The sequence below is a fragment of the Antechinus flavipes genome, chromosome 1 (genome assembly GCF_016432865.1).
Source record: "Antechinus flavipes isolate AdamAnt ecotype Samford, QLD, Australia chromosome 1, AdamAnt_v2, whole genome shotgun sequence".
Taxonomy (NCBI): domain Eukaryota; kingdom Metazoa; phylum Chordata; class Mammalia; order Dasyuromorphia; family Dasyuridae; genus Antechinus; species Antechinus flavipes.
In genome coordinates, this window is record NC_067398.1 from 269,375,082 (window position 1) to 269,951,797 (window position 576,716).

General features: G+C 34.6%; 2 protein-coding genes across 6 annotated transcripts in view; both read right to left on the reverse strand.

The window, feature by feature from the left end:
* Positions 1-3,951: 3,951 nt before the first annotated feature.
* On the reverse strand, positions 3,952-287,644 carry SUSD1 (sushi domain containing 1). Its single transcript, XM_051961204.1, is given in 19 exon segments — positions 3,952-5,154; positions 5,157-5,212; positions 27,986-28,079; positions 38,089-38,128; positions 49,720-49,975; positions 56,609-56,705; positions 109,782-109,968; positions 114,957-115,051; positions 123,152-123,341; positions 136,411-136,505; positions 145,430-145,510; positions 145,513-145,615; positions 147,929-148,026; positions 157,098-157,277; positions 223,636-223,815; positions 225,196-225,348; positions 244,289-244,444; positions 245,636-245,749; positions 287,019-287,644. Coding segments are annotated over 19 exon segments (2,421 nt in total). The 5' UTR covers positions 287,176-287,644; the 3' UTR covers positions 3,952-5,065.
* A 58,688-nt stretch (positions 287,645-346,332) lies between these two features.
* Positions 346,333-576,716, reverse strand: part of PTBP3 (polypyrimidine tract binding protein 3) — a 244,874-nt gene continuing 14,490 nt past the window's right edge. For 3 of the 5 annotated variants that reach the window (XM_051961216.1, XM_051961222.1, XM_051961230.1), the window contains 15 exons: positions 570,385-570,476; positions 457,037-457,170; positions 412,429-412,504; positions 382,908-383,077; positions 381,486-381,632; positions 377,993-378,157; positions 374,060-374,170; positions 371,817-371,991; positions 363,236-363,313; positions 360,608-360,747; positions 359,714-359,747; positions 359,067-359,159; positions 356,211-356,427; positions 352,904-352,981; positions 346,333-352,689 (listed from right to left, as the gene is read on the reverse strand). In XM_051961216.1, the coding sequence (XP_051817176.1) occupies positions 352,557-352,689; positions 352,904-352,981; positions 356,211-356,427; positions 359,067-359,159; positions 359,714-359,747; positions 360,608-360,747; positions 363,236-363,313; positions 371,817-371,991; positions 374,060-374,170; positions 377,993-378,157; positions 381,486-381,632; positions 382,908-383,077; positions 412,429-412,504; positions 457,037-457,159 (1,740 nt within the window). In that variant the 5' untranslated portion in view covers positions 457,160-457,170; positions 570,385-570,476 and the 3' untranslated portion in view covers positions 346,333-352,556. Of the gene's footprint in view, positions 352,690-352,903; positions 352,982-356,210; positions 356,428-359,066; positions 359,160-359,713; positions 359,748-360,607; positions 360,748-363,235; positions 363,314-371,816; positions 371,992-374,059; positions 374,171-377,992; positions 378,158-381,485; positions 381,633-382,907; positions 383,078-412,428; positions 412,505-451,796; positions 451,831-455,883; positions 456,214-457,036; positions 457,171-570,384; positions 570,477-576,716 lie in introns of those variants that run through there. The other 2 variants (XM_051961240.1, XM_051961248.1) reach the window with 2 other exon arrangements.

Below are 576,716 nucleotides of genomic sequence, written 5' to 3' on the forward strand. Positions count from 1 at the left end.
AGAAAAACAAACACCCTATTTCGTAGGTAAATGTAAGTATTATGAACCCTAATTTACAGATAAGAAAACTAAGGCTCAAAGGGGCTAAATAAAAATAAGAACATAGAGGCTGGACCTGTGATTTACTTGATATGGAAAACTCCTTGGAGAGGAAAGTGTTTCTACAGGTCAATATATTCTCTGTAATTTAGAGTCTTAGACAATTGACTGGATACTGGTTGGCAATGCCCACTCTCCATTTCCTAATCTACAATACCTGAATTTTTAAAAAATGGATATTTACAGAGAATTCCAAGGTTTCAAATGGTCATGTATACATTTTCTTATTTGATCATACAGAAATTCTGTAAGATACATATTGTAATCCCCATTTAACTCAAACATCTAATTTATCTGGGATTTCCACAGTTTAGATATTTCCTCTAGTGATAAAAGTCACAACATGGGAAATGTTTGTGAATATCCTCCCTTAGGTTTGTCACAGGAAATCTACTACATCTGCAAGGGGCCTTCTTCACTTCCTTCCACAATCATGAGGATACCAGTGCTGCTATTTATCCTCTCCATTTATCACCCTCTGCTCTTATCATACAAACAACTTCTCTTGTGATTTTATCATTCATTTCCTTGACAATTCATCTTTGCGTTTCCTGATGGGTTATATGTTACAGGTTGGTCGTACTCAACACTTTAAAAAAATAATTGTTCGGCAGAGATCCCTACAATACTTATTTTTAATGCTTCAGAAATTGTAGTGTTCTATGTTTCACAATCATAAGACACTTGTAAAATTGTTAGTAGCAAAAAGAGGATCTTTTCCCCACTAGAGACATTTGAGATCATTAAAGAATTTGAAAAGTTCCCTAATGAAGAGGAAATTAGACTAATAATTAGAAGTTATTTTGACCAACTCTATGTCAATAAATTTGATAATCTAAGTGAAATGGAGAAATGCCTACAAAAATACAGGTTGCCCAGATTAACAGAAGAAGAAGTAAATTACTTAAATAGTCCCATTTTAGAAAAAAAAAATAGAACAAGTTATTAATCAACTTGCAAAGAAAAATGTCTTCAGGGCTAGATGGATTTATATTTGAATTCTACTAAACATTTAAAGAACAATTAATTCCAGTACTATGCAAACTATTTGGAAAAAAAAAAAAGGAAAGAAGGAGTCTTATCAAATTCCTTTTATGGCACAGATATGGTGCTGATATCCAAACCAGGAAGGGTAAAAATAGAGAAAGAAAATTATAGACCAATTTCCCTGAGGAATATGTATGTAAAAATCTTAATTAAAATATTAGCAAAGAGATTACAGAAAGTCATCCCCATGACCAAGTAGAATTTATACTAGGAATGCAGCAATGGTTTAATATTAGGAAAACTACTAGCATAATTGATTATATCAATAACCAAATTAACAAAAATCATGTTTATCTCAATAGATGCAGAAAAGTCATTTGATAAAATCCAACACTCATTCCTATTAAAAACACTGGAGAGTATAGGAATAAATGGACTTTTCCTTAAAATGATCAGTAACATTTATCTAAAACCATAAGCAATTATCGTATTTAATGGGGACAAACTAGAACTATTCCCAATAAGATTGGGGTAAAGCAAGGGGACCCATTATCACCATTATTATTCAATATTGTATTAGAAATGCTAGATTTGACAATAATAGAAGAAAAAGAGATTAAAAGAATTAAAGTGGAGAATTACTCTAACAATTAGAGTAATGAGGAAACCAATTATCACTCTTTACAGATGATATGATGATATACTTAAAGAACTCTAAAAAAATCAGCTAAAAAACTATTAGAAACAATTCACAACTTTAGCAAAGTTTCAGGATACAAAATAAATCCACATAAATCATCAGCATTTTATATATTATCAACAAAGTTCAACAGCAAGAGATACAAAGAGAAATCCCACCTAAAAATAACTGTAGATAATATAAAATATTTCGGAGTCTACCTGCCAAGGCAAAGTTAGGAACTATATGAATACATCTATAAAACATTTTCCACACAAATAAAATCACATCTAATCAATTGGAAAAATATCAAATGTTCATGAGTAGGCTGAGAGAATATAATAAAAATGATAATACTATCTAAATTAATCTACTTATTCAGTGTCATATCAATCAAACTCCCAAGAAATTATTTTACAGATTTAGAAAAAAATAAAAACAAAGTTCATCTGGAAGAGCAAAAGATCAAGAATTTCAAGGAAATTAATGAAAAAATTGCAAATGAAGGTGGCCTAATTGTGTCATATCTAAAACCATATTACAAAGCAGCAGTCATCAAAACCATTAGTATTGGCTAAGAAGTAGAGAAATGGATCAGTGTAATAGGTTAGGCTCCCAGGACAAAATAGTCAATGATTATAGTAATCTAGTGTTTGACAACCCTAAAGACCCCAGTTTGGGGGGTAAAAATTCATAATTTGAAAAATACTGCTGGGAAAATTAGAAACTAGTGTGGCAGAAAGTAGACATTGACTCACACCTAACACCATATACCAAGATAAGATCAAATTGGTTTCATGATTTAGCCATAAACAATGATATTATAAACATATTAGAAGAACATAGGATAGTTTACTTTTCAGATCTGTGGAGAATGAAGGAATTTGTGGCCAAAGAAGAACTGGAGTTCATTATTGAACACAAAATAGATAATTTTGATTATATTAAATTAAAAAGGTTTTGTACAAATAAAAACAATGCAGACAAGATTAGCAAGAGAAGCAATAAACTAGGAAAACATTTTTACATTCAAAGGTTCTGATAAAGGCCCTATTTCTAAAATACATAGAAAACTGATTCTAATTTATAAGAATTCAAGCCATTCTTTAATTGATAAATGGTCAAAGGATATGAATAGACAATTTTCAAATGAAGAAACTGAAACCATTTCTAGTCATATGAAAAAGTGCTCTAAATCACTATTGATCAGAGAAATACAAATTAAGACAACTCTGAGATACCACAACATACCTACCAGATTGGCTAAGATGACAAGAAAAGATAATGATGAATGTTGGAAGGGAGGTTTTGCAAAGGTTAATTTTTTAACATAGCATATTTTTTAATTGACGCTTTTTCTTTTCAAAACATATGCAAGGATAAGTTTTCAATACTGACCCTTGCAAAACCTTGTATTCCAATTTTTCCCCTCTTCTCCCCATCCCCTCCCCTAGATGATAAGTAATCCAATATATGTTAAACATGGTAAAAATTTATGTAAATCCAATATAGGTATACATATTTATATAATTATTTTGCTGCATAAGAAAAGTAAGATCAAAAAGGAAAAAAATGAGAAAGAAAATAAAATTCAAGTAAGCAACAATAAAAGAAGCAAAAATGCTACATTGTGATCCACTCTCAGTTCCCACAGTCCTCTCTCTGGGTGTAGATGGCTCTCATCATCACAAGATTATTGGAACTGACCTGAATCATCTCATTGTTGAGAAGAGCCACATCCATCAGAATTGATCATCATATAATCTTGCTGTTGCCATGTACAATGATCTCCTGGTTTTGTTTACCTATCATTTCACCTATCATCAGTTCATGTAAGTCTCTTCAGGCCTCTTGCAATGGTTAATGTTGAAAAATTATCCATGCATATGTTTTGAAAATGAAAAGCTTTAATAAAAAATAATAAATAAATAAAACAAATTTGGAAAGTTCCCTAAGGCTTAGTGATCTCATCAGCTCCCATGGGTTCAATATCATTCCTATGCAGATAATTCTCAAATCTATTTATCCAGTTTTAAATTCTCTCCAGGACAGGTAAGTAACAGTGTTCTAATATGGTCTCAGATGCATATTTGCTGTGTGACCTTGCACAAGTTAAGTTACTTAACCTTGTTTATCTCACTTTTCTCATCTGTAAAATAAGCTAAAGAAGCAAATGGCAAACCATTTCAGTATCTATGCCAAGAAAACCTCAAATGGACTCACAGAGTCAGAACCAACTAAAAAACAATTGAACAAACAACAGATTTATCTCCTAAGCTCCAGTCTGACATTGCCAATTGCCTCTTGAATATCTAGAACTCAACAAATCTAAATAGAACTCATTTTTTTTCTCTTTATTGTTGAAAGCAGGACCATCCTCCCAGCCACCCAGGAAACAATCTCAGGGCCATCCCCCATCCTTGATCATACTCCTCATAGCCAGTATGTTGCCAAGTCTTATTTTATCTCCACAAAATCTTCCATACATATATATCCTTTTTTCTCCATTCTTTCTGCCACTGCTCTCATCCATGCCCTCATGTATTTCCATAGTATTTGCATAGGCTGTCATCCCCTGTGCCTGAAATGAACCCATTTCCCCCCCTGGTCTATTAGAAACCCTAGTTTCCTTCAAGGCTCAATTAAAGCATCACAAAGTCTTTGTGATCTTGTAGTTGTTAGATCTAATTCTCCCAGCCCTACATCTATTAATTTTTTTGTAGTTTTTTTGATGTCTTATACTGATTTTTCTGTGTCCACTTTACTGTCTACATTGTATAAAATTAGTTCTTTGAAAATATGGTCTGTTTTGTTTTTAATTGAATGCTCCACATGTAGCATAGTGCCTTGCTCTTAATCAATGCTTATTGAAGGAATGGATGAATAAGCATGGCTATACCTTTTTTTGGTAACCCTGACAATCAGGCTTAAGTGACTTGCCCAGTGTCACACAACAAGTAAATGTCAAATGTCTAAAGTCAAATTTGAACTCAGGTCCTTGTAACTCCAGAGCTGGTGCTCTATCCACCATATCACCTAGCTGCCCCTAACTTTTTTTGAAAGAAGGGAAAAATTCTTTTTCTTCACGAAATTATTAAAAATTTCACCTTTATTATTAATCAGAATGTAAGCTGCTTCTAAGAAAAATCTACCCTGAAAAACATTATTTTGAGTTTTATTAGAGACATACATTGAGATGAATAGTATGACCCACTGAGTTCACTTATCTATTTCACTGTCAAAAGAAGTCTTCATTCTGACAGAAATGAGAAGGTTCTTGAGGGCTGGTGGTATAAACATTCATGTTGGGGTATAAAAGAAAACCTTCTTTTCTGAAGGAGTTTGTAATTCTTTTTTTTTTTTTTTTTATATTGTACTTCTTTCCCTGAGGCCCCCTGGCTGACTAGAGAACTCTGCCTCTTTCCCTTGTGGTCTTGGAACAGAGACCTATGAGAAAGAAAAGGAGGAGATATGAGGAATTTAAAGCAGCTAGTTTAAGGCTTATATAAGAATCATTTCTGTTGCCTCCATGAAAATACATATGACTTGCTGGGAAAGCACACTGCAGAAGCATTTCCCCTGGGCATTAGCAGATGGCCTTCATTATTGCTCAGCTGCATTACCAGTGGAATTCTGCAACCTATTATTTGGGATTCTGGCTGTCCAAACAATGGCTACATCTCTCTAGCCCATGGTAAAAGATCAAACCAATCACAGAACCTATTGCAGATGGTAAAGACTTTAATTGTAGCATGTAACTAATGAGATGGTTCCCTGGATTCTTGTGGGAGGGTCCACACTATTTTAGTCAGAACACTACATTAGGAATTCAGAGACCAGGGATGTAATCACTAGCAAGGATCTGGAGTTTTGGAAGATTCACCTTGCTCCTTTGCATTTCAGTCACTTCATCTGTAAATTGGAGTGGGACTACTGAGCCTTTAAGGTTCCCTTCAGCTCTAATCATCAGGTCATCTAGTCAAACTTTTAATTCCAAAATATGCCTGCCAGGTTGTCATATAACGTCTATTTAAATGCATTTACTGAATACAGCCTCATAATGTAGCCCATTCTCTTCCAAAATTAATTTTTATTCCACCACAATGTAAATTTTTTTTTTCAGATGAGCACCTGGACTGACCTAATGGCTGTGCAATTCATTAAATAACACTAAACTGAAGGTTTTGCTGCATGCTTAATTTTCTCAATTAAGTCTTCTGTAAGATTGGAAAGATTCCTCTGTTGAATGCTGACATACAGTATGTCATAACAATGGCACTCAGACCAGTTTTTTTGCACATTTTAGAACCACAGAGAGGACATTCAAGATCCCTGAGAACACAATTGAATTACAGTTTGTGCCTACTAAACTAGATGTGTTCCCCTATAGGAGGCTTTCAAAATCTCCAGAAGAGGAAGAGTTTTATGCTACTTTTTTTTTTCTCAGGGGGACAAAAACCAAGTCAAAATAATTTAAAGAGATACCTATCCTAACACTAACAAAGGAAGACACAATTGAACCCTCTTATTTCCCAGTCTCTGGTTCAAATAACAGCAGAATTACATTATAAGAAATTTCCAAGGACAAGTCTTACATTTTACAATCATTCACTATATTACAATTTTTGATGTTTCTAGAGACATGATCTGATCTGTGCCATGAGTGTATTTTAAGTCCCATCTCTTACACATACTGTGTGACATTTATCAAGTCATTTAATGTCTCAGGGCCTCAGAGAACTTTCTAGAAGCCTATATGTTGCTGACTATATGCATTGAAAGAGGGAATTTCCACACCAGAAAATTCCTTTTTCTGCCACCAGTGGCCTGACTGAAGATGGAATGAATGTCTGTCCTTGGTTCTGAGAGCTTGAGCTCCAGCCTGTCTTCTCTGCCCTCTGAAAGCTTCTCTCCTCTGTGGTTCTCAATACCTGTTTATATGCTCCACTCTGAGTATAAACCAATCATTATATCACTAGGAAACAATTATTTGTTGTAAGATGAAATCAACCATACTGAACCATGCTAAATTAGATAACCATTGTCTCTATCAATCCATTGACTTAGCACCTTGTAAGAATCTTTTGTTTCAAGTTCAGAGTTCTGGCCCATAACAGGTGCAGATGGCTCTCTCCATCTATTGGAATTGTTATGAATCACTTTGTTGGTTTTTTTTTCCTATTTTTTTAAAAATAACTTTTTATTGCTAGAACCCATGTCAGGGTAATTTTTTACAGCATTATCCCTTGTTCCGATTTTTCCCCTCCCTCCACCCCCTCTCCCAGATGGCAAGCAGTCCTTTACATGTTGAATAGGTTACAGTATATCCTAGATACAATATATGTGTGCAGAACCGAACAATTTTCTTGTTGCACAGGGAGAATTGAATTCAGAAGGTATAAATAACCCAGGAAGAAAAACAAAAATGCAAGCAGTTTATATTCATTTCCCAGTGTTCTTTCTTTTTTTTTAAAATATTTTATTTTATTTTATTTAATAATAACTTTATATTGACAGAATCCATGCCAGGGCAATTTTTTTTACAACATTATCCTTTGCACTCATTTCTGTTCCGATTTTTCCCCTCCCTCCCTCCACCCCCTCCCCTAGATGGCAAGCAGTCCTATATATGTTAGCTATGTTACAGTATATCCTAGATACAATATATATTTGCAGAACTGAACAGTTCTCTTGTTGCACAGGGAGAATTGGATTCAGAAGGTAAAAATAACCTGGGAAGAAAAACAAAAATGCAGATAGTTCACATTTGTTTCCCAGTGTTCTTTCTTTGGGTGTAGCTGCTTCTGTCCATCATTTATCAATTGAAACTGAGTTAGGTCTCTTTGTCAAAGAAATCCACTTCCATCAGAATACATCCTCATACAATATCATTGTCAAAGTGTATAATGATCTCCTAGTTCTGCTCATTTCACTTAGCATCAGTTCATGTAAGTCTCGCCAGTCCTCTCTGTATTCATCTTGCTGGTCATTTCTTACAGAACTATAATATTCCATAACATTCATATACCATAATTTACCCAGCCATTCTCCAATTGATGGGCATCCATTCATTTTCCAGCTTCTAGCCACTACAAACAGGGCTGCTACAAACATTTTGGCACATACAGGTCCCTTTCCCTTCTTTAGTATTTCTTTGGGATATAAGCCCAATAGAAACACTGCTGGATCAAAGGGTATGCACATTTTGATAACTTTTTGGGCATAATTCCAGATTGCTCTCCAGAATGGTTGGATTTGTTCACAACTCCATCAACAATGCATCAGTGTCCCAGTTTTCCCGCATCCCCTCCAACCCAGTGTTCTTTCTTTGGGTGTAGCTGCTTCTGTCCATTTTTGATCAATTAAAGCTCCCTTTATCGAAGAGATCCACTTCCATCAGAATATATCCTCAAACAGTATCGTTATTGAGGTATATAATGATCTCCTGGTTCTGTTCATTTCACTTAGCATCAGTTCATGTAAGTCTCGCCAGTCCTCTCTGTATTCATCCTGCTGGTCATTCCTTATAGAATAATAATATTCCATAACATTCATATACCACAATTTACTCAACCATTCTCCAATTGATGGGCATCCATTCAATTTCCAGTTTCTAGCCACTACAAACAGGGCTGCCACAAACATTTTGGCACATACAGGTCCCTTTCCCTTCTTTGGTATCTCTTTGGGGTATAAGCCCAGTAGAAACACTGCTGGATCAAAGGGTATGCACATTTTGATAACTTTTTGAGCATAGTTCCAAATTGCTCTCCAGAATGGCTGGATGTGTTCACAATTCCACCAACAATGTATCAGTGTCCCTGTTTTCCCGCATCCCCTCCAACCCAGTGTTCTTTCTCTGGGTGTAGCTGCTTCTGTCCATTTTTGATCAATTAAAGCTCCCTTTATCGAAGAGATCCACTTCCATCAGAATATATCCTCAAACAGTATCGTTATTGAGGTATATAATGATCTCCTGGTTCTGTTCATTTCACTTAGCATCAGTTCATGTAAGTCTCGCCAGTCCTCTCTGTATTCATCCTGCTGGTCATTCCTTATAGAATAATAATATTCCATAACATTCATATACCACAATTTACTCAACCATTCTCCAATTGATGGGCATCCATTCATTTTCCAGTTTCTAGCCACTACAAACAGGGCTGCTACAAACATTTTGGCACATACAGGTCCCTTTCCCTTCTTTGGTATCTCTTTGGGGTATAAGCCCAGTAGAAACACTGCTGGATCAAAGGGTATGCACAGTTTGATAACTTTTTGAGCATAGTTCCAAATTGCTCTCCAGAATGGCTGGATGTGTTCACAATTCCACCAACAATGTATCAGTGTCCCTGTTTTCCCACTGAATCACCTTATTGTTGAAAAGAGAATGCCTGTATTCTTAAAACCATAAGTTTTTCAACGTCAGGGGTCCTGCATCTTAGACAATGATGGAACTTGGATCACCAAAGATTAAAATGTTGGTATACTAAAATATAGGAATGTCTTTTAACAGACACTTTGAGCCTAGAAGATGTGACTCTCCCCACAGATGAATATCAAGGCAAAGAAACTTTGTCTAGTCAGGACTCTGTAAGGCCAAAAGGATGATACCTCTAATACCCAGTTAATTGGATCGCTCTGAGCCACCTCATTATATGTATAGATCCATCAAAGTCTAGAAGGATTATGGTCTTTCACACTGACATGTCTTTTTTCAACTTACTGCCTCTTTGTGTATTAATTGTTTTTACATCTCACACAATAACCAGCACAGTGCTTTAATCATGGTAGCTATTTAGTAAATGTCTATTGGGTTGAATTGGGATTAAGAAAATTTGCATGTCTGCTCTGCAGAAACTATGATAATGAAGTCCCACAACACACAGGATGCAACATAATATAATGATTTCATCTACAATATATCACTATAAGATTACAATCAATTAAAGTTAAAAAGGCATTTCTTGTGTATATAGACATCCTACAACTGACATACTATCATCAGGAAAGCATGAACTCTGTATTGTTTTCTTAAACAAAGGATTAGACTATACTAAAACACCAACCTTTTTCATCTAGGTTCTCAATAGAACAATACCATGAATCTTTCAAGTGGGTAGGAAAAGGTCAAAGGCAAACTTTCTTTGGGACAAAATAAAATTAACTAGTTCCCATGGGGTTGACCTACTCATTCACATAGTGCTCTGACCAACTCAACTCATACCAGAAGTGACATTATTACTGGATTATGAGAGCAAATTGAGGCCTCTTGATCACAGAAACTTTTGAAACTAAAGCTTCTATTATGAGATTCTGAATTGAACATCACCGAATTGAAGCCCCAGAAAAACCATCCAGATATTCCAGACATCAATTATTTCTCTTTCCCTTTACCACCACAATGAAACGAATCAATCAATGAAAAAACACTTTACACTCAATTAGCAAAAATGATAAAAGATAAAAATAGTCAATATTGGAAGGATTATGAAAAGTCAAGAACACTAACACATGATAGATGGACTTAAGAAATGATCCAACCATTCTGGAGGCAATTTGGAATTATTAGTGATGATTAAACTAGTAAATCAAAATATCCAGTAAGACACTGGTTATGTATGGCAAGAAGGTCAAAGAGAGAAAGAAAGATCCCATATTCATTTTTATGTTAGAAAAAATAGGAGACAAAGTAGGTGCTCCATGTGTTGAGGAATGGTAGAATTAATTATGCTATATGAATATAAATGAAAACTATTACATTGATAGGGAACAGAAAAGGAAATCAGAAAATTATAAAAGAGTTGTATGAATTGATGAAGAATGACAAAACTAAACAAAAACTAGTTCAATACATAAAAGTATGATAATATAAATGAAAACTATATTTAAAGGCAATAAAATTTATAATCTGGGTCTCATTGACATGGAAGTAAAGTCTGTCTGTCAGAGGTTGACTCTGTAGAACTATGGTTTCTGGAATTACTTGGTGGAGATTTCTGAGAGGCATTGGGAGAAGAGAAACTGGGCTAAAAGTTAGGGTCCTGAATTTGTACTCCATTTTAGAAACACATGGCCCTCTCTTGAGGGACTATAATGAGATGATTACACTGTTGCTAAACTGGTGATGAGAATATTTGCTGTACTGATCAGATTATGGTTAGTAAGAGACCACAACTGCCCCTCAAATGCAACTTCCTTTTCCTGTGACTCCAAAGCTGGAAAAGGAAAACAGCTGTCATCAATTGCCTTACTCCTCTAGGGTTTCTTCTCAACTCTTCCTAAAGAAAGCATAAAACAGGAAAAGACAATTCTGGCTTGAGGAGTGCTTAGCTGACAGTATCCTCAGTCTTTTTGGTCTCTCTCCTCTTGGCTTTTCCTTAATCTCACTTACCTCTCCTGAAATAAAGGAAGTAATGGCTGCTAATTTGTGTCGCATGTTTGTAATTGAGGCCCACTGCTTTGTTTTTGTGATGGTAGTTGCTGTTTGTTTATTTTGGCTTTTATATCCCTAGCACTTAATACAGTGCCTGGTACATAGCAGGCACTTAATGAATGCTTATTTACTTGACCTGGATAAATATGGATAAAATAGAAGACAGATTCCAGCTTCACTGAGAGGCACAGGAAGGTGTCAGAGTAATGATTACCTTGTCCCTGGGAATTTCAAATCTTATGGTGTCGATTTGAGTTAATCTTTAACCAGAACAAAGTGGATTTACAGGAAAAAGTGTAAGCAGAAAGAAATTAATTATTTAAATTGAATCAAACCTTTTGATGTGTTAGAAGAATATTTTTGATCCAGCCAGAAATGCATTTCCATTTGCACTTTGTAGGCCCTGTCATACTCTACTGGATCCTTTACAAGTAAATACTTCATTTCAGTCAGTCAGTAAATGTTTATTCAGTTCAAACTGTACCAGGCCCTGTGCTAAGTACTGGAGATACAAAGTCCCTTCTCTCAAGGAGCTCACAATCTAATGGGAAAGATAATGTGAAAACAACACATACAAACAATGATTGTACAAACAAGTTATATAGAGCAAATAACTTACAAATAACTTACAAGCATACCCTTCCAATTTACATTAGGTGAAAGAGTTAGCAGCAGCAATGAAATAACTAATATTTATATAGTATTTTGTGCCAAGCACTGTGCTAAGTACTTTACAATAATTATCTGACTTGTTCGACAATTTTCAGATGATGAAATTGAAACTATTTCCCCTCACATGAAAGAGTGTTCCAAATCACTATTGATCAGAGAAATGCAAATTAAGACAACTCTGAGATACCACTACACACCTGTCAGAATGGCTAAGATGACAGGAAAAAATAATAATGAATGCTGGAGGGATTGTGGGAAAACTGGGACATTGATTCATTGTTGGTGGAGTTGTGAACGAATCCAACCATCCTGGAGAGCAATCTGGAATTATGCCCCAAAAGTTATCAAACTGTGCCTACCTTTTGATCCAGTAGTGCTACTACTGGGTTTATACTCTAAGAAATTCTAAAGAAGGGAAAGGGACCTGTATGTGCCAAAATGTTTGTGGCAGCCTTGTTTATACTGGCTAGAAACTGGAAACTGAGTAGGTTCCCCTCAATTGGAGAATGGCTGGGTAAATTGTGGTACGTGAATGTTATGGAATATTATTGTTCTACAAGAAATGACCAGCAGGATGAATATAGAGAGGCTTGGAGAGACTTAAATGAACTGATGCTGAGTGAAACGAGCAGAACCAGGAGATCATTCTATACCTCAACAACGATACTGTATGAGGATGTATTCTGATGGAAGTGGATTTCTTTGATAAAAAGAAGATCTAATTCAGTTCCAGTTGATCAGTGATGGACAGAAGCAGCTACACCCAAAGAAAGAACACTGGGAAATGATGTAAACTATTTGCATTTTTGTTTTTCTTCTCAGGTTATTTTTACCTTCTGAATCCAATTCTTCCTGTGCAACAAGAGAACTATTCGGTTCTGCACACATATATTGTATCTAGGATATACTATAACATATTTAACATGTATAAAACTGCTTGCCATATAGAGAAGGGGTTGGAGGGAGAGAAGGGAAAAGTCGGAACAGAAATGAGTGTAAGGGATAATGTTGTAAAAAAAAAAAATTACCCAGGCATATGTTCAGTCAATAAAAAATTACAATTAAAAAACATTATCTGACTTGTTCCTCACCACAAACTTGAGGTTATCCCTATTTTACAAATGAGGAAACTGAGGCAAACAGAGGTCACACAATTAGTAAACATCTGAGGCCAAATTTGAATTTAGATCTTTCTGACTCTAAGCCTATAGTGCTATCCACTACACCATTTAATTGAGCACACTTCTCACAAATATCTATATTATATGTTGGAACACCCTCACCCAATACACACACACACATACACACACACACACACTTTAAATATATATATATGTATATATATATATATATATATATGTAATCTGCACATATTTAAATACATTTAAATGTAAGTGTAATAATACATTACATGCAGCTAAATATCCTTTATTATATGAGAGCAGAGGATGAAACACATTTTCCTCTTTGAAGAGAAGAAGGAGGTGGCAGGTTTAAAATGTTGCATATACTAGTGTTTGTGGTGACTATGGTCATTGATTTGGGGGTGACAGCTTTTCTTTATTACTGGAAGAGTGTATTGGTTGTGGGTGGTATGTTTCAGGAAGTGACCACAACTTAAAAAAACCCAAGTCTAAATTTTTTTTTTTTAAACAAGAAAGTAAGGGTATTAAAAATTGTAATGAAATGGGAAACAAAAGTCACAGAGTCAACTAAAGACAGTACTTGAAAGATCATTTTTCAAGTGCTTGCGATATCTTAAAGTAAGGCATAAATAAAGATATGGCCCTTTTGCTTGCTTTCTTTAATGTTTCCATTTATTAACAAATACCATTTCAAAGGAAATGTTTACTATGGGTAAAGAAAGAATTAGTATTAAAGACAGTATTAGTAGTAATTAGTATTAAAAGCAGAGGTGGTCCTCAAAGTACTTGGTTCAAAATTTAACAGAAGTCTTTACTAAAATCTTACTAGGTGGAGAGGAAAAAAAAAATAGAGAAATAAATACCTAATGATTTCCTCTCCCGGGTCATATAGTTTTCCTGTTTGTTTTTTTTTTTTTTAAACTCCAAAAACAAATAGTCCTTGTGAATAGAAAACTAGTATGGTGGAAAGAGTAGGAGGGGAATAATTTTTATTCACACTTTTCTTCATCTATTGCAAACTGGCTACTACATTATTCAACTGAAAGGCCATCCCAAAGTTGCCAATAGTCTCTTAATTCTTCAATTAAAGCCTTTGATCAATCCTCACTCTTCTAGTTTTCTCTACTGCCACATTTGACACTGTTAACTATCCCCCCTTCTTTATTGAATTATATTGTATAAAGAAATTTAAAGAATTTTGAAATAGAAAAGGTCATTATAGCCAAAATATGGCGCTTCCAAGTAAAAGAAAAAATTGCAAGTCGGCAGAAAGAATTCAAGTAGTAAGAATCCACAGTTAAACATCACACAAAGCAGCCATCATTATAAAGGAATGGAAAGTTTGGAATATGGTATTTGTGAGGGCAAAATATCTCAGCTTACGCAGAAAAACTGAGTATGATCCTATAGGGATGCCCCTTTAATAAATAGAAAATTTCCAAGCATTCTTGATTTAAAGATTTCATTTACTGAGCTGTGTAGAAATCTTGAAATTCAAAGTCCAAAGTCAAGAGAAAATCAAAAAAGGTAAAAATGAGTGATAAATCATAAAAGTATTAAACAAATGAACACTGTCTAAATTTTAACATGGGAAGATTATATATTTGTTCCTTATAACTCTTATTTTTATCAAAGGTCTCAACAGGAGTCTAAAAAGACAAAGGGCCTGAGAGTGATTTTGAAAGTAAAGATAAGGGGAAATAAATATACTTAGTAGGGGAGAGATTAGAGAGAAATGAAATGTGATGAAAATGTTCTCACATAATCAGGGTGTACAAATAGAAAACTAGACAAATGAAGAGGAAGAGGTGGGGAGTGTGGTTGACAGCTGAACTTAACTTTCTCCTGAATTGGTAAAAGGAGGGAAGAATACATATGCACAGGGAAATGGGAAAGAAGATAACAAAGAGGAGGGGATAAGCGGGAAGGTACCTTAGTCCTAAAAAAAGCAAATTTTAGTTATAAAAGTTGGACTGTAGAAGGGAAAAACCTATGAATGGATTCTAGGTAAGAGAAAAAGAAGAGGGGAGCAGGAAACAAAGAGAAGCTAAAATAAAAGCAAAGTGGATATATGAAAATATACAATCATGAGTGCATACGCAAATAGGATTAACTCATTCACAAAATGGAAAAAGCAGAATGGATTAGAAAAAAGACTCCAACAAAATGTTTTTTAAAACACTTGAAACAAGACAGATGTAGATAATGAAATAATAATAATAATAAACCTATATGAACTAATGACATAAAACCTAAATATTTAAAGAAGTTAAGTTAGTTACAGGGATAAATAGGGCATAATATACGATTTGAGTATCTCAGTTTTCCCCATTTAGAGCTAGATAAATTTAAGTAAAAGATAAATAAAAGCTGAGAACTTACACAGAATTTTAGAGAAGTTAAATTTACTAGATCTTTGACAATTACTGACTGACAAAAGAAAAGAGTATATCTATTCTCAGCTTTGTGTGGCATCTTTACAAAAAATTGATCATATTTTAAGGCATAAAATTTTCATCAACAAATGCAAAAAACAGAATTACTAAACACATCTTTTACAGAACACAATGCAATAAAATTATAGCTAATAAAGAGCTAATAAAACAGAAAGAATGATTAAAAATTAACTGGAAGCTAAGTGATTTAATCTTAAAGAATGAGGGGTTCAAAGAACAAAGCATAGAATTAAATGATAATTTCTATAAAGATAATGACAAAAATGGGACAGATCAATGAAATGGGCATAGAACTAAAAAAAATGAGAAAATCAACACCAATATCAAAGAAGAATTTTGAAAATTGAAAATAAGAAATCTCATTGAATTAATAAATAAAAATAGAAGCTAATTTTTGAAAAAGCCAGCACCATAAATCATTAGTTAGTTTGATGGGATTTTTTTTTAAGAAAAAGGAAGTCAAATGACAAATTATGAACAAATAAAAGAAATCATTAAAATTTTTTTCACCCAATTCTGTTAATATGACTGAAAATCTAAAAAAAACAAAGATAAACACTAACAAAAATATGACTCAAATTAACAACAACAAAAAGAATTAGAGAACTAAATCTCAGAAAAAAAAAAAAAAAAGAAGAAGTTTAATGAGCCATAAGTGAGATTCCACAGGAGGAAAAGGATAAAAAAAAAAAAAAAAAAAAAAAAAAACCTGGGAACATATTGATTTATAAGTGAATTCTAACAATTAATTCAATACTATAAATTGTGTATGAAAAAAATAGGAAAAGAAGGAATTCTAGCAAAATCCCTTCACACAAAAAAATTAACTTACTTTTAAAACCAGAGAGGGTTTAAGCATATAAAAGAAAATGACAGACTAATAATATCTTTAAAAAATGTGTATGCAAATATTATAAAATAAAACAATAGCTTGTTATTTTTCAAAATACATGCAAATATAGTTTTCAACATTTACCCTTGCAAAACTTTGTGTTCCAAATTTTGCCTTCACTCTTCCCTTCTCTCCTCCCTTAGACAATAAGCAATACAATATGTTTAACATGTGCAATTCTTGTAAATATATTTCCACACTTATCATTATGCAAAATTTTAAATAAAATATTAGTAAGGAGACTAGGACAATATATCAAAAATATTACCTACTCTGCCAAGGTTGAATTTTATAAAAAATATAGAGCTAGTTTAATATTTATTAGGAAAACTATTAACAATAACAGCAATAACAATCGTATGATTATATAAATACAGGCAAAAAAGCTTTTAAAAAATACAATACCCATTGATTTAAAAAATGCACACTAAAAAACACAAAAATAGGTATTTCTTCTACATGATAAGAAATATTTAAATACTTTTTTTTTTTTTTTTTTTGCTGAGGCAATTGGGTTAAGTGACTTGCCCAGGGTCACACAGCTAGGAAGTGTTGAGTGTCTGAAACCAGATTTGAACTCAGTCCTCCTGACTTCAGGGCTGGTACTCTATCCATTGTATCACCTAGCTGCCCCAATAAGGAGTATTTAACAAAAAGCAAGAGTCAACATTATCTATTAGGATGATAAACTAAAAGCCTTTCCAGAAACATCAAGAAAAAAACAAGAATGTCATTATTACCATTCAGTATATTTGTTTGAAATGTTAGCAACAATGATAAAACAAAAACAAAAAAAAACAAAACTTAGGGAATAAGTATAATCAAATAGGAAAGAAAATCATTGTGTCTGTGTATGTGTGTGTGTATGTTAACAAATGATATAATGGTTTGCTTAAAGAAAACTAGAGCAATGTATATAATAAACCCATATAAAATATTTTTGTATATTACCACACAATCCAGTAGGAGACAAAAGGGAGATTCCATTTAAAATAACTATATAAAGTATAAAACATTTGGGAATCTATTTGCTGAAACACAAAAACTATATGAAAATAACTACAAAAATTGTTTACACAATTAACACATCTAAATACTTGAAGAAGTATTTATTGTTTATGGGTAGGCTGAGCCAATAAAACAAAAATGACAGAAATTATTTTATTTAGTGCTATATCAATCAAATTACTCATGTATTATTTTATAGAGATAGAAAAAAATGATAAAATTAATCTGGAGAAATGTATTATCAAGAATCTCAAGGGAATTCATGAAAAGAAAGTGGGGAAAAAAAGATCTAACCATACCCAATATCAAACTTCATTCCAAAGCAATTACTATCAAAATAATTTGATAGTGTTTAAGAAACAGAGAAGTTGATCGGTGAAATAGATTGGGTAACAACTGATAGAAGCAAACAAGCTCAGTAATTATAGAAATGAAAATTAAAACTTTTCTGAGATTCTACCTTATACTCATCAGATTGACAAGATTGAAGAAAAAAAAAGGACATGATAAAATGCTGGTGAGGTTGTGGGAACACAGCCATATTGATGTATTATTGGTATCTTGAAAATAGTAGGTACTTAATAAATATAAATTGTTGTTACTATTGGTGAAGTTGCAAACTGTCCAAGTCATTCTAAAAGCAATTTGGAACTCTCCAAAACTTACTGATCTGTGTAAACCTTTTGACCCAGTAATACAATTTCTAGTGCTGTTCCCCAAAGAAATCAAGGAAAGATGAAAGGATCCATGCATGCAATAATATTTCTAGCAACCTTTTTTACAATGACAAAGAATTAGAAACTGAAGGATTGCCTATCAACTAAGGAATGGATAAACAAGTTTTAGTCTTTTAAAGTCTCTTCCCTTTCTACATTTCCAATCTTCTTCTACTTCATTCACCTCCATATACTCTTAGATCCAATGACATTGACCTCTTTGTCAATTTTTGAACATGATACTCTATCTCCCAATCTAAAAGTTTTTACTGGCTGTTCCCCATGCCTGCAAGTCTCTCCTTCATATATGCCTCTTGGCTTCCTTCAAGTCTCAACTAAAGTCCTTTTTCTTGTCCTCCTTAATCTTAGTGTCCTTCCTCTAACACTACCCCAAATCTATCCTATATAGAGGATTTTTTGTACATCGTTCTTTGCATATTTTCTCCCCCATTAGACTGTCAGTTCCTTGAAAGAAGAGATTATCTTTTCCTCTCTTTGTATTTCAGCACTTAGCATTGAACTTGACACATAAGCACCCTTTAATATTTATTAACTGAAACAAAATATCTGCATGTAAAAGATTTAATAGGGAATCTTTTTTTTTTAATAATTTTTTTATTGATAGAACGCATGCCAGGGTAATTTTTTACAGCATTATCCCTTGCATTCATTTCTGTTCCGATTTTTCCCCTCCCTCCCTCCACCCCTTCCCCCAGATGGCAAGAGTCCTTTACATGTTGAATGGGTTGCAGTATATCCTAGATACAATATATGTGTGCAGAACCAAACAGTTTTCTTGTTGCACAGGGAGAATTGAATTCAGAAGGTATAAATAACCCGGGAGGAAAAACATAAATGCAAGCAGTTTATATTCATTTCCCAGTGTTCTTTCTCTGGGTGTAGCTGCTTCTGTCCATCTTTGATCAATTAAGGCTCTCTTTATCAAAGAGGTCCACTTCCATCAGAATACATCCTCAAACAGTATTATTGTTGAGGTATATAATGATCTCCTGGTTCTGCTCATTTCACTCAGCATCAGTTCATGTAAGTCTCGCCAGTCCTCTCTGTATTCATCCTGCTGGTCGTTCCTTACAGAACAATAATATTCCATAACATTCATATACCACAATTTACTCAACCATTCTCTGGGAATCTTTATAGTACCCACAATAACACACAAAATTCCAGACTGCATCAAAAATATTCTACCACATTGCAGAGTTTGATTCATTTTAAGTTATTAATCTCTTTAAACTTACACTCTCTCCTGTAAATCCACTTTGATCTGCTTAAAGATTAACTTAAAGTGACGCCATAAGATGAGAGCAAGGATTTTTTTGTTTTATTTTTATTTTTCCTTTCTTTCTATCTCCAGTGTATAGGACAGTGCCTGAAACATAGTGGTGTTAAATAAATTCCAATTGACTTCTAATAGACTATTGTGCTTTACTATTATTATGCTTTAACAGTGGTCATCAAAACCATTTGGTACTGGTTAAAAAATAGAGTAGTGGATCAGTGTAATAGGTTAGGTTCACAAGATACAATATTCAATGACTATAGTAATCTAGTGTTTGATAAAACCAAAAACTCCAGCTTCTGGAATAAGAACTCACTATTTGACAAAAATTGCTGAGGAAATTGGAAAATACTATGGCAAAAAATAGACATTGACCAATTCCTAACATCTTATACCAAAATGAGGTTGAAATGAGTTCATTATCTGGACATAGAGGATGATACTATAAGCAAACTGGGAGAACAAGGGATAGTCTAGCTTTCAAATCTGTGGAGAAATAAAGGAATTTATGGCCAAAGGAGAACTGGAGAACATTATGAAATGCAAAATGGATAATTTTGATTAAATTAAATTTAAAAGCTTTGGTACTAACAAAACTAATGTAGTCAAGGAAAGGGAAGCAGAAATGTAGGGGAAATTTTTATATCCAAGGTTTCTGATAAAGGCCCCATTTCTAAAATATTGGCTCAAATTTATAAGAATACAAACCACTCTCCACTTGATAAATGGTCAAAGGATAAGAACAGACAATTTTCAGATAATGAAATCATATTTTAAAAAATGCTCCAAATCACTATTGATTAGAGAAATGCAAATTAAGGCAACTGTAAGGTACCCCTACATACCTCTCAGATTGGCTAAGATAGCAGGAAAAAATGATAAATGTTGGAGGGGATGGAGGACACTAATATATTGTGGGTAGAGTTGTGAATTGACCAAACCATTGTGGAGCAATTTGGAGCAATTATAGCCCAAAGGGCTATAAAATTGTGTATACCTGTTGATACAAAAGTGTCTCTACTAGATGTGTATCCCTGTAGAGGGCCGGAACTCTGGAAAAGTGTACTTGAAACAAGGATACTTATAGCAGGGTGTTTACACAGTGTGATTGATGAGATAATGGTTCTCTAGTTCACATATACTTAGTATTTAGTGTGATATGGTGATGTAATGGTTCTACAGTTGGCACATGCTCAGTGTGCTGTAGTAATGTAATTGTATTAAGGTATTTAAGGGTTGAGAAGATTTCAAATAAGCACACTCTAGTGAGAATGTGCTCGAGCTTCAGACTCTATTCCTGACCGTCTCATGGTGACTCTCCTGCTAAGATCAAGGCCCATCCAGAGATCCTCCATAAAGCTAGCCCAGACATTACATATCCAAAAGAGATCATAAAAAAGGGAGTAGAACTCATGTGTGCAAAAATGTTTGTAGCAGCCCTTTTTGTAGTGTCAAGGAATTGGAAACTGAATGGATGCCCATCAGTTGGAATGGCTGAGTAAGTTAAGGTATATGAATGTAATGGAATATTATTATTCTATAAGAAAAGATCAGCAGGCTGATTTCAGAAAGGTCTGGAGAGACTTATGTGAACTAATGCTAAGTAAAATGAACAGAATCAAGAGAACAGTGTACATAGCAATAACAAGATTATGTAGTGATCACTCAACAATGAGGTGATTAAAGGCAATTCTAATAGACTTGTGATGGAAAGAGCTATCTGTATCCAGAGAGAATATCTATTGGGACTGAATGTGGTATTTTCACCTTTTTTGTTGTTGTTTGCTTGCTTATTTTTTTCTTTTTCATTCCCCCCCCCCCCTTTTGATCTGATTTTTCTTGTACAGCATGATAAATGTAGAAATATGTTTAGAAGAATTGCAGATGTTTAACATATTGGATTACTTGCTGTCTAGCAGAGGGAGAAGGTAGGAAAGGAGAAAAAAAAATTGGAACACGAGATTTTTCAAGGATGAATGTTTATAATTATCTTAGCCTGTATTTTGAAAAGTAAGAAGCTATTATAAAAAACTATTATTTTGCTTTCAGAAATACTATTATGCTTTAAGAAATAATGAAGAAAGTTTCAGAAAAATGTAAGGTTTAAATGAACTGATACAAAGGAAAGTAAGCAGAACCAGGAGAACAATTTATGTAATAACAACAGTATTGTAAATAACAATAATGTTGAAAAACTCAGGAAATTCTAACACAAAGTCCAACTATAATTCTAGATAACTCATGATGAAACATGCCACCCATCTTCTAACAGAGGAATCATGGACTCAGAATGCAAAAAGACATTTTTCTGGATATGGCCAATGTGTGAATTTATTTTGGCTGACCACATATGTTTATAACAAGTTTTATTTTTCTTTCCTTGAGAATGGTGGGAGGAAAAAAGGCAGATTTTCATTGAACAGAATAAAATTTAATTTGAAAAAACTAAGCAGCTCATTACCAGACTTTCAAATACTATCTACTAATTGTATGATGTTGGATGAGTTATTTCATAGCTCTGGATCTCACTTTCCCCAATTATAAAATGAAGAGATTGGACTATGATCTATGAAAGATAGCTAAGTACAATAGAAAGAGTATCATTGACTCCAATGTGAAGGTCTGTTTTCAAATCCTGTCAATAAACTACTAGCTATGTGATGTAAGCAAAGTCACTTAATCTCTCTAAGCCTTACCTATTTTCCTCATGTATAAAACGAAGGGATTAGACTAGATGGTCTCTAATGTTTCTTCCATCTCAACATATATCATTCTATATTCTCTAAGTTTCCTTCAGTCACTAAATCTTGTGATTCTGATAGTGACAGAGTGATGTTTTTGTTGTTTTAATGTTTTATGGAAAACTCAGCATTGATATTTCCATGTTCCTGCACCTGTATCTAAAAGCTCTTGGGAAGTGAACTATCTTATGTATATAGATATTGGTATCTATATATAAATGACACAGTGAGTAGACCATTGGCTTGGGAATCAGGAAGATTCATCTTTGTGAGTTCAAATCTGGCCTTAGATACTTAGTAGTTATATGACTCTAAACAAGTCATTTAACCTGGTCTCCTTCAGTTCTTCATCTCTACAATGATATGGAGAATGAAATGGCAAACCACTCCAGTATCTTTGCCAAGAAAATCCCAAAAGGGGTCACAAAGAGTTGGACACAACTCTACTTAACAATATGTGTGTGCATATATGCATGTATGTATGTATATGTGTATGTAGACACGTGTATTTATAAAATCACACAAGTATACATCTAAACAGGTACACATGTATGTTACTTTATGGGCATATACTGTTTTTAAAACAATGTATATTTATATATACATACATATATATAGTATATTAAATGTCACATGTATATCCTATTGAGCAGAAACAACAAAAACTTGATATGGAAATGAAATTTTTTTCCTTTTTTTTTCCTTTTTTTTTTTTTTTTAACTGTATTTCTGTTCCTTTTTTGAACAAAAAAAACAGACTTCAGAGTCTAAATGCAGTCATCTGGGAAAGCTACCATACCTGGGATTATTAATAAATGTACTAATATTTGTGAGAAGGAAGGCTAGATAAATAAATACATTTAGCTTTATTGTGCTGGCAAAAGATCTTCAAATTCTATTTCTACTTTAGACTACTGGCACATGTTACAACCTCCTCCTCTACAGGTCCAGCTTAAGATATGGTTAATGATTTGACCAAGCTCATTGTTACAAAGGTTAGCAACCAAAAGGAGAGACAATTTCTTTGATACAGTCTGTTCTTCCCATTTCCTTAAAAGCACTGGTCTTGAAACAGGAAGCATGATGTGAGGGTAAGTGTTTGATGGTATATAGTCAAGAAAAATCTGAGTTGAAGCCATGGTTGCATAATGAGATCCTAATAAGCTTAGTGGTCCCACTGCTGTTTCTTGGGAAGTTGACATAGAACAAAATTATGACATAAAAGTAGATTGACTTCACTCCTATGGAATCATTTAACCCTTGGGAGCTAAGTTTGAGTATATGCCTGCAACTATTGGAAAAAGCAAGGTTTTTCTCCCCCCCCCCCCCAGAAATTGGTAGAAAGCAGGGGAGACCTATCTGGCCAGTCTTATTACACCTAGTAGATAGAAAAGTTCTTGTGGGCAGGGCCAATGTCTTTTTTTTTTTTTTTTTTGGTCTTTATTCATTTCAATGTATGGTACAGATACTGACATGCAGGCATTTAATACATGCTTGTTGAATTGAATCAAATTGACAATCCACCTTAAATCTAAAGTTCTCTTCCACAAGTGTAATTACAACAAACTAGAAAACAAAATGTTTAAGATATCAGGGAGGGGACAAGGTCACCTATAGTACTCAATGGACTAAAAGATTTTTATCCTGAGGAGAGCAAACAAAAGCCAGTGCAGATGCACACACACACACACACGCATGCACGCACACGCGCACACACACACACATGCATGCACGCAATAGGAAGAGGATTTTCACCATGTCAGTATCAAAAGGAGGACTAACTAGTGTATAAGCTTATGGACTGATCAAGAGGGGGCTGACTCAGACGAAGGCACGGTAGGCAACATCATTTATGAGTGTATTGGCACATTACTGCCAGGAAGAGATAGGAAAGGCCAGCAGCTGCATTAAAAAATTACTAAAAAACTAAACACTGGGAATTAGATCAATTCAGACAGATGGTTAACTTTCCCCACTGCTCTGCATTTTCAATTCCTGATCTGTTCCCAATTTCCAGCATGGAATCCTGGTTTTTACAGCTGATCTTTCCACTCATTTCAACCCCTTTCTTTTAGGGACTATGGATTATTTTAATAAATAAATAAATTTTATATTATATTATAAATATATTATATATTAATAATAATTAATTAATTATAGTAATGCTTTGCTTTCTTGTTCACAGTTGCTGACTTGATATCTCAGATCTATTTCTTCTGTCCCAAGGAGACACTGCTCTCCTCTCCCAACTTCTTTTCTAATCTGCCTATTCACTGATATTTGTCAGTCCTGTCAAGTAGGATGTGGCACCTTTTATAATTCAAGTATCTTGTGAGAGATTCTGTCACAGATATTTACCTATACACCAAAGGCAAGCTCACTGGGCAGAGCCTTAGAACTAAAAAGATATCTTAGTACCATGTCTAATTCAAAATTTCTTAAACTGTGAGTTGCTACTTCATATGGGGTCGCACAACTGAATATGAAGGTTTAAAAAACATTTGGCAACAGTAAAAGATATCAAATATTTCACCGAGATTTAATTCTTTAATCTCATTACTATACATATTTGCTTTTATCAATAAATAGAAAAATTATATGTTGACCAAAATTGTTTTAAAATAAATTTCTTTATAATTTGTTATCTGTAAGTATTTGATTTATAGACCCATTTTATATACCTATATACTTGGGGTTGCATCAAAATTTCTTGGGTGAAAAGGGATCATAACTAGAAAAAGTTTAAGAACCCCTAGTCTAGTCCAAGTCCCTTATTTAACAGATAAAGAGATAATAATAGCCAAAAAATAGTATTTTAATGTTTTGCAAAGTTCTTTGCACATGTTCTCTCATTTGAGCTTCACATCAACCCTGTGATATTGTTGTTGTCATTTTCAGTCATTGCAGTTTTCTTGGCAAAGATCCTGGAATGGTTTGCCATTTCCTTCTCCAGATTATTTTATAGGTGAGGAAACGGAGGTAAATGGGGTTAAGTGACTTGTCCAACGTCACACAGCTAGTTAGCACCTGAGGCCAGATTTGAACTCAGGAAGATGAGTCTTTCTAAGTTCAGGCTCATTACTTTGTTCATTGTGGTACCTGAATGTCCTGTATATTACTAACCCCATTTTGTAGATGAACACACTGTAATTGAAAGCATTTAAGCAAATTTTCAAGGTCATACAACTAGTAAATGTCTGAATTGATCTAGTCTTCCTAACTCTTGATAAAAATGAACGTGCCACATATACTTGGTGAGGCAATATTTACTCACCTGAAAGTTCTCTAAACTCACAAGTCCAATTCCTCTCACTAAGATGGCCACCAAGAGGCACTCTAAATCATTATATTCCATCCACTATGCAACCTATTTGAAATTGAATCTATGAGAGGGAATATAAGGCCTGGAGTCAAGAAGACCATAGTTCAAACCCAATTTCTGATATTAGCTATGTGATCATAACCTCTGATGGAGGTTATGGAGATCAAAGGAGATCAAAGATGGAAGGAACTTTTAAAATCACCTAACCTAACGCTCCCATTTTACAGAGGAATAGACTGAGTCCCAGAAAAGCTATGGGCAAGATTACATAGACTAGTAGAACCAGAATTTCAACTCCAATTGATGCCAAATGTTATCACTCTTTCCATTATACCACATTATGGGCTCACATATGCTGATTTTAAAGCACAGAACATTAGAATCTCTGTTTTTTAGGGCTGACATTCCTGCAAATCTTTTTAAAGGAAAAGCTTAAATGTAGTACTTAAAATGTAGTCTAAGAGTACACTAGAATCCTCCAACAAATCCACTGCAATCTACGTAAACACCTTATCTAGGAAGAGGTCAACTACACCTTTTGGACAAGGGGTGAGTGGAAATGAGAAAGGAAAAAGAGAAAACATTCCCTCCCTGTTACTTTCCCAATGTAACTATCCATACATATTCACATGGGATGAGAGAGCCCCAAAGAGGAAGAATAATTCTAATTTTCTTTATGATCTGTGAGTCCGTTGCATCCTCTGTATTTTCTGTGAGGTAAAATAAAAACAGTCTTGTACCTGACATATGAGAAAATGATGAAGAATATGTATGTAGTATGGATCCAGATTTCTTAGCAAGTCAACAAACATTTATTAAGCACCTACTATGTTCCAAGTGAAGTTTTAAGCCTTAGAAATTAGTTATATTCATGGATTTTTCTAGTGTAAACTTTGTATAGGCAGTGAGGTGACACAGTAGGTAGAAAACTATGCCTAGAGTCAGGAAGACATTTTTCTGAGTCCAAATCTGACCTCAGACATTTATTAGATGGGTGACCGTGGGTAAATTACTCTCTTTGCCTCAGTTTTCTCATCTGTAATATGAGTTAGAGAAGAAAATGGCAAATCTCTCTAATATCTTTGCTGAGAAAAGTCCAGATAAGCTCCAAAGAGGTGAATATGACTGAAAATGAATGAACAACAGGTCTAAAGATGTAAAAAGTACCATTTTTTTGAAGTAATTATTTGAAACTAGTCCTGTACTATTGTGGTGCCTATTGGTTTCACAACTCATTCCACATTCTTTGTGGTAACTACATTATAGTTTCTCTTAATGCTTCATATAACTCTAGTTATTCTACTCTCCTTCCTCAAATTTTCATGTATATACTCATCCATTTATACAAGGTATCCCTCCCTTAACAGAATGTAAGATCTTTATAGGTTGGAATTATTTTTCCATTTTGTTTTCATATTATCATTGCTTAGTATAGCACCTTGTACATAGCAAGTGCTTAATAAATGTATGTTAGTTTTTTATATATATGTACATACACACATACATATATATATATATTTTAAAATAAATGGATATTAGTTTAGATTGGATCAAGACTGTGAAAAGCCATCACTGCTCCCTTCCTTTGTTATACACACCTTCAATTCCTTTGAACAAAAAGTCAGTCTGATAAACTTTTTACCCATTATATATAATGTAAATGCTAGGAATAGGGGGATATGAAGTTTAACAGATTACAGTATTTCTTCTACCAGACACTGTACTAAGCACTTTAAAAATATTATCTAATTTGATCCTCACCACAACCCTGCAGAGTAAATGCTATTATTATCATCTTCATTTTATAGTAGAGGAAGACAAGGTAGACTTATTCAGGGTCATTCAGCTTATTAAAAGTCCAAAGCTGTATTTGAACTTAAATCTTCTTGACTCAGGTTCAGTACTCTATCCATTGAATCACCCAGCTGCCCCAGGGAGCTTCCAGTCTAATAATGTGACATGTACCTAGCATATAAAATAGTGTAAAAGTAAAGGCTGGGTACAAACAAATGCTCTACCAGAGTTCTGAGAAATTAATGATTACTTCTGGTTGGCAATGTAGGAAAATTACAAAGAGATAGAAACTTAGAAAAACTTTGAAGGAAAGATAGTATGTCCAAGAGTAGAGAAGGATGCCAGCCAAATCATAATGGTAAGAAATATAAGGATATATTTGAAGATTATCAAGCAATTATATTGACAAGGATATAGGGTACATGATGTAAAGGAATCTCCTTTTAATTTTTTTTCCATTGGTCATGATTTGGTCCCACCCTTTATTTCCATTAAATTGATTTTATTCTTGTCTCTCCTTCAATTTCTTGGACAAATTTCCCATTAGACTATGAACTCCTTGAGATCAAAGACTGGCTTTTACCTTTCTTGGTATCCAGGGCATTTAGCACAATGCCAGGTAGACAGTAAGAATTTGTTGAATAACTTCCCATATAAGAATTCTCTACTTACTAATACAGAACTTAGTAATCAAACCTATTATACTTTGTTCAGTTCAGATTTGTGTCTCATACATACCATACCATTGAGAAAGAGAGAAGCACTAAAATGACCACAGCAACCACGGATCCCAATCCAACACCCATCATTTGTAGCAAACTGAAAGAGGAATCTGAAAGACAAAAGGCACACATTCAGTTGAACATCAACTAAATATATAAAAATGTAGTATGTTTCTCTAATGACTCAAGAGAAGGAATTCAGTTATTGAAGAGAAAGAAGTACAAGTACTCTCAAGAAACTTATTATGTAACTGAGGACACAACAAATAATGAGATTATTTTTCAAACACAAACATATATATTAAAATAATCTTTCAAAGTTTCATCTTGGGATATAAATGTTCCAATATTGCCAACATAATTAAAATATTTTTGGAGCATTTCTTTGGGAATTGTGCTAAGTATTATAGTCTATATTAATCCCCCTACAAAAAACAAGACTTTTGAGTGCAAAAATAATGCTTTATCTCCCCCAAGAGTGCCTATTATAGCGCTCCATGCAGTGTGTGCTTAATAAAAATTGCATTTTCTTCTCAAAATGGCAAGCAGAAGAAATAGAACATCACAACTCTCTCATAACTCTAGCAAGAATAAAAATAGAAAATGAAAATGAAAAATGACCAAGAAACTACAGTAAATGCATTTGGTTAGTTAAGGTCTGCCTATATATACTATGAAAGATGTTTACCCAAAAAGAGCCCAGCCTGGAAGTCCCTTGACAATATACAAAAGCCTTTTAGCATATGGATCAGGAATAAGCCAAGAACTATACTCTAAAAGTCATGAAACTATCCAAACCCTTTGATTTTGAGATACTAAAAGTCTGTATACCAAAGTGACTGAGAATAGGAAAAAAAAAGGCTCATAAGTACAAATACATTTATAGAAGCTCTTTTTGTTACAGCAAAGAACTGGAAATACATACTAACAGGGAAATAGCTAAATAAAATTATAGTATGTAAATATTTATCAAATGCCTATTATGTGACAGTAAAAGTATTTTTCTACAAAACCATTAGCTATAAGATTGCCTCATCAAGTTGTCTTCAAGGTCTACACCTTTAGTTTGGCAAGATCTCAAGGGTTACTCCAATTATGTAGCTTAAACTTTGTTCTTCTCCCACAGTCACCTGTTAGAATCATACAAGATTTCTTGTAAGTTCAACTACAGAGATGACTGTTTTGTATTTCTTTCTTCAATATCTGGGGCAATGATTTTGTTTATAGCAGGAACTTAAAAAATGTCTGTTCTAACTATCAAACGATACACCAACAGTCATAACCTTAGTAATAACATCAAGTTAAGCATTAAAATGGAAAATTTATGCTCTCCAAAGGTGTTTGCTAATGGTTTGGAGGATGTGCTACATGAGATGCAAATATGTCCTCTAGATGTACTGACTGTATCATGTCTGATGATATCATATGACTTCTTCAATAAGATAAATGAATATTAAAGAGAAAACCGAAGAATCCACACAGAAAAAACCAAATGGATGTACATGACCATGATATGTCTGATGTTAATCCAATAGCATATATATTTGGTAGTGGTGCTAAAAATATTAAATAATCTACAACTGGGTCTAGAAGTGATCTGGAAGAAGAGGATAGAGTGAATTAAATTTGGGAAAATCCCTAATAACTCTTTATTGTTAAAATCCATCTTTTCAATATAAATATTTTTCTGGCAATGTGGTATGCTACCAATCTTGGAACATCACAATCTCCAAAGCAATAGTTCTCAAATTATAGTTCAGGAACTCCTTTGTTTTAATTTTTCATCATTTGGTATATATCTTGCTGTTTTGAGGTGATGAGATTGTGTTTTAACTTAAATAGGTATTAAGTCAGCCAGCATGTTGTTGAGGAAAATACAAGAACATATTTCAGGCTCTGAAATGCATGTAGAAGTGCTAATTCAATGAGAGTAAATGAACATTCTGAGTAGATGTATCAAGAGAAGAGGACAAGGATGAGGACATATGTAGTCTTGGGGAATCCTCATAGTTAAATATTAAATAAAATGGTCAGCAAAAGATCATAGGTTTAAAGCTAAGCAAGCCCAACAGATTATCAAGGCCATCCTCTTCAATCTACAAATGAATTTGAAGACCAGAAAAGTTAGTTGATTTGCCCAATATCATACAAGTAGAACGGGACATAGGAGAGATGCAAACTAAGGACTTCTGATTCCAGAATTAGTGTTTTCTCCATGGTTCCACATTGCCCCAAATGAAAAAAAGAAACAATTAGAAAAGTAAGATGGAGAAAGGATAGATAATATAAAAATCAGAGAGGAGACACATTCAAGAAGCAGAGAGTGGCTAATAGTACATAAACACTAAACAAATGAGATTAGCAAAAGGATGTTTGGGTTTGATTAAAAGGAGTCAGTGACTATGTGAAGAGACTTAATTCTTTTTAAATAGAGAGTAGCAGAATCTTAGAGTTGAGACATCTTTAGAAGCCTGTATAAGAATTGTTCTATAATATATACCTTAATACTTATGTAATCATACAAATTTTCTTTCCCTGGCTTCCTTTAACACTTAGTTCAAATGCTATCTTCTGCAAGAGCCTGTTCTGATTTTCATTCGTGGGGCATCTCCATTCATTGCCAGTTCTTTCCTCTGGAATTGCCTTCTGTTTACATTGTATGTATCTTGTGTGTAGCTATTTATATCTTGTCTCCCTCATTAGGAGATAAGCTTCTTGAGGACAAGGAAAATTTCCTTCTTTTTGTATCCTTCATGTTTAGTAATATGTATACATAGTAGCCACTTAATAAATGCTTATTGACAGACTCAATGATTACAGATCTCCAGTGACTGATAACCTGTAACTTCCCAAGACAACTCATTCCCCTTTTGAATAGTTCTAACTTTTAGGAAGTTTTCCCTTATATCAAATGCAGAATTTCTCTCTTCATAACTTCCATATATGGTTCTTACTTATGTTCTTTGTTGCCAAGCAGAATAAATCTAATCTTTTTTTCATGTAATAGCCTTTTCAGATTACTACCGCAATGTCAAAGGGAAAACTGTACCTTTTTTTGATTGTTATTTCTCTTGCCTCCTATATGCCTGAAGTATATTTGACCCTCTGGTAGGGTAGTAGTTTTGACCCTCTTTTGAAGTAACTACTTTTGAAGTACTTTTGACCCTCTTGTTAGAAATATTTAGAAGTCCTCTATTTCATTAAAGATCTATTTTCCTCTATGTGAATTATACTGTTTTTCTGAATATATATATTGATTTGGTTGTCATACATAAGGATTTAGTCCTTATACCTGCCTGGAATGAAATTCCTAGATTTATCCCAAGTTTGATGCTCCTCTGAGCCTATCTTCTGCCAGTATAGGGTTTCCAGATTTCCTGCAGTGAGTGATACTCTCTAGATCTCTGTCCTGCTATAGGCCATGTTGCTCCATATTTCACCTTCTATCTATCACAACTTGTTTTTGCTCAACACCACAAGATTCTGGCAGTCTTTTGGCATAGTCTTGGACTGAATGAAGGAGTTTATAGCTGATTCCTTTTAATTGTCTTCATCCTTGTTCTTTCTGATATATTTTTGGATCTCTGCTAGGGTATCTTTGGGAGATATGGCTTCTTGTAAATCTAACACAGTACCATCTTCCCATATTTCCCAAATTTAGGAGATTATCAACTACTGGAAATTCATGATCATAAGCTAAACAACTCAGCTTTCAGCCTTTTAATGGCATGACTTATGTTTAAAAAGAAAACTTTAGTAGTCTTACCTAATAGCCCAAACTTTTGGTAACAAAGGTGAATCCCACCATTACCAGCAATATACTAACAAGGCCCATATATTCACAACTCTACTCAAGTATGGGGTTCATGGCAAAAGACTTCTCTGAAATGATTACATTGGTCTCAGGTAATGCTGATGCATTTTGGAAGAAGCAAGGGACCTTTCTTAATGGCACCCCTGAAACATTCTAAGAGCACAAACTGTAACTTGACTATTTATAGTCAAGTGTCTGTTAAAAAGAGAACCTAAAAACTTGAAATCAATAGTCCAGTGACTTAAGGAACCAGCAAAAATCATGATGACGTACCTATATTATTGAGACCTGGTCTTATAACACCTGGGAGAAAACCTATCTTGAATCGAGTTTATTTGCTGTAAATGGCTCAAATCCAATTTAATTTCCAAGCTGCACCTGCATCTCTCATGGGACCTCTACCCCCCTTTCAAGTTGACTTGGCTGAGCTTCTAATATCTTGTCTAAAAGCAATTAAAGTGAGTCTAGAAATGTCAAGGGATTCTTTGCAGTGCCTCTGGAAAAAAAAAAAGCATCTCCAAACTAAACAATTGAATAACAGACATTATGAGAAGTCATTCCTGTTGAAAAGTCCTTGTAAACACCTGGGCCCCAAATAGTACCAAAACAGGAAGAAACTTGTATGACAAGTTCTTTTCATTTAGTGATTTTGATTCTATTTCATTTAGTAATTTTAAAATGTTTAGCATCACAAAGATCTGGTTCTTTTAGAAACCAAGCTGTAAAATCAAGAAATCATTTACTTTATTAAGTGAATAAGTTTGAAATGAGTGACACATTCAGGGATTTTCCATGTATCCATTTGATTGGGGAATTCAGAGAAGCTTGGAGGTCTATACACCTAGGTCATGTGGCAAAGCTCATCAACATTAGTATTTAGAGAATAGTAGGATGTATATTAAGGATGTAATGAGAATCCTGAATCTAAGTGAAGAAAAGTATAAGAGTATAGAGAGACTAGGGACCATGAGAAAACCCTGGAGTATCCTTAAGATTTGAAGAAAGACAATGGCCTTTCTCTAGGCATAAAAGAAAGCAATGTTAACTTAAGTTGAATTAGGAAGTACCAATGAAGTATAATTAGTACACATGAGTTGTAACTTTCATTTACTATTCCAATATATTATTCTGATTGTGAAAATAAAATAGAAATCATTTCTTTTTTTAAAGCAAATTGTTTAATCCCTCTGCTGAGTTTTTGTATTTCCTTAAAAAATTTAACACTCATAAAACATAACTCAGAGTTTTTGTGAGGTTTAACTGAGATAATGTCAAATGTTTTTAAAACCTTTAAAGTCTACATAAATAAAAAAAGTATTACTTTTAAAAATCAATCAATACATGTCCAATGTCTTAAATATAAGGGAATGAAAGTTTATTTAGCCAAGGCATAGGCCTAATTATGAGACAAAACATGTATTGAGTTGTCTATCTTGAGAATCTACATGTCTGGAACCTTGAAGTTACAAGATAAACAGTCATTTAAGATTCACTCCAACTTCTGTTAACAGCAGTTACTAATTGTAAATGTGACAAGTCAGAAAAAACTGGAGTGAATGGGGTGGAGGACATATAATATGCTTCAGTGATTTGGATGTAAATATGGATTTATTAGTCAATAATTGGAGAAATAGGAACACATGAATTTTTCTATGATTATAGGACAAATGTAAGTTACCTGATCAACAAAAGAGAATCTGGTTATTAAGCTTAAGCTAAGGTGAGGACAATTCCTAGAGAGGAACAGTCTAAATTCAAAAAGATAAAAGAAAGATGAAATGGCAGAATTAGTGTTATAGAGAGGTCAAGATATTACTGGGAATAGGTTCAATTGAGGAAAAGAATAGCTTAGAAGCAAAAAATTAGAGATGTTACCCAGCAGATCAACTAGTCTGATCATGCTCAGTGAGCTGTTAGAAAAGCACAGCATGGACCAGTTCAACTTAGCAATGGATGCAAATATTTAACAGAAAGGTTATGTTCATCAAGGACACATTTTATTAGCAGCCAGAGAAGAAAGGCGCCATTGACATTTGAATGCCTCAGTTGGAAATTATTCGTATCACTAACTGTTTCTCATTTTTGTTTTTCCCTGCCAAGTTTATATTAATGTGTACTCACTTTTTCCCCACAGATAGTGCTTTGGTAGGAGATTGTGACCCAGATTTATGTATAGACTATGATGTATTTATTATTCATCTACTTATCATATGAATCTCTATTATATTATTATTATTATTATTATTATTGCTCTCATCTTATTCTTAAGTAAACGGTTATATGTGAGGTCTAAATTATCATCATGATTAGTGGATAAATGGAAGTTGCTGAAATGATCTAAGAAAAATAATGTATGTGGGATTCTGAATTAGTTAAAAGTTTGCAAGTCAGCTTCCAGCTCATTCTCTTCCTTTGACTTTCCTGTAGGGCAAGTAGCATTCTGTTATTAAACTTCCCATATTTTGATGGAGGTAATTCTGAAACTCTCCTTAGAGCAGGACCCAACTAGACAAATCTAGTCCCCTGGCCACCTCTTTCTCTTTGTGGTTCCTTTTCTGAATAAACTGAACATCTTTCTCAAATTATGTATGTTTGAAATTAGAAGAACATAGGATAGTTTGCCTCTCAGATTTGTGGAGGAGGAAGGAATTTGTGACCAAAGAAGAACTAGAGATAATTATTGATCATACAATAGATAATTTTGATTATATTAAGTTAAAAAGTTTTTGTACAAACAAAACTAATGCAGACAAGATTATAAGGGAAGCAATAAACTGGGAAAACATTTTTATATTCAAAGGTTCTGATAAAGACCTCATTTGTAAAATACATAGAGAATTGATTCAAATTTATAAGAATTCAAGCCATTTTTAAATTTGTAAATGGTCAAAGTATATGAACAAATTTCAGATGAAGAAACTGAAACCATTTCTAGTCATATGAAAAGATGCTCTAAATCACTATTGATCAGAGAAATGCAAATTAAGACAATTCTGAGATACCACTACATACCTGTCAGATTGGCTAAGATGACAGGAAAAGATAATGATGAATGTTGGAGGGGATGTAGGAAAACTGGGATACTGATACATTGTTGGTGGAACTGTGAATGGATCCAACCATTCTGGAGAGCAATTTGGAACTATGCTCAAAAAGTTATCAAACTGTGCATACCCTTTGATCCAACAGTGTTTCTACTGGGCTTATATCCCAAAGAGATCTTAAAGAAGGGAAAGGGATCTGTATGTGCAAAAATGTTTGTGGCAGCCCTTTTTGTAGTGGCAAGAAATCAATTGGAGAATGGATGAATAAATTATGTATGTGAATGTTATGGAATATTATTGTTCTGTAAGAAACGATCAGCAGGATGATTTCAGAGAGGTTTGGATAGGCCTACATGAACTGATGCTAAGTGAAATGAGCAGAACCAGGAGATCATTATACATGGCAAGAACAAGAGTATATGATGATCAATTCTGATGGATGTGGCTCTCTTCTACAATGAGAGGATTCAAACCAGTTCCACTTGTTCAGTGATGAAGAGAGCCATCTACACCCAGAGAGAGAACCATGGGAACAGAGTGTAGAACACAACAGCATTCTCACTCTCCATGTTGTTATTTGCTTGCATTTTGTTTTCTTTCTAGTTTTTCTTTTCCTTCCTTCTTGATCTGATTTTTCTTGTACAGCAAGATAACTATATAAATATGTATACATATATTGGATTTAACATATATTTCAACATATTCAACAATATGAGACTACTTGCCAGCTGAGGGCGGGGAAGGAGAGGAAAATTTGGAACAAAAGATTTTGCAAGGCTCAATGTTGGAAAAATTGCCCATTCATATGCTTTGTAAATAAATAAAATAATTTTTAAATAATTATATATTTTTGTTCAAAAGTTTGGAAATCCTGTGAGGAAAATTCTGTCAGCAAGGGAAGTTTCTGTAAGGGGGATGACAACTACAGACCAAGTCCTTAACCTTGAAGTTAAGTAACCTTAACAGAAGACTTGGAATGTTATCCATATATCTTCAAGGTATACCTGTAGATAGGACTAGCACTGTTATCCCCATTTTAGAGATGTGGATTGCATTCCAGATCATCACAATAAAGCTAGTATTGAAATAAAGTAAGTCATAAGAGTTTTTGTTTTTTCCATATATATAAAAGTCATATTTATACTATACAGTTGTCTATTAAGTGTACAATTCTATTATGTCTTTAAAAAATGCATATACCTTAACTAAAAAATACTGCTAAAAATACTAACCATCATCTGAGCCCTCAGCAAGTCATAATCTTTTTGCTGGTTGAGGGTCTTGCCTTGATATTGATATCTACCAATTGATGAAGGTAATGATTGCTAAAGATTGGGATGACTGTGGCATTTTCTCAAAAATAAGGCAGTAATGAAGTTTGCTTGCTTCTTTCTTTCACTTAAACACTTAGAGGTCATTGTAGAGTTATTAATTAAGTTAAGTCATATCTTAGGGATTAGAGAAACCCATGGAGAGGGAGAGAGACAGAGTGGCCAGTAGGTGAAAGAATGAGAACACACACAATATTTAGTCTTATATGAGTACAACTAGGGTTGCCCCCAAACAATTACAATAGTAATAGCAAAGTTCAGTGATAACAGATTATTAAAACAGATAAAATAATAATGAAAAGTCTGAAATATTGTGATGATTATCAAAATTTGACCAAGACATGATATGAGTACATGCTATTGGAGATATAGTGACAACAGACACTGGGTTGCCTTAAATCTTCAATTTAAAAAACACACTATCTATGAAGGGCAAAATTTCACAAGGTGATTGTGGAGAAAGGTTTGATAATCTGCAAAGCACAACACAAGTGTGGATTATTACTGTTATAATACTTGATTTATTATTATCAGACTCCTCACTATTCTTTTTTTTTTCTGGAAACAATCAGGATTAAATGATTTACATAGGGTCACACAGCCACTAAGAGTCTCAGGCAAGATTTGAATTCAAATCTTTCTGATGCCAGAGCTGGTGCTCTACTCAATGTATCACCCAGTTGCCCCAATCTTCACTTTTCTAAAGTTCAGAGCAGTTAGGAACTTGAGTCACATACAGTTAAGTGACAGAGTTATAAACTGAACCCCCATCTTCTGAATCTATATTCAGTGGTTCTTTGCTTCCTTACCCCATACTGCATTATTTTTATCAGAATTCTTTCCAGCATTAGAAAAAAAACAAAAGTTGGGCCAGAACTTGCAAAGGGGATCCATATTAGCCTTGAATTTCTCCAAGTTTGTCTCACAAAACCATTGATCTGCACCATAGATTTAGGACTAGAAGGGATTTTAGAAGTCATTTATCTGATCCACCTTCTTCATTTTATAACTGAGGAAATGAGGCTCAGAGAGGTTAACTTCATAGGTCCATAAAGTTACAGAATTGTAAAAGTAAATTGTAAAGTGAGCACTAGAAGCCTGATTTTCCTATTTTTTCCCCCAAATCTGGCTCTCTTCTTATTGTACCAAGATACTTTCCTAGTAAGAGTGATGTCAAAGAGAAAGAAGTGGACAATGATAATAACAGCAATAGCTAATACGTATATTTAAAATTGACACACAAAACATTTCTTCCCCTAAACAAGAGCATATCATAAGTATATACTCAGTAATTAACTGTGCTTTTTTCGAAGGAGAGAATACCAGGAAGGAAGGAGAGGAGCAAATCATGAAATGTTTCATGCCAGATGTGACATAGGAGCTGTGCTTTGGAGGAAACCAGGGATTCTGAGGCCAAGGTCAGGGGTTGGGGTTGGGAAAGTGTATGTGCCAGGAGTTGGGGAGGGAAGGAGCACTATTTGCACAAAACCCAGGAAATTCTTCTATCCCAGTCTGAACTAGTTTTAAACATGCAGAACAGCTACTACTAAGAAAATCACGTCACAAAGACACAATAAGTGCTCAGAATTGCTTTTTTTTTATTGGCTATGCTATTTCACATCCAACTAGAAAGGCCCAAATGAAATGAAGAAACTCCCTAAAATAATTCTCTACCAATTTCATGCCTGAAAGCCAAAGTCTTTTCAAGGAAATCCTTTGGGTGTAACTAAATTTCCCAGATGAATCAGATTCTGTCCCTCTTCAACCCTTACTGTAAGTACCTCTGTGTAAATGCATAACTTGCAGCAATTAAGCTGGCACTTGTGGCTATAAATGGGCTTGTCCCATTGGCAGGAATATTGGGAGTGGGAGTGGAGGGGAAGATGAGGAAAGAATGAAATGCAGGAAAAGAAGCAGCAAATGGCCTTACCTTTCACTTCAGCCCAAACTACACAGGATTGTCTTCTCACCTGCAAAGGAAAAGGACAATTATTGTCCCCAGAAATAATGACCACATTATACGTGTTTCTCTGGAATTGAGAGGCAAGGCAGATTCAACAAGAGTTAAATAATCCCTCAATGTATGTATGCAATCATGGGTATGTGTGTCTCCATGAAGAGTATAGTCAGATCCAGAGTGGAAATGTATCAGACTTGGAGTCAGAGAACCTGAGTTTAAATCTTAGCACTAAATACCTCAGTGCCTATGTGGCCTTGGACAAAACACTAAACTGCTTAGAGCTTTTTTGTGGCATGAGGGATAGGATGGAGAGGCCCTCAGTTCAAAACCTGATTGCACCTTCCTACTTATATGACTTTAGGGAAACAGCCTCACTTGTGCACTTGCAAAATAAGTGGGTTGAGACTTAGATGAACTAAGCAGTGAATTGAGAAAGAACCAAGAGAACATTGTACACAAAAACAGTAAGATTATGTGATGATAAATTGTGATGGACTTGGCTCTTTTCAACAATGAAATGAGTCAAGAAAATTCCAATAGACTTGTGATGGAAAGTGCCATCCACATTCAGAGAGGCAACTATGGAGACAAAATGTGGATCAAAGGATAGTATTTTCATCTTTTGTTTTTGTTGTTTGCTTATTTTTTTCCTTCTCATATTGTTTTTTTCCTTCTTGATTTGGTTTTTTGTGTGTGCTGCATGATGAATATGGAAATATATTTAGAAATATTACACATGTTTAATTTAGAGCAGATTGTTTGCTGTCTTGGGAAGTGGCAGGGGAGAGAGGGAGAAAAATTTGGAATACAAGGCTTTAAAAAGGTGAATATTGAAAACTATCTTTGCATGTATTTGGAAAAATAAAATACTATTTTTTAAAAGTGGGGGAGGGGGTTGACCTCTAAGGTCCCTTCTGCCTCAAAAATTATGATCCTCTTACTTGTATATGAGATACCAATTTCAGAATGCCCCACCACTGTTGTACTTCTGCCTAGTAGAAATAACTGATACTACTTTTAGATGTTTCTAAAAATCATTAAAGAAAAAGAAAAATAACCTGTATATTCTAAAATATTTATAGCAGCTCTCTTTGTTCAGTTCTCTTTATGGTGGCAAAGAACTAGAAAATGTAAGGATGCCTGTCAATTGGGGATTGGTTGAACAAGTTGTGGTATATGATCATGATGGAATACTACTATGCTATTAGAAATGAAGAGCTTGATGATTTTTGAAAAACATAGAAGATTTGCACAAAATAACAAAGAATGAAATGAACAGAATAAGAGAATCTTTTATACAGTAACAGCAATATTGCTTTAAAAATAATTTTGAGTACTAAATCATTTTGACTATTATTAAACTATAAATTAATCCAAAATAACTATAAAAAACCTATGAAGGAAGATACTATCTGCATCCAAAGAAAGAATTGATAAATAGAAGTATATATATGTATATATATATATAATAATTTTACATATATATGTATTTACACATGTGTATATACACACATACATATATATATATACACAAACACATAATTGTGTCTAAAGATAGACATCTCTAGAATGGGGAAGAAAGGAAGAAAGAAAGGAAAAAAAGTTATATGCTAATTTTATTCTGAATTTTTTCTGATCTTATTCAGTCTTCCACACAGCTGAGGTTCTTAGCTCTTACTTTACTGAGGAAAATTGAGCCCATTAACCATGACTTCTAATTTTTCTCTTTGATTTCTCAAAACCCTTTAATATCAGCTCTACTTTCCTAGCTGACTCTTCTTCTCTCTAAGGCAAAGTCCTCTTATATATACCCCTAATTTCATTCTTTTCTGTCTTTCTCAGAAGATTGATCTTTTAATCTTTCCATATCAATAGGGAATGGCCTTTTACATTTTTCTTTTTTGGAATTTCTAGCACTTTAGCTTAGTGACTGGAACATATAAAGCATTTAATAAATGCTTTTTGACTGATTAACTGAACTATTTATTGCTTCCTTTCTTATTGTTTTCAAATATACCCAAATTTCTTTCATCCTTAAAATATATATATAAAAATAATATATATATATATATATATATATATATATATATATATATATATCCTCCTCATCACTCCTTTTTTTTTTTTGCCTATTTGATTTCTTTTGCTTTCTCAAAATCCACAGAATGCTCTTAACTCCCTTGTGGGAATTCCATAATGTTCCATCCTTGGTCCTCTTCCCTTGTTGACCTCATCAATTCCTTTGGGTTTAATTATCATTTCCATATAGATATATCCTCCAACCCACAAATCCCTCCAGAGTTTTAGTTTTAGAACGCCAATTATCTATTAGACATTTCAGACTGGATGTTCCAGAGACATCTCAAGCCTAACATGTCCAAAGAAATAAAAAAATTTTCTTTTTTTTTTTTTTTTGGTAAAAATAAAACATTAAATTACAAAAAGATCACTCAAATACAAATAAAGTGAGGGGGAAAATGTAACAATCTAGCAGGTAACTTATAACAAAGTTCAATTCAATGAGGATTTGTTGAACATTTTCTATATTCCAGATGTTGATGTTGATGTTGATGATACAAAGACAAAAAAAATGAAAATCAGTTTTTATGCTCAAGGATCAAAGTAAAGTAAATAGAAATAAGAGAACAATAGATACAAGAATTACAATAATGTAAACGAAACTCACTCTCAAAGACAGCATAACAGTTTGTATAATTGTAATGACCAATAATGGATGTAGTTGGTTATCCAAAGAGGAATATGGAATAATGAAAAGAATACTGGATTTGAAATCAAAGACTGTAGATTTGAATTCTGATTCTGTTAATGCTGTGTGATTTTTACCTTTGACCTAACCTTGACCTCAGTTTTCTCATCAGGTCTTTTTTCCCCCAAAGTTTATGCATTTTAATTTACTTATCTTTTTTTTTATTATTATTATAGCTTTTTATTTACAAGATATATGCATGGGTAATTTTCTAGCACTGACAATTGCAAAACCCTTTGTTCCAAAAAAAATTTTCTTTATCTCATTTTCAAAATATCCACCCAAACCTCCCTATTCTGTAGAAAGTCTCTTTTAGTCTCTCAGGTTCATAACTTAAGTTTTATATTCATCTCATTCTCCTTCCTCTTTCATATCCAATTACTTGCCAAATCTTGCAGTTTCTTTCTCTACCATATCTTTTGTATCTGACCCCTTTTCTTTTCTCACCTTCTCAATTCAAGTTCTTCTCTCTTACCTAATTTTCTCATAAATGGCCTCCCCACCACAAATCTCTCCCTATTCAATTCCATTTCCCTTAAGCCCAGACCCTACTCAGTAAACTCCAATGGCAACCTAATTCTTCTAGAATAAAATATAAATGTCTCTTTTAACTTTTAAAACTCATCACAATCTGCCCCAACCTACCTTTCCAAATTCATTGTACATCATCTCTCTGTTGTAATCCAGCCAGATTGACTTTTCTTCTATTTCTCATACACCTTTCCAACTCTAATCACTATGCCTTGTCATTGTCCAGCCCCATGGCTGGAATACATTTTCTCCTTATATTTGCTTCAAAGGATTCTTTTTCTTCAAGATATAGTTCAAACAGCTTTTTCTACAAGATACCTCCTCTAATGTTCCCCTTTCTATCTGGTGTTCCCCTTGTCTTAAATGTCCATATATTTGTTTTTCAATTTCTAAATGTACTTATACATGTACTTGTTAACTCTTGTTTGGAATATAAGATCTTTGAGGGCAGGTCTGTTTCATTCTTTGTATTTGTATCTCCAATACCTATGCCTATGTCCAGTACCTGACATATAATGAGAGCTTAAAAAATGCTTGTTTGACTTTTAATAGAAATTAGTGTTTTATGTCATCAGTTAATACCGTAAATGATACTAGTTTTTTTGTAAATATGATCAATTATGCTTATTATTTTCCTAATATTTAGTCAATCCTATATATCTACTATAAAACTAACATGGTTAAAGTGAATAATTTTTTCAATATGTTTCTGAATCCTCATTACTAATATTTTATCCAACATTTTTGCATGTATACTCATATATATATAACATCTCCTTTCTAAGCTTTATCCTCATCTAGTTCAGGTATCTGAACCAAATTTATCTAATAAAAAGAGTCTGGTAGAATTCTTTCTTTATCTATTTTTTTTTGCAAACTGTATAATATCACAATTAATTATTCTTTGAATATTTAACAAGATTCACTTATAAATGCATCTGGGTGTCTTTTCCTTAGTGAATTTATGGTTTGTCAATTTCCTTTTCTAAGGCTGGGTTGTTTAAATTTTTATTTTTCATTTTCTTAACCTAAATATTTAAAATTTTAAATATTCTTCTAATTCATTTACTATAGCATTTTTGCTGGCATGTTATTATTATTATTTTTGTTTTTGTTTTTGTTGCTAAGGCAACTGGGGTTAAGTGACTTGCCAGGGCCATACAGCTAGGAAGTATTACGTGTCTGAGAACAGATTTGAACTCAGGTCCTCCTTACTTCAGAGCTGGTACTCTATCCACTGTGCCACCTAGCTGCCCCCAAAATGAATTATTTTTAATCCTTGACTATTTATTTGGTATCCTTTATTTTAGGAATTATCAAATGAGCTAAGGATTTTTCTGTTTTATTAGTCTTTTCAAACAACTACCCCTAGTTTATTAATAAAATAAATTTTGTTTGTTTTTCAGCTTTATCTATTTTTATTATCTATATTTTAACTTTGTTTATTTGAATTTTTTAAACTACAACTCCCAAGGCATAAAAAAAATCTCATCCTATACCTATCTTTGCATTAAAGCCATTGGAATAATAAGACATATATTAGTTTGGTTTGGAAGATCTCATTAAGTTCTTCATAGAACTCTATTTTCTGCACACGGCACATAATATTTGATTAGCTGTATGGAGGCTTGTTTTCTTGTTTCAGAAAGAAATTACCCAGGGGTAGATGAAAGGAATGAAAGAAGAGAAAAGAAATCGAAGAGGCACCGGCCCCCAAAACATAGATAGTGAATATATTGTGTACAACATCACCAGAATCACATTTGACTCGTTTGCAGTTCAGAAGAACCTGCAAAAGCTTGTATTTTCTAGAATCATTTTTGAGAAATAAAAACAGTGCAGAAGGACTTTTGTGGGGAACTGAACAATATCATGTGCATGCACATACTCCCCCCCCCCCCAATACATTATACCCTAATAGACAGGAAATGTTTTTGTGTGTTAGACTGGTGAGATCAAAAGTTACAACCATTACCCAATTAGAAAAGGAGATAAAGATGAGGATCTAGGATTTACAATCCATCCTGTCTAAAGCATTCAGAAAAACAGGAAATGTTTGAAAGTTAAGGCAAGGACTCTATCATAATTTCTTAGTCATGTTTAACTGAAACTGCTCTTCGCAGGCCAAAACAGCTCAGAAATGGCCTTGAAAATTCCTGGCAAATTCCTGAACTCTTTTAAAAGTGCCTGATATCTTTGAAAAGTAATGAAACTATGGAAATCAAAGGTAGCACTGTTTCAAAGTATTTGCTTATTTGAAAAACACTACAGAGGAAGTTAAAAGATGATGTGACATTTTGTTTCACAAAATAGTTAAAAGAAGTAAAGGAGAAAACGAGTCTGCTGAGGACTTCATGTGAGACCAGACTAAACCAAAGCATCACAAAAGCAGAAATTGATGATAATCTGTAAACCTTTTGATACTATTCATATAAAGACACAAATAAATATAACAGGTTATGATGTGAATGTTTATTCCCTTCTCTTTCTTTTCCTGAGAGAGGTACAAAGAGATATGGTAGGACTTCTAAAGAAAAAGAGATCATTTGCAGCTGGAATCATTCTGGGCTTCAAATCCCTTGGGGGATTTCTATAAGTAGAGATGAGAAAGGAAAATGAGTTGTGGAGATGAATGAGATCATGGAAAAAGTTAGGAGTTTAGTTAGAGAGAATACTAGGCTGCTAGGTGGCACAGTGGATAGAACACCAGCTCTCATCATCCCAAATTCAAATCTAGCCCCAGAAACTAACTAGCTGTGTGATCCTAGGCAAGTCATTTAATCCTATTTGCTTCAGTTTTCTCATCTGTAAAATGAGATGGAGAAGGAAATGGCAAACCACTTCCAATATCTTTGCCAAGAAAACCCAAATGAAGTCATAAAAAGAAAGACATAACTGAAATGATGACAAATATTTATTAAGCATTTTCTGCCAAGTACAATACTAAGGTAGGGGTAGGAGTAATACAAGAAGTCCTTACTTACAAGGAACTTATATTTTAATATGAAGCAGGAGTAAAGGATGAGAAATAAGGGATGGGGAAGATAACACAGAAAGAATTAGAACAGTTGGAGGAGAAGGATAACTGTGTAAGGCAAAGTAATTGTTGAAGAGGATGAGAAGGCTTCACTCTGCCAATCAAGTCAGGAGGGGAATGAAGTATGACCAGAGTCCTTTCTGAAGTAGCAGATTGAGCCAGTTATCAGGAGAGAAGGCCAAGGATAAAACATTAAACAATACTTGAAGTTCTAAGGCAGATGGAAGAGGAACTCATAAAAGGGACATAGAATGTGCAATCGTGGTGATAAGAGGACAGAGGATAATGCAGCATCACTGAGGATCAGGGACAAGACTGTTTCTGAGAGAAGGAGGAGGAAATGTTTGGCAATGTCAGTTCTGACTGAAGCAGAATGACATGAGCAGAATGCAGGTCACATAATCTACTAGTTAGAAGGGAAAGAAGAGAGCTGAGATAATGATACAGGAAAAATTCTGATGTGGAGAGGAAAGGAGAAGCAGAGTTGCCAGTCAGCTAAGATTTCATAATGGAAGCCAGTTGCTTCTCACTGATGTGTCACATTAGAGCCAGATTTTTTTAGTTTTGATTTTCAGTAATCCTAGCATTGTGAGAACTCATGTTACAGGATGTCATATGTTCAGTACTCTCAGTGAAGTAAGAGTCATTTCCTAAGAATCAAAGGGTAATTTGGTGTAATGGGAGAAAGGGAGCTTCCAGAATATGGGAGAAAGATTCCATAGCATTTCACAATCATTTTTTCATTATTATCCCAACTTATGTCAGTCACTGACTTGTAATTTATCTGATTTTTTTCTTAAAGTTCCAGACATTTAAATATGTGTCTATATCTAACTATTTTTAGTGTCCAACCTCAGTGCTGTGAATCTGAACTGATTAAATAACTTTCTGACACTGAGTTTTGTCTGAAATGACTGACTTATAATAAAATAATGTTTCTCCCTGTCTAAAATCTCATGATCCCATACTCTGAACATTTCTTTTTTTTTTTTTCTGGGTTGTTACTTATTATTTTAAACAAAAAGGAAAGGATTACCTTTCATTTTCCCAGTTCTCTGTCTTCTAATCCTAAAAAATAATATGATCATCTTTTCCATAAAAACAAGCAAATGTTTCCTCCTCCTTCTCTTTCTTTTCCTCCTCCTCCTCCTTTACTTTTAGAGATGAAGAGATGAATTCCCAAGTAATTTAAACAATTTCTGCAGTCTCATAGCTTGGACTAAAGGGAAATTTCACAAAAAAATCACAACTATTAAATCATGAGTTTAGGGAAGAATTTTTAAGATCCTTTCTCTTGAAATTCACTGAACGTATAATGAATTCCTTATTTGTATAATGAGAGGCCTTGCCTTCCCCCTTCCTCATCAGTATGCATATGTATTTTCTATTTCCTGTCAGCTTACCATGTAGTAACAAAAAAGCCTTTTAAATTTGCTGAACATGCAGATGAAAACTTGCTCTCTTCCTTGGTGACAAGCTCTTACTTAAAAGTAAGAGCTGCTTGATATAAGTCTTTATGTAGGAGGAGAGAAAGCAACAACAAAAACGGCAGCTGCTTTATCTCCCCACCTAGAAGCCTTAGTCTCTTGTGTTATTCCTTCACGATTTTAAGTGAATGGATCTCAGAGACAGAATGGATAAAAGAAGTTCCAAAAGCCTGGCAGAACTACCAGAGATCTATCAACAGGAGTTGCTGCCAGAGTCTTCTAGTAAATGCAGTAAGCCAACAGGAAACAAAGCAACCTTTGCATCACATGTTTCTAGGAAGAGGCTTTCCAAGACTCCATGTATCTACACATAGCCAAAAGAGAATAATAAACATGTAAGATGGTTTCAGAGTGGTTCTGCCTGAAAGGAGAAACCAGCTGATCTCTGATGAACCCTTACAAATCAACTGCCAAGATATCTCCAAAGCCCAAATAGAAATTTAAATCCACTCTAGTCTAGAATTGGTGGAAGAAAGAAAAACAGAGATTTATGAAACATTTCTTCCTCTTCATTGCTCTTTCCCAGATTTCAAGATGGCAGGAGTCCTCTACATAAGTGGAGGGTGTAGTGAAATCTCTCCTTTATCCCATGAGCTTTTTATTTGATATCATGGGTAAATGTTGCTAATCTTTGGACTCAATTTCCCCACCTAATAGACTCAGTATCATTGAGAGAAGGGAGAGCATATGTTTATAGATAGAAGAGATTTTACAGATCATCAAGCTCAATCCCATCATTTTATAGGTGAGAAAGATAAGCAACACAGGTGGTAAGTATCATATGGTTAGTAAATATTCAAGATGGAATTTGAACCAGGTCTTCCAGACCCTCAATGCCCTCTCATCTTTTGACTGGAACAATGGAAAGCAGAGCAAAGAAGTCCTCCCAAAGCCTACATTTAAATAGGGCCATAGACCAGCAAATTATTTCCTACTAGCTGCATTTCTTGAACTGGATTTCATTACTTCTCTTTCATCCCCACTTTTTGACTTTCTTTTATGGGTTGTCTTCCCTCTTTAGGTTGTAATCTTCTTGAAAATAGATACTTTTTTTTTTTTTTGGTATCCTCAGCACTTAGCACAGTATTTAACATATAGCAGGCACTTATTAATGCTTATTTTCTGACTCATTCCAGACACTAAGTCCCATGTTCCATCCACTGGTGATAATATGTATATTTACTCATCCATATATTTATCTGTGTATATGCTATATTCTTGAAAGTAAGTCTATGTGTTTTTGCATTCCAAGTATCTAGAAAGGTACCTTGAACATAGTAAGCATTCTTAATAAATACTAGATATGTTGAATTGTTGGACTTCAGAGTTTAACGAATCTGGCTGAATCAGATACTTTCCATCCTTCTCATTTTTCAGCTTAAGGCTCTCTTCAATTAGATCATCCAGATTCCCAAATCCAAGTTCTTCCTGGAAGTACCACATCCTTTGCCAAGCACCCAACATTCTTATATTTACGCAATACTTCAGAAAACCACATATCAAATTTCTCATTTCTCCAATGTAACTTTTCTTCTAAAAGCCCTACATTCCTTTGGTACTGCTGATGTGTGTGCCCACCATTTGTGCCCACCACTCCTCCAGTTTTCTGCTCAACTTTAAACCCTGGAGGTCTGGGGTTTGGATTGTTCCTGTCCCAGACATTTGATGTTGCAAGGCAAAAAGCATTCTGAATATGATATTATAACCAATGGCCACCAAATTCCCTGGGGAAATTTCCTAGGTGCCATATAAAGAGCACTGGACCTAGAGCGAGAGGTCCTGAGCTGGAATTTTGGCTCTGCTACTTACTATCTATGTGACCTTGGATAATTTAATTAGCCTCTGAGTCATAGGTTTCTTATCTGTAAAATGTGGGAGTTGTACTCTGGGGTCATTTTTAATTCTAAATCTAAAATCCTAGGGCATGCCTGACAATTACATTGCCCAGTAAAGTTTCTATAAGAGCTGATGCTATCTGATCCTTCATCATCAGGATAAGCAATGAGACTGACCACAGAGTCATTATGACAAGAACTATTTCCATATTGAACCCAGGCCCCATAAATAGAAAGTGAATAGAAATATTCTGTATTGCGTTCTTGTCTTCATATAACTTTCTGGGTGGGGAACTGGAGTTCACCAGGGTGACAACTTTACCCACAGTCTCAAATGAAAAGGTTATGGTATAAGAGAAAGGTTTCATTGTACTCTATACTTATTGGTACATGTATAACACAGAGAAGCTAAGTGGGTCGGGAAGTTGGGAGGCACAGTGGATAGAGTGCTGGGCTTGGAGTTAGGAAGAGTCATCTTCCTGAATTCAAATCTGGCCTCAGACACTTACTAGCTATGACTCTGGGCAAGTCACTTCATTCTATTTGCTTCAGTTTCCTCGTCTGAAAAATGAGCTAGACAAGGAAAAGGCAAATCCACTCCAATAACTTTGCCAAGAAAATCCCAAATAGGGCCACAAAGAACTAAATACAACTGAAAAACAACTGAACAATAACAATGTTGAAATGTTTTTTGTCCATCTGCTCTTCCTCTGAGCTTCTTTAAGATCTGAATTCATACAATTCATTATTAGTTCTTAATCTGATAAGAGACAAATGATCAAAGAAGGCTTGAAAAGAGGGGAAAGGAAGGAAAAATGGAGACAGTTGTGAGCAGTAAACAGAACAGTTCTCTGGTGCCTTTTTCTTTCCTTGTTCAAGTACATAGAATACAGCTTGGATAGGAGAGCTGGTAACTACAAAATGATGAAGGCAAGGAGTATTTATATGCCTTTCTGTTTTTAATTGCCTCAATAAAAATAGATCAAGATGGGAATGGGAATATTGAGCAGAACTCTTTCATTAGGGATAGAAGAGAACCTCTTTAAATCAATGTTTTCACATAGAATCCTATGAGCTCCTAAGTAATGAAACATGAAATCTCAATTATCATTATAGTTTCTAGGAATTTCAAAGAATATGGCATAGGCATCAGAAGACCTGGATTCAAGCTTTGGACCCTCCACAAAACCTTCATGTTTTGCCTCAAGCAAATAACTCTCCTAAACCTTAGTTTCCTTAACTACAAAAATGAAGGGATTCTAAAACTTCTAAAATTCTCACAGTACAGAAAACATAAAGATACATATAAAAGTCAGGGCCCATATAAAACTCAAAGATTAAACAGATGTTTCAGGAAATTACAGTGGTTATTGCCTAAGATGTCTATCTCAGACAACAGAGAGACAATTTTTTAAAAAATTTATATAACTTTAATAAAGTGATTAAAATAGCCATAACCTGGAAACAAGAAATTCTACTGCAAGGCATAGATTCAAAGAAGTCAAACAAAGACCCTACATATAACAAAATATTTATAGAAACATTTTTGTAATAGTAAATAAATTGGTGAATGGCTGAATGTAAATGGAAAGTGTAAATATGAATAAAAACACAAGCAAAACTTAACACTACAATAATGACCAAATTTATGCCTCAAGAAAACATGAAAAAAAAAGACCTGTTCTTCTTTGAAGAAGTGGTTGACTGTGAATATGAAAGACTGTATACACTGTCAGATTCTGTTGAAATGTTGGTTAATTTTACAAAACTGGCTTTTGCAAGAGATGTTTGCTGAGTAGAGGTGAGGGCTGTATTCAGAAATGAAGGAGATATAAATCAAAAGATAACAATGGAATTTAACCAACCCCAGATGTCCCCCCAAATCTCAAAGAGTTTTGACATCATAGAAATAAAATACATAATTTTCAAGGACTCTAAATGTACCTGATTCCATTCACTAGTGATTCGTAATATAATGCAGTAGTCACTTCTTGGTTTCAAGGGTGCATTGTAAAACTTCCCATAGTACAATCTGTCTCCAAGGGAGATCTCTTGGACGTCAGTAATGTCTTTGGCCAGGAATTCTGCAGCCACATATCCCTTAGTACTTGAGTCATTGGTAAAGAAAGTGGTGTTCTGTATAGAATCACAGAGAAACTTGCTTTGGAGAGCTAAGGGCAGCACCAATACTTGATATGAACTAGAATTAAACAGAAAAGCACACATCAGATCAATTACCCATCTGGTTTTACCAGACCAAACATATTTATGGGGCTTAGAAAGCCAGGCAATGTTTCTGAAAACAGTACATAATGTTCCTACCAGATTGTGAATTGAAAATCAGAGTCGATTCTGATCTCAAATATTGGGCGAGTTTTATGAACTTATCTGTATATTTTTATGCAAAATTTGACTTTTTGCAATCATATCATCCACTATGAACCTTTTTCGTAGTCACTGCTCTGCTCTACAGATGCCAGTAACACTCAAATAAAAAATATATATTGGCCTTCAACAAGTATCCTTTATGTTTTGACATTGATTTAATTAACACATGTCATGTGATCAGAGAGAAAAGTCCTATTTTTAAAAAGGACAGTGTAGTTACTTGAAGACAGGCAATCATAGGAATTAGAGGAGGAGTAGACCTTAGAAACCATCAATTCAATCTTCTTGTTTTACAGATGAAAATACTGAGGGCTAAAGGGTTTAAATGACTTGTTGAAGGACAATTAATTGTTAAAATCTTCAAAAAGAAACTAATCAATCACATGGGCTTTCAAAAGAGAGCTCAGTATGAGTGCTAAATGAGAGACAGAATATTATGGTGACCTTAACCAGGAAGATTTCAGTTCAACTCTTGCCTCTGACTTTGCGTCCATAGACATTTAATCTCTATAACCCAAGCAACTTTCCAAGATGAGTTTTCATAACTAGAATTTCTTCCATTTCTGTAAAAACAGGTTTAGAAACCTCCTCCCCTCACCAGCCATACTTATTTCTGAGTAGCTTTTAAATTCTGTCCAAAATCTTTTCAAAGGAAAGAGTAGGAATGGAGGCAGTACAAAGTCAGATGACATTCTCTTTGATGAAAAAATAAAATCTAGAAATGTAAAATGACATATTTACATAGTTTATATGATTTATGGGATAGTTTCATGCTTTAATTGTAGACATTACAAAATACCCACAAGCAGACACAATGTTTTTAATATCATATTTTGTTATTAAAATTAATTTTTTATACAACTAATCCAAAAACCTACCAGGAGGAAGTACAGATAACATCTCAATATCAATAAAAACGAGAAGCACAAGGTTGAAATCAGCTCCAGATGTGTGGAATGGATTTATTTTTCATATGAATGTGGTGATTCTCAAAACTCATTAAATCTATAATAATTCAAAAATAGCTGAACCCATAAGACATGGATCTTAGTTTTTCATTTAATAGTTGAATGACATGAGATAATTCCCTTTGAACCTCCATTTCCTAAAATTAGGAATAATGATACTTGAGCTATCTGCCTCTTGGTTTTAGTGAAGATGTAAGGAAATTGTTTTGTAACAGTTAAGCACCATATAAATGTACACTATAATAAGAACTGATTGTTACCCTGTATTACAAATTATACAAATTTGTTATACAAAATATAAAAATATAAAACACTTTTACAAAAATTTTATTCACAAACCAATTCTAGAGATTATATTAATAAAATTTGCATTTTTGCACTCATATTGTCCAATTCCAACTCTCTCCACATATATACTAATTTGCTCTGTAATTCTCAATGACACCAAGAAAAGAAAAAATGTTGGCCTTCAGGAAGTATTTACTACCTAATCATAGATCTCTATGAATTCAGATTTCAATTACATTTTTAAAAGAATAGGGACAAGGAAAATAGAAAAGCACAAAAATATTACTGGTATATTGGTTTACAAAGATACATGTATTATGTCCTGGGAGCTTCACAACAACACTGTGAAGTAAGTAATATTGTTATCTCTATTATTATTGTTGTTATTGTTGTTTAATTGCTCAATAATGTATGATTCTTTGTGACTTTGTGGACCACAATATATTAGCCTTTTTATCCTTCACTACTTCTCAAACTCTGTCCAAGTTCATGTTCATTGCTTCTATGACATTTATCTATTCATCTCATCCTCTGTCATCTCTTCCTTTTGCTTTCAATCTTTCCCACCATTGGGATCCCACCAGAGTCCCATCTTCTCATTATGATACCAAAGTTTTTAAGCTTCAACTTCCAGTGAATAGCCTGAATTGAGTTCCTTATGTTTTGACTGATTTGATCTCCTTGCTATCAAAGGAACTGAAAAGTTTTCCCCAGCACCATAATTTGAAAACAGCAATTCTTTAGTGCTCAGCTTTCCTTATAGGCCAACTTTGACAGCCATATATTGCTACTGGGAAAACCATAGCTTTTACAGATGAGGAAACTGAGATCTACAAGGTAAGATTTGATGGGGTCTTCCTGACTTCCAGTCCTAGTTTTTTATTCTTTTTTCAGCCTGGAACTGTATTCATCTCTACTGTGTAAATTACAGGAAATGTATTCATCAACCATGGTGATTTCCATTCTCATGGGGCAAGCAATGCCAGGCCGAGGAGGCTACCTTCTTTATCCTGGCAAAGTGAAGAGCTGGCTTTAGTCATAATAACAGCTAGCATTTATAGAGTGCTTTAAAGTTTGCAAAGCATTAATCTCATTTGATCTTCCAAAAAACTGGGTAAATGCTATTATTATGTCCATTTTAAAATAAGGAAATTTAGGCAGACAGGGATCAAGTGACTTGCTCAGAGTTGGCAGGCACAGCTAGTAAGAGTCTGAGACAAATTTCAAACACAGGTCTTTCTGACCCAAATACAGTACTCCATCTACTATGTCTTAATTCTACATTTCCTTCAGTCTTCCATCTTTATACACATAGCTCTATTTAATCTTAAGAAAATGCCAAAAGAAAAAAGACCAAAGTTTTTTTTATGATAACTGGCATAATCAATCATTTGATTCAAATATCAAATGCAACTTTTTTTCCTTTTTACACTGTAATGTTGCAATTTCCCCCCATACCTTTGTATTCTTCTTGGGCAGCCCATTTAAAATACCTTCCAGAAACATTGCAATTGGGTAATAAATTAAGAACTACTTCAGTCAGAATGATGTCAGAAATCTCTCTTCCTCGGGATAGAATAAGCTGATTTTTTTTTTTTACTTGACAAGTAATTTCAAAAATATAAAAAATTCCTCTACCAAATCAAGCAACTTAGTATTCAGGGATGAGTGGGTAAGTGACTTGCTTAGCATCATAGAGTGGGTATCTCCTTGATTCTGAATCTAGTCTTCAAAACATTACTCTGCAATTCCTTTCATGAAATATATGTTTAACATGGACTTTATTCAAAACACCTCTGGAGAGAAGCTGTCTGCAGACTAATAGAAAATTGGGAGAAAGAAGTGTCTATGTGTCTAAGAGACAATGTGGCATAGAGAAAAAACTGGAATCCTAGGACCTTGGTTCACAATTCCAATCTTCTCCTTATATCTTTTATAAGTGGCTTCTTATATAGCAGCAGACAGTCTGTGAATTTGCAACTTTGGATTGGATGGCCTCCAAGGTCCCCTCTAGCTCTAAATCTATGATTTAATCCTACTTCTATAACCCTGAGCAAGTTACTGCATTTCCCTTGATCTCAATTTGCTAAAAAGCATCTATGCTTCCTTCTATGACAAACTGTGATTTTCTGATTGAACACAATGTTCCTATATACCATTTCATGCTCTCTTTCTTACCTGTCAATGTCATAAGTACTGTCACTTAGAATAATGGTTCTCAGACTTTGTGTAATCAGGATGCTTTTACACTTTTAAAAATTATTGAGGACCCCCAGAAAGCTTTTGTTATGGGTATTATATTTATTGATATTTACTGTATTAGAAATGAAAACTGATAGATTTTAAAAAATATTTGTTAATTACATCAAAATAATAATAACAAATCTACTAATGTTAATATATGAAAAATAACTATATTTTACAAAAAAAAAAAACAGTGATTAGAGTGGTGTTGTCATATTTTTTTTCTTTTTTTGCTGAGGCAATTGGGGTTAAGTGACTTGCCCAGGGTCACACAGCTATAAGTGTTAAGTATCTGAGATCAGATTTGAATTCAGGTCCTCCTGATTTCAGGGCTGGTATGCTATCTACTGCACCACCTGGCTGCCCCCTCTGTCATATATTTTTGCAAATCTTTTTAATGTCTTGCTTAGTAGAAGATAGTTCAATTCTTCAGTATTTTTCTGTATTCAGTCTGGAGTGATATATTGTTTTGGTTGAAGTCTGTGAAGAAAATCTGGCTTCACACATATACATATATGGAATAATAAGGGGTAATTTAATAAGCCAAAAATGCTTTGTATTATTGTGAAAATAGTTTAACCTCAGGAGGCATCTAGATGGTTTATTGATGGTTCCGTAGGTCTGAACTCAGGAAGACCTTTGAGTTCAAATCTGGTCTTAGCAATTACTTACTAGTTGTGTGATTCTAGGTAAATCAACTTCTATTTGCTTTAATCTACTGGTGAAGGAAATGGCAAACCATTGTTGTATCTTTGCCAAGAAAACTTCAGGAACATTATTGGCATGCTACGGTACACAAGTCACAAAGAGTCAGCTATGACTGAACAAGATAAAATTTTTGAGCTTGTGGAACTCCTTGAAGGGGTTCTGTGGACCCTCAGGAGTCTGTAGACCATATATTGAGAAAAGCTAGTTTAGAAGATGCATAAGTTCCAATAGACTTGTGATGGAAAGAGCCATCCATATCTAGAGAAAGAACTATGGAGATTAAATATTGATCAAAGCATAGTATTTTTTACCTTGTTTGTTTGCTTGTTTTTTTCTCTTTTTTTCCCCTTTTGATCTGATTTTTTTATGCAGCATGACAAATATGGAAATATGTTTAGAAGAGCTATACATGGGGTTAGGAAGAAGAAGAAGAAGAAGAAGAAGAAGAAGAAGAAGAAGAAGAAGAAGAAGAAGAAGAAGAAGAAGAAGAAGAAGAAGAAGAAGAAGAAGAAGAAGAAGAATTGCAGGTGTTTAACCTATATAAGATTGCTTGCTCTTAAGGGAGAGGAGAGAATTAAAGAAAAATTCAGGATACAACGTTTTGCAAAGGTGAATGTTGAAAACTATCTTTGCATGTACTTGTAAAAACAAATATTATTATAAAATAAATAAATAAAAATAATATGCATAAAATAACATAACTTGATAGACAAGGATTTGAAATGTATAATTATAGAGTGAGAAATAAGAAAAAATGAGGATTAGAGAAAGGAAGTTACTTTTCCAAGATCATAGAGACAACTGATAGATAGGTTGGCAGGTAGGCAAAGAGATATATAGATGGACAGAACTTTTAAGTTCTTACTATGTGCTAGGTATGGGCTGCTAGATAGCACTGGGCCTTGAGTTAGGAAGACTTCTTTTCTTGAGTTCAAATCTGGCCTCAGATATCTATTAGTTGTGTGATCCTGGACAAGTCATTTCACTCTGTCTCATTTTCCTCATCTATAAAACGAGCTGGAGAAGGAAATGTCAAAGCAGTCCAGTATCTTTAGCAAAAACAACAACAACAACAAAAACACAAATGAAGTCATAAAGAGTAGGGCATAATTGAACAAAAATGTGCCAAGTACTAAATAAAAACAAAAAGAAAGGCAGTTTCTGCCATCAAATAGCGTATATTCTATTTGAGAAAGACAAAACATAAAAGTGAAATGAAAAATCTGGAGAGAGGTGATATAATGATAAAAGTTCTTTTAAGGGAACAAGATAGACAAATAATTTGGGGCAATGGTGAGTTGGAAGAGGACTATCCAGAATTAAAATTCTAGTCTCCTAAATCCAGAGTGCTTTCATTTAAAAAAAAGACTATGGAGAATTCCCTCAGATAAGTGAATTTGATGTGTGGAGAAGAAAGGCAGCTGCTGAGCCTTCAATATTTTAATAGAGTAAAACAGGGGAAATCTTTTAATATAATCTTTTGTAAGTGAATATAATCTTAAGAACAAGAAGTTCTTATTTTCATGATCCCTAGACATTTCTGATAAGTTAAGTGTCATGCATTACAGTGAAGACTCAAAGCTTTTCCTGGACAGTAACACATGATCCAATACAATTTCAGGACCTTGCCTGGGGTGCACAGATGCCTCATCCTAAATATGCAATATATCATCTGCAGCCCTTTCTGGGAGACTCATTATCTAAATGGCTTTTCAGAGCAAATCACTGTATACACCACAGGATAAAGATGAACCATGTTAAAAACATTTTGTAAATCTTAACAGCTACATTTTGTACACTCTTTTTGATATGTGAAATCATGCTGCTAACCCACCAGTCGAGACATTTCAATAGAGATGTTTTGCAATGAATTAGCCACAGGTGTTTTTTTTTTTTTTAAGTGATTTGTTTTATTTATGGCTCATTCCTTTTGACTAAGCATACTTGGGCAAGTATTTCTATCATGGTAGAAGATAACTGAGGTTAAGAGTGAAGTTCAGGGTAATAGGACCTTTTGGGAATTGCTGTATTTAGCAGTACCAATTCTCGAACTGCTTTAGCAATTACTCCAAATAAATATACTCCCCATACCATCTGATAAACATAACAACCATGTATAAGCATGAGTGATCCCTCAGGAAACAAAAACAAAAACAAAAAAATTGAGCTCAACAACAATTGTACTAGCAGATTAACAGTAGTAATTTTGCAACTTTGTAAAAGCCATAATTACTGACCTGATGGGTCCATTTCTGTCCTCTGCTTTCCGTAGACTCAGAGGTGGTAGAGGATCTCCTTCTACTGAAATAAACTCTATGTTTGGAATTGGAGGCTCTAAAATAAACAAGTGAAAGAAATCATATATTTACAAAAAGACTTAAAAGTGAAAAAGAGAGATTAAATTTGGTTGATTAGGCCCAGACCAAATCATATATTTATAAGAGGACTTAAACTGAAAAAAGAGGGATTAAATTTGGTTAATTAGGCCCAGACCACAGAACTAGAAATAGCTGGAAGGTTGCAAAAAGAAAAAATTAAAGAAGCTTTTTTTTTTTTTTTTGCCTTTTTCTATTTTGAAACAGAGAAAAACTTCCCTACTTCCTGGCAAAATAGACTTAAAATACATGAGACACTCATTTTTAGACACAATAAATATTTAAATTTCTTTTTCTTGACAAATTTGATACAATTTTTTTTCTTTTTCAAAAGAAGAGAAGAAGGCAAAGGAAGACTGGGATATGAGAGAGAAAGGCAGAAGAAGGAGGGAAGGAGAGAAGGAGGAAAGGAGGGGAAAGGAAAGAGGGAGAAAGGAAGGGAAAGAAATAGGGAAGGGAAGAGAAGAGAAGGGAAAGGAAAGGAAAGGAAGGAAATGGGCAAGGGAAGGGAATAAGGAAGGGAGAAAGGGAGGGAGAGAGAAAGGAAGGAAGGAAAGAAGGAAGGGAGAAAGAGAATGCAGAGAAAGGTCATTAAAACATTTTTTTTTCTTTTTAATCAAAAAAAGGAACATAAGTCAGAAAGTATAGAAAGCAGGTTAACTTTGAAAGTTGCTTTTATACATTTTACTGACAAATGCAGTTTTGTATACAATCCTTTTTTCCCCTTCTCCTCTGCAAATGCCCATTTTATTTGGTTTTTAAGTTCAAAATAAAAATTTATTAAAACAAATAAACAAAAACAACCTTCCACACAGCTAGAACTATCCTATAATGGAATGGACTGCTTTGGGAGATAATGGCTTTCTCCCTCATTGGAGATATTCAAGTGAAAGCAAAATGACCATTTATCAATTCTGTTGTAGATGAGATTTCTAAGTTTCATCTAAAAAGGGTACTAGGAGCAAGAGGCTATGTTGGCAGTTTAGGATGTCAATGACAAACTCTGTAGTTGCCAGGCGTTAAGAGACCAGAACAGAGGCAGAACTAGTTCCCCTTCCTTTCTTGCTCTCACATAGTTTTCCTCAGAATAATCAGTGCTATATAAGGATATCAGAGATAATGCCTGCTCATGGCCCCAAACCTCCCCCACCCACCCAATCTAGCAGTAAAGATCCTGGTGACAGACTCTAGAGAACTTGAAAATTCTCAAGAGAAAGCCTGTAAGACAAATCTGAAGTGCTTATTATCAACATGACTTGGGTTATCACAAACCTCTAAGTCATAACTGATAGCACCAAATGTGTGAAGGATGAGAGGGTAAAAGATCACTAGGGACAGACTATTTCAAAGTGGTCAGAGAACATGGAAAAAAATTAGGCCAATTACTTTAGCAAATGAACCTAAAAATTCTTCAGAGGAGAAATTGTCCTTTATGTTTAAAAGAGGACCAAAATGACATCACAATATTAGGGTCAATGTGTAATGTGTCCATTTGTGATAATGGAGAAATTTAGAACTTAAAAGAAAGTCTAAAAAACCTAAAAACATAGTCATCAAATTGATTCTGACAAAATGGATCAGACTCAAAAGTAGTGGATCATCAACTTGAAGTTCAGTTTGAAATAGTAAGAGATTAGAAGAAAAAATATAAAAATATATGGAAACCAACTCTTCCCACTCTCCCAGATGGTATATATTCAAAGGGAACACGACCTGACTTAAGGTGAAGTCTAGAACTCCAATAACAATTTGACTACAATATGGATATCCAAAAACTGTTGGCTAAAGATGGAAAAAACACTTTTTGGAGATAGTATTATTTTTTAATTGCAAGTGTGAGCACACAATCCAAAATACATGAATAGCTGTGAAAATATATAAAAGTACCAGGTGTCTGAAAATATGATGCATACTGCTCTGTTAAGAGGAACTGAATCTTGCTCATGTGATATAAGCACTTTGCTAGAGGCTAAAGTGGTTAAAGCATCTTTTCCAAGCCCATAAAGGAAAACAAGCTCAAATATACAAGATGAGACTATCAAAGTGAAATTTCTAGAAGAAAACAGTCAGTTACACATTTATTTACCTCAGTATCTCTGAAAGTTACTTTGCTAGGATTCAAAAGCAGTTTATTTAAACAGTTCAATATCAAACTGAAAATTGGAGTGGGTGCCCCATCCTAGTCTGACAAACCATAATTAGACCTGAATAAAAGTCCATTATCATCTTATAAAACAAAGTGGAGGAGGGGGCAGATAACCCTTCTAGTGATTCTTACACAAACAGTTGCATGGTAGGTAGCTTTAATCTAAAAATGATTATATAAAATCCAAATACAATTTCTTTTCCTTTTGAATTCTAAGGGTTATTGGCTATTTCTGTAGTTTAAAACACCTAATAAGACTTTGCCCTGATAAAATAGAAATTTGTGATCTTTCCAATACTTAACACAGTGCCTGAAAGAGAATAGGTGCTTTAAAATGCATGTTGACTGGGGCAGTTGACAAGCACTGAATAGAGCACCAGCCCTAAATTCAAATCTAATCTCAGATACTTGACACTTCCTAGCTGTGTGACCCAAGGCAAGTCACCCAATTGCCTCAGCAAAAAAAAAAAAAAAAAAAAAAAAAAAAGCTTGTTGACTGATTAGAAAGTCAAAGAAACATGAGCCAATTGTGGTTTTTCCAAAGGGAAGGATTCATATCAATATCTGATATTTGGGTTATGGCTAATATCTAAACATCTTTAAAAGATTTGTTTTCATATATTGTTTTGAAGATTATAGGTTCAGACAGTAAAATTTTAAGGCATTTAAGCAGCATCCAATCAGTGGAATCAGCTGTAATCAATAATGAATTAACTTCTTTGCCTTCTGAACACTGGGAAATGAATGTGGACTCCTTGCATTTTTGTTTTTCTTCCCAGGTTACTTTTACTTTCTGAATCCAATTCTTCTTGTGCAACAAAGTGAATGTTTAACATGTTTAACATGTATGAGACTACCTGCCATCTAGGGGAGGAGGTCGAGAGAGGGAAGGAAAAAGTTGGAACAGAACTGAGTGCAAGGGACAATGGTGTAAAAATTACCCATTCATATGTTCTGTCAATAAAAAGCTATTAAAAAAAAAACTTCTTTGCCTTCTTTAAGAACTCAATATAACTGGAAATTTATTTTTAAAATTTTAAAGGAGGAAGAATCATACTGTCATTGTCACAAATCTTTCAGGTTCATATTTTTAATCATCATTAGTTGAAAGGCTTTTATTAATGATTAAGAAATGTTAGATTTGAGGCAATGAAATGGTGCAGTGGATAAGTCATTGGCCTGGAATCAGAAGGACAGTTCAAATCCAGCTTCAGACACTTTCTAGCTATTGACCCTGGACTAGTCACTTAATTTAAATTGCACGCAAAATTTTTAAAAATTAGATTTAACAAATAGTAATTAGTTTAATGGAAGAAACTACCAGTCATTTTGTTGAATTTCAACTTTTTGATATTTGTTTACAAATATTCCTATTCTGTCACAGCCCTATTTCATTCTTTTGATAGAATTACTTCTTGTGATAATGTATTCTCTAGAATTTGCCTCCAGAGTAAATCTTGTCTTCTCATTAAAAATATCTGCTTTAAAAAGGTGTGTGTGGAGGTGCTCTTTATTCAGATTTAGATTATCTCTGTGGCCCTTTCTATATCAATTCTGTGATTCAAATAAAAAGAACAAAACCTAGAGGTTAGCCTTTCACAGTAAATTTGAAACTATAATTATAACATATCTATAAGGTATCCCCAAAATCTTAGTAGAGTTCACTGCACTCAAATTTTGGGGACACTTTCTACACTGGATTTTGAAGTTTATTCATAAACCATCAAGTACTTACTGACATGGCAGACATTCCTTCAGTCAAGCGCTCTTCCTTTTTTTCTGAATATCTAATTCCAATATTTTAATATGAATCTTTAATCAGTGGATATAGTGTTAGGATTCAACAAATATAAAGGTTTGTAAAATGTTAGAACTTTTAAAATTTTTAAAAATTTGGATCATTACTATCCACATGATTAAAGACTTTGCATTCTTCACTTTAAATCACGTCCTACATCTTTGTGTTTTCTTATTGGTCCTTTCTTTATAACACTGTACATCTCATTGCATTTATAGGCCAAAATGTATTCAGTTATTTCCCCAATCCTCAGTCCTACAAAGAGTAAATATTATTATGTCAATATCATTTTGGAGACTAGGATCTGTCCTTGCACCTATACAATATAATGTTTTCTTTGATGTCTTCAATGAAGGTACAGATGGAATGCTTATCACTTTTCGAGATGACATAAAGCTATGAGAAACAGCTAACAATGGAAGTGACAAAAAAGATGTTGATAAGGTAGAACAATTTCAAAAATTGGGGAGGGAGAAGTAAGGAGAAATAGGGAGGGAAATCAATTTTAAGATATAAAGTGCCACTCCTCAAGTTAAAAAAAAAACTACTTCACACAGCATAGAAAGGGGGTAAAAAACCAATTAACAGTTTGAATGAAAAAGATCTAGAGATTTTAGAGGATTGCAAATTTAACGTGTGCCAACTGTGTGGGGTGGTGATCAAAAAAGGGCTAATGAGACCTTAGATTAAATAGACCTTAGAAAGACAATGTGTCTTAAACAGAAGAGATTATGGAGAGTTCCTCTGGGCTCTGTACCAGTCAGATGATTTTAAAAATGGGTTCTTAACTTGAGGTGTCATGGGCTCATGATCTTAGATGGGGGGAAAGTCCATCTTCATTTTCATTGAGAAACTCAACATTTCCTTCAACTATTTAGAAATATGATTCTGAGGAGGATTCTATAATGGGTTTCATCAGCTGCCAAAGGAATAATTGTCACTTGAAAGGTGAAAAACTTCTACTATAATGTATCATTTTCAAATCTGAGTAACACATTTAAGGAAGAACATTAATAAGCTGGAGAATGTTAAAAATTGGTTGACCATGAAGATGAGGAGACTGTATATCCTGCCTTGAAAGGATCAACTGAATAAATTAGGATAATGTATAGCCTGAAGAACAAAAGGCTGAATAGAGGACATGATGGGTGGATTTTGGTTTTTTTTCAATTTTGTTTTGCTGGTTAGCTCCCAAGAGTAGAAGTCTAGAAATAGGTCAGCATTGTAAAGGTGGGGCAGGGAAAAGGTAAGCATTTAGTATCTGTAAAAAGAAAAAATCCCCATCAACTAGAGCCATCACAACATGACACTACCTGTCTCAGGAAGAAGTAGGTTCCTCTTTATTACAGGGGAAAAACAAACAGAGTCTGCATGCCCACTTGGCAATTTTGTAGAGGAAACTGATGGTCAGGGGCCTTTTGAAATACGAAGAAGAGCACTTTCAACTGTGAAATCCTGTAATTACCATGGTTTTCTCCCTGCCTCCTGTTAACATGTAAAGCTGCTTTGCTGATTTTTTTTTTTTTTAGTATAGATAGGGGTTTTTTAAATCTTTTTCAATTAACAACATTCAATCATATTTCTAGTAGTGAAATTCCCAAGTCAAATAGTACTCAATTGTTGAGTTTTTTTCCCAAATCTTAACTAAACCATACTTCCTTCTCCATAAGACATAAAGGAAGTCAATGGTAAATAGAACAGTAGCCTTATTTAGCAACCTGGAATCATAACTTCAGAACTGGGGGGGGGGGGGGGGGAGGAAGGGGGAAGGAAGGAGGGGAGGGGTCTTGAGAAACCATTTTAGTCTGATTCCCTTATTTTTCAGACATAGAAACCAATAATCAGACAGATATTTCAATTTGATTGTGGGCTAATATGTAGTTGGCGACAACACAAAATGGGCTAGCCAGGGTTAAAATTTCAGTCTCATATAACAAATATGTGTCAGAGTTGGGATGGGAACCCCAGAGCTTAGTTTAAAACCAGATTCCCTAATATTAATCTAATGCTATTTGTACCATACCAATGAATCCATCAATGTAAGTAATCCCATCCTCAGTGTAAATTGCAACTTATTCATACCTTAAATTCTGCAATCCTTTTGAGTAGTCCTTTCTAAATATTACTCAGAACTAGAGATGTTTCTCTATTTGTAATATTCCATGTGTTGCTCTCTAAATCTTATAAATATAAATCTCTGATAAATCTCTAAATCTGTATAGCATCTCCTATTTTAATTATATATTCACTTTAAATGAAATTTTTTTTTAAAAAAGGATTTATTGAGCATTTAACTGTTTACAAGGAATAGTTTTAGGTTCTTTAGAAAAAATAAACAAAATAAAACAAGACAAAACCAAGCCTTTCCCTTAAGAAGTTTATATTCTTCTGCTACCTTTGATGCCACTTCCTAAAAACAAATCCTCAAAGATAATATACTTCAGGTCTCTTATATCCTCATTATGTATTTTTCTACTGAGTTTTTGGGTCCTACTTGCCATTTTGATTCTTTTCAGATAACAATGCTCCATACAACATACCAGTGTTTAAATACCAACTTAAAAATTGGTATTTTTGAAAGATAAATTTTTAGGAAGGTGCCTGAGATAACTGAAAACATTACAGTTTTTCAAATAAAATCTATTCTGCTTTCTACTTTCCATTGAGTTCTGGGCCCAGGTCATTATCCATCTGAACAACCTACCTAAGAGATAGACTCATATAAGGAGAGCAAGAGATCAAGATATAACTGATTACACTGAAGTTCGTGAAATTTAAAAATCCTAGATACATATATATAATATATATTCTCTATATAATTTAATAGTTATATATACATGTGTATATATCCTTTATTGAGAATTTATGAAAGGAGCTGGATATTGGACAAAAATAAGAAGGTATGTTATGCCAAGGGAAATTGTTCCAACATCAGTAAAATCAATGGATCCATATAATAAATCCTTGCTCACAACTACCAACCCCCAAATTGTAGGCGATTCAAGCAATTAACTACTTGTTGGAGATACTAAAAAATGGTTTCTTGCTCAAAGATGAATTGAGTGGATGATTTTCAACAACATTTCTAATGAATGGATAGATATTGAATTAGCAATCAGGAAGGCTTAGGCTTTAATACAGTCTCAAATACTTACTATGTATGCAATGTTAGATAAGTCATTTTTACTTCTTTAGGCCTTAGTATTTTCACTGGTAAAACAAAGGGATTATATTCAAACTCTAAGATCCCCTGGAACTCTAAAAATAGAACCCTATTAGCTTGTGGTTCTTTAAGTATCAAAACATCAAGTAATAAAGAATTTGGGATGCAATCACTTTAAGGATTTTTTTTTTTTTTTTTTTTTTTTGCTTTTTCTTTCCATCCTCAGTACTTAATATAGTGCCTGGAAAATAGAAGGTACTTAATAAACTTGTGTAGATTGATTGGCTGGTTGATTGTAATTCAGTTCTGACCACCTGACATAAACTCCTTCAGATGCTTTCATTCATTGTTCAAAAGTAATGATTATCATCACCCTCTTTTTTACCTCTTGTCCCAGAAAAACGAGGTTACTTAAATCACTAATATTAAACATTTTTTATTTTTAATTCATGGAACAAGCATTTCCATAAAAAATGATTGTACATGAAACTGCAAATCTACTATGTGCAACTTGTTTTACCTTTCAAATATAAAACAAAATTATCATGTAAATTTCTTATTTTTGTTCCCTAGTTATAGAGACAACTACTCTCTAGATCCCTAGTTATAGAGATAACTACTATTAGATATAAATAGGTATATATGTGTATGTATACACATACATATACAAATATATATATATATATATATATATATATATATATACACACACACATATACTTTTGTATATAAATAAAATCATTCTACCATACTTCTACTTATCAGGTTTTTTTTTCTCTAGATGCAAATAGCATTTTCCTTCATATGTCTGTAGTTATTTTGAGTATTTATAATAGTCAAAAATAACTTATTTGCTCAAAGTTCTTTTTAAAATAATATCATTGTTACTATATTCAGTGTTCTCTCGGTTCTGCTCATTTCACACAAATTTTTTCATGATTTTCTAAAATCATTGTGCTTATAGTTTTTTACAGCATAGTAGTTTTCCATCACAATCATATACCACAGCTTGTTCAGCCAGTCCTCAATTGACGGGCATTCTTGAAATGTCCAGTTCTTTGCCACCACAAAGAGAATTGCTATAAACATTTTAGAATATATTGATTATTTTCCTTTGTCCCTAATAAACAGATGAAGTATGAATAATGGTATTGATGGGTCAAAAAGTATTGGCAGTTTAATAACTTTTTGGGTACAATTCCAGATTTCTCTCCAAAATGGCTGGATCATTTTATAATTTCACCACCAAGAAATTTGTATCTCAATTTTCCCATATCCCCTTCCACATTTGTCACCTTCCCTTGTAAAATTACATCTCAAGATTGTTTTAATCTGAATTTCTTTAATCAATAATGATTCAGAATATTTTTATTGCCTATAAATTGTTTTGATTTCTTCATTGGAAAACTGTCTGTTCATATATTCTGACCATTTAATGATTGGAGAATGATTCATATTCTTATAGATTTGACAAAGTTCTTTATATATTTTAGATAGGAGATCTTTATCTGACAAATTATTTATAAAATTCCTCCCCAAGTTTTATGCTTTCCTTTTGATATTGGCTATATTTGTTTAATTTATACAAACCTTTTAAATTTAATATAAGCAAATTATCTATTTTCCACTTAATTTTGCTTTTTCTTGTTTCTTTGTAAATTGCTCACCTAATCATAAGTCTAATAAATAATATGTTCTGAGTTCTTTCAACTTTCTTGTAAAATCTCCCTTTATGTTTAAGTTATGTATCTATTTTGACCTTATCTTAGTAAATGGTATAAGATGTTGGTTCATACGCAGTTGCTGCCATACAGCTCTAAAGTTTTCTCCAGAATTTTTTTTTAACCAAATAATGAATTCTTATTCCAAAATCTTAAGTTTTTAATACTTGCCAAATAAAAAGTTATTGTGTTTATTTACTACTACAATGGTATGTCTATTATATTCCATTGATCTACCTTTCTGTTTCTTAGCCAATATCAGATAGTTTGATAATTACAATCATATAATTATAATACCATTTAAGATATGGTGCTATTAAACCTTCTTTCTTCATACTTTTATTTCCTTTCTATTTCCTATATATTATTTCCTTTTGATATTCCCCCCCCCCCGAGGCAATTGGGGTTAAGTGACTTGCCCAAGGTCACACAGCTAGGAAGTATTTAGTATTCTGAGGTCATATTTAAACTCAGGTCCTCCGAGCTGCCCCTCCTTTGATATTCTTGATTTTTTGTTTTTCCAGTTGAATTTTTTGATTATTTTTTCCTAATTCAGTAATGGGATGAAGGGGAGTATAATTTCATTAGGATGGCATTGAGTATATCCATGAACAATTAATCTCTTCAATTATTTAAATTTGATTTTATTTGTTTAAATTTTTTTTATTATTTTAAAAATATAGTTCTTGTGTTTGTTTTGGCAGCACAATACTGTCTGGAGTTATTTTAAGTAGAGTGTCTTTTACAATCTCTTTTTTTGTGGAGTTTTACTTGTGATTTATAGGAATACTAATGATTTGTGTGGATTTATTTTAATGTCCTATTACTTTGCAAAGTTATTAATTGTTTCAACTAACTTTTTAGTTGAGTCTCTACCTATACTCTTGATTCCATGCCTTTCAACTTTCTCTAGGACTGTGCTTAGCATTCATTTACTTTCCTCAGCATCTTCAATTTTCTCTCTATTGGCTCATCCCCTTGACCTACAAATGTGCCTTCTAATCCATCCAACCATAACCCCATTGCTTTTTCTTTTCACTTCTATATTTCTTGAAAACATTGTTAAAGGGGTATAAATCTGTTAGGAAATGGTTTTATTTAACTATATAATATAAATATATTTAAACTATAGTATATAAATTAAAGGGCTTTGTTCCTGACTATCCAGACTTCTTTCTCCATCATTCTCCAGCACCCTTCTCATACTGGAAGATCCTCCACTTGGTGGAGAAAGGAGAAAGGTCTTCTTCTAATTGATCAGCTCCTCCCAGAACCTCCATTTTAAGGAAGGGCACATGTCAGTCATATTTATTCCGTCATCCCCCTCTGTTCTCTACTGATGACTCTCTAGACTTCTTTTTCCACCAGCATTCTCACCCTGTATGATTTCCCAGCCCCTATAACTTTCTCATCTTATATTATCTCTTTATTCCATGATTTCCCCTCCTCTGATTTGTTGCTTTCTCCTAGGACTTCCATTTTGAGGAAAGAACCAGGCCAGCTATATTCACTCCTTCATTCATCTTCTGACTCTGCTTCTGAGTCTCTGGACTTCTTTCCTCACCATGCTCAAGTGTTATCTTCTTCTATTAAAATGTACACCCCTTGAAAATACGAACAATCTTTCTTTTTGCTTGAATACTAACTCTTGGCAGAGAGCTTCACTGGACCAAAGCCAATATATGAATTTGTTTTGCTTCAATATGTTTATAGCTTATATAAATTGAAAAATGGAATAAGGAGGGGAAATGATGAAAAAGCTAATGTAGTAGTAATGCATAAAAGAGGATAAGAGCATCAACACATTTTTAATAGTATAGAAAAGAACAAAAGTAGGTTCAGATGGAAACATAGAAGTAAGAAAGTTTAAGAGCAATATGTTAAATTTACTATAAACTTCACAAAGTCAAACAGTACATTATGAAGATTTTTGCTTTTCATGTACTTATTTTTCTTTTCTGAATGCAAAATCACTCAAGTTTTCTAATGCTTGTCAAGTTTAGAATGTCAAAAAGATAAAATAAAATGTCAATAGCCTGTTTTACCTCTTTGCTACTTAAACTTTTCTTTAACCCATTGCTATATGGCTTCTGGTTTCAACACCAATGAAAGTGCTCCCTCACCTAATAATTAAATCCAATATAATGTAATTTTTTCTAGGACCTTATGCACTGATCCCTTGGATGCTTTTGACATTTTTTTAAGCTTTTTATTTTCAAAACATATGCCAGATAATTTGACAATATTGACCTTTGCATAACCTTGAGTTTCAGATTTTCCCCTCCTTCTCCCACCCTCTCCCCTAGATGGCAAGCAATCCAATATATGTTATTAATGTTAAAATTCATGTTAAATCCAATATGTGTAAATATATTTATACAATTCTCTTGTCGCACAAGAAAAATCAGATCAAAAAGGAAAGAAAACGAGTAAGAAAACAAAATGTAAGCGAACCACAACAAAAAAAGTGAGAATGTTATATTGTGATCCACGTTCAGTTCCCACAGTCCTCTCTCTGGGTGTAGATAGCTCTCTTCATCACAAGATCATTGGAACTGGCATCAATCATCTCATTGTTGAAGAGAGCCTTATCCATCAGAATTGATTGTCATATAATATTGATGTTGCCTTGTACAATAATCCCCAGGTTCTGCTCATTTCACTTAGCATCAGTTCATGTAAGTCTTTCCAGGCCTCTCTAAAATCATCCTCCTTGTTCACTGTACAACTGTGTCAGGGTTGTCAAGGATCAATGTTGTCAAATTATCCATGCATATGTTTTGAAAATAAAAAGCTTTATTAAAAAAATGGGACTGGTGACTACCTCTCTAGGAGGAGGCATCTGAGCTATGCTTGTAAGAAAAAAAACTAGGAATTCTACACGGAAGAAGTGAGAAGGGAGTGTACTTCAGACAAAGAAGAACATTTGTGCAAATTAATAATAGTGGGAAATAGAATAGTGTGTGTGAGAAGCAACAAATATACTAATTTGGTAGAATGGGAATGAGAGAAAAGTAGTCAAGAATCATATTGTGAAGTACTTTGAATGCCTTTCCATATTTTATTCTCCATTAGAAAGTTGGCTCTTTGAGAAAAAAGGATTATTTAATTCTTTGAAGATGCATTCCCAATGCCTGGCCAGGTGCTTCATTAAAGGAGTGGTAATTGATTGATCCTAGAGGTAATAGAGAACTATTCAAGATCATTGTATAAGGCAGTGATGCAGTCAGATTTATGTTTTAGGAATATCAATTTGACAGCTAGATGGAAAATGGATTGAAGTGGGAAGAGATTAGGCAACAAACAATTAGGATGTTACTGCAATGGTACAGGAATAAGATGAGAAAGCCTGTTTTCTTAGCCCCAGTGTTTGGTACATGTCTGGTATATGACAGACATTTATAAGTGTTTATTGTTTTTGTTAATAGAGACAATAAGGCTCTAGGAGCACAGCATCCCAGCCAGCCCAGAAAAACTGGAGTGCAAGCTATGTCTCCAATACATACTAGCTATAATAACTCTTTGGAGTTTGATTGGTATGGCAATAAATAAGTAGAATAATTTAGGTAGCTCAGCCTACCCATGAGCACTTGACATTTTTCCAACCGATAAGATCTGACTTTATTTGTGTGGAAAGTATTTTGCAGTTGTATTCATATAGTTCCTGATTTTACCTTGGCAGATAGATTCCCAAATATTTTATGCTATCAACAGTTATTTTTAAATGGAATTTGTAATGTTCTCATTTTGGTTTTCTAGAGGTCTTTTGGGGCCGCCTTCTTTTCAGCTGAGTAATCATCACAAGAATAGCCAAGTGTTAAAGTCCAAAAGTCTTTATTGTCTCTTTCACCTGAAGCCCAGTTAGCTTTCTTAAAGGCCTTCCAGAGTCTTGGTTTCAGTGGAGAAAATGCCAGACCACAGAGGTGTGAGATGAAGTGAGTCTGAGTCCAAGGGTTTGTGCTTCAGCACACCACAAAGGTGGACGATGGAATGAATCTGTCTCTGCCTCCTTTGGCTAAGTTTGTCTTAGCTTATATGCTCTACACTGAGTATAAACCAATCATTTTATCACTAGGAAACCATTATTTGTTGTAAGATTAAATCAATCATACTGAACTTAGAGAACTATTAAGCACCATGCCAAACTAGATAACCATTGTATTTATCAATTCCACTGACTTAACACTTATAAAAATCCTTGTTTCAGAGTTTTGGCCCATAACAAGAATTTCTTTTTGTATCTCCTGCTGCTGGACTTTGTTGGTAATATATAAAAATGCTGATGATTTATGTGGATTTATTTTGTATCCTGAAATTTTGCTAAAGTTGTGAATTGTTTCTATTAGTTTTTTAGTTGATTCTCTAAGTATACCATCATAGTATCTGCAAAGAGTAATAATTTGGTTTCCTCATTACCTACTCTAATTTCTTTAATTTTTTTATTCTCTTATTGCCAAAGCTAACATTTCTAATACAATACTGAATAGTAATGGTAATAGTGGGCAACCTTGTTTCACTCCTGATCTTATTGGGAATGATTCTAGCTTGTCTACATATGATGCTTGCTAGTAGTTTTAAATAGATGCTGTTGATCATTTTAAAGAAAAGTCCATTTATTCCTATGCTTTCTAGTATTTTTAATAGGAATGAGTGTTGGATTTTATCAAATGCTTTTTCTACATCATATGGTTTTTGTTAGTTTGGTTACTAATATAGTCAATCATGGTAATAGTTTTACTAAGATGGAACCAGCTTCTAAGTTCCTGGTATAAATCCTACTTGGTCATAATGTGTTATCCTAGGGATGACTTTCTGTAATCTCATTACTAATATTTTACTTCAGATTTTTCGCAGCAATATTCATTAGGGAAATTGGTCTATAATTTTCTTTCTCTGTTTTCACCCTACCTGGTTTAGTTATCATATTTGTGTCATAAAAAGACTTTGGTAGGACTCCTTTCCCTATTTTTTCAAATAGTTTATGTAGCAATGGAATTACTTGTTCTTTAATTGTTTAATAGAATTCATATGTAAATGCATGTGGCCCTGGAGATTTTTTTCTTAGGGAGTTGATTAATAGCTTGTTCTATTTCTTTTTCTAAAATGGGGCTATTTAAATAATTTATTTCTTTTTCTGTTAGCCTGGAAAATCTACATTTTTGTAGATATTCCTCCATTTCATTTAGATTATCAAATTTATTGGTATATAGTTGGGCAAAATAACTCCTAATTATTGCTCTAATTTCTTCTTCATTGGTGGAAAGTTCTCCCTTTTCATTTTTGAGACTAATAATTTGATTTTCTTCTATCCTTTTTCTAATCAAATTAACTAAAGATTTATCAATTTTGTTGGTTTTCTCATAAAACCAACTTTTAGTTTTATTTATTAATTTGATAGTTTTCTTATTTTCAATTTTATTAATCTCTCCTTTATTTTCAGAATTATAAATTTGGTATTTAATTGAAGATTTTTAATTTGTTTCTTTTCTAGCTTTTTTAGTTGTGAGCACAATTTATTGATCTTCTCTTTCTCTATTTTATGCAAGTAAGCATCTAACAATATAAAATTTCCTCTAACAACTGCTTTGGCTGCATTCCACAAATTGTGGTATATTGTTTCATCATTATCATTCTCTTGGATGAAATTGTTGATTGTGTTTATAATTTGTTTTTCACCCATTCATTGTTTAGAATTTTATTGTTTCATTTCAAATTAATTTTTGATCTGTTTTCTCCTGGTCTTATACTACATGTGATTTTTATTGTTTCATGATCTGAAAAAAAATACATTTACTATTTTTACCTTTCTGATTTTGAAGTTTTTATGCCCTAATACATGGTCAATTTTTGTATAGGTTCCATGTACCACCGAGAAAAAAGTAAACTCCTTCTCCATTCAATTTTCTCCAAAGATCTAGCATACCTAATTTTTCTAACATTCTCTTTACCTCCTTAACTTCTTTCTTATTTATTTTATGATTCGATTTATCTAATTATCAAATTATCTATCATTTGCTAAGAGAGCAAAGTTGAGATCTCCTGCTTTTGACACTGTTAATCATCCTCATTTTCTAGATAATTTTTACTCTCTTGTTTTAAGACATTACATTCTTCCCAATATTCTCCTGTCTCTCTACCCATCCTCCTTTGCCAGCTTCTCATCTTCACAACTGTTCAATTCAAATGTTATTCCATATTTCTATCCCTTGGGCCCTATTTTGTTCTCTCTATATTAGACCTCCTCAGATTTTTTTTCCTTCCCTATTTATTTATTCCATTAAAAATGGGACAATTAAATCTTCTGTCTCATATAGTTTTCATTTATGACTTCTTGAAACATAGCTCTGGAAAACCAGTTTCAATAAAGCCCATTGAGATTCAAATGGATGTATATGACTCTGCCTTTAAACCCAAATTACCAGTTCTTACTAATTGGTCAGTAATAGATCCCATTCCAAGTCTCACTTGCTCATTGTTTGGTTTTGATGACTTAGAAGGAGTACAAATAGTAATTGTTTCTGTTCCAATCAGAAATTTTGGAAGTTTTCTCTTCCCAGAATGATTATTTTGTGAAGATAAGGTAGGTCATCTTTTGTCTCAATTCTTACCTAACCTTAATCCCACTGAATGGGTATTGCCTCAGACAAACTGATTACTGGGAAAGACCTTGGCTTAAGATCAAGGACTTTCATTGTACTTGGAGTCATCATAAATTAGTGTAGTCTCTATCTTGCCACTGTTTAGAGGGGTGAGGTATAAGACCCTTCAGCCCAGAGGGAACCCACTAACAATGTCTGGTTTGGCTCCCCATCTCCCATAAGGGTTTTCTGCCTTCCTAAGAAGTCTGGCCGTGACAACCTGTGTTGTAATTGAAGCAGAGTGATACCAGCTGGCAAAGAGTGATACCAGGTGGCAATCTACATATAATAGCAAGTTGTTTATGTGGTCCCACTTGCATATTATATACTTGGTGCATGCCCAAGTGTTGTTTTTGTTACATAAGAGTATAAAAAGGGGAAAGAACTTGTAATAAATGGACTCCCATTTTCCTACCATTCTCAGGAGTCTCACCTCATCACTTCTCCATTAAGATGGTATATTTTAATTACCCCGGCATGGGGGCTCAGGAAAGCAGGACACAATACCACTGTACTCTGGAGGAGAAAGTAAGGCTGATGACTTTACACAGCTCTGCTTTACTTAAGTCCAATTCATTTGCAAGTCAAGATATCCCCCTCCTGATATTACTGGTGTTCTTTGAAGGATAGAACAACAGAGAAAAATATAATAGTCCCCTCAGTTCATTTCCATAGCATTTAAATAATACTTCTATACAAAAAAACTGCCAAATCTATGCCTCCAGTCCCAAACTCTCCATTTATTTATTTTCATGCAAATATGACTCACCATCACTTCCATTAACTTTTCCTTTTTAATATGCATTTATTGCTATATTTTGTTTTGGTATAACAGACACTACCCAATAAGCCCCTTTGCAAAGTATATTCTCCCATTAAAGAAATTATAGAATATGAATGCAATAGAATAGAATTGTAGTGTAAGAAAGGATATGTATGCAGAATTTAAAGAAGCATGGGAAGATATATACACACTGATTCAAAGTTAAGACAACAGAACCACAAAACAAAATAATATACATGAGTATAAAAATATAAAAACCCAACAAGAATAAAAATCTGAGTGCTAAATGACTATAATAATCAAGCTTGATCCAGGAAGAAAGCAGAGAAAATATCATTCTCCATACTCATCATAGGCGACTATAGGGATATTGTTTATACAACCAAATACAGATGACGTATTCATTCATTTTGCTGAACCATTCTTTCCCCTTCTTGTAAAATATTTGTTATTAGTGGAGGATTATTTCCTTGAAGAGGAGGGAAAGGGAGAATATATTGAGAAATGAATGACATAAAAATAAAAAGCATTAATAAATATGATACATTTAAAAAGTATCTCCCTTAAGAAAACAATTTTATTATTAATCTTCACTAACTTTAGCGATGGAGTTTTGGGTTTTTTAAATAAGTGTTATCAGTATATTGCTATATTACCTTCACTTATTAATTTGGCCTTTTACCCAACCCCTCTTAGAAAGCTTTGTAACCAATAAAAAAAGGAGGAAAAGTACAGCAAAACTAGCATATATTCATACTTACAGGGTTCTATATTCATAGCCTCCTATCTCTAAAAAAAAATGAGGGAGATGTCTATTTATTTCTGTTCTTTGGGGCCAAGATTGACCATAATTTCACAGCATTCACTTTGTTCCTACTATTTTTTCTAATTATTTCATTGTGGTCATTGAAAATATTGTTTTTTGGCTTCCAGTTACTTTACTTTGCACATCACTTCATAAAACATTTCCCTGCTTTTTTGACCACAATTTTGTCGCTTCTCCAAGTTAACTTTTGACTTTTATAGTCATTGTATACATTACTCTTTTTTAAATATGTTTTACTGAGGCAGTTGTGATTAAATGATTTGCCCAGGGTCGCACAGCTAAGAAGTATTAAGCGTCTGAGGCCATATTTGAACTGATATAGTGCTGATGCCCCATTCACTGTGCCATTTAGCTGCCCCAGAATGTTATTCTTCAGACTCTTCTTTCTTCATCTTTCATACACATTTTCCCACATTTTTTCTGACTTCATATTTGATATTTCTCAAAGTGCAACAGTATGTCAGCACATTCATTTGCCATAATTTGTTTAACATAGACCAACTATTGGATACATAAAGTTTTTGATTATCTGTTTTCATGATGTTGCTCTGAATATTTTTGTACATATTCATTTGTCCCCCAAGCTTATATAATCTTTCCTACCAAGCCTGACCCTCCTACTATTTTACTATACTATTTGTGACACTAGCATTTATCTAATCACCCACAGAGGCATTGTGGATACAGTGCTGAGTTTGTAGATGTATGATCATGGGCAAATCATTTAATCTCTGTCTGCCTCAGTTTTCTCAATTATAAAATAGAGATAATAAAATCACCTATTTCCCAGGGTCAAATGAGGATGTTATAGCAAAATGCTTAGCACAGTGTCTGGCACATAGAAGCCAAATAGAAGCCAAATCATCATTTTCTTCCTTCCTTCTATTTTTTTTTTTCTTTTCTTCCTTTCTCCCATGTCCAGTCTGTGCAGTTATCATTAATTCTTCTCTCTCATCTCTCATTTACATTCATCTAAACTCTAAACCATATTTTGTCCTTTTTTTTGAATTCCTACCACCTTCTCATAGAAATTCTCATTACTACTATTTGCTTGGACTATTGCAATAAGCTTCTTTGGAGTATTTACAATTCTATTTCCCCCATTCTATTTCTCCCACTTCACCCCAATTCATCTAATACTATTGCCATTTTATTTTTTCTTATATTCAGACATGATCATTGTTCTCCTTTACTCAAAAATCTTCAATGGTTTCCTATTATCTAATGAGTGAAATGAAAATTCTTCTTTTTGGCATTGCAAGTTCCTTATAATCTTATATCATCCTCCTAACTTTCTAGACTTATTTTATACTACTCTCCATGGAATCTATACTCTAGCCAAACTAGATTGTTCTCTTTACCCCAAATGGACATTCTGAGCTCTCATGTATTCCATTCTTTGAATCTGCTCTTCCCTATGTGTGCTTTTTTTCTATTTTTTTTTTTTCTTTTCTTCCTTTCTCCCATGTCCAGTCTGTGCAGTTATCATTAATTCTTCTCTCTCATCTCTCATTTACATTCATCTAAACTCTAAACCATATTTTGTCCTTTTTTTTGAATTCCTACCACCTTCTCATAGAAATTCTCATTACTACTATTTGCTTGGACTATTGCAATAAGCTTCTTTGGAGTATTTACAATTCTATTTCCCCCATTCTATTTCTCCCACTTCACCCCAATTCATCTAATACTATTGCCATTTTATTTTTTCTTATATTCAGACATGATCATTGTTCTCCTTTACTCAAAAATCTTCAATGGTTTCCTATTATCTAATGAGTGAAATGAAAATTCTTCTTTTTGGCATTGTAAGTTCCTTATAATCTTATATCATCCTCCTAACTTTCTAGACTTATTTTATACTACTCTCCATGGAATCTATACTCTAGCCAAACTAGATTGTTCTCTTTACCCCAAATGGACATTCTGAGCTCTCATGTATTCCATTCTTTGAATCTGCTCTTCCCTATGTGTGCTTTTTTTCTATTTTCTTTTTTTTCTCATCCTTTAATATCCAACTTAAAAAGTGATACTTTCAAAAAAGTCTTCTCTGATCTCACCAGGAAATAATCTTTCTGGAGAAGTAGCCATCCAGATCTACACCTGCTGGCCATCTGTCACTAACAAGTCAGGTAAGGCAGTCTAGGTAGCCCAGGAAGTCAGCCCTGAGAAACAGGAGGTAGCATATGCCGAGAAGATCAAAACACTGTTACCATTCAGGAACTGAGCCCTGGAGCATCACTGTTACCACGATCACCAGTCCTGTTTTCAAGCCCAGCCCCTTCCACCATCATTTAAGGGAGTATAAAGAAGCCCAGATCACCTAACATGGAAGCACCATGCTTTCCTCTTTCCCAACCATGTGGGTTGCATTAACTGCAAAGCCAAAATGTCTATGATTTGCTCTTTCTGGCTCACTATTTTTCCTATGTACTCTTTCCTGCTGTTTCTAGAAGATGAGGATCACAATCCATTCATTGTATGAGCTAAAAAAAGAAAAATAAAAAAAGTCTGGCCAGTTTTAAAGAGGCAGCCTGTCTACACAGTCAAGCAAAGGAGACTTTAACCACTTACATGGGAGAGGACACAGAGAGGTAGGCACTCTACCTCTACCTCTCTAACTGCCTCCATGTTAGGCAATTCGGGCATGTCCTTATAGGAGCCAATCCCTATGGAAAAGATACTTCCTCAACTTTACCAACAAGATCTACTGACTGTTACTAACAGGTGGTAACCCAAGAGCTCTCAGTGCCATTGCTTCCCAAACCAATGGTCCTGCTTCTAGCCCAGACACTGAGGCTAATCTAATTACTAAAGTCTTTAACACTGTCAAATGATTCAAATAATGCTTAGGAATTAAAATGGCATTAATTACATATATACACATACATATGTATATACATATATAATACATATACAAAATTAATTAATTAATTAATTAATGTATTACTATATCCTTTGCTATTAAATCCTAAGGACCATGGGGCTTTTCTAATTTGTACCTGAACCTTCCTATAAGTATAGTTTCTCTCCATTAGAAGTGTGGTCTACATCACTATATATATATACATATATATATATATATATATATATATATATATATATATATTTATACACATATACACCTTTTGAGGTACACTGAGTTTACTTACTCTCTGTCAAAAAATGGACAGCAATTTTGATTATTGTCCTTTGGAATTGTGGTTAATCATTGTGTTAATTCTTAAAACCTTCTAATTATTTATTCTACACAAAGGTATTAATATACTCATTCTCACTTCACAAGGAAAAAAAGTATGTCTTCCCAATTTTCATTTAAAACTGTCCTTTTTCACCATTTCTAAACAGGAAAATAGTATACTACTAAATTCATATATCATAATCTATTAAAAAAAAAGTGTGGTCTAAAAAAAAAAAAAAGAATTTGTGGTCTGTCTTAAGTCAGACACAAGAAGAATGTGATCTGTCTTTTTATATTGTATTCCCAAAATGTAGCATAGTGCATTTCACATAACATTTACCGCATCAACATTTAATAAATGCCTTTTCATTTCTTTCTTTTTTTCTCCCCTTTCTCCTTTCCTTCCTTCCTTCCTTCCTTCCTTCCTTCCTTCCTTCCTTCCTTCCTTCCTTCCTTCCTTCCTTCCTTCCTTCCTCTTTCCTTCCTTCCTTCCTTCCTTCCTTCCTTCCTTCCTTCCTTCCTTCCTTCCTTCCTTCCTTCCTTCCTTCCTTCCTTCCTTCCTTCCTTCCTTCCTTCCTCTTTCCTTCCTCTTTCCTTCCTTCCTTCATTCCTTCCTTCCCTCGTTCCCACCTTGCTGCCTTCCTTTTTCCTTCTTTCCTTCCATTTGCTCCTTATCTCTTTTAATTAAGTTTCTTTTGCTTTTACTTTGCTTAAGATCAGTATTATTACCACTGCCTTTTTTTTTTCCCCACTTCAGCTGAAGCATAACAGATTCTGCTCTAGCCTCTTATGTATGGCACTATAAACAAATTAGAAGAGCAAGGAATAGTCTTTTTGTCAGATATATGAGGAAGAGAAGAATTCATGACCAAACGAGATAGCTTTATGAAATGTAAAATTAGATAATTACGATTATATTAAATCAAATTTGATTAGCTTTCCCATGAAGAAGAGTTTCTGAAGGCAATGATGAATTCAAGGTGAGAATCCAGGTGGTTTCAATATTAATCAGAAAGAATAAATTTAAAAAATAATTTCACTTGGTGAAGTCAAAGCTTCTATGGTACTAAATTCAAACAGTAAATTGGGAAGCAAGAAATAGTTCATAACAGTTCCAAAGGTCAAAGTGTACCGTGATAACAAATATTATACAGGGTATATGAGAAAGAAATGATGAGAAGAGAATTTCCCATGAATTTTCCCTGACTGTGATGCATTTCATTTATAATATAGCACAATAATTTTCCTTCCTTACTTCCCTGCATTGGCACTACTTGGGAGCTGAATTCTGGTTTTTCCCCTAGAAAGTCCAGACTTTGGCCTAATGGGTCAGCATTGGAGAAAGGTTTTTATCAGCTCTTGGGCATTTATACTGCACACAGGATTTGATTTCTTCTTCTTGGGCTCACAATCTTTATTATATACAATATTTATTATTATACCAGGAGGTACTAGAGCCAGCCACATCACTTTTGAAACTAAGCTTTAGGGGCTATTTATTTCTCCATCCATCCATAATTATAGGAAATAGAGAAGAACATGGTAGCTATCTTTCAGGGTGAAAATAAGTATGTAGCAACAAGGAACAATATAACATGACAGATGTACAGTGTTGTGGATAATACTTGGCAGCAGTCCACAGAGTTCCTGACCTGAGTTGTGGGGAAGGGCCTGTCACCCTGCCTTTTGTTTTAAGAAGAGTCCAGTAGTCTGCAGACAGATTAGAGGAGATTATGCAAACCTATTCTTGTGCCTATCTCTGGAAGTTAGCCTTTTTTTTTGGGGGGGGGGGGAGGGTAATTCTACTTTGGCTGTCTATAAATTACATTAACCCTATAGGTTAACCTAGAACCCTTTAATCTACCTAAGAGATAGAAACTATAGATCATGTTAAAGTCCATGTTTTGGGTGGGCAACAACCTATATTTATTTATCTGTCATATTGTAGGGAGTGGGGGAAAAGATAGAGTCAATCCATAAGACTTTTCTAATTTTGCTATTCTAATATTCTTCTATAAAAAAAATAATAGACACTCCCAAGATGATATGAATGCCCCCCCCACGAGAATATTATATAATTCCAAATAGGTCTGCTAAGAAGAATTTTATTGGCTTGAGATGACATAGGCAAAAATAGATAAATAAGCAAAATAATTCATGCATCTAATTCAATTCTAACTTTCTTGTGCAGAATATAGCAGTCCATACCCATCAAAGTGAAAGAATAAGAAATCCTGATTTCCATCTATTTATTGAATATAGGAATCTAGGAAAACAAGACTTTGTTATGGACTTTTTTTAGAGAGTTTAAGATTTGTCCAAAATATATCCTCCTCTTTAGGCTTGTGTGGGATCAATGCACATGTAGATATGTACTTGTAAAATTATTCTCTATATATTTCTATTTAATGGTTCTTTCTCTGGGTGCATGTGTCCTTTATAGTTAATTTGGGTATGTATAATAGACAAAATAATTTATTTGCTCAAAGTCATTCTTGATTTTATTTTTAATGGTATATTATTTTTCAATTATAAATAAAGATGCTTTGCAACTTTCATTTCTGTAAGATTTTGAGTTCCAATTTTTTTCTTCCTCCCCTCCTTAGTTCTCCCTTTCCTAAAACAGCAAACATCCTGATATAGGTTACACCAAAGTCATTCTTAAAACAATGTTGCTTTTACAGTATACAATATTCTTTTGGTTCTGCTGATTTCATTCTTCATTATTTCATGCAAATCTTTCCATTTTTTTCTAAAAAATATTTTTTATCATTTCTTATAGCACAATAGTATTCCATCACAGTCATATACCACAACTTATTTAGCTGTTCCCTAATTGATAGGCATTTCCTCAATTTCCAGTTCTTTGCTACCACAAAGAGAACTATTATAAACATCTTACAACATATAGGTTCTTTTCCTTTTTCCATAATCATTTTAGGAAAAAGACCAAATAGTAATATTACTGGGTCAAAGTACCTATTACTAGGTAAATTTAATAAGTTGGGAGAGCATAATTTCATATTGTTCTCCATATGGTTGGATCACTTCATAATTCCACAACAATGAATGATCTTTATTGGGATTGGAATTATTGCTGAATATGTTAGTTCTGATCAGTTGCTGTGCTAATCTCTTGACAGTCAAAGTGTTCTCTGCTACAAACCTGAGCTGCTTCTCTTCAAGATTACCTACTAGCCATGTTAATATTTATTTGCTGGGTGCATCAATCAAAAAGTCTAAACTTTGTAGGGCAGGCTAGCATCTCTTCAGTCTTAATCTATGAACCAACACACCCAGTAAATAAGCAACCAAATAAAAACAAGGCAATGTATCTCCAGGCTGAGATTGTCTTTTCTTTCAAATGTCTATTTCTGGTGTTGAATCTATGGTTGTCCTAAACAGTCATCTGCCTTAGTGCTAAAAAATACTTTATAACTTCTAGTTAGCCCTTCACTGGGAATCTATGCCCCCAAACTTTATTTGGGGGGCTCTAACAAAAGAGGCAACATAGAAACTTTGTGAAGGATGATGGAGCAAGGCCCAGATTGATCCCAAAGTTTTCTTCAGATAAACATACAAATAAACTATATTCAGACAGAAGCTACGCTAAGGGAGCATATGTTCCTGTATTTATTAATTTTATCTGTCAAATGCCAAGAAAACTCTATTTATATTTGGTCAAGGGAAAGAACTTTACTGTCCCCCTTAATTGCATAACTCTGTTGTCCAGTGGAGAAGAAAAAGAATCTGGTAAAATCTCCATATAGGAAAACAGTTCATGCCCAGAGGGACTGGTTATCTGGGGATATCCATTCTGAATCTATATTCCCCTATTGTATGTGTCCCTGGTGAAATTCTAATGTAGTTGGTTTTACTAAAAGTTTCTAGAGTTTTAGATAAAGCCTATATCAAAGAATCAATCAATAATGATGATGAGACACAAGGTCAGCAATATCTGTTTTCTTGACATTTTAAGAGTCTTTTCTTTTAGGGTGAGTAAAACCTATGGCAGAAGTTTTGGTACTAGGACAAAAAAAAAATGTACCTTGTCTGAGCTCCCCAAGCTAGATACTTGAGTTCCCCATTCTCATTCCCCATTCCTCATATCCATTCTTTCTTTGAAATAATTTTGGGACACTGGTACTTTTTCTTTCCATCCCCTCTTCTCCAAGAAATCTAAGTGGTGCATTAGGGTATTGGTTAGAAGTGAAGATAGGAAGACCTGAATTCAAACTCTGCCCTTTACACTTACTAGCTATAAAATGGAGTAACAGCACTCCCCTCACAGAGTTGTTATGAGATCAAATGAGATAACATATTACAGTGTTTTGAAAAACTTGAAGCATTACATAAATGCTAGCTATATCATCATCATCATCATCATCATCATCATCATCATCATTCTACTACTGCAGTTTGGATTCCCTACTATCTTATTCCTGTATTATTCCAATAGTTTCCTAATTGATCTTTCTGATTTCCATGTCTTGGATACATTGTCATAAATATTACCACAGAAGAAGTGGACTGATCAAGAAATAAAAAGAGCTACTAAAGTCCTATATAAAGGCATTGAAAAATTACATCATTATCAATCTAGTATTCAGTCATATGGAGATCTTAGCAGGTTCTCTTTCTTCTCTATGGAACAAGAAAATCCATTATGTAATTAAGGGTCCTATTGGAAAATTTCAATGTCATATTAGGGGCAGCAACAAAGAAAAACATGGAATAAAAGCCAGAAAACAAAAGCATCTCTAAGGTTTTATATTTTTTGATCAGCAAATGAAAACAAAAATTAGAAAGTTAAGATGACAAAGAGTCAAAACAGCACAAACAACAAAAAGAACATTTCAACATTAAACATAAGCTTTTCTATAGATATTTGAGAAGTAAAGAATCAAATGGAAGGGAGAACCTCTAAGAATAATGTTGAAAATGATACCAAGAAGACCAATACAACAAAAATATAAGCTGGTTCAAGAAAAAAACAGCTTGTTTGTACTATATTAATGTAGAGAATGTTATAGCAAGAGAGGTGAGTAAAACTCTTATCTTCTCTGCAAAACTGGAAAGCAGTGAGCCCAAATAAGATCCATAAATGATTGGCTCAAATATCTCACAGTGGGTAACATATTTCTAACAAAGCATTTTACTAGTTTCCTCTCAGATATAAGGCTGATCCTCCTCTTTCTTAATAGAAAGCATCACAAATCTATTACTCTACAAATAGAGGTCAATCACATTTACATGTTTTATGAATAAGCATTCACAGTTTGTATCACTCAAAAAAAATCTATAAACACAAGGGAAAAGATGTAATGGGCTGAGGAACAGAAAAGTTGTTTTCAACATCCCAAAATGTGTAAAGAATAAATTATTATCTATTAAGTAATTCTTGAACAAGCTGCCCTAATGTACTACAATATTTATTTGATCTTTATTGATTAATGCAAAACCTCTGACTCAGTTCCAGGCTTATGGCTTATTAATATGCTAATATGTGTCACAAAAGCAAGAATAATGACAATGTTAGCATATTTGATGTCCACATAGAAAACTGTTCTCTATTTAAAACATTCTACCAACATGATAATGTCAAGAGCAATCAGTGGAAAGGAGGGAAACCATTTTTCAGAGAGATAATTCTAGCCCATTTTGGCTTCACCTCACCTTAAATCCCTTATCATTTCTCCTAAACAGAAGTAAGTGTGACTTGAACCCCAACTTTTTAATTTTTTTCTGCATATTAGTAGTTATTTTTTTTAACTTTTTAACTCTGAGTTATAATGGCTTCAACAAACAAAGCAATCCACACTAAACACTTTGTCCATCTCATGGAATCTCCATGATATCAAAATGCCATTTAGTCTCAATAAGTATAAAATATTTAATGTATACCAAAGAAAGATAGAGACTAAAGACTCTGAACTGAAAACCTGAGTTTATATTGAACCAGTGAATGAAGGCAACACTTATATTTGTAAGTATTTACTTTGTTCGTAGGCAGCTCAATAAAGATGGTATCATCCAGAAGATATGAAAAAGTTTCTCCTAAAGAATTTTTTGTGTTCAAATTACCAAGATATGAGAATCTAATCTCTGCAAATATTGAATATATCTTAACTAATTTATGACATTGCTGAATTGGTACAAATGTTAAGGTATTCACATTCTTAACCCAGTTATTGGTAACTTAATAAAATGGACCTTCTTAAAAAAATAAAACAAAAGAAATGAACAAACCTTGTTCTCCTCCAAGAAAGACATACTGAACAGAAAGCTATCAAAGAGAAGATTGTAGCCAAATAATTTAAGAGATGTAATGGTATCCTGAAATCAAAGATGAATAGCAAGAATATGTTATAAAAATTATATTTGTGCAAGATCAGCATTAATGTACATTTTTTAAATTGTAAAATGGACCATAGCAGATTAGAAAAATATCCTGAAAAATCTTCTAAACAATACTAACAAAACCCATAGTCCATCATCCTGTCAGCTATAAAAAGATGAATACCTTCTGACAAAATGAAGGAAGAAAATTGAAAGCCATTCTAAAAGGGGAGAATAAATGGGTTAAAAACCTATTTATATAAAAACTTTTGAAGTAGATAGATATCACTTCACTGAGTACATAACAGATATCTGTAGAGGGTGGAACTTTAGAGAAGTATACTTAAAAGAAGTATACTTGAAACAAGGTGTTAACTCAGTGGAATTAATGAGATGATTGTTCTCTAGTTCACATATATACTTAGTACTTAGTATCATGATGTAATGATTCTCTAAGTTCACACATATTCAGCATGCTGTAATGATGTAATTACAATAAGGTATGTAAGGGCTAACAAGGACTGGAAAACAGACATTCTATCTTTGACCAGCCTCATGGTGGCTGTCCTGCCTCATGCCTTCTGCACTAAGATTAAGACTGGGACAGAATCAAGACTCTAGACTCAATTCTTGACCATTCTTTTTGTGTCTATCCTGCTGAGACCAAGGCCTGTCCGAAGGACTTCCAGAAAGCCAGCCTGGACATTAGAAAGCCACCATCAGATTTGTCAGATATCTCCTATTTTATATTACTTCTGAATGGTTACTATGAAATAGCTAAGATTCAAAAATGGAATCAAAAGGCTTTCAATTGACAACATCTAATGTTGTTGTTCAGTCATTTTCAGTTATGTCCAACTCTTCATGACCACATTTAGGGTTTTCTTGGCAGAGACACTGGAGTAGCTTGCCTCAATTTTGTTCTTTATAAAATGAGCTGGAGAAGGAAATAGCAAACACTCCAGTATCTTTGCCAAAAACAAAACAAAACAAAACAAAACAAAAAAAAACAAAAAAAAACAAATGGAGAGTCAGATACAAGTGAAAAATTCCTCAACAACAAATTATAAATTGTATATTATGTTATTGTGTTATATTATTATTTCATAATAATACCTATTATTTTATTCAACTATAAAAAGCAAACATTTTATCCCCTTGTGCAATGTCCCAGTACCACTTCAAATGGTGGTAGTAGTAGTAATGACTGCTTCATTGTTTGCACAGTATTTTAGATGTGTACATATATCCATATGTATATGTGTGTGAGCATATGTGTGTGTATGTACATATATGTGTGTATATATGTATATATATAATTCATATGTGTATATAAATATATTTAAAATTCTATTCACAATCCTGAGATTGTTATAAAGTGCTAGTATTATCTACATTTTACAAATGAAGAAACTGAGACATAGACATTCTCAGAGTCATATAGGTAGTAAGTTTCAGAATTGAGATTTGAGCCCAGAACTCCTCTCACTCCAAGTAGGCTACTCTCTCTATTGGATTATTTTTCCCTAGTAAAAGAATGTCATATTTGAATAGTGTTATAAGACTAAGACACTTTTTCAAGAGGTTAAATGATTTGCCCATAATCACACAGTTAATGAATAAAGTGTTTCACAACCTTAAGTACAGAGCTCTATTCTGCACAGCTTCTTCACTTCTGTCTCTAAGGATTCCTATCTTTTTTTCAAGGCTCAGCTCACTACAATATATTGTTGCCTTGTTGACTTAAAGAATACAACTTCTTGGCAAATCTGTCTTAGAGAAGAACAGCTAATTTTTTATTGCTGATGTTTGGAAAGTTCTACTAATTTCTCCTACAGGATTTCTCTATGCCTCCAAATCTTGTGAAAGATCTAGAACCACCCATCAACTGGTAAAGACCACAAAAACAAGGAAAAAAAATTGTAGAGGGATGGTGGAAAGATAAAGACACAAAGCATGATTAGTGGAAATATGATCTGGGACAATGCAATGTTAGGTCATATTAAGAAAACTCTATTTTCCAGGATGGTCTCCCATACTAGCCTGTAACTACACCCTCATCAGCCCACATCTGAGACAGTGGATTCACATCTGGACATCACATTTAGGAAGATGAATAAAAACACATGCAAAATGGCAGCATGCTTTATGAAGACTAATTGATATAAATGGGAATGTTTAGTAAGAAGAAGAAAATATTGAGAGTGAGGAAGAGGGAAGAGAGCTGAAATGATAGCTGTCATTAACTACTTAGAAGGCTGCCAGATAGAAGAAGGAACTGAAGAATTATTCTCTTTGGTCCCAAAGCAGATTTGAGAATAATGAATGGAAATCACAAAAAAAAAAATAAAATAAAATTAGGCTTGAGGTAACAGGAAAAATCCTCATAATTAGAGCAGGGTTTCTTAACCTGGACTCCATAGACCATCTCCCCTCCTAGCAAAGAATCCATAGGCAAATTTCAGGGAAAAGTCCTTTCCTTTGGAAAGGAGGCGGGGGAGGCATCTTTATTTTCACTAATCTCTAATTGAAATTTAGTATTTCCTTTGATAATAAAATTTTTTAAAAATTATAATGTGAAGATTTTGCCAGACTGCCAAAAGGTCTATGACACAAAATATGTTAAGAACCCCTTATTCAGATCTCTCCCAAAATGGAACAGACTACTCTAGAGCCAATGGGCTTTCTTGGAAGTCTTTAAGCAAGTGATGGCTAACCACTTGCTAGAACATATTATAGTGGGGATTTTATTTTTCAGCTCCGGCTGATTAGATAGTTGTTATTTCCTTCCAACTTTGACATTCTGTGATTTCTATCCCTATCCTGCCAGCAATCATCACTGCCACTCAGATGTGGCACTCCAGAGACTCTAGAAACACACTTTATGCCACGTATAACATTAGGCTGTTCTGTCTGACAAAAGGAGGGAATTATGGAATTAGCCCAGAAGACATTTGTTTCCCAATTCACTGTCAGGTCCTTCTTCGTGAGGTTGGGACATCTGTGTTTAAATTATATAAACCTAAGGTACTAAGCTGATCGGTTCATTTGCATCCCAGAAGAGTCCGGGAGAGCAGAGCAGAGGCATTTTCAGCAACTGCACTTTCAGCCTAGGAAAATATAAATAGAAAAATTAAGCTCTGCCAGCCCACAACTGCAATTATAAGGGGAAAACACAAAGGGCAGAAACGAGAATGCCTGCCTATCCTTATGATGATGACAGAAGGTAGAAAGAGCAGCAAAATGATATGGTTAGCTTTAATTGAGCAAAGTAACTTAAAAGCAAGGAAAGGATTGAACTTAAGGTTCCTTCCTTTCCCAGAAAGGAAGCTCCCTTCAAAGATTCAACATAAAGAATGATCTAGCTCATCAGCATTCACAAGGAAACAATACTGTAGTTAGCCAAAATTGAAACTCATGTGCCAGGATCTGCAAAGGCCATCAGTTCACTTTCTATGAATGAAGTGCCACAGAACCTGAGCAATGAAAAGGATGTTAGAAATCATTTTAGCCAACCCACACAATGAGGATCCGGAGTGCTGCAGCCCAAAATGAACTTATTTTACCCCTGTGTGGCATATATATGAATATGCACATGTCCTAGTTTCTCAGGAAGTCTTCCTGTTCTGGAAAAAAAACAAAAAACAAAAAACAATTCCCCTAATATTCTCTACCCATTATCCCTCTACAAGAGCTATAAATAGATTTAAAATAAAGCCTGTATTTGAAATGTGTTGGTCAGACTTCTTACTCTGAGACAACCAAAAAAATTCAAGAGAAAATACAACATGAGAGAGGCAACAAGGTATTTGTCATCTAGAGCAGTGTTCAATTCTATTTCCACAACAAATATTGCATACCTGCCCTTCATTCCACTCATATGTGTATCACCCCTTTGCAGATCATAATAACCTCTTTATTAAAGTACTGCAAAGCCTCCTCTTGGATCAATGGATTCTTTAATCCATTCTCCACAGCTGCCATAACAGTATCCCTAAAAAACAAATGGGGCAGTGAATAGAGTGCCAGAATTAGAATCAGAAAGGCCTGAGTTCAAATCTAGTCTCAGACACTAGCTGTATGACCCTGAATAAGTCATTTAACCTTGTTCGCCTCATTTCCTCATCGTAAAATGACTTGGAGAAGGAAAGGGCAAAACCACTCCAGTATCTCTGTTAAGAAAACCTCAAAAAGGATCATAGAGTGAGATATGACTGAAAATGGCTAAATAACAACAAAATGAAAATCCTATTGCCCATAGGATAATGCCAATTTTTGATATTGGTATCTAAGTCCTTCCCAATCTGCCCACAATTTACCTTTGGATTCAGATAACCTGAGTTTGACCTGAATTTATCACTTACTACATGTCATTTATAAAATGATGAGATTAAATTAAGTAATTCTTGAGGTCTTTTCCAACTCCAAATGTTATGAGCTTGTGTTTCCAATTTGATTATAGAGTGATGCCTTCACACCCTCTATTTCCATCAAATTTTGTTGCCATTTAGTCATTTTAGTTGTGTCTGAGTCTTTGTTATCCCATTTGGGTTTTCTTGGCAGAAATTCTAGAGTACTTTGTCATTTTTTTCTGCAGCTCAGTTTACATTTGAGGAAACTGAAGCAAACAGGGTTTAGTGACTTGTGCAGGATCATCCTGCTAGTATGACATGATGCTAGTCTGAGGCCAAATTTGGACTCATAAAGATGAGTCTTCTTAACTTCAGGCCTGGCATTCTAGTTTATCTACTTAGTATTCCCCAAACTCAATATCATATTTCCCATTTCCATGTTTTTACATAAGCTGTCCTAGAAAGAGCAGCCTATTCATTTTTACTTTTTTAACTCCCTGGCTTCCTTCAAGGCTCATTTTACATGTTAGTTATTACAAGACTGTCATGATTCACCTAGGGTTTATACTATCTCCTTCTCCAAATAATTTTGTTTATGTGTATTTACAAGATAATCTCTTTACTCACACCCATCCTAACCCCTGTTCCCAGGAGAATGTAAACTCTTTGAGATGCTTCTTATTTTGTCTTTGTGTCCCTGCAGTCTAACATGGAGATTTATAGGTACTTAACTAATGCCTATTGAAATAGAATGGATCCAGGATCAGGATCTGATCCTGGTACTACAACTAACTTGTTATATGAAATTCTGGGACTTGGAGTCCCAAGTGCAGAATGGTGAGTTTGGATAAAATAATTTGAGTAATTTTTCTGAGCTCAACATTCTTGATTTTATGAGGGTATCCTGAAATGTAAGTGAACTAAAGTAATCAGTGGCAAGGGAAAAGTATAGATGGCAGGTGAAGAGAAAGAGTCACAGGTAATACCATAATGAAAAGTATTTTCCCATTATTTTTTGTTTTCCCTGTTCATTCAGTTACCTTTTATCCTTTCTTCTCTCCCTTCTTCCTTTCCTTTATTCTTATCTTCCTTTCACAAATATTTATCATCAGAAAGACTTTTGTTCTTGTTGCTTTTGATTGAACCTTGGATTTTACAGACCTTGAGGAGTGTCAATGAGAAATCTCTTTCTACAAAACAGATCAGCTCATAATATGCAATTTATAGACATATGTATGTATGTTTAAAAGTATATATATATACATATATAGTATATGTGAATGGATGTGTATTATGTGTGTATATATATATATATAGTGTGTATGGATATATATGTATATAATATTTATTTAGATTCATTCCCTCCTCCCAGAAGAATTTATTTATACCTCCAGTACTATTCATGTCACACAACAAATACATAATAAATGCTTGTTAAATGAATGATTACCACTTACATCTCACCTGGTATATTTGTATTAGAATATCTTAAATCATCCTTGTTTTCAAAAAGAAGGCAATTACTTTATTGACTCATAATCAGTTCATAAACCATACTACTATATCACTATCTGCTATACTTAATGATAATGGTGATGATATTTTCCTTTCAATTACAAAAAGTAGTCACTTTTATTCATCTATATAATAGCCCACAAAATATCAGATATATAGGATAGAAACTTGTCCTGAGGCTATTTTTATCTAAACCCCATCAAAATTGTAATAGCTAATATTTATATTGTACCTTAAAGTTTACAAAGCACTTAACATTTGTTAACTCATTTGGTTTTAACAACAACCCTGGTAAGGAGATGCTATTATCATCCCCATTTTATACATGTAGAAACTGAGCCATGAAATGGTTAAATGACCTTCCAAGTGTCACTCAGATAAGGAGAATTTGAGGCAGAATTCAAACTCAGATCTTCCAGGCAGAAAGTCCTGTGTTCCATCCACTATACCACCTAGCTGGTGAGATCCAGGTAACAGTAATGGCAATGATGATGATAACAATTCCCTCATAGCCCAACATCAAAATTCATATTATTCATATTGGGATAACAGGAAAGGAAGAAAAAGACAGCCAACTTATTATATGGTTGGAACTCTCTGTGCCCTGTGACTTCTACAGTAACTATGAAACTGTAACAGTGAGGATGCCAGACAAATGGATCCTAGCAATAATCCTGTTGGCTTAGAGCAGCATAGAGTTTTAAGCTAACTTTGTTCAAAACCATCCTAAGATCAGTTTGACATGGAGAAAAGTAGAATGAGTTAGTGGTATTTTGTTTTCTGATGCTACAAACAAAACCCAGGGTACATGTAAAAAACTAATAGGAACCAATAAAATCCTGCTGGAAATGCTTCAGTGCCGACAGTACTGGCCACCAAAGCAGAAAAATCATGAGTCTGCATGAAAAGCACCAAAGATTTGAATATCGGATGATAATGATAATGATGACAATGGACACATATTACAAAACAACAAAACTGGAAACTGATCTTACCAGTTATACACACTGATTTAATCCTCCTTTTTGTTAATAATACAGTTCCAAGTTACACATCAATATACTGTAGGTGACTGCAGGGCAACTATAAGAAATAATTTGGGACCTAAACCCAATCTAGGTGAAGTAAAAGTAGAAATTAAGTAATTTCTTATATCTAAAGAAGAAAAAGTTGAAGACCTTAAAGTTGCTGAAAACCAATACTTCAGCTACAGAAGTGCAACTCAATAAAAAGAAATGAACTGGAAAAAAAAACACTAATATATTGAATAACATTGAAAAAAGAAATAGATATTATTAGAATTTAATTTTTAAAATCCATTTTTAGTTTGATGCATGAATCCAATTAATAAAATCAATTGTACCAAAATAGAATAATTTCCCAAAGCTTGCTATCTGCTATAATAACTATGAATTAATTCTTTTTTTTTTTTTTTGCAATATTTTACAGAGAGTATAAAAAAATTTCAGGATCTGAATACAACAGTAGAGAAATATCTAGTTATTTTCCTAGCAAGTGTCAAATGCCACCTACAGAAAGATACTGAAAGATTTCATCACTACCTGATATGCAACAATTAAATTAAAAAAAAAAAAACTTAAAACAACTAATTGCATGACAAAAGACAGCAACAAAAAAGAACACAGAACAGAATCCAAAACCAAAAACACATCAGTTGATATCCTTAATAAATAATTGAAACTGAAAGCCAAAAGTTTCAACCTAACTGATGTTTATCTATTTTGTTAACAGTTCTTTGCTATGATAAAAGCTGCTGCAATAAATGTTCTTGGGCATATGAGTTTTCCTTTTGTCCTTGATCTTGAACTATTGCCTAATACTAATAACAAAGTATATATACTTTAATAACTTCTGGGGGCAGGGTTCCAAGTTATTTTTCAGAAAGGTTGAACTAATAGGGTTATCTCTCACATCTCCAATAATTACCACACTCTTTTGTCATAATAACTCATTTGATAAGTATGAGATAGAAGTAATTCTTTCAAATGACAATTTTCTTATTATTAGTGATTTAGAGAATTTCTTTTAAAATAAAATGGCAGTTTCATGTGTAATCATCTTTTTTATTATACTATGTTGTGGAAATTCTTATTTTATTCCATAAATTAAAAAATAAATATATTTAAAGTATGTATATATATATGTTTATATATGTACATAATTGTTGATAGCTTGCATTTCTTCATTGGAGAAACCCCCTATTCACATCTACTGAAAACTTATATATTGGGAAATAGTTCATCCTTATATTGTTGCATAGACAGTTTCTATATGTTGAGTTTTTAGTAAATTTAGTACAAATTTACATTGAGAATTTTTCTTCAGGTAATTGTTTCTCTTTGATTTCTAACTTCATTTATTGTATCCACTTTTTAAAAGTTTTCTGCAAAATAAATGTCCACTTTATTTTTTATGATAACTACTATCCTTTATTTAGGTAAAAATTCTACTCCTAATCAGAGATTTTAGAGTATCTCTTCTTCTTGAATTTTCTGAAATATGATCTTTTATATTTAGATCATATATCCATTTGGATATTGCGGCAGATAGCGTAAAATGTTTGTTGAAACTCAGTTTCTGCCAGGTTACTTATCAGTTTTCCTAGTAATTTTTATAAAGTAGGAAGTTCTTACATTAGTAAGAAGTTGGTACCCTTGGGTTTTTTGATCTCTATACTACTATATTCCATTTGCTTTTGGGCCTTATTAATCTTATCTGTTCTAATGATCAACTTTTTTATTTTTTTAATCATTACCAAATAGTTTTAGTGATTCCTACTTTCAAGTAAAATTTGAGAACTGGTGCTTTAGTGTTCCATTAAAAAAAACTTCCTTTAAGATTCTAGACCAGTGGTTCTCAAATTTTGTTCTCAGTATCTTCATGTTGTTAAAAAACTATAGATGATCTGTTCAAAGAGTTTTTGTTCACATAGGTTATATTTATAGCTATTTACTATAATAGAAATAAAAAATGATTTTGAATTTGTAGACTCTCTGAAAGGGTTTCAGAGACCCCAACAATTCTTTGGACTACATTTTGAAGACCACTGTATTCTAGACTATATCTCCAAGTTAATTGTTATAATTTTGTCTGTTTCTATAAAATAATCATTTGGAAGCTTGATTTATATGGCATTAAGTCTACAAATTAGCTTAAATAGTATCATTTTTATTATATTACTACAATTCAGCCTACAAATGATGAGCATTTGGGTATATAACCCATAATTATTTCTCTAATTGTTTCGGTTTTCCTTAATTTCTATTAAAGAATTTTATAGTGTGTGCATACATGTGTGTATATATGTGTATGTGTATGTATTCATACATATATCTATGTCCTAATGTATCACGTTAGGTACACTCTTAGAAACTTTATCTTCTGTAATAATTTTGAATATTTTTTCTATTTCTTTCTGGTAAGTTTTATTAGTGACAAAGAGAAAGGCTAATCATTTTTTGTGTGGTTATTTAAAAAACTGATAACTATAAAATTTATCATTTCAATTGATTTTTTAATTGAATCTTGAGGATTCTCTAAGTAGATCATATCATTGGAAAAGAACATTTTGTTTCTTCTGTGCCTCTGCTTATTGCTTTAGGTTTTTTTAAATTAAAATTATTAAAATTATTTTTTAATTTAAAATTTTAAAGTTATTATTGAAATTAAAAATTTTAGGAATAAAAAATAATTTTAAAAAAATTTTAATTTTTAAAATTAATAAAATTTTAAAAATTTAAATTATTTAAAATTAAAATTTTAAAAATTATTTAAAATTAAAATTTTAAAAATTATTTAAAATTAAATTTAAAATTAAATTTTTAATTTTTTTTTAATTATAAAATTTTAAAATTAAAATTTTTTTTAAATGTAAAATTTTTTAAATTCCTGAATCATATAAATAATAGTGCTAACAATGGAGATCTTTGCTTTACCTTTGACATTACTGGAAAGGCCTCTCATGTACCTTTCTTATAGAGAGTACTAACTCTTAATTGATACTATTTGCTATTTTAAGGAAATGTCTATTTATCTCCATCATTCCAGAGAAAAATAAGATCGAGAATATAAAAGAAATTAATGAAAAAAAAAGAGAAGGAAGTATAACAGTATCAAATATCAAACTATATTACAAAGCAGTAATCTTCAGAACATTTTAGTACTGGATAAGAAAAAGAGTGATTAATGAAACAGGTTAGGTTCACATTATGCAAAAATAATGACCACAGTCATCTAGCATTTGATAAATCCAAAGTTCCAAACTTTGGGGGCAAGAACTCAGTATTTGACAAAAATTGCTGAGAATGGTGGCAATTAGTTTGGCACAAATCAGCATCTCACAGTGTACGCTAAGATAAACTCAAAATGGGTACAAGATTTAAACACAAGGATAATACCATTGCAAAGTAGAAGAGCATAGAAGAAATTATCTATCAGATCTATAGTTGAAGAAAGAATTCATAATCAAAGGAGATAAAGAGATTCATGAGAGATAAAATGAATAAATTTGACTACACAAAATTAAAGCGGTATTGCATAAACAAAACCAAATGCAGCCAAAATTCGAAGGCAAGTAGGAAACTAGATAAAAAATTTAGTAGCAAATTTTTTTGATAAACGTATCATTTCTCAAGTATATAGAGAACTGAAACAAACTTATAAAAATAAGACACATTCTCACTTTATAAATGGCCAAAAGATATGAACAGACAATCTTCAGAAATCAAAACTATTAATATTCATATAAAAATGGTTTCAATCATAAATAGAGAAATGCAAATTAAAACAACTCTAAGATATCAGTTCACATGTATCAGATTGGTTAAGATGTCAAAAAAGGAAAATGACAAATATTGGAGGGGATGTGGAAAAATAGGAACTTTAATGCTCTGCATATAGAGCTAAAAACTAGTCCAATTCTGGAAAGTAATTTGGAACTATGGGCAAAGGGCTATAAAACTATGTATACCCTTTGACTTGGTAATAAGTTTATTAGTTTTATAACCCAAAAACTCAAAGAAAAAAGAAAAGAATTCATATGTAAAAAATATTTATGACAGCTCTTTTTATGGTGGCAAACAGTTGGAGACTATAGAATGTCCATCAATTGGGAAATGGCCAAACAAGTTATATTCATAAAAGTAATGAAATACTATGGTGCTATAAGAAATGATGATGGGGATGATCTGAGGAAAACCCAGGAAGATTTATATGACTTCAACCAAAGTGAAATAAACAGAACCATGAGAAAAATCTATGCAGTAACAATAATAATGCAAAGAAAATCAACTATGAAAGATTTGGTAATTTTAATCAATACAGTAAGCCACCATAACTACAAAGGATTCATGATGCAAAATGCTATCTACTTCCAGAGAGAGAAATTACAGTCTTAAGGTACAGATTGTACAATATTTTTATTTCCTTCTTTCTTCCTGGATCATAGCTAATACAAAAATATGTTTTGCATGATTTTATATGTAAAATGAGCATCTTATTTCTTGCCTTCTCAGTGGATGAGTTGGGGCATAAAGGGAGCAGATAACTTAGAAATGAAACTGAAAATTTTAAAAATATGGGAAAGATCATTTAAGAATTATTGGACTACCTGAAAGTCATGATAAAAAATAGAGTGACAAAGAGAAAGGCTAATCATTTCTGTGTGGTTGAATTGAGCCTTTCTTCTTTTTCAATATTTTTAATTTTCCTAAATACATGTAAAGATAATTTTCAAGATACATTCTTCTTCCCTTCCTTCTCCCTGAGACAGTAAGCAATCTGATAAAGGTTAAATTTGTGCAATCCTTTTAAACATATTTCTATATATTGTCCTTTTATGCAAGAAAAGTCAAACTAAAAGAAAAAAAAAAACATGAGAAATTAAAAAAAAGCAAACAGAAAGCTAAAAATACTAGGCTTTGATGCATATTCAGTCCCCATAGTTCTCTCTCTGGATGTGACTGGCATTTTCTATATGACTGGCATTTTCTATATTATATATATATATATATATATATATATATATATATATATATATGTATTGTCTTGTATCACTGCATTGCTAAGAAGAACCAAGTCCATCACAGTCAATCATCACATAATCTTAATATTGTTTTGTACAATGTTCTCTTGGTTTTGCTCACTTCACTCAGCATCAGTTCATGTAATCTTTCCAGGCCTTTCTAAAATCAGACTGCTCATCATTCTTATAGAACAATAATATTCCATTACATTCATATACCACAACTTATTCAACCATTCTTTCATTGTTGTACATCCATTCAATTTCTAGTTTCTTGCCACTACAAAAAGAGCTGCTACAAACAAGAGCTTTCTGCACATGAGAGCTTTTTCCTTTTTTTATTATTCCTTTGTGATATTGTCTTTTGGGATACTGCTGGATCAAAAGGTATACAGACTTTTGTAGCACTTTGGGCATAGTTCCAAATTGCTTTCTGAATGGTTGGATATTTCACAACTCCATCAGCAATGTATTAGTGTCCCAGTTTTGCCACATTTCCTCCAACATTTGTCATTATCTTTTCATGTGGTGTGTGAAGTGGTACTCCAGAATTGTCTTAATTTGCATTTCTCTAATCAATAGTGATTTGGAGCATTTTTTCATATGACTAGAAATAGCTTTAATTTCTTCATTTGAAAATTTTCTATCAATATTCTTTGACCATTTATCAATTGAGGAATGACTTATATTCTTATAAATCTGTGTCATCTACATAGCTTCTTAAACTAAGGATCAGAATCCCATATGGGATCATGTAACTGTATTGAGGGGGTCATGAAAAATTTGGCAACAATAAAAAGAATCAAATATTCTGCAAAGATTTAATTCTTTATGTAAAAATAAACAGCATACCCATCTCATTAGAATGCAAATATATTTTCATCTTTAATAAAAAATAAAATTATATGCATACCAAAGAATTATTTTAAAATAAATTTGTTTATGAATTATTATCAATAAATGCTTGATTTGTATACTCACTTTATATACCTACATATCTGGGATCATGTAAAAAATTGGGTGAAAAAGGCCTAGGAGTAGAAAAAGTTTAAGAAGTCCTGTTCTAAATCACTATTGATTAGAGAAGTGAAAATTAAAACAACTTTGAAATATATCTCACATCTATCATATTGGTTAATATAACAGAAAAAGAAAATGAGAAATGTTGGTGGAGACATGTGAAAATTAGGGTGCTTATACATTGTTGGGAATTATGGACTGATTCAATCACTCTGGAGAGCAATTTGCAACTATACCCAAAAAGTAACCAAATTGTGCATACCCTTTGAACCAACAATATCACTACTAAGTCTGTATACTAAAAAGATCACAAAAAAGGGGCATGGATCCACAAGTTCAAAAATATTTATAGTTCCTCTTTTTGTGGTAGCAAAGATTTAAAATTTGAGGGGAAGCCCATCAATTGGAGAATGTCTGAATAAGATCTGATATATAAATGTAATGGAATACTATTGTGCTTAAAAAATGATGAGCAGACTGGTTTGAGAAAATCCTAGGAAGACTTGCATGAACTGATGCTGAATGTAGTAAGCAGAAACAGGAAAACAAATGAAAGGTAAAGGGAAAGAGAGAGAAAAAAAATTTGCAACTCAAAATATTTCAAAAATGAATGTTGAAAATTATCTTTATATGTAATTGGAAAAAATAAAATACTATTAAGTAAAACAAATTAAAATAACCAATCTGCACTAAAAGTCTTGCCAACTTAAATATGGCTCATTTCATTGCTTGGGTAAGAGGAGAAAAAAATTAAACTAATGATGAAATAAGCTACCCAAAACTTGAGAGAGAGTAATAGATACAAGGTACAGAATAAGACATGTATTTTTGAATAGAGCTATTGTGTTTTGCTCAAATATACAGATTTGTTGCAAGGGTTTTTATTTATCTTCTCTTTCATTGGGGAGAAATAGAGGAGCTGTGATAGAAAGAAAATGCATTTTTAATCATTAAAAATAAAATTTAATTAAAAAAAGGAAATTGATCCAAGAAGTATAGGGGGAGAAAATGTAGTTTCATTTAACTCTCAGCAAGAATGCTTACTCTCATTTCTAGTCACCATCATCCATTTATCCATAACTTATCGAAAATGAAGAACAAGGGAAGAATTGATTACTATAAGAATAGCATATGCATGATGAAGAGCAGTAAGGACTACATGTAGCAACATAAGAGATCTTGTAAAAGATGGGAAATTACAAAAGATTAGGTCTTTACTTATGTTCACCATCAAAAACCATTGTCTGATTACAATCCTATACTCACCTCAAAGTTAGTTATACTGTACTTCTCAGATGAGGACCTTATATAAAATTGAAAAGATCATTGCTTGTTTTTTGTTTTTAACTTTCACCTTTGCCTTAGTCTCCTAGGCTGCTCATTCGATTGTAGAGAAGATTGTAGAGAAGTTAGGTTGGTTATTACCCAGAACACTATTTTCTCACACATCAGTTTTTCCCCTAGTACTTTCCCAGGGAAAGCACAGTATAGAGGTCTGTAATTTAGAATTCTCTTTCTTTCTTTCTTTTTTTTTTAAATACAAGTATTAAGCCAGCTCTCCAAAATAAGCCTGTTATCCCATAACTGAGGAGATAAAGTAATTGATATGTGGAAAAGGAAGATCCTAGCAATTGCCAATAACTCTGACAAGGGCACCAACATCTTTTTCCTTCTAAGATCACCTATGGTTAGCCTGTGAATGCAGATCTAGCCCAGAAATCTGGGCTAGTATTTCTCAAGTTGCCCTCATTCTAGACAGTTGATTATAGGTTAGAGGGACAGGAAGAGAGGTCAATAAGATCTCTCAGTGGTAAAATGATGTACCTCTAAGTACCAAGGGAATAGGGATAAATTTCTCTATTTATCTGCATTACCCAGTGGCATATTTTTGTGGTATGTGTTCCCAAGAAGATTTTCATTTTTAAAAATCTTTGGGTTTTTAATCACAAAATATACTCAAGTATGGAGCAATGATAATATTGTATAGCCAAGTCAATAATACATGCATTCTGGCAACACCTCTAGAGTTTTTACCTATTTTCTTGGCTATTAATGTGTCAAAAATCAATGGACCTTGGAGATCAGAAAACGTGGGTGCCTGATATTGTAAGCCATTGGGGTCTGAACATTTTAAAACATCTAATCTACTAATATCATTTCCACAGACTTTATTCCAATTCAGCTTGATTTTCTAAGTTATCTATGAGTTACCTTGTTTCTTCTTCATTTTTTTAGGTAGGGATAAACAAAAATTAAAGAATTCTTCTACTTTAATTTCTTTTGGTTTCCCTTAGCTATGTGAACTAACAATTACAAATCACTCTGGAGCCCAAGGGCCAAGGGGACTTATTTCATCTGCTAAAAAAAAAACAAAAATCTTCTTCCTGAAGTTGTTGTGAGGATGCCATGAATTAATATTTGTAAGATGTTTTGTATATCTTAAAGCATTATAGAAATATACAATCATATTAATAAGATAATATTTTATTGTCTGTAATGGTAAAATTCTCCCTTTCCACTAAAGGCCACCTCTGCTCTGGGCCCATAGACATGGCCAGACAGGGTTCAATCCTGGGGGAGCTAGGCCTCTCATAAAGGAGATTAAGCTCCTTTTCTCACAATCTTATGAAATTATGGAATATGAATTCCTTCTCAGTGTCCTGAGAAAACTTACTTAAAGCTTAAGTTTCTAGTGTCTCCCCAAAGTGGAGAAAAGAAAGGTATTCAATGCATGATATAAATAAGGTTTGAGAAAAGTATTTAACACTTACAAAAGAAATGTTTATCATAAATGGTTCTCAAAACACTGATAGAAAAATAAACAACTTAATAAGAACACTGTTTTGGTGGGAGCACCTAAACATCCTTATTCTCTTCCTTAATAAAAATTAGGTTAGTTTTTCTGTTAAAGGAATTGAAATTGGTTCAGGAGACCAAGACTTGGTCTATTGATAAAACCTCCTTACTACCTGAGTACAAAACATCAAGGACACAAGGAACTCCTCCCTGAAACCCCCCTGAAGCATCATTCCATTGATCAGCAGCGTGAGCAACACTAGCAAATAGTTCTCAGCTGAATCTAAACTTAATCCTGGATGAATATCTCTTCACTTCTCTGAATATCCTACTATGACTAAGTAAATCTCTTCTTGTTAAATGTTGGGTGGATTATAAATATCTCATTTCATTCTAATTTCAGACTTAAATTATCAGGAGATTGCTCTGAGTCAAACCCAACCAATTACACACATAATAACTACCATTATGTTCTATCTAGGGGTTGAGACTTAAATCATCAAAACAAAGCATTTGCTGGGACTGTAGAATAGGCACTTTATATGTCCACATTTTCTGCAAGCCTGGGTAGGTAGGTATTAGGATCTAAGGGAGCTGATAGAGACTCCTAAAATGGAGCCAACACTGACTAAGGACCTAGAGTTTTCAGATTTCTCAGATTTACAAGATGTCCTCCAACCCTGGACAATCAATAAGATCAATGTTTGATTGTGATTAAGCAAAGAAACACATGGCAAAAGAGGTGGCCAGAATTCTAATCTGGAGCTCAAGTAGATAAGCCTTAGGTTGAGCTGGGACATGGGAGTAATTGACATGGGATAGAAAATGATCTTCCCACACACATTATGAAAAGTGCCAGTATTACTTGGTGACTATGGAGGGTTGAAGTAAAAGAGAGCCAGGAATGGAGTCACTTCTTTTTTTTTTTTTTTTTTTGTCACTTTTTTAAAGATCTACTGAATCAATGATACCTCCCAGCCATTTAAAGGATGCTTCATCAGCCACCAACCTCTCTGGAGCTGAATCACATACAGCTGGCAAGAAACAGCTGGGGGGGAGGGGGAGTAATGGGCCCTTAAAAATAGGGGCCATTTGGTCTACTGGAAGTAATAAGGAAGTTCTGAGTCTTCTCTGCACAATTCCTACTTACCCTGGCACAATGGACTTTCCCCTTCCCTCTCCCCCATGAATTTAATGCAATTTTTTTCATTCATTCAACAAACATATATTAAACAACATTAAGGGATATTCTAAGAGACTAAAAGAAGGAATAATTTCTCCAATGTATTACTACCTTAATTTTGAAGGAAGAACATAGGAAAGAATACTCTCCATCAAATACTCTTAATGCAATTTGTTTTTCTGTAATAATCCAATCCAATCAAGCTGCCCTAATTGTCTCATCTTTCCCTTTAAATAGGCAGCTACATTATGCAACACTAAACCTGGAGGTAGGAAGACCTGAGTTCAAATCCTGTCTTATAAACTTTACTTGCTGCATAAGCCTGGGCAAATCACTGAGCTTCTACCTGCCTCAATTTTCTCATCTGTAAAAAATGAGGATAATAATAACACCTACTTCCCAGGATTATTGTGAGATTTCTAAGAAATAAAATTTATAAAATGCTTTGTATACCTTAAAACATTATAAATAAATTATAAATGCACGCTAGCTATTATAACATTATACAATCATTGTTAATAAAATAACATTTCATTATTTACAATAATAAAATATTTTGTTTTCGCATGCAAAGACAAGAGAAAGGTATGTGTGCAAAGTGAAGGTGCAGGGAACAGGTGTCAAAGTAAAAGGCCTGCAAGTTTATAAATTTTGTTAGGAAACAATGTAGATACTTTCATAATTAACACAGGAGAATGTCTAATCAGAATTATTGGCTGAGGAGGAGAAAAAAAGGTGTCTATCAGTTAGGGACAGAATAGTCTGATATTCATACTATCTAAAGAAGGGCTCTGAAAGGTGGGGGCATTATAAATCTATGTGGCTCTGTTTTACCCATCCACCTGAGTAAATACATGAGAGAAGAGTCAGACAAGTTAGAACTCAACATACCTCTCTTCCCAGTGAAACATTTGTTTCTGTCTTTCAAAATTCCTCGAACTCTTCCTGTCTTATGAGGTTAGTGATATATCCAAACAACTTGTTTTAACCCAGTTCCTGTCAGCCAGATTGTTATTTAAGGTAATGTACTGGAAAGGGAAATTCAGCTCATTTTTTCTCTGAATTCAGCTGTGGTATTATTCATGCCTCAATTTTTATTTATTTTACCCAACAATTTCAGTAACATAAAAGAATTTAAGACTTCAGAAAAATATGTTTATATTCTGGACAATTATAAACAGATAGATATCTGGTTATGCCCATTTTCAAACATAAATAAAGCCCCAAAGTCCCACATTTTCTGGTAAATGCTAATACTTGGGAATTTTTGTTTTAAAACTTTAAATTATTCCAGATTTAGAAAATACCAAGGATAGTTCTCTACTGCAAGAACTTAACCCATAACAACCCAAGAGCTCCTCCTAGTGGTGGAAAATATAAATATTGAAACTAATGCCTCTAATTTAGGGATGTATTTAGCCACCAAAGGCCACTGGTAGCACAGAACATACCACTGGATCACAGAAAAATATATGTTTTATATCTCGAATCTTGGACACTCTCTAGCCCAAATTCCTAATCTTGCAGATGAGGAAGCTGAGGACTAAAGAGATGACGAAGTGACTTTTCCAGTATCACAGCAAGAGATAAATTAGAACAAAAATCAATTTGATAAGTAAAGGTGTATACATAACTTACAAACACTGGTATGTGTTCATTCAAAGTAATTCTCTAAATGTCCACCCCTATTTTGTCAAATCAAAATTCAAGGGAGAAGTGTTTTTAGTATACTCTCTTTCAGCAAGAATTATCTATTATTTTTCTCATCTCTAAATTGAGCTACCCAAGTTTTATAATGCTTTCCAACTCCTAATAATCCAAGAATAAGTGGATTTCTTTTGACTAATTACCAATTCCATGCCACTAATTATGTCACTGCACTTCTTAAGCACCACTTTCCCTTTCTGATTGTCACAATATTAGTCTTTCTGTAACTAACTAGTTTTTTCATCATCATCAATATCTTACCAGTAAGTCAATTATGCCAAATGAGAGTTATCAAAAAATGTGGTATCTGTTATAATCATCTATGAATGCATTCTTCTGCAGTTTCTGTTAGAAAATATAAAAATATAGCAAAAACCAAAGAAACAAAAGTAGACCTATCAAGGAATAACCATAAGGGCAGATGTCAAATACCATCTTGGCATAAATGGTTTGAAAAAGTTAATGAAGATTACTGGAAAATTACACCCATATCTCACTGGTCCACTCAGGAAGAAACTTGCCCAATTAAAAGTTACAATAAATAAAGATGCAGAATAAAATCCAGAAGCCAAGAGAATAGAAAAGATTCTAGATTTTCTTAATCAGCATCTAAAAGCAGAAGTCAACATATTAATTAAGCAAATGGAAAAATAAGTTGGCAGAGATTAAAACAAGTAGATTGATATCAATAAAAATATTGACTACAGAATCTTGAGAAGGAAACAACCCAAACATGAGAGAGAACTCTTGAAGAAGTATATTGAGGAAAACTGGAAAAAGGGAAAGGGAAGGGAAAAGATTCATAAATATTGGCTCAAATCTGGCACAAAAAAAATACTAGCAAAGAACTTTACAAGTTTCTTCTGAGACTTAAAGCTATTTCTACCTTTACAATAGAGGAATCACATAACTATTACCAAAAGAAGAGGATACAATTGACCTCTCAGTACAGAAGCCAAGTATATGTTTGTGTGTTTTAGACAACATTCATAAACTATAACTTTTTAAAAATCACACACAGAGAAACACAAGAAAACAATATAATGACCAAAGGACAACAGCAAATAGTCTTTCTAAAAGTCCCACAGATATAAAAGGCAACTTATTATTGATTAAATAATTCCTAAAATCAAAAGTGTCACAATATTTATACTCCCTTTATTCATTTTTGCAAGGCTTCTGACAGTTCTATGCTGATGGCTTATTCATGTGCTAAAGATATTAAACACAAAACTTTAATGAGAATGCTAGAATATTTAACGTCCACATAGAAGACTATTCCCTATTTAATTCATACTAATTTCCAGTTAGAAAGAATTTGCACAGGACCCTTATGCTAGTACTAGATGAAGGACTGATGACTATTTGGTGATTCCACTGCCCATTTCCCAGTGCTGAGTGGAAATTCCAGGAGGAAGGGGAACACTAGTGCTTGTGGTTGCAAAGGTAGAGGCTCCCTACCTGGATAAGGACAAAAGTATAGACCAAGAGTATAAAGACCACACATCTCCTCAGGTCACACCACTCTGGGAGCACCAAAAATTCAGAGACCCCCAACCAGCTGTGAAAATAAGGCAAAAAAGCTTCAAGTTTGGGATAGTGCTCCTCACTCTCACCTCAGGTGAGTGGAGCCCAATTCTAGAATAAAGTTCAAGTCAAGAAATAATCTAGAAAAATAAGGAAATGATATAAAAAACTTGCCCCTCAAAAGTTACTATAATGACAGGGAAACTCAAGATACAAACTCAGAAGAAGACAACAACGTGAAAACAGCTACAAGCAAAGTATATTTTTTAAAAGTCTGCAAATTGTACGCAAGCCCAATAAGAATTCTTAAAAGATCTAAAGAAAGAGATTTTCTTAAAGAAGCAAAATTGTTATTAAAAATCAGATAAGAATGGAAGAGAAAAATGGAAAAGGAATGAGAGGAGTGCAAGAAAATTTTTTAAAGATTAATAGCTTGGTAAGAGACAAAAAAAATTAAGAAAAGAATACTTTAAAAACAGAATTGGTAGAATGGAAAGAAAGGTACAAAACTTCAAAAAGGACAGGAATTGTTTAAATATTAGGATTGGGCAAATGGAAGCTAATGACTTCATGAGATATCAAGAAACAATAAAATGAAGTCAAAAGAATAATAAAAATACAAGAAAATGTGAAATGTCTTAGTGGAAAAAGAAATGACCTGGAAAACAGATTTTTTAAAAAAAGATAATTTTACAATTTTTATAACTGCTTGAAAGCCATGATTTTTTTTTTAAAAGAGCCTATATAGCATATTTGAAATTATAAAAGAAACTGCCCTGATATCTTAGAAGCAGAGGACAAAATAGAAATTGGAAAAAAAAAGTGCATTGATCACCTCCTGAAAGAAATCCAAAAAGAAAATTCCCATGAAAATTATAGCCAAATTCCAGGGATTCTAAGTCAAAGAGAAAACACTTCAAATGCCTTGAGAGAAACCATCCAAATACTGTGAAGCTATAGCAAGGACCACAAAATGCTTAGCAATTATAATATTAAAGGAGAAGATGGCTGGGAATATGATATTCTGGAAGACAAAGAAGTTAAGATTACATCCACAAAAATTAATTATAATTGTTAGGGGAAAAAAGTCACTTAATAAAATACAGGACTATCAAGCATTCCTGATGAAGAGCCCAGAGCCAAATAGAAATTTTGACATCCAAACACAAAACTCAAGAGAAGCATAAAAAAGTAAACATGAAAGAGAAATAATAAGGCTCATAATATAATTAAACTGTTTAAATTTCCATATTGGAAGAGAATATCTGTAACTCCTAAGAACTTTATCATTATTAGGACAGTTAGAAGGAAGGAATATAAACAGAAGACACAGATTTTAGTTTATTATATTGGGAAGATTTTTTTAATGAAGTTATGAAAAAGAGGGATGCCCTAAAAGAAGGAGGAAGAGAGAAAAATAATGGTGAAAATCATCTCACATAAGTGAAGTGCACAAGGAATAGTTTTCACAGTAGAAGGGGAAATGGGGAAGTGAGTGGGCAATGCTTGAATCTCATTTTCATCAGAACTGTTTCAGAAGGAAAATATACATCTATATTTATATATACATATCTAATTGGGTATAGAAACACTATTACCCAGTAGTGAAATAAGGGGGAAAGAGGATATGAGAAAGAAGGGTGGTTAATAAGGAGGAAGGTAGATTAAGGGAAGCAGTGAACAGAAGCAAGATGAACTTCTGGGAATAAACAGGATAAAAAGGAGAGAAGGATTAACAAGAAAATAGAAGAGAGGGAAATATAGAGTTGGTCATCAGAACTGAAAATATGAAATAAGATGAGCTCACCCATAAAACAGAAGAGGACAGAAGAATGGATTAGAAATCAAAATCTAACAGCATGTTGTTTACAGGAAACACATTTGAAACAGAAAGACATCCACAAAGTTTAAAAAAAAAAAAAAAAAAAAAAGGGAACTAGAGCAGAATCTATTATACTTCAGCTGAAGTAAAAGGCAAAGGTAGCAATCATGATCTCAGACAAAACAAAAACTAAAATAGACCTAATTAAAAGAGATAAAATGGGTAAATTACATTTTACTAAAAGGTATTACAGACAATGAAGATTAATATCAACACTAAACCTATATGCAACAAATTCTTACTGAAAAAATTAAATGAGATATGGGAGAAAATAGTTAAACTATACTTGTGAGGAACCTCAATTTACCCCCTTTCAGAACAAGATGAATCTTATCATAAAATAAATAATAAAGTTAAGGAAATTAAAAGAAATTTAGATTTAGAAATGTTAGATATGATAAATTTCTGGAGAAAACAATGAGAATAGGAAGGAATATACTTTTTTTTAATCAACTATACACACCTTCACAAAAACTATGTATTAAGGCATAAAACCTCTCAAGCAAATGCAGAAAAGCAGAAATATTACATGTACCTTTTCTGACCATAATGCAATGAAAATTAATTCAATAAATAAATAAGCATAGATAAAAAATTAATTGGAAAGTAAAATAATCTACTCCTAAGGAAAGAACGAGTTAAAGAATAAAGCATAAAAACAACAAAACAATTCATTAAAGAGAATGACAACAATGAGACAAGTTACCAGAATTTGTGGGATGTACTTAAAGCAGTACTTAAGGGAACATTTATATCTCTAAAGGCTTATGTCAACATGAAACTCAATGAATTGGGCATGCAACAACAACACAAAAACCTAGAAAAGAATAAATTAAAATCTCCCAATTAAACATCAAAATAGACATATTAAAAAATTGAAGGAGAGGTTAATAAAATCAGAAGTTAAAAAAACTAGAATTCATGCTGGTTCAATATTAGAAAAACTATAATAATAACTGATTATATCAACAATAAAAGTAACAAAAATCATATATTATGTCAATAGAGAAAAAACTTTTTAGGAAAATATAGTACCATTCCCATTAAAACACTAGACAAAATAGGAATTAAGGTAGACTGTCTTAAAATAAGTAGTAAGCAAGCAAGTAAACATTATCTATAATGGGGATAAACTAAAAGTCTTCAAAATAGGATCAGGAATGAAGCTTTTAATATTGCATTAAAAATGCTATCAATAGAGGTAGTTTGATGGTGCAGTGGAGAGAGCACCAGTCATGGAGTCAGGAGGACCTGACTTCAAATCCAGACTCAAATACTTAATACTTCCTAGCTGTGATCTTGGGCAAGTTACTTAATCCCAATTGCTCCCCTCCCAAAATGCTAGTGATTGAGATAAGATAAGAAAAAGAAATTGAAGGGCTTAGAATAGGCAATGAGGAAACAAAATTATTACTCTTTACTGATATGATGATACACTTAGAGAATCTTAGAGAATCAATGAAAAAAACTAGTTGAAATTATTAACAACTTTAGCAAAACTGAAGGATCTAAAATAAACCCACATAAATCATCAGTATTTCTAAATGTTACCAACAGGAAGAGATAGAAATAGAAATTCCATTTTAAATAACTGCAGCCAGTATAAAGTACTTGGAAACATGACTAATGTGGAAATGTTTTTAATATGATTATATATAATTATATATATATATATGTGTATGTGTATATATATATAATCAGATTGATTGCTGTCTTGGGAGGGATAAAGGGAAGGAGAAAAATGGAAATCAAAATCTTATAAAAGTAAATATCAAAAACTAATAAATAAATTTTTAAAGAAGGAAAAACAATGAAATAAAATTGAATACTTGCACACACAGGAACCATAAGTACATAACTATAAAAAAAATTTCACATAAAAAGACAAATCTAAACAATTGGAAAAATAATTATTATTTATGGGTAGACTGAAGCAATATGATAAAAATGACAGCTCTACCTAAATTATTTATTTAGTACCATACCAAGCATGAATTATTTTATAGAGTTAGAAAAAAATAATAAAATTCATCTGGAAAAAGAAATGATCAAGAATATCAAGGGAACAAATGGGGGGGGGGGGAAAGGAAGGCAGTCTAACAGCATCAGATTTCAAGCTATATAACAAAGTAGTAATCATCAAAATAAGCTGGGACTCGCTAAGAAATAGAGTTGTAGATTAGTGGAATAAATTAAATACACAATATATAATAGTAAATGACCACAATAATCTAATGTTTGGTAAATTCAAAGATACAAGCTCTAGAGACAATAACTGTCTATCTCACAAAAACTCCTGGCAAACATAAAAAGCAGTCTGCCCAAAAACTGGGGCATAGATCAGCATCTCACACTGTATATCAAGATAAGGTCAAAATGAGTACATGTTAGACATAAAGAATGATATCACAATCAAATTAAGCAAGCATGGAAAAATTTACCTGCCAGATGTAAGGGTAAGGGAAGAATACTTAACCAAACAAGAGACAGAGAGGATCATGGTAACTAAAACGGATAATTTTGATTGCATAAAATTTTAAAGTTTCTAGATAAACAAAACCAATGTAGTAAAAATTAGAAGGAAAATACAAAACAAAACCAATATAGCAAAATATTAGAAGGAAAATGCAAAGAGAAATTTTATAACAAATGTCTTTGATAAAGGCCTCATTTCTCATATAAGCCAAATTTTTTTTAAGAGTCATTCTTCAACAGATAAACAATCAAAGAATATGAATAGTTTTCAGAGTAAGAAATCAAAGCTATCAATAGTCACATGAAAAATGCTCTAAATCATTAATATTAGAGAAAGGCAAATTAAAACAACTCTGAGGCACAGATTAGGTAATGTCACAGAAGGGGAGAACAGCATATGCTGGAAGGGATGTGAGAAAAGAAGTACATTAATGTATTGCTGTTTGAATCGTGAACTAGTCCACCCATTCTGTAAAAAAAGTTGCAACTATAGCTAAAGGGCTATAGAATTGTTTATGGCATTTGACTCAGCACTATCTTTACTATGTTTATAAGCCAAAGAAATCAAAGAAAAAGAAAAAGATTCCTATGTGGAAAAATATAGTTGCTCTTTTTATAGTGACAATGAGACTGAGGGAGATGTCCATCAATTAAAAAATGGCTGAACAAGTATCACAGAATTATATGTGGGAATAGGATGAAATAGAACACTTTCCCATCATCCCATTTGCTATTGAAATTGTCTCAAAGATGCTTTTAGTGAGCCTATAACAAGTAAGATTGCATATTAACTCAAATGCGATTACAAAAAGCAGTCATTTTGTCTACCTGGTTACTAAATGGCTCATACATTAAACATAAAAGAATAATAGGAGAATAGCAATTTGTATTCTAACCATTTATATCTGAACTCCTTGACCAAAAGTCCTTCATAACAAGGCTACATCCTACCTTTCCTTACATTATACTCATCCCCATGTAGCCAGACATATAATGACAAAGGCCTCATTGCAATTTCTCATACAAGATACTTCATATACCAGCTCCATAAAATTTCACTGGCTATTCCCCATGTCTGGAATGTTCTTTCTTCTTATCTCAATCTGCTGGCTTCTTTCAAGTCCCAGCTAAAAGCCCACATGCAAAGTCTTTCCCAATCTCCCTTAAGGCTTGTGCTTTCCCCTCCTTGATTATCTCCAATCCAACCTGCTTATATCTTGTTTGTACAGAGATATTTGTATGCTCTCTCTCCCTTTACACTGATCTCCTTCACAGGAAGGATTATTTTCCCACTTTTTTTGTATCCTCAGTGCTTATCACCATGCCTGGTACATAGTAGACAGTTAATAAATGCTTATATTGACTGCTAATTATACAAATCATAGAAAGGCTGGTATTGGTCCAAGGAACTCCAAAGTAAGGAAATTCCTATCTAGAATATTAAGGTGTTAAATAACCCAAGGTTACATAGTATGTGTGAGAAGCAGAGCTTGAAGCAAGGTATTTCTAGTTGTGAGTTAGACTCTCTATGCATTAGGCCGTTCTGTCTTTCATGAGGCTTATATAGTTTTAATTTACAAAGTCCTTTGCATACATTAGCTAATCCCATTTTACTGGGTTGCTGAGAGAATAAGTGATTGGGGTCACACAGCTGTTAAGTCGCCAAACTTGCCTAGAGAACAGATCTTCCAACTCCAAATTCAATGTTCTTTCTGTAACTCCTTCAGGTATACTCATCTAGGATAGACCATGTGATAGGTACTTCCAAAACATTGGAGGTGGAAAAGCCAGTGGCAGCAGACCCATGATGATCATACAAGGAGAATTTAGCTCCTTGGAATAAAAGCAGTACATTGGATACCTCCCTCTCCTTCTTTCCAAGGTCCTTTGAGGTCACCATATTCCTCATCCAAAAAGTGATTAATTATCCAAGACCTACCAGTTATCTGGGTCATAAGCGAGACCACCACAGGAAGTCCAGAGGATGCTGCTGTGATGTTTACAGTGTAATTGGTGCCTGGGTACAGCTCCAGGCAAACCTCAGGAGCCCGACTGCCAGTGGTCAGGTTAAATGATACTTCCTGCTCAAATTCCTTCTGATACCCTCGGCGGCCCCATATATGGAACTGTAACAAAAAGATTCAGGAAGTAAGATGCTAACAATGATTAAAATTCCTTATGTTTATGAAGTTTTTTATAGTGTTCTACATAGACCCAAAACAAGATCAGGGATTCATCATCTGAATGCCTATATGCACACACAGCACTTTTAACTTGCTCAGAGGTTGATAATCAAATCAATATTACCATTGTTTGAAAAACATGACAATTGACTGAATATGGGTCCACACAGAATCCCCACTTTTAACTGTCTAAGGGCAGAAACTCCTTCCCCTGATTGCCATTCTCATATACCCTGTCATATTCATACCATGTCAGCTTTATTCCTTCTCCATTTTTTCATTGGACCTTATTTTTCATTATACTTCTTTCTGGATTTCTCTATCATATTAATAAATTGTCCTTCCTATCAGAAATGTACACACACACACACACACACACACACACACACACATACACACACATATATATATATATATATGATGTACCATCTGTGTGTGTGTCATATCATAAAATTGTATATGTTATTTATTCTCCCTCCCCTAAATATAATCCCCTTGATGACAGGGGTTATTTCATGTTTATCTCTTTCTGAAGTAGCAGTACTACTATTGCTACTATTCATACTCCTACTTCTTCGTCACCTCCTTTTCCTTCTTTTTTCCTCTTCTCCTCCTTCCTTTTTCCCCTCTTCACCTTCTCCTTCTCTTTTTTCTCCTTCCCCTCTTTTTCCTCTCTTTTCCTCCTCCTTTCTTCTTCTTCTTTTTCTTCCTCTTCCTCCTTCTCCTCCTTTCTTTTTCTTCTCTCTCTCTCTCCCCCCCCAAGAGATTATGTCACTTCCCAAAATGTAACAGAGGTGTCAAGTGGCAGTTCTGTATGTCACGATTCCCAATTTGATTTTCTTTCTAATATAACCCACTGCCTCCTTCCTAGTCCACCAATACTTTGAGAAGATAAATACACACATATTTACCTATAAATATATCTATATATATACAAATGTGCATTCACACATACACATACATACATATACATCTTCTTTTATAAAAACTACAGGGAAAAAGCCAAAATCACTCAGAATATAAAATGGAAGAAAGTATACTATATTTGGAGATACCAAGCTTTGGATTCTTGTCACCTGTGGGTGGATTACTTAACTGCTCTGGGCCTCAGGATCGTCATCTGTAAAATGACAGCATCAGACTAGAATCTAGTCTCTAAAGTCCTTTCTAACTCTATGTCCATGATCCTATTAGGTGCCTGGATAGTACAGTGGACAGAATAGTACTGAGCCCAGAGATTATTTACTATAATAATTAGGTAATAGTAGTGGATAGAACACTAGAAGATCCGAGTTCAAATCCAGGTTCAAATGCTTCCTAGCTATATGACTCTGAACAAGCCATTTAATTTTTGCCTGCCCCAGTTTCCCCATCTGCAAAATGGAAACAATATAAAATAGAGATAATGCTAGAACCTACCTTCCAAAGTTGTTATAAGGATCAAGTGAGAAAATATTTATTTAATACCTTCACAAATTTTTACAATACAATATAAACACAAGTTATTATATTATATAATTATAATAATATGTGACAATATAGTATATAGTTTTGTTATAATATGATATGATACAATGTTTAATTATTGTGATGATAATCAACCATCATCATTATCATCATCATCCTGTTTGTGGAAAAGACAGACCAAGAGAGAACATAGAAGAGCATAAAATAAGATTAACCAAGGGAAGTCTACATAAGCACTTCTCTATTTCTCTCCTGTATTCCCATGCTCTGCACACCTAATTGTCAAATAATTGAAAGGCAAATTTAATTGATTTGCAAAAATAATTAGGTATAAAATCAACAATAACAGAAGATTTTAATATTGTACTAATAGAATATAATGAATTATGCACAAAAATAAGAAAAGAAATTCTGATTAGAATATATTCTGAAGAAACTTAACTTGTTAGACATAGAAAGAATTAAATAGAAAACTACACATGAAAAATTTATAAAAATTGATTATATTCAAGGGCACAAAGAAGCTATTAATAAATACAGTAAGGCAAACATACTTTTATGAGTTGCAATAAATAAGAAGACTTGTGGTGTTATGGGATTCATTTAAAAATGTACTCAATAGCAAATTTATATTCTTAAATACTTGTATTAATGATAAAATGAATAAGTTGAGTTTTCAGATCAAGCCCAAGTATTAATAAATTTGTATCAATGATCTATCTTCTAAAGAAAAAAAGGTAATAAAATAAGTTCATCAAAACTACCAAACACATTGAAGAAGCCTGACAGTTATATGATGCTCTGAATCTACAAAGAAAGAGGCTTGGTATAAAGTACATTCTTCTATCTCTTTTGGGGGTCAAAAGTCAGTCATTATACTTTCAGAATATCCAGATTTGATTGTTTCATTACTACTTTTTTCATTTCCACTGTTCTAGTCATGTAGTCAATAATATATAAATATTATTTTTCTCTTCTGCCTAATTAGCTTATCATACTTTTATACATGTATTCCTATGCATCTTTGTAGTCAACATATTCATTGTTTCTTAGAGCAAAGTTATGATGTATTACATTGATGCATCACAATGTTTGTTTAGCCATTTTCTAAATTAATACATATCTACTTTGTTTCTAGTTGTTTACACTTACTACAAACAAATGCTGCTCTTAATATTCTTGTTATATATAGGGTCTTCTTACCAATGACTTCATTGAGGAATATATCTAACAGTGCATCTCTGGGTAAAAAAAAAAAACAAAAAAACTATAGACATTTATTTTAATCTCTTTCTTAGCAAAATTTTAAATTCCTTTCCATCACCAGGTTTCTAAAAAATTTGATCTCACAATGATTTTCTGAGAATGTCATACTCACTTGATTCTTGACTTTACTTTGTGAATTCTTAATGCTTTCATTTATATCTTTGGTTTAATTACTTTATTGTAATTATTATTGATGACAGAGGGTGGGAGGGGGTGAGGGCTGGGGGAAGGGTGTGAGGCAGTTAGATCTCACTGCAGCTAGAATGCCAAACCTGGAGTCAGGAAGATCAGTGTTCAAAGCTTCAGAAATTTACTAGTTATATGACCCAGCACAAGTCATTTAATCCTGTTTGCCTCCATTTCTCATTTGTAAAATGAGCTAGAGAAGAAAATGGCAAACCATTTCAGTATCTTACCCAAAAAAGGAAAACTCCAAATGTGTCAAAGAGCTGAACATGATTGAACAACAACAGACTGAATTTATTGCAATTTTAAAGTTTTAGCTTTGCTTCTGATGCTACTATTCATTTGCTTTCAAAACAGTTTTTCTGCTAGCATTTCTACCACTATTTCTAATATTCTATGTGTTGGGTTGTTTGTTTGTTTCATTTTATTAGAGTTCTTCTGTCTGATCATTTCTTTGGATGGAATTTTAAATTTTTCTTTTTTTTTTTATTTTGAGAGGCAAATAGAGTTGTGACTTGCCCATGTCAGATTTGAAGTCATATCCTCCTGCCTCCAGGGCCTAAACTCTATCTACTGTGCTATCCAGCTGCCCCATGAATTTTAAAATTTCTTTTAGAAATGATGCATAATTTTAATTCTTTGAGTGTTTCTATTCCTTCTTCTTTTTTTGGGGGGGGGGGGAGAGAAATAAGAAGCAGGTTTCTTTGCCACCTTACACTCCTACCTCTTCCTAGAAGTCTCTGCCCATTCTTCCTGTGATGAATGATCTGCCCTTTTCTCCATAAATCCAAACTATCCCCTTCATCCTAAATTCCTTAAGTAATCATTACACTGTTCTCACTTGCCTCCTTGTTACCAACAACTCATCTTCTTCCTTCTCTTCTTATACTTTATACATCTTCAAACAATATTCTCCTATCACTGGACAATTAGTTCAATACTAACCTTGATAGAAGTTTCTAGGATAGACTGAAATATTGTTATGCAGAAAGCAATCCACTCAGTCCTGAGAGTTTTCTCCCCCAGCTTAAACCTTCTTTCCTTTAGCATTTCTTTATGGATATGTGTGGAAAATATTGATTCTCCCATTTCCTCATGTGATTAATTCAATACTGTCCTTTCACATCAAATTATTTATCACAAAGTCTATTGGCTCCCTCTGAGCTTCAGGATCAAATATAAAATCCTGTTTGGCTTTTAAGCCCTTTATAACCAGGCTGATTCTTACCTCTACAGCTTTAGCATACTTTTCTTGATTGCACACACTGTAGTCCAATGACACTGGCTCCCTTGTGATTCCTCACACAAGACACTCCCAGCTCCCAACTCTGAGCATTTTCACTGGTTGGCCCTCATGCTTGTAATTCTATCCCTCCATCTCCACCTCCTGGCTTCCCTTGTTTCCATCATGTCTCAACTTTAGCTAAAATATCACTGTGTACAAGAAGCCACTCCCAATCTCTCAATTCTAGTGTCTTTCTTCTGATGTTGTTGTTCAATCATTTTTTTTTCAGTTATGAAAAACTCTTCATGACCCCATTTGGGGTCACTAGAGTGGTTTGCTCTTTTCTTCTCCAGCTCTTTGACAGATGAGGAAACTGAGGCCGACAGTGTTAAATCACTTATCCAGAGTGACAAGTGTCTGGGGCCATGTTTTAACTCACAAAGAGTAGTCCTCCTGACTCCAAGCTCAGTACTCTGTCCACTGTGCCACCTCCTGTATATATTTTATTTATACATACTAGTTTTCATTTTATCTCCTTCATTAAAATGAGAGCTCCTTGAGAGTTAGAATTATTTTTTACCTTTCTTTGTATGCCCAGCACTAAGCACAGTGTCTGGCACACAGCAGGTTGCTTAAAAAATGCAAAGTGACTTGAATAGTACAATTGCTGAAATGCAATTTATAGGTTATGTCTAAATTTGTTGATATTTTTCCAGGTTTTATTTAATTTTATAAGAAATTCAAACTTCCTACTCAGGGCAAACATTTAGATCAGTTTTGAACTTACTAAATACATCTCCTCTGAATCATCCATCTTCATATTTCTCTTCCATCTCAAGCAGGTTTCATTTAGAACTGAAATGTTACTTATAATCTGCTTTACTGAAAGAACAAAAAAAAAGAGGAAGCAATTTATTCTCCACCAAAATACAAAGAAACAAAAACCCAAACATCACACAACACAACTATTCATAATTTTTTTTTTTGTCAAATAACTTTTCCAATCAGTTCTACAAGAACAAATTCAGATGCAGAGAATCATCTTTTAATTCAGTGTGAGTTTTGTCAGGAGAGATGAGCTGTTTGTTTAATTTTACTTTTGTAAGCTCATCTCACTAAAAGACTTCAAACTAAAAGCTATAGATAGCTTCTCAGGCTCTCTCATCAGTACAAGCTCCCACTAGAGAGAGTAAGAAGGTCCCAAACAATCCCTGATCCCTCAATTGAGAACGGCAATTGTATAGAGCAACATTAAATACAGAGAGGATTAAATTTAATTCAGCAAATACTTAATATATGCCTCCTAAGGGAAACTGTTCCCAAATACATGCTTATGACAGATTTCCTAGTTATTGGCATTGAACTTGAGGAACATTGCAAGATTATCTCTCAAAGCTAGGCCTTTTATTGGACTCATAAAGGCTTGGATATAGCCAAGCTTAGTCAAGAAGACCAGATTCAAATAGCAATCTTTGATACATACTGGTTGTGTAAACCTTGTTGTTTGTTATTCAGTGGTATCCAACTCTTTGTGACCCATACTAAACCAGGTCATTCTGTCCTCCACTATTTCCTGAAATTTTTATTCATTATTTCTATATTCATTACTTCCATAATATTATCTATCCACCTCATCCTTTGGTATCTCCTTTCCCTTTTGCCTTCAATCTTTTTCAACATCAGGGTCTTTTCCAAAGAGTCCCAGCTTTTCATTATATGGCCAAAGTATTTAAACTTCAGCTTCAGATTTAACCTTCCAGTGAAAAGACTGAATTAATTTAAATATCGACTGCAGGAATTTAACTTCTCATGACTACAGGCAAACTATATTATAAATCAAAGAACAACTTCTAATTTACTTTAATAGAGGGAGTTTCCAAACTTGGAATTCCCTGAAACAACAAAGTCACAAGGTTATAGCCAAAAAAGCCCAGGGTTTTTCATAGAACTATAACAATAACAAAGATACTACTGCCCTAAATCTTTTTCTGGCTAGGAGATTCTTCTTAATTATTGAGTAAGCCACCTAAAAGAGGGAACCAGATCTGATGGAGCTAGAAGTCAGAGCCAGTCCCTTAGCAACCTCGCTTCCTAGCTTAGTCATGGTACCATGTATCCTAAGTCCCCATTCCTATTCCACCCTTCTTCTCCTGAAACAGAAAGCTTGATTCATTATGGTATATGAGGCATTCCAGCTTGTCCCTCATTGGGAAACACATCCAATGGGTGGAGCAGTAGGGAACAGATGCACTACAAATAATGTCAAAACCCTTCCCTTCTTTTTTGGAGCAGTTCCAGCACAAACTCCCCAACAACAACTTAAAGGTTCCTGAAAAAACTCTGGGTCTCCCACCTTAACCCACTAGTTACTCCCTTTCCTAAGGAGCTCTGGCCCATGATTCACTTCATTATCTCCTCTCTAGCTACTTCCTCAGTCTCTTCACAAATCACCATCTGAATACCCTTTCTTCTCTAGTTATGGATCTGTGAACCATGATCAAATTAAATCCTCCCTTCTTCCTAAATGGGGTGTGTTAGCATATGCTAACATGGGCCCCCACTCAAAATCCCCAGTAACTTTCTGAACCAAAAAATTCTTTCCAGGGGAACTACTCCCCTGTATATGTTGTCTCTCTCTCTCTCAGAATGAAAGTGCCTGAAGAATGGGACTAGCTCTGCTTTTTAAATGTTTATCTCGAAAGCTTAGTCCTATGCTTGGCACTTAGTAAATGCTTAATAATGTTTTTGCTGTTTATTAATTCATACAGGCATATAGGCATATACATATATGTATATAACTCCCTGACTCTCAAACCAAGCTAAAATGTTCATCTCCTGAAACACTATTCCCTTCAAACTAATTCTCCAAGCATTCTGCCCTCTTTGTTCTCTGATTCCATACCAGCATATGTAACCAAATCTTTCTCTCTTTTTATAATTTTTTTTACCATTTCAATATTTTTTTATATTTTGAGCCCCAAATTCTCTCCCTTTATGATATCAATTATACATGTTAAGAGAGGCAAAACCTATTTCTATATCAGTTAAATTGCAACCAGACCATTCTCTACTGGCAACCATTGAGTCATACTCCAGTCAACTATACCCACCACTCACTAGACAGACCAGGATAGTCTTTAGATCCTTTCACTAAAATAATAATACTTTTCAAATTTGCAGATATTTATCACCCTTTGTGTCTTTGAGTTATACCCATTCTCCCTTTCTCCTTTCAGCTCTATAGCATCTAGACTCAAATTCCACTACAGACAATAGCTATGTGATCCTAGCAAATCATAACCTATCTGAGCTTCAGTTTTCCTTATCTTTAAAAAGCAGCTAATTATTGTACCCAAGCAGCTAAGTGGAGAGAGTGTTGGGCCTGGAGTCAAGAAAACTCATCTTCCTGAGTTCAAATCCAGCCTCAGACATTTATTAGCTGTGTGACCCTTGGCAAGTTATTTAACTTACTGTTTACCTCAGTCTCCTCATCTGCCAAATGAGCTGAAGAAGGAAATGACAAATCACTCCTATATCCTTGCCAAGAAAACCCCAAATGGAGTCACAGAGAATTGGATTCTACTGAAAAATTACTGAACAATCTATGAGGTAAAATGTTGTTAGTCTCATAGGCATTTTAAAGGGGAAAAATGATGCTAAATGAGGAAATCTGTGACCTTAGACTTAGTTTTGTTCCTGTACCTTTCCCCTGCCCTAGTCATTTACAAGGGAAACACATATCATGTTAGGATTGAGAAAAGAGACCCAAGAAAAAACCCAGAAAAGCTATGGCAGTTTCCAAGAAGAGTGACCTCTAAACTTATGTTAACTGATTTCAATTTTACAATCAGGAATTAAGTAGGGAACCAGCAGCTATACAAGATAAACAGGTAGCAAATTTTAGCAGAAACTAGAAACTGTGTCAACTATATATCTGGCAGAGACTGTATGACTGAAAGAAATCAAATTCTGATTGTATGTCTGACAGAGTTCAATTGGGGTTAAGTGACTTGCCCAGAGTCAGACAGCTAAGAAGTACTAAGTGTCTGAAGCCAGATTTGAACTCAGGTTCTCCTGACTTCAGGGCTGGTGCTCTATATATATAGCACCACCTAACAGTGCTATAAATATTAGCTACCTATTATCGTTCATTCCCCAAAGCTGAGATGAAATGCCACTTTCAAAGTTGCCTTCTATGATCATCTCAGTTATCATTTTACTTTTCTCCTCTCAAATTTTGTACCAATTCTAGGATATCATAACATTCTGCTTTGGGCTATTGCATACTAGTATATCATTCACCTCTCCTCTGTGCTCTGGGTCAGAACTGCGCAATGTTTGATTTTGTGTTACCTATAATAACGTCCTGCATACAGTAAGCATTGTAAATGAACAAATGAGCCAATGCAAGGAACAGCTGACAACAGATTGCCTGTACTCTAGTAATATGATACTTTACATAAAACTGGAATACTCTAATAAAGATGTGGGTTCAGTGTTTGAAAGCTAAAAAACCTTTTGTTCTTGACTTCCTTACTTCTGTTATTCACACATGACTGAATCCACTTGGCCAGGATGACATGGATAGACTGCTTCTTCCTCTCCCCACCCTCTCCCAGCAACAGCATTGCCAAACTAATTTCTGATACGGAAGTAGAGAGGAAAGCCCGGGTGTTTAAACTTGTTCTGCTCTTGTTCTGTTAAATTCAGAATGTTTCAAAAATTCATTAGGGAACAGTTTGGGCGCCTTTATGGGGGGGATGTGGGAGAATTAACTTCATGAGAAGCAAGCTTCAAACCTGCTTCTGAAAGCAGATGGGGTTATACAATGGCTAGTTTATTTAAACAATTTTTCCCATGTTAATACTTTATATGTCAAGTTTAAGTGTTTTCATCTGCTATAGGAATATACACTATCATAATCTTCTAAATATCAACACCGTGGGGAAAAGCCCTGATTGCCTTTCTCAAATTATAGCTCTACCTACCTCATAGAGATATTTTAAGAAAAGTATTTTATAAACATTAAAATCCTAATTAAAAATGAAAGGCAGCACCATTTGGTAGATAGGGAACTGGCTTTGGAATCAGAAATATCTATACATCTCTGTGACCAATTTCTTGAGACCCCAGGCAATTTTCTTGAAACTACAAGATGAGGTGATTACTTATGTGCCTGAGTGGAGGATAGATTCCACATGGAAGTTCTCCTACAATAAAAAAATCACATCTTCCCCTTGAAAAAGTTTGCTATTATTTCTCACATTGTCCATATGAACTAGGTCACCCACTCCATTTCCCTTCTTTTTATTTCTGGGTTACAAATGTGCTGATGTTAAACCAATTTGGCAGAGAAAGATGAAGCACTTCCCACAGGAGGTATGTTTGAAAATACAAGGAAAGTTCTGGGAGGTTGGCCTACTTTAGCCAACACATAATCACTTTTGGCAACCTCTCCCCAGTTAATCACTATCTCAGGAACACATAGGTCAAGTGTTTCCTCTCTTTCTTATCTCTGCAAGGTCAGCCATTTTCTAAGTGGCTCCTGGTAGATAATATGGAACACAATCTTATGCTCTGAGAATTTTCAATCCTCCCTGCCTCCAATAGCAATAAGAAATGAGGTCTTTACACAAGTGATTTCCACAACTGACCATCAAGTCATTGACCTTCACTGCAGAGGAAAAAACTGCCCTGGGGTTAGATAGGTAGCTAGTTAGCTCTGTCTTTAGGCTTGTATATAGTGATGCTGTAAATATTCTTAGGGTAATCATATGCTGTCTTTTATAATATCACCCTAAAGAGTGATTTCTTAGGGAAATAAGTTGAGGAAAGTAAAGAGGAATCTCAAGAAATAAAGGGAAATGTACCCAATGAAAGAGAAACCAGGCAAGCAAAATGTTCATACACACACATAGAAAAGTCTGTCTGTCTGTCTGTCTGTCTGTCTGTCTGTCTGTCTCTCTCTCTCTCTCTCTCTCTCTCTCTCTCTCTCTCTCTCTTTGTGTGTGTGTGTGTGTGTGTGTGTGTGTGTGTGTGTGTATGTGTATGTGTGAAAACTGCCCCCAGACTGACCCAGCTTCACTGAAACAACTTCCTGGTCACCTACATGCTTACAATTTCCTAGATATATTAGGGATTGGGTTCCCTTATCTTTATAGGTTTGTGAAAATCATATGAGTCACCATATCTTCACTGTATACTGCCTTATTAAGCAACCTTGTGGCGTCCATGGGGGCTGAATCCAGAGAATCAAAATGTCACTGTATTCTTGTTGCATATTCTTATTGTGGTGGGGGGAATAAACCTCTTTTTGGTTTTAACCACTGAATGACTTGCAAGTGCCCCATTTTTTCACAAAAATCAACCTGAATGAAGGTTATAACTAAGAGAATACAAGAATCAGAGTCATTCTTTTGATACCCAATTTCCTTCCAAATTCAGCCCAAGCTTTGCCTTCTACCATGAGGTCTTTCTTGATCTCTCCAGATATTACTGACTTCCCTAAACTCACCTTGTTTTCTTTTGTATACATATCTTTGAATGTAGTTATCTACATGGTGTCTCCTTGGACAGGATATAAGCTCCATGAAGGAAGGGACTACTTCTATTGTGTATAGTTTCTAGCACATAATAGGAACTTAATAAATACTTACTGAATGAAGAGGATCCAGCTGTTGAACTAACCAAAGGGGCAATTTCTTAGCTACTGTCTGCCAACAAAGTTATGCTCTAGGGAAATCAAGAAAGCAGAGTGTGTTGCTACCGTCTCCTATGCTATTTGATTCAATAAGCATTTATTAAATATCTTCTTGGTGCAAAATACTATGCTAGTCCCTTGGACAGAGGTTGTGGGAGGGAAATAAATATGTAATAACAAATAAAAGAATAATTAATACTTATATACCACCTACTATGTGCCAGGCACTGTGCTAAGCTATTCTCATTTCATCCAGCTAGTAAATCAAGAAGATCTGAGTTTAAATGTGAGTTCATATATTTCCTAGCTGTATAATTCTATGCATATCACTTACCTTCTCTGTCTGCCTCAGACTTTTCATCTATAAAATAGGGATGATAACAGCACCTACCTTTTAGGGTTGTTGTCAGGATCAAATGAAATAATAATTACAAAACACTTAGCATATTAAGGGCACTGCCTATCACATAGTAGACACTACAGAAATGTTAATATTGTTGTTATTATTATTATAGTGTTGCCTATAAGAAATATCTTCCTGATATTAAGTTTACTTATTCTTATAATTGTTTTTGGGAGATCAATCAACCAGTATGTGTCTAGCACTAGGCTATATCCTTGGGACCTAAATAAAAAAAGAATGATACAATGCCTATTCACATTGAGCTTACATTCTAAACAGGATATATGACAAATACATATAAATATAGATGCAGCATAAATATAAGGTGAATGAAATATATACTTGCACATAGATATACAAAGGAGTTAAATACAAAGTAGATTGAGAGAAGGCATTAGTAGTTGAGGGAAATTAGGAAAGTCTTCAGACCTATGATGCCTTAGCTTTGTCTTAAAGGCAAAGGACTATATGAGGCAGATGAAAGGAGAAAGTATGCTCCAGGAATGGGGGATGACCATTCAAAGGCACTGATACAGAAAATCCAATATTGTGACTGAGAACCAGAGAGAAGACTTTGCTGGATTGGTATTCAGGATGAGGAATAATGTTCAATGAGTCTAGAAAGATAGGTCAGCAGAGAGTAAGAGTGCTCATGTATTCATTCATTCAATAAGCAATATCAAGTACTTATGGATGCTATACAAATCTTAGCTATTATTATTATTGATAAATTCTTCTCCCTTCCCTTTCTAAACGACTAGTACAATGCTTTGCATCAATAGGATGTTTAATAAATGTTCAGATTATGTATTTTGCCAGACACTGGAGCAATCAAGACAAAAATTAATACAGTCCTTGTCCATAGAAGCTTATATTTATGATAAGGAATTTAATACTGGTTTGGATTTTTAAAAGATTTCTTCTCAATCCTTCACTGACTTGTTAAAACTGTTAACAGATGCCCTTGACCCTAGAAGGGGTTAAGCCCGAGATTGGGAAACTAAAAGTTAGGCACAGATACATTCAAAAGGGTTCAGGAATATTTCATCAAAGACTATGAGATCAAGTGTGCTCTCTCCTTTAAAGAAATGAAATTGAAGACTAAATTCAAAAGCAAATTCTATTTCCTTATAGAGGTGTCTACCAGATTTCTCATTCCCAACTCTCAAATGATTCCTGGTTAGAAAAATGATCTGAAATTCAGATTTACTTTTAGTTCAGAAAATCTCCATGCTTCTTTAGATATTTCCATGAATTATATGCTCAAGATGTACATTTTTTGTCAAACTGAAATTATGGAAATAACTATCATTTTTCCTATTATTATCAAAATAACTTGTTAACCATCATGTCATCATGTCTGTTCTAACTTCTCTCAGAAGCTCCATTTCAGAATCTCAGCATTTCAGGAAGTACAATTTTGGGAGCAAACAAATGAATCTCTATGTGAATTATAGATATTTCTAAATTATCTCTGTATGAATTATCTCTAAATCATAAAATTTTAGCATACATAAAAACCTCTTGGCAGTCACAGGGTTCCAGTCCTCTCGTTTTACTGATGAAAGGAGTGAGGTCTACAGAGATAAAGTGACTTAACCAATGCCAAACAGCTAGACTGTGTCATATCTGGGATGAATATTGTGTAAAGGATAGGGTGTTGAAAATTTGGATTCAAATCCCACCTCAGATCTTACTAGCTCTGGATACTGAGCAAATTAATCTCTTTGAACCTCAGTTTCTTCATCTTAAAAAATAGCATCTAAGGTCTCTCCCAGGTCTAAATCTATGTGATTCCATACACATTCCACTATACCACTCTGAACAATTTAGCCTCCTGTCATCAAATACACCAAAAAAGAAAGATGGCAACACCTACCTGATCTTGGTGTTGCTATGATGATATGTGCTGAATGTTTTGGAAATGCCATGGTGGTGATATTCACTGTATAATAAGTTCTTGGGTACAGATCTAAACACACCTCTGGAAATTTTTCTCTTGTAGTAAAGTTAAATGATGTCTCATGATAAAAATTACTTTGATACTGTCTTTGTCCCAGGACTTGAAACTGTTGTGAAATTGAAAGAATAAGGCAATGTTAAATTCTGCTTTATTCTAAATATCAAGAACTCAAGAAAAATGAAGATAAAGCAAGAAAAATATTTTTTCTTTTTTTCATACTCATTCAATTTTAGTTTTTTGTTGTTTAGTCATTTTCAGTCATGTCTAACTATTTTTTACCCCATTTGGGGTTTTCTTTTTTTTTTCTTTTAATTTTTTTCCCAATTACATGTAAAGATAGTTTTCAACATTCACTTTATAAGATTTTGATTTTCAATTTTTTTGCTTCTCTCCTTCTCCTCCCCTACCCCAAGACAATAAGCAATCTGATATGGGACCAACACGTACAATCATATTAAACATATTTCCACATTAGTTATATTGTGAAAGAAGAATCAGAACAAAAGCAGAAAATCATGAGAAATAAGAAACAAAAGTGAAAATAGTATGCTTTAATCTGCATTTCAACTCCATGGTTCCTTCTCTGAATATGGATAACATTTTCCATCATGAATCTTTTGGAATTGTCTTAGTGCATTGTATTGTGGAGGAGAGCTAAGCTTATCATAGTTGATCATCACACAGTGTTGCTAATACTGTACACAATGTTCTCCTAGTTCTGCTCACTTCACTCAGCATCTGTTCATGTAAATCTTTGCGGGTTTTTCTAAAATATTGCTGCTCATCAATTTTTGTAGAACAATAGTATTCCATTATATCTATATGCCACAATTTGTTCAGCTAGTCCCCAACTGATGGACATGCCCTCAATTTCCAATTTCCATCACAAAAAGAGCAATTACAAACATTTTTGTACAGGTGGACTTTTTTATGATCTCTTTGGGATACAGACTTAGGTAGTAGTATTGCTGGTTTAATGAACACAGTTTTATAGCTCTTTGGTAATAGTTAAGCATAGTTCTCCAGAATGGTTAATCAGTTCACAAATTTACCTTTTTCCCCCACATCCTCTCTCATTTGGAGTTTTCTTGGCAAAGATGCAAAATGATTTGCCATTTCTTTCTCCAGTTCATTTTAAAAATGAGGAAATTGAGGAAAACAGGATGAAGTAATTTGCCCAATGTCACACATTTAGTAAATATCTCAGACCAGATTTGAACTCAGGAAAATGTCTTCCTGCCTCCAGGCCCAGAATTCTACCCTATAACTACCTAGCAATTTATCTTTATCCTAGGCTTGTTGGGGAAAAAAACATCAGGACCTGAAAATATTTTCACCAACAAACAAGACTGGCTTCAGGACTACCAATAGGAAAACATAAGAAATTTATGAATGTGAATCAATGAAGAAGCATGTATTAAGCATACAGAATGGGCAAAATGATATGTTAAGCATTAGGGGTACAAACAATATAATTAGCATAGTCTTGGCTCTCCCAGAGCACTCATTCTAATGGAGGAGACAAGATAGATAGGAGATATCAGTCATAAAGCAGATGGAAAAGCCTAGTAATCCTTAGGATTTGGCAAAAAGGCAGATGACAATGCATCTTTTTTTATTGTAATTTCCATTAACAAAATTGCATCAGTTTCTGAAGTTGAACTTTTTCATGTAACAAGGCTTTTGGTGTTTAATATCCCACAGTGTTTGCTAATCCTTCCTTCCTCATTACCTGTTCTCTTTGTGCAAGTATAAGACAGAGGAAATCTTAAGAAATTGCTATCCACTCAATTCTCTCACACTTTAGCCTTGACTCCTGGTGATCAGACTGAACTGAGTTTCATCCTAACAAATTAGAAGGACAGCTTAGAAGATATTTTCAATTCTTCTAAAAGGCCCATCCTAAAGTTTAACTATGCTCAGATGCAAAGGATTTTATTCAGATGGCAAAGAAAATATCTTTCTTCTGGGAAGTATGTGGACTGATAGGATGAAAAAAACCGTGGCACTTTATGATACTCCTCAACAATCAATCAACAAATATTTATGAAGGGCTAATGTAAGCCATGCACTATGCTAATCATATACATATAATCTCTGTTTTCAGGAAACTGATGTTCTAACGTAAACCAAAAAAATAAGATAAAACCTTCCAGAAACTCCTACAAGAAATTTAAAATTCACACCAAAAACATGATAAACATGCCAAGGAGAGTTCAAATACAGTATGATATGATAATGATGATATGATAGGATAATTACATTAATAATTAGAGAATCAAAGAGAAAAATACTAAAATCATATTTGAAGTTGCACTAGAAATAATTCAAGAAATCTCAGGATATGAGTTACACAAAAGTAATTAAGTTAAAAGAAAAATTGACTTGAAAATTTTTTTAAATCTTTAAAGATATTAAAGGAAGCAGCCAAGTGATGAAGTACATACAGTCTAGACTTGGAGTTAGGAAGATCTGAGTTCAAAGACCTCAGACATCTACTAGCCTTGACCTTAGGCAAGTCACTTAATGTGCCTCAGTTTCCTTATACATAAAATGAAGAGTTTCAACTTTATGGTCTCCAAGACCATATTATAACATTAAAAAAAAGGTCTTGGTTTGAAATGATGACAAAACCTAATAAGGTGAAAAATAATAGAGAATTTTAAATATTAAAGGCTCTAACTAAAAAACAGGATTAACAATCATAGAAGGTGGGAAAACAATTGAAGGAGGTTGGGCAGGGAAGCCCAGAAAATAAAATCCATTAAGGGAAATAATTATAAACAATGCAAATGAAAATTATAGATGTGAAGGATAAATAAAGGAAAAAACCTCAGAATTGTTGAGCTCCCAGAAAATTTCCAAGAAGAAAAGAATCCAATCACTATATTTCAGGAAACTGCCTTTCCCAAATTCATAAAACTACTTTAAAAGTCATTTTCCTAACAACCCAACAAGGAAAAATGCAAAAGTCAAGTTTATATACAAACTTCAAAACTACAGTAAAGAAAAAAATCATTCAAAAAGCAAATAAAAAGAAAAATATAATAAAAATGTTAGGAAATATATATATATATATTTTTACAAAAATAAGAAGTTGGAACATAAAACATAAGATTTAAAACAAAGATATATGAGGACTGTCAATAAAACAAAGCAAAGCATATACCCACTTTTTCAAATACATATTGAATTGCCACCAAAATAATTATATTCTTGGGAGAAAAATTTAAAAGAATAGAAACTGTATTTATTTGGGGGGAGTTGTGACTTATTTTTTTAAAATAATATTTTAGTTTTCCAAATACATGCAAAGATAGCTTCCATCATTCACCTTTACAAAACCTCGTGTTCCAAATTTTTCTCCCTCCCCAAGACAGCAAGCAATCCATTATAGATTAAATATATGCAATCCTTCTAAATGTATTTCCATATTAGTCATGTTGTGTAAGAAAAATCAAGTCAAAAGGGGGGGAAAAACATGAGAAAGAAAAAAGAAACAAACTAACAACCAAAAGGTGAAAATACTATGATTTGATCCACATTCAGCTTCCACAGTTCTCTCTCCTGATGTGAATGTCACTCTTCATCTCAAGTCTACTGTAATTGCCTCGAATTACCCAATTGATGAAAAGAGCCAAGTTCATCACAGTTGATCATCATAAAACCTTGTTGTTATTATTTACAATAATCTCTTGATTCTGTTCCACTTCACTCAGCATCAGTTCATGAAAGTCTTTCCAGGCTTTTCTGAAATCAGCCTTCCCATCGTTTCTTATAGAACAATAATATTCCATTACATTCATATACCATAACATTCCCCAACTGATGGGCATTTATTGATTTCCAGTTCCTTGCCACTACAAAAATGGCTGCTACAAACATTTAAAAGACAATTTTAAATGCCATATTATCAAACTATAAAAAGACATGTATATAATGATAGTATAATTAAATGGTGATCATATTACTTTTTTGTTTGCTGCTTACTTGAAATTGTGTTCTTTAAAAACTGTAATTGAAATAATAAATTAAAAAGTGGAGATAGACAAAAGATAGTACTTACTCTTAAGGAACTCGCAATCCAATATAATAACATGTAAATGTAACGTTACAACATGTAAATAATTATATACAAAGAAGCTATCTGCAGAATAAATAGGAAATAATCAATTTAGAGAAGGTATCAGACTTAAGAGGAACTGGAACAGCCTTCCTGCAAAAGGTAGGATGGGCATTTGGGTGGCAGGTGGATACACAGCATTGGACCTGCTTTCTGAGCTCAATTCTGGCCCCAGATACTTACTATCTGTGTGACCCTGAACAAGTCACTTTCCCAATTATTTCAATTATCTCATATGTAAAATGAGCTTAAGAAAATGGTAAAGCAAACCAAAAACACAAAAAACAAAACCCAAATGGGGCTATGAAGAGTTAGGCAAGACTGAAAAAAAATTGACAGAACAACAAAAATAAAATCTCATAGATGCCATCAGAGATAAAGAGCTGCTTTTGGAAACAAGAAAGCCTTGGCTCAAGTATTACCTCTGTGCCCTGTGCCCCGGGCACATTTTACTTTTCAGTACTCTTGGGCAACTCTCAGACTATAAATGTACAATCAATGAAATCACCTATCTGGTCCACAAAGAAAAAGATGGAAAAGAGAGACAGAAGACTGTTTCCAAGATAGAGCATTATGGTATGTACCTCCAATCTTTTTATGAGGCTAAAATGGTTTTGAGCAGAGATAAGACCAAAAAAAAAAAAAAAGGATAGTCTCATCATCATTAATAAATATGATAATTATAAGGAACTTTGTATCATTAGTGTTGTCTATAAAATATGTTAATGAAAACATTAGAAAATAGTATGCAGTAATATATTTTAATAAGTATTATGTCCAAATAGGAGTTTTGCCAGAAATGTACAGATGATTCAATATGGGAAAACAATGAATACAATAAATTAAATGCAGGAACTTAAAGAATATGTGATTTCAACATTTTAATTCTCTCCTAATCAATTTTTCCAGGGTTTAGTAAATAAATATTAGAAAAATGTCTGAGGAACTGAAGTTAAGTGACTTGCCTAGTAACTTCTATTAACAGCAGAAGTCCCATTGAAACTCATGTTGTCTACTTTAGGCTGTCTCTCATAATAAAAAAAAAAAAAATTCATCCTATCAACAAGAAAAATCACATGATCAAGAAAAAATTATGCCACTATGCAAAGTAACCAAAAAAAGTGAATTTATGGACTACAGTTACCTATAAATAACAACAGCAGCAAAACTCTATAGAGCACAAAAATTGTCAGACGGGGAAACACAGCAAAAAAGATATTGCTTTGTTAAAGTAGGCATTTTTATTTTATTAAAATATTGTTTGATTTACAGTTTTATTTGGCATTTTATTCATTTTGTTTCTCACATGTTAAAAACAGAATTAAGTTTGTGATTTAAATTTTTTCCTATAAAAAATAAAAAAAATATAAGGATCTATTCTCCAAACAAATTTTCACAAAATTATAGACCAGAGAGAAAAGAAGGCAGAAAAATTTAGTCAGTTTCCATTATTTAGTCAATTTCATAGGATCAAAGATAAAGAATTAGAAGAAATCTTAAAGGTCATCAAATTAATTCCTTTACTTTGTCATTGAGAAGACTGAAACCCAAATAGGAAAAGTGTTAACTTTTTTTTTTTTTAAGTGTCATTCCAGTAGATAAATAGAAGTGGAGAATCAGGATTTGAATTCATAGCCTCTGATTTCAACTTCATTCCACTTCAGTTGTATCAAGCTCTCTCACTAGCTCTGAGCCCTTGGTAAATAATGATTTATATGCTTTATATATGTTATTTCATTTGAGGCAACTTAGTCTTTTTCTCTCCTGTCATCTTAATAACTCATCTTCTCCTCTTTAGGAATGATATTTCTGGGATTACCACAAAAACAACAACAACAACAACAGAAAAGTCTTTATGATTCCAATTTTTTTTGGAGATTTAATACCATAATTTTTGGTGTTTTGTCTAACTCTGATACTGTCAATGAGACATTTAATTTTTTTTAGATGAAAATTATTTCTGTTTTGAGAATATGTGGGAAATGTCATGACAGTGCAATACAATTTAATAGGTGTTTATCACAAAATGCTACATGCTAGGCACTGTGCTAGGAAGAAAGCAAGCATTTATTAAGCAACTACTATATGTCAGATACTATGTGAAGAATTTGGAAAATATTTCATTTGATCCTCATCACAAACCTAGAAGAGAAGTGCTATTATTATCCTCATTTTACATTGAGGAAACTGCGGCAGAGAGAAGTTAAATTCCTTATCCAGACTCACACAGCTACTAAGGCTGTAAGCTATTTCAAATTTAACTCAGGCCTTCCTGACTCCAATATGATGATCTATCTATTATACTATCTAACTGCCTCTGAGCCCTAGGGATACAAAATTAAGAGAACAACTCTGTCCCCAACCAGTTGATTTCCTGTTGACAAACCCTGAGATAATTAATAGGCATCCATATACTAAATTTGTATCAAGTCTTCAGGGGGATCCATTGCATGAAAGAAGGACCTAATCAAAAGACTGAGAATAATCTGATTTTTAACATATAACAGCCTTGCCCTCTAGTGGCCAAACAATGAAAAGTGCTCATCATCATAGCTGAGTTCTTAATGAAGCTATTCTTTAAGATTTGACTATAATACAAATTTAAGGAGAGAAGGAACTTTTAAAAATCATCTCATCTATCCCCCAAATTTTCCCAAACATAGGAACAGTTATGAATAATACACTTAAAGTCTTTCCAAACAAATGAAAATAAAGGTTATACCAGGAGATACCCAGCCAAAAGATTGCCTAGGAGTTATCTTTATGTGTCTGAAGGTCCTTTCCCTGGGGTCCAGTTGCCTCAATCTTATAATCCCCTAGAGGAGGGTTTCTTAATCTGGCTCCATGAAATTTTGAAAAAAAATATTTTGAACTAATATAATTGCTTCCTTTTTTAACCCCATGTATTTAATTTTATTTGTTAGAAAATATTATTCTACAAATGGGTCCATAGACTAAAGACTGCCAAAGGAATCCATGATACACCTCGTATCAAGACAATGTATAGAATAGAGTTTTAAAGACTTGCATTTAAAGTCAGTTCAGACATTTCCTAGCTGTGTTACACTGGATTTTAAGAGACTTGCTCATTTCACATGGCTGATATTTAACAAAGGTAGGACTTTAATCTTCCTGGATGTCCCTGAGTCTAAAGTCAACTTCTTATTTACTATTATTATATTGTCTCTTTCTAAAAAGTACAACTGTCCAAAGGTGAAATGGATAATAGCTTGCCTTTTATTTTGTATTTTAAGGCTTGCAAAATACTAAAATTATTTCATTTAATCCTTATAATAACCCTGTGCTTTTACTATACTACCTATTTTTACAGATGAAGAAAGCAAAAGTCTCAATGCCTCAGACAACCTAAAACTAAATTGTGGAATAATTTGCTAATTTATATCAATGGAGGGACTTTCCAGAACAAGATGTCCCTATATTAATGAAATCACAATTCCCAATCAAATTGTTAAGGAGTCATTCTTCATATTGATTGCAAATGTGTTTCAGTGACTTCAGCACACTGGCCCTAATTCTTGCTTCTGGAGACACATAGGGCAACCTAATCCATCTTCCATGGTAGCTTTTCTAATAGTAAAAGACAGCCATCATGGACCAAATGACCTTTGAGGTCCTTTCCAGCTCTAATGCCATGATCCTATGTCCTTTCTAAGTCTTCCCTTCTACAAGCTCAGGATCTTCCTCAGGTTCTTCAGTACCATAGTATCGAATACCTTCATAAGAGATTGTCCTTTGCTGCAGGTATTCCGGTTTATCAATGTTCTTCCAAATAAATAGGTTTCAGAAAAAAATAAAATAAAATAAAAAATATATGGGTTTCAGAAGTGGACACCATATTTTAATAGTCTCTCCAGTCTGATGCCTCCCTTTTTTTTTTTTTTTAAATTCACTATGCCTTTAGTCAAGCAAACTGATATTGAGCTTAAACTAATATTGACTTAAGCCTTTCAGTTCAACTGTAACTGTTTTCAAGGACTAAGTTACATCCTGCCAACACAACAATATTCTACTTACCATCAATTACCAGTTGCTAGGCAAGTTATATGAACAAATACACAACACTGAGCAAAGGATCCAACAGCTAATGAATAATATTTTTTAGTGAGTAGGGATGTCAGCTGCTTTGAAGTACATTGTACTCCACTCTTTTCAAACCATGGTGCCGTAATGTATCATTTAGATCATTCTGCCTCCTTTGTCAAGCAATTGTATATACCTGATTAATCATCTTCCTACTTCCCAACTCTAGTTTTTAAACTAAGGAATTTCAATATTTAATTTGACACTTCCTCAAACTCTCTAAAATCTTCCAATTTTTGAGTCTTCTTAATTCTCATAATTTACTTCTTCACTTCACACTTCAGCCACATTTTGGGAATAGATGTTACTAGGACCTGCTTACAAGTGTTTTAATTCCTTAATCAAAAATTCTGACTTTTCCCTACCTGGTCATAACCCCCTATTTCTTCTTATGACCTAACATTCCTAAGCTTACTCTTTGCCCTCATTGTGACTTCCAGTTCCTCACCATAATCACTGCTCTGTCTTTACTTTACTCCATTCCTGGAACTCAATGCTAATAGATTCAATTGTCTTTGTGAAATGAGACTTAGCTTCTCAGGTGGGCAGAGGGAGGAGAAAGAACTTCTAGGGACTTGAAGAGAGAAGGCTTAGAATAGCTTCTGTGTACAGTGAGATAAGAAATCAGTGAAAGAGATTTAAATGATTGCCTTACTGCAGTGAGAACTCAGTCAAAATTGGATAAAAAGAATTTACCTAATCAGTATGCTTAATCAATACAATTATGACTTTCTCTAGTTATTATTCAGCATATGAGTAGCAATAGAAGAGGAAGATGTGGCAATCATCTAATCCATGTCTGAGATTTGAAAGGGATGAACATTGAAAATAGAAGGGGTTGGGGAATGGGATTCAAGAGTAGACGACAGGATAAAATTAAATTGGTTAACTATATAGAAAATGGTGTTTGGTCTGTGTTTTGAAGGGGGAGAAAGGATTCTGTAAGGCAGAAATGAGGAAGGAATGCTTTCCCGTTATGGAGAACATCCAGTTCAAAAGTACAGAAATTGATAGGATACTGAATATGAAGAGCAGAAAGGCTAGTTTCATTGGTCTTTCAATTGGGTAAACTGAAGCATGAGAAATACTATCAGATATTTTTTAAAATCCTTTAAAAAGCTAGAAAGATATTTGTAAAATCCTTTAAAACTAGACAAATGTATTTAGATCTTATGCTAGAGGCAATAGGTAGTTATAAGAGTTTATTGAATTGTATGACTAGATCTGTGTAAGGAAATTTATGCCAGAGTCAATGTGTAGACTGCATTGAAGAGAGACCTGAGGGAAGGAGATCAGTTAGGTCTTATGGGTGAGAGATGATGAATACCTGAATTAAAATTGTAGATGTCTGAGTAGAGAAGAAAAGAATGAATGAGAGAGATGTGAAGGTAGAAAAAGTAATATTTGGTAAGTGATTGGTTATATAGGATGAGGGAGAGGAAGAAGTTGAAGAAAAATGGTACCTTTGACAGAAAGAAGTATGAAAGAAAAGTGGGTTTTAGTGAAGTCATGTTGAATTTTAAATGTCTCTGGAACATCCAGTTTAAAATGTTCCATTGGAAATAGGAACAGAACTCAGGAGAGCTTTTGGTTCTAAATGTATAAATCTGGGAGTCAGCGTCACAAAGATGATAATTAAAACTATAGGAATTGCTGAGATTACTGAGAGAAAATACAAAGAAAGAAAATAAGAAACCTCAGCTGATAGAGGATATTGTAAAGATGATGATCTAGCAAAGGTGATTGAGGAGTGATTGTATAGTTAAGTACCAGTACAGACTAACGTCACAAAACCCAGAGTATTTTGGAAAAGAAGATGATCAGTGGTGTTAAATGTAGCAAAGAGATCAAGAAACTGAGGAAAGGCCCTGAGATTTGTCAATTAGGAGATCATTGGGAACTTTAGAGAGAGTAATTTCATTTGATTGATGAAGTCAAAAGTCAGGTTGTAAAAAGCTGAATTTGAGTAAAGAGAAGCTGAGGCAATGCATGTATACAACATTCCTAGGAGACTGAGTTTAAAAGGAAGAGATATTTAGATAAAAATTTGAGGGAATAGTAGAGTCTAATGAAGGATTTTCTTTTAAAAGATAGAGGATTAAAGGTTCTGATAAAGGCCTCATTTCCAAAATATATAGAGAACTGACTCAAATTTATAAGAAATCAAGCCATTCTCCAATTGATAAATGGTCAAAGGATATGAACAGACAATTTTCAGAGGATGAGATTGAAACTATTACCACTCATATGAAAGAGTGTTCCAAATCATTATTGATCAGAGAAATGCAAATTAAGACAACTCTGAGATACCACTACACACCTGTCAGATTGGCTAAGATGACAGGAAAAAATAATGATGAATGTTGGAGGGGATGCGGGAAAACTGGGACACTAATGCATTGTTGGTGGAGTTGTGAACGAATCCAACCATTCTGGAGAGCAATCTGGAATTATGCCCAAAAAATTATCAAAATGTGCATATCCTTTGATCCAGCAGTGTTTCTATTGGGCTTATATCCCAAAGAAATACTAAAGAAGGGAAAGGGACCTGGATGTGCCAAAATGTTTGTAGCAGCCCTGTTTGTAGTGGCTAGAAACTGGAAAATGAATGGATGCCCATCAATTGGAGAATGGCTGGGTAAATTGTGGTATATGAATGTTATGGAATATTATTGTTCTGTAAGAAATGACCAGCAGGATGAATACAGAGAGGCCTGGAGAGACCTACATGAACTGATGCTAAGTGAAATGAGCAGAACCAGGAGATCATTATACACTTCGATAACGATATTGTATGAGGACATATTTTGATGGAAGTGGATTTCTTTGACAAAGAGACCTGAGTTTCAATTGATAAATGACGGACAAAAGCAGCTACACCCAAAGAAAGAACACTGGGAAACGAATGTGAACTATCTGCATTTTTGTTTTTCTTCCCGGATTATTTATACCTTCTGAATCCAATTCTCCCTGTGCAACAAGAGAACTGTTCGGTTCTGCAAACATATATTGTATCTAGGATATACTGCAACATATCCAACATATAAAGGACTGCTTGCCATCTAGGGGAGGGGGTGGAGGGAGGGAGGGGAAAAAAAAATCGGAACAGAAATGAGTGTCAATATAATGTAATTATTAAATAAAAAATTTAAAAAAAAAAATCATAAAAGATAGAGGAGAGCTGAGCATGTTTGAAGGCCTTGTGGGTTTTTTTTTTATAAGAACCTGTCCTGATTCTTATCTTAGTTGTACGACTACTTCTTCTCAATCACCTTTGCCAAAGAGAGGATGAAAAAGAGAGAGAATGATGGAGAAGAAAAAAGGGAAGGGGTGGACAGGCAGAAGGAAGAAAACAACCATTTCTTAAGTATTGGCTATGTGCTAAGCATTGGGTTAAACACTTTACAAAATTATCTCATTTGATCTTCAAAAAAGCTCTGGGAGGCAAGTGCTATTATTATTTCTATTTTACAGTTGAGAGAATTGAAGCAGACCTATTAAATGAATTGTCTAGCTTTATATAGTTAGTAAATATCTGTAGCTGTACTTCAACTCAGATCTTCCTGACTCCAGAACCAGCAATGTACTGCCTAGCTGCCTTGTGGGGTAAGAAGTGCCACCTTATTATTAGAAACGGGTGAAAAAGAAGAGACAGTGAAGAATAGTGACAAGGAGTTTTGAGATGAGAAGAATGAATTGATTCTCTAAATGCAAGTACCCTCACTTTTTATCTTGTATTTACTTATAAAGAGAATGAATATAAGTATATACTTATTTTGTGAATTTATTTTGTATATACATATTATGCATATGCTTGTGTTTATGTATGTATATTACTTATCTCTCCCTTTCAAATGTAAGTCCCTTAAAAATAGAGATTATTTAATTCTTGGTATTTTTATCCTTAGAACCTAGCAAAGTGCCTAAGGAGGACAAAGTAGGTGATAAGTAAACTAGTTTATTGAATGATTGAGTTCAAGAGATCAAAGAAGAATTGGAAGGGTGGAACAAACTTCTCTTTCCTTCCCACCCAAGTTTATCTGGGACTAGAGTTGTAGCATCAAGTCAATGGGGACTAGGAGAATCTTTTTCTTTATATCCAACAAAACTCTAAATGCATGTTTAAGGACTTTACAAACCTACTTTCCAGCATCATCAGAACTCCTCCACCTACCCAACAGACAGGCCAATAAAACTGGCTTCTCTAGTCTCCACATTTAGCATTCTTACCATCTCCATATTCTTTGTATTCTTTGACACCATTTATATTTTGGCTAATTCCTCCAATATTAAAAAAACAAAAGAACCCTTTTTTAAATGAAATGATTCCTGGTTTTTCTCCTCATCATTTCTCTACATGAGGCTTCTGATTTTTTTTATTAAGTCAAACTTTTATGTGAGCTTTTATGTTGAGTCCTTCAACAAAAGTTACTTAAATTCCAAGGTTGTGTCTACTTTATAGGAAAATAAGTTATGACCATTTACTTTAGTATTCAAAGACCCCAAATAAAGAATGTAGGTTTAGAATTATTGAAATACAGGAAGGATCGGGTTTTCTTCTGCAAAACTCCTATCTCCAAGAAAATGGGGAATTCCCTCTGTGGATAAGTTCTAGGGAAATAAGACACACAAAAAAGTTAATTGTCCAGGGACATATAGTCAGAGATAGGATTTAAAAGCAGGTTTTTCTGAAGCCAAATCTATATAGGCATGATGCCACACTATCTCTGAACTTCAAAGTATTATTAGCTATTAATAGACATATGCAGTAATATTTACAAATTAATTTGAGATCCTCAGTTCCAAGATTTTCTCCTTAAGGATAGAGATTGTATCTTATTTACTCATTATCTAGCTGCATGATCTGTGGTAGGCATCTAGTACTGTTTGCTGACTGACTGAATGAATGAATGGCTTATTTTCCAGCTATTTCAAAAGAAGACAATTTTACCTGGTATATTTGCTTTTCTGCAGCATCTCTGGGGTTCCTCTTCCATTTCAAACAGGTTTCATTAAATATTGAAACATTCAAGGATCCATCATCATCTGCAACAGTGAAAAGAGAATATTTTTGACAACCATCATTTTTGCACAAATTGTCAAGGTTAAAACCATGAACCCATTGAGGCAGTGGGACAAGAACTGGGCACAGAAGTCCTGTCTCCTTTGACAGGGAAGTTCCATAAAACAAACCGCCGTCTGTCTCCCTTCCATAGTGTATCCTCTCAGCTTTGACACATAATTCTCTCAAATGTATAATGTTGGAGCAGACTGTGTGTCTTTCTCTGCTTCCATTGAACTGGCATTTCTAACTTGGACTTGATCTGGCATGGCCCCTGGTTTGCTTTCTCATGTTTGAAAGTGGAAACCTGCCTCATTTTCTCAGAAGAGTTCTACTCTTGGGCCCTGATGATTACCCTTAATCATCATAACTTATGGGTCTCATTTTCTCCTATAGTCTAGGACTCTCCACCTATTTAGTTAAATTCTGCATAGAATGGCATATAGGAGGAGGAAAAATTTATCTGCATTATGACCATGTTGAAAACAAATGACCAATAGTCAAAAGTGTATTTATAAGAACCCTTAGAATGGGATAGTTTCAACTCTGTGGAATGATAGAAATTATGACAGATAATTAGGTGAAGTAGATACTGAATCTGGAGTCAAGAAGAGCTGAGTTTGAATCCTGCCTGACCCTTCAATTTAATAAACATTTCAATTCAATAAACATTTATTAAACACCCATTGTGTCATCAGGGCACTGTGCTAAATGCTGGGAATAGAAAAAGAGGGAAATGCCCTGAAGAATCTTGCAATCTAATGGGGGAGACAATATGCAAATAAATATATACAAACAAAATTAAAGAGGAAATAATTAGCCTAAGGAAGGCACTGGAATTAAGAAAGTTTGGGGAAGACTTCCTGTAGCAGGTGGGATTTTAGTTGGAATTTAAAGAAAGCCAGGGAGGTCCTAGGAGGGAGAATGTTCCAGACATGTCAGACAGCTAGGAGCCAAGTGATTCCATTTCTTGTGTAGCATAGCCAGGAGGCCACTGTTACTGGATCAAAGAGTACACGTCAGAGGGTAAGGCAAGAGAAGACTGAAAAAGTGGGAGGAGACTAGATTATAAAGGGTTTGGAATGCCAAACAGAAGATTTTGTATTTGATCCTAGAGGCAATAGGAAGCTATTCGAGTTTATTGAGCTACATGATCAGACCTGCCCTTTAGGAAAATCACTTTAGTAGCTGAATGGAGGATGGATTAGAGTAAGGAAAGACTTGAAGCAGGCAGACCCACCAGCAGGCTATTGCAATAAGGAGCTGAGGACCTATATTGGAATGATGACAGTTTCAGAGGAGAGAATGAGGTGTGTTCTGGAGATGTTGCAAAAGTGAAATGGAGGCCTTTGCAGGCCTTAGCAACAGCTTGGATATAGAGGGTGGGAGGAAGGGGTCCCTTCCATAATGAGGAGTCTGAAGCCTGAGGGATTGGAGGATGGCCTTGCTTTTTATATTAGTAGTAAAGGTGGAAGGAAGAGAGGGTTGGGGAGGGAATGAGTTTTTCCTAAATTTTATTACCCTAGGCAAGTCACTTAACTTGCCTCTATTTCCTAATCTATAAAACAAAAAGGTAATAAAAATTATAATACCTGCCTTTCAGGATTGTTGCAAAGGTCAACTGAGAATGTATGTTAGGTGATTCACAAACTTTAAGATGCAATATCAAATGCGAATTTTTATTATTATTAAAGGGACAATGGAGAAGTCCTTTTCCCAGGCAGAGCATGACTCAGGAACCATTCAGCTATGCACTATGGAAGTAAATTAAGATGAAGACAGCCCTGGATTCAGACACAGCATGGAAAAAGTTATTTTATGCCTCCTACTAGTCTTGTACTCCCTTTGAATGCTCCATTTTATTTTCTTTGAGTAGGCAGAACATGGTGCCCGAGCGATGAATCAGAGCAAGGCTGCTATTAAAAAAATGCTCTGCAGAGCCCAGCAGTCACATAACTAATGCTAATACTGAAGCAAATTTTATAACAAAAGAACATCATATATTCTTCCCCAGGGAGAAAACACTTAAATATCAGCCATAGACAAAAACAATATATTACCCAGCATCCTGTGTTTATAAAAAAATTAAGATAGGATTTTGATCTCTCCATTCTATTCCTTTCATTTATTCTGAGAGAGAGTGCAAGAGAGAATGACAACAGTAAGTCATTCTAGAGGCAGACTTGTCTACAGAATTTTAAATATCACTAATGTGGTGCAAGACATTTGCTTAGCTGAAAAGCAATCATCACAAAGAAAAGTAAAAGAATAATTTTTTTTAAAATAAATAACAAATCACAGAAAGCCCAAGTTTTCACCTGTGTCCTTACAACTTTAACATTTTAAACAGGGGTTTTAAAAATGATAAATAAAATATTTTGAAATCTATACTCAAGAGGAGCAGCTAGGTGGTGCAGTGGATAGAGCATCAGTTCTGAAGTCAAGAGGACTTAAATTCAAATCTGACCTCAGACTCTTAACACTTCCTAGCTGTATGACCCTAGGCAAGTCACTTAATCCCAATTGCCTCAGGAAAAAAAAATTAATAAAATCTATACTCAAGAATCACCCTTATCTATCCCATCATAACTCATTTATTTCAGACATATGGTCTTTTTAACTTCAAAATTTGGACAATGACCAAAATGGCCTAAGCAAAATTAAAATCCATCTTAACCAAGAAAAAACACTTTACTTTTCCATCTATCTACTCAATGCCCTCACTAACATTTTTTATGCTTTTATTCTCCCACTTTTCTTTAAAGAATTTTCTTCTCTCTTTTATTTTTCATGCTGACTAACTACATTTCTTTTCTGGTTACTTCATTTATCATATTTTTTCCCTTTTCAAGAATTGTACTCTTCTGATTGTCCCCACCTACAACCTTAATCCTTTATAACATTTCCATTTTTTTCCCTTCCTGTTTCATAATCCTATACGACTATCAGTCTCTAGAACTACAACCTCTCCAAATTAATGGCTGCAAATATTGTTATCACTGACCTTCCTGAAATAAATTTATGAATCTCTTCTCTCTTTTCATAGCCTGCACTAAACTGTCAGAGGAACAAGACAACCAAAAATCTAATATCTCCAAACTAATTTCCAGACCTTATAACCCTCTAATCTAACAAAGGAAAAAAATAAAGGTATCATGGTATTTTGGTAGATTTTTGAGAACAAATCCCTTCCCCCTCCTACCACCCCCCCCCCAATGACAATTCAATTTCTACAATTTACAGAAGACTAGGGGAAGTACAGAGAGAAGCTCTCTCTATATTAAAATAATTCTAGCAGTATTATTCATAATAGGAGAAACCTGGAAATAATCCAATTTCCAATGATTGGGAAATGGCTGAACAAATTAGGGTACATGATACTAATGAAATGTCATTATACCAAAAGAAATTACAAATTTGATTGTAAGGATGGTGAATAATGGAAGTTCCCATGGAGAATTGAAGAACTCTCCAAACACTCTGATAAAATTATACAACATAGGCTATTGTTAGCTTTGAAGAAATTGAATAAGTTTACTTAAAAGTTATCCTGGTCTCCTCACTATGGGAAGGACCCTCTTTCTCCCCTCTATCTCCATATGAGTGATGAGATTACAGGGTGAGGACAATTATTTTAAATACAATTTATAGTATATGATACTTAGCTAACTGAAGAGTATCTCTTCTCATTCTCTATAAATGAAAGCTGACACAACTCTATGAAGCTTTGATATTTGATTGCACTGTCTCCAGCTATTCTCTTATGTGTTCTTCCAAAGTAAAGCAAAAAAATACAAGTCATTCCCCAATTGATAAATGATCAAAGGATATGGACAATTTCCAGATAAGGGAATTAAAGTAATTTATAATCATATAAAAATGCTCTGAATCATTATTGATTTAAAAAAATGCAAACTAAATCAACTCTGAGGTACCATTTCACACTTATCAGAATGGCTAAGTTGACAAAAAGACAATAATAAATGTTGGAGAGAATGTGGAAAAATTGGGAGATGCCCTGTTGGTGGAGTTGTGAACTTATCCAAACATTCTGGAGAGCAATTTGGAATTGTGCCTAAAGAGCTATAAATCGTGCATATCCTTTGATTCAGCAGTGCCATTCAGGAATGTATGCCAAAGAAGGAAAAGGACACATGTGCAAAAATGTTTGAAGCAGCTCTTTTTGTAGTGTCGAGGATATGAAAATTAAGTGAATGCTCATCAGTTGGGGAATGACTGAATAAATTATGGCACTTGAATGTAATGGAATATTATTGTTCTATAAGAAATGATAAGCAGGTTGATTTCCAGAAAAGCTTGGCAAAGACCTACATGAACTGAGACTAAGTGAAGTGAGCAGAATCAGGAGAACATTGTGCATAGAAATATCAAGAGTGTGTGATGATCAATTATGATAGCTCTCCTCAGCAATTTAGTAGTACTCTAACGCAATTCCAATAAATTTTGGATGGAAAATACCATCTACATCCAGAGAGAAAACTATGAAAACTGAATGTGGATCAAAACATACTATTTTTACCTTTTCATTTGTTTGTTTGTTTTTTCTTTCTCATGTTTTTTCCCTTTTGGCCTGATTTTTCTTTCACAATATGACTAATATGAAAATACATCTAAAATGTATTTACATGTATAATCTCTATCAGACTGCTGGCTGTCTTTGGGAGTGGGAAAGTAAGGGAGAGAGGGAAAAAATGTGGAACTCAAAAATCTTACAAAAATGAATGTTCAAAACTATCTTTATATTTAATTGGAAAAATAAAACATTATTGAAGGGAGAAAAAACAAAGTGAAGAAAAAAAGCAAAAAACCCCAAACAAAAAAATTTTACTCCATCAGAATCAGCACTGGTGACTTACAGCAGAATATATTAATAGGAGACATGTGCTTGCATGAAGCTTAAGAGAGGAGTTCAAAGACACTCCTTCTAAACTTCAATCTCCAGCGTGGGGGTGGGGTATGAGGATGGGAATGAATTCCTTAGGCATTTTTATCTCAGAATCTAGCCTTTGAGGAGGGAGGAGAGATTGCTTGGAAGGCACCAACTTTGATAGTTGTGTGATGAATAACTCCAAGTTCCAAAGTTCCTTAGTTTAAGAATTTGAGCACTGGACCCAAATTCTTTACTGGAGAGATAAAATTTCTTAATTAATCCTACTTCTAGAATAAGAAATAAGACAACATGCGTGTTTCCTATATTACATCCTACTTGGAGAACAAAGCCAGCAAGTGACTTTGTGCAGTTCCAGTGACAAAGGAATCTGCTTGTTCATTAAGCTTCAAAGCATGTTTAACTTCAGTGGGAGTCTAACTACAGAGGGATACTAGCAGTTCTGCCAGCAAAAATAACAAAAGGTTACCCTAATAGCAATTCTAAGTTCAGTTTCCTTTTGAAGGAGGGGAGTTGATGAGCTATATAAATATTTTATGCTTCTATATTTGTTCAACCTTGAGGTTTTATGTATTTCTTTTAGCATGAAATAAAGACCGTCCCATAGCCCATCATTACATTGTATATTGAGTATCTATGCAGGTACCCACCATTGAAACACCCTAGATTTGGCTATATTTAGGTTTATCTTGAAGACTTTCCTGGAATGATCCAGGTAGGAGCAGTAGGCCAAAAAAAAAAAATCTGACCATTGTGGATCAAGCTCCCAGAATGAAGATCAGTCCCTATGAGCCTAAATATAAGTTTCCTTTCTCTAGCCCTCAGTTTCCTCATCTGTAAAATAAGGAAATTAGACCAGATGGCTCTTCAGGCTTTTCAATCTCTAAGTTTAGGATTTTAAAGTATTACCCTGGGAGTAGTCCTAAGGAATTGGGATGGTTTCTTGTAGTAAAGTTCATGAGGCCCTACCAGTGCAGTTTCCCACCATGATTATGAGTTGATAACAATTTGTCAGCTGGAATTAATTAAATTTTGCAAAGCAAAACTATTTATAATGACATTAATAGTTGAAACAAAACATCCCTCCAAAACATTGACAGAATCTCTCCCTAAAACATTTGATCATGGAAAAAGTGCTTGGAGAGCATGGGTGGCAGAGATAACCAGATTTTGGTTATTCCAAATCTTTCCTCTCCTTTGTGTTATACTTACTAACAAAGTCTCCCTTAAGTCTGGTGTAGAAGTTCTATTGGACTCATCAGAGAACCTTGAATCTGTTTTTTTCATCCTAGCCAGTCTGTTCCTACCTCCCAATACAGACACTGCTGCCAGAAACTACTGTCTCAAGGACACTGCTAAGAAGTAAATAAAAAACTACAAACACACCAATCCTCCAAATTTCACAAGGTTTTCCACTAATCAAAAGAGAACAAGGACAAAGCTTTGGCTGAGATACTTTCTTTCTCCCCACCTCTAAGTGATGGTGGAAATGACTGCTACTATTAAACTGATAGATGATTAAATCCCTGGGTTCTGAACAGGCTCATTATATTACAAATAACCCAAAGGCCATGACCAAGTTTTCTCAACCAATTCAAACACTCTTCTTGTGTAATAGCACTCCAGGTTAACCAATGACTTTCAAAGATACCTAAAGTGACCAAGGGCTTTTTCTATAGTTAATCTATAGATTATAAGTAATTGATTCAATAGATATTATGAGTAATTGATTATCACATGATAAATTTATCAGGACACAGACACTTTCAATTCCTTTAAGGGGAGTAGAGGCGATATGATTGAGTCCATTCAAATTCCCCTATTTCCTACATGTGCAAGCATACATGTACCTCTCCCCACACACACACATACACATACACCTGAATTTAAATGTTTATTAATGACTCCAGCTCTAAATCTGTGATAATTTGAAAGGGAAAGAAGGAAGGGAGGGAGGAGGAAGGCTTTTGTTGTTTAATTATTTTTTCAATTGTGTCTGACTCTTTGTGACCCCATTTGGGGTTTTCCTGGCAAAGATTCTGGAGCTTCTACAGCTCATTTTATAGGAGAGAAAACTAAGGCAAATGAGGTTAAATGACTTGCCCAGGGTCATCCAATTAATAAGTTTCTGAGGCCAAATTTGAACTCAGAAAGATGAGTCTTCCTGACCATAGGTCTGGTACTCTATCCACTCTGCTACCTAGTTGCCCAGTGCCACCTGTTTAGAAGACTTTAATTCAAAGACTAGATTCTTCTACCTGGCTTCTGAAGACAACTATGGTATGGTTTTTGTGCTGCTATAGAATTCATGTTGTAGTTGGTCCTTTGTTTTTGAAGAGGATCAATGATATCATAGGGTACCTGAACTGGATCTAAATGAGGCAGAATTGAACAAAATTGTTAGCCTTTCTCACTTTTCCAGAATCAATGAAATCCAGTGACAAGACAAAAGTCAGGACAACTGTTGATGTAATGTATAACTAGTATTTTTTGAAGTCAGACCAAGCTCTAAGTGCTTTAAAGTCTAAGATTGTGGACAGTTCCTGCTTCAGCCACCTTCATGACCATTAGAGCTCAGGACTTGGCACATAGCAAATGTACAATAAATATTTGTTTAATTGAATTAAATATAATACAAAGATATATCTATTCTCAAAAAAAGATAACTTGACATCAATATATGAGATGTTCATCATGAGAATGAACAATCAACAATATATGACAAATGAGGAATTTCAAAGGAGATATAAAATTAATGATGTCACCAAGGATATGCAAGTATTAAAATGAGTGTAGAATAATATGACAGCTGAGATTCTCCACTTGTATCCTGATGATGTCAGGAAATATATAGAAATGGCCTCCAGTAAGATGGGAGATTCTCTATTTATAGAAGCAAATAGCCAATAGTCACCTGGAAGGGCAGGCAAAAATGCACTCCAATTAGCTTCACTGGAAGGATTGTATAAATTGATGAGATTACATATTCATCTGAGTATCCAACTATCAATAAAGTACTATATAATACAATCAGTTTGGGCTTAATTTTACATTTGGTATAAAGGGTAAGTTTCACATGGGATTGGGAAGAATATATAATGTTTTTTGTTGTTGTTGTTTTGTGGTGGGTTTTTTTTGTTATTTTTTTTTTTTTTTTGGTTTTTCCCTGAGGCAATTGGGGTTAAGTGATTTGCCCAGGGTCACACAGCTAAGAAAAATTAAGTGTCTGAGACCAAATTTGAACTCAGGTTCTCCTGACTTTCAGGGCTGGTGAGACTATATTGTTCTAATAGAAAACATGAGGGGAAATATGTATTTGGCCCTTTTACATGTCAGTTTAGAATGTGGCTCTAATTTGTGGGCTAAAGGCAACAATCTTACTATGCCTAAGGAAAAGAAATTATCTTTTTACAAGGAAATGTAAAAGAAACGAACAGTTTCTGTGAGCAAAGAAAAAAGACAGATCCTATTTTCAAGCAGCTCACAGTCTAATGAAGGAGAAAACATGCAAACAATTATATACAAACCAGATATATACAGGATAAATTGGAAAAAATTAGCAGAGGGAAAGCACCAAATTTAAAAGGAATTGGGAGAGAGATTCTACAAAAGAATTTTAAGCTGGGACTTGAAGGAAGTCAGAGAAACTGAGAAGTAGAAATGAGAAGAGAGAGTTTAAATGATTTACTGGCATAGGTGAGATCCTATCCCCCTGAAATCAAAATTATAAAAGGCTTCTGTTGCATCTTTAGTGAACTCCCAAAAGTCTATGTGTTGAGTAAGGTTTACCCATTTCATCTGGATCTCACCTTCATTCTCATTTTTCATCTACTCACCTACATTCCAGGGCAATCTCCTACTTCTGGATGCATTCTGAAACTGGGTCATCTAACCCACTCTTGACACTCTAGGAACTTCCCTACATTATCTCTACTTTCACAGAAGGGAGTAGGCTATGCTTTAAGGGTCATACATGAACATAACTTCGCTACCACCTACCAGCTGTTTGAATCCTGACAGTTACAGGCACAGAGAGTGTAGGAAAGGTAATCCTAATGGTCACAGTATAGTTGGTACCTGATCCAGATGTAAGCAGACCTCAGGTTCCTGACTGTTTGTGGTGAAGTTCAACAAGTCCTCATGAACAAATTCTGTCCGATCTCGTTGCTGTCCTTGAACATGTATCTGTAATGGAAGAAAAGTTAAGTTTTCAGTCAGCTAGATGAAAAAAGATCACAGAAACTCTATTTTTCTTGAACTCTAATTTCTGTACTCTCCACTTCATCCCCCAAAACTTCATTCCACACCAAATTACTTTGCTGAAGGTGATGTCTCAAATGAATTGGCCACCAGGTATCTAAATATCTAAAAATTGGATCCTAGAAATCTAATAGAACCGTTTCCATATAGCTAACTCTCTTCTTCCAGACAAAAGATAGTTTATAGTAAAGACCTTTGGTGTCATTCTGAAACAATCTACCAGCAGTTAAAAAGCAGACTATTCTAACTTCTAGCTCTCAATTAGCCATATGATCTCAGAAATAAATACTAATGAAAAACCAAAATGCAAGCAAATAAATCTCTTCTTTGAGTACATGTCTGAAGAAAAGTAAAACAAAAATAATGTTGTTGGTCAGTTGTTTTTCAGTTGCATTCTACTCTTAATTATGCCATTTGGTTTTTTTGTTCTTGTTTTTGTTTTATTTTGTTTTGACAAAGATACTACAGTGGTTTGGCATTTCCCTCTGCAGTTCATTTTACAGACGAGGAACTGAAGCAAACAGGGTTAAGTCACTTACCCAAAGCCAAGTCACTTACCCAAAGCCAAACACCTAGTAAGGGTTTTAGGCCATATCTGAACTTATGAAGATGAGTCTTCCTGACTCCAAACTCAGCATTCTATCCACTGTAGCTACCTAGCTGTCCAGCAAATATAATACTCATTTTTAAACAGTTAAAATAACATGAACTGAGCAGCAGTTTTAAAAAATCAGTAACAAATACAAAAGTACAGTTTTAAAATTAAAGCTGTTGGTTTAAAAAAATATTTGTAATGGAGGCCTGACATGGTTTCTCATCCCTGAAGTTGGCGAAGGTTAAGGCTATTTTATCACTGAAGCTTGAGTGTTGAACTGCAATATGGCTAAAGTCAATAAAATATCTGCATTAAGTCCAGCACAGATATAGCCCTATCAAGAGCATGGAATCATCAAGTTGCCAAAGGAGGAGAAAAGCAACAGGGTTTTAGAAATGCTGCAGGTCAAAGCTTCTGGGCTGATTTATATTGGGATCAGGCTGCTGTACTTCCAGCCTAACACAGACCAGGAAATCCAGTCTCAAAATAAATAAATGACTCATTCAATAGATAAGTGAATAAATAAACATTTTAATAATTTAATAATATTTAACTTTAATAATATTAAAATAAAAATTTCTATATAAACTGGTACATGAATTTCCTATACTAATGATTCACTTTTAACAGGAGCCCTTTCCTCTTCATCATTTCACAGGATCATAGATTTAGAGCAAAAATCATCATCAAACATATATAAATACATGTACAAGGTGAGGGTAAGAGGGAGGAGCATTCAATTGAGTAAATCAATCAAATAACTTTCATGGTCGCTAAAGTAACTGACAAACTTTTGAGCTTTGATGCATTTATCAGGCAAACTTTACACTTCTCTATTGAACCACAATTCATAAGCATTAGACTAAATGTGGGGAAAAACGTCCTTGATGCAGAGATGTCCTTGAAAGCCTTGTCCCATTCCCTTTTATTGTGTATCTACTTGTTATTCAGTAATTTTTCCAGTCGTCCAGTCTTCATGACCCAACTTGGAGTTTTTTTTGGCAAAGATACTGAAGTAGTTTTGCCATTTTCTTCTCTGGCTCATTTTAGAGACAAGGAAACTCAGGTAAACAGAGTTAAGTGCTTTACCCGGGTTCACACAGTTAATATGTGTCTCAGATTTGATTTGAATTCAGATTTTCCTGACTCCAATCCCTGTGCTATATCCACTGCACCACCTCCTTGCCTATGGATTTACTTATCTTTATGCATGTTTCTCTCCATGGAATAGGAACTTTGTGAAGGAAGGGACTATTTTGGTTTTGCATCCACATTACCTAATACATAGGAGGCATTTAACACATGCTTGCTAAATTGATAGAAATAGGAACTGGACCTGCTAATTCATTAGTACCCAGGTGAGAAAACTCATCAATAACTTCTCTGAAAAACTTTTAGCCCTAGAGAATTATCTAGAGCATTTAGGAATTAAAGTGACAAGACAATCAGTCTCTAGGATTAGATTAAAATTAATTGAAATGGTGCTAGGATTGGAGAGCAAGTGGATTAGGAAACTCCCAAAAGAACAGGATTCTAATAAATATGGTCTTAATCATTGTTACACTTAATTAAGCCTGTAATTAAATTTTGACTCCAATATGCCCTCTTTTCTACAAGGAAGAAAAACCAATTGTTTCCCTTACCAGATATGCCATCTTCAAGTCCTCTCTTCCTAGAGATACTCTCCATTTCACACAGGTATCATTAAAGACAAACACATTAGTAATCGATGTCTTCTTTTCTGGATTAAAAAAAAATAATGCACAATTATCAATGTAGCCTTGAAAAATTCTAATATGGGGCAGCTATATAATTCTGAAGCAAGAGGACCTGAGTTCAGATCCGACCTCAGACACTTAACACTAACTAGCCGACCCTGGTCAATACACTTAACCCCTATTGTCTTGGGGAAAAAAAAAAAAGGAAAGAAAGAAAGAAATAAAAAGAAAAAGAAAAGAAAAATCCTTATAGAGATGGATGAGAGAATGACTAGTTTATTTGCTAATGATCATTGTTAATAATTTGATATCAACACAAACTAATCCAACAACCACTTGAATGCTCATACATAATCCATGAAAGCTGGCACCCCACTCCTTTGAGATGAGGAGTATCAGTCTGTGAGTAATCTGACAGCCCACTGGGGGCCACTGTCGTTCCAATTAGCCTGAAGCTAAAAGGGAATTTAGATTGGGCTCCATGATGAATCAGCAATCCCATGAAAGTATCTCATCCTTTTTTCTACTCACACTAATCAAGTAAGTAAAGGGACACCATGGTATTGAAGATTAATTCCAAGGTCAGTGATAATTCTAAGAAAGGCAGAAATAGATGCACTACCATTCCCCATAAGCTCCACAAGCTATATAGCTGAGCCTTGGAAACTCTGCTAAGGTAAACACTAAACTCTCTACCATATTCCTTGACCCTGTAGGTTTGAGTAGTTTGTTCCAGCTCAGTGAGGAGCTCATTGATTTCTCTGGATTTTCATGTTTGTTTTTAAAGGGAGACTCATGTCAAACAACATTATATCAATATGCAAACTATTCCCTGCTACCACAGGAGGCTGCTCTGAAAACTAAGTTGGTCTCCTATGGCCTAAGTTAAAGCAATATTTTATAAAACATCAGTTCTCTCTCAGGGAGTTAACTTTAAATGTGATTTACAATTTCTTTAAAAATTAGTGAAAAACACTGAAAGAAGTCCTCATTCTATTAAGGAGCAATATTCCAAGTGATGCTTCCCCACTCCCCCCTCTCCCCCACCCTGCCCCCCATCATGTAAGGAGAGGACAGATCTCTAAGCCATAGGTTCTTATCCTGGGGTATGTACATTTTTAAATGTATGTGTGTTTATGTACATGTATGTGTTTACATATATATGTATACATACACAGATATATACACATATATTCCAATGTATATACACATATATTCCAAATAATTGATTTCTTTTATAGTCCTTTGTATTTTATTGTATGCATTTAAAAACAGGTTTTTCAGAAGGGATCCATAGGGCTTTACCAGATTGCTTAAAGTGTCCACATGACACACACACACAAAATAACCTTTTGTGTTATTTTATTTATTTATTATTTTGTGTTATTAACCATAACTCCTAATCTAAAATAAGGTTAAAAAAACCACATTCCCTGATTATTTTTTATCACCTCAAGCAAATATCTTTTCAAGACTTACACCCAAGAGGCCTATTCTGAGATAAGTCCAGTACTTTTATAAATCAACTTAGTTATATTGTGCTCACTAATTGAACTCAAATCTATTCAACTATCTTAGTGTGAGAATCTACTAAACAAGGAGCACTTTGAGGCCCATATTCACAGTGCCATCTAATAACTGATTATAGCACCAGTATCACTGTTTTTCTTTTTCTTTTCTTTTTTAAAATTTTAATAGCTTTTTATTTACAAGTTATATGCATGGGTAATTTTACAGCATTGACAATTGCCAAACCTCTTGTTCCAATTTTTCCCCTCCCTCCATCCCCTCCCCCACATGGCAGGGTGACCAGTAGATGTTAAATATATTAAAATGTAAATTAGATACACAATAAATGTACATGACCAAACCGTTATTTTGCTGTACAAAAAGAATAGGATTCTGAAATATTGTACAATTAGCCTGTGAAGGAAATCCAAAATGCAGGTGTGCAAAAATATAGGGATTGGGAATTCAATGTAATGGTTCTTAGTCGTCTCCCAGAGTTCTTTCGCTGGGTGTAGCTGGTTCAGTTCATTACTGCTCCATTGGAACTGATTTAGTTCATCTCATTGCTGAAGATGGCCAGGTCCATCAGAATTGATCATCATATAGTATTATTGTTGAAGTATATAATGATCTCCTGGCCCTGCTCGTTTCACTCAGCATCAGTTCATGTAAGTCTCTCCAGGCCTTTCTGAAATCCTCCTGTTGGTCATTTCTTACCGAACAATAATATTCCATAATATTCATATACCACAATTTATTCAGCCATTCTCCAATTGATGGGCATCTACTCAGTTTCCAGTTTCTGGTCACTACAAAGAGGGCTGCCACAAACATTTGTGCACATACAGGTCTCTTTCCCTTCTTTATGATCTCTTTGGGATATAAGCCCAGTAGTAACGCTGCTGGGTCAAAGGGTATGCACAGTTTGATAACTTTTTGAGCATAGTTCCAAATTGCTCTCCAGAATGGTTGGATGTATTCACAATTCCACCAATATATTAGTGTCCCTGTTTTCCCACATTCCCTCCAACATTCCGAATTATCTTTCCCTGTCATTCTAGCCGGTTGACAGATGTGTAGTGGTATCTCAAAGTTGTCTTAATTTGCATTTCTCTGATTAATAATGACTTGGAGAATCTTTTCATGTGGCTAGAAATAGTTTCACTTTCTTCATCTGAGAATTGTCTGTTCATATCCTTTGACCATTTAGTATCACTGTTTTTCTAAGATACTTCTCCATTAGCTTCCCATTCCCTACTGAGACCAGGGTATTTTATCTAGAACTGCTTTTTGCTTTTCCCTACACTCTGTACTTTGTATTATATTTATCAGTTTCCATTTGCTTTCCCATCCTGGGTTTCCCCAGAGATTATAAGTTCTCTGGCATTTTTTTCTTTGTATCCTAGTACCTAGCACAATCTCTTAATAAATCAGAAGCATTAATTAAATGAGGCACAGTGGGCAGAATACAAGAAGGCCTGAATTAAAATGATGCTTTTGATACCTACCAGCTGTTTAACCCCAGGAACTGAATCCCTCTGTCTCTGTTTTCTTATTTGTAAAATGAACATTCTATAATTACAATACTTATCTTACAAACTTGTAAGATTCAAATTAAATAGTCAATACATATATAATATATATATGTTTATATGTGTGTATATAACATGTATATATATATACATGTTAGCTATTATTCTTATAAATATTTATTGAATTGATTGTTCAATTATATCTAAGATCTTTTTCAAATTCTAATATCAAATGAATATATAACAGGTGTCCAGAAGTAGCAGCTTATGTCTCTGGGGCTCTGAGTCCCTCTGATCATTCACACAACTCTGTTGCCTCACTGACCATTTCAGAGAACAAAAACATTCCAAACCAAACCACTTCCCTTTTGATGAACCACTGAAAAGAAAAGTCCCAGCATGTTGATTTACACAGGGAGGACATGAATCTTCTGCTAGAGGCCCCTCTCCTGAGTAAAGAAGCCAAAGAAATAAGTGAAACAAATATAAAAGATATTCTCTTTGTCTCTCTCTGTCTCTTTATATGTCTGTCTTTGTCTCTTTCTGTCTCTGTCTCTCTTTCTCTCCCTCTGTGTATGTGTCTGTTTCTGTCTCTGTCTCTATCTCTAACTCTCCATTCTTCCTTTGAGTTTCCCACTAATGACAGCTGCAAATGAACAAATACCACCTGCTCCCATCTGGTGCTGCAAGCTCTATGGAAGTGGGACCAGAATGTTAGAAAAGGTTAGTGTCAAGTATTTCAAAGATCCTTTTTTGGCTCAATCTCAGTCTCAGAGGAAAGAGTAAGTATTATTTTCTCAGAAATCTCTCAGTGCCAACTGCAACACGCTTGCTTCTTTGTGACTATCAAATACAGGCACAAGCAGAAGGGATGCTCAGAGTTCCAAATTTGGGTGACGCTAGGCCCTACTGAGCAGAAAATCCTGTTGGCCCAGCTATGCATTGTTCTGCTCCTACTCTGGCTAAAAGACATCGTTTCCCCCAGAAAGACTGTTTTCAGTTACTGATTTGTGTGCCCACTTCAAGTGTGTTGCTATAAAGGTTCTAGACCTGATTTTTTTTTTAAATCTTCTTATTAACTGGTACTTACTCTCATTCTCTCCTGTTGGTATCATGTATGACAAATGAGGGCTCACTTTGACCATAACCCCTACCCCATACACTAATCTCAAAGAAATTTGGTAATCAAACCTCCTAAACATCAGAATCTGGTAGGTTTGGGATGTTACCATATAGAGAATAATATAATTGATTTTTCTAAGCAAGTGTACCAGATCTCATATATCTAAATGAAGACTTTCTTTCAAAGTAGTCCTCATGAGAAAATTATATACTTGTTCCAATGGTCAATTGGTAACTCAGATGGTGAAGTGCATAGAACCCTGGTCCTGGAGTCAGAAAAACATGAGTTCAAATCTGACCTCAGACATTTAATGCCCATGTGATCCTGACTACAGTTCTTTATTCTCTATTTGATTCAATTTTCTCATCCAAAGATGAGGATAATAATACTTGAGGTATTATTATCAAATGAGATCATTAAATGAGATAATTATAAAGCACTTGCACAGTGTCTGGGATATAGTAAGTGCTATATAGATGTAGTTTTTTTTTTTTCAGTATTCAAATATGAGTTACTATCTGTAAAATGGGGATAATAATTGCACTTATCTCCAAAAGTTATGGGGATCAAATGAGATAATATTCATAAAGCACTTATATGACCTTATATATATTCATAAAGCATAATTACATTTAATATTTGTAAAGCACAATATTTGGCACATAGTAAGGACTAATATAAAATTCTAATTACTTAATTCTGTTTTAGATTTATCTGGAGAGGCCCATGCTTTTACCTAATGTCAGTGGTGAAAAAAATATCTTTTTCAGGACAGACACGATTTTTAGAAATAACCTAAGATCATCCTGGAACGTAACATAAGTGCTAAAATTGAGAAATCCCATTAGAGTCAGGGATGTGCTAGTAAATATTTAACAACCAATTCCCCAAGCCAAAAAAAATTGTACATCTGACATACTTTTAAATCTAATTCACATCAACATTTTCTCCATTACTTTCTTAAGTCTAGACAATCAATAAAGCAATAAATCAAGCTCTGATTTGTAACATTTGTTCATTTGCCAACACTGAGCAAATTTGGACTAGCTTGTTTGATTTTGAACCAAAAATAAAGTCTGAGCAAAGAATTGGAAACAAAATAATGGGAACAGCTAAACAAATTTGATAAATCAATGTAAAGGAATATTAGTATGCTATAAGAAATTATGAATGTGATATACACAATGAAGCTTGGAATGAGCACAAAAAATAGACACATTATAACAATGTAAATTAAACACGCACATATACACACAAGTGGTGAATGGTGCAAAATTATAAAGAAAAAGCATGACTCAGAAACAAAGATATAAGAAGTCCCCTTTGCAGAAGAAGAGGTCCATGAATATATTAGCTAAGTTACCTATATTTTCAGACTTTTGTGATGTATTGTTCAGTTATACTAATTTTTTCATCTTTTTCTTTCTTTGTTTTTAAAAATATTCTTTGTTATCTAGGATGGCAGCCTGGGAGGGGAAAAGAAGATATCGTGATACTAGAAGAAATTATAATGATATTTTAAAAATGGCACCAATAAAAATTTATTTAAAGAAACAGTCTGATTAACTATAACAAAGTACAAGTAACAAAACTAATTTTCTTGAATGGCTCATAATCCGGTTCTTAATTTTTTTTCTTTTTAAATTGTGTTTAATCATCTGGAAATTTATTAAGCAAAGATACTGGAGTGGTTTGCTATTTCCTTCTCCAGCTCATTTTACAGATGAAGAAACTGAAGCAGAAACTGAACCAAACAGTTTTTGTTTGTTTGTTTTTGCCTAAGGTCATACAGTATCTGAAGCCAGATTTGAACTCAGGAAGATGAGGCTTACTGATTGCCTGGTACCCTATCCAATGTATCACCTAATTAATCAATTTGACTTGTAAACCAATTCATAAAAAGCACTCCAAAAAAAAAAAAAAAAAGTCTGAGCAATATCAGCATCATTGGTGCTGGTTACCTTGGAAGTAACTATTTTGATGAACTATGTTCATCTAGATAGAAAAATTGTAGCATATTTGTTACAAAATCAATTTTGTTATTTTATAGTCTGACATCATAAGACAGGCTGTGCAAAGTTTTCATATGCATGGAAACATAACATGCAATGCATATATTTATGTAATTGTATCCATTTATATGGGAGAGAAAGAGAAAGGTTAATAAAACCCCCCAGAAGCATTCTTCTTCTTCTTCCTCCTCCTCCTCCTCCTTCTCTTTCTCCTCCTTCTTCTCCTTTTCCTTTTTTCTCTCTTTCTCTCTCTCTTTTTCTTTCTCTCCCTCCCCCTTCTCTCCTTCCTTCTTCCCTCTTCCCTCTCTCTCTTTTCCTTCCTTCCCTCCTCCCTCCCCTTCTTCTTCCTTCCTTCCTTCCTTCCTCCTTTCCTCCCTCATTCCCTTCCTTCTTTCTCTTCTCTTCCCTTCTCTTTCTTTCCTTTCCTTCCTTCCCTTTCCTCCCTTTCCTTCCTTCCCTTTCCTCCTTCCTTCCCTCCTTTCTTTTCCCTCTTTTTTCCCTTCCATAATCAGGGATCAGGACAAATATTACTGTTGTTAGGGTACAAGGGAAAACTTAATGGTTAAATGATTCCTGTTCTAGCAAAGATGTCATCCTGAAGGGAGCTGCACAGGGTAATCATCAATCTTATAATTATTAACTAAAGTCATAAACATCAAGAACCAAATTAGTCCAATTGGATAAAAGCCAGGCACAGTCTTATCAAAAGAGAATCGAGCCTCTTTGATCTGGATGTACTGTATACTGGCTCACCAAGCACGAAGTCTCCACCTGGGTTTTCCCAGACAACTGATGCTGTTACCCAATTTCCAGGTGTCTGGAGTTTCCAGTTCAAACTGGTCTTTAAACCACCACCACTATTCCCCTGACTTCCCTTCCCCCCCACCAAAAAAACAAAACAAAACAAAACACTGACATGTTAGCTCTTGACTGGAGTTTGAGCCCCAGACAAGGCAAGGATCTTCATTACTGAATCAATGAAAAAGGGTCTGAGTGACATCCACTAAGTAACTAGATACATCTCAAGGTCAGTAGAAATAAATAATTCAACTTAGTCTGGCACTAAAAAATAAAATGTAAAGAGAAAGAGAGAGATGAGTAGAATAGGGTCAAGAAAAGGTTAAAAAGTAAAAGGAATAAAAAGAATAGAAAGAAAAAGGGGAAGAAGGAAAATGTAAACAATAAAAGCGCACATGTGAATAGCTTAGGACAGTTTTTGAAAAATGAAATTTGAAAAATGAAGCAGTACTTAGGATAAAGAGAAGGAATAAAAGAGAAAAGAGGAAGGAAGGGATAAGGATGAGCTCAAAGAAAGAGCCATGAGAATTAATGTGACCACATGTCCAGAAACCGCTCACATCCAGAGAAAATCTGCATTATATCAAGAGGAGGGAAAGGTTTTGATTCATAATTCTGATTCTTACAGCCTGTGTAATTTCCAGACTGTCAATTAAATTTTGAGTTTCAATCTCCTCCTTGGTAAACTGGGTGTGATCTTAATTGTTATATAATCTAGTCACATTACGATCATACTTGTAGTTTGAATTATAAGTTTAAACTACATATGATTTATACATATGCATACAATCTTATTTGACTATATACTCTATGGGGGTTGTTGTGAGAAAAGTACTTTGTAAATTGTAAATCAAAAGTATAACTTTTATCATTATTCTCAATAATGGACTTGGCTAAATTTCAATTTAACTCTGAATCCTGTCTGTCTTCTTAAGGCTCTTCTCAAGAACTATCACTGCAGCCTGTGGAGTGGCTATTTCTTCTTTCTTTCAATGAAACATCTTATATTAATCCATGGAAATTATTGCAGGCACAAATTTTATTCAAGATAGCCAAGCTGATAGGGATAATTATAATTAGCAGTTATATAACATGTTTGTTCGTCAAAGTGCTTTCTAAGCATCATCTAATTAATATGCTACTATCTCCCATGTGGATCCTCTTGTTTTATATAAAGCATGACTAATGCTTGATTCCCAGTGAATTCTGAGAGCACTTAGAGGGACTCAAGCTCTGGAGTGGGAATCAGGAGACTCTTTCTACCTCTGGCCTTGATTTATGATATGATCCTGATATAGAAGAAATGAGGGAGGTTTCAACTACATTCCTAACCTTTTGAAGTCAGTGCCATAGAGGGTGGTTACCATACTCCCTCACAAACTAGCCCTTGATATAGCAGCCCAAATAGGCTGTAGAGACAGTTGGTCTGATCTTACGTGGCCATATGTCCTTCTACAAGTTACTTTTTCTCACTCTCTCCAACTATGAATATTTGTCCTCTTTGCTCATTTCACATCCTTCACTAGACTGTTGTGAGGATAATGTTATATGAGATTTGCATTACTTCTCTACAGAATGACTCAGGCAGAATCTGTATATTTCATGAGTAATTCTATATGTATTAGAGAATATGGTTGTGGGGACAAAATAATGAGTTCTTTTTTGAGATTCAGTTTGAGACATCTATAGGACATCCAGTTTGAGACATAGAATAGGCAATTGGTAGTGCATAAATGAAGCTGAGAACCCAGGACTGGATTTCCATACATAGACATATATGTGTGCTTGTATATGAATGTATATGTGGATCTGGCTGTGAAAGGAGGAGAAGAAGAAGGGGAGAGAGACAGAAAGACAGAGACAGAGAATGAGAATATTTGAACTTGTGCAAGCTAAGTGAGATAGCATAAAAGGAAAAAAGAAAGAAGTAGGTTCAGGAAAAAGTCTTACCCATAATTAGTGGAAGTGACATAGATGAATAGGAAAGGAGCCTGAAAACGAGCAGACAGATAAGAGGAAAACTTAGAAAAAGCAAGGTCTTGACAGCCTAAAGGAGAGAGTTTTGGGGAGGAAGGGATAATTAATAATGCCAAATGCTAAAGAGAGGACACAGTCTATACCTGTGCAATGTAAGGTGTTTTTCTTCCAGATACCTTCTGCTGTGCAAAGTGAGGTAAGGTTCCCTCCAATGCTCTCAAAGCCATCTACACAAGTATAGTATACTATACTTCCTAGATTAGAACTGTAGTTCCCCACAACGATAGCATGTTGGATCACTGGTGGGCTGCCGCATTTTATCTCTGCAATAGAAATAATACATACATATTTTCATATTTAGATATAAGTATAAACATATATGCATATATATATAAATGCATCTATCTTTTAATGAAAAGAGAAAGTGAATAAAAGGAAAACAGGAGAACTGTTGTTTTTTTCATTATTTAAATTAATTTTTTCATTATTTCCCAATTACATGTAAAAAAGTTTTTAAATAATTTGTAAATTTTTTGAGCTCCTCACTCCCACCCTTCCTCCCAACTTGAGAAAGCAAGAAATTTTATATCAATTATATATGTGAAATCATGCAAAACATATTTTCACATAAGCCATGTTGCAAGTGAAGACATAGACAAAAAATAAAAATAGAATAAAAATGTGTGCTTCACTGCATTTAAAATTCACTAGTTCTTGCTCTGATAGCATTTTTCATCATGGATCTTTTGGAATTTTGCCTTGATCTTTGCCTTGATCAGAGTTCACAGTTGTCATCCTTACAGTACTACAATATACTATACACTACAATGTTCTGGTTCTGCTCACTTTATTTTGTATAAGTTTGCATTAAGTCTTCCCAGGTTTTTTCAATCCATTCTACTCACTCCATCAGAATCATATACCACAACTTGTTTAGCCTTTTCACAATTAATGGACCTCCCTTCTATTTCCAATTCTTTCCCACCACAAGAAGAGCTATTATGAATATTTTGATACAAATAGATCCTTTTTTCTCTTTTCTTTCATCTTTTGGAGATACAGACCTAGAGTTGTATTGCTGGGTCAAAAGGTATGATTAGATTTACAGCCAGTCTATAGATCTAGTTCCAAACTGTTCTCCAAATGATTGGATCAGTTCACAACTCTATCAACAATGCATTGGTATCCCAATCCTACATGTTTATATATGTAACAGGGTTTTGGCACATGCCCAGACTCCTGTTTCTTACTTATCTATATACATAACCAAGGTTTAGTGCCTTCCCAGACCACTGTTTTAAATGCACACATACAGAGATTTAATCCAATCCCTTCATTTAATAGATAAGGAAACTGAAACCTAGAGAAGTTGTTCTTACATTTATATAGCTCACAAATAGCTCACACTTATATACGCTTACAAAATTATAGCATCCTAATCAGGGTACGATCTTATTTAATCCTTATAACAACAACTAGTTTAACATAGTGGGAGAGTCCTGGTTACACAGAGAGCTATGGGTTCAGATTTTGCTCACTATACTCTCCAAATCTAGGCTGCTGCCATCTGATCTTTAAATACACCTTGAGGATCACTGGGCTTTCCTCTTCTTCCTGTTTCAGAACCTTGGCACTTCTTTACCTTTCCAAATGCACTAAAGTTAAGCTCATGTATAATGTTGTGTAACTAGAGGCCTTCTGTCTCTAGATTTTCTCAAAATAGGGCTTTGTGAGAGTAAAGCCTGTCTCACTTTTTCTATTTGCATTTCCAGAGCTTAGTACATAGCAAATGCTTATTGAATACTTGTTCATTCATTTATTCTATTTATTGTAAATACCAGGATATGCTGGACCTTGCTCCTGAGTTTCAATGTGAAAATGTACCTTGGAAATCAGTAAATATGACAAATTAGGATGATTTATTATTTAGTTAACTGTCTAGACTTTAAAAAGTGATAGAGAAAATGTTAATACAGATTAAATTTTAAAGTACATATGTCATTTATATATATATATGTGTGTGTGTGAATGTTTACATGTATACATACGTGTGTATATACCAATATACATATATGCAGATGTGTGTATATGTAAATATGTTTTTGTGTTGTATATTTATGCTGATGTTTTAGCATTTCTCTGCATGTCCTTATGCAAATGAGACACTGAACAAGCCTTTAAACCTCCCTTGGTTACCCTGTCCTCATGTGGAAAGTCTGAGGCTTGAAATAGTCTCCAGTCCTCTCTAAGTCTAAATCTAAAAGGAACCCTGGGTGAAACTGCAACCATTTTTACCATTTTGCATGTGAAGAAACTATGGGAGATCCAATGATTTAAGGTCCCCCAAAAGAGGAAATGGCAAAGTCAGGCCTGAAATCCAGCCTTCTAGGGCCCCATGAGTAATTCTACAAAGTGTCAGCTGGAAGAGGCTTTAGGATCACAGTAGTCCCCTTATCTTATAGATGAAGACACTTAAGCCTTTTCTATTACATTGTACTTCCTGGAAGTCACTATATAAGAAATTCAAATTTACTGATTATCTAAATGAAAGGAACAAAACACAAGTTTTATCAGAAACATGTTAGATATTTTTGTTAACTGTTTCCAGTTTTTCTTTGCAAATAAGATTATTAATATCTTGCTTTAAGAAAACACAGGACATAGAAGTCCAAATTGATGAAACAGATCAATTAGAGAATTACCAAAAATTGGTTGAATTGCTTTAAATATATTTTCTCTGATGCATTTACGTCAAAGTAATAGAGTTATTAATCATTTTCAGTTGTGCCTGACTCTTGTGACCTTTTTTTGGGGTTCTCTTGAAAAAGATATTAGAGTGGTTTACCATTTCCTTCTGCAGCTCATTTTAAAGATGAAGAAACTGAGGTAAACAGAATTCAATGGCTTATCTAGGATCATACAGCTAGGATATGTCTGAGGCTGGATTTGAATATTGGTCCTCCTGATTCCAGGTCAGGCCATCTAGCTGCCCACATGGAATTATGAAAAATATAGGATACTTACAGTTAGTCCAATCTCCTTATACAGAGAAAAGAGCAAGTCCACAAGCTAAATAACTTGCAAGGTCACAAAGTCTGTAGTGGCAGAACCATGTTAGGAACCCAGACCTTCTGATTCCAAGTCAAGTACTAATTACATAATATGTATGTGAGTGTATGTGTTTATAGACCAGGAATTTCTGCACAAAGGATAGAAAAACAGAGTGACTGGAACAAATATTTAGCTCCACTGGCAATTAGAAATCAATTGGAATTTAATATAACAAATTTTCTTTTCTTTCTTTTTTTTTTCAACCTTAAGGAAGAAGTGGGAGAGAGAAAAGGATATGCTTAATTGAACAAATTAAAATGTTAAAAAGAAAATACAGTAAATGGGAAATTTAGATTACAACATCTAATGGCCTTTTATAATGAAATCAAAGGGAAAATATAAGTCACATTATAAAACTCAGGTTATACACAACTTTTCATGAACCTAGTTACTATTTGCTGGTGCGGTAGCAGCTAGGTGTTCAGGAACTATGTGATTCTGGGCAAGTCACTTAATCTGTTTGCCTCAGTTTCCTTATCTATAAAATAAGCTAGAGAAGGAAAATGGCAAATCACTGCAGTATCTTTGCCAAAAAAATCCCAGATGGGATACTGAAGTCAGACATGACTAAAATGACTCAACAGCAACAAAAGGTATGTTGACAGCTTTAATTTTGTCTTTCTCAACTTTGCAAATAAAATGTGTATATCTAACTCCCTAAATGGCATCACATGTTAAAATGGTTATATCATTCTCAAAAGACAGGCTCTACTGTTGATAGAGTTGTGAATTGGCAGTTTTGGAATCCAGTTTGGAATTATACTAAGAAAGTTAATTAAAATTACCTAGAGATTCCATTACAGAATATCAAGGATGTCAAAGAAAGTGAAATCTCATATGCACCAAATATTTGTTATATCACTTCTTATAATGTCAAGGACCTGAAACAAGGGAAATGCTCATTGTTTGGGAAATGGTTAAACAAAATGTATATGAATATATTATTGAACCATAAGGAACTATGAATATAAACTACAAGAAGTACAGTATATGGCCTAAATCAAAATGAAGTAAATAGAAACAGGAAAATAATAAATACAATGACTACAAGTATATAAATGGGGAAAAAAAACAAGTGAAATTGAAGAATATGATACTGTAATTGATGAGATTAGATTCAGGGAACCAAAATGATGAAATTAGAGTTCCTGGTGGTTAGGGAGTTAGATGATGAGGTTAGTGGCAGGTTCAGGGTTCAGGGAACCAAATGAAGAAGTTTGGCTCTCCTAAATCCCTTTTAGGATTTGACACAGGATAGGGAGTTGTGGGAACCGCCTTTTGGCGGCTCAGAAGTCCTTCATAAAGGAATTTGCAAGCCTGAAAAGCTAGACTGATAAAAAGAAGTTTATTATTAGCATTGGGAAATCAGCCTTTGCTATGCATGAATAGAAAGACTGAATTCCTTAGTGGCAAGGTCTGACAGAGAAGTAAAGTTTCTAGTAGAGAAATCCTGACAGAGAGGTATAAAGTCTCGTTAGGGAAACAGGTGAGGTAAAGAGAAGGTAACACTGAAATAGACTATCATTTCAGCGGGCAGAGATTGCTGCTATGCCATGGATGGCACATTAGGTCCTTTGCAAGGACTGAGCTTAAAATTGCCATTTTTATAAGGAAATCTGAGACAGAAGTTTCAATCGAATGAGATTCCCTCAAAGCTATCACTCCCCCAGGCCTAGATGAGACCACTTACTGGAAGTGGTTTTGAGCCAACAATAGGGGTCAGTCTAAATCTAGATGTCCAGCTAAATGAGATTATTTCAACTAGTCCCACCAAGATAAACCACTTTATCTCTGAAGAAGAAAGAAGAAAAATATACCTTCCTCCCTTCTTTGCATATACTGTCAGACTCAGCTGAAAAGTTGAGTTGAATTCCTTTTATCCTTTCTTGCTCTAAAAAAAATGTTACAAGAGATAACTATCTGGGGAAGGAAAAGGGAGAAATATACTGAGAAATGAAGGTGATATCAATAATTTTAATTGTTATGCCATATGATTTGTCACAGGAATAAAAAGTCCCTTCTTTGGGAGAGTTAAAGATAATTCCAGAACAAGAAACATTTTTTAGGACCAAGGTTTTTTCATTAGATACACATTTTAATAATTTTGTATTGAAGGTCAATGGGGAAAAAAGTATTTAATTTGCAGGATTCAAGATAATAATATCTATTTTAATATGATACATTAGCATAATTTTCTATGTTTCTCCATTATCCACTAGGAAGTAACTCTAAATTCTGCTGTAAAGATACTTCCTATTGAGTGGATTATTGAAGCAAAAATTATATTTAATTTTTAAAAAATTTTTTACTGAGCTCCACACAGTTTAACCATGCTAGTAAATGCTTTTATGATAAATATATATATGCTTTTGTGGTAATTATATATATATATATCTGGACCTATAATTTCATAGGTATAAGCACCTTCTCAGTAAAGAATTTTCTTTCTTAGTGCAGATTTCTTCGCAATTTATAGTCTCAGAGAGTTATCTATGACCCTGAGAGATTAAGTAACTTGTTTAAGGTCACACACTCAGGATAACCAGAGGAGGAATGTGAGCCAGGTCTTTTCAACTCTAGGTATGGAATATTGCATTTATTGTCCCTTGTATTGATGTAGTGTGTGTGTGTGTGTGTGTGTGTGTGTGTGTGTGTTTTTGGGGGGGGGGGGTAAGGGAAGAAGGAGTTATGTTTCAAGAAATGAAGATGGCATTACAAATGAGGTTTTTTTTTTTTCTTAAGAGACTGAAAATGGTGTCAATCAACAATCGGTCTTGATGGTAATCAACTTTGCAAACAGGTTATCTTCATTCACATTCACATTCACATAAAGAATTAGGTAGAATTTTACACCTGAAAGTCCTACTCATACTTAAAAAGAGTAAGAATGTTCATTTTCTCAAATTTTCTCCAAGGCCAAGTTTAGTTATTAGAGCACAGTGTTCAGTTTTAGGTTTTTGCTGTTTCCATTTCCATTTATACAATATATTTAGCCATTCCCGTATCGATGAAAACCTCTCTGGTTTCTGGGGGTTTTTTTTTGTTTGTTTGTTTGGTTGGTTTTTTTGGGTTACCATAAAAAGTTCTGCTATGGATATTTTAATAAATTCTTTCTTTTTTATTTGATCTCTTTGGGATATATACATAGCAGTAGGATATTTGGATCAAAGGATCTGGCTATTCCAGTCATTTTTAGTTTTTTTGCATAATTCCAAATTGCTTTACAAAATAATTACAATTCATCGTTCCATCAACAATGTCTTACATTGCTTCTCTTCCCAAAGCCCCTCCAACACTGACTACTCCTATCTTTAGTCATCTTTGGCAATTTGCTATGTATAAAGTAAAACTCAGAATTTTTTTCATTTGCATTCTTTTGTTATTAGTGATTTGGAGTATTTTTTCATATGGTTATTAGTAGTCTGCAGTTCTTAAAAGAGGTTACTCTTTTCCTGGGTCTTAAAAGAGATGCCTTATATTCTTTCTCCAATGGATTAAGACAAACACAGGTTAAGTGACTTGCCAGGGTTCACAAGTAGTGTTTGAATTTCAAAGAGAAGGCAATATATTTTATATAATGTAGCTGATATACTACTACATTACTCAATGTATCTTTCCCCTCCCAGAGAGATATCCCTTGTGCCAAAGAATTGAAACCTAGAAATCAATTTGACTTTTTTTTCTCCTTCTCCCCATTCACATCCAATCCTATTTAATTGTTTCTTCAGAATGTCACTTAATTTATTAGCAGCTGGTGATATAGTGGATTGATCTCTGAGCCTTCACTGAGTGAAAATTCTGTCTCAGAAATTTTCTAGCTGTATGACTGAGAAAATCATTTAACCTTTGTCTAACTCAGTCTGGGGATCATAATAGCACCTGTCTTGCAATGTTTTAAGGCTCAAACAAGCAGATATTTATAAAATAAAAAATTTTAAAGCACTTGGCACAATGCCTGCCACAGGGTAGGTGCTCTATAAAGGTTTACTCTCTTTCCTTCCTCTAATTTTTATTTGCATTATCACAACTCTAATTCAAGACTTGATCACTAATGATCTTCCTTTTATCTATCTCTATCTTTTTTGACTACTGCCAGATTATGGGAACATAACTCTAGAGTGGGAGAGAATTCAGAGATTATTTAATCCAATCCCTCATCAATTCAAGATGAGGAAATTGAAGCCCAGTGAGATTGTTTTGCCCAAGCATACACAGTCAGTAAGTCAATGAGTTGGGATTTGAACCCAGGATTTCTGGCTCCAAATACAACTAACACCCTTTTCACTAATTCACCATTTTTATGCCATCATAGAGTTCAAAACATTTGGTATTTCCTTATTGCTTCCTTAGTTTGAAATTCAAGGCCCTATTATACATATTCTAATTTCAACCCACTTTTCCAGTCCTATTTCCTACTACTTCCTACCTTTCTTAACTTTCTCTATCCCTTTCCAATCAAACATGTCTACTATATCCCAACAGTAGTAGGATATGCTTAGTAAATATTTATTATTTGGTTGATTGGAAATGTATCATTTTCCCTGATTCGACAAATAGAGTAATGAGGAAAGCAGCCAACAGTGAAATAAATAAACCATAAGGCTGTGAGCATTTAGTATCAAAGCAGGAGCAACCTCCATATATCAGGTATCTCTGAACATGCAACTAATATTCCATATATGCCAAAAAGATAAAAGCTGCAAGTAGCCTTTCTCAAGAATTACTAAGCATGGCTAATTTGAGCTTGGGGATCTTAACAAATATCTTCCATATTCCAAGTATGTGAGAGATTCATGTGGGCTAGTCATAGAAATTTGAGGATTCCTGTGATAATTCTAGGGAAAATTAAAGGGAGGCCTAAATCACTTTTTAAAAAATTCTACAAGTTTACTGTCCATTAAAAAGCTCCCACCTGATGTTCTCTCCACCTCTTTTATCCTGCCCTTCACTAAGTCTCTCCAGATCAGAAACTAGTCCACATTGAAAAATGAATCTTCTAATAAAGCTGGAGTTTCTTTCTCAAGACTGACAGGGTTTTGACTCTATGATATTCTGTGGACATCCAAGGGTTTGGGTTGAATATTGGAAATTCCTCACAGTTTTGTTCTGCCATGATTGACTCATAATACAAGAATTATCTTCCTGCCAATGCCACCATTTCTTTTTCTGAATGTTTCCAGCTAGCTGTGTATGTTGTCACAGGCATTACTTGGGGGATTGGGATTGTACCAGAAAGCCAATGAAATTCTGTGATTTTGTGCATGAACAAAAAGCAATTTCATTGCTCTTTTTATTACTAAAAGTCATCCACCAAACCATTCAACCAAGAGACATGAGAGGCATTTGACTTACAGACTGTTGTGTCATCTGGCACCTAGTTGGCACAGTGAATGTTAGAAAGTTCAAATCCTCTCTCAGATATCTGCTAGCTTAAGTTAAATGACTTAATCATTTAACTGTTCTCAGTTACAATTTCTTCAATTGTAAAACAGGGATAATAATAGCACCTGCTTCACAGACTTATTAGGAAGATCAAATAAGATAATATAATCTTAAAGTGCTACATATATGCCATCTATCATTATTATTTTAAAAATAATAAACCATTACCAAAAGAAGAAATGCCAAATGACACTATGTATTCCTCCTAACCACATTGGTAAATGCAAAGATCTTGGTTAATCATATTTTAGAGTCAAAGTCTAGAAGTTCAGTCTGTATCATGAACATATCAACCAATCATGGACCTAGATCAGAATTTTTATTAGTTGTCTGAACTATTTTCATGTAAACATCTCTAAAAAACATTACCTTGATGGCTTAAAAACCCAAACATATAATACATTCTTAGCTCACACATTATTGTGAATGCTAATCATCATCTTTGCCAACAATAACTGATAATCCATATATAACAGAAGAGAAATTTAATTGATGATAGGAGAATGGCTGTGACAACTAGTGAAACATTATCAGGTAGCACCAACTTTGAGGGCTCTGGATTGGTTCTACAAACACTAAAATGTTTGCCTTTCATTCATTCTGGTCTAATGAGGCAAGAATTGTCAGTTGTTATAGCCTTAAACTAGCTTATCAGTTTATTCATCCATTCTTCATTCAAATATATTTACCAATTATTACTGAAACACAAATTGAATAATAGAAATGTTTCCCTACTATAAGGATGAACTGCAGAATATTTTAGAAAATAAATACCAAAATAACAATTTTGAAAATAGCTGAAACCTGGGCTCTTGATCTTGACCTTTCTGCCCTGAATAATCTTCCTTTCCAATCATCACAAACTATTCCACTCACACAATCAAGTTTAATGAGATTTTATGTCATCCTATGTAGAGGGTCACAGTCAGTCAGGAAACTCTGGGTGAGGTTCAAGACCCTTCAGCCCCGCGGGAATCTGCTAACAATGTCTGGTTCAGCTCCCCATCTCCCCTAAGGGCTCTTGGCTTTCCTGAGAAGTCAGGGGACAGTGACAACCTGTGTGGAGTTCAATTTCAATCAGAGTTGTTTTTGTTACATTATAAAAAGGGGAAAGCCCTTGAAATAAACAGACTCCATTTTTCCACCATCCTCGGGAGTTCTGCCTCATCACTTCTCTACTAGGAAGGTATATTTTAATCACCCTGGTGTGGGGGCTCTAGAAAGCAATGGTATGTTTTGTCACTCCAACTTGGGGGCTTTAGAAAGCAGGACACAACAATCCTACAAAATCATTCCATCCTTTTCCATTCTTTCCAACCCTTACTCCCTCACAATATTCTGCATTCCTGGAAATTCCTTTTCTTTACCTAGGCTTGTTGATATGTTTGCCATAATTCAGGCCAAGTTCCAATGCTACTTTCTCTATGAACCTACCTGGATATCCCTCCAGTCAGAAGTATTTTGCATTCATACAATTCCATAGCACTTTTTTTACTTCCATAACAATATTCCTGATTTCATTTGGATTCCATTTTGATGTTTTTTATCTCCGCTGTCTCTATTAAATTATAAATCCTTTGAGAACAGAAATAATGCCTACCAGAGTGCTGTCAGCCAGTCAATAAACATTTATTAAACCTACTATGTGCCAGGCAGGAGCAGCTAGACAGTGTAGTAGATAAAACATCAGACCTGTTGTCAAAAAGACCTAAGTTCAAATCCAGCCTCCAACACTTACTAATTGTGTGACTCTGGGCAAGTCACTTAATCCCTATTCAAACCAGTTTCTCAACTGCAAAATGGGGGCACACTGGAGAAGGAAATAGCAAACCATTGCAATGTCTTTGCCAAGAAAACTCCATGGATAAAGTCAATGGGGTTGCTTACAGCCAGATAATACTGGATCACTGAACAATAACAAATGCCAGACACGATTCTAAGCAATAGGAATACAAAGAAATTTAAAAGACAGTTCCAATTCCCAAAGACTTCACAGCCTAATAGAAAAGAAAACATGCAAAAAAAAAAAAACAAAAAAAAAAAAACTCTGTCTAAATATGATTTAGAGAAAAAAGGGAAAATTAAGAGAAGGAAGGCTTTAGCATTAAGGAGAATCTGAAAAATTTTTTTTATTGAAAGTGGGATTTGTAGTTTTCATTCTAGCTTAATAATATGCCATTCAAAACTGTACTGAATGAGTAGGATGAATACAGGACCCATTATTTCATTAGTTCAGGGAACTTCCAGGTGGGATAATCTCATTATTAATGCAGGTAGCCATTTATATATTGTTAGAATTACCTCAAGACCAACAAACACATATAGGATCTTATAACTGATTGTGAGGATTATGAAATTATGACTTATTATTGGTAAATGTTTGATTTGTATACCTATTTTATATAACTGGATCATGTAAATATTTCTCAGGTCAAAAAAGATTGCAAGTAGAAAAAGTTTCTGATATATGCTGATATGTTAAGGGTTTTGGCCAAAGTCACAAAGGCAATATATGTCTAAGGCAGGGCTTGACCTCACATTAGCAATAAAGAATTGAGCAAGTGAAGTGGCACAAAAACTGTTACCCAAAATTTGTAACTGGAAAAGGTGAAAATTCATACAATGTCAAAAGAAGTAGGAGGAAGTTCTTAAAATACTGTTTGGACCCCCCTTATCAAGGATTTAGAGGAGGACATGAACAAAAGTTTCCCAGAATGAGAGAATACAAGTGGATCACAATTTGCATTTTTGGAGAAAATATCTACATCAATGAAATCACAAATCAAGTGAAGTTATTGATATATAAAATAAATCATCTGGAGCTTTTTTTTTTTTAGTAATAGGCTAACTCAAAATTCAATCTAAAGCCTGAATCACACAAATCAATACTCTAACATACATTTGTACTGTCTTTTATTATTATCGAATAATTTTATGGGTATAAATCTTTGTCCATAATTAAATTATACATTTTTTGTGTCCCCTATGTCTTCTGCAGTCACTAGTATAATGTTGGTTGTGCATTGGTTTGTTGTTAATGTTGTTTAGTCATTTTCAATTGTGTCCAACTTTTTGTGACCTTATTTGACGTTTTCTTGGCAAAGATATTGAAGTGGTTTGCCATTTCCTTCTCCAACTCATTTCACATATAAGGAAACTGAGGTAAACAGAATAAATTGATCTGGCTGGGGTTACACAGCTAGAAAATATCTGAAACTAAATTTGAACTCAAGATGAGTCTTCCTGACTCCAGATAGGTACAGTGTTCTATCCATTGAGCCATCTAGCTGTTTAATAACACTGATATTTGATATTCTTTTGTTTGATTCCTATGAGTATTATGGATTAGGATTCAGGAGACCCAGATTCTTATCCTAATCTGTCCTTTCATTGTTGTCTGATCTCTGACAAGTCTCTTTGCCTCTCTCAACATCAGTTTCTTCATTTATAAAGAAGATATAAATTATATTATTTAGTGATATCACTAATAGTGATATTGAATGATAAGTATACTACTTATACTTTTGTATAAGTAGTAGTTACTATTATTGTTATTTATCTCAATCTCATCTTTTTCAAAGGAGTTCAGATAGAAACTTTCCCTGGGACAAATTACTATCATAATTTTATTTTATATATAACATTCTGTGTTGTGTTGCACAGGTAGATAACTCCTTTTAGAACTCAAGACAAAGTATTAGAAATCTAATCTAAATTCATCTTTTATAGACTCAATAAAAGGATCATTCATACTTCAGTAGCAGATAGGATTTTAGAGATGATATGCACCTCATGCTATTCTCTCATGGATTTGACTTCTCTTGCCAAGCCTGTGTATTATGAAATTCTATTCCAAGTATATTATCAGTATTTGGTAAGAAAATATCTACTAAAAACACTGTTCTTCAGCATTTGTTATTATCATGTCTAAGTGCTAATGTGTAGAATTTCCATCAGTTATAATGCTACAGTTTTATTTGTTGAATTCTCAAGGATATTGGGGGGGGGGTTATATTAGTAGTATGAGGATTTGCCATCTATTATTTTATGAAAAATATAAGATTCTAATATATTATTTCAGTCACCAGGTCACAATTTGCTAGATATTTGATAGGAAATAAATTCATGTAATATGTAGTGATGTACTAGACAAGTTCTATTTTTCCTCCCATAATCCCTTTTGATTAATATTTGCACTCTTTAAGGCTAAACTTACTCTAATTTCTGGTGGCAATGACCTGATTTTAGATTGCCATCATATTGCCAATGTTGATGTAAGGAAAAAAATAGAATTGTTCTCCAAGTTCTTTTACATGAAATAACCTAATACTCTTGGTTTCTTAATTTTCTTAATTATTTCTTAATGACAAAAGGAATGGTTTCGGAGAAATTTGGGAAGATTTGTATGAACTAATACAAAATGAAGTTATTGAAGCCAAGGGGAGAATTTATCCAATAATAACAATATTGTGAAGTAAATAACTCTGAAAGACTTAAAAACTCTGATCAGTGAAATGAACAACTATGATTCCAAAGGATTCATGACAAAACATGCTACCCACCTCCTGACAAAGAATATACACATTTATGTGTATGTGTATGTATATATCTCCCCTATCTAATTCCTCTGTGATAATTCTTGCCCTTGTAGTTCATCTGTATAGCATAGTTACTACTTTTGGCTTTTCCTAGATAGTTTTACTTTTTAGTCACAGCATATTCAGCTTTACCCCAATCTTTGTTTTGGACCACCCGATCACTAATGTCAATTTTAGACATATGATTTACATTTCTGTGTATAAAACATAAACAATTTGTCTGTATTGAGTCTCTTAAAAGTATTCTTTGATGTTGGCTATTATGTGTTAAATTTTCTATTGAGCTCAGGTTTGTTTGAGACAAAATCCTGAACGTCTTACAGCTTGTTGAATGTTCTTTTTTTCATTCAATATTTTACTTAATTTTACTGGATACAATATTTTTTGACCGCAACTCTAGTTCTTTTTATTGTTGATTATATAATATTCTAGTCTTTTATTGTAGCTACTGATAAATCCTGTACAATTCTTATTGTAGTTCCAGCACATTTACATTGGGGTATTTTGTTGTCATTGCTGTTGTTGCTTGTACAATTTTCTCTTTGATCTGGAGGTTTTAATATTTAGCAATGATATTTATATGTTTTCTTTCCTAGATTTCTTTGAGGTGATCAGTAGTTTTTTTTTTCCTGTTTCTACTTTCTCCTCTTGTTCTATCACTTCAAGACAATTTTCTTTGATTACTTTTTGCATATGTGTCAAGATTCTTTTTTTGTCACAGTTTTCAGTTAATCCAATTATTCCTATGCTTTCTCTTCTTGATCTGTTCTCCAGATCTGTTGTTTTTCTTATGTTTCACATTCTCTTCTATTTTTTCACTCTTTATATTTAGTTTTGTTATTTCATGGTCTCTTGTAATTTCACTGGCTTCTCCTTGTTCAACTCTAATTTTCATAGTTATTTTCTACTGTAAGATTCTGGATCTCCTTTTCTAATTAATTGATTTTCTTTTCATAATCTTCTTGTTTTTGCTGAATTTATCTTATTTTTTATGTGTTTCCTCAATCTCTCTAATCTGATTTTTAAAAGTCTTTTTTGAATTATTCTATAAATTCTTTTTGAGCCCGTAGCCATTTAACATTGCTCTTTGAGAAAGGTGAGAATTTTTTTGTTTGTTTGTTTTACTTTGATATCCTCCTTTGAGTCTTCTCTGTTTCCATAGTAAATTTCTACAGTTGAGTTCTTTCTTCTTTGCCTACTCATTTTTTAAAATCAGTTTTTAAAACCATCTCTAATCCTAGGGAAGAGGGAGGTATTTTAGGCTTAACTTCAGCTCTTCCCTCTGACCTGGAACCCCATACAAAAAACTCTACCCTCATTCAAGTGCTCAAGTCAGTAGCTTCCCTACTCCACTGCTTCTTGGGTTAGTTCCTTCTTGTCCAGAGCCAGCAGCACAGTCAGGGCCTTATCAGCAATGGTTCTTTAGGTTCTCCTCAACTTAGACCCCCAACTCTCCACACTGTCTAGGAGATGAAAGTTCCTGCAGGTTACCACTGAACCCAACTAGTCCCAGGCTCTCAGTTTGCTGTTTCTGTGGAGTTAGCCTGGAAATATTTACCTCAGTCCTGGGGTCTTTCTTAGGGTTGTCCAAGAAGGAACCCTGCATTGGCCCAAGTCTTCTTTGTTTTTCAAGGGTCTATGTTAGCCCTGAGGTGAAATTTTGATTTCTTTGTGGGGGAAATCTGGAGAGCTTGGAATTTTCTGACCTGACTCACCATCTTCCCAGAATTCTCCCCATTTTTTGTTGATTGAAAGAAAAATTTAATTAAGAAAAAAATCATTGTTCTCATCTTGATCATAGGGAATCTAAACAGAAACAATCATACAGATATATAGATATAGATATAGATATCTTTCTATATATGTATATTATATATATAATATATGTATACATATATGAATAATATCCAGATATAAATATAAATATATATATATTCTTTTACAATTCATTTTCTGCCATCTATTGCACATGTGGACAATTGAAATAACTGTTTTTTGTAACTGAATAAAGATATTGAGATGCAAATTCATCTCAGTGTAGGCTAACTTAAAGCATTTACTATTACTATTCTGTACCTGTGATTCCTGGAGATTCTACTCGAATATATGTTCCTTATTTATTGGGGGAGAGGGGAGTTATTACATAGCCACTAGACAATGGTTTTGAAAAACAGTGAATAACAGTATACCTTGAAAATGGAAGAAATGCAAATGTCATTCTCATTTATGAAGAAGGAAAAAAGATGTCCCTAGAAATTACAAGCAGTACAGCTTAATATTATAATGTGGAAGAAATTTTTTTATAGTGCAGATTTGTGAATTCAAGCATTTTGAGAACTCCTAGATTAGAAACTTGGGCAATTCATTTGTAATTTGTGTTTTAAAGAGTTGCTATGAGGGAGGAGAGAGGGTTGGTTATATAGTCAATAACTTTCATCAGAAGCTAGGCTGAATCCAGATAAATCTCCCTGACTTCACAGCCAGACAGATCTCTAGTCATTGTCATTCTGTCTCATCAAACTCATTATTATTTGTTCCTAATTTTATTTGAGAGAAACTTAAGATGAAAAGATATTATTTTAAAGCTTCTACCATTTTACTGAATGTCTTAGGTTAGGCCATATAGATAAATCTTTACTTTAGAATCACTTTTGCATTTAATTATATCCAACACAAAAGCTAACTTTTTTCTTCATCCAGTATCTCAATAGTTGGCAATAAGAATAAAGGAGATTTTATTGTAATTATCATGAGAAAATAGGGGGAAGGTGGTAATTTGCCAGAAAGCACATCCTCCAGAGTAATTTATTAACCAAGGCAACAGTGCTAATGAGGTTATTAATACAAAAAAAGTCCACTTCCCCTTAAGGCAACAGAAAGGGAAAGAAATTACTTTCTGACTTTTCGCAAATTATTCTCAAGTCTTACATGAATTTTACTCATTTTAATGACTGTTGATTAACGGTATGGTTCCTTCAGATCATATTCATAGGAAAGGCTCAATTAGAGAAGGAAGAAAAAAAATTTCCATTTCAGGCAGGAACATTCATTGTTAACAAATATATATATATCTAAAAATGGAAACAGACAGGATCACAGCATTTCAGATGCCAAGATAGGGGTGATGGAGTGGGGGGGGGGGAATGCTGAGAACATCTAAAATGAGAAAATCAGCATCTCTCTTGCAGTCTTATTTATGGAAGATTTTCTGTTCCATATGGCAGAAAGTTTGTTTATATGGCTTATATTGTAAAAAGGAGAAATGGGCAAAAGAATTTTCTATAATAATAAAAAAGACATGGAAATCAAAATGAAAATAAAATTGTTTAATCATGCATCATGGTATAGTTTAGAAAGTACTGTATTGGGAGGAGAAGACATGGGACCTACTTCCAGATTCACTACTAGCTGTAATGACTCTCTGAATCTATTTTCCCCACACAATTTCTCACCTATAAAACAAAAAGATTTATATTATCCCTCAGTTGCTGGAAAAACAAGAAAAAAGTTTCTGCCTTTTCACTTTTTAAATGCTATTTCCCTTTTTTTTTTCTCTTCTACCGACCTTTCAAATAACTTTCGGAGATCATTCCACCTACTAGTCTTGTTTTTTCTTTAAAGAAAAATCTACCTTTATTATTGTGATTATTTGTTATATATAGATATATAATATATTACTCTTTTAAATTAACTTTGAAAAAATCTTTATACAAAGTAGAAAGTTTTGTGTGGATATTAAATTGCTCAAGAAGTGCCATTATAATAAAGCTAAGAACATAGGTCTATGTTTTAATGCTTCTAAAAGGTAATAAATATACCAATTATGAAATACATAGAGATAATGTTTTGAGAAGAGTCAGGGTCCAACAGTTATTTCAACATAAGCCTATCAAGAGCAAGACATAAATGATGCTTGCTTAAAATATAGCCCAAAGTCACAAAAATGATGGTTGCATTTGAAATAATGGGAATATGGCCCCTTAAAAAGAATGCAAAACAAGAAATCTTGAAAATAATACCTCTAAAATAGTGTCCATAAATGATTTTCTTTCATTTACTAGTTCCATTTACTTTGTAATTAGATATTGGTGCCTCATTCAAAATCATTAGATTTTGTTGCTCTTATATGAAAATAAATACAATTGACAGATCACAATAATTTGTTGCAAGTACTGGAACCATTGCCTAATATCATTACAACTTACGGAACAGCTTACTTAATTCAATAATAAGAGGGAACAAATCACTAGCAGCTGGTGGTTCAGTGGATAGAGCACCAGATCTGGACTCAGGAAGACTCATTTTCCTCAGTTCAAATCTGACCTTATACTAGCTTTGTGACCTTGGACAAGTCACTTATCCTGTTAGCTTCAGTTTCCTCCTCTTTAAAATGAGCCAGAGAAGGAAATGGTCAAACCATTCCAGTATCTTTGTCAAGAAAATTCCAAAAAAAGTCACAAAGGGGTGTACACAACTGAAATGATTGTACACATACAGATACATATGTTAGTTGATGCATTCTCCATGGAGGCATATCATTTATCACTTAGACATGCAACATGTATGTAGTGTGCCTAGGATGGACCACCACAAAGTAAACCCTCACACAGATTGCAAACCACCAACTCTCTGTGGGCTGCCTTACTCACCCTCCATTTGTCCTAACACAAGAAGGTTCAACTTCCCAGAGGGCCACAGCCATGCATGCTACATTCCAACTCTCTCAGGATTCTAGGGATAATACTGTTGTATAACTGTTTCCCTATTTACCACTATGGCTCTTGAGCTCCTTTCAATGAGATTCTGATTTACACAAAATAAGCCACTCACAGTGATGACACCAGAGCTTTATGTAATTGGTTCATTCAGGAATATTCAGGTCATTTAAAGCTGCTGCTTCTAGTCCAGAGTCTACAAACTATGTTCAAGGGCCAAATCCAATTGGCTGAAAAAAAAAAAAAAAAAAAAAAAAAAGGAAGTGAAGTGGCCCTCTGGCCATAGTTGACATCTGCTTTGGTCCTTAATATTCTCCAGCCTACAATTCTTTCTCCCTTCCCCTCCTGAATGAATGAATCAGAGAGAAAGAATAGGAAAAAAAGTTAGGCTAAATTCATTAGGCTGGCACTGTAGGTTGTGATCTGCAAGCAAAGTCCTATCTTCAGGGCAACTTATGGGTAGCAGCAGCAGCAAATGGTTTCTCCATTTTTTTCCATATGCCCTTGACACATGACTCTGGGACTTTTAAATAGTACCTTTGCCAGTATTGTTGCTAGAAATCAAATCAGGTAAAGTGGAAGAGAAAGGAAATCCTCAAAGTCCTTGGGTCTTCCCTCAAAGATTAGTAACTGAGCTTCACTAGACATAAGCAACAGCTTAACTTTCTTTTATTAAATTAATTTTTGTGTCCTCCCCCACTGAAAAAAAGAAAAGCCTTTTAACAAATATGCATTAATAAAGCAAAATATATTCCATATTGGCCAGGCCCACAAATATGTCATTCTGCATAGCCAGTTTTCTTCACCATCAGTTTTCTGGAATCTTGATTGATCAGAGCTCCTAAGTCTTTCAAAACTGTTTATTTTTGCAAGGCTACTGAACCTTACCTAATTCTGTTCACTTCACTCTTAATCAGTTTATACAAGTTTTTCCAAGTTCATCTGAATCCATCTCTTTCATTATTTCTTGCATTACAATAGTACTCCAAAACATTTCTATATCATAATTTCTTCAACTATTCACTCAATTGATGGGTATCCACTTTATTTCTAGTTATTTGTCCCTACTAAAAGATTGGCTATAAACATCTGTGTACTTTTCTACATAAAGGACCCTTTTCTCTTTCTCTGAATAAGGGTACAGATGCAGTAATGGTACAGCAGTATCAAAGAGTAGGTATAATTTAGTAACTTTGGGGGCATGATTCCAAATGATTTTCCAGAATGGTTGGACCATTTCACAACTCCATTAACAATGTATCAAATGTGCCTGGTTTTTCTGCATTATCTGTAATAGACTTTTTTTTGATCTGTAAAATGGGAATAATAATAGTATCTATCCCACAAGTTTGTTTTTGAACTATAGGGAGATAACATACATAATATGTTTTGCAAATCTTAAAGAGTAATATATATGCTAACCATGATTGATATTATTATTAGCTTGTACACTAAATATTTGCACATGTAAAATATTTTTTCTACATCCCTACATTGAGTTGTAAGCTCATTGAAGGAGGGACAGGTTTTCTGTAATTCCAGCTCCCAGGGAAGTATCTGGCACATCAAGTGGATGAGAAATGGTTGTTGAGCAGAATTGAATTGAGGTCTCCACAAATTTCAGATCTGCCGCTGAATTTGCCCTTTACGAGGACCTCATTTCCTCACATGATTGTGATTGTATAGGCAGAAGCAGAAACTAGATCCAAAGTCCGTAAACTGTGTCATCTCCAGCTGGTATCCTTCCGCAAAAGGAACCCAAGAGGTATTCCAGTTTTGTAAGCTGAGGATTCAACCATGCCCATGCTATTTCAATGAATTTCCAAATGATTATGAGAGGAATGAGCTTCAAGGGGGTAAACGTTGCTGTTATTTCCCTTCTGATAATGGAGACTCCAGAGCTTCTTGTCCAGCCCTTAAAAGGAACTTGTAGAGTGGGTCAGACGGAGGACACCATATGTGCCGCAGCTGGCAAGCCCACTGAATCCCCAAGTGGCAGAGTGCTTCCGAGAAGGCAGGCAACACCCTTTGCATGGCCACAGAAGGTTTTATTGTTGGATACAGAAGCTTCTGTCTGAAACATCTGCTCTGCTTGAGATCACTATATTATTACAGTGTCATCCTCAGCAGTCACTAGAACTAGGTTGCATGCCAGTGGTTTTGTTCAGAATTCCCAGTTTGTAGGGCTTTATAGCATGGTGCTAAAAATATATCCCTAGTTGGCAAACAGCAAAGAAATCAGAACCCCTAATGAGGTCTAAAGAAAAAATGGGGTAGACAGACAGGAAAGTTGGAGAGATGCAGAAACTGACTTCAGAAAGTAGAATCAATTACTGAAGTAGAGAACAAATGGTTAAAATACATCATAACTTTGTTCTTCAAGCAGACAAAATTACTATTTCTGTCCTCAATTAAATTGAGAAGTTTTCACTCTATCAAAGTAATATAGAAAATAAATGAATGGTCAATGGAATTGTAAACAGTGAACTAATCCAAGTATTTTTCAAAGCAACCTGATATCTGCCCAGAGTTATAAAACTGTATATACCTTATGACCCAGTCATAGCTCTATTAGGTCTGTTTCCCAAGGTAATTAGGGGAAAAGAAAAAGAATCTATATGTTTTACAATATTTATGGCAGCTTTCTTTGTAATAGCAAAATGGCTAAAGAAGTTGTGATGGAATGCTACTGTACTATAAGAAATGATGAGTTGGTGATTTTGGAAAACCATGTAAAGATTTGCATGAAAAAATGAAAAGTGAAGTGAGGAGAACCAAGAAAATCTGTGTACAGTAACAGCAATATTGTTTGAAGAATAATTGTGAACCAAGTTATTCTGAGTATTTTGAACACTCAAATCAACCATAAAGGGAGATGCTATCTACCTCTAGGGAAAACAAACTGATGAACAGACATATGCATAATATGATTTTTATATTTTTATAAATCTCTATCAAATAGTGGCTTTCTCTAGGACAAAGTTCTGGAAGAGAGAGAAATATATCTGAGAACTTAAAATATAATAAAAATAAATGAATTTAATTTTTTAAAGTAAAGAAAATGAATGAATTCATTAAGTGCCAAATACTGAGCAAGACATTGAAGATACAAATATAAATCTGAGATAAAATGACAAGTGCACTACATTTGAGGTCAAGAGATCTGGATTTTAATTCTAAATCACCCATTCACTAATTAGATAAATTCCTAGATTCCCAGATTATTAGAGTTAGAAGAAAGTTTAAGAGATAATTTATTCTAAATCACTTTTTTCAGAACTGAGGAAACTAAGACTAGGAGAGGGGAAAAGGTCACATGGCTTAATTAGGTGGTCCAAGGTCCAGGTATACCATTCTGGGCTTCAACTTTTTCTATGAAATGAACAAAGGCCTAAATGATGTTAGATTTTCTAGTTTTTATATCTTGTATTAGAAGTTAAATAATTATGTTAATTAATAAAGTAATTTATTTTCCTTTTATACACAGAAATTACACAAGAGTTAGAGATTTGGAGGAGGGGACCATATCTTTTCCATTTAAATTCTACATTTTAAGCAACAGAGATAAAGGAAAATATGGGCTGAAACATATTTTCATCACTATTAGCCCCATGGAAATTATACATCCTTGAAAATCTTTAACTGTGAGAAAAATGAATACTTCAATGAGGTCAGATGTGACAGCTTTTTCTAAGAGAAGCCACAATCACAAGGAAAACTGATTCTTTCTTATGGATGAACATGCTTGAAAATGCCTTCATGCAAAAACAAAGTGGAAAAACCTTGATTGTTTTTCAGGTCTCAAGATTTTTTTTCCCTAATGGATACTTAGGGAGGAAATCATCTAAGTATTAACCCAAGACTTGGCCCAGTTGAGATTAGAGAAGAAGTGCAGCAAAGGAAGCCCCCTAAAATCAAACGCCTATTCAGAAAGGGAAGGAAAAGGAATAAACATTTATTAAACACCTACTATGTGCCAGATACTGTGCTAAGCATTTTACAATTATTATCATTTGATCTTCACAATTATCCTGGGAGGGAATTACTTTTATTATCCCCATTTTACTGTTGAGGAAACTGAGGCAGAGATAAAGTGACTTGTTCAAGGTCATATAGTTAAAAAGTGTCTGGGATCACATTTGAACTCAGATCTTTCTGACTTCAAGCCCATCCATTGTCTTATCCACTCTGGGTAAGCTAGGAAGCTAGGTAGGTTTATGTTAGTAAAGACTCACTCATCAAAATGCAAAAAATAAAAAAAAAAATCTTCAGGGGAGCTAGGAAGATCTTCTCAAAACAACTTGGATTTGGAGTCAATAATTATGTTTGAATCCTGCTTCACATACTTACTAGCTGTGTGACTCTCTGGACTGTGTTTATAAAATGGTCTCTAAAAGTCTCTCCAACTTCTAAATCATTACTACTATGAAGGAAGAAGTCACTGTGATCTATGATTCTATGACTGAGTTGTAGAAGGAACATCATAGAAATTTTAGGCAAGGCACCATTCCTGATTTTTTTTTAGAGATTTCAAATTAGTTTCACAGAAAAGTAAGACTAGAAGACCACTGGCTCTGGAGCTGGAGGATGGAGGAATTGGGTTCAAATCCTCCCTCTGATAATTATTGTGACCTAGACAAGTCACAATCTCCCTAAGCCTTAATTTTTTCATCTGTAAAATGAGAGGGTTTGACCAGAAGGCCCTTGAAGTCCTAGTTGTAGATATATAATCTTATGTTCTCCCCCCTCCCCATTTTTGTGAGGCAATTTGGATTAAGTGACTTTCCTGAGGCTGGATTTGAACTAAGGCCCTCCTGCTCCAGAGCCAGTGCTCTATTCACCACCCCATCTAGTTGCATGTTTTCCCATTGCTTTCTTTTGCCCTTCTAATTCTTCCTTTTTGAAATCAGGAGGTACCAGCTACAGAAACCAGCTATAGGCTCTATAGACCCATAACATTCATACTGGCAGGTACATTCCCATAATTCTTAAAATGCATCTCTCCCCAAATGACTATGGCCTCACTGTGGTGATGCTGAACCAAATTTTAGCATCTATGTTTCCCCTAACTCTAATTGAATTTGTTCTTCTCCTACTCAAAAATTTTGATAGATGCTATTTTTAAAATTTTTTATTTTTTTCATTTTGATGAGTATTAACATGAACTAATTTTTCATCCTCCCATATATCCCAACATTCCCTGATTTTTGTCAATTAATTAGTCAACTATAATTTATTTATGTGCCCAGTAGGGGCCAGGAACTATTCTAATTGTTGGACATACAAAGACAAGCAAAAAACAGTCTGCTCTCATTCACAGTGCTTGGCACAGAAGTGTTTAATAAACATTTTTTATTCATTCATTCAAGACCCAAAAGTACTTGCATTCTTCTGGGAGTGAGGGAAGATAAAACATGTACTCAGATGAGAAACATCCTGGATTAATGGAAAGAGTCAAAGGACTTGAGTTCAAAATCCTGTCTAGGATTCCACAATAAATATAGCACAAAGATAACTGAGGAGGGGCCTGGCAATCCTGATAGTCATCATGAAGAAGAAGGAACCCTTTTGCTGTTGTTGATCAATCATTTCAGTTATGATTCTTCATGACCCCCTTGGGGTTTTCTTGATGAACATATTAGAATATTTTATCCAAATAATTTTAGAGATAGGAAATTGAGGCAAACAGGGTGAAGTAACTTGGCCAGGGTTACACAGCTAGTAAATGTCTGGGGCCAAATTTGAATTCATGAAGATAAATCTTCCTGACTTTAGGCCTGGCACACTATCTACTATGTCACTTTAATAAAGCATAAAAGAAAGAAAAGATGAAGAGGTGAAGATGAGAAAAGATTTCCTTCAAGATATAAGAAATAGGACTTCCGGCCAAGATGGTGGAGAGGAGGCACATAGCTGTGTAAGCTCCGCGTTTTCTCTCACTATCCATTTCATTACAAGCCTCTGAATTAATGCTTGACTGAAAAAAAAAAAAAAAAAACCACAAATAGTTACCAAGAGAAGACATCCTCGAAACTCGCCAAGAAAGGTCTGTTTTTGCTCGAGGGTGGGGACGGTTTTAGATCGGGAGCAGGCAGCAGGCAGCGGCAGCGAGAGCACGGGAGCATAGTGGAGAAGGGGTGGGGGGTGATCGCAGCCATCTCTGCGGGGAGAGCTTTGCTACAGGACTGGATATTTTGCCCTGGCAGCAAGCCAGCAGCCCAGCAAAGAAGCTAAAAACACCAGGGGTGAAGAATACAACCCCAAACAGCTGGAGTCTCTCGGGACCTGGCCACCCCTCCCCCAGAGTGTCTCAGCATGCTCTCAGAGTCTCAGAGCACAGGCGCAGCACAGTCCTGCTAGTGCCTCACTGTGGCCCCCACAGTCTGTAGAGGAAGCTCGGTAACACCACCGAGCCCCTCCCACCAAAAAAGCAGACTCCATTTAGGGGTTCTTTCTTTTTTTTCTTTGCTAGTTTGTCTTTGATTCTTTGACAAAATGAACAAAAAATTAAAAAGGACTTTAACCCTTGACAGCTTCTATAGAGATAGAGAGCAGACTCTAAATCCTGAGGAGACTAAAAACAGATTGTCTCCAGGTGAATCCCCAAAGGAGGAGATCATCTGTTCCTCAACACAGATGAACCTCATAGAAGAAATTAAAAAGGCTCTCACAAGAGAGCTAGAAGAAAAATGGGAAAAGGAGAGGGAGGCTTGGCAAGAGAGTCTGGAGAAGTCATCCCACTCATTTAAAGACAGAGTGGATAAAGAAATAAAATCCTTGAAAAATAGGATTAGTGAACTAGAAACAGAAAATAGCTCTCTAAAAAACAAAATTAGCGAAATGGAAAAAAATTCAATAGAACAAAAGAACTCAATTGAACAATTAGAAAAAGATTTTTAAAAAGTGAGTGAAGAAAATACTTCATTGAAAATCAGGTTCAAACAAATGGAATTGAATGATTCGAGGAGACAAGAAGAATCAGTCAAGCAAATCCAAAAAAATCAAACAATGGAAAAGAATGTGAAATACCTTCTGGGGAAAACAACAGACCTGGAAAACAGATCCAGGAGAGACAATCTGAGAATCATTGGACTCCCAGAAAAGTATGATGAAAAAAAGAGCCTGGACACTATTTTCCAGGAAATTATCAAAGAGAACTGCCCAGAAGTCATAGAAACAGAGGGTAAAATAGACATTGAAAGAATTCATCGATCACCTACTGAAAGGGATCCTAAAATCAAAACACCAAGAAATATAATGGCCAAATGCCAGAACCCTCAGATGAAGAAAAATTATTGCAAGCGGCTAGAGAAACCCAATTCAAGTATCGAGGAGCCACAATAAGGATCTGGCAGCATCCACATTAGAAGATCGAAGGGCCTGGAATATGATATCCCGAAAGGATAAGGAACTTGGTATGCAACCAAAAATAACTTACCCAGCTAGAATGAGCATCTTTTTCCAGGGAAGAAGATGGACATTCAACAAAGTAAGTGAATTTCACCTATTTTTGATGAAAAAGCCAGAACTTAACAAAAAGTTTGATCTACAAATATAGAACTCAAGAGAAATCTAAAAAGGTAAAGATTAATCTTGGGAACTATATTTCTGCTATAAAGATGTATAAAGAATACATGTATACCTTGTTCTAAAAACTAGAGGTGGAAAGGACATTGTACCAGAAAAAGGGTAAAGTGGGGGTAATATATCTCATGAAGAGGCAAAGGAAACCTATTATATCTGAGAGAAAGAATGGAGGGGATAAATATAGTGGGTATCTTACTGCCTTCAGAATTGGCTTTAAGAGAAAAATTTTAGACATATTCAATTTATGGTGAAACTTCTCCCACCTCATTGAAAAGTGAGAAGGGAAAAGTGAAAAGGGAAGGAATAAGCTAAGTGGAAGGGAATACAGAAACTGGGAGGGAAAGGGGTTAGATGGGGGAGGAACTCTAAGGCGGGGGGAGGGATACTAAAAAGGGAGGGCTGTGAGATGCAAGTGGTGCTCACAAGCTTAATACTGGGAAGGGGGGTAAAGGGGAAAGAAGGGAGAAAAGCATAAACAGGGGTTAACAAGATGACAAGTAATACAGAATTGGTCATTTTAACCATAAATGTGAACGGGGTAAACTCGCCCATAAAGAGGAAGCGGTAAGCAGAATGGATTAAAAGCCAGAATCCTATAATATGTTGTTTACAGGAAACACACCTGAAGCGGGGAGATACATGCAGGTTAAAGGTAAAAGGTTGGAGCAAAGTCTACTATGCTTCAGGTGAAGTCAAAAAAGCAGGGGTAGCCATTCTGATCTCAGATCAAGCTAAAGCAAAAATTGATCTAATTAAAAGAGATAAGGAAGGGCACTATATCTTGCTATAGGGTAGCTTGGATAATGAAGCAATATCAGTATTAAACATATATGCACCAAGTGGTGTAGCATCTAAATTCTTAAAAGAGAAATTAAGAGAGCTGCAAGAAGAAATAGACAGCAAAACTATAATAGTGGGAGATCTCAACCTTGCACTCTCAGAATTAGATAAATCAAACCACAAAATAAATAAGAAAGAAGTCAAAGAGGTAAATAGAATACTAGAAAAATTAGATATGACAGATCTCTGGAGAAAATCTAATGGAGACAGAAAGGAGTACACTTTCTTTTCAGCAGTTCATGGAACCTATACAAAAATTGACCATATATTAGAACATAAAAACCTCAAACTCAAATGCAGTCAGGCAGAAATAGTAAATGCATCCTTTTCAGACCATGATGCAATGAAAATTACATTCAATAAAAAGCCAGGGGAAAGTAGACCAAAAAATAATTGGAAACTAAATAATCTCATACTAAAGAATGATTGGGTGAAACAGCAAATCATAGACATAATTAATAACTTCATCCAAGAAAACGATAATAATGAGACATCATACCAAAATGTATGGGATGCAGCCAAAGCGGTAATAAGGGGAAATTTCATATCTCTAGAGGCCTGTTTGTATAAAATAGAGAAAGAGAAGGTCAATGAATTGGGCTTGCAACTAAAAATGCTAGAAAAGGAACAAATTAAAAACCCCCAGTCAAACACTAAACTTGAAATTCTAAAAATAAAAGGAGAGATCAATAAAATTGAAAGTAAAAAAACTATTGAATTAATTAATAAAACTAAGAGTTGGTTCTATGAAAAAACCAACAAAATAGACAAACCCTTAGTAAATCTGATTAAAAAAAGGAAAGAGGAAAATCAAATTGTTAGTCTTAAAAATGAAAAGGGAGAACTTGCCACTAACGAAGAGGAAATTAGAGCAATAATTAGGAGTTACTTTGCCCAACTTTATGCCAATAAAATTCGACATCTTAAATGAAATAGAAGAATACCTCCAAAAATACAGCTTGCCCAAACTAACAGAAGAAGAAGTAAATATCCTAAACAGTCCCATCTCAGAAAGAGAAATAGAACAAACTATCAATCAACTCCCTAAGAAAAAATCCCCAGGACCAGATGGATTTACATGTGAATTCTACCAAACATTTAAAGAACAATTAACTCCAATGCCAAATAAACTATTTGAAAAAATAGGGATTGAAGGAATCCTACCAAACTCCTTTTATGCACAGACATGGTACTGATACCTAAACCAGGTAGGCTGAAAACAGAGAAAGAAAATTATAGACCAATCTCCCTAATGATGCTAAAATCTTAAATAAAATATTAGCAAAAAGATTACAGAAAATCATCCCCAGGAAAATACACTATGACCAAGTAGGATTTATACCAGGAATGCAGGGCTGGTTCAATATTAGGAAAACTATTAGCATAATTGACTATATCAATAACCAAACAAACAAAAACCATGTGATCATCTCAATAGATGCAGAAAAAGCATTTGATAAAATCCAACATCCATTCCTAATAAAAACACTTGAGAGCATAGGAATAAATGGACTTTTCCTTAAAATAGTCAGGAGCACATATTTAAAACCATCAGTAAGCATCATATGCAATGGGGAAAAACTGGAACCTTTCCCAGTAAGATCTGGAGTGAAGCAAAGTTGCCCATTATCACCATTATTATTCAATATCTTATTAGAAACACTAGCCTCTGCAATAAGAGTCGAGAAAGATATTAAAGGAGTTAGAGTAGGCAATGAGGAAACCAAACTATCACTCTTTGCAGATGATAAGATGGTATACCTAGAGAATCCCAGAGATTCTACTAAAAAGCTATTAGAAATAATTCATAATTTTAGCAAAGTAGCTGGCTACAAAATAAATCCCCATAAATCCTCAGCATTTTTATACATCACCAACAAAACCCAACAGCAAGAGATACAAAGAGAAATTCCATTCAGAATAACTGTTGATACCATAAAATATTTGGGAATCTATCTACCAAAGGAAAGTCAGGAATTATATGAGCAAAATTATAAAAAAGTCTCCACACAAATAAAATCAGACTTAAATAATTGGAAAAATATTAAGTGCTCTTGGATAGGCCGAGCGAACATAATAAAGATGACAATACTCCCTAAACTAATCTATTTATTTAGTGCTATACCAATCAGACTTCCAAGAAAATATTTTAATGATCTAGAAAAAATAACAACAAAATTCATATGGAACAACAAAAAGTCAAGAATCTCAAGGGAATTAATGAAAAAAAAATCAAATGAAGGTGGCCTAGCTGTACCTGATCTAAAATTATATTATAAAGCAGCAGTCACCAAAACCATTTGGTATTGGCTAAGAAATAGATTAGTTGATCAGTGGAAAAGGTTAGGTTCACAAGACAGAATAGTCAACTATAGCAATCTAGTGTTTGACAAACCCAAAGATCCTAACTTTTGGGATAAGAATTCATTATTTGATAAAAACTGCTGGGATAATTGGAAATTAGTATGGAAGAAATTAGGCATGGACCCACACTTAACACCCTATATCAAGATAAGATCAAAATGGGTCCATGACATAGGCATAAAGAACGAGATTATAAATAAATTAGAGGAACATAGGATAGTTTATCTCTCAGACTTGTGGAGGGGAAAGAAATTTGTGACCAAAGATGAACTAGAGACCATTACTGATCACAAAATAGAAAATTTTGATTACATCAAATTAAAAAACCTTTGTGCAAACAAAACTAATGCAAACAAGATTAGAAGGGAAGCAACAAACTGGGAAAACATCTTCACAGTTAAAGGTTCTGATAAAGGCTTCATTTCCAAAATATATAGAGAACTGACTCAGATTTATAAGAAATCAAGCCATTCTCTAATTGATAAATGGTCAAAGGATATGAACAGACAATTTTCAGAGGATGAAATTGAAACCATTACCACTCATATGAAAGAGTGTTCCAAATCATTATTGATCAGAGAAATGCAAATTAAGACAACTCTGAGATACCACTACACACCTGTCAGATTGGCTAAGATGACAGGAAAAAATAATGATGAATGTTGAAGGGGATGCGGGAAAACTGGGACACTGATGCATTGTTGGTGGAGTTGTGAACGAATCCAACCATTCTGGAGAGCAATATGGAATTATGCCCAAAAAGTTATCAAATTGTGCATACCCTTTGATCCAGCAGTGTTTCTATTGAAATACTAAAGAAGGGAAAGGGACCTGTATGTGCCAAAATGTTTGTGGCAGCCCTGTTTGTAGTGGCTAGAAACTGGAAATTGAATGGATGCCCATCAATTGGAGAATGGCTGAGTAAATTGTGGTATATGAATGTTATGGAATATTATTGTTCTGTAAGAAATGATCAGCAGGATGAATACAGAGAGGACTGGCGAGACTTACATGAACTGATGCTAAGTGAAATGAGCAGAACTAGGTGATCATTATACACTTCGACAACGATATTGTATGAGGAGGTATTCTGATGGACAAAGAGACCTAACTGTGTTTCAATTGATAAATGATGGACAGAAGCAGCTACACCCAAAGAAAGAACACTAGGAAACGAATGTGAACTATCTGCATCTTTGCTTTTCTTCCCGGGTTATTTTTACCTTCTGAATCCAATTCTCCCTGTGCAACAAGAGAACTGTTTGGTTCTGCAAACATATATTGTATCTAGGATATACTGCAACATATCTAACATATATAGGACTGCTTGCCATCTAGGGGAGGGGGTGGAGGGAGGGAGGGGAAAAATCGAAACAGAAACAAGTGCAAGGGATAATGTTGTAAAAAAAATTACCCTGGCATGAATTCTGTCAATATAAAGTTATTATTAAATAAAAAATTAATTAATTAATTAATTTTTTAAAAAGATATAAGAAATAGTTTTGCCAACGAATAGGAAAGAGAGATGGATCACAAAGTACAGGGAATAATTACCGGTCTAGTTTATGTAGAACAAAAGAGTTTGTGAAATGTGGCTAGAAAGAAAGGGGAAGGCCTTAATGGTAGATTAATGGGTATTTATGACTGCTTATGTATACCTCCTTTTTTTTTCACTAGACAAATAAGCTTTTTAAGAGCAGGAGGGAAGTTTTAAATTTTTTTCTATTTCCCAATGTGCTTATACATAGGTTGCTTCAATAATTCCTTCAATCAGGTCTCATTAGTTGGGTATTCTCTCCACTAATGTAGCTCACGACTCATTCATGTTGATTCATCCTAAGATTTTTGATTACATCTTTCTCTAAATTTCTATAAATTCATCCAACTAACAAGTATTTTCAAATGTCTCCTAGATGCCAAGCACTCTCCTAGGTACTAAGGATATAAAGACAACAATAAACAGCTCCTGCCCTTAAGGAATTTACATTTTACTGGAATGATTTTATTATTCCTTCAGGACCTTCTGGATTCAGTTGAAGATAACCAACATATACATGGATAAGGAAAACAAAATTTTTAAATTTTTAAGCATCATTTCCTAAGTTTAAATGCTTGCTCAGACACTCATGCAATACACCATAGGCCTTCTTCTGGTTCTTATAACACTACATGAGTATCAGTGCAGCAATGGTACTACCTCTCCCTTATCTCATAGTTTGACCATATAACAAGTCCATCTCCTTTTCTAGTCAGTTATGTTCCCCCATGTACTCTATGATATAGTGAGACCAGACTCCTTTCTTTTCCCATACAAAACATTTAGTCTCTGACTGAGCATTTTCACCAGCTGTAGCCCATACCTGGAATTCTCTCTCTTCTCACCTCCACATTTTTACTTTTCTGGCTTCCTTCAAGTCTCAACTAAAATCCTACCTTCTAAAAGAAATCGTTCCTTATCCCCAGCCCCTTAAAGCTAGTGGCTTTCCTCAGAGACTATCTCCAGTTTATCTTGAAGATTGCTTGTTCATAATTTTTTACATGTTGTTCCCAAACATTAAATTGTGACTTCCTTGAAGACAAGGACTATTTTTGCTTTTTTTTGCTTTTTTTTTTTTTTTTTTTTTTTACATCTCCAGCATTTAGCGTAGGGCCTGGCATATATAAGTTGCTTAATAAATGCATCTTGACTTGATTTTATTTTATTTTGATTAACATATTTGTTCCTATATCACCTTAATTTCTGAATATGTTCCTCCCTTCTGCCCTGTCCAGGGAGTTACTTTTTATAAAAGATAAAAAAAAAAGGAAAAAACACATCAATTGTATTAGTCTTTGCAATATTCTATATTCAAAACACTCTTCCTCAACAAAGAGGACTGGAAGGTGCATTTTTTAAACTCTTCACTGAGCTTCAACTTGGTCAACTAAAGATATCTCTTATGGACAAACATTATTAATTGTAACATGCTAAAACATGGGCACACCCACCATGAGTCTTTTCATTGTCCTTTGGGTTACTTGAAAATAAAATGCTGATAAGAGTTTGATATACCTTGATAGACAAAGGTTTTGGTATATAATCAATAAATATTTAGTGATTATTTAAATGATATTCATTTATTGTAAATCTACTTAGAAAGTCAAGTCTACTGTGATTTAAATAAAGACCATCATCTAATATCTGAAACAGAGCTTATACTAGAATGTCTTGTATAATAATATTAATCATATGCCAGATGGAAATTCTTAGGTTTTAAACAAATGAGATCTTCTTGAGAATGGTGATGTCAGTAGGAGTAACATGGTTATATAAATAGTCCTAACACAATATTACATGCTATTCTGATCTCTTGCTCTCCAATCACACAGTAAAGAATTGAGGAATAGAGAAGAAAAGGCCAATGAAAATGACCAAAGAGATTAGAAGTAGCTGCTTTATGAAGTCAGATTTTTAAATGTTCGGACTGCAGACTGAAACATCTGAAAGATGAGCCAGGGGAATTAGATTGAAATTTACAGTCACAATGACTAGAGACAGATTGAATTGGAAAATAATAGGGAGCATTTTTGGAAATTTGAAGCAGATAAATTTACAATAAAGGAGAGGAATTTTCATTTTACATATTGAGTACTCAACTGGCTGGTTACTTCTCCTAAGATATGATACAATCAGAAATTTTATGGCAAGAATTTCAAAAGGTGATTTAAATCTTTACACAAATGACACACCTGCTTTTAAGCCCTCCTCCACTGAGACCAAAATATGACCCTGGATTTTTTTTTTCTTTTCTGAGACAATTGGGGTTAAGCGAGTTGTCCGGGGTCATACAGCTAGGAAGTGTTAAGTGTCTGAGGGCAGATTTGAGCTCATGTCCTCCTGACTACAGGGCTATGCCACCTAGCTGTCCCATGCTCCTGGATTCTTGAAGGATATTCTTATACAACCTAAGATCTTACAGGGACTATCAAGTCAGAAAGACTTCAAGTACAAGCCTGGTAAAACTGTTGGGTGATTGTTCATTTAAAAACCAGTCTATGTTAAAAGAGCTCTTTATAATACTCTGTATAGCAGGAAATTGGCTACCAGCTATTTAGGATTTTTTCCCCATTTTTTTTTCATAGGAGCTCATTACATCATCTCCATTGACAAGTAGCAGGCACCCTCTTTGTTGGTAGAGTCAGGGCTCCAAATCCTTGAAATCATTAGCTTCTTCATTGTTGGGACAACAATATCAGAACCATGATAAGACTCTATAGTAAACCTTTTGAGATTGATCTAAGGAAGAAGAACCATAACTTCCACAAACCACCCAAGCTACATATCCCTTGCTATATATCTCTACCGGAAGCAGAACAATGGGCTGCACTTCTTGGATATGTTATCAATTTCACATATAGGTTGGTCTACATGGACACTGAAGTCCATCAATACCCAACACTTTCAAGTTCTGTGGTTCTATTTCTGATCAAATGAAACAGCTCTTCTGTTCTTATGACTTATGAAAGCCTATGGATAAGAAGAAACACAACTTTTATGGAAAATTTAATAACATTTGGTTTATGCTATTTTTCTCTAAAGTCTTAGAGGCCCTTTGATCCAATCACAGGAAGAAAAAATCAGATCTATCTCTAGGACAGGGTAACTGGCAATATTTCCTGAGGAAACAAAAATTTGAAGGTCCTGAACCTTCTAAAGAGATCTAAGGTCCTTCTGGATCTTGGAAATAATTAAACTTAACAACCAATAAGCAAAAATATAAACATAAATAAACATATATGTAAAATAAATTTTCTATGTATATGTGATATAGAATAATAGATAAAAATAATAAACACATGAATAAATTTAAAACTTTTTTTGTTCAGTCCTGCCAGATACTTTATGATCCCAAGGACTATATTACACTAATACTATCTTAACGACCAAGGTAGGCCCCACATTAAACGATGAGAAAATGTACTTCCATCCTCTTATTTATAGAAGTGTAGACTATGGGAGTGGAACACTGTATATTCTGTCAGACTCTATTGATAAGTCTTGCTGAACTTCTTCCCCCTCCCTTTTTAAAGCAAAATAGGGGGAAGAGACTATTCAGAATGAAAATGATATTAAAACAAATCAACTAAAATATTTTTAAGTAGACTTGGGAATACTCTTCAAATGTTTGGATCCAGGCACATTTTGTAAAGCTTGCTTCCAGGTATTAAAAACATTAATTATAGCTGTGGATCACATTTCCTTCTCATCTTCTCCAACAGATTATCTCTTTTCTCTCTCCCTCCCTTATCTTTCATCTTTTTCTACCTACTAGTTCTTTCCCTACTGCCTACAAACCAGCTCAAGGCTCTTTCTTCCAAAAAAAAAAAAAAAAAAAACCCCACCAGATCCTACCATCTTTGTTAGCTATTAACCTACATTTCTTTTCTACTCTTCCTGGATATGTCCTTTAAGAAATCCATTTACATGTATGTATATATATATATATATATATATATATATATATATATATATATATATATATAGAAAGAGAGAGAGAGAGAGAGAGAGAGAGAGAGAGAGAAAGAGAGAGAGAGAGTATTTAACATATACTTTAACATCTTTAACATGTATGAGACTACTTGCCATCTAGGGGAGGGGGTGAAGGTAAGGAGGGAAAAAGTTGGAACAGAAGTTTTTGCAAGGGTCAATATTGAAAAAATTACCCATGCATATGTTTTGTCAATAAAAAGCTATAATAAAAAAAACTAAATTTGCTTTACAATTGGAAAAAAATCCATTTATACTAGGTGCCTCCATTTCCTTTCCTCTCATTCTCTTCTAATTTCTCTGCAATCTGGCTTTCAACCTCATCAGTCAACTAAAATTGCCCTTTTCAAAATTCTCCCCAATGGTCTCTTAATTGTCTATTCAAATGATTTTTCTCAGTCTTCATCCTCCTTGACTTCTCTGTAGCATTTGACTCTATTGAACATGCTCTCCTCCTAGATATTTTCTCTTTTCTGCTTGTGACACAATTCTAGCCTGGTTCTCCTTCTATATCCCCAGCTATTCTTCCTTTGTCTCCTTTGTTTGTTCTTTGTTTATGTCATTCATGATCACTAACTTTAGATGTTTCTCAAAGGTTCTCTGCTAGGTCCTCTTCCCTTTTCATTCTGAAATATCTCACTCAGACATCTCATCAGCTGCCCTGGCTTCAATGATTATTTCTATGCAAATGATTTCCAGATCTATATATTGAGCCATAGTCTCTCTGCTGAGCTCTAGCCCAGCATGGTCTACTGTTCATCTCAAATTGAATATCCTATAAGCATCTGACCTCAACATGTCCAAAATAGATTTCATTATTTCTCCCATTATCTAAACTCTTCTTCCCAACTTCACTCATCTTCACAATCACCAAGGTTTGCAACTTCATTATTAAATTCTATCATATTCGCTACATATATCCATTCTATTATCAACTATTATTTTTACCTTCATGGCATTTTTCATTCATGATATTTCCCCTTCTTTTCACACACACAAAGATATCACTTTAGCACAGTCTTCATCACCTCTCATTTGGACTGTTGCAATAATTTCTCATTGGTCTTCCTACCTCAAATCTCTTCCCTTTCCAAAAATAAATAAATAAATAAAACTCCCAAAACTATCCTTCACTCATATGCCAAAGTAGTTTTCTTTTTAAGCTTATTTTTCCTTGATAATTCAACTTTAAAATTTTTATTTTCAGTTTCAAATTGTTTTCCTCCTCCCGTCCCTTTTCCCAAAGTGATTTTCTTAAAGCATAATTGGTGAAACCACATCTTCTACACTACCCACTCAACAAACTAAAGTGGAGAGAAAAAGGGTAAAATAATTATATAATAACTACTAGGTGCCAGGCACTGTGCTAAGTGATGTTTACACATATTATCTCATTTGATCCACACCACAATCCTGTGAGATACAAGCTAATATTATCCCCATTCTAGATGAGGAACTTGAAGCAAACAGTGATTAAGTGAGTTGCCCAGGGCCACACAACTAACAAGTGTCTGAGGCCAGATTTGAACTCAGGTATGCTGCTCCAGACCTAGGAGTCTATCCATTGCACCACTGCCTACTCAATGGCAAAGTGTTCCAAAAAACTAATAATTTTAAAAATGCAATTTAAATAACTCTTAGTTTCTATCTCATACCAATCATATTGACATATAAACATCTATATGTATGTGAATGTATATAGATGTACCATATCTATCTATGTACAAGGACAATGGGTGAAGAGATTTCTGGAAAAGATGCATGCAAATAGCACTATGGATGAAATAGCACTATTGATGAATGGATCCAGACATCGTGGAAAGCAATTCAGAGCAATGTCCATTCAAAAGTCCCTTGATTGTGCATGCCCTTTGATTTAGGGATGTCATTGCAAAAAAAAAGAGAAGACAAGAGAGGATAGGACAGGACAGGACAGGAAAGAAGAGGACAGGAGAGGAGAGTTAGAAGGAGAGGAGAAGGAAGGTAGGAGGAGAAAGGAAAAAGGAACAGAGAAAAAGAAGAGAGAAGAGAAAAAAGAAGAAGAGAAGAGAAAGGAAAACAAGCCATTGAAGTTTCTATTTTTAAAAATGCAGAGAAGAGAAGAGAGGAAAGACCAGAACAAAGCACAGACAAACAGGACAGCTTTGAAAGCTACAGATGAACTTACATGCTTTTTTAAGCAAGTTGTACATAAAGAGATTTGCAGTTTCATATACAATCTTCTTACTTTATTCTACTATGTGTACGGATATATCCATTTTATTGGATCTTTGCTAATAAAGCTAAAATTTTAAAAATCAATAAATGTTGACTAACTGCAGAACAAAAGCAATACTACGTTTAGGTGATGGTTTAAATATGAGGGGAGAAATTATCCAGAGACAAGATACAACCCAAGATAATAACTAGCTAGCTTCTATATCATACTTTACAAATATTATTTCATTTTATCCTCAAAGTAATTCTGTGAAGCAGGTGCTAGTACTATCCTTATTTTACAAATAGGAAAACTGAGAAAGACTTTTTAAGCTGAGTGACTTTTTCAAGAGCACATATTCAACAAGCATCTGATGCTGGATCTGATCTCATGACTCCATGTCTCGCAATGTGCTAACAGCTAAATGTTAAAAGTTTAGCCTGGCACTCTTACTAATTCTTAATTTACTCTGAGTTTTTAATTTAACATACTCCTGAAATTCTTGTTAATGATCTGTGTAATAAAAATTTAATTGTAAAGCACAAAATAAATCATAATGATTATAAAAAAAAGAACAACAAAAACAGTTAAAGTATCTGTGCTAGAAAGGCTTAATTCAACCTCATGCCCCCTGAAAATAAGTTCCAAGCAAAGAAATTCCACTCTACAAGCAATGTGTTACCATAGACCTATTCTGCAGGTGGCATTGTATTTCTGGTCTACACTAAACAAGCATGCTTGTGAAACAAAAAACCAATAAAATCTCCTTTTAATGAATTTAGTTTGGGGACAGGATGAAATAAAGATTATAATAGGTTGTGATTGTGTTTTTCCCCCTTTTGTTCTCTATTTCTGCAAAATATGTAGCTAAATATCTGCAGCCACACTCTAGGACAAAAATGCTGGCTGTCCTAATTAGTTTTTGTTATTTTCAATCTGGGAAAACAAGCATAAAATTCTGGAGTGATAAATCTGCTGTATGAGACTATAAAAAATTCAAGGGAAGTTCTCATCTAAACTTATTCAGTCTGAATCATTATTTATACATCTACATGTTATAAAACTTCAACATTGACCTCCCAATAAAGTAGTAACTAGATCTTTCTTCTCTTCTCTTGCCCCTCTATCTAAAAGCCAAGAAAGATAAAATGGACCAAGAAAAAAAAAAAAAAAGACAGATTGGGATTGAATACTCAAATGGCTATGGATTTTCATTGGTATTCTCTTCAGTAATGATGATTGTGACTGATCCATGTCTTTCTATCCCATGTAACACTCACGTACCTATAACTTCATTACAGGGACCAGGAAAACACTATATGTAGTAATATTGTAACAATGATCACCTGTCAAAGACTGAGCTTATTTCAATTAACACACTGTCATCTGCAATTAAAGGAGCATTTGAAAAACCTTACCATCTAGATGTAATTTATCAGTCTTAGACTCTACAATAGATTTCCTCCATCACAGTGATGAATACTTTCAGGGCATATGCTTCTTCCTGTTTTATGCTTTGCCTGATATCTATCTTCAAAAAATCATTGAACAAAAATATTTCTGTTGAGGCTTTAAAGTTTTACTGATGTATCTTATTTTTATATTACAAATAGTTTAACATTACTCCAATTAGCAAGCAGTCTCTTATAACAAAGTAGAATGGCTAAATAAAACAAACACATAGATAGATAGATAGACAGAAAGAAAGAAATATAGATATACACATATACCTATTTGTGTCTAATGAATGGGGGGAGGGAAGAAAAAGAAATTTACATGATAAGTTTATATATAAATGATAATTTTATATATATATATATGTATAATTATTTTATACATCTTTCTATTCATCAGTTCTTTCTCCCCAGTTTAGTTATCAAGACCATATCTACCACAGAGAAGGATTTATTGTTTTTGCAAAAATGTATGTAATAATATTGATACTAGTTGTTCTTTGAATGTTGGGAATCCATCTGGTCCTGAAGATATTTTCTTGGTAAGTTCATTTATGGATTGCTCATTATTTGTTGTTTAAATACTTCTTAATATTTTAAATTGGGGTTCTTTTTGTGTCTATAAATATTCATTTATTCCATAAGAACTGTTGATTTTGTTAACATATAAATAGGCAAAAGGTTTCCAATAACTAGGATTTTTTTTTCATTTTTTATTAGTAATTTGGCTTTCCCCTTTCTTCTCTTTAATGAAATTTGTTAATGGTTTTAACTGTTTTGTTGTTGTTTTTTTCTAAATAGTTTCTAGATTTATTAATTCAATAAATTTTTGTTTTCAATTTTGTTAATTTCTATTTTAAGTAGAGGTTTTTAGTTGACTGTTTTTCTTAGTATGTTGATTTCATTTGAATTCACTGATCTGTTATTTTTTTCAGGTTTCTCAAAATTTATTATGTTTTATTTGTCCTTTTCTACCTATAAATCATTTAGTTTTTCCTTTAAGTACTTACAAGCTATGTCATTGGGTACATATAAAAATTAATTATTAAAATCAATTAATTGTTACCTGTCATCAAAATGTAGTTTCCACATTTATCTCTATTAAGTTTATTTTTGTGGTTGTCTTGTATGAAATCATAATTGCTACCACTTTTTTAATGCAACCGAAGCAAAATAGATTTTACTCCAAGCCCATATTTTACTTTTATGTGAGTCTTGATGTTTCAAGTGTGTTTCTTGTAACATTTTTTGGATATTTTTTCAAATCTATTTTGCTAACCTCTTCCATTTTATGGGTGAATTCATCCAATGGACATTCACAGTTATGATAGTTAAATGTTTCTCTCTTGTTTCTTTTCTTCCCTATAATTTTCTCTCTTTAGTTGTCCTTTATTTTTAACTTTGTTTCACTGTCCTTTCTCTAAGTTTATAGTTTGTTTTGGTTATAACTAATGCCTGCCTTGATACATTCTCCCTCTTATATTTTTCTTTTTCTCTTGTTTTTATTTATATCTTTGTTGAGTTGAATGTATTTTAAAATCAAACTCTTTAATGTGTACATGTGTGTTTCATTATTGCATCTAACAAGGAATCTTGAATGAATTTGAAATATTTATGGAGTACTTGTTGCTGTGGGGAGATTTTTCAGTTGTATCTGACTCTTCATGATGCTGTTTGGGGTTTTCTTGGCAAAGATGCTGGAGTGGTTTGCCAGTCTTTCCCCCAACTTTTTTTTTTTACAGATAAGGAAACTGAGTTAATTCAGGGTTAAGTAACTTTCCTAAGGTTACTCATCTAGTAAGTATGTGAGGCCAGATTTGAACTCAGGAAGATGAATCTTCCTGACTTCAGTCCATGGCTCTCTATCCACAGTGCCACCTAGTTGGGAGTAACTTTTTATAAAAGTGATTGAAAAATAGTTTTTTTTTTCCCTCCCAATTCAAATTCTTTTTTGTTATCAGCAAACAATAAGCACAATGGGATTTTACATTTTCTCAAATCTTTCAAGCAATTGTAAGATGGTATATATGAGATTCATTGTTGGATACTGTTTGCAAAAGCTTTCTTGTTCTCTACTGATGCCCACATCAAGGACATCCTCCATTCAAGCACATTATTTCACGAAAACTTTATATAGATACACAAGTCAGCATATATGTTAGTTCTTAGTCACCTTTTTTAAAAAAAAATCAATATGGTCCAATAATTTTCTCTGCTTTCCCATCTTTGTCTTCTTTAGTGTCATTTCTACTTCCTCTATAAGAATCTCATGGACTGTGAGAATTAGAGCCCAAATATTGTGGTTCCACTATCCTCAAACAGAATGTTGTCATTATTTTTGCAAATCTTTTCCATTTTTCTTCCTTCTATACTCCTTTTTTCCATTTTTATCTTTGTGGTGACAAAGAATTGGAAAATGAGCAGATGCCCATCAATTGGGGAGTGGCTGAATAAGTTATAGTATATGAAAGTAATTGAATATAATTGTTCTATTAAAAAAATGATAAACAAGCTGATTTTAGAAAAACCTGGAAAAATTTATACAAACTGATGCTGAGTAAAATAAGCAGAACCAGAAATACATTGTACATAGTAACAGCAAGATTCTGCATTGATTAACTATGAAAGACTTGGTTCTTCTCAGTGGTTTAGTGATACAAGGTAATCCTAATAAACTTTAGATGGAAAACATCATCTATATCCAGAAAGAGAACTATGGAGACTGAATGTAATTCAACACATATATTTTCATTTTTTTTTCTTTTTCTTCTGTTTTTTTTTTCTTTCATGGTTTTTCACTTTTGTTTTAATTTTTTCTTTCCCAACATGATTCATAAGGCAATGCATTTTATGTACATATATAATCAGAAAAATAAATGAATAGCAAGATTAAAAAAATTTAGGATGGCTTTATTTGGATAGTTTGATTAGCATTCTTTCAACAGGCTGTTATATTCTGCTGCTTCTCCCTGTTTTATGGGTTTTATGTGATGATATCACTCATGACCATCAATCATACTTCATAATACTTTATAGATGAGTTTATATTCTAACTTAGTGCTGCTGATGATAGCCATAATCCTTTATTTATTTATTCCATTTGTTAACTAAAGTGAAATTTATTCCTTTGATATTCTAGCAATTAATTTACATTGTTTTAACACATGGATTAATTACTATTGTTGTTTAATTTTATTCATGTCCAACTCTTCATGAAGCCATTTGTGATTTTTCTTGGCAAAGATATTACAAAGCTTGTCATTTCCTTTTTATTTTACAGATGAGGAACTGAGGAAAGCAGGAGTAAATGACTTAACCAGGGTCATATAGCTAGTAAGTGTCTGGGGCTAGATTTGAACTCATGAAGATAAGTTTTCCTATCTTCAGATCCAGCACTAAATCCAGAGCACCATTTAGCCACCCCATTTGAAATGTTAATATCAGTTCTGTTATCCAATTCCCATTTTTTATTTTCAGTAGTTTATTTAAATGACTCAGGATTAAATCTGATTAAGTGACTATCATATCTTTTCTCTTTACCAAACTTCTTGCTTATGATAGATTATTATGTTAACAGGAGATTGAAACTCAAGGTAAAAGGGAGATATCAGTAAAATACACAGCTACTCTTAATGAGATCAAGTCTTTAGGTTTACATGAACTACATTATTAAAAGAAATGATTATTAAGCCAATGTCAGTGACCTATGAAAAGATTACGAAGAAGGGAAGTAATACCATAGGCATTAGACTAGAGAAGTGTCAATGTTGCCCCAACATTTAAAAAAAGAAGAAAATGCCAGAAGCTAAGAGAGAAAACATAAGGAATTTTCTTGTTCTACTTTAAGGCAAACTGGGACCACTAAGGAAAGTAGAATGGATTTTCCTTGAGTCATCCCATATTTTCCTTTTCCTCCCTTTAAAAAAGAGAGAAAATTTCTCTCATAATTCCCAAAATCTTGATCTATGAGAATCCCAGATCAGGTCCCAGCAATCTGGCTGTAGCAGACCTCCAAAGCAACTACAGAAGGCAAATAGTGAGCCTCTGAACTCCTCTAAATCAAGTCTTCACCTATCACCAAAATTATAGAAGTGATAATATTTTCATATGAACTACTTTCTGATCATGCCTCACCTCTTATTAGAATATACTTGTGAAATAGATTTGTTTTTCAACCCAAGTGTAGGATGTGAAATTTGGATTCAGGCCATTTTTCTTGGTACTTGAGCTCTTTGAGTCTATTGACTTAATCAACTTATGTGGAAGCTAGTCTTTCCAGCTTTGTGTCATCTATAAATTTGATAATTATGCTATGTGCCTAAACCTAAATCATTAAAAAAAGAAGTTAAACAGAACTAGTCCAAGTTCGTATTGCCTTCTATGACAACTCTTTAAAAAGTGATGAGTCAAGCATTCAACTTTTCAGCTATTCAACCACTTACAGATACATTTAATTTGATCTGGTCCAAGTCACTCCATTTTCTTCCCAAGAATAGAATGAATCTACAAATTCCTCTTAGAAACTTTTTTTTTCTTTGTCTTTATAATTTTGGCTTGTACTTATAGTAACTAGCATAGTGCCTTGATTCTATTCTTTCATCTCTCCATAATAGCTCTCCATGGCCAGAGCTCTTTTCACCTTTTTGCTCATTTCTAAAGGTTAAGATCTTCCCCTAGGGCAAAGGGGACATTGTACTGAACTTCCTCTACAAGTGACAGAGGCTTCATGCTGCATTGGAACTGTTGGCGCTGCTGGCTTCCCTTCTGTCCTGGGTGGGCCTGGCCAAATTCTGCCTATTATGTTGAAGTTCAGAGGCTCACTATTTGCCTTCTGTAGTTGCTTTGGAGGTCTCACAGGTAGTCTACTGATCCACTGGCCTTCTGAACTAGGTCAGAATAGCCAATGCTGCCGTATTTTGACTAAAAGCCTCCCATTATATTCCTTGTGTGTGAGGCCTTTCTGCCCTGGGTAACCCCTCACTGCATCTGTGCTGGGTTGCTTTCTCCTGTCCAAATGAGACAGATCTTTCCTGAAGTCCTTCCAAGATATCTTCTGCTGGAAATTTGTTGCATTCTAAATACTTATGGGTTTTGTCACTCTAAAATCCATTCAGAGATTTGATCTAGTGTTAATTCTGAGGGAAGGCAAGAAGAGCTCAGGCAAAATCCTGTTTACTCTTGTCATCTTGGCTCTGCTCCCCAATATAGTGCCTTGAACATATTTGAACCTTAATGAATGTAGCATAACAATTAGAGAACTGATCTCAGAACCAGGATGACCTAGGTTCAATTTTCATCTCTGACATAAAGTGGCTGTTTGCTCTTAGATAAATCACTTAACTTCTTGTAGTTTCCCAGCCACTCATGACTAGCAACACTTCTGCCCAAACCAGATTAAAATGTGATTGGGAAGTATTTAACAAACAAAATAAAAATACAATAAAACATAGAAAACATTACCTTTTAAGACTAAGTCAATATGCAAACCTATTTCTGCGAGTTTGTCACCATTGCTTTAGGCAACTCTCTAAAACTGTAAATTGAAGAAAAGCTGTTGATAGAGAGAGTTTATTCATCCAGAAATTGCCTATACCAATGAAATCACAGATTCAGTCCATATTTTAGTAACATACTAAATAGCTAACTAACATTTAAAAAATACATATGCTATATTGAAAACTAATGAGCTTCCTATCTGTAATACTGTTTAAGTCCTAACTGGATAATCAACCATCGTGATATTGTGGAATGAGTGATGTTGGACTAAATGATTTTTCAGATTCTACTAATTCTACTAGTCTATGACAATATGATTTGCAACTCTTTCCACCAACAAGAAATTTCCAAATGTAGAGTTTTAAGAACATAATAAAAAAACTGCCAAGCAAAATGATTCATGAAGAATTGGGGAGTTAAGCAATAAAGGCACACACACCCACAGTTCTTTCTAAAACCAATTAAACATTTGAAAAAAAGTTTCCCCCTCTCAGAACAAAAGGAACCAACCTGAAGAATATTTTTTTAGTCATAATTTATGTTTATGTCCACAGGAAGCCAAACTAAAACAAAGTTAGTATTTTGTTAGGTGACTGTAAAAGAAACCACAACATTCATGGCATATAAAACAATAATAATAGATGACATTTATATAGTACCTTTAAGGTTTTCAAATGGCTTGATATATACATATATATGTACACATATATGTGTGTAAATATATGTATATATACATGTGTGTACACATACACGCATATATATATATATATACATACCTCAGTTGATCTGGCAAGAACACAGTGAGATTAATACTACACATATTATTAGCCCTTTTACAGATGAAGAAACTGAGATTCAAAAAGGTTAAGTGATGGCCAAGCCCAGAGTTCTTTTCATTACCCCTACACTGCCTCTCAAAAGAAAGAACATTAACCCTCTTCCTCCCTGGAAAAAGAAAAAAAGTTTATTTACTAAAATACAAAACTGCAAACTTTATCTTTAAATATTCCATTTGGCTTCCACAGTTTCCTTTTATGAACTTCTTAATTGCTGAACAATCCCATCGAAGGAACTGAAAGACAAAGTTGTTAATGTGCAATATAATTAAAAATCACCAAGCAGGGAAATAGGAAATGCTTTCTAAGGGAAAAAGTACTCACAAAGTGCATAATTGTGTAATAAATACATTAAGCTGACTACCATTTTTCTCTAAGGAAATTACCATCTTTAGCTTCGAACAAGAACTTTTATTATCAGAAGTCAGTGAGAGAAAATGGTCTTGATACAAGACTGAAATACAGAGCCAATTACCAAGAAATGAAAGGGCTAAGAAACATACATGTTCACCCCTGTGCTTTAAGGTTTGCAGGAGTATAACTGTGTATAACCTTTGATCCAGCAGTTTCACTACTGTATAATAATGAGATCATAAAAAAGGGGAAAGGACCACATACACAAAAATGTTTGTAGCAGCCCTTTTTGTAGTGGCAAGGATCTGGAAACTGAGTAGATGAATGGCTGAATAAGTTATAGTATATGAATGTAATGGATTATTATTCTATACAAATGATGAGCAGGCAGATTTCAGAAAAGCCTGGACTTATATGAATTGATGATAAGTGAAATGAACCAAGAGAACAGTAAATAAATACCCATGCTGAAAATTTAACAATTGGCTTTCTCAAGCCATTTTGAGCTGGCTCCAACACACTCCTGATGGTACTAAAAAGTGAATGTCTACACTTCTTCCATCTAATCCCCACATAATATAGTCTAGAGTTTTTTCTCCATCTTGATTGTCCTCTTCAGGATACTCTCTAGTTTGTCTATATTTGAGAAATCAACTGAATAAATAGTGTACTCTAGCAGTAATCTGACTCATGCAGAGCACAGATGAATTGTCTCCACCCCCTTCCTCCACTGCACCTCTTTTAAAATTGCCTAGGAGTGACATGACACCTCTATCATCTCACACTGTTGACTCAGCCATTAAAACTCCCAGATCTTCCTTATTAAAATTGTTGTCTAGCCATACTGCTCCTTTCTCATGCTTGTAAAGATGATTTTTTGAACTCAGGCAGAGACTTTACATTTACCTCTAATAAATGTCATTTTATCAGATTGGGACAATCACTAGATGATTGACATTTTTTGCTCCTGGCATCCAATTTCTTAGGTATCCTGTCCAACTTTATCCTGTCTCCACATTTGATAAGTATGTCATTTAGATTTAATTTAATTCACTGCCAAAAAATATTTTTTAAATAGCCAATTTCAAGAAATACATATATGGAGCCCTCCAAATTGGCACTGAACAATTAACTTAACTACTGTTTGTGATTGGTGGTATAGTGGACACTTATCAGCTATGTGATCCTGGGCAAATAATTTAATGTCTACCTCAGTTTGCTCATCACTAAAATGGATTTAATAACAGATTGTTGTGAAGATTAAATTAGATATTTGTGAAGTACTTAGCATAGTGTCTGACAACTTAGAGACACTGCTTTTTTTTTTTTTTTAACTGTTTTCTCTACAAAGGAGAATTCCCTTTAAAGTGGAAATGACAGGGCAAAATTGGCTAACAGGGAACTGATTCCTGACTTGAGTAAAAAGACAACTTGAATACCTTTATACCACTGAATTCAATAGTTACCCCAGATAAACTATATCAATGGATCTTGAAAGAATTGATATGTATTACTCTTAGTGAAATTTGAAAGATCATGGAAAACAAAAGATGGATCACAGGTTTAGAAAAAAGTAAATGTTCTGATTTTCAAAAAGAGAGAAAGACAAGAAAACAGAGTCTGTCTGAAAACTATAGACCAGTGAGTTTGACTTCAATTCTCAGGAAAATTCTAGAATGAATGGTCATTCTAGAGAGATGATTAAACCACCTAAAAAAGTAAGCAGTAATTATAAAGAATCATCAAGACATCTTCAAGGATGTCAGGCCTCTCCCTTTTTGAAAGGATTGTTAAATGAAGTTAATGCTATAAACAGTATACCTAAATTTTAGCAAAGATTTTGAGAAATAATTTCATTCTATTCTTACAGAGAAGATGAAGAGAGATGAATTAGACAATTTGTAAAATGGATTCAAAACAAGTTAAATAGTTATGTACAAAGAACAGTTGTTATTTTTTGTATTTCAATATGGCAAGAGGTCTCTTGTATCCTGGGATCTATATTTGGCTCTGTACTGCTTAACATTATCATCAATGACTTCATTAAGACTTAGATACTAGATACTAGAGGAATAGGAACTATGGTGTAGAATACTACAAATGCTTTTGGAAGGGGTACTTTTACCACTGTTATTTGATTCTTTTTTTTATGCAAGGGAAAATTCTATAGTAAAGATATAGAAATCAGGAAATTACAATTGAGTAAATAAAAAAGCATCAATAAAACAAAAACCATGAGGGAAAGCAAAAACAATAAAACAAAAATCTATTTGGGATTGGAGGAAAAATTATTTGTAAGTTCTAGATTCTTTAAATATATTAAAATTATATTTTTTTAAAAATCAAAACAAATAAACATACTTCTTTTCCTAAAAGAAAAGGCAATCATATATAAGAATTTCATACTGATTGAATTCTACAATAGTTATGGGGAATATAAGATGTTAATAACATGATAGGAAATCTCTATCTATGTCTTTAATACTTCCTATTTCAGAGGATATTCCAAATATTCCCAAATAGTTCTGAGCAGTTTTAGTCTGGATGAAAAGGAATTCAAAGAAATAGAGATGATCCACATGCCTCTTCTCACATTTTGGTGTTATAGTAGAAAGAACATTGTGACGGCCTATAAGGTACCCCATATTTTAATCCTCCACTAATTATCTATTTTCACTAAATTTTCACTAAATAAGTTACAACCTCTGGATCTCAGTTTTTATCAATGTAAAATAATGCCATCTACTCTATTTATTTCAAAGTATTCTTGACCCTGCAAAAGTACTTTTGAGTCTTTATCTCACAAAAAGATCAAAGAAAGAGAAAAAAGATCCCTACATACAAAAAAAAAAAAAAAAACCACCTTTTAGTAGTTCTTATTGTAGTATCAAGGAACTGAAAAGTAAGAAGATGCACCCATCAACTAGGGAATGACTGAACAAATTATAATATATAAATTAAAGGAAATACTATTGTTTCACAAGAAATCACGAAGGGGATAGTTCCACAGAAACCTGGGAAGATTTGTATTAACTGATGTAGAGAGAAAGGAACAGAACAAGAGAACAATATACATAATAACAATAATATTATAAGGACAAACAATTGTGAAAGACAGAAATTTCAAACAATATGATGACCCATTATGATTCCAGAAGATTCATAATTAAATATGCTACCCAACAATTAAAGAGGTGATAGAATACAATAATAAGACATATTTTTAGACATCTTTAATGTGGGGTTTTGTTTTGTTTGACTGTATTTTTATAATTGGGTTGTTTTTCTTGCTTCCTCAATAGGGTAGTGAAAGGTGGGAAAAGATAATAAGAATCATAAATTGAAATTGAATTTTTAAAATATTTAAAGTTTATTATGAGATTCTAGAACAACAGTAGAATCACATTTATACAGCAATTTAAGAGAAACTTAATTTAATTTAAGAGGAGTAACTTAGCATAGTGAATACAGAGCCAGTAAGACTTGGGTTAAAGTTCTCCCTCTGACATATAATGAATGTGTGACTCTGTGCAAGTCACTTTAATGCATTAGGCAATTCTCTAAATTATAAAAAGTTGCAGGAGCGACTAGGTTGGGCAGTGGATAGAACTCAGGAAGACATGAGTTCAAATCTGACCTCAGACGGTTAACACTTCCAAGCTGTGTGACTGTGGACATGTCACTTAACCCCAATTGCGGAAAGGGAAGGGAAGGGAAAGGAAAGGGAAAGGGAAAGGGAAAGGGAAAGGGAAAGGGAAAGGGAAAGGGAAAGGGAAAGGGAAAGGGAAAGGGAAAGGGAAAGGGAAAGGAAAAGGAAAGGAAATTGCTAGCTTCCTGTGGTAGATGGAGTTTTTTCACCTGAGAGTTCCCTATACTTGTGAAATCACAAGACAAGTCTTTCTCCTTTTGAGATAGCAAAGTACTTCTTTCTCAACAAATTTGTGAACTAGGTAATGCAGATAATATTCTCATTTTACAGATGAGGAAAATGAGGTTTAACACTTGTTCATGGTCACATAGCTAGTATCAAGCTAAAAGTATCATGCTTCCTTAAATTACAACTATTAAGGATAAAATTATCAGGTCTGGAAAGCTTTAATATGCTTTTTCCTCAGCACCCAATAGGGAGATTTTTCCATTTACAGCCTATGAGTCAATCTGGGAAGCTTCTGTCTCTATTTTGGTGAAACCTGTCTATCCTTAGAGAAGGCATTAAATTCCCTAGGAAGAGAAAGGATTTCAGAGCATGCCAGCATAGGTCCCAATTTTGCAAATGGAAAAAAGAAATAAGAGAAGAAACACCAAGAACTAAATAAGCTAAGACAGACTACAAGGCTGACAAAAGCAACATCAGGTATTTGGAGCAGAGACTCATTTTGTACTCCCTGTCTTGTAAAGCAAATTGCATAGGTTTTTCATCTACAGGAGTCTCATGACAGGAATAAAAAGAAGAAAAAAACAAGAAGAAGCTAAGACACAAGAGAGACTTCATCCAGAAAACTGAACAATGACCCTAAAGCTGTGGAAACAAGAAATGTGATTCCTATGGCAACATAAGAGGGCACAATTAGAATGACTTAGAAGCAAGGCAGTGAAAGGTAGTGTCAGGTTCTGCTAACACATTGGTGGCAATCAAGCACTTCTAAATTACCAGGAGCAACATTTTGTTCTGATACCAGCTCAAAATACTGGTGACTTTTTTTCTTCCCAGCTAACACTGATGAATCAGACCACATCTGCTGGCTCATAAGCTCCAAAGGCATATGGTGAAGAGGAAATCAGAAGAGAGGCACGCTGGAGGAGGAAGCTAACAGATTTATGTGTTAGCAACTTCAAACTCTACTAATTACCATTAACCGCATCAGCTTCTGCCTTTGCAAAATTACCATTAAGAGCATCTAGGTAGTATGTATTCTGAGAAGAAAGGGGCAAGTCACTTAGTTTCCTCATTTGAAGCAGCTAGGAAATATAATGTATTCCAAACTGGACTTGAAATCATTAGGACCTAAACTTGAATCTCGCCTCAAACACTTTTTTTTTTTTGAAAATGTTTTCTTTTTTTTTTAATTTTTATTTAATAATTACTTTATATTGACAGAATCCATGCCAGGGTAATTTTTTTTTTTACAACATTATCCTTTGCACTCGTTTCTGTTCCAATTTTTTTCCCCTCCCTCCCTCCACCCCCTCCCCTAGATGGCAAGCAGTCCTTTATATGTTGGATATGTTGCAGTATATCCTAGATACAATATATGTTTGCAGAACCGAACAGTTCTCTTGTTGCATAGGGAGAATTGGATTCAGAAGGTATAAATAACCCGGGAAGAAAAACAAAAATGCAGATATTTCACATTCGTTTCCCAGTGTTCTTTCTTTGGGTGTAGCTGCTTTTGTCCGTCATTTATCAATTGAAACTCAGTTAGGTCTCTTCGTCAAAGAAATCCACTTCCATCAAAATATGTCCTCATACAATATCGTTGTCGAAGTGTATAATGATCTCCTGGTTCTGCTCATTTCACTTAGCATCAGTTCATGTAAGTCTCGCCAGTCCTCTCTGTATTCATCCTGCTGGTCATTTCTTACAGAACAATAATATTCCATAACATTCATATACCACAATTTACCCAGCCATTCTCCAATTGATGGGCATCCATTCATTTTCCAGTTTCTAGCCACTACAAATGGGGCTGCCACAAACATTTTGGCACATACAGGTCCCTTTCCCTTCTTTAGTATTTCTTTGGGATATAAGCCCAATAGAAACACTGCTGGATCAAAGGGTATGCACAATTTGATAATTTTTTGGGCATAATTCCAGATTGCTCTCCAGAATGGTTGGATTCGTTCACAACTCCACCAACAATACATTAGTATCCCAGTTTTCCCACATCCCCTCCAACATTCATCATTATTTTTTCCTGTCATCTTAGCCAATCTGACAGGTGTGTAGTGGTATCTCAGAGTTGTCTTAATTTGCATTTCTCTGATCAATAATGATTTGGAACACTCTTTCATATGAGTGGTAATAGTTTCAATTTCATCCTCTGAAAATTGTCTGTTCATATCCTTTGACCATTTATCAATTGGAGAATGGCTTGATTTCTTATAAATTTGAGTCAGTTCTCTATATATTTTGGAAATGAGGCCTTTATCAGACCCTTTAACTGTGAAGATGTTTTCCCAGTTTGTTGCTTCCCTTCTAATCTTGTTTGCATTAGTTTTATTTGTACAAAGGTTTTTTTTAATTTGATGTAATCAAAATTTTCTATTTTGTGATCAGTAATGGTCTCTAGTTCATCTTTGGTCACAAATTTCTTTCTCCTCCACAAGTCTGAGAGATAAACTATTCTATGTTCCTCTAATTTATTTATAATCTCGTTCTTTATGCCTATGTCATGGACCCATTTTGATCTTATCTTGGTATATGGTGTTAAGTGTGGGTCCATGCCTAATTTCTGCCATACTAATTTCCAATTATCCCAGCAGTTTTTATCAAATAATGAATTCTTTTCCCAGAAGTTAGGGGCTTTGGGTTTGTCAAACACTAGATTGCTATAGTTGACTATTCTGTCTTGTGAACCTAACCTTTTCCACTGATCCACTAATCTATTTCTTAGCCAATACCAAATGGTTTTGGTGACTGCTGCTTTATAATATAATTTTAGATCAGGTACAGCTAGGCCACCTTCATTTGATTTTTTTTTCATTAATTCCCTTGAGATTCTCGACTTTTTATTGTTCCATATGAATTTTGTTGTTATTTTTTCTAGATCATTAAAATATTTTCTTGGAAGTCTGATTGGTATAGCACTAAATAAATAGATTAGTTTAGGGAGTATTGTCATCTTTATTATGTTCGCTCGGCCGATCCAAGGGCACTTAATATTTTTCCAATTATTTAAGTCTGATTTTATTTGTGTGGAGACTTTTTTATAATTTTGCTCATATAATTCCTGACTTTCCTTTGGTAGATAGATTCCCAAATATTTTATGGTATCAACAGTTATTCTGAATGGAATTTCTCTTTGTATCTCTTGCTGTTGGGTTTTGTTGGTGATGTATAAAAATGCTGAGGATTTATGGGGATTTATTTTGTAGCCAGCTACTTTGCTAAAATTATGAATTATTTCTAATAGCTTTTTAGTAGAATCTCTGGGGTTCTCTAGGTATACCATCATATCATCTGCAAAGAGTGATAGTTTGGTTTCCTCATTGCCTACACTAACTCCTTTAATATCTTTCTCGACTCTTATTGCCAAGGCTAGTGTTTCTAATACGATATTAAATAATAATGGTAATAGTGGGCAACCTTGCTTCACTCCAGATCTTACTGGGAAAGGTTCCAGTTTTTCCTCATTGCATATGATGCTTACTGATGGTTTTAAATATGTGCTCCTGACTATTTTAAGGAAAAGACCATTTATTCCTATGCTCTCAAGTGTTTTATTAGGAATGGATGTTGGATTTTATCAAATGCTTTTTCTGCATCTATTGAGATGATCATATGGTTTTTGTTTGTTTGGTTATTGATATAGTCAATTATGCTAATAGTTTTCCTAATATTGAACCAGCCCTGCATTCCTGGTATAAATCCTACTTGGTCATAGTGTATTTTCCTGGGGATGATTTTCTGTAATCTTTTTGCTAATATTTTATTTAAGATTTTAGCATCAATATTCATTAGGGAGATTGGTCTATAATTTTCTTTCTCTGTTTTCAGCCTACCTGGTTTAGGTATCAGTACCATGTCTGTGTCATAAAAGGAGTTTGGTAGGATTCCTTCAATCCCTATTTTTTCAAATAGTTTATTTAGCATTGGAGTTAATTGTTCTTTAAATGTTTGATAGAATTCACATGTAAATCCATCTGGTCCTGGGGATTTTTTCTTAGGGAGTTGATTGATAGTTTGTTCTATTTCTTTTTCTGAGAGGGACTGTTTAGGATATTTACTTCTTCCTCTGTTAGTTTGGGCAAGCTATATTTTTGGAGGTATTTTTCTATTTCATTTAAGTTGTCGAATTTATTGGCATAAAGTTGGGCAAAGTAACTCCTAATTATTGCTCTAATTTCCTCTTTGTTAGTGGCGAGTTCTCCCTTTTCATTTTTAAGACTAACAATTTGATTTTCCTCTTTCCTTTTTTTAATCAGATTTACTAAGGGTTTGTCTATTTTGTTGGTTTTTTCATAGAATCAACTCTTAGTTTTATTAATCATTTCAATAGTTTTTTTACTTTCAATTTTATTGATCTCTCCTTTTCTTTTTAGAATTTCAAGTTTAGTGTTTGACTGGGGGTTTTTAATTTGTTCCTTTTCTAGCATTTTTAGTTGCAAACCCAATTCATTGACCTTCTCTTTCTCTATTTTATACAAATAGGTCTCTAGAGATATGAAATTTCCCCTTATTACCGCTTTGGCTGCATCCCATACATTTTGGTGTGATGTCTCATTATTATCGTTTTCTTGGGTGAAGTTATTAATTATGTCTATGATTTGCTGTTTCACCCAATCATTCTTTAGTATGAGATTATTTAGTTTCCAATTATTTTTTGGTCTACTTCCCCCTGGTTTTTTGTTGAATGTAATTTTCATTGCATCGTGGTCTGAAAAGAATGCATTTACTATTTCTGCCTTACTGCATTTGAGTTTGAGGTTTTTAGGTCCTAATATATGGTCAATTTTTGTATAGGTTCCATGAACTGCTGAAAAGAAAGTGTATTCCTTTCTGTCTCCATTATATTTTCTCCAGAGATCTATCATATCTAACTTTTCTAGTATTCTATTTACTTCTTTGACTTCTTTCTTATTTATTTTGTGGTTTGATTTATCTAATTCTGAGAGTGCAAGGTTAAGATCTCCCACTATTATAGTTTTACTGTCTATTTCTTCTTGCAGCTTTCTTAATTTCTCTTTTAAGAATTTAGATGCTACACCACTTGGTGCATATATGTTTAATATAGATAGTGCTTCATTATCCATGCTACCCTTTAGCAAGATATAGTGCCCTTCCTTATCTCTTTTAATTAGATCAATTTTTGCTTTAGCTTGATCTGAGATCAGGATGGCTACCCCTGCTTTTCTGACTTCACCTGAAGCATAGTAGATTTTGCTCCAACCTTTTACCTTTAACCTGCATGTATCTCCCCGCTTCAGGTGTGTTTCCTGTAAACAACATATTGTAGGATTCTGGCTTTTAATCCATTCTGCTAACCGCTTCCTCTTTATGGGGGAGTTTACCCCGTTCACATTTATGGTTAGAATGACCAATTCTGTATTACTTGCCATCTTGTTAACCCCGGTTTATGCTTTCCTCCCTTCTTTCCCCTTTCCCCCCTTCCCAGTATTAAGCTTGTGAGCACCACTTGCATCTCACAGCCCTCCCTTTTTAGTATCCCTCCCCCCGCCTTAGAGTTCCTCCCCCTATCTTACCCCTTTCCCTCCCAGTTTCCGTATTCCCTTCCGCTTAGTTTATTCCTTCCCTTTTCACTTTTCCCTTCTCACTTTTCAATGAGATGGGAGAAGTTTCACCATAGATTGAATATGTCTTAAGATTTTTCACTTAAAGCCAATTCTGAAGGCAGTAAGACACCTACTATATTCACCCCCCTCCATTCTTTCTCTCAGGTATAATAGGTTTCCTATGCCTCTTCATGAGATGTACTACCCCCACTTTACCCTTTTTCTGGTACAATGTCCTTTCCACATCAGTTTCTAGAACAAGGTATACATGTATTCTTTATACATCTATATAGTCGAAATATAGTTCCCAAGATTAATCTTTACCTTTTTAGATTTCTCTTGAGTTCTATATTTGTAGATCAAACTTTTTGTTAAGTTCTGGCTTTTTCATCAAAAATAGATGAAATTCGCTTACTTCGTTGAATGTCCATCTTCTTCCCTGGAAAAAGATGCTCATTCTAGCTGGGTAAGTTATTTTTGGTTGCATACCAAGTTCCTTAGCCTTTCAGAATATCATATTCCAGGCCCTTCGATCTTTTAATGTGGATGCTGCCAGATCCTGGGTGATCCTTATTGTGGCTCTTTGATACTTGAATTGGGTTTTTCTAGCCGCTTGCAATATTTTTTCCTTCGTCTGAGGGTTCTGGCATTTGGCCACTATATTCCTTGGTGTTTTGATTTTAGGATCCCTTTCAGTGGGTGATCGATGAATCCTTTCAATGTTTATTTTTTCCTCTCTTCCTATGACTTCTGGGCAGTTCTCTTTGATAATTTCCTGGAAAATAGTGTCCAGGCTCTTTTTTTCATCATGTTTTTCTGGAAGTCCAATGATTCTCAGATTGTCTCTCCTGGATCTGTTTTCCAGGTCTGTTGTCTTCCCCAGAAGGTATCTCACATTCTTTTCCATTGTTTGATTTTTTTGGATTTGCTTGACTGATTCTTCTTGTCTCCTCGAGTCATTCAATTCCAATTGTTCAATTCTGATTTTCAGTGAAGTATTTTCTTCACTCACTTTTTTAAAATCTTTTTCTAATTGTCCCATTGAGTTCTTTTGTTCTGTAGAATTTTTTTCCATTTCGCCAATTTTGTTTTCCAGTTCACCAATCCTATTTTTCAAGGATTTTACTTCTTTATCCACTCTCTCTTTAACTGACTTCTCCAGGCTCTTTTGCCAGGCCTCTCTCTCCTTTTCCCATTTTTCTTCTAGCTCCCTTGTGAGAGCCTTTTTAATTACTTCTATGAGGTTCATCTGTGCTGAGGAACAGATGATCTCTTCCTTTGGGGATTCACCTGGGGACTGTCTGTTTTTAGTCTCCTCAGGATTTAGAGTCTGCTCTCTATCTGTATAGAAGCTGTCAAGGGTTAAAGTCCTCTTCAGTTTCTTGCTCATTCTGTCTAATAATCAAAGACAAACTAGCAAAGAAAAACAGAAAAAACTGGAGTCTTTCTTTGGTGGAGGAGGGCTGGGTGTGTTACCGAGCTTCCTCTACAGACTGTGGGGGGCAGCAGTGAGGCACTAGCCCTACTGTGCTGCGCCTGCGCTCTGAGATCCCAGAGCGTGCTGAGTCACTGTGAGGGGGAAGGGGGGGGCGGCCAGGTCCCGAGAGACTCCAGCTGTTTGGGGTTGTATTCTTCACCCCCGGTGTTTTTAGCTTCTCTGCTGGGCTGCTGACTTGCTGCCGGAGCAGAGTATCTAATCCTGTAGCAAAGCTCTCCCCGCAGAGACGGCTGCGATCACTCCCCACCCCCTCTCCAGTCTGCTCCCCTGCTCTCACTGCCGCTGCCCGCCGCCTGCGCCCGATCTAAAACCGTCCCAGCCCTCCAGTAAAGACAGACCTTTCTTGGCGAATCTCAAGGATGGCTTCTCTTGGTAACTATTGGTGGGTTTTTTTTCAGTCAAGCATTAATTCAGAGGCTTGTAATGAAATGGATAGTGAGAGAAAGCGTGGAGCTACACAATTGTGTGCCTCCTCTCCACCATCTTAACCGGAAGTCTGAGTACCTTTTGCCTCAAACACTTAATAAAGGTGTGGCCCCAGACAAATCATTTAACTTAAGTTTAACAAGTCACTTAACCTCAATTGGTTTGTTTCTCATCTACATAATGGAAATAACTTCGGCATTTACTTCACAGGGACATTATAAGGCTCAAGTGAGATAACAAATCTAGGATGTTTTGCAAACTTTAGAATACCATATAAATACTAGCTATTTCCTAATATTATTAATTATTTGTAAAAGAGAAAGTTGGACTTAATAACCCTTAAGATCCCTTCTAGCTCTAAATGTATGACCCTATGAATGCCAAGGTAGGTTAGAGTTAGGCTATTGGAAGTATTCTTAAATCAAACAATAAGAATGGTATCAAAGAGGCAAAAAAAAAAAAAAAAAAAGTTCAGGACTGGGAAGCCCAGTTTGGACAATAGCTCCCAGTCTAATATGGGAATAAAACAAGAATACAAAAGCTTATAATCTAAAATAACACAAAAACTAACCCTACACACATTAGGTACCTGGGAAGTGTCTGTTGAATGTTGTCTGCTACAGTCACCTCCAAGAATAACTCCCTCTTCATTCACTAGCCCTTCCCTCAACAAATTCAAATCAGACCCCTTCAATTTGTGCATCAAAAAGGTTCAGATACTGTGTGACTCTGGGCACATCATTTAACCCTTTTGTGCCTCAGTCTCATCATCTGTAAAAATGATCTGAGAAAGGAAATAGCTAAAAACTCAAGTATCCTTGCCAAGAAAACTCCAAATAGGATCACAAAGAGTTGGACATAACTGAAAAAAACCTAAATGATAGCACTTAATAAGCAGAGTTGTTTTGAAATTCAAATAAGATAACATGAAAAGTACTTTAATAAAATGTACAGCAGTACAGAAATGCTAGCTCTTATTAGCCATTTTTAAAGGGAGGGAAGTTCAGTTTGAAAGAGCAAAGCTAGTGGCAGCAGATGAACTATAAACTATCCATCCTTCATGTACAATTTCCTCTTGACTCACTGTCCCTAAGGGCAAAAAAAAATCCTCCACTTTTTTTAATTTCATTTATATATGACTGTACTCATTCATTTGTTTCCATGCCTCCATCAGTAATCAAACCATTAGCACTGAAAAAAATCCTAGTAGATAATAAAATTTAGAGTGAATTTAAAGCAAATCCTACCTTGGAAATCATTTAGCCCAAGTCCATCATTTTATGGATGAGAACACTGAAGGTTAAAGAGGTTAAAATAGTTTATCCAAAGTCACAAAGGTATTAAATGACAAATCTGGGATCAGAAGCTAAGTCACAGAATCCACAGAACATAAGAGCTGGAAGGTTCCTATGAGATTATTTAAAACAACTTCCATTTTATTGATGAGACTCAGGAAGACTGACACTGATAACAACAGCTTGTACATAGACAGATAGATGGAGAGATGAATAGATAGAAATAGATAGAAAGAAAAAACAAAGAAAGAGAGAGAGAAAGAGAAAGAAAGAAAGGTCTATATTAAGAGAGAGAGAAGAGAGAAAAAAGAAAGGTATAGAGAGAGAACTTTCTATGTTAATTTATTTGAACCTCAGAACAACCCTGCTTGGTGAGTACTATTGTTTAGTTGTTTTTCAGTCATGTCCAACGCTTCATGACTCCATTTAGAGTTTTCTTAGCAAGGATACTAAAGTGGCTGGCCATTTCCTCTCCCATATCATTTTACAGATGAGGAGATTGAAGCAAAAAAGGGTTTTTTTAAGAGAAAAAAAGAGAGAGAAAGAGACAAATGTAGAGACAGAGAAGGCAATTTAAGTTTAGTCATTTTTTTTTTTTAACAAATATCTCACTTGATTGATCTTCACAATTGAGAAAGTAGGGCCTATTATCCAAATTTTATGGTAAAGAAAATTGAGGCAGACAGAATTTAAGAGACCTGCCAAAAATCCCTTAGCTAAAAAATCTGAGACAGGATTCAAATTCAGATCTTGTTAACTCACCTAGCTGCCTCAGATTAAATGACAAGAAAAAATCCACAGGATGAGTCTGGAAGGGGACTACGTCCTAATTCTCTTAACTTCTAGTTCAGAGGCCTAGGGTACCACACTTCCTTTCTTAGTTTTAAAAAACTCTATTTGAGCACCTGTTTGCATATCCTATTACCTAGGAAATTATATTGCAAAAGAGGGAGGGACCACATTAGACAATGCTTAGAAGAGAGCTTTGGACAGGAAATACTTTGGGATAATGCTGGCTCTTCATTACTACTTCCACTCCTCGCCTCCAAAAGAAAGGAAAAAAAAGTCTGAATTGTCTCTATTCAGAATGGTGCAATAGAAATAATTCCATATTTACAATCAGACTACCTGGATTGAATCTCAGCTCCTCCTGTGACAACCTGCATTTTGCCTCAGTTTCCTCATGAAAAAACTGAATTGGATGATCTCAGAAATCCTTTTCAACTCTAAATCTACAAGCCTATAGACTCCAAGCCACTCATAAAGATATCACTTTAAAGATATTTGTGATTTTCTTCTCTGAATTTTTTTTTTTTTTTTTTGCTAAGGCAATTGGGGTTAAGTGACTTGTCCAGGGTCACATAGCTAGGAAGTGTTAAGTACTGATTGTCTGAGGTCAGGACCTCCTGACTTCAAGGCTGGTGCTCTATGCATTCATTGTGTCACCTAGCTGCCCCTCTGAACTTTTTTTAAAGGAAGATGCACTTTGTTTTTAATAGATGCTCTTAAAACAATGCAAAATTTGAACCATTCCTTTCTAACTTTCATGGCAAGATATGTCAGAACTGAGTAATGCTGAGGGGATAGAACATGTCTAGAACAATAATGCAAGGTATAATCTTAACAATGATACCAATTTCCTAAGCAATTGTCCTTTAACCTCCCAGACAGGAACAAACACAATGAACTGAATCCAGAAGGTGTGGGTAGGGAAAAGGTCCAGGAATCCTGAAATAGGAGTTGGAATAACTTTGAAACCTAAATTTATTAGAAACATCCCTAACTCATATATCTCTTGGGAATCAACACATACAAAGAAATACAGCAGGTTTAAGATAGCAGAGGGGATAAGAGATAGGGATCTAGAGTCAAAAAGTTGCTGTTCAGTCATTTCAGTCATGTGCAACTCTGTAACCTTGTTTGCCAGGGGATTTACTCCTCTAGCTCATTTTACAGATGAGAAAACTGAGGCTGATCTGCACAGGGTCACAAGCTAGTAAGTGTCTGAGAGAAGATTCGAACTCAGGACCAGTACTCTATCCACTATGCTTATCTAGCTGCCTGGAATTTATTAATTTAATCTAATTTAGTCGAACATGGAACTTGGCACACAGTAGGTGCTTAATAAATACTTTTTGATTAACCAGTTAATCCTGAGAAAGTCTCTCTTGTATTTATTCAGAATGGTGGCATGGAAAGAATTCCAGATTGAGTCAGAACTCAACTTGAGTTTTCTCATCTGTAAAATGGATATATTTAGATAGTGGGTTACTGTAACATAAACTTTTAAGTGCCAAAAATTACAAATGTTTCTGGGGGAAAAAATGTTTCTGGTACTGAAAGATGTTTCCAATTGTTACTTGGACACAAAGGATCCATTGAGACAGAGATAGATTGACTCAAGTGAATTATCTGGCTACTATGTCACAGATAAGATTTTCACACCCTGTCCCCAGAAAACTCACTTTTGGTTTTGAAGACTCCCTGTCCTAGCTCTGGAAGTTTTTGTTATTTTGTTATTTAAGGTTATTTTGTATTCTTTTTCTTTTGCCTCTGCACATGAAAGATGTGCCTTCCCATTGTCCTTGGGAATTGCAAAAAAACAACAGGATTGCTGGTCTCTGGCACATATCCGTTCCAGCATTTGTACACATCTTGACTTCCATATGTGGTGTTGTTCAGAAGAGTTGGATAGGCATTTGGGAATGAAGGCAGAATCCCACAGTCCACAGCTGCAGCACAAAGAAAAGAAGAAAGGGAGTGGGAGGGGGACAAGGCCTGGAGTAGGAAGTAGATTTGTGGGGAAAGGGGAATACAAAGTAGCAGGAAGAAAATAAAATAAGAATATTAGAAAAATAAAGGCAAGAGATGAAATAGATTTAATGTTCCCCTCTAGAGAGCTGCTGCCTTTCAAAATCTGGATTTCAACCAATCAGTGGAGCACTTAAGTGCCTACTATGTGCCAGGCGGGTGAGTATTCTTGATACTATAACCAAAACAAAATAGTCCCTGTGCTCCCAACAAACTTTTGTTCTGCTCAAGAAAGCAACATAGAAAGTATAAATATATGCAAAATTAATAAAAGGTCATTTGGGGGAGGGTACTAGAGGGTGTAAAGATGAAGAAAGGCTTGTTAAAGTGTTTGAGCTGCATTTTGAAGGAAAATCAAGATTTAAGCAAAAGAAAGATAAGGAGAAAGTGCATTCATGATCTGGGGGAAGGCTTATGCAAAAGCATAAAGATGGGAGATGAATGTCCCATGTAAGGAATAGCCAATATGACAAGGCTTCAGTGAGTTTAGAGGAGTAATTATTAATTTTTTCACACAAACTTTTTTTAGTATAATTTCTATCATGTACACTTATACCAGAGTTGAACCAACTCAGTGAATTGGAAAAGGGAAAGGATTCTACCCATTATTTTTTTTTTCTTTTCACTGATTTATTTGTTTGTTTGTTTTTTATAATAGCTTTTCATTTTTCAAAATACGTGCAAAGATAGTTTTCAACATTCATCCTTGCAAAACCTTGTGTTCCATATGTTTCTTCCTCCCTTCCTACCTTCCCTCAGCCTTAAACAGCATGTAATCCAATATAGATTAAACATGTGTAATTCTTCTAAACATATTTCTACATTTATCATGCTGCACACACAAAAAATCAAAAAGAAAAAAAATGAGAGGAAAGAAAAAAACAAGCAAGCAAACAACAAAAGTGAAAATTTTTTTTGTGATTTACATTCACTCCCCATAGTCCTCTCTCTAGATGCAGATGGCTTTCTCCATCACAAGTCTATTAGAATTGGCCTAAAACACCTCATTATTGAAAAAAGCCACATCCATCCCAGTTGATCATCACATAATCTTGTTGCTGTGTACAATATTCTTTTGGTTCTACTCACTTTACTTACCATTAGTTCATGTAAGTCTATCCAGATCTTTCTGAAATTATCCTGCTGTTCATTTTCTTATAGAACAATAATATTCCATTATATTCATGTACTTATTCAGTCATTTCCCAATTGATGCTGCCTATTTTCTTTTTTGGCTCTTTAATCAATCTACAAAAAAAGGCTTTCATCAAAGTGGGGAGACCACTTTGTGTTTTATAAGTAATGAAGCTGGTTTTATTTTGATTTTGTATTTTCAACAAACACACCAGAACTTATACACTCAGCAAAGTGTATATCAATTGAAAGTGGTCCATCCATTCATTATAAAAATCATATTTCCAGAATTCTTCTTAAAGGAGCTGCTTTTGAAGCCAACAGCATATTCTTTTGAACATCCCCAGTAGTCATAAATCATCATCCTCTAAAGCCCCTTGAGTCAGGTCTTGTGGATCAGATAGGTCAGCAGGCTATCTAGAATCAAACCTAAGGCCTAACTGAAAAATTAACTTATTAATTTAACTATTAAGATGACTCATGAAATTGAGTTTCTTCTTTGTTACACTGATTCCTTCTTTAGATTCATAGACCTTCTTGATGTGGTTGCTTCTTTCATCTGTACCTGCCCATCCTTTCTTGTCTCTCCACTACTGCAAGTCTACTATAAGGGAATTCCAACTATAAGGAATCCCCACTATAAGGGAATGTGCTAGCATTCCTTTGGTTCTTTTGACATAATATGTATACCAATGGAGCATATGGGTTGTCCATAGATTATCCCTTGTTTTTAACTAGATGAGGGTTTCTTTCTGACTCCATCAAGTCTATGTCACCTTTAAAATTCAAGTCAAATTTAGAGAATGGTATTGATTATGAAGGAGCACATAGGTGGCATATTAGACAGAGTGCCAAGATTTGGGTCAAGAAAACTCACCTTCCTCAGTTCAAATCTAGTCTCAGAAACTTACTAAATATATGACCTTGGGCAAGTCCATTAACCCTGTTTTCCTCAGTTACCTCATCTATAAAATGAGCTAGAAAAGGAAATGGTAAATCACTCCAGTATCTCTGCCAAGAAAATCCTACAAGGAATCGTGGAGTGTTGGACACAACATGAACAACAACAAATTGATTATGAAAAGAACAAAATACTCAAATGATGATCTTATTTATGTAGGATTCTCTTCTTTGTTTTTATTTGATCTTCCCTTTTGGATTTCCCGCTGGAAAAAATCCTCTAGCATGAAGTCTTCAACAGATTTATTAGCTGTTAACTACCTTCTCTTTTGTCTCTAGGACCAAATAAAACTCCACATACAAAAAGAGATGCCCATTTTTCCAGACTCTTTCACAGAAGCAGGCAGTTGCCTTTTCAATTATTTACAACTACAAATTATCCTACTTCACAAATTATAATAGCTCAATGGCCAAAGGCTTCTTATCCCCATGATGTCTTTGTAAGTTTCTTTCCCCCCCTCCAAAAAAAAAAAGCTTCCTCTTCCCTCCATGTTTATGAACAACTGAGACCTTACTGTAATTTCACTTAGGACAAATGCTTCCCATCAGTCACATTATTCATAAAAGCCCAAGGCCTGAAGAAACTGGGCAGCCTCTGACATCAGAGAAAATTTTTAAATGTGTCCATGTACCTCTATAAACTTTAATTAAAATTAAAATGAAAGTCCTGTTCACTTTTAGATAATAATGTCCACTGGAGAAAAGAAAGTGATGTAATATATAGAGTGTTGAAGTTGGAATTCAGGAAGAATTCAAGTTCAAATCCTACCTCAAAAATCTACTAGCTGTGTCACAGTGGGCAAGTCACTTAACCTCTGTAAGTCTTGGCTTCCTCATCTATAAAATGGAAATTATAATAGCACCAACCTCCCAGGATTATTGGGAGAAATAAATAAGGTAACATATCTAAAGCATCTGGAAAACTTTAAAGTGCTATTTAAATGTCAGCTACTATTCACATTATTATTATCATTATTATTATTATTATGTTCCCTGTCATCTGGTGACTTTTGGAAGCATGGATAAGCTTCCAAAGTTGGTGTGGATTGTCATGAACTAGAAAGATTAATAACCTTGCATGCTAATACAATGCTTTACAAAACAGAAAGAACTTAGATGAGATAAGAAGAGTAAGAATCCCCATTTTTTAGAAAGGAAAACTGAAATTCCAATGAGTTGTTTCTGGTACAAAGTTATAAAAATTTTAAGTGGCAGAGCCAGAACTAGGATCTAGAATTTTGTAATCCCAATCACAACTGAGGCAACTAAGTGGCACAGCAGATAGGAGTCAGGAAGACTCATCCTTCTGAGTTTAAATCTGGCTTCAGATACATAGTAAGTCATTTAATCCTGTTTGCCTCAGTTTTCTCATCTTTAAATGAGTTTTTTAAAAATGGCAAACCACTCCAGTGTCTTTGTTAAGAAAACCCCAAATGAGGTCATGGAGAGTTAGACATCACACACACACACACACACACACACACACACACACACACACACCCAAAAAAACTAAACAACTGATTGAATCCCAATCCTATGTTAAAAAGAAGGAACCAAGTCAAAGACAGACACCTATTTACAACACATTGAATCACCTATCAGGCATCATCAATAAGGCAGAGCTATTCCATAAATTCTTGAATGCTTTTTAAAAATCACAGTATAGAACAAGGCTTCTTAAATTTTTTCTACTTATGATCCCTTTTCACCTAAGAATTTTTTATGCAATCCCAGGCATATAAGTTATATAAATTAGGTATACAAATCAAACATTACTGATAATAAATTATAATTTCACCATTCCCACATTCAGCTACACCCCACGTAAGGTGCAACCAACAGTTTAAAAAATTTTGGTATCGAGGAATCTTAGTCCTTGCCCATAAATACAAAATTATGAAAATACAGTTCTGGAATTCATATGAATTATCCCCAGATATTAAGTGCTGAATAACAAATGAATGAATGTAAATAAATAAATAGATGAAATAAAAATAACATACTAATGAGTTTATGATATCTAGCCATAACACTGTGTTGCCTGACCCACCCATACCTTTTTATTTTCCCACCTATTGCATTGGGAACAATAAACAATTCAATATTAATAGTTCTTCTCAGCAATAATGATAAGGTTTTTGTTTTGTTTTTTAATGGCTCTCCCCACCATCACTGTCTCTTGTAGGTAACTTACTAAGCACATGTTGATTGAATGACAAAATATATTCCCCCCACATTTGGCACAAAATAAGCAGGTAGTAAGGGAGCTTTTAAAAGTTATTATTATTCTTTCATGGTAAGTGTTTATTCCAGATGTTGAAACACATTTCCCTATTTTTAGTAAAGAAACAGAATTACAACAGTTACAAAATGTTACATATATCAAACAGCCATTTTGTTGTCTACTTTTGCTTAATTATTCTTCTTTGTTATAAAAAAGGGTTTTCTTGGTAGAGATATATGGGGAAATTGTTGTGATATAAAAAAGATATCAACAAAATGTTTTCTTTAATTAAAACAAAACAAAGTGGCCCATTAGGAAACATATTTTGCAAGCATCTGTTCTGATTGACAAGAAGCCATATACATAAGGGAAATTCATGGTTTTGTTTTTTTTCATAAGCTATATCCAACATGAATGATGTTTATGAGAAGGAGATTCTCCCAGTGAAGTTGGAGAAAGAAATGAGTGCTAAAAGATTCAATTCCTGGTTTGCATCAAATTATGGAAGACAGGATAGTAGAGTGGAAAGAGCACTTGAGATAGGAAAACCTGTTTCAAATACTCCCCACTGCCCTTTATAATAGTCACTGTGGGACTTTACCCTTATGGGCCTCAGCTTCCTCACCTTAAAGTGAGAGACTTTAGACTGATGATATTCTTTAAGGTATCTTCCAACTCTAACATTCTGTCTCCCTGACCTGCAACTGAGGGCAATACAAAAATAATATATAGAGAAAAAACTTAGATCAGAAGAAGTAGATTTGAAATATCAAATTAGCTATTTCGTAGCTGGGGATTCTTGCTCTCAAGCTCACACTCTAATTAAGAAAAGAATATTTAATAACTATGTACCTACAAGGTGGCACAGTGACTAGTGTGCCAGTCAGGAAGAATCATCTTCCTGAGTTCAAATCTGTCCTCAGATATTTACTAGCTGTGTGACTTACAAGCAAATCACTGAACCCCATTTGCCTCAGTTTCCTCATCTGTAAAATGAGATAGAGGAGGAATTGGCAACTGATTCATCTTCCTAAGTTCAAATCCATCCTCAGACACTTGCAAGCTATGTGACCTTGGGCAAGTCAATATGTTACACTATACACAATATAAAGATCAAAGGTAATGTTTGAGAAGTCTGGAGAGTTGAGGAAAGAAAACATAATCACAGTCTTATGTGAAAAAAAAGCACAAAAAAAAGTACAAAAAGAAAATAAAAATTGAAAGGGGTAGGAATGACTTGTGGTTGGGGGAAATCTAGGAAAGTTTCATGGAAAAGGTGGCATCTTAGCTAAGTAGGAAAGATAAGTAGGATTTCACCAATTAGAGATATGAACCAGAGAATAGTAAGCAGAGAACATTGTGAATATAAGCAGAATGTTGGGAAGGTATAGAGTATTTCCAAGGAATATCAAAGTAGTACAGAATAAGAAAGGTAAAGAATGAGTATAAATGATAGAGAGACAGTTTAGAACCAGAAACATTCTAGTTCAAATCTTGCCCCTGACACAAACTGGATGTGAGACTTTGGACAAGTGACTTATAAACATTTAGTGCTCTGCAAAGGCAACTCTAAGCATCATCATAGAAGCTAATAATCTGAATTTGTAAAGGAAGTTTCCATACCCAGGATTCCCTCTACTCATGAAATCACAATAAAGAATGTGTGAAGGACTATCATAAGTTGTAAACTTGGAAAGAACCCAAGTAATGATGTTTTGTTGTTTAGTTATTTTCATCAACGCTCCATGACTCTTTTTGGAGTTTTAATGGTAAAGATATTGGTTAAAAAAAAATGGTAATTGGTATAATAACAATTGGTAAATATACATATATATGTATATATATATATATACATATATATGTAAAAAAAATGGTTAAAACATTTCTTTCTCCAGGTCATTTTACAGATGAGGAAACTGAGGCAAAGAGAGTTCAGTGACTTGCCTGGGGACACAGGTAGTAAATATATGAGGATGGATTTGAACTCTGGTCTCCCTTACTCCAAATCAGGCACTCTAGGTGGTCCAAATAATATAGAACTGCTGGTTCAAATTTCAAAAGCATAGATTTTATGAAATTGGCAATAATAAGCATCTCAAAAAAAGCAAGAGTTATATCTTTGAGTTTTTCTATCATCCTTATTGTGCTTTTTAGAAAGGTGGAACACGTAGTGGTACTCTATATGCTTGTTTGATTCAAGTCAAACTGTGTCAAGAGAGGTATGGAAGAACTGGGGAATCAATCACAGACAATGAATTCTGAGCACCATGACTGACCCCCAGATACAAAATTTGTAAAAATTATCTCCTTTTGACTGAATAACAAAGAGATGTCTTTATCCTATAGTTCCTCTCACCTTGACAGTGTATCTTTGGGGTCTCCCAAGTGCCATCAGCAGTACAAGTTGTCATACTCTCTTTCTGGTCACCATAAAATCCTTCTTTACAAGCATAATGAACTTGGCCACCCAGTCTAGAGGTATATTTTCCGATGATGTAGCCATTTGGAATCTCCGGAGGTGTCCCACAGTCTATTTCTATAGGTAAAATCATGCCAAATATAAGTCATTGTGTAGAGTAGAATCTTCAAAGGCAAAAGCAAACCCCCCTCACAATTTAATGGATTCACTCTGGCTTGACCATTTGGCTCTATTTCAACAATTGTCTGGGAGCTCTTAAATCTGTGTCTACATTCCATTCTAACTTCCCACAAGAACCACATGTATGCATGTGCAACTACCGAGTCAAGTCTGACTAATAAGTATTAATAGGGGCAAGGCCAGCCTGACAATGAAAAGTCAGAATGAGTCAAATTTTTTAAAACTAATACAATTATATTATTTTCAAGATCATATTTAATACATAATCAACTACTAGCTGCTAGAGGTGATACAATGGATAGAGTACTATCCGTCAAGTCAGGAAGGCATGAGTTCAAATATTGTCTCTTATACTTATTGATCAGATAACTCTGAGAAAGTCACTTTTTTGCCTTACTTTCCTCATCTTTGAAATGGCAATAATAATCACATATCTTTCAGGGTTGTTGTCAGAATCAAATGAGATAATATTTGTAAAATGATTACCAGAATGCTTAGCACACAGTAGGTGCTATGAAAATGTTTATTCCTTTCCCCCCCTATTATTCTCTTTCAAAGTATAAGCCTTGCTTAAACTTCTTCAATAAATTAGATAAATTAGTAATTAGAAGTATCCATTTGCAATGAGGATCTATTTTACTGACATTATTTTACTGATGCAGTTAAAGAAAGTTCAGGTATTGGGACCAATTCAGGATGGCACCTTAGTTGTCTTAATTGTCTGAAGCTGAGGTGTCAGCCTTGCAGGAGGTCATGTGTTGTCCACAACACTCCAGAGCAGGACTGAATCAAATTAAAACATAATTGAATAATATTTAACAAAATAAGTAAAAATATAATAAAAATATTTACAATATTAATATGTAGTTTTCTAAGTCAATATATAGCATGTGAGAATCTTTCTACAGAGTTTAGTGACCTCCATCTCTATCTGAATTTGGCAGGACTGCCCTAAAGTAACAAAAGAACAAATGTCTTTCTCAGGATCATACAGCCCTTGTGTATTGAAGGGGGGATTTTAGTTCAGGTCTTTCTGAGTCTGAGGCACTTTCTCTATCCTCTAGGGCTCAATGCCTCTCCCACTTGCAGATACTAATAATTAATATGCTATAGTTTCCTGAAAGCAGTTTATGCTTTGGGGTTGGTTAAACACTCTACCTAATATCTTGGTATAACTGCTTTGTAGATTTTGCAAGGGGACAGAAAAATCACATATGGCCATATAATCAAATGACTCTTTAGGAATTTGAGAGCAGACAGATGTCCCCATGAGTCCATTCTTACCTCCAAATATTACATATCTAAGTAGCGACCTACCTGTGCATAATGTACCATCCCTCGTAGGGTGGAAAGGTTGAATCCCATTTTGGGGAAGGTATCCATTCTTACAATAGCATTCATAGCTTCCAGGAGTATTTATACACTGTCCCCCAGGACCACAGGTATCTGGTACTTCACATTCATTCAAGTCTTGACAATCCATCAAAAGTAAGAGCAGAAAGAGACCAAAAAAGTGAGAAAAAAATTATTCCAGTCTACATTACTTCATAGAGGAATATACTTGTTATTATTTCACCATCATTTAATGGACTTTAGATTTGTCTTTTCAACTAGATAGTAAGCTCCTTTAATAGTGGGCCCTTATTTTATATTTCTCTTGAATCCCTCCATGCAAAAAATATACTGCAGACACTCAACAAATAAGTGGTGGTTAAGTGATATGTTTTGACAAAGTTTAAGTTATCAAGATAGGATTCATAAATTATTGTATTCAAAGCATCCATTGTTGCTATGCATTTATCCCTAAACTCACTCTAGTTCTAGAACCATGAACCATGATTAAATCAACTTTGCCATCATTCCTTCAAGGGATGTATCAATTTACTCCACAAAGTTTCCATTCCTCATCATTATAACTTTCTGGACTAAAGTGATACTTGCTGGGTATCACTGCCCAAAGTTCATTGTGTCCCCCATTAATTCTAATTAATAATCACCATTATTAATAATAAGCTTCTTGAAAGCAAGTTCTTTTGTTTTGATATTTGTTTGCACAGTATTTGGAACCCTTTTAATAAATTCTTTTTTTCGTGTATTCATTTTTCATTCTCTAATAATCAACATTCTAGCTATAAACCTTACAATAATTTGGCTAGGTTAGTTCTAGGTCATCAGACAAAATCTATTACAAGGATCACATCTGAAGCTTTTCACTTTCTAAAAGTCCTAACCCATGATATATAAAAATGTAAAATTGGCCCTTGGTCCTGAAAGACCCATTTACCCAATTATACTGTCAGAATAAAACAAGAAAGAGAAATTTAACAATCTGTAAATAGCAGTATAACTATCGATATTCCACGTAATAAAAATTATCTAAGAGTTCATTGATTAGATACTGCTGCAAATTACCCCACACATCAACACATAAAGATAGTTATCTGTAGATTTTATGTCCAGATTACAAACATCTGTATGAAAAGTCAGAGCTAGAACTCCAACTTCAACAACCTTATATACAATATCTGAGGCTAGATTTGAATTCAAGCCTTCATGACTCTAGGCCCAGCATTCTACGTACTGTGCCACCTGGCTACCTCTAGTAAATAGTGCTGCCTTGGTATACAATGAATAAGCAAAATAATAAAACTAATACAATAAATAAAAAATTTATACAAGAAAGTTTGCTGTTAGCAGCTAAGAAAGCCTTCACGTAGAAAGCAATTCCAAGAGAGGAGATAAAAAGAAAATGCACTCCAGACAGAAAGGCAGTTTTTGCAAAGTTGGAATATGAAGAGTAAGTTGAAATATGGAGAGTTACCTGTATGGAACAAAGAACAGTGCAATTTAGCTATAATGTAGAATGTATTAAGAAAGTAATGAATCAAAAGGTTCTGCATCTGACTCTGGACTTCTTGGTCATGTCCCAATAGCTTTCTCCCCTTGCAAGAAGCTTCTCCCCCTCCTGCTCCCTTTACTCCTCTTTTGGCTCTATTTCTGACTATAGACTAATCCCCCATTCCACCTCTCTGAAACCCTCTCCATTTTCCCCCTTCTACTAAATTTTTTAAATTCCTTATTGACAAAAATTATCTTTTTGCTTCTATTCGTGTTACCCAGGCCATCTGGAGATTTTTTATTTGACTAACATGAAGAGCCAATGGAAGGGTTTTTGGAGAATGACCAGATTAGCTAACTAGAAGCCTCTTCACCCTTTGCCATGGGTGAAACATGAAATCTTTCTTGATTGCCTGTGTATTTTAAACTGGCAAGACTGAGCACCCTTTCTGGTGCTCTCTTTTGTTTTAAATAATATTTTATTTTTCCAAATACATGCAAAAATAGTTTTCAACAGTTAACTTTGCAAAACTTTATGTTCCAAATTTTTCTTCCTCTTCTCCCCTTCCCCACTCCCTAAGACAGCTGCTCTCTTTTCAGCAATTCTTATCTGCCACACTGAGAGAGTGAAGATTTCAAATGACCCCATTTTAATCACAGCAAAGGCACCATGGACTAAACCAATGAGATGAGAAGGTTGTTCCTTGAGAACATGAGAAGGATTCCCTTGCAATCTCTTAATCTGCAGATCCAAAAAATGAACCTAGGAATATTTGTTTCTCTTCTGGTTATTTGTCCTCTTCAGTTTCAGGTGCCGAAGGTGATCCTCACAGGACCCAAGAGTTCAAACCATGGAGACATTAAAGAAAGGCTTGCACCTGGAACAGCCAGTCCCAGGGTACCTGGGATTTGAATCCAAGGAGGATTTTGGATTTAGAACTCAAAGGGAACTGAGCTAAATTATGAATTAATCTCCTTCCCTCCCCAGCCTAAGGTGGTAGAAGAGGGAAGGAGGATTATGTCTTCTAGGTGTTGTATGAATTAGTCTATAGCTTTGTGACCTTAACTTTTAAAGGAAATATTCCTTTATAAAAGCCAATCCATCTCTGCCTCTCTTTTTTACACTATCCCAGTTGCCTTAGTAAAAGGAAACCACTTCCTACCCTTAGAGAACATCGTTGGTAGGGGTTGAAGCCATTTATAGAGAGTATAGGTATCCCCAAAAGCCATCAGTGGTACTAGAGAGTAGACCGGGGGAGGAAGGTGAAGTGTAACCTATCTGGCCTTCAGGTCCAGTACTTACCACTGAGTCTGACACGTAGTAAGTGCTTATTGACATGTTGAAATATAAGAAGAGATTGGTTGTAAATGAGATTTAAAAGACAAAGGAATTCATAGTTGATCCTATAATTAATTTGTAGTCACAAGAGTTCAGTAGCATGGATCAGTAAACACCAAATATTCATTGTGGCAGCTGTGTCAGGAGACACAGATCAGAAGACCAAAAAGAAGGCTATTAAGAAAGTCCAGACAAGAGGTGATGAAGGTCTAGGCTAGGATCCTGGTTGTGTGAGTAAGGAGAGGAGTCAGATTCAAGTAGTCAGCATAAAGAAGCAACAGGATTTGACAGCTAATTACAAATAGGGGCTGAGGAATTGAGGGGGACTCTGAGGTTATGAACCTGGGTGACTGGAAGGAGAATGGTGGCCTACACAGTGAATCAGCAGCAGCAGTGGCTGCTTCCAGTGCTCTCAGCCCCCAGATGGTAGGTAGGTAAAGGAGACATACCCAAAAAAAAAAATAAAAATAAAAAATACTGGGAGAAAAAAATACCCTAAAAAACAGATTTAAAAAAATTTTAATTAAAAAAACAGATTAGACCAAATGATAAAAGATATACAAAAAGACAAGGAGAGAGCTGGTCAAATGGAAAAAAAGACACTGAATTTAAAAAAATAAAACTAGTTCCTTAAAAAGTAGAATTGGCCGACTAGAAAAGGAGGTACAAAATCTCAATGAAGAAAATAATTTCTTAAAAATTAGAATTGAGCAAATGGAAGTTAATGACTTTATGAGAAATCAAGAAACGATAAAACATAACCAAAAGAGTGAAAAAAAATTATGTTTTGGAAAAACAACTGACCTGGAAAATAAATCTAGGAGAGATAATTTTTTAAGTATTGGATTACCTGAAGGCCATGATCAAAAAAAGAGCCTAGATATCATCTTTCAAGAAATTGTCAAGAAAAACTGTGCTAATTTTCTAGAATCAGAAGGTAAAATAAAAATTGAGAGAATCCACCAATCACTTGCTGAAGGAGATCCTAATAGGAAAACTTCCAGGAATAGTATAATTAAATTCCAAAGCTCTCAGGCCAAGAAGAGAATATTGCCAAAAGCATTTGAAAATTGGAAAATTCAAGTATCATGGAGCCACAGTCAAGATAACACAAAATTTAACAGCTTCTACATCAAAGGACTGGAAGGCTTGGAATACAATATTCCTGAAGGCAAAGGAGCTCAGATTACAATCAAGAATCACCATCTACCCAGTAAAAATGAGTATACTCCATATCAAAAAAAAAAAAAAAAAAATAGATCTTCAACGAAACAGGAGACTTTCAAGCATTCTTTTTTTTCAAGCATTCTTGATTAAAAAAAAAAAAGAAAAAGAAAAGGAAAAAAAAAAAGACCAGAGTTGAATAGAAAATCTAACTTTCCAATACAAGCCTCAAAAAAAAAAAAAAAAAAAAAATAAAAAATAAACAGGAAAGGAAACTCATAAGTAACTTAATAAAATTAAACTTCTTAATGGGAAGATGGTACTCCCTATAGTAATGAAATCATAGGTTCATTCCCTATCATTTATTTCCTTTCCTCTTTGCTTCTGTCTTTCATTAGCTCTGAGTTCTAGTTCAGAGTATGAAGAATCTGTAGTAGCTGGCAAGATCCCCAAAGAAATAACTGGTTGAAACATGCTGTTTTTCTTTATCTTATTTTTCTTGAAGATTTTTTTATCTATGTTTTCTTTAACAACATTACTAATATGGAAATATGTTTTACATGATTACCATGTATAACCTATCTCAAATTGTTTGCTTTCTGAATGAGGAAAAAGAGAAGGAAAGAAGAGAAAAAATTTGGAACTTGAAGTTTTTTGAATGAATGTTAATTCATTTGTTAATTAATTAAATGTAATTGGGGGAAAATAAAATAGTAAATAATTTTCAAAACCTTTATCAAAATGATATGTGCAGCCATTAAAACCTCTTGACAGGACTGCCCTAAAGTAACAAAGGGGAAAGAAAAATCACATATGGCCATATAATCTCTTGATAAAAAAAAAGACCAGACCTTAACATGTTTAACATGTATGAGACTGCCTGCCATCTAGGGGAGGAAGTAGAGGGAGGGAAGGGAAAAGTTGGAACAGAAGTGAGTACAAGGGCTAATATTGAAAAAATTACCCATGCATATGTTCTGTCAATAAAAAGTTATAATAATAAAAAAAAAAGAAATAGAGGCCTTTCTTTTTGCTTGTATTTGTATTCCCAGCACTTAGCACAATGCCTAACAAATAATAAATTCTTAATAAATGCTTGGTAGTTTGCCATATTGCCCAGATTATTGTATGCACTTAGATGGGCAACTCATTAAATTATACTATCTGATTATACATCTTGAACAGATACTACAGATAAAGAATTATCTGGGCCTGATTTGAAGAGAAAGAAAAAATTGGGCTAAATCATCTCTGAGAAATTATACAGCATTTTCAATTATCTTTAGCAGTTTCAATTTTTTTTTTCTGCTGAGGCAATTGGGGTTAAGTGACTTGCCCAGAGTCACACAGTAGGAAGTGTTAAGTGTCTGAGGTGAGATTTGAACTCAGGTCCTCCTTTTCAGGACTGGTGCTCTATCCACTGCTCCATCTAGCTGCCCGGGGAGTTTCAATATTCTTAACACCAACAGCTCAATCACAATGCTCTGTAATGATGGATCCTGGCAATCTTAAAAGATTACAGAAAACCCAAAGAAAGGATGACAGTAAGATCCTGAGTCTAAGTAGGCAGGATCACATTAACAATGAAGACTTTCTTGTGACAAAAAGTACAAGGAAATGACATTAAGGACATGTAAAACCAGAAAGGGAGGTGAGAAGGAAGGGAACAAACATTAAGTAAGTACCAACTGTGCAAAGCTTTTTACAAATATCATCTCAACTGATGCTCACAACTCTGAGAGGAAAGTGCTATTACTATTCCCATTTTACTGTTGAGGAGGCAGAGAGAGGTTAAGTAAGTTGCCCAAGATCATACAGCAAGTAAGTAATTGAGGCCAAATTTGAATTTATGTCTTCCTAACAAGGTTCAGCATACAATCCACCATGTCCCCTAGTTGCTATCAAATAGACTGGTCATGAAGAAAGGGGGAAGGATAACAGAGCTTGAGTATTGTAGTGGCCTCCATGAAATATAAAAAGAACTAGAGGTAAGCCTCCAGTGCATAATTCTCTATAGAAGATGTGATGATTTATACTAGAAAGACACAAACAAGCATTATACAGGATGAAAAGGCCTCAATGGATTATGAGCTGCTACTTGGTAGAGAGAGAATGTTCCCAAGATGATGAGATCACAGATTGAAATACGATTGAAATACAGATAAAATGGCATCTGGTTACCCAGAAAAAAAATTTCAGGTCACCAAAAATCCCTGGGAAATTCTGTCTTGAGTTATAGTTTTAATGATGCAAAACAATTTAACTTCATTCCACTGAAGTCTCTCCCTTGGCTGAGCAAGGAAAAAAATAGGAAGAATAAATAAAACTGATAAGCACAAAAGGTAGGAGTTTAGGGACACGAGGGGGAGGAAGTCAGGAAAGGAAGGGAGGTAGAGAGGTCAGGAAAGGGACACTCTTGGTTTCCTGGAACTCTTGGTTAATATTTTCAAGAGGCATAAACCATGAAACCCAGCTGTGTCCCAGAATTATTTTATTATAAGACCAAAGGGATTGGGGAGGAAGGAGTGTGAAGAGGATGGGAGAGGGAAAATAACCACTGGTCATCTTTTTCCTTTCCAAATTAGTTTTTTTTTTTTTCTTTAATAGTAGAAGCAAAGCTTTTCAGTGGCCTTGAATGGGGATTCTGTTTCCAAATGGTAAAAAAAAAAAAAAAAAAAAAAAAAAAGCCTTTAATAACACTGAAATGGAAGAGGCAGCTATCCTTGAATGTCTCTCTCCTTCCACCCTGCTCCCACTACAAATCAATGAAAGTTTCACTGTCACCATGGTGACAACCAGCTTTCTGACAGTACCTACCTGGCGCCATCCCAAGCTGGCCATCTGCAAAGAAGGGGAGAGATTTAGAAGGATGGGCACCTGAACAACTGGGTTTTCCCATATACTATGCCAATACATGATTTCTTTTGACATTTCACACACACACACACACACACACACACACACACACACATATACACACTACTGCCCAGCATCCAACATTTTCTCCTCCTGAATCTCTATATAAATACTAATAATACTTGTAAAGATGATTACATAGCACTTTCAGGTTTGCAAAGGACTTTATATACAGCCTGTCATTTCTCCCTCACAGTGAACCTAAAAAATAAGTACAAAAGATTTCATTATCACTACTTTTATGATAAGTAAACTGAAGTTTGGTAGCAGCTAAGTGGTGCCATGACTAGATCACCCAGGCTGGAGTAAAGAATACCTAAACTCAAATTCAATCTCAGACATTTACTTGCTCTGTGACCCTGAGCTAGTTACAACCCTTTTGACTCCTTTTCCTCATGTGTAAAATGACTTGGTGAAGCAAATGGCAAACTAATCTCAGTATCTTTGCCAAGAAAACTCCAAATATGGTCACAGAGTCAGACATGACTGAAATGAATGAACAATAACAACAAAACTGAAACTTAAATTAAATGATTTGCCCATTGTTACAAAAGTATCAAGAAATTCATCTAAGACAGGATTTGAACTCATCTCTCCTGATTATCAGATGCAGTACTATTTCCACTATAATCCTCTGTTTCCAAACCCTCTGCTCTAAGTTTGCTCTTTTTTTCTTTTTTAACTAGAACATAATTTTTCCAGGCCAGAATGCCTCTCACTATTTTCTCTGACATTTCTTCAAGGATACCCAGAAACTTGGATAAAATCATATTATTTCTGCAATTCAAGATGGAAGGATTATCTCCCAAATTAAAATAAATAATACTTTTCTTCCCGCTATTTTCAAGCCTTCCCAGAACATAAACTGCCTCACTCATTATCCAATACTGTCCTTCTATTAAATGAGTACATGGAGTCTTCCATAGCTTTTTAAGGGTACATGACAAGCGGGGAAGGGAGAAGTAAGAGAAAGCATTCCATTCTACCCACATTGTTCCTATACTTGAACTTTGGAATACAGACAGTAAATCATAGTGAAGGGTCCTTAACTGCAATCAGAAGAATAAGACATGGCCAAGGAACTAAGCTTTTTCTATATCATTTTAAAATCAGTACTTATAGTGAGTTGCTCACAATAGGAAGATAATAAGATAAAAATGAAAGACCATTTCAAGAAAGGACAAGTGTTGTCCAAGAAGGCAAAGTCCCAAAAAGAAAATGAACATAAAAAGCTTCCTCTCTTCCACTATATAATCAAGATCATCCCTCAATCCACCCTTGCTACCTTCCTCTGCAGTGGTCAACCTTTATTCATTTCCGGATTAAGATAGAACATTAACAGGCAGAAACATCCACTTAGAATGGACACAGTTAAAATCATTTCATCACTCTGTGTACTTCCCGCTGCTCTGCAATCTGTATGCATTCAAAGACTGCCCATGAAGTTGAGTTTATCACACAGCTGCCTTTTAAAACTTCACCTTGGGATTGTATCCCCATCTGTATCCTTTCAGACAGTTTTTGTCAAAATCAAAAGAATGATGGAGATTCTTCCCAACTACTTCACAATTTGAACTAGAACCCAGAGCTAATGAAGGATATAGACATAGGGGAAAAGAAATAAATGATAGTGACTGAATTCATGATTTCATTACTAAAAGGAGCTACAAATGCAAATCACCACCTGCAATTAGTAGTCTTAAACATTTGACTTAAGTACTGAAAATTTAAGTGATCTGCCTGTGATCACACAGAAAAGAGACAAGATCTAGCTTCAAGTACAGGTCTCTGTTATAGCTCATGTAAATTACAGAAATTTATCAAAAATAAAACTGTTTGAGAGAGTTTCTAGTGACTTGGGCTGTGTAGACCCTTTCCTGATGCATGTTCTGCCTAACACCTTTCCTCAAAACAAAAAGATTTGCAGGAACTCACCAAAGGGGAGGACTATTAGGGAGAAAACAGCTAAAACACTATGACAAAATTTTTAATGAAAGAAAATTTCATTGATTCATACTAATTGGGGGAAAGCTAAGTTTAGTAAAAAGTATAAATTAGATTTTGTTGTATTTAAGAGAAATACTGCTTCATTATTTTCAAATGCATACAGAAGTAATGGAATTAATGGAAGAATGGAATTAGTAATGGAATAACCAGTAGAAATTATCTTTAAGAATTTGTCATTGGGGGACTTGCTTTAAAGACTGACTAAACACTGACTCGTGACTAACAAATCAAATATTTACATAGCTGTATATGCTTCTGAAGATGTTGCTAAAAATTTGTTAAACATATTTTTCAATTATATTTTACTTTTCCAAGTTTATGTAAAATAGTTTTCAACATTCGTTTTCTGTAAGACCTGATGTTCCAAATTTTTTTCCCTCCTCAAGGTAGCAAGCAATCCCATATAGGTTAAACATGTACAATCCTTCTAAACATATTTTCATATTTATCATTGTTATTTTTAACATTGTTTAGAAAATTGTTCCCATAAAAGCTGGAAGCACAAATCTTAACCCAGCCCTTGTGCCAATTAGCATAAATTTCAAATTAATAAGATTTTATTATACAAGCATAAAGAATGGGGCCAAAAAGGGAAGAAACTGAGATCCTTCTAATTGCAGAGATTTAACACATGAGTCAGAGGAACTGCCAGCAACTAAAATATATCTAATTTCTTTCAGAATAATTTAATCTTTCCATGCCTTCACTCTTTAAGATGAATGTCACAACATAGGCAGTGGCTCATAACTCACATGATCTGGCAGAACTGACCACTGACCGATCCCTACATAATGATGGATATAAATCATACTGTAAATCTTTAAGTGACATATACAAATATCAACTGTTATTAAAAGGCAGGCAAAGTACACAAATTGGACCTTTGAACAATATCTCAGGTATTTTACCTACCATAAAAAGACCTTACTAATCATGATGAAATTCTGATCTAATAATGTAGTTTCAACCAAGTGGATTCCTTTTCCCAAAACTATGAGTCTTATATTTCTCTATATTCACCCCACATATAAGAGTCTTCATTATCAACAGAATCTGAACAAGTTGACAGCTACTCAAGTGAAGTTACATGTTAGCCTTCAGGGAACCACTGTTGTTGGTGATATTGTAGAAGGGATTCCAGTTCAGAAACAGACTGAACTGGAAGGCTGCTGAGGCCCCTTCCACTCAGAGTCATTAGGTATAGGCAATCATGTTTGGTTGTCTTCTCAAAATCTATTTATCATCAGATCTTCCCAGAAGATTTTTGAACATATAGAAACTTGCTATTTTACTTAGATAGTGAGTTCTAAGGAAGAATTAAAAGTTTGCCCTAGTGAATACAGTCTATTTTTTTGTTGTTGTTTTTGTAAACACTTCTTCCCCATATGGTATCCACTGAGTCCCCAAATAACTCTGAGTGGCCAAGTAATTCCATTACTTTCAGACTGCAGAGTCCAGAAACATCTCCCCGACTCAGAAATGGAATAGAATGAACTTCAAAGATTATCTAATTCAATAATTGACAATACATACAAAAATCCTTTCTCTTATATCTTCCAAAAAATGGTTATTCGACCCCAACTTGAAGACCTCAACAAAGGACAACACACCACCTACTCAGACATAAATTACTCTATTCCATTTTGCCACAACTCTAATTGATACTGTTTTTCCTCCCAGAGCTGAAATCTACCTCTCTGAAACTTCAACCTATTTATTCTGAAGACAATCAATCAATCTTTATTAAGTGCTCACTATATGCCAGACACTATGCTAAATGCTGGATGATTAATACTAATTTCTGTTTCATATACTAAAGGATTCTATCACATTTTGCCTTAGTCTTCATGCTAAATACTTCCAGGTGCATCAATCAGTCCTCATATGCCTCTCATTATTCTGGTTCATCAATGTCCTTCCTAAAAGATGGCATGAACTCAGAACAATAATTCAGAAGAATTTTATCTAAATAAGAGAGAACAATGGAAACCATAGTGACATGAACAAACTCTAGATCCTTTTCAAACAACTCTTTAGCAATGTCTTCCCTTCAACCTGTACAAGTAGATTTTTAAAACTATATGGAACCCAGATTTATTCGTTTGTTTATTTGTTTGTTTATGTTTTTAATCTGTTCAGCATTTTATTTATGTTTTTTAAATAATAGCTTTTTCAGTGGTCATCAAAACCATTTGGTACTGGCTAAGAAATAGAGTAGTTGATCAGAGGAATAAATTAGGTTCAAAGGACAAAATAGTCAATGACTATAGCAAGCTAGTGTTTGATAAACCCAAAGACCCCAGCTTTGGGGACAAGTACTCACTATTTGACAAAAACTGCCAGGAAAATTGGAAATTAATATGACAGAAATAGGCAAAGGCCCACACCTAACACCGTAACCAAGATAAGGTCTAAATGGATTAATGATCTAAACATAAAGAATGATATTATAAACAAATTAGAAGAACATAGGATAGTTTACCTCTCAGATTTGTGGAGGAGGGAATTTGTAACCAAAGAAAAACTAGAGATTGATCATAAAATAGATAATTTTGATTATATTAAGTTAAAAAGTTTTTGTACAAACAAAACTAATGCAGACAAGACTAAAAGGGAAGAAATAAACTGGGAAAACATTTTTACATCCAAAGGATTTGATAAAGGCCTCATTTCTAAAATATATAGAGAATTGACTCAAATTCATAATAGTTCAAGCCATTCTCCAATCGATAAATGGTCAAAGGATATGAAGAGACAATTTTCAGATGAAGAAACTGAAACTATTTGTAGTCACATGAAAAGGTGCTCCAAATCACTATTGATCAGAGAAATACATATTAAGACAACTCTGAAATACCACTACATACCTGTCAGATTGGCTAAGATGACAAGAAAAAGATAATGGCAAATGTTGGAGGGGATGTAGAAAAGCTGGGACACTAATACATTGTTGGTGGAATTGTGATCTGATCCAATCATTCTGGAGAGCAATTTGGAACTATGTTTAGAGGACTATCAAAATGTACATACCCTTTGATCCAGCAGTGTTTCTACCCAAAGAGGTAATAAAAAAAAAAAAAAAAGGGGGAAAGGGACCCACATGTGTAAAAATGTTTGTGGCAGTCCTTTTTGTAGTGGCAAAAAAACTGGAAACTGAGTGGATGCCCATCAATTGGAGAACGGCAGAATAAGTTATGATATATGAATGCTATGGAATATTATTGTTCTATAAGAAACGACCAGCAGGATGATTTGAGAGAGGCTTGGAGAGAACTACATGAACTGATGCTAACTGAAATGAGCAGAACAAGGAGATCATTATATATGGCAACAAGATTATAGAATGATCAATTCTGATGGATGTGCCTCTTTTCAACAATGAGATGGTTGAGGCCAGTGAACCACCTATACCCAAAGAGAGAATTGTGGGAAATGAATGTGGATCACAACATAGCATTTTCAATCTTTTTGTTGTTGTTTTCTTGCATTTTGTTTTCTTTTTTATCTTATTTTTCTTGCACAGCAAGATAATTATATAAATATGTACACATATATTGGATTTAACATATATTTTAACATGTTTAATATATATTAGGTTACTTGCCACCTAGGGGAGGGGGTGGGAGGAAGGGTGGGGAAATTTGGAACACAAGGTTTTTAAAGGATCAGTGTTGAAAAATTATCTATGCATCTCTTTTGAAAATAAAAGACTTTAACAAGTCTATTGAGAAAAAAGAAATAAAAACTTTTTACTTTTTCAAAATACATACAAAGATAGTTTTCAACATTCACCCTTGCAAAACATGTTCCAAATTTTTCTTTCTCCCAGCAAGTATTCTAATATAGGTTATACATGCTATTCTTCTAAACATATTTTTACATTTATCATTCTACACAAGACAAACCAGATCAAAAGAGGGAAAAAAATCAGAAAGAAAAAAACAGCCACTCAAACAACAACAAAAAAGATGAAAATGCTATGTTGTGATCCACTTTTAGTCCTCATAGTTCTCTTTCTGGATGCAGATGGTTCTCTCTATCACAAGTCTATTGGAACTGGTCTGGATCACCTCATTGTTGAAAAGAGCCAAGTCCATCACAGTTGATCATCACATAATCTTCTTATTGCTGGGTACAATATTCTCTTGGTTCTACTCATTTCATTTAGCATCCATTCATGTAAGCTTTTCCAGGCCTTTCTGAAATCATCCTGCTGTTTATTTCTTACAGAACAATAATATTCCATTACATTCATATATCATTATTTATTCAGCTACTCCCCAATTGATGGTCATGCACTCAGTTTCTGGTTCCTTGCCACTACAAAAAGAGCTGCTACAAACATTTTTGTACATGTAGGTTCTTTTCCCTTTTTTATGATCTCTTTGGAATACAGGCCCAATAGAGACCTTGCTGGATTAAAGGCTATGCAGAGTTTTATAGCCCTTTGGCATAATGAAACTCAGATTTTCAAAACTGAAAGTTTTTTGTATGTCACTTCTTAGGGGTGACTAGATTAATGGAGAGAAATCTCACCTCAAACCAAATCCCTACATGAAGAGTGGAATTGGTATGAGAGTTCTGAAAACTAGAGATAGTCTTTCCTTTTTCAGATATACATATGATTCTACATTTTCTTCTAAAATGTAGAGAGAGATATTTGGAGAGAGAGAATGTATTTTTTCAATAAAACTCTCACACCAACTTGTCCCCTCATACAAGAATACAACATTTTGTCATCATTTTTATCCACCAAGTTAGAGGCACACCTGTGCTAAATAATTTTTGTTTGAAAAGTTTATAGGTATATATATATATATATATATATATATATATACATATACATATATATAAAACATTTTATCATCCCTGTTTAACAACATTTTATCATCCCTGTCTAACTTTATTTTATTAGATTTGGTCCAATAGCCTTTTTAAAATTTTGACTTTGTTATCCAATTTTCATATCTCCCTGTTATCTGAAAATTTTATAATCATGGTATCTATACATTAATCCAAATCACTGGGTTTTTTTTTAAAGGTTGAACAGATTTAGAGCCAAAGATAGAATTCAAGGACCACTCTACTTAAGATATTCCTTCAGTACTTTCATTAGACACTACCTTTCAGCTTAGTCATTGAAGCAGTTCTAAATCCAATTGACTACATTGCAGTCTGGTTCTTATCTCTTCATCTTGTTCACAATGAACACATGAAAGAATCTATAAAATGTTTTTTTGTAATACAAGTATGCTATATCTACAGAATTTATTTAATCTGTCAATAAGGAAACTGTCAAAAAAGAAAAAAATTTAAAACCAAAAAGATAAATTGGGAAGAAAAATTATACAATGAAACATCTCTAGCAAAAGTCCAATATCTAATACATGTAGGGAATTGACATGAATTCTATATGAGACCAAGAGTCATTTTCCCAAGTAGAAAAATGGTCAAAAATATACAGTTTTCAAAAGAATTGCAAGCAATTGATAGTCATAGAAAACACATCAGGTCACTGATGATGTATAAATGAAATCAGCTCTGAAGATTTCCACCTCACCCAAAAAATTGGCAAAATTGATTAAAAATTGAAACCCATCAGTGTTGAAAGGGCTGTGAAAAGACAGGCACACTAAAATGCTATTGGTGGAACTGCCTATTGGGCCAACATTTCTGGGAAATGACTTAGAATTAGTTAAGAAAAAGTACTATATTGCTCATATCATTTATTTTAATAATACCATTATTGGAAATATACCCAAAGGAGGTCAAGGACAGAAAAAAAAAGTTCTATTTATGCCCAAATTTTCATAAGAGCCCTTTGATAACAACAAATAACTGGGAACAAAATCAGTGCTCATTCACTGGAGGGTAACTAAAAGAATGCAGCACTATAATGCATTCTTATTATGCAGAGGAAAAAATAACAAATCTGAGGAATTAAAAAAAAACATAGACACATTATACAAACTGATACAGAATGAAATAAGAAACAGGAAAGTAATACACACTACTACAATCATGTAAGTAAGAAGAACATAAGGGAAGGCTATCTGGTATACTAGATAAAGTATGTGACTTGGAATCAGAAAGACCTGGATTTAAATCCCATCCTTCTCAGTTGTGTGACCATGTGCAAGTCCTAAGTGCCAGTTTCTTCATGCATAAAATGAAGAGAATAATATCTGAAGTCGCCCCCCCCAACCTTATAAGGTTAATGAAAGTCTCAAAAGAGGTAAAGAACATAAAAAATTACTTTTTTTTCAAGAACAAGACAAATATTATTATTTTAAAAAAAATACCAACAGGAAACCTGCTTAGGAATATTTGCAATAACCAATATTAATTCAGGAAAATAAGTAACAAACATCCCTCTCTACTCTTTGCAGGGCTATAAAGGACTTAAAGGGCAGAATGTGACATCAGTTGCCATTGTTCTGTAGATTATTTTTGCTTAATTCATTTTCTATTAACAAAGATAAATGAAAAGTTTTCCAGGGTATTGAAATAACTTAAAGATGTGACTGCCAAGCTGTTGCCTATGTTTTTGAGAAACCAGAGAGAAAGAAAATTTAGAGTTGAATAAATATGGTCCCAGGACCATATGGGCCCAGGCAACTTGGTGGCAAAATGGATACAATGCCATCCCAGGCATCAGGAAGACTCATCTTCCTGAGTTCAAATTTAGCATTAGACACTTGCTAAGTCTGTGATGCTGGACAAGTCAATTAAATCTGTTTGCCTCAGTTGCTTCATATGGAAAATGAGCTGGAAAAGGAAATGGCAAATCACTCCAGTATTTCTGCCAAGAAAACCCCAAATGGAGTCACAAAGAATCAGAACATGAATGAACTGACTGAACAACAAGATAATCTGTGATCATTAAAAAGAAAAGTGGCTATAACATGAATTTATCAAGAATGGGTCATGCCAGAATAACCTTATTTCATTTGAAATAAGTATATATTTATAGATGACCTGTAAAATAAATATTTTGATGCCTTTTGTTTTTATGTCAGAGTTTTTTCTGGATAGAGTCCCTTTTCCCATCACAGAACTAAACCCTATGAAGTAGATTGTGCAATTATTGTCATTATCCCATTTTACTGATAAAGTAACTAAAGCTCAGAACTAGAACCACTTCCATACACTTACTATCCAATCTAAAACTCAAATCTAAATCTTCTCACTCCAAGTTCAGAACTTTGCCCACTCTATCATGATGCCTAACAACATCTCCTACCTCCAATTTCAGCTTCAACTCCCTTTCAGAAATTCTGTCACTAAGTGTCCCTATCTGAGCAATAAAGAATTTGGTTTGGTTTTTTTTTTCTTTCTTCCTAATAGAATCACTGACAATAGAAAAATCTTAAAATTGTCCAGCTCTTTTAAAATGTTCCTAAAACCAAACGAAAACTCCAACTACAAAGGCTTTGTTAGTTCTTTGAGGAGAAATGAGCAAGGACTCCTCAGAAATGATAGTTCTATATATGTAGCAAAACTCAAATTGAGTGGAACATAATAGAATAAAATAGAGTCTTGTAAATTTCGTGATTCTAAGTTATTGCTATATTCACAAGTTTAAGTTGACAGCAAGTTACTTATGTAGTCAAGTAGAAAGTCATTTGCTATTAAAGCCATTCAGAATATTCAGCTAATGTTCACATTCATCCAAGAATAAATCATACTATACCTTCTATGACTTGATACCAATCAAAAGGATGAAAAAAATAGGTAGAACTTGTCATTTTAGTCAAGAAAGAAGCAAAAACATGGTTCTTTTCTTCTATTCTGATTACTTTAAAAATTCTGGGATATTTTAAGATTAAGAATCATTTAAGTAAACCTATGGGAACCCTTCATAGTCCTGGTTGGTTACTTTCCTTCATAAAAACAAAAAAGTCATAATTATAACAAAAAGTTATAGCATGAGAGTGATTTAACAATGCATCATTCAGATTCCAGTGTCACTGTGAATATACTGAAAATTATAAGTATTTAACCTTCCACCAACAGTACTCAGAGATGTTTGTGACCTTAATTGTCAGTTAACTTTTCTGGGCTTTAAGTTTCTTCTTCTATTAAATGTGAGGGCTGGACTAGATTAAAGTTCCTTCTAACTCTAAATCTATGGTCTATATCATGTCTAAAGAAGCGGCAAATAGACTGAAATTTTTCTTCCTCACTCAATTTTTTCCTATAAGTTTCCTACAGGAACAAATAACATTTAAATATATTTGTTTATTTCATCAAATATTTTCCAGTTAAATGTAAAGAAAAAATTAGCATTCATTTTTTAAAATTTTGAGTTCCAAATTCTCTTTTTCCCTTCTTTCTCTACTCCTTATTTGAGAAGGCAAGCAATTTGATCTTGATTCCAGGAACACATCATTCAAACTCCCAAAATGTCATCAACCCCAAATGGTCTTGAGTCTCTTGTTATGAAGCCCATCAAAATTTATCTCTTATGAGGGCTGTGGCTTTTGAGCTCAATTGTGGAATAAACAGATTTTTAGACTGAATGGACTAATCTCCTCCATCACATAATAGCTTCCTTTTTAGATATATTTTGCAGATACCTAGGCTCTGGATCAGTATAGGCCCTTATTAATGATTCATATAGAAACACCCAAGGGAACAGACATATCACATGAGCTCCTGACCGATCATTCTATAGGATTATCAAACAGGATTACCCAGAACAACCATTGAAAAAGCAGAGTAGAACAATAGAGTCTCACAGTTAAGCTTCTATTCCTTCTCTCACTATTTTAGAGCAAGCCAGAAGGTCTAATAGCTTTGATTACTGTATGCCAGCCCTAATAGTAGCACAAAACTTGTTGAAATACTTTCTCTTTTCCAACCCAGGTGTGGTAGCATCCTCTTGAGATCATTTTCTCACTGCAAAATGCCAGCTGTGTTTCTCCACCCTCAAAAACAGTTCCTAACATTCAAAGTCCACAGTAACTAGTTACCAAAAGGACACAATACAATCTATTTTTGTTTCAGTTCCCCCCCACCTTTTGTGGATACCTAAGGGTGATCCAACAAACCTCATGACATTTTTCCCAGTAGAGAGGAAAGGATAAGGACTAGACCTGTAGTTTCATTACATCCGGGTCAATTTCCTCTATCTATGCAGGTTCAAAACTTTTCCTGCAATTTATATTTTGATTTATATAAATCTAATATATACAATTTTATTACATATTATAATACTGAATATACACTGTATCATATATAAATATATAATGTAGATATTAGTTTGTATTATATAGGAATAGTAAATTATTCATAGAGAATATAGATCCAATCTATATAATTAGATTTGTCTAAAGCACTAAGAAGTTAAATGGCTTTCCTGAGCCAGAGAGCCAGTACTCAGGCCCTCCTGACTCCAGGATCAACTATCTTATCAACTTTTTCACTGTTGCCTCTCAGATCCTCTCAAGATGATCTCAAGGTATCCCTCCCAAGGTTCCAGCACTCCCAATGGCATTACCAACGAGTAGAAGCTTCTCAAAGCTCTCACATACTATAATTCAGTAAAAAAACCAAATATGTCCTCAACTTGTTGGGTACATAACCTAGAAGTGAACCATGATACAATTAAGTTGCATAAGATGAAATTTAATCTTCGAGTTTTTCATTATTGTTCATACAAAGGGAAATGAAAAAGCAGTTGAAGAGAGGGGAGTTGACTAGCAAGCAGTTTCAAGCCCTATTCTCCAAGTACATACCACGATGCTCATAGAGAAAAAGATGCAATTCTCAGGCTAATTTCTCCTTTTTCCATTGACACAAGTGTATATTGATGTTCAAGCTTTCAGTTGCCATTCTCTCCTGAACCAATTTTCTTACCTACCATCTAATTCACCATCTGCACAAAGATGAACAGACACACCTGGAACTAACATGATCTGCACAATCACTGCTTCTCCTTCCACACTGACATACTCATAAACTCCAAGTTAGTTTCCAAATCCTTCCTGATGGTGCTAAACACACCCCACAGAATTACAATCATTTGTTCCTGCTTTCAGGAATGGGAGATGGAGGAGAAAAACTTAGCACTAAAGAACATCTGCTTCTGTTTTCTTTCAGTTTCACTCCCCTAAGCTCCTTACCCAAGTGTTCTTCATTTACCTGTACAAAAAGTGCCATCATTGGGAATGAACGTCTTGTTGTTGTTTGTTGCTCGATAGCCTTCCAGACAAACGCAATAAAAGCCTCCAAGGGTATTATGGCAAGATGTTTTGTTCCCACAGACCACAGTGGCTCCAAATTGACACTCATCTTTATCTGTTGATACATTTCAGTACACAAAAAAGGGGTTATAAAGACATACTCTATGATGATACTGCATTTAGAATAACAAAGATGGGCTTACTAACATTTTAATTTTATGGCCTATATGAGAAATAATTCATGTGGAAAAGGGCTTAATGCAGGATCACAGGTTCTCATGGAAGACAGCTTAGCAATTATGTCAAATCTAGTTTAATTTCCTTTAGGGTGGGTTCTGGATCTTTCTGAACCTTGTTTTTATAGAAATATTTCTTAAACTAGGTGACAACCCTATTTGGGGTCATATACTGAATTGGGAGTTGTGAAATTATGATTTATATCAATAAATGTTTTTGTATACCTATTTTATACAACTATATACCTGGGATTGTGTAAAAATTTCTCATGAAAGGAGTCAAGAGTATTAAAAAGTTTAAGAAGCCCTGATCTACAGTGTCTAAAAACAGTGTCTTGCACACAAAAGGTAATTAATAAAATATCATTAAATTGGTAACATGTTTTGTAGATGTCATCCTTGTCCCAAAAGGGTTGAAGTAGCTCACCTCTGAGGTTCTTTCCAATGCTGACATTCCATGATTCAATGATCCTGTCTTTTCTCAGTTCATTTTTCTTTATACAAGATGGGAAACTAGCTATTTACTATCCTCCTATCACTTTGAGGAAATGGCATTCAAGCTTCTTTTTAGCTAAAAACTGGAGTACATAATCGGAGATTTATTCCATAGGATTTGAAGCTAAAAGATCTTAGAAAATATCTGTTTCCATCCCTCATCTTTATACATATGAGCAAAAAACAGAGAAATCAAGATTATACAGATTTTATGTGCAAGAGCCAGGATTCAAATCCACATGTGAATGACAGTAATTCCACTTTCACTGCACCTTGCTATTTTCCTGTTTCCCTCCAGAATATAAGATTTATCATTAGAAGACTCTTTAAAAGTTTTTACTTAAGAATAAAGAGAATCTCACCCAATCAGACATAAATAACACTTCTAGTTGTCCAACAACTCCTAGACTAGGAAAGCACCCATAAGTCCCTTCCCCTTTCTGCAGAGTCCTCAATTTTCTCATGTATAAAATAAGGGGATGGACCCATTCTCTTGGGCTATCCCTATTATTCTATAATTATGTGAACATTCTGCTCCTTTTCAACTCTTCGACATCAGAGAGTTCAGGACTTACCATGACATTGAGTTCTCCCATTGCCCACAAATCCATAATTGCAGATACAGATCTCCTTCCCATCTCTCTGCTGACAGGTGGCATGTACATGACAAGTGGCACAGACACCTGAAACTGAATCATATATCATATCTTTAAGGAAAAATATGCCAACAAGCTGGCTTGTGATTCTTTATAAGAATTATATATAACTAGAGCACTAGAATTGTATACAACTGAACAAAACTGACTTCTCCACTACTGTCTCTATTTTATATAAGTAAACAAAAGTATCATTCAGAAAGAAGAATTTTTTTTTTTTTGCTGTCAAGGGATTCTACATTTAGGATTAGATTACATGGAAAAATTGATAATTGGTGCTTAAGATGCATATATGTCTATATTTTATATGATAACATATGTATAAACTATATCAAACTGCCCACTATCTTCAAAAATAGGTAAGGGGAGAGTAAAAGGAAGAATTTGGGAATTCAAAGTCTTGTAAAAAAAAAAAAAGGCTAAAAATGTTCTTGAAATGTAACTGAGAGGAAAATAACATATAATTAAGAATCATGTGTCAAACTATGGCTAGATATTAGAAATCAAGCTGGAAAATGCACCCATAAGAATATAAAATGGGAAACTGCCTCAAAGGCAATGTAAGGGCAATGAAGACTACTCTTTCTGTGGTGAATATGAGTTCCTACTGCCTGAGAACATTTCTAGGTCTCAATGATATATTTCTAATAAAAACTGTCACATATTTTTCATATAAAACATAGACATTAACCAAGCTACTAATTACCATTAGAAATTAAACAATACTTGATGTCTCTCTTGTAACATACTTGCATTCTGCCTGATATGACAGTTATTTGTTAAAGTCCCTTTTCCAGCTAGAATGTAAGTTCTTTGAGATCAATAACAGAATACAATAAAGAAATACTTTGGGATAAGAGAAATTCAAGAGAGAAACCCAGAAATAGAGGAGAACAGCACAATAATTATAGAAGAGCTTCAAAAAAAAAATAATGATTTGGCCACAAAGACTAAAATAGTAATTTAAAAAAAGATTAAAAATATGAAATTAAAAGTGAAAGGAGGATTCTCAAAAGAAAAAATGGCAAAGAAAATAAATTGCTTAGAATAAAAAAATAGGAAAATCTTATCCAAATAATGGACTCCCTGAAAACAGAATAAAACAAACAAAACTCAACCACTCTATGAGATAAAAAGAATTATAACATAGTCAAAAGATTAAGAAAATAAAAGGAAATATAAGCTATTTACTATCTCTAAGACAATTGGCCTGGAAAATAGGTCAAGAAAAGACAATATTATATGAAGATTAAAACATCACATTTCTAGAAAATATAAAAGAAAACTGCCCTATTAGAATCAAAACAAAAAGAATGCACTAATTATCTTTTCAAAGGAAACCCACCCTTAAAATACCCAGAAATGACACTGCCAAAATCCAGAGCTTCCAAGACAAAAAAAAAAAAAAAAAAATACTAAAATAGTTAAGAAAGAAACAATCCAAGTATCAGGGAATCACTATATCACACAAGACTCATCAACAATTACTGCAAAGAAGAAGTCATAAAAAGTGAAACTACAAAAGGCAAAAGATAATAGTTAAAACCAAAAAATAAAATATCATGTGGGGTAGGAGGAATAAGCATTACTTACAACATTTTTCAGGGAGGGAGAGACTGCATGACATCATAGAAAAACTTCCTCTTTGCTTCTGTAACAATGCACTCTTTCTCAGAAAATAATTTTTTTGTGAGAATGAAAGACTGCATCCATTAATCTTTCTCACTTTCAATAAACATCACAGACTTTGAAATTGTTTCTAATATAACCATACCATACCATAACTAATATTTTACCTCAAAGACATTAAAGAGTGGAAGGACCACTTATGTACAAAAATATTTATAGCAGTACTTTTTGTTGTAGCAAAGAACTGGAGCTAAGTGGGAATCTATCAAATGGGGAAACTATGCCATATGAATATGACAGAACATTATTTGCCATAAGAAATGAAAGGCATAGATTCTAAGCAACCTGAAAAGATATGTATGAACTGATGCAGAGTGAAATGAGCCAAACCAAGAGATTTATTTATAATTATATATACAAAGATCCCAACACTGCAAAGAAAAACTATTCTGAAATACTTAAGGATATTAATGAATTCAGGGGTGAAACAAGGTTGCCCACTATCACCATTACTATTCAATATTGTAATATAAATGTTAGCTTTGACAATAAGAGAAGAAAAAAGAGATTAAAGGAATTAGAGTAGGTAATGAGGAAACCAAATTATCACTCTTTATAGACAATATGATGATATACTTAGAGAACCCTAGAGAATCAACTAAAAAACTACTAAAAACAATCCACAACTTTAGCAAAGTTACAGGATACAAAATAAATCCACAGAAATCATCAGCATTTTTATATATTACCAACAAAGTCCACCACCAAGAGATACAAAGAGAAATTCCATTTAAAATAACTGTAGATAATATAAAATATTTGGAAGTCTACCTGCCAAGGCAAAGTCAGGAATTATATGAACACAGCTAAAAAACACTTTCTTCACAAATAAAGTCAGACCTAAACAACTGGAAAAATATCAAGTGCTCTTGGGTAGGCTGAGCAAATAATAAAAAATGATAATACTATTTAAATTAATCTACTTATTTCATGCTATACCAATCAAACTCTCAAGAAATTATTTATAGATCTAGAAAAAATAATAACAAAGTTCATCTGGAAGAACAAAAGGTCAAGAATTTCAAGGGAATTAATGAAAAAAATGCAAATGAAGGTGGCCTAGCTGTACCAGATCTAAAACTATATTATAAAGCAGCAGTCATCAAAACCATTTTATAATGGCTAAGAAATAGAGTAGTCAATTAGTGGAATAGGTTAGGTTCACAGGAAAAAATAGTCAATGACTACAGTAATCTAATGTTTGACAAACCCAAAGATCTCAGCTTTTGGCATAAGAACTCACTATTTGACAAAATGGATCCACACTTAACACCATACACCAAGATAAGGTCAAAATAGGTTCATGATCTAGACATAAGCAAATTAGAAGAACACAGGATAGTTTGCCTCTCATATTTGTAGAGGAGGAAGGAATTTGGGACCAAAGAAGATAATGATCACAAAAAGATATTTATTGATCACAAAATAGATAATTTTTATTATATTAAGTTAAAAAGGTATAGTATAAACAAAACTAATTCAGACAAGATTAGAAGGGAAGCAATAAACTGGGAAAATGTTTTTATATTCAAGGGTTCTAATAAGGCCTTATTTCTAAAACACTGAGAACTGATTCAAACTGATGAGAATTCAAGCCATTTTCCAATTAATAAATGGTCAATGGACAGACAATTTTCAGATGAAGAAATTGAAACCATTTCTAGTCATATGAAAAGGTGTTCCAAATCATTATTGATCAAAAAATGCAAATTAAGACAAGTCTGAGACACCATTACACACCTCTCAGATTAGCTAAAATGACAAGAATAGATAATGACAAATGTTGGAGGGGATTTGGGAAAACTGAGACACTAATATATTATTGGTAAAACTGTGACCTGATCCAACCATTCTGGAGAGCAATTTGGAATTATGCTCAAAGAGTTATCAAACTGTGCATACCCTTTGATCCAGCAGTGTTTTTACTGGGCTTATATCCCAGAGATCTTAAAGGAGGGAAAGGGACCCATATGTACAAAAATGTTTATGGCAGTCACTTTGTAGTGGCAAGAAACTAGAAACTGAGTGGATACCCAACAATTGGAGAATGGCTGAATAAGTTATGGTATATGAATGTTATGAAATATTATTGTTCTGTTAGAAACAATCAGCAGGATGATTTCAGAGAGGCCTGGAGAGAATTACATGAATTGATGCTAAGTGAAATGAACAGAACCAGGAGATCATTTTACATAGCAACAAGATTATATGATGATCAATTCTGATAGACAAGGCTCTCTTCAACAATGAGATGATTCAGGCCAGTTCCAATGATTTTGTGATGAAGAGAGCCATCTACATCCAGAGTGAGGATTGTGGGAACTGAGTATGGTTCACAACATAGCATTTTCACTTTTTGTTGATATTTGCTTACATTTTATTTTCTTTCTCATTTTTTTCTGGTTTGATTTGGCTTTTCTAGTACAGCAAGATAATTGTATAAATATATATATTTCTACTATGTTTAACATATATTGAATTATTTACCATCAAGGGGAGGAAGTGGGAAAAGAGAGAGAAAATTGGAACACAAGGTTTTGCCAAGGGTTAATATTGAAGAATTATCCATGCATATGTTTTGAAAATAAAAAGCTTTAAAAAAAAATAAAAAAGATCCATTTAAAAAAAGAATATTGATCAATGCAATCAGCAGTCACAACTCCAGAACACTAATAATCTCACCCCTTACAGGATTCTTTGTGTGAAATGAAACCTATTTTCAAATGAGACCAAAATTTGTTTTGCTTGATTATAATTATTTGCCACAAAGAGGGGCTCTCTTTCAAGGGGACATTTGCCAGGGAGGTGTATGTGTAATATTAGTGATAGAGCATTCATTAAATTCCTACTATATATACAAGGCACTGGGAACATACAGAAAAATAAATAGTTTCTTGTTTCAAGGATCTTACCTTCTAGCAGGGATCCTCAAACTACTACCCGCAGACCAGATGCGGCAGCTGAGGATGTTTATCCCCCTCACTTAGGGCTATGAAGTTTCTTTATTTAAAGGCCCACAAAACAAAAGTTTTGTTTTTTACTATAGTCCGGCCCTCCAACAGTCTGAGGGACAGTGAACTGACCTCCTATTTAAAAAGTTTGAGGACCCCTGTGAGGGAATGACACTTTGAGAGAATTAACTACAAAATATATAAAAAGTAAACAAATGTGAGAAATATTGAAAAGTTAGGTCTCCACAGAATGTTGCAAGCTTCAAGGTAATATAAGATATTAAAGTACCACAGATTAATTTTCAGAATGTGAAAAATTAACAAAGGTTTTTCCACAGAACAATTACATTCAATCTCTCAGAAACCTTGAGCAAACAAGGAATTGGGGAGCTACAGGCATAGGTGGACTCAGCCAATCAGAAAGAGTCTTATGGTTTTGAAAAAACCACAAGTTTACAATAATAGCTGATCTAGCTCAAATTGGCAGGGGCCAATGACCCCACTTGACCAAATACCTAATGTGTTTGCTTAATAGGCTAATTGCTTATTAAACAACATATCCCTGTAGGAGTTTTCCACCATTTTACATGGGATATATGATGAGAGAGGGAGCACATGCTTATTCATATTTAGAGGGAAACATATAGTGGGCATATCAGAAAGATTGTAACCAGGAAGAGAACAAACCAATCTATTTTCTGAAGGGAGGGGACGGCACCAACTAACAAATGTAAAGCTTTTCTAGCTTATGTGCTCAAGGCTCCCTCTTCCCAAAAAGGAGGAGCCCAGCTCTAGGCAGAAATGCTAAGATGATTCCTTAAGGTTCTTCTTTTATAAAATTTCCTTGATAGCTGAATTTCAGTGTTAAGTGTATTTCTAACACATTTATACTAACACAGAGTACTACTAACGAGGAGAAAGGGCATGGATCAAAAAATTTTCCTGGAGGAAGTGGCACCTAGAATGATTTAGCTTTGGAAACCTATTTTATTCCTAAAATTTTACTTCTTTAGTGGCCAATAGCAGGGCCAGACATCCTAATGCCAGGTTAACTAGGGATTCCAAAAGGCAGGAAAATGAGGATGCAGAATAGTACAAGAATGATGTATGCCTTAGCAAAGGTATAGAAGTAAGAGCTGGGATATCAGCTAATAACCATAAATAAATCAGCGTATCACTCCTTATCACAAGTAAATGCCTAAATAAATGCCCATGCTTGATTTGGAGACAGCTTAAGCCTATACACCGTAACCCATGCCCCCATACCTCAACATTTTGATGTGCCCCCATAATAAGAGGAATCTTGAAGACCAAAATCTCTCCCCCAACCCTGAATCAGAGTAAGAGATACATTAGTGATTAGAAAACCTCCCAGACCACTATAAATATAATTTCAGATGTGATTTCCATGATGGTTTTGTTCAACTGAACTTCCTTAGAAGCAGAATTCTACTAAGATATGACAGTGGTTTTTCTTTAAAAGGGATATATATAGATATAGATATAGATATAGATATATAGACATAGATATATTACTGAGGCAATTGGGGTTAAGTGACTTGCCCAGACTCACACAGCTAGGAAATGTTAAATATCTGAGATCAAATTTGAACTCAGGTCCTCCTGACTTCAGGGCTGGTGCTCTATCCACTGCATCATCTAGCTGCCCCAATAAAAATAAATAAATAAATAAAGCCAACTAGACCCGAAGTTGGAGTGGGAAGGAATGGAGGAGAGGGATGGAAGAAAAAGTGGGTCTCCTTCCTTGGCTAGGAGTATTGGATAGAAACCTCACAGAAGCCAACCCATAGATAGTTAAGAAAATCAATAACAAGAGATTCTCTTTTTTTACATCAAAAGCGGAAAGAATCCTTGTTGTCATTGATATGTTTATAGAGTTAGACCTATTAATTTCTCCCACCCCCCTAACCCTTACTGGATTAAAGCTTGGGTTGTAGGATCACAGATTTATAGCTGAAAGAGACCTGAGAGATCATCCAGTCTAGTCCCCTTATTTTATTTATGAAGAAGCTGAGACCCACAAGGCTGACTGACTTGTCTTAAATTACACAGCTATCACCTGTCAGAGTCAAGATTAAAATCCAATTCTTCTACAAATTCCAAATTAAAAAAAAAAAAAACCCTATCACAGCACATTGCCTTTTCTTGAAAGCCATTTCTCTTATGAGATGCTATAAACTACAAATAAGTATGGATTTGTGTATTCAAAGAGACAGAAACAGATTGGTTTGGAAACTAAAATCAACGGAGTTAAGTGACTTGTTGGGGGTCACACAGATAGCAAGTATCTGAGGCTGGATTAGAACTCATAAAGTTCAGAGATGACTTACTATGAATCTAAAACAGATTCAAATACCATCAGCTATACAGTTCTATATACTGCTCCAGGCACTCTCTTCTGTCTCTCTGTCTCTATTTCTATCTCTGTGTATCTCTCTGTCTTGTCTTTCTGTCTCTCTGTCTCTCTGTCTCTCTCTCTGTCTCTCTCTCTCTCTCTCTCTCTCTCTCTGTCTCTCTCTCTCTCTCTCTCTCTTTCTCTGTCTCTCTCTCTCTGTCTCTCTCTCTCTCTCTCTCTCTCCCCCCTCCCCTGTTCTATTTCTGTTTTGTCTCCCTCCTCACATGCCAGTCCCCAATCCTAAAGAAGTGGTTGTCCAAAATCCTCTCATTACAGAATATAATAGGGGAAAAAAATCTCCTAACATATACAATAAAAATAACAATTTCTATCATGGTAAGTCGGGGATTGTTCTCACATTCTTAGTATTTTAAAATACAGGCATTGTGTGTTTAAGCCTTTTTCAAAGCTTTCACGCTCCTACTCACTTGGGCTAGTTAATTAACACCTCTATGTAGCTTCTCAGTACCTTTATCCACTCATTTCACAGTTTCTGCAGCAGGGCCAGACATCCTAATGCCAGGCAATGACTCAGGCTAGGAGTGGGAGGGAAGAGAGTGGCCTTGGTCCAAAATTTCACTATAGAGCCCCACCCGGCCTTACAATTACACATCCTATACAGCTCATTAGCAACACTAATGAACCTGAGTCAGAGACCACAATTGTGACCAGTTCAAGGCAATTGGCCACCAGGCAACTCACATCTCAGGGGATTATTCCTTGAGGCTAAAGCATACAAAGTAGAGATTCATCCTTTCCCCCTCTGTTTTTGCCTCTGTTCTTCCATTGGCCTTGCCTACCCTCAATTGTCTAGTGTGCTGAAATTGGATGATATCACACATATTTATTTGCCTCTGGCCTTTTCTCTATTGACACATCAACTTATTATTGGGAGACTCTCTACCAATGTCACATCTCCCTTCTTTTTAAAATGGACTTAGGATTTCATTGATTTAAGAAACTCCACCAATGCAGACAAACATCTACAAATGTTTTAGAGAGTATCACTAAGAATTGACCAGGACTACAAATCCAGCAAATCACAGAATATCCTAAAATCCAGAGTTGGATGACAGAGTAGGACGATGGCAGCTCCCCCTGACTCCAAGGCTGGCTCTCCATCTCTCTCAGGCTACCTGATTAGCCGTTCCTAGGCAATCTTCCTCCAACCTTCTCCACCCATATCAGGTCATGCATGCCAGCTTGTTAGGTCACAGAGTCCTGCCCCATGGGCTAAGATGTGACACATAGCTTGTTCACGGACAGTTAACAAAACATTTCTCAGAAACCCAGAACACAGTCTAACAATGGCTGCCAAGGCCTTTATCAAGGCCTCAGGCCCACATTAAACAAAGTTAAGTACAAAGCCACACTACACTTCAGTGATAATGCGGAATGTGTCAGCCCTAACAAAACTATAATAGGGGGCCTTGGGATTGGAGCACATTTCTCAGAGTACTCAAATCTGTAATGGCTGCAGAATTCCAAGTTTGATTGATATCTATCAAACTTAAAAAAGACAAAGTACTATTGGTTTGTTTATAATATATATGTGATATTTGTATAGTTATATGGATTTTTACAATAGGATGAAGGATGTAGTTATGAAAATGACTCCTCAAGAAATTTAAGAGAAAAGTATTTTTGAAATATGAAAAGCTTTCACAAATTCTAGATGCCATCTAAATAGGTATATAACTGTACAGATTATCTCTCTTAATGTTTTTCTTAAAAAAATTACAATATTTTAAAATTGTATTATAGGTTTTCTCTAAATTGTGTGTGATGTGTGTGTGTACACTCTGATAAATGTTTTTTATTGATCTTTCCAAGACTCTCCATGTCACTTCCTATTGTCTCCTCACCATGCTCCCACATAGATAGCATCACCTCTCTCACCTATTTTGTTCCTCTATGTGTTGTCTTGCCCCAAGAATGGAAAGCCTCTTGAGGGCAGGGACTGCTTGACTTGATATGTCTGGTACTTGGTACAGAACCTGGCAATAGTGAGCATTTGCTCACGATTTACTCACTATTGTTATATACTTATCAGCTGTCTCTATAGTTATTTATAGGCAAGATTTATGCTCATTAAAATATTAACAAGGGCAAGTAGATAGTACAGTCATTCAAATTTGTCTTCAAGCTTGTTAGCTATGTAATCCTGGGCAAATCACTTTAATCCAATTTGCCTCAGTTTCCTCATCTGTAAAACGAGCTGGAGAAGGAAATGGCAATTCACTCCAGTATCTTTGCCAAAGAAACCCCAAAAGAAGTGACATTTCATTTTACATGACTAATTCAACTCAACAACAATAAAAGTATTAGCTCTTGAAGGTCTTGCTTCATTTTTGTAGCACAGTGCTTAGCCTTGTACCTGAGGAATGCCTAATGATATTTACTGAAAGGTTACTATTACTGTGATTTCAATCCTTTAATGGATCTGTGATCTCAGCCATGTGGATATTTTCACTAACACTATTTATTCCATCAGTACCTCTTCACTATTCTTTGGATAACCTATAATGTTTATTCTTTGTAGTATTCTATGTTTTATAGATATATAGAAACACTGGAGGAATAACAATATTAAAAAGATGGATTTTTGTTTCAGAAAGAAGCTTGGATCACTGAAAGCACAGTTTCCCAAATGCAATTCAATTCGGCATTCTTTCTGTTCATTTCTAGGTACAGCTCAATATCCCTCAAAACTATCTATAAGAGAAAGAGAAACACTCACACACACACACACACACACACACACACACATATTGAGAGAGAGAGAGAACAAGAGAGATAAATCAAGACCCAGAGACAGAAATAGAGCAAGACAGATACCAAGACAGAGACAGAGCCTAACTATCCAATAACATGTCATTATTTATATAAAATATAAAAAAATTCTTCATCCATTTGGTCTTTACTATGTGAATGGTTAGCTGTACTTTTGAGCATATATAGTTCTTATTTTAGGGGTCCTGCTATGTTCAGAGACTTGACATAAAAATACCCCTCTTCCATTTTAATATTTCACAAGATGACCTCTATAACAGTAGAAAACTTTTTTGGCAAGTCTATATGACTCCTGATTTTATGCCTCACTCACTTAGTATTAATAATCAATAGATCAAAGTATCTCTGTTGCTGCATCTGGCAAAGAACCACAATCATCCTGCACTCGGAAAACATATTTTCAGACAAATAGCCCTGGAAAACATATTTTGACCAAATCAAAAATGTTATATTTTTTTTAATAGCCAACAATCCTCTGCTTCTTACAGTCAATTGTGACTCTAAAATCATAGTCTATTATAGAACATCATTTTCAAAAACAATATTCTTGCTTGCTTTTCATATTTTCATCAAGGATACATTCAATACATATATGAAATATTCTCATAATTTTCTAATGATGAGAAACTAATCATATCAATCATTAATTTCTAAATGTTAAGGACCATGTCTAAGTAAAGAGGCAGGTCAATTATCCAAGAGCCTCCACAGCTGTGAATCATAACACTTAAAGGAGTTGCAAAGCAGCTTTTACTAAAATAGATGTTCCTTGTGGATTGGAAATGAAATAAATTGGAGGCAAGATGGAAGAGGAGAGAGGTCAGAAAACGCAACTGCTTCTCTGTCTCCTTGTATCATCATCATCATTATCCTCTCACACAAGAGATCCATTCTACAGGTCTGAGTTAGACCTCCAGCAGCCACTGGCAGGTGGCTCCCATATCACAACAACTAAAAATCCTCTTAATGACTTTTTTGTGAGTAATATGCCTGTGATATTTTTCAGAGGCAACCAGATAGTACAAATGGATAGAATGTCAGGCCTAAAGTGAGGAAGGTTCATCTTCATAAGTTCAAATCTGGCCTCAAATTTGTTGTTGTGATTTTGGCCAATTTATTTAATCCTATTTGCCTCCATTTCCTCATTTGTAAAATGAGCTAAAGAAGAAAACATTTCATTATGTCTGACCCCCCAAGAAAACCCAAATGGAATCACAATCAGACATAACTAAAACAACTGAACAACAAACTTTTTCAGTTACCTTGAAAATCAATGCACTCAAAAACAGTACTGTCCAAAGCATAACTCTGTTGTTATTATTATTATTACAAAAAATAAGGAATCTTATTGAACTCAATAATGCTATTTCTTTCCCTTCTCTAGTTAATTCATTTGGCATCCTCTAAAGAATCTATTTAAAATATCTTTGAAACCAAATCAAATACTTTGCTGAACTGTCATTTTGCCCTTCAAAAAAAAAAATTGTCACAGGGAAAGCTTGTTGGAACAAGGAAAGGATATATTTGCAAATGAATGTAATATAAAAACAAAAGAACTGAATTATTTTTTAAAATAAACAAAATCAAATAGCTGTTTTCTAAAACACTTTATTTATAAATGATTAAATCTTGCCCTGTTTTATTTAGAGTATATTTAGAAAGCAAGGACATCTGTATCTTTGTTTGTTACTACTGTGAACTATAAAGCCAAGTGAGAAAAAAATTAATAAATCAGATGCTGTAATGATAGAAAAGAAATATGGGAAAGGCTTGAAGGTCAGACTTCTATTTTTGGTCTACTTCTATCAGCTAATGTAATTTTATTATTTGTGCTATACTTAGTAATACTCATGTTTCCTGACCAAAACAATACCACTTAGGCTAATTAAATCGATTAAGAACAACCACATAAGGAAAAGTTAGCTATGTGATACTGAGAATGTCACTTTAACTCTCTTAGTCTCATAAAATGAGGGGTGTCAAACTGGATTATCTCAGGCCTATTTTAGTTCTAATATTCTACAAGTCTATAATATGAAATGTTGGGGTATTATAAGTTAGATCAGTTTCTTAAGTCCCTCCCCCATCTTTCTAACTCACCAAAGTTCATTTTATTCATAAAGACTTTCTAGACCCTTACTTGATCTTCTGGACCACATACAACAAACTACTTAATTATACAATATTGTGTTATTTGTTTTGTTTTATATTTCTATTTCTATTGCATATGGATCATCCCTATAATCATATGATGAAGATCTAAATGGGGATTCCCAGTCAACCACATAAGTAAGAAACAGGCATGTAGACAATAATTTATTTTTTAAAATATCTTAAGGTTTGGTAGGTATAAAACAACACACAAAAGCATGGCAAGGTAATTAGTTAACATAAACTTTTGTGGTTATTGTTATCATTCAATTATGTTCAGTCATGTCTAACTCTTCATGACCCCATTTTGGGGGTTTTCTTGATAAAGATACTGGAATAGTTTGTCATTTCCTTCTCCAAGTCATTTTACAGATGAGGAACTAAGGTGTGCCCAGGTTCACACAACTAGTGTCTGAGTCAGAAAGATGAGTCATGGTTTCAGATTCCTTTACATTTTTATTATCCATCTCTGATGAATACAGTTCAGTTTATTAGTGTACTTCCTGAACTTAACAGATGCCTTTTCATTAGATTGTGAGCTTCTAAGGGTAGGAACGGTTTTTTTTTTTCTTTCTTTTTACCTTCACTGCTTAGCACAGTAACTGATATATACTAGGCACTTAAATGTTTATTGACTAGCTTCAGAGTTCAATGGGACTATCACCCTACTCATTATACTTTACTTCTCTTAGTACAGACTAAGATTGTATTGTAGGATTAGCTAGATGGTACCGCAGATAGAATGCCAAGCCTAGGGTCAGAAAGACTCATCTTTACATGTGGAAGATAGATTAAATTCATTCTACTTGCCCCAGTGTGGAATCAACTAATCAATAAAATTTATTAAAAGTAAGGAAAAAAGCTTTAGGAAGTCAGATGCTATTCATAAATGAAACAGGCCAGTTCTTAAAAGAATCAATTCCCTATTTCTGTATATGATCAATCAATCAATAATGTCTGCTATGTGCCATGCACCATGTATATTCAAGCAGCAGTTTGTAATTGTCAGAGATGCTATAGAAGAAATCAATCAGGCAAAAAATTGAACTAAACAAATTCTAACATCCTTTTCTTATGTGAAATCCTAGCATTATATGGTTTTTAAATTGTAAGCAGGGTCAATTTCTTCTGCCTCCCCTGTATTTCCATAGCAATGTTGAACACATGGTTGGCACTCAATAGATCCTTGTTAATTTATCAACATTGGGTCATTAGAAGAGAACTAACCACAAAGAAGTCTGTCTCAAATTCAAAGGAGGAAGAATATTTTTACTCAAAATCTATTAAATTGGGCACTATACCATATCCAAGTTTGCTAAGGATTCATTGTATAAGCATGGGACAATTGTTCCATCTTTTTTGTGTTTCTTTTTTTTTTTTCCAAAATGTAAAGCAGGAATGATTATTATTCTTATATTCCCTTTATAAAAAGATCCTAGTTTCCCTCTTATTCTATAAACATTCACATTAGTGATTTTCATCATGGACCTCACTGGAATGTTTGGGAACTACCTTAATTCTTCCAAAGAATAACAAGTTTAAAAAAAAATTTCTGAACTTTGCCCACAAAAAGATCTTGAACACTTTTTGAACTTTTTGTCACACACAAATGTATGTCAGAACTCACATAGATAGAAATGGACAGTTCTAAAGTAGACTATAATGGCACCTAATCCAACATTTGGAAATAACTGTATTTTGTAAGATGTGATTTGAGGCACAGAATGCTGGATGAAGGGTCAAGAAGACCTGAGTTCAAATACTGCTTCTGTACATATTAGCTGTGTGATCATGAGCAAATCACTTAACTATACTGAACCACAATTAACCTCTCAAACAGAAGTTTTTAGTTTAGGGTCTCTAAACTCATTTTCATAATTTAATAACTTTATTTCAATATAATTAGATTTCTTTGTAATTTTTATTGGGGGGGAGGATCAAGGCAATCAAAATTAAATGACTTGCCCAGAACCACACAGCTAGTAAGTGTCATGTATCTAAGGTCTCTTCTGAACTCGGGTTTTCCTGATTCCAGTGTCAGTGTTCTATCTACTGGACCACTGAGCTGTCCCAACATTTAATTTTATGCATTCAAAACCATTATTCTGAGAAGGGATTCCTTAGGCCTTACCACATTGTGAAAGGAGTCCAAACACACACACACACACACACACACACACACACACACACACACACACACGAATTAAGAACCTCTTTTCTAGAAGGTTATGAATTATAATTGTGATTCATTGTACTAGATCATATTCTCACACCAATGAAATCACAGATTATGGGGGTAAACCTATTATCATGAAGCCCAAAAATCCAAAATACACACACAGAAAAGGAAAGCTACTGTCTGTGTGATGAAATCACCTAGAACTGTTTAAACATTATATAAATATTGTCATTTTCTGGAGCCTTTTGTTATACCACAGAAATTTATCCAAATAATACAGCATTGCTCATATAGTATGAACATCATTCCTTGGGATTTTTCAAAGAACTAGCTGGTAAAACACTAGGAAGAAAATGAAAAATTAAAGACATTTCTCCAAGACCTAAGAAAAAATATGCTACCTAGGAAATTTTTGTTAGCAAAACTTCTTAAGAAGTTCCCAATCAGTATTAGAACAAGCAATGATTACAAAAACCACAAGACACAGCATCACCACCAACTGGCTACATCCAACAAAAGAGTGACTCTAGTTCTTGTCAGATGAACCTATAACTGATCAAAATGATTACCACAACACAGAGAAATATTATATTCCTAGACAGAACTCAAAGATTGATATCACAAGAATATCTTCAGAATTTCATTTGAAGTACTGAAAAAAATGTCAAGAAAAAGCCCTTTAACCTACAACTCAAGAGTTAAAGGAATCCCAAGAAATCTGAATAGAATTTATCATTTCAGAGATTTCTAAGGCCTTATGAAATCCTGCATGTCTACACAATACCCACTTTAGTTGAAACCTCCATTTAGGGGGTATCTACTATTCTTATCTAGAACACTGGGACCACTAATCCCTACATAAGGATTCCTACAGGTTACCATGTTGATAATAATAATATTATCTATATTTTATTTTTTTATTTATTTTTTTAAATATTTCCCAATTCCACAGTTGATCATGGGTTTGACACCTCTGTTTAAAGAATGAAGAAATAACCCTTTTATCCCTTATCTTCCTTCTTGGAAGAGAATTGATCTGCCGTTTGAGCATGAATAGCAACTAATTGGCTGTAGCTCAAATGTGAAAGCAGAATTCTTCCTGTTCTCCATTCTTGCTGGAGGTAAGATCCTGTCTCTTTCTGTAATTTCTGGGTTTTTTTCTGTTCTCATGAACTGTTATCAAATGGGATGAAGCATTCTTTTTCAAAACCAAATAAAGTTCATTGTGAAAAGAACAAAGAAAAGGGATCTGAAAAGGCAGATGGTGATCCTTACCTGCATCAGGAAGCTGAAGAATGAACTATGACACAGAAAAAAAAGGAGGAAAGAATGATCACTGAATAAGTGAAGCTAAAAAAAACAGACTTAAAGCTCTTTTCAAAGATCCTCTGAAGAAAAAAAAGCTGCTTGGACTCTAAGGGATAAGAATGCATGGGTGCTGTCATCAAGGTCAATTTTGCATCATAGAGGAATGCTATATATAGTAGTGATGATAAAGCAGAGAAGTTACAATTTCTTGACTTGATCAAATGAAATAGTATACAAAGTGTTTTACAAATCTTAGATCACTATATAAATGCTAGTTATTTTTATTAATGATTAATCTTATTTTTCAAAGTGTCATAGAATGGAAAAAGAAATAATTTTATTCTGAATTGACTTTCAAAGGAGTACTGGTTATAGGAAAAGAAGTGGAAAACTAGAGGAAATTAACACATCTTAGAATATGAGAATAGAAAATTTTGGACACAGTTTAAAAACCAATCTAGAAGGAAGTAGAAGCTCTATAATGAAATCCTGAAGACGCAAAGAAAAAGAATTCTGATGAAGAGGAAAGGGGCCATTTGTCTAAAGAGACTAATGTGGATATTCAGGGAATTTACCAACATGTAAATATGATAAAAATCAAGGTCAGGGTTACCAAAATTCAGAAGAAGCCTAGTATACTAAGGAATTTAAAGACAATATATGAATTTTTTTTAAAGTACACTGGCAGAGAAAGGAAGATCAAAGTAGGAAGTAGATAGTCACTTGGAAGAAGTAGAATTTTGATAATGGATAATAGAAACATAACAAAATTATGTGACTAACTTTGCTTGTTTTCTCTACCAACATAAGTGGTGCCCAAAAATGAACAGTGGATTTGGAGTATGAATCCCAACTCTGTCCTCATTACCTTGATAATTTTAGGAAAGTCACTTAACTTCTCAAGGTTTCCTCTTCATCTATAGAATGAGGAATTAGACTAGAAGACCTCCAAGATTCCTCTTAGTTCTAAATCTAGAATCTTTGGATTGGAAAAAGCAGAGCAAAATAACTAATAAGGAGTTCATTTCCCAAGCAAATAAATAGGTAAAGTTTACCTAGCAACTGTTGATAAGTTCAACAAACTAATAAATTATTTGGTAACAAACTACAATCTGGTAGCTTTCATTTTTCAATCATTGCAATAATTCTTTGAAAGATGAGGGAGAGGTATAGATTTAGAGAGTGGTAACTATGGTCGTGATTTTCAAAACAAGGATGAGATTGAAGTCTGCAAACTATGAGTTTGGCTACCACTTTCTTACCTGGGAAAAATTCTAAAACATATTAATAAAGAAATGTTTAGTTAACAGAAAAGTAAAAGGTAATCTCAAAGAGTCAGAATTACTTCAAAGAAAGTCATTTATCAAAATAAAATTTTGATAAGAAAACATTATTCCAGATTAACCTGACTTATTTGCTTTTTTAAAAGCATTGCACGAGAAGATTAGGAAAATGTTCTATATATACTTTACCTAGATTTTAGCAAAATATTTGACAAATTGTCTCATTAAATTATTCTTAGGGTACAGATGGAGAAGTGGGGGACAAACAGACAAATTTGGAACTGGTTGGATTGTATTTTGGTGTCATCTTAAAAGGGAGGTTACTCTTATAGAGTACTACAGGGATCTGGCTTGGACTCGGTGCTACTTTTTTTTCCCAATGAATTTAACAAAGATAAACATTTGTAAGCTTACAGATGACTCAAAGCTAAAAGGATTCATTTAATACATTTGATGATAAAATTAGGAGACAAAAAGAGCTCAATTGACTACTATGTTGGACCAAATTTAAGAAGATAAATTTTAGTAGCGTTAAACATAAAGACTTACATGAATTCAAAAAATTAACTTCCCAGTGTTAACTATGGGAAGTCTGGCTAGATAACTGAGTGATTTGAGGGCATTAAAATACTACAAGCTTATTATGAGTAAACATTGTGATTTGACAGTCAAAAAAAATGATGCAACCTTAAACTGCACAAACAGGCACAGTGTCCAGAACTAGGAAAGTGATGAATCCTCAATACAATGTCCTGGTCAAATAACTTTAGTAGTACTGTATGCATTTTTAGGCTTTCTGCTAAAAGACAGTGATAAGCTAAGGAGCTAGTATGCTGACTGATCTTGAATTTGTGCTGTATAAGTCCTGATTGAACAAATGAGGATGAGAAGAATAAGGAAGTAAAGATTTAAAGAGGATATGATAGCTATCTTTAAATATTTGAAGGACTGCCATGTAGAATAGAGATTAGATCTGTTCTACTTGGTTCCAAAGGATAAAACTAATAATAATAGGCAGAAGTTGCCAATAAGTGATGTTAGTCTTAGCAGTAATTTGACAATGATTACCCTGGCCCCATTACCTAACAGCCAGGCATGTTACATTTCATTTATCCTCTACTGGTTATTTATCCCACTGGTTCCATCACGTATCAATATGGTTCTATAAGTTTTAGGAGTCCCTTGCACCTAAGTTCCACTTAATCACATAACAGTCAAATTAGTTTTTAGAAAGGAATATTCATTTCAAAGTTAAAGAAAGAAAAATATGCAAAGGCATAATTCCCCCACACTCTATGCATACTACACCTCAGTTTCTAGGGAGGAAAGAGGACTTAGGGTCACAACTTAGCACACTTCCTACATAGAAGAATCCTACCAAGTTCCAAGTCCAAAACCTACTTCGGGCTTTTTTTTTTTTTTTTTTTTTTTTTTAAGCCGTCTGTACTTTGGTTTCTCAGAGCTTTCTTCCTTGGCTGGCTGCAAAATATCCAGCCTAGAATCCAAGGTCTCCAAGGTTCAGTTCTGGATCTGGTAGAAATTCTATTCCTGAACCTAGAACTGAAAAAGGATAAATGAAAAAGACCAAAACAAAACACCAAGATCATTTCTCAGAGCCACAGTGTAAAAGAGAGGGAAAAGGAAAGTAGTTCTTCTTCCTCATCAAGTCAGTTCATGGTGCCCTTGCTGTGGGTGAACATGACCTTTATCCTCTCTGGATGATATGAAAAAGGGAAGCAAGATTTCCTAGTCTCATAGTTTTAAAGACCAAGCCTATTTCAGCTTTGCAGCCAATGGAAAGAAGCTATTCCCACTCCCACTTCCACTGTCGAAGAAAGCAGGGTGAATTCTCCAAGTGACAGGCTCCTGGTATTTTTCATAAGGCTGCCTCCATTTTAGGTCATCTAGGTAGATGCAAAGCAAAGTCCTAGTTACAAAAAAAAAAAAAAAAAAAAACTTCCTAACAGAAATATCCAAATATAAAAACAAGGGGAAAAAAATGGTGAACAAGAAAACTTCAGCATCAATTGACCTCTATATTTGTTTTCTCCCTTCTATTTTAATTCCAATGATAATAGTCGATGCATAAGTAACTTTAGGAGCTTAAATCAGCTTAACTTCCATTGACACCATTAGTAAGATTGTTAGTTCAGGATGATGGGATGGAATGAGGCACTCATGTCATTCGATAGTTAACAAAAGGAAGTTTATTTAGTCGTAGTATTGAAGGATATTTAACAAGAATATTTAACTGACAGGACTCCCCTCATCTCTACATCAAAACACATATGGTCAATAAAGAAAGGAATGATGATGCATATGGTCTTGAGACATCTGAAAAGTCTTAAGCATCCTCACTCCACACCTTTATATGCTTTTAGGTGACCAGGAAGCCATGTCATTATGACCAGAGCCTATCAGGAAGCTGAATCAAAGAAGGCAGACTCAAGCCTTGGTTCCTAGGCCAATCAAGAGCAAGGGATAGCTCTGTCTTATCTCTAAGGGGAAAACAATTCTAATCCATGTTGCCCAAGAGTAGAGCTAGAGGGGAAGGGAAAATACTAGTGATTTTTCAGTATTACATTTAATTCATCCTTAATTAAAGTGAAGAAAGTAAAGTAAAGAAAAATAGGTGATTTTTTTCAGAATAGACCATATCTATACAGTCATATAATTGAAAGAAAGATGCATGAGTTACAAAAGATAAAAAAAAAAAACTTTGACTCAAAATTAAAATGAAACCTTCAAACAAATTTTAGAAATAACTTTCTTTGAAGAGATCAGATACAATTCTATGAGCAATATGATCACAGGGATTGCTTTATTAGCAATTGGATATCAATATCAAGAGAGAAATAATTCAGAAAGACTAATTGTCCCCCTAAAGCACCATGGAAAGTTTCCCTGAAGGATTTCTTACCAGAGAGAGGCATATTACAGAAACTAGTCTATGAAAATGACATTGTATTGATTCCACCAAGACTAAATTAATAATAATCTGTGAGGAGGAGTAGCTGACTCTCAAGGATGAATCTGGTTAGTTCTAGTTGGACAATGATGCTGTTTGCATCTCCTTTTTCTTCTCTCCTTCCTCCCTCCTTCCCCCCCATAGGTGTTTTTTTCCTCTTCTCTCCCTGTCCATGTAGAGATTCATATATTTACATATGGGCACTCTGTCCAAAAGAATTTAAATTTTGATTACTTATATTTTGCAAGATATCTTGGGGCTTAGGAGCTAGATTCCACCCTTTCCCCTCCCCCCCACACTTATTTATGCTAACATTGTTTTTTATTTACCTAAAAACTGGGACAATTAACTCCTTTGACTCTTGTAAAGCATTTTTTGAATTTTTGAAATAAAGCTCTGGAAAACCAGGCTTTGATAAAGCCCATTGAAAAGGGAGCTATTTGAACATAAATCCAAACCACTCTGGCTCTCACTGATTGTGCAATAATAGGTCCCACCCCAAGCCCTCCCTGTTTGTCATATGAGTTCCGATGGCTCACAGTGAATGAAAATAGCAATTGCTTCTGTTCTGGTCAGAAACTCTGAGGGAAGGTCTTTCTCTTTTGTAAAGACAAACTAGGCCATTTTTGCCTCTCAATACTTATCTATCCTTTACACATGAATGGGTGTTGCCTCAGACAAACTGAAATCTAGGAAATTAACTTAAAAAGACTAAGATCTCTCACTGTATTCTGGCTATCATCAGTGATTCTGACCTATGTCTCTCTTACCTTTGGACTCCACTGCCTTTAGCAGAAAGAGTGGAGCTAATAAATTCATACAGCCCTGTTCTAATTAAATGCAGTTCATTTTCAACTCAAGACATCACCCTCCTGATGATATTGGTCATTTAGAAGGACAAACAACCAAAACTAAAAACACTAAAGAATTTTCTTGCGATTCACACTCACTCAAACGAAATCAGGTTAGCTATTCACAAAGGAAAAACAAAGATAATGAAGAATGTACAATACATATTTAAGCAGGCAATCCATTGAATTGGGCTACCAATATTTAACTTTCTTTTTTATATAGTTTTTTTTATTTTCAAATATATGCATAGATAATTTTCAACATTTATCCTTGCAAAATCTTGTGTTCCAATTTTTTTCTCCCTCTGTTATGCCACAGTTTTCTTTAACTGTCCTGACTCAGTTTCCCTGTCTCAGTTACCTTAACTGTTCTGTCTCTGACCCAGTAAAACTAAGGATTATTCGCTCTCGGGTTATAAATTAGCAAGATAAAAGAGTAGATCTCCTGACTCTTTTAGGGATTTACAATATCCTTTAGAATATTCCAAGATCAACCCATGATATCTTTACTTCTTTGTCTCTGGAATTTTTAGGTTTTATGGCTTCCCCTCCCTGATAAAAAACTTTCCCTCCCTTTCTATTCTTTGTCTCCAAAAAGGTATTTAAGAAGTTGGGGTTCTTCCATTCATGGCTGGAGAATGGCATCTGGCAGCTGTAGGCTGGACGCTGGATTCTTTGGGTCCTCCAGCCCTGGGACCAATATGGATTCCTTGGTCCCAGTATACTTATCTCTGTCTGACTGGATAATCTGAGACGAGAGTCCTGTCCAGTCAATCTTACTCTCCCATTAATAAAATATTAAAAATTCTCTAATCTCTCTCCTGCCTCAGTTTCTCCGGCATTACACCTCTTTTCCTCCTACTCCCTCCCTTAGACAGAAGTAATCCAATATATATTAGACATGTACAATTCTTCTATACATATTTCCACATTTGTCATGCTGCACAAGAAAAATCAAATTAAAAAGGAAAAAAAAAAAAAAGAAAGAAAACAAAAAGCAAGTAAACAACAAAAAATGAAAATACTATACTGTGATCCACACTCAATCCTCACAGTTCTCTCATTGGGTGCAGATGGCTCTCTCCATCACAAATCCATTGGAACTGGTCTGAATCATCTCGCTGTTGAAAAGAGCCATGTCCATCAGAACTGATTATTGTATAATCTTGCTATTGCTTTGTATAATGTTCTCTTGGTTCTACTCACTTCACTTAGCATCCCACATAAATCTCTCCAGGCCTCTCTGAGATCATCCTGCTGATTGTTTCTTGTAGAACAATAATATTCTATAACATTCATATGCCATAACTTATTCAACCATTTCCCAATTATGGGCAACCACTCAATTTCCAGTTCCACTACAAAAAGGGCTTTCACAAACATTTTTGCATATGTGGGTCCCTTTTCCTTTTTTATGATCTCTTTGGATACAAGCCCTATAGAGATACTGCTGGATCAAAGAGTATGCATAGTTCAATAGCCCTTTGGGCATAGTTCCACATTGTTCTCCAGAATGGTTGGATGGGTTCTACCAACAATGTATTAGTGTTTCAGTTTTCCTACATCCCCTCCAACAATTATCATTATCTTTTCCTGTCATCTTAGCCAATCTGAGAGTTGTATAGTGGTATCTCAGAGTTGTCGTAACTTGCATTTCTCTGATCAGTAGTGATTTCGAGAATTTTTTCATATGACTAGAAATGGCTTTAATTTTTTCATCTGAAAATTATCTGTTCATATCCTTTGACCATTTATCAACTGGAGAATGGGTTGTATTCTTATAAATTTGAGTCAGTTCTCAATATTTTAGAAATGAGAGTCATCAATACTTTTAGTTTGAATGGGTACTACAAGAAAATGAGTTAAGGATAGAATTGAAGAGAAGAAATTGGACTGGATCATATTTGGGAAATAATGCCAAATTTTCATCCATCCTAAATTGGTAGTTTCTGCAAAAGATTACTATTTTAACATTATATTCTCTGTTCTGATTGCTAATCATAGAATATTGTTAATTATAATTGAAAGTATTTTTAAAAGGAACAGAAAGATGAGTTTTCTTATGCCCATTCATCACATAAGATTCAGAATCAAGTAAAGAGATAAACCAGTTATGAACAAGGATTTGATCAATTTGGAAAAAGTAAAGTGCTTTGATCACTGGATGAAAGCAGATGATAATATATAGGAACCATCTTGTGATTGGCTAAAGAGGATCAATCACAACCTTTAGTGTTACATACAAAACATTAGGTCATTTGGGAATCCGAGCATCTGAAGAGCACAGCATTCAAAAAGCTTCAAGTGCTTCCAGGCTCAAGAGCACCTTGAGGAAGCAGATGCTCAGGGTCTGTAACAGAGAGTAGCAAGAAGATAAGGAATTCTACACTCTGACTCTCCTCCCTCCCCAAATGATCAAAAGATCTGGACTTCTCATCAGAATGGTGTGGTGAGCTTTTTCTTCTCAAAACGCAGCCAGGTGATAAAAGTTCAGATCTTTTATTATCTCCAATATAGCCCGGTTAGCTTAGAGGCCTATCTCTCTGCTTAGTTCCAAGAGCTCTTGCCGCTTTGTCCTTTGCTTCTGCCTCTGCTTTCTTCAGCCTCCAGAGCCAGCACCACTCTTCATGTCATTCCAGTGAAATCTCGACTTGTAGCTTCTTCACTCTGAAGAACTTCTTTGACTGGCCCATTGAAGCTCTATTTATGCTAGTGCTCTCTGGCCCAAAGAGCTTCAAGGGAGGTGTGAACTCATTGAACTCCAATGAGTAAAGGTGTGAACACAAGCCTTGTATTAATTAGTTCTACTTAGTACCTTGTTTCAGGTTCTGCCCAAAACATCTTCTTGTAAGATTAGATCAACTCTAATTAGTTAGCAGTTAGTAAGGATTCCAACAGAATGGTTGTGTCTACCAGAACCAGCAGCAAAATCCCCCCAAAACAAAAGCTAATGGCAGTAATCTGCAATGGAGACTTAGAGACACAGAAGAAAAAACTGGAAAAACTGAAGAATGGAAGCTTCAGGGTTCTATTAAAGCACCAATCCTCAGGATCCAGATGACAGCTACAACTAATGAGGATTTCGCAAACAGAGAAAAGGATGTTCAATAACAGGGAATTGTGCGTTTTCCCTTTAGTTACATATGCTAAGTCTTCCCAAGAATCTTGCATGTTAAAGAAGAGAATGTGTTCCAGTTTGGAAGGGAAGATCTTTTATACCAATTATTCTTATTATATCATATTAGTATAAACTCTCTATAAAAACTAATTAAATTTGGCTACTTAATAATCAGTGGGAGGATATTAGATGTGGACTTGTGAATGGAGAAATGCTACATATACATGATAAATTATTCTACAAATAAACATTTTCATTAAAGAAGTGGCATAAAATATACTAAAGTTGCATATGAACAGGGACCAAAAAAAAGGGCTAAGGGAAAGAGATAGTCCAAGTACTATACTTGTAGAAACAAAATATTAAAAGAACTAGAAAGAGGTTTCCAGTCTTTAGGATAGATATACTATATAAGGATGTGCTAGGATTGTCTTTTGAGAAACAAATGTTAAATTTTCAGTGTCAGCATATCTAAGAAATAGGTAAATGCTACAAACTAGACCTTGATTTGTTGTTTTGTTGATTACCTAAATTTAAGAATATGAGGGGAAAATAGTAATAATGTAGATTAAATTTTAAAAAGTGTTTAACATATTTCTCCTTCTCCCCCCAAGAATCACTTATTAAATATTTACCAGCATACCACTGGGAAAGGCATGGCAAGGATTGAATTGGGAAGTGAAAATAAAGGGGTTATGATATGTATTCAAAGGGAAAATCATAGATCCATGGAAGTCACTGCTTGGACTAGAAAAAGAAAAATCATACATGTCTCAACAGATTAAGAGAACAAGATTGCTAAATTGCCAATATCCACTGGAGCTTCCAAGAAATCTTCCTCAAAAGCTAGTCAGACATTTCTATGATGCAAGTATTTCAACACTAAATGGAGCCAAATCTAAGTACCCAAGGCAGTGTTTGGAATGCAAAATGACAAATAGGCACTGACAACTAAACTAAATATTCTGGTGTTGAAACTAATGCTGCAATTCTTTTTTTTTTTTTTTTTTTTTAATGCAGGCTCAAATTTGTATTGACTAAAGTTGTCAGCATCTCCATAAACCATTCTTAGAATTTCACATAAATTTCACATAAAATTCATATTCAGCATAGAATTCTATCAGATGTAAAATTTGAGTTCATGTAATGAGTTGGGACTAGAATAGCCCTGTGATTTCATAACATGGGGGAACTTCCTGACTCTGAAGCTGATCTTCTCTATACCCTATAACAGCTGACATTTATCCACCCATAATCAAGTACATCTCACACATTTTAACGAAAGTAATAATACAATCTGAATTACTGAAGAATGCGAATATTTAAAAAACAGAAAATCACAGAACCTTAAAAATAGGAGTTCATTAAGTCCAATCCACTCCCATCATTTACAATTGAATAGAAGAACCCAAGTTTCTGGTTTCCAGCGCAGAGCTTATTCTATCATACTATAGTTTTACTGCATTTTTGTACAAATAGTAATTTGAACTACATTAGCAAAATATTCTCTAGCACAAGGTTTTTAGGGGTTTATGAACCAAAAACAAAGACATATTTGTCATAAGAATAATTTTTTGGATATACATGGATAATTCTCAAGACTTCAGAAGAATGTGTTGTAAAAACTAAAAAAACAAACAAACAAACAAACAAACAAACAAAAAAAAAAAATATATGCCCAATGAATAGAAAATGGGCAAATAAACTATGACATACAAATAAAATGTAATATTATGCCATAATTATAATTTCAAAGAATTTGAGAATCATGGGAAGACAATAGGAAGTGAAGAATTTAAAAAGAAAACATATATACAGACAAATCTTAACATATAACATTATGATACTGTATTATGATATACATTGAGATACAATGATATATTATGATAACATTGAGAAAACAACAATCCTTAGACTAAATACAATGGTGGTCAATGTTGTTATCAAACTATCAAAGTTGAAGCACACATTTTTTCTTTTTTCTTTTTTTCTTTTTTTTTATCGAAGTTTCTTATTTTTGAAACATATGCAAGGAGAAACTGAAAACTGAATGGATATTCATCAGTTGGAGAATGGCTGAATAAGTTATGGTATATCAATAGTATGAAATATTATTATTTTGTAAGAAATGATCAGCAGGATGATTTCAGAGAGACCTGGAGAGACTTACATGAACTGATGCTAACTGAAATGAGCAAAACCAGGAGATCATTGTACACGGCAACAAGAAGATTATACAATGATGATCAATTCTGATGAACATGGCTCTTTTCAACAAGATGATTCAGGCCAGTTCCAATGATCTTGTGATGAAGAGAGCCATCTACACCCACAGAGAGAGGTGTGGGAATTGAGTGTGGAACTTAAGAGTGAACATAGCATTTTCACTCTTTTTGTGGTTGGCTGCTTACATTTTATTTTCTTTCTAAATTTTTTTCTTTTTGATTTGATTTTTTTCATTCAGCAAGATAATTGTATTTATATGTATACATACATTGGATTTAACATATTTTTACCATCTAGATTTGCCATCTAGGGGAGGGAGAAGGGGGGAAATTGAAACACAAGGTTTTTCAAGGGTCGATGTTGAAAAATTATCCATGCACATATTTTGAAAATAAAAAGCTTTAATAAAAAAATAATAATCATTAACTTACAAAAGTTGAAAGTGCATATACTACTTGAGACAGTCATAGTAATTTTGTTCAACCTTTCAGGGAATTTATTTTGTTGGGGGGAGTTGTTTGAATGTCTGTTGGGAAGTGTTTATTGTATGAAAAACAAAAATATAGCTATTAAATTATTTTTAAATGATTTACTCTCTTAGATGGGACAAACAATTCCCTTGCTACCTGGTTTGTACCATGAATGAATGAATGAAAAAGCATTTGTTAAGCACTTACTACCTGCCAAGCACTGAGAATAGAGAAAAAAACAAGTCTGTGCTCTCTATGAAGAATCTCACATTTTTACTGGGGAAGATAAGAAATAACAGGAAATTCATTTTCAGGGGATTATATTTTTCAGGTCTGAATGTCCTAAGGGTTCAGCAGTGGGGCAGAAGATAAGACTCAGGGTGGCCAGGTTTCATCAGTAAGTCAGATTTCAGTGCTGGGAGTCTAGAGAGCACAGAGACAGGGCAAACGGTTAGGCTAGAGGATCTTCAGAGGCAGTGGCAATACAGATGATAAGACCTGATAGTGTTCTGTCTCATCAGAGGGAATAGAGTTGGTGACTCTCATTTCATCTAAGGAATATGAAAAGGCAAATGGCTTGGGAAAGCACAAGGCAGGGGGGAAAGGAAAAGAAGACTCTTAAGGGGAAAAGAACCCTGCACAAAAATGTAGGCTAAGTGAAATTAACTGAACCAGGAGATCATTATATATGGCAACAACAAGATTATGTGTTGGTCAACTGTGATGGACTTGACTTTTTTCAACAATGTAGTGACTCAAGACAATTCTGATAGATTTGGGATGGACAATACAGTCTTTATCCAGAGAGAGAACTATGGAGGGTGAATGTGAATTTTCACATTTTTATTGTTGTTTGTCTGTTTTTTCTTTCTCATGTATTTTTCTTTTTTAGTGATTTTTTTTGCATAACATGACAAATATGAAAATATGTCTAAATGGATTGCACATTGTGCAGGGCTGAAACTCTTGAGTCATTGCACTGAGGTCTGTTCAAGCACTTAGGACTAATTACTGATTGGACAATACTTATGGGCATATGCTTGGAAAACGGTCCTTCCCACTATCCTGTGATGGCTCAATGATTGGTGTATACAGAGGATTGTAGGAGGACTAGGGGAGGAGTAAGACAAGCCAGGGTCACTCTTTGTGGTAGACGAGGAAGAAGGTGGTCATGGATATTCTGCTTCCATCCTGGTCAATCCTGCGTCTAAAGACCAAGAATAAAGACTAAGGACTTTTGCTTATCCTGACTCTGGCTGATTCTGGGGTGTCTGGGGTGGTAGCACGGTTGTCACAGCATATATTTGACCTATATCAGATTGCTTACTGTATTGGCGAGGGAGGAAATAAGGGAGGAAGGGAGAAAAAATTTGCAACACAAAGTCTTAGAAAAATGAATGTCGAAAACTATCTTTACTTGCATTTGGGAAAATAAAATACTATTAAGAAGGAAAGAAAAGAAAACTCTTAAGATATCAGAGCTAGAGAAAACTTTAGAGGTCGTCCAACCCTTCATTATACTAATAAGCATACAAGCTAAAGAGAAGTAAAGGAATTTGACTAAAGTCTCTGAGAACCCAACTTGAATTCAATTTTATTTGATTCAGTCAAATTCAATGAACTATCAATTTTGAGTCCCCTCTATCCAGACGTAGAATATCAGAGTTCAAAGTTATCACATTGACTCTCCAGATTGTACAACCATCTCATTTTATAGATATGAAAACCAGGGTCTAAAGAGATGAAATCCATGTCCAAGGTCACACGTGAAGTCAGTGGCACAGCCAGGATTCACACTGGAGAGGAAATATCAAAACATTATCAAATGTTTTCTATGCCACAGGAGCACTGCATTAAGCCTTAGTGAAACAAAGAAAGGCAAAAACAGCTCCTGCCTTCAAGAAACTAATAATCTAATGGAGAGCTAACCTAGAATGAGGAAGATCTATCATTAACACATATTAAATGTGTAACTCCAGGAAAGTTACTTAGTAGTTCAGTGCCTAATTCTCTAAGATTAAAAGTGCCAAAGCAGTAGCTTTGCTACCATGTAAGAAAGGATCTATATACTGAAAATTCTTATATTAGTTAAATCAAAAAAGGAGGAGGAGGGGGAAATTGTTCAGAAGACAGTGAAAGGTCACATGATTAAAGGAATTAAAGATTAGTTTAGCATAAAGATTTGGGGAACAGTTGATCTCCAGGTCTATGAAAGGCTAATATATGGAAGAAGAACTTGTTTTGGCCTGCTTAGCCCCAGAAAGCATAACTAGGGGTAATATTTTAAAGACTAGACTTAATGTCAAGAAAAATTTGTACCCAATCAGAGCGATCCAAAAGTGCAATAGGCTGTTTGAGGACAGAATAGGTTCCCCTTTCCTGGTTGTTTTCAATTCAACCAGTTAAGAATGTATTAAATGCTTACCAGAGACAACAAGATGGTGCTATCGGTAGAGGACCCAATCTGGAGTCAGGAAGACTCATTTTATAAATTAAAATCTAGCCTCAACCACCTATTAGCTGTGTAATCTGGGTCAAGTCACTTAACCCCGTTTGCCTCAATTTCTCATCTGTAAAGTGAGCTAAAAAAAGGAATGGAAAACCGATCCAATATCTCTGCCAAGAAAATCTGAAGTACGGTCAAAGAGAGTTGGGCACAAATGAAAATGACTTAACCACAAAAATGTGATGCTTAAGATACAATAAGAAAGATGAAATAGTCCCTACCCTCAAAGATATTTCATTCTATTGGGAATAAACAACATATACATAGAAAATTAAATTTAAAATATATACAAAGAAATTGGGAGAGGGGAATGGAGACCTTGCCTACTAGGGGAACAAGGAGAGACTTCTTAGAAGGGGTTGCAGATTGAACTGAATGCTGAAGGAAAATAGGATTTTAAGGGGTAATTTATTTCAAGTATATGGAACAGCCTCTGCTAAGGCAGGAAGGTAAAAGTTGGAGCCGTCCAAAGAACAAGTATTAATCAAGTGTCATAACTCTAGAAATATAATCTGTAGTCCAGAGTGGGAAAATCTCTAAATCGCCCCCCTCAAAAAAAAAGAGTAGGTATTTTATCCTAAAGCAAAAAGGCATGGCTGCAGCTTCTTGAGCAAGAATAAGGCCATACTTAGCAATAATACTTGACCCTCATGTAAAGGATAGGAACTAGTATAACCCAAATGACAACTGATCAGTGATGTTCTAAGAGGAAATTCTTTGAGTACGGTTGGACAGATACTCTACATATCTTTTGTTTCTATTTTAAGTATGTGTGTTGTTTTCTTCCATAGAATGTAAATTCCTTGAGAGCAAGAACTGTTTCATTTTTACCTCTTTGCTTCCTCAGGGTGCTCCTAATTCTAAGATTCGATGGTTTGTTTTGGTAATTCTGTGAAAATTGCCACTATCCCAAGAAAAAGGTGAACTTTTAAGTGTGATAGGAAACATTTAAGTAAATGATCCTATACAATATTCTAGATTATAAAATATTTTCTATGGATTGTGACAATTGTTATTTCCAGAAATGACAATGCTCTTTCTACTGTGTCAGACTGAGTCAAAATTTCTTTTCCTTTAACTTCTGTTCTCTGAAACAATAATAAGTAGTTGTTTAAATACAATTACATCAGCATAAACTTTCCCAATTCTCCTAATTATACCTCATAAAACATGATGTGGTAGGAGCAGCTACTACATTGAGGTTAGGCAGGTTTCTCTTTAAGTGGACAGAGAGGTAATCTTTGGGATGTCAAGAGAATTTAGTTTTGAATCATTGGTATAGCTTCCTTGATGCCTAAAGAATTAAAAATTCAGCCTATGGAGAGTTTCTAAACTGGAGATTTAACAGAATTCTCATTATGTAAAAGAAATACTTTTCTGACCCTGTAATACTGCTGTTATGGTGATTGTGGAGAGACAAGCAAGTAATGTTTCATTTTAACTATCAAAGGATTATATCCCTTTTTTAAAATTTTTAATAGCTTTTTATTTACAAGTTATATGCATGGGTAATTTTACAGCATTGACAATTGCCAAACCTTTCGTTCCAATTTTTCCCCTCCTTCCCTCTACTCCCCTCCCCTAGATGGCAGGATGACCAATACATGCTAAATATGTTAAAGTATAAATTAAATACAAAATAAGTATACATGTCCAAACATTTTGCTGTACAAAAAGAATCGGACTCTGAAATATTGTACAATTATTAGCCTGTGAAGGAAATCAAAAATGCAGGTGGGCAAAAATATAGGGATTGGGAATTCAATGTAATAGTTCTTAGTCAATCTCCCAGAATTCTTTCGCTGGGCGTAGCTGGTTCAGTTTATTACTGCTCTATTGGAACTGACTTGGTTCATCTCATTGATGAAGATGGCCAGGTCCATCAGAATTGATCATCATATAGTATTGTTGTTGAAGTATATAATGATCTCCTGGCCCTGCTCATTTCACTCAGCATCAGTTCATGTAAGTCTCTCCAAGCCTTTCTGAAATCACCCTGTTGCTCATTTCTTACCGAATAATAATATTCCATAATATTCATATACCACAATTTATTCAGCCACTCTCCAATTGATGGACATCTACTCAGTTTCCAGTTTCTGGCCTCTACAAAGAGGGCTGCCACAAAATTCTTGCACATACAGGTCCTTTTCCCTTCTTTAAGATCTCTTTGGGACATAAGCCCAGTAGTAACACTGCTGGATCAAAGGATTTGCACAATTTGATAACTTTTTGAGCAGGATTATAGCCTTTTTAATGCTATTTTAAGTAAATTTGTTTTAATTTCATTTTATTGTCCATAAGTAAGGTGTTATTTTACTGTTTCACTGTTGACTCAGAATATTTGTCATTGGTTGCCTAAGGTAGACTGCAATATCTTTGGATTTCATTCTGTTATTGAATCAGGAAAAAAGATGGTCCAGTAAGATAACTGAAGGGCCTGCCTGATACTTGTGGCTATAATGCTATCAGGCTCTCTGAAATACTAAGAGACATTTCAATAACTGCATAGAATTAGACCACTGGATGCTTAAGAACCTTGACAGGGGAAAATAAAAATATAGCAAAGACCAGTATTTGGCTCTTCCTAAATTTTTAGGAAAGCTGGATCATCAATAAATAGAAAACAAGGAGAAATCAAAATTGTGTGTATATTCAGTACCCAAGGAAAGGCATGAAGGCATTTTTAGTTTTTAAGGCTCATACCTAGAAGGCAGGGAGGCCAAAACTAAATTAAACTAAATTCTTCTAAATTGAATTAAATTGAAAAGTTCAATATTCATGGGCAAAAATCAATAGGCTTGGAAACATAGCATTTGATTTAGAGGTCTAGCTGAAGAATGTGTTAAATCTCATTGAGATTAAGGTGATAAGGAAAGATGGTGGGAATAGAAGTGACAATAAGAATTGGGAACCTCTCTGGTACTAAGAAAACTTTCAATTGATCCTATTACTATTTCCTATGATACCACTCCCCAGCAAGAAGTTCCTCTAAAAGTGGCTCAGAGGGTAGACAGGTTTGTACCATGAGGCAATCTGGAGGATTACTGAAGAAGTCTGAACAGCTAGCCAATAACTCATTAGAACGATAGTTAATTGTGCCTACTCTTTGATCCAGCAGAGCCTCTACTGAGCCTGTATCCCAAAAAGATCATTAAAAAAGGGAAAAGGACCACATGTGCAAAAATGTTTGTAGCAACTCTTTTTGTAGTGGCAAGAAACTGGAAACTGAGTGGTTGCCCAACAGTGGGGGGGTGGCTGAATAAGTTATGATATATGAATGTAATGGAATATTATTGTTCTGTAAGAAATGATAAGCACTACTTTCAGAAAGGCCTGGAGAGATTTACGTGAACTGATGCTAAGTGAAGTGTGAGAAATGTGTTTAGAAGAATTGCACATGTTTAGTCTGTGTTGGATTGCTTGTTGTCTAGGGGAAGAAAGGGGAAAAGAGAGAAGAAAATTTGGAACACAAGGTTTTTCTGGAGTGAGTATTGAAAATTATCTTCGCATATATTTTGAAAAATAAAAAGCTATTATATATTTTAAAAAAAAGAATGATAGTTAATGAGAATATGACCTAAGAGTAGTAATGCCGAATTTCCTTCAGCTGTGAAGTCCATCAGATTAAAGAGTTTACAGAGTATTTGCTATTGCAAAATTAGGTGAATCAGCTGGAATGTGCTGAGTAGCTACCTAAGCAAATGGAGCCATCAATACAAATTGGAGATAATGAGAAGTGCTGTACAGAATTAGATGGACAGAAAGTGACAATATTTTGTCCTGAAAGAAGACGTGGGTATCACTCTTGAAAGGAGCCGACAAGCAGATGATTAATCGTCGGCCTACAGAGGTATTATTAAAATTGTATTGGAACATCAAAGACCTTAATTTAAAGGTTCTTCTGCTTAACTCAGATTTGGGACATCCCCCAAAGCCCTCCTCCCACCAGTCTTGATAACCAGGCCTGAGGGGTTGTTGGCTGAGTCTACTTAGGGGAAGAAGGGTTTAGATTCCCCTAAAACTAGTTCTAAAAAGGCTGCTAGACATAGACACCTGGACTATTCTTCTACCTCAATATTTCTTTAGGGGTATTCTAATTTCAGTCAGAAGTTCTGAATGGAAGAACCTTTAATTCCATGGTCTTTGATGTCTCAATACAGTTTTAATAATACCTCTGTCAGCAAATGATGAATCACCTACTTATCAAGAGAAGTAGCACCCTTGTTCAAGTCGGGGTGGAGAAATATGCCTTGCCCCAAGGCTAATCAAAGGAAGTGCATCATGGGTCTAAATATTGGTTATTCCTGGGAGTCATTGGCTGTGCCCATCCCTGGAAAGCTCTCCTTCCTCATCTCTGCCTCCTAGTTTTTCTGATATCCTTCAAATTTCAACTAGTTTCACCTCCTTAATTTTCCAATTCTCCTTAATTTTAATATCTTCCCTCTAAGACAGTAGCCATTTTTCAATCATGTGCTATTCTTCATGATTCCTTTTGGGTGTTTTCTCAGCAAAGATGCTGGAGTACTGGAGAAATAAAGTTTGCCATTTCCTTCTTTAGCTCATTTTGCAGTGAAGAAACTGAAGCAAACAGGGTTAAGTGACCCAGTAGATCCCAGTAAGATGGATTTGAGTCTGGATTTGAATTCAGGTCTTCCCAACTCCAGGTTCAGCAAAGCACCACCTGGCTACCCCCTAAGACTACCTCCAATTTATTTTTATGCATTTGTATGTCTGTGTGTATGTATATAGTTGTTTGCATATTGTCTCTGACTGTGGCTTCCTCATGAACAGCTGTATTTGGGTTTTCTTTGTATCTCCAGCAATTAGCAATTCTGAAAATCAGTTTCTGGACTATTACTGAGCCCTCATTGCTATGGAACCATCTCCCTTCATTCAGATTTGCCACTTATACATAGAGTAATGCAGGATAGTCTGGATAACACTTCTCATCATATAGAGTTGTTTTTAAGGCATGTTAGTGCTTATCAGAGACATTATTAATTGAGTAATCAAATTGATGCTCTAATGAAAAGAGCAGAAATTGGGGATTGGGTTCATCATCAATCTAAAATTGGGGAACATGACACTAAACTGTGGTGAGACAAGACCATATAATTCACTTTACTAAGGACAAATGCCTTTGAAGGATTAGGATGGCAGGATCCCACCTTACCTGGGGTTGGTAAAAAGTGGTCTTATTCTTCCTAACTCAGGATAAAGATTTTGCCTTTGTTGCAATAAATTCCTCTTCAAGATATAAAATTAAAGAGCCAGTTAAATTCACCATTGTGGTGAACATCTGAAAAATTCTTACAGAGCACATCCTTCTTATGGATCTCTTCATACTACTCCCTTTACTGTTATGTACATCCAAGATTAGACTCACTACAATTGGGTTCACATCCAATGGGTTTTCCATGTCTCATACCATCCTCAAGCTGCTGGGATTATTGAATACTAATCCAGACTTTTAAAACAATTTTATCATCCCATCCCTGAATGTTAAGCCTGGATATCCTATCTTCCAGATGTTATGTCTATAGTAAATCTATACCACAAAAAGAAGGAAGATAGTTCTAGAACAGTAGTTTCTTGGATCCTACAAAGAATTTGGGGGACTAAGGAATAAAAAATTTGGAAAGTGCTTTGGGATGGATAAAACATTATATGCCCTCTACAATTCATCAGAGAGCTTTTAATGTCTCTCATGGATACCAATATGCCCTCCTAACAGCTCTGGATAGAGCTGTTGGTAGTAGGAGACAACTGTAGATAATAAGAAGGATAAGCAAAATGGACCCACACTTAACACTGTATACCAAGATAAAATCAAAATGGGTCCATGATTTAGGCATAAAGAACGAGATTATAAATAAAGTAGAAGAACATAGGATAGTTTATCTCTCAGACTTGTGAAGGAGGAAGAAATTTGTGACCAGAGATGAACTAGAGACCATTACTGATCACAAAATAGAAAATTTTGATTACATCAAATTAAAAACCTTTTGTGCAAACAAAACTAATGCAAACAAGATTAGAAGGGAAGCAACAAACTGGGAAAACATCTTCACAGTTAAGGGTTCTGATAAAAGCCTCATTTCCAAAATATATAGAGAACTGACTCTAATTTATAAGAAATCAAGCCATTCTCCAATTGGTAAATGGTCAAAGGATATTATCAGATGATGAAATTGAAACTATTTCCACTCATATGAAAGAGTGTTCCAAATCACTATTGATCAGAGAAATGCAAATTAAGACAATTCTGAGATACCCCTACACACCTGTCAGATTGGCTAAGATGACAGGAAAAAATAATGATGAATGTTGGAGGGGATGTGGGAAAACTGGGACACTGATGCATTGTTGGTGGAACTGTGAACGAATCCAACCATTCTGGAGAGCAATCTGGAATTATGCCCAAAAAGTTATCAAACTGTGTATACCCTTTGATCCAGCAGTGTTACTATTGGGCTTATACCCCAAAGAGATACTAAAGAAGGGAAAGGAACTTGTATGTGCCAAAATGTTTGTGGCAGCCCTGTTTGTAGTGGCTAGAAGCTGGAAAATGAATGGATGCCATCAATTGGAGAATGGTTGGGTAAATTGTGGTATATGAATGTTATGGAATATTATTGTTCTGTAAGAAATGACCAACAGGATGAATACAGAGAGGCTTGGAGAAACTTACATGAACTGATGCTGAGTGAAATGAGCAGAACCAGGAGATCATTATATACTTCAACAACGCTACTGTATGAGGATGTATTCTGATGGAAGTAGATTTCTTCGACAAAGAGATTTAACTCAATTCCAACTGATCAATGATGGACAGAACACTGGAAAATGAATGTAAACTGTTTGCATTTTGTTTTTCTTCCCGGGTTATTTCTACCTTCTGAATCCAATTCTCCCTGTTCAACAAGAGAACTGTTCAGTTCTGCACACATATATTGTATCTAGGATATACTGCGACATATTTAACATGTATAGCACTGCTTGCCATCTGGGGGAGGAGGTGAAGGGAAGGAGAGGAAAATATCGGAACAGAAGTGAGTGCAAGGGATAATGTTGTAAAAAATTACCCTGATATGAGTTCTGTTGATAAAAAGTTATTTTTAAAAAAGGAAGAAGAAGAAGGATAAGCAAAATTCTTTCATTGGTCCTGACCCCAAAGAGAATTGTTCAGGCCAATACCCTCCAGGACAGATCAATGGTATTTCCTATGAATCAATATAAATAAAATTCCTATCTGTCCCATACCTCTGCTCTGTCCCTCACATGCTAATAATGAATTTACAGCTTAGCCCATAAGAAAGATTTGCCAGGAGCCCTAAATCCGAGGTTATCTACCATAACTGAATTAATGACTGCTCAGGTCCAGTTATGAAAAAAAAATTTTACATCATTATGGGAAAGTGAATTCACCTGGAAGAAAGGGAATCCTTTGGCTAACTTGGTATCAATCCCAAACCCCTGAATAAAATTGAGAGGGAATCTTCACCTAAGCACAATGGAAGAAGGAGTTTGTTCCTCAGTAATGGATCATGGGGCAGAAATTCTGCTCATGAGCCTCCTGGAAAAAAGGAGATTTTGGCAAATGGGACAGGGAACACTAAGTGGATAGCAGGACAAAGCAAGTTTTGGTTTTAACTCAGGCCCATGAGTAAACTGCATGACTATGGCTTATGAGCTCTTAATTATCTTGTGATGATGTCTCTGATCTAGTCTCTATGGCAATTGGCAATGATGCTAGAGGCATCAGCACTGATGTTGTAGCCTTGATAATCCTGGTGCTGGTCCCATTCATCTTTGTTTTGTTTTGTTTTTTACATTGGAAGACCCTTTAGGGACTTCCTCTAACAATCACCATTGTGTGGATTGTATTTTTTAAAGGATTTTTTGAAAAAATGGTTTTGTGTTCTTATATTTGCATTAAGTTTTTCCAGCAGTGTTCTTTATGCTGGGCTTCCTCCTGAGATCAAAACTGTTTTAAGACCATTACAGTAGTGAAGATCACTTAGAAATTTGGGGAGCACTTGGTCTACAGGGAAAAATATGGTAGGAACAATGTGTATTTTATGTATTCTGAGCTGATTTCCTTTTAAGAGGACTGGGAGATCATCTATAGATTTGGATTGGCTCAGTTATTCAAAGTGAATAACTGGTTTGTCTTTCTTACTACTCAAAAGTATAAAAAGTCCAGTCTATGCTCTCCCATTGGAGCTCTGAAGATTTAGTGGAATTTTCATTTCCCTGCAGTTTCCTTTCTGACCCAATGTCTGAAAGTGGAAGTAAAAGGAACAGCATAATAATTCTTCGTAGAACTAAGACCTGTATCTTTTTTAACCTTGTTCTAAGTAGTTTTCAATTCATTGTATAGTTAGTATTACACTGCATTCTAATTCTGAATCTGTACCATTGGAAAAGCTTAAGTTAGGTCTGACCCAGAATACATGATTTCAAGACACTTTGATAACTTGACTGCTATCCCCTAAGCATGACATTTACCAATACAATAAAAATAACAGTGCTATTTAAACTAATTTATTATTCAATACTAGCTATAGGATCCAAAAAACTTATGATAAAAAATGCTATCCACTACCAGAAAAATAACTGATGGAGTCTTAATGCAGATTGAAGCACACTTTATTTTTACTTTATTATTTTAGGAGTTGGGTTTTTTTTTGTTTTTTTTTTTTTTTGGTCTGCATCTTCTTTTCCAATATAGGTAATGTGGAAATGTTTTGCAAACCTGCATATATTTAACAATAGCAAATTACTTGCCTTCTCAAGGGAGGGAGAAGGGAGGAATTTGGAACTCAAAATTCTTAAGAATGAATCTTAAAGGGCAATTATATGGTGTAGTACATAGGGTGCTGACCCTGAATTCAGGAGGATCCGAGTTCACCTCTGACCTCAGATACTTAATATTTAACTGTGTGATCCTGGGCAAGTCACTTAACTCCAATTGCCTCAGCAAAAAAAAAAAAAAAAAAAAAAAAGTTAAAATTTTATATGTGAATGAGAAAAATATAAAACTCAACAATAAAATGTATGTACAAAATAAAATAAATATACATGTTAATATATATTTATATTTTGTTATATATAATATGTACATTTAAAAATCAACTAAATATATGTACAAAGCAAATAAAAAGACTTATGTGACAAAGAAAATTAAACAGTAAACACAAATAAAAGAAGGGAGAGAAAAAGTAGTGAAACTAATACAAACCACCAGTACAGAGAATTGTAAGGTTATCACCTTACTTGATCTAAGTGCTACCTTTAAATTAGCCTAAAATGGCATTAGCTTTCATAACAATTGTGTCACACTCATGTTGCCTCATCGAGCTCATGGTCAGCTAGTACCTAACCATCTGTCTGCCAAGTAACTGTTTGTCCCAACTTCTCATGTGTAATTAATACTGAAAGTCCACTTATAATGTCTGACTAATGAATAACTAAAAAAAAATCAATTAATTCAACAATGACTACAGACAGACCTAGATCAACAACCAAGTTTGGTTTGAATTTGTTTTGCTTTCCAAGGATACCTCCCTTAAGGCCATAACACACCAGACCAACTCCTCATTGTCCTCAGTTAATAAATTGTATATAAAAAGTGACTTCCCCTCAAGCAAGATTATAATTCCTGAAGTAGTTCCCTCCCATGTTATCAATTTCTGAGTATGCACCTGCTTTCTTTACCCATATTAACTGTGTTAGAAGAATAACATGGTAAATATGGACCAATTACTTCAATAAGGCAAATGACCATACCCAAAGAGTAAAGCATTCTTTGGGAGAAGTATGCACAACAAACAGCAACACACTGGGTCTTTGGACATAAACACATGTATACAGGTGACAGCATTAAACATTTTCCTGCACGATATTATTTCACAGAAGAAAGTATTATAGTTAGAAAAGATATTATTGACTCTAACCCTCTTATTTTGGGCAAAGTGAATGCGGACTTAGAAGACTCATCTTTATGAATTCAAATCCAGCCTCAGAATTCACTGGTTGTGACTTTGGGCAAGTCACTTCATTCTGTGTGCTTCAGTTTCTTCATCTGTAAAATAAGCTGAAATAATAAACAACTCCAGTGTCTCTACCAAGAAAACCCTAAATAGGGTCACAGAAAATTGGACACAATTGAAAAATGACTTAATAAACTCCTTCATTTTAGAAATTAAGTAAAGTCCAGAAAGCTTAAATAAATAATTGTTGGCATATCATTTCCCTCATTATTCTTGATATCATCTCCTTGAGAACAACGGCTGGTTTTTTGCCTTTCTTTGTATCCCTGATGCTTAGCACAAAGCCTGGCACATAGTAGGTGCTTGATAAATGCTAATTGCTAGTAAACTTAGTAGATCAAGATTACATAGCTAATAAATGGCAAAGCAGGGCATCTAGATGGCATAGTGGATAGGGCACCAGCCATGAAGTCAGGAGGACCTGAGTTCAAATCCAACCTCAGACACTTGATATTTACTAGCTGTGGAACTCTGGGTAAGATATTTAATCCCAATTGTGTCTCAAAAAAAAGGTGGGGGCTAAATAAATAAATAAATGGCAAAGCTAGAATGAGAGCAGAGATCTTCCTTTTTCAATATATACCTTTCATTTAACCACCTTAGTGCCATTATTTGAACATAGAGAAGAAGGCTTACCTACTTAAGTGGGAAAAGAAAGGAAAACTCTTCCCTATCTCATTAATCCATAGAAAGTAGTCATTTCTTTAGATTTAGACACAGTCCCCTATTAAAATATAAATATCCCTATTTGGGGAAATAGGAAATCTTAGCAATTTCTCACTGTAACAAATTGGCAAATCACTTGGGACATGCAAGAGTTTTGATATGATTTTATTCTGAGACAGCAATATTTTATTCATATGTGGTTTTATTGACAATACGCTGATTCAGAACATCTGACCAGATAAAATAAGATAACTCCCTAAATTTAATTAGTTCTCTGTGAATTGAGTGCTACCTCTCATGTCATTGATATGTATTTCTCTTCTCTATTTTGTCATGGTTTTAAGAATGATATTACTCTGTGAAAGTTACAGCATTTAAAGAGAATACTTCAATGACTGAGAGACCTATTAGTGTGGAGAAGTCAAACATTGCAAAGATCATTAAAGTCATCAATGAGCTAGAATTTTTTCCCAGAAGCACAGAGAAAAGTTTGGCAGAAAACTAAAAATAAGGATAAAACTGACAAATTATTATAGTGAAACAACTTACAAATCTGAACCATTTCCTAGGTTTCATTGTGTCGGCACAATACACAGAAAAATAAGACATAGTCCTTGATTTCAGGGAGCTTAAAATTTGGCAGGAGAAATAATAGATACTGATAAAAATAGCTATAAATTAAGGTAAAATGAATATTCATTAGTAAACATGAAGATGTAGCACTAGGAGCGCAAATGTAGAAGTAATCAGTTCTCCCTAGGCTTCATGAAGGAGATATCATTTGCTCTGGGTCTTGAAGGAAGCATGGACATTTTGATAGGAACTGAATGCAGGGGATCAAAAAGTACAAACAAAAGGACTCGAGTACCAGAAAATACTCACATCTTAGACTTTTTGTCTTTGCAAATCCCCTAGCCTCTTTCTTATACATAGTGAACATTCAATAAATATTGATTAAGTTAGTCAACACTCAACATGCATTTATTAAGTGCTTACTATGTGTCAGGCACTATATGCATGTGTATTTATATTCCATGGATGTGTATGAATTAAATATGAAAATATGCTGATTATATTTTTATATTAGATATTTATATGTGATTTATATATTATAAACATTATATATGAATTACAGAAATTTCCAAATGGAGATGGAATATTGCAGCAAAACCTTGTATCATGTCACAAATCTTGAAAATTAATTCATCCAATGTATAGAAATATTGGTGGAGTTTAGATGGCTGTGTGTATGTGTGTATTTGTGTGAGTGTATGTATGTATATGTGTGTGTGTGTACATATATACATACATATATATACTCGCACACATTTGAGAGAGAGAGATGGAGAGACAGAGAGACACAGAGAGACATACAGAGACAGACAGAGACAGAGACAGAGACAGAGACAGAGAGAGAGAGAGAGAGACTGTGATTAAAAATAACCATATCATTCTGTTCCAGAGACAGGGGGCCTTTGGAGTTGTACCTAGGTCAACAGGGTTAGGTGGGTGCAATTCCTTACACCTCTGGGTGTTCTGGAGATGGGTGTGTCTGTCTTTCCCCGGGGCTACACGCGCTATAAAGTGCTCGGGCTCCGGCCCCCGGGAGCCGCCCTAGTCTCCATCCGCCCTCAGTGGTGCCCAGCTGCAGGGAAGCCTGCTCACTTACCCGGGGCGCCCAGGGCGCGGCCAGCTGGGCGCAACAGCTGCACCAGCAGCAGCTGGAGGAGGAGGAGAAGGAAAAAACAGCCCTGCTGCCCCTGCAATAAGGAGAAGGGGCCGTTACTGCAGACGCCTCTCCAAGGGTCCCTGCCTTCGCGGACCATAATCGTCGGGTCCCCTGTTCTAGGTTTAGCAGCGCCTCTTTTAAGGGGAAACGCAGGGCCCTATGTATCTCTCCGGGACTGAGGACTGGGGCTTCTCCTGAGCGGTCTGATAAACCCTCCTCCGCCCCCCGGGGAGGGGTAGCCCAGGCCTGTGGCAGTTTCCGGACTGAGGAGTGTGTAGGTTGTGAGATGCAGGGCGGGGTAGGTGAAGAAAAGAGGGGAAGAAAGGGCGCCCCTCACCCATCCTTTGGGTAACTAATATTCCTTTGGTACTTTCTATTAAAAACTATTTTTGTAGATCTTCCTATTGCCAAATCTCTGATTAATTCATTTTTCTCAGCCTTTCACCTGCTGCTTTCTTATTTGTAAGCACCCCCTTTCTCATACGTTAATGCATGCACACTTATAATATATTTGTCTCCCTTTTCCTCTGAAACTGACATTTCCTCTTTCACAACCATACCGTCCCCCTAACCCCTCCTCCCTCCTGGTCCAGTTCCAGGCCGGCATGAGTGGTGGCCCTGATAAGGGCTAAATGTGATCTCCTATTTAAAAAAAAAAAAGATATATATGTGTGTGTGTGTGTGTGTGTGTGTGTGGTGTGTGTGTGTGTATACATATATATGTATGTGTGTACATAAGTATAGATATAGATACAGCTGTCGAGGAAAAGTTGAAAATAAACCATTCCTTACTATTTTGTGGCAGTGTCCAAAAAGAGAGAGATAAAAGCTGTGTTGTATTTTATTTCAAAAGTGATAGCTGCCATGGAATCATAAGAGTCAAGCTTGGCCCCACAGACTTGTTGGAAAAATGCAACTCCCTCCCCCCTTGGCATCTATTGGGAGACAATGAGAGGGGAATGTTGAATATAGTGTCAGATGCAGCTGTTACTTTTGCTGAATTGCTCTTTATTTTCTTTAATTTTTAATTTTTATTATAAGGATTAGTTCACTGTGGGGAGAAGAGGGAAAGAGAAAAAGTATTCAGAAATGAAGATGTAGTAAATACAAAAGAGCACTAAAAATAAGAGGTTTTTGTTGTTTGGGTTTGGTTTTTTTAGACAGTTCTCTATGACCTTGGAGAAGCAACTCCAGTTATGTGGATCCAAATTTTCCCATTCTTAAAGTGTTAAAGTTTTTTAAACACAGTTAAAGTTAAAGTATTTTTTTAAAATGGTGTCTGTCTTTCCTAAGTGAAATCCCATAATCCTATGGGTATACAAACAAACAAAAAAACAAAAGAACCCCAAGTACCAAAAGGGGGTGCCATGTGTAGCTTACAGGTAAAGTACATTTTATGGTTCCAGAGCTGAATCTCATTTAATCATCACAACAAGGAGGGTGGGAGAGAGGACGAGTGAAGATTGTTCTAAGGGTTATTTTCCAATTTTTGTACCTGAAGAACTTGAGGCATAGAGAAATTAAGTGATTTGCCCAAAGTCACACACAAATTAGAGACCAAGCTACATTTCAACCCAAAGCTGTTTCTTCCTTATCAAGCTTCTCCCAAAACTGAGGGTGCTTTGCAGTTTTTTCAGAATACATCTATACACACACACACACACACACACACACACACACACACACACACAGAGTGTGTGTATGCAGATATGTATATATGTGTGTGCTACAATTTATTAAATGGTATTTATGAGAACCATTCCAAAAATGTCCAATTCTACCCTGGACATTTTAATCATGCCTCTGGGGCAAATATAGAGTATATAATGGAGATTTAAACATCATAGATGGTGTCTGTTAGATACTCTTATCAGGTATATCTTAAATTGGATTTAGAAGGTAGGTCACAGGTCACATAGCCAACCTAACACCTGTGAACACAATAAATACTACATGATGCTGATGATGTGGAAGGAAAGTTTAGGTTCAAAAAAACTAATACCCAAAGAGAGAAACATTTCAGCAATTTTTTTGAAGATATTTTCCCCTTTGTAATAAAGGCCTGAGCTCCAAGAAAAGATATTTAACCTCAACAATCATGTTATTCAGTTCTTTCAGTCATGCCCAACTCTTTGTGATTTTTCACACTTTCCCCAAGATTCTAATTAAGGGGATTGGGGAATGTGTTGGCTTTCTGCCATTGTTTCCAGCCTTTATAAATGGTGATCCCCTCAATTGTAGGGGTCTCTTGTACCCCAGTTCCAGCATAATATGGAAAAATATAACCTTCTGTGCTGTACCCCATTATATTCTGAAGGAGGAAGATGATTAGTTTCATAGTTTAGCTTGCTTCTTATATAGCAGAGTCCCAAGTTCCAAGTCCAAAGCTCATTTGGGCTTGGGTCCCAATCACCTGTGCCTCTTAAGCTTTCCTTATGGGCTGGATGGCCTGCAGCATATTGAGGCTGAAATTAGGGCTCTAAGGTTATCATGATGGGCTACAAATTCAGTAGAGCTTCTGTCCCATCCCTAAAAATGAGGAAAAATGAAACTGAACAAGATCAACACCTCAAATCCATTTCTAGAGTAGAATGGAGATCTGGTAAAGTTATTCTTTCCCCCATCACTGGTTCAGTGCCTTCCTTGGGAATGAAGGGACCTTCACCTCCTCTAGAAGCAGCAAGAAAGGGAAAATGACCCAGTTTGACAATTTTTGAAGATACAGCCTTTTCTGGCTTCACAGACAATCAAAAGAAGCCTCTCCTACCCAAAGGTAAGAAAATTCAGGCTATCTTCTTCCAAAAGAGTCTGATCAGACTCAGAGACTGATTTTTTTTAAATAGGCAAACATGTCATTTTTTGCCTCGTTTCTTACCTACCCTTAAATCACTAAAAGGGTGTTAACCTCAGACAAAATGAGACCTGAGAAAGATCTCAGCTTAAAAAGACCAAGATTTTCCCAATATATATAGGACCATCTCCAGTTATCTTTATCTACATCTTGTCACTGGTCTCTTTCGATGACTCTGGAGGAGAGAGTGAGGCTGATGACTTTGCACAGCTCTGCCTCACTTAAAATCAATTCACTTGCAAGTCAAGAAATCATCCTCCTTATGCCACTGGTCCTCTTCAAGAATGAAGGATGTACATCAACAATAACAATCTGCCTCCATGATTGGTTATCTGGTCATGAGATAAAAGCTTCCACTACAAAAAATATTTAGAACAAGAAAAACTCAGATACACTTAGCTCCTGTGGCCTCTCTACTCCTTCTCTACCATTTCGCAGGCAGAGACCAAAGTAAAAGGACACTATAAGATACATCCAAAAATCATGGACAAATATGTAAAAGGAATATATAGCAAAACCAGGCTTCAAAGTTCAGGTCTCTAATGAGATCCTCACAGCCAATAGACTCAGAACAGTCAAAACACAAGAACTCAATGTCAGGAGAAGCACGGCACTAGTCTGAGCGCCATCCTTGGTTTTGGTTTAAAATGGTAAAGCTAAAAGAAATTTTAGAGACCATATAGTCCAACTCCCTAATTTTAAAAGTGAAGAAACTAAGACCTCTACTAAAGAAGGTTTCCAATATCACTCAGTCAGGTTTTCTGATCTCTCTTATTTATATGTTTACTCTACCTGCAATTATGAAAGGATCTATGATTATTATCTGTGCATGGATGGTCAATGCCTGCACCAGCTGCTCTCTCTACACTGTGCATGTTTGTCCGTTGTTTGGTTTGTGGCTGCAGCTGGTATCTTTATGACAGTTTCTTAGACTAGGCCAGTGGTTCTCAACCTCAGAATCTCTTTTGAAAAAAATTTAATGGCTCCTCACATGATAGTAAACTGTACTATTAGTATACAAAAAGATACCATGAATTCAGTAGAATGTTTAAATCAATAGCATTTATATACATTTGAAAAAAGGTAATAAGGGAATGATATATTATTTGTTCGATCTACAGAAGATATGTTTTCTTATTTATTATGGTATTGAATCACATTTCCTATTTTGTTGAGGCTAAATAAAGATCAAAACAGCAGTATTTGGTGTATAATGTGTATTCAAAATATTCTTGCGATAACCCCATCTCTGTAAAATCAATCTCTTACAGAGAGCACAAGGTATATGTTTAAATGGTAGTCAGAAGAAGTGATACAAAGACACTCTCAAGATCTCTCTGTAAAATTTTGGTATTAATTGTGAGACATGAAACACACTGGCACAAGAACATCCAATATGATGTGCCCACATCAAAAAAGGCTTTATGCTTTATGAGCAAAGAAGAATTGCAGTAGCTCAAAAACAAAACAAAAACAAAAACTGGGATCTCCAAATTCGGAAACATCTCCCTTCCAAATGATCATACAAACTATTTGTGCCTGACCTATGGTAGAGCCTTCAAAGCTCATGTTGGTCGATGGGCCACATTTCTTACCTAGCCTTAAATCAGATCTGTTGCTTTGATCAGTCATAGCCAGATGCACTATACCTTGACTATGGCATTTTGATCATCTTTGAGCATTAAAGACAAACTACCACAACAAAAACAATCACTCCCCTCAAGAACTTCATATTTTAAAAGGGGGTTCAATATGCAAATAACTATACATTCTTAATTCTTAATAAATACTCACTTACTTCTTTCCTTCCACCTAACTGTGGTGTTCTCTTCTTTTATATAATATAATCTTTCTCTCTGAGCAGGTTTCTTGGGGAGGTTTTCTGTAGGCAACCTTAGTTTCGGTTCAGAGTAATAATCACTGCAAATACAGCCAGCTGATAAATCCCAAATGTTTATTTTCTCCTTCCTTGATTCCAAGAACTCTTGCAGCTTGTCCTTTGCCTCTGCTTTCTTCAGCCTCCAGCCAGCACAAAGGTGGAAGATGGAATGAATCTGACTCCACCTCTGAGAGTGGGCTTGTGTATGTCTCAGAGTGCTCTTTGGCCCGGAGAGCTTCTTGCTTATATGAGCTCTCTAAAGGTGTGAACACAAGCATTGTTTCTATCAGTTCCACTTAGTACCTTGTTTCAAGTTCTCGCCCATAACATCTCCTTGCAAGATCAGATCAATCATACTGAACCATGCTAAATTAGATAATTATTGTCTCTATCAATTCTAATGACTTAACAGCTTGTAAGGATTCTAACACCTAACATTGGACTGATTGAATGAAGCAAAGCATACTAAATGCTATAACCTCTCAAAAGAAATTCACCTTATTATTCACATAAGGACAAAACAAAGATAATAAATGTGTATAGTCCAGATTATGTTATGCAGTTGAAGGAAACCTTAGATTCTTTTGATACATTAATAAAAGTATCTTAGGATGCTGTAAATGGGCTATGAGTTGGGTCCAGAACAGGATGAGAAGAGAAAGATGGATGACATTTAGGACACTGTATAGCGCCTTCATGATTCCAAGCTTCTCCTTACAATAAAAGACCATCTTTTAAACAACAATGTTTTTTCCAGGTAGCAATATAGTTATAAATCACGGAATGCTACAGTCTCTAAAGAATTAAAGTTGAGTGAACCCAAAGAGTGACGGAAAGGTGTGGTGATCTTCTTCTTTAGAATATAATAATTCTCTCTGGGGGAGAGCAGGTTTCTCAGAGAGGTTTTCTGGAGGCAGCCTTAGTTTCAGTCAAGAGTAATAATCACCCAAATGCAGCCAGGTGATAAAAGTTCAAACGTTTATTTTCTCCTTCCAAAATAGCTCTGTTAGTTGAGGCCTATTTCTCTGCTTGGTTCTAAGAGCTCTTGCAGCTTTGTCCTTTGCTTCTGCCTCTGCTTTCTTCCGCCTCCAGCCAGCACAAAGATGGAATGGATCTCTTGTCTCCTTCACTTGGGGCTCGGCTAGCTTTCTGGAGAGCTTTTCAGACCAGCTGGATCTCAGTGGGGGAAGTGCAGGAGCCCAGCCACCACAGTGATGTGAGATGAAGATGAATCTGATTGCACCTCCGAGAAAGTGGTTCTCCTCAACTGAACTGATGCTCCCTTCTCAATCTTCAGCTGAACTCTCTGACTGGGCTCTATTTATGCTCCTTCTTCCAGAGAGGGATTGTGGGATTTCTCCCAGAGTGCTCTCTGGCCCTAAGAGCTTCAGGGGAGGTGTGAATTCACAAAATTACAAAGTTTACTTTGTGAAGCTCCCATACTTGTGAATTCCAATGAGTACTTAAATACTTCTTGCTTATATGAGCTCTCTAAAGGTGCCAATATTGATGTAATCATGGATCCATCAAAATATACAAAATTGAATAATGGCAAAATTAGTAACCAGGACCTGGTTACTGTTACTGTTACTATTATCTGCTATCAAAAAATCCCATGGAACTCAGCAGAGCTAGAGAATAAGTCCAGGATGAACTCTGCCCACTGTTTCCCCAATTGCAAGTTAGTCCAGGAGTAGCATTACAACTAATGCTCTTTTAGAGTGAGAAAAGAATTTTTTATTCAAGATTCTCATGAGAAGCAGGTGTACTGATGGGTGAGATAGACATCAAATACCGAAGGGAAGCAAACTTTATACTGTTAGTTCAGTTCCTTACAGTCAGAGTAGTTACAATTGGTTGGATTTCCAATCCAAGTACAATTGGTCAGATTTATAATCTTCTTTATTTGCCCATTCCATATGTCAAAAGACTTGTGCCCTGTCATTGACCCTAACCAGGTTGGGCCAGTTTAGTTAGGCCTGGGCTCCTTCATCAGGAACTTGGTTGTTTAGCCAGTTCTTTGACTCATACAGTGATTGGTTGGAGATATCATAAAGATATTTCGCCCCTCCCTTCATCCTGTTTTAACAATATCTGGGGAAACCAACTTCTCATACTCCTCACACATCCAAACACACAGAGGGGGAAATACAATACTATATCCTGAAGCCCTTTATTTCAAAGTCCTCACACTTAAGATACAAAAATTCCCAAATTTGGACTCAAATTAATAGGGATGAGTGATTTTCTCTTGCATTGACCTTGAATCTGCCTTTCTAAAATTTATAATTAGTTAATGAAAAAAAAAAAACATTTTTGAGTGCTTGCTTTGTACAAAGCACTAAATCCTAACATTATAAATAAAAAAATAATATTCCTCCACATTGAAATCTTTTTCTTCCTTCAAGGCCAACTTTTCTCTGTTCTCTTTTTTAATTGATCTCCCCCTTCCTCATACATCTTTTATTTTTACATAACCTACATTTCGTAACCTTTCCTCCCCTTCTCCAGAGTACCATCATTTATAACAAAAAAGGGAAGGGAAGAGGGAGGCAAGTCAACAAAACTAAAAAAAAAAAAAAAAAATCCTACCATTATATATTTAGTACTCTGTACCCATAATTTCTGCAAAGACCTTCTCAAAAGCAGGAGGAAAGTACATCCCATATCTCTTCTTTGGGGTCAAATTTTGGGGCCCTTATGATTTCGCAGCATTCCATTCGATTGTTTTGCTCATGTGATTCTTTTCCATTTACTTCATAAGTTATTGTGTATACCATTTTCCTGGTTCTTTTTTCTCTACTTTGCATCAATTCATATGTCTTCCCATGCATTTCTGAATTTGTCATATTTATAATTTTTATAGAGCTATAATTTTCCATCCCATTTATATACTACAAGTTGTTTAGCAATTCCCTGTTTGATGCATATCTATTTTGTTTCCTCATTCTCTACTCGGATGACAAAAAAAAAGCTTCTATAAATATTTTGGGGTATATGGGGCCTTTCTGTTTATTATCATTGAATTCCTTTCCCCTGGGATTTGATGTTGAATTGAAAATAAACTATGACTTTCCACCTCCCAAAGAGATATGTTGACTTTATTGATAGAATCAATTCTGATGTGCTTTGGTCTAGGATGTATATTAAGATTCAGCCATCTGCCATTCAGAAGGGTGATCAGGTGAGCTGGTGCCTCCCACAACAATAGCTCATTACAACAAATTATATATATATAAATATGTGTGTGTGTGTGTGTGTGTATACAAATATATATATTGGACAACATAGATTGTCCCTCTACAATAGTTGCCTCCTTATTCCCACATTCATACACATTTCTTTGACCCTCTACTTTGATGGTGACTCTGTCCTAAGACCTCTTTGCTTCCTTAGAATAAAATGACTGCTTCACTCTGTTACAGATATGCCTTTCATGACCTTTATGACCAAAGAGTAAGTTTTCTTTGCTACAGAGAATATTCTCTTCTTACCCCTACACACCACTAACACACTAGTGGACAGTTGACCCCAGAACCACAGTACCTGGCCCTAAGCTGGTGCCTTAGAAAACTCTTGGATGTGACATCCCTGACAATTCTCTGGCTGTGTAAATCTAGTGGTAGATTTCCATGACAGGTTTCTATTTGGTATTGCCAGTATTCCTATCTAGCTAGGCTAGGCTGTCTTGGTACACACTGGCATATGAAATCAGTCCTCTCCAGTCTTGCATCTGTCCTTAACAGTACAATGCCAGTCCATGATCAATTGGTTGTTTTCCTACTGACTCCCAAGCACATCTGCTCTGAGATGATGTCTCCCTTGGTGACTATCTCTCTGGATAACTGTCTCCAGACCTTTTCATCCTCCTGTAGCCTATAAAACAGGATAACACATTTCCCTGCCTGGTTCACAGTGTTGTGTTAATTGGTTTAAACACTGATAGGAGAAAAAGAAGCTTTGTATCAATGCCAAAGAAGGTTATGGAAATGGACCCTGCATTAGCCAGACCAAAAGATGTGGTCTTTTAATTGTCTTTGAGCAAGGCTTATGAATATATTCTAAGTACACTTGGGGACAATTTTGAAAATTAAATTCCTTTTTTTTCCACATTATGGTAACCTGATCATCAGCACAGTTTACAAATGCCAGGCACAATTCTGTGAAAATGACCCACTCATCAAATCTCTGAAGAGAACACATGTATTATAAGAGTGTCTGTAACATCATCCTGCAAAGTACAAATTATGAAACTCCATCTTCAGGGGTAGTTAGTTGGCTCATTCTTTATAACATATTCCTTCTAAAGTCCTGATATGAAAGCCAAACATAATCAAGCCTATTTTTATCCTGGTTTTCTAGGACTACAAAGATAAAGCTCAAAGGCAACTTGCAGTTGATCCAGTGACACCTCCCCAACAACATTTTACAGATGACTTACGTATTGTCATATTTATGATAGATAGCCAAGAGAAAATGTAAACTACTGGGTTCTCTGACTTCAAATCCAGTGGTATTAATACTTTATACAAAATGATAAAAGTAGCTTTTATCTTTATTAACCTACTATCACTACCACATGCCCTAATAATAACTTTATAGACCTGCCCTCTGCCCATCTCAAGTTATAGGGCTCCTTAGAACCAAGAATATGATTCATATTAATGATCATAGATTTAGAATAATAATAATCCTTGGATAGTACAAGCCCCTCATTTTACTGATGAGAAAATAGATGGATGCCTAAAGAAGCAAGATAGTTTGTTCAATAGGGCTAGACGTTGTTATTAAAAGGCTCCACTATACTTAATTTGCCAGTATAATCCTGTCCCCAAATGCTTGGCAACTTGAGAGTGGCGATATCTGGTTTATAACAATGAAATTCAGTAGGAATCAATCTGAATATAGATTATTCCTTCCCTTTGACATAAGCAGATACTTCCTTGCCTGCCCTATTGTCTTCAATGTAGAGGATAAAAGGATACTAATAACAAGGGTTTGGATTATTTAAGGTCTTAAATCAAAGCTAATTATGACAGAGGAAAACCACATTAATTAAGACCTTATTAATCTGGAATTTTTGATAGATGAGACATAAGCAAGGATGACATTTAATTTTATATCATGAAAAGTGGGTTTGATATGCAAAGTAGTACTCATAAACAAGAAATATAGTGCCTGCTTAAGAAAATAAAATCCTTCCCAGAATTTCTCATACTTTAGCAAAAGTTATTTCTATGTATTAGATGAATATGCTAATTGCATATTATTCCACCCTATGCATTAAAACAAGTACTTTACTTAGTAATAGAGTACTTCAGTAAACATTATTCCATGTAACTGTATAGTTATTCTATACATAAACTTGTTTTAATATCTTAGAAACTCTGGAATTAAATATATCATGGAAATAGCAGCTACTCATATGTCTTTCACGGTGAGACCTCCTTGCCATAGACCTTCTAGTCTCTGACTCCCAGTCCACTAAAACCACAAAGACTTTTTCACTCCAGAATTCTAATTAGAATCTTAAGGTTGATTGATCTAGAAGTATCCCAGCTTTATACTCTCCATTTATAGCTAACAAATTCCTGCTTTTGACTCCCCAAATCCTCTAATTAAGGATAGCTGTCTGCTGAAGTGAAACCCTTTTTTTCTGCTACCTCATCCCCATACTCTCATCCCTAATCAACAGAGCTCTACCTCCTCATGTGTCATCCCTTTCTATTGTACTTTGAAAACTCTTAATACATTTCCCTTTATCTAAGATTCCTTAATATAATACTTTCTTCATCTTACAGTGCTTATGAAACCCTGACTTTTCCTGAAGACTCTTAAACCTCAATACTCTCCAACACAATCTGTTCCCTTTTTTCAACCACACTCACACACAGGACTAGGAAAGGGAGTAAACACAGTCTTTGCTCTTATTGCTACTTCAGGACAGTCCCAGTACTACTTTTCATAAAGAATCCTCCTTCAAGGTTCATTTCATCTGTTTACATTACCTTATAAAGATTCTTATTGCTATTATTGGCTGACCAACCTTTCATTATCCTTCCTTTCTCAAGGCATTAAGTATCCCTTAGAATTGACATCAAGACATGGGAGATGCTGGCAAAGGGCTGCCCAGCATGGTGTACTCTCATCAAAGAAGGCACTGTGCTCTATCAGCAAACAGAATTGAAATAGCTCAAAAGAACTTTGAGATGTGCAAATTTAGAGAATCTGTACTTAAGTTCACATGGACTAATTGTAACTGACCTATGGCAGAGCAGCTCAAGTTTCTATTAGTCTGATCAGTCACAGTCAGACATAATGTCCTTTGACTTTAACATAGCGATATAAGAAAGAAGGACAACAACCAAGTACTAGGCTCCCAGACTTCTTCTCTGTACCAACCCCTACTTTCTCACTTTGGGTTATTCAAAGTCCTCCTTTTCAGGCAATCTACTCTATATTCCTATATCTTTTTTCTAGGAGTATACCATATGAGAATAGCTTTTCTTCTAGGAGTAGGCTATAGTCTAGTCATATGAGAACTGATTTTTAAATTTTTAGTGTGATTATTTACATTTCAGAAATTAGCAAATGTTATAAATTGCTGTTTTGTTGATTGTTTAGACTTAACAACATAATGAAGAAAATGTTAATGGTTTGAATAAAACTGATATATCCTGTATACAGTTCTTTTTCTAGAGAGTAAAGAGTTTATAAATTTACCTGCTTGGCACTGTCTTCCTCTGTATCAGCAGTTCTTAATTAATTTTTTTGGTAGCGTTTTAGGTGATCTGGTAAAGCCTATAAACAATAGCTAAGCCCAGATATCTCAAGAAACTACCCATGTGTGTTTTTAAGAGTGTCTGATGAAGCAATGATCAGTTAAACCAAAATGAAACACCAATAAACTCCTCCATCTAGTATAGAACTGTATAAGAATATGATGAGAATTTGGAACTATGCCCAAAAGGCTATAAAACTTTGCATACCCTTTGATCCAGAAGTGACACTTCTAAGTCTTTATTCCAAAAAAGATCAAAAAGGAAGGGGGGAACTCATATTTGCAAAAATGTTTGCAGCAGCTCTTATTATGATGGCAAGGAATTGGAAATTGATTTGAAAATGAAATGGCTCATCAATTGGTAAATGGCTGAATAAATAGTGGCATTTGAATGTAATGAAATAGTATTGTTCTACAAGAAATGATGAGCACGCTGACTTCAGAAAAGTCTGGAAAGACTTTTATGAACTGATGTTGAATGAAGTAAGAAGAACCAAGTGAACATTGTACACAGTAACAGAAAGAGTATGAGAAGATCATCTGTGGTAGACTTAGCTCTTCTCAGCAATGTAATGATCCAAGACAAAGACAATAGATTTGGTATGGAAAATGCCATTCACATCCAGAGAGAGAATTATGGAGACTGAATGTGATTCAAAGCATACTATTTTTACTTTTTGTTTACTTGCTTTGTCTTTCTCATGTTTTTTTTTTTTTTTTCCCTTTCTGGTCTGATTTTTTTGCACAACATGACAAATATGGAAATATGTTTAAAAGGATTATACACATATAATCTATATCAGATTGCTTGCTGAATTGGAGAGGGGGAGGTAAAGAAAAGAGAAAAAATTTGAAACACAAAATCATTGTGTACAAAATGAATGTTGAAAACTATCTTTACATGTGTTTGGAAAATAAAATACTATTGAGAATTTTTTTTTTCAAAAATTAGAAAGCATCCTCAAAAGAAGGAAGAAGAAGAAGAAGAAAAGAAAAGAAGAAGGAGGAGGAGGAAGAAGAGGAGGAGGAGGAGAAGAGAAAAATAACAAGAGGAACAAAAACAAGAACAAGAAGAAAGCTAGAAATCTACAAGACTTCTGATTACAAGGATGGCAGAAAGGCTGTTAATCAGCTTAATTTCTAAAGAAAAAAAGTCAGAAGACAGTATGATCTCAGCTTTGACTGACAGCAGGGGACAAATCCAGCTTCTGGGAGGTCACTATTCAAGGAAACAGAGACAAGGTAGAAAAACCTAGGCAACCCACACCACCTTCAATATCTGATTGAGACTAGATAACAAAGCTGATTTCTAGTTGGTGAATGAACAAGGAGGAATTGTGGCCAACACCACTGTCCATCTTGAGTCTCCAGATCAAAACAGAAGCCAAAGATCAAAGAAGAGAGCAAGATCTAATCCTTCATCTGGGGCCAGCCTCAAACCCAGATCCAAACTTAGTTCCCTGTTTCAAGCCAGGGTTATATAAGAAGCTAGAAAACTATATACATATACAGAATATACATATACAGAACTCAGGATCATAGATTTTATAGTTGCAAGAAACCTCAGAGGTCATCTGACCCAAATCCTTTATTTAACAAGTGAGAAAAGTGAGGGATACATTTATCCAAGATAACATATCACAAGCAGCCTGGTCTTTTAACTTTAAATCCAATGATGTCCCTCACCCCACTTGCCTACATCATATTAACTACAAATCAGGGCAATAACAGTGACAACCAAAATGCATCAAGAGCTTAGTCAACCCATCTAAAATGTGAGAAGGGGCAGATCCTGGACTTGGATAAAGTCTCCATCTTAGAAATAGAGATAGAGAAAAAGACAGAGGAAAAATACAAATACAATACAAATACAATAAAAAGTTACTATAGGTTAAGAGAAACCCAAGGGATAAACTAGATGATAAGAATAATTCCATAATAAATACAAGTGGGATAAATACAATGTAACATAAAAATCAGAAAGGCAACAAATAGTAAATTTTCAACTAAACATTAAAAAAAGAACTTTTGAAAGTCAGAGAAAATTTAAGAGAAAAGAATTAAAAATATCAAAAGCTGTTTTTTAAACTAACAAGCTTATTTGAGCAAATAAGGAAAAGCAACTTAGTAAACTCAAAGATGAAAAAAAGAGAATTCACAATAGGTAGAGAAAATTATATAACAACAAAATTGAAAAATAAAATGAGTATTTACAAGAACATAAAATACCTAAATTTATAAAGAAGTTGATAATTTAAATATTCCATTTTTTAAAAAAGAAATTGAACAAGTCATAAATGAACTTCCAAAGGGGGGGGAAAGAAGTCCAGACCCAGAAGGACTTGCAAGTTAACAAGTTAACAATTTGTAACCCTACAAATATTCAAACAATTCAATTTAATATTATGTGTGTGTGGATTTTAGTTTACAAAAATATAGAAAAAGAAAGCAACATTCATTTTTTCCCATAGGACAAGGAGAATACTGATATAAAAACCAAGGGGGAAATAATGTAGGGAAAGAAAACTATAAATCAATATCTCCAGTGAATATTAATACAAAAATATTAAATATTAATAAAAGGAACAGCAACATATTTAAATGACTATATAGTGTTTATTTGTAGCAATTTGTCCCAGATACATGTTTATGGGTTGTCTATGAAATTGCAGCTTAGGCAATAAATATTCATCATCCACTTGACTTTTAGCATGGATTATTTATCTGAATTGAAAAAAAAATGATTATGAATTTCACAAGAGGTTCTACAATATTCCAAGTCTTAATGTAACCAATACAGTGACATCCACAGAAAAGAACTTCTGAAAAACTTTACTATCTGTAGAAAACTGTTCTTGCACTTGGATTTTGACAGATATCTATATATCAGTGACAAACACCTTTATATGAGCATATATTTATTTTACTGCTTTATGCCTTCTCCAAAATTAGCTCTGTACATTTTTTAATGAGAATTATGCAATTTTGACATATCTATGAAAGATACCTTGTTGGAAGAATGCCCTACTGCATTATCAACATCTTGACTCCCTTGAAAAAGTTTTGTTTATCCTTATCTATCTCTATCTCTAGAACAGTATTTGGCATTGTTATTGAATTTAAAAAAAAAAAAAGTCATTGAGGCTTTCTGACTTCACTGGTTTATGTGATCTAGTCATAAGCAAAATACTTGCCAGTGACTATTCCTCCAGAAAGTTCACAGAAACCAAAAATCAATATGGCACAATGTGCCAGGCAAGTAGGAGAAAAGCTATAAGCACTGGCACAAGCTATGAAAAATTATATAGATATTAAATTATGTTGAAATGTCATGAAACACAAGCAGAGTGAAGAGAGACAGGATTATATTACCAATCACCCCTTAAATTCCCTTTCTACTCCACCAAACAAAATAAAATAGAAAACATCAATGGGGAAAATAGAGCACCAAATTCTTCCCAATGCTTTCCTTTATCTCATCTCATTCCTTTGCATCTGCTATCAAAGCTGGTTCCAACTGCATGGAACAAGACGCCTCTTCACCAGATATCTCTTGATGTCTCATTCCCTCTCTGCTTTCTTGTATTGTCTTCCCTTTAGATTGTAAGCTCTGGAGGGCAGGGACTCTTTATCAATTGCATCATCAGCACTTAGCACACTATCTGGCACATAGCAGGCACTTAATAGCATTCTTATTGGATTGGATTGGACTGACTTCCTAAACCCATCCCAATAGAGAAGAGGCAGCTGTTGGGGTTGGTTTCCAGGAACTCTTTTAACCTTTTGTTGTTTGCCTTGTCTTTTACTTCAGGTAATTTTGCTCTTTAACATGTTCTTTTGGTATTTCAAAAAAAAAAAAAAAAAAGAAAAGAAAAAGAAAACATTGATGAACATTTGAGGGACGTGGTTTTGAGCAGATGCAGACCACGGGTGAGTATGCTTTGGAACTGGAGTAGCCATCAGCCCTCCAATTAAAGGTGATATAACCATATAAATGTTAAAACTTCTGTAACAACCAGAATATGTTCAAGTCTTTAACTCCTATTCACTATCCTTTAATCCTAAGAGTCCTGGGAATTACTGATGTTTCCTGCCTCTTTTAAGGAGGTAAACCAGGATGGTGACAGAAAACCTCTAGCTAGCAACATGGAACTTGTTGAGAAAGATCTTTCACCCAGTCTAACCTTTATACCTCTTTTCTCTCCCCAACAAATGTTTGCCTTGTCCTTTCAAGATAAGAAAAATAAATGTCATTATGTACAAATTTTATTTTCTCCTTCACAAGAGCACTTGGCATATATATAGTGCTGATATTTACAGTTACATCAAATATTAAATAGATTTAGTGTGGTCATTTGTAGTGAGTATATATGTTAAAGTCACTGTGAATGATTTCCTCAGTCAGTCAGGATAAATGACCTTTGAAAATGACCTGCTCATCCGTTCATAATGCAACTTGCTTTTTGTAGGGTGCTCATTGCTGGAAAATAGAAGATTGCAAATTTGACAGAACACAATCTATCCACAATCATTACTACCTCCAGTATCTCCACATCCACTCCTTTTACAGGCTTTCAGTGCTCATTTGTATCTCCTTTATTTTAAAGCTTAATTAACAAGGGCTTTCTGGTATCTCTAAAGCAATAAAATTTCCTAGAGCAAATTCAACAACTGAGAAATGACTGGTCAAAGCTCTTCAATCCTTATCCCATTGTTTTTCTATTTATTGTACTGGGAGAAATGGTTTTTTTAAATCATCATATCACATTAGGCAATGATACCAATTAAGCTATGGGAGACTGTTCGACATTCAGTTTTAAGAATACAGTTACATGGACTGCAGTTAGCACTGTGCGTGGTATATAGTAGGCATTTAATAAATGCTTATTAACTGACTCAATTATGTGTCATCCAATTTTCAACTACCTACTAATATAAATGTGTCAGGATGGATTGGAGAACAGGGACCAGAGAACAAGAAAGAAATTTGGTAACCCTGATTTTATTTCCACTAAGTTTGAGTTTCCCTGTGTTCCAGATCCATTTTCTTAGCGACAGGCATCAAATGACCATGATCTGAAGCTGGACTTAGTATCAGAAACATTATTTCCAAGCCAAAAGGTGTACTTGATGATAAGGAGTTTTGCAAAACCAGAAAGAAATATGATCTAGTTTCTTGACCTAGGAGCACAGCCAGGATTAGGGTTAGGCAAAGATAGTTAGCAGCCATCAATATTCAGGAGGGTAAAAGAGGGTAATTATTTTGAATAAATGCTTATGTTTTGGTGTTTAGTCATTTTCCAATAGTCTTCAACTCTCCGTGACACCATTTGGAGTTTTCTTGGCAGAGACACTGGAGTTGTTTGCCATCTTCTCCAGCTCATTTTATGCATGAGAAAACTGAGGGAAACAACGTTACATTTCTGGCCCAGGATCACATAGTTAGTATCTGAGACCAGATTTGAACTCAGGAGAATGAGTTTGATTCCAGGCACGGCATTTTATCCACTGAACCACCTATATGTTCCCTTCTCTAAGAAATGTACATAAATTCTCTTTGTCATAAAGACCTCATGACATATGAATAGGATACTAATCCTAGGGTCAGGAAGACCTCAGTTTAATCCAGCCTCAGACACTAGCTGGCAAGTCACTTAACTTCTATTTACCTAATTTTCCTCATCTATAAAAAAGGAATACTACCATCACCTACTTTCCAGGGTGGGTATGAGGACTAAAGGAGATAAAAATTATAAAGTATCTGGAATATAGGAAACATTATATAAATGTTAACAATTGTTATTTTTTAAACTGCTAATGACTTAATTTTTTTTGAAGACTTATATGTCTAATGATATGCCAGTAAACTCCATTACCTAAATGAAATTAATATTCACAAAAATGTAAAACACTCAAATATAAATACACAAATCTTAAAAATAAAAAAAAGACATGATAAATGGGCTCCCAAAGTTGGGGGGGGGGAGTGGTTAGAAGAGAACTGAATTTATTACAAGAGAATTTGATCAAAAACATTTTAGTTTTTTTTTTTAACAGTTATTTTATTTTCACCCAGTTACACATAAAGACAATTTTTAATATTCATTTTTAATATACAACAATGGGTTTGCCTTTTATTCTAAAATTGCTTGATAAGAACAAAAGAAACAAGAAACAAGAAAATATTATTACAAATGAGTTTCAAATTTTCTTTCTCCTTCCCTTGCCTCTCCCTCCTGAGAAGGTAAGAAATTTGATATATATAAACTTGATATAAATTTGATATGTATACCTGATATAAATTATATATATATATATATATATATATAATTTGATAATATAAACATATTATCATATTTAACCATTATTATTAATTTTGATACACATTTTATAATGAGGCCCCAAAGGCTCCCATGGGTAGTAATATACAATAGGCCATAATTTTCTTTCTTTTTAATGTATTTTATTTTTATTTATACTTTTTGTTCTAACAACATAGCCATTTCCAGATATAACCTTCCTCCTCTCCTACCTAGTGAACAGTCTTTTATGGCAAAGATTTTAAAAGAAGAAAAAAAAAGAAGTTCAGCAAAGCTTAATCATTCCACCAACTATGTATAACAGCATAAGAAATATAGTGCATCTCTAGTCTTCTATCTCTGCAATGAAAAGAGGGAGATGAAAAGATTCCTTTCTCTGGACTCAATGCTTGGTTTCCTTTTTTATTCTTTCTGTTTACATGTATTTGGAAAAATAAAAAATAAAATACTATTAAAAAAAAAAAAAGATTTGCAGAATATTTTACATGATCCTACAATAACCTTGTGAGAATCTTCAAAAGTGTTCTTATTCCCATTTTACAGATTAAAAAGACTGAAGCTGAGAAAGAGACAGAGTGAGAGGAAAGAGAAAGAGAAAGCAAGATGAGATAGCTATAGATAGATGAATTAGAGATAGATATATTTATCATATGTATTATATATATATGTATATATATATATATATATATACATATATATATATATATATACAGAGAGAGAAATAGATTGAGATAAATATAGAGAGAAAAATAGATGGAGATAGATATAGAGTTAGAGATAGAGAAAGAGATTAGATAGATATAAATTTATAGCATTAGAGATAGAGAGAGATTATATATATATATATATATATATATATATATAAATTGTTAAGTCCGAGGTAGCTCCTTGGAGGCCTCAGGATCAGCCAGAGTCAGGATAAGCAAAAGTCCTTGGTCTTTAGGGGGAGAAGTAAAGGAGATGGACAAACTGCCAGGAGTTTTGCCAAGGATCTCTCCTTGATTCTAAAGTCCATAATCTCCACATTTTTCTCCTCTCCATCCTGCAGCCAAGTGAGTCCCTGGCCTCTGTCACCCCACCCTCTAAGTCTTGCCTACTATTATCTTAATCCCAAACATTGAGCCAGCACCAATGGTGAGAAGGGACATTTTTCCAAACATATGCTAATAGAGTCATTGTCTCACATTGAATAGGTAATTAGCCTTAGGTACTAGGTTGTCTGATTCAAGTACACCTTTTCATAGTTTCAGCCCTTTACATATAATAATAGATGGAGATAGATAGATATAAATAGAGTTAGAGAGAGAGAGAAGAAAAGGGGAGAGAGAGAAAGAGAGAGAGAGAGAAGAAAAGGGAGGGAGAGAAAGACAGAGAGGCAGAGAAAGAGAAAGAGACAGAGACAGAAAGACAGATAGAGAGACAGAGAGTTAAATAAATACACACGTGTGTGTGTGTGTGTGTGTGTGTGTGTGTGTGTGTGTGGATACCCACAAAAGACTTGGTGTAGGGGCTTGCTGAGTCTTTTTCAGGGCTGCTCATTCATCTTTGGTGTCCATCTGTCACCCAACTCTGACCTTCAAGAAGCCATATCATGCGAAGTGAGCACGCCCTGTAAACAAGCCTCAGCACCTGAGTTACACCTGGCTGAAGGTAACTGGCCAGCCTCACGCCCATCAGTGAGTTAGAAGAGTGTCTGCCCCAAACATGTTAAGATTTCCCTCTGTTGAATGGGTGGATGAGGGCTATTTGCTTCAGTGACCCTGAAGGCAACTGAAATAGAAATACCAAGGTCATCCACTGCATCCTGGATCCTCCAGTCACCTTGCCTTCTGTCCTCACTAGACTTCAATGTCTTTGGAGGAAAGAGTGAAATTAACATTTTATACAACTCTGCCTCCCTTCAAGTTAATTCATGCATAAGTCAATACATCATTTGTGATGTCATTGGTCCTCTTAGAAAATGAAGGACAAACAACACAACAACACTTCCAATCCCTGCAGGGCCATTCACTGCTCAGATGCTAATACCCACAGCCCCAGGGCAGTTGTTAATCCACCCAATGGGGGTTCTTTGCAGGGCACTTTTCCAGCTGGGCCCTGCAGGCCTGAGTTACTTCCGGGTGGGGAACTCTTTCCCAGAGCACTCCAGTATCTCGCTGCTTTTTGTAGCCGGCTGGCAGGACAGCTACCCATCCATACATCTTTCACTGCTCTGCAGAGGAAGCTGGTAACCTCCTGGCTCTAAAGGCAGACTCTATAGGCTTTAATAAAATTAGTAAAAAAAATCAAAAGAACGATTGATAGTTTCTATACAGAAAGAGAACAGCTTTTCAACCCTGAAGAAACTAATAGCAGTTTCCAGACAATTATTGGTCTCCAATACAAAAGGCTCTCCTAGAGGAGACTATTAAAAACCTTAAAAGAGAACTAGAAGAGAAATGGGAAAAGGAAAGAGAAGCTATGCAAGAGAGTACAGAGAAGGCATATAACTCACTAAAAGAAAAATTTGATAAAGTGGAAAAAGAACTGAAATGTGAATTGGAAAAGGTAAAAAACTCCCAAGAAGTGCAGGGAAACAGAATTTGTGAATTGGAAAAAGAAAATAACTCACTTAAAAAAAAATTAGTGAAATGGAAAAAAATTCCATAGAGCAAAACAACTCAATTGGACATATACAAAAAGAAGTAAAAAAAGCTAATGAAGAAAATAACTCACTAAAAATCAGAAATGAACAAATAGAAATGACTGATTCATTGAGACATCAAGAATCAGTCAAGCAAAACCAAAAAAAATGAAAGATTGGGAAAAAATGTCAAATATTTACTTGGAAAAACAACAGACCTGGAAAATAGATCTAGGAGAGGTAACCTGAGGATCACTGGACTACGCAAAAATTATGATGAAAAAAAGAGCCTAGATACTATTTTACAGGAAATCATCAAAGAGAACTGCCCAGAAGTAATAGAACCGGAAGGTAAAATAGGCATTGCAAGAATTCATCGAACACCTTCTAAAAAAGACCCTAAAATAAAGACTCCAAGGAATATTGTGGCCAAACTTCAGAACTTTCAGACTAAAGAAAAAAATTTACAAGCAGCCAGGAAAAAACAGTTCAAATACCGAGGTGCCACAATAAGGGTCATGCAAGATATGGCTGTCTCAACATTAAAGGACTGAAGGGTCTGGAATCAGATATTCTGAAAGGCAAAAGAGCTTAGAATGCAGCCAAGAATAAACTACCCAGCTAAGCTGAGTATTTTTTTCCCATGGAAGAAGATGGACATTTAATGAAATAGAGGAATTCCATTTGTTTCTAAGGAAAAAACCAGACTTAAACAAAAAAATTGATCTCCAACAACAGGACTCAAGAGAAATAGAAAAAGGTAAAAGGAACTCGAGAACTGTATTTCTGCTGTGGATATACATAAAAACCATATGTATAATTTGATTTTACCGATATAACATAAAAAAGGGAAGTAGAAATGGAAAGGGGATAGTGTCAGAAAAAGGGAAACTACATGCAACAATGAGGCAAAGGAAACCTATCATATCTGAGGAAACTTAGAGGGGGAGGAACATTCCTCTCTCCTACTCTCATCCTACTCTCATCATAGTTGGCTCAAAGAGGAAATAATTGACATATTTGTTTTACAGAGTTCTTCTCTCACTTCATTAAAATGTGGGAGAGGAAAAGGGAAAAGGAAAAAGAGTAATAAGGGAAGGGTAAAAGAAAGGGAAAGGGATTCAAAGGGAGGAGAGAGGGGTACTAAAGAGGGAGAGCTGCGTGACACAAGTGGGACCAGTAAGTTTAATACTAAGGAAGAAGGGAAGGAGGGCAAGAAAAAGAAAAGCATAATCTGGGGATATTAGGATGGCAGGAAATACAGAATTAGTAATTTTAACCATAAATGTGAATGGGATGAACTCTCCCATAAAGACGAGGAAGATAGCAGACTGGATCAAAAGTCAGAACCTTATAATATGCTGTTTACAGGAAACACATTTAAAACAAGGAGATATATACAGAGTAAAGGTAAAAGGCTGGAGCAGAATCTATTATGCTTCAGGTGAAGTCAAAAAAGCAGGAATAGCCATCCTTATCTCAGATCAAGCAAAAGCAAAAATTGATCTAATTGAAAGAAATAAGGAAGGAAACTATATCTTTCTAAAGGGTACTATAAACAATGAAGCAATATCAGTATTAAGCATATATGCATCAAGTGGTATAGCATCTAACTTCCTAAAGGAGAAGTTAAGAGAGTTGTGAGAAGAAATAGACAGCAAAACTATAATAGTGGGAGATCTCAATCTTGCACTCTCAGATTGAGATAAATCAAATCACAAAACAAATAAGAAAGAAATTAAAGAGGTAAATAGAATATTAGAAAAATTAGATATGATAGATCTCTGGAGAAAACTGAATGGTGACAGAAAAGGGTATACTTTCTTTTCAGCAGTTCATGGAACCTACACAAAAGCTGACCATATATTAGGACATAAAGACCTCAAAATTAAATGCAGGAAGGCAGAAATAGTAAATGCTTTCTTTTCAGATCACAATGCAATGAAAACTACATTCAACCAAAAGTTAGGTGTAAATAGACCAAAAAGTAATTGGAAACTAAATAATCTCATCTTAAAGAATGATTGGGTGAAACAGCAAATTATGGACACAATTAATAATTTCACTCAAGATAATGACAATGGGGAGACATCATACCAAAATTTATGGGATGCAATTTTATATCCTTAGAGGCTTACTTGAATAAAATAGAGGAAGAAAAGATCAATGAATTGGGCCTACAACTTAAAAAGCTAGAAAAAGACCAAATTAAAAACCCCCAATTACTAAACTTGAAATTCTAAAATTAAAAGGAGAAATTAATAATATAGAAAGTAAAAAACTATTGAACTAATAAATAAAACTAAGAGTTGGTTTTATGAAAAAACAAATAAAATTGATAAACCTTTGGTAAATTTGATTAGAAAAAGGAGAGAGGGAAATCAAATTAGTAGTTTTTAAAATGAAAAGGGAGAACTTTCCACCAATGAAGAGGAAATTAAAGAAATAATAAGGGGTTACTTTGCCCAACTTTATGCCAATAAATTTGATAACCTAACTGAAATGGATGACTACCTCCAAAAATATAGGCTTCCCCGATTATCAGAGGAGGAAGTAAATTGCTTAAATAGTCCCATTTCAGAAAAAGAAATAGAACAAGCTATTAATCAACTCCCTTAAAAAAATCCCTGGGACCAGATGGATTTACATGTGAATTCTACCAAACATTCAAAGAACAATTAGCCCCAATGCTTTATAAACTATTTGAAAAAATAGGGAATGAAGGAGTCCTACCAAATTCTTTTTATGATACAGACATGGTACTGATACTTAAACCAGGTAGGTTAAAAACAGAGAAAGAAAATTATAGACCAATCTCCCTAATGAATATTGATGCTAAAATCTTAAATAAGATATTAGCAAAAAGACTACAGAAAATCATCCCCAGGATAATTCACCACAATCAAGTAGGATTTATACCAGGAATGCAGGGCTGGTTCAATATTAGGAAAACTATTAGTAAAATTGGCCACATTAATAATCAAATTAACAAAAACCCTATGATCATCTCAATAGATGCAGAAAAAGCATTTGATAAAATCCAACATCCATTCCTATTAAAAACTCTTGAGAGTATAGGAATAAATGGACTTTTCCTTAAAATAATCAGTAGCATCTATTTAAAATCAGCAGTAAGCATCATCATATGTAACGGGGACAAACTGCAACCATTCCCAATAAGATCAGGAGTGAAACAAGGTTGCCCACTATCACCGTTACTATTTAATATTGTATTAGAAGTGCTGGCTTTGGCAATAAGAGTTGAGAAAGAGATTAAAGGAATAAGAATAGGCAATGAGGAAACCAAATTATCCCTCTTTGCTGATGATATGATGGTATACTTAGAGAACCCCAGAGACTCTACTAAAAAGTTATTAGAAACAATCCACACCTTTAGCAAAGTTGCAGGATACAAAATAAACCCACATGAGTCATCAGCATTCTTATATATCACTAACAAAACCCAACAGTTAGAGTAACAAAGAGAAATTCCATTTAAAGTAATTACTGATTGTATAAAATATTTAAGAATCTATCTGCCAAGGGAAAATCAGAAACTTTATGAGCAAAACTACAAAACACTTTCCACACAAATTAAGTCTGATCTAACCAACTGGAAAAATATTAAATGCTCTTGGATTGGGCGAGCAAATATAATAAAGATGACAATACTACCTAAACTAATCTATTTATTTAGCGCTATACCAATCAGATTCCCAAAAAACTATTTTGATGACCTAGAAAAAATAACAACAAAGTTCATATGGAAAAACAAAAGGTCAAGAATTTCAAGGGAATTAATGAAAAAAAATCAAATGAAGGTGGCCTAGCTGTATCAGATCTAAAATTATATTATAAAGCAGCAGTTACCAAAACCATCTGATATTGAAATAGACTAGTTGATCAGTGGAATAGGTTAGGTTCAAAGGACAAACCAGCCAATAACTTTAATAATCTAGTGTTTGACAAATCCAAAGACCCCAGTTTTTGGAATAAGAATGCATTATTTGACAAACATTGCTGGGAAAACTGGAAATTAGTATGGCAGAAACTAGGCATTGACCCATACTTAACACCGTACACCAAGATAAGGTCAAAATGGGTTCATGACCTAGGCATAAAGAATGAGAGTATAAATAAATTGGAAGAGCATAGGATAGTTTACCTCTCAGACCTGTGGAAGATGGAGGAATTTATGACCAAAGAAGAACTAGAGATCACTATCGACCACAAAATAGAAAATTTTGATTATATCAAATTGAAAAGTTTTTGTACAAATAAAACAAATGCAGACAAGATTAGAAGGGAAACAATAAACTGGGAAAACATTTTTACAGTCAAAGGTTTTGATAAAGGCCTCATTTCCAAAATATATAGAGAATTGATTCTAATTTATAAGAAATCAAGCCATTCTCCAATTGATAAATGGTCAAAGGATATGAACAGACAATTCTCAGATGAAGAAATTAAAACTATTTATAGACATATGAAAATATGCTCCAAATCATTATTAATCAGATATGCAAATTAAGACAACTCTGAGATACCACTACACACCTGTCAGATTGGCTAAAATGACAGGGAAAGATAATGATGAATGTTGGAGAGGATGTGGGAAAACAGGGACACTGATACATTGTTGGTGGAATTGTGAACACATTCAGCCATTCTGGAAAGCAATTTGGAACTATGCTCAAAAAGTTATCAAACTGCGCATACCCTTTGATCCAGCAGTGTTTCTACTGGGCTTATACCCCAAAGAGATATTAAAGAAGGGAAAGGGACCTGTATGTGCCAAAATGTTTGTGGTAGCCCTGTTTGTAGTGACTAGGAAGCTGGAAAATGAATGGATGCCCATCAGTTGGAGAATAGTTGAGTAAATTGTGATATATGAATGTTATGGAATATTATTGTTCTGTAAGAAATGACCAACAGGATGAATACAGAGAGGCTTGGAGAGACTTCCATGAACTGATACTAAGTGAAATGAGCAGAACCAGGAGATCATTTATATATCTCAACAACAATACTGTTTGAGGATGTATTCTGATGGAAGTGGATCTCTTCGCTAGAGAGAACTAATTCAGTTTCAATTGATCAAAGATGGACAGAAGCAGCTACACTCAAAGAAAGAATACTGGGAAATGAATATAAACTGTTTGCATTTTTGTTTTTCTTCCCAGGTTATTTATACCTTCTGAATCCAATTCTCCCTGCGCAACGAGAGAACTGTTGGGTTCTGCAAACATATATTGTATCTAGGATATACGAGGGAGGGGAAAAATCGGAATAGAAGTGAGTTCAAGGGATAATGCTGTAAAAAATTACCTTGGCATGCGTTCTGTCAATAAAAAGTTATTTTTAAAAAAATATATATATAAAGTCCTTTTTTTTTTTTTTTTTTTTTTTGGTATATATATACCAAAAAAAAAAAAGAAGAAGAAGAAGGACTTCCTTGAAATTTGGACATCATAATACCATAGTTTTGGGCCTGGAAGGGACCTTAGAGGTCATCAAATTCAAGCCTATCATTTTGCAGATAAAGAATCAAGTCTTGGAAAGTTGAATAACATTCCCACAATCACATAAACAGAAAGTAGCAACCCAAGTTTAAAACCAGGTATTCTAACTGTATAGGGCTCCATAAGGCTGATATCTTCTACTATTTCCCTCTCTTCTGCCTAAGAGGATGTCACAAGGGTGGAAGGCAAGTCTGGGGACTGCTAACTTTTCTTCTCCCCTAACATCTAGAAAAAAATTAAATTGTGTAGAGACCTGGAAGGGACCTCAGAGGGCATCCAGTCCAATAGCCCTCAAGTGAAGGCCCAAGTCACAAGAATTAAGCAGCAGCAACAGGTATTTGAACTCAGATCCTCCAATTCCACACTCATTACTCTTTCTACTCTACCACATTTCCTTACTCTATAATTATACTTTTTTTTGTTTATTTCTTTTAAGCCCCTAGTCAAATCTTCTACCTTACCTGAAATTCTCTTGAGCAGCAGAGAGAAAAATGGCAGAAAGTTTCAGCCCTTTATCTCAGCTCCCTTTCCCCTTACTTGAAAGGTCTGAGGGACAGAGGGAGTTCATTGAGGGAGGGTAATTATAATTTCAAGATTGATCAGATGGAAATTTGAGATTGATCAATGGATCATTCAAGGAATGGTCTCCAAAGCTTTTGGATCACATACCTTATCATGTAAAAAAATATTGAACATGTGTGTTTTATACACACACACACACACACATACACACACACACATATATATATACCCTGAGACATATAAATTTTATAAATCATTTTTGTAAGGTATGCATATATTACAAGTATATAGGTAAACAGATTCAGGGTCTAAGCCTGAGTTCAAATTTGGCCTTCCACACTTACTAGCTATGTAACTCTGGGCAAGTCACTTAATCACTATTGTCCTAATTCCTCATCTGCAAAATGGGAACACAGTGAAGAAGAAAATGCCAACCACTCTTGTCTTTGCCAAGAAAACCTCATGGACAAGTCCATAGTGTCACAAAGAGTCAGACAATACTATGAACAGCAAGAGCCTCGCTACAATTTATTTCTACGTTTAGCGTTAATGGATGACGATAAAAAAAAAATCATTCACAAGAATGCAGAGTTCTGAATAAAAGAAGTAAAAGAATGTTCAAAGTTATTGAATCATGATATTCATTTTCAGTCCCATTAACCAATTATGTAAATGATTATTGCAACACATTTATGTAGGAACAGTCAACTGAGAGGGGTGGGGTGGGAAGTAGATGCCCATCAATTAAGAAATAGCAAAAGAGACTGTGATTTATAAATAGGGAAAGAAATAAGGACAGAATGTGTGATTCATTGATATAAGGAATTCCCAGATGAGGAAACTTCTGTGTGAAGTTGGCATCTTCCCTGCAACTTATAATCGTAAAGAGCTATCCCTAGCTCTGAGGAGTTAAGTCTAAAATCACATCATCCTGTATCAAGGCAAGACATAAATGGGATAGAATATTACTTCATTATTTAAAAAATAATCTATATTAATATAGATTAATTATAATTTATTTATTTAAGCTCCTTTTATGTGCCAGGCATTGTGCCTCATCCTGTGGATATAAAAAGAGACAAAAGACAATCCCTGCCTTTAAGGAATTAATCTAATTAGGAAAACAAGTTTCAAAATATATAGACAGAGAGACAGGCACAAAGCTTAGTACTCTTCAAAAATGAACAGCAACATGCAAAGCAAGCTAAAATGGTGAATAGTTAACAAAGGGAATGCAAGAATGGGAATACCAACTGATGCAGAATGAAATAAGTAGAACCAGTAATATAAATGGAAAGTAAAACAACAAGAAAATTTAAACAATACCAAGTAATCATAACAGCCAAGTTTAACTCCAAAAAAGAGAAGGTAGACTGTACTTCCTTTTTTTGAACAAATGAGTGATAATGGAAATAGAACATTACATCTTTTCTTGGCAAAGACACGGAGGTGATTTGCCATATTTTTCTCCAGCCTCACAGATGAGGAAATAGAGGCAAAGAGGGTTAAGGTAAGACCTACTTTAGAAAATCACCTTGAAATTTAAGTGGAGAATGGATTAAAATTGGGAAAGATCCTAGACAGGAAGGCCATTAGGAGGAGATTGTAATAGCTTAGAAAACAAGAGATGTTGAAGTGTTCTGGGCTAGGATTGACAGACTGCTCTCCTGGTAGTTTATATTCAATATTGTAACAAAACAAGACATACATAGGTCATTGAACATTCAAAAAAATGAATCTTTTCTTAATCTTTTTCTAAATACTTAGCCATAGCAGAAGAAGTCTATTCAACAAGGTTAAGTGTTGAGGACACCTTAAGTCCATACAGATCAACGATGCTCTTGCCTGAGTTGCCCATCACAAAGCAACATAGAGTACTTGGAGTTCCTCAAGGCCATTTTGTATTCAAATAACCAAGAAATTATGTAAGTAGCCTGAATCCTTAGGTACTTGAACCAATTAAAGCTTGAAGATGATTTCATTAACTTTTTAAGGAAAAACTAGCCTAATTTTCATGAGTCAGAGGTTCAGATAATACACTTGCCACAGGGCTTGAACTAGGGTCATGGCTATGAGAGTAAAAAGGAGATAAGCAGGAGAAATGTTGTAAAGGTAGAAATGACAAGATTTGGCAATGCTTGCATACGTGAGGTGAGATAAAGAATCAAGAACAACACCAAGATAATGGCACCTATAACTGAGAGGATGAAGATATCACTGCCTTCTCTCAACCATAGTGATTCTATCATCTATCATAATAGATAGTGCTTCTATTATCTCCAAAATCCACTACAATTACCCTGACTTTGATACCAGCAGGGAGGGCCTCCACTATGTTCTCTCTATCCCAACTGAAGTATCCAAAAAATGTTTCCTGAACCACACAGTCTCTTGCATGAACTTTCTTCAAATCTAAGGACAAATATTCTCTTTATTACATGAGGTGTTGTTTTTTTGGTTTTTTTTTTTTGATTATAGAAAAAGATGGAAGCAAAACAATACATTTTCTGAGATAAATTTGGTGTTGCTTTCGAACCCTGGCAATTACAACACTAAATACAAAAATTATAGACCAATTTCTCTAAAAAATACAAACATAATATTAAATAAAACATTGGCTAATAAAATAAAATGTACAGTTAGGTGATGCAGCAGATAGAATGCCAGGCCTGGAGTGATAAAGATTTTTCTTGAATTCAAATATGACTTTAGATATTTACCAGCTGCATGATTCTAGACTACTCACTTAACCCTGTTTGCCTTAGTTTCTTCATCTGTAAAATGAACTGGAGAAGGAAATGGCAAATCATCCAGTAGTTTTACTAAGAAAAGTCTAAATGAGGTCATAAAGAGTCAGAAATAACTCAACAACAACAAATTGTTGTTATATTATATAATTAATAATATAAATATAATAAAATAAATTATATAAATTTATATAAAAATGACCTTTAAGGCCACTTATTCTAATATCATTTTATTGATGCTTGTGTAGCTAGTAAAGTATTAGAGGTGAAACCTTGGACAAACTACTTAGTCTCTCTGGATCTCAAATTTCCTCCTCTATAGAATTAGAACATTGGACTACATGTCACTTTCTAACTTTAAATCCATGATCTACATGTACCTGCTCTTTTTTCTCTTAAAAAAATTTTGTTGATATCTTTCAGTTTTTACATAACCAGAATTTTCCTAATATTTTTTCCCTCTCCCAGAGATTCATCCCATATAGAATACATATAATATTTTTAAAAGAAAAAAAGGAGAAAAAAAAATCAACAAAATTAATTAGCACTTTTTTTTAAATGGGAGAACATGTGTAATGTACTATATCTATGTACCTCCTACCTCTGCAAAAGGATAAATTGAAAGTGTCTTCTCATATGTCTTTTTTGGAGTCATGCTTATTCTCTGTAAATTTTCAACATTCACATGTGACTTTTGTTATTTCTGTTTATATCATTGTAATCATTGTGTATGTGTGTGTATATATATATAAATTTATATAAATAAAAATTATTCATCAAGTAGATTTGTAGTGTGTAAAAGGCTATTTAACAGGGAAAAAAATCCAATTATATATTGTGCTAATACAAAAACAAAAGAAAGATATGATCATAGAGTAGGTACAGAATAGGCCTTTGATAAAATACTGTATTCCTTTATATTCACAAATAATTAAAAAGAATTTTAAAAAAGAATAGTAGTATTTTTCTTCTACACAATAAAAGAATCCACTTAAAAATAAGAAGTAGTATCATTTGCAATGGAGAAACAATAGAAATATTAGAAGCTTTCCTAATAGTAATGCAAGCTGTCTCAAAATGTTTTAGTGAATTTTTAAGCTATTAGAGATTAAATCAGTTTAATTTTAAATTTTGGTGCTTTATATTGCACCAAGACTTTTTGAGATAGTTTGTATTACTAATAGGAAAGTTAATATTTCTAATGTTTCTCTATTGCATGTGGCACTTCCTCTTGGTTTCAAGTGGATATTTTTATTGTGTTTTAAATTGTTTCCAGCCTACTTTTTTTTACAACATCTAACCATTTCTGTTAGTTTGATCCTCTAGGGTCAAAGAGAAAAAAATTTAATTTTTCTTCTCCCACACCCTTTGAATACTTAAAAACAATTATAATGTTCTCACAATCTTCTATTCTCCAGATTAATCAACCTCCATTCTTTCAAATCATCCTTATATGATATGGATTCAAGTCCTTGTAGCACTTTGGTTTTGGATTCTCTGAAGCACCTTGGTCAAATATCAACTCTTCTGTTTGTCACTTAAAGCTCTTCCTAACCTGAACTCCAACCTACATTTACAGGTTTATTAAATGTTAATTTTTCTAGATACTTTATGACCCAGTTTCTTAAACTGTGAATTGCAACCCCATGTGAAGTCTTGTTACTGAATGTGAAGGTCACATTCAAAAAGAAGTCACAAGTGGAAAAAGTTTAAGAAGGCCTATTCTGTGGCACAGTTAAACTGAGCATTTTGTTGTTCCTCACACATCCTACTCCACCCCCTATTTTCATGTTTTGATGTAAGCCTAGAATATACTCCCTCCTCATCTTTGACTCTCAGAATACCAGTTTTAACTTTAAAAGATTTAAAAATTATAATCAATGCAATTACCAACCATGAGAAATCAGGTATGTGGAGGATCACAATAGAGAAAAATGAATTAATATTCTAGGGGAAAACTTATCCTCTCATTAATAAATTAACATCATAAGAGATAGGATATTATTGAGAATTGTCTATTAGAGAGAAAAGAAGGTGAATCCAGGGGCAGAGACCTAGATAATGACTCTAAGGTTTTAAGAGGAGAGGTTGGGGAGTGGTTTGCAATGTTTTTCCCTTTCTTCTTTAAAAGGAGAATTAAAGGTAGAACACTGAGCAGTTCTAGAGAGGGAAGTTGATAATAACCAACTTCCTTGAGAAAGGAAACTATTTGGAAGGTGCATGAAGCCAGCTCCACAGAGGCAGAAAGTGGTGAGACAAGTCTTTTTTCTTTTTTGGCTGAGGCATTTGGGGTTAAGTGGCTTGCCCAGGGTCACCCAGCTAAGAAGTGTTAAATGTCTGAGGTCAGATTTGAATTCAGGTTCTCCTGACTTCAGGGATGATGCTTTATCTACTGCCCCACTTAGCTGCCCGGAAACAAGAGTCTTGCAGCAAGTTGTGCTGAGAGTCTGAATGCATCAGATGATGAGCTATCTGAAACTATCTGAACACTAAATAATAACATCCCAATAAAAACTGGGTCAATAAAAACAAGTTATAGAAACATTCATTGATTATATTAAAGATAATGATAACAAAATCAAAACTTGAGATACCACTAAAGCAATTCTCAGAAGAAAGTATGTCACTGAGAATTAACAAAATAAAGAGTTGATCAATGTATTGATCCCGGAACAATAGAAAATAAACAAATTTGGGTACAAATTGTATACAAGTATAAGAGAAAAAATTTTTTAAATTAGAAATTTCCTTAGCTTATGGATGATGGCCATAATTTTTTCAGTGAAGTACAAAACACATTTTTCTGCTATACAAGGTACTATGTGGGACACAAAGAGGATACAACTATTGCCCTCAAAGAGCTTTTAGTCTAAAATAATGGTTCTCAAATTCTGTTGTTTCAGGACCACTGTACATTTTTTAAAAATTATTGTGGATCAGAAGATTCTGGGAAGAAGGCAGAGGTCAGAAAATTCCAAGCTCTCCAGATTTCCTTCACAGACAAAACAAAATTTCACCTCAGGGCAAACATAGAGTGATTAGAAACAATAAGGAGTTGTAACAAAACAATCAGTGGTCCTCCTAGGACAATCAGAGAAGATCCAAAGAAAGATACCAGGATGGAGATTTAGTCCCAAGGAAGTATAAATACCTCAGGCTATTCCACTGAAACACCAAGCATTCAGCCCTGAGGTTAGCTGAGATAAGAGATGGCCTGATCTCCAGAAACAGGAACTTTCACTTTTTAGTATATATGGTAAATTGAGTGAAGACTCATAAGGATGTGGCTTTGACCTATGCCCTAATTATGATTTGAGATTTTGCAATAACAAGTTGAGTTATAGTTAAAAAGCTGCAAGTTATCCTGTTTTTCACCACCTCTTAATTAGCATTTGATTTAATTTAAATTTAATTAAATTTAAAGGAACTTTATCCTTTTGTTTCTCAGATAGATTTCCTCATTTAGGGTATAAGCCTGAGTTCCCCCAGACAATGGGAGAGAAGTTCAAAGGCGAGGAGGGGGGGGGGGGGGGAGGGAAGAGGGGGGAGGAAGAGAAGAAGGGGGGAGGTGTCTATTTTATTTAATCTTGCAGTTTGTCTTTTGCACTCCTTTACTGACACCTTCTCTGTAGGAGTTGCCTTTTTTGTAAAAACAAAACAAAACAAAAAAAAACCTTTTTTTACTTTTCTTATCTGAGAGCCTCTGATTTTAATTTGTGTTCACTGTCCCACACAATTTGGGGGCTCATCCAGGATATTTCCTGTTTGTGAGATCTCTTTCCTGTATTGAATCCTTCCAGAGAGTTCTCAGATGATACTTGGACTTGATTAGGGAACTCCCACTCTGATTGGGCAAACTCTCGAAGAGAGAAAACAAAAATGGAAGTAGGCTAGTAAAGATAGAGGACTAATTCAGCCCAGGAGATAAGCCAGCTGAGAAAGTTTGAAATCGTTCAGGTAAGTTGTGTACAACCCAAGTAGGCAAGCAACTGGTGAACTGGGAGATACTCTAAGTAGTTATGTTGTTGTGCCACAGTTTCCTTTTGATGTCTTGACCTAGTTTCCCCATTGTCCTATTTAGTTACTCTGCCTCAGGTTATAACCTTTCCCTCTTAATACTTGATGAGATAAAGGTCTACCTCAGTTGCTCTGCCCCCAAACCCCAGGCTATAATCATTCCCTCTTAAATAGTTGATGAGATAAAGCTTTAATATCTTTAGGTTATAGTCATTCCTTCTTAATGTTTGACAGGTTAAAGGTTTATCCATTTTAGACATCATTAGAATATCAGTAACCTCTCCAGTACCTCTCTCCATTGTGTCATCCCAAGTGCCTCCCCCCACTGGTTATCCCCATTCAAATGCCTCCCCCATTATGTCATTGTTTTTGTTATTCTATAAAAAAGCTTGCTCTCTGATACTTAGAGCTGAATTCTTTGAGATGATAGTTTCTTTCAGCCCTGGGACCAAGATCCATTTGGTTCTCTCCATTTAATAAACTATTAAATTGGTCTCTAACCTCTGTCTTGCTCAGTTTCTCTGGAATTACAATGTCTTTCCCTCTGCCAAGAACTGGTAACATCTTGGGAGAGTGGGATTGGAATTGGGAGAATTTAGGCAATTAAAATCCATAAAAAACTCCTATATCCTTTTGATATTGGGAAAATCCTAAGCAGTGTGACTCCATAAAGAATTCTTTTATTTTCCTTTGGTAAATTCAGGTGAGTCCTCCATTAAAGAGGACAAGAATCTGTGAACCTTGGAAAAGAATAATCTAGTTGGCTCTATGTAGTATATCCTAAGAAGATAGCTCTTTAGAAAGAATTGGAATGAAGTACCAAAATGTATAGGGATTAAATATCATTGTTTTCTTTGGGCTGCTGGCTTGGAAGAATTGTCCATCCCCTGAGAACTGGGTGTAGATTCAAAGGAGCCTACAGTACCTGACCAGCTGGCTCCTAAGGTTTCAGCTGTAGAACTCCCCTTCTCACTTCCACTCCAAAGTGGAGCTGAGAACAGGGGAATTAGATTGAAGAATTGTCCATCCCCTGAGGACTGGATGTAGATTCAAAGGAGCCTGCAGTACCTAACCAACTGGGTCCTAAGGTTTCAGCTGTAGAACTCCCCTTCTCACTTCCACTCCAAAGTGGGGCTGAGAACAGGAATTAGATTGATTTAGAAAAGCAGTTTGTATTTTTGTGTGGTAACCTTGTGCTTGTCTTCTATGTTTTTTTCAGTGAGATGCATTACATAGGAAAAAGATCTAGCTATTTGGGATTTAAAAGTGCTAGTTTTATATACAATTGGACTTATGCAAATAGTTTTTAGCTAGAGAGAGGAAAGTTCTGAGATAGGGAAAAATTTTAACTCACACCAAAAAGAAAAAAACTGACCTTTCTGTGGACCAGTTCTAGGTCTCTAGAACTGGCCAATTTGGGCCTGAAGAAATAGTTAAAGTTACAGAACTGCTAAAATAGTTTGGCAGATTCTAGGGATTTTGATCATTAAGCTATTTGCCACTGTCTATCAGCTAACTTGCATTAGTCTATTGTATATTTAAGTAGGCGGCTTAAATTACATAACTAAAAGCTTTCTGAGGATCAAAACTTGAGGCTTACAGAAAAACTGCAGAAGGAAAAAACTGCCCTCTCTGGGATTTTCTAAGTTCTTATGTTTATGGAATCTATCCTGGCTAGTCTGGTCTGGATTCTTCTGGTGTTTGTGCTAGTGTCCCAATATCTTCGACATGACTCCTGGCATTTCTGGCATGGAGGATGGGCTAGTCACTGGGCCACAGACCTGCAGCTGGACACATGAGTCCAAATTTCTTGTACTCTCTCCTCCAGGGTCCTAAAGTTTACCAATTTCTTAAAGCCCTGTAGATAGACTTGAAAGGGCAATTTTCTCCCACCTTAAATTTGGGGGCTGCGTGTGTTTAAATTGGAATCCTGATTCTGAAATTGTATGAGATAATTACTATTAACAAGTACATGTTAAAATTATGAACTTGTTTATTTTGAAACAAAATTTTAGAAATATGTTGTGCATTGATATTGAAGTATAGTTACTAGAATTTTAAATCTGCATTTGATTTGAAGTTAAAAATTTTGGTTCTCTGGTAACCTATCTAAAAAGATCATGTTTGTATCTCTTAATCAGATGAAATATATTTAATCTACTATATTGCTTTCTAAATTGTACATGTGTTATAAATTTTATGAAATTTGGTACAAAGATAGATATTATTTATATTCTGAATTTTAAGTTTTGTCTTGCTTTCTCCCTTAACAAAGAAGTAAAAGCAAGAAAATCTGGCATATAGGGATACTTGTAATTGCAAAACAACTTGTATCTGAAAGGAGTGTATTATGTCTAAAGATAATTAAGAGGCTATTAAGGAGGTATCCTTCCAGAGGGAGGGAGCCTGTCTCCAAAATATTCAAGTTAGGTTTTAATGAAATGACACCAGTGGAGATGGGTAGAAGCGTTCCTCTATGCTCTGCTGCTTTAAGAGGGGTTAATGGAATAACATTGGAACAAATTGTGCCTAAATATGGATTAATAGAAACTATTGATTCTGATAAAGGAATATATTTTACTTCCAAGATTTTACAAGAAGTAATGGGGAGGAATTGCAAACTGAGTGACAATTCCACACACCTGGGCATTTGCTCTCCTCAGGAAAAGAATGAATCAGATTCTTAAGAACTGATTACTAAATTGATGTTAGAGACTAAATTTACTTGAACCAAAATATTTGTCTATTGCTTTGTTAAAGAATTAATCTGGGACTTTCCCCACATGAGATTGGTTTATTTTATTTGGGAGGAAAAAGTGAAAGACCCTTTTTTGAAAGAAAGGATAAATTTTTAAGGAATTATATACTGGAAGTGTCCTCATCCCTTAGGAAGCGAGGATTGCTAGGCCAAACACCTTTGGAATTTGAAGTTCCAACAGAGTGGGTGCTTATTAAGTCCTGGAAAAGCAGAGTGGAAGGATCTCATCAGACACTAGATGACTGAGACTGCAGTCTGGAGGTTGAGAACACCAGCTTAAAGGTCCTGTAGAGGAACCTCAAAAATGTACTGTTAAGAACAATTTATAGCCTCTAAACTTGACTTTGGAATTAGATATGTTTTGGTGGACGGAGAGATTAATTGTGCTTAGAGAAATTTTAACAATATTGATGTTTTACTTGTTATTTATATTTCCAGAAAAGTTTATAGGGACTCCTTGATTGGAGGAAGTTGAATTAACATTTTTAGGATGAAGAAATTATTGATGTTAATTCTGAAGGAATTCTTTAATGTGAAATTAGTATACTCTATATTCTATGTGAGTTTTAATTGGTGTATTGAATCATTTTAAAACTGTTCCTATTGTTTAGAGAGATTCTAAGTACAGTGGCTTATGTCTTTGTCCCTTTGAATATGGTTAATACCTGAACATATTTTGATGTAGGTTGGTTATTAAGCATTTTAAAGTAAAATGATTTGTGTAATGTTGAATTTTAAATCCATCTACTTAGATATGAAGATAAGCTGTAAATTTTCTAGGATTAATTTCTTACTGTTATCAATGTAAGATTATAATCAATACTTATTTAGGATATGTGATTCTTGAGAACTAAATTCACCTGCAGTTTTGATTAATGAGACTTGCTATTTGAGATAAAATCTCTTGGACCTGTAGCTGATATTATTTGGAGTTTTGAATTCAGGTGTGATTATCTGATGGATCATCAAGCCAGTAATGCACCAGCTGAAAGGAATATGCCACAATGTACTGAGAGAAATGTGATCCTGCATTGTTACTGGTAAAAGTTAGTATCTAGGCAAGAGTTGGGAGGACAACCTTGACCCCTGCTTAAAATAGGATCCTTCTGTCTCAGTTTCCTAGTCATGTTCCTTTGAATAAGAACCGACCTGATTATTCCTGAGTCTGGCTATAAGATGGAATTGTTATTGCATACAATTAGCAATGGATGCTTTTCTTTTGATGTATATACTCTCATGCTGAGGCCTGAAGGACCAGTTTTTCCTCTGATAGCAAATTTCTATAATCAGGGAAAGTATTCAGTAGAAGCTATGAGCACAATTCAAGTATGTAAGATCTTGCAGTTTCCTATCTGAAAATATGTGATCATTTTATCCTAAATAAGCAAGTGAACATTTCACCTACTCATCTATCTGTTGCTAGATGCATATATATGTGTTTCTTTTTTGTTGATGCTGACCTACTTTAATTACTGATGACACAAATGGCTGGTGATAGATGGGAGTTGGAGGTACAGAACCCCAATTTGTATGCTGAATAGACTCATTAAATTCTAGGCCATTATAACAAAATAATTGTTAATTAAACCACAAAGGCAATGGATTTGTTAGCAGACCAGGCCACTTAGACTTTAAGAAGCAGTACTCTAGTAGAAAAAAAGACAAACCAGATCAATGGGATTAGATATTGAGAACAAAATGGTTGAGGAAATGGGTCAAGAATGGTGTGAGATCTTCGAAAGTTAAGAAATAAGGAGAAGGGATTGTATGGGATAAACTGAGTGAAGACTTATAAGGATGTGGCTTAGACCTATGCTCTAATTATGACTATGCAATACAAGTTGAGCTATAACTAAAAAAAGCTGTAGGTATTTGATTATCTTGAATGAACATTCCCTTTCTGTTTCCCACCATCTCTTAATTAGCATTTAAATACTTCTTCTTTTTTTTTTTTAATAATTATAACTTTTTATTGACAGAGCCCATGCCTGGGTAATTTTTTACAACATTATCCCTTGCACTCACTTCTTTTCCGACTTTTCCCCTCCCTCCTTCCACCCTCTCCCCCAGATGGCAAGCAGTCCTATCCATGTTAAATGTGTCACAGTATATCCTAGATACAATATATGTGTGCAGAACTGAACAGTTCTCTTGTTGCACAGGAAGAATTGGATTCAGAAGGTAAAAATAACCCGGGGGAAAAAAAAACAAAATGCAAACAATTTACATTCATTTCCCAGTGTTCTTTTTTGGGGTATAGCTGCTTCTGTCCATCATTGATCAATTGAAACTAAATTAGATCTTCTCTCTGTCGAAGAAATCCACTTCCATCAGAATATATCCGCATACGGTATCATTGTTGAAGTATATAATGATCTCCTGGTTCTGCTTATTTCACTTAGCATCAGTTCATTTAAGTCTCTCCAAGCTTCTCTGTATTCATCCTACTGGTCATTTCTTACAGAACAAATAATATTCCATAACATTCATATACCACAATTTACCCAACCATTCTCCAATTGATGGACATTCATTTATTTTCCAGTTTCTAGCCACTACACACAGGGCTGCCACAAACATTTTGGCACATGCAGGTCCCTTTTCTTTTTTAGTATCTCTTTGGGGTATAAGCCCAGTAGAAACACTGCTGGATCAAAAGGTATGCACAGTTTGATAACTTTTTGCTCCTGACTATTTTAAGGAAAAGTCCATTTATTCCTATTCTCTCAAGTGTTTTTATTAGGAATGGATGTTGCATTTTATCAAATGCTTTTTCTGCATCTGAGATGATCATATGGTTTAACCAAACTAATAGTTATTAATATAGTCAATTATGCTAATGGTTTTCCTAATATTGAACCAGCCCTGCATTCCTGGTATAAATCCTACTTGATCATAGTGTGTTATCCTGGGGGTGATTTTCTGTAATCTTTTTGCTAATATTTTATTTAAGATTTTAGCATCAATATTCATTAGGGAGATTGGTCTATAATTTTCTTTCTCTGTTTTCAATCTACCTGGTTTAGATATCAGTACCATGTCTGTGTTATAAAAGCAATTTGATAGGACTCCTTCAATCCCTATTTTTTTCAAATAATTTATATAGCATTGGAATTAATTGTTTGGTAGAATTCACATGTAAATCAATCTGATCCTTTTTTTTAGGGAGTTGGTTAATAGCTTGTTCTATTTCTTTTTCTTTTTCTAAAATGGGACTGTTTAGTCTAGTTTACTTCTTTCTCTGTTAATCTGGGCAAGCTATATTTTTGAAGGTATTCTTCCATTTCATTTGTCAAATTTATTGGCATAAAGTTGGGCAAAGTAACTCCTCATTATTGCTCTAATTTCCTCTTCGTTAGTGGCTAGTTATCCCTTTTCATTTTTAAGATTAACAATTTGATTTTCCTCTTTCCTTTTTTTAATCAGATTTACTAAGGGTTTGTCTATTTTGTTGGTTTTTTCATAGCACCAACTCTTAGTTTTATTAAATAATTCAATAGTTTTTTTACTTTCAATTTTATTGATCTCTCATTTTTAGAATTTCAAGTTTAGTGTTTGACTGGGGGGTTTTAATTTCTTCCTTTTCTAGCATTTTTAGTGCAAGCCCAATTCATTGACTTTTTCTTTCTCTACTTTGTACAAGTAGGCCTCTAAAGATATGAAATTTCCCCTTATTACTGCTTGGCTGCATCCCACACATTTTGGTATGATGTCTCATTATTGTCATTTTTTTGGGTGAAGTTATTAATTATGTCTATGATTTGCTGTTTCACCCAATCATTCTTTAGTATGAGATTATTTAGTTTTCAATTATTTTTGGTCTATTTTCCCCTGGCTTTTTGTTGAATGTACTTTTCATTGCATCGTGGTCTGAAAAGGATGCATTTATTATTTCTGCCTTACTGCATTTGAGTTTGAGGTTTTTAATGTCCTAATATATGGTCAATTTTTGTATAGGTTCCCTGAACTGCTGAAAAGAAAGTGTACTCCTTTCTGTCTCCATTTAGTTTTCTCCAGAGATCTATCACACCTAACTTTTCTAGTATTCTATTTACCTCTTTGACTTCTTTCTTATTTATTTTGTGGTTTGATTTATCTAATTCTGAGAGTGCAAGGTTGAGATCTCCCACTATTATAGTTTTGCTGTCTATTTCTTCTTGCAGCTCTCTTAATTTCTCTTTTAAGAATTTAGATGCTACACCACTTGGTGCATATATGTTTAATACTGATATTGCTTCATTATCTATGTTACCCTTTAGCAAGATATAGTGCCCTTTCTTATCTCTTTTAATTAGATCAATTTTTGCTTTTGCTTGATCTGAAATCAGGATGGCTCCCCCTGCTTTTTTGACTTCACCTGAAGCATAGTAGATTTTGCTCCAACCTTTTACCTTTACTCTGTATGTATCTCCCCCCTTCCAGTGTGTTTCCTGTAAACAACATATTGTAGGATTCTGGCTTTTAATCCATTCTGCTAACCGCTTCCTCTTTATGGGGGAATTTATCCCATTCACATTTATGGTTAAAATTATCAATTCTGTATTACTTGCCATCTTGTTAACCCCTGTTTATGCTTTTCTCTTCCCCCTTACCTTCCTCCCCAGTATTAAATTTGTGAGCACCACTTGCTTCTCACAGCCCTCCCTTTTCAATATCCCTCCCCCCACTTTAAAGTTCCACCCTCTATCTTACTCCTTTTCCTCACTGTTTCTGTATTCCCTTTCACTTAGCTTATTCCTTCCCTTTTCACTTTTCCCTTCTCACTTTTCAATGAGGTGGGAGAAGTTTCATCATAAATTGAATGTCTAAAATTTTTCTCTTTAAGCCAATTCTGATGGTAGTAAGATACCCACTATCTTCATCCCCCTCCATTCTTTCTCTCAGACATAATAGGTTTCCTTTGCCTCCTCATGAGATGTAGTACTCCCACTTTACCCTTTTTCTGATGCAATTTCCTTTCCACCTCTAGTTTCTAGAACAAGGTATACATGTATTCTTTATATATTTTTATAGCAGAAATATAGTTCCCAAGATTTCTTTTTACCTTTTTTAGGTTTCTCTTGAGTTCTATATTTGTAGATCAAACTTTTTGTTAAGTTCTGGTTTTTTCATCAAAAATAAGTGAAATTTCCTTATTTTGTTGAATGTCCATCTTTTTCCCTAGAAAAATTTATTTTTGGTTGCATACCAAGTTCCTTAGCCTTTCAGAATATCTTATTCCAGGCCCTTTAATCCTTTAATGTGGATGCTGCTTGATCCTGGGTAATCCTTATTGTGGCTCCTCTATATTTGAATTGTTTTTTTTCTAGCTGCTTGCAGTATTCTTTCCTTCGTCTGATAGTTCTGGCATTTGGCCACTATATTTCTTGGTGTTTTGATTTTAGGATCCCTTTCAGTAAGTGATCGATGAATTCTTTCAATGTCTATTTTACCCTCTGTTTCTATGACTTCTGGGCAGTTCTCTTTGATAATTTCCTGGAAAATAGGGTCCAGGCTCTTTTTTCATCATATTTTTCCAGGAGTCCAATAATTCTCAGATTGTCTCTCCTAGATCTATTTTCCAGGTCTGTTGTTTTCCCAAGAAGGTATTTCACATTTTTTTCCATGGTTTCATTTTTTTGGTTTTGCTTGACTGATTCTTGTTGTCTCCTGAGTCATTCAATTCCATTTGTTCGATTCTGATTTTCAATGAAGTATTTTCTTCACTCACTTTTAAAATATCTTTTTCTAATTGTCCAATTGAGTTTTTAAGTGAGTTGTTTTGTTCTATGGAATTTTTTTCAATTTTGCCAATTTTATTTTTTAGAGAGCTATTTTCTGTTTCCAGTTCACTAATTCTATTTTTCAACTATTTGTTTTCTTTATCCACTCTGTCTTTTTTTTTTTTAAATAATTACTTTATATTGACAGAATCCATGCCAGGGTAATTTTTTTTTTTTTTTTACAACATTATCCTTTGCACTCGTTTCTGTTCCAATTTTTTTCCCCTCCCTCCCTCCACCCCCTCCCCTAGATGGCAAGCAGTCCTTTATATGTTGGATATGTTGCAGTATATCCTAGATGCAATATATGTTTGCAGAACCGAACAGTTCTCTTGTTGCACAGGGAGAATTGGATTCAGAAGGCATAAATAACCCGGGAAGAAAAACAAAAATGCAGATAGTTCACATTCGTTTCCCAGTGTTCTTTCTTTGGGTGTAGCTGCTTTTGCCCGTCATTTATCAATTGAAACAACTCAGTTAGGTCTCTTTGTCAAAGAAATCCACTTCCATCAAAATATGTCCTCATACAATATCGTTGTCGAAGTGTATAATGATCTCCTGGTTCTGCTCATTTCACTCAGCATCAGTTCATGTAAGTCTCGCCAGTCCTCTCTGTATTCATCCTGCTGGTCATTTCTTACAGAACAATAATATTCCATAACATTCATATACCACAACTTACCCAGCCATTCTCCAATTGATGGGCATCCATTCATTTTCCAGTTTCTAGGCACTACAAATAGGGCTGCTACAAACATTTTGGCACATACAGGCCCCTTTCCTTTTTTTAGTATCTCTTTGGGATATAAGCCCAATAGAAACACTGCTGGATCAAAGAGTATGCACAATTTGATAATTTTTTGGGCATAATTCCAGATTGCTCTCCAGAATGGTTGGATTCGTTCACAACTCCACCAACAATGCATCAGTGTCCCAGTTTTCCCGCATCCCCTCCAACATTCATCATTATTTTTTCCTGTCATCTTAGCCAATCTGACAGGTGTGTAGTGGTATCTCAGAGTTGTCTTAATTTGCATTTCTCTGATCAATAATGATTTGGAACACTCTTTCATATGAGTGGTAATAGTTTCAATTTCATCCTCTGAAAATTGTCTGTTCATATCCTTTGACCATTTATCAATTGGAGAATGGCTTGATTTCTTATAAATTTGAGTCAGTTCTCTATATATTTTGGAAATGAGGCCTTTATCAGAACCTTTAACTGTGAAGATGTTTTCCCAGTTTGTTGCTTCCCTTCTAATCTTGTTTGCATTAGTTTTGTTTGTACAAAGGCTTTTTAATTTGATATAATCAAAATTTTCTATTTTGTGATCAGTAATGGTCTCTAGTTCATCTTTGGTCACAAATTTCTTTCTCCTCCACAAGTCTGAGAGAGAAATTATCCTATGTTCCTCTAATTTATTTATAATCTCGTTCTTTATGCCTAAATCATGGACCCATTTTGATCTTATCTTGGTATATGGTGTTAAGTGTGGGTCCATGTATCCATCTTTAAATAAGTGGGATGACTTCTCCAGACTCTCTTGCCAAGCCTCCCTTTCCTTTTCCCATTTTTCTTCTAGCTCTCTTGTGAAAGCTGATCTCCTTCTTTGGGGATTTACCTGGAGACAGTCTATTTTTAGTCTCCTCAGAGTTTAAAGTCTGCTCTCTATCCATATAGAAGTTATCAGTGGATAAGGTCCGCTTAAATTTTTGTTCATTTTGTCAGAGAAGAATCAAAGACTAACTAGCAAAGAAAAAAAAAAAAAACCCAAATGGAATCTGCCTTTTTTTTAGGGGGGGGTGGGGGGGAGGGGCTGGGTGGTGTTACCGAGCTTCCTCCACAGACTGTGAGGGGTGGGGGGATGGGGGGGCAGCAGCGAGTCACTAGCAGGATAGCGATGGCTGTGCTGCGCCTGGGCTCTGAGACTCTGAGAGCGTGCTGAGGCACTGTGGAGGAGGGATGGCCAGGTCCCGAGAGACTCTAGGTGTTCAGGGTTGTATTCTTCACCCCCTGTATTTTTAGCTTCTCTGCTTGTCTGCTGGCTTGCTGCCAGGGTAAAGTATCTAATCCTGTAGAAAAGCTCTCCCCGCAGAGAAGGTCACACCCCACTTCCCTCCGGTCTGCTCAGCTGTGAGCCGCCTGCCGTGCTCTCGCTGCCGCTGCCTGCCCTCAGCCTGTGCCCCATCTAAAACAGACCTTTCCTGGAGAATCTCAAGGATGTCTTCTCTTGGTAATTATTTGTGGGGGGGGGGGGGGAGAGGGGGTTCAGTCAAGCATTAATTCAGAGGCTTGTAATGAATCAAATTTTGAGAGAAAATGTGGAACTTACACAGATGTGTGCCTCCTCTCTGCCATGTTGGCCAGAAGTCCCTTAAATACTTCTTTTAAATGAAATTTATTCTTTTGTTTTGAGGATAGATTTCTGTGCTTAGAGTATAAGCCTGGAATCCCCCAGACAATGGGAGAAAAGGTCAAAGGCAGCAGTGGTGGAAGGAAGGGAACTTCTGTTCTATTTAATCTTGTTTTGCAGTTTGTACTTTGCCCTCTTTTAACTTGTCTGCTGGGAGTTGCCCTTTCTCACAAGATGGTAACAAATGCCTTTTTGCTTTACTTACTCTGAGAGTCTGATTTTAATTTGGGTTCATTGTCCCACAAAACAGAAAGCATGGAAAGACCTGAACTTAATAGAAATTTGACATTTGATTCAAGAAAAATATCAAGTAAACACTTGATTACTTTCAGGGTGCTCAAAACGAGCAAACTATTTCTGTTTTATATGTGAATATGGTTTACATTTTCTGTTTTATATGTGAAAATGTAAACCATATGTCTAAAATTGTCATTGGCATTAGTAAGTGGATATTTCAAAAGAAACTGCGATATAGCTGAGTATGATGTGATTCTAAAAAGCAAACTCATATAGGAAAACATAAAAGAGTAATTATGTTATACAAATGAGCTGCAAAAACAAGAACTGATACAAAGGAATTAGAGAGGAGAGGAAGACTGGTAATTCTGGAATTCTAATCACATCAAGAATGGGTTAAAGAGGGATCAATACACACACACACACAGAAGGATAAAGAAATCTTCTAAATATATTAAGAAATAAGAAGGGAGAGAATAGGATAAGGGGAAGTATAGACATGTCTATAGATTAATGGGAATGGAGTAAGAATGGAGGGAAAGAGTAGGGGAGAGAATGAGGGAGAGATCCTTATAGGGGATGGGAGAGGAATAGATTAAGTAACAGCAAGATAAGGTAGCAAGTAGAAGTAAAGTAGGGAAGTTAGCAAGGATAGGAAATAAGAGATATATACAAATACAAACTTAATAATAATGATCCAGAGTAGAATTTGTTAAAAAAAAAAAAAAAAAAAAGCAGGGGTAGTAATCATTGATCTCAAAGTTAAAGTTAAAATGGATTCGATCAAAAGAGAAAACTCTTACTGTGTCAGCCATATTAATCAATATTGTTTTAGACTATTTAAAACAACTAGATAATATAAGGTTGAAATATTGCTGTAGTATAGGGAAGGATGAGTTGGTGAATTTAGAAAAATATGGAAATACTTGACCTAAGAAGGATGATGTTATCCATCTTCAGAGAAACAGAGGACAAATGAGCATAGTATAACCTTAAGAAATATATATACGAATTGTATATGTGCATATAGGTGTATGATTATAGATATCTATGCACATGTATGTATCTGTATATATCTATGTACATCTGTGGGGGGGTGGGAGGGGAAGATAATATATATCCTTACTTAAGTGTAGCCTGCTTGGTGGAAATGAGGGAAAGAAAAGGAGAAAAAAAGTAAAGTAAAAAATGCTGAGCAGAGAACAAAAAAAAAAAAAACAAGGAAGCAATGAAAAGATGGACAGCTCTGGACACAATCTGTTGTATCATCTGATGTTGGTATGATATATGTCATATAGGCTTTCTTGAAATGGAGACTTATTTTGAATCCTCTTATCTACTGTTATGCATATGACAATGTTTTCTTTTCTTTTTCTATTTTGTATTTAAGTTTTAAATATATAAGTACCTTTAAAAAATTATTGAGGCTCCCAAAGATTTCACTTATGTGGGTTATAATTATCAAAATTTATTATTTTAGAAATTAAAACTGATAAATGTTAAATATACTAATTTGTAAATAATAAGCCTGTTAACATAAATAACATTTTGTGGTGGGGATGGAAATTGTTTTCCAAAAAAGGAAATATCTAGGGAGAATAGTAGCATTGTTTTACTTATTTTTGCAAATCTCTTTAAGGTCTGGCTTAATAGAACAAAAATAACTTCTCATATCTGCTTCTATATTCAATCTGTTTTGATAAATTATTTTGGTTGAAATATATGAAGAGAATAAATATAGCCTCACATAGATATGTATTTGGAAAAGGGAAGAGTATTTTAATAAATAGTAGCCTAGTATTATCTCTTAATATTATCATCATTCACTAGGGGCAGCTAAGTGATGCAATAGATAGAGCACTGAGCCTGGTATTATGGAGATCTGAGTTCAAATCTAGAATCAGATATTTATTAGCTGTGTGACCCTGGGCAAGTGACAACTCTTATTTGCCTCAGTTCCTCATCTGTAAAATGGGGACCCACTGGAGAAGGAAATGGCAAACAACTCCAGTATTTTGCCAAGAAAATCCCTTGGACAAAGTGCAGGGGATCACAGTGTTCGACATGACCGAATAACAAATTATCACAAAAAGAGTTTTGACCTCAAGGACTCCCTGAGAAGATCTCAGATATTCCCAGGGAACCTCAAACCCCACTTTAAAAAATGCTGGTCTAATGATCATTATACAATGAGACAGTAAATCATAAAAGAAAACTGCACAAAAAGAACACATCCCTACAAATGGAAGATTAGGAAAAGCTTTATTCAAGGGAGAGGATTTGAAACCAGAGCATGCCTTCAACAGACACATATAGAAAAGCAGATTTTCTAGGTGGAGGAAATAATAAGAGGCAAAGAAGTGGGAAAACTGCAGAATATGATAAAAGAGTAGGGAGTAACCAGTTGAACCTCCAAACTTCAAGATAATTTACAAAATCTATGCAACCAAAAATTATGTTCCTTTGGATAAAGTACCTACCTCAAGTAGAGAGGGGGACCACATGTGATGAAGGAACATGTATGTGTATATGTGTGTGTGGAGGCAGTTAGGTGACATTCAGATACTTACTAGTTGTGTGACCCTGAGTAAGTCACTTAACCCTTTTTTTGGCCTTAGTTTTCTTATCTGCAAAATGAACTAGAAAAAGAAATGATGAACCATTTCACTATCTTTGCCAAGAAATGATCCAAATGGGATCATTCAGAGGCAAATATGACTAAAATGACTCAACAAAAAATGTGTATATAAATAAGTTTTAAATATATAAATGAGTTTTAAGTAGTTAAATGCAAGAAAATTATATTTAAAACACAACCCTTTTTTACTCACTGTCCTTATAAAAGCAGGCAGAGAGCTGGATTTGGCCTATATGCTATAATTTGCTGATTCTTGCCTTCCATTAAGTTTTTATCATCTTTCCTCCCTGGGTTTCTGTGACTATGCTCTCTCCATTCTTTTTTGAACTGACATACTCTGCTCTTTGTCCTTTACAGGTTTATCATCTATGTCCTGTCTCATTAAGTGACCATACCCCCAATGTCCCAGAGTTTTGTCATTATCTTGGCCATTATGTATTATTGTCCTCATGGTTCTATTTAATTCATAGCATATCAATTCATATAAGCCTTCTCACATTTTTCTTAATTCTTCATATTCATCATTGTTTAAACACTACTATTTGATCAGCCGTTCCCTAGATTTTAGGAACTCATTTGTTTCTATTTGTTTCTTTGTTTTTGCTATCATGAAAAGTATTGCTGTAAATATTTTGATTTATATGGAACCCATCATACAATGACCTCTTTGAGGTATATACCCATTATGTATATGTTTAGGTCCAAAGAAAGGAACCCATTAGTCATTTTTATAGCATAGTTCCAACTTGTTTTCCAGAACATTTCAATCAATTTATAACTTGGCCAAACATCTATAAGTGTGCCTATCTTTCTACAGCTTCCCTAGCATCAACCATTTCAGTTTTTCATCATCTTTTCCTATATGAAACTTTAATTCTCCAGAGATTGTCATCTTCTAAGACTAACAGCCAAATAATATTGCTGACAGAATTTTTTTTAATGGCTTACTGAAAGCACTGCAAAATTCTCCAAATATAATTAAACTCACTCTCTTCCTCCCATTCAATTCTGAGCTCCATTTGCAATGCCTGAGCTAAATACATGCATTGCTTCCTAACTCAATAAACTGACTATCCAACTACATGCCATACTCAAAGTAATGGGTATTTTTCATCCGTTTTGTTTTTCCTATATGGATTGCAGCATGAATCTTATTGAAGACACACTATAGCATTATACTATTTGATTCAATAAGATCAGTAAACAGAAATATCTGCAAGGAACCTATTTAAACTATGCTCAGCATAATTGAAACAACTCAACAAAATTATTATTAGCCCTTTAAGTTTTGTAAAGTAATTTCCAAATATTAATTTATTTTATCCTCAGAGCAACCTTGGAGACAGGTAGTAGCATAATCTCCATTTTACATATAAAAAAATTAAGGCAGAAAGAAGTTAAGTGACTCTTGACTAGAGTCGCACAGATATCTGAATCTGGTCTTCCTAACTTCATACAGTGTTCTATTCACTGTTCCATTTACCTCCCTAATATAAAGTCTTACTCTTGGGTACAGATCATTAGATTAACAACTACTGTAACATAATTTTATTGAGCTTCCTTGGCCATTTGGTTAACAAACTTATCCATAATCAGTGAGCTAGTTTCATGCATAAAGTACTGGTCTTAAAGACAGGAGGACCTGAGTTCAAATGATAACTTAGATATTTACTGGAGAAGTCACTTAACCCAAATAGTTATGTAGTCAGAAGATTGCTTCCCACATAAATTTAATTAATATGATATATTATCAGAGGACCTGAGTTTTAATTCCAGCTTTGCCACAAACAATTTCAATGGTAAGGCCAGCCTCAATCTCTTTGGGCCTTGTTTTTCTTATCTGTAAAGTGTAGAAAACAAACTAGGTAACTTCTAAGGTTCACACACACACACACACACTTTTTTTCAGCCCTGTGAATCTATTTTTTATTTTTTAGAAAATTTGAATCAATGCACATATTTAATTTATATCACAATGCTTGCTGACTTGGGGAGAAGGGAGATAATGGAGGCAGGAAGAAAAATCTGGAACACAAATTCTCACAAAAAATGAATGTTGAAAACCATCTTTACCTGTATTTAAAAAAATAAAATACCACTGAGGGAAAAAAAGGAAAATTTGAATCAAGAGGGGGAGTCAGGCATAACAATAATACTGACTGTGAAACTAAGGGACCTGGGATGAAGTCTTTCTTCTGATGCTTATTACTTGTTTGATCTTGGGCAATCACAATCAACAAGCATTCATTAAGTGCCTACTGTATGCTGGTGTGAGCAACTAACAGAATTGGCTACATTTCCACATACAGACAAAGACTTAGACAAAGGACATGTCCACTGATTTGGTTAGATATATAAAACAAGATACTGAGCCATTGACCTGATAAAACCAATCAAAAACAAGAAGTGAGTCAAAGGTAATTGTAGGCACTGAGTGTACATACGTAATGAGTTAATTAATACTAACTTCTCCTCAAAGGAGGAGTCTTCTGCCATTTTTTGAACATGGGTTGTATGATGGAGGGGCAACATATGGAAGAAGAACCTGCAATAGGCAGACCAGGATCTTAATTTACTTTGTCATCCCCAGCCAATGGGGCAACAAGGGAGGGGCCTTGTGCTTCAGGATAGGAAATAAAAGGCTCATTCTCATGTCTGTACGTATGGATCAGCCCCAGAGACTGCCCTTACCTTGCAAGAACCACAAATAAATTTACTTCATGTACTCCTGAGTCCTTTTTATCCTTGTGACACATTTCTTACAGGTGAGTACCAGGGATACAAAAGGCAAAAATGAATTAGTCAACTGTCTTTGAGAAGCTACAAGTCTATATTATCAGTCCAGAGATTTTTTGGACCCCAGTCTCATTTTTAAAATGAGGATGTTGACTAAACAATCGTTTAGGTCTCTTTTATGACTTATTTAAAGTCATCATTTCTTCCTGTTAGTCATTTCACTCTTGTCCAACTCTTTGTGACCCCATAAAAGGGATCTTGGCAGAGATACTGAAATAGTTTGCCCTTTCTCTAGCTCATTTTATAGATGGGGAAACTGAGGCAAACAGGGTTGAGTGACTTGACCACAGTTGTACAGCTAATAAGTGTTTGAGGTCAGGTTTCAATTTATGAAGATGAGTCTTTCTAACTTCAGGCCTTATACAACAAATCACTTAGGGGCCCTAAGTAGTCATAGTTCTAAGTATATTTTGGTATCCCCACATTTTTTGGTGTTTCCAGTTTAGCTAGGAAATAGTTAAGTTCAGAGAGATTTTTTTCCCTTACTGATACCACTTCTGATGCTGAGAAAGCCCAAGCTTTCAAGGGCAAAGTCATGAAGAATAGTTTGAAGATAAAGAAGGGGAATGAGTTAGCTGGGCACTAGGAGTTTTCTGATAACCTTCTTCCCCATCCTCTAACTTTCAAATTTTCAGTTTGCTTTCATTTCTCTCTATTCTTCCTAGGGCCAGCTTGGTCCTAGGAATTCAAATTCTAGAATCTATGGTGCCTCCTAACCAGTTACATGATGATGATTCCCAAGACTATGGCTACTGATTTCCAGAATGTGTTAAAGGTGCCATTATATAAAATTATTATATCTATTACATATCTATTATATCTATATATCTATTATATCTAATCTATTACTCTTAGAGAATAACTTTCAGTCCCATTGTGTCTGAACATTTAATTCTCACAACCCCTCCTTTCAAAAAAAAAAAAAAAAAGAGAACAACCAGTGAGAAACATCATATCAATATGGTATCTATTTAATTGCATATATTATTCAAATTTATGAAATTATGAAATGAAAGACACCAAATTTGACTTTTTATTTGATTTTTAATAGGAAACTGTGATTCTATTCCTTTCAGCTTTCATTTTTCTTAAACATATATTAAATTTAACAGAAAGTACCAATACTGCTCTGCTTGTATTTTCTCCTTTCTGTCATATATTTTAAATGCTTCTTTGATTTGCTTTCCTTAATTTCTTTTTTTAACATCGATGTCCATCCCTTCCTGCCAAAAAAAAAAAAAAATAGAAGGCCTCCTTTCTAACAGGTATATTGTTAGCCTAAATAAATTCACATATTGGTCATGCCTGAAACTGTATGTTTCATTCTGAAATTTTAGTCCATCACCAAAAGCAGGGTTTTTATTTTTGTTTTTATTAATTTCTCTTAAAAGCAGACTTTCTTGTCATTCTTCTGGAGTCATGACTGACAATTTAATTGATCAGAATTCTAAAATCTTTCAAAGAAGACACAATATAAATTGTTTTCCTAATTTTATTCACTTTACTCTGCATCAGTTCATATAAGATCTCCCAGGTTTTTTTTTTCCCTAATTCATCTCTTATTATTTCGTACAATAATAAAATGTTATTTCATTCTTATAATTTCTTCAATGATTTTTCGAGTGATAGGCACTCACTTTGTTTCCAGTTCTTTGCAACAACACAAAGTGCTGGTATAAATATTTTTATACTTTTGGGTCCTTCTCCTGTCTTTGGAGCAGCAGCTAGGAGGAACAGTGGATAGAGTTTGAAATATATGAAAAGAATCTGGCCTCACATAGATATGTACTTGGAAAAGAAGAAGTATTTTAATAGGCAAGTAATTTCTTAGTTTTATCATCATTTACCATTATTAGCCAGAGCAGCAAAGTGGTGCAATGGATAGAGCACCAAGCCTGGTCAGAAAGACCTGATTTTGAATCCTGTCACTAACTAGCTATGTGATCCCCAGGCAAGTCACTTAAATATCTTTGCCTCTGTTTTCTTATCTATAAAAATGGGACAGAATAATAACACATCTCCTAGGATTTTTGCAAGGAATAAATGAGATATATGCAAAGTTCTTGGCACATAGTAAATGTTATCTGTTATTTTTTCTTTCTATGGGATACATGCTGACTAGTAATATTAGATATGCACAGTTTAGGGATATTTTGCATATAGTTCAATATTGCTTTACTTTACAAAACAATTGGACAATTTCATTAGTAAATTAGTGTGCTTCTTCTCCCATAGTCCCTCCTACATTTATCATTTTTTTTAAAATCATCTTTACCAATCTAATGAGTTTGAAGTTGTTTTAATTTGTATTTCTTATTTCTGGTTGGAGCATTTTTCACATGGATGGTTATAGCTTGTGTTTTTTCTTTTTTGTTGTTGTTGAGCCATTTGAATCATATTCTACTCTTTGTGACCTTTTATGGGGTTTTCTTTGCAGAGAAACTGGAGTGCCCAAGGTCACACAGCTACTATCTGAAGTAGCATCTGAACTCATGAAGATGAGCATTCCTAGTTCCAGGTATAGAAGTCTATCCACTGTGCCATCTAGCTGCCATTTCTTCTTTTGAGAATTGCTTATTCCTTGGAAAATCATTCTTCTCAAGTATACATATCAATTCCCTATGTGTCTTGAATATCAGACCTTTATCAGAAAATGTTGTGGAATGTTTTCCTCCCATTACCTACTTCCTTTCTAATTCTAATTGCATTGATTTTGTGTATACAAAAATTTTATCAAATTGAAATTGACCATTTCATCTTTTATCATACCTTTCTCTTATTTGATCAATTCTCCCTTAATTCATAACTGCAAAAATTATTTTCCCATTTCTTCTAATTTGTTTATGATGTGATCTTTTATACTAGGATATGTATTCATTTGTAGTTTAGTGTGGTTTACAATGTGATCTAAGCATAATTTCTTCTATACTATGTTACCATATTTCCAGAAATTTTTGTCTATACTCTAGGAGTTGATGTCTTTGGGTTTATCAAGCACTGGGCCATGTTTCATTATTTCTCCTCTACATCTATTCCATTGATTATTTTATTTTAATTTTTGTTTATTTTAATTTCATTTTTATTATGATATTTTGTGTTTATTTTAGCTTAACTAGTTTGAATGATTATTGGGTTGTATAATTTAAAATGCGGTATTGCCAAGTCTCGTTCTTTTCTACTTTTTTTTTCAATGTTTCCCTTGAGATCCTTGATCTTTTATTTCTCCAAATGAATGTATTATAAACTAGTTCTATAAAGCAGACTTTTGTTAATCTACTGGATATGGCACTAAATTTCAAAATTAATTTTGATAGCATTATGATTTTAATTATGATAGTACATCCCCACTATGACAAATTAATATTTCTCTAATTATTTGTCTTCCTTTATTTCTATAAAGTGCTTTGAAGTTATTTTCATAAAACTCCTATGTACATGTTGGTAATAGATTTCCAGATCTTTTATACATTCTATAGTTAATTTGAGTGAATTTCTTTTCTAACTCTTCCTGCTGAGTTTTCATGGTAACATACAATTTCTTTTTGTGAATGTATTTTATATACAGCTACTTTACTGAAGTTATTGTTTCAATTAATATTTGACACACAATGCAAACCATTATATAGCAGCACAAAATTAATAATTTTGCTGCTTCTTCATCTGTTTACATTTTTTGTTTGTCCTTCCATTGAATCTAAATTTTCTAGAATCATATTCAATAATAGTAGTGACAATTAACATTTTTGCTTAACCAATGATTTTAACAAAAAGATCTTAGAATTTTTCTCAGATACCATCTAGGTCAGCTGTTTATTTCTCAGATCAATATATATATATATTTTGCAACCCCTGCTTTCAATGGACAACAATGTGGAAACAGTAATTTTTTTTCTCATGATTTCATAATTTAGGAAGGCTTTATAGATTCTTCTGGAAATAGCATTCATCCTAATATGGAAACTACTATCAGAGATAGTAGGCATCTGTTTTGATATCTTGGAAAATTCTGTCATTACATAGATTCATGACCACAGGAATCCAAGTCATCTACTCTTATTATGTTGACAGTATTTTTGAGCTGGGAACCACCACCACACTAGTTTTTGCTCCTTTCTTGAATCCTTACTGGATGACCTGTGACCCAGTAACTTCTCTGGGTCTACTACTTCATTCTTTGAAAAATGAAAATTTCCATAGACAAAGTGAAACCTACAAAGAGAGAGAGAGGAAAGGGAGGAAAGGAAGGAAGGAAGTAAGGGAAGGAAAAAAAGGAAGGAAGGAAGGGAAAGAGGGAGGGATGGAAGAAGGAAGGAAAGATAGAGGAGGAAGGGAGAAAGGAAAGAGGAAGAGAGGGAGAGAAAAGGGGGGGGGGAAACAAAACCAAAAGAAAAAACAACCCTTTTAACAAATATATGTAAGTGAGCAAAACAAATTCCCACACTGACCTGACATTCTCCAGGTTTTCCAACCATCTCTTCCACTTCTGATGCCGTTTTTCCCCAACATAGGTGCTGATTCTAATTTCATTTTTAATTTTTAGGAAAACTACATTATCCCTAACAACCCAGAGTGTGAAGATTCCCTTCATCTTCAAAATACCACAAAATACATCAGGTGTTTCTAATGCTCCTCTATAGTGCCAGCACACTATATTCAAATAATCAAAGTGACTAATATGTGTCAAGTACTATAGTAGATGATGGAGATACATATACACATATAAGACTACCCAAAGTAAATACAAGGTAATTTCTCCAACAGAAAGTTGTTGTAGCACTAGTAGCTAATGAAGAACCAGTAGCTAATAGAGAGTAATTATGTAATGTAAAAAAATGTAAGAGGTGGCTCTTGAGCTGATTCTTTGAGGAAAGTTAGAGATTTGAGGCAGCTATATGGTGTTTAGAGAGCTAGATTCAGAATCAGAAAAAATCTGTTTTGACTGCCTCAGTTTCCTCATCTGTAAAACGAACTAGTAGCAACTAGATTCCAACGTTGTTATGGGGACAAGATGATTAAGTATTTGCAAAACACTTTGAAAATTTTAAAGCACTATATAAAATGCTAGCTGTTATTATTGGAGGAAGGAGATATGAGAACTGGATGGCAGAATAATTGAAAATGAGCGATGAAAAAAGTAGCTTCCTAAAGTACTAAGATTAATACTTGTAAAGTATGGGCAAATTTACTTGATGTATGGGCAATATACTTGATCTGATAGAAATCTAATGTCCCAATTTCATATTTTGAATGACATGGTATGATGACCATACTCAACATATTGTATGATTTCCTTGCCTTTAAAAAAGTTTTATTTATGCCTTTTGTCTATGTCATCACAATAGTTTCCCACTTTGGAACAAAGTGAGCAAAAATCCAAATAATGCAAACAATATTCTGTTCTAGTAGTACTCTCACTTAATTCCTACTCATAACTCCTCCCATGAGGGAAGAAATATGTTTTACTTTTTACTTTTCTGGGTCTTCATTGATTTTTCCATTACTCAAGATTTTCCTGATAATAATCTTTTAATTTACATGTATAGTCAGTGTATAAATGATCTTGATTTTTGTGCATTCTGTGCTACATAAGTTCATACATATCTTCCCACAATTCTTTGACTTCTTCATATTTATCAAGTCACTGCTTATTACATGATATTCTGTTATATTCATATTCCACTTTTCAAGCCAATCCAGTGAATTAATTTCCCGCCATCTAACGTGCTTCCCCCTTAGTGTTACTATAAGTATTTTGGTCCAAATTAATGTTTTTTATTACTGATCTTTCATTTCTGTTTCATATTATAGTTGTGTGTATTTTTATTTATTCCATTAGACAACAAACTTCTTGAGGGAAGGTCATTTGCCTCATTCTTTTTATTTTCCATTGCAAAGGTTCTTTCACTTGTAGGCCAAGGACTCCTAGAGTGCCAAAGAATTATTCCAAGTCCAGGATTCCATTTCACAAATTTGCATTATTTTGATAGGTATTCTATACCATGAATGCTTTTAATGTTTGTGGGTATATTTTCAAATATTGTAGAAGCTGTTGTAATAATTTAAATACAAACTCATTCAAAAGATGTAATGATTTTGTCGTCATGTATTTTCTAGGAATAAAATAATGAATTTAAAATCACTTATTTGATACTTATGACTATCAGGTAGTGGAAAAAAATCATTTGTAAGAAATATCTTTTTAAAAAGTTTTTAGTTTGGGAATGAGGGAGGAGAGCAGCATCTCTGTGAATTTGTAGCAATGGAGTAAATGAAAGGAGAAAGTTAAACTTAGGGTCAGTTGTAATCTCAGTAATTCCACTTGGAGTTTTCTTGGTAAAGATACTAAAGTTGTTTGCCATTTCCTTCTCCAGGTCATTTTACAGATGAGGAAACGGAGGCAAACAGGGTTAAATGATTTGCTCAGGATCACACAGCTTTTATTGAGGCCGCATTTGAACTCAGAAAGATGAGATCTTTTCAAGACCTGAGAATCAAACAACCATACCACCTGATTTTAATTTAGCAGCTTGCAAAAACAAAAGTCTAGTCAATATTTTTAAAATGGTAATCTTTTTTCAATGTAAACTTAGATCTTCCTAACATATTATTTCCCTTTACGTACTCTGATCTGTTGCTGGAACAAGACATTTTAATCCTCACAACTTAAATGTATTTTCGCTGAATGTCTCCTAAACCTGGAATTTTTTCTCTGCCTCCTGACTTCTTTCAAGTCTAAGTAAGCTAAAAATCCCTTCTGTGTTTCCTGATCCTTCTTAATGTTAATTAGCCTGTCCTCTGAGATTCTCCAATTTACCCTGCATAGATCTATCCAGTTTTTCTCACGAAATTTCCCCATTGGATTATAAACTCCTTGAAGCAGGGATTAGTTTTTCCCTTTCTTTGTATTCTAGTGTTTAGCACAGTGCCTGACATATAATAGGTGTTTAATGTTTAAATGACATCTCCGCTTTTTAAAAAGCTCCTTAGCTATAACTAAGACACTTGAGGAGGGAGCGTAGAGGTCAATTTTTGTGTCAAATATATACAAGTAATATTAAAAGCTAAAAATTGGAAGAGACTTTGGAGGCCAGTGATACAATTCTTCTACATCTTCAATAGTAGTAATACTGCCATATCCATCCACTCCCCTTCTTCCCTCCCGGTTTAAGGACAAACACAAACCGAATCCCTTTTCCACATGAAAATCTTTAAAAGTAACTGAAGAAAAGTGTAATGCAGCTCTCCCAACCTCCCTCAATTTTTTTCTCCACTCCAACATTCCAGTCTTTCAAATGATTCTCCTTTAGAGAGACTTCCAGCCCCTTCTCCGTCTTGGACACCACTCTACAATTTATCAAGATTCTTCTTTGAACAAATCTAGGTGACCCAGCATAGACAAGAGATTTGGTTTTAGAATTCAAATCCAAATCGAATCAAAATCAAATTCAAATCCAGTCTTAAATGCTTCCTAGCTATGTTCCTTAACCTGTTTGCCTCAGTTTCCTCAATTCTAAAATGGGAATAATGGCACTTAGGGTTGTCATGAATACTTAATGTTTGGTAAAGCACTCAGCATAGCTTTTGACAAAGTAGGCACTTAATAAAAAGCTTATTCCTCTCTTCCCTTCCCTGCTAAAATCTGACCCAAACAAAACTGTGCTTTGCATGAAATGTACTTTGAAATGATATTGGGTCTCAGGATAGTATACAATTGAAAATAACTTTATTAATTGGAAGGAAGTTGGAGCAAGTAAATCCTAAAGCTTGATATTATCCCAATCTTGTAGTTCATAAAAGCAATAATTTCTATAAGAAATTGAATTAAAACAGAATAGACAGGCTGGAAAGACATGTAAAAACAAGCATGCAAGAAAAATCTGAAAATTGTAATTCTGACTAAAGAACTTTTATTTGTACTGTAGCACACAACTATATTATTTCCTAATTCCTTAAAATTATATAAATATTGCTAACTTAAAATGAGGGAATCAGATTTTAAAAATTTGTAATAAGTTCTTTCTAATGTTATTTATCTTAGGAACTAATGGTAAATGTTATTTAAAGATTCTGGTGGTATGGCCTGTTATAACTCAAATTTCTTCCATGTCATTTACTTAAAATTCATAGCCTCTGATAAAAAAATATTCTTTCTGTGGGTCTAAACCTAATATAGGAATGTTTTATTAATAAAATGAATTAAGTACACCTTTTTCAAAAGGTTATGGAATTACTAACACAATTCTGAATTTCTCTTAATTAAGGAAGATGTCTTTCATAAAGTGATATTTGGTTTTCCTAAATTATTTCATGGTTAGCAATTTTCAGAAGACATTTTCCTTCAAATACCTAACTCCACACAAATGTCTCCCACTCTTCAGGGGAATAACAATATATCATAGAGAAGAAGAAATCTTAGTCATAGGAAATCAAGACATGTATCATGTGAAAAATCAGAAAGGTCCATCTGGTTGAAGGGCTATATATTTACTCAAATGGCCTTAAAAATATTAGCCAATTATTTTTAATTCAAAGTACTAAGAAACATGTTTTAAGAGGTTAAGAGCTTTTATTTAAAAATACAGTTTAAGTGACATCTATCCAACATACTGAAGTTTTCAAAAACCTTTAATTCAATGTGATGATGCTGGTCAGAAAGAAATTAATAATTTGTACTGAGAAAAACTTGTGATAAATTTTCCACTGAGATGATATATATTCAGGGATATTTATGGATGACTTGATCTATCCTTTAATCCTAATAGCTCCATCTTGGATTAGTTACCAAAGTGAAAAAAATGGAAGCTATGTCTTAATCAAATTATGATCTGAAGTAGTCCTATATGAAATTGAGCATTCATCTCATAATGTACATTACATCTTTCATGTACTGCATCTCTGAAGTGAAATATAAGTGCACCCACCTAATATTGTTTTTAGAAAAGAATGTTCAAAAAATAGTATTACATGGGGCAATAAACAATATATATTGGTGATTAGTCTTTACACCGGAATTTCATAATATAGTAAAGGTTTTCTCTCATATATTAATGATATAAAATAAATGCTAGGGAGCTTAATATTGTGTGGGATATGACTGTGCTGTGTTGGTTGTATAGAGGATAAACATGAAGGTAATGCCAAAGCAAAATTGGTAAATTTCTGACGCCTCCAATAAAGACAACTGTTCCAAAAGTTATGGAATTAAATCGCTATTTTTGATTTGTATGATTATTACATTTTAAACATTACACTCGTGTGCTCTTTGTTCTCTAAAGAGTATAAAGTTTTAGTTTAGATAGCTTTAAGAAAAAAATGAAAGTAAGACATCATTAGAGTTACAATCAGACAAGGGGGAAACCCAAAGCAACACGACAAGAACGCAGGAAATTTTAAGAGAGTACAGATGTCATGACATTTATTAAAAGGCATGCTACAACACTAGAGTTGTTAGGAAAAGAGTTAAGTATAGATAATCAAGTAATAATAATCAGCAAATACACAAACTTAAGAGAAATGGAATATACTGTAGTATACAGAAGCTTGAATTAACCATGCACTACGCAGTTAGAAAATATGTTCTTTAATATTTTATCTTCTCTTTGCATTTATAACATAAGTCATTTCAACAGACATGGAATCCTTTTTTCCTCCAATGCCACAAACTGCTTTACAAATGAAAGCTGGTACTGTTGCTTATCAAAATATACAAGACAATTGATGTTTTTATATAAAACCACTTTATACTTTAACTTGTTCCCAAAAACCTTTTTTTTGCCAGGTAAAAAAATGTTGTTACAAATATTTACAGCATTTTCTTGTGTTAGATGAACATTCTTACAAACTGAAAAAGGGAATTTTATGAACAGACCATGTAAAACACGATAGAATGTCAGAGGCTCCTAGCTGTGCTATTTTTATTTCTTGAATACAGTACTGAAAATAATCCATTATCCCTTACTTTTAACGCAAATCATTCTGTTCACATTTAAACTCCCATTTTTCACTAAGTGGTCCATTCACCAAATAGAAAATACAAAGAAAAGGCCACTATGCATTGGGTCTTCTTTCAGAAAGGAGCTTGGAGGAGAGTGGGGAAATTTAACAGAATGTCTCAGTAAAACCAGAACAGTCTTTGGTCAGAGCAATGAGGTGACATTCTGATGCAAGAACTTGCTTAGTCAGCAATCTTTATGATTTGTGCTGCTACGGATTTGGGATGAACCTTTGAAGGATTTGGGTAACAATGTTAAAAAAAAAATAACAACAAACAAGACTGGAATGTGATTAAAATGACAGTATGAAAGTAACTATTTAAATATTCACTAATATTACAAACAATGCAGAAATCCAAGAACTTTAAAAAAAAGTTTACAGTGCTGATCTAAGTTTGTTGGAAAGAAGCTTCTGAGCATAGCTAGCATCTCTAAGGACACTGGACTAGTCCATTATCCCACTAGGCCATATGCCCCAAATTAGAAAAGATACCATGACCACTACAAAGATTTGAAGCAGCTCTATTCCTAGATTCCTGCACAATGCTATAAAATGAATATGGTAAAGGCAAAGGAGTAATTGAGACCTCATTTAAAAAGTCACAATTCTTTGCATGTATGGATAGTCAGTGGGCCAACATTTTTTAAAAAGCTATATTAATACAGAGTTTATGGAATTTGACTAAGTGCGAAATAGGGGGAAAAGGACAATTAAGACTACTGAAGGCACATAAACTTTGGTCCTGGTTTTGTTGGTTTTTTCCCCCTTTACAAAAACCCCCCAAGTCAAATAGTATATTTTCAATTTTTTTTCTAGTAATTCATAATTCCTAGTATGCTAGGAATTTCTGCTCTGAAAAAAAAGATTACAAATAGTCTTGTATATTACAAACATATTCTAAAAGACAGCAGAATAAATTTTTGTTTAAAGGAAAACCCCTGTGCAATCTGAATTATATTTCTTTCAGCACAACAGTAAAACTTTTAAGTCTGGCAGTTTTGTTCTAGATAACAACAGATCAAGACAAAGGAAAAGGCAAACAAAAATGGCTTTAAGCACAGGTATATTCTCATATGTTAGTTTTAAAAATAGCAGTACACAGAAGGGATTTCAGGAGATGAACTGAAAATTTGGCAAACCTTTTATTAAGTGTAACTCATAGGGAGTAGTCCATATTCTCAGCATCTTTTGGTCAAATTTAGAGGAAGGATGAGATGATAAACTTAACAAACGTACAAAAACAAAACTGCTACTATAATGTTACACTCTTCCTTAGAGACATTGATATTTTGAGTTTGTTTGCCAAAAAATGTGTAAATACAGCGCATAACAGTGATGGCTCCCTTTCATCTTTAAACTATAGAGGCTCAAAGACACCAATCATTTAAAATCATTGCACATAAAATGGGGCTAATGCAAAGACACTCATGAGTGAATCATGAAAAATTATATTAAAATTGCAAAAGCTTTGAGATTCAACTTCTAATTTTAACTTTTAAAATAATAAAAATGTTAAGTCAAAGCAGAAACACCAAGACTAAAATAATTACTATTTCAATCATGATAGCTCTTTTAGATAGTTTACATAATTTTCTTTTATTCTATTTATATGCGAAAGGTATTTAAAATGCTGAAGGAAAATGGAATTGTAATACCAAACTAAATTCCATTTTTAAAAAAAATTTTCAAGTCTCTACTGAAATCCTTCCTATTCCATTGTCTCATCAAAGATCTAGGAGTGATCTTGGATTCTCTAAGGTTATATATATGAAAACACAAATTCTGGATCTAAATACCAAGCTGGGACAGCTTCAAGTAAACACTTGTGGTCATCCAGCATAGCTGCCATTTGAAATCCAATCAAGATTAGTTCCATCACTGGCCAACAAGTGCTTCTTTTTCTTTTCTTTTTTGGTGAGGCGGGAGAGAACAGGGGAGGGCAACAATGCCAACTCAACTTCTAAGGCACAGGTCGTAACACTTATGACCTGCATCATTGGAGGGAGTACCCACACTTATGAAATCATGGATTTTTAAAAATGCTTCATAAGTGTTCTCCAAGTACCATTTTTAAAGTAATAAAGATCTATAAGACTATTCCATTCTTACTCAAATTTAAGATACTAGACTGTTATATCAAATAAGAACATTACTTGAATCTATTTAATTTTTTCACCTGAATTTGTTAGTCATGCATTTAAAAGACACACACTAAAATGGAGTCAAGTTTTTTTATAAAAAAGGCAAAACTTTTTTTTGGAGTCACTGACACACTTTTTGAATCAGATACAATTTCTTTGCTACAGGATTGTAGCACCTCACTCCAAGTGAGGAAATTCCCTTTAATGAATATCAATTCTTAATAACTCTACAATTTAGTTTTCTTGGAAAAATGCACTGTCATAAAAAGCCCAAATTTCTTCAAACAATATAACCTCAATTTCAGTCATTTGTAAACTTGAAAAAGTTATCAACAACCAACATTTTACTGACTTTCACAATGGAGCTATCAGGTCATTCTGCTCTTCTCCAACAAGTTGTTTGTAGGGAAAAATAATCAGGAAAAAATTTTTTTTGATTTGTATTTTGTTCTCCTCTTATTTTTTTTTAAAGCAGACTAGTGAATTATTTTAATCTCCTAAGAAAACAAGAACTTATATTTCAGCCTAATTTAAAATAGCCACAGAATTGCATTTTAAATGTACTGCTATTTTTGAAATCTGCATCTGCACTTCATCTAAAAGCCAAGAGACCTCCAAAAGTAATTTAATATTCTTTTAAAATAAAGTACATAAACTTCAAAAATTAACACTACAGATCAACAGCAAAAATAAAAAAAGCTTATAAGATAGAGAATAAATGCATGCCAAAATTAAAAAAGCACACAGATCTTGACTTCCCACCACCCAATTTTTTTCTTTTACAAAACCTGTGCCAACACATAAACTGTAGACCTCTATAATTCAAACAACAAGCCCCCAAATGGATAATATCCACATACTTGGGCTAATTTTAGACACAAATTGAATTTTTCCAAACACCCTATTTTTATACATGAACATGTCTCTTCCAAATCTTAATTTAGATTAATTTTCTTTGTCAATAAATTAAAATGTTATGTGCATATGTATATACAATATCAGAATAGTGTATGTATGAATATATACGCATATACATACATACACATATATACACAAAGTCCCTGATAAGGATTCAAATGTTCTCTCAGATTTAAAGACCTGCTTCATAATTACATTCAACTCCATTATGATCTGCCTTCTTCTATCAGTATTCCTTTGCCGCACTTAGCTTGACTATCTTATGAGAATAAGTTTGCTAAGTCATACGATATTTTCTAACCAAAAGTGGAATACAAAATATTCCAATTAATATATGCCATGGAATAAAGAAACTCTAAGTACTGTATGGATTTTAAAAAAACACAAAAAAACTTCTAGTTTATTATCTAAAGAATTTTTTGTCTTTTCTACCATTCAATAGGTGACACATAAAAAAAGTCCGAACGGTAAAAAAGCACACCAGGTCATATGATTAAGGCTGCCTATTCAACGAATGCTAACATGGTCCTCTTCATGGTAACTTCATGTTCCCTCCTACTCTACCAGTTTAATCACCATCAATGACTAAATAAATTGTTTCTGCTTGATTATCATAATTCTTTCAATCTCAGAATTTTATTAGAAAGATTAAGAAATTTTATCTAGTTTTTCTAACAAGATCATCACTGCATTAAAATTAATGGCTGGTGTAATGGCAAGGAAACATACTGAATGAATAACTGAGATGAACCACAACTACTGAGACTATTCTTAAAACCTGAAATAAGTAAAAAGGGCTAACACAAAAATGACTTCTTAAAAATGAAAAATGCTTTTAAAAATCTGATCAAGCATCAAAGTAATAGTTAACCAAAAGTTGCTTAATATATAGAAACAAATGTCACATTACATAATTATTGAAGCAACATTAAAACACACTCTTACATTCAACAAAACAAAGAGAAGACAGTTCCCCCCCACCCTTCCCAATACAATCCTCCCTTACTTTCCAAATATGTGGGCACTTAATAATGAAGCTATATTAGCAAAGAAAAGCAAGTTCTTTCTTTAGTACTGAGGGAAAAAATAAACAAACAAGGAATCCTGAGACAAATTCTGATGGGTGTACACAAGATCAATAAATTGGGACCATGCTTTACAGTAAAAAAAAAAAAAAAAAAAAAAAAAAAAAAAAAAAAAAAAAATTATGTAAGTGGCACTAACTGCTACCAGATCAAATTTGAAGAGGCCTACAGGGTATGCACTTAGTTATTACCAATCCCATAACCACCCCACCCCACCCCATTTCTGCACCAAAGCACCAAAAATTTGAATTCAGACTACTACTTATTGAAAATTATTTTTAAAATCACAATGAAAACTTTTTAAATCCTAAAGATCAAAAAGAAAAAAAAAATCTCTCTTACCAAGCCCACAATACAGTTTTCAAGATACTTTAGATAAAACTCTAAGCTATTGTATCATTATAAGCACATAATAAGGCACGTAATAAGAAATTAAGTAAATACACAGTAATTTTGATTTAAGTATTAGATTATAGTGGTACAAAAAACCCTTGAGGTTTAAATTTTTCTTTTAAAAGAAGACCTTACCAAAAATAACTTTTAAAAAATCTGTCAAACCATATGATTGACCTGAATATTTTCCTTAAGACTGTAAACTTTTTTATTATCTGAAAACAAATGTAAAAAAGTAGTTTTTAATCAGGACTATTTTTTCCTTTTAATTTTTCCAGAATCAGATACACATCATTTCATGGGGAAAATATTATTGTTAATTCAGATAAAACATGATTTTTTACTCAATAAAAACATTAATTAATCTTATAAACAGGTCTTGGTTCTATCTCAATCCAACTTGATTTGGGGAAGAGAGTCAGGCACTGCCTTTCTCCAAAAATCTTACTTTCATAATAAAATTAAGAACATAAAAACGATTCAGAAAAGTCCAATAAATGAGGGAAAAGATCAGTTGTTTTTCATAAAAAAATTCATAATTAGAAATTCATGTTTGAGACATTAGTCTTTCAATTTGCCTTTGAAATGATTATCACATGTCACAAAGTAGTGACCACGAATCACACTTTCTAATCAGAGACAAATATATGGATTTTTGCTTACACTGATTTAAAAGTACTGATATTTTAAATAGTTCAAACCATGAAGGAATTTGGAAATGTTGTGTAAGCTTGATTTGGACCCAAAACTAAAAGGCTGTCCTCTGAAAGAGAACTTAAACACAGGGCATTCTGATTGAAAAAAAAAAAATTCCTTTTTTTATAGAATATTTCCACAGAAACTCTGGTGCGGAGAAATAATAATTAACCTTTTATACCACATACTGACAGAAAATAATGGGAAAAAAAAAAGGTAATCCCTTGATTCTTTACTGTGTATGAATACACTCAAACATCAAACTCAGCGAGTTTAATTCAATATTTTGTAAAAGAGGCAGAATTCGTCTTAAGCTGCTTCAGTCTCTGTCTGAAGGTTTTACTGAAATTGTGGTCCAGTCTTAAAAGGAAAGTTCACAGAAAAGTCAAATTGTTGACTTTGAGAAGGAAACTCTGAGGTGGTGATTTTCTCCAAGATCATGATTATGCAGCTCAATAAGTGCCTGAATTGCTTCCTCCACAGATCCCAACTGGATAAGTGCCATTTTGCGATCTTTCCTGGGAAAAAGAACACGTATGTGTCAGCAACTATAAATTTCGTACACTATAATTTTAATTTTCTATTCAAAACTATAATGTGTATACACACACACACACACACACACACTCTCTCTCTCTCTCTCTCTCCCTCTTCTTCTCCCTCTCCCTCTCTCACACTCACAATCTTAAAGGATCTTATTTATTGCTAAGTTTTTAAGAGAAAAGAACTTACTGGAAGAATTTGAAGGCTTTGACTGTACATCCAGCATCTGTAAATAGATTCTTCAGGTCATCAACCATAACTGAAGGTCTAAGAAAATAAACAAACAAAAAAAAAATCAAAAGTGTTTTATTCTGAACTACTTCAAATATGCTAACTTGCATTGTAATTAAAATAATATTTTTATAAATATCATGATAATTGAATATTAAGATAAATACAATAACTTACAAAGTGTTTTCCAGACTTGGAAAATCTTATTTCATCTTGATAATAACTAAAGCCTGTTTGATCTTATAAGAAGTACTGCCTTCCATTTTAAATCGTTTGACTTAGGTTCAAGCTCTTTCTAATTGTTTATGTTTATTTGCTTTTGTTGGCTGACCTCACTATTTAACGTTGTTAACTGCATCTTGACCTGGGGTTTCTGCCTGTATAACTACTAGATTCAACTTAATCTCTGGCTTCTTCATTAATACTCAGATTCATTTTCAGTACCCTTCCTGCTGACAAACACATTCACCTTTCTTCTTGAAATTCTCTTTTCTCTAGAATTCTACGGACTGCTCCTTGTCAGTCTTTTTCCCCGGTCTTAAATGGACAAGTACCTGAAAGTTTAATTTTTCTTCCCCTAAGCTTCTTTTCCTATGTGCAGCTATAGGGACCATATTTTATTCATAGAGCTTTAATTATCAATGCTATCCAGATTACTTTCAATTGTCTCTTTAGTTATTCTTTTTTCCACGTTTCCTCTTCATCTATCTTCCATTTCAAATTTAAAGTCTTAAATTCCACATTCCTAATTTTTTAAAAAAAATTAATCTACTCCTCCAAAAATATCTCTCCCTTTCATGAATTTCATATTTGTTAATGGCACTATTCTTTTTATTTGTCTTCCAAGCTCAAAACTTCAGAATTACAAATGACTTTTCTCCCTATTTAATTCTGCAAAAATAGTCATTAAGTCCTAATGAACTTGTCTTCAGCATCTCTTATGGATGTTTCCTGTTCATTGCTAGTTCCCAATGCCCTATTGCAAGTGATAACTTCTTAGATACAAATTAGCTTTCCTAAGGACAATGGCCTTCTTGTCTCTCTCTAGTCTTCTTTTACTACGATCCTTCTTACATAGCACATAAAACAAAGATTCAAAAACAAATATAGCTTTCACTGATGTTTTCTTATCATCACTCCTTTCATTAACACAAAATGGCTCCCAACTGACTATTATATGAAATGCAGAATCATCTTGATGTTTAGGCTTTTCCACAACACAGCCACTTCTTACCTGTCCAACCATATCTTCCAATAACTCATAAATATGTCCTGCACTAATCAGGACAATCTCTTGATTGTCCCCTTAAAAGATGTTACCAGGGATGGAAAAATCCAATCACATCAAGAAAGAGAAGAACTATAGAGATTGACTGTGGATAGAAGCATAGTATTTTTACCTGTTTTATTTGTTTTTTCTTTCACGTGGCTTGGGGGGAAGGGAGGGGAGAGGTGTTCCTTTTGGTTTGATTCCAAATATGGAAATATGTTTAAAAGAATTGCATATATTTAACCTACATTAGATTGCTTGCTTTCTTGGCAAGGGGAAGATAAAGACAGGAGAGAGAACAATTTAGGACACAAAGTTTTACAAAAATGAATGTTAAAAATTATCTTTATATGTATTTGGAAAAATAAAACACTACTAAAAAAAACAAGATAAAATAAAAGATCGTGTTCATTTGTCTGTCTGTATCTTGTCAAAATTCTATCCATCCTTCAAAATACAACTAAATTCTAGTTCTGCTTCACAAATTATTATGTATTAAATTTGTTTCCCCAATAAATTTTCTGAAAGTAGCAATTCAATCAAATATTTTATGTCTACTGCCACTGTTCAAGGAACTTGGTAAATAATTAAGAGCCCCTGAATCATAGTTTTAATTAAGAACACTTTTATAAAGCAAAATGTTTTATATAGTTTTTCAGTTGATCCTTACGATGATGCACAAAGTACTATTATTGTTCTCATTTTACAAATGATGAAACAGAAAAACGTAACTTGCCCAGGGTCACAAAATTATTAAGTGTCGAGGCCAAGACTCAAACTCAGGTCTTTCTAAATCCAAGCCCAGTGTTTATTTACTGTGCCATCTAGCTAGGCATTTACCTATTTGAAAAGATAGAGTCAAAGACAAGTTTTAAAAAACACATGTTACCAATCTAAACAGTAGATTTGTCTTAAAAATAAGTATAGCTGAATTCATTCAATTGAATAAATGTTCATTATTAAGCAGTCAAAAATTGGAAAATTGTGCATACTTCATATGTACTCTTCAGAAACTTACTAAAATAAAATGTAATTCTATGGAAAGGCAAGCATACTTTTAAAAAAATTTTAAAGGTGAAAATAACTCATCTTTGTGAGGAAAAACCCAATCACTACAAATTATTAAAAATGGACTATTTTATTCATTAATTCATTAAAATTTTATTAAAGGTCTACTGTGTGTGTGTGTGTGTGTGTGTGTGTGTGTGTATTACTCTGGTGAGTGCTAGAAGACAGAAAAACTTCAGCCAAATGTCTAGCTTTTCAAGGGAAGGGTAAGAAAAATGTAAAGGTCAATTTGATTTAAAACCTGAATATTTTTAATTTCCTAAATTCACTAAACTATGTTCCACTAAAAGGGAACACTATATTATTTCAAAAGTCAAATACAATTGAATGAGATTGAGGGAAATTGATTCTGGAATCTGTTTTGAAAGAGGAGGTTTCAAGTATCAGGTATCAAGTCACTCAAAAACAATCATGAGTGGAATATAAGAAAAAGATAAGTGAAAGCAAAAGCTTCCCAACCTTACCTATAGAGTGGCAGCATATTAAACAGTTTCTATGCTACTCAAACTAGTTGATGGAAAACAGTTAATTAAATTTTAACAGTATTATTATAGATACAAAGGGGAGAGGGGAAGTGCTAATATTTTCTCTAAGTGATGGATATGTACCAACAGAACAATAACTAAAAAAAGTTTATGCTTTTTAAGAATCAAGAGGTTAGCTATTTCAGGATCCTGCAATTACCCAACCATTTAACAAACAAAAAGATTTAACACACATTTAATAAAAAAACCTATTCACAACCTATTTGTTTATTATGGAAATAATGTTTTCAAAATACCATTTAACATGCCATAAACAGTTAAAGGCTGAGATAAGTGATCTTCCAGAAGCAATTTCAAAATTTACCAACTCTCTTCAATTACATTTAAAACAAAAACCAATATTTCATAAATAAAGTGATTAAACAAGTAATTAGCTACATACGGGATGTTTGAAAGATGCAGGGTGGCAGATGGTGGGTAGATATTCTGGAAGTTCTTAGACCCAGGCTTCTTAAAACGATGTAAAGGACTATTGCTAAAATCCTTAGTCAAACCTTGGTCTTCTTGGCCCTCACGAGGAAGCTGGACTGACTGATGTTTCGACAGAGTAGCACGAAGCACCTTTCCATAAAGTCTCTGACCACTCAAGTGGTTTATGGCTAGCATCAAGGGAGGAAAAAATCAAATTCGGTATGAGAAGAGTTTGAAGTTATATTCTGTCAAAAGCCATATAATTTTTCTTATGCTCTAGTTCAGTCTCCCAAGTATGCCCATGAATGAGAAAGGTGTGTATGGCCGAAAGAAGATGTGGCAAAATGCAAAGTGATCTTGAAAGCATAAAAAGGCCACTTCAAAATTAAGTATAGATTTAACAAATTTCAGTTTTATAAGAATCACTGAAGTTCATCTAATTCAATTTCCTAATAAATATCTAAAATTCCTTCCTAAAATTATCCCAGGCATACTCCGAAAACTTCCAAAACAGGGAGGAATTGCTTTGCAAAGCAATTCATTACATTTAAAGGGAAAGCACTAGGGTGTTATGAAAACAATACTGGATTTGGAGTCAGAGAACCTGGGATTTGATCCTACCTTTATTACTTGTGGGAACTATAATAAATCACAAACTCTCTGGGTCTCATTTTCCTTATTGGTAAAATGAAAGGATTGTATTAGATTCCTTGGGGCTCTAAATCTATGATCTGATTTTCTTCCTTTTGCTGAACTGAAGCACAACTTCCTGAAACTTTCATACTTATATAGATGCTTGGATCACAGATAAAATTTTTTAATTTAATGATTCTTCTACATAACAACCTAAGCACTATTTCAAGATGATTCACCCTATCACCAATCCCACTCACTTTCCACTCATCCCCAAACTTCTAAATTTTCTCTAATAAAAGTTAAATCTCTCCAGTTCCATTAGAATCTATCCAGTCTTCTTACTCATCACTTGGGCTCCCACTGCCTTCCAAGAGAAAGGAGTCAAACTTTATTGCTTCCAGCGAAGTTTTATGACCTCCAATCTTGTCATCTGTCACTAGCTCTGGAGCTAAATTTTCTTGTATGTGTTATCTCCCTAATTAGATTGTAAGCTTCTTGAAAGCCAATGCTTGGCACATAATGCTTTTTATTCACAATTTCATGCTAGCTTCAGATGGGGTCTGACCAGCATAGTATGGTAGGATTAACTTCTCTATTAGAATTCTTCCTTATCAACATTAAATTTTACTCAAAACAACATTTACATTAAAACTATGATATTTCTGATTACCAATTTTGTCTCCTAATTTCATGTCTTCCATAAACCGATTACCAAGATAACTACTGATATGACCTTACACTTTTGTGTCTTTTTGGCATTATTATACTTGTCACAAATTGAATTAATCTGTCTCACATCTTTTTGTTTAGGACTTTGACTGCAAAGTGATGATTTTTAAAGTTGAGATAAGTAAAAAATTATGTCCTTTCCCTTATTTTACATTTATAGAAGTATTTCATTACAAAGATTGAATAGAATTTAACAAGGGTAACAAAAGGCTTTTTATGAATCTTTGTTGTTAATAATAATTTTACCTTTTAGTGAGAATGTAAAAAGTGAAAAAAATTTTGTGTTCCTTTCATAAACGGAATTTCTTAACATTTAGATAAAGAACTATGCAGTTATAGTTTTTTGCACTACTGAACAAATGCAAAAGTTTTAAAGCAACATTGCTATAAAAACAAGCATTCTCATGTAGTATCAGGTCTTTTTACTCTCAAAAACTATTGCTTTCATAAAACTATATAAATAATTTAGGTGAAAACATCTGAATGCTAAAATGGAAGAAAATCTTTCCACAAAAAGAAACCAATAGAGGACTGAACTATACACTTTTTGTGTTATTACCAAAAAGGAGAATTATTACCAATTAAATTTTGCTGAATATGAGCAATAAAATACTTCTATTAAAAATTTTAAAGGGAAGTCATTTTTAAATTGATCTTAACTTTTATTAAAAAATCATCACTCTCAGTACAAAGACAATTTACATGGAGATAAATTTAACTCAGATCTCAATGAGTACAATAGTGTTTAACGGAAGAACATATCTAGAATATGGGAAGAGATAGCTCAGAAAGTCTATTCTGGTCAAGCCACATCTACAATATCATAGAAAGGACATTAAGAAGGACATAGGTGATCAGATTGTGAAAGACCTAAACACCAGAAGTGTCAAACTCACAGTAAGCCTGCAAAACTTATTATGATGCCGAAATTAAATTAAAATATAACTGGAAAATGTTTAACAAAATAAGCAAATCCATCTATTTTTCCTTGAGTTTGACACCAGTGGTCAGCTAAAGGAAATTAGGTTGTTTAGGTTGTAGAAAAGAAGACTTAACAGGGTCTTGATATCTACATGCAAGTGGCTTAAACATTTTCCTCAACTGACTGCAGAAGCTAGAACTGGAAGAAAAAGGCAGAAGCTACAGGGGCATGGTCACGAGCAGGATGCAAGAGAAAATTCTAACAATTCTAACTCCTCCCAAGTGCAAAGGGCTTTTAAACAGAGTCTGATTATCACTTTCGCCAGTGATGTGGAAAAAAGGCATTTCTGGACAGAATAGATTAAATAAGATGGCCCTAAATCCCTGTATACATATAATGCCACCAATTAAGATTTACCTAAGACAAAACCAAAAAGTAAAATCTGATGCTATTATTTTTGTAAAATTTTACTATTAATACTACTGTATCTGAAACCAGCTGTACAATGTAAACAAATGAATACAATCCATTTATTAATACCTAGTTGAGCTTGATTTGCATCTGCCATCTGAACCAAAGCATTTTCTTTCTTATTAAACATAATCTTCACACGCTGTACATCACCATACACCCCTGTGGAAATTTTAAAAATATTATTAACTTTTCAAGTACATACTGATATAAACTTTAATTTCTTATAACAAGAATATTTAAATTTATCTAACTGATCATTTATAACATAATTTTAAAACTGTCATCCGCTTCAATTTTATTTCCAAGAAACTGAAATTTTTTTTAATACATAATGTATTTTAAATACAATAAAACACTATACATGCTAGACACTAAAAATTACTATAAAAAGTTATAAAACAGTAAATGCTTAACATTGACTAAATACAAATTTTAAAAATTCTACTGTTTTATGAGTCATCCTTCACAAACAATAGTATTCTACTATTTCTACTATAAGTTTTCCCCTTCATGTCAGTAGATTCTCAACAATCCTATCAGATGCCCCTGAAATTAAAACAAATGCATCCATATCTTTTTTTTTTTTTTAAAGGCTGAAGGCTAAAATGATAGCCTTAAAAGACAAATCCAGCTTTTCAAACAAGTGAGTGATGATGCTAGTCCAAACTTCTCTTTTTCAGTTTTATTATTGTATGTAATAAAAATGAACTTACCAAACAGGATAAAAAGTCCATGTGGTGTAATAGCCTGTTTTTAAGAAAAGGAGGGGGGGAAAAAATCAATCTCTCAAATGGAAATGTTTAAAGAGATTATTAAAAATCTGCCAAAATTTATGTGCGTGTAAAATAAAACAGCAAAACAATAAGATAGTCTCCAAAATCCTTCACGCTTACCTAAGCCACTGTTATAACAAAAACTTTCAAGAATCTCATTATTACAGAGAAAATTTTTTCTTAAAACAGGTTTTCAATTTTGGAATAATGCAACATGGCTCTACATACTGCAAAATAAAATCATTTTACAAAACTTCAACTGCATGCAAATTTTAAGTCTAACTGAACGAATGGCAAAAAAAAACAAACAAAAAAAAAAACCTCTAACAGAAACAAGACTCTATTAAATTTCAACAGTTGTTTAGATACTGATTAACAGCATTTGATAAATGGATATATTTTATGTGAATTTTTTTTCAAACACAAAGAATGATTTTGGAACCAAATCTTAAAAGATAAAAACATAGCTTAATCAACTATGATTTATATTCCCATCTCCCTACCCTCATGTTGATTTATGAAAGTCTAGAAGTGGCTATTATACCTGATCAGAACATGAATTCTTGAAAGATTCTTTTAAAGTAAATATGCTTTAAAAATGGTATAGTCTTTAACTCAAAGCTAAAAAACTAGGCTAGCTAAGTTGAGAAGAAAAAAAAAGAAAAAAGTCAAACTCTTCTACCATATTAGCTTTGACAATGGCTGCTTTTATTTAATTTAAATTTGATTTACAACATTTAAAAATTTAATTTAAAAAAATTGAAGAATATACTTATATATACACAAGTTATCACACTTCTTGAATTTCTTACATATAATGCTTTTTTAACTCACATCAGGATTGAGGTTGCTGACAAGCAGAACAGAATTTCCGGGTACACCAGGAACCCCAGGAATTGCCATTCTTCCAGTGACAGCAGAGGTTGTGATGGTTAAAGGACCAAGAGCTCCAGGAACAGCTGGAACTGAAAGACCTTTACAAAAATATCAGATATATTGCATTTTTCTAATTATCAGGAGCAATTAATAATTTATATAGAAAGAAAGGAAAAAGAGAAGGAGGGAAGAAGGAGGAGGATAGAGGAGGAAGGATACAGTAAGGAGAAGGAAAGAAGGAAAGGAAGGAAGGAAGGAAGGAAGGTAGGAGAGGAAGAAAGAAGAGGAAGAAAGGAGAAGGAAGAAGGAAGAGAGGGAGGATACAATAAGATCTTACCAATATCATCACTTGACTTTTTCCCATGTACCTGAGGGCCATGCCTATTGCAGTTACTCATAGAACAAACATTTCTATATTTTAGTATATAAATTCCTAACCTGAAGGAGCTAATCATCTGCTCAGGGGAATAGACATGATACGAAAAAAAAACGGACTGTAAGAGAGACATAGGAGAAGAGATCCTTAAAAGTATACTAAGAAATTAAAAGGAGCAAGAGATCACTTTCAGATCTTGCTCAAAGTGGGTTTCTAAGCATCTATATGGATGCATAAAGCAGAGAACCTTTCCTGAAAGCAGTGGCACCTTAACTGGCTCTTTAAGTAAAAGGATTTCAACAGATGGAGATGAGAAGAGGATGTGTTCAAAGCACAGGAGGTATCAGAAAGTAACCTGTTATTGGGTAGACCTAATATTTTCTTCTAAATGAGAGACACTTAACTGCCTCAGAGTAAGATTCATTGTATTATGTAGGAGAAAAATATAAAATGCTATTAGTTCAAATACTTTACCAAATTTATCCAAAAAGAATACTTGTAAAATTATTTTAATCTTATTGTTAATTTCCATCAACCTTTCCTTAGGACAAAATTTATCCATTTTCTTTAATAAACTTCAATAAAAAGAGGATTGCTTACTCCAATAATAAGCTTAAATTTTCCAATCTTGTAATTTCAATACTATAATTTTGTTCCTTCTTTTTTTTGCCTTAGTATTCACAATGTAAAAAGAATGTTTATTAACACTAGATGCAAAATGCTTTCATTTCAAAACTTCCTTTAATATGTTACTTATTCCCAATTCATAATTTTCTCAAGTATAATTTTCATTAAACCAAACTATCAATTACAACTACTAAAAGATTTACAAAGAATCAACAATACTTTACTTTTATAGGGTAAGTTTGCTTAATAAAAACATAATTGAAAAATAAAATTCACTCTTCTTTGTAATGACCATGTATTTAAAATCAGCTGGAGTCAGGAATTCAGGTTAAGGAAAAAATCTTCAATCTTTATTGAAGTGAAGAGGTGAATAAGGATTGCGATAGCAATATGGGCAGCTGCGACAGGAAGCCAGCTAACAGAGGGGGATCTGAGCTGAAAAGCAGTCTCAATCGCAATACAAGCAGTCTCTCCTTCCCCTTCCTTTTCCACTCCCTTGCCTCCACCCACCAAAATCGTCATTTCCTATACAACACATCAGGACTTGCATAAAGAGTGGGCGGGGGCCATTCTTTCTCCAAGCTTATATATTAATAGAGTATGGCCCAATTACTATTTAGCCTCATGTGCTTGGGACCTCAGTGCAACAATTTGAGCCTCAGCCCATTACACTTCTTTGCTAGAAAAAGTCTGAATTCCAAGAACCAAACCTCTCATAAATGAAAGGAAAAGGCATGAAAGATATTAAGCAACTTTAACAGTGGTCAGAAAATGAAGGGCTGTAGAAAAGTATTAGTGCATTTTAGCAATTCCTGTCTGAAAATTAAAGATTGTACCTTTCAATAGCTATACAAAGCCCAGTGATAGAAATAACTTTAGATTTGGCCACACTATACTAAAACGCTTAACTATTTAAAGAAAGAACAAATATCACAATCAGTTGAGAAATTACAGCAACTGAAGAAAAGTGTTGAACACCATACACCTAGTTATGATTAAAGACCATCAATCCCAACATCAGGCAACCTATTAGCATCATTTTTAAGCACATGGGGGAAAAGGGGGAGAAGTGAATTAACTTCATTTCTCCTAAAATAAAATTGGGACTTCTAATATATGATATTTGGGAAGTATAAACAAGGATTTATTAAATGACCCAGAAATTTCTCTCACCAAATGATAATGACTAGAGGGAAAAATACTCCCTAAAAAAAGTGATGAGCATTTGTACATTTCTTTCCAAATCTACCAAAAGAAACAGTTTTCTGATGCTGTGATTCAAGCAGAACTATTATATAAACATTCATAGAAACTACAATCAATAATCAATCCTCATCTGTGCAATCTGATCTTTTCCTAAAGCTGATTTATCAGCAACTACCATCCAGAACCTGAATGAAGGGCCCTGGAAACTGCTTGAAAACAACAATGAAGCAAGAAGAACTCTAGTTTCAAGCTAAATTTGGATAGAAACAAGTTAAATACAATGATTATAAATAGCAAATGAGAATACATACAATAAGGTTAACTACTTAATTTGTATACCTATCTTTATATTGATTTGAATTCAAAAATAAAGATACCTGTAGCTTGAGGAAATCCAATGGCTGGGGCAAATCCAGCAGCCCCTGCATATGGTGAGGAAATTATACCAGGTGCACCTAATGGAAGAAAACAATAAAAGCAAATATAATACCTTCAACAAACAAATCTATTGGCAAAACTATTATAAAACAGTGGCAATCTACTATTCTATAATTCGTTACATATCTAGTTCCCCAACTTATGAACACAATTTATGAAGAATCTGTTCAAATAAGTGGTTGCTATTATAAAGGCACTGCTATAGTTAAAGCCTTTCTAATAGAGGTAACCAACTTAATTGCCAGGTGGAGAAGACTATAATTTTTGTCAAGAGTCACTACTATTTTAATTCAGCTAAATTTTGGTCTAAAAAGCTTTTATGAGCTAGGCCAGAAATCTATCACCTCTTATTGAACCTTCTATGTAACTAGCATGTGTCAGGAGCTGAAATGAAGTCCATAGGATGATGACAAAGAATACCTTATAAGGAGAATAGATGGGATGACAGGCATCTGATGGTATACCATTAGAACCCTGGGCACTTTCGTTAAAACAATCATCAAGTAAGCAAAAATCCACAAGAAATGATAGCAGCTACACTCAAAGATCTTTTACTATAATTAGGTCTCTTAAAAATCACAATTTTTGTTCTTCAATCATTTTAGTTATGTCCAACTCTTAATGACTCTAGTTGGGTGGTTTGTTTTTTTTTTGTTTTTTGTTTTTTTTTTTTTTAGCAAAAATACTGGAGCAGTTTACTATTTTCTTCTCCAGCTCACGTTACAGATAAGAAAACTGAGGTAGATAGGGTTAAGTGACTTGCACAGGATCATGCAGATAGAAAATATATGATGCCACATTTGAACTCAGGAAAATGAGTCTGATGAAGGTCTGGCAATCTATCCACTGCACCTATTTGTAGTTTGGAGTTTCCTTCTAACCCCATTCTCTAAAAAAAAGATACTTCAAATTAGGGATATTTCTCCCTAATTACATAGCTTCTTTTAAATAATTCCCTAAATGGAAATTATTGCATCTAGATATTTATAATACAGCAAAAATTTAAGTTTAAGTAGGAAGTAAAGACTTCATAAAATACAGCAACAAAATTAGCCCAAATATTAATAGCTAATAAATACATGATTTTAAATTTATATTAATATTTCATAGCTTTTAAAGTGTTTTGGAGTGTGTGTGTGTGTGTGTGTGTGTGTGTGTGTGTGTGTATGTGTGAATCTATTTTACTCTGTATAATAGCCACTGTGAAATATATTAGTAGGAAGGGAAAAAATATGTTTATATGAAGAAACACAAGAACTGAAGCTTTAATCATCCCAGGAGAGCAACGTTGATCTCACTGAGCAATGAGAGGGGCAGGGAGTTGCAGAAGGTAGTAGTTTAAACATGCTTTTTTTTTCCCACTTTCCATTTTTTTTTTTTTTTTTAGAGACTTCTTGTATAAAATGACTAATTTTGATAATTATCAAATAATATAATTATGACTAATATTGACCAGTGGCATAAAAATAGTCCCACACAGAAAAACAGCTATGATAGACCCGACAACCCCACTCACCTTGAAACCTTTTTCTAATCACACAGACAGCTACCCCTTTATTTTTATCTATTCAGAAGAAAGAGTTCAGAGTCCAGTTCCCTTTCATGGCATATTAAAAAGCATCAAATGAAGATCCACACTTTGGGTTAATATTATTAAGCACCTGTTTTTTATTAGGAACTGTATTAGACTGGAGATGGAGATACAAGTATAAAGAATAAAACAATTCCTACTCACAAGTATTGACATGTTTAAATTTTTAATACAATTTTAAAGAATTGGTAAGGTGCTTGACTCACAAAATGACTCCTAGTGCCTTTGTTATCCCAATTTTCATGGAGATGGAGACAAAACATGGAAATACTTCCTGGAAAAATTGCATTTTCTCATCTCCTTCCATACCCTGGGTTTCAATTCCCCACTACTCTGGCCAATAGAACCTTCCAAGGAATAGGTACAAAAGAGAATTTTCCTGTTGGGACTATTGCCATATAATTGAAAATCCAGAATCAGTGCAACTAAATGCCTGAGGGTAGGTTATTTTGTTTTATAAACTGAAGCAAAAAGGAAGAGACTGGAAATGAGAGGCCAACTAGTATATGTAAATTTTCACATAAGAGGAAATAAGACAGTGCTTAGAGGATTGGCTGTGGGGTCAAGTGGGTTAGTCTCACTTCTGACACTAACTAGCTATGGAACCATGTGCAGTGAATGACTCAGGCAATTCCTGAGTTTATGTTTATTCTGAGTTTCCATGTTGGGAATGACCCAAAATGATAAAATCAAAGATCTAGACCTAATTTTGGCACACATGATTTAAATATAATTGTCTACTTAAGAAACAGGAAACAATATTCCATTCCAGGAAAGAATATTCCATTCTAGGAGATTGCTACCAGGGAAACAGTATTATGAGAAAGTGGTTTGTAAATTTTTGATGCTTTATGAATGAGTTGCTGTATTTACTTTGTACATAATTGTATTTATTAACTTTATATTTACACTGTATATGTATTTTCTGCATTTGAACACAAACTCCTTGTAAGGATTTGCCCTTGTGTTCACAGTTCCCAGTATAAGAGACTGGCATATAATATGCTCTTAAAAACTTGACTTCTGAGATACCATCTCACACCTATCAGATAGGTTAATATGAACCCCCCCCCCAAAAAAAAAAAGAATATGCTAAATTTTGGAGATGTGGGAAAACTGGGACACTAATGTACTGCTGGTGAAGTTGTGAACTGATCCAATCACTCTGTAAAACAATCTGGAACTATGCCCAAAGGCCTATAAAAACGAACACATTTTTTTGATCCAGGAATACCACTTCTAGAACTATATCCTAAAGACATCTAAAAAAGGGAGGATGGGGTAGGAAGAGAAGGACCTATTTGTATAAAAATATTTACAGCAGATTTTTTTGTGGTGGCTAGAAATTGGAAATCAAAGGGCTACCCATTAATTGGGAAATGGTATATGATTGTGATGGACTATTATTGCGCTATAAGAAATGACAAGCCGGTGAATTTCAGGAAAACTTAAAAGACTTACATGAACTGAGGCAACATGAAGTGAGCAAAATCAGGAGAATGTTGTACACATTAATAATAATATTGTATAATAAAGAACTGCTTTATTTCTATTTTCAGCGATACAATAATCCAAGACAATCCTAAAGGCCTAATGATGAAGCATATCTGTTTCCAGAGAAAGAACTGATGTTGTCTGAATATGGACTAAAACATATGCTAGTTTTCCACTTTCTCTCCCTCTTTTTTGGGAGTTTTCTTGTACAAAATGACTAATATGGAAATGTTTTATATGACTGCACATGTATAAAACCTGTTTACAATTTTAGGGATGGGAGAAAAAGGGATGTAAGAAGGAAAGAAGGTAAAGAATTTGGGGCTCAAAACTTAAAAAAAATTTTTTTTTAATTGTGTTAACATGCAATTGGGGGAAATACATATTTTAAAAACTGTTATAAGCAAAAAAGTCAGGCACGGGAACTGGGTGATTGAATGTTAAATGAAGAACTCAAATCTAACTCTTCCATTTCACAAATGAGGAAACTAAGGTCCAATTAAGTGATTTTTGCATGGTCACAAGGAAAATAAGTGGCAGAGCTGGCATTTGGAACTAAGTTCACCAAGTTCAGGATTTTTGATATTTGATTGAAGATCACAGAGAAAATTGAAGTTAGAGAGCGAGTAAGACAAGAGGACCCATGACAGAGAGCTGAGATATACTAACATATAAGTGATAGAATATGACTTCCTGAAAAGGGGACTTAGAAATGAAATTCAACTAAAAAAGATAATAGGGTGTGTGTGTGTGTGTGTGTGTGTGTGTGTGTGTGTGTGTGTGTATGTGTATGTGTAAACAAATTTCCACATGGATTTGTGTAGAGGGCTGAAACTATTGGGTTGATGCACTGAAGTAGGGACTGCTGAGAGCTTGAGGCTAACTACTGATTGGACAATACTCTATGGGCATATGCTTGGAAAATGGTCCTTTCCACTATCCATACTGGCTCAATGACTGGTGTATAGAGGATTGTAGGAGGGACTAGGGCGTGGAGTAAGACAAGTGAGGGACACACTGTGGTAGGCGAGGGAGAAGGCGGTTGCGGACAATCTGCTTCCATTCTATTCCATCCTGCGTCTAAGACCAAGAATAAAGACTAAGGACTTTTGCTTATCCTGACTCTGGTTGATTCTGGGGTGTCCTGGGTGCTAGGGTCGTCACAGATTTGAACATCAGAGGGGAAAAGTGGATATCTTACTCCCTCTATACTGCTGTTCCACATATTTATATTCACAGTTCCCAGTATAAGAGACTGGCATGTAATATGCTCTTAAAAACTTGACTAGAGATTCAAGCTGAAACTAAGGGGGTAAACTTGAGATTATCTCTCATGGGATACTAATAGATTCTCCAATGAAATAGCTAATGACCCTACAGAAGCACAAACACTATTCTTTCTAAAAATGAGAAGCTTTTCTCTAAATCTAGAGGTACCAAGACTATGAACTCATTGAGAACTAGAATATTTGCTTTTAGGTGTTTTAACTTAACACAATATCTGGAACATAGTAGGCACTTAGAAATGTTTACTGACTCAATGACTAATGATCTCTAGGTCCTATTACCTATTATCATGCTGTTTCTGGGCAATAATAAAACTCTGAAAAATACAAATTGATAATGGTCCCTAAGACAGAAATGACATATTCAGAACTTGTAGAGGGCTGAAACTCTTCAGTCGTTGCACTGAGGTCAGTTCAAACACTTAGGGCTAATTACTGATTGGACAATAATACTATGAGCATATCCTTGGAAAATGGTCCTTCCCACTATCCTGTGCTGGCTCAATGACTGGTGTATACAGAGGATTGTAGGAGGGACTAGGGGATGGAGTAAGAGAGCCAGAGTCACTTTAGCGGTAGATAAGGAAGAAGACGGTTGCAGAAATTCTGCTTCCATCCTGTTCACTTCTTTCCCTAAAGACCAAGAATAAATACTAAGGACTTTTGCTTATCCTGACTCTGGCTGACTCGGGGGTGTCCTGGGTATTAGCGCAGTCAGCATGAGAACTAGCCTTGAAAACCCTTTAAATAAAACAAACAGTATCTTTAATATTTGAAGCTAGAAAGGGACTCTTTAAAAGAAGGCAATTTGTATAGAGTAACTGGTTCTGAAATGGTTTTTAGGAAAACAGGTTAATGAAAATTTTATTTTTAACTACTCAACAAATTTGTTATCAGAAGAGATATGGAAACCAAGATTCAAATAGAGGAAAACAAGAAATAGGCAACAACTTTAATTCATAGGAAAACAGATGAGGGGAAAGATTTTCCTGAAAGTCTATTAAATCATTACATCACATAGCTAATTCTTCTTCTTCACCATGTGAGAAGGTACAAGTCAAAGATACCATAGCAAAGATTTTTTTTAATTGATTAGAAAAAATAAAAAGGTTCTTTCCCGGATATTCCCAAGCAGCTCAACCAACTTCTATTGAATGAACAGACTGCTTATTCTGTGGGCACAGTGAAGAGAAGATTCTATAATCACACTCACTCAAGATGCTCACATGATGAGAAATGAGCAAATACCATCAGAGGGAACAGCAGGTTCTTATTACCCATCTCATATTGAGGTATCCCTGAACATCTGTCCTCCTCTCTCATGAGTTTACTGTCTCCATATAAAATTTAATTCTAACAAGTACAATGCACATAAGATGTTAGGAACAAAATGAAAAACATTCTCTGATTCTGAGGATCTTATATTCTATCTCATTTCATCATTACATTATTACAAAAAGGAAAGTATTACAGATGTCCTCATTTTACAGGATAAGGAAATCTTGGAGAGATTAAATGACTCACACACGTGTAAATGCCATAGGTGGGATTTGCATCCAAGTGTTTATTCACCCCAAAGGTGAGAGATTAATCAAATCTCAAAAATAACTATCTAGATAGTGCTATGCTTTTGAAGGAGGCAAATATCACTGTGGACTGGTAAGAATTTGAACAACAACAAAAAAAATCTTCATTTTGGGGTGAAATGTAATACAGTGAAATGAGTACTGGACATGTTTGGAATCAAAAGATATAAGATTAATAGCTATACTCTGCCACTTACTGTGTGACTGTGTACTATCCACTGCCTCTCTGAGATTTGAACTCCATAACTCTAAAATGAAGGCAAGAGGCCAGATGATTTCTATGATTCTTTCCAAATCTAAAATTTTGTGAATCTGCAATTATAATTCATATTTCACTATAGCCTCTTTGTAGACTATGTAAACTTCAGAATTTTACAGTTCAAATTGTCTAATCAAGTCTAAAAATTCTTGATTCTATTAAAACAACTAAGTTATCAATGAAAATGCTATATGCTCTAAGAGTATTCCACAGGAATGGATAAAAATAAACTCATGCCTGTCACATTTAGCATATATTTACTACAGAGAAAAAAAGAATGCCCTCCTACCTACTGAGGAACAGCAAAGTTTTTGTGATATTTTAATGTTACTAAAATGCAAAATATCATCTAAAATAAATGTTTATATTCCCACCATCTCAAAGTGACAGACAGACAGACAGACACACACACCCCTAAACTTATGGCAACTAATTGAATAAAAGTGAAGGAAATCTTTAAACTGAGAAATGACAATACATGAAAAAGCAATTTGTATCTTCCTACATTAAAGAAAACCACAAATTTCTTTTTTTTTAGAAGCACAAATAAGCAAACAAAAAGACACTAAATATCACAATAGTAAATATTTCAAATTGTAACTTTTCCCAGAGAGATGGTACAATATCATGAGACATACAGTCTCAGAAAAATGGAAAGTAAGAGTCACCAGAAAGGCAATAAATAGACAAGGACCAAGTGGTTCTAAGTAGGTTGTAACATATTACAATCATAAAGCGGAAATAAAATAGAGAATGTCATCACAGAAGTTAAGTAGGAGAGAAAAAGATTATGAGCAAGACTTCTAATAATGAGGGATAGCACTCCACTCACAAACTCACAATAAGAATAGTGGAAAATGAAGCCAAATAAACAGGGTAGACCTTCTTTGACAAATTCATAAAACATGGACAATTACTTTTCAATAAAGGCAGGGAGACAGACATGTATGTATTGGCATCTGCTCTAGTGGAAATACCCTAGTAGAAAATAAGTCAAGCACAGAGGAGTGTCTAAGACATACCAAAATGGACTCATAAATTGGAAAACCTATATTTGAACTCAGGCTCTGCTACTTAATATGTGTTTAATACTCGATGACATTTCATGTTTTTAATTTGAACATGAGTTACCTCATTGATTAAAAGAGGGGTTTCAACCAGATGATTTTTAATGGATTCAATCTATGATTCTATACGTTTCTTTAAATACAGTCCAAAACAAAATATGAATATTTAATCATCATCTATGGTCATCAAATTGCAACTCTTTGCCTTTCATTATTATAATCAACTCAAAATTGGTTCTTAAAAATGATTTAATCTCTACCATTTTATAAACCATAACTCCACAGCACTTAATTGTATTGTCATTTGCCATGAAAATAGTGTTAATAACTGGGAAAAAATTATTACTACATATAAGATAAGCATAATATAAAACTTCTGCTTTCCTTATATTTTTGTTTAGATTGTATTAATATGACAGTAATACAGAAAGTTTATTTTATAGAATTGTGAATAGATAAATTATCTTGAATCAGATATCATAACAAGCAATACTCCTCTGGTAAATTATGGATCTTTTAAACTATACTTTGAAATGACTGACATAATATAGGAATTACCAAAAAATACTAACTCACACATAACATTTAAATTTATTAATAAGATTCTACCACAATAGTTAAAATCTTCAACATTATGTGCTTGTGATACAAATAAATATTGGTTCATGAATATGGGTAACATGAATATTAGATACTGTTTTGCAATCCCATTTTCTATCACCACTTGTTACAGAAGTAGCTTAGGATAGCTCTAGTAAATTAGGATTACTCTAGTAAATGAGATTCATAAAATAAGTATTGAAGGCAAAAAAAAAAGTATTCAAATAAAATAGAAATTTTAAAAATTTAATAAGCAAAAGCTGTGCTAGATTTTACTTTAAACAAAAGCCTTTATTTCAAAATGATACTTGAAAGAAAATCAAAAATTATTTCAATAGGAAAATCAAATTAATTCATCTAAAAATCCAACTATACCCAGAAATATCAATTCCAGAGATTAGCACGAGTACAATATGGTTTTTCCTTTATTTTTAGATGTCTTAATAAATCCAGTTTGAGCAATATGAAAGAAAAAGATTTCAGATAATTGTGTCAGTTCTCAAAATGATCAAGTAATATTTTTCTCATCTATTTTTTTTTAAATTTCAAATTGACAGGAAGACCACTGGGTAAAGAAAACTATCAGTCCAGTATTACAGTATGTAGCTCTCTTGTGATTCAACAAAGAGTTACTTACCAAAAGCAGCAGCCATAGTAGGATCAATGGATGGCTGGCCATCACCAGAAGGAAGGTCAAGGCGAGTGAAATCTCTGCTTTTGTCATTATTATACTTCACATTAAGGCTGGTTAACTTGGAGAAGTCAATTCGCAGAGTGCAGCATGCATTATAGATATTCTGGCCATCCAGAGCCTAAAGGATTTGAAGAAAAGGTACCAATATGAGGTATTACAAAATTAACATGTCAACCTGTTTGTTTGTTTGTTTTGATGTGGACTTGCTGTATGCTACCACTCAACTACTGTGAGGCTCAATTTCTTCATCTATAAATCACTCCCTCCATTCCTCTCCCCAAAATATTACAAGTCCTTGCCTTTCTTGAAAGGAAGTGTTACATACTATACAGAGCTCCAGATCTAGTGTGACAAATTTTGTGTTCAAAACCTATTCTGAGATAAAAACACTTTCATCCTTAATTTCAATGATGCTCGTTAAATAAAGTTCAAATTATATTATTCTGCCACAGAATCTTCTTGTCTCAAAGAATCTTTAAAATATTTTGGATAATGGGGGAATCTTAGAATGCGAGAAAAGGCTACTTTTTTTCTCCTTCTAATTTTCTGTAGCTTAAATATCCTTTCAAATACAGCTACATACCCTTGATTTAGCTATTAACAAGAAGACATCCTAAAGGAAGGTTAATAGGATTCAGAGCTAGAAGATTCAGAGAAAAAAATACAATTACATGATGTAAAAGATAGGGTAGTAGGCCTGGAGTTTGAAGATTCAAGTTCAAATCTGGTTCAGATTTGTCAGAGTGTTAAGACATGTATTAGCAGTATAACTGGGAAAGTCATTTAATTTCTTATCTACCTCAGTTTCTTTCTTTCTTTCTTTCTTTTTTTGCTGAGGCAATTGAGGGTAAGTGGCATGCCCAGAATCACACAGCTAGGAAGTATTAAGTGCCTGAGACCACATCTGAATTCAGGTCCTCCTGACTTCAGGGATGGTGCTCTATCCACTGCACCACCTAGCTGCCCCACTACCTCAATTTCTTTAGCTGAAAAATGAGGATAATAGCAGCACCTACTTCCCAGGGTTGTTGTAAGGAACAAATAAGATAATATTTTTCAAGTGCTTACACATAATAGGAGCTTAATAAATGCTTGTTTCCTTCTTTCCTTTCTTAGAATTTAATCTAAACCCTTCATTTTACTGAAACAGAAATAGATCCAACAACTTGGGAAAAGATCATTAAATATTAAATAGCAGAGCTGGGTTTCAGATGCAAACTTTCTTATTTTAAACACACATTCTTTCAATTATGTAATATATAAGGTGATTACATAGTAAGACCTTTTTGGAAGGATGTTATGTTGTATTAAAATACAAATCATTAATGTTGCTGAATTTTTAATCTGTGATATACTTGTAACTTAGTATGTAATACCAGGGCTGAATATGAACATTTCTATAATAATTCAGGAAACATCCTGAAATAAAACTATTTTGAAAATATATTAAGATTAAAGAAGGCATACTACCCACTAAGCATATCTCATAAGGATAAATGAATGTTTTAAAAAATTGTACAGCATATCAGATATCGGATGTAAAACAATGCAAACTTTAATATACATAGATGAATACCTAAAACTACCTTATTTAAAATCCTCTTATTCTTTAGTTTATATAAAACTCATCTAGAACAAAATCAAATGCAAGTTATCTTCTCAATGTACTAGAATAGTGCTTTTTTAGCAGCAATTCAACAACCTTTAAACATTAACTATACATAAGGGTAGAAAGCAATTCAACAACCTTTAAACATTAACTATACATAAGGGTAGAAAGATATATATATATATATATAAAATAGATATATTTCAAACTTTCCCCCCAAATTTTTGATATACTTCAAATTATATTAATATATTTCTAAAAATGTGTCAAAAAAACAAAAATAGAGGAGAAAAAAATCAAGAAATTTCTAGCAAGAACTAAAATATTTGGTTAGACATAAAAATTTGCTTAAATATTTTTATTTATAATAAAAATGTCAAAATATATGTCAAAATATCAATTTTTGATTGAAAATGTCAAAAATAACAATTTTAGTCAAATCAAATGAGCCATGAAATGGCAAATTTCATATTCTGAAGACACTAAATAATTCGGACATTAGTAATAAAAATGGAAACAATAAAGTGACCTTTTGTTTAACATCTTATTCATTTTAAAGAACTTTGGTCATGATTACCATTTTGGCATAATGTGCATTCAGTGGGTCAGCATACTGAAGCAAGGCCTGAAATTGATTGTTCTTTGTAAAGGTGATAATCCTCAAGACTGTTCCAAACTTGGAAAAAATCTGAAAGAAAAATTATAAATCTGGATAAAGTATAGGAAAAAAATAAACATTGCGACTTATAGACATCTCTTTACTTAAAAATATGATGTTAATTACAAATTTTCCTATTTTAAAACTACTACTAAGTTTCCTCCAGTAACAACTTTGGCCAAAGGTACATTAAACCCATACTCAAGGTGACAAGAAATGTTTAAAGCTCTTATGTAAAGAAAATTGGTGATTACAGAGTACACAAGACTAAATTATAGGTTGACTATAAGACATTATGGCAAAGGAAAATGTGGGAGAGGGCATTTTATGATTTAGCTGCTATGATTTTCTTTTTTTCTCAGATTGTTCCTAAAAGAGAAACAAGAAAGGGGATGGCTTGATGTTCATTTCAACATTACCAAAGACATACTATGTACCTACAATGTGCATACTATGAGACCAAAAAATGCCCAAAATGTGTGCATTTGAAGAGAGATAAATGAGATTATAATTAGAGAAACTGGCAAAGGATCAGTACATCAATGAAAGTGGGATCTAACCCGAAACTATGATAGATTCAGTGGTAGAAGAGTAACATAAAAACAATAAACAAATGACTGGATAAGGGTGGAACAATGTGCAGGAAGGGACAGAAATAGGGGAAAAGGGATGAGTTAAGAGTTACTTCCAAGTTTCTAAGCAAATTCACTGGAAAAACAGAGATACCAGTAGTAACATAAATTAACAATGAGACAAAGGCATGGGTGTTTTGTTTTTGTTTTTGTTTGTTGGAGGTAGGAGTGGAGAATATTATTTGACTGGACTATGGCTGAGTTTAGGACATGGATGATAGCTTGGTGAAGATATCCTACAAGCCATTGACATTATGGAGCTGAAGCTCTGGATCAGAGTTACAGATCTCTAGTAGGAGATAACTGGAGTGAATGAGATGATCCATAAAGAGTGTGGATAAGGAGAAAATCAAAGGGCCCAAAACAGGATATTGGAGGATATAACTACATTTAAGGAGAAGATGAGGAATCAACATATAGGGAAAAGCACCATAAAGTATCAGGAGTCAACAGCATCAAAAACCAAAAAACACTATAAAAGCTAAGTACAATAAGATGCAAACATAAGAATGTCATTTGTGGAATTATCAACAAGTGGATCAATGGAAAAGAACCGTAAGAACTGGTGGCAGACAAGGTTAGACTAAACAGGACTGAAGAATGAATACTGGTAGAATTTAAAAGTGAACAGAAAGAAACAAAGTGATAGTTATGGGAAAACAGCAGAGTCAAAGGAAAGTTTGGGATTTTGTTTAGGGAACGCTTGAAGATATTTGCTAGGAGAAAAAGAGTACATCAAAACAAGAGATAGGAGTTTTGAGGTGGGAAAGAAGAAGGAAGGAAAGATGCATGATTGGTAAAATCAGATTATCTAAAAGACTGAATCAGAGAACCATAGTAAAGTGAAAATGAGTGGGATAGATTTAGGCAACAGTAACATCTGACTGCTTTATTAACCTATGTGACATGTCACTTTCAGCTCAGTACCCTCAACTGTAAAATGAAAGATTTGGACTAATGATCATCCAGTCAATTTTTAATAGGAATGGAGAGTTTCTATGTATGGGGGCAGGAAGAAAAAGAGTGGGCCCATATTAGGAAGGAATTCTTTGATACTAGGACTAAACTCTATATAAAAAGGAAACAATTATGAGTTTCCAAACAGATGAATATATGAATAAAAAAGTTGAAAGACAACCTAAAGGTTATATGAAGGGGAGGGGGGAGGGGGGAGAAGAGGAGTGAAAACAAGGAAAACAGGAGGCTGTCAAAATAATCTATATATAAGATCATAGCCTAAATTATGAGAATGACAGCAGAAATCAAAAGAAGTTCCTGAAAGATTCTTATATTAATAGCAAAAGTCACTGATATCTGATAATTAAGTATGAATGTATGTATGTATGTATGTATGTCAAACAGTAGCCTTAATGGTGAGATTTGAGGAAATCATAGCAGCTGGGTAAGGCAGGGTTTCTCAATTCTCATTAATTATTATTAATTCAGTGAGTATCACACTAATGGAAGCTTCAGGCATAATTCTTATGGTATATTTTATAACATACTGCAGCTTATCTGAAATCATCCAAATGAATTTACTGTAAGAATTTTTCCTTTTCAATTCAGGTTTTTACTTGTACCAATTGTACCAACAAACTTTTTGCCAGTATATTATTTTTGCCAGTATATAAATTTATGTACTCATAAAACCCAAGTATCTCTTATAATAATTGTTTTTCAGATAAAAAGTGGATAAATCACACATTAAACACATATAAAGGATTAAAGATTAAGAGTGGGCTATTTTATTTTACATACAACTTGGCAAACATTGCTAAGAAAAAAGGTTACTGGCATTTACTTATAAAGGACTTATGAGATTAAAATATTTCTAACAATAAGCACCTTGGTAACAACTTGTTTGTAAAAATTTTGTAAAGTTTTTTATAAAGGAAAAATCGCACATACTTTTATATATTATTAATATTATTGCCTTTTTAAAATATTAAATGCCACCATAATTACTTTCAGATACCATTTAACCTGATATGGAAAGATAAATGGTTTGGTCTCTCGTAAGCATAATGCTATGTCTAAAATAGCCAAATGAAAAATTAGCATAGATATTGCTGATTCATGAGAGCTGAAGCAAAGATTGGAGGGGTAGAAGCATTTGTAAGTTACATTTTTTCAATGCTCCAAAAAACAAAAAAATTCTAGTTTGGACACAACTTAGAACTCTATATATGGCACATACATATATAAACTGTGTGCATGTGTGTGTGTTTAAGTATGTGGGTATACGTGTGTGTGTGTGTGTGTGTGTGTGTGTGTGTGTGTATATATATATACGTACACACACACACACATATATCCCAATCAAAACTAAACAACTTTGTAAAAAAATAGCAAGTATAAAAATAAGTTCAGATCGATATATATGTAAAAAAAAAAAAAAAAAAAATAGTGAAATCTGCTTTTGAAACCATGTTTCCCTAAAAAGTAATAATATGTACAGGCATTCTTTGAAAATAGTTTATGATTAGATATTGTTTAACTAACAGTGTTTTTATTAGGAACTAGAAATAACATTTTACAATTGAAGCAACATCTGATAAAATGTAGTTAACTGCCAACTAGAAAGAAGCCTTAATTCATTAGATGAAATAAAATGTTGATGTTGCTACTCAAAATATTCAGTATGCATTTAACACAGGTAACCAATTAAATAATTTCCCTCAAAATTGCCTGAACTTTGCAATTACTTGGAAAAATAGATAATTAATAACAAGAATGAAACCTGATAAATTATAATATACTAAAATAGATGTGACCCCATCAATATAGATACTAAGCTCCAGAGATGAAAATCACCATCTATCCTCTGTACAAACTGTGCGAGGCTTTTTCCTCTTCTACTAGTAGCTTCTTTTGACATAATTACTCTACATATGCAAGATGTAGATTTCAATAATTATCCCACACTTTCAACATGTGACCAGTAGTTCATCTTTTTCAATTGGGACAGTTTCTTGAGGATTTCTTGAATTTAAGAATAATTCATTGATCTCAAAACTGTGTCCAATTTATGTATTTTCTTTGTTTAGCTGAACTTTTTGCTAAATGAAGAGTTCTGCTGAGGTATCATTTTGAAGAAATAGTATCTCTTAAAAGAGGGGAGAAAAACACTTTTTAAAAAAACAAAATGTGGCAGATAATAACTGAAACAAGTAGCAAAATCAGATTTGTGTACTATTCCCCCTTTCTTATTTCTCCTTACCTGATAGAGTACTTCAAGAGAAACAGGGTAAAAGAGGTTTTCCACAATTATTCGAAGAACAGGGCTTTGCCCTGGAAGAACTCCACCTTCATTGCCTGGGGCTGCAGGGAGGGCCAGACTTCCAGACTGGACAGCATTCACGGCTTGCAATGCAGCTTGAGCTCTCTATCAAACAATCCAAAATGAGAATTTCTTTTAAAAATTCAGTGATTAGATATATAAATACACAAGTAAAGCAGAAACTATTATAAAGCAGTTTATATACTAGATACTTTGGGGGTTAGGGGAGCAAGGTAAGTTAGGTCCACCCAAATTCTGGTTAAAATCCAAAAGATTATTCAACTTAAGAGAAAAATCATTTAATTTCTTTTTGATAATAGATGAGAAAGTAGTCCAAGGGGACAATTTCCCTACCTTGGAATTATTTTTATTTTACTTTAACTGAAAGAATGAATAGATACCATTAGATAGTAGCCTTTAAAAAAATAATCTCCCAATCCTAATTGTTTACTACCATCTAAACCTTAACATCATCCAATGTGCCAAATAGTAAAATTTACTAACAAATCAAATAATGTTTGTTTCTAAGCAAAATAAGTAACAAGATACTAAATATAACATATACTTATTCCTCTGTTCTCTCAACCTCATATTTAAAAACATGTAATTTAAAAACATAAAATCTCTTCTTGCTTCAAAATCTTTATACTGAGACTCATTTTCTCTAAAGGTAAAATGAGAGTCTAGAAAAAGATAATACTTCTTATTTATCTCACAGAAATAATCTAAAAATATTAATCAGAACACCAAAATGGTCTTAAAATTAAAGATTCCATTATAAATTAGAGGTAAAATACAACATCAATTAATCAGACCCCAATTAAGTCATTTCATTATCTTTCATTACCATTTCATTACACATCATTTTTAAAAGAAGGCTAGAAATGAGAATTTCTTTAAAACAAATCCTTGATAACTTCCTGAGTATATCTGAGGTAAATCTAATGACTTGGAAAATCACCATGATATCAGTGGTGGGGAAGAGAAAGGCAATGGAAGGGAAAATGAGGCTACAGAAAAGGTAGCATGACGTCTAAGTCTAAACCAGATTATTCTGGAGAGGACAACAGATAGTTATGAGTTAGAAACACCAATCTTTTCTTTAAAATAATTCAGATAATCAATAAGCATTAATTAAGCATCAACTATGTCAGACATAGTCCTAAGCATTCGGGATACAAAGAGAAGCAAATGATAGTCCTTGCCCTTAAGAAGCTCAAAATCTATTTTTCCCTCCCTGAAGCAATTGGGGTTAAGGGACTTCTCCAGGGTCTCACAGCTAGGAAGTGTTAAGTGTTATTTAGGCCAGATTTAGGCCACATTTGAACTCAGGTCCTCAACTTCAGGGCTGGTGCTCTATCCACTCTGCCACCTAGCTGCCCATAATTATCTATTCTTTTCATTGAATATCACAAACTATTTATCCTCAATTCCATCTCAGCATTCCATGTACAATATAAAAAAAAGTAGAAAAGGCACTTAAGAAGTTGTAATCAAGAATCAATTAAAAAATAAGAGGACTTGAACTACATGGCGAAGAAATCTACACAATTTTAAAGGCATTTAGTGCTTTTTCAAGACCTCAGAGTTAAAAATGGTCCCTTCAAAAATGACAACAGTAGGGCAGCTAGATGGTGCGGTTTGATAGAGCACCAGTCCTGAAGTTAGGAGGACCTGAGTTCAAATTTGACCTCAGACATGTAACACTTCCTAACTGTGTGTCCCTGGGCAAGTCATTTAACCCCAATTGCCTCAGGGGGAAAAAAAGACAATGGCAACTGACCTCTTTACAACACTTTTATATTTTCAAAGTATAATTCTCATGACAACCTTATAAAATAAGAGGGTATTATCACTTCCATTTTAAAAAATGAGAAAATGGAGGCCAAGAGAATGGCCCATGGTCACAATCACAGATAGAAATCAAATTCTTATTTCTTTCTCCCTATCTCTCTCTCTCCCCTTTTTTTTGCTGAAGTATTCTGGATTAAATGATTTATTCATGGTTATACAGCTAGTAAGTGCCAAGGGTCTAACACCTGGTTCGAACTCAAATATTCCTGACTCCAGGGCTAGTGTACTGTACCACCCCAGCTACTCCAACTCTTCTCCTGACTTTTAAAATCAGCATTCTATTTATAACACCACAATGCCTCTCAAAAACAGATTTTAAATGGCATGAACTTGAGCTTAAACAAATGCTTATTGAGTAAATAAAATCCAAAACAAAACACAAGATTTAAAATAACCCACAATACTTTGTTATATTTTAAAAAAACAAAAAAACTCTTGAGGCAGCTAGGTGGCCCAGTGGATAGAGTACAAGCCCTGAAGTCAAGAGGACCTGAGTTCAAGTCTAGCCTCATACACTTAACACTTCCCAGTTGTGTGACCCTGGGCAAGCATTTAACCCCAACTGCCCAAGCAAAAAATAAATCAATGTGTGTGTGTCTATAAATATTCTACTATATTACATAAAGCACCCTATCTTTCTCATTTTTTTGCGATATACTTTTAAATTTCCTTGTGACAAATGAATATTCCTCCCTTTATGACTAATTGTTCTGGCATTATAAAGAAATTTCCATCAATCCAAAAATTCACAGAACATTTTTCCTAAAATGGTAGATAACTAATAAATCTTTTAAGAAAAAAAATCAGGTTATATCCATTAGAAATTTACTGTCCTTCTTAAAAGGGTTTCTGTTCAACACATAGGAGATTCAATTCTAGCCTTATTGACATAATATATTTTACATATATAATTATATTTTGTATTATATCAGTACCACAGAAGGGGTTAAATGTTTCTGTAGATATAAAAATGGACTGGAAAAAGATTCTTCACAAACATCTTTCAAGAGTTCTCACTTCAACAGCCTAAATTACAAAACTTAACTGCTAATCTAAGAAAGTTTCCAATGTCACAGAGCTGAATCATGTAAAATATATACCAGAGAACCATTCTCCAAACATTCCATGTTCAGATTATTACAAATTATCTGCCATCTTCTAAATTATGGCTTTCCTTAGCCTCACAGGAGACCTAGGGTTTTATGACTTTCCAGAATAAAATGATAATCATTCTCATCTCTGGGCAAATAGCTAATATTTATTGCAGATGTCTCATTTTATCTTCACAACAAGCTTGAAAAGTAGGTGAAGTTAACTAATAACACTTTTGCTTCAAAGATGAGAAAGTTGCCCATTATTAACATGAGGCAAGACTTATGTCTTAAGGCATACACAATAATTCAACTATGTTTCTAAAAAAAATTATTTCCTCAAATCTAAACATTAATTCTAATAGAAAGACATATGCAAGTTTCCCACTTTTCAAAGCCAATTAATATCCACATATATATTTTTTTTAATTAAATTAATCCCACATGCCCTGATTAATTTTTTTGAAGTGAAAGTATTAAATACTCACAGCTTGATTAGGTAGATTGTCAGTCTTAAGTTCTCTGTGATTAGAATACTGAATATAAACAGGTTGACTTCGGAGGTGAGGAGTAACTGGAGTGTAATAGTTCACCATAGTAACAGCAGCTTCCTCAGAAGCCATTTCTAAGAATGCCTACAATCAACACAAAATAAATTTAAAAGTTTGCAATACATTTATAAATTATAATTATTTCATTCTCTTTATTAAAGTTCCCAGGATACAGGAGATCTTAAAACCAACTAGATTTATGATTTGGAAATGATTCTTTAAAAAAAAGTTCACAATAACTTCAGAATTCAGTATTTAAATGTATAGTAAAAATTATATTGCCCTGTCAATAAAAAGTTATTTTAAAAAAAAGAAAGAAAATTATATTGCCTAGCAATTTACTAATTAGAAATCAACTGAGATATATTTCGTGCCATATACATAAAGAACCAGAGAATGGAACTGCACATGACTGGAATCTGCTTGTTGCCAAGTTGATAAAGTAATATCATTTCCTAGTCTTATTATTTATTTGGTTTTGGAGGATGAGAGAAGTTAAAATACCTTCATTATAAGGCTCTTGCAAAAATGGCGATTGAAATATATAAATTACTGACCTTACTTTTACTAAAAGGCCCTTGTGAAACTAGTAAACCTGTCTTCAAGTTGGAGAGAGCTTCTGGCATGAGCCTCCTTGTGTCCTGGAATTCCTGCCAGGAAGGGGGCAAAGACCAGAAGTAATAGAGGTAGAAATGTTGGTGGGAATTGGTATATATTGAATATCCATCACTCTCTGGCACCTTTCAATCCCATCTTTTCCCTCCTTCCCCAAATAATAGTTGGAAATCCCTGAAATAATTAGCTATGTAAATAACAATAAATCATAGCAGAATACTTTCCTCAACAGAGCTACTCTAATCAAATTAAAATTCTTAATCTTTTTTTTTTTTAGTGAATAAATACTAATGTCAAGCAGTAAGTGAATTAGGTGCTAAAAAGGAACAACTAGAGTGGAGGCTGTTTAACTCAATATAACTCTAGGGATAAGATCAGAACACATAAAAGTACTTTAGGAACTTCTCCTTCCTTCTACCTTCTCAAATCCTTCCCATTTAAAGACTAGCTACACAAAGTATCAATAATATAAATTATTTTATTTGTTTGTATTCATATTTTGGACATCAATCAATTCCTTCATTTACTAAATCAGATACCAATTATTTCGCTTCTTTTCCTATGAGGGAATTAAAAGAAATACTAGATTTAAATTTTAAATTTATACACTATGTGGTTTTACATTTTATAAGGAAAGTATACATCAAAGTCTTCAAATAGTAATGGCAAGAACCACCAAAATAAATATGTTCTATAAAAATGTCAACATAAAGAAATTATTTTGAGCATTTAATTATTGCATACCTGGCTTTTTCCTTTCAACATCAAGAGATTGGTTACTTTGCCAAATGGTAGACCTAATGATATGACTTCTGTTTCAGTAACATCATTTGGAATTTTACGAAGATGGAGAACACGAGAAGGAGAGCAGGGAGATCGATCTCCTTTAAATTTCTTGTTATCATTCCCATTAGCTAAAAGATAAAAGATTTTTAAAAAAATTATTCCTAATTCATGCTCACATTATCATACAATATTAGTCATATTGAAAGAATAACTGAAAGCAATAAAATCATGCATCTAAAATTCAAGAAACTATTAAAAACTCTCTTTTAAGTAAAACACAAGTATGTTGTGTTTTTACTAGTACTAAAAGTAAAGTTATATGAAGTCTAAATTAAAATTTGAGAGGCCCTTGAAAAACTAATTAATTAATTAGCAAGGACAATTGGGGTTAAGTGACTTGCCCAAGGTCACAGAGCTAGGAAGTATTAAGTGTCTGAGAGCAAATTTGAACTCAGGTCCTCCTGACTTCAGGCCTGGTGCTCTATCCGCTGAGCCACCTAGGTGTCCCAACCATTATTCTTACAACTTTTCATAAATACTCAATTTTGCCTTTGTCATCTCTTTCTTAAAGTAAAAAAATACACAAATGAAAAAGCATACATTTCATCATTATTCTGGAAAATAATAAGCAACAACAATTATCTTTCCACAGCTGTCTCAGACAAAAAGGATTTTTCTGAGTTTCTATCCACGTTGACTAATTTGTCAAAAATTAAAATCTCTAAAAATGAAACCATTTAAAAGAATTTATTTTTGAGACATGATTATATCATTTATTTTGTTTAATGATGAAATGAATTATCTATAGCAGTCTAAAACTTAAAATTTATACTAGTGATGAACGGAGTGACCTAAGAATAAATATTCAAATTTCTGTGCACACAGAGATAGACACATACAACATACACACACACACATACATACACACCGTTTTTTCTCTGAAAATAGCAATAACAGATACATTTCACATATTATTTGGAATCCTCCATTTTTAAAATGATCTCTGCATCTCATGCAAAATGGTATAGATTAGACTTAATAAAAAAGCAATTCCTTTTGATTTTTAAACCACATGACAACAACACTAGGTTTATATGCACACAATATGAACCAGTTATAACTACATTTCTTGTGCAAGTCTCTGCAAAGTCTTTCTAAAATCATCCTGCTGATCATTTCTTATAGAAAAATAATATTCCATTAACATTCATATACTAACTTAATTAGCAGACACTCCGATTCCAGTTCCTTTCCACTACAAAAAGGGCTACTGCAAACATTTTGACAACAATATTTTTAAAAAAATTTTCAGTGATACTAACATTTCTATTCTATCAGTGAGCTGAGAAATGAGATATAATAATCTTGTTTGTATTATTATAGTAATCTCCTAAATAATCTCTGTCTCACATTTTTCCCCTCTCCCTTTTTCACACATCAAATAAATTTATTTTCCCAAAAGCACAGGCTTGACCAATGGTTCTTGCTTATTAGCTATCTGACCTTTAAAGTCTTTCACAATTTCCACACTACCATTCTAGTCTAGTACATATTACTTCCTTTCATAGCAGCATTAATTAAGCATCTTCTAAATGGCAAGCAAGATCAGCTGGATCCTGAGGATACAAAGACAAAACAAATCCAAACCCTTGAAAAATAACTGGGCAAAATACAAAACTTAGCTAACCTAACATACTATAGGCATAGACTAGTAATGGGATAAAACACATATATCAATAACTATAATCTACATACATTAAATAGTAAGCATGAGAAGTGGTCAATCATGTGTTGTATAAGAGCCAAAGAGGAAAAGGATGTTATTAATTGGAGGGGTCATGAGGGTAGTACTAGAACTAGATTTTAAAGAACAAATAGGAAGTTAGCAGACAAAGTAAGATTGGAAGACAAAAGATGACAGAGAATAAAATACTCTAACTACAGTATAGCTTAATGAAAAGGAATAATATGGGATGGCACTAGAAAGGCATTAGAGTTGAAATAACCCTTATTACTCAATTCAGCGTCAAAGCTTTCTATTACTTACCAGCATTTAGCAACCTCTCCTCTGAGATTCATCCTAAAATCCAATACAGAATCTGGAACCGTTATCTATTGAGTCACAGAATAGCCTTCTCCTTTCTCAATAGTTCAGTGTCTGACTTGTCTTCCTCACCATCCAAATTCCTGCTCTCACATTTATGGACTCATGCAATAAGATGTTTCTTCAACTAATTCCTAGTTTCTCAATTTGCTCCAAACCTGTAACTGATGTCTCTACTGAACTTTAGTTAAATAAGGGGTGGCCATAGTTGTCATCTTGCCTTCCTCCACAAGTGTTCTAATTCCATGTTCAAGCACTCCAAAATTTCTTAATCTAAATATTGTCTTCTATCATTTTTTTTTCCTTTCTCTGCTTTAATGATCCTAACCTTATAATGTGTCTTCACGGTCATCTATAAGCCATCAAATCCTTACTAAATGTCAGGCCCTTGCCAACTCTTTACTCTTAAGCTTTCCACACATACCACTCTAGATCTCTTAAAAACTAATTTAACCACATGTTTCTCCTCTCCTCTTAAATCTCTTACTCCCTTATTTTATCACCAATTCCATCTTGCCAAAACCAAATTCTCAATGGTTCTCTTGATGCACATTGGTTGAGCGTACTAATTTGATACTAAATAAAACCACATAGACTATGTCACAATTATAAATTTATTTGTTCTTAAATTCAACTAGGCCCTCATTTTCCTTTTAAGGATTCAGTATATTTATCCCTCTGTGTAACTGGTCTGCACAGAAATATGTACATATTGTTTTCACTAGAATGTAAACTCTTAAAGGGCAGGTGCTATTTTCTCACAAGTTTTTAGTCTGCAGCCACTGACAAAACAGTCTATTAACAAATGTCTGTTAACTAAGCAGGAATACTAGAGAGTGAAACATCAGAATGACTCAATTTTTAAACTTGGGTGATCAGAAAAAATGAGAAATAAATTCAGGGATCAAGAAAATAAGTTCTGCTTTGTATATATTGCATTTGACATGTCCATGAAACATCCAGTTGGAAATGTCCAATAAGCAGTTAGTTATATCGAACTGGTGCTCAGAAGAGACATCTATAGCTGACCCCATTGGCATAGATATATTTCTACTGATAAGAGATGGAGACAAGACCAAAATAAAAGGGCTCAGGGATATGGTTTTGTTGCCATTTATAAAGAAAGTCTCATGTTGATTACAGATCTCACATAACCACCCCCATCTTGGGGTATTCTTGGCAAAAATATTACACTAGTTGGCCATATATTTCTCCAACTCACTTTGCAGATGAGGAAACTGAGGTAAACAACAGGATGAAGTGACTTTTGGCCAGGGTCAAAGCATCTGGAACCAGATTTGAACTCAGGAAGACAAACCTTCCTGACTACAGGACTGGCACTCTATACTCCATTTAGGTGCCCAATATAGATCTAACTTAGAAGACTACAATTTGGCACAATTGCCAAAATAATATTACAAAAAAGCAAACTTAAAAGATTATCCTATTATCTCTATGAATCCCCTTTTCCTTTGGATTCTGTGCTCAATAAGCACAGAGGAGAAAGTGAGAGGCCTGTAATTTGAAAAACCCAAGTTCAAATCTGGCCTCAGGGACTTATTAGCTGTGTGACTCTGGGCAAATCGTTTAACCTCTGTTTGCCTGAGTATAAAATAGCACCCATAATTCAGAGGGTTGTTTTGAGAATCAAATGAGACAGATATGTACAGAGTTCTTAGCACAGTGCTTGACACATAGCACATGCAGGCCCACACATATACATCCTTATTCCCTCCCTCTCCTTCAAAATAAGACAATACAAAAACAAATAAATCTCCGAGATCTCAATAATCAGAAATAGTTTTAAGCGTCTTCACTCTCATTTCAATAAGGATTTTAACATATGGGAATATTCCTGAACCTTTAAAGTTCTGCTTCACGCTACCCAATAAAATGCTTTTTAGTCAATAAGAATGGTGTTTTTGTTTTCTACATTTTTTTTTGCCAATTTTGTGTTACAAAGTGATAAGGGGCTACAGGATATAATTTGCAAAATCTCGCTGTCCTCTTTTTTATGTTCATGAAAAATTCCTACAATGCATATGTAAAATTATTCCCGATGTGATTATAACAAGGATGATTTTAAAATAAACATATGTATCTATTTTTTGTCTTAGTTATTATTAGGCACTTAAATCTCTAATTCTAAAGACATGAAATAATTTCCTTCCTTCTTCATTTGTCATGAACTTTCCTTTCCCTTTTTGATAATTTAGTCTTCCTTTCTTTAATAAATCAGATTAGCCAATTTATTTTATTTTCAAAAATCCAACTCCCATTTTTGTCAATTCAATTTTTTTAAATTTTGGTTTCCCCTAAATGATGAATGGTCCAAGGATGTGAACAGACAGTTGTTTGTTTAGGGGGGTATTTTTGCTGAAGCAATTGGGATTAAGTGCTTTGCCCAGGGTCACAAAGCTAGGAAGTATTAAGTATCTGAGACCAGATTTAAACTCAGGTCCTCCTGACTTGAGGGCTGATGTTCTATCTACTGCACTATCTGGCTGCCCCTGAATAGACAGGTTTTAGGGGGAAAAAATAGAAGCTCTGAGGCATATAAGGAAAAAAATATTATTTCAGTAGTCATTAGTGAAAAGCAAATGAAAACCAAAAAAGTTCCATAAATTATTAAACTATAACATGCATACACTTGACCCAGCAATACCACCACTAATTCTACACCCTAAAGAAAAATATTTATAGCAATTTTTTTGTGGCAACAAAGCATTAGAAATGGTGGAAGTACTCATCAGAAAGTCAATGACTGAAGAATTGTGACATATTAAGTACTATGTTGGAATACTACTGTGCTGAATGTAAAATAAAGAAAGGAACAATTTAGGGGAAACTTAGAAAGCATTTAGATGAAGTAATCTACAGGGTAATGAGCAGAACCATAAAAACAATTTACACAATTGCAATAATACTGTAAAAGAAAATATGGTCAACAATGACCAACCACTGTAAGGGGCTGAGGCTCGAGTTGATGCACTGAGGTCCCAAGCACATGAGGCTAAATAGTAATTGGACTATACTCTATTAATATATATGCTTGGAGAAAGAATGGCCCCCACTCACTCTTTGTGCAAGTCCTGAAAAGTGTTGTAAAGGAAATGTTTTTGGTGGGTGGAAGCAGGGGAGTGGAAAAGGAAGTGGAAAGAGACTGCTGGCTGGTGTCTTGACACAACTGCTCTCATTGCTATCTCAACCGTCCTTCACGTCCAATCCCCCTCTGCTAGCTGGCTTCCTGTCTGCCCATATTGCTATCGCAATCCTTCTTCACCTCTTCACTTCAATAAAGATTGAAGATTTTTCCCTTAACCTGAATTCCTGACTCCAGCTGATTTTTAAATACGTGGTCATCACATTTGGTGCCCAACGTGGGGCTGTTTTTCATTCGCTGTGGCAAAACTGTCCATTCATATCTTTTATAAGGCTCAGCTAAGTTAACGCTGGGCAAATCTTTTCATATCCTCCTTATCCAGAGGGATAGAATAGAAACAATCCTTAATATCTATGGCCCATTCTCTAGGCAATTGAGTAAGAGATGGAAGTCCAGGCTGAAGAGTTCCCATAGTTTCCGTCTGTTCATTCACTTTTCTTAAATCAGTGGGCATCCTCCATTTTCCAGATTTCTTTTTTACAATGAACACTGGGGAATTCCAAGGACTTAGAGAAGGTTGTAAGGGCCCTTGTTCAAGCTGCTCCTGTACTAAATCTAATAAGGCCTGAATTTTATCGCTACCTAAGGGCCACTGTTCTATCCACACTGGTGCATCAGTTTTCCCTTGGATAGGAATAGGTCAAAGTGTTGGCAGGCCTTCAACAGCAGCCCTGCTTAAAAAAATCGAAGTACTCATTTTTAAGCCTAATTGCTATAAAATGTCTCTTCCTCACAGATTGATGGGGATTTTTTCAACTATAAAAGCAGTAAAAACTCCTGTTTTGCCTTCAAAAGTCCATCTCATAGGGGCAGCACTAACTTCAGCTGCTATTGATCCTCCTACTCCAGACATGTAGGTGTCTGCTTTAATCTTTGGCCAGTGACTGGGCCAATTGGCACCTCTAACGACTGTACAATCTGCACCTGTGTCTACCAATCCTTCCAATGGTAGGCCATTTATATAGATCGTGAGCATAGGTAGGTCAGCTGTTACAGCTGCTGTCCAGTAAATTCCTGGATTTTGTGGTCTGGAGTCAGAATCTGGGTGCCTATCACCAGATTGCTTATTAGGATTCTATATGAGTAAACCTGATGCTACTACTTCTCCTGGGTGATAAGTCACACATTGTTTTACCTGTATTAGTGACTGGGATATTATCTACACATTCCCCAGTTTCCCACATCAGTGTGTGGATGGACACTGTTTTGTACATATAAAAGGAGGTGAAATGGTCAAGTCTACTGTGCCTGGAGGCAAGGGATCCATAGGCTGGAGAGGAATAGATTTCACCTCTCCAGCGGGTATCTCAGTTGTCCCAGCTGCATACAGCTCTATTCTCCCCAATTGTAATTCCTTTCTCCCATCAGGTTGCTTCCTGGCTGGTTGACTGTGTAATCCCCTTCTCCCATCATATGGCTTTCTGGCTGATTGGTCATGTCTGGCTACTGGACTTCTAGGCACTCTCTAGGCGCACCATTGACTGCCATCATGCCCCAAGTGTTTTTTGCCTTGGGTTCTGGGGCTGAGCCCCTCATCCCATTTCCCTGAATCTGTCTACATTCTGAGGCCCAATGGAAGCCTCTGTTGCATTTTGGACATGGGGTATTGGGTCTTGTTCTCTCACCCTGTTTTCCCATTCTGTCTCTATACTAACATTGAGCTTTCAGATGCCCTACTTTTCCACACTGAAGTGTGGAGTTTCTCTGGAAGTCCCTTGCCAGGAGGGACTCTGTCTTCCCATGTTTGGATTTTGGGAAGTCTGCATCATAGCCTGGCTATAAAAGGCATTTGTGCCCACTGTGGCACAGCGTCTTATGAGCTCTAAAGGAGCATGCTTGCATAGTCCTAGTATAATTCTTCTGCAAACCTCATTAGCATTTTCCTTAGCAAGTTGCCTTATCAAAATGTCTGTTACTGCATTTTCCCCATTCGTTCTTGTGACAGCTGTCTGCAAACGTCCCACAAAGTCAGCAAAGGGTTCATTTGGCCCTTGTGTTATTTTTGTGAAGGCCCCACCCTTGTCATCTTTATTGTGGAGAGAAGCCCACGCTTTGATAGGATTAGCAGCAATTTGCTCATATGCTGCTATAGAGTAATTACTGCAACATCTGCATAGGGACCTACACCTGTTAGTAGGTCATAGGTGATTGCAGCATGAACTCCACTTACAGAGCTCACTATATTCAGAAAGCCACAAGTAGTTTTGTCCAGATTCTAGGTATACCCTTGCTTTATATTTCCAGTCATTAAGGGTTAAGATTTCAAAAGCCAAATTCTGTAATAACATCTTAACATAAGCTGATGTAGCCCCATAAAGAGTGCAAGTCTTTTTCAGGTCTTTGAGGATTTCTATATCAAAAGGAACGTATTTTCTACTTTCTTGACCTGAAGAATTAAACTGTTGAATTACAGGAAAAATGTGGTGTTGAAATTCCGCTTTGGCCTTAATTAGTCCCTTTTGCAATTTAGTCATAGGAGAGGCTGGCTGCTGGTGCTGTCACTGCCTTCCCCAATACCCCTCCTCCCTCCATCCCGGAGGGTGGAGTTGATGGAGGGGAGTCAATTACCTGCTCCTTAGGTGAGGCTGCCTCCCTTCCTGAAAAGTCAGGGGGGGTCGTGATCACCTCCTTTTCAGTGCTTTCACCTCCTTTCCTGAGAAGTCAGAGAGGGTATGGATCACCTCCCCTTGGGGGCTCTGACCTCCCTGAGGAGTCAAGGATGGCATGACCACCTGTGTTCTAAAACAAAAGAAAGCGGGAGATGTAATGGGCTGAGGCTTGAGTTGATGCACTGAGCTCCCAAGCATGTGAGGCTAAATAGTAATTGGACTATACTCTATTAATATATATGCTTGGAGAAAGTATGGCCCCTGACCACTCTTTGTGCAAGTCCTGATGTGTTGTATAGGAAATGACGTTTTTGGTGGGTGGAGGCAGAGGAGTGGAAAAGGAAGCAGAAAGAGAGACTGCTGGCTGGCATCTTGACACAGCTGCTCGCATTGCTATTGCGACCGTCCTTCACCTCCAATCCCCCTCTGCTAGCTGGCTTCCTGTCTGCCCATATTGATATCGTAATCCTTCTTCACCTCTTCAATAAAGATCGAAGATTTTCCCCTTATTCTGAATTCCTGACTCCGGCTGATTTTAAATACGCGGTCATCACAAACTACAATTCTAGAAAAGTTGTGATAAATCAGGCTTCTTACCTCCCGATAGAAAGGTAATGGATTCAAAAGGAAGACTGATTCATTTTAGGAAAGATATAGCTAATTGTTTTCCTTGATCATACAGGTTTATAATAAGGATTTTGTTTTTCTTGGTTTCTTAATGGTGGGAAAAGGGGTATTAGGGAAGGAAGATGAAGATATTACAGAAAACTTTTTTCTCCCCGAAGTTTGAAAAATAATAAAATTTTATTTAAAGAAAACTTTATTTTCCCTTCACTGTTTTTGTTTTATAAGACACTATGAAACCTTCTATAATCTTTCTCTATCTGATTTTATTAATTTATGCTATAAAAATGTCATAGCAGCCATCTTTCTCTCTGTTTGATTGACAAAATGAGTTTTAGATTATTTAGTTCTTTTCATTGTGGCAATTGACTTAAATTGTTAAACATCCACATTATTAAAATCAAACTTCCTAAATGATATTTTCATATGGAAGTTCCACCAACCATTTCTTGAAACTAAAGCAGATTATCAGTTCCCCCTATATTACTAGTTCTACTTAATTCATATTTGGCATGGAAACAGAGTCTTAAGAGAAGAATGGTATACTAGGGAAAGTACTAAATCTTAACTCATATTCCTTACTATGCAATCACAGGCAAATCACTTAACCTCCATAGGACTCAGTTTTCTTATGTTTCAAAATGAAGCTAATATAGGTATTTAACAAAATTTGATGCATGTTAGTAAGGTTATGAAATTATCCAACCATTCATGAGAATGATTTGGAACTTTGCTCAAAGAGCTATCAAAATGTGCATACCCTTTGATCCAGAAGTGTCTCTACTAGATCTGTTTACCAAAGAGATCATAAAATAGGGAAAAGGACCCACATATGCAAAAAATGTTTGCATAGGCCCTTTTTGTAGTGGCAAGGAACTAAAAACTGAATGGATACCCACCAGTTAGGGAATGGCTGAATAAGTTAGAGTATATGAATGTAATGGAATATAATTGTTCTATAAAAAATGATGAGCAGGGCGACTTTAGAAAAGCCTGGAACAACTTACATGAACTGATGCTAAGTAAAGCAAGCAGAACCAAGAGAACATTGTATACATTAACAAGGTTATGTGATGATCAACTGTGACGGACTTGGCTCTTTTCAACAAATGAGGTGATTCAAAGGCAATTCTAATAGACTTAAAAAGGAAAAGTACTATCTGCATCCAAAGAGAACTATGGAGTTTGAATGTGGATCAAAACGTAATATTTTCACTTTTGCTTTTTTCCCCCCCCCATTTTCCTGGGTTTTTTCCCTTTTGCTTTGACTTTTTTTTCCTTGCACAGCACAATAAATATGGAAATTATTTTATCAGAATTGCATGTTTAACCATTATCGGAAGGCTTATTGTCTTAGGAAGGAGAGAGGGAATAGAAGGAGGGAGAAGAATTTGGAACACAGTTTTGCAGAGGTCAATGTTGAAAACTATCTTTGCATGTATTTGGAAAAATAAAATATTATTTTAAAAAATTCGTCCTTCAAAAATTAAAAAAAGAACTACAAAATTAAGAGAGTTCTTTCATTTTAAAGATAAGGAAACTTGAGATCCAGCGAGGATAAGTTACTTACCCAGATCATAAACAAAATAAGCAGCAGAATACTAAGTTTAGGGAGAAAATGTATATAAGATTTCTAGCAAATACTAGTATGCTATGTAAGAGCTAACTCTTATTGCTAATAGCAATGATCTTAAGCTTCTCCTGGAAATAAAGCCCATATTTTCTTTTCTTTTCTTTTCTTTTTTTTTTTTAAATCATCAACATTGTTGATGAAGAGTAAGATAAAGATACTTCCAAAAAAAAAAAAAAGTATCAAAAGAGAACGCCCAGGTTTGTAGAGAGGGCAAGAGTTAACCAAAGAATGGTCTACCTGGTAGCCAAGAGACATATAATTAAAAAAAAAATTCTACTTCCTATGGACAATTTATTAGACACAGACAAGAACCATATAAAAGAAAAAGGTGCTGAGAATGCTATTTTTTGTAAGGAGACAGATCCAAGAAAGGAAAATATATTTTAAACAGAAAGTACCTTATGAACATGTTGCCTGACTAGTGATAATACAAAAAGGCAGCTGCCAAATCTTTCTTAACTCTCATCTCTAATTGTATCTATCATCCCCTGCTCTCTCTTATAGTAGATCATTACTTTAATACTCATTACAATCTACCTAGATCATTAACACTCTAGAAAACAGTATTACCTCCTTTCAGTCTTTCTTTACTTGGTGTCACTTATCAGAAAACTTTTGGTGGTTTGCTATTTTTTTATATAACAATGTAAATACTCAGCCATGCATTTTAAAGACCCTGAGTAATACCTTTACAGATTTAACTTATTCCATTCTCTTCATGTCCACTTCAATTCAACTGAACTACTTTCTTCCTGTCATTCTTATTCCACCACCTACTTCAAAAGTTTTGAACAGATTATCATTTTCATAACTTCATTTACAACCCAAGTTACTACCTTTATCACGAAAACTATTTTGACCACTCCCAATCCTCTATCTCCAAACCATTCTTTCCTTTCTTGCAACACTTTTTTGTATTACATATTCTCCTTTGTATCATATTTTGTTGTCACAATTTCCTATTTGATTAGACTCAGATTTCCTGATAATTCCAAATTGTTTTCCAGAACAGTCAAATTCATAGTTCCAACCATGCATCAGTTTGCCTATCCTCCAACATTTGACATTTTTCATCTGTTAACATCTTTGCTAATCAGATAAGTCTAAAGTAAAACCTCTTTTTAAAGAGTAATTATTTTTAAATTTATATCTTGTTTTTAACATCATCTTCATTTCTCTATGTACTTCTCCCAAAGACTAAAAGGAGAAGAAAATTCAGCAAAAGTAACCAACATAGCAATCCAGTCCTACAGTATATGTAAATGTTGCACATTTTTAATTCCCTCAACCCAACAAAGGAGTTTGAGAGAGGACCCATGCTTACAACTAAAAACATTTTTATATTTTAATTCTCTTTTTATTTAAAGCAGAGAAGTAAAACTCACTGCCCCCAAAAATTAAAAGGACTTGCGGGGAACCAGATTAAAGTTTAATTAGTAAATCTTTAATATAATAAATAAAAATGCAACACATCTTAATTTGAAGTTTTCTAAAGTGATGCAGAGATTTATTTTTATTTGACATTAATGATTTGGAATATCTTTTCATATGATTGTTAATGAAGTCCATTTTTTAAAAAAGGCGTTTTAACTGTCTGACCACTTAGCTACTTGGCTAGAGGACTTGTTCTTCATTATTTATGTCAATTTTCTATTCCATGAATTGTGTGTCCATCTGCAAAATGACAAAAAGAGCAAAAGACCCTTGTCAGCAGCATGCTGCCAAGGAGAAAAATTTTAGTATCTGGGGTTTTTCTCCCAGTCAACTACTGATACCCTTCAAATTCTGTGTTGATTTTGCTTGTGTCAAAGTTTTTCAATTTTAATCAGATTGTCATTTTAGGATAGGAGAGAAAAAAAAATTGGAACTCAAAATTTTTCAAAAAATAAATGTTGAAAATTGTCTTTACATGTAAGTGGAAAAAATACTATAAAAAATTTTATGTAATATAAATTGTCCTTTTTCTTTTCTATGTTTATCTCTATTTTTTTTTGATTAGTAAAGATTTCTTCCCTAATCATGACTTTGAAAAGGTATATATATCCTTTGCTTTTTCTTTATTATTTTGATACAACCTTTTCTAAGTATACCTTAACATAAAATCTTAAGTTCTTAATCTAATTTCTGCTAACATTCTTTCAGTATTTCTTGGCATCTTTGTAGAATAGGGAATATTCACTTCAGCAAAAGAATATGACGTTATGTTCATTTGCCCCTAGATTTTGTTTAATAAATGTGTTCTACAATTTTTTGCATAACTTTTTTTTTTGTATAATTATCATATTGCTTGGATAGGGTAAGAATTTGGAATTCAAAATAAAAAAAGTTAATAAATAAGCAGGTGTGTTTCATTTTTCTTGTCTATTTTTTAAAGGATACTAAATTTTGATGACTAATACTTTATAGTTTCATATCTGGCAATGTTAGGTGCTTTAATTCATACCTATTTCATCATTTCTCTTCAATTACTTGATACTGCTTGTCTAAATAAATTTTATTTTTTCTAGTTCTTAAAATAATCCCATTTACATAGTTTGATTCACATGGCAATACTATTATTGTAGTAGAATTAATTTAGTTTTTATCACAGCTGATCCAATGAATTCTCTCTCACAGATAATTTATTATATCTTGGTTATTTTGAATGCAAATTCTTTTTCTATCTCTTCCTGAAGAGTTTGGTTAGTAATAAAAAGTCTGACAATTTTTTAGAGAGACAGAAAGAAAGAAAGAGGGAGAGAGAGGAGGGGAGAGAGGAAAAGAGGCGGGGGGAAGAGAGGAAAAGAGGCGGGGAGAAAGAGAAAGAGAGGGAGAGAGGGAGAGAGAGAGAGAGAGAGAGAGAGAGAGAGAGAGAGAGAGTTAGTTCTCCACTACTTTATTAGTTACTTTTATAGTAGAATCTATTGGGTTGTCTGAATAAATCAACATGTGAATGAACAAATACATGAAAAAGCATAATTAAACACTATGGAGCAAACACTGCTATGTATGAGGGATATGAATAAAGGCTCAAGTAGGATAGTTCATGAACAGTAAGAGCTTATTTACATTCTAATAACAGAAGATAATACATACTAGCAGGCAGAAAAATCAATGGAATAATTATGGGAATCATACAGCAATTAAATATCATAGTCTTCCCAAGAATAGTAGTGGCAATTTGATTATTATTGTCAAAGCTAGAGAAAAGTGGAAGTGGAGCAACTAAGGCCAGTTCTACACAGCCTGAATACTCACCAATAAAAGGCAAGGTCACAGATATGAGATTAGTATGTGTCAGAGGAAAGCAAGTGGAAGTGCACAAAGATGGCCAGAAAGTAGCCAGTTGCTCCGAACCATAATTCTATCTCTTTGCCTATGCTTATCCCATCATCTTTCCCTGATTGCTAGCTGAATTCTGTAACTTTATCAATAATAGCAATTTTAAAATGGATGTTTTTGTTTTCTCCCTGCTCTTAATTAAAAACCAAATGTTTCTCCATTATAGATAATGGCAGCACAAAATTTGAGGCAATTAATACAAATGAAATTAAGCAAAAATCCATTAATTCTAATGCTTTTTAATGTCCAACATAAAAGGATTTAGTATCTCATCAACAGTTTTTCCTACATCTTACATCCACATATGCAACATTTTTATTATAAATATGGTCTACTTTATTCGGCTTTTCTAACGTCAAACCAATCCAGCATTTCTAGTATAAAACAAATCTTGTTACTGTATAAAAGTTTTGATTATAATAGCCTCTGAAAATATTTTATTAAATAATTATTCTGTAGTATTCCTTCTTTGCTTCATCTCTTTCTACTCTGGCCAATACTCATTTGCCTGAGAATGAGTCTGGTAAGATGTTTTCTCTATATATTTTTGTAACCACCTTAAGTAATATTGGAATAAATTGTTTCTGAAATGTTTTATATATTTTCCTTTTAAAGTCCCCAACCCCCAACATCCACACAAATGATTTTCTTCTTTGTAAACTTGTAATTTCTTTAATTTTTGCTTGAGTTTGAATTGTTTAAATTTTCTAATTTTTTATTTTGTTTAAATTTTTATTTTTTTAAAAAACATTTTACTGAAGTTAATATATTGTTTTTGTTGGCATAATACTATCAAAAAAATTCTGCAGCACTTTCTTTTTGTATGTGTTTTGAATATTAATTTATCATTTTGTAAATTTGGATTTTTTTCCCTCTTTTTTAACCTAATTACTAGATATTGGTTTGTCTACTAGTCTGTTTTTAAAGCCAGCTTAGTTTTTTGTATAAATAAAAAGTTTTTCGGGCTTCAATGTTGTTGTTCTTGCCTCCCCCACCTTATAGGCAAAGAAAATGCCTGGAGCCAAGCAATATAGCCTCTACATACTTCCTAACGAGGAGATTAGCCTCATTTCCCATTGCACATCTAAACTAATCTAACACTACTAGCTTTAGTCCTGTATTGTGGCAAACCCTTCTCCTACCCACCTGAAGTCCACAGACATTAGACAATTTTGTCTGCTGGGAATCTGTTGATTCTGTGATGTTTTCATACTCTTCATTATTCTGGAGTAGGTTCTGAAGGAGATGGTCTTGGCTGGGAACCTTTCATATCAACATTTTTGCCCTAGGTACCAATAATCTCTCCCCATCATCAAGTCCAATGATTTTATTTCTCAACCCAAATCTTTCTTACCTCTCTGAAGCATAACAGAGTATGTTATGCTTCTTCTGGATATCCTTTTTCTTCTTCTTTTTTTTCGGTGACACTGTTCTGTCCTGGTTCACTCAATCAGTCTACTCTTTAGTATTTCTTTTGCTGGACCACCATCCACATGGCATATTCTACCTATGGATGTAGCCCAGGTTCTATATGCTGGATGTTCTCTCCACACTCTTAGTAAACACATCAGGTCCTATGAACTCAATTATGATCTATGCACAGAATACTGTCTGATCTATGTATCTGATCTGGTTGCTCCCTTAGGGCCAATGTATGCATTTCAAAATCTCTTATCACACTTTTCAGACTGGATGTTCAAAAGTACCATTACAAAACAGATTTCATTACCTTCTCCCACCTCTCACGCTCCAAAAACACTATCCTTAATGGGTTATGAAAAATACATAACTTACATAAATGGATGCAGAATAATGCAGGATGTTCCAAAAGACTTACTGAATGTTTAGATTTTAATAGCTTACATTTTATATTTAGAATCATAGGAGCATTGATACAGAAATGGAGCTCTCTTGCCTTGAGCAATTCCCAAACATTTTGATCTTGGGACCCCAAAACTCTCATAAAAACTGATGACCCCAAAGACCTAAATTTTAAATTGAGAAATTTAATTACATTTTTATTATTACATTTATTATTGCATCACTTTTTTATTATTAATTTTTTAAAATAATAATAAATTCATCACTTTAATATGTATCCTTATTAAATGTATTCTTATTAAAAATTAACTATTTTTTTCTTTCTTTCATTCTTTTTTTTTGTTTGTTTTGCTGAGGCAATTGGGGTTAAGTGACTTGCCCAGAGTCACAAAGCTAGGAAGTATTAAGTATCTGAGACCAGATTTGAACGCCGGTCTTCCTGACTTCAAGGCTGGTGCTCTATCCACTGCATCACCTACCTGACCCCAAAAATTATTTTTTAAAACAAACAAAAGAAAAAACTAAAAAATGACATTATTTTACATATTTTTGCAAATATCTCTAACATCTGGTATGAGACAGCTGGATTTTCATAACTATACCTACATTCAATTGTCATAAGACTGTTGTAGGTGAAGCATGTTAAGAAAATCCAGCATCACATGGATACACAGCCAGAAAAAATGGCAATTTTAATATACAAATAAATTATTGTAGACCTACACAAAAGGGTCTGAGGAAGCTCCAGGAGTCTAAGGATCACATTATAAAAACTGCTGATCTAGTTCAACTCACTAATTCTATAGATGAAAAAATTGAGACCAAGATAGGTCAAGACCTCCCAGCAGCTATATAGATATTAAAATAGCAGGGGTAGGATTTGAATTTAGGGAATTCTTTCCATTGCATCTCTTTATATTCATTTGTGTCCTTCAAGAGAACATAAACTTCTTGAAAGTGGAGAGTTACCTTTTATTCTCTGGATCTCCAATATGCAGCATGGTGCCTGGCACAGAGCAAATATTTAATAAATACCTCATTAAATCAACAAGCATTTTTCAAGCATCAACAAGCATCAACCACATGCCAAGCATTGTGTAAATGCTGAGGATACAAAAAAAGTTAAGGAAAATTTAAAATGAAAAAAATCAAAAGGCAAAAAACATTCCCTGCTCTTAAGAAGTATACAATATAATGGAAGAGACAACAGGCATACACACCCAAACACTGAACCCCCTTTTCCCCACACACACTAAAGTCTCAAAGCAAAAACACTAAGTTTAAGGAGTATTGGGGGAAAGAGCTCTAAGACAGGATTTCAATGAAGGCAAAGGAAACCAGAGAAACTGGAAAGTTAAAATGAGGAAGAGAGTTTCACGTATGAGGGACAAATCAACAAAAAATCTTAAATGACTGATATTTCAATTTTTAGGCAAATATAAAATACCTTACATATGTTATTTTCAATGAAAGTTTGTTGAATTTGTGTAAATATATTCACACATAGAAATTACTCTTAATGGGACCACATCTACATTATGAAACTATGCCAGGGGATTGATTAGATTTCTTCTTTCCAGATTTAAATTCTTCTATAACAAATATCTAAAGGATTAAAACCTCCAAGAAAACAGTTATCTTCACTTGGTTACAAAAGACAGATCTAGAAAAGGTAAAATCTTTCTGATGACATATTGTGATTTCCATTATAGGAAGAAATGTCTAATGAAAAGATGTCTAACAACATGGAATTCTACTTGTTTCCTTAAGCCTCAAGTTTCAAAGATACTATAAAATAGGATTCTTGCCTGGAAGAGAAATTTAATTAGATTATTTTTAATGCTTATTCCAATTAAAAATATTATCATTTCAAGTGCCTACTAAAATTAGTTTAGACTTTTAAAATATGTGTGTGTGTATATAAATAAAATTACTCAGTGGGGGTCACACATTCGAATTTTAGGTGTTAGTATGAGGGTCCATCTTCTTGCCAAACAATGGGCACTATGTTGATAAAAGTATCAGTGCAAAAGCCATTCTTCTGCCTACCACTTCTGAATCTGACCTTACTTTTCCAATCCAGGTCAAAAACCCAGGTCTTTACTTTCCAGAATAAGACCAAGCATTTCCAGAGGTGCAAGGAGCTCTGCCCCAAGATAACTTCATCCTCAAAAAGAGAAATCATTTAGAAGCAGAATCTACTATCAAATGCAATGAGATATACCTTGATCATAGACAGGATTCGTTTCCAAAACTCCTGAGTGTGTATAAATCTCAAACAGCCAAATAATTGCATGGCTTCAATGCAACATACCTGTTTTGCTACAGCAAGGATTCCTATTAATATTCTCATCTATTAGCATTAGCATTTACTTACCCAAAATCATCTTTAAAAAACTCAAACTATAACTCACTTCTACATCCATTTCTCTCCATCTCAACTTGCCTATTTCCAGAAATCCAAGATTAAAAAGCACAGAATTATCTGTTAAGATTTCCTTCTACAAACTACATAATCAGAACATTATAGCAAATTCTTCCTCTGAAATTAAGTTTCAAAAATCATCCCAGGAAATGAAGTCAATCTAATGGTTCCATGGAGCTTAAAACTCCTCCAGAGAGCTGTTTCTAATCTCCCTTTTTAGTCCAACCCAAAAACCTTGCTTTTACTATGACACCAAAACCACACAATGGTGATCAAGTCCAAAACTCTTAACCTCATGTCTGTGATTCTCCATGTGGTTCCCATCTTATCTTAAACAACTATGTTTTCCCAATATTTTCCTTCCCTTAGTCAATTTTTATCCCCCTAATGTTCTCCAAAGGCAATCCCTCATTCTAATCAAGCCAGTACTAGAACGATCACTCAGGCACACAACTGACTTTTTCATGGGAGTCTTTTTAATAATGAAATGCCTCCTACTTGGTGCTATCTTCTTCCATTCCTGTGCAGATCTTTCCCATCATTCAAATCCATCACCTATTTGAAGCTTTTCTTACTCGAGCCCACAATGATACTCTTCTTATTTGAAATATTAAGGCACTAATTTTATACACCACCCAACTTGAAACATAATCACATACTGTCTTAACTTTTATTTAACTGTTCCATTTGTCTATGTCTTTCCCCTCGAGACTGCTTGAAGCTCTTTAGTGTACTAACACATAGTAAGTGCTCAAAGCAAACTTACTAAATCGAATTAAATTTGGAAAATTAAAGCCATAAGAAGCTTTTGGGGGAAAAAATGTAATCTGGTACAGATTTGTTTTAAAGAGGTGAACACTCATATTAACTTCTCTACTGATGAACCTATAATTAACTAAAATAGGATTACTATTCTGCTTGACTTTTCTTCTATTTCTAAAAAAAAAAAAAAAAATCAGACACTATTCAGAACAGAAAAGCTTAAGTCTTTCTCATTATTGTCAAAATACTGTTGTTAAATCCTGCTTCTATAAAATACCATTGCAATGCAACATACACCATAATGAATGAATTTACAAAATACAAGCAATGTTTTATAGTAAAAGTTCCTCACTGGTCCCAGTTAAAATGAACTACTACAAATAACAAGGTACTGAAGTGCTTTCTCTTCTAAATAATCAACTTTTAAGTAGAGAGGTTTGGGAAATTGCTGAATCAAATATAACAAATCTATTTAATGGAATGCCACTGTATTGAAAGGAGCAACGAATCTTGGAAAAGTGCAGGAAGATTCAGATTAATTGATGTAAAGTCAAAAAAGACCACAAGAAGATAAAATGACTATCAAAAAAATGAAAACATCATTAAAAGAAAAAAAAATAGACTCTGTGTGTGTGTGTGTGTGTATACATATGCAATATATGTACTGCATAAAGATGGTACTGAATTAATGAACTTTAAACACATGTATTTCTATTAAGAAATATAAAACGGGGGCAGCACTGATGGCGCAATAGATAGAGTACCAGCGCTGAAATCAGGAGGACCAGAGTTCAAATCTGATCTTAAGACACTTCACACTTCCTAGCTGTGTGACCCTAGGCAAGTCACTTAACCCCAATTGCGGAAGGAAGGAAGGAAGGAAGGAAGGAAGGAAGGAAGGAAGGAAGGAAAGAAGAAAGGAAGGAAGGAAAGAAAAGGAGGGAGGGAGGGAGGAAAGAAAGGGAAGGAAAAAAGTTGGAAATTAAGAACTACAAAAATGCATTGGTGGATATAGATAGATTAGATAGATATAGATCTATTATAAAAAGATATATAGATATAAAATAGATATAGATATATTATATATGCCTTGCTGAGGAAGGAAGAAAAGAGGGGAGGGGTGGGGAGGGGAAGGAGGAAGTTGTTTGACCATCAGGATTGGTGAACAGGTTTATCAGTTATTAAATGATATTTTTAGCCTTTATTTCCTATTGTCAAAGACTGAATTATCATTTATCATAGACACTGTAAAAAGTTGGACAGCTAAAGATCCTTCCATTTCCAAGATTCTGATTCTAAAGCATTTTCACAACATCTGAATTACTTAATGTTATCTACTGCCTTCAAAAAAGTACCCAGCCTTAATTACTTAATGGTTGCTGTAGTCAAAGTGAGATCTATTAAAGATGTTAGCTTAAAAAGACCAAGGCCTCCCACCGATGGTTCTGGAGAAGTGAGACTGATGACCTTGCATAGTCCATCCTCCATCAAATTTACTTCATGTGCATGTCATAGTATCACCTACCCTCTTTGTCATGGTCCTCTTTGAAAACAAAGAACAAGGGGCAGGTTGGTGATGCAGTGGATAGAGCACCAACCCCTGAAGTCAGGAGCACCTGAGTTCAAATCTAGCCTCACACAACACTTCCTAGGTGTGTGACCCTGGGCAAGTTACTTAACCTCAATGTGTAGGGGAGAGGGAGAGGGAGAGAGAGAAAGGGAAAAGGAGAGGGACAGGGAGGAGGAGAGGAACAGGGAGAACAAAGGACAAATAGCAGCAATTCATTTATTTTAACTAAAGTCTCTTGAGTTCAGTATGAAATCAATACTTCTGACTCCTAAATTCTTTTTCTCTTTCTACTAATCATGCTACTTTTACTTTGTAAATATTTTTCGACACCCTAAAAGGAAAAAAGTACTGGAAATATGACTTTCTGGAGAAATATCCCAAAATTCTACTCAGTCTTTGCTTAAAGTCTATCAACCCTCAAATCTACTTACTTCATAGTTTCCCAGGGCAAATTTTTCCTGACTTTCCTACATTAACTTTAAAACAAAGCTCAGATAAGGTGTACTTAATTTAAAACAACCAAAAGAACATGCACCCCTTTGGCAGCCTAGGACCTAATCACAAAATGTTTTTAAATACATAAAATTACAATTACATTGAGATACAATTTTTCTTTTTTTTTTTTTTTTTTTTTTGGGGGGGGGGGGGGGGAGCGCACATTGGGAATAAGTGATTTGGCCACATTACACAGCTAACAAGTTTCTGAGTCCAGACATGACTCAGATCATCCTGACTCTAGGGCAACACTGTTCTATCCAGGCAAGACCTAGAAGTCTGTAACAACAACATACTTTTAAAAATCTTGATTTACAAACCACCCTAGGTTAAGAAATTCTGCATAGATCAAAATAATGATGCTTTGCCACAATTGAAGTTTATTTAACTTCATTAGCATTATTATAACAGTAGGAGAAGTAGAGAAGAAATCATTGCAGGAAATCTTGAATGAAACAAAATGATATTTCAACCCTACTATCTTCAAAGCATGATTTTGTTCAACATTTTGTACTCAACAATCAAAACTCCTAAAATATTAGAGCAGAAAGGGGCCTTACAGACCATTTAGTTTAATCCCCTCATTTTAAAAGATGGAAAAACTTCTAAATCAAAATGTATTCAACTAATAGATACTATGTAACAGAAAACTAATGGGGATTAAGGACTAGACCTGTGATTTCACTGATATAGTGAATTCCACAAATAAGGAAATTCCCTCTACCAGTGCAGGTTGGCACCCTCTCTGCAACTTAATAGTCTTACAGAGTTGCCTAGGGCACTGAGAGGTTAAGTGACTTACCCAGGGTCACACAGTATATGTCAGAGGCAAGACTTGAACCCAGGTCTTCCTGGCTCCAAGGCCAGCTCTCTATCCACTACGCCATGCTGCCTCTCCAAAAACAAAAACAAAAACAAAAACAAAAACAAAAACAAAAACAAAACACAAAGAAAATATTTTTATATACACACACATATATTTATATACACACACAAATGCAATTTTTAAAAAGTAAATTTCATAGTAACAAAGATTTCACCTATTTTCAAGCAGCAAAAAACATTCCTCCAAAGCTTATAGTCTTCCTATATTTCAGTAGGAGAAGAAAGTGAAGGATGCTGGAAGTCTGGGATATCTGGCCACCAGAGGTTCCAAGAATTATATGGCATGAATCAGAACAAATGAGAGCCCTTCTTGGATTCAATGGTCTATTCAGTCATGTGACTCTGGAATATTTGCAATCACTGTGAACCAAAAGAAACATAACTACTGTACATACTGTGAGCAAAAATCTTAAAAAGATCTTAAAAAGAAAAAAGTTGCAAATAAAAAGATGGACATGTACCCTAAATTATCACTGCCTTTGTCTGCTTTCAATACCTATAAATAGTGTTCTTTGTTGTCCCATAACCTTATGGTCCAAAAAGAAGAAAAGGGTAGTTACAGGTAGAAGGAGCCAGAAGTGATTGTTATTCCATAAAGGATGAAATAAATGCTAGGCACTGGAATACAAATACAGAAGAGATATTCTGTGCATCCATAATCTTACATTAGACCATACATAGTATATAGACAGTGGCCAAGGAATGGAGAATGCAGTAATACAACAGATAATGGTTATGCCTGTTGCAAGAACAAAGGTAGCATTTATTTGATTAGAATTCCCAATGGATAAAGTGGAAATGAAGTATGCACAAGATGACATGAAAAAACAAAAAAGCACTTCTTAAACTATTACAAATGTACATATGCTATGTATAAAAAAGGAACTTAGCACACTATAATAGTTAGGGTAGAGCAGGGGCAAATGTAGTCTCACCAACCATCTTTTCTCTCTTTCTTCCATTGATTCAATTAGCACCTTGACTCAGATATTCCCAAATCTCTAGTTCTAGTGCCAGTCCTGCATCTCTGTCTCCGACAACTATATAGAATGTACTTACACTTCAAATGTCATTTATGTAAAATGAAATTTATGAAAATTTTAATCAAGTCCTCCTAACCTTGCCTGGTCCTACAAATTTTGTTATTTTTATTGAAAAACTCAACATTTTTCCAGGAAAGCAAATTTGATGTCTTTGACTTGTTTATTTTCAAGCTCACTTCCAAATTTCCAAGTCCTGACCAAGACAATTCTACTCTCAATCAAACCAATAAGCACTGTCAGACCTTAAGGTAGGTGCTAGAAATAGAGATTCAAAATGGAGACAATCCCTCCTCTAAGAATCTTATCTTGTGCTAGGAGGACAAGTGTTCAGAGACAAATGCTATAGAATTAAAATAATAATAATAATCAGTGATAGGGGAAAAGGCACTAATAACTTGGGAAGATAAGGAAACATTTAAGGCAATGGATCAGAGCCTTGGAAAAAAAGCTACAGGTTTCAAGAGACAAAGGGGAAGAGGGAGAAAGCATTTACTATAACTAACAATAGGACTATAAAAAGGATCCCAAAGTAGTAAAATTTTGATTAACCAGAACTCTAAACAATTTTTTTTAAATGTCTTTTTAGAGAAAAGAAAAAGATGACAAAAATCTGATTCATTAAGTGTTCTATTTAAGAAAAAAATTTCCAGTGTCTCTAACTCAATAAAACTACAGCTCAATATACTTCTGGCAAATCTTTTCAGAAAGAAAAAAAAAATCTTACTAAAAAGTAAAGATTAGAAAATTTCCCCAGCTCAATAGCAAAAAAATGAACTAATAATTTAAAACTTTAATTAGAAAAAACTAATTCACTGTTCTAATAACATATCTTTAAATAAGTCTCAGTAAAGACATTCAAGCTATCTAATAGCCAGTCAAAAAATGTTCCACTAATTCAAATTAAAAACAATCCATTAGTCTAGCAAATAACCCTTCCCCAATAAAGGAAAATGATAAATAGGAAAGGAAGTACAGGAAAATAGGTATATTTATGTACTGTTAGGGGAGCTGTGAACTGGTACAGCTATTCTGGAAATCAATTTGGAACTATGCCCCCAAAGTTACTCAACTGTGACCCTTTGACCTAAAGATACCACTCCTACACTAACATATGAAAGAGATCAAAGAAATATGAAAGATTTAATATATACAACAAATATTTAAAGCAATTCCTTTTTTTGATGGCAAAGTATTAGAAATTAAGAAGATGATATCCTTCACCTTGGGGAAGGATTAAATAAATTATAGTGTATTAACATAATTAATGCTACCATATAAGAAATTATAAAAGATTTGTACATGAGTGCTGTGTGAAATGAATAGAACCAAGAGAACAATTTCTATTATAATAAAAAAAAATGGAAAAGGAACCATTTTGAAAGATTTATGTACTCTGATTAAACATGATTTCGGAAGACTGATAACAAAACAACAATGCCTGAGGCATGGCCAATAAGGAATTTCTTTTATTTTTCTTAACTTCATTAAACATATATGTTACAACATTTTTTGTTTATCCTTTTCCCCCCACCAAGGGAGATATAAATACCTGATAATTGGGGGGGAAAGTTTTCAGTGAAATGTAATTGGTCATACATTTGAGTACGTGCACGTATTTAATGGAAGATAATGTGTGTATGTATATGCAAGTTGGAACAAGATCCTAACTCCTAGCCCTATGTAACTAAGGATAATCTTTCCAAAAAAGGTATTGAGGCCCTCCTGGAATCTTGGCTGGCTGAGACTAGAAGCTCTGATTGTTGGTGTCACTTCCTTAACAAAGAAGCACATAGTATCTAAGAGGAATTCCAGCGGAATTCTGATGCCAGCTGGTAGATCAGAATAGGCAACTTAGGCAAGGGATCTTCCCTCAGATGAATTAACTTGAAATGTCCACAATGTCTCTTTCTTGTTGAAATATCCAGCAATAACTAAGTAAATCCCTTTTTGTTAATTGTTTAACAACCCCTAAGAGTTGCATTTGTCAAACCTAAATTTTCAGTGGACTGACTCAGGCCCAGTCCAAAACAAAGTTTGCTATTTTTTATGAGATTTTATCTCTTTCTTCTATAATAGAAGCTCAATAAATAACCCGAGTAAACCAAAGCACCTCAAGTACGTACACACGTACACAAGTACACACAACACACACACACACACACACCAAAATGCAAAAAAAAAAAAAGTATCTGTAATCAAAATTAAGCACTATTAACATTGATAGGCAAATAGTAAACAATGAATAAAAGAATGGTACAATAATCCCTAAAATACAAATAGAAATCAGGAAACTATAATCTTTCTCCTTCTCAAAAAGCATTTCTTTCATGAAAAATCTTTTTAGACCAGTTGCCATTTTATTATTAGAAAGATATTATAGTGAAGAATTCAAATACAGAAGAGATGACAGTCAGGGATTCAATATAGAAAAGTTTCATGATTAGTTGGATTAGTTGACTTTAAACACAAAAGAATTAAGAATTTTTGACTGAGAGGAAGCAGAACCAAATGGCAAAGTGATAAAAACAGCATGGTAAGCTGCCCTCCATAAACTCCTCTAGCCTGCTCTAGAAATTTCACCAAACCAGATATTGACAAAAAAGAGAGAAAGAAAAAGAGTCATTTGTTCAACCAACTCTGCATAGGGAAATAGACAGGAAGGGCTACAAAAATCAAGGCAGAGTTGAGCTAAGAACACATGGGTACAGGGGCAGCTAGGTGGTGCAGTAGATAGAGCACCAGCCCTGAAGTCAGGAGGACCGGAGTTCAAATTTGGCCTCAGACACTTAACATTTCCTAGCTGTGTGCCCCTGGGCAAGTCACTTGACCCCACTGCCTCAGTAAAAAAAAAAAAAAAAAAAGAGGTACAGAATATTCCAGTGCCCGTGCAAAAGGTAGGCATGAAGAGAAAGAAGGAACCTTACTGAGGCACTACCAAACTCATGATACTATGAGAGGGACAGATGTAAACTGACAGCTTTGTGGACACCTACCAAGTTGTGCATCATAGATAATGGGCAGAGCAAGAAGAGAACCTGTGCACAACGGCAGTATTCCCAGGAAGGGAGGTCCTGGATGGTAGGCTAAGAAAGGAGGAGGTTCAGAAGTGAGCAGCAGCAGTGGTGTAGATCAGGGACCTGAGAGCAGGGTCTCAAATTTACCATCTAAGCCAGCTTGCAGAAAAATAAGGCAGAAAATCCAGACCAAAGAGGGACCTACAACTGTGTCACTCTGAAGCAACATAGCTTTTCTAGCTGGCTGACAGTAGATGAGTCTAAGAGCAATCTACCACTGCTCAGACTAAAACCTAGGTAAAAACTTGCAGATCTCGAATGAGAACAGCAATTGTCAGTCTTTACCCTGGGTTAGACTTCTTTGGGAGCACTGAGAGCCTATATGTCCCGAATTCATGCATGAGATCCTGAAATAATACATTACTCTAAGAAGGGAGACAGGACCAGCCCAGATTTTGCCTCCTATGGCAGAGCCCAGCTCTGACATCAAGTCTAAAGTCGGGAAGTACGCTAGAAGAATTGGGAAAAAAATTTTAAATGAGCCCTATCATAAGTTACTATGATGGTAGGAATGCTCAAAACACAAACACAGAAGAGAATGACTCTAAAATATCTATAAGCAATGCCTCAGAGAAAAACACAGCTTAGCCACAAACTCAACTAGAATTTCTGAAAAAGATAAAGCAAGAGTTTAAAAGAAAAAGTTTAAAATCATTTAATAAATGAAAAGAGAGCATTTGAAGAAAAAAATTGGAAGGGAAATAAAAGCTATGAAATAAAAGAAGTAGAAAAGGAATTAACAGCTTGGCACAAAAAGCTTAAAACCTTATCCAAGCAACAAACTAAACAACACAGAGCCTAAAAATTAAAATGAACCAAATAGAAGATAGTGCCTTCATGAAGCAACAAGAAATACTGCAACAGTAAATGGCTGGAAACATCTAAGAAAATTTAAGGTATCTCGTAGAAAAAACAATGGCCCTGGAAAATAGATCAAGGAGATATAAATTAAGAACCATTGGACTATCTGAGCATTATGACACAAGAACCTAAAAATTATATTTCAATAAATCTTAAAAGAAAATTGCCAAGATCTCTTGAAACCAGAAGGCTAATTTTCTGTAATACTAGAGAAACTGAGGCAAGAAGAGACTATTTTTAATCTTTACTGTGGAGAGTTTAAACTAGTTGGCCAAAATGGGAATATACTTCCAAGCATTCAGTCCAGAGCAACTAAGGCATACCATTTATATATAAGGTTTTTTAGCAAGCAAAATACAGAAGCGAGAATGCAACTAGTCTTGCAGCTGTTGTTGTCTTTACTTCAAAGAGGGCAGGGAGAGAGGAGTTAACTTAGTATTTACAGCCTGGATTGTGGCTCAGGCCTTGTCAGATAGGGGAGTAGGACCATTCTTGGATAGATAACAAACAAAGGCATAACTGCAGGACATGAGATTGTCTTTGACTCCCAGGGTAAGTTTTGAACAGGGATGAAGTCAGAGGAAAACACCTGGAGATTTTTTTTCCTACCCTTGATTATGTCTCAATGGTTCCGTGAAGGGGAATCGGAGCCTCATGGTTTAAAGTTTTCTTTTTAAACTCAATTTTCCAAGTCTAATTGCACAAATGAAAAAGGGAGTATGGCCTGCTATCCAGGGCCTAAAAAACCTCCAAATGATAACTGATAAGGAACATCACAGCCCAAACCCTTATTTCCAAAGACAAATAAAAACTTTTGTTAACAGCCTGAAAGAATCCAAGTACAGGAGCCAAAGTCAGGATCATCATAATTGCCACCATTATAAAGAAAAGGAAAATTCAGATAAATGTGAAAGGAATATGATTAAAAAACTAAACAAAGATAGACTGCTTAAATCGAGATATTGAGAGATGATACATGTCTCCTCTGAACCTTGTCATCAGGGTCATGGGTCATAAAGAGAAGTCATTTAGTCAAAACCTGAGAGTAGTTCAGTTATATCTTAGTGATCTTAAGAAAAAAATATTAAGAGAGGGGAAAGAGAATGCTTTGAGGGAGAAGAGAAAGGATTTCATAGTCTGGGTATACAAAGAGACATGAATACAAGGAAGGGTGCAGGGGAAGAGGGAACAAATGACACTCAAACCTGACTATTTTGAAATGGTCAAAAGAAAAAAAAAGAATACACATACACAAAGTTGGATAAGGATATACATTTCACTAAACAAGAGGGAAATAAGAGAAGGGGACAAGGGGAACTCCAGAAGAGAAGGATTAGTGCTAAGCAAAATAAATTTCAAAAATGTATAAATCTCTCTCTCTCTCTCTGTATGTGTATATATCACACACACACACACACACACACACACACACACACACACACACACACATATATATGTTTACACTTACACACACACATCTATATAGCTCTTGTTTAAGGTGGCAAAGAATGGTAATCTGAGGAGACACCCATAAACTAGAAAATTGATAACATAAATACAATACTATTATGTTACATTCTTATCAGTATGACCATCAATGGTCATGCCAAGACTAATGATGAAACAAACTCCTGATAGAGAGGTGAAGGACTCAGAATAAAGAACAAGACAGATTTTTTTTGGACATTGTCAATGTGAAAATTTTGTTTTGACTGACCATACATATTAGTAATTTTGTTTTCTTATGTTCCCCCACTGAGGGTAACGGGAGAGAGGCAGTGAAAGGTAGACTTTGGCTGATTAAAATGAATTTAAAAAAAAAAGTTAAAAGTTAAAAAGATGCTAATTTACAGTTCCCTGCCAGAGATTATTGACTAGAAGTAGGGGATCATAATAATAACAAAAAAATCTATGGAGATCAATCTACTGATTAATTGTTAACATTATAATTGCAACAAGCTAAGAATAACAGTCAAGTTCAGACTGTTCTAAGTATTCAAATTATTCCATAATTTGACCCAAAATATCTCCTGAATGTTACCACCAAATAACTCATCTTTCTGAAACCACTAATCTAACCAAACAGTTACTCCATTCTCTGCCTCCGAGCTTTTGCTCTGTTCTACCCACCTAAAATATATCCTCTCCCATTCCCTGATTAAATAAAGCTTATTTATCCTATAAAACCATAGTAAAAATGCTACTTTTATAGAAAAGTTTTATAGAAAACTTTCCCTTACTAGCCTAACATATAGTTAATATAGTCACAAAAAAATCTTATCAAGTGAGCCTTTTAAAACCATCTCTTCCCTTCTCTGTCTTTGTACTACTTATAGCGCTCTCCCATTCATACTTCAACTCTTAGAAGTCCTGGATACACCTTCAAATACCACTTTCTGCAGGAGGCCTCTAATTGGCTGTGTGGTCTTGAGTATACCAGTATTTCTGAGAATCAGTTCCTCAACTATAAAATGAAAGGGCTTGCTTAAAAAAAGCCTAAGGTTGCTTTCTGCCCTAAAATTCTAGGATATTTCATTCAGAATGCTTTTAATTCCTCTAATCCTGGAGTCAGCAAAGTATAGCCAGAATCAAATCTGGTTTTATTTTAATACGTAAAAGTCATTTTTAGCTCGCAGGCCACCTAAAAACAGACAGTGGGCTGACTAGTGCACCCCTATTCTAATTTTAAACTATCATATTTTAAAGACAAAATATTTTAAAAGAAAAAAGCAATCATATTATATGGCTGTTCTCTCTCTTATGAAACATAAGCAATAGATAAGTCTTCAAAGAATTCTGATAACAGTAATAAACTGTACTAACTTACTGAAAACTTTGGCTTTAACAAAATCTACCTACAGTTTAGGTCCTCAAGTTTCCAATAAATATTTAAGCGGAAAAAAAGACAAGTCTCAAATATGTCAAGGAGGAGAATTTAAAATTGTATGTATAACAGATTATATTATATTACTTTGGCCCATAGTGCATATCATCGATCATCTATCAAAATGACAAAAGACTGCTTACTGCATATGTTTTGTCACATAAAGCCAAACATTTATAAATGAAAAATCAAATTTTTACTATACCTGTAGCTGGAGTCGAATTGCTCATGGTAAAAGGCCCGTTAGTGATACCAGAAGAAAGAAGCTCGTCAGATCCCCGCTAAAATGGGAAGGGAAAAAAAAGTTAAAACAAACTTTCTATAATGGGATTATTTAACTACAAAGCACATGCTGTCAGCATCAAGAATTATAATAAACTAATTATTTTGATTGCAAAAAGTGACAAATTATAAGCCCTATTCTACTTTGAACTGCCAACAATTTTCTGTCCATATTAGCAAAACACTATCCTAACTATGGAATAGAAAGAAAATCAAGCTTCTATATAAATAATTTTTATTTCTCAAAAATAACTTTTTTAAAATTATGGTTAACAAAATTGTCTTATTCTATAATTGCTCTATTATTACTTATTTCCCTATTAGATTACTCTAAGATCATAATACAATTCCTAAATGTTTTTACCAAAATCTTACAAAATACAGCACTGTTGAACTCAAGTGGCACATCAAAATATCTTGCTTTTATAAAATTGAGAAATCATGGGATGATGCTACAAAACATTTCAACATAGATTTGTTAAAACAGCAAGACATTGTTAAAACAACATGACATTCAAAAATCATGATTTTATTCAAACTTATTTTAGGTGCCATATTAGACATAAGTTGGACAAAATAATTTATATGCTGAGAATCAAAATGCAAATGAAAGTCTAAAAGATCAGAAAAAAATTTAAGACTAATGATTTTTCAGGAATGAACAGAACCAGCTACCCCCAGAGAAAGAACACTAGGAAATGAGTATGGACCACAACAAAGCATTTACACTCTTTGTTATTGTTTGCTTACATTTTTGTTTTTCTTATTTTTACCTTCTTTCTAAATCCGATTTTTCTTGTGTAGCAAGACACTGTAGAAATATGCATGCATATATTGCATTTAACATATTCTTTTAACATGTTTAACTACATGCCATCTAGGGGAGGGGACAGAGAGAAGGGGAAAAGTTGGAACAGAAGTTTTTTATACAAGGGTCAAATGTTGAAAAATTACCCATGCATATGTTTTGTCATTAAAAAGCTATTTTTAAAAAAAGATTTTTTTCACAATTTCCTAATATGAAAATTACATGAGAAATAAATGCCACTTGTTACTTAGCAATATGTTATATAGTGAATCAAGACTAAAATAATGCATTAAATCAAATAGTCTTTACATCCTTAAAAGATTAAAAATACAAATTCAATTGAACTAGAATATAGCACACAGCAACAAGATTATATGATGATCAATTCTGATGTAGCATGCTTCCAGACGGAAATCAAAAGGTTCTCAGACTTACATGAACTGATGCTAAGTGAAATGAGCAGAAAGATTATTATACATGGCAACAAGATTATGTGATGATCAATTCTGATAGACATGGCTCTTTTCAACAATAAGGTGACTCAAGTCAATTCCATTGATTTGTGATGAAGAGAGCCATCTGCACCCAGAGAGTACTGTTAGAACTGAATGTGGGATCATAACATAGTTTTTCCCAACTTTTTTTGTTGTTGCTTGCATGCTTTTTGTTTTCTTTTTTTCTTTTTCATCTGATTTTTCTTGTGCAGCATGATAAATGTAGAAATGTATATAGAAGAATGTGCATGTTAAACATATATTGAATTTTCTGCTATCTAGGGGAGAGGGTGAGAGGAAAAGGGAGAAAAATATGGAACACAAGAATTTTTCTATGGATTAATGTTAAAAACTATCTTTGCACATATTTTGAAAATAAAAAGCTATTATTTAAAAAAAAAAAATCCTAGCTGTGTGACCCTAGGCAAGTCACTTAACCCCAACTGCCTCAGCAAAAAAAAAAAAACCACAATTCAAGTGAAGTCATGGCCAATAATAAATTCCTGGGATTTAGGGCTAGAAAGGACCTTGAAAGATTACTTACTCCAATTATATAATTTTATAGACAATAAACTTGAAGTCCAAGTAATAAAATGACTTGAATAAGGTCTCAGAGGTATTAAGTCACAACTAGGTAAAGATCCTCTCCTCCCTTTTAAAGTATGTTTTTCAAAAGCCAAACAAAAAAGTTTTCTTTCATAGATTTTTACATTTATACCATAATCATATCCACATGCTTGCTAGACATTCTTTATATTCTTATGATTAAAAAAATTAAGTTTCTTATTTTTATTGTATATAATAAAAGTACATTTACTGTGATAAAGATTTTGTGTTAAGGACTCCAGAATAACTCCTTCTCACTAATGAGGTAAGATAAAACTTCTCACTTGTCCTGACTGGAAAAAAGTCACTTAATCTTAGTGAATTTCAGTCTTTCAGGAAAACCAAACAAGTCAGAGAGAAGAGGAATGGGGAATAGAGGGGAAAGGAAGAAAGGAGAAAGTTACCAAGGGGAAGAATAAAATTTCAACTACAAGTCCCAGAGATCCACAAAAGAAACTGAATGAGGGGTCCACAGGCCTAAAGCCAGGGAAGAAAACTGGGGAAGGGGAAGAAAAAAGGAATGGCACAAAATGGAAAAATGAAAGGCTCTTCCTCAACCTATGGGCCAAGATAAGATTCAAAAGGGCCATGATAGCTACAGACCAGTCTAAGTACTACAGGAAATAACGCAACAATGGGAAATAAGTATCGAAAGCATCACCTCCATTTGTAATGAATAGGGGGCAGGTTCAGAGGAGAAAAGAAGTTCAGAGATATTGATCTGCCGAATGTTTATAGTGTACAATACAAGGAGTCAGGGTCTTTCTTTATTCTACACAATCTTTCTACCAAACCTCTCTTACTGCTCAGTTTATCCTTTCCTTTTAAAAATTCAAATGAAGTCTAAATCAAAACAAGCAAACTCCACCCCAAATCTTCTACACCACCATAGCAAAAAATCATGCACTTATAACAAGACAATTAAATGTTAACAATTGTCATCCCCCAAAATAAATCCTCCCACATCCTCTTAGCTGAAGATAAAAAGAGAAAGAGAGAGAGAGAGAGAGAGAAAGAGAGAGAAATGAACAATCATGCCAGATGTTTGTTCCTTTCACCAACCAATCCATCCTTATTTGTCTTCAGTGAAACTACCTGTAGTAGAAACTTTTCAAAAACGCTGACTCTAGTTACCATATTACAAATGGTGAGAGTAAATTAATGAAAAGGGAAGGAAAAAAAACGTGGGAAATATTTTCTTATAATCCCCTGGGGGGAGGAGGGGGAACGACCTTAAAAAGGTACTTTAATGAATTATGATATCATGCAGCAGCCCCTTTAGTCATTTGCAAGAGAAATGATTACTTTTATGTATTCTTTTCCTCTCGGAATGTTCTTTAATTTCTTTAGAAAAAAGAAAAACAATTCATACAAACTCGCAGGCTTATATAGTTGACTTACACTGTAAGTCGTATAGTGAGATATAACTGATATTCCACCAAACCAAATTCTTTCATTTATACATATTCCTAATTTCTCTGGCTATCCCCAATTCCTGGAACATTTTCCCTCCTCAACTTGACCTAATGATTTCTTTGGCATCCTTTAAATTCCAACTAAAATCCTAATTCCTTCTGGAAGCCTTCCCCAATCACTCTTGTAATAACAACTTTTCCAAGATACCTCAATTCTAGTACCTTCCTTCTATTAATTCTTTCCTCTTTATCCTTTATACAGTTTTGATTGTATATATAATTTGGAATGCTCCATTAGATAGATCATTAAGTTACTTGAGGATCTTGAGAACTGATGCTTTTTGTAGTCCCACTTTTTAGCACAGTGATTGGCATAGAGTAGATACTTAATAAAATTTTATTACTGATTAATTTTCTAGTCCTCATTAAACAAGCAAAAAAAAATCGTAGCATTTTAAAAACAATATACAACATTAAAACCTAGTGCCTATAAATAAGCTGACAATTATAATAGTATATGATGCTATTTTCCTATTATATTCTAAAAACAAGTTACTCCCCATTTTAAAATTTATTATGCCACCTACAATGGCATAATAAACTTTCAGTAAATTTGTCTTTCAATTAATCAATAAATTTCTATTAAATATTCTAGCACTGTACTATATGCTGGGAACACAAAGACAAAAATGAAATAGTCTCTGATATTCAAGGATCTCATACTCTATGGGGAAGGAGAATTAGGATTAGCCCCAAGGCATCTTTAATGGTGTAGTATGGGTAGAATGGGATTTTGTCTGAGTTGGGGTTAATGCACAGATATTAATTATAAATACAAGGTAAATGGGGGAAGAGGGTAAGGAATTAGAATTGGGGAGGAAGGAAGGTGAAAAAATCTCTCAAGAAAAAAAAAAATGGCCCTTGATCTGAGTTTTGGGAAAAATAGGAAGGAATTCACATAGTCAAAGTGAGGAAGGAGTAAGAAGAGAGAATTAAAGAATGGAGATGGAGTTATCAGAAGAAGCTGAGTGTCCTACATGTAGAATCAAAGCTCAATAGTAATACGGTAAGATGAATCTGGAAAACTAAGGGAAACAGGTTGTAAAGAACATTAGGTGTCTATCATACAGGTCTTACCATTTCATGCACCTGTCAAAAACTAGATTCTATCTGTGGCATTTAATGGCCTTCGAGATCTTGCTCCAACCTATCTTTCTAGTCAAATTATATTATCTGTTTTGCATATCATACATATTTCAGCAAACAAGTTGCTTGATGTTCCTGCTTAGTATCTGCTCCCTGTGCCTTTGTACAAACCGTTCCATTACTGAAATGCACTCCTTTCCTTATCTTTGCCTCTTAAAATCACTAGCTAAATTCAAACGATGCCTCCAAAAAAAGTCTCCTTATTGCTTCAGTTATTAAGGCCTCCTGTTTGAAATGAATTTATATTTATTTTGTATATACTTATATAGATACATGTTGCCTCTCCTCCATCCTCATCTCCCTTTCCCCAACACACATAAACACAATAAAATGCACCCCCCTATAGAGTAGGTTGTTATAGGCCAGAAAACTGAACTTGAAACAAGGATTCTTACAAGGTGTTAAGTCAGTAAAATTGATAAAGACAATGGTTATCTAGTTTAGCATGGTGCTTAATAGTTCTCTAGTTCAGTACATGTACTTAGAACTTAACATAGTTCCACAAGATTCACACCTATGATAATGGGAGTATATAACAGCCAGCAAGGACTAGATCAGATTCACTCACTCCATCTCACCCCACCTTGGTGGCAGGCTCTTTGCTTCTTCATTGAAACCAAGACTCTGGAAGGCCTCCAAGAAAGCTAGCCGAAGCCTCAGTCAAGGAGACACGACTTTGAAGGAGATAATAAAGAATTTGGACTTTAACACCTGACTATTCTTGTGGAGATTAATCTACTGAAGAGAAGACTGCTTCAAAGACTCCAGAAAACCCACAAAGAACATTACATTTTGGAGCAGGAACAGGGACCAAGAACCTACATCTGTGACCCAGAAATTAACATAGTACAAAAATAGACAAGAAGGAAACTTTGTAAGGGGCTAAAAACTAGTATTGCAGCTGAAATGGGACAAATGTTTAGAAAGGAGCCTTTTCCACCTCAAGGAAATGTGTCGAAAGCATAGTTAAACTCATTAAAAGCCAAGGTTTAATTGTAACTTGGGAGCAGGTCATTGAACTTTTAGAAACAATGCAATACACATCTCCTCGGTTCTTTAAGGAAAAAGAATTAGATCCAGACCAGTAGAAATTAGTAGGAGAGCAACTATGTGAATACTACAATGATAATGGCACTGACTCAATTCCTAAAGAAACACTTTATACATATAACTTAATACAATTGGCTTTAAGGAATTATATAAGTATTAGAATAAGAAAAAAGAAAGAACAGGAGGGGAAGGATACTGACAAACTAGGTGAAAAGCATGAAGAATTAGACAAGGAGTTAAGTACAATTCTGATGAAATCAAGGAGTGTAGTGCTTCACAGAAGGAGCTATTAGGATATTCCCCAAACCCTGACCTACCCCCCTCAATTAACCCTTCATGGATGGAAGGGAAAAGGAGGAAGAGAAGGAGGAAGAGGGGCTGAGACACCATCAGCACCACCCATGCAAGAGCTTTGTCCATCTCCTATGACAAGATTACAAAAGGCACTAGTTAAAACTAAAAAAGGACAGGATATATCTGATTTGATAAATGCATACCCTGTCATTCTTCAGAAGATACACTCCTTTTGATCTGGAAATTATTAAAGATTTTAAAAGGCTTGTACTCTTTATGGGACTACATTGTCTTATGTTAAGATGGTATTAGAGAATTTGACTTATGAAATTTTAACCCCTAGTGATTGGAAATCTACAGCAAGGACATGTTTAGAACCTGGACAAAACTTGTAGCTTTCAGAGTATAGTGAACTATGCAGGATACAAGCCCAACAAATAGGCAAACTGGAGTTAATATACAAATCACCTTTGACCAACTAGCAAGTAAAGGTCAGTATGCAAACACTTCAGCACAGATTAATTACCCCATAGCAGCATATGAGCAAATTGCTGCTGCTGCTATAAAAGCATGGGGCTCCCTCCCAAGAAAAGATAGAAGGGAAGCCTTCACGAAAATAGAGCAAGGTCCAAATGAATCTTTTGCTGATTTTGTGAGACGTCTGCAGACAGCTGTCATAAGAACAATTGGAGATATACTGTAACCTATTTAACATGTAAAGGACTGCTTGCCATCTGGGAGAGGGGGTGGAGAGAAGGAGGGGAAAAATCAGAACAGAAGTGAGTGCAAGGGATAATGTATTAAAAAATTACCCTGGCATGGGTTCTGTCAATAAAAAGTTATTTTTAAAAAAATAAAAAATAAATAAAAATAAGAACAATTGGAGAAAACGCAGCTACAGGAATTATGATGACAAGTCACTAGAGAAAATGTTAATGAGGTTTGTAGAAGAATTATATGGAGACTACACAAGGATGCTCCTTTAGAAGATGCTGTGCCAGAGTGGGTACAAATGCCTTTTATATCCAGGCTATGATGCAGAACATTAGAAGACAGGGTCCTTCGTGGCAAGGGATTTCCAGAGAGACTCGTTGATGCTTTCAGTGTGGTAAAGTAGGGCATCTGAGAGCCCAATGTAAGTATAGAGTGAGAAGACAGGGTGAGAGAAGACCTAAAACCCTATGTGCAAAATGCAACACGGGCTTCCACTGGGTCTCAGAATATAGACTGACCCAAGAAAATGAGAGGCAGAGCCCAGCTCCAAAACCTCAAACAAAAAAACAGGTGGGGCATGATGGCAGCCGAGGTTACACCCAGAGAATCTTGTCAAAAACCAATCCGATGTGAGAAAGAGATTATAAATTGGGAGAATACAGGCTTTTTAACCCAACAGAAGGGCAGTGTCCAGTGTGAGCAGCTCAAATGTAATTGCCAGGTGATGTGGAGAGAAAGTGGTAAATGGAAGGGACTAGATAGATTAACTGCTTGGGAGAAAGGGTATCTGTAAAGATGGAGAAGGAATCAGATGGGTGTTAACAAGCACCTTCAGAGAGACAGAAAAATAAAGAAAAAGACCTAAGAAACATCTGACACTGAAAGAGCATGGTTGATAATGAGACTGATGCAGAACTTCAAAACCAGCAGTAATCATTGCATTCCCTGAGACATGATAAGACTATTGCAGGACTTCAAAACTTGCAGGAATCATTGGATGCTCAGACACATGAATTCTCAGACAATAGATTGGTTTTGAACTATTTCTACGGTTTATGGATATGTATAATTCCTCATGTTGATTCATGTTATTTGTTATGTAATATCTCCCATGTTGATGGATTTATGTATACCCGTTTCAAGTGAGACCCTTCAGAAACTCGCTAATCTGGTTTAATTCCCCATTTTCCTTTGGTTTTCATCTCCCCTTTCTGAGTCATCAGGGAGGGCATGATCACCTCCTTTTTGGGATTCTCACCTCCCCTAAGAAGCCAGGGAGAACATGACCACCTATGTTCTAAAACAAAAGCAGGAAATGTTATGGGCCAGAACTCTGAACTTGAAACAAGTATTCTTAGGTGTTAAGTCAGTGAAATTGATAGAGACAATGGTTATCTAGTTTAGTATGGTGCTTAATAGTTCTCTAGTTCAGTACATGTACTTAATACTTAATATAGTTCCACAAGATTCACACCTATGATAATAGGGTATATAAGAGCCAGCAAGGACTGGTAGAGATTCATTCACTCCATCTCACCCGACCTGGGTAGCAGGCTCTTTGCTTCTCCACTGAAACCAAGACTCTGGAAGGCCTCCAAGAAAGCTCGCTGAAGCCCCAGGCAAGGAGACAAGACTTTGAAGGAGATAATAAAGGATTTGACTTTAACATCTGGCTATTCTTGTGATGATTAATCTACTGAAAAGAAGGCTACCCCGAAGAAAAACATTAGTCATACTCATTTCATTTTCTTCACATCCTCTAAAATTTAGTATACTGACAATTGAATATACTACGTAATAGGTGTTTCAAATGACAAAGAGATGGCTCTTTTCCTTGCTAAGGACAACTCAGAAGTACCCAGGATCCCATAACCTCCTATCTTCTCCAGGTGATTTTCCCACTCTAATTCTCAAATGTCAAATTCCTCTTCAGTTACCATCCAAGTGTTGTTCATCCTTTTAAAAACACCCAATGAATCATCTTTTATATTTCCTCCCCTTCTCAGCTAAACATTAGGGGAGAAAAAGTCATTCAGCTATGCTTACTGCCTCTGATTCCTCATTAAGCTTATTCAAGGGCCACATCAAATGCCCTTTACTTAATTCTTATCCTTCATGCAGCATCTGACACTGCTGACCATCTCTCCTCCTCTATCTTTTATCATCCATTTTTTGTTCTTGGTAGTTCTACCTGCCAGACCTTACCTTAGTGTTCACTGCTTGATTTTGATCAAAGTAACATCCAATAATTATGCCTATCACCCAGACAGTTTTGGAATTTCTCTTCTTCCCTAAGTTCTCACGTGATGGTCTCATCAATTCTCATCAGTTCCCATGCAGAGTACTGCCAGGATCCATATATCAAGGCCTTTCCCCACCCAGCACCCAACTGACATCACCAAATGCCTACTGGACACGTTCCATACCCAAAAAGCAACTTAAACTTAAACTTAATACCGTGTTTCCCCGATAATAAGACCTATCCTGCAAATAAGCCCTCCCCTTACTGTGTAAGATTCCTCTAAAATAAGCTCTTCCCTGCAAATAAGCCCTATTGAGATTGCTGCTGTAGTGAAGGTGATCCCCTGTGCTACACGCTACATTACGGTACCCTCTGTATGCACTGTCCTCCTCTTCTCTCCCCCCCCCACCCCAGGTGAAACGCACACCACGCTCCGAACTGCATCCATCAGAGCTGCAGCAGTGAGCCCATCATCCTGTTCTTCCCCAGTGATTTGCTTGCTGGCGCCATTGAGAGCAGTGCTGCGGAGGAGAGCTGAGGCAGGACAACATAAAAACCCAGTATGTAAGCGGGAGTGAGTGAGGGGGCATGATGGAGGCTAAAAGAAGAACTCAGCCAGCACTCACTACGCTAAAGAAATGAAGAACTTCTTTGCAGAGAGAAGAATAGATCAAGCAATGATTCCTGCAGGAATGACTGCCTATCTCCAGACCCTTGATATTGCAATAAACAAGCCATTCAAGGACCATTTACACATGGAAGTCAATGACTACATTGAAAATAGAATGGAAAGAAATCAGCGTGGAAAGTTTATGAAGCCCTGTCTGCAAGAAGTCGTGACTTAAGAAGTCATGGGATAAAATTACTGACAGCTGTGTCGCCAAGGCACTATGAGCAAGTTACCTGGACAAGACGTTCATTTAAAGAGAGCTATATTGTTGGACATGACAGATTGGGTCCACTTCTTCTGAAGGAAATAGAGGCGCAAGACATCCAGAATGGAATTCAGGGTATGGACACTTGATGACGATGTTGTTGAAGAAGATGACATGATCATTATTGAATAAAGGTACATTTTTTTGTTCACATTTACCTGTTTATTAAAATTGCTATCAATGTTCATTAAAATAAGCCCTCCCCTGAAAATAAGCCCTCTGGTATTTTTCTGTCCAAAAAATTAATAAGATAGTGTCTTATTATTGGGGAAACACGGTAGGTCCAAAACAAAACATTGTCTTTACCTTCCCAAACTCATTCCTCTTCCAAACCTCCCTATTAGCCAAAGGCATCGCCTCTATATTATCCTTGATTTGTCACTCTCATTCACCCCACATATCCAATCAGTCGTCAAATCTTATCATTTTCACTCCTACAGATTCTCTAATATAAAAACACTTTCTCCATTCACATATGCACCACTCCAATTCAGGCATTCATCTCCTACAATAGCTTTCTAATTGGTCTCCCTGTCAAGTTTCTCATTCCAAATTTCCATACATGGTAAAATCATTATCTAAAAGTTTGAGTAAGTCATTCCTACAATTCCACCTCCTGTGTTTGATATTTAAAATTCTTTGTCACCTCATCCATTCAACCTTTCCAGACTTTTTACACACTTTTCCCTCTCCATAGATTCATCTCCTCTCCTCCTGGCTCAAGTAAGAAAGCTTTCTCCTCTATGGTTACCTTCCATCAACTCTCCAAGTAGCTTGCAAGTTCTTACTTGCACAACATACATGCTATCTCTTGACTATGAGAGCAGAGTCTTATCTTTATATACCTAGTGCTTATTAGCACAGTCCTTGGGTCTTATTAAGAGTTTAATAAATAAAATTTGGATATACTGATTTTAAAAGTTGATTCAAGATATAATTAACTTTCTGTTAAGAGGATTGGCCAGACCTCCTGTGTTCCCACAAAACCACAATGGTTGTGGGAGAGTCCAGAGATTCATATCAGACCAAATGGTGACCAAAAAAATCCAGTGAGAATCTATGTCAGTCAATGAGCATTTTTAAAGCACCTACTATGTGCCAGACACAACACTAAGAACTTAAGATATAAAGAAATGTAAAAGAAGGAGTTCATAAATGGGAAAAACAATATAACTAATCAACTGAAGAAAAGCACCAGAATTAAGAAGGAGCAGGAGAGACATCATGAATAGAATTTTTCTCAGGGACTTGAAGAAAAACAAAATAGGAAGTAAGGGTAAGGAAAGAAAACATTCCAGGCATGAAGAGCAGTCAGAAAAAAAATGTGCTGAAACAAGAGATGGAATTGTCTTTTTGAGAAAGGAGATCAGTGTTGATGGAAACTGCGTCCCCCAATCTTTGTGGGGAGGGATGAACCTACGTTGGAAAAGCCCTGAATCTCCATCCCTCTATCTTGTTCCTAGGAAACTTCCATGGTGATCACCTACAATTCAATTGGAGATCATTCCCTGGGACATAATTACCACCCATTATTGATTAGTCCCTCAAATTCATCTCAAGATTACTCCCTAGCCCTCGGCCATAGAAATCTAGTATAATCAAAGGTTGTATACCACATCTTTGCTAATTCCTTTCTGTATTTGGCCCACTGAGGAAATTGTTTCTCAGTGTAATTAACCTCTTTTTGGGGGCCAAAAAACCACACCTGCAGATGGGGGCAGCGAATTCTTTTGCAAAAACCTAAGACACCAGCCTGGAGACTACATTGCTATTAGGGCATCTCTCACCCCTCAACAACATCACTTGATCAAAGAGTAAGGTGCAAAAAGACTAAATGTAAGGGACTCCTACTCTAGAAGTGCACAAAAATACCAGCTGGAAATCTCTAGGGAATACAAAAGGAAGATGCCAGAAAAGCCAATGAAGCAGAACAGCATAGATAGGCACCAGAAACAGGGAACATGTGTCAGATGGCCCAAAAACAAAGGGCTTCTTGAAACAGTCCCTGAGATGGAACTTGACTAGGACTGAATAAAGTATTTCTCAGTATTGAGTCACATGATCCCTAGTGGGGAGGGAACCAGAAAGGGGGGTGTCACATGATCTCTGGAAGGATGAACTTTGAACCACGGGATACAGGAAGTTATGTGACCTGTGGGAGGCAGCCAATATTGGTGACCATTGATCAAAGACCTTGATGTCCTTTTAGTCTGTCTTTTGCTTTTAAATCCTGGGCAAGCTGGCCAGGTTCCAGGAGCACAGGTGGGGTTTAGCTTGAGCTAAATTCCTTTTTTTTTTTTCCTGAGGCAACTGGGATTAAGTGATTTGCTTAGAGTCACACAGCTAGGAAGTGTTAAGTGTCTGAGTACAAATTTGAACTCAGGTCCTCCTGACTTCAGGGCTGGTGCTCTATCCATTGCACTACTTCGCTGCCCTTATTGTCTGGGAAGGGACTAAATCGATGTACTTCTTTGTACCTGATGAAATTAGTTAATTGGGAAAATTGACCCAGACAAACTGAGCCCAAAGACTCAGCAACCAGTTAATAGTAGGTTGTTACACTGAAGATTCAAGGGAACTAACCCTAAGAAGTGGAAGTCAGTTTAAGAACCAGGGAACTGAAGTCAGAGAGCTAACCCACCCCACACCCCTTCAAAATGCAAGGCATGTGAAGCCTGTCCCTAGTAACCAGTAAGTAAAGCTCTAATTCAAAATCTAAAGAGATGAATAAGTCAAAGAAAATGAACTCAAGAAAATCAACCATTTTGCAAACCTGTATCAAAAAAATCTCTTAACAATTACAAGTAGAAACTTGAAGGAAAAGACTTTCCACAAGGACTACATGCACCTACCTAACCTAAAGAAACTTGGTAAGCCTTTGTTCTCAGAACAAAGTATGACTCAGAAGGGTCATACTTCTTTAACTCACAGAGATATTTTCTTTGGCTGGCCCTTCCCTATCTGCACCCTACATCATCTATATATAGTCCATTCCACTTTATTGGATAAAGTAACTTATGATCAATAATAGAAACTACTGGGTTAGAGGCAGGAAGGTAAGGATTCATTTATTTTAACCTGGGGGCCTTCAGGAAACTACATTTTAACCAAGAAAAGGTTATTTCTGTAGGAGTAGCTAACATGTAAACAAAACTTTTACTGTCATTTCTTCTCACTGTATAATTTCTTGTCATTATGAGAAAAATTGTGCCAGTAGTAAAACCCACTTTGATAAGATCATAGATCTCAAACTTGAAAGCAGTTATTCAGTTCTAAGAATCCTAAAGTTCAGAAAGGATGATTTCTTGAAGAGGTTTACCCAATTACTAAGAGATCAAATTCAGGTTTTCTGAATCAATACTTTTTACTAACTTTAAAAACTTTTTGTGGCCCAGTTCTGATACAAGGAACCTCTGCCATTAACATATATGTAGATCAGAACAGTAACTCGTTTTACTTGAATTAAAGTTGAATGAGGAACTTTAGCTAAATGTCTAGTTTCCTCACTACACAGACTTTCAGTTTAAGGAAAATGTGATCAAGAAATTTTATTCTTTATGTTCTTTTAAATTATATCTCTGACCTTGCCTAAAAGAAAGCCAAAAAGTATAAGAAACATTCATCAATCAGCTTTCATTTATTACATGTCTATTAAGGCTCTGGGCATACCAAAAACATTTTCAAGGAGTTTCCATGCAAATTCTCAATGAAGATACTAAAAAATAATTTTTATCACAGATTTCATGCAAGTTTATTACAATAAATTCTTCATATTCCCATTTACATGAAACAGCAAAAATCAACATTAAATAATCAAAAGAAGGATTAAACCCAACCTATCACATGAACAGACATCTTTACTATAGAAGACACATTAGAAGGCTATTTTTCAATCTCTGTGATACTATTGGACAGTAAATTCAATTAGACTATCCTCAACCAAAAAACTTCAGCAACTGCAGGAAAAACTTCAGCAATTGCAGGAAATTTTAAGCTATTAAAACTTCTTTAAATACATTACTAGAATTATATCTTCTTAGTTCTAATGCAACATTTTTCAAAAATCATGCACAATTTCCACTTAAAATTATTTAAAGTAAGATATGCAAAAATTTCCAAGAAATTATCATTTTCTTCCATTGCAGTAGTTTTAATACAAAAATATGTAATTATTAAATACCTTTATAGAACCAGGAGTACAAATAGCTATTTTAAAATTTTTTCTTCTAAGTTTAAAAACTCAGAACTAGATGGAAAACCTAGCTTTAAAGTATGATACCTAGACATTTAATGTCATATATTAAAAGGAGTATGGGTTAATGTTTGTTAAAGAGCAAAAAACAGTCCCCTTTTTTTAAGGCAATTTTTTTGCATCATATCTAGATGTGAAATATTTAAAATGGAAAGAAGGATTAATTTTCTAATAATTAAACATGATAATTGATAAGACTGCCTCCTCAATGGATAGGAAAGGGTGGGAAAAAAAGAAAAAACTCGAAAAAAATTTTCAGATTAATATAAAAGCATGCATGTGCGCACACACACATTTTTTGCAAAATCCTTCTCTCTCTCTCTCCAAGCAGCCCATTCCACTTTTGGAAAGCTATAGTTTTTATAAAGTTTTTCCTGACCCTCAAAAATAATTTTTTATTTTTTGTAACTGCTAGTTATCATTCCTGGCTTTGGCTTTTGGGTAAAAACAGATCCAATTATTTTTCCCCCCCACAAGCAAGCTCTTCAATATCTGAAGTATGAGGCACACTGCCCACCAATATCCAAAACCCCAATCCTCCTTTCAGGCTTCTTTCAACCATTTGTTTTCATGTAATTTGAACTCAATACCATTTATCACTCTGGCTGCCCCTTTTCTAGATACTCTCCAGCTCATCAATATTATTCTAAAACTGGTCAATCAAAAATTGAACACAACACTCTAGGTATGTTCTCAAGGTAAAATACACATATATAAATACACACACACACATATAAAAATATAGAGACCTACTTAAGCTAGGTCTCTCTTAATGCAAACCAATATCAAAAGTTGTCATAGTTTTACATGAGTTTTCAGTTGACGAAAATTACCAGTTCTTTAACAGACGAATTTACTTTTTTGGGGAGAATATTTTATTTAATACTTGGAAAATGAAAAATTACTATGATTTAAGCTTTTGAAATAGTTTACATTTGTAATTTATTTTACAATCCACAATCTACTCCTCTTACAATTATCCTATGAAGCAAGTAGTACAGATATTTTTATCATTCCTTTCTTTGGTCATTTCCTAGATCATATCCTTCTTCTGTTTTAGAGTATTTTAAATATTAAAAAAAAAAAATAGAAAACTAATGAGTCAAAAATGATTTAATGCTTAGAAGCTTTGTGATTATAGGATCAATTAACTTCAAGTCTCAGTTTCTTCAGAGGCATTATAAGGATAACACAGGATTATTATGCTTAATCAAAACAACTTTTGTGACATAAATTCTATGTTGACAATAAAAACATTCTCACCTACTTATATGCTCCTTCCAGAGATCTAAGATCAAAAGACAAATTCAAAAAACAGACAATTTAAGCTGGAAATATATTTATGCACTGTGCTATATTTATTAGCTGTGAAAGTTACAGACAAAAAGAAATTTTAATTAAAAGAAACTCAGTATCTGATAGGGGAGAGAAAACAATCACAATAACAACATGGATAAATGGAACCCAAGTATATTAGTTAGAAATGAGTGATTCCTACACCCTCAGTTTACAGATAAGGAGACGTGAATGAAATAGCCTGCCAAACTCAGTTACTAAGGGGTAGAGAATTAGGACTAAAACACTCTTCTTCTGGACTCGTTCCAGGGCTATTTATACTACACCATAGTTTGAATTAATCTTATATAATCAAATAAATGAAATACATTGAAAAACATCAAAAGAAAACAGAAAGCTGATTCAACAAATTGATAAGAAATCTCCTAAGCAACCTGGTCCACAGTTTACATAGCTAGCAGCTGTTCCATGGACTTGTTAGGTTAGTAGCTAGCTAGGTAGCTGACAGCTTCATTGTTTGATGTATCAATTATTAAAGCTCACTCCAACTAGTAATGAAATACAGCAGGAAAAAAATAGTAACATAGTAAGTAAGCAGCGAATAAAAGAATTTTAATGTTAAACTTAAGAATCTGTTCTGCTTAGCATTAAAAGTCTCTTGTTGCTTTTCCTTCATTCTTAAAGAGAGCCAAGACATCAAGAAGATGATGTCATGACATGCAAGTGAACTGGATTTACGTAAGGGAGACTGTGCAAGATCACTTGCCTCACTTTCCCCTTCAAAATCATCTGGGACCAGTAGCAAGATATAAATCAAGATGACTAAAGATGGCCCTGGATGAAATGGGAGACCTTGGCCTTATTATGATAAACATATGAACTTGAAAAACTCAGTCATTGAAGAAACATGAATTCTTTTGATTCATGTTGCCAGCAAATTAGTAGTGCACTGTACTTTTGTTTATAATACCTACCACATGCATGAATAATATAATTTAATAGTATTTACCAATACTATGGATGAACATATGAAAAGTAAACTTGTCAAACATGTAATGACAAAATTATGAGAAGTGTTGTGTCAATATGTAATGACAGAATTATGAGAAGTGTTGCATCACTATTTCAGTAACCTATCACAATCCAAATTGGTCACACACATATCAATAAGATCTTTTAATGGACATGCATATTTCCTCATTTATAAACTATTATAAAACTTAAAGAGCAATATTAAGAATAAGATAAAGAAGAAAGATTATTTGATCCTGAATCAACAGGGAGTTATTTCTAGAATTTATTAACTAAAAGGGGAGATATGATCATACCTGCACTGTAGGAAAATTACTTGGGCATCTATGAAGAAAATGAATTGGATAGAAGAAAAACATGAGGCCTAAAAGCCAATTAGGGAAGGTACTGCAATAATCCAGTGAAAAGTAAGGGTCTAATACTAATACCTCCGTAAATATGTAGTAGAGAACAAAGCAAGAGATGTGGAGATAGAAAATACAAGATCTGGTTATTGACTGTATACATATGGGGCAAGAACATCGAATTTAAGTTGACACCAAGACAATGAACTTAGATTACTTCTTAGAGCACAGTACTATACCACTAAATTCATATACCATAATTTCTTCAGCCATTTTCCAATTTCCAAATGTTCTTTAACTGTACATAATTAAACACATTATTAAAAAAAAGATAAATGTTTAAAAAATATGAAAAAATCATTAAAGAAATAAATATTGAAGTTCAATTTTTAAAATTGACAGTATTTTTCCCCAATTACATGCCAAGACAATATTTAGTATTAATTTTTACAAGACTGAGTTCAAAATTTTTCTCCCTTCCCTCTTCCTAAAATGCTAGATAAGTTTATATAGATCATGCATGTGCTATCATCTAAAGCACATTTCTGTATTATTCAGTTGTAAAAGAAACAGAACAAAAGGGGAAAAAAACACAAAAAAGAATAAAGCAGACTAAGTATGCTTCAATCTGCATTCAGAGTCCATCAATTCTTTATCTGGTTGTGGATATTTTCCCTCATGAGCACTTTCAATTTGTCTTAGATCACTGTGTTGTTGAAAAGAGCTGAGTCACTCAAACCAAGTTGATCATCACACAATGCTGCTAATACTATGCATAATGTTTTCCTGGTTCTGTTCATACAATTCTTTCCAGGTTTTTCTGAAATCTGCCTATTCATCATTTCTTACTGCACAATAATTTTCCATTACATTCATATATCACAGCTTGTTCAACCATTCCCTAAATGAAGAGCATCCTCTCAGTTTCCAATATTCTGCCACCACAAAAAGATCAGCTATAAATATTTTTGCACATGTAGGTACTTTCCCTCCCCCCCCACCTTTTTAATAATTTCTTTGGGATATAGACCTACCAGTGGTATTGCTGCATTAAAGGGTATGCACAATTGCATTGCCCTCTGGGCATGTACCAAATTGCTCTCCAGAATAGCTGGATCAGTTCACAGCTCCACCAACAGTGCAACAGTGTCCCAATTTTCCCACCTTTTCCAACATTTAATCATTTTCCTTTTTTTGTCATATTAATCAATCTGTTTAGGAATGAGGTGGTACATCAAAGTTGTTTTTATTTGTATTTCTTTAACCAAAAGTGATTTAGAGCATGTTGAAGTTGAATTTTTGAAGGTGGATTTATTTAATAGTTAAAATGTATCATTAAGTAGCAATTATTTAAAACTGCCTGCTACTAGATTTTAAAAATTTAAAAACAGATGAAAAGAATGTTAATGCAAAGACTCCAAAAACAGAACTTTGCAGATAAAATATTAGCATTCGATAAAAACTTTAAAAGAAAAAGAAAAAAAAAAAAAAAACAAACCCTGATTAAGGAAAGAAAAACCACATTTTAGTTGGCTAAAACAGAAAAAAAATAATAAACATTATGATCCATTATATCTCATATTACATATTATGAATGAGTTAAACATCATTTCCACTAAAACATTTTAAAGCAAGAAAGTAATGCTATTTTTTCTCCTTCATGACAAGCACTTCTCCAAAAACAAAACAAACAAACAAAAAACCCATCTCATCCAACCAAGAGAAATACTGAAAACAAAAAAGGAGTTTGATTAATAATTTCTTATTATCTATCTTCTTCCAAGTTTTATTTCAAATTCTCCTTCTATGAAGCCTTTCCTGATCCCTTCACAGCTGCTAATGCTTTTTCCCAACTCAATTCACCAAATGTGATACAAAATCTGTATACATATTGTATAACTCTCAAAATAAAATATCAGTACCTTGAGGTCATGAAGTATTTTCATTTTGTGAGCCATACTTAACAATGTCTGTACAGTGTTTGAAAAGAAGTATTTGCTGAACTAAAAAATTATATTCAAATATATTTCTCAACTATAAACTTTATTCCAATGTACATTCATTCATATTTCATTCACCTTAAATTCAATACAGCAAAAGCTCAATTTATATCCTTACTCAACAAACATGGTTCTTATTCAAAAGTAAACATCTATTATCTGTGACAGTCCTTTAGAACTAAGATTTCATGACAGTGATATTTTCAACTCTCCACTCTGGCCAAATACAGCAATTTTTCCCCTATACATTGTTGTTCTCTATCCAATGCAAAATGTTTCTTAAAAAATGAACAATTAAGCCTTTATTATATGCCAGGCAGTGTGCTCAGCTAAAACTTTTATATTTACTTAAAATATTAACTATTGTTACGAATTGTTCCTTTTTCTTCAGAGAAGCACGACTGAAATAAGCCGACAGCAGCCAACATGGAATCCATATGATTCAGTTACTTAACAAGTTAAATTTATCAAGCGTGTAATGATCATAGCCAACTTGGAACACAAAATAAAATATACAAACTCCTGGTTTTCAGGAATGGGGACAGGATAATGAGCAACATTACCAAAAAAAAAAAAAAAAAAAAAAAAAATTGTTCATTTGACATAAATGTAACCTTTGGACATTGCAAACTAAATTACCAATAAGTTACTGTTTGTCCATTCATGCTCAAATAAATCAATCAAATCCACTACATATAAGTACTTTTTACATACAGAACGTTGTTTTCCAACTATGAGGTACCACCTCATATCTATCAGATTGCCTAAGATTACAGGAAAAGATAATGATAAATGTGAAAGAGGATGTGTGAAAACTGGGATACTAATGCATTGTTGGTGGAGCTGATCCAGCCACTCTTGTAGAGCAATTTGGAATTATGAGCCAAAATATGCATATCTTTTGATCCAACGGTGCCTCTGCTGGGTCTGTCTCCGGAAAGAGATCATAAAAGAGAGAAAAGGACCCACATGTGCAAAAATGTTTGTAGCAGCTTTTTGTAGTGGCAAGGAATTGAAAATTGAGTGGATGCCCATCAATTGAGGAATGCCTGAATTAAGTTGTGGTATATGAATGTAATGGAATATTATTGTGCTATAATAATGAGCAAGTTGATTTCAGAAAGTCCTGAAAAGGCTTAAGATGAACTGATGCTGAGAAGTGAGCGGGACCAGGAGCATACTACACGAAGCAACAGCAAAATTATGTGATGATGAGCTATGATAGCTCTTCTCAGCAAGGTGGTGATCCAAGACAATTCCAAGAGAAAATGCTATCTACACCCAGAGGGAGAACTATAGAGATTGAATGTAAATCAAAGCATATTATTTTCACCTTTTCTGTTGTTTGCTTTTTCTCTCATAGTTTTCCCTTTTTATTCTGATTTTTTTCTTTCACAATATGACAAACATAGAATGTTTTAAATGACTGTACATGTATAAACTACATCAGATTTTTTGCTTTTTAAGAGGGAGGTGATGGAAGGAGAAAAAATCTGGAACTCAAAATGTTACAAAAACGAATACTGAAAACTAGCTTTCATGCAATTGGAAAAATAAAATATTGAGGGGGAAAAAAGGAAAAAAAATTTTAAAGTTTTCATTAGTCTCAGCATATTTTAAGTTTCTAAGTATAACATAAAAAACATGCCAATACATGAAATTCAGTGAAAATTCAAGTATTAAAAAAAAGGGTATTTAGAGTTAGATAGTGAGGTTTCAATCTGGATGCCTGGGACAATTGGTGATACCCAACTTGTGGTGCAACCTAATGGTTAATGAACATAATTACACTTCCAAAAAAATCAACCTGTCAATACATGCTAAAAGACTTGACTAATATGCTAGTAAAAATGCTTTTTTACTCATACAAGTGTTATCTTCAGTATTTTATACACACACACACACACACACACACACACACACACACACACACAAAATGTATTGAGGTTAAAAAAAATTGCTATCTTCCAAGAGTTTACAATATAATTATAGAAAAAAGTTATATTCACAAATAAAAGTTAAATAATAACCCCCCCAAAAAAAAGATCAAATCACCAAATAGTTTAAAAAGCAAGGTTCTTAAAACTTTTCCCACTCACACCTGATTTTTTTACACAATCCCAGGTATATAGATATGCAAAATATATAAAAATCAAACATAAATCATAATTTCACAACACTCACAAGCAATTATGTGATCTTATATGAGGTTGCAATCCATAATTTCAGAAACTTTGTTTAAAGTACCAAATGAAAATCTGAGACAGGCTCCTATGTCAAAGCCTTCAAGTCAAGTCACTTAGAAAGAAATAAGAGCTGAGACCAAAAAGATGGGTAGTATACAGTGCCAAGAATGAAAAAGCACAAAGGACAAAGATGATTTATACAATCCTCCCTCACTTAAATCTAATTCATTTCCATGTCATGCATGGCATCCCCCTCTCTGTTGTCATGTCACGGTCCTCTTTGAGAATGAAGGACAAACCAAAACCATCACTACCTTGCATATTATCACTTGTTTTGTTTTTGATTCATAAATGATTTGCACAGTATCATACAATAAATTTCATTAGAAAACCTCCTATCTAAACAAGTGTAAATCACCTGGCCTCATATACTTACTGGCTATGTGACCTTGAACAAGTCACTTAACTTTTTTTGTCTCATTTTCGTCATCTGTAAAATGAAAGGAACGGCAAACCACTGGTCTTTTTATCAAAACAATCTTAAATGGAGTCAAGAAGACTCAGAAACAATAGAACCTAATCAACAAACAAAATTAAAACAAAATAGTTTATTAATTTAATGAAGTGCTTTCCCCCTGCCCCCAACCAGGTTTAGAAAACAATGAATTAAGCTTTCTAAATATGCTGCATGGGATAATCTATTATAATATAGATGGCATATCATTGAGGCAGAAGAGGTTAAGAAAGAAAGAAAACATAATTCCCCAAATTATGACCTAGGAGAAAATCCATAGCATAATAGCTTTAAAACTAACATTTATATAACATTTTAAAGTTTGAAAAGTGATGTGTAAAGAGAGATTTTGATTCTCACAATAGTTTTATGAGGTTACTAATATTGTTATCTCCATACTAAATATGAGAAAACCCAGACTAAGGAAGGTTAAGTGATTTGCCTGGGACTACACAGCTTATACATGTCTGATCTGAGGCATCATTCAAACTCTGGTATTTTTTGTTCCAAATTCAGCATTCCATCCACTATACCATCTCACTGCCTAAACTGTAGAGATTCTAGAATTTTATAGTAAATATGCCCTCACTCTCTTGTAACTCTTTTATGTCATAAGCTCCAAGAAGACAAGAATAATGTCTGCCTAGGAAGCATTGAGCATTGGAGAGAGGAATAAATGTAGAGTTACAAATTCTGAATTTGAATCCCAATTCTGCCACTTCTTTTGAACATCTGTAAAATTAGAATTTTGTAGTGGATGATCTCTAAGAACCTTTCAGATCTCTGCATGATCCAATACATCCACTGGAATGTAATAGTACTGTAATGTATTTAAATATTACATTTAATTTAGGAAACAAGACTTTTCAATACTTATGTTAAGAGAATCAATGTGACCTGACCCATTAAGTTCTAACAAAAATATGAAAATAAATGATCAAGAACTTTTAACTATGATTTGCCCAATTTAGGTGACATTCAACAAATAAGATAGATACTCGGAGACCTTCATTCTTCTTTTTTGAACTTGAAAGACCTATTTCCACCTAGCAAAGTAAACTTTTATCGTGAGAGCTATTTATCATGGGGAAGAAAGAAATATTCAGGTAGCTTGAAGTAGTATAAACTCTAAACAGAAACTCCAGTCCTTCCAAAAAACATCTATCTAGGATTAAAACTATTCTATCCAGGACATTACTTTGCAGTGGACATAACATGAATCTGCTATTAGCAGAAATAATAAAATCACACCCCAAGAATAATATCTTTCCTGGGCAATGAAGTCACTCTCAAGTGAAAAAACATACATTAGCTCAAACTTGCTGACAAAAGAACTGCAAGAAAACATCAAACCATTCAGAGTAAGCTGAGACAACAAATTTAGAAGGAAACTAGCTGATCCATTTTTAAATCAAAATGTTTTATTCCTGCAAAAGATTTTTTGGTCTTTGTCATGTGGCACCATACTTTTATGAGTAAGTTTTCAAAAGCGTATTTTATTCCCTTTTTTTTAATAAAACCTCTGTACCAGCCCATTAAGAGGAGGGTTTAAAGATAGGAAAATCCAAAGAAAGCCAACCCCAAAAAAGTTTTAGTTCTAAGCCATCATATACAATAACAGCTGGTGTTCCTAGTCACACATAGTAAGAAAGGAAATTAGATTGTCTTTGCCTGTTATTTTGAGTTATTACTCCACAAAACCATGTTATTCAGTAATTCCTTTTTGAATCAGCTTTAAGGGAACTGCTAGTTCAAGAATCAATTGTGAGGTATGATGATCGAAGAAACTGCATAAAGAAAAGCATATTTACCATGAGTCCTCAAAGGTTATGCCAATGGAACACAAATTCTGGGAAATTCTACCACAATGGAAATAACATACATCCATTCCTGATGAGAAATTAGGCCTCCTTTCAAAAGGTCAATGTACTCACAAAGATTCAGGTTCATGACCAGGAGGCTGACCATTTAAAGGGGTGAATAACTTGGCCACAACAGCCCATGAAAACACCTAATTACAAAACAGCCATCAGTTCTAAGCAGTCTACTGTCTCTGAAATGATGGTGCAGAAAAACAGGCAGAGGATGCCAAACAAAACAGATATAAAACTGTAAATAGATTATTTACCTCTTGAAACCAAACTATCACTCTTTGCAGATGATATGATGGTATACCTAGAAAACCCCAGAGATTCTACTAAAAAGCTATTAGAAATAATTCAAAATTTTAGCAAAGTAGCAGGATACAAAATAAATCCCCATAAATCCTCAGCATTCTTATACACCACCAACAAAATCCAAGAGCAAGAGATACAAAGAGAAATTCCATTCAAAATAACTGTTGATAGCATAAAATATTTGGGAATCTACCTACCAAAGGAAAGTCAGGAATTATATGAGCAAAATTACAAAAAAGTTTTCACACAAATAAAGTCAGACTTAAATAATTGGAAAAATATTAAGTGCTCTTGGATAGGCCGAGCAAATATAATAAAGATGACAATACTCCCTAAACTAATCTATTTATTTAGTGCTATACCAATCAGACTTCCAAGAAAATATTTTAATGATTTAGAAAAAATAACAACAAAATTCATATGGAACAATAAAAAGTCGAGAATCTCAAGGGAATTAATGAAAAAAAAATCAAATGAAGGTGGTCTAGCTGTACCTGATCTAAAATTATATTATAAAGCAGCAGTCACCAAAACCATCTGGTATTGGCTTAGAAATAGATTAGTTGATCAGTGGAAAAGGTTAGGTTCACAAGACAGAATAGTCAACTATAGCAATCTAGTGTTTGACAAACCCAAAGATTCTAAATTTTGGGATAAGATTTCATTATTTGATAAAAACTGCTGGGATAACTGGAAATTAGTATGGCAGAAATTAGGCAAGGACCCACACTTAACACCACATACCAAGATAAGATCAAAATGGGTCCATGACCTAAGCATAAAGAACGAGATTATAAATAAATTAGAGGAACATAGGATAGTTTATCTCTCAGACTTGTGGAGGAGAAAGAAATTTGTGACCAAAGATGAACTAGAGACCATTACCAATCACAAAATAGAAAATTTTGATTATATCAAATTAAAAAGCCTTTGTACAAACAGAACGAATGCAAACAAGATTAGTAGGGAAGTAACAAACTGGGAAAACATCTTTACAATTAAAGGTTCTGATAAAGGCCTCATTTCCAAAATATATAGAGAACTGACTCAAATTTATAAGAAATCAAGCCATTCTCCAATTGATAAATGGTCAAAGGATATGAACAGACAATTTTCAGATGAAGAAATTGAAACTATTACCACTCACATGAAAGAGTGTTCCAAATCACTATTGATCAGAGAAATGCAAATTAAGACAACTCTGAGATATCACTACACACCTGTCAGATTGGCTAAGATGACAGGAAAAAATAATGATGAATGTTGGAGGGGATGCGGGAAAACGGGGACACTGATGCATTGTTGGTGGAGTTGTGAACGAATCCAGCCATTCTGGAGAGCGATCTGGAATTATGCCCAAAAAGTTATTAAACTGTGCATACCCTTTGATCCAGCAGTGTTTCTATTGGGCTTATACCCCAAAGAGATACTAAAAAAGGGAAGGGGACCTGTATGTGCCAAAATGTTTGTAGCAGCCCTGTTTGTAGTGGCTAGAAACTGGAAAATGAATGGATGCCCATCAATTGGAGAATGGCTGGGTAAATTGTGGTATATGAATGTTATGGAATATTATTGCTCTGTAAGGAATGACCAGCAGGATGAATACAGAGAGGCTTGGAGAGACCTACATGGACTGATGCTAAGTGAGATGAGCAGAACCAGGAGATCATTATACACTTCGACAACGATACTGTATGAGGATGTATTCTGATGGAAGTGGATTTCTCTGACAAAGAGACTTAACTGAGTTTCATTGGAGAAATGATGGACAGAAACAGCTACACCCAAAGAAGGAATACTGGGAAATGAATGTGAACTATTTGCATTTTTGATTTTCTTCCCGAGTTATTTTTACCTTCTGAATCCAATTCTCCCTGTGCAACAAGAGAACTGTTCGGTTCTGCAAATATGTATTGTATCTAGGATATACTGCAACATATTTAACATATATAGGACTGCTTGCCATCCTGGGGGGGGGGGGGGGGGGGGGAGAGGGAGGGAGGGGAAAAAACGAAACATAAGTGATTGCAAGGGATAATGTCGTGTAAAAATTATCCTGGCATGGATTCTGTCAATACAAAGTTATTATTAAATAAAATAAAATTTAAAAAAAAAATAAAATAAACTATTAAAAAAAAAAGATTATTTACCTCTTAATATCCTAATTTTGTGAGCTTTTTTGAATATCTAACAAGTAGACATGGTACTGACGGTTATTCTTAATGTTCTCATGAAAGACTAAAAAAGTCACAACTAAACAGAAGGTTGATTCAAATTCTACTAACTGTGCATCCAAAAGCAATGAGAACTACAAAGTGAGACCTTTTTCTGGTATTTATAATGCTTGGGGGTTTAAGCATGTTCAACAAGATTGACCACGAAATTGTCTATACATCAATATTTTAGAAGCTAAGAAGGTATAGAAATTTTATAAAGAACTGAATAACAGCCTCCAAATTAAATCAACACATATATATCCTGATACACTATGACTTCAATACAAAGATGAGCACAAGGAAGGATTAAAAAAAAAAAATCTTAAAAAACACGGTTCAATAATTAAGAAAAATGAGACCAGAGGTTTTTAAGACTACACAGAATTTTGATACAATATTAAGAAAAAATGACTTTAAGAAAACCTGACAGGAACTCCAATTACATCAAACCATGACAAGGACATTAAAGATTTCAATTAAAAGGACAAAGAGGTAAGAAAGGGAACTAATGATTCTGAACCAAACTTTGATTGTATCAATGAAAATGGAGTTGCTACATTTAGATTCTAACATTATAGTCTTCAATTTGATGCACACAAAAAAAAAAAGGAAATAGCACTAAAGGGAAAAAATTTGAGTATGGAAAATGAACCAATTAAGTATCCATAAAGGAGGCAAAACATTTTTTAGAATATTGTGACATTCTGTGTTTCAACATATCATGAAGATGTGTATATTATCAAAGATTTGAGGAGGGAGACTCAGATTTTATTGCTGAAAAAAGGCAAGAGCTTTTTATGAACAATTTTTTTTTTGTGAATGTGATCTACACATGTACCAAGTACATATTTTAAATATGCAGGTTTCCATAACAGATATTCTGTATCAGATCACATCTTGAGTTATACATTTGACTGAAAGAAAGAATATAACTGCTTGACAACTATATAAAAGCATTTGGCTCTGCAAAGCAAAAATCACCTTAAATGGCTCTCCGCCATCAAAGTATCTCCCACACATATGGAATATGTCAAAATCACAGATTATTAGAGGGTGAACAAAGTTATATGACATACTCAAAAAATATGCAGACTTCAAATCCCAAAGATTTCTCCAGATCTTTCAAAGGCATGGTCCATCTTTTGGGGGAGTCTGAGTAGTCAGAACTATTTTTAAAATAATATTAAAATATTACTTGACTATTATGGCATCATTTCCCAATTACTATCTGTGGGAGGTATTTTTCTTCATATGCTTCAAAAACAGTGCAATGGATTCAATGCAAAAGTAGGTATAAAAATTCATCTATCTTCTACTCAGCCAGACATTAAAGATTTTGGGAGAAATTTTGCACTTTTCTTATCTTTTTTAAGAAAACACAACTATTTTTCATTTAACTGTTACTTATTTTTAACATTTGATGGGTTTATTACTATCATTTTAAATAAATATTTCAAAAACTTATCAGTCTTTATAAAATGCAATAAATATCAATATAGTACAATAAATACAGCTAATACAATAAATATCAATAGCAATTAACTATATAAATCTAAGTTTTTTGGGGTCCTCAGTCACTTTTAATAGAAGGTTCTAGGACCAAAAAATTAGAGAAGCACTGCCCTAAAGACAAAGTTTCTGCATTCCCCTTGATCCAGGACTGTTTCTACTAGGCTTATATCACAAAGAGATGTTAAAGAAGGGAAAGGGACCTATATATGCAAAAATGTTTGTGGTAGCCATTTTTGTAGTGGCAAGAAACTGGAAACTGAGTGGATGCCCATCAATTGGAGAATGGCTGAATAAATCGTGATTTATGAATATCATGGAATATTATTGTTCTGTAAGAAATGACCATCAGGATGACTTCAGACAGGCTTGGGGAAACTTGCATGAACTGATGGTAAGTGAAATGAACAGAACCAGGAGATCACTATACAGAGCAACAAGATTATACAATGACCAACTCTGATGGATGTGGCTCTCTTCAACAATGAGATGATTCACACCAGTTCCAATTGTTGAGTAATGAAGAGAATCAGCTACACCCAGAGACAGAACTACGGGAAATGAGTGTGGACCACAACATAGCATTTCCACTTTGTTATTGTGTGCCTGCATTTTTATTTTCCTTCTCAGGTTTTTTTTTTTTTCTTTTTCTTTCTAGATCCGATTTTTCTTGTGTAGCAAAATAATTGCATAAATGTGTATGCATATATTGGATTTAACATATTTAACATGTATTGAACTACCTGCCAGCTAGGGAAGGGGGTGGAGGGAAGGAAGGAAAAAGTTGGAACAGAAGGTTTTGCAAGGATCAATGTTCAAAAATTACCCATGCATATGTTTTGTAAATAAAAGGCTATTTAAAAAGAAAAAAGACAAAGGTTCCCCAAATGAGATTCATTATTTCACAGAAAAGCTTCCCTCAATACACTCCTCCCAAAAAGTGAATAAAAATATCTACTATCCCAGGTATAATATGCAATTGCATGAAAAAATCCCAGAACCAGTGGTCATAAAGTAATCACATTACTCAAATTTCAATAGTTATAATACATTAAAAAAAAGGGTAATTAGTTCTAGCCCAATAGAAATATATTATGAAAAATGTTTAATATGTTTTATCTACTTATTATCATTATAGTAAAGCACGAGAAAACTGTATTTTTCAATCAAATTTATTATTTAAAAAATCAGAAGGCAATTTTTTTAAATTATTAAAACATAATTCTATACTAATATGACAAACTCATTAGTGTCATTTAATTTCAGGCCCTCTATTTAGAATTACTACAATCATGTTAATGCCATTTAATTACTTCAGATTTTTTGTTCTAATGTAATAAAAAGCCTTTTCTTTTTTGCAGTGGTAGTGTTTCCATATGAAGTATTCTTCCTTTTATTCATTTTATTAGGGCTCATTTTTAAAAATTTTACAGAATGGTTGGTAACATGATAAACAACAATACATCACATAACACATGAGACGACAGGGATATAAAGACTGATGATACAGCAGCATGTTATAACCCTCAACAAGCATGCATACATGGCATTAATTCATTATGGCTTACATTAAATAAAACCTGCTATCATTTTATAGCATAAACTAAAATGCATTTTAGATTTTTTGAACAAGCATTAATCCTGACCTAGCAGTTCACATATTTTGGGCAAACATTGCAGATGAATAATGAACAAGGTCTAGAATTTAATAGGAGGAGAATAGTAGGTTAGATTGCTTTGTGAAAAGGTACAATACAGTAACCCTCAGAGAGGGTGTGGGTATGGATGGGGGTGTGTGTGTGTGTCCATCACTTTTTCCCTCTCCCTCTCTCATAACACACATCTTTTTATGTCAATATTCTTCCAGTGATATTATCAATTTGTGTATCACCCAAGAACCAAAAGGAGAAGCTCTTATTCTCTGGCACATACTGAATAATTAACCAATGCTTGTTAGCTGATTGAGATATGGCATAAAAGACTTCATCAGAGAGATATGAATTTTTAAAAGTTGACAGACCTGTGAAGGATACATACTCTAAAAAAAGGTATTCAAACACATTGGCTAATCCAATTGGCTAATCCCTGTGAAGGATTTGCTGGAGTCCTAAAAGGTGAGAAAGCACCTTTGAAAGACCTATCTATAACAATGAGATCACATTCTTCCAAGTATCTACTAAAATATTTAAATATTTAAATCGGGATGACCAATCCTGATGGACAGGACTCTTTTCAACAATGAAATGATTCAGGCCAGTTCCAATGTCCTTGTGATGAAGAGAGCCATCTGCATCCAGAGAACTGTGGGGACTGAGTGTGGATCACAATATAATATTTTCACTCTTTTTGTTGTTGTTTGCATTTTTTCTTTTTGATAAGATTTTTCTTTACAGTATGATAAATGTGGAAATATGTAAAGAACTGCATATGTTTAACATATATTGGAGGGGGTGAGGAGAAGGGAGGGAAAAAATTTGGAAGATAAGGTTTTGCAAGGGTGAATGTTGAAAATTATCTACGCATATGTTTTGAAAATAAAAAACCTTAATAACATTTAAATCAGTAGTAGGAATTTGACAAAGCTGACAAGAGACCTAATTTGAAATTTAAATCTGGCTTCAGACACTGGTTCTGTAATGCTGAGCAAGTCACTTAAATTCTGTTTACCTCAGTTTCCTCATTTGAAAAATGAGTGAAAAAGATGCCAAATCACTCCAGTATGTTTGTCCCTCCCCCCCCCCCAAAAAAAAATGGGCCCAGAGTCAGATATGATTGAAAAACATATAAATGCTTACTCCCTTTCCCTACTTTGTCCAGGTATTCCAACAACCACAACTGAAGTATTATGCTCAATTTTGCTGGAAAGAACACAAACAAAAAACTCTCCATTATGTAAACTCCTTTTTGCCAACATGCTGTGTTTCTAACATAATTCTTGAAACTTGCTAGTATGAGGCACTAAGAGGTTGAATCTGAACCCAAATTTTCTCTCCTTAAAAATGGTCTTCTTAGCGACTTCTCTTCTCATCATTAAACTATGAAAAAGAATGGGATGCCTAAGGGGAAAAGAGGTTCCAATCTTCCTAGATGGTAATCTTCCAGAAAAAACCCTGGGAAACTTATTTAAGATTATCCAAAGCATCCTGAGATATTTGCCTAAAACTTGTCTGTACCTCTACATTTTTCCTTCAAAATTAAGATGGAAAAATAATTATTACACTATTCAAACCTTCCATTCTCCTCTCTTAAGAGAGATTCCCAGATAATTAGAACCCAACTGCCAACAGATTACCCACAGCAACAACTCTAGGACAATTCTGTCCTACTACTCCCCAACTTATAGTTTCACAGTAGGCATCTTACAGCCCTGCACCTCCCTCTTGTTTGGAGGGCAAGGAGGGCCACAGACTGAGTCAACAGATCACACTGCATTTCACCCAACAACAACAAAAAGCCAGCCCTCTTCAAACTTCCCTATTACTCAAATAGAAACATCCTTCCAAGTCAGCTAAGTTCATTACCTAAAAGTCTACTTACTCTCCCTACCTCCACATAGCTAACCAATAGCTAAATCTTGTCCTTTCTACTTCCATATCCCGGGCTTCCTTCTTTTTCTCTCTACTTATAAAAACCATCATCTTGCTTCAAAACCCCCGAACCTGTACTATTGCAATAGCCTAAAGTGGTCTCTTTGTCTCAAATTTCTCCTCTTTCTGAGGCCCATCCTCTACATAACAGACAAAACGATTTTCCTAAAAAAAAAAAAAAAAAAAGTCTCACCATGTTGCTCCCCTATTCAGTATACTCCAAATCAAATGTAAAGCATTAAATTTGGAGTCAGAAAACCCCGAGTTCAAATTCTGGCCCTATCATTTAGTACCCGTCTAACCCCAAGTAAATTATAACCTCTTGTCTCAATTTCCTTTGAACCTTAAAGAAACAAAGAAAAACTTAAAAAAAAAAAAAAAACACCACCACAACCCCCCCCCCAATTAAATAGTATATTAAATGCCTCCTGCTTCTATAACCCCAACCTCCAGACTCTTAGCTCCAAATATCTTTAGACATCTCAAACTGGATATCACAAAGACATCTAAAACTTTGCTATTCAGCTCTCCTTGGTTTTCCTCTACAAGAAATAGCATAGCTCCTCTAAGATAATAAAGTAATCACCTGAAATATCATTCAGTTCTCAGTAGTCAACACTTTCTCAACCTCTTTCACTTCTCTCTCCCCTCTGATTAAAGGACTAGAAAATAAAGCAATAACCGTCTTCCAAAACTTTCAATTCAGAGGGCTCAGAACTTTGCAGGCAACAATTCTCTAATTTCCATCAGTGGATCTGCTTGATTTCAACTCCATGGAACGTCATACCCTTCGGTGTCCTCTTCCTACCCCATCCATCTCCTTCCTTTTGAGTTTCCATGACAGCTACTAGAGGGCAGGAATTGTCCTTTAGCTTAATTGTACCTCTGGCTTGACCTGGCAGATAGTAGTTTAATAAATGTTTATTAAGTTCAACTCAGAATGTCTAAAACTGAACCCACCTTTCCTCTGGAACCTCAGTTCTTTTCAAATTTTCCTATTATTTTCAAGGGTACCACCATCCTCCCAGTTCCCCAGGTTTATATTACGGTATTAGTCTTGATTTCTCACTCTATACCCACTCTTAAATCCAATTTGTGGTCAACTTTGGTAGCTTTTACCTTCATAATATTTTTCTCATCTCCTATTGTCCTGCAAGTATTTTATTACTACATTATTGTTTTCAAGTCATTTTACTGTGAGGTCCTAGAGAGCAGGGACTGTCTTCTGCCTTTCTCTTTATCCCCAGGGCTTGTCTGGAGTATTAAAGCTGTTGTCCTTGGTTCTCAAAGAGGACCAAAAATGATACCACTATGTTAGAGTCAAATTATAGTGTCTGGATAAAGGCAATAAAACCAGTATGAACTTAGAATGCTCTGCCACAGGTTGGACACAAATAGTCCATATGAACATTTGGTATGATCTTTCTAATTTCACATCTCCCATTTCTTCTGAACTACATATTTATACAATTATTATGCCACACAAGAAAAATCAAATCAAACTAGTTTTTTTTTTAAAAAAAAGGAAAATAAAATGCAAGCAAACAGCAGTAAAGCATAAAGCTCATAAAGCACAGCACCTCCTCTGATGAGGGCACACCATACTGGGCGGTCCTATGCCAGTGTCTCCCCTGTCATACAATTAATTCTAAAATTCTTAAGAGAGACTGAGATTGTCCTTGTATTGCTTTTTCTAACCACACTGTGAGAATGCTTGCCCTGTGTGAGTTCTCCATAAAATAATCTTTCTGGAAAGCAAACATTCGATATTTGAACAATGTGGCCAGATCAGCAGAGTTGTGCTCTGTGCAGCAGAGTTGAAATGCTTAGCAGTTTAGTTCAGAAAGGACCTCGGTGCAGCCCTTTTTGTAGTGGCAAGAAACTGGAAACTGAGTAGATAACCATCAATTAGAGAATGGCTGAATAAATTATGGTGTTTATTATGAATGTTATGGAATATTATTCTTCTGTAAGAAATGACCAGCAGGATGATTTCAGAGAGGCTTGGAGAGACTTACATGAACTGATGCTAAGTGAAAGGAGCATTATAAATGGCAACAAAAAGATTATATGATGATCAATTCTGATGACATGACTCTCTTCAATAATGAGATGAGTCAATTAACTGTGATGAATGAAGAGAGCCATCTATACCCAGAGAGAGGACTGTGGAAATTGAGTGTGGTTCCCGATACACATTTTCATTTTTTATTGCTGTTTGCTTGCATTTTATTTTCTTTTTTTAAAAAAAACTAGTTTGATTTGATTTTTCTTGTGTGGCATGATAATTGTATAAATATGTAGGCATATATTGGATTTAATGTATACTGAACTACTTGCCATTTAAGGGAAGGCATGGGGGAAGGGGGAAAAATTGGAACACAAAGTTTTGCAAGATCTAATGTTAAAGAATTGTCCATGAATGTTTTGAAAAATAAAAAGCTTTAATAATTTTTTTTTAAAAGGAGGGAGGGAGGGAGGGAAAGGAGGAGAGAAGGGAGAGAAGGAGGGAGGGAGGAAAGAAAGTAGGGAAGGAGGGAAAGAGGGAGGAAAGGAAGGACCTCAGTGCCTGGTATTTAAAGTTCCTGGTGACTTTCAGACTCTTCTAAGACAATTCAAATGGAAGCAATTCAGTTTCCAAACATGGTGCTGGTAAACTGTATAGATTTCACAAACAACAATGAGATCAGTACAAAGGATCTATAGACCTTTGGTTTGATAATCAGTCTAATACCACATACCTTTTGTCTTCCACACGTTCCTTTGGAGCCTTTCAAACATTGAGCTAGCTTACTGAGATTTTAACATCTTCCAAAAACCTCACTTCAATTTACTCATTTGAAAGTTTCCACCTCATAAGTGTCCTTGAACTTTCCTCAAATCCCTGATACTTATTTTTTCCTGTACTAATAACAATGAAGTTTAAAAAAAGTTACATGAAAGAAAATCATTCAATTATCTAAATGTATTAAGCTATCTAAATTTTAGCAATGCCTACCTAAATTCTGAGCTTCTATGTTTTATTTAATCTTTGTATCTCCTACTACTTAACACAATATTGTTTATCACAGTAGATATTTAATAAATATTTAGTGGAAACTACCTGAACAATAAATATAATAAAAGCAGCTCATATATTGATTTATATATGTCAAATTCAATAAGTTCTAATGGCCTCCTATTACCTCCAAGAAGTTCCATTTCCGCCCCCTATGTTCGCTTAAAGCAAATCAGATTCCATAGCTCAGCAACATAGACACAAGGTATATTCAGCACTTACGCATTTCAGGGGGGAAAAAGGTATAAATGAAGGTAAAAAATTGAAAATAAGTAGAAATTAAGCTCTACTTAATATATGGACTGACACTTACATGCTCAATGTTATGAGAAAGTCACATTCAGTATCCACAGTATCCTGAAAAGATACGGTTCCACTAAGTAGAGATTAACAGATGCACCCATTACTCATTCCTTCCCTTTTAGTATACTGCAACAAAATAACATAATGCCAAATCGTGCAAACGTTAAATCAGGATTTTCAGAGATAATGAAGCATACATATACTATCATACTACTCTCAAATTTAAAAAAAAAAAATTATATTTTAGTGGAAAAAATTTTAATTAATAATGAAAATTTTTAAAAGATTTCATTTTTATCTTCTCTTATTTCTGTATGTGCCCTATAATATATACAATATTATTTCAATAGTGTATACATAATTTATAAATATACATACATATATTGAAGGTAGTCTCAAAAATTGTTTATTGATAGGACACATGATTAAAAAGTGAGACCATTGTTATAGCTTAGCAAAGTAATTTAAGAGTTTAGTATATACTCTTGTGCTACAATCACCTTAAAAAAAAAAAAATGCAACATAAAGACAGGTAGGTGGCACAGTGAAAAGAGCACCAAGGGGGGGGGAAAGTAACATAAAATGTGACGTGTATATATTGTATTAGTCCAAAGGTAAGGGAACCAGCTATAACTTTCAAGAACCAAACTATTAAAATTTCAATATGACTATTTATACCTCAGAAATAGACAATTACTACAAATAGGGATTTGTCAGTTTTGTTAATTGCCTGAACTTACGTGTTAATAAAACAGATAAATCTTAGGAATTAATTATATACATTTATTTTTTTCCACAGAGCAGCATACCAACATGTATTGGCCTTTGTTTTGTGTGCTATTTTTGTATCTCAACAATACCTGGTATCACCTGCCTCAAGTATCTCTTACTATTCCAATCCACAACCTACACAGCCATCAAAGTGACTTCTCTAAAAGTTGGACCATTTCATCCCAGTTTCTTATTACCCACAGAATGATTTCATTCAATAAAAAAGTCTAGCCCATGATAAATTCACAAGTTTTCTTCCATCAATTCCCTTCTCTCCACTAACATATCAAATCCTTATCACCCCTCTACTGAAATGATCTAATGGTTTCCACATTGGTCTCCCATTCTTTCCTCTGCTCACTGTTAACTAAACTCCTTTGGCTTTTACAATTTTTCATGACCTGGACTCTTCCTGTCTTTCCAATGTTACTACCCTCCACACACTCTATTCCATCAATGCTGGCCTAATTGTTATAAACCTGACACAGAGCTCTCTACCTTTCCCCTGATTATTCCCTCAAAAGAAATCTAATCTTACCTCTCTGCCTCTTAAAATTCCTTATTTTCTTTAAGATGTAACACTAATGCCACTTTCCACAGAATGCCTTTTCCAATGCCTCTCAAACTGCTAGTGTTTTTCCCTCTAAGATTACTTTCCATAAGATTAATGGATGAGCATCTTATAAGTCTCCCCATTAAAATGTAAATGACAGCAGGGACATGAGATTGTGTTTGCTTTATTTTTTTTTAACTCTATACCCATATATAATAAGTGCCTAATAAATGTTTGCTGATTGATATGTTATGCGTCGTTCCTAAACTTTGCACATCACCTTCCACAAGCCAGAAATACCCTCCCCACTTCTCTTTGCCTGAAGTCCTACAGATCTTTAAATTCAAAACAAAACCATCCCCTCCATAAAGCCTTCCCAAATTACCTACCAGAGCCCCAAATGACTTTTTTCATGCAAAGTCCTATCAAACATTTTTTGTCTCTGATGGACTTTTTTGTAATATTGTATGTCAGAGCTATTGATGTTGTTGTCATAATCCTTTAATTCCTAAAAACAAACAGGATATATTACAAAATATATTTAGAATCAGAGAACCTGGATTTGAATGCTGACTATTTACATGTATGACCTTAGATTAGTCATATATCCTTTCTGGGCTTCAATTTTCTTCTCTCTAAAATTAGAGAGGAGATAAACTAGATGGTCTCTAAGGTATTTTTAAACTCTTAATCTATGCATTACTCTATTAATGTGTACACCAAGATTTTGTCTCTTACAGTCTCTTTTAGTGCATGGATGGATACCCAAGTGGTATCCTCTCCCAAAAACCAATATTTAAATTTGTATCAGGGTTATTTATATCTTCTACCTTGTGCTATAGTTTGTAAATGGCTTGAGGGCAAAATCTTTTTTTGAGTCTAAAATTCTGTGATTCCAAGAAAGAGAATTTATTCATCTGTCTAGTTAATAAGTATTTGTTAAAATGATCTATTTCAGTTAAGAACACTGCCATTCTTCCAAGCCCCAGGGTTTGCAACTTCAATCATACTCTCCTCTTTCTCATATTCTCACATATCTAATTAATTGCCAAGTCTTGTCAATTCTATTTCATATCTTGCATCTATGCCCTTCTCACAAAGATCCTCATTACCTCTATTGCAATAAGCTAATTTTTTTCTCTGCATCCAGTCTTTTTCTCTCTGCAATCTATTCTCCAGACAACAGTCAAAGTGATAATCCTAAAGCTCAAGTCTGGCTATGTTACTCTTCATGTTCAAGAACATTCAGCACCTCCCATTTCTTGATGATTAACTACAAAACTCCTCTGGTTTCATAATACCTTTTCAAGCTAATTATGTATTATTATTTTCTATTCACTCTACATGACAGCCAAAATGGCTTACTATTCCCTATACAAGAATGTTCTGCTTTCATATCAGAACTGAAGTATCCCCCTCTACAGCAAACTCAAAAGCTGCTAGGTTTTTACTATGTACAGGTTCTTTTTACCCTCCCAATAAAACATAAATTGCATAAGGATACCCTAAGAAGAACCTCGTCCCATTTAATGTAGCCCAAATCTCTTTCCTGAGCTCCATTCCTACATCACCATTTTATCTGGAGAGACATCTTCACTTGGAAATCTTGCAGGCATTTCAAACAACAAACTCCAAACATAACTACTCATTCCCACCTAAATCTAACTTTCTTCCAAATTCCCCAATTTCTGTTGAGAGTACCAAGATTCTTTCAATAGTCGAGCTCACAACAGGAGACAACTGATTCTCCCTTTCCCTCAAAAATTCTATCTTCAATCAATATAAAAGTCTAGCCCATAATTGACTGATTTGTTCCATCAATTCCTTTCTCTCCATTAATATGTCAAATCCCTATCACCCCTCTACTGAAATGGTCTAATGGTTTCCACATTGGTCTCCTTGCTTCCATTCTTTCCTCTGCTCCCTGTAATTAAAATAAATCTCCTAAAGCACAAGCAGGAATAGGTTACTCCCTCTGCTCAAAAAAGATTCAGCGGTTATCTATTGATTTTAAGATATCCTAGCATTTAAAGCCTTTCAAAATCTAACTCCAGGTTGCATTTCCAGATTTACTGCACATTACTCCCTGTCAACTTTTTAGATAAAGTGATCTTCTCACAACTCTGTATTATATTTCCTATCTCATACAGCTTCCTGCCTCACTTCCATTCCTTGGAATTCTTGGTTTCTGTCAAAACTCACTTCAACTTACCAATTGCTACTCAAAGCCTTTTCAGATCACCTAATTCTTAATACTCTCTCCTTCAAAGTACCTTACCTTTATTTACCTGTAATATCTAGCATTAGAAAGCAAGCTCTAAGAAGCCAAGAAATGCTTAGATTTTATCTCTAGTATCCTCAGTGAACTAATCCACCAAAGGCCCTTGAATGTCTGCTGTATTTCTTTCTGTTACTTCTGTTACATACTTCTGTTATGTCTGTTACATAATTAAAATTCCAAACACCAAAATATGGCTTCTTGTACCTAATATCTAAATCTTTTGCTGCCTAATATCTAAACCTTTTATTTACGTTCAGATTTCTTAGGATGCAATAGATAAGACAAATACTAGATGTCTAAGGATGTTCATCTATATAAAGACTTACAGTCAAAGCCTTAAGAAGTCTTCTTTTAAAGATATAGTCCTAGACTTACATACATTTTCAAATAAAAGCAAAGCAACATTGGGCATAAAATGTCAATTATTTTGCTTCTCTAAATTTCATAGTTCTGCCTAAATCAATAAAATGTTTTCAATAGTGATCCAGAGGGTAAAATAAAACCTGCAGTTTATACCACTGAATATTTATTTACCATTTTCAATTTTCAATGTTTATGTAAATGTTTACCAAAGTGGAAAAGTACAAAATTTATTTTTGATTTACTGCTTTTAAAAATATTATTGTAGATAAGGGTTTTCTTTAAGATTCATATTAAAATATTCTACTAGAATATTAATGAAATTCCAAGACCTTCAAGAAACATAATAGAAAGCTTACTAGATTTCACCTGAGTTCAAATCTTTACCTTAATATTTTCTGATTTTATGACACACAGTTAAAGTTCTATAGTTAACCATCTTAACTCTGATTATTTATTCTATCTCATAGGAGTTGTTGGGAGAAAAAGGATTTGTAAATCTTAAAGCACTATATAAAGTAAATTTATTATTATAAAACTAACCTAGAGACTACATTTTTTAAAACTTATCCTTAATAAGCATTGTTTTAGCCGATTATATAAAAGTAAGAGTAGGCTTTTATAAGTCTTACTTTTTTACACATTGTTTAGAAACTACACAGAAAATGTATAAAGAATTCATTTTGATTACTCTAGTTTCATATTAATGGAGAAATTTCCTTTGTTTCTTTCAATTAATTTCATTATCCATGAAAAGGAAGATGGAGGAAAATCCATTTCTTTACTACATTTCTTAGAATCTTGCAAGTGAAAATTTCTATTATCTCATTATCACTTTTATGTGTCTATATACATTAAAGATATGATATAAACCTCCCCTATCATTAATATGTACAATCAAAAATTGACGTGCCAAAATAAATTGTTAATGACTAAATTAAAAAAAACAAAACAAAACAAAACACTGCTGGTATTGGTATAGCACAACAGATGATATGTGAGTAAGTGATACAGTTTTGCAGAAGGGAAAAATGTCCAAATTAAGATGATACAAAAGTGAATATGAAAGATGAGAAAAAGATTCCTACCTTTAAACCGACTGTTATAAGATCTGTAACAACACTGTATGGAAAAAAAATGAAGAGAAAATGGAAAACAAAGTTAGAGAGCAAGTATTACAAAGGCAGAGATAAATTAGGTTAAAGGAGGAAAGAAAAAACATTGTTATAATAATGTAAAAAAAAGTGAAAATGTGATGAGTTGTGGAATGTTTTTGCAAAGGAAATTTGACTGACAGACTAGTAACAGTATGAACAAAGCAAAGCTCAAGAGATAGATAAGAAACATATAAATCAAGCTCCTTGTAATTCATCATCTCAACAGAAAAATAACTGTGCCTATGTAGAAATATTAGCCAGCCTGTTTATCCATTTTCCTTTATTCTTGTTTTTCAAAATAAAAACTTCCCAGTTTTTTTCTTTTAAAGTCAAACAAGTATAAATTTTTAAAACTTTAAAGCTTCATCAACAAGAAACTATCACATTAAAACCAATGTAACATGAAATTTCACAAATGATTTCCAACAGTATTTTCACAAGCAAACAAACTAAGAAGTCCCAAATGAAAAACAGCTCTAAAAAGGAAGGGGCGCGCGAAGGGGGAGGGCTCAATCCAGAATTTCAGTTAATTCGGCTGAGATATGAGCAGAATAAATGCTAATGTGTAGTGACTTAAAAGAAAAGAAAAAAAAAAAAAAGGGAAAAAGGTAATTCAAAACTTGAATGTATGGTCCACTACTTTAAAGCAAATAGTTCACAGAGCTTTCTTCAAGGCTGTGAGAAATCCTAAATTTTTAATTATGCCCCTGAGGACAAAGTCTTGAAAGGTCTACAACCACACCTTTTAAAGGTGGGGCAGAACCCTTTTAATTAATATTCTGTGCCATAACAATAAAAAAAAAAAAATCTATCTACTGAACCATAAGCAAACTACCATCAATTAAAACTTCTATCTCCAGATACTCATAAGAGAAAAATTACAATTGTACAAATTGAAAATTCTACATATTGATCAGTTGGTCCTATAACAAAAGTAATTATTTTTTAAAAATATATATAACTTTGTATGTTAAAATTTAAGTCATCTGATCAAAAAATTCTTTTTACTAAAGCATGTGAATGTAATTTCTGTCCCGAAAGTAATACAGCTTAAATTATTTTATTTAATTTCACAATGAGCTCACTTTTTAGCATCTATGTACTTATCAACTGCCTCAACTTCAAATGAACTGTCTTAAAAAACTCATTCCAAGGTTAAAAAAAATTGCCAGTATTTAAGTTTCATCCCCTGTTGGACTAGTCCTATACTATACTAAGAGGTCAACGATTTAATTAAAGCTCAAAACGTCTTTCCACTCAAGCTGTCTAAATAAGAATTTAGCAACTAAAATTCACAATTATAAGATTTCAAGGCACAAACGGCTTGTACCAATGCTTTTTCTTTCACAAAAAGCTGTTGTGTTTCCTTCCATAACTATAACCAGATGACATACATATATAGATATATGTATGTTTGTATGTGTATATACACACACACTCCAAGGAAAAAGGTCCCCATCTTATCACTGGTTGCACAACAAATTATAAAATTTTGTTAATTCGCATCAATTACCTATTCATCTAGTTGGGAAAATCCCCATTGTTTACTTTTCTTTAAAAAAAAAAAAAAAAACAAGTTGAAGCATTTCATGTAAAGCACACAGAAGCTTAGAAAATACTAGATTACTTCAGTAAACGATTTTAAAGTATTTGCTAAACTTAGAAATTAAAAAAAGACACAAAACCAGTGATAGCATTCTAAAAGGATTTTTAATCATCAAATTGTCGTTTGTGTTTTACCTTGTACTCATATTTACTCTGCATTCAACTGAACAAATCAGAAAAGGAAAATGGAAGGTTTGGTATAGTAAACCTTAAAGGAAATATCAAATGAGTATGCAAATAGGAAGAGGCAACTTTTTTCACATACCATGTGTATTACCATCACAACTAATTTGGTAACATACTGCAGACACAAGATTCAATTAGTAGTGTTTCAATATTTTGTCTCACTAAAATCATCAGGTTAAGATTTATTTTCTTTATTAAGTCTAAGATTTTCCAGAAATTTTCCATCAGAAATCTACCACCTGTGGGAGTGCAGAACGAACCTCAACACCAGAGAGTTCCTCTAAGAGTAGCAGCAGTTATTACCACTGAATTTCCCTTTACATTTAAAAAAAAAAAAAAAAAGGTATAATGTCCTTCGGCCTAAGAACCCTTTCACCAATGGCCGAAGATCTCAATCCAGTAATAAAAACTTCACTTCCCTCTTACCTCCCCCTTTTCTCCAAGAACACTCTCCATATATATATATTCAGAGTCCAAGTCTCTGACTTTAGCACATTTCAAGCCCAAAGCATTTCTGACTTAAGCACTTTTCAAGGCCAAAGGAGCTTCTCATTAGTTTCTCAGTTAAAAAGAATTCCCTTTTATCTATTAAACTACTCCCAGTACTAAAGGGGAAGGGTCGCTTTCCCTCCATAAAGAATCTACTCACACACATTTTCCTCCTTCCCCAAAATTTACTTTTAGTTTGAGGGGAGAGGGAGAGCCGAACTTGCAAAGCTTCCTTCACCTATCCAGGAAACAGAAACTCCCCGATAAAAGTGAAAGTAGCACCCACCCCCAAGACATCAGCAGAAGCAGCAACAGGAGCAGCCACACAGCTCAGCTCCTCCTCCAGGGCTCTCCAAACATCGTACACTTACACACCATTTTCTAAGCGGAAGTGATCTGGGGGCTGCAGGGAAGGAACACCAACTCCAACTCCGGATCTCTGGCTTTCCAGATGTCTCAACACACAGCAAGACGTGACTCCGGTTAGTTGGCGGAGGGGAGGGGGAGGGGAAAGGGTGGAGGTGAAAAGGAGGATGTGGAATAGCCTTCAACTCCTCCACCTACTCTAATCACTGAAATCCCATGCTCAACCTGGAGCGGGCAAGGATGGGAGGCTGAGGAGGGGAGGGGATTACAGGGGGCGTGGAATGGGAGGGTAGCAAAAAGAGAGGGAGTGGGCGGAGGACAGGAGGGGAGGAGAAGAAAAAGAGAAGGGGAAGGGAAAGAGTCGGGAGGGAGGGGAGAGAAGGAAAAAGACAGGAAAAAAAGAAAAGGGGGGGGAGACGGGAGAAGAGGAAGGAGAAAAAGGGATAGAGTAATAAAAGGGTTGGGGAGATAAAAAAAAAAAAGAGGGCGAGATGGAAAAACGAGAACGGGGAAGAGAAAAAAGGGGAAAGAAAAAAATGGAAGGGAAAGAAAAGAGGCGGGGGAGAAAAGAAAAATTAGATCTAGAAAAAGGGGAGTGAGAAAAGGGAGAGAAGAAAAGGGAAGATGGAGTAAAAGGGGAGAAAGAAGAGGGAAGAGAAAAGGGGTAATGGAAAAGAAAAAAGGGAAAAGAAAAGGGGAAATAAGAGGGAGAGAGGAAAGAAAAGGAAGGAATATGAGAAGAGGAGAGATTAGGAGAAGAGAAGGGGAGAAAGAAGGAGAATGGGGGAAGTGTGTCTAAGAAGTCCTATACAGTCTTAAGTCCTCTTCAGTCCCAAAAGAAAAGCTCCGCAGGGATTTGCTTTTCCCAAGAGAACGGCTCGGCAATCACCCCACCCGCCCGGGCCACCAGCAAGCAGTAGCAGCTCCACCTCACCCGCGCACACACACCCCCTTCCCTTCTTCCTTCTCCGTCTTTGCTTCCCCCACCCCCCTCCCATGGCTCAGCGGCGCCCCTTCCCAGCCACAGCACCCCGCTCACCCAGAAGGGCAAGGGGGTGGAGAGAGGAGACAACCAAGCGAGGAAAGGAAGCCGAACGAGACCTAAGGGAAAACACAAGTCTTTCCAGCCCCGTCGAACCCCCACGACCCCCTCCCCCGCACACACGGCGCCGCGCCCAGTCGCGGGAAGGTGAGGGGCTCTTGCACCAACTCCCGCCGCCGCCCTCTCCCCAGCTTGGATCCAGTGAAGCTCTGGGGCCGGCGGAAGAGGGGGAGGGGGAGGGAGGCGAAAAGCTTGAAGCGGGCGCCGGGAAGCTCGGCCGCACTCCCCCGACCGGCGCCGCTCAAGGACTAAGAGCCCGCTTGCACTTACCCATCCATGGCCCAGGAAGGACGGGAGAACTCGGGGCGGGAGGGAGAGAGGCCGCGGGGAAGTCCTCGGGCTGACGGGCCTGGCGCAGCACAATGAGCGGCGGCCCCGGGACTCGAGGGCGTGGACGCCGTGGGCGGGGGTAAAGAGGGAGGGAGCCTCGAGAGGAAGAGGCGGCCGGACGTTCGATCGGGCCGCTCGGGGCTGGAGGGGAGCGGCGTCTCTCTCCGGAGCACCCAGCCCCCCCAACCAGCCGAGGAAGGAGAGAGCAAGAGAAGGAGGAGCGGAGAAGGGAGCGCGCCCCCGCCACCGCCTAGGGACCGGCAACTCCTCCGACCGTCACGCGGCAGGCTAGCGCGCCCGCGCGCGTCTCAGCCCTCGAGAACAGACTCTCCACCCCCGCCCAGCCGGGCGAACGCAAGCCTTTCAGGTTCCCTCCTCCGCCCAGTTTCCACACGCCCCAGCGCGTGTGCGCGCCTCTCTTCACAACCCCTCCCAGCTCAGCCGGCGCGCGCGTGCGCGCATCCTTGTGCAACTTAGCTCGCTCCACCCTAACTCCCCCTCCCGAGCCGCGCCCCACCTCCTTTCCTGTTTCTTAGATTCAGAGAGGAACAAGCGAGCTAGTGCTCTTTTGACTCTCTTATCTCTCTCTCCTCCTCCTTTCTTTCTTTCTTTCCTTCCTTCCCCTAACTTCCACTCCAGCAAAAATATTCAACTTTTTATTTCTCACAACTATCTAAACCTAAAAGGGAAGTAGTGTCAGTACCACCTGGAGGGAACAGCAACCCCCCTACTCTTCATCCCGATCCTAGAATGAGGTGCCCCTGGTCAGATAGTTGCTGTACCTTGGAAAATCACCACACACACACACACACACTCCTTGGAAAATCACCTCTCTCTCTCTCTCTCTCTCTCTCTCTCTCTCTCTCTCTCTCTCTCTCTCTCTCTCTCTCTCCTTGGTCTACTAAGATTTTCTCTTGGTATTTCCGGAGCTAAAAGTCGAGCAGTGTCTGCTTTGAATGACCTGGTACTCCTGAACGTCTTTCAATTCACTTATCCGTTCTAAAATCCTTCGTCTGGCACCACCGGGATGGGAGGGGAAATCAAACAACGGATAAACTGCTAGCTCACCCCGATAGGTTTGGCCTTTACTTACCCCAGGCCTTTCATGCCCAAAGAAAATACCCCATTTTTGAGGTTCCCAGGACTGAAGCGTCACCATGTCCATGTAGCTTTCTCCAAAAGAAACGCAGTTTCGGCTGTAAAATTCAACAGGCATCAATCAGGCACCTAAGAAGAGCAAAAAAGCAATTGAGGACAAGAAGCTTAAACTAAGCTGGGATCAGATGGTTAGCCGTGTATTCTTTCAGTTCAGATCAATGTGTGAGACATAAAATAATAGAAAGGAAAAGAATTGCGTGCAGAACACGAGAACAGTTGAGACTATTTTTAGCTGCTGGCTTGTCCTCATCTTACTGTATATTCTTGAATTAAAATGTAAGATGAAGAAAATATAAGTTAAAGATGTGCCATGAAATAGGAGATAGGTTTTAGAAACCTGGGTTGTGGGTAAGAAATGCTTCCCAAAGGGTAACCCCAACCCACCCACCCCCACTTTTCCCAGGTTCCTCAGTTTAGAGAATACTTTGAAGGAAGAAGGATTAGACTGATTGTGTTTAGTCATAGGGACCAAAAGTAGGAAGTGTAAATTGCTCAGAGGCAAATTTAGTATTGATTTAAGGGAAAAGTCCTTAACAAGTAAGGCTGATTAAAAGTGGAATGGGCTGCCTTGGGAGGTGATGGGGTCTCCCTCTTCAAGCAGGACTGGATAAACTCTAGTCTTGAATGTTATAAAGGGGATAGTTGGTTAGGTAAGGATTGAACTAAATGGCCTCTATGGTTCCTTTTATCACTGAGACTATAACTTTACACTTTTGAAATCTGATAACATCCCTCTACCACCAAATCGACAGTGATTCCCACTTTTATTTGAATGCCTAAATAAACTCAAAACGCTTTAATAGAGCATTAAAGACTCTCCAGAATGTGGTTATAACAAACAGTATTACTTCCAGTCGGTATCCTCACCCATTATCACCACACCCATAATAGTAATTCTTGCTAATCAACCTGATCTCTCAGGTAGTAAAGGTCAGAAGTGTGTTTAAAACCCAGATATAATAGCCAGAAAGCTGAATTTGGAATTAGGAGACCTAGATTCAATTTTTCACTTTAAATATTTACTAGCTAATATGATCATGAGTAAAGTTTAACTTCTCAGCTTCAATTTCTTCATATGTAAAATATAGATAATAATTATGAGGATGAAATGATCTAATGCAAAATGCTAAGGTCTAGATTTGGGGTACCTAAATGAAATTAGGGTTTAGTTGAGGTCTAGTGGAAGGTTGGGGTACAGGGAGTCAAGCAAAGCTCCCCTGCAACCCCCTTGGATTTGGCGCAAGGATACGGTGGTAAATGGGGTCTAGTAGCATTGTGAGTTCCCAATAAAAGCATTTATTGGCCCGAGGGCTAGATTGATAAAAGAGGTTTATTATTGGGTAAGCAAGGTTAAAGTATAGACGAAGGTAGAAATAAGGAGGGCACCAGACAAAGGGTTCAGTGGACAGGAGGGTCCTCACATAGCTAGCATATTTGGAATCTCTGCAAAGAGGGGGTTCCAGCTTGGCCCTTTTATAATAGGAGATTTAGCTAGAGGGGCTTTTTGGGTGTAGCCCCAAAGTTGGCTCAGACCCGGGTGGGGCTGGGATGGGTCTGGATCTTCTTTTGGAATTCAAAGGAACCAGGATTTGTGAGTTAAAGGGTAATTTACATTCACTAGGAGGGGATGGGAATCTAGAAACTAATCTTTCCTACATCAAAAGCACTTTGCCAACTTTGAAACTTTATGTTACTTATAATTATGTTCCAATTTATGTTAAATGTATTTTGTGAATGTCTGATCAATTGCTTAATTTTCAATTCCTCGAAGTCAGGGACATTATTCTATTTATTATTGTACATTCCTCACATCCAAGCATAAAGCAATACAGTAGTGAAACAATGTAATTCACATAGTGGCCTCACATTAGAATATTTGTCTTTTCTAGATTTCTTTACTCTTCATGCTTGTCAATCTTAATTACATTATACTATACTATAAATTTGTCTTGCTTCCAGTTTTTCCATTTAAAATTACACTGCCAAGAAAATATTTTTCTTTGTTTTTGTAGAATCCCAATAATAGAATTATTAAGTCAAAAGGAACTTTTGTAATTTGTAAACTCTGTAAAAAATAAATTTTTGTAACTTTTATTGTATACAAATTAATTTAATTTGGACACAAATTAATGTCCAAAACATTTCTACAAGTTTAAAATTCCAACAATGAATTAATTAGCTCCTTTCAGAACTCTACTAGAATTGAATTTCATCACTTTTAATTATTTTTATTAATTGGATGGATAAGAAATGTCCAATCTTTTCAGACTTATTTATTTAATGAAGCAATTAGGGTCAAACTGACTTGCCAAGGGTCACACAGCTAAGAAGTGTTAAGTAGCTGAGGCTTGGATTTGAAGTCAAGTCCTCCTGACTTCAGAGCAGGTATTCTATCCACTGAACCATCTAGGTGCCCAACCAAGCCTTTTCTTAAGCAGAATTTAAGACTATGTATACTCTGCAGCAGCCTTTTGTACAATGACCTTCACTGACAACATATCCTCCTATTATAAAGAATCAGGATAATTTTTCTAGTATGTCGCTGCTAATGCAATAATACATACCAATATCTGTGTGTGTGTGTGTGTGTGTGTGTGTGTGTGTGTGTGTGTGTGTGTTTAAGAAAGAGAGTACTGGTTGGAAAGGGCATGGGCTTTCTTTGGCCAGGGTCAGTTGCTAATGCAGTTCTGACTGACCCAGGAAAACACTGTACATAGTAACAGCAAAATTAGGTGATGATCAACTATGATAGACTTAGCTTTTCTCAGCAATACAATGATCCAAGACAATTCCAATAGATTTGATATGGAAAGTGCCATCTGAATCCAGAGGGAGAACTATGAAGACTAAATGAAGATCGAAGAATACTACTTTCACTTTTTTTCTTCTTTTTGTTTGCTTTTTCTTTCTCTTGGTTTTCCCCTTTTATTCTGATTTTTTCTTTTACATGTCAAATATGGAAATATGTTTTAAATGGTTGTATACCATTTTGCTATACCAGATTGCTTGCTGGCTTGGGGAGGAGGGAGGTAAGAGAGGGAGAGAGAAAAAATTTGCAACTTAAAATCTTACAAAAATGAATATTGAAAACTACCTTTACATGTAATTGGAAAAATAAAATATTATTGAAAAGAAAAAAAAAAAAGCTGTAACTGTGAATCTTTGTTACCAGTCAAGGTGGTATTTGTTAATGGTTTATTGGCAGAGAAAAATCTCTAGTTGATTGGTCATAAACAGAGCAAAGCTCATTAATGTTTATAAAATAATTTTTTTAGAAATTTGGATATGAGTACAGAAAGAGTAATGCTATGATCTTAATGTTGGGACTAAAACAGAATAGGCTATTAATTGAATAAATTATTCTAGACAGTTTGCTCTATTCTAAACTGGGAAGAGTTAATACCAAATGGAATTTTCAGGAGAGGGTTGAATGATCATCTCATGATCAATACAGTGAAAGCATAGGACTTAACAGAACTTATCCATCTCACTTTGCAGCCTGATGATGGAAGAGAAGCATTAAAGAAAGTTTACAGGGGTTGCCCAATACACCAGCAAATGTGAAGAAAACAGATAAAAGTTGTACCAAATGGCCTCTGAGGAAACCCAATGGAATAAAAGATAATAAGGAGCCCAGTTGTTCCAATGGTAGGAATATTGAAAAAGTTATTGGCTTTGTTTTGGATGTGGGAAGTCAAATCACGGGGCTTAATATAACAAAGAACTACACAACCTTCCCTTACCATCCACTCCATCACGATAATAAGCTATATTTCTGGAACATATTAGAAACAGATTGCCTAGAATTTGGTGAAAGCCTAGGGAATGGCCTTCCTAAGGTAAGATACACAAGAAAATGTGTTGATTGCAATAGGAAGACCTTTGGAAGGAAGAATAATGTACTAGGAAACCATTCCTCTTGTGTGGCAAGCAGATGGCAGTGGTGGACAAATCATTCTAGGAGTAATTGATACAACATTGGCTAGGGTAAGTGTCTAAGTTGCCATGGTTACAATGACACACTTTCCATAATGAATGGAACTTGTATCAGTGTAGTTTCAAAGAACTAGGACCAGCTTAGCTCAAGTCAAGGTCACTTCAGTATCCTCCCCCAAAACTAGCAACAGCTAAGGAACAAGGGCTGCCTCCCCCATATCTTTTGTTTATTTGCTAGTCATCTTTAGTAAAGAGAGAAGTCCAGTTGCCACTTTTTAAGTTCTTCCACGGAATACCTTCCTTCCTGTGACATTACCATATCATATATAGTTTATGTAATAAGCAAAAGAGATGATATCTCCAATCATATATTCAGGAAAATATGAACAAAGTTTATCTTATCTCTAAATTAATAGTTCTCAAACTCTCTGATCTTAGAATTCTTTTCGATGCTTAAAAATTGAGGATCTCAGAAAGAAAAATTTTATGTAGGTTATATTTACCATATTAGAATTAAAATTGATAATTTAAAAATAACAATAATAAATCCATTAATGGAAATAACATGTTTATGAAAATAATTCTATTTTTCAGAACAAAAAAATTAGTCGAATGGCATTGTTTTACATATTTTTTGTAGATTTAATGTCTGCATTAATAACTCAGCTCAATTCTTTCTGTCTGCATTCAATCTATTGAACTGTTATTCTGATGTGTATGAAGAAAATCCAGCATCCCACAAATATTTAGTTGGAAAAGGAAGGAATGATTTAATAGGCAAATAATGTTTTAATATTATTATAAACATAATTTTGATCTTCAGGATCCCCTGAAAGGGTCTCAGTGACCCTCAAGAGTCCATGGATTACAACACCTGCTCTAGATTATAGGCAGAGTTGCCTTTCAAGGCAGAAGTACCTTTGGGATTTTTTTACTCTTAAGAAAGGAAAGGAGCTGTAACTATTGATTACAGGAAGCTAATATAAAAAACTGCATAAATTACAGGATACTCACATAAACATACCAATGTATATAATCTTATAAGATCAAATTCAAAACTGAAAAAAAAATTTCAAAAATGAATGGAAACCAAAAGTTCTTAATTAACATTACAGATGATAATATTGCTTCACATTTATATTTAAAGTTTAAAGAGCATTTAACAAATAAAGTATTTCATACTATTCTTATGGAGAAAATACATACATATATACATATATACATATAAATTATGCATTTAGATTATTTCAGAACTGATTAGATGCCTGGATTCAAAAAATAGTTGTTAATATATTAATATAAAATAGATATTATTAGTAGAATGTCTCAAGGTTTTGTGCTTTTATCTGTAACATTGAACATTTTTATCAAGAACTGAGAAAGTATGCTCAGCAAATTTGCAGATGACACCAAGATAGAAAGAATACGTAGCAGAGTAGATGGTAGTCAGAATCCAAACTGAACTACATAGATTCAAGCATTTGGGCTGACTCCATTAATGTTCATATAATATAATCATTCAGTAAAGATAAATAGTATTATACTTGGTTACAAAAAATATATATATTTTCACAAGTACAAAGTGGGAGTGGCATGGATGGACAACAGTTGATCTGAAAAAGTTTCTGCAAGCTCATAGTAACAGTATAATGTCAGCAAAAAAAAAAAAAAGATAATATTTGGAGGGAAATATGAAATAGATAAGCTACTAGATAATCTTTTTTTTTTAAGGGGAAAATGAAATCCATAATGGATCATCAAGGAATGTAAATTCTTTTTTTATTATTATTATACCTTTTTATTTACAAGAAAAATGCACGGGTAATTTTTCATCATTGACAATTGCAAAATCTTTTGTCCAACTTTTCCCCTCCTTTCCTCCACCCGCTCCCTCAGATAGCAGGTTGACCAATACATGTTAAATATATTAAAATATAAGTTAAATACAATATATGTATACATGTCCATAGTTATTTTGCCATACAAAAAGAATTGGACTTTGAAATAGAATACAATTATCCTGTGAAGGAAATAAAAAATGCAGGTGAACAAAAATAGAGGGATTGGGAATTCTATGTAGTGGTTCATAGTCATCTCCCAGAGTTCTTTCCCTGGGTATAGCTGGTTCAGTTCATTACTGCTCTATTGGAACTGATTTGGTTCATCTCATTGTTGAAGAGGGCCACGTCCATCAGAACTGATCATCATAAGTATTGTTGTTGAATTTCACTCAGCATCAGTTCATGTAAGTCTTTCTGAAATCATCCTGCTGGTCATTTCTTACAGAACAATAATATTCCATAATATTCCTATACCACAATTTACCCAGCCATTCTCCAACACCCACCCAGTTTCCAGTTTCTGGCCACTACAAAGAGGGCTACCACAAACTTTTTTGCACATACAGGTCCTTTTCCCTTCTTTAAAATCTCTTTGGGATATAAGCCCAGCAGTAACACTGCGGGATCACAGATTATGCACAGTTTGATAACTTTTTGAGCATAGTAAGGAATGTAAATTCAACAAGGAATCCTACCACACTCCTTCTATGAAATAAACATAGTCCTGATACCTACACTGGAGAGAAATAAAGTAGAGAAAGAAAACTTAATGAATATCAATGAACAAATATTAAAATAAAAATTCAGAGCCCATAAGATTTATAAAAATTATACACTACGACCAAGTTTGATATGTACCAGGAATGCAGTTTAAGTTCAATATTAGAAAAACTACAAACATAATAAACTGTATTAGTCACAAAAATGTTTTTTTCAAAAATGCCACGATCATATCAACAGATGAAAAAAAAAAAAAAAAACCCAGAGGCCATGATCTAAATCCATCATCTATAATGGAGATATATTACATGTATTTCTAATAAGATTGTTAATGGTAATAGTAAGAACTTTTATAGGGAGGTTTGGGGTTTGCAAAGCATTTTACAAATACTATCTTATTTGATTCTCAAATTTGATTTAACAGCCTTGGGAAATGGGTGCAATTATTATCTCCATTTTATTGCTGAGGAAATTGAGGCAGAGAAACAAGAGGTTAAATGATTTGCCCAGGATTACAAGTAAAATAAGGATGTCCAGTCACTGACATTGTTTGACATAGTTTTAGGAATGAGAGTTTTGGGAACAAAGCAAGAAAATAAAATTTAGGGAAGAGAAAAAGTCAAAATGAAGATAAATTGATCACTTTTAACAAATAAGATAATTTACTTAAAGAATTCTAGATGTTCAACTAAAATCAATACCTTTATCAAAGCAGCAGGGTATAAAATAAACCTAGATAAATTACCTTCCTTTAAATATATTGCTAACAAAACCCAGTAGGAAATGAGAGAATAAGATATTTATTCTATTCAAAATAATTATAGAATGTATGAACTATTTGAGAGTTGATCTACTAAAGCAGACACTGGAACTATATGAATACCACAAATTTTTGTTGTAAAAAAAATTTTTTAAAAGAAAAAAAAAATGGAGTTTAAAAAAATATTGTTCTAATATCACCATAAAATAAAAAGATGAAAAAATCATCATAATTAATCAATACATTGAAATTGAAAATATATGCAATGTACACTAGTGGATTACCTATCTCTGCAGAGAGGTACCCTAGGAGTGTTTTCTCCTATCTCTTCTCTAAAGTCATGTATTTTCTTTATAATTTCACAATATTTATTTAACAAAATATTCTTCGTAGAAAAAAAGATCTAAATAATTGGAGAAATAGTAAATATTCATGATTTGAGACCATGCCAATAAATTAAAAATGAAAATATTACACAAAATAATTTACTTAGTCAACATCATGCCAATCAGACTACCAAAAGACTTCAATATCATACTTTCAGCTAATGCCTCAGTCTGGAACTTGATTCACTAATAGATATTTTCACCTGGAAAATTCCTTCATCATGCTAAATTCCCTTCCCCAATTTGTATGCTCCTCTTGATTTCTCCATTTAAAAGAGGGGTGGAGTTGGAGAGATTTGGTAATCTTCATCCCCTCCCTGCTGTGGCTCTGACTTTTTGGATTTCAACATCCTGCCCCCACTTTAGTATCTTTCTACCTTTTCCTTTTCAGGTTTCTTTCCTGTGTTGTTTCCACCATTAAAATGTAAGTTCATTGAAAGCAAGAATTGTCTTTCTTTTTGTTCGTATTGGTATCCACAAAACCTTCACATAGTAAATACTTAAAAAAAAATTTTGTCTGCTTATGCAAGGGTTACTTTACAGCAGAATTCTTAATGTTTTTCAATATCATGGACCCTTGGACTCTAAAGAAGCTTAGAGACCCCCTTATTAGGATGAAATTTTAAATGCATAAAATAAAATACATAGGATTACAAAAAAAAAAAAAGTTTATAGAACCCTGATTAAGAAATCTTACTTTAAAGAGATAGAAAAAAAAATAGCAACAAAATTCATATGGAAGAAGAAAAAGTCTAAAATTTTTTTAAAAGGCAAGGAATTTTTAAGGGAAATAATAGAGGGACAGTGGCTTTAACAGAAACAGTTTCAAGCTATCCTATAAAGCATTCTAAAAGTTATTTGATAGTGGTTAAAGCATAGAAGAGTTCATCAGTGGAAGGGATTAGGAAAGCAAGACAAGACAAAATATATATCATAGCATATGATAAATACACAGGCTCCAGCCATTAGGTTGAGGACTTCTTATTCAACAAAATTTGCTGGAAGGGAGGGGAGAGAGAAGGGACTCAAAATCAGTGTGGTAGAAATGAAATTTAGACTAACATACCAAATATCTCATTAAGTTCTAAATTGAGAAATGACCTGGATATCAAATGTTTTGTCATAAGCTAATGGAGGAGCAGAAAAGCAGGTGTCTTAGCTGCCACAACTATGGATTGGGGTAGAATTCTTGATCAAACAAGGAATAAAGAAAGTCACTTAAGATGAAATGAATAATTTTGATTACATAAAATTTAAAAATTTTTGCACAAACAAAATCAATCCAATTACAAGGAAAAATTTTTGTAGAAAATAACTTTGATGAAGGTATTGCATCTAAGATATTTAGATAGAAATTAATGTCCTACTCAATCATTTTTTCAGATATGTCTAACCCTTCATGATCTCATTTGAAGTTTTCTTGGCAAACATCTGGGTCATTTCACTATTGAGGAAACTGAGGCAAATAGGGTTAAGTGACTTTTTTGGGATCAAAGAGCTAATAAGTGTCCCAGATCACAAAGATGAGTCTTTCTGATTTCAGACCTGGAACTCTACCCCCTGTGCCACTCAGCTGCTCATCAGATATCAACCACAATATATACATTTTTTTTTAAAAGAGCCATTCATTTATAAATAGTCAAAGAACATAAAAAAAGAAAGTAAAAAGAAAGGGAAAGAAGAGAAGAAAAGAATAGAAAGTAAAAAGGAAGGAAAAGAAAAAAGAAAGAGAGAAAGAAAAGAAAAAGTGGGAAAAAGAGGGAGGGGAAGAAAGAATTCAAAGGAAGTGAGGAATAAAAAAGGAGGAACAAAGGAAGGGAGGGAAAGGAAGAAGAGAAGAATGGAAAGGAAGGGAGAGAGGAATGGAAAGAAAAGAAGGAATAGGGAGAAAGGAGGGGGAAGGAAGGTAGGAAGAGATGGAGAGAAAGGAAGGGAGAAACAAAGGAAGGGAGGGAGGAAAGGGAAGGAAAAGAGGGAGGAAAGAAAAGGGGAAGGAAGATGCAAGATTAAATTAATAGAACCAATAGGACCACTTATGCAATATTCACAACTACAGAAAGTAAAACATCTGTGAAAGATATAAGAATATGATAAAGACAATCATCAATCATGCCTCCAAAAGATTAATGTTTCTGACCTCTTGGCAAAAAGGATGTAAATTGAAAATACAATATTAGACATACATTCTCAAATAGGGATAATGTATAGAGATTTGTCTACATTTGTCATCTGCATGATTATATTTCTGTGTTATAAGAGAGTATTTTTATTTTTAGATGAGGAGGAAAAATGAGGGGGAAAAACAATAATCCATACAACATATTAAGAAAAACAAAGTGCTCTATATACATTAGCTCATTTTATCCTCATATCAATCCTGGAATATAGGTGCTATTATTAACTCTATTTTATAGATGAAGGAGGAGCTGTTAAATGTTAAATGATTAGCACATAATTATATAGCTAATAAGAGTTCAAGGGAGGATTCAAAACCAGAGCTTCCTGATTCCAAAGCCACCTAGCTGACTCTCAATTAGTAGTAGTATTGACAACAATCCAAAAATAAATAAATGAAATGAAATGAATTTTTTTTTTAAAGGATGATTTCTAGCCTTGGAGGTTGACTGTAATGTTTCTCTTTAAAATGTAATATTCACCAATGTGATAGCCTGGGACAGATGTACAGGAATTTTTAGCTTAAGGCTACCTGAAGGAGATAACATCAGCCCAGATGTAAGACTATCCACCTCACAATGCCATATAAGTAATATCCACCCAACACCAAAAGCCAATATACTTGTCCTTTTAAATGTAGCCATATTTTTGCTACTGGTAACATAATACCACATAGACCATGTTTCTCTTTTCAGGGCCTTAATGAAAGTTTTTAGGAGTCCATTATTTCCCTAACCTTCAGTTGTTATTTTTGGTATCAGTCATCTAAATAAGTCAATGAACCAAGAAGGAAATGATAAACACATGTTTTATTGTGAGGTTCTAAATACCTGTGGTAATGTACAATGAGGTGATTGGATTTTTTTGAAGACTATACCAATAGAGCATACCTTCTAAAAAGTTCCATACAGCTAACAAAATTATTTTCCTTACACATAACACTGAAAATGTCATTTCCCTACTCTATTGACTCAAGAATAAAACATAACCTTCTGTTTGGCTTTTCAAACTGTATGGCCTTGCCTCAACCTATTGTAATTCTAGAATCCACATGTGTTGACATTGTATAAAAGCAGGGACTGGGAGAATAGAGAATTCTGGGAGAAAGAAATGGAAATAGAAGGAAGGAAGTTTGTTATGTGGCATCCTCTATCTTGACATTGTACACCCAGACATTCTGCACCATTCCCACTCAACAGCTTTTTCTTTCAAAGAAGACTATGACCAAGTCCTATAGTATTGCAGCTAAACCTAAAGAGGATGTTTTGCTGTGGCAATAAGGATAATAACTAATTATTATCATCTCCAAGAGTCACTCGGAAAGATTTTCCTTCCACATACCTCAAAGTTGGGAAAAAACATTATTCTTCCAACTAAGCAACTATTCTGAGACTTATCTCTTCTTCCCATGAAGGAGGAATGAATCTATGCAGAAAGGCCATTTTGTGATTTTATTTTCAGAAGTTCCTAACACCTTTGTATTCAACAAACTGTCTTCCTTTTTCTCTTCCTCTCTCCCCTGTTATTGTATTATATATATTCCCCTTTATAGAAAAGAAACTAATTTCCTCTAATCCTTGTTACATAATCAATGCTAGTGTTTTGGATAGATTCTGGGGATACATTCAGTCTCTAGCTAGGAGCAGCAGAAGTAAGGTAACAAAGTTTATGAAGTCTCCTCCCCAGAAGATCATAAAACTTTTCTATTACTCTGGGATCTTATTCATTTATTAACTCAAAGTTGATTTACAGGAGAAAATACAAAAAGAGATACTTTAATAAACTAAAGTGCATAAAAAATCTTGTAGTTAAAAAAAAAAAAAAGAGAAAAGGTAAGCCGTTTGGAGCAAATGCCTAGAAGAAAGGGAGAGAAAAGACTACTTTTTGTGGGCTCTGTATGAATTTCTTTTTGTATTCCTTTGTTGATACATAAGTTGTTCTTGCTCCCCTATACCTAATTCTTCTAGTTTACTGTTATGGGCCAGGTCAATTCTCTGAGAGCCTCCACAGCTGTGAATCATAACATCTGAAGGAGTTGCAGGGCAGCCTTTGCTGACACAGGTGTGGTGGACTGGGAATGAGATAAATTGGAGGCAGAGGGAAGAGGAGAGAGGTCAGGCAACACAATGGCCTCTCAGTCAGAGAACAGCAACAGCCTCACTCTCTTTGTATCATCCTGTCAGAAGAGGAGATTCATCCAAGGAGTGAAGATACTTACAAAGTGAGAGATTCTTCTCCCCTCTCATCACTGTCTTAATTTATATTCCTCAGACATTTCTTTACATGTATCTTTCTGTTACATATGGAATCCTCTCCCAGATTGATTTTTTTTTTAATTTTCTCAAATGGTGACTCTGATTCTTTTTAAATGAAAGAGATCTTAATCTTAAGCTTCCTTACACATCATTGTAGTCACTGCATATGTTGTTTTTCTGGTTCTGCTTCCTTCACTTGGTGTCAATTCATAGGGGTTTTTCTTTGCTTCTTATAAAAATAAGTGAATGAATGGGCATCTAAGGGCATACTGTGTGCAGAGCAGTGCTTACTTTACCAAGCAATGGGGATACAAATAGGAAAGGTAAAGGGATTAAGGAATAAGCATTTATAATGGGCCTTACTATATGCTAGGTAGGTGTTACTATTACCTCCATTTTATAATTGAGGAAACTGAGTCAAATAGAGGTTATTTGCTCATGCTCACATGACTAGTAAATGTTTGAGGCCAAATTTGAACTCAGGCCTTCCTGCCTCTGAAGCTCTTCCAGCTTCATCACCAACTGCCTCCAATATATTCATGTAATAATTATACAAAAGCAAGGCAATTCCTACTCTAAAAGAACTCATGTTCTAATAAGAGGAGAGAACATATAGAGAAGATTTCAATTGCAAGTCAAATGGAAAGACCCCCATGGTCCTTAAGGTAAGGAGGCAAAGGAAACAGTAATGCATCCAGCCATCTATCTATCTACCTATGTACTATCTTTCTATCTTTCTTCTACTGATAAAAACAAGTCTCTCTCTGGTGATGGATTATTTCATAGATCAAGGACTTTAATAGCAAGAACTTTCTTTTCCAGATCTAAAGTAGTTGTGGCTGCTAAAGAAATAGGAATTGCAGCACCTGCAAAAGCAGTTGCCAAGGCTCCTGTCCACAGGGGGTTGATTCCCTGGCTACATGCTGAGGCCAAGTTGGAAGTAGGACCAGCTACTATTTCCAAGTCTCTTGGGCTTGTCTGCCCATGGATGATAGCTAATTAGCCATTGGTGAGAGGTGATGTCAAGGATAGCACAGTGATATTCCATCACATTCATATAGCAAAATCTGCTTAGCCATTCCCTAGTGATAAATATCTGCTTTGTTTTCACTATAAAATGTTATAAATTTTTGGTTTATATGGGCCTTTTTTTCTTTTTAATATATATGACATCCTTGTATTATATAACAATAGTGTATCAATGTGCCTTTCCTTCTATTAATCCCTCCAAAATTGGTTATTCTCATTTTTTAGTATCTTTGTCAATTTCCTAGGTGTGTGGTAGAACCTCAGTGTTATTTTGATTTACATTTCTCTTATTTATAGAGTTTTGGGACACTCTTATGGTTGTTAATGGTATACAATTCTTCGTTTGAGAATTTTTCTTAATATAGAAAACTCATTCTTATGATTGTTAATAGTATGCAATTCTTTTTTTTTTATTATAGCTTTTTATTTAAAAGATATATGCATAGATAATTTTTCAGCATTGACAGTTGCAAATCCTTTTGTTCCAACTTTTTCCCTCCTTCCCTCCACCCCTTCCCCCAGATAGCAGGTTGACCAATACATGTTAAATATGTTAAAATATAAGTTAAATACAATATATGTATACATGTCCAAACACTTATTTTGCTGTGCAAAAAGAATTGGACTTTGGAATAGCATACTAGCCTGTGAAGGAAATCAAAAATGCAGGCAGACAAAAATAGAGGGATTGGGAATTCTATGTAGTGGTTCATAGTCATCTCCCAGAGTTCTTTCCCTGGGTATAGCTGGTTCAGTTCATTACTGCTCTATTGGAACTGATTTGGTTCATCTCATTGTTGAAGAGAACGATGTCCATCAGAATTGATCATCATATAGTACTGTTGTTGAAGTATATAATGATCTTCTGGTCCTGCTTATTTCACTCAGCATCAGTTCATGTAAGTCTCTCCAGGCCTTTCTGAAATCATCCTGCTGGTCATTTCTTACAGAACAATAATATTCCATAATATTCCTATACCACAATTTATTCAGCCATTCTCCAATTGATGGGCATCCACTCAGTTTCTAGTTTCTGGCCACTATAAAGAGAGCTGCCAATAGTATGCAATTCTTTTGAGAATTTTTTCTTCATATCCATTGACCCTCATGCCTTAGAAAATGGTTTTTGGTATCAAATGAGTGCACTGATTTCTTGGATATCAAATAACGATGAAATGAGTGTATATTGAATGAACGATGAGTAAGAAAAGAAACTGTCTCTTGAAAGAAACTGAATATGAGCATGGTGGTACACATATAGAGGGCTAAAACTCCAAAAAGGTATGTTTGAATCAGACAACCCAACACTTAAGGCTAATTACCTATTTGATGTGAAACAATGGTTCTATTAGCATATATTTGGATAAATGGTTCTTCTCACCTTGGTGCTTGCTGAATGTTTGGTGTTAAGATAATCATAGGCAAGTATTGGAGAATGGAGGGAGAGGTCAGAGTCACTTGGCAGCAGGACAAGGAGGAGAGAGGCTGGTGACTCTGGACTCCAAAATCCAGGATTTTGCTTGTCTGCCTCCTTCACTTCTCCCCCTAAAGACCAAGGACTTTAATTTATCCTGACTCTGGATGACCCCGAGGCCCTCCAGGGAACTAGCCTGTACTTTACATTTGGTGCCCAGCGTGTGGACCAAAGACCCTAATTTCACTGAAGACTTCCCTGTGACCAGGAAATAGGGTAAGTATTTTAAAGACAAACGGGGAACTTACTTTGTTAAGAGCTAAACTAGTAACTTTTAGTCAGGACCACTCCTAGTCCTATTGTATTTACTTCTCCCAATGATAAAGTTTTCTAGCTGAAATGGGGCAGATATTAGGAAAAGATTTTCCCTCACCTCCATCCTCACCCCGAGGGAGCTCTACAGGAAGCATACTCAGACTAATAAAGAGGCAAAGTTTGCTTGTAACTTGGGAGCAGATTGATGGACTCTTGGATACATTAGAATGCACATCCCCTTGGTTCTTCAAGGAAGAAGAAATAGAGGCAGATACTTGGAAACTAGTAGGAGAACAACTATGTGAATATTACAATGATAAAGGTCCTGATTCAATTTCTAAGGAAACATTCTATATATACAACTTAATACAATTGGCCTTAAAGAATCACACAAATTCTAGAAAAAAAGGAAAAATTTTAAGAACAGTCACATAAGGAAGTGTGAGGAGAAAGAGGAAGAGAAGGGGGAGGATAATGGAAATATCACCAGAGGGCAGGAGGAGTTAAGTGAACTTGAAGGGCTTGATGATTCTTACTCTCACAGCCTAGCTTCAACTCTGCCTGCACCCAAGAAGGCTCTTGACCCTCCCTCATGAACTTCATCTTCCTGGGTGGAGTGAGGAGGAGGAGTGGGAAGGGCAGTGATATCACCAGGACCTCCACCCCTCTCCCCCAGCAATCACCCCTCCTATGACTCGATTGCAAAAAGCACTATTTAAAGCCAAAGAGGAAGGGCAAAATACAGCTGATTTGAGAATAGAAATGTATCCGGTGAATGAACACCTTAACTCTTCAGGTCAAGGAAGGAAAAGATACACTCCTTTTAATCTAGAAATTATCAAAGATCTGAAAAAGGTTTGCACTCTTTACGGGGCTACATCATCTTATGTTAAGATGTTATTACAGAATTTGGTTTATGAAATTTTAACCCCTAATGACTAGAAATCCATAGCAAGAACATGTATGTGAGTGTGTATATATATATATTATAGTGAATATAGTGAGCTCTGTAGGATACAAGCCCAACGAAATAGGCAAATTGGAGTTAATACACAAATCACCTATGATGAACTAACAGATGTAAGTTCTTATGCAAACACTTCAGCACAGATTAATTACCCTATAGCAGCATATGAGCAAATTGCTTCTGCTGCTATCAAAGCATGGGGCTTTATCCCAAGTAAACAGGACAGAGGAGAAGCTTTCACAAAAATAGCACACAGACTAAATGAACCCTTTGCTGATTTTGTGGGACCTCTACAGACAGGTGTCATACAAACTATTGGGGAAAATGCAGCAACAGAAAGTATAATAAGGCAACTTGCTAAAGAAAATGCTAATGAGGTTTATAAAAGAATTATATTAGGACTACACAAGGATGCTCCTTAAAGAAGATCATAAGAAGCTGTGCCACAGTGTACACAAATCCCAGGCTATGATGCAGACTTCCCCAAATACAAACATGGGAACACAGAGTCCCTTTTGGCAAGGGACTTCCAGAGAGACTCATCAATGCTTTCAATGTGGTAAAGTAGGACATCTGAAAGCTCAATGTTGGCATAGAGACAGAGTGAGAAAATAGGGTGGGAGAACAAGACCCAAAACCCAATGTCCAAAATGCAACAGAAGCTTCCATTGGGCATCAGAATGTAAATTGATTCAGAGAAACGGGATGAGGGGCTCCAGCCCCAGGGCCCAAAACAAAAAATACGTGGGGCAGGATGGCAGCTGATGCTACACCCAGAGAGTCTTTAGAAGTTCAGTACTCAGACATGATCAATTAGCCAAGAAGCAATCTGATGGGAGAAAGGGATTACAATTGGGGAAAATAGAATTGTATGCAGCTGGGACTATTGAGAAATCTGTTCCTCTCCAGCTGATGGATCCCTTGCTTCCAGGCACAGTAGGCTTGACCATTTCACCTCCTGAGAGTGCTTACAAAACAGTGTTCATCCATACACTGATGTGGGAAAGTGGGGAATGTGTAGATAATATCCCAGTACTAATACAGGTAGACAATGTGTGATTTATCACTCAGGAGAAGTAGTAGCATCAGGTTTACTGATACAGACTCCTAACAGGCAATCTGGTGATAGTTGCCCAGATTCTGCCTCCAAGCAACAAAATCTAGGAATATCCTGGACAGCAGCTGTGACAGCTGACCAACCTATGCTCACTATCTATATAAATAGCATACTGTTAAAGGGATTAGTAAACACAGGTGCAGATCATATAGTCATTAGAGGTGTCAACTGGCCCACAGACTAGCCAAAAATTAAAGCAGACATCTATATGTCTGGCATAGGAGGATCAATAGCAACTAAAGTTAGGGCTACCCCTTTGAATTGGACATTTGAAGGTGAAACAGAAATTTTTACTCCTTTTATAGTTGAAAAATCCCCATTAATCTGTGGGGAAGAGACATCTTACAACAATTAGGATTACAAATGAGTACTTCTGTTTTTTTAGGCAGGACTGCTGTTGAAGACCTGCTAACATTCTCATCTGTTCCTATCCAATGGAAAACTGATACACCAGTGTGGATAGAATAGTAGACCTTAGCTAGCAATAAAATTCAGGTCTTATTAGATATAGTACAGGAACTATACACTTACAACCTTCTCTAAGTCCTTGGAATTCCCCTGTATTTGTTGTAAGAAAGAAATCTGGAAAATGGAGGATGTTGACTGATTTAAGAAAGGTAAATGAACAGATGGAAACTATGGGAACTCTTTAGCCTGGACTTCCATCTCCTACTCAATTGCCTAGAGAATGACCTCTTTGGGTTATAGACATTAAGGACTGTTTCTGTTCTATCCCTCTAAATAAGGATGATATGAAAAGATTTGCTTTTTCAGTACCCAGCATTGATTTAGCTGAGCCTTATAAAAGATATGGACAGTCTTGCCACAGGGGATGAAAAATAGCCCTACTTTGTCTCAAATGTATGTTGTTGCTGCTCTTACTCCAGTAAGAAAAACATTTCCAAAAGTAATGTTATTACATTACATGGATGATATATTGGGATGTATACCTGAGGAGCAAATGTTAGAAGCATGTCTACAAAAGACTATAGAAATAATAAGGAACTACAAATTGCATATAGCTCCAGAAAAAACTCAAAGACATGCTCCTTTTCAATATTTAGGATATAAAGTATACCCTAAGGTGCTTACAGTACAAAAACTTTCCTTAAGAACAGAGAAGCTAAACACCTTAAATGACTTTCAGAAATTGATAGGAGATATCCAATGAATGCATCCAGTGTAAAGCTTGACTACCTCTGTTGCAACCATTATATGGCATTTTAAGGGGAGACAGTGATTTAAACTCACTACGCCAGCTTACGAAAGAAGCTTAAGAGGCTTTGAGAGAAGTTGAACTATCTTTATTCAATGTGGTTGAAAGAGTCACTCAAAAACCCTTGAAAATATCAGTTTTTGCTACAAAAGAAGCAACCACAGCAGTCTTTCATCAAGGAGAAAGTGTGATAGAGTGGGTGACCCTCCCAGCACAACCAGAATAAAGTTTTATTTCTTACTCAGTGCTTATAGCTAGAATTTTATTAAAAGCCATTAAGCGAGCAGTACAATTATCTGGGATAAGACCTGACAAGATATACATCTTTTATACTAATGCACAAATTAATGTATGCTGTGAAACCATCCCAGAGTGACAAATTTTATTGGCCATGACTCCAAATTTTACACATGGATCTCCATTAAAGATAACCAAATTATTACATAATTGTCAATGGATTCTTGAAGAAAAGGTTTCTAAAGTTCCTCTTAAAGGACCAACTATTTTTACAGATGCATCCAAATATAACATTTGTGCTATATACTCTCATGACTTAACTATAAAGAGAGTAGTCTGAACTCCTTTTCAATCCATTCAGCAGAATGAATTGTATGCAATCATGCTAGTTCTTACTTATTATCCAGGAGATATAAATATAATATCTAATTCAGCCTATTTAGTAGGTGTGGTACAAAGAATTGCCACAGCTCAAATAAAATTTGTAGCTTCCATTATATATCAGCTCTTTAAGGAACTTCAAGAGCAAGTGAGAAAGCATCCAGGTAAGATTTATATCTTGTATGTCCACTCACATAGTGGACTTCCAGGTCCTATTTTTGATGGTAATTCAAAGGCAGATAGCCTTCTAACCATGTTGGCCAATACTTCTTTACTTCAGGCAGCCCAAGAATCTCATTCTAAATATCATCAGGCTGCTTGAACTTTATGTTTGCAGTTTGGGATAACAAGAGAGGAAGCTAGGAGCATAGTAAAAACCTGTACAGCTTGCCTTCCTTTCCACACTCCTACGTTCCCTCTAGGGAAGACCTCTTGTGGTTTGAGACCCAATGAAATTTGACAAATGGATGTGACCTATTATAAATCTTTTGGTCATCTGTCTTTTATCCATGTTGTATGGGACACCTTTTCAGGATTCCCTTTTGCAATACCAGCAGCAAAATAGACAGCCCGAGTGGTTACTGAAATCCTTATATAAACATTTGCAATTATGGGTGTGCCACAAGCAATAAAAACAGATAATGGACCTGCATATTTGTTCTAAACATTTTGCACACTTTTGTGCACAGTATAAGATTTTACACACTACTGGCATATCCTTTAATCCTCAAAGACAGGCAATAGTAGAGAGGAGAAACAGAGACATCAAGACACTCCTCCAAAAACAAAAGAAAGGGGGAGCCACAGGTAACTCTAGAGAACTTCTAAATCTCGCTCTTTATATTATTAAATTCTTGATTTTTGACAAAGATGCACTGGCTCAGGCAGACAAGTTTTATAAGCCACCCAGAAGGGCAGTGTCCAGTGCAAGCAGCTCCACTATCTTTAGACAGGTGATGTGGAGAGTCCCAGAAAATGGTGAATGGAAGGGACCAGATAGGTTAACTGCTTGAAGGAGAGGATTTGCTTGTATCTCTACAGATGGAGAAGGAATGAGATGGGTGCCAAAGAGCTATATTCGCCTTGTCCATCAGAGAGAGACAGAGCAGACCCTTGAAATGAAGAAGACCCAAGAAACATCAGGTGGATCCATCACTGACTGTGCCCACCACTGAAGAGGCATGACAGTTATGGCAACTGACTCATGGACATAAAAATTTGTTAACGAGACTGATGCAGGACTTCAAAATCCTCAGGAATCATTGGAATCCCTGATACATGATAAGACTGTTGCAAGACTTCAAAATCTGCAGGGATCATTGAATTCCCTGACATGTGAAGTAATGGCAATAGATTGGTTTTGGACTATCTCTTGGTTGCTGAAAGAGGTGTTTGTGTGATTGTTACTTACATACCCTCCTTCTAGGACTTCTGGAAATTTTTTACAACACCAACGTTGATTCATATTGTTTATTATATCACTATTTGTATGTACAATTCATGTTAGTTACACCACATTGAGCCTGCGCCAGCTGTGAGGAGAGACATCACTACTAGCCTGTGCTTTATTGCTATGTGCTTGTGTAATACCTCCCATGCTGATGGGTTTGTGCATACCTATTTCTAATAAGACTTTTCATCCCAGAAACCTGATAACAATATCTGGCTTGACTCCCCACTTCCCTTTGGTGTTTTTCACCTTCCTTCCTGAGAAGTCAGGGGAGGCATGATCATCTCCTTTTTGGTGTTTTCTCCTCCTTTCCTGAGAAGTCAGGGAGAGTGTGATCACCTCCTTTTTGGGGTTCTCACCTCCCTGAGAAGTCAGGGAGGGCATGACCATCTGTGTTCTAAAACAAAAGAAAGCGGGAGATGTAAAGGGCTGGAACTCCAAAAAGGTATGTTTGAATCAGACAGCCCAGCACTTAAGGCTAATTACCTATTTGATATGAGACACTGACTCTATTAGCATATATTTGGATAAATAGCTCTTCTCACCATTGGTGCTGGCTGAATGTTTGGTGTTAAGATAATCATAGGCAAGGATTGGAGGGCAGAGGGAGAGATCAGAGTCACTTGGCAGCACGACAAGGAGGTGACTCTGGACTCCAAAATCCAGAATTTTGCTTGTCTGCCTCTTTCACTTCTTCCCCTAAAGACCAAGGACTTTAATTTATTCTGACTCTGGCTGACCCCAAGGCCCTCCAGAGAACTAGACCATATTTTACATACACATTTATAATTACTTACATTATCTCAGTTTCTACATCTGCTAGTTCATCTGGGTCAGGTGACTTGAATTAACAGAAGCATTTAGGTTCTTTCTTACTATAACTTTACTTATAACTTATAATATTTGTTCTGTCATTTCCAAGGCAAAGGATCCTCACTGTCCTTGATAGAAAGGAAAATGAGATGTAACCACCTATCTCTTCTCTTTTTTGTTAATCAACCAATCCACTTCAAGAAGAGTGCTATTCCTCCTTTAATCCCTTTCTTCTTTCAATATAGATTTTAAAAATTACTTTTTGGTGTTCTTAGCTTGTCTTGCCAGCCCTAGCTCATTCTAAGCTTTAACTATTGTGACACTATTTTAAAGGATTGAAAATATTCATATCTACCATCCACTACCCACCCTTATTTCCATCTCCTGTACATTTTCTTTTAAAATCTAAGTAGGCTAGTGAGTTCCCTGTATATCCATATCAGTTCCTTCAGATAACTCCCAATTTTTTTCCTAATTTAATTCTTGATAGCTTTCTAGCCATCTTGGATTTATTTCTTCTGTACAATTTTTGTCCTTAGGAGCTTACCTATTCTTTCTCTGAAAGTTTTTGAAATCTACTTCCCCCAAATCTAGAGGGTACATGTGACACTGGTCAATAAGCTCACTCCCTGTGAGCATGTTCAAATAGCTCCTGAATATATTTTCCTCACATAGAAGGAGCTGGGGAATCTGTTCCTGTAAAAGTTGTAATGTAATAGAAGTTAGAGAGACTTTGGAACATATATAATTATTCTAGAACTGATTCTAGTCTGAACTAGAGATCCATTCGAAAAGGCACTATTCAACCTAATCCTCTCTTGGTTTGAGTCTTTCCTGACTACATTTTGTTGTATAGGGAAAAATTTCCCACCAAGGTCTTGCAATCAGTCTTGGATCAATGTCTCAAAGAACAAGAAGCAATCTTGGGAATGAGGGAAGCATTTATTAAGAATCTACAATATGCCACTAAAGTGCTAAGCACTTTAAAAGCATTTTTTTTGATCCTTTGACACTCAGCCCAGTAGTGATTGAATAAAAGGATTCATAAAAAGAGATACCACATTTATATGTGAATTGGTGGGTCCAATACTATGTGCAAACTGCTAAGTTTGAGCTCTCTCTTCTCAGAGAAGTAATGTAGTAGAGGGTGTGCTTCAAAATGCTGAGGAGGAAATGTTTGTATTTCTGTTATTTCTATATCTTTAAATATCCATATCTAAAAGCTAATCAGTATTGACTTATTAAATAGACACTAGTATATTCATCACTGGTAGCAAATTGGGAAGGATACCCCCAAATGGTTCAGTTCCACACATGCTCCTCAGAATGTTCCCTCCTTCAGATTCCAGTCCAAATAATTAGAAGGATTACACTGATTATTACTAACCACAACCTCCCACATCTATCAGTTCAGCATGTATGGGAAATTGCCCGGATTATCTTCACAACAACTAAAAATAAGATATTAAAAATGTAAATGAATTCAGCATTAAGAAGTAACAAAACTAGGTAAAATAAAAGGCTATTGTTAGCACCATTTCATCAAAGTTCACCTTCTTCCTTTTAGTTAAGACTAGTAAACTACAAATGATAAAAATGATATTATTAGTCAATGATAGCATATTGTTAGTCATAATCATAGTATTAGGAAGTTTTGAGTTGTGATTCAGGGGGACTGTTCTTTGGGTCAGTGGTTATTTAGGTGTATATTGAAAAGTGTCTGTTGCATCAAAACAAGACACATCTACAAGTAAGACCAAGAGTGCTACAAAATATTCTGTTTAAATCTTGCTTGTGTGACTGAGCTGTGGGCATTCCATTGCCATTTCTCTCTCTCAATCATCCTGAAAAGAAAAAGTTACTGATTTGTGTTTCTTGTGTAAATATGCTAGTTCATATAAGCCTTGTATATATAGTTTCCTAAAAAAGATTCAGAAGACACTGGACGTTATGAGCAGTAAATATTACTAAAAATAAAGGTCACTACATCCTAACAATTCCAGCTCCCAAAATTCTATTGCTGTCTGTCTCTGTCTCTATGTCTATCTTTGTCTCCATCTCTGTCTATGTCTGTCTCATTAGAAGAGGACTTTTACCTTTTTCCATGCATACCTTAACCCAATTACTCAGAGTTTTTGGATATTGTTCAAATATATGCAAAATTCCCTCCAAGGTTATCAAATTTCCCTTTCCACCCAATTCTCCAGTTTTTTTTCCTTACTTTTCCTTCTCTACATAAAATCTCACTTCACTCTGCTGGGTTGCCTCTCTCCTTTAAGGGGGAGAACTACAGGGTTCGTCACCCCAAGAAAATGCCCAAATAAATGCCCATACTTGAGTTGGAGACAGTTGAAGCCTGAATTTTTTTCAGAGATGATATCTAAACCTATGTCCTGGGCCCCCAACATATTTGGCATACCTTAACAGTTACCACTGTGTCAGTCATATTAGAATTAATTATCTATGTGAAGTCAGATCATTGATATATTAGAGCTCATAAAAATCAATGAAAAGATAAAAATGAGAAGAAACTACATGAGTACTACAGCTCTAACTCAATATGCTTAAAGCAATAGTTGGCTCCAAAAAAAATGGGATATGGTCAAATATTAATTCTAATTATCACCATTTTTTAGAAAAGTTTAATTGAATCAAAATGTTGACTACAATAAAAAGGAATAAGAGTCATGAGAGTGCCTCAAAACTTGCCAAATAAAAAGATATAGCAGTCAAGGGAAACATTGTTTTAAAACATAGAATCGCCTGAAAAGGGGAAGAAGCTAAGTGGTACAGTAGACAGTGTGCTGGGCCTAAAATTGAAAAAACTCATCTTCCTGAGTTCACATGTACTGTCTGTGTGACTTTAGGTAAGTCATTTTACTCTGTTTGCCTCAATTTCCTCATCTGTTAAATGAACTGGAAAAGGAAATGGCAAACTATTCCAGTATCTTTGCCAATAAGACCCCAAATAGGGTCTCAGAGTCAAACTTTACTGAACAACAATAAACAATCATCTGGAAAATGTTGAGGAAGAGGAAAACTGAAGATTGGAGCAATTATAGTCTCCAAAAACAGTGGGGCGAGGGGGTGGGGGGAGAATAATTAAGGGAAATTCATCTTTCAGAGAGCTTAGCTATCCAGCCAAGTCAGATAATCTTAAAAAACATTTGTAGATTACACTAGGAGGATAATAAATATATATGAATTAGAACAGATCTTTCAGACTTCCTCCAAAGTTCCTACAAAGTTACTTCCAAAGTAAAGATAGTGTGGAACAATCATTTTTGAACAATCTCAACACATATACTAAATAAGATCCTCATATTGTAGCACGGGAAGGTCAGGAAGAACAATTCCATATTACTAGAAAGACACAAAATAAATCTGTGCTGGAAATGCAATGACAATTTTAATGTCTCTCCAAGATTCATTTTTAAGATTTTAGAGGTTTATAAAATAATGGAAAAGATTAGATCTCTAATCTGAAAGAATCAAATAACACAATATCTTATATATACAAAATATGCTTATTTTATCTTTTTTATACATTTTCCCCATGATCTATGACCTCTCTATGACCTCAGACATTTAACCAAGAAAGTTACACATGAGTTACTGATTTGCATCATAGGAGGGAGTCTCCCTACTGGAAGTTCTCTGTACTGATAGAATCACAGGACTGGACTATTGAAACCAATAAGTAATTTTATATACATCGAAGAAATGTTGGAGGCTTTCTGATTGAAGTAATTTGCAAAGTAGAGTTATTACTGACATTTTCATTTTTCATAATCCTAGAAATGGCAATAAGGTAATAACTGCTAATATTTATAAGTGTTTTTTATGTGCCAGACATTGAGCTAAGCACTTTATAATTATCTCACTTGATCCTTGTAATAATTCTGTTGTTGGTGCTATTGTTATTCTTATTTTATAGAAGTAGAAAGTGAGGCAGAAGAGTGAGTAACTTGCCCCAGGGTCACACAGCTAGTATCTGAATCTGAATTTGAACTGAAGTCTTCCAGATTCCTGCCCTAGTAATCTAATTACTGTCACAACTACATAAGCAATGGCAACAAAAAATTTAAAATATTTCTATTTTAGATATCTCTGTATATCTTGAAAACAAGAAATTTAATGCAAAAACTGGGTTAAAGAAACAAATTATTTTAGCAAAGGATAAGGTTAAAAGATGAACCACAAAAAAAATCATCTGTATTTCCATTTATCATCAAAGTAAGGACAAAACTAATAGGAAAAAGGAGCTACAGTATTGGTAAACTATATAAATATATAGATATTGACTTACCAAGTCCCACAATAGAACCTTATGAAAACAAATTCAAAATGATTTTGATAGAAGTTAAGGAAAAACTGAATAAATCCTTGTGAGCCAGAAAACACTGGGTAGAGGAAGCTAGCTGTGACTTTACCTTGAAGATAAGCATCTGGGTGTGAGCAGCAAATGCTGGAACAGTTTAGCTGAGGTGGGGCTCAGAGATGTGCAACAGAAACCAGGCCCAGGAGGTATTTAAACCAGTTTTCTCTGCTTTCCCAGCTACTGTACTCAGATTTGATTGGCATGAATCCTTATGAATTTCAGTGTTGGGAAATAAGAAGGTGGATAAAATGGACAACAGATATGGATGGCCACAGGATCTATACATATGAGAGGACAGTAAATCAGGAACAGTCCATACACTGCACCACTTCCATCATATTCTTTGAGGTCAAAGGCTGCATCATTTTTTTTTCTTTGTATTCCCAGTACCTAGCAAAGTATTTGTTGTTGTTGTTCATTGTTGTTGTTCAGTTGTGTCTGACTGTTTATGACTCCATGGACCATAGCAGGCCAATACTGTCCATGGGGTTGTATGGCTCAGAATGGTGAGTGGTCACCTTTTAATAAAAAGCTGGAGAGATCTCTAGGAGCAAAACAAAAGTTTATTGTATGTTCTAGTGAGAAGCAATCATCCCTACGGTCGAGCAAGCCATCAAAAGGATGAGGCATCTTTTGGGACAGGTTTGACACTTTAAATAGTTCCTAACATAAATACCCTTCCCACTACTACCATCCTCCTCATTGGCTGAGGATCTTATATTCTAAACACGGGAACTACTCAAGAAATTGAACTTGGCCAACAAGTACAAAGTTGCCCATATTTGATGAAGTAGGGAGAAAATGATGTCATGGTTGGAGAGCAGGAATGGGACTTAAGTATGCCCTTGAGTTAATGCTCAAGGACCTTCAGGCCTACTCCAACTCTGAAGTAGATGAAGCCTTACTCGACTTTCACAACTATCTTGAGAGATCTCACCTCATCTTGTTCAGGGTTTTCTTGGCAAAGATACTGGAGTGCTTTGCCATTTCTTCCTCCAATGGATTAAGGCAAACAGAGGTTAAATGACTTGCCAAGGATCACATAGCTAGTGAATGTTGGAGGTTGGATTTGAAGCTTCAGGTCTTCATGATCAAGACCTGTATCCATGCAGCCACCCAGCTCTCTCCTACATAGCAAGTGCTTAATAATTGTTTTTTGAATAAGTGAATACAAAGAAATGGTAGGATTTTTTCTTGTCAAGTGCAAATGTTAATATGACTGCAGCCAGAGAACTATGTTTAACATTTAAAGAATAGAGAGCAGATTTATAATCCTTTTGTCTGATGCAAATGAAATCTACTGATAAATGTCAGTATTCCAGGCTTTTGTTAATGTTATCAACATAAATTTCCTCCTGTCTATTCCTCCAGTTGAATAATTTCCCCCCTTTTTTAAAACAAGCATTCTAGTGATACATTGGTTCCTAAGCAGCAATACATTCCATATTCTAAGGATTATGAAATCTCAGGTAAGAAACTGAACACCTTAGGGACCCAGCTAGTATTTTATTACTGCTGCTGATCAAAGGGCTTCAGAAGAGAGAGCCAAATTTAAGAACTATAGTTAGCTGGTTAAGAAAGAGTAATCTGAGAGTGGGCTTTGGAATGCTTAGCTAGAATGTATGTGGAAGGCTACAAAAATGTATTTGCCTGGAATATTGCAAATATGATCAAAAAGGTTTAAAACAAAAAGGAAGGAAGTAGGGAAAAAAGAGTCTCTGCATGCCTAGGTAAAGAGAGAGCAGCTACAATATAGGAAGAATGACATAGGAACATTATATAGAGACATAGAGATAAGTCAGAATTTCATGGGAGACAAAAATCCAAGTAAAAATCCAACCATAAAGTTCGTGGCCTGAGGAGTCTATGAAAAATACACAGAGTAATAAATAAGGGCAACCAGAGACCTGAATGTAAGGAGGCAAATTTGACACCAGTGTATCAGTGAAATGTGATAGCATTAGAAGCTAAAATATGACTTCAGGATAGTCTATCTTAAATAAAAAGTATAGGTTAGGTAAAAAAAAAAAAATTATTTATATGCAATATCAAATACTTTGCATACAAAGAAAAAAATGATATAGTCCTTGATCTCAAGGAGCTTGCTTTCTATTGTCCCAAAACATGGATGCAATGAGTTAATACAAAGTAATTTAAGGAATAGGAACAGTATTTAAAAATAAAGGAATCAGGAGCTGCCTCAGGTAAGAAACTTAAGTCCAAAGACAAGTTAGGGATTCTAAGAGATAGAGATGAGGGAGAAAAATGTAGATACAGGGGATAGACAGAGTCAAAAGCATAAAAACAGGAAATGGGACAAGTAGTGTGTGTGAAGAGGAATAATTAGAAAAATAGCTTGGAGCCAGATTGTAAAGGACTTTTTCTTTTTCAAAGTAACTTCTATGTAACAAACAACTGATCAATAAGACTAATGCTTATGAGCCTGCACAGAGTATGCTAGCTAGGTCCTTTGATGTAAATTCTTCATGTGGAAGAAGGAGAGTCTACTTTGGGTAGTCACCATAACATGTAATGAAAGTGGTATGGAGAAACTTTGGAGCATGAATAAATGTTGGTTCCAACTTGGTGAATAGCAAGCAGCCTCTTTGGTTGGCTACAGTTATAGGATCAGAAAGTGGGGTTGGAGAGAAGGAGACAAGGAAGTCTTATCTTGTCTTCTTTAGTGAGTTTACCTCTTTGACTCTTTCAGGGAAAGCAATCAGTGAGAAACAATACTGTAAGGTGAGAGACTTGAGGCCCTTTCACTATGAACTTGGCATTGGTCCCATTCATATGTCAATGTAGGTCTCTACTCTTTGCTTTTCTTAGAATGTATTCTTTAATTCTGGGTGAGGTTCATGGAGAACTCAGCAGGGGTGGGGAATAAGCCCAGGATGAGCTGCACTGCCCACTGCTTCCCTAGTTGCAAGCTAGTCCAGAAATAGCATTACAACTAATGCTCTTTTATAATGAGAGAAGCAGGTGTGCTCACTAGTGAGACACACTCCAAATGAAGAAGCAGGAGCAAACTTCATACTGTTAATTTGGTTCCTTACTCCTCTCTCCAAGGTTTGGATTGATCAGATTTACCATAAAAGTTAGTGGAAATTGGTCAGATTTACACAGTTACAATTGGTCATATTTACAATTCTGAGTAACAATTGTTTGGATTTACAATCCTTTTTATTCTCCCATTCCATATGTCAAAAGGCTTGTACCCTATTATTGAGGCTAATCCCTTTAGAGCAATTTAGGCCTAGGTTCCTTTGTCAGGAAATTTGTTGTTTAGCCAGTTCCTTAACTCACATGGTGATTGGTTGGAGATATATTATAAGATTTTTCATCCCACTCTTCATCCTGTTATGACAATATCTGTGAAAACCTAACTCTTCTCAAAGGGAAGTTGGATCTGAACATATATAACCTTATGGGTTTGGAAAGATTAGGAGAGCAAGCTATCTAGGAGCTTAAGAGTCAAATCTCAAGTTTTACAACTAATAAAGCAAAGGAGGAGAGAACAACTTTTAGAACACAGTCCAGACACAGCAATGCCACATTTTGATGCGATATTGTAGAAACTGTTCTAAATCTGAGCCCGCTGTTCTTAAAGTCAACTCTAGTAGAAGGGAAAATATGCCCCTGAAGTGGTAGGGGAAAATGTTTGTACTTCTGAATTTACTATATCTTCAAATATATATTCCTTTGTAAAAAAAAAAAAAAAAAAGCTAATTGGTGTGAACTGGTTAAATGGAAAGAGAGCACTAGTCACTTGAGGCTTGAACTTCTTAAAAGAGAAAACAGATACTCCAACTCTTCAAGGATACCTCTAGAATCCTGAGAGAGTAATGTTGCAAATCTATCTATAGAATAGTGAGCTCAGAGAGTACTCACTACATTTATTTACCTGTTGGTATGCTATTATGGACAAATATGAGCATTTCCATATGCAAAGGATAAGAAAAGATGATTGCATGTGAAATCCTACATCTCTATTACATATAATACACATTTTCTTTCCTAAATCATATAACAAATTCCACATGGTTTCAAAAACCTTCTTGCTTCTCTTTATCTCCTTCTGAACATCCTTCAGCTGTTTGCTCATTTTTTTAAATGACATTGATTCTTTTCCTTCTTTTTTTTGTTTGACAAAACAAAGGAATTTGTTTTTGATTCAAGTGGCAAGAAAGAGTCATGAGAACTTCCAAAACAAGAGTGATAGGAGATGATGAATTAGAGAGAAGAAAAAAAAAAATTGAGACGGGGAACTAATTAGGTTTTGGCAAAAGTGTAGGTGAGAGGGAATAAGAGTCTTTACTAGAATAATAAGTCTTGTACATGTAGAGGAGATGGATTTAAAAGATGTCTTGAAGGTAAAATGTGTAGAGGGTTGAAACTCTGAAAAGGTGTGCTTGAATTAGACAACAGAGCATTTAAGGCTAATTATCTATTCTATGTGAGATAATGGCTCTATATAAATCTATTTAGATAAGATGGTGATGTGATGGCTCTCCTCACCATTGGTGTTTGGTGATGAGATAATCATAGGCAAGGATTAGAAGACTGAGGGAGAAAGGTCAGGGTCACTTGGAGGCAGGACTAGGAGGAGAGACACTGGAGACTCCAGACTCCAGAATCCATCTCTGGCAAGCCACGAGGCCTCCTTCACTTCTCCCTCTGAAGACCAAGAACTTTGATTGATCCTGACTTTGATCCTGAGACCTTCCAGGGAGCTAGTCTGGACATTATAAAAATGGATATGTTTTAAGAACTGATTGGATATGAGGAATAAAGGAGAGGAAAGAGTAGACCAGTCAGAGGATGCAAATCCAGGTGACAGGAAGAATAGTCAAAAGTTGGGAAGTAGGAAGGAAGGAAGGGAAAAAAGAACAATATTAGCATTTATTAAGAGTTGCCTGAGTACCAGAATACTGATACTAGAACTAAGAAAGCAGCTAAGTGACTTGCTCAGAGTAACTAGTAAATGTTTGAGGCAGGATTTGAATTCAGATTTTCCTGACTGACAAAACCCTTCTCTGTTCATTGTTTACTTAGCTATTTCATAAATTATGTATGTAAAATACTCTACAAGCTTTAAAACAATAGACAAATCTCAGCTATTGTTATGATCTTCGATCCTGATTATTGAAAACATATTAGAAGAGTTTTAATTTCATTGTTCCTAAAATCTTGACAATTTTTAAAGACTTTAAATGAACTAATTCACCCTAAATAATTGTACCAGACAATTATTTGGTCTGGTAAATGTACCAGACATTTGCTGTGTTTTACAAATATTATTTCATTTGCTCTTCGCAACAACCATGCAAGGTAGGTACTATTATTATCCCTATTTCACAGCTGAAGAAATAGAGGTGGACAGAGGCTAAGTGACTTTCAGTATCTGAGGTGACTTTAGCTCCAATAGTCTATTCATTTATGCCACCTTGTTGCCTTTAACATAGAGCAGCATATTGAACATTTTACACAATTTTATATACAAATAAAGATTACACTCTAAAAATAATGTTAAACTTGATATTTATTTCCAACATATTTTTAAACTATCATTAAAAATAATCTTTTACCTTTGTCAATATATACACAATTCAAATGCTTGTTGTCAAGTTCCTCTATTAAGTTATATCTATTTAAGAGCAGGTTGTCAGATTAATTCAGTTTTGTGTGAATTTTTAAAAATGTTTTATCTGTTACTGAATTTGGGGAAAATATTCCATTGCAGTTATATAGGGTGAATGTAGTATATTTAAAGTCTTTAAGAATTGTCAAAGTCTTAAATTATTGCTTTAAAGCTTGCTAAGTATTTTACATCCATAATTTATGAAGCAGCTAGTTAGTCAGTGGATTGAGAATGGGAGTTGCCAGTCAGGAAAACCTGAATTCAAATCCTGCCTCAGACATTTACTAGTTAGGTTACCCCGAGCAAGTCGCTTAACCACTATCTGCCTCAGTTTCCTCATCACAAAAAAATGGAAAGAATAACAGTACTTCAAAAAGTTGTGAGGCAGGGAGGATCAAATGTTTGTTTTAACAAGTCTATTGACTATACTTCTCTGAATGGATCAACACCAAACATATCATGTTTATCTATGACAAATGGATCCTCTATCCATTTATAAGTGGAAAACCCAATATCCATTGAACTTTGTCAGTGCAGAGTCCAACAAAATCATCTCATATCATATCATTTTCATTTTTAAAATCTGTCAGTTTAATGAAAATTTCTCTTCATATGACATAGCCATCAATAAATTTGCAAAATACCAAACTCTCCTTAACATCAATTTCAACAACACAAAATTATACACACATTTACATATAATTTATATGCACGATAGGATTAATATCAACATTTCCCCACAATACAGGTTAGGTCCACACTTCCTCCTTCTCTGCAACAGAGAGTAGTTTTACCTAAACAAAGACAAAGCAATCCCAGGACCTGATTGACCCGTTTCCCTATTTTAGATTCCTAATCATCATAGGGCATTAAAGTTTATCCACAAGCAGTTGTGGTCCCTCTGACTTAGTGGAAGACCATGTAAGTTATCATATTCTTTACCACATCCTACTCTGATGACCAGATAACTAGAGAAGTTAAGTGACTGTAAACGACTTACATCTACTTGCCAAGTCAGTGCAAAGTACATTAATTACTGACTCTGGATTGTCTCATTTTATCCCAATATTGAATCTAAACTAAGAGGATATTAATATTATATTAAAGCTACTACAAAATTGTATGTTTGGGTATATAACATACATGTGCATGTATGTACATGTATTTGCAAGTATATATGCATACATGTGCATATATGCTATATACACAACCATATATATAATATGTATGTATATTAAATTCAGGGCCTGCTCTAATTCAGGCTGGTCTTATGATTTTGCCTGAAGGTTAAAGAAAAATAAAACATTAACAGAGCATTCAAAAGTAACTAAAACTATGAAGACAATGTATAAACAGCATAGTTCCTACAGTTTAAAAAGCTGGTAATTCAGATAAAATAGCAACAATGCTCTGCTTCTGCATTTACAATAGAAATTAACCTTCCTAGGTCAGAAAGGTATCTCCAGAGAGCAAAGACATCCAACATCAACTGCACAAAAGCTGGTTCTTTTTAAGCTTCAGGCAGCCAAAAAGCTAAATGGCAAGTGATTTGAAAGAAGTACCCCAGCATACAATAAGTATGCTGTTTCTACTACAAAATGTAATAAAATGAGCTTCTTTAACAACTTCTGTTGTTTCATCTACTTGTGATGCAGAATATGCAGATTTTAATTTCTCATTTAAATGATCTCAAAGGTTTTTTATATGACAATTCTATTTTCTATCAAATTATCTGAAAGTAGAGCCATTTGAAGTTGCTTTACACATACTTCACCAAATAACATTTTGACCATGCTAATAGCTATAAGTAGGACCATTCATGTTATTGAATGAAGCTTTTTACACTTAATAATTCTGTAAACAGTTATATGTAATATAAGAAATATTTTGGTTGCCACAGGGTTTTTAAAATTTGTTATAGCTTATTAAAAATATCCCATTTTCATTGGAAAAAATATTTTGCCTTATCAACTTTTGCATATACATTTTAAATATTTCATTTTAATTTATTAGGTTTCATGTTATTTGCAGCTAAATCATTTGTGCAAATATTGGTAATTCTCTATCAATCTTCTCTACTAATGCATTTATGGACTGAATAAAACAAGCAAAACTAGGAGAACAATTTATATATTGACTACATTATAATGACAAACAACTTTAAAAAGATTTAAGAATTTTGATCAATCCAATAACTAACTACAAACCTCCTGGTGGAGATAAAGAATAAGAGATAGAGATTGAGATATATATGTTCATATTTGACTTGTGAGATTTATTTTGTGTTATGGAGATTATTAGATAGAAGAGAGCTTTGTTTTGTTTTTAATTCAGGGGAGGAATATGAGGGGAATGGGTGGTGAATGATAGTAACAAAGCTTTAAAAAACATGAGAGAAAAGAAAGTTCAGGAGGCATGCAAACAGGACAACTTCAAAAGTAATATGCTAGATTTGTTACACACATTTTTAATAGATGAGTTGTTTATAGCAGAGTTTAGGTGTTTCATATTCTTTATATACAGAAATATTTATGTTAATTGATGCATGTTAAGTACACAATAACAAAAATTTTTAATTATTTTAATAAATAGCAGTACTTACATAAAGCACATACTTTGAGGCAATTACCCAAACACCAACTTGTCTTGTTAAGTCAGATCCTCAGAGCTCTACTACTATGTCTCCTGAGGATGTTAAAAGTATGTCTACGGGTTTAGGAAATGTTTTTTGGTATGCATTTTTCATAAACTCCCACCAACTCCTGCCATGATTATTAACTGAGAATCACTTAATCACTGAGAAACAGATTTCATTGGAAAGGCTAAAAACCTATGATGCACTCTCCAACTGATGAGGTTTAGGTTTTGGAGTTCCCTTCTGTCAGGGAACCAAATAATGAGGTCTAGATTTAGGGAACCAAAATGAGATTAGGGTTTCTGGTGGTCAGGGAATTAAATAATAAAGTCTAGTGGCAGGTTCTGGGTTCAGGGAATCAAATGGAGAGGTTTGGCTCCTCTACACCACCTTGGGATTTGGCAAAAGGGTAGGGAGTTTTGGGGACCTCCCTTCTGGTGGCACAGAGATTCTCTGTAAAGGAATTTACAAACCCAAAAAAGCTAGATGGATAAGAGGTTTATTATAGACATTGGGAAGTAAAGTTTCTAGTAGAGAAATACTGACAGAAAGGCAAGAGAAATCCTGACAGGCATAAACCTTGTTAAGGAATCAGGTGAGGGTAAAGAGAGGGTAACACTGGAAGAGAATATTATTTCAGCAGGCAGAAGTTTCCTTGGCATAGCATGGCATGGCATGGCATATTAGAACCTCTGCAAGGGCCCCAACTTGGCTCTTTTTATAATAAAAGTCTTTGGTTACAAGCCAAGCCTGCTCCATTGGGGTTGGGCTAGTAGGTGGAGCTCCAAGTTGGTTCTTTTTATTTACAATCTGGATTTCAGCTTGCACTGGAATTAGAATTGAATGAGTTTCTTTAATTCCATAGGATTGGAATTCATTAGCTCAGAACTGAACCAACTCCACCTAGATAACAGAATGAAGCTGTTTATCTTGTTTCCCTCGGTAGGGTCCATAGTGTCCAAGGAGGTTCTCTCCTTCAATGAGTTTGAGAGTTTCAGGCTCCCTTCTACAACCAGTAAGATAAGAGTCCAGAGGAAAGGAGGTTCAATCTTTTTTTTTTTTTTTGCCACATAACTATGTATAAATGAGACATATAATGAATAAATTGGAGATGATCTCAAAGGTAAGGCAATAGCATTAAGTAGGAATTGGAAAGCCTTATTGCTGAAGATAGACTTCCTGAGAAATGAAGGAAGCCAAAGAAGCCAGGAGATGGAAATAAAGAGGAAGAGAATTCTAGGCATGGAGAAGCAAGCAGTAAAAATGCACAGAGCTGGGTGACAGAGAACCTTGTCAGAGGAATGGGCCACTGAATTTCCTTATATAATGAAAAATGGAATAGAAAGAAGGAAGGGCTAGATTTTGAAGGGCTTTAAAAGCAAAACCAAAGATTTTATATTTGATTGTGAAGGATAGAGACTTGCTGGAATTTGTTAAACAAAAAGATGACATGGTCAGATCTGAGCTTTAGGAATATTGCTTTGATAACTGATGTGAAAATGGACTGGAGTGGGGAGAGATTTAAAGTAAGGGAGAAACCAAAAAGTAATAGTCTAGGCACAAATTAATGAGGGACTTTACTAGGGTGGTAGCAGCATTAGAAGAGAGAAGGAATATATATGAGAGACATTTCAAAAGTAGAATAGATTTAACAATTATTGGATATGAAGGGCAATGAGGGAATGAGGAGTCAAGGATGAAATAAAAGTTGTAAGCTGCAGTGGTTGGGACCTTCATAGTAATAGGAAAATTAGGAAGCAAGTAGGGTTTGGGGAGAGGAGAACATGTTTAGCTTTTGATATGTTTGGTTTAAGATCTATCTATTTATGATGTTCCGTTTGAGTTGCCCAGTAGAAAGTTGAAAATGCAAGACAGGAGGTCAGAAGTCAAGGAATAAATTTGAGAATCATTTGCATGGAAATAATAATGGAATCCATGAGAGCTGTTTATATTATCAAGCAAAGTAGTAAAGGGAAAAGAGAAAAGAAACTAGGACAGAGGCTTTGTGGACACCTGCAATTAGTGGATGATATAGCTTCTTTGCTGTTTTTGGTTTGGTTTGTTTTTATGTAGATTTATGAATCTCTGTGTAGCCATCCCTTGAGTCCTATTTTTTTTGCTGGGGCAATTGGGGTTAAGTGACTTGCCTAGCACAGAGCTAGGAAGTTTTAAGTGTCTGAGGCCACATTTGAACATAGGTTCTCCTGACTTAAGGGATGGTGCTCTATCCACTGCGCCACCTAGCTGTCCCTGGCTCTTGCCTCTTGATACAGACACTACTAGTTGATTTTTGACTCCTGACACAAACACTGCTACCAGTTATTGCTGTTCAAAAAATAATGTTAGTATGCTGATGGGAAATCCTACAGAATTCTAAAGTTTATAAGGTTCTCCTCTGGCCAAGGCAGGAATGGGAGGAAACCAAAGATATAGCTAAAGTGCTCTCACTCCATCTCCAAAACACTCCTTGTGGTGGGAAGGTAGATAGAATGATCTCTCCTCCTAATCTCTATGAGTAACTTCAATTTTTCAACTAGCTTAATATTTTATAGATGTCTCCTATAGCTTGACCAAGTTCCTTCATGCTATCCCATACATTCTTTCTGTTCCCATCACTCTACTTCATCCAAGGACATTTCACACAATCAAGTGTTTGATTTGAGAATTGCCTTCACCTTGTTAAGGTGTCAAGGTCCCTCCTTATCACTTGAAGTCAGATGGCATAACTTGATTAAATTACTTAATATGTGATACATTCATGAATCCCCATGACAAATATAATGAATTATCTTATTTGCTGAATTTGGGAGGTTTTAAAAAAATTTCTATATTTCTCCTATTTAAACTGTTTCTATTGTCTTTGTCTGTAAATGATTCCCAGTTCTATTTATATAGTTCTCTCTACCCCAGTCCTGAATCATCTGTTGCCTCCTAGATATTTCAAGTGGACAGCATATAGGCATATTAAACTCAGTATCTTAAAAATAGAATTGATTATCTTTCCTCTAAAAATTTTACCCTTGTCAGAATTTCTCTCTTATTATCCAGGCCACTTATTTTCTTTCAATCACCCAGGTATCCATCCATGATATTCCCAGTTCCTCTATCTTGCTCATCCTACAATTTCAATCAGTTTCAAAATTGTCATTTTTTTTCTTTACCACATATCTTATATTGTACTCACCCACCCACCCACCCCATTCACTCAGATCCTGTCCTAGTTCAGGCCCTATATTTTTTCCACTAGCCTTCTTTGTTTTAAAAGTTTTATCAGTGTTCTTTTTGTCTTTACATAAATGCAATCTTAATGAGAGTACTCTTAGAACCAAGTAAAATACTCAAGTAAAACTGATAATACAGTGACTTCCTTTGAAGGTACTTGCAATATTTCACATGTGTAGCATGCGCTTTAATTCTCTGTTTCTAAAAAATTGACAGTTTTATATTAGAAATATATTTTCAAGCCACATGAGCAACAAGATGGAAGGCTAGACATTTTCTGTGATCCCCACAAACTCTTGATATTTTCTAAAATAAAAATTATGCAACAAAAATATAGCCACTTCATATCTCTTGTCTAAGACATCCAGAATCCATTTTTTAAAAAGCATGAACTGATGCTTATTGACCCTGAATTCACCCAGCACCCCTCCCCTACCTTCCAATTACCGACATCAAGACTGCAATCACAAACTCAAGGATACTATCAGGCTTAAAATAAAACCCATTCTTGCAACTTGTTCCTCCCTACTTTTATTTCCAATGCTATTAAGACCCTGTTTCCAGGCTGCAGAAGCTTGCTCAGGCCTTGAAAGACAGCTTGGCCAAAATCTTTCAGGAACAAAAATCTGCTGAAAACTATACAAGAGCTGTAAACTCTGACCTGCCAGTACCAAGTCAGAGAACTGAGGAACAGGTCAAGACACTGTGCATGTAGGAGGAGTTTGAGGAAAGATCACAATCTCCAACTAAAGCTAGTCAGTTGGGGTACACATCTGAACTGATGAACCATGAATTGCCTGCCCATTGTGGATTGACACTTTGAGATCCAACCTCCAAAGAAACCACAATCACAGAAGGTGAAGTAAGTGATAAAGAAAATAAAAGGGGAGAGAGAAAGACTGAAAGTACCAAAGATTACAGGAAGAAGAAAGCTCGAAGATCTTGATCTGATAAATCAACAGGAAAACCAGTAACAACAGAAGGAAACATAACCTTCAAATCTAATAAGTTGAGGTATCTATGAATAAATACTACAAAACAAAGAAGAATGATATAACACTTTATGAGACAGAGGACTTTGTGAAACTTGATAGTAAAACATAGCATGCCATTCCTGAGTGGTTTAAAAGAGAATGAGAATTATGAGGAATATATGGCCTGCAAAGCAAAAATAAAGAGCAGATTTTTTTTAAAACCTGGAATCTGCAAAACCAAGCTGCATTAAAGAAACAAAAGAAGAATAGATTGGAAATACAAATACAAGAAATGTAAGACAATCTAGAATTCATAAATCTCTTAGAACACTACCTCAATAGTAAAAAAAATTGCTTATAATTATATGAAAAAGCATTCTTAATAATTAGATAAATCAGGCAAGATCACTTTGAAATACTACCTTTTAATTTCTGAATTGAGAAAAATTATTCTCCAGATGATAAAATTTCATTTTGGAAGGGCTTCGGGGGACTATTTGGCGAGATTTGTTTGACTTGACAAAAACTTTTTGAAAAACACTGACAATATAAAATAAAAATCCTACAACTGACACAATCATTAACCCAATGACTTTAAAACCCCACAAATCAATTAACCCATTTCTAAGACATTATCAAGAAGATAGCCTTATCATTAAAAAGAGAAAAGGACCTATTTGTCCAAAAATAAAAATAGCTGCTTTATTTGTAACAGCAAAAAATGGGAGGAGCTTATGGATTAATAGATGAATAAATTATTGTTTATTACTATAATAGAATATAGACAAATTGTTAAGTACTATAAGAATACTAAATATGAAGTATATATGTAAATATGAAGAATATAAGATAACATGAATGTGTACATACATATACATATATACCTGTACACATATATGTATGGTATAACTAGGATAGACAAGGGTAAGAGAGGGATCAAATAATTAGAATCTCACAGCAACCAACCCAACCAACCAACATTTTACTTCACCATTACATCAAGAATTCTTTCTTTCTTGTTTATTTTTTAGTTTTTTTATTTTAAAAAATAAGAAAAAAGAAAAATAGAAAAGGAATACAAAACAAAATAACACAAGAGGACATTGTCATGTGCCTAGCAGAATATCAGAAAGGATTCAAAATATATAACAACAAATTACAAGTTCACAAAAATATAATATTTAGAAGAAATTATATTACTGAGTTTCCATCTTTTATTTTCTTGTAAATTGTTCTTTGATTCTCTGCTGTGCACCTTATTTACTTTATTTTTTTCCTCCTTTCATTTCCCCACCACCACCACCACCACTACCAAGCAAGATATAGTTAAGAAAAGATATATACATACACACACACACTCAAAAACACACATAGCACATGCCACCCCCCCACCCCCCTCAGCCCCCCAGGTCTTTCCTATTCCTGCTGACTCTTTAATTAAATTCTGCTCCATAACTTGTCTTGCTATTACTTGACCTCCCCCCACTGAAGGATCCCTCCTTTGTCTTCTTTCCTCATTCATCCACCCCTTATTTTTTTAATATATTTTGGACAGTGTTATACCTTTGATGGTATACATGTAGTGTTGCCTATTGAAATCACTCCGAATGTGAGTAGATTTTCAGAATGATGAGCCTTCCTCCCCTCCATTGCCTCTGTGTTTATTCTTCCTCTGCACCTCATTTGTATAACATGATTACTATTTTTACCCTAACTCTGTCCCAATCTTTCTTTTGAGCTACTCTATATCAATCTTAAAACACATGGTATACACTTTCCATGTTAAAAACAAAAACACTGTAAGAAATGACCAGCAGGATGAAAACAGAGAGACTTGGAGAGACTTACATGAACTGATGCTGAGTGAAATGAACAAAACCAGGAGATCATTATACACTTCAACAACAATACTGTATGAGGATGTATTCTGATGGAAGTAGATTTCTTCAACAAAGAGAAGATCTAATTCAATTCCAGCTGATCAATGATGGACAGAATCAGCTACACCCAGAGAAGAAACACTGGGAAATGAGTGTGAACTATTTGCATTTTTGTTTTTCTTCTCAAGTTACTTTTACCTTCTGAATCCAATTCTTTCTGTGCAACAAGAGAACTGTTCGGTTCTGCACACATATATTGTGTCTAGGATATATTTTAACATGTTTAACGTGTATAAGACTGCCTGCCATCCAGGGGAGGGGATAGAGGGAGGGAAGGGATAATGTAAAAAAATTACCCATGCATATGTACTGTCAATAAAAAAGCTATTAAAAAACAAAAACAATTTGTCCATGTTGAGTTTCTCAAAATTGATTTTTGATCTTGGTTTTATGTGTTAAATTTTCTATTAAATTCAGATTTGGTTGATAGAAAGTCCTAAAAAGGGCAGTTAGATGGTGGATAGAGCACCAGCCCTGAAGTCAGGAGGAACTGAGTTCAAATGTGGCCTCAGACACTTAACACTTTCTAGCTATGTGACCCTGGGCAAGTCACTTAACCCCAATGGCCTCAGCAAAAAAAAAAAAAAAAAAAAAATTCCTGAAAATCTGCAAGTTCATTGAATGTCCTTTTTTTTTTCATTCAATAGTATAATTTTGCTGGATATGTTATTTTTGACCTCTGGCCTAGTTCTTTTGATGGTCAGTTGGTATAATTCCAGGATCTGAAGACTTTTATTGTGGTTGCTGATAAGTCCTGTATAATTCTAATTGTAGCTCCAATGTATTTGAATTGTTTTTTTCTTGTTTCTTGCAAATTTTCTCTTTGATCTGGAGGTTTCAAAATTTTGATAATAATATTTATGTGTTTTCCACAAAGGATTTTATTGAGGTGGTGGTAGATGGATTTTTTTCTATTTCTACTTTGCCTTCCTGTTCTAAAACTCCAGGACAATTTTCTTGGATTATTTCTTGCATTATTGTGTCAAGGATCTTGATTTGGTCATAATTTTCAGAGCAGTCCAATTATTCTTATATTTTCTCTTCTTGATCTATTCTATAGATCTGTCATTTTTCTTATATTTCATATTCTGTTCTATTTTTTCATTTTTATAATCTATTTTGTTATTTCTTGGTCTCTTATCTGGTTTTATTAACTTCCCCTTACCCAATTCTAATTTTCAAAGAGTTATTTTCATCTTTGAGACTTGAACTCCTTTTCTAGTTGGTTAACTTTTTGTTTTTCATAATCTTGTTTTTATTGGATTTTTTGTTTGTTTTTGTTTTTCCTCAATGTCTCTCATTTGACTTTTAAATTCTTTTTTGAGGTTTTCTATAAATTCTCTCTAGGCAAGGAGCCATTTTACATTGGTCTTTTGGGAAGAAAAAATTGGGGTTTTTTTGGTTTTTTTTAACTTCAGTGTCCTCTCTGAAGATGAACCCTGGTCTTCCCTATTCCTATAGTAAGTTTCTTCTTTGCCAATTCATTTTTTTTTTTTTTAATAAGAGGTATTAACATAAATACTTCTAATCATAGGGAGAAGGGGATGGTGCTTCAAGCTTCACTTCAGCTCTTCTCTCTGACCTGAAACCCCAAACTAAGAGCTCCACCCCCTCCAGAAAGTGCCCATATACCAGTAGCATCCCTATCCCATTGCTTTTGCATTCGTGGTGTGCTGGTACCTTCTCCCCCAAGACCATATCTCTACAGCACAGCTGAGGCTGGCATTTGGATCAGTAGTTCACTGAGTCTTCTGGGACAGAAACTCCCACTCCACAAATATTGCAAGAGGTGAAAGTTTCTGTGGTTCCTGCTGAGGCTCTGGCTAAACTCAGCTAGCCCCAGGGCTCCTCACCTTGGTGTTTCTTCAGAGTTAGCTTGGGAATGTTTGCACTTCACATGAATTAATACTTGGGTCTTTCTTCAGATCTTCTCAGATTGTACCCGTAGGACCTTGTTCTGTCCCAGATCTTCTTGATTTTTCACCAGTCTGTGTTCCCCTTGAGGCACAAATTTATTCTGTTTGTAGGGAAAATCTAGAGAGTTTGAAATTTACTAACCTACTCTACCATCTTCCCAGAATTCTTTCATCATGAAGTTTTAAATAGGAGTCTGATCATTTAGTCTCTAACTCAACCATTATTTACTTGTTCATTTCTTTCTTTGCCTCCCTTCCATGTTGTCTGACTTTTCCAACTTTACTCAATACTATAATTTAAGCTGTTTAATTGAATTTAACTTGTTGAAGCAGACACATTATTTAAATAACACAAACTACATATTATATATACAGCTACCAAGATTCATTCCTTTCTGAGATAAAACTTCTTTCAGCCAGAGTCCAGATCCCCTTTTGTATAGTCATCCAGCCTCCACATGGGAAAAGTCAAAAGATGCTAAGGTCTTTTTATAGATTTGCCATCTCATGAAACTGTACATAAGCAATAAGTTCTCAACTGGAATAGAATGTATTGTAGAAATTATGGTGATTTTTTTCCTCATAGATATACAGGCCAACAGAAAAAGATAACTGCTCTTCTAGGGTCTCAGGATCTTTGGTCAACCAACTCAGAATTCTGAATCAGAGTTTGACAGTGCCTCTATCTATCCCTAAAACCCCACTTTGAACCTGCATATTGCCAAAATACCTCAGAAACTAATTCTTGCATAGTGCCATCTGATTATCACAATTTTAATATTAACAGTAAGGAGAAGCCCAGGGAAATGGGGAACATAAGCCTTAATCATTATTGTATATTTCCCTTAGTCTCTTTCACCTTCAAAATTCACGTATCCAGCAATGTCCATGCATTTCACATCTGCCCTTCTGGGACAGTCCAAGATGAAAAAAGGACTGATTAAGCTGTGTGAGATTAGCATAATAGGGAAAGGGACTAGAACTCAAATATTAAATCAAAATGAGGACAAAAGAGCCAAAAGAGACTATAAATTGATCACAACTATATATGAAAAATAAAAGCCAAAAGTAACGAAACCTCAGAGAGTATTGGAAGGAATCACAGAAAACATTTTTTATTATTAATTTGTTCCTATTTGATAACAATATGTAACATGTTTAGAGTTTTATGTATCATTTTAGTCCTTCATCCTGTGTATTTGTTTATTTAATCTTATCCATGGTTGTTAAGTTTATGATAACATTTTAATAGGATTTTATTTTTCCTAATACATGCAAAGATAGCTTCCAACATTCATCCTTGTAAAACCTTGTGTTCCAATTTTTTTCTCCTAACATGCCAACAACTGTAAAGTGAGGATAATCTCAGAGGGAAGGCACTAGAATTAAGGACAATTAGGAAAAATTACTTGCAGAAGTGAGATTTTAGCTGAGACCTAACTGAAGCTAAGGAAGACAAGTGATGAAGGAGAGCATGCTAAGCATGGAAAACATACAGCAAAAATATATGAGGCTAGAAGATGAGAGTATTTTAGCTGAGGAACAGCAAGGAAGCCATAGTTACTATACTATAGACTACATGGAGGAGAGTATACTTAGAGTATAATGATTAGACACAATTGGCTGGAGTTCAAGAGATAAATGAGAAACAAAGCTAGAAAAAAAAAGATAAGGGAAAAATTATGGGATTGTAAGAGATTATAATAAACCAAAAGCCTTAACTATTTGTAACATTTTAGATAGGAAAGTAGAAACCACTGAATGATTTTGAGCAATGGAATAATATGATAAAAGAAATATTTTAGGAAAACTAATATGGTGATTTGTGTGGGGTGGATTAAAAGAATGGAGGTTCTAAGCAGACAAACCAATTAGGCGGCTATTTTAATTGTTCAGGCATGAGAAAAAGAGTTGTGACTAGTTGGCAGTGAGAGTGGAGACAAAGGGAATTATGAATAAATATAAGACAGGAGTGAATTGGAAAACAGTAGAAAAGAAAAAAAGAGAAGTCAAAAATAAGAACTTAGTGTAGTAGTTCGAATGCTGGGATAGAAATACCTTGGTTGGAATTTCACACTTAACTAATTTTGTGACTCTTGGCTAAATCTAGTTCCATATCTAAATGTATGATCCTATGTTTTCTTCTTGTAGATTTCTATATGAAGAGAGTAAGTGTTGTATAGTGTAAGACTTCTTAAATTTTTTCCACTCGAGATCCCTTTTTACCACAGAGATTTTTACATGCTCTCAGGTATATAGAATAGATATACAAAAATAAACATTTACTGATAATAAATCATAATTTGATGACCCTCCACATTCATTTATGTAACTCCATATGGATTTGTGACCCACAGTTTAAGAAAGAGGTAAAGCCCATGCATGAAATCAGGAAGGCCCAGGTTAAATCCTGTCTCAAACACCTATTAGCTATGTGACTTTAGGCAAATCAAGTCACTCTGGGCCTCACTTACTTTATTGTAAAATGAAGGGGTTGGACTCAATGACCTTCAAGGCCTTGTTTAACTCTAGATCTCTGCTCTTATGACTTTTGAGTTTGAATATTATTAGATAAGAAAATGATACTGCCATTAAGAAAAATGGAAGAAATGGGAGGGACAACTAGTTTGAGGAGGAAGATAATAAATTTAACTTTAATTTTGGACAATTTGAGCATGAGGTAATGACAGGATATTCAAATGGAAAAGAGGAATAATAGAATTATAAAGATGCGATGTAATGCAAAAAATTAGGTAAGTGTCCTGATTCCCATTTAAAAATTATCAAAGATCTGTCATATTCAAATTTTCTAACATTCTGTTTATTTCCTAATTTTTTTCCCCACTTATCTTTCTATTGATTTTACTCTCTGAAAAAAAATATTTTGAAGTAACCTACATCTTTTTCAATATATAAATCTTTTTTCAAGACAGTTAATTTTTCCCTTAAGTACTTAGATACTATCATCCTTGGTATTTACATATATATTATTGATATTGTTTAATCATCTATGATGCCTTTTAAACATGATGTCATTTCCCTGTTTATCTCTCTTGCCCATATCTAATTTTAATGTTGCTTTTTCTGAAGTTATGATTGCAATTGCTGTTTTCTTTATATTCAACTGAGACATAATAGATTTTATTCCAACCCCTCATTTTAACTTTATATACTCTCTTTTAAGTGCATTTCTTGTGTATAACAAATTGTAAGATTTTGCTTTCTAATTCATTTGGCCAACCTTATCTGTATTATGCATCTATTTATCTCATTAACATTTATAGGTTATTATAATACTTTATTGATGCATTTTTAATATAATATAATCACTTCTCAATAATCTTCTTTACATTGGACTTTCTCTTATGGAGGGGAAAAAAAAACAAACCAAGCAAAACTGCCAATTACGATGATTTCAATTGACAGAGTTTATAATATTTCATACCCAGAGCCTACCACTTTTCTTTTTCTACTACAAGGTAGCATGTTCTAACATGTGGGAATGATCATTGCATTTGATTATCTGTGTAAATATTGTTTTCTCCCAGTTAAACATAAGCTCCTTAAGGGCAAAGGCTGTTTTTCATTTTGTCTGTATTCCTGGCTACTAGCAAAATATTCACCCAAGCATTTAATAAATTCTTTATGAATTGAGTTCTGTTGTATTAATGTATACTATTATAATCAATATGTATATTTTCACAGCCCTATATTGTTCTCTTTTTATATTAGTGTTTCTCCAACTTTCTCTGAATTATTTGTATTTCTTGTTTCTTACTTCAGAATAGGGTTGTATTACATCTATAAACTCCATTTCCCCCCCAGCCATTTCCCGGGGTTATTATGTTTCCTTCCAAAAAATCTTATTATACTATGTTTTTGAAAAGGACATCAGAACTATCTTCAGTTTGCTTTGCTTATAACAATCTAATCCCTTTGTTTTCTTGTTAGGATGATTCTGGGCAATTTTTTTTTTTTTTTTTTTTGTGATTTATTGAAATGTGGTAATTTAGATTTTTTTATTTAGTGTGTTTTTCTGGAAGACTAAAAACTATTAGATCATTCCTTTAAGCTAAACTCCAGATCACTTATTTTGTTTGTAAACATCTGGGTGGAATAGTGACTGGAGCATTAGCTGTAGGTTCAAATTCCACTTCTCAAATACTGTCAGTGATCCTTATCATCTCAATACTTGAGACAACTCTAGGATTATGAATTGCAAAGAATGGGTTGACCTCTATTGGTTGGTAGAATGAGTTATCTTATCTGAGCATTTTCTTTACTAAATAAGTCATAGATTTAGTTTCTGGCCTTGTCCTTAATCATCTGCTAAGAAGAATTGAGTGACATAATTGCTATTGCAGAAAGAACTTTTTGAGGAGAATATGAGAAGCAGAAGGTAAAGGACTGTGAACCTTTTCAGGAAGGCATTTGGGGTTTGGGTTCTTTTAATCTTTGGTGAAATGTGAGACTGCTAGGTGGTATATATAGTAGGTATAGTTTTAAATTTGGAATTAGAAAGACCTGTTTGAATCATGAACCAGACTCTAATTACATGACATTGATCAAATCATTTAACTTCACTCAATTTCTGTTTCTTCATCATTAAAAATGAGGTATCAATAGCACCTATCTCACAAATGAGATTATATATGTATAAAGAATATATAGCAAATCTTAAAACACCATAAAAAATGTTTGTTGTGTTGTTTAGTCATTTTCAGTCATGTCAATCTCTTTGTGACTCTTTTGGGGTTTTCTTGGCAAAAATACTGGAGTGGTTTGCAATTTCCTTCACTAGCTCATTTTACAGATGAAGAAACTGAAGCAAACAGGATTATGTTACTTGCCAGGGTCATAAAGCTAGTAGGTGTCTGAGACTAGATTTGAACTCAGGTCTTCCAGTGATCTATTTTGTTTGTAAAGACTGCATGCAGTTTTGAATTTTGTGGTATTTTGACTTCATTTAATAATGATTCATTGCAGTTTTTTTTAGCTCTATCTCCTCCATTTTCATTTTAAGAGTGTCCACTGTTATGTTGTTTTCTCAGCTTCTCTTCACTAAGAGATATTTCTTTTTAAAATTCTTTTATTAAATTCTAACAACTCTGAGAATTCTTGTTGCTATTCTAGTTTCTTTTAGGATTTCATTATGGTTATGCAGAATTACTCTTCTGGAAAGTTTTTATTCCCTTAACATTTTAAAGCACCCTTTATGCATTGAAAAATAATTTTACTATTTTTTTTACCAATGTAATCATTTTTCATTATCATCCTCCCCCAAAGAACCTTTGCTTATTTAAAAAAATACAGTTAATCAAAACAAACTAGCACCTTGACATGAATCAAAGCCTATGTATGAGTCATTCCATATCACCATCAAAATGAAAGTCTAGTTCCCTTCTACAAAATAAAATTAGAATATTTTATCATAAGTCCTCTAGATTTGAGATTGGTTATCACATAAAATCATAAATTTAAGGCTGAAATGGATTATAGACCTCATTATATAGACCTACTATTGTTATTGTTGCTGAGTCATTTCAGTTGGATCCAACTTTTCATGAGCCTATTTCTTTTTGGCAAAGATTTTAGAGTGATTTGCCATTTTCTTCTCCAATTTATTTTACAAGATGAGGAAACTGAGACAAACAGGGTTAAAGTCACTTGCCCAGTCACCTAGCTAGAAAATGTCTGAGGCCAAGTTTGAACTTATGAAGATGAATTCCTGATTCCAAACCCAGTGTTCTAACCATTGTACCACTAGTCTGACCCCCTTATTTTACAAATGAAGAAATTGAAGCTTGTAGTGGGAATCATGGAAAAGCAACAGAGAGCAACACCTGAGAGGATCCAGCAAACAGCAGTGTTTTGATTATTAGTAAAAGATCCTAAAAGTTTTGGAGAATTGAAAGACTAATTTACCCTTCGATGCATATGCCCTTATCACACATGTACCTTATGTGTCAGTGGTAGATAGCCACAAATTTCTCATATATGGATACTCCAAACGTTTCTTATTAGGGTTCATTCTGCCCAATGAACATATACATATTTATGCAAGAGAAAACTTAAGGTTAATGGAAGAATTGAAAAAGCATGTATTGAGTTTTACTATGCACTAAATATAGAGTACAAATAGAAAATTTAAAAAGCTCTTTCTCTCAATGAGGATGTATTTTAATAAGGTAAGAAAACCTCAATATAGAACATTACATTTTAGAGAGAACATTACAGCAGGAAGTAGTTTGGGCTTCAGTGCTGATGGCAATGCCTAGAGATCCAGAGAGCACAGCAACAAAATGGATGCTATCATAGCTCATTCTTTTGATTACTATAAAGTTATGTTGCTTGTCAAATATAGACAAGTTTACAATTTATTACCAGCTCCTGATATGCCATAAATCACCACAATTCTCATGAATTCCACAAAGCCTGCACCATCATCTGTGATTTGAGAAGCAGTGGCTATAGCAGCTGCAGAAAAAGAGGAGCAATTGTTGTATCTTAAGGACTTGACTAATATAACAACTACCTTTCTCTGAGCTATATGTGTGTCATACAACTGACTGGCAAAAAGGTGAAATATATTGGTTGTAGTTTTTGAGACACATATACTTTTCATCTCTCCTTTCTTATTGCACAATAATGTTCCATTACATTGATACACAACAATTTGCTTATTTATTTCTTAATCCATAGGTACCTGCGTCCCTGCCTTCCCTCCCTTTCCTTATTTCTTCCCATGCCTCCCAGTTTAAACAAAAGTATTAAGTTTGAAACATCTCTTTGACCTTTTTGAGACAAGCAGTGAGTTCTCTGGATCAAGGGGAATAGATTATTTTATCACTTTTCTCACATTATCCTTCAACTAGATTATTTTCCAACTAGGTTAAAACTATTACAGCTTCACTAATAATATATTAGTATGCTTACCTTCCCAGAGTGTTTTTGATATTGAATGTCTCCCATTTTTATCATCTTTGTCAAGTTGATGAGTATAAAAGAAACTTCAGAATTGTCCACTATTATTAGTGACTTAGGACTTTTTTTTCACATATTGATAGTTATTTGCATTTCTCCTCTGAAAACTTCATAAATTTTGACTACTTTTCTCTTAGGAACTCTTGATATGTCTTCATTTTGTTAGGCACTTTTTTTAGCTTGCTTATTTTTTAATTTTTTCTGGTGGTCTTACTGTGAGTATTTCTTCATGAAGTTTATTCTTTTCTTTTAGTTGTTAATATTCATTTAAGTTATTTAGGGCATTTCTTGCCCCCTTTTTTAATTTTGTAGAAGAATTTAATTTTGGGACATAGACACTTCTTCAGCCATCTTGCTGAAAGTCTCCTTATATTTGTGCAAATGATTTTTTGAATTTAAGTGCAGGACCTATGTCAACACTAAACTTTATTTTATTAGATATAGTCAATATTTATTGCCTGTTGAGATTTAACTAGGTGATAAAAATGATAGAATGCTGGAATTGGAGTCAGTTGTCCTGTTGGAGACATTGACTAGTTGTGTAAATGTGGGCAAGTAACCTAACATCTTTCAGCTTTGACTTTCTCATCTATTAATAGCCCAAGATCAAATGAGATAATATATGTGAAGTGTTTTTCAAACCTCAAAGGCTGTAATTAGGGTTATTAATCCTGATTTTGTCATTCAATGTATTCAATATTCTTCACAATTCTTACTTATTATCCCATTTACAGATTTGATAAGTATGTCATCCATATCTTCTAAATAAATCACTAAAAAATGTTGAATTGAAGAAGGTTGAGGATTGAGACCTGTGGCACTCATAAAAGAATTGTTTTTTTGAGGTTGACATTAAATCATGAATCAATACTCTCTGTCCGAGTTAATGAATCACTTTCAGATCAACGTGGACATCCAGACATCCATCCTTTATTATCATTATTATTGTTCTATTTTTTTCTGATTATATATTTACATTCATTTTTAAATACCACATTTCTTTATGAATCATGTTGGAAGAGAAAAATCAGAATAAAAGGGAAAAATCACAAGAGAAAAAAAAAAACAGAAGAAAAAGAAAAATGAAGTGAACATAGCATATGTTGATTTACATTAGTTTCCATAGTTCTCTCTCCAGATGCAAATGGCGTTTTCTATCAAAAGTTCAATGGGATTACCTTGGATCACTAAACCACTGAAAACCAAATCTTTCATATTTGATCATTGCACAATCTTTCTGCTCCAGGGCACAATGTATTCCTGTTTCTACTTGTTTTGCTCACCATCAGTTCATGTAAATCTTTCCAGAGCTTTCTAAAATCAACTTGTTTTTAATTTTTTATAGAACAATAATATTCCATTACTTTCATATACCATAACTTATCAGCCATTCTCCAATTGATGGGCATCTATTCATTTTCCAATTCTTTGCCACCACAAAAAGAGCTGCTACCAACATTTCTTTGCATATGTGGGTCCTTTTCCCTCTTTTATGATTTATTTGGGATACACTTACTAGTGGCACTGCTGGATCAATCATTACATTGTACACAATTTGATAGCCCTTTGGGTATAGTTCCAAATTGCTCTCTTGAATGGTTGAATCATTTCACAACTCCACCAACAATGCATTGGTGTTCCAGTTTTCTCATATCCCCTCCAAAATTTAGCATTACTTTTCCTGTCATTTTAGCCAATCTGAGAAGTGTTAGGTAGTACTTCAGAGTTATTTTAATTTGTATTTCTTTAATAAAGAGATTTAGAGCATTTTTTTATATGACAACACATGACTTTAATTCATCATCTGAAAATTGTCCTGTCATACACTCTTTATCTCATCTTGTTCACAGGCTCATGTGAACATGTCTGTCTGTCTATTTCTTTGTCTCTCCATTTCTGTTTTTTTATCTCTCTGTTATATTGTTTACTTTTTACCTTATAGGATTTTTTACTCCTTTTTTCTAGATTGACTAGCAAGAATCTTAGTCTTTTAAAACAGAAACATTCACATAGTGTTTGCATTGTTCATTTAAGAAGATCTTATTTTTCCTTGCTGTTCTCTGAAATTCTTCATTTAGTAGAAGATATCTTTCCTGCTCTTTATCTTTAGCTTTCCTTCTTTCTTCAGCTATTTGTAAAACTTCATCAAAAGCCATTTTGCTTTCTTGCTTTCCTTTTTCTTTGGAATGTTTTTAACATTCCAAATATTCCAATATTGTTGCTGCAATATTGCAAACCTTTGTCTATAGTTCTTCTGGTTATCTATCCTTCATAAAGGATGTTATTTAGATCATGCTTTTATGGTCTTATGGTTTTCCCTATGTCCTTTAATTTAGATTTGGATTTTGCAATATGAAATTCATGATCTGAGCCACAATCAATTATAGGTCTTATTTTACCTGATTGTAGAGAGGTTCTCTACCTTTGGCTGCAAAGTGTAAAAGCCATTATTAACAATAATAGATAAGGTCTTTGTCCTGACATTGATTATATGCTTTATTGATAGTCATTTTTGTTTGACCTTTTCTACATAGTAAAATAAAGCCTGTCATATTAAATATCTTGCAACCCTGAGTGTTTTTAAGGCACCTGAGAGAGAAATTCATAATTGATTTCACAATCAAATAACAATTTAATGATAGTATCCCTCCTTATAGTTATATCTTTCTCCTCCTGTCCACCATATCTAGAATGACCTGGAAGCTTCTTAGAGGAGAGATAATAAGGAAGCTATGGTATAGATTTCAGTCATGCCTTTATCTTCACATCTAATGGCTCTAGAGGCTCATTACAAACTGAAGGGTTTGGGTTGTACATGAAAGAACCCGATTTATTGACTTCTGAGCAAGAAGAGTCAATAAAATTTCAAAAGGGAGTGTGATCCATTTATGGTTGTTTTACTCTTCTCTTCTGGTCTGCTTTTTATGTTAGGTCAATTTGAGTTTATTCCTAGAGAAATTAAGAGAGATAACTGGTGCCTTTCTCTTACACAGGGAGAAATAGTGAACTATAACTATGTGTACATAAAGACGGTATTTGAGGCAAGCATATACCCTTTTGCTTTTCCCCCTTTCTATTTCTTTTCCTGTTATACATGTGACCAAATAGCAATCCTGTCTTAGAATAAATAAAAAATGCTTATTGACTGAAACCGTGAGTCCCTTGATCAGAGTGAACTGACAGCAGGAGTTCCTGATTTAAAGAAAATGTGACCAACAGAGGAAAGAGTTCAACCCCCTAGCTTGTTTGCCAAAAGAAAAAAAAAAAAAAGAACTGAGAGGAAGATGTTTGAAAGTAAAGGGGAAATTTAGTGATGCTGATTCAGCAGTTCCAGTTTCATGTTTCAGTTTTTAAGTCTTCCTAGTACAGTATAACAATAATTATTACTGATGCTTGTTTAAATTTCTGTTAATTTACATAGAATTTAACTGTGTCAAAGTGTGCTAATGAAAGCCTTTTGCTTTTAGCATTTCTTTTATGTGAAGGAAATAAACACTTGTCCCATATCTGATTTACATTGTATACTGAGTAGCTTTCTATTCCCTACTCTGGGGAGATATCAGACATGAGCCAAAATTCAGCTATAAGTAATTTCCCCTCAGGCACTACAGAAAAGGTGTAATAAACCAACAAGTGAGAGGAAGAGACTCCAAATCCTTTTTCTAGGTGGTCAGCCTCCTTCCAATACTAAAGCCAGACTGGAATATGTTCAGGGGTCCAAGCAGAAAAGCCCTTAGAGAAGAGGGGTTAGAATCTCCCAACTTCTCTATGCCAAATAGTGGTTTTTAATTTGTTACAAGTTGATTATTCTCTATTTCTATTTCATTGTTTTGATCATGTTTAAATTGTTTTTTAGAGATGGATTTATGAGAATCAATCCTTTGTTTTCCATTCATAAGAATAGTGCTGCTGCCAATGGAAAGAATGAAAGCAAACAGAAAGAGGCTTTGATGAGGGTAGCATACATTAAACATTAGCACTGATCCTCTAATTACTCTCACAGGCTAGCACTATGAAGGCTGTCCCTGAGGCACTCTGAACAGGGAGATTTAAATTTATGCAAGCAGGTGTAAGAAAAATATTGCCAGGCACCCAAGGCTACCCCTAGAGGGTAATTACTCTGTTCTATACCTTTTGCATGAATTCTAATCAAACAAATAAGCAAGCATTATGCAAACCTCAGAGTAAATGTTAATGGAATTAAAACCCTGAATATGAGGAAATTCATGAGGTTCTCTTTTATGAGGGTTATTATGTGCACAGTGCATAGCCAATTTTAGATTTGTTTGCAAATTATACACCATACAATATTTCCTGAGCATTACTGAAACCAAACCTCAGAGTCGGTCTCTGACCTATTTGTATCATATCTGCAGAACTCTTCAAATGCTGCAGGCTAGCTTGGTACTCTGTTGGCCATTCATGACCTTGTCACTTAAAATCACAGAAATTTAGAACTGAAAGGAACATTATAACTTATCTTGTCCAATCCCCTTCTTTAACAGAGAAGGAAAGAGAAGTTTAGTGAAGTGATTTACGCAGAATTAATATACAACCAAATCAAGAATCAGTTAAAAAAGCCAAGACTAGAACCTAAATTTTCTGAAACCCAGTCCAAAGATCTTTCAATTACAACATATTTATTGCTTATCCTGGCAGGTGGAAAGAGGAGGGGAGGTATCTGGATCTGTAATGTCATTAGTTTGAGGAACTCGCATTTCAGTTATGTTCAACTGTCTCTGACCCCATTTGGGGCTTTCTTGGCAAACATATTGGGGTGATTTGCCATTTCCTTCTCCAGTGAATTTTACAGTTGAGGAAACTGACTTGCTCAGTTCATTCAACTAATAAATGTCTGAAATCAAATTTGAACTCATGAAGATGAGTCTTCCTGACTCCATGAATGTGACTGATTGGATGAAATATTTCTCAGTTTTGAGTCACATGATCTCTCTTCCCAAAGCTGGGACCTTGGGGGGAGGGTCATGTGATCTCTGGAGGGATGAACTTTGTGGGAGGCAGCTAACATTGGTGACCATTGGTCAAGGATGATTACATCTTTTTAGTAATCCATAGTAAAAGCTATCCAATGAAAAGGCTCACGTCTTCTGCTCTTAAGTCCCAATACAGGTGGAAGCTGGCCAAGTTTCAGGAGCACATGGCGGAGTTGGGATGGCTCCCAGGTGTGTCTGGGCCTCTCCCTGCAGGGATTAAATAAATGCTTTCTCTTTGTACCTGAAGATGTCTCTGATAAATTAATTTGGGGGATCTTGTACCCATCCCACAGAGTCTTCTATATATAATACCATCCTATTCATATAAATTAGCATCTCTTTTAACTGCTGATTTATTTTATTTTATTTTATTTATTTATTTTTGCTGAGGCAATTGGCGTTAAATGACTTGCCCAAGGTCACACGGCTAGGAAATTTAACTGCTGATCGAAGTTATAATCTTAAAAAATTGCCCTGGGCACTGTTGCAGCAGTCTTTAAAAGCTCAAAGCAAATGAGCCCTATCTCAGAGACAAGATGAATGAGGCAGAAGATTCATAGAGTATGAAAAGAGCTCCAGTTTATTATGCCATATAGCCTTGTTGATATAGATTTTTGCAAGTGTAATCAGTGCATGAACAGTAGACAATCCGCAATCACCATTCAGAGAAGCAGCTTGTATGCATGGTCTCTGCCAATGGAAGGAGAGCTAATCCAGCAATTTAGCAGCTCACTCACAGGCAAGAGATCCTATTCAAGGCATCCCTGCTCATGAGCAACTAGATGTGACCCTCAGACCGAACCCATTCCCATGGTCACGAATCATTGCTCCTTGCTCAACAAGGGCGTTTCTGCAATGTGGCAGAAAACTTATTGTGCATCAAAGGTCAAGTTGGCCTCAGTACTCCCTCTCAGTAGAGTTCCATAGCTTTGCAAGGCACTGACCAAATGACTTGCCAATACACAGTTATGATGTCAGAAGTAGATCATCTTGGCTGTAAAACCAACACTCTGTACCATATTGTGTTTTTTCTTTTAAATTCATTCATTCATTATTTATTTTTAACATTCATTTAAAAATAATTTTGAGTTCTCAGTTCTCTTTCTTCTTTATCTCCTTGCTTACCTACATTTTTTTTATTATAGCTTTTTATTTACAAGATATATGCATGGGTAATTTTTCAGCATTGACAACTGCAAAACCTTTTGTTCCAACTTTTCCTCTTCTTCCCCCCACCCCTTCCCCGAGATGACAGGTTGGCCAATACATGTTAAATATGTTAAAGTATAAGTTAAATACAAAATAAGTACACATGTCCAAACAGTCATTTTGCTGTACAAAAAGAATCGGACTTTGAAATAGTGTACAATTAGCCTGTGAAGGACATCAAAAATGCAGGCAGACAAAAATAGAGGCATTGGGAATTCTATGTAGTGGTTCACATTCATTTCCCAGAGTTCTTTCCCTGGGTGTAGCTGGTTCAGTTCATTACTGCTCTATTGGAACTGATTTGATTCATCTCATTTTTGAAGAGTGTGATGACCGCGTATTTAAAATCAGCAGGAGTCAGGAATTCAGGTTAAGGGAAAAATCTTCAATCTTTATTCTCAGTAGAGGTGAGGGGGGATTGCGATAGCAAATATGGGCAAGAAGGATTGCGATAGCAATATGGGCAGCTGCGACAGGAAGCCAGCTAGCAGAGGGAGATTGGTGATGAAGGGCTGTCGTGATAGTACTACAAGCGGCTGTGTCAAGACGCCAGCCAGCAGTCTCTCTTTCCGCTTCCTTTTCCACTCCCCTGCCTCCACCCACCAAAAACGTCATTTCCTATACAACACATCAGGACTTGCACAAAGAGTGGGCAGGGGCCATACTTTCTCCAAGCATATATATTAATAGAGTATGGTCCAATTACTATTTAGCCTCACGTGCTTGGGACCTCAGTGCATCAACTTGAGCCTCAGCCCATTACAGAAGAGGGCCACGTCCATTAAAATTGATCATCATGCAGTACTGTTGTTGAAGTATATAATGATCTTCTGGTCCTGCTCATTTCACTCAGCATCAATTCATGTAAGTCTCTCCAGGCCTTTCTGAAATCATCCTGCTGGTCATGTCTTACAGAGCAATAATATTCCATAATATTCATATACCACAATTTATTCAGCCAATCTCCAATTGATGGGCATCCACTTAGTTTCCAGTTTCTGGCCACTACAAACAGGGCTGCCACAAACATTCTTACACATACGGTTCCCTTTCTCTTCTTTAAAATCTTTTTGGGCTATAAGCCCAGTGGTAACACTGCTGGATCAAAGGGTATGCACAGTTTGATAACTTTTTGAACATAGTTCCAAATTGCTCTCCAGAATGGGTGGATATATTCACAATTCCACCAACAATGTATCAGTGTTCCAGTTTTCCCCACATCCCTTCCAACATTCTGCATTATCTTTCCCTGTCATTCTAGCCACTCTGACAGGTGGGTAGTGGTATCTCAAGAGTTGTCTTAATTTGCATTTCTCTGATTAATAATGACTTGGAGCATCATCTTTTCATATGGCTAGAAATAGTTTCAATTTCTTCATCTGAGAATTGTCTGTTCATATCCTTTGACCATTTCTTATAAATTAGAGTCAATTCTCTATATATTTTGGAACCCTTACTTACCTATTAAGAAGTCAAGAAATGTGATAACAATTTTACATGTGGAATCATGCAAAACATATTTTTATGTTAGCTATATTTAAAAAAAGAAAGAAAAAGAATAAAAAATGTGTTTCATATTGAACTCAAAGATCATCAGTTCTCTTTTTGCAGGTAGATAGCATTTTTCATGCTGAGTCCTTCAGAATCATTTTGGATCATTGTATTGATTAGAATAGCTAAGTCATTCACAATTGATCATTGTTACAATATAGCTATTGCTTTCTGGTTCTGCTCACTTCACTTTGTATCAGTTCATAGGAGTCTCCTTAAGTTTTTCTAAAACTATCCTCGTCATTTTTCACAGCTCAATAGTATTCTATCACAATCATATACCACAGCTTTCTTAATCATTCTTCAACTGATTTCAAATTCTTTGCCACTACAAAAAAATCTCCTACAAATATTTTTACATATGGGTTTTTTTTCATTTCTCTTTGATCTCTTTTATTGTGGTATCAAAGTTTATGCATAGTTATAGCCTTTTCAGCATAGTTCCAAATTGGTAAGTCAGTTTATCACTTTTCTTCCACTTTTCTTGTTATAAGAATAAAATAATTTATTTGTACTATACATAAAGTGTTTTGCATCCTTCTCAGAGTTACATAGCTAGTAAGTGCTTGGGGTTGGATATCAACTCAGTCATTCCTGATTCTAGGCTCAGCTCTATCCCATGTACCACTTAGCTGCATGTATTTATGCACATAATAATATATGCATGCATGTATATATTATATACATGTGTGTACATATGAATGTATGCATATAAAAATGTGAGTAATCTATGGAGTAAAACAAATCCTAAGAGTAACTTTAAGTACCTATGAATAACTTTGAAAACTTCTTAGTCTATTTGGTTTGTGATCCATCAAGTAAGAACATTAGAATATAATTCACATCTAGTTCTCTACAGAAAAAGGTAAAGGTGTCTTCATTTTCCATGAAAATACTTAAGCTAACAAGACAATGAATCTATATAGGACAGACTCTATTTTATTCAAAAAAACATAAAAATTGAATCAGAATCCATAAACAGTCAATATCAGAATAAAAGCCTTGTCAGTGTATTTCGATGATGATTTTTATATTCTGTATAGGTTTGTTGTTGTTGTTCAGTCATTTTTCAGTCATGTCCAACTTTTTGTGACTACATTTGGGGTTTTCTTAGCAAAGATAGTAAAGCAGTTTGCTATTTCCTTCTCCAGTTTATTTTACAGATGAGAAAATTGAGGCAAACAGAATTAACTGACTAGCTCAAATAGCTAACGAGTGTCTTAAGTCAGATTTGAAGTCAGGAAGATAAGTCTTCCTGACTTCAGGCCTAAAACTCTGTCCCCTGAGCCACTTAGATGTCCATTTTGTACAGTTAGAGGTCATCAAAGTCAGAATGAAGTCTTATCCTATAAATTTATTTGCCTACCTAACAAAGTGTTAATCTTGACTAGGTTCCTCTTGGGCATATCTTCTAAATGTAAGTTTTCCAATTTTTAGTATTATATAAAGCAAGGTTTTAGTAGTGGCAAGAAACTGGTAATCGAGTGAATGTTCCCCTGCTGGGAAATTGTAATATGAATGGAATGGAATATTATTGGTCCATAAGAATTGACAAATGGGCTGATTTCAGAAAAGCTTGGAAAGACTTACATGAACTGATGCTGAGTGAAGTGAATAGAACCAAGAGAACATTGTACACAATAACAATCAGATGATGTGATCATCAACTGTGATAAACTTAGCTCTTTTCAACAATGAAATGATTCAAGGCAATTCCAATAGACTTGGGTTAGAAAAGTGCCATCCTGAGAAAAAACTATGGTGATTGAATGTGGATCAAAGCATAGTATTTTCACTTTTCTATTTTTTTTCTTTCTCATGATTTTTTTCCCCTTTTGTTCTGATTTTTCTTGTACAGCATGACAAATATGGAAATATATTTAAAATTATTGCACATATTTAACCTATATTCAGAGTGCTTGTTGTTTTGGGGAGGAGGGAAGTAAGGGAGGGAGAAAGAAAAATTTGGAATACAAAGTCTTACAAAAATGAATGTTGAAAAAATATCTTTACATGTATTTGAAAAAATAAAACATTATTGAAATTTTTTTTTTTAAAAAAGAAATGAATCCATGGATTTCAACAAGCATAAAAAAGTTACTTAAAGCAAGGAAAATACATGGGTTGAGAGAATAAGTATAAATAACCCCAACAGATTCATCTAGGTTTTGTGTGTACTTTTATAATAGTAATCAATTAGAAACAAAGTTGGGAATTTTTTAAATTACAATTTCCAAAATATTCTTTATTTCTGCTACCTGGGCTCATGACAGAGCATCTTGATTTCCATTGCAAAACTCAAACTCTCTATTTTGTCAGATTTTCTACATATTCAATGCCATAATCACTTTTGTTGCTATGATGATATATCTGTAACCTGAATTTTGAAACTTTTTTATATCTACTTTTTTATATCACCTTCATTTCTCAATATATCCTTCTTTTACTTCTCAATAACTCACCCCTCTTTTAACAAATCATAGTGGGGTTCTTTTTGTTGTTTGTTCATTTTTTTCAGTTATGTCTGAATCTTCTTAGGATTTTCTTGGCAAAGATACTGGAGTGATTTGCCATTTCCTTTTCCAACTCATTTTACACATGAATAACATGCACTTTTCTTGTTATAAGAATAAAATAAGATTACTGCACTAAGTGACCTGACAGACCTAGCTAAATAATTGTGACCAGATTGCCTGTGTTTAGGAACAGCACTCTGATGTACTTTTCCACCTAGCTGTTTTTAACAAATAATTAAAAAAAGAAAAAGTAAAAAACATTCAATAAAACTCATCAGTTCAGTCTGACAATAGATGCAATGCTCCATACCCATAGTCTTTCACCTCTGCAAAAATTAAAAAAAATTTAAAAAGCATTTACTTATCTTTTCTCTGGGATAAGTATGATCATTATGATTTTACACAACATTTAGTTTCATGGTTTTTTTTCCTCTCTTGGAATCATTATTAACAATTTCTGATTTTCTTCAGTTCTGGGTAGAACAGAAACACCTGATGGCATTTGTTATGGTTTCTAGCTTTTTTCCCCCTCTACTCCTTCTGATATCAAAAGGATTCGTTTGACAAGGTAGCTGTAAGTAATTTCTTATAAAGGACCCCTTTTGAAGGAAACTCATGCTAGTACATTCACATGTAATATGTACTAAGATATAACACTTGATCCAATTAAAGCTGATTGTTGTTTAAATGTTCTGTTATATTATTAAAGAAAAACAATTATACTGAGGGAAAATGTTAAAGTTGATTACATGTTCTTCCTTTTACCTAAGTGCCCCCTAGAAATTGTGTTATATATTAGAAAATTCAGTAATCTTGGAATGAGAAGACCTGATATCTTAACATTGTAAAATATTACCCCTTTTTTATTTGTCTTGGCTCTGTCCCTGGTTGTGTAATCTTGGAGAAGTCCTTTTACCTTATTTGCTAAGATTAAAAAATGTCTGCTTAGTATTATTCATCCCTTCAAAGAAAAAAAAGTCCTAAATATCAATAAGGGTGGGAGACGGCAGTGAAAAGTTTTGATCATTTTGAATTAACTTTTAATTGCTTTAGGAATTGTGAAAAGAACAAAAAAATGCCATTTTGTGGGTCATCATGATTCCAAAATGACATTGGTTAAAATTGAAACAACTAATTTTGAGCATATTTAACACCAATAAAACTGGGGAAATTGAATGTTTGTCATTAGAATGTGAATTCATTGAAAAGAATTTTGTCTTTCTCTTTTCGACTTTTAATCATTGGAATTTGCCTTGCCTGTCCTTCCCTATGTTTGACATTTAATATTAGTCTTTTATGTTTCTGGTGTATTGGCAGAATTAAAGAACTATGCTATACCACATATATTTGTGTTCTGTACCAGAGGACAACTGTCGAAATATTGGGTACTAAACCTTTTAGATATCAGCAGTATGGAATCATCTTCACCACCATCACATCCTATATATGTTCCAGGACTTTTCAACTTTGAAACTAAACTGAGAAAGTATGACTATCTCAACAAGTCTTTGACTTTTTTCCAAATTATCAATTACAAATCAGTAGTGAATATGTATGTGTTCAGTGCTATGATGATTCATTGTATGTTATATGTTTGAAATGTGATTCATATTTATAGAGCATTATATCAAATACTTCACATAATTTGATTGATCCAATCTCCATCTGACTTGGACTTGCTGGGAGGAGAGGACATTAGCACTGCACATAATGTAGATTGTTGGAAAAATCAGATAATCAATCAATAAACATTTATTAAGTAATAAATGTTTATTAAGTACCAGGCAATGTGTTACCCACTGGGGATATATATATATAGACAGAAAACAGTCCCTATCCCAAAACAGTTTATAATCTAATAAGACAATTACATAAAGTATTTTGTAACCATGAAGGACTACATAAGTGTGAACTACTATTATTTGTCACATCTAATTATTTTTTATGCAATTTGACTTCTGTCCAATATTTTTCAATGGGGAATATAGGGAGTTATAATTCAAGGAAAAAGGTAAAGGAAAGAGTAGGAACCATGGGGCAGTATGTTTGCCCAAAGCTTTACTTTTAACCAGTTGAAAAATACTTGACAAAACATTGCTCTGAAACTGACAGAGTTTTAGCATAGCTTCAATTTCTGGAAGGTGCAGTTTACAATGCAGCCAAGATTAGAAGGAATTGCAGAAGCTCAGGGAATTTTAATAGCAAATTTCTCTAATAAAATCCTCATCCCAATTATATATCAAATTTATAAGACTACAAATCATCCCTCAATTGATAAATGATCCGAGAATATGAACAGGAAGTTTTCAAAAGAAGAACTTAAAGCTATCTATAATCATATGGAAAAAATATTCTAAATCACTATTGATTAGAAAAATGCAAATTAAAACAACTGAGGTACCACCTCACATCTATGAGGTTGACTAACATGACAGAAAAGGAAAATGATAAATATTGGAGGGGATGTGGAAAAAAATGGAATACTAATTCACTGTTTGTGGAGCTGTGAACACATTCAAACATTCTGTAAAACAATTTGGAACTATGTTCAAAGGGCTATAAAACTGAATATTTTTTGACCCAATAATACCACTACTACTTCTATATCCCAAGATCAAACAAAAAAGAAAAGGACATGTATATCCAAAAATATTCATAGCACTCTTTTTGTGGTGTCAAAAAAAAAAAAAAAAGGGAAATTGAGCCATTGAAGAATGGCTGAACAAGTTATGGTATATGATTCTGATGGAATATTTTTGTGCTATGAGAAATGATGATCAGGATGGTTTAAGAAAAAAACTTGGGAAGACTGAATGCAGATTGAAGTATAATTTTTAAAAATTTTCTCATATCTGTGTATGTTTTTTAACATAGCTAACATGGAAATATATTTTTCATGATTTCTCATATAAATTTGATATCTCAATGGGTGATGGAAGAGTGGGAAGGAACGAAAGAATTCAGAAATCAGAAATTTTTAAATGTTAAAAACAAATTTTTTTTAAAAAAAAGAAAAGATATGAGATGGAGCAACTTGATAAAATGGAGGAAAGGCACCAAGGTTCCCTATCTGCATTATAATCCCTTCTGTTGTGTCCTACTTTCTAGAGCCCCCAAATTGGGGTGACAAAATGTACTGTTGTTTTCTAGAGCCCCCCACACCACGGTTATTAAAATGTCCTGCTTTCTAAAGCCCCCAAGTTGGGGTGATAAAACATACAGTAGATTTCTAGAGCCCCCATAGAGGGATTATTAAAATATACCTTCCTAGTGGAGAAGTGATGAGGTGGGACTCCTGAGGATGGTGGAAAAATAGAATCCTTTTATTTCCAGGACTTTCCCCTTTATATAATGTAACAAAAACAACACTGTGTACGTGGGACCACAGCTTGCTATAGTACTCAGTTTCCACTGGTATCACTCTTTCACCTGGTGTCACTCTGCTTGTCAGCAGGTCTCCTCTGGGCTGATGGGTCTTATACCTCACCCAGAATTTTCCCACTGACTGTGACCCTCTACACCCTTCTATATAGACTTTTTGCGAGGTTTTTAAAAAAATTAGATCTATAAGTTAAGTTGTATAATAAGGGACTCTCAGTGAAGAAACTCTCCCTATCAACACAGATCAGTTACCACTTTGTAACTTACAACCTTAGAGGTAGCTGGTACTAGTTATATATCAGAATACCTGAATTCAAATTCTGCCTTAGACACTCCGAGCACATCACTTAATTTCTGTTTGCCCCAGTTTCCTTAAAATGGGGATAATAACAGCATCTATCTCTCATGATTATTGTGAGGGCTCAAAGGAGATAATAACTGTAAAGTGTTTGGCATAATGTTTGGCACACACTAGGCAATATATAAAGGCAGTATATATAAAGTATATAAAAGACCTTCCTTTCCTCTCAGGGAACTAATTTAAGTTATATAACCAATTTGTGTCAGGACTTGAATTCAAGTCTTCCTGACTTTCAGACCAGAGTTCTATGTACTCTTCAGACTTTTTACATTTTAAATGCTCTGGGGGGAGATAGGAAATAATAGAAAAAGTAAAAGTAAGGGGGGAAAAAAAGTCACAGATAATCTTGTACTTTCTCCTTTCTTCCCCCAACCCTCAATAGAAAAGGTACTGGTGAAGGGTTGCATCAATTACTTGTGTTCTCTTTCATCCCATCAAGATAGCAGAATAGAAAAATGCTCTGAAGATAACCATCCCTAGAGAGAGTTGGGAGCAGTGGGGGAGGGGGGGGAGGGAAGGCAGGGGAGTGGTAACATATCATGAATAGTGCCCTAAGGCAAGATAGATGAAGCACAGTTTCCTTTTTAATTGTCATCTTGCTATTTCATTTTTGCAACTTTATAAACCTGTAAGAACATCAAAAGAGGGTAACTAAAATAATGTAAAAGACAAAATTCCCTGGGGAAGAGGTGTTTCTCTGAAGGGGGATCTGTTTCTCCTTTAAACGCTGAATGCAAGGCAAAATTGGTAGTTGCAATTCTGCTATAACTGAGAAGTTTATTCTGTCTGTACTTTTAAAAGGTTTCATTCATTTGGAGTTTTAGTTTAGGTTATTTTTTTATTTTTTGTGGAAATAGAGGAAATGTAAATATAATAAAAGTATCTTGAGATTTTTTAACACAAGGATATGAATATGGCTTTATAGGAATCAATGAAATAGAACGAGACTAGACTTAATTATTAAACTAGACTTTAACAATGGAAGGGTATGTTTAATTAAAAAGTAATATAACTGACAAAAAGGGGCAATATAACAGTCATAAAGCATAGAAAATTCATATAGAAACCCAACCTATGAACCTGATGATGGACCCATGGAGGGGATCATTTGAGAAATTGGGATGAAGGAAGAAGAAAAACAGAAGCTAAATTTTTGAGGAGATACACTATCTACCACCCACCAAATGGAGATGATAAATGAATTTCTTGTGAAAAGCATAAAAATTATATTGTAGAATATAGTATTTATGGGGACTTCAAATAGATAAATATTAAGTCTCATTCCATTAAAAAAAAAAGTCATCTTAACTTGATGTTGATAATTCTTTCTTTTAGAAAGCAAAAATTGTCCTAAATTCTGAACAAAAAAGAGAAACTGTTTTGGGAAAGATAAATGATAGGAATTTGAGAGAATTTGACCATATTATCCTAGAGTTAATAAGCAAGAGTGTAACATTGAGAATGGGCAATTTCCAGTAATAAATGGCTGTAAAATTGATTCATTAATTGATTGATTGATGAAGAATTGTACCCTAACTATAAGGGAAGCAGATTTCAAAAAATTCAGAGAAAAGTATGAACCCATGGCTAAAAGGAAAGTTGACTTAGAAAGAATGAGAGACTCTCATAAATGAAATACTAGAAAGTATATGAGTATATATGTACTATATAGGTATTCATAATATATATGACTACAATTATATAAATAGAAAAACAAAAATTAATATTGGATGAATGAATGACTGAAAAACAATGTATTAAACACTTATTATGAAGTAAGGTTTTACAGAGACTAAGCCCTTTTATGATGGAAAACAGTTCCTATCCTCAAGGAGCTTATATTCTAATGATAAAAAAGAGGTGGCCTGGAATAGGCTATAATGTTAGAAAGTTAAGAGGAGCCACAAGGAAGTAGTTCAACTAACCTTTTCAGTCTCAAAGAAAATATTGATTTGATTATGATTCCAGAACTGGAAAAGGAGTTGGGGCAGAGTGGCAACGGTCATCTTTCAATGACCAGTGCATAAAATAAAGCATGGCTTGGACCTGGCAAGGGTCCTCAAACTTTTTAAATAGGGGACCAGTTGATTGTCCCTCAGACTGTTGGAGGGCCAGACTATAGTAAAAACAAAAACTTTTTTTTGTGGGCCTTTAAATAAAGAAACTTCATACTCCTGGGTGAGGGGGATAATCGTCCTCAGCTGCCACATCTGGGCCATAGTTTGAGGCTCCCTGTAAAACAATCCAGAATAATGGTGGCCAGGGTCTCTCTCTTTCTCTCTTTCTCTTTCTCTCTCTCTCTCTCTCTCTCTCTCTCTCTCTCTCTCTCTCTCTCTCTCTCTCTCTCTCTCTCTCTCTCTCTCTCTCTCTCTCTCTCTCTTTCTCTCTCTTCCATATACTGTCAGACAGGTAATGCATCTATTAATTTTGCTGAATTGCTTTTTATTTTTCCTTTCTTTTTCACTCCATTACAAGAAATGGCTTATTGTATAGGGGATAAAAATCGGTAGAAAAAATCAGATTTTTATAGAGTTCTTTGAAAATTTTAAAATGCTATATAAGTGCTGGCTGCTATGATTATTATTATCATTATCATGAGAACAAGGAGGGATATATCTGGAAATTAAGGTAATATAATAAGAAAAGGTATCAATAATATTAAAAAAAAGATGGCTCCCTATTGATTCTAAGATAAAATATAAATTCTCAGCACGATACTTTCTGTCCTTTTGACTTCAATCTATCTTTCCAGTTTTATTTCAATGGATTATCAATGGATCATAATTACATTTATTAAAGGTCTACTATGTGGCTAAGCATTATATTAGGAATACAAAAAGAGGCAAACAATTGTACCTGTGCTCAAAAAACTTACAATAGGAAATAACAGGTGTACAAATATATACAAGGTAAACTATATACAAGATAAATAGGAAATAATTAACAGAGGGGATACAATAGAATTAAGAGGGATTGGGAAAATCTTCCTAAAGAAAGTGGGACTTAAAGGAATCCAGGGAGGTCAGTATTCAGAACAGAGGAGGGAGAGCATTCCAGGCAGAGAAAACAACCACAGAGAATGTCCAGAACCAAAAGATAAGAGTGTCTTGTTTGTGGAAGAGCCAGGAGAGCAGAGTTGTTGGGGAGTAAGGTATAAAAAAACTGGAAAGTAGAATGAAGTAAGGGCTTTGAATGCCAAACAGCATTTTTCATTTGCTCCTGGATACAATAAGGAGCCATTTGAGTTCATTGAGGGGTGAGAAATGGGACAGGTATGACAAGATTAGACCTGCATTTTAGGTCTAATGTGATGAAATCACATTAAAGGCTGCATGGAAGATAGATTAAAGAGAAAATTGAAACAGAAAGACCCAGAATTGCCATATGAAATAATCAAGGCATGAGATTATGAGAGCCAAAACTAGACTAGTAACAGTATCAGAGGAAGGAAGGAGACATATTTGAAAGATGTTGTAGATGTGAAATTGACAGGTTTGCATATGATGGAATGAGAGAGATAGTAAGGAATCCAGGATGACTGGAAACCTGTGGGAATGGAAAGATGATGTTGCTTTCTACAGTAGTAGAGAAGGTAGAAGGCAGGGAAGATTTAGGGAGAAAGATGGGTTCTCTTTGGGACATGTTTCATTTAAGAAGTCTACTAGACATCTAGTTTAAGATGTCTGAAAGGCAGTTTTATATCAATCTCTCTGCTTCCAAACTGGATCACTAGATATTACCTGATCCACTACATATTTTTTCTCTCTTTGGTCACTTAGAGAATTTTATTCCCTGTGCCTCAAATGTGAACTCTTCTCAGGGACTCTCTGAGGCTTAGCTCTGGTATCACCTCTGTGAAATCTTCCCTGATGAACTTAATCTTACTGAGGTTTATTTTTTTTTTTTCTTATATAGTTTGCTGTAATGATCCTCTTGGAAGAGTGGGATAAATGGTTTCCCTTCCCCAGGTATAGAGATCCTCATCTAGGATTGTTGGGATTTTGAATGTTCATTTGTATCCTAAGGCAAGAAAATATTACAAGGTTTGGGGGAATATGGTAGAACATGATGAGAAAAAGAGGAGTTGGGAGGATATAGTGAAGAAGGGCTCAATCTTCCTACCTCCATAACACTTATATTTACTTAGCTATCTATATTTTGCTCTAATGGGGGATAATCCTTATGGTCCTTATGGCTAATGTGAGTCCAACCTTAATAGCAATGAAAGCCTAGTTTTTATGAACATATACAATGTGTTTGTCCTAATAAGTATTTGTTAACTGATTCAGATCCAAATGTGATGAGGAAAAAAATTTTTGATTGACTTTTGAGTCAGGACTGAGCACAATACAGATGGCCCCAAGCAGTATGTCATTCAATAAGCATTTAAACATTTACTTGTTGAGTGCTTAAGATACAAATACCAAAACAAAAAAACAAACAAACAAACAAAAAAGGACCATTCCTGTTCTGAAGCAACTAACATTCTAATGTGAGAAAGACATCACATACAAGGAGGCTGAAAAGTAAGAGAGAAAGGGACTGAAGGTATCCATGCAAGAGCATAGTAGAGTAGTACAGAATCCATTCTGGTCAACAATTCTAAGTGTTCAGTGGAGCCTCTGGGAGGAGTCATCCAAACAGAGGGAGGGATCAGAGGAGCAGAAGATATTGCAAAGGTATGAATTCCAGGTTGATGTGAGCTTCCAGGATGAAAAGTTTTCTTAGGGCATGGTAGCAAAGTCCAGAATATGGTCTGCTGAAAAAACTACCCAGCATTATTTTCTTTCCTGCCTGTCTGCATTCAAGTGAGGGTAGTATTTGAGCTGTGAAAAGAGAAAGTTAGAACTAGTGGCCTAACACCTCTATCCAGATTGACATGAAACAATGTGCACATGGCCTTTGCTTCTGTCCTTGTGTCTATTTCTTTCTGCCCTAGGTGAATGAATGCTAGAAATGGAATAGTCTAGGCTGAGACTATTCAAGCTTATTAGAGTCATAGTGAGCTTTTAGAGTTCCAATAATGAAGTCCATACCAAAGTTTGTGGGCAGTTAAGCTCAGTAAGGATCAAAGCTCCAATTGTTTGTGTTTCTGGACTTTTCCCTCTGTTCTCTGCAAAGGTGTATATGTGCAACTGGCTACTCAGTGACCCAAGAGAAATGAGGAAGGTGAGTATGTCCCTCTCTCTTAGAAGACTAAAATGAACCTAATACTGCTCCTAACGCTGGACACAGTTAATGTCATCAGGAGAGTTGGATTATGGTGACCTGGATCCCAGATTTAGTGTAGAGCTGGGTCCCGTTGAAATCAGTTCTCTGAAACTAGGAGATATATCCTTTTAGAGTACAGACACTAAATGACTGAGATATGGAAAAAGATAAAAATAGCAAAAAGAAAAAAAGGAAATTTTTCTTTTTGGAGAGCTATATTTTATTATTCACTTGTGGAGAGATCAAAGGGAAAAGTCCAGAAACCCAGTACCCCTACAAATGCCATAATATGCTGGTTACCTGAATCCTTTTTTATTCTTATTCCTAAAACTCTCCTCACAAAGCTTTCTTTGCAAAAGCAACTGCAAACAAGTGTTGGTCACTTCATCTTGACTTACACATAGTAAAAGCAACTAGGCTTGCCAATGCAAGTTGGCATCTTTTTTTGCAATTTATAGTCACTGTTGCCTAGAACTCTGAGAGGTTAACTGTTTTATCCAGGGTCCAAAGTCAATATATGTCATAGGTAGTATTTGAATACAGGTCTTTCTGGATCTGAGGCTGACTCTAACCACTACACTGTGCTATCCTACTTAGCCTTAGTCTGCTTAAATACTCTACAAGATATGGCTCTAGAATGGATACAGACTGGAAGTAACTCCACAGCTAAGTCCCAGCTGTTGTCTCAATTCTGACTTCTATTTTTTGTGCTGCTCTCACAGGTCCAATTACTCATTAAAAATGTATAATCCTGCATTTATACATATGTTCATTTTACTTAAGTATCTACAGAATATCTTACATTCACACAAAAATAACGTGTAATAACTAAAAATCTTAATGCTAGCCATTTTTCAGAGCAAAGAAGAGCAAAGAGCAAATTTGTAAATTGTATTTTATGTGTACATCTTTTCCCAAATCCAACTATACCAATTTAAGTACTTATTTGATTACAAGTTATTCACAAATTAGTGCTATATTAAAACATTTTAATTTAATTTAATTTAATTTAAAACATATTAAAACATTTTAATTTCACCAGTCTTACATTTTACATTGGAAAAAAATGACTTATCAATTACTTTTAAGATTAAGGTAAAAGCCCTAAAGTGTGATGGCCTACTCTCCTCTTTACCTACTATATGTCCTTCCAACCATGGCAGTGCTGAGCCCACTTAATCCTCTCATGAAGGTTCTGCCCTACATAGACCATAGGATCAATTCTAGTCCTTGTTACCATGTTAAAAGAGACAAGATAGTTGATATATGAGGAGCAGTATCTCTGGTCATGGCACTTACCTCTCTCTCACTCTAATATTACAGGAAACTAGCAGATAAAAGCAGGCAGCATTTTTGGCTAGGATCCCAGGCCATACTAAAATTGTATTGTAATTATTGAGCTAATTGTCCTTGAGTGAAGTAGACAAGGCAAGCAAAGACCTTTTTGCAATGGAACAGCAATGGTCTGGTTTATCTAGGTGATTTTCCCTAAATGTCTCCATGTTTATTCATGTCATGTGTTTCTCTGGAGAAGTCTCATATGCCAGGTTGTGCTCAAGATACCCAAGGTCACAGGCATAAAGAATATCAAGTAGTTATGAACACTTTGCCACAAGGTCTGTGAAAGCTGCATCCTTGACAACAGCTTTGAGTAACTCTAAGCTTTTTTTAATTAAAATTTTTTGAATTATTTTTTTTTGGCCAATTACATTTAAAAACAATTTTTAACATTCATTAAAAAAATTTGAGTTCCAAATTCTCTCCCTCCATTTCTTTTTTTCTCTGAAACTATAAGCAATTTGATATAGATTATATATGTGCAATCATGCAAAACATTTAAAAATTTTTTTTGAATACTATTTTTATTCATTTTCTATTCTTTTGAGTAGGTTTGTTTTAGAGGTTGTTAAATACTAGCTACACTAGTAGCTACAGATCATAGGAGTTTAATAACCTAAGAAGCATTACATTAGTGGCTTGTGAGTTCAGCATAAATTGGTCTTACCCTGACCTTGGATGCCAGTGACTAGGTTTAATGTGTTGTATCTAGTAACTGGGCTTCCTGAAATGTCCCTAGTCCATACCTCTTGATTTATATCCTAGTCCTCCTTGGACTGCATTCTCTGTTGGTCTACTGTTACTCAGTAACCCCAATGCTATACCTTTATGATTTTTCTACATGCTAACTTGAACCAATACTTCTTGGTTGCTAGTTATTCCTTAATGATCACTTCCCAGGATCAGATTGAATAGACATCCAGCCTCTTATTTCTCATAAAATTCTAATAAAGAGATTCTAATTATTAGTATTGTTTGCAGTTAAAAATTACACATTTCAAGACTTGGACTTTTAAGATTGTTTCCTATTTTTTAAAATATCTAAGAGCTGATGATTAAAGAATCATAGCATATTAGAGTTAGAAGGGACCCAAGAGAATATGTACATGCTTTAGTGAGTTCTAAATACAAGTCTACCACTTGTGTGAACCTTGGATTGAATGAATTACTTACCCACTCTGGGCTGTTTCCTTATATTTGAGAAAGGATGAGGTTGAACCAGATGAATTTTATCCTAAATCTTTCTACTTTTAAAATTTTAAGAGTGTAGTAGACTAGAGTTCCAAGAGGCTCATTGCTTTATCTAGAGTCATAAAATGAATATGTAGGACTTGAACCCAGGTCTTGGTGGATCTGAGGCTGAATTTCTCCACTTACCTCTCACTAATTCTTATTCTGCTCAAATACCCTACCAGTTATGGCACTAGAATGGACGCAGACCCAGGATAATCTCTAGAGCATGGTCCTAATTATCATCTCACTTCCATTTTTTTTTAGTTCAGTAATACAATTAAACCTGCTCTCAATAAATGGTTGATAATCAATTCTCCAGTAATTTAACAAGAAATAAGGATAAGAACCAATCACATGGTATCATTTAAACATGATATTTGACAAAGTAGCATAAAAAATACCACAAATATCCTTTTGGAGATAAATTAGTGTTAATATGCTCTCAATTTAAACCAAACTACAAGTTTATAAAGAAACTTGTATACTCAAGTCAATTCAATGGGTATCTAATATGAACACTTTGCCACAAGGTCTGTGATATATTGCCATATAAGGACGTGTGCATATTTTAAAAGATATTATGTGCTTTAATAGTTTAAAACTGCACAAAGACTTTTGAAACATCCTGCATTATACATATCCTGCTCTTTAGCTTATAATTTAGTTTATAATTCTATAATTCTATAGGGGGAGAGGTAAGAATAATCAGTCAATAAGTATTTATTAAGTACCTACTAGGTAGGTGCCAGACACTAGAGCTACAAAGGCAAAAATGAAATAATCACTGCCTTTAAATAGTTTACATCCTATCTCAGGGAAATAACATGTATGCATATAAGGGGATACAGAGAGTGAAAGGAATAGTGATTTATAAAAGGCCTGCTATGTGTTAGGCACTGTGCTAAATGCTTTATGAATATTATTTCATTTAATCCTCACAACATAAGAGAGTTGGTGCTATTATTATCCCCATTTTGTTGGTGAGGAAATTGAGGCAAACATAGGTTCTTACTTGCTCAGGATTACACAGCTGTCTGAGGTCACGTTTGAAGTTAGGTCCAGCACTCTATCCACTGCAACATCTAGTTGCAAAATCTAAATGGGAAGTGCTACAAACAGCAGGTTGGGTGGTGGGGTATATCAAAAAAGATTTCATATCATTTGAGCTAGGAATCTAAGAGATGAAAGCTTTTTAGGTATGGAAGGGCTACAAAGGCATAGACATAGGAGATATGTCACTGGAAGTGAGGAATAGAAAGGAGACCAGTGTGGCAGAATTTGGGATTGTGCAATAATGAGTAAGGAGATAAAATCTTGAAAAGATATACAATCATATGAGTGAAATGATTGCAAAGGAGTCATCTAGGCAAAGTGCAATTAGAAAGTTGTGGGCTGTGCTTGCTTTCTGCAGCACATATACTAAAATTGGAATGTATCATTCTAATGACATCCAATAATCATTCCAAGAGAAGATTATTATGGCCCCTGTGCATAGATAAATTGCAAATTCGTGAAGAAACTTGCGAAATGAGAGATTATATTCTTGGATGATCCAGTTTCATGGACAAAGCATTTCCTAAATTGGGCCTTGAAGGAAAGGAGGACTTCAACAGATTGATTGATTGTCCTTTGCTCTTGAAGAGGAACAAAATGACATCACTCTGTTGGAGTCAAGATACAGTGTATTCAACTGTGGCTGATCAGAGTTAATACTAAATTGGAAAGTTTTACTACAGGTTGAGCACAAATAGTCCATATGAACATTTGAATAAATTTGTGTATATCATGTTTTGTTTAAACTACTGCCTTTCTGGGATGGGAAAGGCAGGGTACATATAGGAACAGAGACTATTCTAACATGACTAGAAACTTAGACTCTGTGAAGGAGATACATATGAGAAATAGACTTGTGATTTTGATGGGGTAAATAAGACCCAATAAAAAGATCCTTGTTCTTGGTAGTTAAATGGGCCATAGGAAGGGTCATTATTATGAGAGAGCCTGAATTACTGTATACAATACAGAGGTAAGCAGGGAGGAACATTGACAGTGGGCCTTTGTTGCAGTGGCCCTCAGTTGAATTTCTCTTTGCATTCTTTCATTGATATTGTTATCCCACAGTTACTGTATCTAATCAGAAGGCCAATCAACAGATATCAACCCCTGAAGTTATTTTTCTCCTATAAAAGAACCTACTGGTACCCCATTTCTTTACTAACTTCTTCTATGAACTTGGCCCACTTATTAAGCATCACAATGGCTATATCATTAGGAATTTTGCCACGTATCAAGGCTTCATTAAGAATTGCCTCCCTTATAGCAGCAAGTTTTCTAGGAACTTTTTGTGCCCTATGGCATCTTTCCCTTTGTTAATAACTTAAACTCCCTTTTGGAATTAAACCAAATTTTTGCTAGCCGTATAATAAATTCTTTACCTCTTGATTTGGTGATAGTCTAAACCTATAAATTCTTTTGAGACACTTCTTGACATTGACCCCAAACCCCGATAAATTTGGAGGGTTTAACTCCTGTACTCCATCAATTTTATTGGCCTGAGGAACTCCCAGGTGAGGAAAGTCACCATGTTCTCTTCAACCTATATCTTAGGAAGTAGCCTAGAACAATGAATATAGTTAGAAGGTTTGTCCTCAAGTCAGTGATGAAACTTGAACCTGGGTCTTCTGGTTTCAAGTACAGTTTTTTATTTTCTAGGATATTCCCCTGTAGGGGGCAATAGTATAAAGCAAGGTTGAAAAAGTAGATTGTGGTTGTGTAGTGGCTATTCTTGTATTCCAGTATCCCAATTCTTCATTGTCTTGTTAGGCCCTGGAAGGCCAAACAAATGGTTTTAAAGTAGGGGAGTGGTAACATGATCAGGCAGATCAAGCAGGGCCTGGAAAACCTGAATACCACAAAAAAAAATGTCACATTTAGTTTTGTTCTGTTTTAGAGTTTTTTGCTGTTGTTTTTTTTTTTTTAAACTAGATTATCAGTATCATAGCAGACAAGTAGTATAGTGGATAAAGTGCTTAACCTATAGTCATGAAACCAGAATTCAAATTCTCCCTCAGACACTAGCAGTGTGACCCTGAATAAATGATTTAACTTTTGCTGCCTCAGTTTCCTTATTTATAAAATTGGGATAATGTAGCATCTACTTCTTAGAGCTATAGTGAGAATAAAACGATATATCCATAAAAGCACTTTGCAAATCTCAAAGCTTTATATAAATGTTATTATTTATATAAATATTTATATTACCTATTATATAAATATTTATATTATATAAATGCTATTGTTAATATTACTTTGGTTATTAGTAACTTTTTATCTCTTAACCAATAGCATTATACCTAGACCACAGTGAATTGTGATGATTATTCTGGGCCTCATAATGCTTTTCAACAACTTTGGAAAGAAATGGGAGAAGTGACTAACTTCACTAACTGATGCTAACTTGTTCTGAAGCTTGTTTGTGCACAACCAAACAGGGGATAAATCCTTCTTTCCAAGACATAGGATTCTTCAGAATATAGCCTGAACCATATTCAAATGTAATTGGGAAATATTTAGCCAAATTAAAAAAAAAATACAATAAAAATAGATAATGTTAATAATGTTTTCCTAAGACAATACATGCCCAAAAGGATCCTTATATTTAGTTGCCCACACTTTTATTTGAATTTGACATCCCAGCCTTACAGTTTAGATATATAAAAATTTTAATAATACTGCCACCTGGTGGTTACCATTTTATCTTACTATAATTTTATTGTATAGAATGATTTTCTTTAACTTCTGTCTCTAAACTTTGATCTGATACAATTATCAACAACAAAAAAAGTTAATCTTAACAATGGATGCACATTGATTTATAAATTAGGTATATTACCATACTAACATAATATAGTGTATACAGTTATAAAATAGACTTTTAAATTGCAAATCTAGCCTCAAATACTAACTATTTGACCTAGGGCAAGCGACTTAACCCCATTTGTCTGTTTCCACATCTGTAGAATGAGCTGGAGAAGGAAATGGCTAATTGCTTCAACAATCTCAAATGGGGTCATGAGTCAGACATAACTGAAATGACTGAACAACAACAAAAACTGGAATTAAATAGAAATTTTAAATTTCTGTAGAAGCAGAAATTAAATAGAATGTAAAACTGAAATAAAAAAGATGAGATAAAGAAGAATTAAATACTATTTAAAAATAGTTCTTGGGTTCTGATAAAGGCCTCATTTCTAAAATATATAGAAAATTGACTCATATTTCCAAGAATTCAAGTCATTCTCCAATTGATAAATGGTCAATGGATATGAACAGACAGTTTTCAGATGAAGAAATTAAAACCATTTCTAGTCATATGAAAAAGTGCTCTAAATCACTATTGATCAGAGAAATGCAAATTAAGATAGCTCTGAGATATTTCTACACATTTCTCAGATTGGCCAAGATAACAGGAAAAGATAATGACTAATGTTGGAGAGGATATGGAAAAAAAACTAATACATTTTTGGTGGAATTGTGACTGGATCCAGCCATTCTGGAGAGCAATTTGGAACTATGCTCAAAAAGTTATCAAATTATGTATTCCCTTTTGTTATGGGAAACAGGGTGCTAAGTCACTGGAGTTGATAGAAACAATGCTTATGTACTTAGTTCACACCTTTGGAGTTCACACCTTTGGGAGAGTTCACATATTAGTTCACATATTAGAGTTCACACCTCTCATACCTTTAGAGTTCACACCTTTAAAAGATCATATAAAATATGGACCTTCCACAAGCCAACTAGGGACTTCGGGAGATTCACAAGTCAGGATTCAGTGGAGGAGATTCACAAGTCAGAAGCCCACAAGCCCACTCAGAGGAGGAGCCAATTTCAATCCATCTTCCATCTTTGTGCTGGCTGGAGGCTTTGGATTCAGAGGGATGAGAGGCTGAAGCTGGCAGAGGCAAAAGACTAGTGTCAAGAGCTCTTGGAACCAAGGAGAGAGATAGGCCTCTAAGAAAACTCACTGGGCTATTTTAGAATCGACAATAAAGGACTGGACTTTAACAGCTGGTTATATTTGAGGTGATTATTACTCGGAACTGAAACAAAGGCTGCTTCCAAAAACCCCCCGAGAAACCTGCTCCCAGAAAACGATTATATTTTAGAGAAGAGAACATTACACCCTTTGGTGCAGCAGTGTTTCTACTGGCCTATATCCCAAAGAGATCTTAAAGGAGGGAAAGGAACCCATATGTGCAAAAATGTTTGTGGCAGCTCTTTTTGTAGTGGCAAGAAACTGGAAACTGAGTGGATGCCTATCAGTTGGAGAATGGTTGAATAAGTTATGGTATATTAATATTATGGAATATTATCGTTCTATAAGAAACTATTAGCAGGATGATTTTTAGAGAGGCCTAGAGAGACTTACAAGAACTGATGCTAAGTGAAATGAGCAGAACCAGGAGATCATTGCATGGCAACAGCAATATTATACAACAATCAATTCTGATGGACGTGACTCTTTCCAATAATGAAATGATTGAGGCCAGTTCCAATGATCTTGTGATGAAGAGAACCATCTACACCCAGAGAAAGGACTGCGGGAACTGAGTGTGGATCACAACATAACATTCTCACTCTTTTTGTTGTTGTTCACTTGCATTTGGTTTTCTTACTTATTTTCTTTCCTTTTTGATCTTATTTTTTTTATGCAGAAAGGCCATTATATATGTTTACATATATTGGATTTAACATATATTTTACCTTGTATAAACATATATTGGATTGCTTGCCATCTAGGGGAGGGGTGAAGGGGAAGGAGTAGAAAATTTGGAACACAATATTATTCAAGAATCGATGTTCTAAAGGAGATTTGAAGATGGAGAGGGAAGGGCTAGGGAGGGAAGCAAAAAGCTCCCTTGACATTCCAGAGCCCTAGTAGGTGTGCACTGATGAAGTAAGGATGGGTATAGAATGAACTGGGGATACAGAAAATGAAGGGAAGGGTTAATACTGGAGGCCAGAGGGGAATGATTGCCTTGACTTGGAGAGGAGCATAGAGGGCTGATAAATCTAACTTAGTCTAAACCTCAGTCTTTCATAAGGGAGGATAGTGCGAGAAGAGGTAAGCAATGACAGGAAAAGCACTAAATAGCTTTACTGCTTTCTTCCCTCACCCCTAAACAACTTGTGACCCCTCTGTGGTATGTACACTTGACTCTGTAGATCTCTGCTTTATAGACAATATAATATGAAATGTAGAGAATGAAATAAAAGTAGGACAATGCTTTCAGCTAAAGTACTTCTTTGATGCTACATTATAAATGTGTATACCAAAATTTCTTTAGCCATTCCCCAATAGTTGGCCATTCCCTTAGGTACTTCAAAAAGAGCTACTATAAATATTTTGGAACATATAAGACCTTTTCCTCTTTCTTTTATCTTTTTAGGATATAGGGCTAGTAGTGACACTGCTAGGCTAGAGTACATGCACAGTTTAGTTAACTTTGGGAGCATTCTTAATTGTTTCTCAGAATGGCTGAACGTCATAGCTCTATCAACAAAGGGATAATGTGCCTATTTTCCCACAGACTCTCTAACATTAGTCATTTTTCTTTTCTTTTTGCCAATGTCACCAATTTGGTAGGTATAAGATAAAACCTCAGAGTTACTTTAATTTACTTTTGGTCTAATTATTAATGATATGGAATTTTTTTCCCACATGGACCTCTACCCTTGAAAGCTGTCTAGTCATATTCTTTGAACATTTGCCAATTGGGTAATGGATGCTTCATTGGAACATGGAAGTATTCCTGGATTTTTGAAGGCTATGCTAATGTAATACAGACTCTGATAGGTGCTACCATCCTGGAAAGGCTTTGAGTATAGCCTGGAAATCAATTGTATGTCTGTTACATCAGGACCAGCATAGCTAAATTTGGAGATTTTCAATTCTTAAAGACTTGAAGACTCACATTTTTTTTAGTTTTCATCCACTCATGAAGATCTTCTATTAAGATGTAGAGGGGTTACATGGAAACTACACAAAACATGACCATATATTAGGGCATAAAACTCTCAAAATAAAATGCAGAAAGGCAGTAAATGCTTTTTTTTTCAGATCATGATGCAATAAAAATTAAATGTAATACAAGGTTAGGAAAAAAATAGACCAAACATTAATTGAAAACTAAATAAACTAATCCTAAAGAATGAGTGGGTGAAACAACAAATCATAGAAACAATCAATAATTTTATCTAAGAGAAGACAATAATGAGACAATATTTATGGGATGCAGTCAAAGCAGTTCTTAGGGGAAATTTTATATCTCTAGATGCTTACTTAAATAAAATAGAGAAAGAGAAGATCAAAGAATTGGGCATGCAGCTAAAAAGGCTAGAAAGGAACAAATTAAAAAAAAATTAAATACCAAGTGTGAAATTCTGAAAATAAAAGAAGAGATTAATAAAATTGAAAATAAGAAAACTATTGAACTAATAAACAAAACTAAGAGTTACTTTTATGAAAAAATCAACAAAATAGAAAAACTTTTAGTTATTTTGATTAGAAAAAGGAAAGAAGAAAATCAAATTGCCAGAGAAGGTGCTCTGAGAAGTAGGGGCAAATTTTTCTCTCTCTTCCTTTAGTGTTCAGAGAGATTGAGAGTGAAGTTGCCAAGGTGACTACAGAGAAAATCACAAAAGGTGAGAGAAGATAGGGAGAGGTCTAAAGAAGAACTAGAGATCACTATTGACCACAAAATAGAAAATTTTGATTATATCAAATTGAAAAGTTTTTGTACAAACAAAACAAATGCAGACAAGATTAGAAGGGAAACAATAAACTGGGAAAACATTTTTACAATCAAAGGTTCTGATAAAGGCCTCATTTCCAAAATATATAGAGAATTGACTCTAATTTATAAGAAATCAAACCATTCTCCAATTGATAAATGGTCAAAGGATATGAACAGACAATTCTCAGATGAAGAAATTGAAACTATTTATAGACATATGAAAATATGCTCCAAATCATTATTAATCAGAGAAATGCAAATTAAGACAACTCTGAGATACCACTACACACCTGTCAGATTGGCTAGAATGACAGGGAAAGATAATGTGCAATGTTGGAGGGGGTGTGGGAAAACAGGGGCACTGATACATTGTTGGTGGAATTGTGAACACATCCAGCCATTCTGGAGAGCAATTTGGAACTATGCTCAAAAAGCTATCAAACTGTGCATACCCTTTGATCCAGCAGTGTTTCTACTGGGCTTATACCCCAAAGAGATACTAAAGAAAGGAAAGGGACCTGTATGTGCCAAAATGTTTGTGGCAGCCCTGTTTGTAGTGGCTAGAAGCTGGAAAATGAAAGGATGCCCATCAATTGGAGAATGGTTGAGTAAATTGTGGTATATGAACGTTATGGAATATTATTGTTCTGTAAGGAATGACCATCAGGATGAATACAGAGAGGACTGGCAAGACTTACATGAACTGATGCTAAGTGAAACGAGCAGAACCAGGAGATCATTATATACCTCAACAACGATACTGTTTGAGGATATATTCTGATGGAAGTGGATTTCTTTGATAAGGAGAGTTAATTCAGATCAAAGATGGACAGAAGCAGCTACACCCAAAGAAAGAACACTGGGAAATGAATATAAACTGCTTGCATTTTTGTTTTTCTTCCCGGGTTATTTATACCTTCTGAATTCAATTCTCCCTGTGCAACAAGAGAACTGTTCGGTTCTGCACACATATATTGTATCTAGGATATACTGTAATCTATTTAACATGTAAAGGACTGCTTGCCATCCAGGGGAAGGGGTCGAGGGAGGGAGGGGAAAAATCGGAACAGAAGTTCATGTAAGGGATAATGCTGTAAAAAAAATTACCCTGGCATGGGTTCTATCAATAAAAAGTTATTTAAAAAATATAAATAAATAAATATTTCTTTAGCAGCAAAAAAAAAAAAAAAAGAAGAAGAAGAAGAAGAAGAAGATAGGGAGGGTCTGAAAGAACAGTTCTGCCTAAAGGATAGGAGCTATTAACTTCTTCAATCAAATGTCTCCACCTTCCCACCTCCACTGTATATATATACTTATATTAAATGCTACACTTATATTAAGTATTTTATAGTATATATGTTATACTTATATTGCATACTATAATAATAATCCCTTGGGAAGCCAAGGGATGAACATTTAAGTATCTGAATATTGAAAAATTTTGTGAATAATAAATTTCAAGAAAGCTTTGAAATGATAACCAAACCTCAAAGACAACAATCTGGCTCTTAGAAATTTTTAAGATTGTTCTTTGGATTTGTGATAAAATTACTGGCTATGGGGTCTGTCTTTGACAATGTAGATTGGCAACCAGAGTGCAACCTGCAGTCTTAAACAGTTGTCTGTGGATTCAGAAAAATTTTGCTTAGAGCTACACAACTTCAACCCAGGCAGGCCTCCATTTTGCACTGCCATGAGTTTCTCAAATTGAACTGAATTTGAAGATAATTTTTTTAATTGATTCAAAACAATTCTCATTTCTCAGATAAAAATGAAAGTCATTGTTAATTAAATAGTAAGACTCTTCAAAGTATTCTGTTGGTTGTTCTATTACATGATTTTTTTTTTTTTAAAGAAAAGGAAGATATGTGAGGAAAGGAGATAGGCTGGGGAGTAGGGTGGGTAGAGAAAGTGTTTATCTTTGATCAAAGGGAAATCCAGAATTGAGGAAATAACAGAGTTGCTAGTATAAAACTGAAGGATTTTCTTTATAATAACTATCTTTTTTAAAAATTTGTATTCATTTCTGATGAATAACAATTCACAAAAGAATAGTAGGAAAGGCAAATATTAAATTTAAATTGATTAAACTTAGAAAATATAAGGAAAAAGGAGTAAAGATTACATTTTTTGAAAAAGAGAGAATCAAGCAATTTATTATTTACAAGGAAAACATTCAATTTCTAAAGATTTAAGCCAAACCCAAAGATTAGTGTAAATTTTACCAAGTTTTTAAAAAATAATGAAAAGTAAAAGTGCCACTGATTATATCTGACTTTATACCAGAATCTGATCAAAAGAGATAAATAAGGCTTTGCATTATACAAAAAGGTTCCATTCAAAAGGACATCCAAATAATGTCTATGCAGATAATAATTCTGCAATTAAACTAACACCTGAAAAGTTCACTGTTATATAAGAAGAAATATATATTTTTTAAATTACAATGTGGAAAAATTTTTAAATCCATGAAAAGAATATGATAAATACAACAAAAAGTTTTTTTTTTTTAAACAGATATTACTGAGGCAACTAGATAGGGCAGTGGATAGAACACCAGCTCTGAAGTTAAAAGGAGCTGAGTTCAAATTTGGCCTCAGACACTTAAACTTTTTAAAAAGGAGTTTGGTAGGACTCCTTCAATCCCTATTTTTTTTCAAATAGTTTAAATAGCATTGGAGTTAATTGTTCTTTAAATGTTTGGTAGAATTCACGTAAATCCATCAGGTCCTGGGGATTTTTTCTTAGGGAGTTGGTTAATAGCTTGTTCTATTTCTTTTTCTGAGATGGGATTGTTTAGGATATTTACTTCTTCTTCTGTTAGTCTGGGCAAGCTATATTTTTGAAGGTATTCTTCCATTTCATTTAAGTTGTCGAATTTATTGGCATAAAGTTGAGCAAAGTAACTCCTAATTATTGCTCTAATTTCCTCTTCATTAGTGGCAAGTTCTCCCTTTTCATTTTCAAGACTAACAATTTGATTTTCCTCTTTCTTTTTTAAAATCAGATTTACTAAGGGTTTGTCTATTTTGTTGGTTTTTTCATAGAACCAACTCTTAGTTTTATTAATTAATTAAATAGTTTTTTTACTTTCAATTTTATTGATCTCTCCTTTTATTTTTAGAATTTCAAGTTTAGTATTTGACTGGGGGTTTTTAATTTGTTCCTTTTCTAGCATTTTTAGTTGCAAGCCCAATTCATAGACCTTCTCTTTCTCTTTTTTATGCAAGTAGGCCTCTAGAGATATGAAATTTCCCCTTATTACCACTTTGGCTGCATCCCACACATTTTGGTATGACATCTCATTATTGTCGTTTTCTTGGGTGAAGTTATTAATTATGCCTATGATTTGCTGTTTCACTCAATCATTTTTTAGTATGAGATGATTTAGTTTTCAATTATTTTTTGGTCTATTTTCACCTGGCTTTTTATTGAATGTAATTTTCATTGTATCATGGTCTGAAAAGGATGCATTTATTATTTCTGCCTTACTGCATTTGAGTTTGAGGTTTTTATGTCCTAATATATGGTCAATTTTTGTATAGGTTCCATGAATTGCTGAAAAGAAAGTATACTCCTTTCTGTCTACATTTAGTTTTCTCCAGAGATCTATCATATCTAACTTTTCTAGTATTCTATTTACCTCTTTGACTTCTTTCTTATTTATTTTGTGGTTTGATTTATCTAATTCTGAGAGTATAAGGTTGAGATCTCCCACTATTATAGTTTTGCTGTTTATTTCTTCTTGCAGCTCTCTTAATTTCTCTTTTAAGAATTTAGATGCTACACCACTTGGTGCATATATGTTTAATACTGATATTGCTTCATTATCTATGCTACCCTTTAGCAAGATATAGTGCCCTTCCTTATCTCTTTTAATTAGATCAATTTTTGCTTTTGCTTGATCTGAGATCAGGATGGCTACCCTTGCTTTTTTGATTTCACATGAAGCATAGTAGATTCTGCTCCAACTTTTACCTTTACTCTGGATGTATCTCCCTGCTTCAGGTGTGTTTCCTGTAAACAACATATTGTAGGACTCTGGCTTTTAATCCATTCTGCTAACTGCTTTCTCTTTATGGGGGAGTTTACCCTGTTCACATTTATGGTTAAAATTACCAATTCTGTATTACTTGCCATCTTGTTAACCCCTGTTTATGCTTTTCTCCATTCTTTCCCTCTTACCCTACCCCGCCCCTAGTATTAAACTTGTGAGCACCACTTGCTTCTCACAGCTCTCCCTTTTTAGTATCCCTCCCCCTGCCTTAGAGTTCCTCTCCTATCTTACTCCTTTTCCTCACAGTTTCCGTATTCCCTTCCACTTAACTTATTCCTTCCCTTTTCACTTTTCCCTTCTTACTTTTCAATGAGGTGGGAGAAGTTTCACCATAAATTGAATATGTCTAAAATTTTTCCTCTTAAAGCCAATTCTGATGGCAGTAAGATGCCCACTATATTCATTCTCCTCCATTCTTTCTCTCAGATATAATAGGTTTCCTTTGCCTCTTCGTGAGATGTAGTGCCCCCACTTTACCCTTTTTCTAGTACAATGTCCTTTCCACCTCTAGTTTCTAGAACAAGGTATACATGTATTCTTTATACATCTTTATAGCAGAAATATAGTTCCCAAGATTTCTTTTTACCTTTTTAGGTGTCTCTTGAGTTCTATATTTGTAGATCAAACTTTTTGTTAAGTTCTGGTTTTTTCATCAAAAATAGTTGAAATTTGCTTATTTTGTTGAATGACCATCTTCTTCCCTGCAAAAAGATGCTCATTCTGGCTGAGTAAGTTATTTTTGGTTGCATACCAAGTTCCTTAGCCTTTTTGGAATATCATATTCCAGGCCCTTTGATCTTTTAATGTGGATGCTGCTAGATCCTGGGTAATCCTTATTGTGGCTCCTCTATATTTGAATTGGGTTTTTCTAGCCGCTTGCAGTACTTTTTCCTTTGTCTGAGGGTTTTAGCATTTGGCCACTATATTTCTTGGTGTTTTGATTTTAGGATCCCTTTCAGTAAGTGATCGGTGAATTCTTTCAATGTCTATTTTACCCTCTGTTTCTATGACTTCTGGGCAGTTCTCTTTGATAATTTCCTGGAAAATAGTGTCCAAGCTTTTTTTTTTTTTTTTTTAATCATATTTTTCTGGGAGTCTAATAATTTTCAGATTGTCTCTCCTGGATCTATTTCCCAGGTCTGTTGTTTTCCCAAGAAGGTATTTCACATTCTTTTCCATTATTTGATTTTTTTGGTTTTGCTTGACTGATTCTTCTTGTCTCCTCAAGTCATTCAATTCCATTTGTTTGATTCTGATCTTCAATGAAGTATTTTCTTCACTCACTTTTTAAATATCTTTTTCTAATTGTCCAATTGAGTTTTTAAGTGAGTTGTTTTGTTATATGGAATTTTTTTCCATTTTGCCAATTTTATTTTTTAGAGAGCTATTTTCTGTTTCCAGTTCGCTAATCCTATTTTTCAAGGATTTGATTTCTTTGTCCACTCTATCTTTAAATGAGTGGGATGACTTCTCCAGACTCTCTTGCCAAGCCTCCCTCTCCTTTTCCCATTTTTCTTCTAGCTCTCTTGTGAGAGTCTTTTTAATTTCTTCTATGAGATTCATCTGTGCTGAGGACCAGATGATCTCCTCCTTTGGGGATTCACCTGGAGACAGTCTGTTTTTAGTTTCCTCAGGGTTTAGAGTCTGCTCTCTATCTGTATAGAAGCTGTCAATGGTTAAGGTCCGCTTAATTTTTTTGCTCATTTTGTCAGAGAAGAATCAAAGACAAACTAGCAAAGAAAAAAGAAAAAAAAAAAAAAGGAATCTGCTTTCTTTTTTGGGCTGGGTGATGTTACCAAGCTTCCTCTACAGAGTGAGGGGGCAGAAGCAAGGCACTAGCAGGACAGCGATGGCTGTGCTGCGCTTGTGCTCTGAGACTCTGAGAGCGTGCTGAGACACTGTGGGGGAGGGGTGGCCAGGTCCCGAGAGACTCTAGGTGTTCAGGGTTGTATTCTTCACCCCTTGTGTTTTTAGCTTCTCTGCTTGTCTGCTGGCTTGCTGCCAGGGCAAAGAATCCAATCCTGGAGCAAAGACAGCTGAGATCACACCCCACCACGCTCTGGTCTGCTCAGCTGTGAGCTGCCTGCTGTGCTCTCGCTGCCGCTGCCTGCCCTCAGTCTGCACCCGACCTAAACCTTCCCTGCCCTTGAGCAAAAACAGACCTTTCATGGCGAATTTCAAGGATGTCTTCTCTTGGTAACTATTTGTGGTTTTTTTTCAGTCAAGCATTAATTCAGAGGCTTGTAATGAAATAGATTCTGAGAGAAAACACGGAGCCTTCACAGCTGTGTGCCTCCTCTCCGCTATCTTGGCCGGAAATCCCATTCAACACTTCTTAGCTGTGTGACTCTGGGCAAGTCACTTAACCCCAATTGCCTCAGGGGAAAAAAAAAGAGTAAAACTAAATTCTTATATACAAAAATGAAAAATAAGAATTCACAACAATTGAAGGGGAAATAAAGGAGACGATCAGAAACTATTTTGTCAATTGAAGGCTAAAAACTAATTTAGATGATATGGGGAAATGCCTACAAAAATGAAATATGCAAAACAACAGAAAAAAGTAGATAATTTAAATAACCCAACATCAGAAAAATAAGTCAAATAAACCATAAATAAACCAAGAGGGGAAAAGTACAAGAGTGACATTAAATGGCTGCCTGCCCAGAAAGAATTTGTAGGAGAATTTTTAAAAAGACTTTTAAAATCAAATAAGGACTTCCAGGGACAGAGCCAAGATGAAGGAGAGGACAGAGGTTTCTTTCTGACTTTCTTCTACAACCCTCAGACTAATTAGCAAATCCAGCCTCTGAATTAGAGTTAGACAAGCAAAATCCATAAACATTGGGAGTGCAACAAATTACCAAAAAAAGATAATTTTGAAGATCGCCAGAAAGGGTCTGTTTCAATTGGAAACAGGAAGGAGTCAGCCAAGTACAAAGAGCTGAGCACAAATGCCTGCACAGACAGTGTAGAGTTCTGGGGCAGTGTGCGGACTCCGTGGGGTAGTGCAGACTCCATGGGGAAGTGCAGACTCTGCTTGGCAGAGAATCTATGGGGAGGAATCTACAACAGTGCTGGCTGCTCTACTCTAGTGTCAAGCCAGTAGATCCAATACAAATATAAAACGTAAATAGTGAACTCCCAAATGCCAGAATCTCACAGGACCTGGACATGACCACCCAAAACTGGGAGCGAGTCAGCACTGACCCAGCACAGTCGTGGCCACTTGTAGAGGAAGCTTGGAAAACCTTCCCTGCACTAAAAGTAGACCTTTTAAAACTTTAAACTTTTAAAACTTTTTAAAAAAACTTTGAAAAAACTTTTAAAAAAATAGTAAAAAAGTAAAGAGAACTCTGATGATAGACAGCTTTTATGGTGAAAGAGAAGAACAGATTTCAAACCCTGAGGAGACTAAAGGCAGATTGTCTCCCGATAAAGCCCCAAAAGGTGATATAATCTGGTCCCCATCACACAAGGCTCTCCTAGAAGAAATTTAAAAGAATCTTAAAATGGAAAAAGAAAACAATTACCAGAAAAATAGAATTTGTGAAACAAGAAAAGAAAACAACTCCTTTTTTTTTCTTTTTTCTTTTTTTTTTTAATTTAATGATTACTTTATAATGACAACATTATTCCTTGCACTCATTTCTTTTCCGATTTTTTTCCCCCTCCCTCCCTCCACCCCCTCCCCTAGGTGGCAAGCAGTTCTTTATATGTTGGATATGTTGCAGTATATCCTAGATACAATATATGTTTGCAGAACCGAACAGTTCTCTTGTTGCATAGGGAGAATTGGATTCAGAAGGTATAAATAACCCGGGAAGAAAAACTAAAATGCAGATAGTTCACATTTGTTTCCCAGTGTTCGTTCTTTGGGTGTAGCTGCTTATGTCCGTCATTTATCAATTGAAACTTAGTTAGGTCTCTTTGTCAAAGAAATCCACTTCCATCAAAATATGTCCTCATACAATATCGTTGTCGAAGTATATAATGATCTCCTGGTTCTGCTCATTTCACTTAGCATCAGTTCATGTAAGTCTCGCCAGTCCTCTCTGTATTCATCCTGCTGGTCATTTCTTACAGAACAATAATATTCCATAACATTCATATACCACAATTTACCCAGCCATTCTCCAATTGATGGGCATCCATTCATTTTCCAGGAAAACAACTCCTTAAAAAACAGAATTAGTGAAATGGAAAAAATTCCATAGAACAAAACAATTAATTTAAAAATTCAATTGGACAAATACAAAAAGAAGTAAAAAAAGTAAATGAAGAAAATAATTCACTAAAATTCAGAATTGAACAAATGGAAATGAAGGACTTAATGTGCCAACAAGAATCAATCAAGCAAAACCAAAAAGATGAAAAAATAGAAAAAATGTAAAATATCTAATTGGGAAAACAAGCAACCCGAAAAATAGATCTAGAGAGACAATCTAAGGATTAATGGGTCCCTTGAAATCCATGATGAAAATAAGAGCCTAGACACTATTTTTTTTTCAGGAAATCATCACAGAGAACTAAAATGACCATTGAAAAAATTCACCAAACACCTCCTGAAAGAGACCCCCAAATTAAAACCCCAAGGAATATCATGGATAAATTTCAGAACTATTGGACCAAGGAAAAAATATTACAAGCAGCCAGAAAGAAACAATTCAAATACCAAGGAGCCACAATAAGGATTACTCACGACCTAGCAGCTTCTACTTTAAAGGACTGAAGGGCTTGGAATCTGATATTCTGAAAGGCAAAGGAACTTGGAATGCAGCCAAGAATAAATTACGCTGCTAAACTGAGCATTTTCTTTCAATAAAACTGGTGAATTCCACTTATATTTGATGAAAAGACAAGAGCTAAACAAAAAATTTGACCTCCAAATATAGAACTCAACAGAAGTATAAAAAAGTAAAAAGAAAAGAACTCTTGAGAAGTGTATTTCTATTATGAGTATACATAGAGAATACATATATAATCTGATTTTACTGTTATAATATAAAAAAGAAACTAGAGGTGGAAAGGGTAACAGAAAAAAAAAGGGGGAAAGTGAAGGTAAAATGAGGGAAATTACAGCTTAGGAAGAGGCAAAGAAAATCTATTACAATTGAGGGAAAGAAGAGAAAGTGATGAATATTGTGTGAATCTTTCTCTCATCAGATTTGGTTCAGAGAAAGAATATTAGATATATCTAGATATAGATATTCACTGAGAAACTTCTCTCACCCTATAGAAAAGTGGGAGGAAAAAGGGGAAAAGGGAAGGAGTAGGCTAAATAAAAGGGAAAACAGGGAAAAGGGAAGGAGTAAGCTAAATAGAAGGGAAAACAGAAATAGTAGGGAAAGGGTATAAAAAAAAGGGGGAGGATCTCTAAAGGGGAGAGGACTACTTGAGGTAAGTAATGCTCATAAGTAAAATACTGGGGAGGAGTGAAAAGGGAAAAGAAAAGAGAAAAGTATAATTTGGGATTAATAAGATGGCAAGAAATATAGAATTAGTAGTTTTGACTGTAAATATGAATGAGGTGAACTCTCCCATAAAAATTAAATGGATAGCAGATTGGATTAAAAGCCAGAATCCTACAATATGCTATTTACAAGAAAAACATTTAAAGCAGAATACAGAGTAAAGGTAAAAGGCTGGAGCAGAATCTATTATGCTTCAGGTAAAGTAAAAAAAGCAGGGGTAGCCATCCTGATCTCAGATCAAGCAAAAGCAAAATTGATCTAATTAAAAGAGATAAGGAAACTATATCTTGCTAAAGGGTAGCATAGATAATGAAGCAATATCAATATTAAACATATATGCACCAAGTGGTGTAGCATCTAAATTCCTAAAAGAGAAGTTAAGAGAGTTGCCAGAAGAACTAGACAGCAAAACTATAATAGCTGGAGATTTCAACCTTGCTCTCTCAGAACTAGATAAATCAAACCACAAAATAAATAAGAAAAAAGTTAAAGAGAATATTAGTATTCTAATAGAATACTAGAAAAACTAGATATAATAGAATACTAGAAAAACTAGATATGATAGACCTTTGGAGAAAATTGAATGGGGACAGAAAGGAGTACACTTACTTCTTGGCAATTCATGAACCTATACAAAAATTGATCATATATTAGGACATAAAAACTTCAAAATCAAATGCAGAAAGGCAGAACTATTAAATGCATTTTTTTCAGATCACAGTGCAATAAAAACTATATTCAATAAAGGGCCAGGGAAAAACAGACCAAAAAGTAATTGGAAACTAAATAATCTTATCCTAAGAAATGAATAGGTGAATCAGCAAATCATAGACACAATCAATCATTTCATCCAAGAGAATGACAATAATGAGACAACATACCAAAATTTGGGAGATGCAGCCAAAGCAGTAATAAGGGGAAATTTTATATCTCTAGAGACTTACTTGCATAAAATAGAGAAAGAGAAGATCAATGAATTGGGCTTGCAAGTAAAAAATCTAGAAAAAGAACAAATTAAAACCCCTCAATCAAATACCAAACTTGAAATTCTAAAATAAAAGGAGAGATCAATAAAATTGAAAGTAAAAACAAAACAAAACAAAAAAAAAAACAACTATTGAATTAATAAATAAAACTAAGAGTTGGTTTTATGAAAAAACCCAACAAAATAAATTTTTAGTTAATTTGATTAGAAAAAGGAAAGAGGAAAATCAAATTGTTAATCTCAAAAATGAAAAGGTAGAACTATCTACCAATGAAGAGAAAATTAGAGCAATAATTAGGAGTTACTTTGTCCAACTTTATGCCAATAAATTTGACAACCTAAGTGAAATGGATAAATACCTACAAAAATATAGATTGCCCAGATTAACAGAGGAGGAAATGAATTACTTAAATAGTCCCATTTTAGAAAAAGAAATAGAACAAGTTATTAATCATCTTCCTAAGAAAAAATCCCCGGGACCATATGGATTTACATGTGAATTCTACCAAACGTTTAAAGAACAATGAACTCCAATACTATATAAACTATTTGAAAAAATAGGGAATGAAGGACTCTTACCTAATTCCTTTTATGACACAGACATGGTACTAATACCTAAACCAGGTAGGATGGAAATAGAGAAAGAAAATTATAGACTAATCTCCCTAATGAATATTGATGCAAAAAAAAATTTTTTAAAATACTAGCAAAGAGATTATAAAAAATAATCCTTAGGATAATACACCAAGTAGGATTTATACCAGCACTACAGGTGGTTCAATATTAGGAAAACTATTAGCATAATGGACTATATCAATAACCAAATTAACAAAAACTATATGATTATCTCAATAGATGCAGAAAAAGCATTTGATCCAATACCCATTCCTATTAAAAACAGTAGAAAGTATAGGAATAAATGGATTTTTCCTTAAAACAGTCAATAGCATCTATTAAAAACCATCATATGCATCATATGCAATGGGGATAAACTGGAACCATTCCCAATAAGATCAGGGGTGAAACAAGGTTGCCCACTCTCACCATCATCTTCAATATTGTATTAGAAATACTAGCTTTGGCGATAAGAAATGGAAAAGAGATTAAAGGAATTAGAGTAGATATTGAGGAAACCAAATTATCACTCTTTGCAGATGATATGATAGTATACTTAAAGAACCCTAGAGAATCAACTAAAAAACTATTAGAAGCAATCTACAACTTTAGCAAAGTTGCAAGATACAAAATAAATCCACATAAATCATAAGCATTCTTATACATTACTAATAAAATCCAAAAGCAAGAGATACAAAGAGAAATTCCATTTAAAATAACTGTCAATACAGCAGTGTTTCTACTGGGATTATATCCCAAAGAGATCTTAAAGGAGGAAAAGGGACCCATGTGAGCAGCCCTCTTTGAAGTGGTAAGAAACTGGAAACTGAGTGGATGCTCATCAATTGGAGGATGGCTGAATAAATTATGGTATATAAATGCTATGGAATATTATTGTTCTGTAAGAAACTATTAGCAGGATGACTTCAGAGAGAGTTAGAGAAACCTACATGAACTGATACAAAGTAAAATGAGCCAAACCAGGAGATCATTATAAATGGCAACAATAAGACTATATGATGATTAATTCTGAAATGAGCAGAACCAGGAGATCATTATAAATGGCAACAATAAGACTATATGATGATCAGTTCTGATGGACATGGCTCTCTTCATATTGAGCTGATTCAAATCAGTACCACTTGTGCAATAATGAAGAGAGCTATCTACACCTAGAGAGAGAGAGAGAGAGAGAGAGAGAGAGAGAGAGAGTCATGGGAACAGAGCATTCTTACTCTCTCTATTGTTATTTGCTTGCATTTTGTTTTTTCAGTTTTTCTTTCTTCCTTCTTGATCTGATTTTTCTTGTGCAACAAGATAATTGTATAAATATATATACATATATTGTATCTAAAAAGTATTTCAATATATTTAATGTATTGTATTACCTGCCAGCTAGGGGAGGAGGTTGGGGGAAGGAGGGGAAAATTTGCAAGAAAAGGTTATGCAAGGGTCAATGTTGGAAATATTATCCATGCATATGCTTTGTAAATAAAAAGCTTTAATAAAAAATTAAGAAAACAATAGGCAAAGAAACAAAACTATCATTTTTTAAAACAGATGATATGATAATCCTAAAAAGTCAACTAAAAATTAATTAAAACAATTAACAACTTCAGCAAAGTTGAAAGATATATCATAAATCCATGTAAACAATCTGGATTTCTATACATTACCAACAAAATCCAGAAGGAAGAGACAGAAACAAGAATTCCCTTTAAAATAACTAAAAGTAATATGAAATATGTGGGAATCTATGGTGCTATAATAAACACAGCAATTAAAGGAACACAATTACAAAAGACTTTATACAAATAAAGGCAGGTTTAAATCCTTGAAGAAATATTAATTGTATATGGGAAGCTGATTTTTTTTTAATGACATCACTACCTAAGTTAATTTGCTTATTCAGGAATATATCAATCAAACTATCAGAGGACTACTTTGTAGACTCACAAAAACACAATAACAAAATTTATCTGGAGGAACAAAAGGCCAAGAATATCAAAGGAATTGATTGTTTTAAATGGGAAGAAGGGAGGATTCACATATATCTTATTTCAAACTATATTACAAAGTTATAATTATCAAAACAGGATGGCACTGGGTTGGTAAGAGAGATAGATTTAGGTATTCAATATACAGAAGGAAATCAGCTTGGCAATCTAGTCTTTGAGAAACCCAAAGATCCCAGCTATTGGGGGCAAGAACTCACAATTTGATAAAAAAAACTGTTAGGAAAACTGGAAAAGAATCTAACAGAAATTAGATAGAGACCAATATTTTACATTGCAGAATAATACAATATTGAAGTGGGTTTGATATAAAATGTGATATCATTAGGAAATGAGGATTGTGGAAGAAAGTATCTGTCAGACCTATGGATAAGGGAAAAATTAGAAACCAAACAAAACACAACAAAGTTAATAGAAGATAAAATGTATCATTCTGATTACATAAAATATAAAAAATTAGTTTTTACATAAATGAAACTAAAATGAGAAGAGAAGTAAAAGATTAGAAGGAAATTCTTTGCAGCTAGTTTCTCTGATAAAGTTCATATTTCTAAGCCATACAAGGTACCGAGTCAAATATATGAGAATAAGAACCATTCCCTAATTAAAAAGTGATCAAAGATAATAGTTTTCAGAGAAAAAAATCCAAATTATCAATAGCCACATGAAAAATGCTCTAAATCAGTAATAAAATAATAAAACAACTCTGAGGATCACCTCATATCCATAGAATTGGCTAAATTGACAAAAAAGGAAAATGACAAATTCTGGAGGGGCTGCAGGAAAACACATATTTTAAGGCACTGTTGGTAGAATGGTACAACATTCTGGAAAGCAGTTTGACCAAGAAATACTGCTACATATATATAGATAAAATTTGTCAAGTCCTTATTGGGCAGATGGGGAAAGAAGGCAGAGTCTGTTTTAGTTCTTCTTGGCAAAGCCTTCATCACAGGCAGAATGTTGTTGAGCTCTTCCTTCTTCCTCTTGACCAAATATGAGTTTTTCCTTCTTTTTTTTTTTTTTAAATTGAACTTAAGAGCTCAATTATCCTTGGTGACCTTTAACAATTCCATGGTCCACTTCTCTTAAGAGGCAAACACACAGGATTCTCAGATCATATTTCTTAAAAATTCTATATGCTTCATCACTTATGGTGGCAGCAGTATCAGGCTATCAAAACATTCTTCCTAACTTTGTGGCTCTTGAGGCCCATAGCCATGAGGTAGAAAATGACCATGGCTGTGGCACTGCTGTAGCTCTCTATGCTACCTGGACAAGAAGAAATATTATTGTATTGTAAGAGATGAAGAGGATGATTTTTGAGTAAATTTGCATAAACTGATGCATAATGAAGTAAATAGAACCAGGAGACACAATAGCAATAATATTATAAAAATAATGACCACTGAAAAACTTAGGAACTCTGATCAACAAAATTACCCGCCATTAGAAAGAATTTATTATGAAACATGTTATTTCTCTCTAGATAAAAAAGTATAAATCAAAGCATACTTCCTTCTTTCCATCTTTCTTCTTTCTTTCTTTTTTTTTTTTTGACTAAAGCAGAATTTGTTTTGCTTGACTATACATACTGGTAATATGCTTTATTTGTATTCCTTCTCAATGGGTAATGGAGGAGTGGGGAAAAGGAGAGAATTGAGAACTGAAAATAAAGTAAAACTAAACTGTGTTCTATAAGGAACTGAACTAAACTATTAACCTTTCTCTGCTCAGTGAAGAGTACAAGAGGGGAAGAATTAAGCCTTGTATGTTGAAGAAGTAAGTTTGTATATCTTTGATTATACCTTTTGAAGCAAACCTTTTTAAAAGTTAATCTGGCTTTTAAATGTCTAAATGGAACTGAGGTGGGGCTAGGGGAAACCAGGACACAATAAACATAGAGTCCATTTCAGAAAAGGAAATACCATTTATGGATTCAATAGAACCCTGAAGGACAAGTGAGAAATGTAATATAGCTGGCCTTCCAGGCAGGTAGAGATAAGGATGATGTATATATTTTCATGAAGGCAATAAGGAACCATTGGAGTTTGTTGAATAGGGGAGTAATACAGTCAAATCTGAGTTTTAGGAAGATCACTTTGATAGTTCAGTGGGAGAATAAATTAGAGCGGCGAAAGTTTTGAGGCAGGGAGAGAAGCTAGCAATCTATTGTAACATTCCAGGCATGAGATGAAAATGAGGACCTGAATTGGGGTTGATATGATTCAGCTTCTCTAGTACTATGTCCACTGGCTGGTCATAAGATAAAGATCTTTATATTTAAAGTATTAACAGTAAGTTTGCTTAATGGTGTAAAAACTGTGTGATTTTTAATACTCTTTGTGTCCCCTTTGCCCTTTATTCTGACATCAGCACTGCAGAAGCAAAAGGGAACCATTCAGGAATGAAGATCATTTTCTGTTCGGTTCTGTTTCATGAGTTGCCATTACCACCAAAAATTTTCATCACCATATGACCAGACAACTAGTGATGTGTCTCTCTAATTATTAAGGATGGCATTCTGGAAATAGTTGAAGATTTTCTAGCACAATAGAATCCACCAAAATTTGGGTTCTGCTAGCAAAGCCTTTGAGAACTCAGAGCTACCTTAATACCATGCTGAAGCATCAAAGTAAGACTTTGTTATAAATAATATCAACAGGAGAAAAAATAAATAAAAACTGGATCATAGAGTTAGATGCTGAGAAAGCCTGTGATAAATTATAGTCATTTTTTAAAAATTAAAAATATAAGAATCAAAGTAACTTTAATATTATCTTAGACATCAAGATTTATGTTATTTTTAATGAAGAATTTTCCCACACAAAATAAAAATAAAATGAGGTTGTCCATTTTTGCCCTTTCTATCTGAAATAGAAGATTAGTGTAAAGGAGAGAAGTGCTTTGTTTGCATTGACAACAAGAATGTTGACAGAAGACTAATCTACTAGATCTTCCTCTTATCTACCAGTGTTTTTGGTGTATCCTTGATGTGAATAAAAGCTGCATGATAAATGTTCATGGCAGGAACAAATAGAAAGGATCAACAAAGCACAATTTGAATGTTTTATATCTTCAAAAAATGACAACAAATGACAACATGAGATATAGAGATAGCATCTGGAGAAATGTTGACTTCTTTTGAGCTTCAGAAGAGACAAATAGTCACTCACCCTAGTGCAAATAAGAATCAGGAAGACCCTTGGTAGAGAGGAAGTATGGTCACAGCTACTGCCCGAAAAGCCCTCAAGGGATCACCTAGTCAGAATTCAGAGGCAAGACATGTCTCATGGAAACTCTCTGTAGGGTCACTCATGAGGATCTGTGAAGCAGGTGAAAAGAACAGATCAAAGAACATGATGTATGTGAGCCACCTGGTATGTGGTCCAGCTGGTCTGACCCTTAAGATAATAATATCATTTGCCTGAGGCTTGAGTAGTTTGAATCTAAAGAGCATAATCATGCAGCCTGTTAGAAGAACAAAGTTAGAAGAACATTTCCATGAAGGAGCAGCAGCAAGGGAAAGGAAGAAGAGAATAAGCATTCATTAAGCAGCATATGTCAAGAGTTGTACAAATATTATCTCATTTGTTTCTCATAACAACTGGGAAGTAGGTTCTATTATCATCTCCATTTCACAGTTAAGGAAACTGAGGCAGAGGTTAAATAGTTTGCTTAGGACCACATAGTAAGGTTAGAGACTGGATTTGAACTCATGTCTTCTTGAATCCAAGACCAGCACTCCACTTTGAATTTTTGTAGTAGAACTCTATTGTGGACAAGAAGTTTGTCATCTGTGGTCCTTACAGAAGAAACTGTAACTGAAGATTTTTCCAATTTGATTTCATTTATGTAAAGAGCTCCTTCTACTACCTGGGGTGAGAAGTAGCTGAAATCAGAGAGTAACTTGGGTCACTGAGAAGTTAAAGGTTTCTCCCAGAGTGGCACAAGGAGTATGGCAGAGTGAATGCAATCTTATTCTCTCTTCACAGTCTGTCTCTTCACAGTGGAGATATTATTTTACCCAAATAATGACTATTGTGGCTTTCTTTAAAAGGGTTGAAAGACCAACCGACAGAAAAGGAGAAAAGAATGGAAATGACTAAGAGCTAGGGGTTCTCTCTTCCTTCTAGGATTTGCAGTCAGTTTTCCACCTGTAAGAGTGTCAACAAAACTGTGGCTGCCACATTTGCTTCAATATTGCCTAATTTATTCAACTATGCACAATGTATGAAAAGACATATCTTATTTAGGAATTTTAAAATCCATAAACTCTATCCTTTCTTCTAATGTATAAATTGACTTTGCTTGCTGGAAATGTCTCAGGGGAATGCTGTAACTTCTTTAAAGCAAAGACCCAAATGGTCCTTTCCCCACCCAAAAAAAAACAAACACCATGCCTCAAGGCCATTCCCCTTGACAGTGGTCAAGTTATTTAAAAATAAAAGAACTCAATGTGAGGAGTTCAATTCCTGCTAGTGTTTTACTACCTATATTGTCTCTTGCCTATCATAATTTGCTTTATACTCCTAAACTTCTGGGAAAATCCCTCCTTTTTTTCCCAAATTGCAACAATGTTCATCCCTTTTTGTTTGTTGGTAACATTCTAGTTCTGGGACTATAGATAAAAGATTTCAGTTATCCTGAAAGCATTTTGATTCTGAGTTCACCATCCCATCTAGCCAGTCATTGCCCCGAAATCTGTGAGAACTAAAAAACTGAAACATCTGTGGAATCTGTCAGAGACAGCTCCTTTTAAATCAGCATTTGTACCTGCTCCACAGTGTAACTAATTCCAACCTTCCACTTGCCACCTAGAGAACTTCCACTCCTCATAAGCTGATATGCCAAAATTGTCTGTACTATTGAAGTTGTTAACTCAAGTCTTAGAGAAATCAGAGAACTCCATTTCCAAGAAGTAATAAGGATCCATGAGACTCTGGTCCCATCTCAAACCCTTCTGATACTAACCTTGAATATCTCCTCCTCCAAAAAAATCATTAGGATACAATCAACCAATCAAACATTTATTAAGTGCCTACTATGAAGCAGGTATTGTGATAAGCATTATGTATATAAAAAGGCAAAAGATATTTTCTTGCCTTCAAAAAACTTATAATCTAGTGGTGAAGATAATGTACGAACATATAGATACATGTTAGAATTTTTACAAAGTGATAAATTGTTAAAAGAGTTAAAGTAGAATTTCAGCTAAAATGGAACAGATGTTTAGAAAACAGACTTAGTTTTGGTTCAGAGTATAAAAGCTTTCTTTAAGAACAGAGAAGTTGAACACCTTAAATGATTTCCAAAAATTAATAGGAGATATCCAATGGATGCTTCCAGTGCTAGGCTTAACTACCAATCAATTGCAATCTCTATATGCCATTTTAAGGGGAGACACTGCTTTAAATTCACCACACCAGCTTACAAAAGAAGCTCGAGAGGCTTTGAGAGAAGTTGAACTGGCTTTATCCAACGTGGTTGAAAGAATAACTCAAAAACCCTTGGAAATATCAGTTTTTGCTACAAAAGAGGCACCCACAGCAGTCCTTCATCAAGGAGACAGTGTGATAGAGTGGGTGAACCTCCTAGCACAATCAGAACAAAGCCTTACTCCTTACCCAGTGCTTGTGGCTAGAATTTTATTAAAGGATATTAAGCAAGTAATGCAATTATCTGGGATAAGACCTGACAAAATATACACATTTTATACTAACGCACAAATTAATGTATGCTGTGAGACCATCCCAGAGTGGCAAATTTTATTGGCCATGGCTCCAAATTTTGCACATGGGTCTCCATTAAAGATAATCAGACTATTACATAATTGGCAATGGACTTTTGAGGAAAAGGTTTCTAAGGTTCCTCTTAAAGGACCAACTATCTTTTATAGGCGCACCCAAACAAAATAGTTGTGCTGTATACTCTCATGATTTAACCATAGAGTAGTCAGAACTCCTTTTCAGTCCACTCAGCAGAATAAATTATATGCAATCATGCTAGCTCTCACTTATTACCCAGGAGACATAAATATATTATCTGATTCAGCCTATTCAGTAGGTGTGGTACAAAGAACTGCCACAGCCCAAATAAAATTTGCAGCTTCTAATATATATCAGCTCTTTTAGGAACTTCAAGAGCAAGTGAGAAAGCATTCAGGTAAGATTTATATCTTGCATGTCCACTCACATAGTGGACTTCCAGGTCCTATTTTTTTTTTTTTTAAATTTCTGTTCCGATTTTTTTTCCCCCTCCCTCCCTCCACCCCCTCCCCTAGATGGCAAGCAGTCCTTTATATGTTGGATATGTTGCAGTATATCCTAGATACAATATATGTTTGCAGAACCAAACAGTTCTCTTGTTGCATAGGGAGAATTGGATTCAGAAGGTAGAAATAACCCGGGAAGAAAAACTAAAATGCAGATAGTTCACATTCGTTTCCCAGTGTTCTTTCTTTGGGTGTAGCTGCTTTTGTCCGTCATTTATCAATTGAAACTCAGTTAGGTCTCTTTGTCAAAGAAATCCACTTCCATCAAAATATGTCCTCATACAATATTGTTGTCGAAGTGTATAATGATCTTCTGGTTCTGCTCATTTCACTTAGCATCAGTTCATGTAAGTCTCGCCAGTCCTCTCTGTATTCATCCTGCTGGTCATTTCTTACAGAACAATAATATTCCATAACATTCATATACCACAATTTATCCAGCCATTCTCCAATTGATGGGCATCCATTCATTTTCCACTTTCTAGCCACTACAAATAGGGCTGCTACAAACATTTTGGCACATACAGGTCCCTTTCCCTTCTTTAGTATTTCTTTGGGATATAAGCCCAATAGAAACACTGCTGGATCAAAGGGTATGCACAATTTGATAATTTTTTGGGCATAATTCCAGATTGCTCTCCAGAATGGTTGGATTCGTTCACAACTCCACCAACAATGCATTAGTGTCCCAGTTTTCCCGCATCCCCTCCAACATTCATCATTATTTTTTCCTGTCATCTTAGCCAATCTTCCAGGTCCTATTTTTGATAGAAATTCAAAGGCAGATAGCCTTTTAACTATGTTAGCCAGTACGCCTTTGTTTCAGGAAACCCAGGAATCCCATTCTAAATATCATCAGGCTGCTCGAGCTTTACGTTTACAATTTGGGATAACAAAAGAGGAAGCTAAAAGCATAGTAAAAAGCTGTACAGCTTGCCTTCGTTTCCATCCTCCTATGTTCCCTCCAGGGAAGAACCCTCATGGTTTGAGACCTAATGAAATCGGGCAAATGGATGTGACCCATTATAAATCTTTTGGTCGTTTGTCTTTTATCCATATTGTGGCAGATACCTTTTCAGGATTCACTTTTGCAATACCAACAGCAAAAGAGACAGCCCAAGTGGTCACTGAATTCCGCATCCAAGCATTCGCAATTATGGATGTGCCACAAGAAATCAAAACAGATAATGGATCTGCATATACTTCTAGACATTTTGAATACTTTTGTGCACAGTATAAGATTTTATACACCACTGGCATACCCTTTAATCCTCAAGGTCATGTAATCATAGAGAGAAGAAACAGAGATATTAAGACACTCCTCCAAAAACAAAAGAAAGGGGGAGCCATGGGTAACCCTAGAGAACTTCTAAATTTAGTTCTCTATACCATTAATTTTTTAATTTTTGATAAAGATGCACTGGCTCCAGCAGACAGGTTTTATAACCCACCAGAAGAGCAGTGTCCAGTGCAAGCAGTTCCACTATCTTTAGATAATTGACAGGTGATGTGGAGAGATCCAGAAAGTGGTGAATGGAAGGGACCAGATAGGTTAACTGCTTGGGGAAGAGGGTTTGCTTGTATCTCTACAGGTAGAGAAGGAATCAGATGGGTGTCAACGAGCCGTATTCACTTTGTCCATCAAAGAGAAACAGAGAAAGAGAAAAATCTGGAAACAAAGGAGAAGACCTAAGAACAAAATCTTCAGGAATCATTGGATTCCTTGAGATGAAAAAATTGTTGATGAGACTATTGCAGTACTTCAGAGCTTACAGTAATTATTGGATTCCTAGCACATGAACTAACGGACAATGGATTCCTTTTGGACTGTTTCTAGAACTTATGGACATGTACCAATTCTTCATATTGATTCATGTTATTTGTTACATTACTACTAGCCTGTGTTATATTGCTATGTGCTTATGTATTTTGTGTAATTATGTATAATACCTCCCATATTGATGGATTTATGTATACCTGTTTCAAGTGAGCCCCTTTAGAAACCCGCTAATCTGATTTGATTTTCTATTTCCTTTGGTATTTTCATCTCCCTTCCTGAGATGTCAGGGAGGGTGTGACCATCTTCTTTTTATGGTGTTTTCACTTCTTTTTTGAGCAGTCAGGGAAGGCATGATCACCTTTTTTTGGAGGGGGGGTTATCTCCTTGAGAAGTCAGGGAGGTCATGACCCCCTTATGTTCTAAATCAAAAGAAAGTGGGAAGATGTTAGAATCCTTACAAAATGGTAAGTCAGTTGCCTAATTTAGCATGGTACTTAGCAAATTCTCTAGCTCACTAATGTATTTAAGTACTCATTGGAGTTCACACTTTTGGGAGATTCACAAGTCAGTATTCAGTATGAGATTCACAAGTCAGAAACCCAAAATCCCACTCTCGGATCCCATAATCCCACTATTGGAGGAGGAGTCAACCTTTTACACCTAGCATAAAAAGAGCTTCAGTGAGTCAGTCAGAGTCAATTTGGAACATTGCCAGGAGGCGGAGAAGAGCACTCTGGGAGATACAGAAGCCCACAAGCTCACTCTTGGAGGCGGAGTCAGATTCATTCCATCTTCCACCTTTGTGCTGGCTGGAAGCTGAAGAAAGCAGAAGCAAAGGACAACTGAAAGAGGTCTTGGAACCAAGCAGAAAGATAGGCCTCTAAGAAAAACTAACTGGGCTATTTTGGAGGAAACAATAAAAGATCTGAACTTTTAATACCTGGCTGCGTTTGGAGTGATTATTACTTTTAACTGAAATTAAGGCTGCCTCCAGAAAACCTCCCCAAGAAACCTGTTCCCAGAGAACTATCATTTATATTATAAAAAAGAAGAGAATACCACAGATACACATAGGATAAATAGGAGAAAGTACTAGAATAAAGAGGTGTTGGGAAAAGACTTCCTTTAAAAAATGGGATTTTGGTTGGGACTTAAAGGAATCTAGGAAAGTCAATAGGTAGAGGGAGAACATTCCAGGAATTGGGGACAGCCAAAAGAAATGCCCAAGAATTGGAGTGTTTTCCTTATAGAACAGAATCAAAGGGTATGTAGGGAGGACTAAGATGTAAGAAGACTGGAAAGGTTTCATGGGGTATAATATATATAATATTATAATGTAATTATTAATATATATAATATATATAAAGTGTTTTGAATACCAAACAAAGCATTTTGTATTTGATCTGGGAGCAATAAGGAGTCATTGGAATTTTCTGTGTAGTAAAGTAACATTGTCAGATCTGCACTTTAGGAAAATCACTTTGGTGGCTGGATAAAGGATGGAATGGGAAAACTCACCAGTAGCCTGTAACAATAACCAAGGGAGGTGACAGTGTCAGAAAAGGGAAGGGGGCTTATATGAGAGTTGTTGTAGAGATAAAATCTATAAACTATGGCAACAGTTTGGATAGAGATAGTTTGGAGGTCAAGGATAACTCCAAAATTATGAGCCCAGGGAACTAGGAGGATGATATTGTCCTTTGTAGTAACAAAGAAAGCAGAGGAAGGGAGGTTTCAGGGGGAAGGATAATGAATTCTATTTGGGACATTTAGCTTAAGATGTCTGCTGATCCAGTTTGAGATGTCTGGAAGGCAGTTGGTGATGTGAAAATGGAGATCAGCAGAGAAGTTGAGAAAGGATAGGTAGATTTGAAAATCATTAGTATAGAGATAGTAATTAAATCCATGGGAGTTGATGAGCTCACCAAATGAAATAGTATAGAGAGAAAAAAGAAAAGGGTCCACGGCCCTGAGGAATACCTAAATAGTAAGAGAGCTTGATTTGGATGAAGATCCAGCAAGGACTGAATAATTAGGGGAGGTATTTGTTGTTTTAAACTTTATTCTCCTGATTTCTCATCCTATATTTCTATTTTTCTTAGTGTAGCCTACCTTCTGGGTCATATTCTTTACCACCTCCATCCTCACAAGACCAAAAATAGTCCAGAAGAGTTAAGCGTTCTGGTTCTCAGAATATTTCTCTAGCTATCGCTCAGCTTCCTAGTTAAAGAACTAGAATGGGGATGGGGTGAGCTATGGGGAAGATGACTTGCCTCTAAGCTGGGCCTGGGAAAGTTCTTGGAGAACTGCCATGTGCTTAGGTATTAAGAACTGAACTAAGGATAAAAGCTTGCCAGCTTCTATTTCCCAGTGTGTGGAGTGGTGATTGTATCTGCTGGAACCATAAGGAAACCCTTCAAAAGATAACTCCAAATTCCCTTACATCTGTTAGGTGTCAAGCAAATCTTTATGACAGGGGCAACTAGGTGGCACAGTGTATAGAGCACCAGTTCTGAAGTCAGGAGAACCTAAGTTCAAATCTGGTCTCAGACACTTATAACTTCCTAACTGTATGACCCTAAGCAAGTCACTTAACTCCAATTGCCTCAGCCAAAAACAACAACAACAACAACAACAACAAAAAAAAAAAAAACCTTTATGATCTATTCTTTGGTTATTTTTTATCTGTTCATTTATCCTATTGAACATATATGGTTGACTGATTCAAGGATATGCTAGTAAATGTTTAACAACCAACTCCTCCCATTCCCACTTTTTTTTTTTGCACAATAAACTTTTAAATTTAATTTTAAATTAAATTTAAATTTAAGTTTAAATTAAATTTAACATCTTCATCATTTTCTTAAGGCTAGACAATTGACAGAACAATAAATCAAGTTATGATCATTTTGCCTATTTGTGAAATGTTAACATTCCCCCAGTCAATTTAACAATTTGGCTCAGAGATTTAACTTCCTAGGGAGTAAATGGCTTTTAGAACCCTTTCTAGCATAAGTGTTTGAAAAATTATCTGAAGTGAGATCCGAACTAATTTTGGCTTTATCTTATTTTACCAATAATCCAATACATTTCCTTAACAGCAGAGAACCTTAAAAGGAAGTACAAGATATATAAATGGATTTAAGTCTATTGTGTTGTCCTCTGCATGTGGCAGAGGCCCTGAAGCAGCCAAGACAAACTGATTAGTTGGGATTGTAAGAGTAGCCATTCTAACTTACCTGGAGTAAATGAGAAAAAGCTGTAAAAAAGGACAAATTTAGGTTTGAGGTCAAGAAAAGCCAATAACTAGAGCTAACCAAATGTACAATGAATTGCTTTAGGAAGTAGTAGATTCAACCTTATTGGAGCAAACAGTTGACTTCTGGATAATACTGGGTAATGCTGTAGTATTGTTACATTAGGATTCAATCTTCTCCCCTCTTTACAATAGCAGTTCTTAAACTTTTTATATGATATGAAACAGTTGGCAGTCTGCTGAAGTCAATTGAGTCTTTCCAATAGTGATGTTAACAATTTGGGAAAATGTTCAACTTAAATGGAAATTTAGTGAAAATAAATAAACATGGAGTTCTTAAAATATGTGCTTGGATTCCATGTTAGCAATTCTTGAACTAAACTTCTCTGGTTCTGGTCACTACAGCAACATCAAATGGTTTCATTAAATTTGTCTTACTCAGGGACCCACTAATAAGTTAGCATTTACATAATGCACTAAGGTTAGCAAATCATTTTCCATATTATCATCTCATTTGATCCTCATAGCAATTTTGGGAGCTAGGTGCTATTATATTCCCAGATTCCAGATAAGGAAATAGAGACTGAGAGAGATTTAGAGCCTCATCCAGGGTCACACAACAAGGAAATGTCTGATGCAGGATTCAAACTTATACTTTTTTGATCCCCAAGTCCAACACTGTTCATTGAGCCACTTAGTTGCCTCACTCATCAATAAAATTGTGAAGTACCTATTTGAGGAGATAATTTATCTCTAAGGCACATAAACAGTTGGTGAAGAGTAGCATGGATCCATGCAAGGAGCAGGCTAGACTTCAATAGAGGACCCTGTTTACTACAAAAGATATACAGTAGTTCTTTAACTTTACCTCTTAATCCCTGGGTTCTCTATTTTTTGGCACCCATCAGGGATGTGCTGAAACATCAAGGCTTTCTAATATTCAACAGGGGTGGAAAATAACATTTAATATCCTGAAAAACCAGTTCATTGCTGCTCCTATCTGGATAAAACCAGATCTACAGAAACAATTCATCATGGAGGCTGGCATATGTAATGTTGCCAAGCAGGTTACCCTCACATCACTCTCCTTCATATTCCAGCCTTGCATGTACTCTTCTTACAAAATAGATACCATATGCCATGTGAGGAAAAAAGTCATTTGCAATCAGAACAACCCTTGAAGAATCAGTCCTGATCGGAGGGGACACAATCTCCTCACCATCCATACCAACCACTTCCTGGTAATTAATTTAATATTAGCTCCAAATCTAGATAAAATGAATCTAAATCCATTGTTCATTTCATTTTACTACTTTTTTTACCCAAAGGGCTTAGGAAAAAAACCAATTCATAAATTCTACATGAATTAGAGACCCATGTCAAAGGTGATGTATAAAGAACAACACCTGTGATTTTATTTGAGGAAGAAATGGATGCCTTTATTATCGTGAAAGTTTTCACTATCTCTAAGGTTCACTTCACTCTTTGCATTTGCATATATAGAGCTTGAAAAGATCTCAGAGGCCATCTAATGCATCCTTTTACAAATTGAGGAAATAGAAGTCCAGAGAGGTAAGTGACTTTTCCTAAAATTGAACCCAGGTGTTTTGACATCGGAGCCATTCTCCCTATATCACACTGCCTCAATTGGGAAGTGGAGGTATTTGATGCTATAGTTATATGTGCTATTGTGGACAACTCAATATGATCAACTGATTGATCAATTACTATAAGAAGACTTTTTATAGATTGTAAATTGCAGCTGTTCAATCTCAATCAGAGCTATTAAGAGTTTTTGATCAGTATCAGTTACAGATGTCAACACTCAGGCTCAGATCAGCCCTTCAGGTGGATATGGCACCTTTGATGAGTCCCTGGCAGGAATCAATGGGCACTGCTTCCTCTGCCATTACCTCCCAAGCAGACTTCCGGTTAAGATGGCGGAGAGGAGGCACACAGCTGCATAAGCTCCACGCTTTCTCTCACTATCCATTTCATTACAAGCCTCTGAATTAATGCTTGACTGAAAAAAAACCCACAAATAGTTACCAAGAGAAGCCATCCTTGAGATCCGCCAAGAAAGGTCTGTCTCTACTGGAGGGCTGGGATGGTTTTAGATCGGGCGCAGGCAGCAGGCAGCAGCAGTGAGAGCACGGGAGCAGACTGGAGAGGGGGTGGGGAGTGATCGCAACCGTCTCTGCGGGGAGAGCTTTGCTACAGGTTTGGATACTTTGCTCCGGCAGCAAGTCAGCAGCCCAGCAGAGAAGCTAAAAACACCGGGGGTGAAGAATACAACCCCAAACAGCTGGAGTCTCCCGGGACCTGGCCGCCCCCCCCCCTTCCTCCCCCACAGTGACTCAGCACGCTCTGGGATCTCAGAGCCCACGTGCACACAGTCCTGCTAGTGCCTCACTGCTGCCCCCTGCAGTCTGTAGAGGAAGCTCGGTAACATACCCAGCCCCTCCCCCCTCCCCCCCCCCAAAGAAAGACTCCAGTTTTTTCTGTTTTTCTTTGGTAGTTTGTCTTTGATTATTAGACAGAATGAGCAAGAAGCTGAAGAGGACTTTAACCCTTGACAGCTTCTACACAGATAGAGAGCAGACTCTAAATCCTGAGGAGACTAAAAACAGACAGTCCCCAGGTGAATTCCCAAAGGAGGAGATCATCTGTTCCTCAGCACAGATGAACCTCATAGAAGTGATTAAAAAGGCTCTCACAAGGGAGCTAGAAGAAAAATGGGGAAAGCAGAGTGAGGCTTGGCAAAAGGAGAGGGAAGCTTGGGAAAAGGAGAGGGAGGCTTGGCAAAAAAGCCTGGAGAAAGTTAAAGAGAGAGTGGATAAAGAAGTAAAATCCTTGAAAAATAGGATTGGTGAACTGGAAAACAAAATTGGCGAAATGGAAAAAAATTCCACAGAACAAAAGAACTCAATGGGACAATTAGAAAAAGATTTTTAAAAAGTGAGTGAAGAAAATACTTCACTGAAAATCAGAATTGAACAAGTGGAATTGAATGACTCGAGGAGACAAGAAGAATCAGTCAAACAAATCCAAAAAAATCAAACAATGGAAAAGAATGTGAAATACCTTCTGGGGAAGACAACAGACCTGGAAAACAGATCCAGGAGAGACAATCTGAGAATCATTGGACTTCCAGAAAAACATGATGAAAAAAAGAGCCTGGACACTATTTTCCAGGAAATTATCAAAGAGAACTGCCCAGAAGTCATAGGAACAGAGGAAAAAATAAACATTGAAAGGATTCATCGATCACCCACTGAAAGGGATCCTAAAATCAAAACACCAAGGAATATAGTGGCCAAATGCCAGAACCTTCAGACGAAGGAAAAAATATTGCAAGCGGCTAGAAAAACCCAATTCAAGTATCAAGGAGCCACAATAAGGATCACCCAGGATCTGGCAGCAGCTACATTAAAAGATCGAAGGGCCTGGAATATGATATTCCGAAAGGCTAAGGAACTTGGTATGCAACCAAAAATAACTTACCCAGCGAGAATGAGCATCTTTTTCCAGGGAAGAAGATGGACATTCAACGAAGTAAGCGAATTTCATCTATTTCTGATGAAAAAGCCAGAACTTAACAAAAAGTTTGATCTACAAATACAGAACTCAAGAGAAATCTAAAAAGGTAAAGATTAATCTTGGGAACTATATTTCGACTATATAGATGTATAAAGAATACATGTATACCTTGTTCTAGAAATTGATGTGGAAAGGACATTGTACCAGAAAAAGGGTAAAGTGGGGGTAGTACATCTCATGAAGAGGCATAGGAAACCTATTATATCTGAGAGAAAGAATGGAGGGGGATGAATATAGTGGGTATCTTACTGCCTTCAGAATTGGCTTTAAGTGAAAAATCTTAAGACATATTCAATCTATGGTGAAACTTCTCCCACCTCATTGAAAAGTGAGAAGGGAAAAGTGAAAAGGGAAGGAATAAGCTAAGCGGAAGGGAATACGGAAACGGGGAGGGAAAGGGGTAAGATAGGGGGAGGAACTCTAAGGTGGGGGGAGGGATACTAAAAAGGGAGGGCTGTGAGAAGCAAGTGGTGCTCACAAGCTTAATACTGGGAAGGGGGGAAAGGGGAAAGCAGGGAGAAAAGCGTAAACCGGGGTTAACAAGATGGCAAGTAATACAGAATTGGTCATTCTAACCATAAATGTGAATGGGGTAAACTCCCCCATAAAGAGGAAGCGGTTAGCAGAATGGATTAAAAGCCAGAATCCTACAATATGTTGTTTACAGGAAACACACCTGAAGCGGGGAGATACATGCAGGTTAAAGGTAAAAGGTTGGAGCAAAATCTACTATGCTTCAGGTGAAGTCAAAAAAGCAGGGGTAGCCATCCTGATCTCAGATCAAGCTAAAGCAAAAATTGATCTAATTAAAAGAGATAAGGAAGGGCACTATATCTTGCTAAAGGGTAGCATGGATAATGAAGCACTATCTATATTAAACATACATGCACCAAGTGGTGTAGCATCTAAATTCTTAAAAGAGAAATTAAGAGAGCTGCAAGAAGAAATAGACAGTAAAACTATAATAGTGGGAGATCTTAACCTTGCACTCTCAGAATTAGATAAATCAAACCACAAAATAAATAAGAAAAAAGTCAAAGAGGTAAATAGAATATTAGAAAAGTTAGATATGATAGATCTCTGGAGAAAATGTAATGGAGACAGAAAGGAATACATTACCTCCCAAGCAGTACATAAAAGAGGTGAGTTTTTTTTTCATCACCTTTCAAAAGATCATCTGTGATTTTTAGTACCTGCAACTATAATATAAATTATAAGTATGTAAAATATGTAATATGTGCCTATACCATAGAACCAATAGAACAGGAGATTCATTTACCACCCTGCCCCAAACCCAGTGTACCCCATGCTGCCAGTTAGGTTTTGCTATTTGTTTGCCCTAACCCAAATGGATACCAAGACATTTTAATGATAGCAGATACTCTAAACAAGATAACTCATTCCCCTCACCCCAAACCAGACCTGTCACTACAGTTGAGGCAACCAATCTACTTGAAATGAACTTTCCAGTTCCACAGTGTTGTATAGGACAAGATTGACTCAAGGTCAGTCTGATAGTTCAGGTTCTATATTAGAACAAAATGAGGCAATCACTGACCATCTAACAATAAATAAATGGAAGTTAACTTAACCATAGCATGTAAAGAATACAGCACTGGTTCAGACAGATTCAATCCTCTCCTTTGTCTATATCTCTTCCAATCTTCATAAAGAAATATCTGATGAGCAAGGTGTCTCATATCATCATGAACCATCAGCTAAGTTTGAGTGGCACTGACTCCTCATAGGCTGTATGCCCTTTAGATGACTAGATAACTGCCAATAAATAATTCAAATCTTAATCTCCTTGGTCAATCTATTTTCCTTCAGTAATTGTGTCTACATATGGATCCATTCTCAGGCATATGTTTCTACAAATGGGATTTTGTAAAAACAAAATTTTTAAAACTCCACTTAACTCTGTGCCTGACACATAGTAGGCACTATATTCCTCTTCTCCTTGACTAGTAGTAGAATATATATTCCAATATAGAAGTTCTGATCACACGAACAACACTAAAAGGGATAGGAAAATCTTCTTCTCGCTATATAGACAAAGTAGTCATTCCCATAAAGGATTCTGGAGCTCAGACTCCTCCTCTGATAAATTAATTGATAGTTGACATATGGGGAGGTTCCAAAATCTTAGTGCAGTTAAGCATTAGTAGCTTAAAACTTTACTACAAATTTTGACATACCCTATAGAGAACCATGAGGCACAACTGAGTCAATCAGTTGCATGATATTTCTTGTGTGATGTCCATTACCTTCAATGGCCAAGGTCTTAGATTACTCTCTGATTGATTAAGGACTTCACTTATTATTAGGATTTTAGGAAAATTGCTTAAACTCTCCTTTATACTTTTTTTTATTATTATTATTTACATCTTCCATAATTGCATTAATCTGGATGCTGTCCAGCATGCTTGAAGAAGATCAAATGACATCACCACAGCAGGTTCAAGGTACAGTGTGTCAGACTGTGGCTGATCAGACCAATACAAGATCTGAAATTTCTACCACAGATTAGGCAGAAATAGTCCATATAGTAAACTGAAATAGTTATATGTCTTTATATATATATATATATATATATATATATATATATATAATATATATATATATATATATATATATATCATTTTATTTACAAAATATATGCATGGGTAATTTTTCAGCATTGACAATTGCAAGACCTTTTGTTCCAAATTTTCCCCTCCTTCTCCCCACTCCTTCCCCCAGATGGCAGGTTAACCAATACATGTTAAATATGTTGAAGTATAAGTTAAATACAATATGTATACATGTCCAAACAGTCATTTTGCTGTACAAAAAGAATCGGACTTTGAAATAGTGTACAATTAGCCTGTGAAGGAAATCAAAAGTGCAGGTGGACAAAAATAGAGGGATTGGGAATTCTATGTAGTGGTTCATAGTCATCTCCCAGAGTTCTTTCGCTGGGTGTAGTTGGTTCAGTTCATTATTGCTCAAATAGGTGATGTCTTTTGACTCACAGATAAATTGGATTAAGATGAGACAGAATTGTTCAAAGTCCTCACTCTTCCAGAGCCCAATGGCAAGACAAAAGTCAAGATTATTAATGATAGCTTGGGATGTGGTAGATGACCTGTCTTCTCTGATGTCTAACCAGACTCTTAAGAACTCCACAGTGCCTACTACAATCACTTTCAAGGCTGTTGGAACAAATTGTTCTCATACACCCATTCCACCAGGGAAGTCTTCATTTGCTTGGAACGGAACACCCCACAAACTCACTAATGGATTTGAGACCCCTCAGTTACCTCGGCTTAATGTATCTGCCAAAATAGTTGCCAAGATGTGATACTGTGTATGCTACAATTTCTTGAAGCCACAGTTGAAAGTTCAGTGAATCAAGTACATATCAAAGGTGGAAAGTAGTTCTGAAAAGAGCTTGGCAGTTGACTTCACACCAGAGGTCAAGCATTCCCTGAATACCCATAACATCCCAATAATCTACATTAATTAATCTGATCACACTAATCTGAATAAAGAATCCTCTCCTTTTTTACATTTGGAATGTTCTCCCTCTTCAATTTATAGCATCCTTTTCTTCCTTTAAGATGTAGCTTCATTCCAATGATTTTGTGATGAAGAGAGTTATCTATACCCAGAGAGAGGACTGTGGGAACTGAGTGTGGAACACAACATAGCATTTTCACCCTTTTTGTTGTTGTTTGCTTGCTATTCATTTTCTTTCTCAATTTTTTCCCTTTTTGATCTGATTTTTCTTGTGTAGCATGATAATTGTGGAAATATATAGAGAAGAATTGCACATATTTGACATATATTGGATTGCTTGCCATATGGGGGAAGGGAAGGAGAGAAGGGGGGCAGAAATTTGGTTTTGCAGGAGTCAATGTTGAAAAATCATTCATGCATATGTTTTGAAAATAAAAACTTTAATAAAAAAAGGAAAAAAAATGACTCCAGCACAACTCTCCAAATGAAGTGTTTTTTGATTCTCCCAACTTCTCCTTCTCTATTTTGTATTTAGTAACTTTGTATTTTTTTATTTATTTTGGATATATATATATGCATATATACATACATATATATGTCTCTCTGTGTATATTTATATATGTATATACACATGTGTATATATGTGTATGTGTATATGTATATTTGTTGTCTCCTCTATTAATATAAAGTCCTTGAAAATTGGGGTATTTTCATTCCTTCAAGGACTAGGACCAGATTCTGGGGAAGATCATAGATTTAGAGCTGGAAGAAATGTTCAAGGTCATTTGGCCCAGTCTCCTTATTTCATGATTGAAAAAGCTAAAATTCATGGGAAGTTAAATGACTTCCCCCAAGTCACACAGGAAGCAGACATGAGAAACACAATTTGAACCCTGGTCCTCAGACTGCAGACCCATTGCTATTTTCATTGTATATAAATTGAATGGCATAATGGGAATAGTTGAATCAAAAGGAGAGCTGGCAGACCACATCCATGTCTAGCCTTAGTCTGGGATAAAGGGTACAAGGTACAAATTACTATAATAAAAAGCCCTAAATTTTAAGAATTCAGATAGTGTCAATTCCCTGGAGCAACTTCTTCTTTTGGCTAACTAATCTTCTATGTACTCCTGGTTTAAAATCTCTTAAGTTCAACAGGTTCAAATGCTTCTCCCAGCCTTAGGATCCTGTCCCATTGACACACCCTAGGTAAACCCCACCTGGCTTTTTCAAATTATATCTGTTCTCACCCCAGATCAGATCCCTCCCTACCCTTCCTGCTTCTCCTAATTATTGGAACATGTTGGCTCTAGCCCCATAGATGTGAAGACATGCCCTATCCCTGGTTAGAAGATTTCATTAGAGATTCCCAGAAAGGTCTTATCAACTTTTACCAATTGGAAAAGGGTTTGTGAAGGATGAATCCTGGAGCATGGGATTTATTACCTTAAGTGAGGATTTCTGCTGAACCTGAAACATGGTAGCTATAGGAATTCAAGGAATTCAATGCCATTTCCATGAGCACAAACAGATAATCAGGGATGTGAGACTGCCTATTATTTACTTTGTTGCTTTTATACTGTACATACCTTGGAGATAGTAGATTCAGTTCTAAAACACTGCAATAAAGCAAGTTACATGAATTTTTTGATTTCCCAGTACATATAAAAGGTTTTTTTTTTAATACCATACTTTTAGTCTATTAATTGTGCAATAGGATCATATCGTTAAAATATATACATGCCTTAATTTTAAAATACTTCATTGTTTAAAAATGCTATCTGAACCTTCAGTGAGTTGTAATTTTTTTTTGTTGTTTGTTTTGTTTTGTTTTTTTACTGGTGGAAGTTTTGCCACAGTGTTAATGACTGTTGATTGATCAAAATGGTGATTGTTAAAGGTTGAGATGGCTGTCAACATTTCTTTAAATAAAACAAAAGTGAAATTTGCCAATTGACTTCCTTTCACTTGAACACTTAGAGGCTATTATCAGGATTATTAATTGGCCTAATTTCAATATTGTTGTATCTCAGGGAATAGAAAGGCCTGAGGAGAGGGAGTGAGACAGCAAAGCAGGTTAGTAGAGCAGTGAGAATACACACATGCATTGATTAAGTTCATATGAGCATGGTTCATGGTCCCTGAAAACAATTACAATAGTAACATCAAATAACAATATAATAATAATGGAAAAAGTTTGAAGTATTCAAGAATTATCAAAATGTGACACAGAGATATGATGTGAGTACATGCTGAAAAAAAATAGCATCAATAGACTTGCTCAGTTCAGTTATCACCAACTTTCAATTAAAAAAAAAAAAACTGCAATTCTCTCCAAAGTGTAATAAAAATGAGAACTAGCTTATTAGTAAAGAAACTAACCTAAAAAAGACGTTAGTACTCTAAGAAGGGCATAGTACAGTTATATTGATATTCCAATGAGTCACCAAATTCAATTAATGAAATTACTAGATGTAATGAGACTGGATGTGATGGATAGATATTGCTTTGAGAGACTCATATCCTCTGGTAGACTATTGAAAAGTAACCACATTACCTCATAGGTCTTTATGAGCTATAATATTCAAAATAGGGACCCACATAGTACTTTAAACCTGGGGTAGCCTAAAAGGTTATTATAGAAAAAAAAAATCTGGTCATGGGATGTTCAACCAATTGAGAATGCCATAACTTTAATAATTAATATTCCATTTACTTTTTATATACCCAGATCAATATTGAATCAGGGCCAGAACCTAGAAGTAATTCTAGACCACTTCAGAGTAGTTTGAAATGCTGTGATTCACTTTTACCTTTAGCCCTTCACTTCCAAAATATTTCTCTATCACTAATCTAGTCCAAAAACCCTCTACAGAAATTGGAGATTAGAGAGGAACTTTCTGTTCGGATCCAACCCCACACTTTAGGGAGGTTTTTAGAGTATTTCTGTGATTGGGAATGTGAGCTGGAGTGATATACTATTACTAGATTGTACACTGGGAATAAATGATAAGATACACAAAGTAGCCTGAAGGGTTGGGTGCAATTTGCAACACAGATTTGTCCTTTTAAGAAAATCTGATACACAGTCACTCTCGAATTGAAAAGATACATTTGGAGAGATGGTTTGCATTACTTTTGGGGTTTTGGCCTTAAGATTCAGAACACTGAAGTGTTTGTTTACAAACACTCAGCTAAAGGGAAAGAGTTAAGAGCCATTTCCATTTGAACATCTTTTTTTTTTTTTTTTTTTTGAGGGGGGAGAGCCATTTTTAAAAAAGAAACTTTTAAAAATGATTTGCAGACTAAACTTACTAAGCAAATAGTATTCCTTTCTGTCCCTTATGCAACAATACTAATAATCTCTTCAGAGTCCTAGGAAAATTGTCTTTCAATTTCTTACTTGACACTAAGGTTCTTTTTCTCACCACACTTTCAGCTCTTTGCAGCTCCACTCTAGGATCTTGGTAGAATGTGAGAGGAGAAGATAACTCAAAATGTATGTATGGCTTCAGTTGATCTGTAAAAAGGAGATATAGAAAAGTATTTACAAAGGTATGCAATGTTAGTGAGTCAGTCAACTAGCTGTTAATAAGTTGATTACCATGTGTCAGCTTTGTGCCAAGCCTGGCCATACAAAAAAGGGGACAAAAAAATGTTCTTCCTCTCAAGAAATTCAAAGTCGAATGTGGGAGAGAACATAAAAGATATACACAAGATATAAATAAATCAACCATAGAACAGCTATTTATTTTCTCCACACATGCAAAAAAGAAATGCTTGACACAAAAGACTCACAAACAGGCAATAATAGAAAAAAGTAAACAAGCTATTGTAACTACCATTATACCCTAATAAGAAATTGAGACATAAACATAAAAAAATAAAAAAAAAGTAATTTTCAAAAATCATGAATAGGCATTTTGCATGTCACCTTAGTTCTGCATTATCCAGACAATTGCTTAATTCTCTGTCTTCTGATTGTAATGCCAGAAAAACTGATGCAGGAGAGAGATTAGAGAGTTTTTAATATTTTAATGGAGGGTAAGATTGACTGGACAAGACTCTCATTTGGAATTATCCAGTGCTGAATGGGAGAATCTCAAACCTTTAAGTACCTTTTTGGAGACAAAGGAGAGGAAAGGAGGGAAAGTTTCTATCAGGAAGGGGAGGCCATAAATCCTAAAAAAAAATCCAGAGACAGGACGTCTGAATACAAAGAAGTAAAGATATCGTGGGGTATCTTGGAATATTTTAGAAGGATATTGTAAATTCTTGAGGACACAAAAGAGTCAGGAGGTCTACTCTCTTGTTTATCTTGCTAATTTATAACCTGAGAGCAAATAATCCTTAGTTTTACTGGGTCAGAGTGGGATTTACAACTAAAGGGATTAAGACAGAACAGTTAAGGAAACTGGGACAAGGGAAACTCGTACAGGGAAACTGAGTCATGATAGTTAAAGAGAACTGTGGCATAACATGATAAGCCAGGAAAGTGATTGAGCTTATCTTTTTGCTGGTGGCATCCTCTTTGATATAGATCCCAATTAGCTCTAACTAAGGGACTCAGAATCACTTGAATTCACAAAGCTGATTCTAAAACTAGAAATGCCCATTTTAGGATTATATTCATCACCTATACTCAGTAAAGAATTACAAAGCAGAAAAGGCAGCTAGAGTTCTACAGTCCAGATCCAGTTTACATAATCAGGCCCTTGCTTTAGCTGCCAAGTCTTCCTAGACATTAGACTGAAAAGAAGGACATGATCTCTTTCCCACCCCTCATTGGAAGCACAGAAAGTAAGAGTTACTTGTTATACATCCCCAGAATCAGGAAGGAGATAGAAGGTGTCCCTTCTTTAATTGATGCAACATCAGCACCCTATTCTATTTCCATTGTTATAGGATAGGGAGAGGACTAAGGTATCAACAAGAGTTTGTTGTGTCATACTACAATATGTTCAACCTTTTTCTAGAAGAACAAGGTTCAATATTCCACGGAGTTTGCTCTAGGCAGAGTAGAGGTGGGGAGTCTCCTGTTTCCTTATACCTTCATCCTATTACATTTGTAAAGTGTATAAAAAAGCAAATAACCTCTTCTCCTCCACTTCCCTTCTTTCAATATGAATCATGCATTACATGGGCACTATGAGGGAAAAGGAGGTGCATTTTAAGTTGCATAGAGTACAAATCTGTCAAAGCCACTAGGTGGGGCTCCAAACTCAAACCATACCAACTTACTTTCACTGTGTATGTGCTGACAGGAATCATAATTTTGGCTTATGGGCACTGGCTCAAAACCAGAAGCTTTTCCCAGATTCTTATCATTTTGAAGGAGCATACATTAATTCCCTCAACAACCATAATTATCTTGGCTTGTTTCCTCATTTCATTTATTTCCCCATTCTCTCTTCCCCACTTTGGTGTGAGCTCAAAAGGGATGACTCATACTTGAATTAAAATAAATTTACTGAAGCAAAATTGAAAAATAAAAGGCAGAGGGATAGAATTTCAGAGCAGCAGCACCACTCATGGGCAGATTCTGGAATCTCAATTCCCATATCATTTGTGCTCCACTTCTATTTGTTATCATAAAAAGGAGCATGCCTAAAATTTTGTGCCAGGATTGCTTGGTTAAAAAAGGAAAAATCATCTGACTAAAGTCGCTTTTCCCCAAACCCTTCCTGCATAACTAAACACCCATCACCCAGCCATCAAGCTCATTTCTTCCCTATTCAGTGTTCCCTGTATTATGTTGCCATCAGAACCTTAAAAGAGATGGTGTCTCTAATTCAAAATGAAAGAGCAACTACCAAGCATATGCTTTCATCTCACAGATCCAGAGCTAGAGAATTTCCAATAGAAAGAGATGAAAAAAAAAACAAACAAACAAACTTTTTTTTCTTTTAAAAAGTCTACTAGACTTAGAAGTTCTTAAACTGGAGTTTCTGAACTTTCTTTTTAAAAGTATTTTGATGACTATTTAAATATAATTGATTTCCTTTGTAATCTTCTGCCCTTTTTTAAAATTAAGAAATATTCTGAAAAAGTGTCATCAGTTTTACCAAATTGTCAAAGGGGTCCATGACATATATACACAAAGGTAAAGAAATCTAAACTAGAATTTGTGACGTGTTGGATAGTCTTTGCCCCTTTCTCCCTTCCTCCTCTTTGGCACTTAAAGTAAAAAATAGGGATGAGACATCTTGTGAGAGGATATTGAAACACATAGTACATATAAAACAATAAAGTACTCACTTAAAGTCTTTCCTTTTCTTTAAAAAGAATTTTTTAAATTAACATTTACTGATCCCACTTTCCTTCACAATTAGAAAGAAGAAAAAGAGAATCTTTGTAATATGCATAGCCAAACAAAACAAATTCCCATATTGGTGATGTATAGAAATATACATCCTTCCCTCAGAAGATGGGTGTCATGGTTTTGTATTGGTCCTTTTGCAATTATGGTTGGTCACTGCATTGATTAGAGTCAGAAAGGCTTTCAAAAGTGATTTGTCTTGATAATAAATGCATTGTCTTAGTTCTGCTCACTTCTTTCTGCATCAGGTCATACAAGTGTTTCCAAGTTTTTTTGAAACTAACCCTTTTGTTATTTCTTATGGCACAATAAAATATTACATTATATTCATAAGTCAGATTTTGTTAAGAAAAATAGTGAACTTGAGATGATTGTTTCAATCATATTCTTTCTGTCTACTTATATTATTTCCAACTTTCCTAATAGAACGTTTTTAGGAGTTTCAAGTATTATTTTTCCATGTAGGAATATAAAGTTTAATTATATTAAATCCCATATGATTTCTCTTTCTCATTTACCTTTTTACGCTTTTGATTCTCTTATTTGAAAGTCACCTTTTTCACTCAGCTCTGATCTTTTCATCAGGAATGCTTGAAAATCCTCTATTTAACAGAGTATCTGTTTTTCCCCTGAAGAAATATATTCAGTTTGTTGAGTAGATGATTTTAGGTTGTAATTCTAGCTCTTTTGCCTTCCAGAATATCATATTCTAAGCCCTCCAATACTTTAATGTAGAAACTGCTAAATCTTGTTTATCCTGATTGAGGTTCCATGATATTTGAATTGTTTCTTTTTGTCTGTTTACAAGTTGGATATAATATTCCTTGGAGTTTTCATTTAGGATCTCTTTCAGGGGGTGACTGGTGGATTTTTTCAGTTTCTATTTTATCCTCAGTTCTAAAATATCAGGGCAGTTTTCCTTGAAACTTTCATGAAAGATGATGTTTAGGCCCCTTTTTTGATTAAGGTTAATAGATAGCCAAGTAATTCTTAAATTATCTCTTCTAGATCTATTTTCTAGGTCAGTTTTTTTTTTTCCTGTGAGATATTTCACATTGTCTTTTATTTTTTTCTTTCTTAAAAATTATTTCTTGATGTCTTATGAAGTCCACTTCCACTTGGCCAATTCTAACTTTTAAGGAGTTTTTTTTCTTCAGTGGATTTTTGAACCTATTTTTCCATTTGATTAAATCTTTTTAATAAGTTCTCTTCAATGAATTTTTGTACATCTTTTTCCATTTGGTCAATTCTGCTTTTCAAAACATTCTTCTCTTTATTGGATTTTTTGTGTCTTTTTTTTTTAATCATTTGGTTTATTCTGTTTTTTAAGGCACAGTTTTCTTCTGGATTTTTTTGGTGCCTTTACCAAGCTGTTGACTCTTTTTTCATCATTTTCTTGTACCACTCTCATTTCTCTTCCCAATTTGTACTCTATATCTCTCTAACTTGATATTTAAAATTATTTTCTAACTCCTGCAAAGCCTAGAGTCAATCCATATTTTTTTCTCTAAGGCCTTGGATGTAGATTTGACTTTACTGTCATCTTCTGAGTTTGTGTTTTGAACATGCTTGTCACCATAGTAACATATAGTCAGGATCTTTTTCTGCTGTTTGTTCATTTTCTAATCTATTTCTTGCCTTTCAACTTTATGATAAAAAAAAAAAAAGTCCTGTCTGCTTATTACAGGACTGAGGGAGCACTATTCTCAGCCTCAGATTTTTTTGTACAGCTATTTTCAGAGATAATTCCAGGAACCTCTAAGTTTTCAGTTCTTCCTAGGTGGTATGATCCAGGGAAAGGTGTATCCTGTACTATGCACTGGTCTGTGAGAGACTATAAGCACTCTTTCCCACTCTAGAACTCTGACCAGGATTCTTACTACATTGAGGCTGCAAGCTCTAATGTGCTAGTATTCCTCCTTGTCCTGGGACTTAGACCAAAGACTGCAATCCAGATCCAAGTATGGGCAGTGCAAAAGAGTCCTGCCCCTGGTGGTGGCAAAAAAGGGACCCTTTTGACCAGTTGCCCAACCCCTTTATAAACTGTGGGCTGAGAGGTCTGGGTACTGTTACTGCTGCCACTAATTCAGTCACTCCTAAGACCTATTCCTGGTTTACTGGGATTGATGTGCATTGGCATGGCCTGGGCTGGATTGTGCTCCACTCTTGAACTGGTAAAATAGAGCTTTTCTGCCAATCTTCTAAATTGTCTTAAGATAGAAAACTGTTTCACTTCATCCTTATGTGGGTTCTGGGCTCTAGAATTTATTTTAAGCATTACTTAAAGGTATCTGCAGGGGAATGGGGGAGAATTCAGGACAGTTCTTGCCTTTTCACCTCCATCATAGCTCTGCCTTCCCCACTACCATTTTATTATAATTATAACTTGGGATTTTGTGCAGGGAAGATAAAGTGACTCCAGTTTGGAAGACTTATTTCTGTACTAATTGTCCTTGATATATCTTTATATATAAAGTACATGATATATATTTTCTAAAAACTAATTCAGTCTATCTGATAATCAGTGGGAAGCATACTGGTGGGGCCTAATGTGTGACAATACTAGAAAAATCCAATTCCTTAAGGTTATCTTTAGAAACCCGAGAAGAATGGCGGTAAGTTGACTCTCTGTGAGTGCATGTTTAAGTTAGCAGAGAAGCTCTGGAGGCAGTACTATCCTTGAATAAAATTATATTTGTGGTTACTGAAAAACTTCTACTTACTTATCAGCTTTCAAGATGCCTTTGAAGATGCCATGTTATAGAATCACATAATTTTAAATTTGATCCTAGGTTTTGAAAAACTACAAATATAAATTCATTTAAACTTCATTTATTTACTCAACAAAAATTAAGTTCGTATTATGTGCAGAGTATTGTGCTAAGTACAATAGGAAAAGTACAAAAATTAGACTAGTTACAATAGCCTCCATGGAACTTACACTACTTGTTTAAAAATATTTAGGTCCCTGTCTTTTTGAAATAAAAAGTAGTTCTTTTGTATAATGAATGACTCTGTACTTTAATGCTAATGGTGTAGAAAATGATGAGATAATTTTGAATAAGCATTATAACTAAATATATAATTGTTTAACTTGCTACAGTTTGCTAGAAATGATTTGCAATGTGTGATTTTTTTTGATGTAATACAGATACTATACAACAAAATGTTTTATAACTCAACAATGCTATATAAATACTATTATTGTTGCATTACCTAAGTTAGTTTCTGAGTTATCATGGCATGGGAGTGACTTTGAATTCTAGCCACTTTTGTCAGATGGTGAGTTCTTGTTTCCAAAACTTGGATCTTTGAGTTTAGATTAGATTACTACTATTATTTTGATTACTATGGTCATTATTACTACATGTATATCTAATCTGTTCCAATGATCCACTATTCTATTTCTTAGGCAATATCAGATTGTTTTGATAATCACCA